The sequence below is a fragment of the Pan paniscus genome, chromosome 7 (genome assembly GCF_029289425.2).
Source record: "Pan paniscus chromosome 7, NHGRI_mPanPan1-v2.0_pri, whole genome shotgun sequence".
Classification (NCBI taxonomy): Eukaryota; Metazoa; Chordata; class Mammalia; order Primates; family Hominidae; genus Pan; species Pan paniscus.
In genome coordinates this window covers 108469902-109046617 of record NC_073256.2, presented here as the reverse complement: position 1 = coordinate 109046617, position 576716 = coordinate 108469902, and the positions used below count along the sequence as shown (strand labels likewise).

The 576716-nt window shown below is 36.5% G+C and overlaps 2 protein-coding genes, 1 non-coding gene and 1 pseudogene across 7 annotated transcripts; 1 reads left to right on the top strand and 3 right to left on the bottom strand.

Moving 5' to 3' along the window:
* The first annotated feature begins 216470 nt into the window (after window positions 1-216470).
* On the top strand, window positions 216471-216575 carry LOC112440786 (small nucleolar RNA U13). Its single transcript, XR_003028798.1, has one exon. It is a non-coding gene; the product is annotated as a small nucleolar RNA U13 (small nucleolar RNA).
* A 65855-nt stretch (window positions 216576-282430) lies between these two features.
* Window positions 282431-431187, bottom strand: SLC26A7 (solute carrier family 26 member 7). Of its 3 annotated transcripts, none has more exons than XM_003821136.5 (19): window positions 431039-431187; window positions 430608-430913; window positions 391202-391312; window positions 384955-385127; window positions 362614-362778; window positions 346151-346303; window positions 342370-342452; window positions 340069-340216; window positions 337148-337261; window positions 328735-328812; window positions 327625-327720; window positions 318121-318227; window positions 317038-317104; window positions 313857-313994; window positions 310725-310773; window positions 291121-291221; window positions 286722-286776; window positions 286534-286637; window positions 282431-285509 (listed from the first exon to the last, which is right to left on the bottom strand). In XM_003821136.5, the coding sequence occupies exons 2-19, from the start codon at window positions 430798-430800 to the stop codon at window positions 285474-285476; spliced, it is 1971 nt and encodes a 656-aa protein (XP_003821184.1). In that variant the 5' UTR covers window positions 430801-430913; window positions 431039-431187; the 3' UTR covers window positions 282431-285473. The 3 variants fall into 3 exon arrangements, with proteins under 3 accessions (XP_003821184.1, XP_054972695.1, XP_054972694.1); XM_055116720.2 differs by having other exon boundaries at window positions 282440-285509; window positions 291121-291218; XM_055116719.2 differs by having other exon boundaries at window positions 282440-285509; window positions 430608-430833; window positions 431039-431157.
* Window positions 431188-457931: 26744 nt separating this feature from the next.
* On the bottom strand, window positions 457932-573659 carry LRRC69 (leucine rich repeat containing 69). 3 transcript variants are annotated; one of them, XM_003821138.4, is made up of 9 exons: window positions 573637-573659; window positions 573040-573225; window positions 551262-551388; window positions 548726-548798; window positions 542587-542782; window positions 540151-540222; window positions 487182-487283; window positions 476827-477006; window positions 457932-459421 (listed from the first exon to the last, which is right to left on the bottom strand). In XM_003821138.4, the coding sequence occupies exons 2-9, from the start codon at window positions 573220-573222 to the stop codon at window positions 459311-459313; spliced, it is 1044 nt and encodes a 347-aa protein (XP_003821186.1). In that variant the 5' UTR covers window positions 573223-573225; window positions 573637-573659; the 3' UTR covers window positions 457932-459310. The 3 variants fall into 3 exon arrangements, with proteins under 3 accessions (XP_003821186.1, XP_054972696.1, XP_063462921.1); XM_055116721.2 differs by lacking the exons at window positions 457932-459421; window positions 573637-573659 and adding an exon at window positions 468089-470947 and having other exon boundaries at window positions 573040-573269; XM_063606851.1 differs by lacking the exons at window positions 457932-459421; window positions 540151-540222; window positions 573637-573659 and adding an exon at window positions 470809-470947 and having other exon boundaries at window positions 573040-573233.
* Window positions 518098-519490, bottom strand: LOC134731018 (ceruloplasmin-like; annotated as a pseudogene).
* Window positions 573660-576716: the final 3057 nt, after the last annotated feature.

The window sequence follows — 576716 nt, the reverse complement described above, 5'->3', positions numbered from 1 at the left end:
TAGCATCAACATCATCCAGGAAAACATGACCTAACCATATGAACTAAATAAGACACCAGGGATGAATTCTGGAGAAATGGGGGTATGTGATCTTTCAGGCAGAGAATTCAAAGTAGCTGTGTTGAGGAAGCTAAAGGAAATTCAAGATAAAACAGAGAAGGAATTCAGAATGCTATCAGATAAATTTAACAAAGAGATTGAAATAATTTAAAAGAATCAAGTGGAAATTCTGGAGCTGAAAAATGCAACAAGCATCAGAGTCCCTTAATAGCAAAATGGATCAAGTAGAAGAAAGAACTAATGAACCTGAGGACAGACTATTTCAAAATAAACAGTCAGAGGAGACAAAAGAGAAAAGAATAAAAAAAAAAAGCCAGAGAATTTAGAAAATAGCCTCAAATGGGCAAATCTAAGAGCTATTGGTCTTAAAGAGGAGGTAGAGCAAGAGACAGGAGTAGAAAGTTTATTCAAAGGGATAGTAACAGATAACTTCCCAAACCTAGACAAAGTTATCAATATCCAAGTACAAGAAGGTTATAGAACACCTAGCAGATTTAACCTGAAGAAGAGTACTTCAAGACATTTAATAATCAAACTCTCAAAGGTCAAGGATAAAGAAAGGTTCCTAAATGTAGCAAGAGAGAAGAAACAAATAGCATACAATGGAGCTCCAATACATCTGGCAGCAGACTTTTCAGTGGAAACCTTATAGGCCAGGAGAGAGTGGCAGGACATATTTAAAGTGCTGAAGAAAAAAAAAAACATTTACCCTAGAATATTATATTTGGCAAAATATTCTTCAAACATGAAGGAGAAATAAAGACTTTCCCAGAAAAACAAAGGTGAGGGATTTTATCAATACCAGACTCATCCTACAAGAAAGGCTAAAGGGCATACTTCAATCAGAAAGGAAAGGACATTCATGAGAAGCACATAATCACCTAAAGGTAAAAAACTTACTGGCAATAGTAAGTGCACAGGAAGACACAGAATATTATAATACTGTAACTGTTGAATGTAAACAACTCTTATCCTAAGTAGACAGATTAAATAATGAATCAATCAGAAATAATAACAACAGCTTTTCAAAACATAGCCAGTACAATAAGATAGAACTAGAAACAACAAAAAGTTAAAAAGCAGGGAAATGAAGTTTGGGTGAATTTTTTTTTCTTTTGCTTGTTTATGCAAGTAGTGTTAAATTAACAGGTTAAAATAAAGGGTTATAAATAAAGGGTTATAAGATAGTATTTGCAAGCCTCATGGTAACCTCAAACCCAAAAGCATACAATGGATATGTAAAAAATAGATAGCAAGCAACTAAATCATACCACCAGAGAGAATCATCTTTACTAGAGGAAGACAGGAATGAAAGAAAGAAGGAAGAGAAGATCACAAAACAACCAGAAAACAACAAAATGGCAGGGGTAAGTCCTTACTTATCAATAATAACAGTGAATGTAAATGGACTAAACTCTCCAATTAAAAGACATAGACTGGCTGAATGGATGAGAAACAAGACCCATTGATCTGTTGTCTACAAGAAACACTTCACCTAGAAAGACACACATAGACTAAAAATGAAGGGATGGAAAAACATATTCCATGCCAATGGAAACAAAAAAGTAGCAGGAGTCACTATGCTTATATCAGACAAAATAGATTTCAAGACCAAAACTATAAGAAGAGACAAAGAAGGTCACTATATAATGATAAAGCAGTCAATACAGCAAGAGGACTTAACAATTTTAAATATATATGCACCCAACATTGGAACACCCAGATATATAAAGGAAATATTATTGGAGCTAAAGAAAGAGATAGGCCCCAATAGAATAATACCTGGAAACTTCAACACCCCACTTTCTGTGTGGCCATATCTTCCAGACAGAAAATCAACAAAGAAACATCAAACTTAATCTGCACTATAGACCAAATTGATCAAATTGAAATTTACAGAACATTTCATCCAAAAGCTGCAGAATATACTTTTTTTTTCTCAGTTCATGGCTCATTCTCAAGGATAGACAATATGGTAGGTCACTAAACAAGTCCCAAAACATTCAGAAAATTAAAATAATATCAAGCATCTTCTCTGGCCACAATGAAATAAAACTAGAAATTAATAATGAAGAATTTTGGAAACTATATAAACATATGGAAATTAAACAATATGCTCCAGAATGACCAGGTCATTAAAGAAATTAAAAAGGAAATTGAAAATTTTCTCTAAACAAATGATAATAGAACACAACATACTGAAACCTATGGGATACAGCAAAAGCAGTACTCAGAGGGAAGCTCATAGCTACAAATGCCTATATTTAAAAAGAGGAAAAACTTCAAACAATCTAATGATGCATCTTAAAGAACTAGAAAAGCAAGATCCAACTGAACCCAAAATTATTAGAAGAAAATAATAATAAAGATTAGAGCAGAAAGAAATGAAATTGAAATGAAAAAAATACAAAAAATACAAAAGATCAATAAAACAAGTTAATTTTTGTAAAGTTCAACAAAATTGAAAAACCTTATCTAGACTAAGAAAAAAGAGAGAAGATCCAAATAAATACAATCAGAAATAGAAAAGGAGACATTACAACTGATACTGTATAAATTCAAAGGATTATTAGTGGCTACTATGAGCAACATATGCCAATAAATTGGAAAATCAAGAAGAAATGGACAAATTCCTAGAACATACAACCTACCAAAATTAAACTAGGAAAAAAATGCAAAACCTGAACACACCAATAACAAGTAATTAGATAGAAGCTGTAATAAAAAGTCTCTCAATAAAAAAGAAGCCCAGGACTTGGAGGCTTCACTGCTGAATTCTACCAAATATTTAAGAAAGAACTACTACCAATCCTACTCAAACTATTCCAAAAACTAGAGGAGGAGGGAATACTTCCAAACTCATTCTATGAGGCCAGAATTACCCTGATACCAAAACCAGACAAAGACACATCAAAAAAAGAAAAATATAGGCCAATATCTCTGATGAATATTGATGCAAAAATCCTAAATGAAATACTAGCAAACCGAATTCAACAATACATTGGAAAGATCATTCATCGTGACCAAATGGGATTTATATCAGGGATGCAAGGATGGTTCAACATATGCAAATCAATCAATGTGATACATCACATCAACAGAATGAAGGATAAAAACCATATGATCATTTCAATTGATGCTGAAGAGGCATTTGATAAAGGTTTAACATCCCTTCAGAATAAAAACTCTCAAAAAACTGGATATAGAAGAAACATACCTCAACACAATAAAAGCCATAGAGGACATACTCTCAGCTAATATCATACTGAATGGGGAAAAATGGAAAGCCTTTCCTCTAATATCTGGAAAACAATAAGAATGGCCACTGTCACCACAGTTACTCAGAATAGTACTGGAAGTCCTAGCTAGACCAATCAGACAAGAGAAAATGTAAAGCTCATCCAAACTGGAAAGGAAGAAGTCAAATTATTCTCGATTGTAGATGATAATCTTATATTTGGAAAAACCTAAAGCTCCTCAAGAAAACTATTAGAACTAATAAACAAATTAAGTAAAGTTGCAGGATGCAAAATCAACATGCAAAAATCAGTAGCATTTCTATATGCCAACAGTGAACAATGTGAAAAGAAATAAAAAAGTAATTCCATTTACAACAGCCACACATAAAATTAAATACCTAGGAATTAACTTAATTGAAGAAGTGAAAGATCTCTATAATGAAAACTATAAAATACTAATAAAATAAATTGAAAAGGACACAATAAAATGGAAAGGTTTCATGTTCATGGATTGGAAGATTCAATACGGTTAAAATGTCCATATTATCCAAACCAATCTAAAGAGTCACTGCAATCCCTATCAAACACCAATGACATTCTTCCACATAAATAAAAAAAATCCAACAATTTATGTAGAACCACAAAAGACCCAGAATAGCCAAAGCTATCCTAAACAAAAAGAATAAAATAGGAAGAATCACATTACCTGACTTCAAATTAAACTATAGAGCTATAGTAACCAAAACAGCATGGTGCTGCCATTAAAACAGACACATAGACCAATGGAACAGAATAGAGAACCCAGAAACAAATCCACACACCTACAGTTAACTCAATTTTGACAAAGGTGCCAAGAACACATACTGGGGAAAAGTGTTCTGTTGAATAAATAATGTCTCTTCAATAAATAATGCTGGGCAAAATGAATATCCACATGCAGAAAAAAAACACTATATCCCTATCTCTCAACACATACAAAAGTCAAATCAAAATGATTAAAGACTTAAATCTAAGGTCTCAGACTATGAAACTACTACAAGATAACAGTGGGGAAACTCTCTAGGACATTGGTCTGGGCAAAAATTTCTTGAGCGACATCCCACAAGCACAGGCAACCAAAACAAAAATGGACAAATGGGACCACATGAAGTTAAAAAAATTTATACACAGCAAAGGATACAATCAACAAAGGGAATAGACAACTTACAGAATGGGAGAAAATCTTTGAAAACTACCCATCTGACCAGGGGTTAATAACCAGACTATATACGGAGCTCAAACAACTCTATAGGAAAAATCCTAATAATCTGATCAATAATCTGGCAAAAGATTTAAACAGACATTTCTCAAAAGAAGACATACAAACAGAAAATAGGTATATGAAAAGGCACTCAATATCACTGATCAGCAGAGAAATGCAAATCAAAACTACAATGAGATATCATCTCGCCCCAGTTAAAATGGCCTATATCCAAAAGACAGGCAATAACAAATGCTTGTGAGGATGTGGAGAAAAGGGAACCCTTATACACGGTTGGTGAGAATGTAAGTTAGTACAGCCTCTGTGGAGAACAGTTAAGAGGTTCTTCAAAAAACTAAAAATTGAGATACCATATGACCCAGCAATTCCACTGCTGGGTATATACCCAAAGGAATGGAAATCAGTATATTGAAGAGATATCTAAACTCCTATGTTTATTGCAGCACTGTTTACAAAGCTAACATTTGGAAGCAACCTAATTGTCCATCAACAGATGAATGGGTAAAGAAAATGTGGTACAGATACACAATTGAGTACTATTCAGCCATAAAAATGAATGAGATCCAGTCATTTGCAACAACATGGATGGAACTGGAGGTCATTATGTTAAGTGAAATAAGCCAGGTACAGAAAGACAAACGTCATATGTTCTCACTTATTTTTGGGATCTAAAAATCGAAACAATTTAACTCATGGACATGGAGAGTAGAAGGATGATTGTCAGAGGCTGGGAATGGTAGTGGGAAGCTGGGGAGGAGGCGGGGATATAATGGGTACAAAAAAATTAGAAAGAATGAATAAGACCTACTATTTGATAGCATAACAGAGTGACTATAGTCCATAATAACTGTACATTTTAAAATAACTTAAAGGGTGTAATTGGATTATTTGCAACTTAATGGATAAATGCCTGAGGGGTTGGATATCCCATTCTTCATGATGTGCTTATTTCACATTGGATGTCTATATCGAAACATCTCGCATACCCCATAAATATATACACCTATTATGTATCTATGCAAATTAAAAATAAAAAAATACCTGAGAATAATGGAAGAAGAAGTAGGAGAAGGGAGAATCTTCAGACTGTGGGGCAGAATTGATGCCTGTGAAAGGAGAGCTAGCAGGAAGGATTAGAAAAGAGTTTCAAATTGCAGCACAATTTCCAGAACAAGTCAGTCAGGAAAATAGAAAAGCTACTGTCACCCATTGGGAGAGTCCCCCATCTCTCAAGAACCTTTGCTTCTTGCCACACACAGTTCTCTGGAAGCAGCCCCTGGGAAGTGTGGCCTTGGTGTATATGCAGCAACAGATTCAGCTTGCAGCAGCAGGGGCCATCAAAAAATTACAACTCAGCAGCAGGAGGTCTGAGTAAGACATTCTCTCAACTGCCCCCAATTTCTTTGAGTGTTTGGGAATTATGTTTCTTTCATAAAACCATGCTCCTTGATTGAGTCAAGTGCTTTTTATAAGGAAATCAACAGTACATCTTTTATTTGATGTAATTTTGTAAGTTATTCATGTCATATGAGTAAAAATAATGTCATGCATAGTTAAAACATTAATTTTGGCTTAGACGTTCTCATTAGGAGAGGATTTAAAAGGATGATAATTGTATGCATCTTGCTTATAATGACTTAAGGGCTTTGCAGTGAAGTGGAAGGGGTAGCAAACTGGATGTCACATGTCCTGAATCTGCCTCTTGCTTGTCACATGGCTGGGAGCAGGTTTCGTGACACAATTTTCTCTCAATTTCTTCATAGGTAAAAGAAAGAGTTTTCTTCTAGCTTTAAATATTGTAACTTTCTAAAGAAGAAAAAACTATATTATCAAAGAAATACATGTAAAAAAGATACAATGATTAAATACATTTTTATGCTCTATGTATATGTGTGTGAGTTTAATAATAAGCATGTTCATACCATCTTGCTATTTAAAAGTGTAAATAGGTGTCACTTTTCTTGAAGCTAATTTGACAATATGTTTCAAGACTCCTAAGAAATAGTCATTTGAGACACTTATCCCAGAGTTTCACAGAGATTCCAACCAAGATTCATGCAGAACAATCCTTCAACACAGCACTATTGAAAATAGTGCAGAATAAAAGAATTTAAATGCCCACCATAGTGGAATTGTCTTAAAAATAATGATACAATCATATGAACTATTCCAGAGCCGTATATTGAAGTATGTTTTCAAAGAAAACAATGATATATAGTAATGTTATATGAGAAAAGAAACATTAATAGCTATATTCATTATTACCCAAAATGTTCTAAAAATGTGTAAACCAGTAAAAACTTCAAACACAGTATTTCATGCCTGAGGGTAGTGTGATTATAAATATATTTTATTTTCTTCTTTATGCATATTTTTATTTCCCCAATTTTTATAACCAATGATTATTGCTTTAAAATTATTTTAATAAGCAGTTACTGTAATTAATGATTAATATGATCAAGAAATAGTTTGAAAGATAAAATAATTTGTTGAGAAAACAAGCTGAAACAAAGAAAAAATGAGGATTCAAGAAAGAAATGGCAAATTTAAATTTTACCTTGAAAAGTAACTCATAAGCAACTTCAGCAAAGCCTCAGGATACAAAATCAATGTGCAAAAATCACAAGCATTCCTATACACCAACAATATACAAACAGCCAAATCATGAGTGAACTCCCATTCACAATTGCTACAAAGAGAATAAAATAACTAGGAATACAACTTCCAAGGGAAGTGAAGGACATCTTCACGGAGAAGTATGAACCACTGCTCAACAAAATGAGAGAGGACACAAACAAAAGGAAAAAGATACCATGCTCACAGATTGGAAGAATCAATATCATGAAAATGGCCCTATTGCCCAAAGTAATTTATAGATTCAATGCTATTCCCATCAAGCTATCAGTGACTTTCCTTACAGAATAAAAAAAAAAAACTTTAAATTTTATATGGATCCAAAAAAAGAGCCTGTATAGCCAAGACAATCCTGAATAAAAAGAACAAAGCTGGACATCTCGCTCCCTGACTTCCAACTATACTACAAGGCTACATTAACCAAAACAAGCATGGTACTTGTACCAAAGCAAATATATAAACCAATGGAACAGAACAGAGACCTCAGAAATAACACCACACGTCTACAACCATCTGATCTTTGACAAACATGACAAAAACAAGCAATGGGGAAAGGACTCCCTCTTAAATAAATGGTGCTGGGAAAACTGGTTAGCCACATGCAGAAAACTGAAACTAGACCCCTTTCCTAAACTTTACACAAAAATTAACTCAAGATGGATTAAAGACATAAATGTAAAACCCAAAACCATAAAAACCCTAGAAGAAATCTAGGCAGTTCCATTCAGGACCTATGCATGGGCAAAGACTTCATGACTAAAACATCAAAAGCAGTTGCAACAAAAGCCAAAGTTGATAAATGGGATCTAATCAAACTAAAGAGCTTCTGCACAGCAAAAGAAACTTTCATCAGAGTGAACAGGCAACCTACAGAATGGGTGAAAAGTTTTGCAGTCTACCCATCTGACAAAGGTCTAATATCCAGAATCTACAAGGAACTTAAACAAATTTAGAAGAAAAACATAACCCCATCAAAAATGGGTGAAGGATATGAACAGACACTTCTCAAAAGAAGACATTTATGCAGCCAACAAACATATGAAAAAAAGTTCATCATCACTGGTCTTTAGCGAAATGCAAATCAAAACCACAATGAGATACTATCTCATGCCAGACATAATGACGATTAAAAAGTTAGGAAACAACAGATGCTGGAGAGGATGTGGAGAAAAAGGAATGCTTTTACACTGTTGGTGGGAGTGTAAATTAGTTCAACCATTATGGAAGACCGTGTGGCAATTCCTCAAGGATCTAGAACCAGAAATACGATTAGATCCAGCAATCCTGTTACTGGGTATATACCCAAAGGGTTATAAGTGGTTTTACTATAAAGACACATGAACACGTATATTTATTGCAGCACTATTTACAATAGCAAAGACCTGGAACCAACCCAAATGCCCATCAATGACAGAATGGATAAAGAAAATGTGGCACATATACACCATGGAATACTATGTAGCCATAAAAAAAGAATGAGTTCATGTCCTTTGCAGGGACACAGATGAAGCTGGAAGCCATCATTCTCAGTAAACTAACACAGGAACAGAAAACCAAACACTGCATGTTCTCACTCATAAGTGGGAGTTGAATAATGAGAACACATGGACACAGGAAGGGGGAACATCACACACCAGGGCCTATTGAGGGGTGGGGAGCAAGGGAAGGGACAGCATTAGGACAAATACCTAATGCATGCAGGGCTTAAAACCTAGATGTCGGGATGATAGGCACAGCAAACCACCATGGCACATGTATACCTATGTAACAAACCTCCATGTTCTGCACATGTATCCCAGAACTTAAAGTAAAATTAAAAAAAAAAATAAGCACTTCAGAAATAATGAAATAAAATATTATGAACCATTCATGTCCCATGAATGTCACATTGATTTTGCTACACACAGTAACTAAAATCTGTTTTATTTGCCTAGAGTTTGCACTGGAGATTGTTTGAGAGCAGTATATCAAAGTGAGGCCTATTTAATTTTTTCCTGTTTTCTTAATTCAGTCTTCCAGTGCCAATACTCCCTCTTTGGATCAACCCGGTGGCCACCATGCTCATGGGATATCATTTCACATACAGAGCACCAGTCCCTGGATTATTTATATTCTATTTTTAAATTATTAATGACTCATTCTGCATTACTCTGTCACTATACAACCTCATGTAGAATGATATTTCCTAATCTTTTATACTCTGTATGTCCAAATGGAAAACAAAAGTTTAGGAAACCTTATATTAACACACAACAATTTATTTTAAGAAATGCAACGTCTCAACTCATTTTACTGAAATATTTAATCTCCCATCACCCTCCATCAAAGTACCTCACTGTGCAAGCAAGTATACTTTTAAATATTAAAAGATTAGTATTGTGTTATGATAACTGGTCGATGTGTAGAGAATGAAGCATAAGAGTTTATCTGAGGCAACCTGGGCTTCATTTTCTGTGTTGAGACTGTGACTGTGCTTAAACTGTGTTTCACCTGTGACATCAGACTCCTCTGTGACTGACGTTGTAAATGATGGTTTGGTTCTTGAAGTAGGTGATGACGGTTTCTCTGACCTTTAGTTTTTCTTAATGCTGGGCTATGAGGCAGCACCATGAAACAATCACTGCCAGTGATTGCTTTGCAGCACAAGGACCCAGCAATAATCAATGTGATCAAAATCTTGACCTCTTGCCTATTTCCTTTGTGTGTTCCAGATTAAAGACAGGAATATGTGTTCTTGGGCAAATAACAACCAAATGTTAAATGTCTTCAAATCAGGAAGTGAAAAGTCTCTCTAGCTTAACCTGGTCCCACCTAGCCTCTAAGAATGTAAAACTAAAGTGGCCCAGGAATTTCCCTGTGTCAACAATAAGGCTTTAATAAATAGTTAATGCTATGTAGTCCATATATGAAGGTGAATCATTGTTTCCTAGGCATGTGTTCAGAAATCCAAGTTCTCATTTCAGTGGCATTCAATTGGTCTGAAGCAAGAGGAAGAACTAGGACACTAACATCCATCTGCAAGGCCTCTGCTACCAGCTTTCTATGTGTTTTCTCATTTACATCTCCAAACAGCTTCATGTGGTAATTATTATTGTTTCTTTTTTTTTGAAATGGAGTGTTGCTTTTTTGCCCAGGCTGGAGTGCAGTGGCGCAATCTCGGCTTACTGCAACCTCTGCCTCTCAGGTTCAAGTGATTCTCGTGTGTCAGCCTCCAAAGTAGCTGGGACTACAGGTGTGTGCCACCACACCGGGTTAATTTTTGTATTTTTAGTAGAGATGGGGTTTCACCATATTGGTCAGGCTGGTCTCGAACTCCTTAAGTGGTCAGATTACAGTCCTGAGCCACCACGCCCGGCCCATGTTTCTACTTTTAATAGTGAAGAAACTATGACTCAGATAAGTTGCCTGTTTATGGCCAAAAACATAATTAGTAGCAAAGATGAGATATAAACTCACATTTCTCTGGCTGCAACCACACACCACATTCAATAGACATTTGCTCATTTTTGTTGTTAATGGCTTTGAGTCAAAACTAAAGAATTTGAAATGTATGTTTTATGAAGTCATTAGCACCATAGAAGTAAGTGTTCTCTCATTTTGATTGGAGTAAAAGATGGTAAAAGATAATGAGCACAGGCTTCTAGGTCTTATTCCTACCACTAAACTATTTCTTTTCTTATAATGAATTTTATTGTGTGTATTTGAGGTTTATGACATAGTTTTATGGGATACATATAGATAGTAAAATGGTTACTATAGTGAAGAAAATTACCATATCTGTCATCTCACATAGTTACGTTTTGTGGCAAGAGCAGCTAAAATCTACTTTTAAAAAGTCTCAAATATAATACAATAATAGTCCTTATATTGTGCATTAGATCTCTAGACTTGTTCATTCTACATATCTACTACTTTTTTTTTTTTTTTTTTTTTTTTTTTTTTTGAGACGGAGTCTCGCTCTGTCGCCCAGGCTGGAGTGCAGTGGCGCGATCTCGGCTCACTGCAAGCTCCGCCTCCCGGGTTCACGCCATTCTCCTGCCTCAGCCTCCCGAGTAGCTGGGACTACAGGCGCCCGCTACCACGCCCGGCTAATTTTTTGTATTTTTAGTAGAGACGGGGTTTCACCGTGTTAGCCAGGTTGATCTCGATCTCCTGACCTCGTGATCCGCCCGCCTCGGCCTCCCAAAGTGCTGGGATTACAGGCGTGAGCCACCGCGCCCGGCCTACTTTTATCCTTTGATCTACATCTCTCCATTTCTTCCCTCCTGTAACCATAGTTTTATTCTCTATCTCTGTATATTATGCATTTTTCTAAAACTTCCACATGTAAATGAGATCATACAATGTTTTTCTTTCTGTGTCTGGCTTATTTCACTTAGTATAATGTCCTCCAGGCCTGTCTGTTTTGTAGCAAATAGCAGAATCTTCTTTTTAAAGGCTGAATAATATTCCATTGTGTATACACCATATGTTCTTTACATCTGTTGATGACCGCTTAAATTTCATATCTTGGCTATTGTGAATAATGCTGGAATGAACATGGGAATACAGATATCTTTACAAAGTAGAGATTTCATCTTAGTGTATATACCCAGAAGAAGGATTGTTGGGTCACATGATGGTAGTTCTATTTTTATTTTTTTTAGGAACCTCCATACTGTTTTCCATAATGGTTGTACCAATCTAACTTTCCATCAACAATGTACAAAGGTTCCCTTTTCTCCTACCTTTACCAACATTTGTAATCTATTGTCTTTTAAGTAATAGCCATCCTGATGCATGTGAAGTGATATCTCACAGTAGTTTTAATTTGCATTTTTAGTGGTTAGTGATGTTGAGCACTTTTTTTCTATTTCTGTGGTGATCTTTATGTCTTCTTTAGAAAAATGTCTGTTTGCATCTTTTGCCCATTTTAAAAATCAGGTTATTTGTTTTTTTGCTATTGAGTTATAATTGTTCTTTATAAGTTTTGGATATTAACACCTTATATATCTGTGGTTTGCAAATATTTTCTCCCAGTTTGTAGATTGATTTTTTGTTTTTTTTCTTTCTTCATTTTTTAATTTTTCAATAGGTTATTGGGGTACAGGTGGTATTTGGTTACATGAGTAAGTTCTTTAGTGGTGATTTGTGAGATTTTGGTGCACCCATCACCTGAACAGTATACACTGCATCATATTTGTAGTCTTCTATCCCTTGCCTCCCTCCCACTCTTCCCACCAAGTCCCCAAAGTCCATTGCATCATTCTTATGCCTTTGTGTCCTCATAGCTTAGCTCCCACATATCAGTGAGAATATAACAATGTTTTTTTCCATTCCTGAGCTACTTCACTTGGAATGATAGTCTCCAATATCATCCAGGTCACTGCAAATGCTGTTAATTTATTCCTTTTTTTGCTGCATAATATTCCATTATATATATATATATATAGATGGAATCATATATCATAGTTATATATATCATCATACATATATATCATATGTATGCATGTACATGTATACATATATGTATGATCATCATACTATATATTATCGTGTGTGTGTATATATATATACACACACACACACACACACACACATACATATCATAGTTTCTTTATCCACTTGTTGGTTGATGGGCCTTATGGTTGGTTCCATGATTTTGCAGTTGTGAATTGTGCTGCTATACATATGCATGTGCAAGTATCTTTTTTGAATAATGACTTCTTTTCCTCTGGGTAGATACCCAGTAGTGGGATTGCTGGATCAAATGGTAGTTTTACTTTTATTTTTTTTTCTTTTGATTGTTTCCTTTGTTGTGCAAAAGTTTTTTTAGTTTGATGTAGCCTCATTTATTTGTATTTAGTTTTGTAGCCTGAGTTTTTGGAGTAATGTCAAAAAAAATCATTGTAAAGGCCAGTGTAAAGGAACGTTTCACCTATGTTTCCTTCTAGGAATTTTATGGTTTCATATCTTATATTTAGGCATTTTATCTACTTTTAGTTGACTTTTTTGGTATAGTATTTATAATTTTGTTAAATATTTATTTGGTCTTTGTGTTTCCTGGCATACAATTCCTAAAATTCATAGAATCTCCAAAGTGATGTCTTTTTGTAGTTAATTCTTGATGGCTGGCCGCCCCTAGGTAGCTTCAAGACAGGGGCAGATCAATAGAAAGTCCAAGACATGATTAAAGGATTGGGACTTTCAACCCCATCCCCAACATCCAGGGTAAAGGGAGGAACTGAAGGCTAAATTGAACACCAATGGCCAATGATTTAATCAGTCATTCCTACGTAATGAAGCCTCCATAAAAACTCAAAAGAACAGCTTAATAGCTCAATATGTGGAGGTTTCTGGAGACCTGTATGCCTGGGGAGGACATGGAAGCTTCACACCCCATTCCAAACCTCAACTATGCATCTCTTCATCTATATTCTTTGTAATATCTTTTATGATAAATTGGTAAATGTGTTACCCTAAGTTCTGTGAGCCACTCTAGTAAATTAACTAAAGCCAAGAAGGTAGTAATAGGATTACCAATTTATAGCCAGTTGATCACAAGCACAGGTAAAACAACCTGGGGCTTTCAATTGGCATTGGAAGTGGGGCACAGTCTTGTGGAACTGAGCCTTCACCCTGTGGAAACTGATACTATCTCCAGGTATATTGCATCAAAATGGAATTGGATTGAAGGACACCCAACTTGTGTCCTTTGCAAAATTAATGCTTGCTTGTTGCAGGGAGAACTCCCAACACATTTTGTCATAGAAGTATTCTGTGTTAATTATTGGGTGAGAGAATAAAGAAATGCACTTTGAATTTGAGTGAGTATTTGCCCTGTCAGAGTGTAAAAATAAAAGTTCAATTTGATTTTTTTGTATGTGGATATCCATGTTGAAAAGACTGTCTCTTCTCCATTGTGCCTTCTGGTTGCTTTTGTTTAAAATTTGTTGACTGTCTATGTTTAGATCTACTTCTGGGCTCTCTATTTTGTTTTATTGGTCTATGTTTTTGGTTTTAATTTTGGTACCATACTGTTTTGATCACTATAGCTTTGTAACATAATTTCAAATCAGGAATTGCTATGCCTCCAACTTTATTTTTGTCAGTATTGCTTCAGCTATTTGAGGTGTTTTTCTGTGGCTTCATACAAATTTTGGATTTTTTTTCTATTGTTATAAAGAATGGCCTTGGAATTTTGAAAAGAATTGTGTTAAATTGATATGTGGTTCAGGGGTTGTATGTGCATTTTAACAATATTAAACCTTCTGATCTATAAACACAGTGTATTTCTAATTTATTTGTGGCTTCAATTTATTTCATCAATATTTTATAGTTTTTAGTGTACTAATCTTTCACCTCTTTAGTCAAATTTACTCCTAAGTATTTTATTTTAGTTTTTTGATCTTATCATAAATGAAATTGTTTTCTTGATTTATTTTTCACGTAGGTAATTATTTATCTATAGAAATGTTACTGATATTTCTATGTTGATCTTATATCCTGTGACTTTACAGAATTTATTTATTACTTCTAACAGATTTTTTTTTGTGTGTGAAATCTTTGGTGTTTTCTATATATAGACTTATGTCTTCTACAAACAAAGATAATTTTACTTCTTTTTTTTTTTATTTGGATGCCTTTCATTTCTTTTTCTTGTCTTATTGCTTGGCCAGTACTTCCAGTACTATGTTGAATAGAAGTGGCAATAGTGGACATCCTTACCTTGAGCTGAATCTTACTGGAAATGGTTTCAGTTGTTCCCATTGATTGTAATGTTAGCTCTGGATTTTTTTATAATTTGCCTTTATTATATTATGGAACTTTTCATTTATATCTGAACTGTTAAGAGTTTTTATCAAGAAAGGATACTAAACTTTGTCAATTGTTTCTTCTACATCAATTGAAATGATCACGTGGTTTTTATCTTTTATTCTGTTAATAGGATACAGCACATTGATTGATTTGTGTATTTTAAACCAGCCTTGCATGCCAGAGATAAATCCCACTTGGTTATGACATAATCTTTTTGATATATTGTTGAATTTGGTTTGCTAATATTTTTTGGATTTTTGCATCAATGTCTATCAGAGAGAGACATAGCTCAGAGATAGAGATAGCTCAAAACACAGATATTGACCTGTGTTTTTTTTTCTTTATCAGGCTTAAGGATCAAGGTCATGCTGGCCTCCTAAAATGTGTTTGGAAGTATTCACTCTAGCACTATTTTTTGGAAGAGTTTAAGAAGTGCTGGTCATAATTTTTCTTTGATGGTTTGGTAGAATTCAACTGTAAAGTCATGTGGTCCTGGGCTTTTTTTGTTGTTGTTGGAAGGTTTTGAATTACTTCTCCAATCTATTTGTTATCAGTTCTACAAGCTTTCTATTTTCTCCTGATTCAATCACGATAGGTTATATATTTTTTAAATTTATCCATTTACTTTATTTGATCAAATTTTTGGCACATCATCGTTCATAATAATTCCTTATGACCTCTTTTATTTATGAGGCACCTGTTGAAATGTCCCTAGTTCATTTCTGATTTTATTTATGAATATTCTTTCTTTTTTTAGTCAATCTAACTTGGGGTTTGTTGATTTTGATTATTTTTATAAATAACTAAATCTTGGTTTTATTAATTTTTTTCTATGGCCTTTCTGTTCTTGACTTTATTATTTTCTTCCTTCTGCTAACTTTAGTTTTAGCTCATTCATCTTTTTTCTAGTGCCTTGAGGTGTAATGTTAGGCTATTTATTTGGATTTTTTTCTGTTTTTTTGTTTGTTTGTTTGTTTGTTTGTTTGTTTTCAAGATGGAGTCTCACCCTGTCACCCAGGCTGGAGTGCAATGGCACAATCTCAGCTCACTGCAACCTCCTCCTCCTGGGTTCAAGCGATTCTCCTCCCTCAGCCTCTGAGTAGCTGGGATTACAGGCATGCACCACCACACCCATCTAATTTTTTGTATCCTTAGTAGACATGGGGTCTCACCATTTGGCCAGGCTTGTCTTGAACACCTGACCTCGTGATCCACCTGTCTCAGCCTCCCAAAGTGCTGGGATTACAGGTGTACCTGCACCTGGCCTCTTTTTTTCTGTTTTAATGTAGGCACTTATTGCTATAAAATTCACCCATAAAACTGCTTTTCCTTCATCCCATAGGTTTTGGTATGTTGTGTTTCCATTTTTGTTTGTCTCAATATTTTCATTCATTTATTTTTTATTTCTTCTTTGGCCCACTGGTTGTTTAGCAGCATGTTGTTTAATTACCTCATATTTGTGAATTATTAAAGATCTTCTCCTGTTGATCTCTAGTTTCATACCATTGCAATTTGCAAATATAATTGATACAATTCTAATCCTCTTAAATTTGTTTAGACTTATTTTGTGGCCTAACATATGATCTATCCTGGAAAATACTCTGTGTGCACTTGAAGGTTTATTCTGCTTCTGTTAGATGGAATGTTCTGTATATGTCTTTTATGTCCATTTGGTCTAAAATGTAGTACAAATTCAATGTTTCCTTATTAATTTTATGTCTAATTGATCTATTCATTGTTAAAAGTGAAATATTTATGTACTCTATTATTATTGTATGGCAGTCTATCTATCCCTTCAAATCCTTTAATATTTGTTTTGAATATTTAGGTGACCTGATGTTGGGCACATATGTATTCATAATTGTTATGTACTCTTGCTAAACTGACCCTTGATAATTAAATAATGACATTATTTGTTTTTCATAACAGTTTTTGAAAGTCTATTTTATCTAATATAAGTAAAGCCATTTCTGCCCTCTTTTGATTACTATTTTTATGAAATATCTTCTTCCATACCTTCACTTTCAGCCTATGTGTGTCCTTACAATTTAAATGAGTGTCTTGTAGGCAGCATATAATTGGAATTTTTGAAAAATCCATTCAACCACTTCATGTCTTTTAATGGAAGAGTTTAATCTATTTACATTTAAGGTAATTTTGATTGGTAAAAAGTTATTCCTGCCATTTTGTTAACTGTTTTCTTATTTTGTACGTTCTTCCTTCTGTTCTTCCTCTCTTGTTGTCTACTACCTTTGTGATTTGGTGATTTTATGTAACGTTCAGTTTTCATTCTTTTCTCTTTTTCATTTGTGTATTTGCTATAGTTTTTTGTTTTGTGATTACCATGTGACTTACATTAAAATTCTTATAGTTATGGAAGACTGTTTTCATCTGATAACAACTTAGCTTCAGTTGCATACAAATACTCTAGACTTTTACTTCCACACACACAATTTACAGTTTTGTTGTCATGGTTTACATGTTTTTGTATTGTGCTTTCCTTAATTAAATATTGTAGCTAGGGTTATTGTTAGCCATTTTGATTTTTAACCTTCCTACCAGATTTTGGAAAGATTTACACACCACCCTTACAGTAATGGAGTATTCTGAAATCTGGTATTAGTTTAATGGAGATTCCCTTGTATTTCACTTGATGTTTTCTCTTGCTGCTTTAAAAATTCTGTCTTTGACTTTTGAAATTTTGAAATTATACTGTACCCTTGGTGAAGGCCTCATTGGGTTGAGCCTGTTTGGGAAACTTTAAGCTTCATGGATTTGAATGTCCATATCTCTTCTAAGAATCCAGGGTAATTTTCAGCAATTATTCTATCAAATGATCTTTATGTGCCTTCAATTCTTGTGTCTCTGGAAATCTCATAATGCAAATATTTATTTGCTTTATGATGTCCCATAAGTACCATATACTTTATGTATTCTTTTTCATTTTTTCCCTTTGACTGAGTTAATTCAAAAGACTTGTATTCAAGTTCAGAGATTCTTTCTTTTGTTTAATCTAATCTGTTGTTGAAGCTCTCAACTGTATTTTTTATTTTACTCATTGAATTCTTCAGCTCCAAGATTTTTGTTTGGTTCTTCTTCATTATGATATCTATCTTTTTGTTGAATTTCTCATTCAGATCATGCATTAGTTTCTTTGTTTAATTTTATTGTTTTAATCAATACATTATATATATATTTTTAAGGTACATGTGATCATTTAATACATTCATATGATTTATAAAGATCAAATCATTTTAAATGGTATATCCATCTCACATCATAAACTATTTTTCTGGTTTCATTGAATTGTTTATTATTTTGTATCTCATGGAGTTTCCTTAAAATTAGTACTTTGAATTTCTTTTCAGGCCATTTATAAATTTCCATTTATTTGGGGTCAGTTATGGGAAAATCATTGTGTTCCTTTGGTTGTGTCATGTTTCCTTGTATTGCATTCTCATGTTTCTTCAGTCACTGTGTTAATGTGTATGGATCTGGTTAAACTGTCTTGTCTTCCAAACTTTATGGTATATCTTATTTTAGAAAAAGACTTTCACCTTCAGATGAGTCTTAGGGTAATTGTTGGTAGGGATGCAATGGCTCTGATACCAAGTGGATGCAGTGGTATAGCCTCCATGCCAGCTTCTTTAGCCGTGATCAAAATCAGCAATGATTATGGATGATTCATTGCCCTTGGCTACAGGAGTTTATGGCAGTGGCAGTGGCAGCTTGTGCTGTTAGCATTCTCAGTGGCAAGGGTTTCTGGGGTCTTCTTGTTCTCACTTTTCCCACAGTGGGGTGTCTTAGCTGAGAGGAAGCCTCTGCATTGATTGCATCTGTCATAGGCTACAAGAATCTGCAACAGCACTAGGTTCTAGGACACAGGTGCTGTGGAGTCAGGGTCTTGGCATCAGGGTCTCACCAACCAACTATGGCATCTAGGATTTTGAGTGCAGGTTCACGCTGAGGCATGGGTAGATGCAGATTGCCAACAAGCTGGGATCTGTTACTCTATCAGCTTGTAATTTGGAGGAAGGTGGCACAGAAGTTTGGCCCAACAAGATAGAGTTTAACTGCAGTTTGATTCATGGATGGTGAGCCAACATGGGGGGTGGTGCAGCTGTGACAGAGCCTCAGGGATGGAAAGATGCAATGGCTACTTGCCCTCAGGGCAGGACACGTGCCAGTGGTGGTTCCAATTCCAAGCTAGGACAGCACAGTAGGCCATGGTGGGGGTGAGGTACAGTGTTGGCTTCTTCTCTCTAGGAAGTACAGATGTATGGACTCCAAGCAACTTCTTCAGCTGAGTGTAGCACCTGTGAGAACTCCAGGGGTCCACAGTGGCAAGAACTGTAGGTGACTGAAGTGGGTGATGGGGGCTGCTGCCTTACTTTTACCTGCAGCGAGAAGTTGCTCCAGATTTCAAGCTGGTCCAAATGGGGGATAGGGTCACAAAGGCAGATTTTTTTCCCTTCTTTATGCAGAAATCCTGGGTTGTTATGCTCTACAGGATTTCTGCTACTCTTTTTGTGTACTCTGGTGCTGTCCTTTAGTTATTTTCATCGAAATATAGTTTTTTATTTGTTGCTTTGCCTGTTTATGTCAGGGAGATAAGTGCAAGGGGCTTCTAGTAAGCCGTATTGCTGATGCCACTCTCTCCTATTTATTATAAGGTTTATCACCTCATTCAGCTTTTCTGAATCTTAATTCAGAAAAGACAAAGCCTGTTTCTTAATCTGTAAAATAAGCATATTACCAAAATCTTTCACTCAACTACTTACATTGACTGTGATAATATGAGTGCTTTCTAACATATGAAACAGTACATAAATACTTATGGGTTCACTGATTTAGCTTATAACAGGTATAGTTGTTTCTTACAGCTGCCATTAACAAAGTAGCAAAAAACTAGATGGTTTAAAATAAGGGATATTTATTGTCTCATAGATCTGGAAATTAGAAGTCTGAAATAAAGGTGTTGTTAGGGACATCCTCTTTCTAATATCCCTAGGGGAGAATCTTTCTTTGCTTCTTCCAGCTTCTGGTATTTTCCAGCAATCTTTGGCATTCCTTGACTTGTAGAGACATCCCTCCAGTTACATGGATACCTTTGTGTATCTTCACATCATCTTCCTTCTGTATAGGTCTATCTCTGTGTCCAAATTTCCCTTTTATAATGATCAGAGTCCATCATAATGACCTATTTTAACTTGATTACCTCTGTAAAGACTCTATTTTCAAATATGGTCAAATTTTTCTTATTAGGGGTTAAGACTCCAACATATTTTTGAGTGTCAGTAGGGGGTGGCAAAACTCAACCCATAAGAATGGGGTAGTGCTAAAAGGAATGCTTAGGGAAGAGAATGAAAAGAAAGAAATAGAAAAGCAGTAAAGAGCAAGTAATATCAGGATAATAAAAGAAAATCTTTTATGACAAACCTCACTGATAGTCAGGATTCCTCCTACCAAAATATTGTTGGGTTGTTCTGTCCCATTTTGTACCTGTTCTGAAGCTGGCAGTATCATCATGCTCAGTAATTAAATGATAATATGTTTGAGGCCTCAGAGGACACCAGAGGTTTTCCAGAGGCATAACAAAGTTACTATGATAATATGATTTTACCTTTGGATCCCTCACAGAGATCTCCATGGTAAATGAGGCAGATTATTTCATTTGGAGCTGGGCGTGCTGTGACCTCCCATTATAATTTTATTCAGTGGTTCTCAAAGTGTGTTCCTCAAACAAGCAGTATAGAATTTATTAGACATGTATTTTTAGGTCTCATCCCAGAGCCTCTGAATCAGAAACTGTGGGGCCCGGCAACAGCAATCCAAGTTTAATAAGTTCTGGATTATAATGCATGTTCAAGTTTTAGAATCACAGAATCAAGTTCTTCTTAATCAGTGGTGCACATCTGTTAAATATATACATATATATATATATATATATATATATATATATAATTAGTCCTTGTATCTGCCCCAGAGCTTCTGAATTAGAGGATCGGAAGTAGGACAGGTGAATTGGTTTTAAAAGCTCCACATGATAAACACTCTGCTTCAGCACCATCAAAGATCTGCAGAAGTGTACAAGAGTCAGGCCTGGTAGTAACTTTGAATGACCTGTGAAGCCCTATGGAAGTTAAGGATCTCTGGGGCACGTGGTGCTGTCCTTGGTGCTGATTTTGCTCTGAGGCTTCCTTTTTAGAATCTGCTTATGGATTCTACCAAGTTCTCTGCTCTGACATTTTTGAACTGTTTGTTGGCATTTATCAAGCTGGATTTGCCTGACCCTGAGATTTCAATTCAAACATTTTGGCTGGCCTATCCTTGGCTGAGTTTAGTCTCGGTGGCACTTAACACTGAACAGAATTAGACCTAATTTAAGAGTAATGACAAGATGTACAAATAGCTAAAAAATCATAATTGCTGTATAAGGAACCTCAGTATAAATAAATGAATAGTAGGACATATGAGAATCGCCTGTGGATATGTTAACAACAATTAGAAACCGGGGCCACAACCTTAGGACTGGGAATAGTAGGGAAGAGGTGGTTTTAAAAGTTCAATGAATAATTTTGATGTGCACCACTGGTTAAGAAATGATTATTTAACAATTATTGACTGCTGAGTATGGGTCTAGCTTCCACGGAATTTAGGTATGTTTATCAAAGGGGGAATCTATTTTCTAGGTAGATATGTGCTTTAACTAGGATTTTTTTTTTAAGCAAAGACAGACAGCATACACACTGTCTTTTTTTTATTTTTCCTGGTGTTTGTTTTTGATGAGCAATTTGATGGATTAAATAGTTTTAGTTTCTGCTGCTGGGTTGTTAGAGATAAGGAGAACTGAAAACAGCTGAAAGATATCTGCTAATTCAGAGGAGGACAATTATCTTGACACAGCTCTCAGCTTTCCTTAGCTCTCAGGCAAGAACCCACCTGTCATGTTATTTTTGGAAGCAAAATTTCAACTGTGTTCATAAAATTAAATGTCTTACCATTGTATGTTAAATCACACAGCTTTGTCATTAATAGGTATAACAAACATCAGTGCATTGTAAATCCAGGGCTTAAATCTCAAATCCCAAAGCTCTTTTTGTTAGGTGCAGAGCAATGAAACTGGGATGTGTCCTTGGCTGCCATAGACATAGGAAATGGCCTGAACCCTTTAAAAATTATTCACTGGAGTCTCTGTTAAATTGATTAAGTAGTCTCAGACATAGTAGGAAGCTAAAATTTTTTTCAAAACATCTCAGATTATCACCATACAACCTTAGTACACCTATTTAACCTTTACAAAGAGCTACAATTGCAGCTACACTGAATTTAACAGGTGTCTCTTTACAGGAGCATCCGTCCAGTAACTCATGTTAACTGAAAGCAGAAGAGAGACAGTGCTATTAACAACGTAGCATTGAATGCCTGAAAAGTGAAGCTGACAAAGACACTACAGCTACATACAGAGTTCAGATTCTGAAATTCCATTTGTTCTCAGTTTCAGGAATACAAGGAGATGGTATTACCCCTGCTTTTGAAAAGTCACCTAAAAATAATATTCTTACATTTTAGACACAATGAACTCTAACTGTGGTATTGCCTCAAGGTATCTGAAGGTATGGAGGAATTCAGCCTTGTCGGTTGTTATAAAGTTTTCCAGCCTGTTAAAGCAGGTGTTCTTGCTTTATCACCTTTCACCTCCTCTACTCTTGCCTGGGTTTCAAACTTCATATACCCATAGTTTACTAACTCCATTTGCTGGTTGGCACTCCTAGCTATTCATTCCACAAGGAGCACCAACCCAGGGCTTAGATTTAGCTTGTTATTTAGTGCAATACTTTCCCAGATGGATTCAATATGGAATAAATAAATGAAGACTACATAGGCACTAAATTGGCGTTTTGGCACAGTCTTATCAAATTACTTGTTTTGTGTTCCTTTTCTATGGAGAGTGTGATTTCAGAATAGTTGGATAAGAGAAGTGTAGCTTTATCTTTCAGTGGGGTGTTGTAAATCTGTCATATATTATTGGGCTAAAAACTTGTAATTCAATAGCTAAAGCAACCTAAGTAATATTTTTCCTATCCCCTTTCCTTCAGGAAAGCAAAAGGGGAAGACATAAAGGGACATGGTGAAATGCATTCCCCTTTCCTCTCTTTCTGGAATCTGGAAAGGTGCTCAGAACATTTCTATTTAGTTCCTTTTGAAATCATTTCTTTTAATCCAAGCCAGCTGTTTTCTCTGAAGAGCAGCCTGGAAAAGAAATATTGTTTGGATAATCCTTTCCCAAGCCCGTACATTCTTGGGGTTAGAACTGACTGAACCCATGAATGATTTACACTCCTGTTTATTCCAAGAGCTTTATAGTTTCCCATTAGTCTCTTCACCAGACCCCAAAGGGCTTCTCTAGCAGCAGCAGATTCACAGGGTACACAGCTAATTTAATCACATTGGGCAAATAGACATTTTTTAGAAAAGGAAAGTTTTTGTTAGAATCTTCTCAGTTTGAGATAAAATTGGGGAAAGAAGCCCACGATAGAGCTTCCTATATATTGCTTATTTTTCTATTACATGTAAATGTTCTAATTGCTTCCCTCAGAGTGAAACAAATTCTATAATTATAAATAATTAATGTTTCTCTAGAGCGATACTAAATCTAGTCCTCATTTGGGGATACAAACATGCAGTAGCACCTAATAAAACATATGCCTTCATATCATTTTTACATCAACGCCAATGTGAAATCTCCAAAGGATTCAGGCATCAGGGAAATACATGATATAAGTGATGGACTAGAGAAAAGGAAGGATAGATGGAATTTTTTATTGTGAGACTCACTAATGCACATGTTTCCAATCATGCAGCAAAATCAACATGTATAGGATCCCGCCAATTTTTGTTTAAATAGGTAGCATATTTCATATCACTACTGTAGCTAATGGTAATCTTGCATATAGAAAATTGCAATACACTTTATATTTAACTTAGGTAAGTTTCCCAGGGCAAGTTGTCTAAAATTAATCTAACAGCACACTTTCTTACCTGACAGAGGCCTTTCCTCAGTATCTTGTGTGTGATGTGCACTTTTCATTCTGATTCATGTAAGAAAAGCAGAACAGCAAAGTCACATCCATTATTTCTAGATCTTGAAAAATACGTACATACCAAATAGCAAATTACTAGCATGTTTTTGGGTTAAATCAAGCACTGGACAGCTAGAGTTGTAAAAAGGGTAATAAAGTTTTTATAACAAGCAATAAATACAAATCTCTGTTAGAACTGATTGAAGAAGCCAGTTCTTTATCACCCGTATTTGGTTTATTTCTGGATTCTCTATCTCCTCCCTACAATTACATGCAGGAGGTGCTTTGCTCTGTTTAGAATTGTTGAGGGCAATTATTCTGTTACAGGCTCACTGCTAGGTGGGAAGCTATTAGCTGCAGCTTTATATCATAGAGTAGGTTACAGGGAGATTTTTCAGTTTTTGTGGGTAGTTGTTAAACCTTCCACTTATTTAATTAGCTACAGTGAGTCTGTAACTACAGGTGACAAATGTAGTGCCCTGCCTTTAACAGCCTAAGGCTTTTATTAGTCCTTCATTCATTCACTCCTACTACTAGGCATACTAAGTGCTAGAAAAATGATACTAAAAAGTGCTAGACTTGAGGCTACAGTAATGAACATGACTGTTTCTGCTTTTATGTAACTTACACATTAGTTCATTTATTTGCGTATTCACTCATTCATTCAATCATTCACTTAGCAAATACGGTTGACCATTGAGCAACTCAAGAATTAGAACACTGACCCCTATGTAGTCAAAAATTTCTGTATAACTTTTGACTCCCTAAAAACTTAACTACTAATAGTCACCATTGACTGGAAGCCTTACTGATAACATAGTCAGTTAACACATTATTCTGTATGTATTATACTGTATTCTTACAATAAAGTAAGCTAGAGAAAATAAAATGTTAATAATGAAATCATAAGGAAAATATATGTAGTATTCATTAAATTGGAAGTGGATAATCATAAAATACTTTATCATCTTCACTTTAAATAGGCTGAGGAGGAGGAAGAAAAAGAAGTGTTGGACTTGCTGTCTTAGGGATGACAGAAGAGGAAAAGGTAGAGGAAATAGAAGGGGAGGCAGAAGAGGCCGGCATACTCTTTGCAACTTTTATTGAAAAAAATCTGTACCTAAGTGGACCTGCACAGTTCAAACCTAAGAGTCAACTGTAGTTCTAGAGAATCTACTTTGTGTCAGGAAATTTTTTCTAAGCATAGGAAGTATGAACACGCATGCAGTCATTCTTATATTATTGTAGGAGGTACTACCCTACTAATTATCCTTGAATGTCCCTTGTGTAGCTATAATATATCTATCCTTCTGTTTAGACTCATATGTTGCTTGGAAGGCAAAAATAATATAAATATGTGCAAAAGTATTAATTATCATCCGGGGTTTAACGTCAGACAAGCCAGGTTAAGATTTTCCAGGGATCCTCCCCTGCTAAAGAATTTACATAGTGTTATTTTCAAAACTTGGACCCAATTAATTCCAGAACTCTGATGGCTATCCACAATTGAGTAGAAAAACTGGTGAAACTTGTCAACCTGGTTTCCCACAGATTTAGTAAAAGCTTCCATGGGATCAATCCTTCCTTGGTTACAAAATAATGAGTGAAACTTTTACTGTATTAAATGTTGCTTGTCAATTAAAAAGTAACAGTCTAATATCTTGGATTTTTAAAGTATCACTCTTGATCAGGTGAGTTAAATGGAGAAGTCACTGATACCTTTTCTGAGACACTGCCCATAATTAGGGCAGAATGATAGAGGTGCTCTGAAATCTATCCCAAAAGCAGAAAAAATACTTTATGATGACTCCTGCACCTGAGTGCATGATAATTTTATTTCTCACTGTTGGTATCAGTAAAAGGGTCCATTTGCATATCTACTTTTCATCTTTGTCCTCCTCACCTCTAAAGGTGTTACCCTCTAAGAGTGTGGGCATAGATCTGTATAGGCTGCACCCTTAGACAAGGAAAGTGGGGTCTACTAAGAGCAGGCACTACTGCTCTGGAAAAATAAGCCCTGAATAGATCCAGGTGCTCAACAGACTTGCCACTCAGGGCAGAATGTGATTCGACACCAGGCTGAGTTTCTAGAAGATGCTTGAAGAAAATGCCTCTGGAGCTCTATAAGATGCCATAAAAACATAATGCATCCATTAAAAAAATTAGATATTCTTTGAAAGTGATTGGCAAAAGCTGCAATTGCTTTTGCACCAACCTACTAACTTGTTGGTATATTTAGCTTCAAAATAGTTTGCTGTCTGTGGATACAATTTTGTTGTTGTAGATACAGGAAGCATGTATGTCATGGTTAGGGGTTATTTGACTTCAAAAATAAACTCACTCAAACAATGTAGAAAAATAATTGAAAATATATTGGAAAGATACGTGGGAATCTCATAGAATCTAGGGTACAGAAGACATCTGACGCAGTATACAGCTCTTTTATTTTTCCCCTTTCAGTGTCCCAAGCTTTCTTACCTCTTTTTTTTTTTTTTTTTCTGAATATCTACTTTCACTTCATCTCTAAACTGACTTTCTCTTCTTTGTCATGTACTTGGGATACAAAGGACAACTCCATCCCTTTACTTGCCTTTACAGCTTCTGCACTTCTGATCAACCCACTAGTGTCCCTGTATACCAATTTTAAATTCCTAAAGAAGCTGATTGATTTAGTTTAGCCAATTGATTGACTCTCTTCAATCAGATACCGTATCACTAATATTCAGAAATTGAGCATTTTTCTTAGGTTAACATAATTCACAGACATTTTTCCCACTAAAGTATCCCCAAAGGACAGCAACCTTAATGTTCTGTGTCTTTCTTTGAACTTACTCTCTTTATATACGATAATTTTTATTTTATGTAGATATTTTTTCTGTCTGGATTTACATAAATATTCCAAATAAAAATTCCAAATAAAAAATTTAAAATTTAAAAATAATTAAAGTCTGCTAAGAGTCAATGATAATACATTACTTTGAGCAAATCTTTTTCCTACTAAAATGAAGCATTTTGTTATCATCTACCATCTCATCACTTACCACATGAATATCTCTAATGGTGACTCATAGTTTAACAAAACTCAGTCCAATATATTTTTGTCTAAAGTATTTTTCTTTTAGCTGTTTTCATCAGCTTTAATTAATTACATTTTATAAATTAATTTTAACTTTTGATCAAATAATTTTAAGCTCTCAAATGATATCTGGTTCATTGAAACCAGTCAAGGAGTCAAGAAAGAACTTAATTAAATAATTATTCTACTGCATACAGATTAGGTTCATAAATATGTCTTTTATCTTATTACTGGATTTAGTAATTTTCTCTTTCTCCAGTCTTTTCCAAGTGCAATTCAATCTGCACACTTCAGCAACAATTGTTTTTAAACAAAGATCTTCCAGTAACATTTTTTCTTTTTTAAAAATATTAAGCTATTTTGCTTAAAGAGTAAAGCCCAACCACATTCTTAGACTAACACCAAGACCCTTAAAGACTATTCCCAAGCTAATCTAACTTTCTTTCCTGTCATTCCTATTCTAATGTCTATAATAGAGCCAAGCTGTTGTTTCCCACATGCTTCGTGCTATTTTATACTCTGCCTGAGATAGCCTTCCTTCTAACCTACTCCATCTGGTAAACACCCTCTCTCCCATCTCCTTACTTATCAGGGCTTAGATAAGATGTCAATTCTTTGAGAAGCTTTTCCTGATGGCCTTAGGCAGAGTTATTCACCTCCAAATTAAAGCAACAGTAATTGTGTATTATAATTAGTTGGTTATGTGCCTGGAACCCCCACTAAATTGCAATCTACCTTAAGGGCAGTGACCTGGTTTGAAGTATCTTATCTCCAGCATCTAGCACAAGATGTGCATGTGCTCAATAAATGCTAACCCAAATGTGTGCATAAATTGATAAATGAACATAGAAAATAAATAAATAAATAAATGCATGAATAAATGAAAGAAGGGTTCTATTAAAGATCACTTACTCTACTTTGTCAGGTCACCTGGATATTTTGTAGGGTTCTAATTTCTAATGATTAAAGAAGTTATTATGCTATTCTTACAGCTATTCCTGCAATATGGCCCTTGATATAGTAATTTTTTTTCAATAAGCTTTTTCAGGTCAAGCTTTTCAATTTTTTGTTTATCTCCCATTCAATTATTTGGTTTATTTTTTTCTTAGGCACAATTGAAAAGAGACTGAATTCCTTTTGTTCAACCATGTTCCATAAAATAGTCTTTGCACTAATAAAATAGTATAGTTTTATACTTTCTTGTAAATTTCTGACTCTTAAGAACCAGGAGTACTTTCCCTTTTTCATTTTACTGTTACTTCAAAAGTAGAGACCTCAGATTTCTTTTAATGTTTTACCCTATGTTGATTCCTTGATTACTTACATGATAAAAGAGTACAATTTGCCAAATTCTCAAAAAAGCCGTGAAGGGCAGGGCTCCAAGGAGGAGCAAGATATCAACTGGCAAATTGATTTTGAGAATATTTTATCAGGAAAAATAATTATATGTTCTTGTGCCCATGAAAATTTATCTATACATCTTCATTTATTCCACCTTAAAACCAATAACTTGGGGTGATGTCAGTTGGTGGCCTTTGCAATATTTCAAATCACAATGTAGTTTAATATTAATATCAGTCATGCAGCCAGTTGGATAGTTTTGCAGTGTGCACAGATCAGTGTGATGGCCCAATAACCTAATTAGTTCATTCATTTCAATAGTTCACTATTGTTTCAGATGGTGTTATTTTCATGGCAAAGTCACCTACAATATTTCCAATTAGAGCCAAGGATGATTATGGAACATTTCTAATCCTATGTATATTTCTTCAAATTCTAATTATTCATATTCAGCTTCTAGTTTTCATAGGGATCTGCTAATTTTGACTAATTGAAGTTTTAAAATACTCAAGGAATTGTTCACATTGTCTCTTCCTGCCCTCACTGAACTTCTGTGCCAGAATTTTAATGAATTCTGGAATGTGTATGCAAATATGATTGGTTATATGAGGTCAATCTTGACACTGGGTACTTTATAAGTTAGTAAAGTACATATTCCGGAATGTGTATGCAAATATGATTGGTTATAAGAGGTCAGTCTTGACATCAGATACTTTACAAGTTAGTTGGGGAAATGGAACACCAAGTAACCACAGTATCCTTATAAGGGAGTATAAAACAATGACCTGTGAAACAATGAGGTAAGAAAATAGTTTTAGTTCTGAATAAGAGTAGTCTTTATGGCATAATTGGCAGACAGAAACTGCATTTATTAACGACTTACTATGTGCCTATCATGAAGAGAACACTGTATAAACCAATGTATTTTTTACTCACGACATTCCTGTAAGGTAGGAATGATCATTCCCATTTTTTCTAGGTAAGAAAACAGATTCAGAGAGGGTAAGCAATCTATTTCAGATCACATAATGTAGAAGACCAAACTGGATTTTAATTCATATCCATAGGATTCCCAAACCTTTAATTAAGCTGTGAAGGACAGGGCTCCAAGGAGGAGCAAGATTTCAACTGCCAAAGATAGCATGACAGAGAAAAGATGCTGACATGTTCACATGTGTTCTTAATCATCTGGAGGCTTTACTCTCCCTTGACTTTTTTGGAGGCAGAGTGGCATAGCAACTACAAGCATGAGGTTTGAAGTCATATCACCTGAGCTCAAACCTTGGTTTCATTACATACTAATATTTGAATTCTAGGCAGGTTAAAGTGTTCTGAGCCTCAAGTTCCATTTGGAAAAACTGACGCTACAGTGGTGATGAGCATTAAATGAAATGTTAGCACAGTGCTTACAAAATAGTAATTGCTCAACAAGTGGTAATTGTTAGTATTATTATTAATCTCTAGGTATAGGTTTGAAAATTTTAAGTATAGTGATCAGAGTTCATGGCCATGAAAATTGGTTGGGTCTTGATGTCCTCTGATCTGTCTTTTATTCATGAGCTATGCATTCAGAGCACATGCAATTCATTGTAATCCAGTGTCATTTATATTTACAGTTCACTTTAAAAAATGGTTGCTTCAGTGTGTTTCTCTTTTCTCCTGAATATACAAAATGAGAAAAATAAAATGAAGAAAGAAAAGAAAAGAAAAGAAAAGAAAAAATTTGCTTAGTCCCATTATCACTTCAATACTCTGGTCAGCTAATCACAAATTAACACAGTAGAAAAACCAGAAGAGTATTTTTTTGAGTACATAAACTCTTAGCCGTAACCCCCCAAAATAAAAAAAAAATCTACACTCCATAGATTGCATCTATGTCCCTATATTTGTGTGCAGAGATGCATATGACTAAGAAGATCAAAATGTGGCAAAAGAATTTTTCATAGAGGAGACACTTGAAGTTAATCAATGTATATATTTTAAATTAATTACACATTAAACCAGCTTAATTTTCAGTGAGTAAAACTGCCAAATTATTTTGTTCCATAAATTGCTATTTTTCTTTCCCTTTATTTTTGCCTATGCAATTTTTAAAAGAAAAATGTAACCTGATGTTATAGCTCATAACCTTATAATATCCTGAGTTAATGCCAGTAACCTAAAAAGCTCAATTGACAAGCATACATTTAGCTCTGTGTGTGTGTGCACACGTGTGCATGTGTGTGTGTGCATCTGTGTACATATATGCATATTTAGGATATTCACACATTGACTCTTTGGACTTTGTGGCTTCTAACAAAGATTGTGAAAGAACTTCAACTAAGTCTATCCTTCCAGGCACTTTGCCTTAATTACCCACTCCCTGTATAAATCACAGCTTTCTGCCTGTCATTTTTCAAGACCCCGCTGTGAATCCAAACCAGCTGACTATGTGGATATGTTGGAAAGCAAAGTGACAGAACACACCTGAGCTTCCATTTTGCTCAGGGCTGTGATTATTAATGTGAGAAATCCGGAGTGATGTGAAGTGGCCAGAGTTTCAGCAGAATTTATTGCTTACAGCTTTGGGGTCCCCTGGCATTTACCAGCTGTTCCACACCTGGACGTGGAGAACAGAAACATCCCTCTTCAATTTATCTTTCCTGGACTTGTTGCTTATGGGACTCAGATGCCAGGTGACAGGGCTGGGAAGCAATGGTGAGAGTCTCCACCTGCATAACCCTGAATTCCCCAAATAGCCCTTGTTCTGACTTTGGTACAGACATCAGCTTTTAGCAGTATATAAGCTTTAAGTCTGGGGGAAAGTGAACTTACATACAAACTCATTTTTCTAGCATATGATCTTTAGTCTAATCTGGGACATAATGATTAAGTGAGCAGGACACTGGAGTCTCCTGCAGGGTTCAAGTACTCTGTCTTCCAGGGTGCCTAGTGCAGCAAGCATTTCTTTTCTGAAGATCTTTTGTTTAGTTTCTGAAGTTCTGGAGGAGTTCCTTATGCCCTGAAACCTTGTGAGTTTTATAATTATTGTATTTCCAAATTGTTATATTGACTGGCACATATTAGACAACAAGAAAAGATTGCTCATTGGATGAACAAAAGAAGAAACTAATGAAAATAATATCACCTTTCTGGTTGAAAGGCCAGTATTTCTGTGGTGAAGAGCATTGGTTTTAGAGGGAGAGGACCCAGTTTCAAAACGTGGTTCTGCTATTTATTAGCTATGTGACCAAAGGCAAAGCCCTTAAACTCTCTCTCAGTTTCTTCATCTATAAAATGAGGATGATAATGGCTACCTCATATAGCTGTTATGAAGGTGAGATGAGGAAATGTAGGTATAGCAGGGTGGATTTCATCTTCCTTCCTTCCATTTACCTATGCTACAGCTGTGAAGGGGGCCACTTTTTCATAATAGCATACAGGAATACGTTAGTTGGAGGCTAATCTTGACTATATTCAAGGTCTGGTTTTCTTTCACATAACAGGAAACCATCCTACATTGTGGGTTCTTCCCACTCTTTTCTTCCATTCTCAGGATCTATAGCCATATCTGGAGGGGAAGTCCAGAGAAACAAATGACCATCTTATTGAGGGTCCCTAAGACAATCCTTTTTAAGAGCCTTTTAAGCAGTAACTATATAGATAAAATTCTTTTCTTCCTTTGGTCAGAAGACTGTGACCCAAATTAAATAAAATCTGTCAAAACTTATATTTGAAGAAAAATGATCTGGCGTCTTTATAATACAGCGATAATGCAATATCAGAAATAAAGAAGATTTGACTTTTTGCAAGATAGTTGTAAAGAATTGAAAGCCTAGCTGATGCCTGGTTGTTCTTGCAAAAATTTGGATTGTGATCAGGTAGCCCTATACGGGGAAGAATCCATGGCAGCTGAAGTGACAGGACACATATTCCAGTCTCTGTTCTTGCAGTTACACCTTCTGGTACCTGCTGAAAGAATTTTGTTCCTTATCTCCCTGGAGGAGAAAGATGTAGCACTTCTCAGAGACACACAGGGACTTGGATAATGTCCACTAACTTTCTCGTGGTATCAGCGCAACCTCAGGAAAACCTATACTCTTAGATGTAGGTATGAATTAGCTCCTTTTCTACATACTGAGTCTAGAGAAGATGGTTGGTAACATTCAGGCTAACATTTCTTCTCTTTTTATGGGTTATGTTTCCTGAGAAAAGACCCATATTCTTAGAAAGAATATAACCAGTTCTCAATTCCATCATCGGAACCAGGAAGTTAATCTTCAACAAGAGTATTACAATAACTGACAACTTATACAGTCAATTTAGCATAAGAGGAGAAGACCCTCCTGGGCGTGTGGAGGGAGGAAGGCAAAAGGAATATGGTAAAGCAGCTCAATAGATGCTGAATGAGGAGAAGTAGATGGTCCAAGACAGCAGGGGAAGTGGGAGTTCTGTATTGATTACAAGAAAGTGTAGGAAAACCATTCTGCAGTTTTTAAGCCACTGCGGATCCTATATGGTTAGAATATGCCACCTGAACTCTTGCAGTGCTGATATTTTGTGTAATATTTCTTCCTTTGTTGTCTGCTCTTTCTTCTCTCCTATCCTCTCTCTCTTTCCCATTCTCTCTTTTTTCTAACACATATCCACACAAAGACACACTCAAAACATTACTATACACAACAAATACATATAATCAATCAATAATGACTAATTGCTTCAACAGGAGACCTTGCATCCTAGTGCTAAAGGCCTCCACTTGCTCCCTAGTTAAGCAAGGAGATGCTTGACACGAGCTATGTTCACTAAGAAACAACTTTTCTGGACATCTCAGCCAGCTGGAAGGATTTTTGTCCTGATAATTGATTTTAAACACCATTGCTTCTTACTGGCAACACGATTGCTCCCTACCAAAACACATGAAAAGAAAATCATGTATCTAATCACTTGTATTCGGGGCATTGCTTCTCCTTATCTCAACTATGAATACGTAGCCTGGAGAGAGATCTTGTAAGGGATAAGGGGAGGTGACTTAGAGTCTCCTCAGTGTACTCAGTTGTCCAGCATTTTAAAAAAATCTAGTGAAATGACTTAAACGTTGCATCAATAACACATTTCTTAGACTTGGATTCTGTGGCATTGGAATCTGCTTTATGATGGAGATGTAGAAACTTGGTTAAAATTTAGCTCTTCATGTAGATAAGACAAGAAGCTATCTACCTCCCATCTACTGCTAAAATCAATGTTTAAAATTCAATAATTATATCTTTTCATTTTTAGCATTACCATATTTGCATTTTAAGCGTAACTTCCTGGTGATGCAATGAACATTCCTGAAGCAAGATGGAAATTTATAAGAATACAGACAGGTCCTTTGGATGCCTGAAACCCCACAGAAAAAGCTGTGAGCATTTCCTCAGAGAATACGTTCAGCTTTATCATCCTCTTAGACCAGAGACATAATTAATTAATCAAACACATCTGAAAACATTTTCTGATTCAAATTAAAATAAGGGTAAAATTATTCCTATATTTTATGAATTCATTGAATTAGTAATGAAATAGGCTTAATTTTGACTTATGCAAACTGCTTTCTAACAGAATGCCTGTTTTGGTGCACTACAAGTTTTTTGGTTATTAAAAGCACTGTTGAAGAAAAGATCCACATTCAGCGTTGTGACGCTGGACTGAGAATTGGACCTGGAGTATTTCAGCATTCAGTCTCAGTGTGCCTTAGCAGGATCAATCAAAAAGAAAAACTGAGTGATAGAACTCGCCATCTGAACAAAATGCTTCTCAGATTAAAAGATATTTTTTTCCCCTTGTCTCAATCTTGAAAATAACTTTGAGATTGGAAATTTGTACTTGCATGAAGTAAAACCAAATGTGCCATATGATCCTTTATGAAATAAAAAGTTCAGGATGAAATCTTGATAATGTAAAGCATCTTGAATGGCTTATGGACTCCTAAGTTTACTGAGAAAATATTACAGGAAGAGTAAGGATACCAGGTTCCAGAAACCCCTTCATGATTAGACTCTTTTCTGGTATGATGGCAGAAGTCCCTCTGCCACCAATTACATGGTGTAGGAAGTTCCACAAGGGCTGGGTTCACGCCTGTGTTTGTTCACCTTGGTATCCCATCCCTCAGTAACTACACTGTGAATGGACAGAGTGATCCTCAATGTTTACTGAATGAATAAACAAATCAAAGTAGAGAACTACACACAAATCGAGCTTCCTGCCCCCCATCTTTGCTTCTGAGATGTCAGACTGGAACAGTCTTTAAGTCATACTCAGTTTCAGCTCTCTGTGGCTTTGCTGCAGCTATTTTTCTTGTGAAAATATCCTTTCTCCCTTTCTCTCTGTAAAGCAAAATGCTAGTTATCTTCCATGATTTGACTGAAGTTTAAATTTCTCCATGAATATACACCCTTCCCCACTCTGTCAGTCAACTATGGCTCTTTCATTTATACATTTTATTGAAATTGTGATTAGAGGAACACATGATGTATCTGTCTTTAGTATTTTCCTAAACCAACTACATTGGAAGCTACTTATGATCACACATTGTCTTTAAAAAAAAAATCCTAATTGCCATACATAGCACCTTGAGGATGTTAGGACACATTTTAAGTGCTTGAATAATAAGCTCTTGCTGATTCATCTTTGATATATCTTGAACCTATAGAACTTTGTTCATTCATTTAATTTCTGCATCTATTTATTTATTCTTCCAGAATACAAGCACAATAAAGGCTGTATCTTTGTTCTGCTGTATTGCCAGATCCTAGGAAAGTGTTTGGCAAATTAGCAGATGCTCAATAGATATATATTGGTTAAATAAATTGTCAATAATTTCAACATGGTCCCATTTCCTACAGTTTACTGTCTAGTTGGGGATACAGGTAAGTAAACATGCATTTATAGTATAATATGTTGAGTGCTACCATGAGGAAGTAGGAGCTATGGGAAGACTGGAATGATACCTGAATAAGGGAAAGCAGGCATCAGGGAAGTCTTAAAATAGGGCCATGATCACTGCCACGAGATCTGAGCAAACACAAAGAATTATTATACAAAGGGGAAAGGTAATATGAAAAGTATTCTGGGTGGAAAACACAGAATGTGAAAAGGCAGGAGAGCACGCCTGATGCATTTGGGGAACTAGAAGCAGCTCATCGTGACTGATATAGAGAATGAGTAGAAGGAGGGTTGTAGAAGCAATGAGAAATGAAGCTGGAAGGTCAAGGAGACCAGATTATGAAGGGGCTTGTGAGACAATAAATTTGAGCTGCTTCTTCAGGGCAATGGAGAGGGCACCGAATAGTTTTAAACAACAAAAATAGATGGCTGCCATTTCCCTTTCCAGAAATACAGATATTGTAATTTTCTTGTTATTTCATGTAAATATATTACCATGGCATTTTTGTTTAACTGAATTTTCATATTGAAATTTAAACTCATTCTGTCTTCTGTGCATTTCCTTAAAAATTACTCCTTTACATCACTCTAAATAAGTCCCATCAAATGCTACGACTCACTTATTGAGGCCTATGTTGTTATTAAAGACTTTTTCGGTGTCTTACAAGTTTTGCTGTGCAACACATGCTGCTCTATTTTGGTCTCGAGTTGGACAAACTAAGCAGGTTGTGTGACAAGTATTCAACTTTCATGTCTTTCACTCCTAGCTCTCCTTTACATCAGATCCTTCCCACTAAGATCTAGTCTTTCTATGAAGCTATTCTTTTTTAAATCTTTCCCACTTCTCTTTTCACAACTTAGCTCTCGAATGCCACCTTCTTGTAAATTCTTCCAGATTCTCAACAAATTCCTCCCTGTGAGAAAGAACTAAAACAAAAAAGCTGTTTACCATTAGTGATTTCTTTATTGTTACTAAATCAAAAAAACAGCTGGGTCAACACACTTATAAAAACTGAAGAAGTTGTAAACAGAAAAATGCTCAAGCTTTTGGATGCTTCACCGTTTTTTGATTTAGTACTGGTGATGCCTTCTCATATTACATGAGTGGGGCAGACTCTCAAACCCCACATCAGCCCTACTGAATTAGAACCTGAGTTTTTCCTGAGTTTGTGTGTGTGTGTTCTAAATTTATTTTTAGAGACAGTTACATTCTGTTACCCAGGCTGGAGTACAGTGGCACAGTCATAGCTCACTGCAGCCTGGACCAAGCAATCCTCCTACCTCAACCTTTCAAATAGCTGAGACTAAAGGCATGCATCACCACGCCCAGCTAGTTTTTTGTTTGCTTTTTTTCGGAGATGCAGGTCTCACTCTGTTGCTTAGGTTGCTTTCCAACTCCTGGCTTCAAGCAATACTCCCTCATCAGTCTCTCAAAGTGCTGGGATTACGGGATGAGCCACTGTGCCCAGTCTAGAACCTAGGGTTTAACCAGATCTTCAGGTGACCTGCAGCAGTATTAACATCTGAGAAGCTCCACATCAGTTGTATCTGCAGTGGGCAGCAGCATTGGGTGAGGCTATTCCAGGTATAAATAGTATTTTGTTCTTCTCGACACTCTGGAATAGCCCTTGCTCCTGCCCATTTTAAGTTTGTCATGTCGATTCTGTGAGTTATTGATATTCTTCCAATAACGCTTTTTTTCTTTAGAGTTAGTTTCTATTACTTGCAATTGATCAAGTCCTAATTGAAGCACAGGTTATTTTAATTTTTTTAAAAAGTGTGTCTCTAACCTTTCTAAATTTTCCAAAAAGTGTATACATTCTACTTTTATAATTAGTAAAGCAAATAAGTCATTTTAAAATATATGCCTGCTTTTAACCAGAGAGCTCTGAATCTACATTATATTGCTTTGGATCTTTATACTTAGATAATAATTTTAAAATAAACAAAACAACATTGTGTTTTGGTGCTATGCCCTCTGCCTACACTGAGATAAATCAGGAGCAGCTGTGGGACATTTATTATTGCTTTTGAATGGATGTTTTTGAGGATATTGTTCATGAATTTCATAGTATCTCCCTTCTGAGGACTGTTGGAAAATTTCTCTCAGGCCTAAGTGCCAAGAAAAGCTAAACACCTCCTGAAAACTAATGTTTTACATTCAAATAAAATTGTGAATCCCAAAAATTGATTGCTCTTCCAAAACTTCTTAATCATTAGAATCACCTGAATTGCTTGTTTAATGACTTATGAGCACTAAATCAGAATATCCAAGGAAGGAACCTGGTAATTTTCATGATCAATCAGTTGTTTATTCTTTGCTTTTAGTGGTTTGAAATTCTGGCTGCCCTTTAGCCTCACCTGAGAAGCTTTTGGAACCTACAATGCCCAGGCCTCACCCCAGTTCATTTACTTCAGAATCACTGAAAGTGGAATTAAAAAAGAAAGTATCTGGTAATCATAACTTGCAGTCAAGCTTGAAAAGCACTGTTTTGGCTGAATTGGTAGCCCACCCAATTTTCTTAGCCAAACAATATGCATTCTAAAATTAAGTTTATTCCATGGCTTCATTTCACTATTCTGCCAATTTTTTCCATTTTTTGTGACTATATATATATATGTATAGGTATATATGTTTATATTTTAACATAGGAGGTAGATGAATGAGTGAATGAATGAATGAATGAATGTACTGAGTAGCCAAAACCAATTATTAAACATTCTGTCACATATACCAGAACATCAGGAAATAAATACAACTGTTCCCAAGAAATTTCTCTCCTTGATAACTCTCTAGTTATCCAGTAGTAAATGCAGAGAATCGAGGAAATCTGGCAAGACGAGGAGGCAGAAGCCTAAGAAAAGCTGTGCCTGTAAGGGGATTTTGGGGTCCAGGGCAGGGTCTGGGTGCTGTGGGATGTGAGAAGAGAAAGCAAGGGTAGAGCTGGGGGATGGAGAGCATCCTTCTGCTGAAACAGCAGCTGTTCCTCCCTGTGGGGGAAACCCACACTCAGTGCTGCCACCTGACTCCTGATGTCCTGCATGATGCTTTCTGATACATCAGCATTTATGACACATGTTCAGGCCAAGGGCACATTTAAGGGGCTTGAAGAACTTTCATGCCCATTTATAACCTTCAGATATTCATGGAACTCTCTCATGATGGCTCATTGCCAAGCCCTGCTAAGACCAGCACCCATTATTGTGATAATGGCTGCCCTCACAGGGCACAATTTATTTCTTGCCCGCACTCTGTCAACAAGCCCCTATCCTCCACTGATTAAGGATGCTTTCAACATGTCTATTAACTAGCAACAGCATTTCTGAACATAGTCCAAGATCATGACCCAATTCTAGAAGTAGTTGAGTCATCCACCTCTGGTTTAATCTATCTGCTGCTTTACTTTCAAGCCAATAGCCATATGGAATGAATCAATAATAATAATAGTTAACATTTAAAGATGCTCCTCAGCTTATGATGGTTTGACTTATAATTTTTATTTTACAATGGTGCAGTATGAAAGGGATATGCATTTTTATGCTAAACGCACCTAATAGCAATAACTTAAGCACACCCTGAGAATGACCTTGTATGGCAGACGCACCTGAAAGTGTGTTCCGAGCTAGGGAATTCAGGAGTGGCCAACCTGGAGATTGGTTCCTTGTTTATGAGGAACATATGAGCCTCTGGCCTATCCCATGGAACACAGGCCTTACAGGGGATGGAGGCCCTGTGTTTGGGTTGAATGAAGGTTGCCAGGTGGAAGTGGTTAGGGAAAGGGTGCTAAGTGAAAATGTTATATAAAAACTTCATGCCTTTTCAAGTGGTTGTATCCTTCTGCCCAGCCCATCACCACGTGGCTATGTGGTTATCCTGTCCAACTCACTGCCATTGAACCCTCTCTCCTGCATGTAAGCCCCCAGTAAAACCCCCTGTCTCATTTGCAGGCTCTGGGTCTCTTCTTCGGCCTCTTAAACCTGATGCCATCCACACTGGAGTCAATAGGGGTTTGGCACAACAGCATTCAGTAGAAACTATACTTCAAATTTTGAATTTTGATCTCTTCCCAAGCTAGAGATATGCTGTACCTTACTGTGTCACTATGCTAGGCAGCAGCAGGGAGCCACAGCTCCCAGTCAGCCATGCTGACACATTACGTTGAGTTTATTGGGACGTAATCCCATCACAAGTCGAGGAGCATCTGTACTGAGTACTTACCTTGTGGCAAGCATTTTGCATGTATTAACTCATTTGATCTTCACAAACCTAAAAGGGGTAGGTGCTAAGATGTTACATCCACTTTCAAATGAGGAACTGAGACACAGAAAGGCTAAGTAAATTGCCCAAGGTTGCACCATAGTGGTAAAATTGCTGTGAGTGGAGCCCCAAAGTCTGCATGCTTAATCACTTCCCTGTGATCATGTCATCGCTGCACATCACACAGACGACAGCATGGGTTTATCTAACTCACCACCTGGGAATTTGCTTGTTGCTTACTATACTACTTCCACTAAAATTTATCCTTGTGTCGTAACTACAGCATTTACTTACATCCGTTACCCAAACTGCCTCGTATCACCCTAGCAGAAGGCCAGCAAGATCCTGGGAGAGCCACTGGCTATTCAAGGAGTTCTTAAAATCTCCCTTTGGCTTGCCAAAGAGCAGTATAAAGCATACAACGACAGGCACCAGGTCTCAGGAGAGAAAATCTGACAGTGAGATGCCATCTGTTTCTACTCCTATCTACACAGACCATCTGCTCTTGCTCAAAATACTGCACAACTGCTACTTAGGGTCATTTAAGGTCAGAGGAATCATCAACCCTTCAACTGTGTCTATCCATACACCCACCTTGTCTTCTACTGCTGCCCGCCATGCCTGGTTCACCAAAGCCCCACACTTCACTGCCCAGGCCTGCATCCAACCCTGAAAGCTAAATGGAGAAATGAGAAATGAGAATGTGTGGTAGGGGAAATGTTAGATTCCCATTAGTCTGAAGGCTGACTCCAGCAGCAAGTAAAATTGGAAGTATGGGGTTGAAAATTAGTCAAGAAAACCTTCCTCCCACAACATGAACATGGGGTCAAAAACTTGAGATTCCTGTTTAGGCAAAGAAACACTAAAGCAAACAGGATGGAATTGTCTATCCTATGCCTGGCTGTATAAACCTGTCCTCCACCCATCACACGTTTGCTGGCCCAGAAAAGCTAGCCTCAAAATTTAGCTAAAATTCAAAGCAATTCAACAGGAACCCTCTTGTTTCACACATCCCCTCCCCTTCATCTGCTTGTTCCCAGCCTCTCTTCATTCACTGCTTTTCTGCCATGCGTACAGATCTGCCCTCCAATACCAGGCACTGCCTCTGGCCCTGCCAGTATGTCAGGCCATCTCAGTTGGGTTCCCCAGAAGCATGTGCTGAGACAGAGTTTATGAGGGGTCAACACCTCTGAGAGGAAGAGGAGGAAATAGGATTAGGATGCAGGATAATTTAAAAAAAAATTTTTGAGACAGGGTCTGGCTCTGTCAGCCAGACTGGAGTGCAGTGGTATGATCTCGGCTCACTGCAGCCTCGACCTCCCAGGCTCAGTTGATCCTCCCACCTCAGCCTCCTGAGTAGTTGGGACCACAGATGCATGCCACCATGCCCAGCTAATTTTTGTGTTTGTTTTTTTTTTATAGAGACAGTGTTTCTCTGTGTTGCCCAGGCTGGACTAAAACTCCTGGGCTCAAGGAATCCACCCGCCTCAGACTCCCAAAGTACTGGGATTACAGGCATGAGCCACTGTGCCTGGCTTGTAGGAGAAATTGAACTGTGTACAGGCCCCAAAAAGGCTCCACTAACTCAAAACTCTGGAAGGTATATTTCCCATCAGAATTGCTCTTATTGGGCCAAAGCGGTAGGCATTTGCTCCTGCCTGGCTCAGTCTGCAGATGAGGGCTGCCCTGCAAAGGATGTGGCTTTGGGCAAGGTGGCTGTCCTTAGCTGAGGCAGCCACTAAAGGAGCTGACAACTGAAGAGACATGCTGACTGCCCTCTCTGCATCTGGGCAGTGCATCTCCAAGTCTACCACAGTGGCCCTTTCTTAGGCTTCTCCTCAATGTGAACCATCAAGTCCCAGGTTGTGGAATTCTCACTCAGCTTGTTCCTCCAGCCCCATCTCACACTGTATCCAGTGAAGACTTCATGCTCTGGGTCCTAGCTTAGAGAATCTGGGCAGTGGAGGGACTGGAGAGTGGGAGATTCAAGCCTGAAGAGGATGAACTCTTTCAGAATGAGTTCTATTCTGCATTCAGGGATTCATCTTGCTGAGATTTTAGAAGGGACTCTTGGGATTGGTTGTGGTTTCCTGTGCTTTCTCATTTCTCTCATCTTCACTTAGACTTTTCTTCATACCTACTTCCTTGAAGAATTCTGGGATGCTCCTCTTTCTAAAGCCTTTCTTTAGTTCTGTCATCTTAAATGGGCCTCTTTTTTAGTTTTGAGATGGCTCTTTTTTCAGAACTGGTTTAATGCATCTCAAACTCTTCCACCAAAGAATTCCTAACTTCAGAGAAAGAGTATGTATACTTCTGGGGGTCCCAAAAGGTTAACTCAGAGCTGCTTTCTCTAGGCATAGAATTTCTTTGAAGTCTTTGTATTTTATCTTAAAAATTCATGTGAATTTTGCATTTTGCATTCTACTCTATAAACTGTATGTTAATATTAAAGTACTGCTTTAAATTACTTACTAGTGAATAAATTTATTCAGGAAGATATATCAATTCATGCATGGTTTCTTGTACCTTATGAAATAACCTTGCATATATCAACTCTAAATTCATAGAACTAGGAGATCGTGCTTCTGAAGCTTGGATATAAATATGGCATACAATCTTAGAATATGAATTTAGAATATGTTTTTAATATCAACTTAAATGTACTGAATTATGTTTACATAATAGTCTACATTTTAACGTGTATTCAACATGAAATTATATATGAAAAAGATCAACATATTTCTTCTAAAAGGAGAGAGTGAATTTTCCATCAAATCAAAAACTAGATGTTCAATTTGACTAAATATCAATAAATAATCTTTCCAGGTTATGCTATATAAGCTGAAAACATCATCTAAACACAATTTATTAAAGACATTTATATGAGATAATAAACACTATATTTTAGAATTAGAGTTTTTTGATGGCCTGCCTTAAGAATATAATTTATAAATCCTTCCTCTGCAGAAATATCTAAAATATCAAGACTTCAGACTCCACAGAAACAAATGAAAGTTATATTATTTAGGGTTATTTCTATTGTATTTTTTCAACAAATGAGTTTTTTTATAAGAATCAAACAAACAGTGTTCATTTGTTTATTTAGCAACTGTTGCACATTATTGAGTACCTACTGTGTATCAGGTTTTATACTACGTGCTGGAAAAGAGTGAGGAACAAGGCAAACTGGGTCTTTCTTCCAGGTGGCACCTTTTGCTGGTGGGGAGGGGATATAGCTGAGAATTTCAAGGAGTAATCTTTGGCAAGGTTCAAGAGAGCAGGTGTTCTGAGATATTGATAAAAGACAGGCCTATGTGCTTTGAGGATCACACAGGTAGAGAGAAGACTTAAAACCCTCTTAAAAACACTGAAAAGCTTTAACAAAAAATATGCTTAAATGGATGACCCTCTAGTCCTTAATATGGATGATTCAAGGGCATATATAAAGGTGAACGTTTTTTAAAGTCTATTTTGCATATTTCAATTAAGTAAATACTCAGTGTGCATAATATGGTTTGGCTCTGTGTCCCCACCCAAATCTCATCTTCTAGCTCCCATAATTCCCATGTGTTGGGGGAGGGACCTGGTAGAATATGATTGAATCATGGGGGTGGGTCTTTCCTATGCTATTCTTGAGTGAATGGGTCTCACGAGACCTGATGGTTTTAAAAATGAGAGTTTCTCCACACAAGCCCTCTCTTTATGCCTGATGCCATCCATGTAAGATGTGACTTGCTCCTTCCACCATGATTGTGAGGCCTCCCCAGCCATGTGGAACTGTAAGTCCAATAAACCTTTTTTTTTTTTTTTTTTTCTGGAAATTGCCAGGCTCGGGTATGTCTTCATCAGCAGCATGAAAACTGGCTAATGCAGTGCATTTATTGTGCAAGCTCTGGAGGATATAAAGAGCAAAATAATCTCAGGGGTTTTATGTTATTGTTCACACAGTTCCTTCCCCCACAAAAAGACTCACCACTAAGTGGAGCAAGAGTGCCCAAATTTTAATGCCTGAACAATGCCTGAAAATAATGTCTCTACTATTTTATGTGATTTATTTTATTTTTTTCAAACACATTGAACTAATGTTTGTTGAGAACCTACTCTGTACAATGCACTCTGCTAGGTGCTGGATCTTCAGCAGAAAAACAAAACATTGTTTCTGCTTTCTCTGAAGCTTATCATTTACTAAAAAGAAAGGAAGAAATAATTACAAAATGCAAAAGGCCGTGAGCAAGACAACAGTGTATTTTGATAGAGAACAATAGAATTGACCCTTTTAGATAGGATGTTCAGTGAAGGCCTTTCCACAGTGGAGATATTTTATCTGAGAACTAAAAAAGGAAAAAGAGCTAGCCCTGAGAAGAACCCACACAAAAGCATTTCAGACATAGGAAACGGCATATACAAATACTCCCACATGAGAAGGCCCTTAAAGTGTTTGCAGTAGAGAAAGAAGGCCAGTGTGGCTGGACTACCATGGATGAGGGAACGAGTAGTACATAATTGGGGAAAATGAAATTGAAGACAAGATGAAATTAAGAAGTTCCTAATTCATTTTCAGTGTAACATTTAAGAGATTTAAGCAAGGAAAATGATGATATGACATATATTTTAAAAATATCAATATGGTATCTACATAGAAGAGAGATTTAGGGGAAAAATAAGGCCAGGAGAGACCCATTTGAAATATTGACATAGCTCCAGGAAAGGTGTGGTTATGATTTGGACTAGGATGGGGGAAGAAAGAATGAGTTTGGGGTCTATTTCAGTATAACTGGGACAATTTGAGCTGAGTAGGGGAGAGAAAAACTGGCTCTTACAACATATTTTATCTGGGAGTCCTTTTAGGTGGCACCAAATACTGTAATAGAAAAGACCAGGGAAAATTTTGGTTGAAGGAAACCCCTCAAATTGTTTTCAATCTGTGATGCTTGAAAAACTACCAAATAGAAATATCAGATAGAGAGATGTATGCACAAGACTAAGGAAAACTTGGATTGAGGATTAAATTTGGGAGTCAGAAGCATCAAGCTGGTATTTAAAGGAGTGGAGAAGGATGAGGTTCTCTAAGGATTGCAGAAAGAATGAGAAAGGACTCTGAGAAATAGCAATATTTAAGGGTCAGATAGAGCAGAAAAAGCCAGTAAATGAAGCATCCAAGGAAAAGCCAAAGATAGCAGTAAAGAAATAGAAGTTAACGTTATCACAAAAACCAGAGAGTCAACTACTTAAATAGAAGGGAGTGATCAACACCATTGAGTGCTTCTGAGAGAGCTAATAAGGGGTGAATAGGAAGCGTCCATTGGGTATGTTAACTTGGAGTTCATTTGTACCTTGATAAGAGCAAACTCATTAGAGAGCACTGGCTGAAGTACACAGGAGCTGGCTGATGAGTGAATGGGAAGGGAGGAAGCAACAAGAACAAAGCCTGGAATGCACAGGAGATATCTATGAACAATGAAAGGCTGACCCGTCTGTTCAATGTCTATTGCAGAGTTGTTTAGGAGCAGGTGACAGACTGGGTAGGCAAGAGTGACACCAGATTGCAGGAGACTATAATTGCACAGCGGAACAATTAGTGTAAGTAATAGTAATTATCAACCTATAGTCCTCAGGTAGTTACAGATAACTCTTCTGCTATTTCCTAGGTTTGTGACTATGGGAAACTTACTTAGCTTCCCTGTGCCTCAGTTTTCTCATCTATAAATTAGGAATAATACTGAAATCTACCTCACAGGCTTGTTATGAGGACTTAATCAAACAGTATATCCAAAAGCAAAGTCTTTCCCATATTAAATATTAATATTCACTAACCAGAATTACCATTGTTATTAGTACACATAGGATATACAATTAAAAATAAAATATTTGTGATAGTGAAACAGAGTATTTCATTTTTTAAAAAAAAGTTATAGCCATTGAACAACTTAGCTCTGGGAAAGAAAGAATATTTGAGAGAGGTTCAAAGGTGTCAGTTTTTCCATTTTCTTCTGTTCTCAGCCCCTAGTAACCTCTATTCTATTTTCTGTCTCCATTTGTGTATTCTACAGGTAAAATTTTAAAGTAGCTAAAATTTATTTTTGGAAATCCCTCCCACTGACTCTTTACAATCCACAGAATCCAAAAATCTGGAAGTAGAGAGTGGTTGGTGATGGTTGCACAATGATGCACAACTATTTAAAAACCATTTGGTACTTAAATGTATATTTAAATAAAATCTATTTAATTCCACTGAATTGTTCACTTAAAATGGTCAAAATGTTAAATTTTATATTATATATATTTTCACCAAAACAAAACAATATTTATCTAGAAAAATAAGTTAGTTGTCTTTTTGGCATATAAAAAACTGTACATATTTAATGTATACAACTTGATGAGTTTGGAGATTAAGTACATACTCATGAAACCATCACCACAATCTATGCCATAAACCTAACCATCACCTACAAAATGTTCCTCCTGCCTCCCTATTTATTTATTAGTATTAATGTGATAAGAGCTCTTAACAGAAGATCTACCCTCTTAGCAAAAGTTTAAGTATATAATACAGTATTACTTACTATAGGCACAATGTTGTTCAGTAGATCGCTAGAACTTTTCAACTTGTATCACCAAAACTTTGTACTTGTTGACTAATACCTCCCACTTCTTCCTCCCACCAGCCCCTGCAACCACCATTTCACTCTCTGCTTCTAAATTTGACTATTTCAGATTCGACATATAGGTAGAATCATGTAGCATTTGTCCTTCTGTGTCTGAATTATTTCATTTAGCATAATGTCCCCAGGTTCATCTATGTTTTTGCAAATGGCAGGATTTCCTTCAAAAAGATGTTAGTTTTAACCTTGCTTCTGACAAGGCCAGGTGACCTTAAGGAAGTCATTTCAGCGCTCTTTGGAAGTCATTTTACTCATATATAAAATGGAGTTAGGCTTTTTTTTTTCTTTTGGTTTCATTCAACCTCCAAATTCTGTAACTATCACACTAATGTAACTTTTAAAAATGGGTGAAATAATAGGACAGAAAAGACTAGATATAACAATAACATACTTTATTGTGAGTAAAATTTAAAAAAAAACAAGCTCCTGTAATGTTTTCTTATATGCATTTTAAAAATTTGGCTTATTTGCTAATCTTAAACATTAAATTACTATTTATGATTGTTCATGGGATTAGAGCTTATTACATAGAGCTGGAAATACAGTAGCCACTAGGTACATATGGCTTTTTACATTTAAATTAAAGGGCTGGGGCCAGGGGTGGTGGCTCATGCCTGTAATCCCACCACTTTGGTAGGTGGGCAGATCACATGAGGTCAGGAGTTCAAGACCAGCCTGGCCAACGTGGTGAAAACCCATCTCTACTAAAAATACAAAAATTAGCCAGGCATGGTGGTGGGCACCTGTAATCCCAGCTACTCAGGAGGCTGAGGCAGGAGAATTGCTTGAACACAGAAGGCAGAGGTTGCGGTGAGCCAAGATCGAGCCACTGCACTCCAGCCTGGGAGACAAAGTGAGACTGTGGTTCAAAAAAAAAATAAATACATAAATACATAAAATTAGGTAAATAGAAACTTAAGTTTAGTTCCTCAGTTACGCTAATAGTATTTAAGGTGTTCAATAGCCGCATGTGGCTACTGGCAGATATAAAGTATTTACATTGCAGAATGTTCTATTTGACAGTGCTGATTTAGCAGATCTCCCATTACTTATATATATCTGGACATTTTTCATGAGACATTTCTTTTCTTAGCTTTATCTTTCAAATAGTATCAGCAAATGACCAAAGCTATAACAGATGCTCGGGTGTCCTCTGAGAAAAAAGGGCCACCACCAAGCTGTCATCTCCTTCTCATATTTGTTTAATCTTTCTTAGGATATGCACCTAAACAGTATATTTTTAAGCTGAAATATTCTACGGTAATTCTTCCAGAAATGTTATTCTTTAATTTGAAGCAGTTTTTCAATGACTTCTATTTCTTTTCATTTAATTGCATCTATAAAAACGTAACATAAAATCATGAAATTCTACAAGAGGAAATCAGAAGTTGAAGAACTATTGCTGTCATCCCATATGTGTTTGGAAGTAGACTTTGTAAGCACAGGGATAAGACATAATCTCATTTGTTTTATGATATGACAGAAGCCAGTCATGGCTTAATTAATTCAGGGTTGTTTTCATTTTGGTTGGATGGGACAGATCTGTTAATAGAAACGATGTATAAATAAAGAAGATCCAGAAAAGGATGTTGAATATTGGCGGGGAAGGGGGAAAGGCTGACAAGAACTAAGGTCTGCAAAAAATCATCTTTCCATGAGAAACAAAAACTGGCTGCAGACAGATGCTTATAAGACCTCAGCTTTGTTGAAGAGAACAGCTTTATAAATAGATGCACAATAACAGCAGCCAGCTGTTCAAAATAATTGCCAGGCGATATTTGGTGATGACAACCTGAAGAAAGTCATCAATGCAATTATTTCACACCACATCAGTCCAGCAGATCTGTTGAACCCTCCTGCCTATTTTGTGTGAGTGAGATACTCATTATTCTTGCAATGCCAATGTTACCTGCTCATTTTTTTCTATAATAAACAATGACTTCAATGCAATTATATTGTTGTAGCATTATTAATGTTTTAATCAGGGACAATGAACTTAGTGGGTTAGAGTTTCAAATATGTGACACTAAGGTTCAGCACACTAATGTCTAAAGAGAAATGCACTGTCCTAAAATAAAAGACTGTGTTCTTAACACCAGTTAGTCATTTCAGAAAAGCACACCAGCTGGTTGTTAAGGGCATCCTGGATTTAATATTAAAGAAAAGCAGGACAATACCCTGTTGTTAATGTCTTGACCACTTTATCATGATATGTATAGAAGAATGTTTACATAGTTCTATGTTACAATATAGTTTTATAAACCCAATCAGTAGTTCTCCAAGTGCATTTATTTTATAACTACTAATGTTCATCATTATTTGGTCATTTCCTTCCATTACCTCTCAAATGTTTAAACTTTCCTCCTCCCCGCTTTTCCAGCCCCACTCCTCTTTTCTCAACCCTTTTTTTTCGAAGACCCAGTAGTTACATAACTATCATTTTCTATGACTCAACCATAGTTTCATCAATTTTTCAGGTCTTCGTTGTCAGGGCTTCTGCATTTAAATGTCATGTTCTTTGAGTAACATTCTCACGACACTATTCCTGAGATGTTGTGAGGATGCAGAATAGTGTTTCATGTGCAGTTTCAGCAAGCATTTGTAGAAGATCTGCTTCCTTCTTGAAAACAAATCAGGTTTAATGACACAACAGTGTGGGGCAGATATTCAAGAGTTAAGTGTAAAGGCTATTCATTCAACAAGTATTAATTCAGTGATAATTATATGTGTGGTGGAGATAAGATATGGAATTCCAGTGGGAGATTTGCTGGCTAAATAAAAATAAATGCTCTTTTGAACTTTAAATTGTTCAAAAGCAGTAGACCTTTAAACTTTAAATTGATGTTGGAACAATATATTTACCTGTATCTTTACCTATCTTTTTCTTACTCTCATCTCTACCTACAGATTTATTATTCCAGAATAAATATTTTGGTTTGGGGGACGTCAGTTACATTGAGTAAATATTTCCTGGGTATCCATTATGAGCAAGACTGTGCTGGAGGGCGATAAAATATAAAGAAGTTAAAAAACAATTATTCTGATATTAAATTAAATCTAAATAATTGGCGAGATATACCATGCTGATAGGATAAAAGACAATATAGTTAAGGTGTCAATTCTCCTCAATTTATCTATAAATTTGAAGCAGTCTAATAAATACTCTAGCAGACTTTTTTGTTGAAATTACCAAATTGATGATAAAACTTATATAGAAATGCAAATGACCTAGAACATATCTATTCTAAATCCTTTGTATGTATGTAGATGTGTGTATTATGTATTTTATACACACACAAATCACATAATTGTTAAAAGATAAAACTCTAGAGTTAAAATATTAATCAAGTAAGAAATCATTATTTTAATTATATTTTCAGTTGGCAGTAACATTTACTTATTTCCACTATAGCTGATAAAATAGATACTTATTTTTTCCTATAATTTCTCCTTCAGAACTTCCGAATTTTGTTAGCAATATTACTATTTCTACATTGTCAAGATTTATAACATCTTTATTCTGTTCTTTGACCATAAGTCCACAGTTACTTAGTCTTTAGTTCTATATTTAATATGATTTAGTGCTCACTGCCAATATTTTCACCATGGAATCTTCCTACCTCAGCTTTTTATTTTGGTACATTACTTGGTTGGCTAGATTTCACCCGAGACTGATCCTCCCCTCCCGTCCCGTCCCCTCCCCTCTCTTTTCTTTTGTTTTCTTTTCTTTTCTTTTCTTCTTTTTTGATGGAGTTTTGCTCTTGTTGCCCAGGCTGGAGTGCAATGGGGCGATCTCAGCTCACTGCAACCTCTGCCTTCCAGTTTCAGTGATTCTCTTGCCTCAGCCTCCCGAGTAGCTGGGATTACAGTTGCCCGCCACCATGCCCAGCTAATTTTTGCATTTTTAGTAGAGACGGGGTTTCACCATATTGGCCAGGCTGATCTCGAATTCCTGACCTCATGATCTGCCTGCCTCAGGTTCCCAAAGTGCTGGGATTACAGGCGTGAGCCACGGCGCCCGGCCAATTTTTTTTCTTCAATAAGGTTAGAGGTACAGTTTCCCCTGAACTTCTGCATGTGTCATAATATTAGTCTGTTGACCTTACGTCTGAAAGAAAAGCTTTCAGAATTCTAAAATTCTTTGGTCATAATTGTACTCAGATATTTGTAGACATAGTTCCACTGTCTTCTGGAAATGGGTTTGTGAGAATTTGTAATGTTTTTCCTGTTTATGACTTTTTTAAATCACTTTTCAAAAGTTATTTATTTATCCTCAAAATTTGGAAATTCACTGAATACTCAATAAGGTTAGTGTGCCTTTCAAGTTGCAAATTCAGTGCTTTATTTCATAAGTTTTCTTCTATTATATCTGTTACATTTAAAACATCCATTTTGTCTTTGGTTTTCAAGAAATGTAATCTCCTTTTAATTCATATTTATCATTTTCATCTTAATTCTTCTTACAGTTTTTTATTTTGCATTTCATATTTTTATTTCTTTCTGTCTCTTCTTCATGTCTTTATCGTTTAATCAGTGTTTCTGTATTTCTGTTATCTTTTAATCATTATGTTCATTTCTTTTCTGAGTTTTACCAGCTTTTTTTTGCTTCCTGCTACTGATTTTTTAAATTTTCTTCTTTTTCTTTTTTCTTTCCAGTTGAATCACTTTTTGTTGTTGTTGTTAGAAAGATATGACTGAAATGTCGAATAACTTTTTCTCAACTCTTTCTCTATTTCTAGGTGAAATACTTATATTTGCTAATTTATTTGCTTTTTTAAAATTATACTTTAAGTTCTAGGATACATCTGCAGAATGTGCAGGTTTGTTACATAGGTATACACGTGCCATGGTGGCTTGCTGCACCCATCAGCCTGTCATCTACATTAGGTATTTCTCCTAATGCTATCCCTCCCCTAGCACCCCACTACCCAACAGGCCCCAGTGTGTGATGTTCCCCTCCTTGTGTCCATGTATTCTCATTGTTCAACTCCCACATATAGTGAGAACTTTCAGTCTTTGGTTTTCTGTTCCTGTGCTAGTTTGCTGAGGATGATGGTTTCCAGCTTCATTCATGTCACTGCAAATGAAATGAACTCATTCTTTCTTATGGCTGCATAGTATTCCATGGTATATATGTGCCACATTTTCTTTATCCAGTCTATCATTGATGGACATTTGGGTTGGTTCCAAGTCTTTGCTATTGTGAACAGTGCTGCAGTAAACATACATGTGCATGTGTCTTTATAGTAGAATGATTTATAATGCTTTGGGTATGTACCCAGTAATGCAACTGCTGGGTCAAATTTTTATTTCTAGTTCTAGATCCTTGAGGAATCTCCACACTGTCTTCCACAGTGGTTGAACTAATTTACACTCCCACCAACAGTGTAAAAGCATTCCTATTTCTCCATATCCTTTCCAGCATCTGTTGTTTCCTGATTTTTAATGATCGTCATTCTAACTGGCATGAGATGGTATCTCACTGTGGTTTTGAGTTGCATTTCTATAATGACTAGTGATGATAAGCTTTTTTTGATATGTTTGTTGGCCACATAAATGTCTTCTTTTGAGAAGTGTCTGTTCATATTCTTCACCCACTTTTTGATGGGGTTGTTTTTTTCTTGTACATTTGTTTAAGTTCCTTGTAGATTCTGGATATTAGCCCTTTGTCAGATGGATAGATTGCAAAAGTTTTCTCCCATTCTGTAGGTTGTCTGTTCACTCTGATGATAGTTTCTTTTGCTGTGCAGAAGCTCTCTAGTTTAATTAGATCCCATTTGTCAATTTTGGCTTTTGTTGCCATTGCTTTTGGTGTTTTGGTCATGAAGGCTTTACCCATGCCCACGTCCTAAATGGTATTGCCTAGGTTTTGTTCTAGGGTTTTTATGAATTTAGGTTTTATGTTTAAGTCTTTAATCCATCTTGAGTTAATTTTTGTATAAAGTGTAAGGAAGGGGTCCAGTTTCAGTTTTCTGAATATGGCTAGCCAGTTCTTCCAACACCATTTATTAAATAGGGACTCCTTTCCTCGTTGCTTGTTTTTGTCAGGTTTGTCAAAGATCAGATGGTTGTAGATGTGTGTTGTCATTTCTGAGGCCTCTGTTCTCTTCCACTGGTCTATATATCTGTTTTGATACTTGTACCATGCTGTTTTGGTTACCGTAGCCTTGTAGTATAGTTTGAAGTCAGGTAACATAATGCCTCCAGGTTTGTTCTTTTTGCTTAGGATTGTCTTGGCTATATGGGTCTTTTTTGGTTCCATGTGAAATTTAAAGTAGTTTTTTCTAATTCTGTGAATAAAGTCAATGGTAGCTTGATGGGGATAGCATTGAATCTATAAATTACTTTGAGCGGTGTGGCCATTTTCACGGTATTGATTCTTCCTGCCCGTGAGCATGGGATGCTTTTCCATTTGTTTGTGTCCTCTCTTATTTCCTTGAGCAGTGGTTTGTAGTTCTCCTTGAAGCAGTGCTTCATATACCTTACAGGTTGTATTCCTAGATATTTTATTCTCTTTGAAGCAATTGTGAATGGGAGTTCACTCATGATTTGGCTCTCTATTATTGGTGCATAGCAATGCTTGTGATTTTTGCACATTGATTTTGTATCCTGAGATTATTTGCTTTTTGCATATATTTATTTCCTCCTCTCTCCCCAACCTGGTATTTCTGCCATGCCTCCCACTATTGTTTCCTTTCTACCTACTAGGTAGTAGAAATGAATCTTTAAATGAGTATTGAACTCAGAACACTTATTTGCCAGTTAAAGTCAGAGGAAAATTGAATCAATTTAGCTTGGTTAATACCCAGATTTAAATTAAGTTTGTGTTATTCCATGCCCTGTAACCAAATTTGCCATTACTTTGTCCTGATTGCATATCATCTTCAGTCTTTTCCCATTCAGGAAGTTGGAGTGGCTTATAGCCCTTAGGTAATATGGTCTCTGATTTATAGTCTTATTTTCACTGCTTTCCCTTCTTCCTTTATTATACCTCCAGCAGATATTTTATGTAATTATAAATGTTATAATATTATATAATACCTCGTAAAAAAGATATATTAGTATGAGATGTACTTTAATCCCATCTCTCCTGATAAACTCTTTATCAACTTGATTACTGTAGGAACATTCTCCTCTTTTTCTAAGACCTTTCTAAAACCCTCTATTTTATTGCCTTAATCAAAAGTTTAATATATGGGCTTTTAGGAACTTGGACACTTAATTTTAAGAAATCTCTTCCTGCCTAAAGAATATAGGAATAGATGTCAGTACTATTTCTCTTTTGGTCCAAGTTTCACAGTATTTGGCAAATATTCTTCATATTTCATAATTTATGGTTATGGATATGTTTTTGTTTCATTGATAATAAGCCACCATCCTTTTCATTATGTACCCACTGTACCCCCTAAATGCTTTTGCTATACCACTTTTAGCCCCTTGGTACACAGAAACTTTTATTCTTCTTTTTTCCTTGGTTGAAAGGACAAGGCAATGTTTTACTCTAGAGCCTGCCTATTCTTACAACTAAGATAACAATCTTCATTTCTCATTATTCACTCATGTTAAAGACTAAATGCTACAAACATTTGAAGAAAAACACAATCTATTGCAATATTTGTACAATCATAGGGCTAGGGATTATTCTAAGAAATTAAAATAGCTGCCTTCTAATTGTTTTAAATAAATGTTACCACTATAACCTCCACCACCACCTTCGTCATCACTTCTAGCTAAATTTTCATTAACTCTTTGCTATGCACCATGGACAAGGCTGTTATGTGTATCATCTCACTTAATCCTCACATAGATTTTATAAGTCTGGTTCTGTTATTACAGACTGCTCTAGTAACTTAGATCAATTTTTGGTGTCTGACTCTAGAGCCTGAAATCCTAATCACTATATTATGCTGCCTTCTGACAACCAAAATAAAGTAACATGAGACTCCACATTTTCCACAGAACTCTCACATTTATTCCCACTATGCACTTGGTATTTAAAATATGAATTTTGCTTTGAAGAGGTGAAAGGCACTTTGAAATACTTTGGAAGATCTGGGAAATGCAAATCAAAACAACGAGATTACAACTCACACCTGTTAGGATGGCTACTATTAAGATAAAAAAAAGATAAAAAGTGTTGGGGGCCAGGCGCAGTGGCTCACGCCTATAATCCCAACACTTTGGGAAACTGAGGCAGGTGGATCACTTGTGCTCAGGAGTTTGAGACCAGCCTGGCAACATGGCAAAACCTTATCTTTACTAAAAATACAAAAATTATTCAGGCGTGGTGGCACATGCCTCTATTCCCAGCTACTCAGAAAGGTCACTTAAGCCTAGGATGTGTGATCATGGTGTGACCATGGCTCACTGCAGCCATAATCACATCACTGCACTCCAGCCTGGGTGTGCGCACACATATGCGTGCACACACACACATAAAGTGTTGGGGATGTGGACAAATTGAAACCCTTGTACACTGTTGGTGAAAATGCAAAATGGTACAGTCACTATGGAGAAGAGTATGGAGTTTTCTCAAATATTAATAATAGAACTACTGTATTATCCAGCAATCCCACTTCTGGGTATACATCCCAAAGAAAGGAAATCAGAATCCAGAAAAAATACCTGCACTCTTATGTTCATTGCAGCATTATTTACAATAGCCAAGATATATGGAACAACACAAGTGTCTATCAACAGATGAATAGATAAAGCAATGTGGTATTTACATAAAATGGAATATTACTCAGCCTTAAAAAGGGAAAAATGTCTGCCATTTGTGACAATATGGATGAAACTTTAGGGCATTTTGCTAAGCTAAATAGCATCACAGAAGCACAAATACCGCATTATTCCACTTATATGAAGTTTCTAAAATAGTCAAACTCAAAGAAGCAGAGAATACAATAGTGGTTTACAGAAACTAGAGGGAGAGGTAAATGGAGAGTTGTTGTTCAGTGGGTATAAAGTTTCAGTTATGCTAGATGAATAAGTTCTCAAGGTCTGCTGTACAACATAGTGTTTGAAGTTAACAATAGGGTATTGTGTACTTCAAAATATTTTAAGAGGATAGATCTTATATTAAGTGTTCTTACCACAAAACAAACAAACAACAAAAAAACAAAAGGACACAAGGAAACTTAGGAAGGTGTTAGATGTGTTACCTTGATTATGGTGATGGCATGTGAGTATTTGCATACGTCCAAACCTATCATATTGTACACATTACATATGTGCAGTTCTTTGTATATCAATTATATCTCAATAAAGCTGTTAAATAAATTTAAAAAATATACCCCTCATGCCATTTATGGGTTAACAGGATAAATCTGTTAAATTTCTAAATAAAAAAGTAAATACCTAATTATAAATTTTGATTTGAAAAGAGTAAAAAATGCATTGGAGTAACTAATTAATTATAATAATTATTTGTCAAACACCAGACGCTGTAGTAAGCATTACAACCACATAGATGAAAACACAAGCATGATCTTTACTCACGTGGCACTCACAGCATTCATTTGTTTTTCTTTCCTCCCTCCTTCCTTTCTTCCAACAAAGAGCTAGGGCAGTGGATAACAGGGGACTGTGTGTGCCTGAGCAAGTAGGGGAAGGCTTCTCAGTGGAGAGACAAGCCTAGCTGGACTTTGAAGAACAAGTAGCTCTTCATTAGATAGAAGAAAAGAAAATGGCATTTCAGGCAACTAGCAAAGCGTGGTAAAAGACATGGATGCAGGGCCCTGCAAGAAATGGTAAGGGATCTGAGGAGGGTGATCATAAGAGATGAAGCTGGTGATACCTGGAGGGCAGATTGCAAGGGCCTTGAAGGTCATGGTAAAAAGCACTATGAAGGGCTCGTTATCAGGTGGGATTTTCTGGAAAGAAAACCTGCTGAGATAAATATTCTTTCTTGGCTCCTCATAAGTGTCCAGGCACAGCAAAATCAATTCATAAAATAGCCTGAGATTAAAAACAAATGAGCCCTTGAACCAGGCACCCAACAAGCATCAATAATTTCAACTTTAGAGGAGAGATTACCTTTAAGCATGGACAGTCATCGTGGAATTTCATAAATCTCCACTAAACTTTTCTTAACTTAAAAACTAATGGTATTAGCAGTTGCACATAATAATGTCTTCCTAAATTACCAGGAAAAGAAACAACTAACTCCTAGGGAAGAAATCAAGATCTTATATTATCACAAAGAACTGTTTCTAATCCATTACTAACTAGAATGGCATGGGAAATGCAGTGGCCTTTAAGAAATCTGGTTTATGCCACTGTCTTTTCCAGGCTGAAATTTCTTGTTATCAGTTTTTTTAAAATTTATTATAACTCTTTCATAATCGCACTACTTTGGAAGCTGTGGAAATGCCTAGGATTGCCACAGATTTTATCATTGACTTATTCTTGGCTCTTCATTTGAATTTTTAAAAAGCTGAGAAAAATTTAATTGTATTTATGTGACAGTAACACAGGAATACGTTCTCTTTCGGTAAAATGTTGAGTGGAATGCTGTGCTTCACTCCATTTTTATGCTTAGCAGCCTTGGCTGTGTGGGTGGAGGCTTCCTTCTCAGAGCTCATAGAGTCCACAGCTGTCCAAGGATGGACTTCGGGGGAGCAATAAACACCGTCAAATTGCACTCAAAGTATTGTGCATTTTTCCAGGGAGAGAGCCCATAGTTTTCATCAGACATTCAAAGGGATCTTGGCCACCCTCTGCCCCGCCACACATGCACACACACACACACACATTTAAGTGCCATTAACAGAGAGGAAAAAAGTGCCTGGGCATTGTTCTTCCCCATCTCAAACACAGTGGAAAGCAGGCCTTTATCTGCCCATGCATTATGAATACCTTGTGTGAAAAAATGGTCCTTAACTAATGGCAAAACTTAGAGTTGTGAAAGCGTCCTGTGCACAGCTCAATAGCTGTAAGCCTCTCCCTCCAGCTGTGTAACAGATGCTCTTAAAGCCCTGAGGAACTACCTCTGGTAGAAGTAGTTGCTGTTTCAAAGAATATGACAACAGACAAGTATGCTTGCCTGATATTCTTTCTTAAAATTGGGTGGAGCAGTACATATGTGTATAAGAGGATAAATATGTCTGAAATGTGGTAGATATTGTCCATCTTACCTCTTTCTAGAGGAAAGAAAAGAAGTAGCACTGTTTTAACCTATTAAAGTATTTCACCACAAAGCTATGGTGTTAGTGACCAAAATAATCACTGTTCCTGAAAAGCAAGCTGGCACATCTTCTCTTTGGCATTACCCTTATTAACATCTGTTTGGAGTTGTGTGAGCTCTGCTTCTCTGAATTCCAACTACATGAGTGATCCATTAATTTTATTTTGTTCTGGGAATGTCTAAATGTTTTTATTATAAACTCCTGCAGTTCACTTAACCTTTGTAGGATGCCTGTGCTCTTTTGTGAGGCTTTTCTTGTGTGTGGAAGCCCTAGTATGATAAACAGATTCAAATGTTACCATGATTCTCACTGAGACTAGTATAGACTTTTGAAAGATGGTGCGGGTACAAGTTCTGAATTTACTGAATTGTCTAAGGGTCATTCTAGATTCTGACATTGATGACAAATTGTAGGAATGTAATTATTAGTGTTTATTTGTAGAGAATACTTATTTTCAAGGCATTTACCTGATATTATATATAATATTAGATATTTCACTGTGGTTTAGCATATCAGATTTTTACTTTGCTTCCATATGATTTTGGCTATGACCAAACCAATATTCAACTAGCACTACTATTATTTTCCTTAAATATTAAATTTTGGCATGGTGGTAAGTAAGTTAAGAAACATCTTTCATAAATTTTGTAGCCTACCTTATAAATGTTAAAGTATGACATTTGATATTTTCTTGTAATTCAAGCTTTTAAATTTATAGTGGTGCTGGTACCTCTCCACTCTTTCTTTCTTTGCTTGTACATATCAGTATACCATGGGTATGGTCCAGGAGTCATGTCATTTTCTCTTTCTGTCTCCTTTATATGCTTGTTTCTCAATGGTGGAGTGAAACAGAAAATTAGGTTATGATTCTGAACATCTTTCTTCTGATGGTTAGAACAGATTTCTGGGGTTAATGTATTTGTGTTACATTAGGCTTATTTTTGGAATGACCTGCCACGAATTATGGGCACAGTGTTCTTTTTTTTCATCTAAACATAAAAATTAGTATATTTTCTTGCTAAAATAATCCTGAGAAGAAAAGCTCAAAGGGAGTCTGAGCACCTTGTGCTCAGGAAGGAAACATTCAAAGTCTCATGTAGTTGTGTCAAAAGGAAACAGAAGCCAGCTTGAAGGAGGTCCTACTGGCCAAAATTCGAATAATTTGAAGAGGGATAAGAATCATGACTTTAATGATTATAATCATAGAATAAATAAAATCCATAAGGCTAAAAGGAAAGAAAGGAGGAGGAAGCTCATTAGCCTCAATTGGAGATGATGATTATAATAATCCTTTAAATACTGGTAATTAAAGAGAACTAATAAGTACCTATTCTGCCTTTTATTTAGATGAAATATAGTTTTATCCTAGTTGATATGATAATGTTTTTCTTTATAGAGTAAGGCCAGGTACTAATTCTATCTAGAATGAATGACAGAATTAGAAAAATCAACATTTTCTAACCCTCAATACAGTAATTAATTCAGGAAAGATCACCAGTGGATGCTAAAATCATTATGGGAAAGGCAGTCAGGGGAATAGGTAATTCACACTCTGCCAAAGTGTCACTTCACAGACTACTTGCCAATTGCAATGGGAAAAGTGCAACTTTACAATGGAGACATCTGGCTTTCCCCATCCTAACCAAGAGATCAAATAGTGGGACAGACCTAATATTATATGTCCCCTGATGTGAGGCAATTTGAAGTACATATAATCATCTAGGAAACACTCTTTCATAAAATGTTAGCAAGAACCTAATCAATACTTTAAACATAAGTTACAATTTACAGAAAATAAAGGGATGGAGAAAGAAATTACGTGACAACACAAGATCTAGAATGAGACGTATTTTACAAGGGAATCAGCCTTGTTTGGTCATGTCTAGACATAAAAAACAGGCAGGAAGACTATCACTGTAAATGAAAAGACACTAAAAAGACAACATACCCAAATGCACTATGCACTATATGAAAGTTTATTGATCCTGAATTTTTTTTTTTTTTTTTTTTTTAGATGGCGTCTGCCTTTGTTGCCCAGGCTGGAGTGCAGTAGTGCCATTTCGGCTCACTGCAACCTCTGCCTCCAGGGTTCAAGGGATTCTTCTGCCTTAGCCTCCTGATTATGACTTTTTTAAAGTTATAGAATACACTTAAGAACAACTGGAAGAAATTTGAATATGTACCTCTATTTGATGTTACTAAGGAATTGTTGTTAACTTCTTACAGATGATAATGGAATAGTATGGCTGTAAATGAACCTGTCCTCATTCTTTAGGAGATACATCCTGAAGCATCTTGATGTCTTTCATTGATTTTCACATAGTTTATTTGAAAAATACAAACACATTTATAGCTACATTAAGCAAATGTGGCAAAAGTTAACAGTTATTGAATTTAGATGTTGGGCATACGGATGTTCATTGTTCATTTAAACATTTCAGTATTTACAAATGTATAATATAAATTTGGAAACAAAAGAAAAATGACATATGTGTTTTGTATGTGTGATTCTATTTGTGTATATGTATGTGAGTTAATCTCCAGAAATTCAATAAAAATCTTTGTCTCAGAATTCTTTGTACATTCATATGATGCCACTTTGTAGGGGGTTGGTGGGCCCCCAAATCAACTTGTGAAGCAATGTCAGCTCATTTTGGATGAATGTGTCCTCCCTTCCTCTCAAATCTGAAATGTATGCACAGAATTTATGTGGTGTCAGCAGAGTGATGGATGTTCCCAGTACTAGGAAGGAATTATAGACATATGTTGCAATCATAACTGTATAGACTGCCATGAAATGAGAAAGAACAGGGCATGGCAGTGAAACCTGGGATGAAAGTAGAGATCAGAAATCCAAGAGCTGGGAGAAATTGTCAAAGTGCATATAAAGGGAATTAAGAGAATGAAGAGCATAAGGAGGCAGGATGTATGGAAGCCATGTGGCATAAGAATGTGCCATATGGTGTTGGAAGGTGGCAAAGAAAGGGCAAGTACCCTGAAGAGATGATGAAGGAAAAATCACATTGACGAGGACCAGACGGAGGTCAGCACAGCATAAGTGGGTGGCATTCCTATCACAAGATGATGGGAAGCCTAGAAACAATTCAACGCTAGCAGGATGATGAAAATAAAGGAATCAACTTGAGCTGGTGAGTGGGGGATTTTGAGGTCAGGAAAAGTCAAATGATTTGAAGCCAAGTCAGCTTGGAATAGTGAAACACTGTGAGTTTTGGAATTGGGTAAATCTAATTTTAAATTCTGGCTCTGCTGTTTTCTACCTGTGTGACCTTGGGTAGCTTACTTGGGGTCTCAATTGCACTTCTCAAAATTCCCAAGTCAGAATTTTGATTAAAGATAGTGAGCAAATAAAAATAGGTGAACAATGAGCTTTTCATTTTAGCCATAGAATGAATCAATCAGATGTGATAATTTGATACATGTAAATTTGACTGTGAACATTACAATCACATTAACATAATAGCAATTTAGAGAGGATCATATCTATTAGGAGTTTTGATATTATTATTCCTCTCTGACCATGGGGGAGGGTATATTTCAGTAGAGCTGAGGACAATCATGAAACTAAGTTCTCATACTGGGTAAACTCCCTTGAACTGACCTCACTCATCATTCATTCATTCATTCAACCAATATCTATTGAAGACATGTTATATGCACCAATAATTATGCTAGGCACTGGAATTATACTAATTAGGCAAGATGCCTGTCCTCCAGGGATTTTTACTTATAAATTCCTTCAACAAACATTTATTGAGTGTTTTTCCTATCTATACCTTTATTGAGCAGTTTTATGCACCACATTCCTAAAACTATTCACACATATTTCTTTGTTTCCTTCAAGTTTTGCTTTTGATAGAACCGAGGCTAAGAAAATGCTAGAAATTCTGCTACATGAAAGAGATGACTATGAATAAGTTATGTTAAAAATACCAAAAGTTTGCAGTCTGGTAAACAGAATACACACGACAAATGCAAGGTAAAATGTAATACTCTAGAAGAGTCACAAATAAAGGTCAGAGAAAGGAGAGATCACATACATCATTCAACTGTTAGTTGGGGCAAACCAGTAGGAAAAAGCTTGATGGAAAAAGTGGCATTTGAGAAAATTTTAATAACTAGATAGAATTGCAAGGAATTAAGACAGTATATTCGTTTATCTAGGCTGCCGAAACAAATTACCACAAACTCGCTCAGTGATTTAAAACAACAGACAGACAGCAATGGCTCATGCCTGTAATCCCAGCACTTTGGGAGGCCGAGGCAGGTGGATCACGAGGTCAGGAGTTTGAGACCAGCTTGGTCAACATAGTGAAACCCCATCTCTACTAAAAATACAAAAAAAATTAGCTGGGCGTGGTGGCAGGCGCCTGTAATCCCAGCTACTTGGGAGGCTGAGGCAGGAGAATCGCTTGAAGCCAGGAGGCAGAGGTTGCAGTGAGCCAAGATCATGCAGCTACAGCCCAGCCCAGGCAACAGTGCGAGACTCCATCTCAAAAAAAAAAAAAAAAAAAAAACAGACATTTTTCTCACAGTTCAGGAGAGCAGAAGTCTGCCATCGAGGTGTGGGCAGGTTTGTTTATTTCTGGAGGCCTTGAGGGAGAATCTGCTCATGCCTCTCTCCTTGGCATTCCAGGGCTGGGAGACATATTATTCCAATTTCTGCCTCTATTTTCACATGGCTGTATCCTTGATATGTCTCTAGGTGTCCTCTCCTCTTCTTCTAAGGCTACCAGTCATTGAATTTAAAGCCCACACTAAATCCAGGATGATTTTATCTTGAGATGTCCCAATAAATTACTCCTGCAAAAACCCTATTTTCCATTAAAGTCACATTCTCAGTTCCGGGTACATGAGTTTTTGGAGAACACCATTCAACTCACTACAGATGGGAAGGGAGACCTGGTTAAAAGTAAAAAGCACGATCAAATGCACTTTTGGCATATGTTCACAGCAAGGAGAGTCTTCTGGTCTGTCTGGAAGGTACATAGAATATAGAAAAAGAGTAGGAGATGTGGCCACAGGGAACCCTTTCATTCGTCAGTACTCAAAGTCAGTGTCACATTTTATGTGAACTCTTACCTGAACAATCTTTTTCCTGCCTCTCTGGAGTTAGTTGCTTCTTCCTTGGTGTTCTTGATCTCCTTTGTCCTTACCTCTGTTACAGCACTCACCACATCTTAATGTAATTCTGTGTACACATATCTGGTTTTACTATGCTGATTGAGGTAAAACTCTATGTCATTTGACTTGGTGTTCCCAAGGACTCACACAGTGCTGGACATACAGTAGTCACTCAGTGATTACTTGTGGAAGGCTGAAAGGAAGGAAAGAAGGAAGAACCAAGGAAAAAAGGAAGGAAAGAAGGAGAAGTAGGAGGGATGGACAGATGGTTAGGCTTGCATTGGCCTATAGAGGACACTGAATACCAGCTTAAGACTTCATGTGCTTTACTCTGTAGGTAAAGGACTGTCTCCACAGCTTTCTAAACAGAGGATAATAAATTAGAACTATACTTTAAAATGAAATATCTGATAGTGATATTTAATATGGATTGAAATTTAAAAAAAACCTCAAAAGAAGGAAGAAGTTTGGAGGAAATTGAAATAGAACAAAGAAAGGAATTGAGGACCTAAAATAGCCCCTCTACATTATAGATGTAAATAAATAAAATCGTGGTAAAATCAACATGCATGGTAATTGAACTGTTGTAGTTTCATTAACATAAAAATTAGATGGGGCTGGGATGGTGGCTCACACCTGTAATCCCAGCAATTTAGAAGGTCAAGGCAGACAGATCGCTTGAGCCAGGAGTTCGAGACAAGCCTGGGCAACATGGTGAAACCCTGTCACTACAAAAATAAAAATACAAAATACAAAAAATTAGCTGGGCATGGTAGTGCATGCCTATGGTCCCAGCTACTCAGAAAGCTGAGGTGGGAGGATCATCTGAGGCCAGGAAGTCAAGGCTGCAGTGAGCCGTGATCCCACCACTGCACTCGAGCCTGGGCAATGAGAGGGAGACCCTGTTTCAGAGAAAAAAATAATAATAATAAAAGGTGGCAGAAAAACATAGCTTTTGTGTGGTAATAATGAATTCACCTTGAAATGTTTTAAAAGTTAGAAAGAACATTCCAAAATCCACATTTTACCATTAAACTAGATATTCAGGAATAAATTTGAAGGCACCAAGTTTGAAGTTTTGGACTGGAAGTCATTTAAGGAGAGGAAAAAAATTCAGGTGAGATTGAGCTGAGGATCCCTAGGAAGAGAATAAAAAGGAGAAGATAAATGGTTTGTGGAGAGAACATTAAATGTTGCCAATATGTAGGAAAGAAGAACTTGTAAAAGATTCAGAGGAGCAGTAAGAGAGTTTGGTTCATGCCCTGCTACTGCTCAGAGAACTTCAAGTATGTCCATTTATTTGTTTAATTAACTACAATATACTGATCTTGGCTTTTACTTTTTTTTTTTTTTTTTTTACAGTATGACCACCCTGAATTATGAACAAAAATCTACCTGTAGATTGGTCCCTGTAAAATTTTTTTTCTTGACTAATATGCTTTGAGAAATAGGTACTGCCCATCTCTATGTTGGTACTTTTCAATTTTGGTTTTATAATGAAAAGATTGCATTTTGAATAGATGTTTCGAAGTAGATATTGAAGGCTAGATCAGGGCACAAAAAGCAAAATTGTGGCACATAAGCACTTTGTATTTAGAACCCCACCTACTTTGGGATGTTCTCTTTTGGGAACTTCTTCACCCTATGTACTTAAAGAGCTCTCTTAACATGCAATAAGTAAAGGAGACTGGCCAATGCCCTCATACAAAGGAGTCAGCAGACGTAGCTAGCAAAAGTACAAGATGTTGACTAGCACTATCCCGTCTTGTGCCCAGGACATCATTAATCAGTTATGGCCAACATTCCCACTGAAGCCTCCTAAGAATGTGTTGCAACATAACGTTCCAGGCGATCAATAAGCAGAGAGATTAACCCAAAAGAAGAATGTGTTACTATCAAAATTTCAGATAGTAGAGAAAAATTTTACTGGATACTATCCCTCAAATCAACCAATGTGTATGAACTTAACCTGAAGAATAAGCTGTAAGGTGAGGGTGCAGGAAGAAACCATTAAAAGTAGAAAACATCGATTTGGTCATCAGTCAAATTTAAGGTAAAAATGAGCCATGAAACTGTTTTGGAGTAAAAGAGTTTAGAAATACTGAAATCTAAAAGACAAAAAAAAGGGGAGAAATAGAAAGATCAAGGTGGAAATGTCTGAAACCAAAAGAGGTGAAAAAGGTGAAAAAGAAGCATAATCTTATGCTTTAAAAGAAAACAAACATCAAAATTTCTGAGTTTCAGAAAGTATACATTGGCATGTACTGGCCTTCTGATACTCAGCCCATTGAAAATGCTAAGGTGATCCTGACTTACAACATTCATCTTGAAGGTCACTAAAATTTATTCATCCATCTGGCCACACATAGAACTGAAGATTAGTTTTGATGTTTAAAAAAAGCAAAAGTGTTTCTTTATTGCTTTCACTAAAGCTTTTACTTTTAAGTGAATTATTTATAGCTAATTCCTTATTGAAAATACTGTAAATTATGGCAGTCCTACAAATTGTGATATGGGTTATTTGTTTTATCATATGTTGGCTCTTCTTCATTAGTTATTGAGCTCTCACAACTTGTCAGGAATGTTAGCCACCCTCATCCCTTAGCTGAAACAAAAAAAAATGGCTGCTTGGTTTGGGATCCATTTACATCAGGGAAAGGGAGGTAGGAAGGTTGAAAGTTCAAGGGAGCTCCTCACATTTCTCAGAAATCTTCTTTATTTCCTATTGCAAGAAAACCTACTAGGTTTTAATATACTCTAAAATTAATTTACTACTTTTTATAGCCTCCTTTACCACATGAAAAAAATCCAAAAACTGTGTCCTGATTGTAGCTAAAGAGTCAGTGTGACACAAAATCTTTCCCTTTTCTGACTGTGATGTCAACCTATCACTACTGAATCCAAGCAAAACTCCAAAGGCACTCTCTGCTCCTAGACTTAATGGAAGAATTTAACAATCCAGTCTGCTGTCCTGGTGTTTTCTAGTTGCTCAGGGCTGGTTGTCAGCAGCTCATTTGGCAACCCGGTAGGAGAGGTTAATTAGCAGGGAGAGTTGAAGAGTTCTACCCAGAGGGAGCAGGAGTGCTGTGCCCACTGAGAGCCTGGAAGACAAACAAAGAAGTCGGGAAGTATTTATTTTCTCTGTTGGGGAATCTTTTTCTCCATGGGACTTGAGTTCAAACAGGGGCCAGCACCTTGTTGCCTCCACATGAGAGACACAGAATCAAAGTGCCCTGAAAATGAATGATGGTTAGAAAGGGGATCAGAGGCTTGACTTGCACTCAGGAAGCCAAAAAGGTTTTGTTGCTCTCCATAGTAAAAGGCTATTGATTGCTGCAAGTAAGAGCTTGCTGTTTCCTGAAGTTTAAGTTTATTCAGTCTTTTGCCCTTTGAGAGTCCCTTGCTGTTAAGAACTACTATGGAATTTAGCACTTGTTTAATATAAAATGAATTATTTGTGATCAGCCATGACTGCTCTCTCAGACTACAAATCTGTTGCCAAGGTCAAAGTGAAGGATGCTTTACATAATGTAGATTTTACTGAGTGGCCATCTTTGAAGTGACCTTAGCACAACACATCCTGGCATGCTCATTGCTGTCTTACCTTTAAACTGACAGACTGGGTGCCAGTACAACAAAATCTTTTTTGAAATTTTCCACTATTGCTCAAAAGTTATCATGGTCATTTTAAGCTGGAAAATGGAGGCAAAAGTAACAGGAAACCAATGTCTTCTACACAGACAGTGTCAATTCTGTTTGCAATCATTGGTAAGTGTACCAGTGTGGTATCAGAGAAGAGCGTTTAATCATGCCTATAGCTACAATTTCTTTAGCAAGAATCTGGGCATTTAAAACATAACCAGAAAGAGCCACAGAGGCTTTTTGTAGCTTACTGTTCTCTGTTTCTAGTTTATTAGAGAGTAGTTTTTTTGAGATAGTAAGTTATTTTTATTTTTTCAGGTTACAAAAGTAATATCTAGTGATGAATATCATTAATATTTTGACAACATATGCCCTTTAAATATTTTTTCTCATTTTTAATGTTACTTTACTAAATTGGAATATATGTCCTATTTTTAGTCTATTAGTGGTTATGGTTATAATTTTTTAAATATTCAAGTTATTTTCATAATTATAATGAATTAGGTTTCCACTCTGGGAACCTAATTTTATCCCAATATCTTTTTCTTACATCTGATAACTCTCCATTTTTATTTATGCCAGATTATATAGATTCAGATTATAATTATAAAATTAATGATTTGATACTATGCATTGTCTTTTCTAGAATAATGTCTGGTGTTTATTTGCAGTAAGCTTTAATACCATATTAGAAACAATCATTGGGACTTAACTATGTTTATCTAGTTTCACTGCTCACTATTAATCTCATATAACAACTTTCCCATTTTCAAAATTCTTCATATTTTCTTCTGGTAGTCAGCCAAAATGTATCTTCAATTAACTATTTCAGGAGAGGTGTATAGGGGATATGCTTTGGAAGTCTTTGCAGTCTGAGAATGCCTTTCTGCTGTCCCTACTACAGGAACCACTGGGGATAGAAGCCGTCTGTGCTCAGAGCTTGGAGGATTACTACCTCAAGGAATGTTCTAGAGAAAACTAACAGTAGCCTGTCTTTGGTGTTTAATAACATGTTAATTTTTCTCTGCTTGGATACTTGTAACATTTCAAGTTTTATTCTTGAGAAGAAATCAGCGAAAAAACAAACCAACAACAACAATGAAAAACCAGCATACACAGAGGCTTCTTTTGGTTCCATGAGTCCTTCTGATCTGTGACCTACTATTGTTTCCTCTCAGGAAGATTTTCTTCTACTCTTTCTTTTATTAATACCTTTGTATCATACAATCTGTTATTTATTTGTAAGATTATTATTTGTATGGATTAAGCCTCTTGAATCCGTATGTCAAGTTGTATAGTTTTTATGCCTTTGTCTCTAATTTTTAGAAATACTTAAGTTCATTTTCTACTTCACTAATTGGATTTTCTTTAGTATTAATTCTGCTACTGTCTTCATTATGGAATTCAGGGCATATTAAATATGAACTCCTTCTGTATTTTAGATTTGGGGTTTTTAAAAAAATAGATTTGTTCCTCATTCTTATTAGGGGGATGGGGGTTGGTGGCATGAATACCCAGTATTGGCTCACAGCAATACATTGAGAGATTCTGTCCTCTACTGGTGCAAGTGACTGTCTGAAACCTCTAGATCCAGATGAAAAGAGAAAAAGAGAATACATTTCCTGTAAAATTGCAATAACTGTTCAGAAAGCCTGCAGTCTTGGAGGAAAAGAGAGAGAGCTGAGGCAATAGGCAGCCTCAGCAGGGAGTCCCTCCTCTGTGCTGAAACATTGCTTCTTTGTTCTTTTCTGTTCCCATGTAGCCGCCTGCTGAAGAACAAGCTGCAATACTGCCCATCTTCTGTTCATCACAGTTGCCAGGCCACAGCCCAGCCTGCAGCTCTTCCCAAAGCTTTGCATGTGGTAGCCCTGTGAGTAGCCTTGCCTGATTTAGCAAATAATATACATGCCTATGCCTATGCTACTGTATCTACAATCTTTTAGCAAGAGTCTGGGCATTTCCATGTAACCAGAAAGGGCCACAGAGGCTGTTTATGGCTTACTCTTCTCAGTTTCTAGCCTATTAGATAGTAGTATTTTTAACAGTTTCTTTTGTATATCACAAATTTTTCACAAGACATACTTATTACCCTTGCTCCCTTCCTGCACCCCAAATATTGCATGGGACATACTTATTACCCCTGGTCCCTTGCCCCACCCACCAAAATCTATTGTTTACTGGAAAGTCAACTTTAACTAGGTGTCCTATACTTGATCTGGCAACCTTACCCACGAACCATAGTATGCTCTTGTCTTTTTTGAATTAAGGAGGTGTTACAAGGGCTGTTCAAGGACTCCACCTAATTCCTTAGGATGCTGGCCTTTCAGAGGACTGCATGGCATTGCCCTTTAAGTCTCTCTTCAGCAGACCATTTCAGCACTCTATATGATGGAAATCCCTCAATATTTCATGCCTATATGGCATTGGCATTAGGATGTAACATATTATAGTTTCCAGAACTGATGCAGATTTCCCACTACTTTCGCATTCCAGTGGTAATTGCTATAGGATTCTGGAGGGATGTGTGAGTGTGTACATGAGGTGAGGAGACAGTTGTGATGAATAAAAGGAAGTTAAATTTCTGTTCATATGTTGTCATTGTACTAAAAAGTTTCACCAAGTCAATTTCAACTTTCTAGAGCTCGTGTGCCTAGCAGTGTAGTGCCTCGTTAAAAAATGATTCTTAAATTGAATTGGACAAAATTAGTTATGTGGTCGGACAAATAGGACCACCTTAGGCTGTAGCTGATTTAATAGACTAGGACGAATAGCTTTCCCCAAACTATCTCCATAGAGATTTATTTTCCCATCCCATCACTCTTCTGTTTACTACCCTACTACTTGAGCTCATCTACTCCTCTGGGAAGTTAATAAGCCAAAAGAAGATAAATGCTCTATGTGAAACTGCCTGTCAATAGAAAGTGATCATACTAACATTTATTGAATATTTAATATATGCCAAGCACCAGGCTAAGTGTTTTATGTAGCTTACCTCATTTAGTCCTCTCTGTACTCTGTGGAATAGTTACTGACTCTCCCTTTCCAGACGAGAACGCACATAACCAGAGAGGTTGACAGACTCATCATAGGCCACACAGTGAGGTTTGAGTGCCCTTTTAAAAACTCTATTGTCCCATTTCAGAGCTCCTAATTCTCAATTGCCCCTTTTAGAAACAGATGGGACTTCATGTTGGCCTGCTTATTGATTCTTTTCTCCTCTAATTTCACAGACAGAAACAACTGTGGGCTTAGGGACCAGTATGTGCTACTGATTTCCATTAGCCATATCATTATGCAAGTCACCCCTGCAACAAAGCACAGACAGCTATCAAAGGCAACTTTTCTTTTCCTGTAGTTGCTAGAGTTTTGCTTCCATCTGTAGAGGTTCTTTTATCCACTCACCAACTCACAGAGCATCAAATGACTTTATGACCTAGAAAAAGTACTAAAATGTAGAATTCAGAAGGGAATACAGAGACAGAGCATGGCAAGGAGCCAGTTCCCAAAGCAAAGTGGATGAAAGGAAAATCCCTAATACCTGCTTACGGCTGGAAAAATTATAATTGTGTTGCTTATTTACTTTGTGCACTGGTGGCTCATGTTAATTACAGGAGATCCCCTGGAATTTCCCGTGAGGTGTATCAATGGCCCACAACGTCTTCAGTTATTTCTATTGGAAGTAATAACTTTCCAATGTCATAACCATGGGCACTATGCATTATTATTGTCACATTAGCTGGTAATGAGACAGAGCACTTAACTCACACCACCACAGTGCATTCCCATGCATTCCTGCTTGTTATGAAAATTTCTGACCATACCTTCTGCTTGTTATTAAAATGAAGGATCATGAGTAGTGTTGCACAGAGCCAATAAATGTCATATAAATATCTTCATATAATTTTATCAAATTATTTCGCTTTTGACACTTGTCATTAGCCTCCTTAATAGGCAAAACATCCTATGGACAAATATAGGCACATATGTGATTGTTTTGTGCAGAAGACAAAGTTTCAGAGAGGGTACATGAATGAGAAATAATTACTAATTGAGTGCCTATTACAGGCTTAATGTTTTCTGTGCACTATTTAATGCTTAAGCAACCATATGAATCATGTTCCATTGCTTCCTTTTTTCCAAATGCAGAAATGGGAGATCAGAGCAGCTCAGTTATTCACTCAAAGTAACTCAGCACTGTCTAATTCAGAGCTAATCTATCTCTAAAACTTCAAGTTTTTTTCTACTTGAGCCACGAACAACCTCCAGTTCATCATCTATAAAACTTCTCTTCACAAAAGTAAACTGTCAGTTGAGTCTACGATCATTTAGTGTTTTGCTTTTATATTAATCATTCATAATTTTAATTTAAAAATATTTATTGGTTAAGCTAACACTGGCATGGATGCATTTATAAATATAAAGAAAGGAACCACTTTCTGCAATTTACTGTTCGACTAGTCAAGCAAAAGTCAAACAAAAATATATATCACAAGGGCAGTTTGTTTTACTGCATTTCGTAAATGCTAAGTTACTTCGGCCCAAACTTTGTTTATCAGTAATGGAAATCTGAGTTAGAGCTAGATCAATAATCAACCACACACAAATGAGAATACCCAAGGGAAAACAAACCATGAAGAATGTAAATAAAGGACAGAGGAAAAGCACAGATTATTTTTCTGTTCTATATCTGTGGTCAGAATTATTTCCCCTGTGGTCAAAAGAAGAAAGAAATTCAAGGTTCATCATTTTTTTTTTCTGCAGACCAGAGAGACCACAAGAGACTAAGATGAGCAGATGTCAATTCCTAAAACTCAAATGAACCTTCTTAGAAATTAAACTCATTGTCTTCAATGGGAGGATAAGAGCAGTTAGCCAAAGCTCAAAGCTGATGTAATAGAAATGCTACATGAAAATATACATTTGAAGAGACCTTGAAAGTACAATTTTAGGAGAAATTATTAAACTATAAACTGAAGTGGAACAAGTGCATAAACACATCAGTTTTACTTCCTATATTTTTCTTTGCTTTTCTTTGCTGATTTTTACCTCCCAGAGTCAGTCTGTATTCAAAGGGATAAAAGCTGTATATAGAAAGAGGTCCTACACTTACATTCATAAAATATTTATAACATAAATAGAAAAGAATGTCAATATAAAACTTTATAGTCTTTCACCTAAGGAAGTCTTTAAACACTTACATAATAATAGCAGCTGATATTTATTAAGCTCTTACAAAGGCCTGACCCAATGCAAAGTGCTTCACATGCATTTCATGACAATCATACTCTGGGCTAGCCACTATTTTGGGATTAATGGAGAGACAAAATTCTTCTCTTTAAGAGTAGCTGATTGAGCAGAGGTGGCTAGCACAGCTGGGGTCAGGAGGGCCACTCTGCATATGGAGTAGCATACAGCAGTCAACACCTGCCCTGGCAGCATGACGCTCATGAAAGCTGGCTCAATGATAGCTAATTGTCCTATTCAGAAAGAAAGCACACTACAACAAGTCAGAGACAGTGAAACAGAATAGAACCAGAATGTTAGATTCCCTGATTCCTCATTAGAAACTCTGTTCATGTGCTAACGTGCTTATCCACTTATTCATATGTTCAATAGGTATTCACTGAGTGCCTTCTATATTCTAAGTGCTGAGCTTGGTGAGAAGGATGCAGAGATAAATAAGACATACTTCATATTCTTAAGGAGCCCCCAGTCTAGTTAGTTGAACAGGCAATGCTAGATCAAATAAGCCCAACAAAATATAGCTGTAAGAAGGTACAGAGGTATCAGGCCAGACGAAGCAATTCACACTGGTAGGTTATATTAAGAGAAGGGACAGCTAGGTTGAATAGGTAGGCAAAAGTGAGAATAATATTTCAGGAAAATGAAACAGCATTCACAAAGCTCTTGGGCATGAATCAGCACAGTGTATTTTGGGATCTCTAAATAATTCGGGTGGAGAGGGCAGCTTGAACTGATTGTGAAATGACTTACATGCATTTAAAGAGCTTAGATTTTTCTTGCAGAAGATTGTGAGTTAGTGAAAAACTAAGCAGAATAAAGCCATAATCCAATTTATACTCTTGGAAAGTTAATTATGGTGAAAATGTGGATAAAGGATTACACAAGGACACATGCAAGGTATTGCAATAATCATTAAATGAGTTACAGTGGCTTGGCCAGACATTGAAAGAAAAGTTTGCAACACTGCCTATAAATGAATTATGTCGTGAGACATCTTTACTTGATCTACTTTTGAGGTCTTAATTATGCTATGTACGTGTGTGCTTTTGTGTGTGAGGGTGCACTTTTTCTATAAATTTATTTTTTCAGAGAGCTTTAAATAAAAAAGTCTTTAGCATTATTGCCCTAAGCAGCAACAGAAAATTGGAACTAACGAATTCTTCTCTATTTGGTCTCTTAATCAAGGCATCTCAAGCTTAGCTGTTACTAAAATTATTCTGGATTTTTTACTCCTGTTAAATAAAGTAATTATCTCACTATGCAATATGATATATTTTTGAAGACATGCTGCTGATTTACAGTACAAGGAGCTGGCTCTTTGGGCATATTTTTACCCCTGGAATTGGCTACAGACTGCAACTCACTCATCCTTTCAGTGCCCAGTGGCAACTATTTGCCAACTGATTTGTTTGAGATGAGAAATAAATCTGGGCCCTTGGAATTGAATGTTTTTCTTTCTGAGTGAATTGGGCAGATTCATAAGAGACAGAGTGAAGACCTCAGGTCCAACAGGCCCATATTTTAACCCACTAAACTAACTGATCTACACCTAAGCTCAAAATTTCATATTAATATTGTACCTGATGCTTTCAAATGCCTAAAACCAAAATATTTTTATTCCTTTCTTGCACATGATTCCACAAATATTTTGTGCAAAAGATGCTGGTCTGAGTAGCATAACAAGTCCTGAGCATTGGGATGGAGAGTCTTGAAGACAGGCATTCTGCTGCCCTACCCTGACTTTGTATAGTCATAATGCCCTGTAAGGTATTTCTAGAAATATCATAGAGACTTGACAAATGCCTTTGTCCATGAGACTGTGTACATAATACAGAGGAAACAAAGCTTTATACCAACGTATTTCAAAGTACATAAACCACCTACCTCAACTCCATCAAAAATTGAGACATTATGAATACCTACTCTGCACATCTCCCAGCAATGCTTTGAATACAAAATGAGATAATAAATACAAAAAAGCTTTTAGTGTAAAAGGCTCTATTTAGCCAAGCCAATGGTTTTACTCTGGGAGAACAAGGTCTTGGGGAAAAATTGGTGTCTACTTCTCTGAATAGAAAAGTTCCTTGGTACAGGGTTTGGCCCTTGTGAAGGAGTTGCTAGATAATTTGTGTTCACTTACACATGGCGGAGGACTCTGAACAGCATTACCACAGCGTTTCTCCCTTACCTTTGAGAGCAAGGTAAAAATGGGAGGCCCCCTGCATCAATGCCACCCTCTTCTACTGGGGAATACAACTGGTTGGGGAAAAAGAACATGTGTGGCTGGGCGCAGTGGCTCACGCCTGTAATCCCAACACTTTGGGAAGCTGAGGCAGGTGGATCACTTGAGGCCAGGAGTTCAAGACCAGCCTGGCCAACATGGTGAAACCCCCTCTCTACTAAAAATACAAAAATTACCCGGGTGCAGTGGTATGCGCCTGTAATCTCAGCTACTTGGGAAGCTGATGCAGGAGAAATGCTTGAACCTGGGAGGCAGAGGTTGCAGTGAACCAAGATTGTGCCACTGCACTCCAACCTGGGTGATAGTGGGACTCCGTCTCAAAAAAAAAAAAAAAAAAAAAAAGGGAAAGAAAGAAAGAAAGAAAGAACTTGTGGCCTTTGCCTTAGGCATCTTTATGAATGCAGAGAAGACTTGAGCACAAGGGCATCCATCACAATACTAGGCATCCATCATAAGACTGAGCATCCTACCTGTTCAGCCCAGAACCATGTTCTCTGCAAGAAAGGTTCGAGGCAGTTTCCTCCCAAGTACAGGAGAACTTGTAGGAGTGTTTTTCTTAAACATGCAGAGTTTCAAGCCTAATCTCCTCATATTAAAAACAGCTGCGTGGCCTTGGGCAGTCACTGAACTTTTCTGTGTCAGTTTCTTCATCTGAAGATCCCAACAGTACCTGCTATGGAGTTTGAGAATTACAAGGATTTCTCCTTTTTTGTGTTCCTCTGATTATTATTATTTGTATAAAGTTTTATTTATGAACTATTACATTTAAAAACACATGGCTTTCTAAAATGCTATCGTCATATATGTCATTTAAATTTTGAGAAGTGGAGACTTTTCTACAGGATCGAGACTCTTGGTTTTCTTTCTTTGCCCAGGATTTTAAATCTTAAATATAAATCTCAGGTCCATCTTTAAAAGCTGTTTTAAGAAAATTCACAGTCAAGTTGCAGTTCCCTCAGGACTGGCATCCCTTCTCACTGCCATACCTCTGCTCCGTGCTGCCTTTCTAGCAAAGCCAGCCTCTGGGTAATCACCACTCAGGCCATGCAATTTGACCTGTGCCGGGCTGGAATGTATTCCTGAGAAGCAGTAGGTAATATGACCTAATTTGGCTTGAGCCTCTCATGAGCTGAGATGAGATTACCAACTGAGTACAATTATAGAGGGTGATTTGGTGCTTCTGACCTACAGTCAGCTGGAGACTGAAGTTGGATCATCTCACCTATGAAATTTCCCCCAGGGCTTCCAGATAATGATTTTAAATGCTAATTACTACATGTAGTCAATGCTCTGATAAAATTGAGAGCATTTTGATTTATGATAGATATTAAGTAAGAGTAAGAATGAAACCCAGTAGATATAAAGGATTTAAATATAAGGTTTTGGCACTAAAAGAAAACCACAAAACCCTTCCTTTTCAATAGTCATATTTATTTCAGTTCAGAAACATGGTTTTTCTTATTACTGCTGCGGATGCCACCATAAAAACTGATGAAATTCTGTCCAAATCTACAGTCTTTGTTTAAATTTTAAAACAAGTGTCTTCTCCAGTTTGGCAGTAATTCTAGACACAGCCAGAGGCAGAGTTGGCTCCTATACAGAAGATTTTTGTTTTTAGAGAGATCCAATCCTGGGCTAAATGGAATTTGAAAGGCAGCACCAATCTGTGGATACTTCTTCCTAGATCTACATAGCTGAAAGCACACCAAGGATGATCCAAGGATAGGGACTGGGGTTTCTAGCCTCAGGTTCACCCAACTCTAGATTCTTAGATCATATATTCAGTTTTGTGATATACATTTTGGCATGGAGTGTTAAACTAAACAGTATTCAATAAAAACTCTGATTCTGGTCTTTATTTGTCCTGTAAACGTGGTCAATCACTTGACCTCTCTAAGTTTCAACTTCTGCAAAAATAGGGATTATAGCACTAATTTATCGTATAGTAGTGACATGCAGTAAATGAGTTAAGTGCCTAGCACAAAATGAGTGCTGAATGTATGCAAACAAATTGATTTAATATTATTTTGGGGACATGGGTTTGAGTTTCACTTTTGCCAATATGTACTCTTGGGCAATAATGTTTTATCCTCTAGGCCTCAATTTCCTCCTCTGCCAAATGAGATGATGAAGCTAGATTAGAAGTTCTCAAACTTTGTTTTAAGGAGCTGTCATATTCTACAAAAATGCCTCTAACGGTATGACTTGGGTCTCCTTTTAAAAATATATTTTAAAAACTTTAATAGAATAACATGCATCTATATGTGGGATATACATCCATATGTATATGGATCCATATGGACATATGACATCCATATGTCAACTAAGTTGACAGAACCTAATAACCTAATAATCTGTAAATATTGTACTTGGAACTTGTAAAATTGATTTATCTAGTGTCCATATTAACTACTGGGGATTTTTCATCAGGTTGCCTTTGAAATAAAGGATTTGATTGCTAAAACATTTTCAAGCCATGGAGCTAATGATCTCTGAGGATCCATCCCGTCTAAAATTCTAAATAATTGATTTTATTAAATTCATGTGAATAAAGACAAATACAAATGTTCCTTGGCATTCCCTTGATGCACTAGATGTCTTGGAGTACTGAAGGCATTTGAAAGTCAACATCCTCCACATCTCTCCCAGATGTAAAACAAATGTTCTTGCAGATTTCTTTGGATGGTCGTTTAGCTATTTAGTCAGAGAGAATATATGTGGAATGGCAATTAATGCAGCAACACCTTCACAATTAGAATATGAGATAAATGCGGATGGCAACACTTTTGCCTACATTTTAAAAAACAAAAATCTGATGATGTCACCATTCTTATGGAAACCTCACCCTGAGCTTTGGAGCCAGATTGATTTTTAAGAACGCTCTGGCCCAGGCTTTGTGGATGAGAGAGATTGTTGTCCTTTTCCATGCTGAAATGAGGGACAAACAGTAAAGATCAGTATCAACTCTATTTCAGCAAGGTTTACATGTACCCAGCCAGTTGCTTAACTAGTACAAAAGGAAAAAGAATTGTCATTGTTTTTTAGTGGAAATTCTTTAAGAATGAAGTTAGTCTTTCTCTTAGGGACTATTTTTGTAAATCAATCTGTAGTTGAGTCCCTATGGAAAACATATTTCATTTATAAACTTTTTTCTGTGTCTTTCTGTTGGGAGACAAATGTGATTGATTTTACAAGACTGACGGTTTGATCAGATTAGTTTATTGCATTAGCCCTTTAAGATCACTATGATTTATTTGTTTTCCATGAAGTATTTATTTAAGTATTTTATTGTTGCTTATCCTTGTATAATTTTTGAAGATTGAAGAAAGAACTGTGAGTATACAAATCAACATTTAATTATGATATTGGGTGAAGGCTATATAAATTGTATGAGAAAGACTCCATTAATATTTACACTTAACCGGGCACACTATGGTCATTTTAAGGTAGTGAAGACTTAGGGGAAAACAAGATGAATTGTATTGTGTACTAACCTATATTTAACAAAGTAAAATTCATGGTGGGAGGGTATTGAGTCCCCCAATTTAAAAGCAATATGCATTTTTTTTCCTACTGCTTAGGTTTGCAGTTAAGTCAGCAAAGTCCTCCATTCACCTAAAAGGGAATAATTCTATAAAATATTCTGGTTCAAAGGTCAAGGAAATCAAATTTACTTTCAATCAGATACTCATTAAGATTAAGCTAATTACAGCATATATTGTGAAGGGCTTTTCCATATTGTCTTCAGAAGAAAAGATTAAACTGTTTAATATTTTTATGTCTCTGGGAAGAAAGCTCCCTTCCAAAATTTGGGTCTGACTTTTAAAAACATTTTAAGGATGCATCACATACAAACGTAGAAACTACATGTACTAAGCTTAAGCATTAAAAAGGCAGAAAGCAAGTCTGTCTTGTTCCTTGCTACTTTTTCTCTGCTTTGCATAGACCTTACACTTAGGATCCATAAATCCTTGTTGAATGAATGGTAGGCATTAGCTGAGAAGGGTAGCATTGCAGTAGAGCAGCTAAGGGCATGCAATTGGGAAACAGAGGCGCTCTGTAGAAATTCTCACTTTACGAGTAAAGCACATGGCTTAACTTTTCTGAGTTCAGTTTCCTCATTTGTAAAATGAGGGTGATAGTGCTTGTTTCAGAAGGTTGCTATGAGGATTAAATGAGATAACCCCAGTAAAGTTGTTAGCCCATGTCTGGCAAGTGGCAAATGTTCAACAAATGCTAGCTCTGAGTATTCTCAGCAAAGCACAGAAAGTTTTCTAGGTAATGGATTTATCTTTATTTTTTGTGTTTTCTAGTTTCATAGTGTATTTTGTATTATAAAATTATAAAATATATTAGTCAAATTCTCCCATGTCAAACAGAATTCTCTCATTTTCAAAATTCTGCTGATGGTACACATCTGATCATATAATTATATGATGCTAATGTGTAGTTAAATGCCAAGTACTCCTAATTCCATAGTCTTTCAAGTTTTCCCAAGATGTGAAGATCATTTGAAACAGTTACACATTCAAACCAATAAATGTTTCCAAAGATATATTGAATAAACTATGATCAGAATATACAAACAAACTTATGAATCTAGAATGCACTCATCATGAAACGCTCAGAGTTAATACAAGCATATAATTTGAGACTGCAGAGCTGTGGATACAATACTAGATATTCTCTGCCCTTGGGTGTATGGTGAGTTCTGGAATAGAAGAGGAAAAGAGCTGGAGATTCTAGACATGTTCCACTAGAAAATCAGGTAGAAGAAATGCTTCTGCAAAAGGTGCTAGAGGATTTTGGCATTCTTTCCTGTTTTTTTTTTTTTTTCTACATTAGACCATGCCAGGAAGTTTTCTCTGTGACTCATGTGAGAATACAATAGCCCCAGTTGTTGAGAAGACCTCCAACAATGACAGATAGAGCAACTGTGTCAGAATCTCCAATTAGAGCTATATAAGCCAGGCCAGGAAAAAGGATGAAGAGATTATTTTCATGACAAGTAACCTACTTGGGGTGACCATCCATCTCAGCTTTCCGAGGACCATCCTGGTTTTAACAACTAAAAGTTCTGCATTCCTAGAAACCCCTTATTGCCAGGAAAATAGGGGTAGTTGATCACTGCCCTCCACGTGCTTCTGCCTACACCTGCCTTTCACCATGACCACGGAATGTCTGGCCTGCTTCTTCCCAATCTGTGCTTCCTCTTGGACTGATACTCTCTCACACACATGGATACATTGAGGCAGGGGAACACACACAGGATTCCAAGATGGAAGAAAGGCACTTATTTGGAATTTTCAGAAGGCAGACTCTTGCAGATTCAAAATATAGGTAGGACCCTGGTCTGAACTGTGCCCCCTTTCTCTTTCATAGGGAGCATAATTCAGAAACAGATTTAAGAACTGAAGATGAACACCTGTGTGTGTGTGCAGACACAGGCAACACTTCATCTAAAATACAATTTTACATCATAGATACACAATAATACATCATTGTACAAATGTGATACATAACGTACATTATTGTAAAAGTCTTACGATGTTCTAACCCTGAGCTCTGGCCCAATTTTCTGACTAAACATGTTACTTATTGCCACTTCAATAATTTAGTGACAAGGCCTTTGTCTTCTTGGATGAATTCTGTGCACAATTTCCTGGCAAAAAGGCCAGAGTTAGCTTGAAGATAGATCTTTGAACAAAAAACACCTGGAGAAATTGAAGAGACTGGGGAGTAAACTAATTAGGCTGTTCTCAGATGTGGAGTCAAGGACCTAATGAATCAGATTTCTTAGTTGCACAATGATCAGACCCCATCCTGTGAATGGGGTTAGGTAGACGTTGGCCCTGCTGGTAACAAACTGGACCCCATTTCAGTTTCACACCATTCTTTCTTGAGGTTGTCTTCAGTCTCATATGCTTGCAATTTTATTACGTGTAATACCACTCAGGAGTGTTAATGGACTCTCATTACTAGAACCATATTTTAGAGATATGATTTAACATTTAGCACTGAGCAGAAGAAATTTGGTAAGGTAGCCAAGAATTATTCAGTCAATCAGTTATGCCTAAATAGTGTTCAGTATAAAGCTCTAAATTACATACAATCATTTCCAGTAAGCTTTCTACAATTATATAATGATTTTGGTGCAAAGTTACCCACTTTCATATAGTGGAAACTTCTTGAAGAATATACACATCTATAGATGTTACACTCTTTAGTGGTGGTGTTTCTCAGAAAGTGGAGAATTTATTCAAGATGACAGGACTCCAGGACTTTTCTGACTCAAATACCAGGGGTATAAAACTCCTTTGGAAAGAAAATGTTAGCTATCATGCAATATTCATTTTGTACTTTCCAAAATGCTGAAAAACCTGTGTAACACCCAAGAAGCACAGGAAGTAACAGGAGGCAAATTTTGCAAAGCAAAAAGACCACATATAAAATAGACCATGGGATAATCATTCACTTGTTTATTAATTTTATACATCTATTAAATGCTTGGTACAGTACAAGACACCAGGAAGACTGGGGTTTTTTTTTTTTTTGTTCTAAAAATCTTATGTTCTAGTAGAGGAGATGAAATTTTTTTAAATAATAAATGATAAAAAGCGTGACTTAATTACTATAAGGAAACAGAGATCAGAGAAAGATTTTCTTGTTTCTCCCTTTCTCTCTCCCTTCCTTTCTCTCCTCTTGCTTCTTTCCTTCACTTTCTTCCTCCTTTCCTTTCTTTTTTACCCTGTTCAGAGTTTCATGGAAGGTTTCTAAAAAGAGCTTCAGTTTTGTGATCATAAAATAGTGTTTACATATGTTAAAACATTCACGGTAAAAAAGACATACAGTAAAAATCAGCCTTGAGTTTCTTTTCCTAGAAGCACCCCTTTTGCTAGTTTCTTGTGCATCCCTTTAGATATTCAGTGCATGTGCAAATATTTGTAAACATTCCCTCTTTTTCTTTTTACATAAATGGAAGTATCACAAATACACTGTTTTGCCCTTGCTTTTTAAAAAAGTTAATATATTTTAAGACTTTTAAGTATATTTAATTAATGTAATTTTAGTACAGGAAAATTAGTCTTTTGCCATATGTGCTGTAAATATTTTCTCAGTTTATCATCTGTCTTTTGACTTTGTTTAGGTATTTTTACCATGCAGAATTTAAAATATTGTATTTGGTCACATTTATCAATTTTTTTATGACTTTTGCTTTTTGTCTTTTTTTTTTTTTGGTAAGCCTGTCTCAAATCAGAGATGAAAAATAAATCCTTCCATGTGTTCTTCAAATGCTTTTATGGTCTTAACTATTTTTTGCGGTTAAATCTTTTCTCCATCTAGAATCTATTTTGGGGTAAGACTTCATTTTAATCCAATGGCTAGCTGCTGAACCCCAAACCAATTTTGAAATAATTGATCTCTCTTTTCCCCTCTGATATGAAATGCCAAGCATGTCAGTTTCAGAACTTTTAGAGATGGAAATAAAAAAATCCCCAGGTGATAGGGAAAATGTGAGACAAGGAAGTCTATACCAGTCTTCTGACTTCTTAACCTATGTCCACTGTTTTATCTCAACATTTTCTGAAAAATCTCCTCTGAAATTAGAAACCCCTCTCACCACTACTACCACCACAGTACTTACTCAGTCTTCACTGGGTATCTGACATAGTGTAAGTATTTTACAGGTATCACACTCAATCATCACGTCAGCTGGGTAATGTAACTGTCTCCAATTTTAAGGCGAGGAACCTGAGGGAGTGAGGCTAAGTAATTTTCCTAAGACCACAAATCTGGTAGATATTGCAGCATGAGCCTGAACTAATTAGGCTGTTTGATATTAGGTCCTGTGTTTTTAAACCCTGAGTTGCATCGTATCTCAATAGCCCCACTTGAACAAAAACCCAGGTTTCCTCTGAAAATATTCACTTCCATTATGTCCTTCTAAGTGATAGTTTATTATTTTCCAATACAGCAGGTAAAGAAAGATGGAATTCAAAACTGGAGGCTGAGAAACAACTTTGAAGGCTGTTCCAGAAGTTCAGGGAGACATGTGAAATGTCTGAATTAGTCTAATTAGAATGGAGAGGACAGGATAAGTTTCTGAAATATAGAGGAGATCTAATAGGCCAGATTTAATGGTTGAATGGTTACAGAAGGGAGAAAGAGAGTTCAAGGATGACTCTTACATTTTTAATTTGGAGACTGACCAGCTAAATGATGTTTGCCATTAATTGAGAGATAATTTAGAAGGATAAACTGGATTTGAAGGACAGAATAAGATGAGTTTAGTTTTTGACTGAAAATACTAAGCTGTTGTATTACAGGCAGTCTATGTGACTCTGAAACCCAGAGATTCAGAAAGGAGAATTAAATTTGGGAAATGGTTAGTGCATGGGTCTAAGTTTAAATTTTGGAAGTGAGTGAGATCACCTGGAAAAAGAATAAAGCATGAGAATAACTTCGGGACACTTCAGAACTTTGGTGAACATCAGCATTCAATATGTGGGTGGCATGGAATACTACACAGCCAGAAAAAGCAAAATCACAACTTTTACAGCAACATGGATATAGCTGGAGGCCGTTATCCAAAACAAACTAAGCAGGAAAAGAAAACCAAATACTGCATGCTTTCACTTATAAGAGAGCTAAACATCAGCTAAGCATGGACATAAAGGTGGCAACAATAGACACTGGGGGCTACTGTGGCAGGAGGGAGAAGGCAAGGGTTGAAAACTAACTATTGGGTACTATGCTTACTACCTTCATGACAGGATCAATTGTACCCTACAACTCATCATTATACAATATACCTAGGTATATTGCACATATACCCCCTGAATCTAAAATACAAATTGACCAAAAATATAGGTAGCTCATTTCAAAAGGGATAGAGAAAAAAATGGAAGAAACTAGACAGTCTAGTGTCAACAAATAAAGTGACCAATAGAATAAAATGTAACTAAAATCAGCGATATCACTAGACAAACACTACTTAGATTGCAATGATGAGGTCATTGATGATTTTAATAAGAATACCTTCAATAGAATGGAATACAGATGTACAGATGTAGTCATTAAACTCCAAAGAAGAGGTTATGTTGAGGTGACCATCCAGCTTACTATTCTATGTAGTCTGGGAGAGAAACAATTGAATGGTAACTTGAAGAGAATGTGACGTTTGGAGTTTTGTTTTTTTGTTGTTGTTGTTAATATGAAAGACTAGAGAATGTTTATTGGCTGAAAGGAGAGGAACTAGCATAGAGATGAATGAAAGACAATTTGTTTTCATGAAACACAAACAAAGAGCTCAAAGACACAAGTAGTATGAGCAGGATGGCTTCATCTTTTAAAGATGAAGGAAAAGATTTTTTGATGGATGCAAGGTAGGCAGATTTGTATATAGGGGAATTGGCAAATTGAGGGAGATTTGAAGAACTTTCTCTTAATGACCTTGATTTTTGTCATGTAATAGATAAACTTATTCACTGAGAATGAAGGAGCTGGAATGGTGTCAGATGCTTGAGAAGAGCAGTAAAAACTTGTTGATGCTTGATAAGGGCAATAAAAATGTTGGAATGATATATTTCTAAGAATATATAAAAATCATTTATTGGCAGTTCTGAGTACCTAGCTGACAACAGAGACTGATTTTTTTGTCATGCCAATTCATAGTGTTATTGTTTTTTTTCTTGGTATAGAAGAGAAGGCAGAGTTTGACAATATCGATTTTGTGTTGTTTTGAGAAGCTAAAGATGTAAGGAAATTTAGCATATCTGCAAGATAATGAAGATGATAAACATTTTAGTTCAGGGTACAGAAGGAAAGTGATGAGCAACAGGGATAATAAGCTGGAAGACAGTAAAAAAATGATGTCTCTATGAGATGGAAGAGTGATGTAGTAGGAGTTTGAGGGTAAGGGTTACCGTCAGAAAGTGAGGTGGAGTAATTCTTAATGATAACTGAATTGAGAATTTGGTAATGGTTATAGGTGAATTTCAGTGGATTGGAGATGAGGATCACTTGATAAGAAAGGTTCAGGGATTTGAAGGCAAGTTTAAAGGGTAGGTTATTAAAAGAAACTGACTTTTCATAGATTACCATAGTAAAGGAGGAAGATTCTGAGTCAGAAGACTGACAGTGTCCAGGAGGTCAATAATGAGGATATAGCCTAATGGCATGAGTATTGAAGGTGATGGACATCTTTGCCTGTAAATAGAGGTGTAATTAAATGATAAGGAGAGAATCTTCAAGATAAATTGTTTAGTGAAATAAGCATTTCACTGGAGAAAGTTATGCAGATATAGATAGAATTAGACACATAGTGTAAGGACCATTGCCATTTTAACAAAAATATTTGAACTTATGTTGATGTTTTCCATCAACATTGATAATTCATTAACCCTTTTGACACTCCCTCCCAAATAAGACAAGGGTTTGAGTATGTTTGTACTTCTTTCTTGTTGCTCACCACCAGATTGTTAATTTTTTTGTTACATTGTGGCACTATTTTTTATGTATCCTTTCTTTGTGTAGTGGTTTTAAAATATGTCAGTCTAATTCCTTCCCTCTTAAATTTGGCCTGGTCTATAGCGACTTGCTTCTGGTGAATAGGAGCTGGTGGAAGCTATGCTGTATGACTTCTGAGGCCAAATCACAAAAGAGATACAGCTTTCACCTGGTTTTCTCTTTCTTGGGATAGTTGCTCTTGGAACCTAGTTGCCGTCCTGAAAGGAAGGCCAGGCCACATAGAGAGGCTATATGAGGTGTTCCAGTCAACAGTCCCAATTTTTTAGGCAGTATCAACTCTCAAAGATGAGTGAGGAAGCCATGGAGATGACTCTACCTCTAGCCATCACTTGACTGCAATCACATTAGCAACCCCAAATGAGAACGATCTAGTTGAGCTGAGTCAATTCCATAACTTTTATAGATAATAAAAATAAGTGATAATTTTACATAACTAAGTTTGGGGTGGTTTTTCTGCAGCTATGATCAGAACACGCAACAATTGAGTTAATTCTCACAGTTCTATTATCAATAAGTGTGTAGATGTAACCATGTATTTTATTGATTTATTTGTATTAATCCATCTCATGTTATCCATTTCTTTGTGTTCTTTTCTCATTCTGCTGAAATATTTATTACAGGTTTTTTCCTCTCAGAATAAACTCTGTGTCCTTGCATGTCTAAAAAGTATTTGAATGGTAGTTTGACTTTTAATAACATCCTAGGCTTAAAATTATTTTCTTATTTTTCTGACATGTAGTTTTACAGATGAGAGTTCTGATTCCAGAGTCATTTTCACTCCAGGATGGTTGATGTTTCCTATGTATATATTTTTAAGCTGTGGCTTTTGGAAATTTCACCTGATGTTCCCTCTGCTTGGCATGTTCTTCTCCCAGATCTTTTCATGGCTAGCATTTGCCTGCCATTCAGCTCTCACAGCAAATGCCAGTTCTTCAGAGGTACCTTCACTGATATCCCAGTATAAAGTAGCTCCACATGGTCATTATTTATTATTACCTATACTTCTTTCTTCAGAGAATTTATTTCTTTTTAACTTTTATTTGTTAATCAATATATTTTATCTCTGATCTTTACAATGTAAGATCCATAGAGGGAGAATTTGGTCTGTCCTGTTCATGGCAGTCCCTAATCCCTAGAATGGAGCCAGGCATATAGTAAATATTACATGAAATCTTTGATAAAGGATGAGTGAATGAATGTATTTGCTTGTATTTCATTTTACTAGATATCCAGCATGAGTTTCAATGTGAAAACTGAATCTTTCTCAGGTCATTCTTCTAAAAACTATCTTTTGATTATTTATTTTCTCATTCCTCTTCTCTCCTAGTATATGAATATTAGATACCGTGGAACTCTTCTCCATAGCTCTGAAATGTTTTTATTTTTTCTTTCTTTTACTTTTGAGTTTACATTCTTTGGTAATATTCTTTCACTTACTCAGCCCTTCTATTTTTTTTTTAATTTTGCCTAACATGCTTTATTTCCAAGAATCCTTTATTTTTTATTGTTATTTTATTGCATCTCGTTGGTTTTCTTTTGTAGATTCAGAGTCTTTTTTAATCACTCTGAAATTATTAAAAATAATTTAAGCTTTATTCTCTTTTCTGTATATCTCTGTTTCCCCCAATTGTTCATCTTTTGCATTCTTTTTTATTTTATTTGTGTTTCTTGAATGTCTGGTGATCTTCGTTTCCTGTGAAATGATAGGTGAAAGAATACATTGGTGAGTGTAATTTTCTGGGTTGTATTTTCTCTGAAGCTGTATCACTGTCTCCCAAGTAGTTCTCTCCCTTGAGTGAATCCTTGGCACAGTCCTGCTCCTGAGATTTAAGTTGCTAAGAAGTTTTCTTGGGACAAATGGGTTCTACTCAGTAGAATTTTCTGTGATTTGTGTTATTGTTTTATTCTGCTGAGCATATGTAATTCCATCTACTTTCCTCATATAACTCAAATTTATTTTGTCTGCTAATGGCACTCAATAATCTATATCAATAGATATAAATGTATAGATGCAGATATGGATTTGCAGTGAAATGACTACTAACATTTTAACAAACATATTCACACAACATTGATAATGTATTAACCCCTATAACTTTCATCCCAAATAAGACAAAAGTTTGAGTATACTTATTTTTTTAGCACCACCATAAATTCTACTTGTAAATATATTTCCTGTCATTTCAGTGAGAATGCTAGTGTAAGTAAAACATGCGCAAGTCAACCATCTTTATGTAGACACTACAGCTTCCAGACTCACACGTATATTTTCAATTCACTCGGCACACATCTGTCCTAAACTTAATTCATTCTGGTTTGTGCCCCCAGCAGTCTACTGAGACCACTCTCCCTACTGCCCCATTGACTGATTAATCTTCAAAACCTGTGTCAATTTGTTATTCTCCAATTGATGTTCAACACTATTGATCCCTTCCTACTTTTAAGATTCTTCTCTCTCGAAGATTTTGTGGCACTATTTTGTTTTGATTTTTTTCCTAGCCATTCTTTTTTTTTTTTTCTATTTTACTGACTTCTCCTGGAAATTACTTAATTCTTTGATGCTACCATGGTAATAAGTGGAAATTCCTCTGCTGATAAATCATTGAACCTATTTAACTCTATTCACTGATCTGCAAATCCTGCCCTGTTCAGGATGGTCACTTTACCATCCCCTAAGCCTACCATGCTTATTTCAGACTCCAAGCATTGGCTTATAAAATGCATCCTACATAAACTGCCTGCGACTTTGACTATATTTTCTAATCTTATCCATCCTTATTAAAGGTGCACAAGTTTCCATCTTCTATGAAGCATTCCATGTCAAGCCCAAAGCAGTTTCTTCTTTGAATGGTTATTTTTTGTCTACCATGAACTTCCACTTATCATTAATTCCCTCTAAATTTATATTCCATTTCTGTGGTTAATTTCTGCAAGAGCAGAGTCTGTGTCTTTTTTTTTTTTTTTTTTTTTTTTCAGATGGAGTTTCACTCTTGTCGCCCAGGCTGGAGTGGAAAGTGGTGTGATTTCAGCTCACTGCAACCTCCACTTCCTGGGTTCAAGTGATTCTCCTGCCTCAGCCTCCCGAGTAGCTGGGATTATAGGCGCGTGCCACCACACCTGGCTAATTTTTTGTATTTTTAGTAGAGATGGGGTTTCAACATGTTGGCCAGGATGTTCTGGATCTCCTGACCTCGTAATCCACTGGCCTTGGCCTCCCAAAGTGCTGGGACTGTAGGCACAAGCCACCGCTCCTGGCCTGTGTCTTACATTTTTTAAATTTCCTCTCCCTGTATACATATTCTAGTAATGTGAACATAGAAAGCATTAACATTTCCATTGAATAAATAAACAAAAAGCTAAGTGATCTATAACTAGTACTGATTCTTCTTTTAGCTAGTGCAAAAGAGATAAAAAATTGGGAGTTAAGCATTAGATCTGCCTTCAAATAGCTACAGGTGAAAAGTGTAATAGCATTTTAATAATGACTTAATAGGGAAAGCACATTAGCCTGCTTAACAGTTTCAAACAACATCTGGGTGTTTTCTTTTTGTTTTTTGGTTTTTGTTCTTAGGTTCTCATTTTACTATGGAGCACTGGAATATCAAAAAATCCTTCTGCTTATTTGGCACAGCTGGTTCCAGGAGAGATGCCTATGACCTACAACTTAATGAAGATTTCATAGCTTCATAAAATTGTATAGAAAAGGAAGACACCTGTTAGGTCAGCTACCTCAGATAAGAATGTTTCCATGCTTGCTCTCCAGGAGATAAGCTGCTATGAGAACTCATTGATTCTGAGTGTAATGTTTCAAATAATTATGATTTTAAAAGAAACTTATTTTTTAAAAAATCTGGGCTTCTCAGCTCATGAAACAAAGAAATCTTTTGCAAAATAGCTAATTTATCTGTTTTATCTATTTTCCAAAATACAGCTTGCTAGAATTTAAGAATCTTAAAAGTGTGTGTAGATAATCAAGATAGATATTAAGTAAAGGAAAATTCATGTAGTATCTAGAAAATATCTTTGTAAGAAACAAAATTATATTGTCATGGAACTTAACTCCCTGATTTTTCAAGCTTTCTGAGATTCTATGATGTAGGTATCAGAAAAGTTTGGTTGACTATCTGGAAATCTGGACACATATGGTTAAATATGCCCAGTTGACTTTATGCACTGAGGGTTTTAAGGAATTTCCATAGAAGTAGGAATTTTCCAAACAACTTTTTGAACTTAATAATTTTTCCATATTTATTCTGTAGAATTGTTTTAAAAAGAAATTGTTTTCAATGAAAGAACATTTGAGTCAGTCTTCATGGTGTTCTCATAATGGTATTTGTTCTTGTTTATGTTCTTGAAATCTACATAAACGTTCATTGCCAAGAGTAAATAATTTAGAGAGATTATCACAAATTCTTTGAGGTAATATTTTTTTCTTTCTACAATTATAACAACTGAGAAAAAATGTCATTCACTAGCAAGGTGATATTACAGTGACTTACAGTGAGATATCATGATGCCAGTATTTGTTGCTGCCTCAGTTCTTTGCAATGAAATAAATGTAACTCCAACTGCCTTGAAGCTGACCTTTTTGAAGCTTAGCTAACAATATTAATATTAAAACCCCATTTTCATCTTGTGTTATAAGGGAATAAAGCATTCAATATTTGCTTTGTTGTCTGAAAAATTCAGGTAAGGCTTTAAGTAGTAAAATTCACTTCAGTAATTTTCTCCAGATTTTTCAAAGTATTTCAAACATTCATGGCCTTCATTCAGCAGAAAACACTAAACAAAATTTAAATTTTTTTTTTTGCATGATTTAGTGCCATCAGTGTAAACAACAGCCTGTGTAATCACAGTGTTCATCATCTAAAACGAATGGGCAAAGTATGCCCCGGGGCCAAATCTGGCCCACTGCCTGCTTTTGTCAATAAAGTTTTATTGGAACACAGCCAAGCCTATTCATTTACATTTGCCTGTGGCTGCTTACACAGACAATTTTTCTTGCTATCCCAGAAAAGTTGAGTAGTTGTGACAGAGGCTGTATGCCCCCTTAAATCTTAAAATATTTACTATGTGGATGTTTATAGAAAAAATTTGCTAAGCTCTGATGTAAAGCATGGTTCTCTTTTTATTGTTCTATGAGATACTAGATAGTCCCTGGAAGTCAGTTTTGGTAATTTCCTTTAGTATACCCCATTTACAATCCAAAATAAAATGCTTCTGAATACCTCTTATTTACTTCCTAAATATTTACCTTATAACAGCTTTTTGAACTTTTTTACTTCTGTCCATTTCCACTACCAGAATTCTAGTCAAACCTTCACCATCTTTAGTTATTGTGTTATTGTAGTACACTTTTCACTGATTTTCCAGCAGCCAATCTTGCCCCATGAAAATCCATTCTTCATACTGAAAGGTGATATTTTAAAAGTACAGGCTTCATTATCTTGCTCCCTTTCAAAGCGCTCTTCAGTAGCTTCCCTGTATTTGCTGGGACACAAATGGAACCCATAGACCCTGCATCTATCAGTCATATAAACTCTGTATAACCGCAGCCTACTTCTCCAGCTCATCTCATTACTCTTCTTACGTCGTGATCTTTCTTTCTTTTTTGTTTTTTTTTTTTTTTTTTTTTTTGTTTTTTTGAGACAGAGTCTTGCTCTGTCGCCCAGGCTGGAGTGCAGTGGCGTGATCTTGGCTCACTGCAAGCTCCGCCTCCCGGGTTCACGCCATTCTCCTGCCTCAGCCTCCCAAGTAGCTGGGACTACAGGCGCCTGCCACTATGCCCAGCTAATTTTTTTTTTTTTTTTTTTTGGATTTTTAGTAGAGACTGGATTTCACCATGTTAGCCAGGATGGTCTCGACCTCCTGACCTCATGATCTGCCCACCTCAGCCTCCAAAGTGCTGGGATTACAGGCGTGAGCCACTGCGCCCAGCCATGATCTTTCTTTCATTTCCTCATGTTCCTCCCACCTCAGGGCCTTTGCACAAGCTATATTCTCTGTATGAAATATTTTTGTGCCCTCCATCTATACCCCATCTTCTAAAATATTAGTTTTCAAACATCTAGACATCCTTCAAATCTCAGATAAAGCTCTCTTTCCCAAGGAAGCCTTTTTTATATATATTTAAAACTTTTACAGAACCCAGTTTTTTCTTATTTATCACAATATTAAATGTTATTTGCATAAAATTTACATTAGAATGTGCACCCTTCTATAGGCTCTAAAGTTCAGGAGGGCAAGCACCAAGTTTGTTTTTCTCATTGTTTTATCTTCAGCAATCAGCAGGGAGTAGGGCCCTAATAAATATCTGCTGACTGAATTTAGGTTCTAGCAGTGCCTTCTGCAGTTGTTTTGATTCCTTGCCCCTCATGAGCAAGCATTTTGATTTGCCTGAATCCTTGCCATAGACTGTGTTTTCTATCTTGCCAAGGCTTTTAGAAACTGGCATTTAAATTTGGACTACTGTATCCGTATCTAAAGAAAGCATAGAGACGTTAATGATTACGTGAGAGGCACTTTTGTGAGGAAAATCCACAAATATTAGCAAATATATGACTTCTGTGGGAATTACCTACAGAACATTTTTATTTACAAGTTCTCTGGTGATTTCTCTATTGTTGAGTATTTTGGGTATGAGGCATCCAGTTGTCGTGTGCTGCTTTAGTATTATGCCATATATCACCTTTTGCCTACCTAACCCAAAGGGCAATGTAGAAATTTCTATGTCTTTTCATAATATCTCTAAAAGAGAGAAGCCCACCCACAGGCTTACTTCCAAAGGCATGCATTTCTGAGAAGACACAATAATCCTGAGGGTGTTACACATGTGTTTCTACAGCAAATGAGGGAGTCTAAACATGTGTCTTCATAGTCCCTTGATAAATAGGACAAAGAACACAGGTTTTCTGTCATGCTCTCATCTCACTGTGGAAGCTGAAAAAATAGAATAATAAAGCTTAGAAGGAATCTGAAGAGGTCATTTAATCGATCTTTCTACCTTGAGGCATTTGTACTTAAACCAATAGTAAAAATATGTATGGAATTATCGGGCTGAGGCCAGAAAGAGTAAGAGAAACTGTGCTCTGGGCAAATAAAATATTTATCCAAAACTAAAGCATTCTCTTTTCATTTTGTCCACATTGATGGTATCTCCAGATATATTTGTAAGCAGAATCATCTAGAAACAATTTTTAATGCAAATATCCATTCTACCTACAAAAAATGACTGAAACTATCTGAGACAGAGAAAGGAAGGAGCCTGCTCCATTTTCAAACTTTTCACAATTCTATATTGAGGATTTTACACTGTCCTTCGATAATCCATCTTAGAGAATATCCCCCTAAAGCTACAGTGTTCTTCCTTATGTCTAACATAATCTCTCTGGTTATAATTTAATCCCATCCTACTACTTTCAGCAGAGAGGAGAGCAGCTGGCAACATACTCTATCCTAATAATCTTTCACATAATTACAGATGGTCAGTTACCAACCCTTAGCTTTTCTTGTCTACACGAAATCAGCTCAGCATTTTTTTTAACCTTTCCCCAGAGGGCATTTGTTCTTTGATATTTTTACACGTTTGTCTGTTATAGATGTCCTTAGTATCTTTTTATTTTTCTTGGTGTTCCTTTTTGCTCAATATTCAACGTTATGGGAAACAAACCTCATGCACACTGGAAAAACTGAGCCTGAAATTTTTAAATGGCAGATACTAGGTATAAAAAGCCTATTTTAGGCATACCCGGTCTAAAGGTCAACCTAACTGCATTGATAACAAAGGCAGAACCCAAAGAGAATTTAGCCTTGCTTTGAAAAGGGACTACTGGTTTGTTTAAAACCTAATCCACTGCAATTTTTCTCAGTACTAATAGTGACAGTGAAAACATTCAGAGAGTACTTGTCACCCTTTCTTTTAAGAGCTCTGGCAAAGAGAAAAATGTGAATATTGAGGGAAGGAGAGAAATATGGAAAATAAAAGATTATTTTAAATTTGAGAGGCTTGAGCAGAGTTTATGAGAAAAAGACAGGTAGAGAATAAGAAATGAAGAGAAAGTGGGCAACTGCTGAAGTGAACTCCTAATAAGGGACAGGGGGAGAGGGGAGAGGTGCAAAGGTGGAGTTTCACTAGCGAAGGCGTCCTTTTAATAAGCAAAATTCTACTATGTCACGATGACTATATAACACTATATTATTTTGCATTTTATTCTCTGATTTTATAAGCAATTCATTTAGACTGCTAATTTCCTAGCAGTCTGTTGGGGGAAAAAAAACACAGCTCTTTTTTTCATCTTGAAGCAATTATTTACTACATTTTTATGACAACGTATTTTAGATGATATCTGGACTAAGTAACCGACTCTTTTTCCTTATTGAATTCCTTGGTTAGCTTAGGCTTTAAGCTATTTTTTATTTTTGAATGTTTTTTAACTCTTCCATACTTAAATAATTGTATTATTTTAATTGTATTATCACTTTAAATATGTAAATGGTCTAATTAGCTTACAATTGTAATTTTCCCTTTCTGAGCATTTATAGTTTTCTTCATGATTTGTCTTTTTACAATTTCTATTTCTTTGCAATTCACATCTTTCTTTAAAACAATCAGGTGTCCCATGAATATAACAAAATACACCAACAATCCCAGAAACCCCCCCAATTTTTAGATCCCCCAAAATGCAACCTGCTATGTGAACAACAGCTTGTGGTGGCCTCTTCCCTCAGGGGTTCTCTTTTATGGGTGATATCAAAGCAAAGGATGTGATTTGGAGGCAACTGAAAGCAAATCCATTTTCTTAAGCTGGATTTTAATTAGTCAAATGGGACATGTTAATATTTTTCACTTGAGGTTCCAGAAGAAGGGACCAAAACACTGAGGAACTTAGCATAGAATCTCATTGGGAATCTCTAACTTCTCTAAAATGTGGGGTAGCACACCCTTTTATTTATTTATTTTTCAACAAAAGTATTAGAAAAGAAAGAAAATAATTGTGAGAGGCTAAATGTTACCCAAGAATATAGTAGCATATGTGCCACAAAGCTGCTAAAGGCTGAAGTACCAGGCTTAACAGCATTTCTCTGCAGCACAGTTGCTTATCAATGAAGCGTGTATGCAGTCTAATTAACATAATTGGAACTACTATAATTATGCTATCATTTTGTTTACTTTAGCACATTCTGTTGAGGTATATGGGTAGCAATATTTGCTATTGAAATATTGCCCCCTTGCTGCATGCTGGTTGTTTAATCATCCTGTTTATTCTACCTTCCTTGTGGTGCTGCCCTGCTACTCAAAGGTGAGTAAAGTGTTAAGTCCTTGTAGCCAGGAAAGCAGAAGAAGAAAAAAACAATTGAACTAATCAGGAGCTCACAGCCACAAAGCTCCAAGAGTGGGCAGTTTTGCAAAAGCACAATGGGAAAATAATACTTCCCAGTTCAGAGCATTCGATCTAATAAAATGATGAAGGAAATTGATTTCAAACAGAATGCATTCATCATATGTGGTTTGCCCCTGTGTTTTAAGCAATTGAAACAAGTTATATCCTATTTTGGAAAACTGAGAATAAAGTCATAAATGCTTCATAGAGCTTGTTCTAAGATATTCATTACTAAAATGGGACCAAAAGATTTTATTTGCTTTGACCTTTTAAGTGAGACTACAGTGAGGATGAGAGAGCTAGCTTCTCCTAGCTCTTGCATTTAGAGGCACTAAAGATTTTATTTTTCCTGATGTCTCAGCAGAACCAGGCAGGAGATAAGAACTTCACAGGGCATCAGGTCCTTGTATGACTGATCCTTTCCAGAATCTTCAAAGAGAGACAGAGAGCAGAAGGCTTGATTTTCAGAATCAGCTTACATGCCTATTCTATGGCACAGAAGAGGTTACACAGGTGTTTTGGGCCTTTGAAGCTTTCTTTTTTCTCATGTTGTTTCCAAAGAGAAGGTATGGGCTAAAGCATTCCCGATGGTTCCTACCAGAGGCGTCAAGCCAAGGCAAGCAGATGTCAGTGTCACATTCACAGCCAATGAGTGTAATATCTGGGTTTTCATAACTACTCTTCTAAAGAACATAAACAGAACACAGTATAAAGATCAATAAAACAGGGGGAGATATGCTCAATGCCCTCTCATCCCACTGAGTTCTCCAAATGACTCCACATCCTCCTGCCTACATTTCCTGAGCTCCCCGTTAGACACCAAAAGTCACTGAAAGAGCTGTTACTGTGTATGCTCCACCTTAAAGGTACATCACATATTCTTCATCGAGGTTCAATATATAGATCTTAATCATCTACCAGATGTTTTTATTTACTAGTTGTTATTTAAAATAGCTTGTAGGGTTCCTTTTTTATTTCATTCTGATCTCATTCCATTTGGAAGTCTTTAAATGCATGCAACACATGTATTCCTGAGGCAGAGATTCAGCAGCAATAATCAGGGTTGTAAAAATGGTTTGTGAAATCTACACAGAACCAGTCAACTGCATGAACAAGTTGAACCCTATTTCACACAAATCTTGAGGAATGAATAATGTGAGAACATTTTAATGGAGGATAAGTACAGTGGATGCTGTCAGTGTCTGGCAAGATCCCCTTTTCCTGACTAGTGTATCTACCCCACAGCTTCTGTGAATGTTGCTGGTTAATAGCCTATAGTTACCTCATTCTCTGGAGAATTTCCCTAGGCTGAATTAAGTGTTCTCCGTGAAGGTTACACACACACATGCACACACATACACACACACACAAACACACCCCAGGGCAGCCCAAATTCCAGTAATGGAGCAGCATGGGAGTATAAAGGGTCAGTACCCGACAATGGCAAGTCATGCTCCCAAAGCTCCCTGTAGGATTGGCCTAAAGCTGGACACCAATTGAGATGACATTCAGGTTTAAGTAAATCTTTCCCCTGACCTATCCTCCCTCCCTCACTGTCTTTCTCTTAAGAATATTCCCTGATGTATCCAAATTCTTGCTCTTCCACTTGGTAACCCAACCTAAGACAGTGGGGATATCTAAACAATTTGCACCATTAGCACTGAGGTTATAAATCAATCAAAACATGGTGTTTACTCTGAAGAGGGAACAGAGGTGGCAAAGCATAATACATATACAGAGTCTGGCACTGAGCAGCAATTATATTATTTCTTTTAAAATAGAGGAATAAAGAAACAAAAATTAGTCAAAGACTGTTATGGTTATGTTGAGAGGCAATAACATCCAACATTAAGAACTCAGGCTCTGCAGCAGACATCTGAATTCAAATATAGGTGCCTCCATTGTCTGGTGGGCTGTCCTTGAATAAGTCCCTGAACTTCTTTGTTCCTTAGTTTTCTCATTCAAATATTGAGGATAATAACAGAACCTACTTCACAGAGTTGTTATGAGTATTAAATAAGTTATAAATGTAAATTTTGGCATAGTGTATAGTATAAAGTAAGTACTCAACAAATGAAGTTTTTACAATATCATACACATCCAGAAAAGTCCTTATCAACCACCATTGTAAGTGTTGCATGTGGCACATTCCAAAGGCTCCAAAATGACAAAGTACTCTTCTCTGCTCTGAATCTTCAGGAAGCTGGCTGAGATTTGATATAATGGGTCCAGAAAGCCGCTCCAGGCTTCACAGGACACAGCAAAGTTTTATGCACTTACTTGACAAACATTCTGTATCAGGAACTGTTCTGGACATTGCACATGCAATGATGACCCAACTAGGTCCCTGCATTCATGGAACTCACATTTTAATAGTGGAGAAAAGGAATAAACAAATGAAAGTGGGATTGCCTCAGATAGTGAAGAGCTATGAAATTAGACAGTAATGATCTGGAGCAATGTTGTCCAACAGAACTTTCTGCATGATGGAAACACTGTATCTGCACTGCCTTGGTGGCCACTAGCTATGTGTAGCTACTAAACACTTGAAATGTGGCTAATGTGACAGAACTAATTTCTAATTTTATTAAATTTAAAATTAAATTTAAGTAGCTTATGTACATTTGGATTTGCAGAAAGGCAAGTGGGAATGCGGAAGCAGACCTCCCTTGTGAGACCATTGGAGTTATGACAAAAGTGGCACTATTCGGAGAACACTTCTGAGTGAGGAATAGATGGATTTTTCAATAAATGGTATTGGGTCACTTGGATGTAAAAATGAAAATACAAAATTGAACTTGGCCCCTACCTCATCACACAAATAAACCAATTCTAGAGACTGTGTACATGAATGTTAAAAGCAGAACAATAAAACTTCTAGAAGATAACATAGGAGGATGTCTTTGCCACTTTGGCATTTGTAAAGATTTTATAAACAGGACTTACAGATCACTAGCTATAAAGAAAACAATTGATAAACTGAAGTTCATTAAAATTAAAAAAGACCCATTCATTAAGATTCCATTATGAAAATTTTTTTAAAACAACCCATAGAATGTGAGAAGATATCTACATTACATATAATTGATAAAGCACTTGCATCCAGGATATATAAAGAAAACCTACAATCATATCAAAAATACTTTAATAGAAAAAAATGGGGAAGACTTAAGCAAGCACTTCACAAAAGGGGATATCCAATTAAGTGAATAAACATGTGAAAAAATGCTCAATCTCATTCGTAGTCAAGGAAATGCAAACAAAAATGCAACATGGACTACCACTTACACATCCATCAGAATGGCTGAAATTAAGAAGACTGATGATTGTATTGGTGAGTATACGGAGTATTTAGACCCATCTATAAGGCTGTAGGAACTGTCAATTAGTATAATCAGTTTTAGAAACCATCTGCGGACTCTCTACCCCAATTTCACTCCCAAGAATACACCTAAGAGAAATGCTTACAAATATGCTCCAAATATGTATACAGTAACACTCACAGCAGCACTAATTACAACAGCCCCAAACAGAAAACAATGAAAATGTTCAGAAACAGAAGAATAAATCGTGGTGGATTCATCCTGTAAATTATTATACAGCAATGAAAAATGAATAAACCACTGCTATATTCAACAGCATGGCTGAAGTTCACAAACATAATGTGGAATGAAATAAACCAGTTGGAAAATAGTGCATACTGTGTGAACAATACATGTGCTGTTTACAGAGTTCAAAAAGAGACAAAACAAATCTATAGTGTTAGAATCAAGGAGTGATTACCATGGGGAAGAGGGAGGCTTCTGGGGAACAGAGGATATTTTATTTCTTCGTAGGTGTTGGTAACACTTAGCTGTGCAATTTTCTATATGTATTTTTTTAATAAAAAGATTATTTTTAAAAGCACATCATAAAACAGAGTATACAGTTTGATCCCCTATTGTGAAAATAGATGTGTGTGTGCCCATGCAGAGAACTGAATCCTCTGTGGAGGTTTGGAGAGAATTACTTAGCATTTTTTCTTTTACTTCTCTGATCATATTTTCTAATTCATCTGTAATAAATATTTATCATTTGACAATAAAAACAAATTGTTTCTATTTATAACAACAGTTACAATATTAATAGGAATAACAAAAAAATAAAGTGAATCTTCAGCTTTGACACAGCTCAAGTTGAGAAAATTAAAAAAATTGTTGCTGAAAAGAACAGGCTTTGGGTAGCCGAAGAAAAGATTGGTAGGTCAAAGGAAACGTTTGTTTTTAGAAGATATGAGGGACCTGATTGTCTTTATATACTACGTGGGAAGAGTTAAGGGAGGCAAGAGCTGACAGATCTTCATTTTCTTTTTGTCACTGTGCAAAATGAAACAACCATTTTTTCCATTGATAATATGTAAAGGACAGATTCAGTCCTAGTATATGCAATTGGCCAGAATCTGCCCTGCACAGCAGCTATTCTTCTTCTTCTTCTTCTTCTTCTTTTTTTTTTTTCTTTGAGATGGAGTCTCAGCCTAGGCTGTAGTGCAGTGGCACAGTCTCAGCACACTACAACCTCTGCCTCCCAGTTCAAGTGATTCTCCTGTCTCAGCCTCCCAAGTAGCTGGGACTACAGGCATGTGCCATCACGCCTGGCTAGTTTTTGTACTTCTAGTAGAGACAGGGTTTCACCATGTTGGCCAGGTTGATCTTGAACTCCTGACCTCAAGTGATTCATCATCCTCAGCCTCCCAAATTGCTGGGATTACAGGCATGAGGCACCATGCCTGGCCTTTATTTTTATTTATTTACTTTTTTTTGAGACTGCATCTCACTCTGTTGCCGGGCTGGAGTACTATGGCGTGACCTCAGCTCACTGCAACCTCTGCCTCTGGGGTTCACACCATTCTCCTGCCTCGGCCTCCTGAGTAGCTGGGACTATAGGTGCCCGCCACCACACCCAGCTAATTTTTATATTTTTAATAGAGATGGGGTTTCACTATGTTGGCCAGGATGGTATCAATCTCTTGACCTCGTGATCCGCCTGCTTTGGCCTCCCTAAGTGCTGGGATTACAGGCATGAGCCACCGCGCCCGGCCGCCTGGCCTCTTTTTATGAGCTTTCTTCTCATTTCCAGTATAGCCAGCTACTCCTAATTACCACCTTTGAAAAGCGGTTAATTCGCTGTAAAAAATAAATAAATAATAACCAACAACACCAAAACAACAAACACAACTACACAAAACACCTGTGTTTACTTTGCTTATAGCATAATCTTCAGATATTTTAGCATGATATTCAAGGCACTTCATAACGTGGCACCAACTTTGTTTTCTTGCCTTATTTCCTGCTGCTCACATCAGCCCTGCACTGCTCTAGGCATATTGAAATATGTGTATGCCTCTTGCTGTTTCATATTTGTGTTTTGATCTAGCCCCGTTTCCTACCTGGCAAAATTGTCCTAGTGTTTTCAGGCTCAGCTCTCATGACAACTTTTTAAGGAAATTGTATAAATTCCCCTAGTTGTAACAGCTAACATCTCCCTATGTGTTTTCTGAACACTTCTTAATAGTAAGAGCTTCCATTATGCATCAGGGACTGGGTTTGATACTGTTGAAAGAAAAACTTCAGCCAAATTAAATTTAAGGGAGTTTAATTGAGCAATGAATGATTCACGAATAGGGTAGCCCCCAGAATCACAACAGATTCAGAGAGACTCCAGGGATGCCTCGTGGTCTGAACAAACTTACAGGCAAAAAAGGGGAAATGACGTGTAGAAATAGGCAGTGAGGTACAGAAACAGCTGGATTGGTTATAGCTCAGCGTTTGTCTTATTTGAACACAGTTTGAACACTCAGCAGTGTATGAGTGGTTGAAGTATGGCTGCTGGGATTGGCCAAGACTCAACTGTTATTACAGGAGCATACTCCTAAGTTAAGTTTCCAATCTTGTCTACCTATTAAGTTAGGATATGGTTTGTCCACAAGGTCTCAAATATAGAAGTATGGAGTCCTTCTCAGGTCATATTTAGTTCTCCTTAACAAGACCAGTATCACTAATCCTCAAGGCTACTCTACCAAGTAGATATGATTACACCTTTTTATCAAATACGATAACTGTCCAAGTTTACTTAGCCAGTAAGCGGATGGGCCAGGATTTTACCTCGACCTGTCATCTCTATGTCACTAGTCTAGTGTATGTGTCTGGCTCCCCAACTACATTGTGCATTTGAGGACAACAATCATACCCTATTAGTTTCGTTTTCCCTACCCTGGCACCAAAAAAAAATCACCTATATTATAGTTAAAACTGCTTGTGGAACTTCACTGAAGTAATTTCAATTAGGCTCCTTAACAGGAAGCATAACATCACGTTATGAACTGAACTTCATCCCCACAAAATTCCTTTGCTGAAGTCCTAGCCCCTAGTACCTCAGAATGTGACCGCATTTGGAGATAGGGCCTTTCCAGAGTTAAGTAAGGTAAAGTGAGGTCATATAAGTGGGCCCTAACCCAATATGTCTGGTGTCCTTCTATGAAGAGGAGATTGGGAGATAGACATGCACAGAGGGACAACCATGTGAACACACGAGAGAAAGATGTTCATCTACAAGACAAGGAGAGAGGCCTCAGAAGAAATCAACCACGCCAACACCTTGATCTTGGAATTCTTGCTCTAGAATTTTGAGGAAATCAGTTTCTGTTGTGTAAGCCACTCGTTCTGGTGCTTTGCTATGACAGCCCCTAACAACTCATCCAGCTGCTCTGGCCGTGTCCCCCTAACATGTGCCCTCTCTGAGTCACTGTTCTGCTTTGAATTCCTTCTTCTGGTTCTGTAAATCGTTTCATTCCTGACTTTTTTTTTTTTAAGCCAACCATTCTCCCACTCCTCCCATCACTTTATTTTTCTTTAGAATTGGTATCTTCCTGTATTTTACCCACATATGTGATTTCTCTTTACAGCTTTGCTTTCTTATCAGTCCTGTTTTAGCCTTGCTTACCTGTTTCTGCCTGTGGCTTTTATTTTAGATTACTGTCTGACTACTATTGCCAGATTTGGTAAACAAAAATTAGTTCTTATTTGTCTGAAATTCACATTTAACAAGGTGTGCTGTATTTTATCTGGCTGCCCTCTATCTAACCCTTTGCCTGTCCCCATAGTCATCAGTGTCTTTGTTGTGGTATAATTAATTTTTAAAAAAAGAAAATATTTTACTTGCAGTTTTAAAAAATTAGTATCAGGATTTAGAGCAAGGTATTCAGTTCAAATTCTGTCATCTCTGCTGACTTTCCAAGTAGCATGGAGCAATTAATTCATTGTATCATGTAAAGTCTTTCTTCATCTGGAAACGATTAGTGAGTTCCTTATCAGACCTAGCTGAGAAAGGAAAGACTTAATCCCATTCTATTTACAATCTTCAGCTACATAACAATGTGTCAGTCAACATGAACTGCATATACAAGGATTGTTTCATAAGATTGTAGTACCATATTTTTACTGTACCATTTCTATGTTAAGATATGTTTAGAAACACAAAAATATTTACTCTTGTGTTACAATTGCCTACAGTATTTGGTACAGTAACATGCTGAACATGCTGTACAGGTTTGTAGCCTATAAGCAACAGGCTATGTATATTATATAACCTAGGTGAGTAGTAGGCTCTACCATCTAAGTTTTTGTAAGCATACTCTATGATGTTTGTTCACACAATGACAAAATTGCCTAATGACTCATTTCTCAGAATGTATCCCTGTCATTAAGGGACCCATGACTATGTCTGTCCACCCAGTTCCTCTAAATTGTTGGGCTCTTGGCTATGTTTCAAATTCTTCATCATGCTCCTTCCACCCAGAACTGAGGCAATGTCAAAATGCTAGTTTGTTTCATTTGCCATCTTTATAGCCCTCTCTCTCCCCACCCCCAATTCCAAGGAGTGTTTTTCCATTCATTCCTTTGCTATGAGCTGTTGGAAACATACCCACAAACCATTTACAAATCCCTCCTCATAACTCTGTTCCCCACCCCAGTATTGGCATCTTCTACAAACAATTCTTTTGGAAAAAGAGGCTCGATTGTTTACCAATTTCATAAAGCTATCCTGTAAATAAACCAGTTTAAGTTTTGCTTGTGATTTGCTTTTTATTCAAAGAGCTGAATCAATAGTATGTTTTGTGACTCTGCTTAAGGGAGACACAGTTAAGAAGTTTAATGGAGACAGCATGGGCCATACAGCCGTTGCCCAGCTCCATAGATGTCGATTAACTCCCCAGTGTTCCCTTTTAGACAGATGTTCCCTAGGAAACTTGCCAAAACACATGCATGTTCTGTTAGCAGTGAAGAAGTTAAATAGAAAGCCACTTCCTCCCTTCCCTGAATGCATGCTTGAAAATCAGAAACTGTAATTAAATGCATATGTGGCATTTTTCACAATATGTTAGGTTGGTGGTTCTAATTATTATCATACGTACCATATTTGATCTGGTAGAACATGTGAAAATGTTTATATACTTTTACATTATGGTTTAACAACACTTATAAACATTTAGGTACAAAAGGATTATAAATTTTGTTAAAGGCATTGAATTACTGTCAAAAAGAGAGAAACTTTAGCAATTATCCCTGTATTTTTTGCAAACCTTTTGTCACAGAACAAACTGTTTCAGAAAGTAAAACTGTAGGAGAACCCAAATTGAGGAAATGAGACTGAAATGTGTCAAATAAACAGAATATATTTTGTAGGAGCAGTCTTTTAGGGCTCTGCAATGATCGGAGAATTTAGGGACCAGGCCTGATTCTGAGCTCATCTGTCTCTTGCTTTACTCACGAAAGGGGAAGAAACAGAATAGAGGGGGTGGGAATTGACCAATGTCACAGAGCAGACTTCTGTCCATGAATGATCAAGAACCTACTATGTTTCAGGCACTATCATACATGAATTCTAATCTTTACAACAAACTGGCTCTCACATTACAAATGAGGAAACCAGTTTAAAAGTTTTAAGTAGCTTTGCCATTGTTGCTTAGCTGATTAAAGGCAGAACCTGGAGTGACAGCCAAATGCAGGTCTGAGAGTAAAAGCTCCTCCTTCTGCATGAGGGTAGGCTTAGTCTGAGATTCCCCTCCAAAGTGTTTGCATAAAGGGTCTTTTTTCCCCCTCCAAAGTGTTAGCATAAAGGGTCTCAATTGTTATGTCTGTGACTTGTACTAACTTTGTATTGCTCATAGAAAGATGGCAAGTAGTATGCAAACTAGTGTTCCAGCAAATCTGCGTCATCAATCCATAAAATGTCAAAGCTAGAAAGGCCTTTGAAGGGCATCTGGTCTATTCCCTTCATTTTAAAGAGAGCTGAGGTCAATGAGCTGTGTGACTTGGGATGAGCAGCACTGTGCCAGGGTGTTTTGGAAACACTACCCTCTGGCATCATCATATCTCCACTTCTAGCAGAGAGGAGTTAACAGATATAGGGTACTGTTGTGACATCTATGGGAATGATCTGGGTAGGTAGCCCCATAACTACTGCACACATAGAGAAATACCTCCCTGGATGTTTAAGCATGTAGATAACCCAGCCAATTTGGGCAGTTTTTTCTATTTTTTTTTTCTTCTTAATGTACAACATCAGTTAATCAAACACAAACTGCTCCAGCTAATGCTGGCTATTTCCTACCTAATTGACAGGCCTGGAGTGCTTACCATAAGGAGTCTCTTCAATCCCCAGTTGTGGTAGCAGATGAGTTTTGTGGTTAGAAGGAAGTTAAGATGCCCTGAAGTCTAGACACAGAGACTCATCTTTAAAGGTGAAATAAGGAGCTGTGGAGAGGGACAGTTATAAAAGCACAGTTCAGGAGTCTGCTGGACTAATAATGACTTGAAGCGACTGCCTTAGTGCTCCCTTCTGACTCAGATTATTAGAGGTAACCACTGTGATTCACAGAGAAATGGGATTAGAGACCAGCCTCCTTCCTTGCTTCCTTCCTTCTTTCCATCCATCCATCCCCCTTCCTTCCTTCCTTCTTCCTGTTCTTCTAATGCATTTTGAAGTTTGGTGAGACCATAGGAGCCACTTTCATTCGTTTCTAACTGTGAAGCAGATCACAATTACCCATTATAACTGCAAAGTAGCTTTAAAAATCACATTTTAGAGAGTGTTTTAACACCATATGGTTGAGTACCGACAGGATACAGCACAAAGGCAACAGAAAGTGTTTAGTGACAGAAGCATTTTCATGAAATCCACCTTTTCCTTCTCTGGCTTCCCATTTCCAAGGCTGTTTTGGACAGGGATTAATGTGACTTCTCAGGACAGGACAACATTGCTACTAATCTCACAAAGAATGAGGCACGTGTGCTGAAGAGGCCGTGGGGTGACATCCAGACAGCCTGCTCTTTACGTTGTGTTCATACGCGGAGTGTTCCCTAGTCCATCTCTTTAGTTTAGTCACTCCCCAGGCTTTCACTCCCCATGGTCTTATTTCTTTTATTCTTTTCCCATTAGAGTGCATCCATGGGGGAAAAAGCTAATTAAAAACAGGATATGAGAAACTACTTCAGAAGATGATTCACTACATTCCCAAAGGCACCCAAATTTGGGTCCATCATAGTAGATTTAAGTATTTATTGAGAACAAACTAAGTTTAAGTGCTTACTAAGAGCTGTGCAAAATAAAAAAGTATCACACAAAACACAAAAGTAACTGTAAGGAAGAGGATGGATGTTGATTGGAGTGGTAGGTTGTGGGAATGTGTTGACAAGGATGCTCATAGGAATCCGGCTCACTAGGAAACCATACTGTGCTGCTGACTGGAGATCTTTCCATGGACTCACGTCAATGTCACAGAAGCCTCACAGCAGCCCTGCAGAGGAGAAAGTCATTTTCTCCAATTTACAGACTGGTAAACTGAGGATCGGAAAAATCAGATAATTTTCCAAAAGACGCATAGCCAGAAAAGTAGACCCAGGTTATCTGACTCCCAAGTCATATTTTATAATTTAATTTTTAAATGTGTGTACCACACTTCTGAACTTCTGGCCAAGATACTGAGTTGAGTACAGTTGTTTATCCTATAGTGCAAGAGTACTAGAAAGTAGATAGAGGAGACCCAGGAATATGTGACTGGCATCCCTTAAATCAGAGAGGAAAGGGCTAGAGGCAAGAGCAGACCAAACACCACACAATGGAAAAACATGAATTCCACAATGCAACAGGACACCTGCTGGACAAAGAGCTTCTGGGCAGGGTGCCCTTGGGCACCTTAGCAGTGGCCATAATGAACCTGCAATGCTACCTTGGATGAGAGGCAAAGTTACCTATAATGATGGCCCAGTGCTCTGAGGCAAACTTCCTTTCCACTACGCCCAGACTCAGAATACCAAAGCCAGTCAAATAAAATTATGGTAAATCTAGTGTTTTTTCCCCTTTTTCACTTGAAAATAAAAGAACTGGACAGAGACCCACATCAATCTCAACTCCAAACTTATTTTAGGTCAATCTTGAGTAAACATAGACTGCCCTATGCAAGGATGAGCAAGAAGAAACAAGCACGCTTTTGAAACTATATCACAGTTCTAAAGAAAGGGACAAGGCTGAGATGATTACAAGCATCTTCCTTTGAAATAGATTTATTGCAAGGACAAGGATTTCTTTTCTTAAATTCTAACTTGGGTTCTCATATACCCACAAGAGAATAGTAAATCAAATAAAATGCAGTATTAAATCAGAAAGAGAAAATAATCTTGGTTAAGAAAATTTGTACAATGTGAAAGACATGATTTTGTAATTAAAACTTAAAGTGTTTTCTTTCCTTGCCATACTGGATATAAGAGAAAAGGATTTTTTTTTTTTTAAAAAAAGCAGAGGACAGATTTAATCTCTTAATATATTGATAAGAAAATGGTAAAGAGATATTTTGCATTAAAGATGAGAGGGTAGGAGATGAGATCCAGTAGAATACACAGAATATGTATTTAGCATTTACATTTCTGTGTGTAGGTACCCAATATTTCAGACATCCAAGAGGATCAGAAAATATAACATTTAAGTTATTCTTGAAAGTTGTTCCTGAAAACAACTCTTTGAATATAAGCTCTAACCTTTTTATCAAGGTTAATACATAAAATAAATCACAAATCAAAATAAAAATTTGAGAATTAGGGACTATGGGTATAAAAGATCTGAGATGAGCAGTGTGATCAATTAAAAAGAGTCTGTGTAATTTCCACTATGGCTATAAGACAATGTAAATGTGAAAATGGTCTTTGAAGACTATATTTATAATACAAATTTGTAGCAATAGCAGTGAAGTAAAATATAATTTATACATGTTACATATGCAGATATGTGTTTTTTGATGTGTATGTAGTTATATGCTAAAAATTTTCATCAGGTAGACCTGGGTTTGGATCCTGGCTTTGCCACTAAGTAAGTTTCCTATGATCTTGCCTGCATACACCCAGACACCTACACATACATTTAACACACTTACAATAGGACAATCCAACAAAATACTAAAAGTATTTATCTCTAATCAACAGGAATTATGTGAAAATTTTATTTCTTTAATATATTTTTATCACTTCAATAATCAGAAAAATGTTATTAAATACAAGAAAAGTGATATTAAAAATTTAAACTATAATTCTAACTAAGGAACTTCTTTTCTGAAAATCAAATCTGCATAATTAGGAACCTGGGTTGAATTTTAGTTGAACTTGTACTGGTAAGCTTAATAACAACAGATGCCATTCTGTGTTGAGATACGACTTGGAATTTCAACATCATATCATTAGGATTACTGGCACTGCTGAATGGGCTGTTAGTTATTGACATCGTGGTCAGCTGGCCTGGGTCTGTCTCCTGCTCCATCCTCACTCAATCATACTATGTTACCCAGAGTGAGCTATGTAACCTCTCTGGACCTCACTTTTCTAACCTGTAAACTTTGAATAATTGGGGTGCTTATATTATAGGTTGACCGTAAGAACGAAGTCAGATAATGGCTGGTGAGGAAGCTGAAGGTAAAGGAAGCAGAATCAGTCTTCAGAGGGAGAGCTCACCGACTCCAGAGCCCGGCCCTGCTGCTTTTGTTTCTCCCTAGCCCTGGAACCCAGTCATGAGGCTGAGCCCCCTGCCAATTTTTTGAGAGCTTGTTTGGAGGTTCTAGCAGGGGAGTGCAGCTACTCGTATACCCTTGACAGAACACCGGTCCTCCTCTATCAGGATGGTCGTCCTCTTCAACCAAGTGTGCAGCTTCAGGAGGGAGACACATGGAGCAGTGAGGTAGGAAGCGGACACTCGCCTAGTCAGCCGGATCAGATGAATCAACCCTGGCAATCAATGGGGTGACACATGTTGCAGCCAGATCGCCCTCACATCCAGCCGCCTGCCAATTTTTAACTTCATCTTCCTACTTAGATTGAGTTGTGTGTGACTAGTGTTTTAGTACTAACACCAGTATTCTTTCATTTATTGACAAATTATTTACTTGGTGTTTTTTGAAACTATGCATTTGTTGTTACCATATTCTGACCACCCGAAGTTTCTATATGATACAATATCTATGTATTATGAATACAGTAGCAAAAAACAAATGTGATTTTCATTTTAACTCTGAAAAACCTATTACACAAACATCACAGCCAAGGGTGGTGTATACTTATGGCCTCTCAAGCTCATTTAAAATTCTTATGACAGCACTAAATACTCTCTGTGTACTTACATGGATCTGTAGAGAAATGGAAGGCAGGTCAGAACTGCTGTGCCTAGAGACTTCAGAATTTGTTTTGTAGTGGTTATATTGAGAATAATCACTTTTCTCATTCTGCACTTGGCTGCTTTGTTTTGTTTTTGTTTGTTTGTTTGTTTGTTTCTGTCCCTCTTGGCCAAGTAGAAGAAAGTCTGAATACTAATGGTTGGTCAATTCCAAGCTATCATTTTGAGGTAATTAATTTGGACAGAAAGCGTAAACCTAGCACTTGTGGGGCTAATTTAAGGTTCAGTTAATTCACCAGATGAATTATTTCATTTTTAAGTAGCTACTTTTCCAAAGACCTATTAATAAGATAGGTGTTTAACCTCTAGATCCACATTTGACTCAATCCTGGGATAGCACCAAGTTTCCTGAATATACCAATAGAATATTTTGGTGTCATTTTTTAAATTTAACGATCATGAGGTCAATTGTTTAATTAATTTTACCTTTTTTTTAGGTTAAAAAAAACCTATCAGGAACTACCAAATTAGAATAGAAGTAGAAGAGGACATTTTCAATTATTCTCACATCAAAAACTAGAAAATGTTGTGATTGTTCTTGCCTATGGAGCAATGATGAAACACATAACCTACATTCCAAAAGCATACATTTTATATCAGGGAGCTATATGACCAGTTCCCAAAAAGTACTCCCTCCGAGAAGTACGCAACCCTTAAAATGTTGCTCACAAAATGTTTGCAGCATTATATGAATACTCTTGAAAAACTGAAATTTGCAATCAGCAACTACAAATGTTTCAAGGACATCCTCACAAGGAGAACACCATATTTTCCAACCTGAAACAGCTGTGCAACTACTTGAGGCTGAGTTCCTTGAGGCCCTTTTTGTACTGTGAAGTATCACCCAGATGTTGCTACCTGGAAGGCCTTCAATGACTTGCATACTTTGTCTAACATAATAGGAGAATGACCCAGCTCCTTAGTTCAGAGCTGCAGCACAAATGTACCAGATAATGCAATCATGCAGCATGGTAGCCAGTCACTGGTCTCTGCTTTCACCTTGGTAAGAAATAGAATCATGTTGTCTGACTAAGGATTGGACTCTTGTGCTCCATTTATTTTTGTCATGCTCCACTACCATACGGTTAGTCAAATGGACAGAAGTTAACCTCAACCTCTCCATTCTCCAGAAACACTTAATTCTGTTTCATCTGATTTAATATCAGCACATATGTGCCTTAAAAATCTTTGTTAAAGACCACTAACCTTAATGTTCTGAAAAGGGCACTGCTGAATCTGATAAACTTAAAACACGGAAAGATGAAAACCAAGAATTTTCACAAGATTTCTTTCTTTAAATATGGTTTATTAGTGAAGACTGCCAAATGAAGAATGTATCAAAGGTAATGTTACTACAAAGAAGGGAAGTACTCTTCTTCTCCAAACATATGCTTTGCAGCTGAGCCCTGCTCTCAGCTTTGAATCTTGTTTCATGTGGCAGTCTGACTCTCTTCTTTGGCCCAAAGTCCAAGCATCTCTGACCATACCCTCCCTATCTTTCTGCCTATAGATTCAGATAAAGAAATATTAAACTAAACACACTAAAGTAATAAGCATGAGATTGAGTCTCCATGCAATACAGTGCTCAAATAACATGCTTATCCAAGGAAAAGGTAAAGCAAGTCATTTTTGCTATTTGGAAAAGCATTTGGGGATGTGTGTGTGTGTGTGTGTGTTTTCTTGTCATAAATATTCCTTCCTCATTACTTTGAAAAGTGAGTGAAGTGAGAAAGAAAATAGAAAGAATGAAAGAAGATGGAGAACTTTTGCAAATTGGCAGAATAAAATATGAAGATTCAAAAATGGCATTGACGGATACAGAAAGGAATGTCACAGTACAAGGAAAAGTGGTTAGTGTTTTTAACAGAATTCAATTGAAATAGATGTTACTGTTTCTAGAGGATGAAAAGGTTAAGGTTAGCTTCTATATGTTCTGCTAACCATAGGTCAGTGGTTTATGTCTAAAATAATTGCTGTAGTGTTTCCTCCCCTCAGAATGAGAGAAAATATAGAGAAAAAGGAGCACATTTGCAGGCTTGCTCTTTCATGAGGTTTTATGATTCCTCAGCAAGACTGGCCCTGTTTTTCATGACAACGAATCCTATTTTTGCAAGTTGCTTCTCAATGTTCAGAATACTACTCCATTTTATGGAGGAGACGGACCTTTGCATTCTGAACATTCTCTTTATGAAACCCAAGTTTTCTTAGGCTTTGTTATCCTGCGGGTGACAAATGAGATCATACAAACACTTGTGCTGAAATTCCATTAAGCCACGATCCCTATCTGCTTCAACAGAACTTCAGCCCTTCCAGCTCCTCCCTGCTCCACTGTACCTCCATTTGTTCATGGGAGGGTCTGGTGGGTTCATGGACAAGTCTACTTCTGTGGTAGTCATGATACTATACAAGTCATCAGTGCTCCAAGAAGAAACAAAGTCTCTCTATACTTCTGTGGACACCACTCTGTGTGAACATTACTGCTTTCCTGGGACCTACAGGCACTAACCTGCTCCATGAGCCTCTACATCTGCTCTCTCTACTCTTTCCCTAAGTACTTAGAGATTTTTATTGCCTGGGTCCTTTCCTGAGCTCTTTTCTATGGCAGAATTATGAAGATGGTATGTTCCTCTCTGGGTCACTGTTGCAAACATTCTGAAAATAGAGTTGTTTAGGCCACAGTGGGCTATGGCTTTCAGTGAAAGTGCTATTTTAGTTTTATTTACTGAATTCTCTAAGGATTCAGATGTCTCAGAAAATTGGAGCTAGAAATACACTTATGTGGCAGACAATGTAATCAAAATCCATACTCTCTTCCAAATATCTACTCTATATTCACAAGCTCATCCTACATGTTTTCTCCTTTCCTTTAAGAGAGTCCTCACCCCTCCTACCAATGGGCATCCCTTGAGTGATCCACCAGAGCACCAGATTTGTCAAGGAAATCCTGCACTCTGTTAGAAAATGGTCTTCTCTTCTATGCAACAGACATACTAAGTCCATATATATGTTACGATTCTCTTAAAACTGAGGCCAGTTTCACCTCTATTTTTTAATTGGGTATTTAAATGAGTTCTGAAGATTCAATAGATTTGATATTCCTCAAACAGATACCATATCAAGATACAAATTTGCAAAGAAAAGTGTATGAAAACCAGTTTCATAGCTATTTTCTCCTCACCTAGCTTGAGGTTTGGGTCAAGCATGGAGATGGAGAAAGCCATTTTAGAAAGGAATGCCTTGGAGAGAATTATGACGTGACATGGGTTCCACCATTCTGAGGCCTGGAGAGAGGCGCTTCCCAAGATCTCTCGAATAATGTAATTTGTGACTCCTACAACTGGAACATCTCCAGTGGATTCATGTTCATGCTTTCTTATTAAATATAAAAGTAGAGTGGCTGGATGGCTGCTCCAAGATTGAGAAATGGTTGCAGGGTCAGAAATGGCTTAAGTCCCTATGATTTGTCAAGGCCAAGTTTTCAAGGCCATATGAAATAGGGAGGTTCTGTCCAAGAGGGACACCTAAAGGCCCAAACTGACCTCAGAACAGAGAAGCTAAAGAAGTTTGGCCAAACTGGGAAGGATCAAGACCAGCCTAAGGTAGTACCAGTGAAACAAAAACTCTCCTACTTTCCTTATCTGTCCTCCTTCCAGATCACCTCTTCCTACTCCTTCCACCCTCCAAAGTCAGTAGCTATCAAATGGGGAAGAAGGTAAACCAAAAAGAGGGAAGAAGCTGCCCATATATGTGTCCTCTAGGGCAGATTGCTCACTCTAAGAGCTGTACCTACTTGTGGAATAGAAAATAAGGCATGCTCTTGAATGAAGGACCTGAATGCTCTATTTTCTAAATTGAAATGTATTTTATGACCTGAATAGACTATAAAGTCCCTGACTAGATAGTCATGGAACTTTCAAATTGTTTTTCAGAGTCATGGAAAACTAACTCCACTAAACAAAGATAAAAGGACAATGAGAATACAAAATAAAGTCACTTTATGAAAATACTCCATTAGTCCATGGAGTTTGCTCAATACACTAGGTATGTTGTTACAAATCCTACATGTTAAAAGGGAAAGTATCACACTCATTATCCTAATATCTGGTTGGATCCCTTTTCTTCTTCTTAATCATTTAAATCTATGTGTAATTCCACATTTCTAATTAAAGCAACTTCATAATGTTTTCAATCTTACTGATTATACCAGGGTTTTATAATTATATACATTTTAAGACTATAAATAACTTTAAGAGGATCAAATCCAATGGTTCCCAACATTTAATGTGCAAACAAGTCACCTAAGACCTTGCTAAGACATAAATTCTAATTCAGTGTGTCTGAAGAGGCCTGAGATTTTGCATTTCTAACCAGCTCCCAGGTGATGTTAATGCTGCTAGCCATGAACCATACTTTGCACAGCAAAACTCTATATACATCTGCCCCACTATTATAATATAGCCAATAAACTTAAACCCTATAAATAAAGAATTGGAAATCCTCATATGAGGTAATGAAACAAGGAGCAGATTTTAGAACTGGGGCCTCTGACGTTTGCCTCCTTAGGCCATTCACTTCTTCACTGTCATTACTCTTGTCATATGTTATAACCAATCCAGGAGCTTTGTTTTCCAGGTATTACGTGACCTGTGAAACTCCTCATCCATATAAAAACATGATATAGGGTGTACTAGCCACCTGAGTCCAAAAACAATGATGGTAGTTACTGAAAGGTAGAAAAAACTATGAATATACTCAACTAGACCCATGGAAAGAAAAATCTGACTGAAATCTGACTGCACTAAGAAATTTCACCTAGCTTTGCTGACATGCTTCTACTTGTGCCATTTTTCCCCATCAGGAATACCTTTCATTCTTACATATTCTAAAATGCTTTAATTTATGCATAATCCCTCTCAAGAAGCCTTACCTGAAAGTCCAGACTTAATCACATGACTATTCTCTGTTCTCCAAAGTATCCTGTGACTGCTTCAACTTTAACATTTACTATGTTATTTTGAATTCAGCCATATATATATATATGTATATATATATATGTGTGTGTGTGTGTGTATATATATATATATATATATATATATATATATATATATATGACTTATCTTGCTTTTGATGGCTGGGACTATATATTATTATTTGTGCTCCTGAGCACCTAGCAAAATTCCTGGGGCATATCAAGTGTTCAGTAGATATTTTTAGACAAAAATAGACTTTAAGACAAGAAATTTTTCAGTAGACAAGGAGAGAAGTAGTGACTTAAAAATCCAACTGTATTAGGGAGATATAATAATTATAAATGTAGATGTGCCTAGACACTTAAAATATGTGATTAAAAAACTGACAAAACTGAAAGTAGAAATAGACAATTCAACAATAATAGTTGGAGATTTCCATAACCCATTCTGAATAATTGAAAGAGCAACTAAATAGAAAGTCAGCAAGAGTAATGAAAACTTAAAATGATACTATTAACTAATTTGACTACCTAACTGAGATATAAAGAACTCTTCACACAACAACCATAGAACATACACCATTTTTAAGTGCACATGTAACATTCTTTAGGATAGATCATATGCTAGGCCACAAAGAAATCTCAATAAATTTAAAAGAATTATAAACATACAGAGATATCTCTGACCAGAGTGGAATTAAGTTAGAATCGATGACTAGAAGAAATATGGGAATCTCCAAATGTTTGAAAATTAGACAACATACTCTTAATCATTGGCCAAAGCAGAAATAACAAGAGAAATTAGAAAACATTTTGAGCTGAGTAAAAACAAACATATCAAAATTTATGTGATGCAACTAGAGAAATGTTTAGAGAAAAATACAGAGCTTTGAAATGACTTTGTCCAAATGGAGAGAATGACATAAGCAAGATAACAGAATAGGAGATGTTACCATCACCTCTCCATAGTGCACTGATTTTGACAACCACCCACTGACATTTGTGTGAGTTCGGTAGTCTAGTGTAGAAGTTCTAGCGCACTGTTGGAGCAAAATATTTGGGAATAGACACATTGAAGAGGGAAGAACAGCTTTGGTTTACCCACATTACCCCTCCTTCAAGGTGGCACAGCTCAGTACCAAGAGAGATCCCCCAAGCATGTGACTCTTCCTATGGGAGAAAGTGAGAGCATAATGAGTAAGCACCCAGGTCTCCGAGCTGTATGGGAATCTGCCCAAGAGGCTCACTACTTTTTTTGCCCCATCCAAAATTCTGAGGAGATCAACATAACTGAGTAGCTGGGAGAGGCTGGTAGTAGGAAAGAGAGGTAGGAACTCACAGCAACTAGGGTGTGAAACCCAATAAAGACTCATGAATCCTACTAACTGCCTCATGAGCTTATGTCCCTCCCATGAACTACTTGGGACACTTTGTCTCCAGACCCCCCAAAAAGAAACTGGCCCATGAGCTTCCCCAAATATTTTCTCTGTGGCTGACTCCCCATCTGCATCCCCTAGACATGGAGTGTGAGCCTTTACAGATGATTCATGAACAAGCACAGTCAGATTTAGCAGGATTGAGAGAAGGCGCACAAACTTGAGCATTTCAGAGCATCACCCTAGGAAAAACAAACAGGAGACTCTCAGCACCAGGCCTACTTTTGTGGGATCCAGACAAGGCGTACAATTTTAAGAATTCCCACCTAAGAGGGAACAAGAGGGATAGAGTGGCTGCATCCATAGAAAAAGTCTAAAAGAGCCTCAGAATCCCAAGCCCAGGTGATTGGTGAAGGTGTTTCTCTCTCAAAGCCAGTTAGTAAAATATGTCTTTACTTCTTCAAATATAAAGACAGCAATTCAAGACTTCAAGAAACATAAAAAAGGAAACATGATACTACCAAAGGACTACAGTAATTTCCCAGTTACCACTGCCCTCCAAATGGAGGGCTAAGAACTGCCTGACAAATAATTCAAATTTTTTTTTTATGGAAGCTCAGTGAGAACACAGATTGACAACTCAGTGACATCAGAAAATGATTAACAAAGTGTGAATTTCAAGAAAGAAATTGTCTTAGTCCCTGCTATGTCAAAATACCATGGACTGGGTAATAATATATATATAGAGAGATATATATTGTTCACATTTCTGGAGGCTAGGAAGTCCAAGATCAAGGTACCAGTACATTGGGTGTCTGCTACAGGCTTTCTCTCTGCTTCCAAGATGGTGCCTTGTTGCTGAATCATCTGGGAGGGACAAATGCTGTGACTTCACATGGTGGAAGGACTAGGAGGGAAAAAGGATCAATGCTGTTGAAGGCTCTTTTACAAGGGCATTAAACTAATTCACAAGGGATAAGCCCATATGACCTATTCACATCCTAAAAGCCTCTCCCTTAATACGATTGCATTAGGGGTTATATTTCAACATAAATTTAGAGGGACACAAACATTAAAATCATAGCAGAGTTAGAAAACATTTTTAAATAACACAGAAATTCTGGAGCTGCATACAGTAAATTAAATGAAAACTGTAATAAAGAGATTTCAACAGGAGGCTTGATCAAGCAGAAGAATGAATCTGTGAACTTAAAGACAAGGTCAGTTGAAATTATCCATTGAAAGGATATTTAAAAAGAGTGAAATTTAATGAAGAAAGTTTATGGGGTTTATGTGACACCATCAAGAGAAATACTTTATGAATTATGGAATTCCAAAGAAGAGAGAGATGAGAGAGTGGGGTGGGTACCGAACGCTTATTACATACAAGGGACTCATTACATACAAGGGGATCTTCATTAGACTGAGCAGATTTCTCAGCGGAAAACTTGAAGGCTAAAAGTGTGATAATATATTCAAAGTTCTGAAAAAAAAAATCCAACCAAAAATATTTTGCCCAAAAACGCTTTCCTTCAGAAATGAAGAAAAGATAAAGGCTTTTCCAGACAAACAGAAGCTGAAGAAGCCTATCACCACCAGGCCTGTTAAAGAGAGTTCTTTACCAAGAACTAAAGTCTCTTGATCATTTAACAAAAACTCATTTAATAAGAGTTCATTTAATAAGAAATGCTAAAGGGAGTTTTTCAAGCTGAAACTAAATGACACTAATTAGCAACATGAAAACATATGAAAATATAAAACTCATTGGTAAAGGTAAATATATAGTCAAATTCAGAATATTCTAGTCTGTAATGGTGGCATATAAATCACTTTTACTCTAGTATAAAGGTTAAAATACAGAAGTATTGAGAATGACTATAGCAATACTAATTTTTTAATGGATATACAATATTAAAACTACATTAAGAAATTAAAACTTAAAATGTTGGGAGAAGGGAGAGTGAAAGGTACAGTTTTTAATACGTAATTGTGGAAGGTTGTTATCAGCTTAAAACAGACTGTTATAAATATTAGAGGTTTTATGTACACCCCATGGTAATCACAAAGCCAAAACCTATAGAAGATACACAAAAGATAGAAAGGAATCAAAGCATACCACAAAAAAAAAAAAAAAAAAAAAAAAAAAAAAAAAGGTGCCCCTCTGGGACGAAGCTCCAGAGGAAGGATCAGGCAGCAATATTTGCTGTTCTGCAATATTTGCTGTTCTGAAGCCTCCGCTGGTGATACCCAGGAAAACAGGGTCTGGAGTGAACCTCCAGCAAACTCCAACAGACCTGCAGCTGAGGGAACTGACTGTTAGAAGGAAAACTAACAAACAGAAAGGAATAGCAACATCAACAAAAAGGACATCCACACCAAAACCCCATGGGTAGGTCACCAACATCAAAGACCAAAGGTAGATAAAACCACAAAGATGGGGAGAAACCAGAGCAGAAAAGCTGAAAATTCTAAAAACAAGAGAGCCTCTTCTCCTCCAAAGGATCGCAGCTCCTCACCAGCAACGGAACAAAGCTGGATGGAGAATGACTTTGACGAGTTGACAGAAGTGGGCTTCAGAAGGTCGGTAATAACAAACTTCTCCGAGCTAAAGGAAGATGTTCAAACCCATCGCAAGGAAGCTAAAAACCTTGAAAAAAGATTACACAAATGGCTAACTAGAATAAACAGTGTAGAGAAGATTTTAAATGACCTGATGGAGCTGAAAACCATGGCACAAGAACTATGTAAGACAAGCACAAGCTTCAGTAGCCAATTTGATCAAGTGGAAGAAAGGTTATCAGTGATTGAAAATCAAATTAATGAAATAAAGTGAGAAGAGAAGCTTAGAGAATAAAAGAGTAAAAGAAATGAACAAAGCCTCCAAGAAATATGGGACTATGTGAAAAGACCAAATCTGTGTCTGATTGGTGTACCTGAAAGTGACGAGGAAAATGGAACCAAGTTAGAAAACACTCTTCAGGATATTATCCAGGAGAACTTCCTCAACCTAGCAAGGCAGGCCAACATTCAAATTCAGGAAATACAGAGAACACCACAAAGATACTCCTCGAGAAGAGCAACCCCAAGACACATAATTGTCCAACTCACCAAGGTTGAAATGAAGGAAAAAATGTTAAGGGCAGCCAGAGAGAAAGGTCGGGTTACCCACAAAGGGAAGTCCATCAGACTAACAGTGGATCTATCGGCAGAAACTCTACAAGCCCAAAGAGAGTGGGGGCCAATATTCAACATTCTTAAAGAAAAGAAATTTCAACCCAGAATTTCATATCCAGTCAAACTAATCTTCATTAAGTGAAGGAGAAATAAAATCCTTTACAGACAAGCAAATGCTGAGAGATTTTGTCACCACCAGGCCTGCCTTACAAGAGCTCCTGAAGGAAGCACTAAACATGAAAAGAAACAACTGGTACCAGCCACTGCAAAAACATGCCAAATTGTAAAGACCATCGATGCTAGAAGGAAACTGCATCAACTAACAGGCAAAATAAGCAGCTAACATCATAATGACAGGATCAAATTCACACATAACTATATTAACCTTAAATGTAAATGGGCTAACTGCCCCAATTAAAAGACACAGACTGGCAAATTGGATAGAGTCAAGATCCATCAGTGTGCTGTATTCAGGAGACCCATCTCACGTGCAGAGACACACGTAGACTCAAAATAAAGGGATGGAGGAAGATCTACCGAGCAAATGGAAAGCAAAAAAAAGCAGGGGTTGCAACCGTAGTCTCTGATAAAACAGACTTTAAACCAACAAAGACCAAAAGAGACAAAGAAGGCCATTACATAATGGTAAAGGGATCAATTCAACCAGAAGAGCTAACTATCCTAAATATATATGCACTCAATACAGAAGCATCAAGATTCATAAAGCAAGTCCTTAGAGACCTACAATGAGACTCAGACTCCCACACAATAATAATGGCAGACTTTAACACCCCACTGTCAATATTAGACCGATCAACTAGACAGAAGGCAAACAAGGATATCCAGGAATTGAACTCAGCTCTGCACCAAGCAGATATAATAGACATCTACAGAACTCTCCACCCCAAATCAACAGAATATACATTCTGCTCAGCACCACATCACATTTATTCCAAAACTGACCACATAGTTGGAAGTAAAGCACTCCTCAGCAAATGTAAAAGAACAGAAATCACAGCAAACTGTGGTCTCTCAGACCACAGTGCAATCAAATTAGAACTCAGGATTAAGAAACTTACTCAAAACCACACAACTACATGGTAACTGAACAACCTGCTCCTGAATGACTACAGGGTAAATAACAAAATAAAGGCAGAAATAAAGATGTTCTTTGAAACCAACAAGAACAAAGACACAACATACCAGAATCTCTGGGACACTTTTAAAGTAGTGCGTAGAGGGAAATTTATAGCAATAAATGCCCACAAGAGAAAGCAGGAAAGATCTAAAATGGACACCCTAACATCACAATTAAAAGAACTAGAGAAGCAAGAGCAAACAAATTCAAAAGCTAACAGAAGGCAAGAAATAACTAAGATCAGAGGAGAACTGAAGGAGATAGAGACACAAAAATCCCTTCAAAAAATCAATGACTCTGGGAGTTGGTTTTTTGAAAAGATCAACAAAACTGATAGACTGCTAGCAAGACTAATAAAGAAGAAAAGAAGGAAGAATCAAATAAATGCAATAAAAAATGATAAAGGGGATATCACCACCAATCCCACAGAAATACAAACCAACATCAAAGAATACTATAAACACCTCTACGCAAATAAACTCAAAAATCTAGAAGAAATGGATAAATTCCTGGACACATATACCCTCCCAAGACTAAACCAGGAAGAAGTTGAATCTCAGAATAGACCAATAACAGGCTCTGAAATTGAGGCGATAATTAATAGCCTACAAACCAAAAAAAGTCCAGGACCAGATGGATTCACAGCCGAATTCTATCAGAGGTACAAAGAGGAGCTGGTAACATTCCGTCTAAAACTATTTCAATCAATTGAAAAAGAGGGAATCCTCCTTAACTCATTTTATGAGGCCAGCCTCATCCTGATACCAAAGCCTGGCAAAGACACAACAAAAAAAGAGAATTTTAGACAAATATCCCTGATGAACATCAATGTGAATATCCTTAATAAAATACTGGCAAACCAAATCCAGCAGCACATCAAAAAGCTTATCCACCACGATCAAGTTGGCTTCATTCCTGGGATGCAAGGCTGGTTCAACATATGCAAATCAATAAACATAATACATCACATAAACAGAACCAATGACAAAAAACACATGATTATCTCAATAGATGCAGAAAAGGCCTTCATCAAAATTCAACACTGCTTCATGCTAAAAATTCTCAATAAACTAGGTATTGATGGAATGTATCTCAAAATAATAAGAGCTATTTATGACAAACCTACAGCCAATCTCATACTGAATGGGCAAAAACTGGAAGCATTCTCTTTGAAAACTGGCACAAGACAGGGATGCCCTCTCTCACCACTGCTATTCAACATAGTGTTGGAAATTCTGGCCAGGGCAATCAGGCAAGAGAAAAAAATAAAGGGTATTCAATTAGGAAAAGAGGAAGTCAAATTGTCCCTGTTTGCAGATGACATGATTGTATATTTAGAAAACCCCATCATCTCAGCCCAAAATCTCCTTAAGCTGATAAGCAACTTCAGCAAAGTTTCAGGATACAAAATCAATGTGCAAAAATCACAAGCATTCCTATATGCCAATAAGAGTCAGAGAGCCAAATCATGAGTGAACTCCCATTCACAATTGCTCCAAAGACAGTAAAATACCTAGGAATCCAACTTACACAGGATTTGAAGGACCTCTTCAAGGAGAACTACAAACCACTGCTTAATGAAATAAAAGAGGCCACAAACAAATGGAAGAATATTCCATGCTCACAGATAGGAAGAATTAATATCCTGAAAATGGCCATACTGCCCAAGGTAATTTATAGATTCAATGCCATCCCCATCAAGTTACCAATGACTTTCTTCACAGACTTGGAAAAAACTACTTTAAAGTTCATATGGAACTGAAAAAGAGCCTGCATTGCCAAGACAAGCCTAAGCAAAAAGAACAAAGCTGGAGGCATCACGCTACCTGACTTCAAAGTATGCTACAAGGCTACAGTAACCAAAACAGCATGGTACTGGTACCAAAACAAGGATATAGACCAATGGAACAGAACAGAGGACTCATATATAACACCACACATCTACAACCATCTGATCTTTGACAAACCTGACAAAAACAAGAAATGGGGAAAGGATTCCCTATTTAATAAATGGTGCTGGAAAACTGGCTAGCCATATGTAGAAAGCTGAAACTGGATCCGTTCCTTACAACTTATACAAAAATTAATTCAAGATGGATTAAAGACTTAAATGTTAGACCTAAAACCATAAAAACCCTAGAAGAAAACCTAGGCAATACCATTCAGGGCATAAGCACGGCAAGGACTTCATGACTAAATACCAAAAGCAATGGCAACAAAAACCAAAATAGACAAATGGGATCCAATTAAACTAAAGAGCTTCTGCACAGCAAAAGAAACTACCGTCAGAGTGAACAGGCAACCTACAGAATGGGAGAAAATTTTTGCAATCTACCCATCTGACAAAGGGCTAATATCCAGAATCTACAAAGAACTTAAACAAATTTACAAGAAAAAAAACAATGCTATCAAAAAGTGGGTGAAGGACATGAACAGACGCTTCTCAAAAGAAGACATATAAATAGACACATGAAAAAATGCTCATCACTGGTCATCAGAGAAATGCAAATCAAAACCACAATGAGATACCATCTCACACCAGTTAGAATGGCGATCATTAAAAAGTCAGGAAACAACAGATGCTGGAAAGGATGTGGAGAAATAGGAATGCTTTTACACTGTTTGTGGGACTGTAAACTAGTTCACCCATTGTGGAAGACAGTGTGGCGATTCCTCAAGGATCTAGAACTAGAAATACCATTTGACCCAGTGATCCCATTAATGGGTATGTACTCAAAGGATTATAAATCATGCCACTATAAAAATACATGCACATGTATGTTTATTGCAGCACTATTCACAATAGCAAAGACTTGGAACCAACCCAAATGTCCAACAATGATAGACTGGATTATGAAAATGTGGCACATATACACCATGGAATACTATGCAGCCATAAAAAACAATGAGTTCATGTCCTTTGTAGGGACATGGATGCAGCTGGAAACCATCATTCTGAACAAACTATCACAAGGACAGAAAACCAAACACCACATGTTCTCACTCATAGGTTGGAATTGAACAATGAGAACACATGGACACAAGGAGGGGAACATCACACCCTGGGGCCTGTCATAGAGTGGGAGGCAGGGGGTGGGATAGCATTAGGAGAAATACCTAATGTAAGTGATGAGTTGATGGGTGCAGCAAACCAACATGGCACATGTATACCTATGTAACAAACCTGCATGTTGTACACATGTACCCTAGAACTTAAAGTATAATAAAAAAAAAGACATGTGGTATTGCACATAGATAAATGAAACAGAATCGAGTCTATAAACTCTTATATTTACAGTCAATTTGTTTTCAACAAAATGCTAATGCAATTTCAAAGGGGAAAGAATATCTTCAACAAATGGTGATGAAACAATTGGATGTCTACGTGCCAAAAAAAAAAGAACGTTACCTCAAACTATAGCAAAAATTAACTCAAAATTTATGACTTAAATGTAAGAGCTGAATATTAATAAATAAATCAGAGGAGGAATTTTTTAATCTTGGAATAAGCAGAGAGTTTTAGAAATAGCATCGAAAACACAACCCATAAAAGAAAAATTGATAAACGGGAGCTTGTCTAAATGATAGACATTTGTATTTTTAGCAACACAATTAAAATAAAAAGAGAAGTCACAGTATGGGAGAAAATATTCACAGATCTAATAGCTGATACAAGTCTTATACACAGAATATTTAAGGAACCCTTAGAACTCGATAAATAAGGCAAACATCTCAATTAAAAATAGGCAGAATATGTGAATAGACATTTAACTATACACCCTTTAGAATGGTTATAATGCAAAAGACAAGTCAATGGCAAATACAATATTACCCCCACAAATTGTCAATTTCACTTTTTTCCAGATTTAAGTTACCCATGGACAGCCAAGGACTGAAAATATTAAATGGAAAAATTATAGAAATAAACAATTTATAAGTTTTAAATTGTGTACCACTCTGAGTAGTGTGATGAAATCTTGCACCTTCCTTCTCCTACCTGGGACATGAATTATCCCCTTGTCTAACATAGCCATGTTTGTTGCTTGGTCGTGGCTCAGTGATCCTCTTTCTGTCCAGGGTTCAAAAGGTCAGTGGTAGAGTAATGCTATGATACAATGCCTATGTCATTCATCTCACTTCATCTCATCACATAGACATCTTATCATCTCACATCAACACAAGAAGGGTGAGTACAATAAAATAAGAAATTTTGAGAGAGGGACCACATTCACATAACTTTTATTACAATATATTGTTATAATGGTTCTATTTTGGTATTTGTTATTGCTGTTAATCTCTTACTTGCCTAATCTATATATTAAACTTTAACACAAGTATGTGTAAATAGGGAAAAGCATAGTATATATAGGATTCAGTACTATTTACAATTTCAGGCACTGACTCAGGGTCCTGGAATGCATCCCCTGCAGGTAAGGTGGGGGACTACTGTATTGGAGATGGGTACTTTAAAATTGTACAGCCGGTTGGAAGACAGTTGGTGGTATCGTTAAAAGTTAAACATAAAGCAATCATACAACCAACCAAGCAATTCTGCTCCTAGGACTCTACCCAAGAAAAGTGAAGACTTAGGTCCACACAAAAACATTATGAATGTTCATAATGGCATTATTCCTAGTAGCCCCAAATGGAAAAAATACAAATATCTAATTAGTTAATGGATAAATAAAATGCATACAAATGGAATACTATTCAGCAACATAAAGGAATGAACTACTGACCCATGCTTCTACACTTAAGCCTTGAAAGCATTATTTTACGTGAAATAATTCAGATACACAAAAAACTAGATATTATATTCTTCCATTTACATAAAATGTCTAGATAAGAAAAATGTGTAGAGACAGAAATCATATCAGTACCCAGGGCTAGAAATGAAAGTATGGATAAATTGCAAATGGGCACAAGGGAAATTTAGGGGTTTATGAAAAGTTCTAAAATTGGATTGGGGTGATGTTTGCACAACTAAATCTAAAAAATCTCTAATAAAAAATATTATTTTAGAGTTTCAGGATAAGGATTATAAATAAATAAGATTTCTTTCTTTTATTATTTTAGCACTTCACCCTACTTTGGTTTAACATACTTGTTAATAAAGACATTAACTGTCTAATCAGTCCAGGATAGCAGTCATTGTATATCCTCTTCAAAAAAAATATGTTATTGCAACAGGCAAGCAGTTCAAACACTGTGATTGTTCTGTGGGGACCAGCTGAGCACCTGCTCTACATGAATTCCTCTCACCTAATATTTTTATGCTGTTTTAGACAAAGTCTGAAGCAGCAGCGCTTCTCATGCTCCACCTTTATCATGATTAAGTGACTTCTGGTCCTGCTCTTCCCTTCTTTTTAAAAGTGCCAAGGCTCCTTATGAGTGTTAAATTGTGCTCGGCTCCAGGAGTTTCCAGTATGTCATGGTGCTCACTGAGCCAAGAGTTTTAATCACCTCCTCTTCATCACATTGGTGAAGAAGAGACTCTCACCCTAGGTTTATGATGATGGCCAAACACATGAATGCCTGACACTGGACAGGTAAGGGCAACAACAGTTAGTCACATATACTTATAACCTAGGGGAGAAGGATATCATGTGTCACACAGAGCCCATGGATGTTGCAATTGAGAATATAGTGAACAACCAGTGGCTGTGGGGGGCAGGCTTTGTAGTATCAAGACAACAGGGTGTGCCCAGGCTCCCTGGGAGAGTGTGATTGGCTTGTTTGAATAATTCCATGGGCCAGCAGGAAACTGAAACCTGCTATTCAGGGATAAGTAGGAAGTCCACCTGGTCTGTTTGGTAAGGATGGTTGTTTGGATAAGGGACTTTATTCACGGCAGGAGAGTGGTGAGGGAACTTGCAGTTAGACTGGTTGAAGCCCTCCCTGTTTAATCAGATGTCCAGGCAGCAAACAATATTGAGCTTTAATTTTAGGTCTTGTATCACACTAAGTTAAACACATGGAACATTTTACTTTCTATAAGTGATTGTATATCCAGAAAAGTGAATCAACAGTCCTGTTCAAATTCTCTATTTAGCTTCTCCATGCCTGCATTTGTAATCACAATATCTGTGAATTATATAAGTTAGAGAAAAAAATCCCACAAGATTAATTACCAAAACATCTATAAGATGTTTTACATGCTTGCAAAGAAGAGCAATAAACATTGTTTTATATATTATAGGCCCTACAATATAGGGGAAAAGTAGGTATTTTATATGGGTCTTAAATGTCCCCACTGAGCATTTTGTGCATCTCTATGACCCTACAATACTGTATTGGTGGTTTAATTTCCCTGAGGATGGATGGAGCCATGTTTTATTTGTCATGGTGCCTCCAGCACCAAGCCTAATACCTGGCAAAATACTTCTAATGATGCCTAACAGTTAATGAGAATGCACCATGTTCCAGACAATGTCCTAAACAGTATGTACACATTGTCCCATTTAATTGTCACAACCATCTGTCAGGTAGGTACTATCATTATTTAAGCTTATTATATGGGGGCCAGGAAAATTTTTCTGTGAGGGGTCAGACAGCAAATATTTTAGGCTTTGTGTACCACAGATTGTGTGTTAAGACCACCCTACTCTACTCTTAGACTATAAAAGCAGCCAGATGATATGCAAATGAGTGGGCATGGCTGCATTCCAGGCAGTGGGATGGATTTGGTTCACAGGTCAAAATTTGCCAACCCTGCCTTAGATCATGCTACTAATGCTTGGTGTGTTCAGTAATTGGCTCAAGGTCACACAGCTCATAAGAGGCAGAGCAGGATTTTGTACCCCAAATCCTGATTTGTTTCACTCCAAAATTCCTTTTACTAATTACTATTCTGTACTGTACCAGCCTACTGCATTAGTCAATAAGGCTCCATACATATGTGTTGAATAAATAAAAAAGTCTATTATATTCACTTTACTATAGAAAAAGTTGAATCTAATTTTATTAAGTCAGCACATAATCAGGACTTGTGATTCCTATCCTAAACCAAATTTAAAATATAATGAAAAGTTAATCAGTCTGGGATATTTTCACTAGGCCTCTGTCTACTTGTTTAATGGTAAAACAAGTCTATATCTAGTAGGAAAGAGCAGCTGTTAACAGAAGAGATGGCCTACAGGCTTTATTTTCCATTATTTGGATTCTTATCTGTAGTGGCATCACCGTGGTTCACTATCATTTTCTTCAGGTTCTGTCTACGGACGAGCACATTTGACTTTCCTGGGCTGTTCAACCCTAATCCTACTCACATTCTCTTAAACTGGAAATTCAAGTACCCCATAAACTAGCTCTTTTTCTCTCTTAAATTTGTTACAAAATGCTAACATCTTTTTCACACTTTGTTGAAAAACATGCTTCCCAGCTAATACACTATTTTCTAATTTTTGAACAAAAATACATAGGATGAAGAATAAAAAATTGCTGACACATCTTTAACTGACTATGCCTGAAATAATGGCATTTCTAAGATGGTTCGACTATTATTTTTTATAAACAGGAGGAATGAATAGCTACAGCATTTTTACTTATAATTCAGAGCGCGCTGTTATTAAAAAAAAAAAGACATGGTATCCAGAAAATGTAATTAATTTGATGGTATAAGCCTTCATAAATTATCAAGTATTCCCAGTAGCAGCCATGAAAAACTTAGAGAGAACATGAGCTGCCTTTAAATTGCTAGTTTTCTCACAGCCAGAATTATTTTAAGGTGGTTGTGTTGCTGTTGGCATTAAAAGATGTTTGAATTATTATCACCATTAATGGCTGACTCCACCTTTAAATAAGGTGATAGAGATTTGGAGTCACACACAAGCCAGCATCAATGTCTCAAGGCTGTCATTCTTCTCGCTAACGAACTGCTGCTTACAGAAATTAATTATGGGGGAAAGGTTGCTGTTACCCCCACCAGGAATGAAGTCTCCAGATTCCAAATCAAGTGTTGTTGAGGAGGAAGTGCAGAGCTTCCCGTGGCTCCACCTCCCAAAGCTCTGCTCACGTTGTGCTCCTTCTGCCAGGCACAAACAACATGCTTGACTGCACAGTGGGGAAAAAATGACTTTGGGAAGGAGTTTATCATATTTCCAATCAGTATACAAAGCTATCCCAGAAAGAGAGGACAATCCAGTGACTAGAACAATTTATTGGGACCCCCGAAGAGTAGGTTCCAGGCTAGGAGCTCTGGGAGACCATGAATCTACTTTTGAATTTCTACATGGTATTTGCAAAATAAATAATGTTATATCTGACCTCTCCAACCTTTCTAGAAATATGCCAATTTCAATTATTAATAATGTAATGTGTTGCATAATTCTATCTTCTGAAATAATAGAAGACATTGATAGTTTGCAAAGTATTTAGGTAAGATCTGAAGACCATCTATATTACGTTTGCTATTCAGTCATGGGAGAAAAGCAAACTGCATTATTTTCTTCATTTGACAGTGGAATAGCTAGCCTTCACAGGAAGTTAATTGATGTGTCATCCTAGAGATATTAAGGCCTAAACTGTGTACCCACTTTTTGTCAATTTGTATGGAAGTTTTGAGTGTATCTATAAGTTCAAGTATTGGGTAGTCTTGAAGTCCTTTTAAATCCTGTAATTTTTTTTTCATTATGTAACAAGACATATGTGAAAGGAATGAGGAGTTAGAAAATTAGGAACTTAAATTATGTGACTTAGGGCAAAATAATCAAAATCATACGACCATTTCCAATATCATCAAAAATATTTTCTAAGTGGGGATGAGAGAAGACGATCTAAGAATAAATCAGCCCACATTAGAGAAGGAATTTCGAGCCTTCAGAGTTAAACTGGCCATTTTCCCAGCAGCACAAGTGCCTACAGCTGATTTGCAAGCAATTTTATAGAGACACTCTTGTCCTCTCACTAGCTGGAAATAAGAGGGAAAAGATAAATGGGCTCCGTGGATCACTTATCTGAGATAGGGTTGCTAGGGGTGAAGAGCACTAATCTGAAGTCATTGATTATTAATATGCTTCCTATTCACGGGCAACATCAGGGTGATGAGGCTGTAAAACTGAAAATTCTAAAGAATGTTGTTATGAAAATGCTATAACCACCAGCTCTTGAACATTGGATGAAAGAATTTTCATTCTTCTCTTTACGTGTTTACTTATAATTACAGGATATGTCAAATTAAACAGTGACAACAATCACTCGAGCACACACATGCACGCACACATGCACACTGAAATGTACAAAGAATGAATGTGCCCAATTGTATAATTGTATTTTTTTCTGCAAAAAGAAGATAAAACGAGGTCAGACTCTGCTTTCAGAAATCCATCTCTACTGTTGGTCAACAAAAATTTTGTGACTATGCACAGGTGCACCTTCCTGTGTCTCAGGATCTGAAAATCTGATGGCACTGGGTACAGTCATGACTTGTAGAGATATCTGCAGTAAACACAACCATTTATGTCTATCTATCTATCCATCTCTCTCTAGTTATCACAATATGTGGACCCAGCCCTGTCTGACATGGGTCACTCTCCAGTCAACTATACCTGTCTTGATAGATTTGCAGAAGTTCACTCTTAGCAGTTACAATAAAAGATCTTCCAATTTGCCACAGAAAGCTAGAGAAATGGTGAAGAAAATTTCTTAGCTCACTTCATTTTATTTAAATAAAAGCCACATGTGAAGTTTTCAGTTTTTTCTTCTTTAAAAAAAATGTCCATTTAGAATCCAATGTACAGATTGTGAGACAAAGTAACAACAAAAGCTGTTTGCTCATTTCTGCTTGCCAACACAACTTCACTAAGTCCCTCACTCTGCAATGACGTGCAGCTCTCCAGAAAGATGCTTCAAAGACAAAACAGGAGAGAGCACATAGGCCCCACCACGTCTCTTGCCTGAGTCACTATACTCCTTAAAAGATAAATGACCTGGTTCTTGCCTTGTCCTGCACGTAAGATAACGTCAGATGGGGCTAGTGATTATGCCTCAGTAATTTATAACCAGATGTACTCTTACACCCAAACCTTGATGTGATTCTGCTTTAATGTAACTTCTGAGGAAGTTTGATGTGATTTAGCATGTACTGAACCCCCATCCTCCTCCCTCCTCCACTTGTACATGAGCTATGAACTCAAACACTGCTTTGGAGCAGTCTGAAATAACTCCTAAGCTATAGACCACAGTAAGACTTCCAAAAAAAACTAACTTTATTTCTTTAAAAGCTTGGCTTCTTACTTTAGTCAATAAGATCAAGGAAAAGTGACAAAATAACATCTAAAGAATAGAAAATGAAAGTACCCTTCTTGGGTATTATGAGAAATGTGAAAGTAAAAAGGCCATTTGTATCCTGTGTTGAAGGAAGGAAGTACCTGCTAAATTGTCCTAAATAAAGCCACATTGACCTTGACAGAAGCATCTATAACTACAAAAGTACTTCCGATAAAAAGCACTCCCAATAAAAGTATAAAAAATGAATCGATCAATTTCTGCTTTTTAAATTATACTTTAAGTTCTGGGATACACAGGCAGAATGTGCAGGTTTGTTACATAGGTATACACATGCCATGGTGGTTTGCTGCACCCATCAACCCAACATCTACATTAGGTATTTCTCCTAATGCTATCCCTCCCCTAGCCCCTCACTACCCGATGGGCCCCAATGTGTCATGTTCCCTTCTCTGTGTCCATGTGTTCTCATTATTCAACTCCCACTTATGAGTGAGAACATGCAGTCTTTGGTTCCTGTGTTAGTTTGCTGAGAATGATGGTTTCCAGCTTCATCCATGTCCCTGCAAAGGACATGAACTCATTCTCTTTTATGGCTGCGTAACATTCCATGGTGTGTATGTGCCACATTTTCTTTATCTAGTCTATCATGGATGGGCATTTGGGTTGGTTCCAAGTCTTTGCTATTGTGAACAGTGCTGCAATAAACATATATTTACATGTGTCTTTATAGGAGAATGATTTATAATCCTTTGGGTATACACCTAGTAAGGGAATAGCTGGGTCAAATGGTATTTCTGGTTCTAGATCCTTGAGGAATCACCACACCGTCTTCCACCATGGTTGAGCTAATGTACACTCCCACCAACAGTGTAAAAGCGTTCCTATTTCTCCACATCCTCTCCAGCATCTGTTGTTTCCTGACTTTTTAATGATCGCCATTCTAACTGGCATGAGAAGGTATCTAATTCTGGTTTTGATTTGCATTTCTCTAATGACCAGTGATGACAAGCTTTTTTTCATATGTTCGTTGGCTACAGAAATGTCTTCTTTTGAGAAGCGTCTGTTCATATCCTTCACCCACTTTTTGATAGCATTGTTTTTTTTCTTGTAAATTTGTTTAAGGTCCTTGTAGATTCTGGATATTAGCCCTTTGTCAGACGAATAAACTGCAAAAGTTTTCTCCCATTCTGTAGGTTGCCTGTTCACTCTGATGATAGCTTCTTTTGCTGTGCAGAAGCTCTTTACTTTAATTAGATCCCATTTGTCGATTTTGTCTTTTGTTGCCTTTGCTTTTGGTGTTTTAGTCATGAAGTCTTTGCCCATGCCTATGTCCTGAATGGTATTGCCTAGGTTTTGTTCTAGGATTTTTATGGTTTAAGGTCTTATGTTTAAATCTTTAATCTATCTTGAATTAAATTTTGTATGAGGCATAAGGAAAGGGTCCAGTTTCAGTTTTCTGCCTTCCCAACAGCATTTATTAAATAAGGAACCCTTTCCCTATTGTTGTTTTTGTCAGGTTTGTCAAAGATCAGATGGTTGTAGATGTGTGATGCTATTTCTGAGTCCTCTGTTTGGTTCCATTGGTCTATATATCTGTTTTGGTATGAGTACCACACTGTTTTAGTTACTGTAGACTTGTAGTATAGTTTAAAGTCAGGTAACGTGATGCCTCCAGCTTTATTCTTTTTGCTTAGGATTGTCTTGGCAATGTAGGCTCTTTTTCAGTTCCATATGAAATTTAAAGTAGTTTTTTCTACTGTGAAGAAAGTCAATGGTAGCTCCATGGGAATAGCACTGAATCTATAAATTACTTTGGGCAGCATGGCATTTTCATGATATTGATTCTTCCTGTCCATGAGCATGGAATATTTTTCCATTTGTTTGTGTCCTCTCTTATTTCCTTGAGCAGTGGTTTGTAGTTCTCCTTGAAGATGTTCTTCCCATTCCTTGTAAGTTGTATTCCTAGGTATTTTATTCTCTTTGTAGCAATTGTGAATGGGAGTTCACACATGATTTGGTTGGCTGTTTGTCTATTATTGGTGTATAGGAAAGCTTACGATTTTTGCACATTGATTTTGTATCCTGAGACTTTGCTGAAGTAGCTTATCCACTTGAGGAGATTTTGGGCTGAGACGATGGAGTTTTCTAACTATACAATCATGTCATCTGCAAACAGAGACAATTTGACTTCCTCTCTTACTATCTGAATACCCTTTATTTCTTTCTCTTGCCTGATTACTCTGGTCAGAACTTCCAACACTATGTTGAATAGGAGTGGTGAGAGAGGGCATCCTTGTCTTGTGCCCATTTTCAAAGGGAATGTTTCCAGTTTTTGCCCATTCAGTATGATATTGGCTGTGGGTTTGTCATAAATAGCTCTTATTATTTTGAGATACATTCCATCAATACCTAGTTTATTAAGAGTTTTTAGCATAAAGCAGTGTTGAATTTTATTGAATGCATTTTCTGCATCTATTGAGATAATCATGTGGTTTTTGTCATTGGTTCTTTTTATGTGATGGATTACATTTATTGATTTGCATATGTTGAACCAGGCTTGCATCCCAGGGATGAAGCCAACTTGATTGTGGTGGATAAGCTTTTTGATGTGTTGCTGGATTCAGTTTGCCAGTATTTTATTGAGGACTTTTACATCGATATTCATCAGGGATATTGGTCTGAAATTCTCTTCTTTTGTTGTGTCTCTGCCATGTTTTGGTATCACGATGATGCTGGCCTCATAAAATGAGTTAGGGAGGATTCCTTCTTTTTCTATTGATTGGAATAGTTTCAGAAGGAATGGTACCAGCTCCTCTTTGTACCTCTGGTAGAATTCAGCTTTGAAACATCTGGTCCTGGGCTTTTTTTTGGTTGGTAGGCTATTAATTACTGACTCAATTTCAGAACTTGTTATTGGTCTACTCAGGGATTCAACTTCTTCCTGGTTTAGTCTTGGGAGGGTGTACGTGTCCAGGAATGTATCCATTTCTTCTAGATTTTCTAGTTTATTTGCATAGAGGTATTTATAGTATTCTCTGATGGTAGTTTGTATTTCTGTGGGATCAGTGGTGACATCCCCTTTATTATTTTTCACATCCAGCCAAACTAAGCTTCATAAGTGAAGGAGAAATAAAATCCTTTACAGACAAGCAAATGCTGAGAGATTTTGCCACCACCAAGCCTGCCTTACAAGAGCTCCTGAAGGGGCCAGGCATGGTGGCTCATGCCTGTAATCCCAGCACTTTGGGAGGCTAAGGTGGGCAGATCACAAGGTCAGGAGATTGAGACCATCCTGGCTAACACAGTGAAACCTTGTCTCTACTAAAAATACAAAAAAATTAGCTGGGCGTGGTGGTGTGCACCTGTAGTCCCAGCTACTCAGGAGGCTGAGGCAGGAGAATGGCATGAACCTGGGAGGTGGAGCTTTCAGTGAGCCGAGATCACGCTACTGCACTCCAGCCTGGGTGACAGAGTAAGACTCTGTCTCAAAAAAAAAAAAAGAAAAAAAAAGTCTCCTGAAGGAAGCACTAAATATGGAAAGGAAAAACTGGCACTAGCCACTGCAAAAACAAACCAAATTGTAAAGACCATTGACATTATGAAGAAACTGCATCAAATAACGAGCAAAATAATCAGCTAGCACTATAATGACAGAATCAAATTCACACATAACAATATTAACCTTAAATGTAAATGGGCCAAATGACCCAATTAAAAGACACAGACCGGCAAATTGGATAAAGAGTCAAGACCCATCAGTGTGCTGTATTCAGGAGACCCATCTCACATGCAGAGACACACATAGGCTCAAAATAAAGGGATGGAGGAATATTTACCAAGCAAATGGAAAGCAAAAAAAGAGCAGGGGTTGCAATCCTAGTCTCTGATAAAACAGACTTTAAACCGACAAGATCAAAAAAGGCAAAGAAGGGCATTAGATAATGGTAAAGGAATCAATGCAACAAGAAGAGCTAACTATCCTAAAGATAAATGCACCCAATACAGGAGCACCCAGATTCATAAAGCAAGCTCTTAGAGACCTACAAAGAGACTTAGACTCCCACACAATAATAGTGGGAGATTTTAACCCCCGCTGTTGATATTAGACAGATCAACAAGTCAGAAAATTAACAAAGATATCCAGGACTTGAACTCAGTTCTGGACCAAGCAAACCTAACAGACATCTACAGAACTCGCCACCCCAAATCAACAGAATATACATTCTTCTCAGCACCACATAGCACTTCTTCTAAAATCGACCACATAATTGGAAGTAAAACACTCCTCAGCAAATGCAAAAGAACGGAAATCATAACAGTCTCTCAGACCACAGTGCAATCAAATTACAATTCAGGATTAAGAAACTCACTCAAACGCACACAGCTACATGGAAACTGAACAACCTGCTCCTGAATAACTACTGGGTTAATAATAAAATTAAGGCAGAAATAAATAAGTTCTTTGAAACCAATGAGAACAAAGCCACACCATACAAGAGTCTGGAACACAGCTAAAGCAGTGTTAGAGGGAAATTTGTAGCACTAAATTGCCCACTGGAGAAAGCAGTAAAGATCTAAAATCAACACCCTAACATCACAATTAAAAGAACTAGAGAAGCAAGAGCAAACAAATTCAAAAGCTAGCAGAAGACAAGAAATAACTAAGAGCTGAGCAGAACTGAAGGATGTAGAGACATGAAAAACCCTTCAAAAAAGCAATGAATCCAGGAGCTGGTTTTTTGAAAAGATTAACAAAATAGACCACTAGCCAGACTAATACAGAAGAAAAGAGAGAAGAATCAAATAGATTATTATTTTTTAAAATCATGCAGATAGTAAGCCAGGTAAAGAGTTTTCCTGAATTTTTCAATTTAGCAAAATACAAAGGATTTGCGATTGTTTTCTATTATTCCATAGAGAATAGCTTCATTTTTCTAGTTCTTCAAAAGAAGTATTTTAACGATTGATGCAGATGGAAGAGGGAGTGAATTTATCAGGCATGGAGAGTATGACTACCAACCAAGAGTGTAGACCACATACAAGCCCCAGAATGGAGTCAAGCAATCTCAAGTCCAAGGTCCTCATTTAAAAGATTAGGACATGTATGTTCAGAGAAGCAAAAGCAATACTTCTCAGACTTTAAGGTTCACAGAAAGCATCCTGAAATCTTATTCAAATGATATCTTCAATCTTGTAGTTCTGGTTAGGACTAGGATTCTGTGCTTCCTACAAGCTTCCAGGTGCTACTGATACTGTGCTTCACGACCCACACTGGAGTAGTGTAGAAAAAGATGCTTTTCCATTTTAGGTAATGGAACAAAAGAGACTTGGCTATACCCTGCATACCTCTGATTAATTTTTTTAAGTTATACAGCTACTGCCTATATTTGGCAACTGAATTATTTATCCTAGTTATTCAGTAGTATGCTGGCTTTATTCCCATCAGCGAGAAGTAATATACACTTATTTGGTAACTGGATTCTGCAACAGGCTTTCTGAGTTCAATCCCAGTTTTTCCACTTACCATCTATGTGACCTTTATGAATTTTCTACCTTCTCTTTGTCTCAATTTCTTCTGTAAAATAATATTCTTAAGCTAGCCCTCAAAAAATGGTAGACTTATCAAAGAAGAGTGGAGTCTGACTGATTTTGATGGATCATCTCGCTTTATAGATATGAAACTTGAGACCTAGAAGAAAAGTGGGACAGAATCAGAATTAGCATTATTTATGACTGCTTGTGACAGTAGAAGAGAGGAAAGTTCAAAACACAACTTGTTCTGGAGTGGGAGGGAAAATTGCATGTGCTGAACACTGCTTTGGCCTCACATATCAAATAAATAGTATAATCTTCAGTTTTCTTAGCGGTCTTGTGGGGTTGTCTTGTCACCACGTTATATGGGAGGAAACCAAGGCACACATGTTAAGTGACTGGCCAGTGGTAGCTTAGCCACAAACACGGCAGTTCCAAGATTGGGACTGGCTTGGCTGACTCCAAAACTTGTGTGAGTCTACTAGGTGTGAGCCTTCTGATGTGGGAAACAGGGGTCTGTGTGAAACTAAGTAGGGCAAGGTTACCAGCACCTTGCAGGGTCATCCTCCTAATCCTTTAACAGGTGATCATACATTGGTGATTGCTCAGCCAACACATCCAAAGTCATAGCAATTATCTTGCTTACCAAGAAACAAGTCATTTTCCTCTGCCTGGATGAATCTTTTTTTCTGTTCTAGGCATCAGAGAAGGAAGAAAAGGGAAGTTTTGGTGTTTCTTTCTGCCCCCAAGCACCTCCAAAATTCTCTTTCTTTCTCTCTTTCCCCATCTTTCTGTCCTCTCATACCTCTACTTTTCCATCTGCCTCTCAAAGGAATGTCACCATCATGTCCCCACATCCTCATATCAGTCTCCATTCTTGCCTAAACCAACATGGTTACAGAATTTAACCTTTCTCAGGATCACCATAAACAATAGAACCTCTCAAAAGTATTGGTGTGCAATTTACAATTTACCCATGACTTCACAGGGGCGATAAGGATTTATATTGGAAACACTTCAGCAAACTGCTTGAAATCATTCTTCTACAGGTTCCTTTTCTCCCACCTTGCAGAGATCCTTGGACTCCATTTCTTACCCCCATGGTAGCGCTCACATTTGCTGGTTTCTTTCTTTCCCCCACTGGCCTCCTCAACCTCTGCCACCTTCCTTAAACAACATCATTTAGGAGAATGCCAGCGGCTCTCTCTCAGACTTACATGTTCACTCCTACCCTGGAGTAAACTACAGCCATTCAATTACAAGGACCTGCCTTTCCTAGAAAGCAGTGAAGTGCCTGTACAAGAAGTTTTCTGGCCCGTCACAAAGTTGATAGGTAGCACCACTAGAATGGCAGGTGGAAATCATACGCAGCAAGAAGCCAGTCTTCCTGCCACCCCACAGCCTTTGCAGTCTGGTGGGAAAGAGCCATTCACTCAATGACTTCACAGTGCTGCAGGCATGGTAAAATGAAGGCCAAGCATCATCTGAAGGGAAGCCTGTGTCAGGAAAGGCTTCCACAGGGAGGAACTACAGGCAGAAAACTAAAGGATGAGGCAGAATCATCTAGATGAAGATGAAGGAAGGAGGACTACAGAAAGTCCAAAATGTTCTCATTTCTTGATTCTCCATAGGAGGACACCCTTCTTTCCTATAACCCTTGCTCACCAGCTTGCAGGTGATATGTCCTAAGTGGTTTCAAAGCTCATTATAAGCCTTCAAAAGGCAGTTCAGCAAAATATTGATGACTCATCTTAATCCAGGAGGCGGTACCCTGGTATCTCTCTAAACATTATTATACGTCATCTTTAACCTAGAAAAATACTAGTATATATGGATGACTGCGTATGTCTAATAGTTTATTCTTGGAGGTTATGGGGAGCAATAACTATAAATGTCATCTGTTGTAAAACTATATGGAGCTATGCATGTATTTTGGTGATATGTATAATTTGCATAAATATATTTTTTTAAAGATTATTGTTCACAACAATTTTCCAACAATGCTCTATAAATGATTATAATTCTAAGTACTGATGGCATCAACAAATCTATCAGAAGTTTTACTTAAAGTTCCCTCTCCATGACTTCTGTCAGCCCTACATTCAATCAAAATTTTTAGAGGCCTGAACATTTGAGATTCTTCAAAAGAATTTTCCAGGGTCACATCACTTTTGAATTCCAGTCTCTGCCCTTTTAGTCTTGATATTTGTTTCTTTACTAGGAAATAATGAGAAAGACCAATGACTTCTATCTCACTCAAGGACAAAGTCAAATTCTTATAAGGATTTGCCAGGTTGTGCTGTGATTCTCTGCTGCCCCTCCAGATCCCTTGGACAGTTTCTTGCCCTCTGCTTTGTGCCCATCTAGTATGAAAGCTTCATGAGGTCATGAGTTTTTGTCAGTTTTGGTCATTTTGGTATCCCCAGATCGTACAAAAATGCCCGTAGATCATTACATGAAGAAAAGTTTTTTTAAAAACAACAGAGAATAGTAATTATCATACCTTGAGTCATTAGTGAATCTCAATCCATTGGCCCTTCTCCTCACCTCTTATAGTATCCTGAGACATTATTGAATAAAAATAGCCTCAAGATTTTATTCATTTTTATATAAATATATATGCAAATAGACACACCTGTCTTGTATCATTATAACTTTATATTGCACTTATCTTCTTTCCTTTTACTGAATAGTAAACTCTTTGAGAGTAAGTGGCTATGTCTGTTCAATTCTGATTTTTCATATGACCTAGAACAGTGCCTGGAACATTACAGACAATGGATGTTTGTTGAATATGTGTGAAAGAACCAAAGTGAGAAAGCCTGAGACAGAGTTAACCTAAAATATAAACTAGGTTCACATTTTCCTGTTAGATAAGACAATCAATATCCTTCCTAAAACTGTAGTGCTGCAGGTCACTCTATGTACCTGGATCACTGCAGGGCTAGTAAAGATTTTCATTCTGATGGCTCAATAGTTGTCACTTCTATTCCCAGGTGGGAGGAGAGCGAGATGGCAGAAGTGACCGGGCTCTCTCTCCATTGATTACACTCTCCAGCAGCATGGCTGTTTTCCCCAGGATGGCAGGTGGCACAAGCGTTTTGCTACTCAGCAGGAGGTGTTGGCTTGATGCTCAGGACCTCTGTGACACCAGCGGGTGCAGCAGAAGGGGAGCTGACTTCCTGACGCAGATTTAACTGATTAAACTGTGAGTCCCCACAGCACCAGTGCCAGAGAGTCCCCTGGGACTGACTGCAGCCAACTTTCTCATTTATAGGTTTCCCTGTTTGTGATGCCTGACATTTTTAAGGCTAGGCTGGCAAACAATCCATGATGACCGTCTCCAGAGAAGAGACTCATATTAAGTAACTATAATAGCTTGGGTTTATGGAGAATATTTCTTAGCACTTAACAAGTTAACTCACTTTATCCTCTTCATGGTCCATGTCTGTGAAACACACAGCAATTCCTGCCTGTTTTTCAGCAGGTGGAGACCAAATGTGCTTTTTATTTATTTATTTATTTCATTATTATTATTTTTGATGGAGTCTCGCTCTGTCGCCCAGTGCAATGGTGTGATCTTGGCTCACTGCAACCTCCGTTTCCTGGGCTTAAGTGATTCTCCTGCCTCAGCCTCCCAAGTACCTGAGACCAGAGGCATGCAAGACTACACCTGGCTAATTTGTATATTTTTAATAGAGATGGGGTTTTGCCATGTTGGCCAGGCTCATCTCGAACTCCTGACCACAGATTATCTGCCCACCTTGGCCTCCCAAAGTGCTGGGATTACAGTTGTGATCCACCATGCCTGGCTCCAAATACATTTTTGCCTAAATAAAAAGTAAAACCTAGGTGTTCTGATTTCCAGTTGAAGATGGTTTCTGTCTAAGGGTTGGAGATAAAATAAAAATTTTTTGAAAGCCAGTGAAAGCGTTTTCTGGAAAGAAGCCAATATAAATCAAAATGTAAAAAGTCAGGTACCATTGCCTCTTCTCTTTACATTTAAAATCTAAACTTCCTGTAGCTGGTGTGGCTCTTTAATGAATTCTCCTTCTTGCTTAGTAAACAATTTTGTGTGTTTTTAAAAATGTGTATATGCCAGGTTGTATAGTTTAAAGTTGGTTCTAAAACTGTTGAATTTCCTCAAAGAAGGAGGAATTATTATTGGCCATAACTATTGTGTGGTTTTTTTTCCTTAATTCTAAGGGTCAGAGAAAATTCAGATGACTAAAACCATTCATTTACAGTGTTTTATAATTTTTATTATAGTTTTTTTATTTTTAAAAAGTTTCTTATGGTACAAAGACATGGAGAGGGAGAATATTTGTAATATAAAAGAAAATTGAACAATGAGTCACACCTTAAAACAAAGCAGTGAATAATGGTGGTTTCTTCTTGCATTTTTATGTTTCTTGGTTTTATGTAGTTAACGTTCCATGAATGATAGATTTTAAAAATAGTCAAAGTTATTCTAATTTTTTTTCTTACTTTCAACATAGATTGAGGGGTTGATTTTCAATTTCTATCCACTGCAGAGTACAGAAATAAGTAGAAGTGAGGCCAGGATGAAATGGAAAATCCCACTAATATATAGAATCAGCTGCCCAGCGAATGCTCCTTCTTTCAGTACCAGTTTTGCCACCTTCCAGTTTAATTATGTCTCCACATCATAAGGAAGTGTTTGTTCTTTACATAGGTAGTAAGCATAACTGCCAAATATTCATTAGAAATTTTCAAACAAAAGGAGATCCATAGCCCAAACTACGTAAGCATCAATCTTATCTCATTATATGAAAGAAAAGGTTTTTTCTCCTTTATTACTAAGAAAAAAAGTCTCTTGAACACTTTGGAGAATTTATTGTTTGAAAACTTATAGGTAACCTATTTTAACCTTCCAAATAGCCAATACTCCTTTGCTTAGTGTAGGCTTCTCTCCATGGTACTGAGAAAGCAGACTCAATGGTGAGTATTTCCAACATCTTCAACTGCCATTGATTTTTCACAGTCTCCTCAATGCTTTTGTCATTCCAGCACCTCCATCACCTATGAACCTGCAGGCATATTCTTTATTTAACACTTTCTAAAAGCAATATGACTTCTAGTTGTCATCAAGTTTGTATATGTCATAAAAAGTGAGAGGCAATATTAGCATTTTCCTTCAAAAGAAACAAAAGCAGAAAAAAAGGGAAGGATACTGTGTGAGGTCTTATTTGTTTCACAGAGCAACTTGAAGTTACCAAGTCAGAATTTTCCTTAGAAGCATAGCCTCTCCGTATATGAGTCAATTTCCTTCTGGGCACACAGTCACAAAGAACCAGAAGGTCACAACCTTTTTACAGGAGGTTTCTAGAATCTCTAAGGACTGTTAAAAACAACCGTGGAAAAAACATTTACTTAAGAGTTTTCTATTAACTTGGGCATTTGTAAATTTGTTATGGAGAGCGAAGCGTAGTAACAATGTGTGCTGAGCATACTGGAAAAGGGAATTTCACAGAACTTCTATCAAACAATTACGGAGAGCATTGACTGCCCAAGAGCTTTTAAGCAGTGGTGACATCCTCTGCAGCAGTGAATTAAGCCCCAAGAAACGTGTTAGTGTTATTTTAAAAATAATCATCAAAAATAACAAAAATACTTATTCCTGATGACTCATACAAAGCAACAAGAAGAAAAATCACAATTCCAATTTAGACTTCCTAGGAGGCCTCAGGCAATCCTTCATAAATTTCTAAAGATCAATATTTAAGCAGCAGCATGAAAACAAATCTCTACAAATATAGAGATTTTTATTTTCTTTCCTATTTGTGAAATCGGTACAGGACTCCACAGAACAAAGTAGGAAATAAAATGAAAAATCATTTCCCAACATGAAGAGAAAATAAGGCAATGGGTAGGGGTGGAGGGAGGAAAGATATTTTTATAGATCAAACCAGTAAGCATTACTGAGATCTAAGAGCCAATTACTGTCAGCGCTATTTTCTAAGGGATTTAAAAATACATCTCCTCCTAATATGCCCTAGTACCAACTCTTGAGATGAGAGATTTGAGGCAGACACAGGTGCTATAAGCAGGAGGCCCAGAAACGAATAGAAGGAGCTCACTGGCCGTGCCAAAGAGGTGATTCTATGCCAGGAACATTCTGGATAGAGCCCCTCCCACTCCAGTGCTTAGCAAAGCAAATTAGAATAAGAATCCACAAAATAGGAGAAATTCTCTGCCTCAAATGAAAAACTAAACCAGAGAGGTGATGTCTTCTTTTACCTTTTGGGTCTTTTAAAATTTTTTGAGACAGGGTCTTGCTCTCTTGCCCAGGCTGGAGAGAAATGGCAGGGCTATACTCACTGCAGCCTTGACTTCCTGGGCTAAAGTGACCCTCCTGGCTCAATCTCCTGAGTAGCTGGGACCACAAGTGTGCTCCACCATGCCCAGCTAATTTTTATTTCATTTTTTTAGAGATGGAGTCTTGCTATGCTGCCCAGGCTGGCCTCAAATTCCTGGGCTCAAGCGATCCTCCCACCTTGGCCTTACAAAACGCTGGGATTACCAGCATGAGCCACTGGGCCCAGCTGATTTTTTCTTCTCAGTATGCTGTATTGACTCCTTCCTCTGCCCACCGCCGTGCTGAGCTCCCCCATGCCCAGCAGCATGCCAGAATCTCCCAGTGGGGACAGCATGTGTTTTAGGGGGAAAAAAAGTCCCCTCAGTTGATTCTCATTCCTGTTCTCTCAGCCCACTCCTTTAAGAACTGTCCACTCAAATGTAGCAGTAAGCCCAGTATTCTAGTCTGTGCCTAGCCCTCTTTCCTTCCATGTACCACACCCTAACTGGATAATTCCATCCATTTCTGTGGTGGGGCATGTTAATGATTCTCTTATGATTATCTCTGACTCTGATGTGGACCTTTAACTTCAAATCAGACATTGCCTCTTTGAGAGACTCATGGGTCCATGAAACTCAGCATGTTCAAAAGGGAAATTAAGATGCTCTGCTGGAAGGGGTAGAAGCCTACTCCAGGTTATTTAAGTAAAAAGTGATTTACTAAAAGGATACAACAAAAAAAATGGACAGGCAAGGACAAACATGACATCTACTCAGTCTTCTTTGCCACATTTGTTTAATCTCGGGCCACTTCCCTCATGGGAAGTCACAACATGGTGGCTGCAATTCTAGACATCCAGAGAAAGAAAGGAGATTCATTTAGTTCTTTTCAAAAGTGGGGGCAACTTCTGAAGAAGATCCAGATCAGACTTGACTTTACTACGCATTTGACCAAACCTATTTCCCTGTCCATTTCCAAGCCATGTACTTGCCAATACTTAGCTGTGATTAGAAGACAGTAAAGGAATTAGAGTGTCTACTGTGTATATAACCAACCGAGTACATCTGTGAAAGCCAGGAACCAAATTTAGTCCCCGTTCTGAGGGACTGCCCTCCAGTTATCAACTGTATCCTCCCTATTCTTATTTTCTATTACCCGTTTCCTCCTTAACTATACATGAGTCATTCTCTTGCTCACACACATCAAACGAATTTCCATCTCAGAGCCTTCAAACACCTTTGCTCTTTAATTCACATCTCTGCCTATATCACCTCCTCAAATTTGTAACCACCCAATCTAAAAGCAGCACCCTACCATTTTCCAGCATTTTACTTTGGTTTATTTTTCTCCCCAGTACCTACCATTCTCAGACATTATTTATACATTTATCTTTTATCTAGTTTTCTACTAGAATATCATTCCATCAAGGTAAAGCTTTTTCTTCTTTGTTAAATGCTATATCAGCAGTGCTTGGGAACTTTCCCGGTACATAGTTAATGCTCAATAACTATTTTTTGACTAAACAAAGAATTTTTCAATTTATTAGTCTTAAATTCTAGGCAGAAAAGATATTGCAAAAGTCAGGGTGAGGCGTTTGCTCGCGGTCAACTGTAGACTGGCACAGGATCATGTACTTCACAGGTGGGGGGACCATGTACCCCACTTTGCTCTGGAGAATCCTAACTCATTCCTGCTGTTTTGTAGTCATTATTGACAGCTTCTTATTCTCGCTCGCTAACATGCCTCCATTTAGATAATAAATTAGATGAGCACCCCATGCACAAGCAATGCCCCTTCCAGAAGCTGTGGAAAGAGAGGCTGTTTTCTAAATAAAGGAGTGTGGGTAGGAAATGAATAGCATATTGAGTACTCTCCCCAATTCTGCTTCTTCACTGGGATTCTCTATGCCAGAAACCTCACTGTCATTCACCCAGATGGCAAATTAAAACTAGTCTCTGCTGGGATGTTCAGTTGTCTCTAAGGATATGTCATGCCCATTCAATCAGCAATTAAACTTTTTTAAAACATACCTCCTTATTATATCTCATAACTTTTTATCCCTAGTGCTAAAATTCAGGCTCAGAAAACTTCTCCTGGACTGCCTTAATATTTTTATTTCTTTTTGTTTATAAATGGTCATGTGTTTTAGGGGAAAAAATGTCCCGTCAGGTGATTCCTGAGCATAATCCCAGTATACCACCTTACTGTGTTGCAGATCCTGTTCAAAGGTGTTATGAATATTAATTCATTTAATCCTCATAGTAACTCCATGCAGTAGGCATTAATTATATTATCATTCTCCCCTTCTAAACATGGAAGAATTGAAGCACAGAGAGGTTGAACAATGCCACACAGCAGTGGCCGTGTGAGGAATCAAGCTGCAGAGTGGGACTCAGCCCTTAAACTGAGCTAACCTAACAGGGATCTCTGCCCATGATTCCACTCCATATCAAGGGAGCAAAGTATAGGTGAAACCTACAGTGCCTTAGCATGGTATACAAGGGCTTCTGTAACCTAACTTTGCCTCCTCTACAACCTTGCCTCACCATGACAACCTAGTTTCACCTTTCAGTAAACTTTTGCAGAACATGCTACCTTTCCCCACATGGGTCATGCTCATGCCTTTTCATGTCTTTTTTTTATTTTGCTGGCAGACCTCATTATACCTAGAATGTCACAATGCCTGGGATACCCAATATAGTAAATCCCAGTAAAACCTTCAAGATTCGGACTTTGTCACTTCCTCTATGAAGCTTTCCTACTCTTCTAATTTATCTCTTGTTTCTACTATGTCCTATATCAATAACATTTTTTCACTGTTCAAAGACAGGGCTCATACCTTGGTCATTTTTGAAAATATGCTTATTGCATAAAGCAAACAGATTAAAGAAGAGTAGTGAGATGTTCAAATTCCAGTCATGAAATAAAGCATCCAGAGAGGGAAAGAAAAATATTCCTCACTGGCCCACAGAGTAATAGTTACAAATATTAGGCAAAAGTAACTGTGGTTTCTTATATTAGTTTAATATATATTCACTTCTCCTTTCTACAACAGAGTTTAGCAAACTATGACCTATGGGCTAAATCCAGTCTGCCACCTTCTGTGTGAGTGTGTGCTCATGCGCATGTGCACCACCTGTTTTTTATAATAAGGCTTTAGAGAACACAGCCATGCCCATTCATTTCTGCATGGTCTATGGCTTCTCTCACGCTACAATGGCAAAATTGAGTCATTGTGACAGAGATTATATGTCCTGCAAAGATGAAAATCTGTAATATTTGGTCCTTTATAGAAAAAAGTTTGTGACTCCAGTTCTACAATATAATGTTCAGTGACTGTCATGCAAATGCTATTTGATGATGCTCTTCCATTTGTCAATCTAGACTTGCTGTCACAGGATAAGGCTAGAGATCCATTCAGGAAGAGGAGCATGAATAACAACACAACTTCAAATCATAATTTCTATTCTCATTATGGCATAACAGGATTGATCTCCTATTTTTCTGGGACACAGATGCCCCTTTTAGGTGTGTGGCCCAGACTAAAAACTAGAACACTCATGAAGAGATAGAGCTAATTAACTCCAAACACCTAAGTATGTTGAGATGATTTCTCTTAATGAGGAAAACCTTTACACTTATATGTCCTTCACTCTGATACTGGACCAGGAGGTGTGACTTTTCTTCATTCTTTCCTTATAGGTACAAGAGCTGAAATGAGCTCCTCACCCCACCCACCCAAGCTCCACTGAGGGGGTATTTGGAGGCAAATGAATGACTGAGAGCACTCATCTAAGGCCAAGAGAGAGAAGTGGAATCATAAAGGAGAGGCAGAGTGGTCCACAGTTTTAGGAAGGATGGTAGTGGTGGCGAAGAGAGGTGGGGACAGCAGGAAGGACTTCCTTATATTTTGAACTTACCTTAATAAGGATTCATAGTTTTCCTGAGGCGAGAAGCAAATTCTTGTTTTGTTCTCTGAAGCCTTGATGTGGGTTTGATTGTCTCACAGTAGGACATTTTCTGCAATGTATCATCCCTTTTCATTCTTCCCGAGGGTGTGGGCACAGCTAAGTGGCTTAACCTGCATCTTTCACTTCAGTACTGTGTTATTAAAATGGCAGTCAATTTATAGAGGTAAAATAATCTTCTGCAAATGGAATCAAAATACTAGATCCATACTACCATTCCTTTACCATTTTCCCAGGCCCCAGAACAAAACAACACTGAATTTGGCATCCCAGGAGAGTTTGTTCACTTTCAGTCCTACAGATATTTGTGTTTATCTGTGATAACATCTGGACATACGTGGGCAATGCTTGCAGGTCTTTAGAAAAGCAGATGTTGTGTGAACCATTTTGCACTACTCACCAGTAAAAGGGGCAGGCAAGCAGAACGGTGCCATTCTTTGCCTGGCATTTGGCAAAAAAGAGAAAACAAATGCATTTTTTACATCTGTTCATGTTCTTCTTTATAGCTTAGCTGTGCCAGCCAAGCAGGCCTGATCAGACATAATTGATAAATTATTAAAGGCAACTTGACAAGGAGGGCAATGAAAACTAATAATGAAAAAAAGAGAAAAATGAATTGACTCATGTTTGTCAGTTGCTTTGAAGAAAAAAACTAAACGGACAAGACAATCTCAAAAAAAAAAAACAGTGTTGTTTCAGCAAAACTGCAGTGCCATGGTGACTGAAACATAAATAACTTTGTTCTTTTTCTTTTGCCTCCCACAAATTATTGGGAGCAGACTGAAAAGTTATATTCTTCATATCATGAAATAATAACAGCTACAAGTTATTGAGCACTCTGTAAGGCATTACATAATCTCAAAATCCATATCAGGAATTATCCTCATTTTAGAGATTGAGAAACTAATATCCAGAGAGTAAACAGTCACGTATGTGATCAAATGGCAGCATCAGGATACAAAAACTGCCTTAAATGTGCATTCTTAGCTGACAGACTACTCCCATGTACACGTCTACTGAGAGAGGCATAGCCTGGTAGCAAAAGTTTGGACTTCGGGGCCGGGCACAGTGGCTCACGCCTATAATCCCAGCACTTTGGGAGACTGAGGCGAGCGGATCACAAGGTCAGGAGATCAAGACCATCCTGCCTAACATGGTGAAACCCCGTTTCTACTAAAAATACAAAAAAATTAGCCAGGCGTGGTGGCGGGCGCCTGTAGTCCCAGCTACTCGGGAGGCTGAGGCAGGAGAATGGCGTGAACCCGGGAGGCAGAGGTTGCAGGTTGCAGTGAGCCGCAATAGCACCACTGCACTCCAGCCTGGGTGACAGAGCAAGACTCCGTCTCAAAAAAAAAAGAACTTGGATTTTGGAGCTGGAGAGTTTTGAATCTTGCCTCGGCTACATTGTAGCTAGTGGATTTGGTTTAGTTACTTCATATGAAGACTTCAGTTTTCATGGCTGTAAATGAGCAATACAATCCATCTCACTGGGTTTTTGTATGAATTAAATGAGGAAATATATATATTAAATTCCTTGGATATAGTAAACCCCCAATAACAACTGTCTGTTGTTTCTTTTTTTCCTCGTTTAATCTCACCTTGCGTACCTAGCTTAAACTAGCATTCTGAAAAGACAAACTGTGATACTTAAATGTTCATAGTATAGTTTAAAAAATTGTCTCAAGCTGCTGTCCTTGATAGAGTTTCAAATAAAGTCTTGTTTCCTCTGGTTACGTTATCACATCTTACCACTGGTTACATTACCAATCTTACCAAGCATCTTGGTGCTATTAACCTGAAGTGGGTCAGGATTTCCAAACCATCTTTCTAAACAAATGCTTTAAGGTAAAGTTCTGGGGCAATGAAATGGGGGCTTCTCTGTGTTCTGATAAAGGTATGACTAGCAAATATATGAGAATCCATCCAGCATTTTTATCTTAATTTGGTAATTGAAAAGTCTCTATCGCATGCTTTTTATCTCTTAAAATCTGATAGGAAGTTATACTCTTGTTTTTACTACAATTCCATATATCAAATGGATGTTAAATAATTATTAGTTGACAATAAAAAGCAAAGGAAGAAGATTTGCAATAAATGACTGTAAGAAATTGCTTTCTGGCCGGACGTGTTGGCTCACGCCTGTAATCCCAGCACTTTGGGAGGCCGAGACGGTCAGATCAGGAGGTCAGGAGTTCGACACCAGCCTGGTCAACAGTGTGAAACCCCGTCTCTGCTAAAAATACAAGAAATTAGCCGGGCGCAGTGGCACGTACCTGTAGTCCCAGCTACTCAGGAGGCTGAGGCAGAAGAATCGCTTGAACCCAGGAGGTGGAGGTTGCAGTGAGCCGAGATTGTGCCACTGTACTCCAGCCTGGGTGACAGAGTGGGACTCCGCCTCAAAAAAAAAAAGAAAGAAAAAAGAAAAAGAAAAAAAGACATTGTTTTCTGAGTGTGACATCTGTGAGCAATCAGGCAGGGAGTGAGATGAAGTGTCAAGAGTGGAATTCTTGCGTTTGTAAGTTCTAAGATGACATTTACCCTTCAGTCTTTCTTTAAGTCCTGTGGGAAACACTTCAGTAGCACTTCCTGTTCACCTATGATAACACCTGAGATGATTAGACAAAGAACGAGGCATAGCTGTAAATGTTCAATAAGGTTACATTTTGTAATATTAATAGTAATAGAAAAGAATATAAATGGAATCAATGTGCATAAGGAGACTGTAAATGAGACGCTAAGTAGTTCCTTTCTATTTGTATTTGCACTGTTTCTTTTTAGCAGCACTGCAGATAATTATCAGGTATTCAGCCTTTATTTTCAACTGAGTGTTGCCATAATTTAAGCAAATATTCTGAGGAATGAGGGCAAAAGAAGATCTAAACCAGATGAACTCATGAATGATGTGAAACTAGAAAACAGAAATTGCCTTATCACCATGGTGGTCTGAAAATACTTTCTTCATTGTAAAAGCCATGGGAAACATCTTATCTATGAACTTGTAATTTCCCAATAGAGACATAAGCATTAAATATTTGTAGGTGTATCTGAGAGGAAACCAAGACCACTGAAGACAGACTTTCCATTTCACCAAATAGTTACTCAGGAACAAACTTCAAAAGAACTCTATATAGAGAAAGTGAATAGAACTTGAGCTCAGTCTCTGTAATTTAATAGTGCTGTGTTACTAGTTAAATCATATATCCACTATGAACTTCGGTTGCCCCATATACAAAATGGAGATAAGTCTTGTCCGTTAATTATTTACTGTGAAACATATCACCCAAATCATTAATTTTGTTCAGAAATCTCTAATGTAGGTGAGACCCATCAGGGAGAGCTTGAATTTGTTTTATGCAGCATTATTAGCTGTGGTGAGAGGAAAACTACGGATAACTTGACAGCCAAGGGCTGGAATCATCTGAAGACTCACCATTCATATCTGGTAGTTGCTGACTCATGGTTGGACCACACTCAGCTGGGGCCATAGAGTGTACAGTATTGGTTTCTCTCCACACAGTCCACTCCATCTGATACAGCTTCCTCATGGAAAAGAGACTGTGGTCCAAAAGCAAGCTCTTCTACAAAGCTGTGCTGAAGGTATATACTCTTTTATGACTAGCCTTGGAGGCCATACACTGTAACTTCTGCCACGGCCAGGAGTTTATCCAGTTATGAGGGAAGGGAACATAGACCCATCTCTCAATGGGAGGAATGGCACAGTTACATTATAAGTATGTGTAGGATGAAGGATGTCACTGTGTCCATTTTTGGAGCATACAATCTACCACAATAGTAAAATCTACCATATAACATACATTTCTATTCTACTTTTTTCTTCCAGAGAAGATTCTTTTTACGTGCCTTCCCACATACTTTTACAATTTTTATCAATTTCTCAAAATAAAAGACATTGAAACTTAACACTGAAAATTGTTTCTTTTTTTATTTCTTTCCTTCCTTTTTTTTTTCCCCAGAGTCTTGTTCTGTCACCCAGGCTGCAGTGCAGTGGCATGATCTCAGCTCACTGCAACCTCTGCCTGCCAGGTTCAAGCAATCCTCCTGCTTCAGCCTCCCAAGTAACTGAAACTACAGGTATGAGCCACCATGCTCAGCTAATTTTTATAATTTTAGTAGAAACAGGGTTTCATTATGTTGCCCAGGCTGGTCTCAAACTCCTGGACTCAGGTGATCCACCCACCTTGGCCTCCCAAAGTGCTGGAATTGCAGGTGTGAGGCACTGTGCCTGGCCTTATTTTCTATCTCATGTTTTTGCTTTTCAGGTAATGGTTTCTTGAGTAAGGATGTGCAGTGTTTTAGTGAACTAAAAGGAAGGAGAGTGACAGGTAGAGAAACTCTTTTGTTGTTGTTACCTTGAATTATGAGAACATACTTTTAGAGAGAATTTTGCTAGTGGGACAGAGTACAGCACTTTTAACAAGACTAGGTTTGCCTTATGAAAACACCCTTTGTATTTCATATCAATTTGACAAACACTTCTTATGCCCTTTCATTTTTCATGATAGAAGAGCATCAAGCAAGGGCTAGAGTATCTCTCATTTTGGATAGCAATTGTTGTGGGTATTACAAATGACAATGTATATGAGGGTCTCCGAGTATTGGTTGGATGAGCAGCTTTTTTTGACAAATGAAAACCAAATATCATCAAAAGAACTAAGTTTACCAACTGTCAAGTTAGTATGCCTTATTAATTTTGAATCTCAGCATCCACAATTCTGATCAAGAAAATAACATATAAGACTACTTGGGAGAAATTAAAAGCTCTGGCAGAAGCTCTCCCTGAATGTCCCCAACTCTTCCTCAAATGTCATAGACAGCCTACAAAGAGAGTGTCTTAGATATTTGTCTTCCCATCAAAAAGCTGTTATAATACTCAATGCCAACTATTTAAACAAAATAAACCAGTAAAATTACGTATAATTCTAAGACTTCCAAATTCCAAGATACATAATATCACAAAGACTCAATTAAAATCTGTTTACCTCCAAGTTTTATTTTGGCATTGATTTATTAAACAAGAAACTGAGAAAATTCATTGAGAATAGTAGCAAAATGAAGTGCATTATTGAACTGTCAACAAAACTGCCAGGTATATTTTCTAATTTGTGGGATAAGGAAAGAAAATAATGTAGAAAACAGTTTTCATTACTTCCATTAAACTGTTTCTTTTTTTTTTTGTTGCCAAACCATACTATCTGAATACAGTGCATTAAAGGAGGTGCAGAGACTGAAGATCTGCATTAAGCAGCAAGTACTTCAGCCCAGGTGCCTAGCTTACCCTCTTATATTCAGTTACTGTTTCTGCAGTAGTCATCTCCGAAGTGATAAAGTCAGTGATGATTTTTCTGCTGCTGTCAGCAGAAATAGCTCTAGAGGTTTCTGTTGGACCCTGGAAATCAAGTTTTACTTTGAAAAAAAAATGCATTTTAAACAATATAGAGGGAAAAACTTGTCAGTTACATCCTATACGTATGTTGTCCAGTTAAAACAGAAGGGCACGTTTTACCAGTGTAAACATAACCTCAGTAATAATAGGTAATTAGTTAATCCTTATAAATATTTTTAATTACTAATTTCATGACACAACTTAAATAAAGTGATTCTTATCCTGAAAGAAAATGAACATAAAGGAAAGTAGTTTTGAAAAGTGCAGCATCTGGGCTTTTATGCAATTCGTTTATTCTGAGACTTGAAGCTTTCAAATCTGTGGCTACACCCCTGGCACAAATTAAAGATGTAAGAAAATTTCTTCAGTTAATTCTCAGTTTTTCTTGAGGAAAGGAGAGCGTAGAAAAATGAAACCCCCAGATAATACAAAACGTCTTCTGTAGTCTTGCCTCTTGGAAAGAAGCTAGTGGACGTATTATAAGGTACCAGCTCAGCCTGAAATGGGCTATGCTAACTGGTGAGTCAGACGGCTGGGACTTCATTCACAAGCGGAACAGGAATTTTGGAAGGACTCTGTTGGGAGGTATATTATTATTTCTATTATTGTGAAACAAATTATCACAGATTTAGTGGCTTACAACAATACACCTTTATTATCTCACAGTTTTTGTAGGTTGGAAATTTGGGCAGATCTTCTCTGGATCCACTGCTTCAGAGTTTCCCAAAAGGCTTCAATCAAAGTATCAGCCAGAGCTGTGGTGTAGTCTGAAGGCTCAACAGAGGAAAGATCTTTTTCCAAGTTCAGTGGTATTGGCAGGATTCAATTTCTTACAGGCTGTTAGGCTGAGGATCTCACTTTTTTGCAGGCTGTAAGCTGAGGGTCTTGGTTTCTTGCTGGCTATTGGCCAGAGACCATCCCAGTTTCTTGCTATGTGGGTGTCTCCACATGGCAACTTGCTTTATCAGAGCATGAAAATCAAGGAAACAAAAGTCTGGAGGCAAAACAGAAGTCATAATATTTTGTAGCCTCATCATGGAAGTGACATCCATTACCTTTGCCATTTTCTATTGGTTAGACACAAGTCACCATGTCCAGCCCTCACTCAAGGAGAGGGTATTACACATGGGCATGAATGCCAAGAGGCAAGGATTACTGGATACTATCTTAGTATCTGTCTATCCCAAGGTGGTTGAGTCCAAAGGGACTGGGTTGGGAGGAGCACTGTGTTTTCACTCTGGTATTGGTCTCTGGACCTGTGCCCAAGTTCTGTGGTGAAAGCCTCAGCAGGCTAAACTAAGAGGAATTGTTTTCACTTAGAAGGATTCAGTGGCACCTCAGAAGTGTGGTGTCCTCTCCTATGTGATAGCATGCAACATTGGATTGGGACAAACCATCTACTTCTCTCTTCTGCATGCAGCACAGCATTGCTTTCTCCTCCCAACACATGTGTTCTTTACTGCAGCTTTTCTGCTTCCACAGTGAATTATGGGGAATTCTGGGAGATTGTGTTCTTGGGTGTGGGTTCATTTTTTGCTTGGCTTTTTTGTTTGTTTGTTTGTTTGTTTGTTTCTCTTCCTCCCCCACTGGGGAGAGAGAACAGAGAAAGGAAAGGTAAGAGGTTGTCCTTATGCTTTTATGCAACTATAAAAGAGAATGTTAAACATTATAGGAATGGATGACTTTGGTCTGTTTGGGCAGCTTTGTGCATACTGAATACATAGCTGAACACATAATTCTTTTAAGGAATGTATATTCTCTGCTGAGCAATTTCTCTATTTTCTCATCTTCCTTTCTTTCTTTGACTCAGTGACCAAGTTTGTTGGAGGCTTTAAGCATTCTAATTTGTATGCAAAACAATAAGGAAAGCCAAATGTAAATTAATTATCTAAGTTTCACAACAGAAGGTTGGTGGGGGATGGTGCTGCTAAACTGACCTCTACTCTATGTTCAAAGATATGTTTTAAACGATGCTCATGATATTCATATATTATTTTGGGTAAGTGGGAATCTCAGCATATTAATTCTATTCTAATTTGTGAGAAAATTTCTGGCCACTGAAGTGTGACTATTTATCCACACATGAGCATAATACACAAAGAGAATGCTAGTATTGATGTCCAGTAAGTAACAATAGGCTAAAGCAGAAGAATATAGAAAAGAAAAAGGAAGAGATGGAAGCAGAGGAAGAGAAATGTGAAGAAAGTATTTTTTCCTTTAGTAATCCTTATCAGATCTCTTTTGAAAGATATACTCAAAGACCATTACAAAATGTTCATACATTTTGCTACTTTTGAACAGTATACTTCAGACTCTTCCTGGAATGAAGGAAAGGATAACAGGAGACCAAAGTCTCAGATTTGTTTATTGAATTGGCCCTACAATTTCTTTTGTATATAGTTTTATAATGAGCTTATGATGAACCATTTTTTCCTGAAAACCTAGAGATCTTGGGATGGTATTTCAGTACCACCTTATGTCTAATATTTATCAAAACAGGAGAGACTAAAGCATTAAAATGTCTAAACTTTATCACACATTTACGTCTGCTGGCAAGACTATAAAACAGTTGTTAATATTGAAAATGAGATGAAAGATGTTCTAAATTTATCTTATCAGCACTGTCTTTCAATGTAATGAGAGTTACTTGACACTATCAAAATGCTTTTCAGCCAGTTGAAACCAGGTCTGAAAAGATGTACATTCATTCAGAAGTCATGGCTCAGAAATACAGAATGATGCCAAATGAAACAGATAATTGTTCATTCACCTGGGAGCCATATTTTGACTGTATTATAGTGCAAGTTGAAAAAAAATGATATTCACATCAATTTAAAAATCATACTTAAAAGACATCAGATGGAAACCATATATTTTTTTCAATATCCATATATAAATTAATATGTACCATCTGGGTTACATCTGGTGACATAAAAATGTTGTCTTATGAACGCTGAAGGTGTCAGAACCATCAAGCATATCCAAGTTGATTTTGACACATTTGTTCACAAAGGAGATAATTCTTTATGTGGTAAGATTTAATCTAGAAAGTAAATAGAAATTTAAGAACCCATCTCAACATACACAATTTGATCAAAGATATAAAACACATTAATATCGATGAGATAAACAAATTGCATTTTACATTAGAAGACTGTAAAGCAGGAAAATGAATTTTGAAAAATAGAATCTGCCTTTGGATCTTTTTAGCAAGCATATTTTCACCCATTTTAGAAGTAAAATACTGCGTACAGAAATTGTGATTCTCCTATATGGGAAAATCAATATTTAATTCTCGGTCTGTTTGTTTTCAGGTCCATGTTCTACGCTCTATGCAAATTTCAAAGCTACATTTCTGGGACCCTTGGCAGGGTGCTCAGGCCAAGCGAGGATACTGGGTAGAGTCATAAATTACCCATGTACTTCCTTTACATTTGCTTCCACCAGGACTTTAATTCAGTTTAAATCAGTTCAAGGTGAATATCAAGGGAAACACTGAAGAGTAAAAGAAGTAACAAGAGAGTATGGTGGGAGTTGTGTACCAAAAGGTAACAAAGACTGCTCTACCCAATTGCCTTTGTGGAGTGATGATGCATCTGTTGTGTGTGTGTATGTGGGTTGTACTTTTTTCCTATACTATGTGTTGAAGAGGAGGGACTGGGCTGGCCATTGAGGGAGTGGCCCAATTGGCATATGCTGTGTGCACGGCCATTCAGCAGGAGAGGGAATAGCCAGTGATGGATCACCTTGACAACAGAGCCAGAAGGCTTCCAGGGTCTTCACAGGCTGGTGGCACCAAGCTAAATATACTGTAATCTAATACCTGCAACATCTGTGCAGCCTCAGAAAACTGATTTTGGCTACAGCTTGAGGAGGACTACCTTCTGAGACACATTCACATTAAATAAATTCATAAGCCTGATGAAGATAATTTGAAAGCCAATTCATTCTCTTCAATTCTCTTCAAAGGTTGACAATATTTGCTCTACTCCACGTGATCTTTCTGAACTGACCTCCTGCTACCCACCTCATGCACCTTGCTTGGGCTACCCTGACCCCGTGCTCTTCCTCAAACACACCAGACATGCTCACTCTATCCAGGGTACTTTCCCTTATTTATCCTTACATCTTGCTCCCTCAGCTCCTTTTGGACTTCTCAGTGAAGTTTTATTCACATCCTTGTTTAAAATGCAACATCAGAGGAGTCACATCAGCAAGATGACTGAATCTGAGGTCCCAGGCTTCACTTTCTGCCACAGATATTTCAGCTAGCAATTATCCTCAGATGAAAAGAACTTTGTGAAAACCCAAAAACTTAGGACTAAGACTGAGTGTAAACCATAGAACTAAATAAAATTATATCATAAGATAAGAGGAATGATTTCACTTTGACTACATCATCATTTCCCTCCTTCAAGACAACACGACACATAGAGAAGATCCCCTGAATTGACGGTTTCCATAGTGAGTAAAGAGCTCTGGAGGTAGTCATCCAGCTTCTCAGTATTCAGAGACACTTCTCAGGGAGCTCACCCCCATCTCACCTCAAAGGGAACACTTAACAAATAGACTTCTGTGGCCCTCCCAAACTGGGTCTGGGAATGGAGAGCAAACACTTTCCTAGTATACACACTGGTGTATTGCTTCTTCTCTCATATACTCCAACCATAGCCCATGGATTATTCATCTAGTCTAAATGTATTTTAAAAAATACCCAGGTGATATTTATTCTTCTATGGGTATTGTTTAGCACAGGGCCAGCTCTGTTCTCTGAGGAAATCAAAGTCTTTGTCTTGTGTTTCAAAAGTATGTTTTGACATTTAAAATTGAGTATTGCCTAGAAAATTTTTCTTTGCATTCCCATTGCCATAATCCTTCTGAGGCAACTGGATGATTCAGGCCAAATGGAAGTTAGGGAGGATATCTTGTAGTTATGGTAGTTTGAGTAGAGGAGGAGATAAACTTCAATGGAGATCATATCTTCTTACCTCCTCTAATAGAGCATCAGGAGGGACTTGCTATGGAACTACACTAAAAGTCTAAGAATCAATATTTACTTTTCTTGAGAGAGTGCTTAGATGAGCTTTGCCGATATCTGCCTTGGTGACCTTCCTTTGTCCTTTTTTGTCTGATCTGCACTTCTGACCAACACATGATTTCTTTAGATTTATTCACCATTGCAATCAAATTATCTTCAATGTTTATAATGGGAATTTATTTGAATTTTTAAGGTGACTGTGTTTATCTGTGTTCTCGTCAACTGTACATTTATGTGATAAAGTATATATCCAAGGATAATCAAATGTCCCCTAATTCCATGATTTTGGGAGCAGAAACTGTCTACCCACTCCCCATGTTCTTAAACAATGGCTTTTTTAGTAGGCATGCCTTTCTTTTGTGATTTGGCAACCAACCCACAGCTTCCAGGAGCCGAACTAAATCTATATCCCTAATCTAAATTCTAGGCAAAATCTCTGGAGTTATAGAAGGTCATCCATGATAGTTGTAGACATATATAGAAAGATTACCTTTTATACATTTTTAGTAAGCAAAGGAAAAGGCTCTGATGATAGATACAGAGGGTTGAAATCATACGCAGAGATGCGGAGAACCCTGCTGTGGCAACTTGTAGGGCTAGGCTAATACAAATGTGATTACTATCACTCAGTACAAGGGTTCAGCTGAGATAGCAAAAATTCAGTTTAAATAAGAATAGTCACTTAATTTTTTAGTTTAAATTGTAAAATTTTCTATAACCAGGGGTACCTGTACTTCCAGATTATTCTTTATAAGGAAATGAGTACTGTTAAATATTTATTAGGGAGTACTGAGCATCGTATTGGATTGTTCTGCTTGTTATGTCAACTAAAGTCTTCCTTTAACTTTGGAAATAGGAAATTAATTTAATATCAGTTCTAAGGATTATTCAAATATCTGCATGTTTAACAGGAACTTAAACATCGTTGACCTTCTGAAAGTGGGATACATGTTTTTCTTCTAGAAGTGGAAGGGATTGCTTCATGCACTCTCTCTGCACTTCTCAGATAATGAAACTGAGACCCACAAAGGTAAAACACTTGCCTAAGGTTATTCTTTTTCTACAGAATGAAAAACAACCACAAAGAAATGCATATTATGAGAAAAAGAATCACTGACAATAATAGGGAATGTGTTTGTAATATAATCAAGATTGACCATATATATTTATGTATTTAGACACACATATTTATACACATATATATACATGCACACACACACATACATGAAGAATAGAGTGTGCTCTTGCTCTCTCTTTCTCTCTCTCTCTTCTCCCAAACCCATTTATGAATATTTGCTTCATTAGGCAAAAAGCATGGAATGTCAGTGTATTAAAATGCATGAAACAGCCTACTAATTTTTTCTATTTTTAGAATAGTATTTGCCACGGACACATGTTCAGAGGCCTTGACAGTGGAACCACCTAATAAAATTGAAAATAAGTAAATAAACGAGATACCCAAATATGCATACTGAAGCAGTTTGAATGTTCAGTTAAAACTCTGACACAACAATGAACTAAATTATGGCAATCATTGTTATTTTGCTAAGGACTTGGATGTTCATTGAATTCTCAAAACAACCTGATGACTAACATAAGGATTATCATTTTAAAGAGGCAGAAACTGAGACTCAGTTTGATTAATGAAACTTTTTACATAACAATGAAATGGTAGACCAAAATTTGAACACAATTTTGTCTCATTCCAAACCCTTTCCCCAGTATAACATGTTACCTTCTTCACCATCCAAAGAAAAGTAAGTTCAGCTTTTTTAAACTCACTGTCCTTTTTTGTTTGTTTGTTTCAGATCCACTTTTTACTATAACAACTTTGCTGATGCACTTTTTGATGCGCTTGTCCCGATGTTTGTTAGGTCTCTTGTATTCATGTTCTCTAGTGCACATCAAAGGCATTTGGACAAATAGGCCATCCATTGCCCTAGTGACTAGAAAGTTAGCACCCAGACGAAGGGAATTTTCCATTAAAAAAACTTTCAAAATCCAATAGTCCATGAAGACAGATTCTTCCTCAATCATCTCCTTAACTGACCGCCAAAGAGCCATCAAGTAAGAAGGGGTGATCAGCAGTAAAACACAGCAGTAACTTAAAGATGAAAATTATATTTTGAAACATAAATCATCAATGATGTTATTGCACCTACCATTTCTTTCTTTTTCTTTCTTTGAGTATGACACACACAACTATGTGGATGGCCTTAGAATCTAGGGTAGAGGTCACAAGGTGAAACCTGGCTGAGCAGAACAAGTGCTTCTCACCCTTGCTTGCTTTCACACAGCCTCCTAAGGAATCTTCTCAGGCAATGCCCATAAGTCCAATCAGCATCTTGAAGAAGGTTAGTGGACATGAAGAAGAACTGAAAAAATCCCCTTTCAGACACTTAGCACTTATTTGTAAAGCACAGGCTAGGTGCTATTCCTTGTGCCAAGTCAGGGAAGAATCAGTCAAGGCTGCTGCACTCAGGGAGCCTACAGTCTAATAGTCTGTTATGCTCTTTTTCTTATCGACATTCCCATGGTTGAGGTTGGACTAGCACTTCCAACCTGGGATCAGCATTATAAACTAAGGTAGCTAATTGTATGAAATATATGGCAGCATGGCAATTCCAACTAAGACACAGAAGACTCATGAACTCATGAAAAATAAATTCCAGCCCATTGACATATTAAGCATCACACACTAGTAGCCAATAGCACATTTCACTACAAACCTTAAGCTGCCTTCTAGATGCTGGTGTATACTGGAGGATAGAATTCAAAGGTCAGACATTTATCTTTATCACACATTTGTACAAAGACTACTCCAGACAGGTAAACATTTCCAAGTTTAATTTGTTTCCTTCTGTCACCATCAGCTTTAATTATGCTCTAGACCATTTACATGGTGTTTGTCATGCAAGTACCCTTATTAGAAAATAGGATATTGCTTTAAGAACTCCTCCAGGTTTCTTCTCTGCCCATAGCCTATAGCTTTTGACTTCAGCCTGCACACTCTTTTCTCCACCCAAATGTCATAACCACCTCCCCCTAATCCATGAAATCAAATCTCTGAGTGCATGATGTCAAAACAATGTGCTAATGTGGAATCCAGCCACCCAAGTTTGCTCTAAGCACAGCTATTGCGAAATCCAATCTATTTTATCACTCTGTCTTCGCGCTGGATTTAGCAGCTTCATAATTCCACACCTCTGTCAACGAGACACTCATTATGCAGGCTTCTAAACATTTTACTTGGGGAAAGAATAAACAACATATTTAGTACTAATGAGGTGAGATATTGCTTTTACATTTGCATAACTGTTTAATGATTGTGATATCTTCAGCACTTTGGGCTCAGGAAGCTTGCTTTAATTGATGCAGTTTTTCAATGAGAAGCTCCTGCAGACAACCAGCTACTTGCAGAGTGCAGTTTGTCCCTTAATCTGGATGTGGGGCTTCAGAACTATTGCACAATAGAGCTCCATCTTCCATTCACCATGGCTGCTCTACAGGTTACAATATTATTCATGTTGTTTACATTTGAGCATAAACACTTAAAATGGAGTGTTTATCAACCAGAGAAATTTAATCATATTTTTTCTGTATTTTTCTCCCCCTTCCCTCTGCTGTACAATGACTGCAAAACACCAACAATTTTATATATTTTCTCGTGCCCTAATTCATCCCAATTCTTCCTGCCTGCATGAGTCTTTCAAAGATCATTTACTTAAACAAACATTATTTGGTATCATCTTGTAAAATAGAGTTATATATTCCAGACTAAGCATAACTGATAGCAGCAACTTTTGGTCTCTAAATGGGAATAATTTGGGATCAATAGAAGAACTGCAAAATTAATCTCAGAATAGGTCAAATGCAACGGCAACATGAAAATAATAGAGCCTTGTGGCCAAGAAGAGCTAGATTTGAATCCCAGCTGGGCTACTTAGTAACTCAGTGAACTTGGGCTACTTACTTAATTAATTTGACACTTAAGTTCTTTACCCATAAATGGGTATTTAAAAATATCAACCTCATTTGTTCTAAGGACTGATGAGATAATGCATGTGAAAATGCTATTGTGTGGGGTCTGGTGCATATTAGGCACTCCATACACCTTTGTTCTAATCATTATTATTAAAACACTCACAGTAAGGTGGGTACACAGATGACTGATAACCCTATATGGAAAAAGAGAAGCACTGATAGAGCTGACTGTTCACAAGAATACTAGAGAGAAGAGCAGCTTTTCTCTCTGTGTTTAATCCCTAAACTTTGAGAGCAAAGGCTACTCTCAATTCACACCCACACTTTTAACACACATAAAGGACCTTAAAGAGTTTCCAAATTATTCCCCTGCCAGTGGAGAAAGGACCTATTCAATTATGTGAGACAGTCCTCAAACAAGCAAAACAGTCAGTGCCTTGCAACATGATGAAGTTTTAAACCCTAAGTCTCTATGAAAGCCATGCTAGCCTACCAGAGATCACATCCAAAGGAAGACATGAGAGAAGTCTCAGATTAGGCTGGGAGACTCTAGGGAGATAAGCAAGGTAGCCTAGCAGACTCTTCCTTCAACAGGTACTTTTTCTACCTCTACTCAGAATACCAGGTATAGAGCCTGTAGACCTACATGTAAATTCGGATTCTATCACTCACCAATCTACAAAAGAAGCTCTGTCCTTTTTACTTCAAGTAGCTATTGTAAGAATCACATGGGATAATGTAATAAAGAGTGCTTAGTAAATTTTAAAACACTTTACATATACTTAGGCTGGGCACAGTGGCTCACGCCTATAATCCCAGCACTTTGGGAGGCCGAGGTGAGCAGATCATGAGGTCAGGAGATCGAGACCATCCTGGCTAACACAGTGAAACCCCATCTCTACTAAAAATACAAAAAATTAGCTGGGCGTGGTGGCGGGTGCCTGTAGTCCCAGCTACTCAGGAGGCCGAGGCAGGAGAATGGCTTGAACCTGGGAGGTGGAGCTTGCAGTGAACCGAGATCGCACCACTGCACTCCAGCCTGGGCGACAGAGCGAGACTCCATCTCAAAAACAAAAACAAACAAACAAACAAAAAACACTTTACATATACTTGTTACTCTCTAGCTGAGATGAACAAAGTGAGATACTATTTAATTAGATATTCAATTTAAATTTACTTTTGATTTTTCTTAACTAGTAAATGTGGGTCTTAAGAGTAGTAAATTTATTTTTCCTTTATAAATACCTGGGGTAAAATGTCAACATTAGCATTATTAGATAATCTCAGGGCAGAAGACAGAGCCTCAAGAGCCAACCATGCTTAAATACCTGCAGATCACTTTAGTTACTTTTATCCAGAATATATCTGTGGTCCATGAAATGATAAAATAGAGTTAACTATTATTATTATACTGTAAGCTAAAAAAAATACTGACAAAAGGTGGGTTTTACAATGAATGAGCAGAGTTTCTGAAATATTTTAAATTCTACATGGATTTAAATATTTTAAATTCCACATTCTACATGGATGAGATTTAATGAGTTTGACCTCAGTAGGACATCAGAGTCCTTCCCTCAGGGGAAGAAAATAAGTATGGTCCATTAGTACCCAATAGGAAATAACATACATTTAAATTTATTACCTAGACTCATTTTACTTCTATTTGTATACGGTATATATTTTGCTAGATAATATTATAAAATCAAATATGCTAGCATAGAACTACAAAAGGCTCATTTTTTTACTTACCCTATCTTCATCATATCTTTCCTTCAAATTTATCTATGTGAATACATAAATCACAGTCAAGTGTCATGAAGCATAATCCGATTTGATTTTAAAATCTACACTGGAAATCATTATTCTGGAGCACAATAAAAATTTCTTCCAAAAAATTTCTTGAATTGAGAAATTAAACAAGTACAGTTTAGGTTCTTTATCTGGTTGAATTCCTTCTACATTTCAGGCACTGTGCTGGGGCATGGAGTAATGACATGAATCAAACATGGTGCTGCCTTTGCACACAGCTTGGCCTGCTAAGCCTGTGGCCTGGCTAGCACTGTCATAACCCTGGCATGTGGTATGAAGAGAAAGCAGCAAGTGTGAGCATAAAGATTTGAGAATAAGTGGGAAAGTTGATTAAAAAAAAACAAAAAACTGGAACTGAGAAAGAAGAAAGAGGAGAGGCTCTAGGCCTCCCAAAACTCTTATTGAGAAAGAATTTCAGCTGTCACTTACTTTTCGTAAATAATGTTTATAGGTGAGTTTTTAAATTTTATAGCTCCAACGAAATGCCAGGTTTAATGTTTCATATTACAGAATACACTGTGAATTGCTACATTAAAATAAGGATTGGCTAGAGACTTCAAGCTGTAAAAGTCTGTTTTCATGTCTTTATTATGTTTTGGTATATAGTGATCATACTGCAGTGAAAATAGGGTAAAACAAACCTTTTAATAAAGGGAGAATTAAATAAAAATTTGGTGCTCAAAACTGTAATAACAAATCATTAAGTGGGTATTTGAGCTTGGACACTATGGAGAATTATTTTCATTTACACTTGGTTAAATGCATGCAATGTTGCTGCAATTTGTTGTGAGTTATCACTGAGATGGTTGGCATCCTACAAGCTAGAAATATGGGTTGAAGTACCACTTAACTTATATGTTAAATCTTTTCCAAATCAGTGGCAATGAGTTGCCAATTCTTATTTTAAAAAGGGGCATGAATTAGTTAAAACAGATTACTCATGATTCATCTGAATGTTATTGTGTTAAAAACACATCTTGGAAATTTACTCATTTTATGGATTTCACTTTCCCCTACAATATTAATAAATAGCAGAGACAAAATCTGGGTTTCTTTAATAAAACATTATGTGCATATCTACAAAAGCATGGAAAAGGCATGGAAATCCACTTTTCTAAGAACTAATTCCTTTCAACCCCTCTAGCTTTCATGCATTGTCCTTTTATGAGCCATCTTCTGTCCCTGCCTGAGGCAGGGTCATAGGGAGTTGGTGACACTCTCATGGCAAGAATAGCACCACTGCTGTTAAGCAGAACATTTTTTATCTCATACATGAATCTTTAAAAATGTGACTACTTATTGGTCTAGTGCCTCTTGATTCTCTAACCTGCTTTCCATTTCTTTTGATGCCTACAGTTATCCAGCCTTTATCCTTTTTAGCAACAGTGTCTACTAAGGCTTACTTAAACATACCCAAATTTGGACCTAAGTGCAAGATTGCAAGTTTCCATTCATCCCACTTTCTCTGTAATTTGACAAATACATGGGCAGTTACACCAAAATGCCTGTTACATTTTGCTTTTTGCAAAAAAAATAACTAAATGGTGAAAGGCTCATACAGAAAATACAGGCTTCCACAGAAGTTAATACAAAGTCTATTTTCTATAGATGAATTAACTGCCTACCATAAATGGTAAGGAAAGTAACAGATTTGATGATAGCAGCAATCTTTTAGATATACTAAATGCACTATGCATGCGTTTCCACAAGTCAATATGATGTATTGGAAACAGCAGTACACATTTTGCCTCAATTAAAAAAAAAATCAGTTTGTCCAGGAACACACAACTCATCACAAGTAAGCCATAAGAAAAGGAAAAAAGAGAGGAAAAAAAAAGAGAGAAAAAAACCATTTTGTCCTAACTACAGTTGACAGGAGTACCAGAATGTGAAACCCAGAGAAATTCCATCTTCTCCCATCTCACAACTTTCTGAGGCAGGTGTCAGTGCTATTTACATGTGTCTTCTGTTTTTAATCACAGAAGTAAATATTTACAGTGGATGTTTATTTTCTGCAGAATTTGGGGGCTTAAGAAAAGTGTCTACACAGAAAATGTTTCTAAAAGCTGAATGTAGATTTGTGTTTGGTTTGTATTTTATTAATATATATCAGTAGACTTGACTCTAGCTTGAATTTTAAGGCTTTACATTGAGCTTAGTAGGTAATAATTATTCATCATTCTATGCTGTTTTCATGATCATGATGGTCTTTATGGCTAGGTAAGTTTATGCTGTTTTTTTATTTACACTGGCCTGGTCCGTCTCTTGCATTCGGTATTCTAATCATCTCCTGGTTTATGAGGGTGGGGTGGGAAGTGGGTTACTAACCATGAGTTTGCAGTCATAATCGACTGGCATTGGAATGGAGGATTCCTACTGTAGACAACATGAGTTGCTAGAATTCAGTCATAGGCAAAAGCCACTGGGAAGTGTCAACACTGGGACCTCAACATCGCCAAGTCCAAATGCTAGCAGACACAGGGGTCAAAGTAGAAAATTCAGTTTTTTGTCACTGAACCAGCCGTTTATATTGGGAGAAATGGGGCTCATATCATGAATAAAATGGGAAGAAATAAAAAAGTTCCCAAGGCAATTGACACTAACAGGGATGTAGGTAGAGGTAAAAGGTGAGTGTGCCAGGGAGGCTAAAATTGTTAAAACAAAGTAAACACATCTTTGGGCATATACTGATACTCCTGACATTTCTTGGCAGTGTAAATTGTAGCTATTATTTCTCCCAAATCATTAAGTTGTTTTTTTATCCATCACAATATACTTAGAAAATAGAACTGTAAGAATTCTTGAACTACTCTAGCTTAGATTAATATGAAATAAGCAGCAAAAAATAAATGATGAATTTTAAGAACACCTATGAAAATTCAATTCCCTGATGCACATTAGATTTACCTAGAGAGATGGGGTTTTGTTATTATTGTTGTTGTTGTTGGTTGGTTGGTTTTCGTTTGGTTTTTAAGTATTCCAATCCCTGGGCTCCACTCAAACCAATTTAGAATATCTGGAGGTTAGTCTCAAACACTAATGTGTATTTCAAAGCTTTCTAGGTGACTTAAATGCATAGGCAAATTTAAGAACCACTGGTTGAATTCTACCAGTCTGGAAGTCAAGTTCAGCATTTTAGGGAAAATTGAGACAAGTCGTTAACTAAATGTTTAAGTATGAAATATGAAATAGAGATGAGATAGTTAAGTTGCTAGTCATTGAAAATTATCCTTCATTATATTGATTAATTCATTCAATAAACATTTATTGAATGCCAACTCATACCAAGTACAGTACCAAGGATATGAGCAAAAAGCAAAATCACAAGCATCTTATCATCTTGTGTCTTTTAAGGAAACCCAAAACACACAACTCCTTTCTACCTGTGGACCATGAAAAGGGACTAGGGATAGCCCAAGGCTATTTAGGAATTTCTCTGGACCTCTTCATTTGTTTGTATCCTGGTCTTTCATGGATGTTCTCTACTTGACTTGATATCCTCCTCCCTGCAACCCTGATTCAATCTCTGGCCGTTTGAGCCTGCTATTTACATGTGACTGTCTCATCATTTTACTCTCAGATTTCCCTTATACCTTTGGTCTTTATGGTGCTCCCTGACTCTCTGTTCCAGGCTTCCTTGAATAGGTTTTTGCTCTTCAAAGAATTATCCTTTTGGTAATTCTAGTTTACTAGTTAAGAAAAGGAGAATTCCATTCATATCTATTTACTCTTATACTTCAGGAAATAAGTTTTGATGAATCTGAGCAATAAATCCATTTTCTACAAGTTATTTATGCAGGAGATCAGTTAGGTAAATCATAACTAATAGGTATACATTGAATGCTTAGAAAACTCAGGCTCGTAAGAAGTGGGTCTCAAATTGGGTTATATGTCAGAATCAACTGGTGGTAGCAGGTGCAGGGGAGGGGTTTGAAAATAGGATTCCTTGGTACCACTTAGAGCAACTGAATTAGAAACTCAGGGTTGGGGGGATGCATGGAAGGTGAACAACCAGTTTTTAAAAAGCTTGCCAGCTAAGTTTCATGCAGGATGAGGGTTTAAAAGCAGTCATAAAAGAACATATGAAGGTGGAAAGAAACCCCATCTTCAGTAACTTTTAAAATTCACTGGAAATCTTAACATGGTCTACATTTCCTTCTCTTCAGCGCATACAGGAAGCTCATAAAATTAATTCCATTGTCCTTAATAGAGAAGAGAAGGAAAAAGAAACTCAACCAAAGGACACTGATTTTTCAAGGTGACCACAGCTTGGATTAATGCCTCACAGTTTCCTTTTGCCATGTATTTTGCCCACAGGCTTTTAAAATTTAATGACATGTTTTGATTGAATTATTTTAAAGATACTTTATTCTTCAAAACTATAACCATAGCTGTTCCATCAAAAATTGTTATTCTTCACAAACTTATATGGCTTTTGGAAAGAAAAAAGAAAACAAAGTAATATCAAAAACAGATCAAGCAGCAATCAATCAATCAGCACTTTTAGTCTGAAAAGAGAAATAAGTGTCATCAACCTCTAAAGATTAACAGGTACCCTTTAATTTATTTTGAAAACCTGGTGACTAGTTGTGTAACTCTATCACATCTCCCTAAAAGTATCTGTATTCTTCGTGGACACAGTATGGGGTTTCTCAATCTTTCTAACATCCTCTTTAATTACACAGCAGGCCATTGTGTACTTCACATTCATCCACAGGCTCCCCATCTAGTAGTGCCATTGTGCTGAACACAGCATGAGGCCTCTCCATTTCTGCAAAATAGCTTTCTCATAGAAATTTCATCTGTAGACTAATGGTTTCACTTCAGATTTTCTTCCTCATGTGGAAATACCACACTTTTACTATTAGACTTTTTCTTCTTCCCTTTACCTAAGCCACAGTCCTTTCCTCTGCAGGGAAATACATGGATAAAACAACAAACAAACCCTGCACTATTGGAGTAGTGTCCTTTCTTTGTAGGAAAAGCCTTAAGGTATGTTCATCTTTTATGTGTTGGGAATTCCACATCATTTTTTTCTATTTTGACATGAAAATTTCACATTTTATTCCTTTAAAATCTTTTTAATTAAAAAATAGGAATTCTATAGTTTTCCTAATTTATACATGGCTTTATATTTAGACTTATTCATGTTTGGAATCAAGTCTAAGTCAATATTTTTATCCTGAAATTATAGAAAGGAAATAATTTTATAAAAGCAATTAATAGGCTGGCTTGACTACAAGGTAGATTCCCATTTTCAAATTTTTATTCAAATCACTAATGCACATGGCCTCAATTTCTTAGCAGAAAGGTATTACCATATCAGAATAATTTACACCAATGATTTTGTCTGTATTTTTCATTCTTTTTTTTTCTTCAGTAATCATCAACTCTCTCAAGGCACTGTGCTATAGTTGCTTATAAACAATATAAACAGGAGTAAGACATTGTTTCTAGCCATAAAATAATTTGAAATTTAAATGGTGTGAAAGAGGTGGAAAATTGAATAAAATAATGACATCAGAATGTGATTAATATCACAAGAGACATACAAAGTGCTATGCAGGTTCTGAGAACCAGTAAAGTCATTTCACCAGAGTAGATAGACACAGGAAGTCTCTATTTATTTAAGATCATCAGCTCTACCATCCTTCATGACTATAGTGAACAAAACTCCTTCAAGATGCATAAGTACTCAGGTACACCAGGTTTGTTTTATAAGGTAAGGAAATTACCTTTCCTCCACAGAAGAATGAGGTACAAAAATCATAGCTGCCTGTATTTGTCTCCTCAGGTCCCTAAGGGTAGGATGTGAGTGGCTCTAGATAGCCTTTCCCTACTAGTCCAGTTGCACTGCCTTTTGATAGCAACACCCTTGTCAGCCCACTTAGCATACTGCCAGTTATTCCTACAGATTGAGGAGCGAGAGGCAAAATTATTATCAAAACTGAATCTTAGCTTTGTTAAGGAGTTGGTAAATTTATCTTCAGAACTTCACACTATTCTTTTGGGATCTTTACCACTCTTATTTAGCACACTCATATCTACCAACTTGCCTCAGAAATCCTGGGGCATATCCTATTGAAATATACTTTTAGATCTTCAAATTCACATAAAGATGTGAATTATTGATATTACGTAAATGTATGCTATTAGTAATAAAGAGAAATTACTGATGGTAATAAGAGAAACTCATTATCTTTGTATATATTTTATAGTTTGCTATTATTTTCTAATTTGCTCCTTGCAATAGCTTTGTAAAGTAGTTATGAAGGTGTTATTATCTATATTTTATTGATGGTGAAATAAGGGTAAAAATTATGTCACTTATCAGAGTGACACAGTAAGCAAGTGTCATTGCTAGTACTAAAACAGTATGTTTTCTGACTCTAAATTCATTGATAAACACATAAGTAATGGTGAAATTTTAGGTGCCCATTCTGTTCTAAGAAAGCTATTTGGAAGCTTTTGCAGTTCTTGAAATGTTAGACATAAAGACAGTTATTTATTTTACCTTCATATTTAACCAGCACTGGTTATATTACCAGAGACATATAACCTTTCTGATAATGTTCCCTTTGTACTTTAAGTCTGCTGTTTGTCATTCAGAGAGCGTTAAACCAGGAGAAGAAAAAAAAAAAACACCCCACAGGAAATCAACATTTAAAATTCAAGACTGGAGCATGATTTGGACAAATTAAGGATGCCAAGTGGTATCTGCTGATACCGTAGCTGTCACTCAATAGCTTTCTCAGGATTCTCCTCCAGCAACAAGAAACAAAGTGTCTAAGCTTAGCCAAAGTAGGACCAATGATGATATGGAGTGACAGAGCTTTCATTGCACAAGAGACAGTTTAGCTAGTTCTTTCATTGGACTCCTATAAGACGCATATGGAGCATTCAGTCTATGAATGAAGCATGTGTGAGCTTCAGGGAGAGCTGGCCAAAGCGTTAAAGTGCATGGATTTTAGATAAGTCAGTGTGAACATGTGGTGCCGTGTGAATAAAATGTGATAGTGCCTATCAGAATGAGCCTACATCATATTCTTACTTGACACATTAAGCAAAGCTTTCAGTTCTGGGCCTACTGATGATAGGATTGTGTTCACAATTGTTTGATGATAGCTTGTTCTGGAATTTTATAACCAAAGATCCCATAAGGAAAGACTTAAAGGATGCACCATACACTTGTTAGTGTACTCTGCACCTCCAGGATTGAAGACTCATTTGTTCTTACCTTCAAGCTAAAAAAATCTCAGCTTGTGAAATCCCCCCACTAATATTATAATTTCCATAGAGAACATTTCCTTTCTATCGTCCAGTCAAAAGCACTGGACCTGAGAAACACAGCAACACCACATTCTTGAATTAAAATTTCTTTTCACATGAAATAAAGAGGTGATTGTGTGTACGTGTATGTATGCTACAATGCATTTGTTCATACATACTGAGCTAGACAAATGTGGGTAGTATCTATGTTTTTGTTTATTTTTTGATTTGCATCTTATTCTAAACCTGTAATTTATACCAATATAATTCTTTAGTATATTATTCATGGATGATTTTAAATTCAGGGTTCCTAGAATTGGATTCCCCAGAAATCAGAACCTGAAACAAAGTCTTAAGTGGATGTGCTTTCTTGGAAAATGTGATCCAGGAAACATAAAGGAGAGAGATGGGGGTGGGGGGGTGGGGCGAGGCAAGAAAGAAGGGAAAACCAATAGAAAGATACCTCCTTAAGTTGGCTGTTGCTATGGTGCAACTGCTTGGTAAATCCCATGAGACATTTTGAAGAACCTTATGAAGCACATTTCAGGACTTTATAGGGTAGGAAGGAAGGAAGCATCTATCCATGAGAGCTTTTGTGTCCAATCCATCAAAGGTCCCTTCGTTGGAGTGCTTCTAAGCTGTATTTGGGTGAGCATTCAGAAGGTTACCCTACTTCAGCAGTCACGTCAGCAGAGGCCTTCATGGAGGGCATGAGGCAAAGTGTTATCAGAATATACCTGCACGAAACTGGCTGAAGCCACAGCAGAACCGGTTACTCCTCTGGCTCTATAAGAATCTGTGATGGCACATAAAAGGTGTCTGAAATGTGGGGGCTTCATGTTTTATAAATAAGTTAGGTTCCAAATGTTCATTTGTGAGTCTGTTATATGGATGTTTTATTCCTCACGTGAACTATCTAAATCTCTATAGCCCTCTGCCTACATAGACATATGTAAAAGAATTCTCAGGGTAATCAACAGAGGCCCTTTTAACCCATGTAGATAAAAATATTTACTACAATGAAAAGTGGTGTTGGAAAATACAATTATACCTCTATAATACATTGTTTAAGCTGAAGATACTATGTGGAATCTAGTAATTCCTGGGAAACAGCTACCAACAGTCTCATCCAGACCAGGCTGTGCTCTGGAATCACTCTTGCTAGAGTATTAGTGACTGATATCAAATCAGTATGACTGGTGGAGGAAGAAGAAAAAAACTTTAGAGTGAAGGATTGAGGGAGAGGATTGGAAAAGATAAAAGTTTTCTAAATGGCTTTTAACAGTCTGTATCACAGCATCTTTTCTTCTCATATTGTTTTATAATACACATTGCTTTTATATTGTTTCCACTCTGACTATAGTCTTTAAGTTTGGATCTGCGAGTCACATTCAAAATAGCATGGCTTAAGATTTTTGTATAAGAACATTGTAAATTCACAGTGAGTTCTTTATTTTTTTATTCATTAATTTTTAAATCATTACTTGAATGAGAAGTGAAAAATGGTGGACAGTGCCTTGTTATTCTATATTTTTATTGTATTTGTAAATCAGATTGTTTAAAATGTTTAAGATGGAGTAAATCCATTTTTATTACGGCCAAATTTTACTTTTTAATTCTATATATCTTTTGTTTTTACTTGTAAAGAAAATCTGGTTCACTACTTTTAAGTTCTTCTCTAAAAATAGTTTAAGAAGAGATGATTTTCTTAAGCACAGTTATCCCAAGAGGAAAACAATTTCTTTGAAATTTTGACTTCACATTTCACTATTAGATTATGAAAAGTTATAAAAGTTATATCAGTGAAAATGATAGAGTAAGAACATCTATAAGTCCATCCCTTCATAAAAACAATGAAAAGCCTGGCAAAAAAAATGCTAGGAACAACTTTTTTAGAGCTATGAAAACTAAGTAAAAACTTTCAGCAACCAGGATGAAAGTCTCTCAGGCAAAGCCAGCTGACTCTTAGTTAGAATAGCAAGATTTGTGGCATTGTAGCTTACCATGGTCCCAGCCCCCACTCTCCAGCTCAGCGGTGGCCGTGAGAGAAACAGCCTGCATTTGTGGTACAGGTACTGGTACAAGAGGGAAGGGAATTGATCTCATTTATAAAGAATTGTGATTGTTTGACCTGTCTTGTGGCTGTAGCGACTCACCTAACTCATTTTTCAAAAAAATTATTTATGGGCAGATGTATTAGTTACTGTGGTTTTTAGTTATATATCATAGTTGGGACAAAGAATAGACTAACTGAAACTTGAAAGGAAAGTTTGGGAAATTAGATATGTTGGAAAATAAAGATTTGAAACAGTCTGACATATTCCTGGGAATCTAGAAGTCCATGTGCATGCCTAGGGTTGTGTGCATGCTCAGAAAAAAAAAAGAAAGAAAGAAAAGAAAAGAAAAGAAGAAAGCCCTCAGCTCTCACCTCTGGCTGACCGCTAAGCTCTGTTCATGTAGAAAGTGAAGTCTAGGGCAGAATTGTCAACTACCTAGCTGAATGTGTCACCACACACACACACACACACACACACACACACACTCCATCTGTAAAGACTGGAGAATATGAAAAATGTTTTTTCCAGATGTTTAAGGTAATCTCTGTTCAACTACTAGCTAACCACTAAACTAACAAATAGAGATTTCAGTCACGCCTCACAGCACGTAATAGAGACCTCACCAAGTTATTTCAGAAAATTCAGTAAACATTCAATAACAACTACGACAAGCAGCAAAAACAAATCCAAAAGGGTCAGAAATCTGTTTTCCAAAGCTGCCCCTAATAATATTCAAAATGTCCAGTTTCCAAAAAAAAAAGTATGAGACATGCAAAGAAATTTAAAAGTATGGCTCATACACAGAAAAAGATAGGGCAGAAGGAAACTGTCACACACAAAAAAAGAAAGGAAGAAACTGTCTCTGAAGGAGCCCATACCCTGGACTTACTAGATAATGACTTTAAATCACATATTTTAAATATGTTCAAGGAACTAAAGAAAATCATGCCAAAATAACTAAAGGAACCACAAGAAAAATATATCTTTAAAAAGAGATAGTCAATAAATAGACAGAAATTATAAAAAGGAATCATTAAAATTCTGGAGTTGAAAATCATGACAACTAAAATTGAAAATTCACTAGAGAGACTCTACAGCAAATTCGAGCAGAAAGAATTACCAGTGGACAATAACTTGGGTCAACTGAGATTATTCAATCTGAGAAACAGAAAAATAATTTTAAAAATTAAAAGAACCTACAAGACCCTGTGTGATATTACCAAGTGTGTTAACATATGCGTAATGGGATTCCTAGGAGAGGAAAGATAGAAAGGGATGGAAAAATATTTGAAAAAATAATGGTCAAAAAGTTCCTGAATTTGAAAAACAGCAATAATCTAAACATTCATAGACCTTAATAAACTAAAAGAGATCTAAACCAAGACACATTATAATCAAATTGTAGAAAAAAATAGACAAAGACAATACTTTGAAAGTAGTAAGAGAAAAGCAACTTATCACTTAAAAGAGATATTCTATATGATGATAGCTGATTTCTCATCAGAAACCATGGAGGCCAGAAAGCAGCAAAATGATGTACTCAAAGTGCTGAAAGGAAAAAAAAAATCAATAGAAAATTCCATATCTGACAAAACTATCCTTCAAAAATAAAGGAGAAATTAAGCCCTTCCCAGAGAAGCAAACACTGTGTTGTTTCTTGTTACCAGATCTTTCCTGCAAGAAATGGTAAATGGAGCTCTTCAGATGAAATGAAAGTATACTAGATGATAACTCAAATCCATATGAAAAAAAGAACACTAGTAAAAGTAACTATATAGGTAAATATGAAATTCAGTATTTATTTTTTTCTTGTAATCTAAAAAAAACTCATTTAAAAATAAAACTTTATAAAACAATAATTATAAAGCTAAGTTGATGGGCACACAATGACTAGAGGCATGATTTGTGAAAAATATAAAGGGGAGGATGGAACTATATGGGAGCAAAGATTTTGTATATTATTAAAACTTAGTTGGCATTCATTCACACTAGAATGTTATAAATTAAGATGTTAAGCATCCTCTCCAGGGCAATTATTAAGAAAATAACTAAAAAATACATAGCAAAAGAAGAACAAGAGAATTAAAATTGTACAGTAAAAAAGATCTCTTTAACACAAAAGAAGGCAGTAATAGATGAATTTCAGGACACAAAAGATAAGACATATAGAAAAGAATAGCAAAATGGCAAAAGTAGGTGATTCTTTATAATTATATTAAATATAAATAGATTAAACTGTCCAAATTAGAGGCAGAGATTGGCAGAATAGATATTAAAAATATGATCCAACTATGTGATGTCTACAAGAGACCCACTGTAGATTCAAAGACACACATAGGTTGAAAGTAAAAGGTTGGGAAAAAATATTTTATGCAAATAGTCAAGAGAGCCAGATAGTGAAACTAATATCAGAAAAAAGATATCTTAAGACAATTATTATTCTGAGACATAAAGAAAGCTTTATTTAATGACAAAAGGGTCAATCCACCAAGATATAACAATTATAAATGTACATGACGTAAAAGTCAAGGCCCAAAATACATGAAGCAAATACTAATAGAGAGACTACTAAAGGAAGAAAAGAAGATTCAACAATAATTGTCAGAGGTTTCAGTACCTCATTTTTGAAAATAGACAACTAGAAAGAATATCAGAAATACTGGACTTGAATAATACTATAAGCCAACTAGACCAAACAAATATATACATAGCACACTCCACCTCCAGATAGCAAAATATACTTTCTTCTCAAGTTCACATGGAACATTTTCTAAGACAGACCATCTGTTATACAACAACAAGACTCAATTTATTTAAAAGATTAAAATTATACAAAATATGTTCTCTGACAACAATGGAATGAAATTAGAAATCAATAACAAATGGAAATTTGGAAAGTTTCCAACTATGTGGGAATTAAACAATACATTTCTAAATAAAAGTAGGCCAAGGAAATCATAAGAAAAATTAGAAAATACTTTGAAGTGAATGAAAACAAAAATTAAAAAAAAAAACAAAATTATGGGACATCAAAAAAAAAAAACAGTTCTTTGAAGAAATTTTACAGCCATAGAAAGATGTCAAATTAATAGCCTAACCTAAATACCTTTTTAAAAAATGAAGGAAAAGAGCAAGCGAAACCCAAAACAGGGAGAAGAGGAAAATATAATTGTCCCTCAGGATACACAAAGGATTCATTTCAAGACTTCCACATATACAAAAGTCTGCGCATACTCAAGTTTGCAGTTGGCCCTGTGTAACCCACGTATGCAAAAAGTTAGCCCTTGGAAATGTGTTTTTAATCCTGCACATGCTGTACTTTCAATCTATGTTAGTTGACAAAAATCCACATATAAGTGGGCCTACCTAGTTCAACCCAATGGTTTTCAAGGTTCAACTGTAGAAATGATTAAAGATAAACAAAATAGATAATAGAAAAACAATGGAGAACATCAAGGAAACCAAAAGTATGTTCTTTGAAAAGATCAACAAAATTGACAAATTTTTGGGCAGACTGGCCAAAAATAAATAAATAAATAAATAAGAGGAATTGAATTACTAAAACCAAGAATAAAGTGGTGACATTACCGCAGATCTTACTAATATAAAAAAGGTTTCTAAGAGAATACTATGGATAATGGTATGTCAACAATTATATAACCTCAATGAAATGGACAAATTCCTAGAAATGCACAGTCTACCAAAACTGACTAATGAAGCAATTGAAAATATCAATAGACCTATAACAGGTAAGCAGATTAAACTGGTAAAAAAGAAACCTCCCAACAAAAATCTGAGAATCAGACAGTCTCATTAGTGAATTCTACAAAACAAATAAAGAAGGATTAACACAAATCCTTCTCAAACTCTTTCGAAAGATGGAGGAGGGGATACCCCTAACTTACTCTATAACTATTAGTATTACACTGGTTATAAAGCCAGACCAAAACCAAAGCAAAAGCAGGAAAGAAAAAAATCACAAAAAAGATAAGAGGAGGAAGAAGGCAAAAAGAGACAGGGAGAGAAAGAAGAGAAGAAGGAGAAAGAGGAGGAAGATGAGGAGAAAAACGGAGAAGAAAACTCTAGACCAATATTCTTTATGAATACAGATTCAAATATCCTCAATAAAATAGTAGCAAACTGAATCCAGCAGCATATTAAAATAACTATACACTATATGTGGAATTTATCTCATGAATGAAGTGTGGTTCAACATATGAAAATCAATCAATGCAATACATTATATTAATAAAGGTATTTATTATTAATAAATAATAAATTATATTATTAATAAAGGTATTTATTAATAATAAATAATAAATTATATTATTAATAAAGGTATTTATTATTAATAAATAATAAATTATATTAATAATAAATAAAGGTAAAGAAGATATGATCATCTCAATAGATGCAGAAAATGCATTTGAAAAAATATCCAACATTCTCTCATGATAAGAAGCCCTCAGCAAACTAGGAATAGAAGGATATTTTCTCAACCTGATAAAGGGCCCCTATGAAAAATCCACCATTAATAACACACTTAACTAGTGAAAGACTAAAAATCTTGCCTCCCTAAGATCAAGAAAAAGTCTGCTCTTGCCACTTCCTTTCAACATTGTACTGAAAATTCAAGCCAGAGCAATTAGGCAGAAGAAATAAACAAAATGCATTTGGATTGGGAATAAAGAAGAAAACTATACTCACAGATAACATGAACTTATACAGAGAAAACCCTAAAGAAATCACAAAAAAGCATGAGAGCTAATAAATGAGTTCAGCAAATTTGCAGAATACAACATCAATATACAAAAATCAATTGTATCTCCATTCACTCGCAATAACAATCTAAAAAAATGAAGTTAAGAATCCATTTGCAATAGCATCCTAAAGAATAAAATACCTAGAAATAACCTAACAAAAGAGGTAAAAGACTTATACACTGAAAACTACAAAACATTGCTAAAAGAAATTGAAGAAGACACAAATAAGTGTAAAGACATCCTATGTTTGTATACTGCATTACTTAATATTAGGATATTAACACCTTCCAAAGCAATCTATAGATTTAATGTGATTCCTATCAAAATTCCAGATCCTTTGTTGCTTTAAGAAATGGACACCCTATTCTAAAATTTGTTTGGAATGCAAGAAACCCCATGTAACCAAAACAACCTTGAAAGAGAAAAAGCAGGACTCACTCTTTGAAATTTCAAAACTTAGTACAAAGCTATAGTAATCCAAACAATGTGATACTGGCAAAAGGATAGATCAGTGGAATAGGATTCAGGGTCTAGAAATAAACCCATACATATATCTATGGTAAATTGATTTTTGACAATATTTCCAAGACCATTCAATGAGGAAAAGGATAGACTCTTCAACAAATGGTGCTGTGACAACAACAAACCCACATTCAAAAGAATAAATTTGGATCCCTCCTTCATACAACGTATAAAAATTAATTTAATATGGATCAGAGACCTACACTTAAGAGCTTACACCATAAAACTCTTAGAAGAAAACATAGTATACATATTTTTGAGGTTGTATTAAGTAGTGGTTTCATAAACATGATTATAAAGAATAAGAAACCAAAAATAGACAAACTTGAACTTCATCAAAAGTAAACACTTTTGTGCATCAAAGTTCATTACTAAGAAAGGGAAAATATGGCTGCTTTGTCTATGGAGTAGCCACTCTTTGATTTCTTTACTTTCTTAATAAACTTGCTTTCACTTTACTGTATGGATTCACCTCAGATTCTTTCTTGTGTGAGAGCCAAGAAAACTCTCTTGGGGGCTGGACTGAGACCCCTTTCTGGTAACATCCTTCCGCTGAACCACCAAGGAACTATACTAACGTCCTTCTGGTGACCACAGAAGGAACAATACTGAGGAAAACCCCAACCCAAAGCCTAATTTTGGGTATGTGGTGGGGTCCAGTAACATCTTTCTGGCACACCACTGAAGGGATGATGCTAAAGAGACCCCCAACCCAAAGGAAAATTATCTGACTGGGCTGACTGGGTAAGAGGGTGCATATACCTGGGTAAAGGATGGGATTGGGCTACAGGCCCAACTTAGGGGAGTTAGAGTCTCTCCTAAGACAGAGTTGGTTAAAGGTCCCCTGAGGCCCAACTTAGGAAGGTTAGAGTTCTTCCTAAGATTTAGGGGGTTAGAGGTCCCTTTCAGTAAAGTCCCTCTTGGCTAAGAATGGATTTGGCACTGTGGGATGTTAACTGCTATTCTCTTTGGATTAATTTGTCTTGCACTCTTTGCTGATGGGTATGGATGACAGAATTAGGCATGTAGAGGACCATGGGACGTGAGGAGATTTTTCCTCCCCAAAAGAGAACACTTAGGAGCTAATGAAACTGCTGGAAAAGATCCTTTCCCAACTGGCAAGCAGCCACCTGAACTTTTGATTCAGTGTCACTGTGATGGGCAGGCCTTTCTCTGGCCTCCCTGAGGCTCCTTGCCTTCTCCACCCTGCCACAGGCAATACTTTTCTCCCTTTCTTTTTTCTAACTTTTCTGTTATTCAGGGTAAGCATCTTGCCCAGAAACCACAAGGTGAAATTCCTGGTCAGAGTTTGGATTAACAACGATGAAGCCCAACTGGGGGCAAGTTTGAGCCTTGCCAATTTGATATTGGGTGCTAAGCAGAGTGGCTAATGTCTAGGTTTTGTCACACGTTTTGCTCTGGCCTGAATAGAAAATGATAATTTTCCTTTGTGTTGTGGCTTGGCCCCCAGGGCTGTAGTGCAGCCAGCTGGGTCAGGGAAAGGGAACCCAGAAGCCTGGCATGCCCGCAAAAGGCTAAGAATTTCTTACCAGTCAGACTTCTGGCCCCTCTCGCTCTCTCCCTTTTTGTGCAAATCGGTTGAATAAATGGCAGAAATCACTGTTTATCTCCTCTATAAAGTTTTGATTAATTGGAAAAAGGGTTTGTGAGGCTAACCTTAAATTGTAGTGAATCTGTTGTGTTTTGTGTCTTTCTGTAATGTTCTCTTATAAAGAGGGGTATCTTAGGATTGAACATGGACCTAGGACCCCATAAGCCCATTGTTCAGGATAGCCCAGCAAACTGGTCATTCATGTCCTTCGGAGCTTGACCTTGTAACCACATGGCAGTACTTTCTCTTGGCCTCTGCCATCACAATGGTGATCCACATTCAGGGTTCAATTCCTGGCTTAGGGAATAAGTCCTTTATCATCTGTCTTTCTGTGTACTTACGTGTTGTGTGTATAATATAAAAGTGCTGTAATTAATTGGCTTAAAAAATAAGAGTTTAAATCAAATATTTTGTCAGAAAAGTAAAAAGTGTAATGCCCTTTAGTTCATGTGACTTTAGTAAACTTTGGGAAATAAAAATAGTTTTGAAAATTATTGGTAAAATAAAAATATCTTCAAAAATATAAACATTTCATCTAAATTATGCAGGTCAGCTAATAGGTTTGCTTAATACTTTAAGATCATAAACTGCTTCTTTGGCTTTTAAAAATTGTTAGCATTAGATTCTAGATAAGGCCTGGGGACATGTGGAATTAGCCATGCCCCCAGCTATGCAAAGAAGGTTATAAAGAAAAGAGATTTTATATAAGAAAGGATCCTATATGGTAAATTCTTGTCCTAAAGTAAAACAACTGGTTATTTAAAAACAGGGATGTTTAGGACAAGTCAGAAAGTCCAAGTGTGTCATAGATGGTCTGTGTAAGTCATAAAAGAATTCATGAAAGGGAATTTATGCAGGAAATGTTGCACAATGTAAAAGTTAATAGGCCTCCTAAATGTTTCATAAAATGCCACTATAAATTAACTGTACAACTTGCCTCGCTTTACAGCTAGGTAAGGCCTATGACACCTGGAGTTAGCTATAACCCCTAGCTACACTGGAAAGAATCAGACTATATTGGAACTTCTGTCTGGGTCCTAGGAGCCACACCTAGTACATAATTAAAATCTCTTACTTACCAAGGTTTTAACCAAAAGTAAAAGTCACTAAAAGTTAACAGTGTAACATATAATTGAGACTACTGAAGAAATCATTTTACATGCAAGGTATATAAAGATAGTGAAATGTGTTTTTGGTGAAAGATTATAAGAAGGCATGGAAATGTGTTGTTTCTTTTGTTTGTTTGTTTGTTTGCCTAGATCAAAAGGTTAAAAGACTGTTTTAAGTCAGAAAAAAGCTGAAGGTTTAAGCAAGTTGTGGAAGGTTTCTGAAAAATTAATTGTAAAAGAAATTCTGTCTGTGAACATATTGGCTAAAGTAAAAGGGGCATTATTCAGTTTTCTGTAAGTTGAACACTGGAATAAAAAATTGGAATGAAACTCTTTAACAAAAACTGTAAAGGGTTTTAAAAGATTTCTCCAGAGTTTGGAAACTGTTTGTGAGTCTTAACTTGTGGCAATATAGTTATTTGCATAAGTGAAATTAGAATCTGTTTTCTGGCAGATATGGTGGCTCATACCTGTAATCCTAGCACTTTGGCAGGCCAAGGAAGGTGGATCACCAGGTCAGCAGTTTGATACCAGGCCAACCAACATGGTGAAACCACATCTCCACGAAAAATACAAAAATTAGCTGGGTGTGGTGGTACATGCCTGTAATCCCAGCTATTCAGGAGGCTGAGGCAGGAGAATCACTTGAAACCAGGTGGCGGAGGTTGCAGTGAGCCGAGATCATGCCACTGCACTCCGGCCTGGGTGACAGAGTAAGACTCTGTTCCTACCCACCTCCCCCATGCCCCTCTGCCGAAAAAAAAAGAGTCTGTTTTCTTTTGCAACAGGACACAATTGGAGAAACTGGTTATTTTACCAAGGCTTTGACTAGAATGATGTGCCTTCCCCTAAGGAATCAAATTTGACTTACAAAGCCAATAAAAGCCCTTTGGGAAAACTGGCCTCATACCTTGTGTACACGATTCTTGTACAGGGTTCTTGATCTGTGGTAAATAGAGAATGTTACATTCTGACAGGCCCAGGAGCCCCAAGCTATCTTGGGATCTCAAGATGAGAGGAATTATCCAACTGATAGGTATTTGAGGGTACAAACTGATGGCTGGGCTTTGCTTTCTTAAAAAAAAGTCTTATCTGAGATTCTTTCTATGGAACAGAGTTCCATCAAAGCCAATTTAAAAAGAGCTTATGTGAAAAATAATGATTATTACTGCACTTTAGACAAATAATGAGGCCAGATATAATAAAGCAAATTGGTCCTACCATGATTTGTTTTTAGTAAAAATGAGAAACTGGAGAGAGAAAAATTATGTTTCAAGAACTATGGTACACTTGTTGTTAGATGCTAGTCTCATCAGCTGTTTTTAAGTTTTTTTCTGCATTTAGGCCAACCTTTTTTATTCCTGTGAACCAACGACCGATCTCTGACTGCTGCTCAGAAGAAACAAGAGTAATGGGTAATGTAAAAATTGGGGTCAATATCCTAATTCTGGGCACATGCTGGAACCAACTAGCAACCCCATATTGGCTTGGTTCCAGCAGTTACCCAGTTCATGGAAAGCCTTCTTATTTAGTTTACTTGGGATAATTTTACTTATTTTGCTTTACTCTTGTGGAATATATTGCTGTTGTACTTTGTGTAGGAATGCAGAATAAGCTTACTAAATGTTTTCTTAAATTGAACACTTATTAATCTTCCAGGTATCACCTTTTGTGGAACTTGGAGTTATGAATGGCTCTCAGCGTACTGACGTTTTGTGACTGAGCTCCTCTCTCCCCTGAATACAAGAAACCCTAATAGTTAGGCAGGAATATCATCTCATTTATCCAACATGAATAAGTTACAGAAGATGAATCTTCATTCCTCTATAACCTGTAAGGTTAAGGATTCCTTATAAAATGGAGGGGGGGATATGTCAGAAGCATCTGAACCAGAGCAGCTCCACCTCGAATAGAGGTTGGGTAAAATAAGGCTGAGACCTACTCAGCTGCATTCCCAGATGGTTAGGCATTCTAAGTCACAGGAAGAAAGAGAAGGTAGGCACAAAATAAAGGTCATAAAGACCTTGCTGATAATACAGGTTGCAGTATAGAAGCCAGCTAAAACCCACCAAAACCAAGATGGCAATGAGAGTAACCTCTGGTGGTCCTCACTACTACACTTCCACCAGTGCCATGACAGTTTACAAATGCCATGACAATGTCAGGAAGTTACCCTATGTGGGCTAAAAAGGGGAGACATGAATAATCCACCCCTTGTTTAGTGTATAATCAAGAAATAATCACAAAAAGGGACAGCCAGCAGCCCTTGGGGTTGCTCTGTCTATGGAGTAGGCATTTTTTTATTCATTTACTTTCTAAATAAGTTTGCATTCACTTTACTTAAAAAAAAAAGTGTGAAAATACAGTTACCAAAATGGGAAAAAATATTTGCAAATCATATATCTCAAATTATCCAACTGATAATTTTATCAGTCATGTATCTGATAAAAATATTTCTATAATAAAACAAATAATATAACAAAATTCTTTTCAATTTTACAACACCTGTTCAGAAAAAATAACTTTAACAACTCAACAAGAGCAGCAAAAAAGAACACATTTCAAAATGGACAAGAATTGAATAGCCATTTCTTCAAAGAAGCTACACAAATGGTGAGTAAGCACATGAAAAGATGCTCAACGGATCTGGCAAGATGGTCATATAGGAACAGATCTAGTCTGCAGCTCCAAATGAGATCAACACAGAAGGTGGGTGATTTCTGCATTTTCAACTGAGGTAACCTGTTCATCTCATCGGGACTGGTTAGAGTGAGTGCAGCCCATGGAAGGCAAGCAGAAGCAGGGCAGGGTTTTGCCTCACCCAGGAAGTGCAAGGGGCCAGAGACCTCCCTCCCCTAGCCAAGGGAAGCTGTGAGGAACTGTGCTATCTGGCCCAGATAATTATGCTTTTCCCACAGTTTTTGCACCTGGGACAGAGCACCTGGGGACAAGGATGGCAGTGGGCACAACATAAATAGACTTAAATGTCCCAGCCTGCCAGCTCTGAAGATACCAGCAGATCTCCCAGCACAGTGCTCAAGCTCTGCTAAGAGACAGACTGCCTCCTAAGTGAGTCCCTGACCCCCATGCCTCTTGACTGGGAGACACCTCCCAACATGGGTCGACAGACACCTCATACAGGAGAGCTCCGGCAGGCATCAGGTGGGTGCCCCTCTGGGACAAAGCTTCCAGAGGAAAGAGCAGGCAGGAATCTTTGCTGTTCTGCAGCCTCCACTAGTGACACCCAGGCAAACAGGGTGTGGAGTGGACCTCTAGCAAACCCTAGCAGACCTGCAGAAGAGGGGCCTGACTGTTAGAAGGAAAACTAGCAAACAGAAAGCAATAACACCAACATGAACAAAAAGGATGCCCACACAAAAACCCCATCCAAAGGTCATCAGCATCAAATATCAAAGGTAGATAAATCCATGAAGATGAGGAAAAACCAGCACAAAAATGCTGAAAATTCTAAAAACCAGAATGCCTCTCCTCATCCAAATGATCACCACTCCCCTCCAGCAAGGGCAAAAAACTGGATGGAGAATAACTTTGATGAATTGACAGAAGTAGGCTTCAGAAAGTGGGTAATAACAAACTCCTCTGAGCTAAAGGAGCATGTTGCAACCCAATGCAAAGAAGCTAAAAACCTTGATAAAAGGTTACAGGATCTGCTTACTAGAATAACCAGTTTAGAGAAGAACAAAAATGACCTGATGGAGCTGAAAAACAAAGCAAGAGAACTTCACGAAGCATACACAGGTATCAATAGCAGAATTGATCAAGTGGAAGAAAGGATATCAGAGATTGAAGATCAACTTAATTAAATAAAGTGTGAAGACAAGATTAGGAAAAAAAAGAATGAAAAGGAACAAACAAAGCCTCCAAGAAATATGGGGCTATGTGAAAAGATCAAGCCTATGATTTATTGGTGTACCTGAAAGTGATGGGGAGAATGGAAGCAAGTTGGAAAACACATTTTGAGATATTATCCAGGAGAACTTGCCCAACCTAGCAAGACAGGCCAACATTCAAACTCAGGAAATACAGAGACCACCACTCAGATACTCCATGAGAAGAGCAACTCAAAGACACATAATCATCAGATTCTCCAAGGTTGAAATGAAGGAAAAAATGTTAAGGGCAGCCAGAGAGAAAGGTCAGGTCACCTACAAAGGAAAGTTCATCAGACTAACAGTGGATCTCTCTGCAGAAACCCTACAACCCAGAAGAGTGTGGGGGCCAATATCCAACATTTTTAAAGAAAATAATTTTCAACCCACAACTTCATATCCAGCCAAAGTTAGCTTCATAAGTGAAGGAGAAATAAAATCCTTTCCAGACAAGCAAATGCTGAGGGATTTTGTCACCACCAGGCCTGTCTTACAAGAACTCCTGAAGATGCACTAATTATGGAAAAGAAAAACTGGTACCAGCCACTGCAAAAACATATCAAAATATAAAGACCAACCACACTATGAAGAAACTACATTAACTAATGTGCAAAATAGCCACCTAGCATCATGATGACGGGATCAAATTCACACATAACAATATAAATGTAAATAGGCTAAATGCCCCAATTAAAAGACACAGACTGGCAAATTGGATAAAGAGTCAAGACCCAACAGTGTGCTGTATTCAGGAGACCCATCTCATGTGCAAAGACACACATAGGCTCAAAATAAAGGGATGGAGGAATATTTACCAAGCAAATGGACAGCAAAGAAAAGCAGGAGTTGCAATTCTAGTCTCTGATAAAACAGACTTTAAACCAACAAGGATCAAAAAAGACAAAGAAGGGCATTACATAATGGTAAAGGGGCAATGCAACAAAAGAGCTAACTATCCTAAATATATATGCACCCAATACAGGAACACCTAGATTCATAAAGCAAGTTCTTAAAGACCTACAAAGAGACTTAGACTCCCACACAATAATAGTGGGAGACTTTAACACCCCACTGTCAATATTAGAAAGATCAACAAGACAGAAAATTAACAAGGATATTCAGGACTTGAATTCAGCTCTAGACCAAGAGGACCTAATACACATGTACAGAACTCCCCACCCAAAATCAACAGAATATACATTCTTCTCAGCACCACATAACACTTATTCTAAAATCGACCACATAATTGGAAGTAAAACACTCCTCAGCAAATGCAAAAGAAAGATAATCACAACAAACAGTCTCTCAGACCACAGTTCAATCAAATTAGATCTCAGGATTAAGAAACTCACTCAAAACCACACACCTACATGGAAATTGAACAACCTGCTCCGGAATGACTACTGGGTAAATACGAAATTAAGGCAGAAATAAATAAGTTCTTTGAAACCAACAAGAACAAAGAGACGACATACCAGAAACTCTGAAACACAGCTAAAGCAGTGTTTAGAGGGAAATTTATAGTACTAAATGCCCACTTCATAAAGTGGGAAAGATCTAAAATCTACACCTTAACATCACAATTAAAAGAACTAGAGAAGCAAGAGCAAACAAAATCAAAAGCTAGCAGAAGACAGGAAATAACTAAGATCAGAGCAGAACTAAAGGAGGTAGACACACAAAAAAACCTTCAAAAAATCAATGAATCCAGGAGCTGGTTTTTTGAAAAGAGTAACAAAATAGGTAGACTGCTAGCCAGACTAATAAAGAAGAAAAGACAGAAGAATCAAATAGACACAATAAAAAATGATAAAGAGGATATCACCACTGATCCCACAGAAATACAAACTACTATCAGATAACACTATAAACACCTCTAAGCAAATAAACTAGAAAGTCTAGAAGAAATGGATAAATTCCTGGACACATACACCCTCCCAGGACTAAACCAGGAAGAAGTCAAATCCCTGAATAGACCAATAACAAGTTTTGAAATTGAGGCAGTAATTAATAGCCTACCAAACAAACAAACAAACAAAAAGCCCAGGACCAGATGGATTCACAGCCAAATTCCATCAGAGGTACAAAGAGGAGCTGGTACCATTCCTACTGAAACTAATCCAAACAATAGAAAAAGAGGGACTCCTCCCTAACTCATTTTATGAGGTGAGCATCATCCTGATACCAAAACCTGGCAGAGACACAACAAAAAAATTTCAGGCCAACATCCCTGATGAACACCAGTGCAAAAATCCTTAATAAAATACTGGCAAACTGAATCCAGCAGCACATCAAAAAGCTTATCCACCACGATCAAGTAGGCTTCATCCCTGGGATGCAAGGCTGGGTCAACATACAAAAGTCAATAAAGGTAATCTATCACAAAAACAGAACGAATAAAAAAACAAATGATTATCTCAATAGATGCAGAAAAGGCATTTGATAAAATTTGACACCCCTTTATGCTAAAAGCACTCAAAAACTAGGTATTGATGGAATATATCTCAAAATAATAAGAGCTATTTATGACAAACTCATATAGCCAATGTCATACTGAATGGGCAAAAGCTGGAAAACCAGCACAAGACAAGGATGCCCTCTCTCACCACTCGTATTCAACATAGTATTGCAAGTACTGGCCAGTGAAATCATGCAAGAGAATGAAATAAAGGGTTTTCAAATAGGAACAGAGGAAGTCAGATTGTCCCTGTTTGCAGATGACATGATTGTATATTTAGAAAACCCCATCGTCTCAGCTCCGAAATTCCTTAAGCTGTTAAGCAACTTCAGCAAAGTCTCAGGATACAAAATCAATGTGCAAAAATCACAAACATTCTTATACACCAAAAACAGACTAACAGCGAGCCAAATAATGAGTGAACTCCTATTCACAATTGCTACAAAGGAATAAAATACCTAGGAATGCAACTTACAAGGGAAGTGAAGGACCTCTTCAAGGAGAACTACAAACCACTGCTCAACAAAATACAAGAGGACACCAACAAATGGAAAGACATTCCATGTTTGTGGATAGGAAGAATCAATATCATGAAAATGGCCATACTGCCAAGGTAATTTACAGATTCAATGCTATTGCCATCAAGCTACCACTGACTTTCTTCACAGAATTAGAAAAAGCTACTTTAAATTTCATATGGAACCAAAAAAGAGCCCGTATAGCCAAGACAATCCTAAGCAAACAGAACAAAGCTGGAGGCATCATGCTACCTGACTTCAAACTATAGTACAAGGCTACGGTAACCAAAACAGCATGGTACTGGTACCGAAACAGATATATAGACCAACGGAACAGAACAGAAGCCTCAGAAATAACACCACACATCCACAGCCATCTGATCTTTGACAAACCTGACAAAAACAATCAATGGGGAAAGGATTCCCTATTTAATAAATGGTGCTGGTAAAACTGGATTCCCATATGCAGAAAACTGAAACTGGACCCCTTCCTTACACCTTATACAAAAATTAACTCAAGATGGATTAAAGACTTGAATGTAAAACATAAAATTATTAAAAACCCTAGGAGAAAACCTAGGTAATACCATTCAGGACATAGGCATGGGCAAAGACTTCATGACTAAAACACCAAAAGCAATTTTGCCAAAATTGACAAATGGGATCTAATTAAACTAAAGAGCTTCTGCACAGCAAAAGAAACTATCATCAGAGTGAACAGGCAACCTACAGAATGGGAGAAAATTTTTGCAATCTATCTATCTGACAAAGGTCTAATATCCAGAATCTACAAGGTACTTAAACAAATTTACAAGATAAAACCAAACAACCCCATCAAAATGTGGGTGAATGATATGACAGACACTTCACAAAAGAAGACATTTATGTGGCCAACAAAAGTATGAAAACAAGCTCATCATCTCTGATCAGTAGAGAAATGCAAATCAAAACTACAATGAGATACCATCTCAGCCAGGCACGGTGGCTCACGCCTGTAATCCCAGCACTTTGGGAGGCCGAGGTGGATGGATCACAAGGTCAGGAGATCGAGATCATCCTGGCTAACACAGTGAAACACCATCTCTACTAAAAATACAAAAAATTAGCCAGGCCTGGTGGCGGGTGCCTGTAGTCCCAGCTACTCGGGAGGCTGAGGCAGGAGAATGGCGTGAACCCGGGAGACGGAGCTGGCAGTGAGCCAAGATGGTGCCACTGCACTCCAGCCTGGGTGACAAAGCAAGACTCCGTCTCAAAGAAAAAAAAAATTTAGATACCATCTCATGCCAATTAGAATGGCGATCATTAAAAAGTCAGGAAATGGCCGGGCGCAGAGGTTCATGGCTGTAATCCCAACACTTTGGGAGGCCAAGGTGGGTAGATCACGAGGTCGGGAGATCGAGACCATCCTGGCTAACACAGTGAAACCCCGTCTCTACTAAAAATACAAAAAATTAGCCTGGCATGGTGGCAGGTGCCTGTAGTCCCAGCTACTTGGGAGGCTGAGGCAGGAGAATGGCATGAACCCAGGAGGCAGAACTTGCAGTGAGCTGAGATCACATCACTGCACTCCAGCCTGGGTGACAGAGTGAGACTCATCTCAAAAAAAAAAAAAAAAAGTCAGGAAACAACAGATGCCTGAGAGGATGTGGAGAAATAGGAATTATTTTACACTGTTGGTGGGAGTATATATTCGTTCAACCATTGTGGAAGACAGTGTGGTTATTCCTCAAGGACCTAGAACCAGAAATACCATTTGACTCAGCAATCCCATTACTGGGGACATACCCAAAGGATTATAAATCATTCTACTATAAAGACACATGCACACATATGTCTATTGCAGCACTATTTACAATAGCAAAGACTTAGAACCAACCCAAATGCCTATCGAAGATAGACTGGATAAAGAAAACTTGGCACATATACACCATGGAATACTACACAGCCATAAAAAGAATGAGTTAATGTCCTTTGCAGGGACACGGATGAAGCTGGAAACCATCATACTCAGCAAACTAACACAGGAAAAGAAAACCAAACACCACATGTTCTCACTCATAAGTGGGAGTTGAACAATGAGAACACATGGACACAGGAAGGGGAACATCACACACTGTGGCCCATCGGGTTTTGGAAGCAAGGGGAGGGAGATCATTAGGACAAATACCTAATGCATGTGGGGCTAAAAACCTATATGATGGGTTGATGGGTGCAGCAAACCACCATGGCACATGTATACCTATGTAACCTGCACATTCTACACATGTATCCCAGAACTTAAATTATAATAATAAAAAAAGATGCTCAACAACACTAGTCAAGAACATTAGTCAGCAAAACAGAAATTATAAACATAATGGGATACCACTTCTTACCCACTAGGATGGCTATAATTTTTTTAAAATCAGAAAATATCAGGTGTTGGCAAGGATATCAAGAAACTGGAAGCCTCGTACATTTCTGGTAGGAATGTAAAATGTTGAAGCCACTGTAGAAAAACATCTGGTAGTTACTTAAAAGTTAAACATTGAGTTCCTATGTGAGTTTTCTTCTAGGTATGTATCAAGGAGAAATAAAAGGTATGGCCATATAAAATCGTGTAGATGAATGGTCTTATCACAATTATTCATAATAGCCAATTACACTAAGTGAAAGAAGCCAGTCACTGAGTGAAAAAGTCACAAATTATATGATACCTTTTATATAAAATGCCATAATACTCAAATTCATTGAGACAAATAGTAGCTTGTTGCCAGGGCCTTTAAAGAAAGGATGGAGTATAACTGCTCAATGAATATGAGGTGCCTTCTGGGGTGATGAAAATGTTCTGAAATTAGATAGTGGTGTTGATTGCACAACATTGCAAATATACAAAAAAAATCACTGAATTGTACATTTAAAATGATTAAAATGGTAAATTCATATGAATTTTTTCTCAACAAAAATTTAAACTAATAAAGAAACTATCTCAATATTTACAAGTTCTTATTTGTCAGAATTAAAATAAATTATAATAAATAATGAATGTATACAAATTTCTGTAAGTAAAACAAATAATATAAATATAATTCTTCCCGATTTTACAACACCTAGGATATTTTACTCATTAAAAGTGAAGAAATGGATTGGAAGGTTGTATGAAAATCCCTCTGAGACAGCTGCCTGAAGAGAAAGAAAAAGTGGGTTTGCTGTTTAGCATGAGAACTAGGCTATTCCTTTGAATTGAACAAATGTAAACATTTTTATCTCAAATCATTGAATTCTCAGGAATAATGGACTTTAACTATAGCTTCCAGTTATATTCATTTAAATTCAAATTTGTGGCTAAAATCAAAATTCTTTCAAGTAAATTAAATAGAAACACAAATTTATGTCTATATCTCTAGCACTGGAGGTAGAGCTCCTCATGTAATTAAATCCTTCATCATTTGGAGCCATTCTAAGAGTGCACTAATTGTACTCACATTGGAAATTTTCAGGCAATAAATCACAAGCTAGGACTCTTCCTTTGTTATAATTACAACTCTGCTTCAAATATGCTTTCTCTCCGGGCACGCTAATACCTTCAGTTGTTATAGTACACCAAACTCCTTCCAAACTAAATCATAATGGAATGCATGGTACATCCTTCAAGATGTATTTGTTTTAAGGTGTTTGGGAGAGGCTGGATGAAAAAAAAAGAAAGAGCATTAAACCTATTAGAACTGGTAGGGTCTAATACTAACCATTGGTTCATTCATTCATTCACCTGACAAACATTTATTTTGTGATTGCTCACTTTTTAGCTAGCCATTGCTCTTGACAAAGAATTAATGGTTAACATTTCCTGCTTTTAAGGAGACCACAGTATTTTGGGGGACAGAGAAAAAATAGAATTAGTGATAATTTAATGTAGCAAGTACACTAACAGATATATGCCATTGTGAGAACACAGGAGACACACATTGCATAACCTGGATGATGGCAGGAAGGCTTCTTAGAGGAGTAAAGGCTGTTTCTATAGGTAAGACAGGCAACTGGAGGAAGAGCAAAAGGGAAAGTAATTCTAGGCACAGCACACAGAATTAACAAAAACACACAGGCAAGAAATAACACAGAGATCAGTTAAACTGCAAGACGTTTCACATAGAAAGGCCAGATGAAGAAAGGACTTCTCTGCCATACGAAAGGGTTTGGATCCTACTATGTTGATAAAGGAAAGCTACTAAAGATTTTTAAGGCACAGCAAAGTAGAGACTGATTTGTACTTTACATAGTACACTTTTGAAGGGATATGGAATTTCAGGAGATATACTAAAAAATAGTGGTTTGCATTCTTTTTTATCTCATTGCAAACATCATAAAGACCACAATGCATTGTAAAGACTACAGTGTACCACCATTTGGCAAAGCCATCAATTACTCTGCAATAAATCGTAATATAGATATGGCCAGAGGACAAAGCAGAAAAGAGTCGAGACAAATCTTGGATAAAGCATAAAAGCATAGACTCTTCTTTTTTTCTCTCTTTGAAAACTTTCATCTCACAAATTGAAACAGTGTCTTATTGTCCTGAACAAAATCCCTCCTTTCTCAGAGGAAAACACCATGAAAATTAATGTCCACTAACATCAGTGTTTGTTTGAAGTAAAGAGTCTATTATAACTCCATTAGAACAGAATTGCTTGTGGCATCAAATTACTGTGGGAAACCAGTTCATGCTCCGCCTTCCCATACACACATTGCTAAGACCCCATAGAGAATCCATTAGTGGGACCCAGAGTCACACAAGCCTGTAATTTTTCTTTGCCTTAGGAAAACAGTAGCCTGTAATTTTTCTTTGCCTGAGGTTTTAAAAGGGCTGTCCCTGGCTGGGTCTCATGTATGCTATTGTATCCCCAAATCCAACTCATATACCAGTTACCGTCTGTATACTTTCTGAAGAAAAGAAGACTCAATGGAAACAGCCTTTCTTGCTTTGTAGTTTGTCTGTGAGCAAAGACATTCTTTTTATCTGAGCTCTCTTTCTTGATTTTTCATTGTAAGTTTTATTTTAAGCTTATAAAGAATCTCAATTACAGTCAACCCTCACTATCCATAGGGATTGGTTCCAGGACTCTCCAAGTATACCAAAATCCACAGATATCAAGTCTCTGAGCTAAAGTGGCATAGTATTTGCATATAATTGACACACATCTTTCTGCATACTTTAAATCATCTCTAAATTACTTATAATCAGTAATACAATGTAAATGCTATGTAAATAGTTATACTGTATTGTTTAGGGAATAATGTCAAGAAAAAAGTTGCACATGTTCAGTACAGATGCAATTTTTTGTCTAAATATTTTTATCTGAGGTTGATTGAATCTACAGATGTGGCACCCAAAGATACAGAGAGCTGAAAGCACTTGGGTTTAGTTTAATATTAGATATTTTCTGTCATCAAAACTTTTTATGTTATTTTGTAAGCTTTATACCAATGATATAGAAATTTAACTACAGTGTGTTAAAACAGGTTCTATGTCATTATAGAAAGCCATGTTTTAGTGATCGTGTTATAATGTTCAAATACATTATATTGAAGTACATAAGTCTGATGTTACTTTAAAAGACAGCATTTATCTATTATATTTATGAACACAAAAGGTTAAAATGATGACTAGACTAGGTCAAACATGGATTATGTTTACTCAAATACACAATAATTTTTTGATTATTAGCGTAAAAAATAGATACACATCGTAGACAAGGAGAGTCTATATATTTAAAGGCACACTTTTAATTCAATAACACTTACTTCCCTAAAATCTAAGTTCAAGTTCATGAGTAGAATATCTGAATGTCATGTTCAAGTTCATGAGTAGAGTAACTGAACTCTCCTCTGGGTTAATTTTTGAAGAGCATTGGACTAATGATAAAGCAGCAAAGTCTTCCCAAGTGGAATTTTTAACATATTTTTGGATACTTTAATTTTCCACAATGTTCCTTTTTTTCTTCTCTAATGACTCATTCTTTGAGAGGATAGGAGTTTGTTATAAAAAAGGAGGAAGTATCACAAAATACACTGTTTTGTGTATAGAAGTAGAACTTGTTATGTAAATCAGATTTCACCTCCTGGGACCTTTGAATGTTGGATAACTGACTCTTTTGACCAATTGGTATTGCCACCCAGGAGGGAAGTCCTGATATATAGCAAGAGGCTGTCATGACGAATCAGCAAAGAAAAGAGGCAGTGAATAGCGACTGTATCTGATTAGCCATCTGCCAATGAATAGTTAATAATCGGTAGCATTTGGCATAGCTTATCACTCCATTCTGCTTCAACTACACCTTTCTCTTGATTCTAACTCTAGGTTCTCATCCTTTGCTCACTTATTCACAGCATGCTTTCCTATCTCCATCTCAGATTTCCAATCTGTAAACAACAGGACATTTTAGAACTCAGTTATGGGATCATTTCTTTTCTCTATATACCAACAAAGTCTTCCCATGGTTTTAAATGTCATCTTTATGCTAATAACTTTCAGGTTCAAAATCCACTGTTACTTCTCCTTGAAATATATCCACTGTCTACTCATATCCAATTCTGTTTTTGACACCAATTCCTGAATGCCTAAAAGACATCTCAGAATTAACTTTGAAAAACTAAACTCTTGATTCTTCTCCCTTTATTCTTGTTTTTCCCTTATTTGCCCTGTATCAATAAATAGAATTCCATTCTTCCAACAGTTTAGGCCAAAAGTCTTTAAGTCTTCCTTGTTACCTCCCCTTCTTTCACACCCCAGATTTGATCTATTAACAAATCACAGTGGTTTTTACTTCAAAATACTTTGAGAATCTAACCATTTTTCACCAATATCAGCCCCTAGTCCAAGCTGAAATTGGTTTTTGCCTGGATATTGAAGTTATCTGCAATTATCCTTCTTGCTTACCTTACTACTGTCTATTTCCCACAACAAAGCTCAGATTATCACTTTTCAGCTCAAATATTTCCCAGATCATTCCATCTTACTCAGAATAAATTCCAAAGTTTTTATTATTGCTTACAGCTGCCTACATGTTCTGGCCCCTTTTCCTTTCTCTGGACCTATCTCCTACCACCCGATTACACCCTGCCCTGGGGCATTGCTGTGTTGTCTTTCTTGCTGTTTTTTGAATGCACCAGGTACTCTTCCACTCTAAGGCCTTTGCAATTGCTATATCTTCTACCTGGAGAATTATCTATACCTAAATCTATGTATCTATGCATCTATAAGATAAATATCATTGGATCTCTGCATCGCTTCATTCAAGTTTATGTTCAAATATAACCTTAAAAGAGAGACCTTCCTTGACCACTCTAACTAAATAGCTCACCCCATCCATTCTCTGTCCATATCTCTTTACTTTGATTATTTAACCTATTAGTACTTCAGAGCACTAACATGACAGAGCCTTTTTTGTTTATTGTCTCTCTCCAGCCACCATCATGTATTCCCCTTGGCAACAGAGACTTGTATTACCTGAGAATCTTCAATGACTAGGGCAGTAAATACTAGGTCCTTTAACAACATTTAAGAGTCAATGAATTTGTTATACTTCAACTAGGGAATCTGTTCTACTGGCTTCATGTTAAAAAGTAATTTTAAAAGTTTGTCTGTTTTGAACAAAAAAGCACCAGCTTTCCAAGCTGTCTTTCAATTTCTCAGAAACCTGCTTAAAATATAAATGGTTATATAAGCTTAAAAACAAGCCTGCTACTTTGGCAAAGAGACAACCATGGAGTCTCTTGCCATTTATTTGCTGGTGCTGAATTTCATTTCTTCAAACTATTAACTCCTTTACTGGTAAAATTATTCTCACAGAATGCCTCTCAGAAAATATGTTTAATTTTCTGGTCTACGAATATAGCCATATATACATATTACTACTTGCTTTTGAATAATATTATAATAACTCTTAAATCTTGATTAACTAGCCAGATTATTTAGTAGCACTATTTAAGCTTCAGGCTTCTATATATTAAATAAATATCTTGCTCCTGTAATTTTTAAGAAGTATCTTATTTGTGTGAGCATTAATTAAGACTGAACAGACATTGATTCTCATTCAATGTTATGGTTCTTGAATTAAAAGTTTCAACAACCACTTGTGCACTTCACTTAAGGCAAATTGTATCACTTATTACAAGTGAATAAGGCAAATACACAGACATGTCCTTGCGGAATACGCATTCTCTGAAACCCCACTTTGACTTGCTTGCAAGAATTTCCCAAATCCATCCAGAAGGTCAAAGGGATAAAAGTATGTGAAGAATCCTACATTATTACACACACGGAAAAAAAGATTCCATAACATATTTGGGATTTTCTGGTGCAGAAATTCAAGGAAACTCTCCTAGAAGTCTCCTGCCCCTGGATATTCTTTGTTACAGATACTCTTCTCACTTGTTGATGACACCTTCCTGGCATTCATCCCCTTGATAAAATTTTATTCTGTTTTCTTTTGTTATGTGTGGGAAAAAGCAAACTTTGACTTCCTTTTCAGGATTCAAATATTATATTACTGTTTGTCAAGTATCCATATTTAGCACCAATTATTCCCCAGGTGTGTTTTAATCAAACACAATATACCTGCTTAGTGTTATCCATCACAAGAATAATAATACACTTGGGTTTTTCCCCCATATATATATTTCAGAATCAAACTTAATTCATCTTTGGCAAATAGTGAGAGGTATATGATCCAGATTTTTTTACAGTACCTACTTCTGACAGTAGAGGAACTAAGAAAATCTTCATATAGAATACTTCCAAATAATAATATCCTTTAGACATTTTTATTTAGATACCCTTTTCTGGAATCATTTCTTTGGCATGCCACAGATTTACGTACAATGTACAAACATTAAAACATTATACTTCAATTTCTGCCTTCCTGTCCTTTGTGCTATTCTTGTCAATAATTTTACGTCTACATACATGCAGCCAACAAATATATGAAAAATGCTCATCATCATTAATCATTAGAGAAATGCAAATCAAAACCACAATGAAATATAATCTAACTCCAGTCAGAATGACTATTATTAAAAAGTAAAGAAAACAACAGATGCTGACAAGGTTGCAGTGAAAAGGGAAGACTTATGCACTGCTGGTGGGAATTTATATTAGTTCAGCTGCTGTGAAGGACAATGTGGAAATTTCTCAAAGAACTTAAAAACAGAACTACCATTTGATTCTGCAATCTCACTATTGGGTATACACCCAAAGGAAAACAAATCTTTTCATCAACAAGGCACATACACTTGTATGTTCACTGTAGCACTATTCACAATAGCAAATACATGGAATCAACCTCAATGCCCATCGATGGAGGACTGGATAAAGAAAATGTGGTACATATACACCATGGAACACTACACAGCCATTAAAAATGAAATTATGTCTTTTGCAGCAACATGGATGCAGCTGGGGTGCCATTATCCTAAGTGAAGTAACAGAGGAATAGAAAACCAAATACTGCCTGTTCTCACTTATACATTGGAACTAAACACTGAATACACATGGACACAAAGATGCGAACCATAGACACTGGAGACTGCTTGAAAGGGGGTGTAGGTTGGAAGATACCTATTAGGTATCATGCTCATTACCTGGGTGACGGGATCATTGTACACCAACCCTCAGCGACACGCAATGTATCCCATGTAAGAAACCTGCACATGTATCCCTGGAACCTAAAATAAAAGAAGAAGAAGAAGAAAGCGTATATTATCTTTAAAACCTAGATTACTTAATTCCACTGAAAAAATAAATAGTAATTTTACTTCCACATATTATATACCCCATTATACATTGTTACTCTTTTTTCTTTAATCGAATATAGTTCAATACAATTTTAATGAGAAATAACTTTTTATATTTATTCACATATTTACTATTAAAGAAACTCTTCTTTCCCTTGTGCAAATATTTCTATCCAATATCCTTTTCCTTAAGCCTGAAGAACTTTCTTGAACATATCTTTCAGTGCAAGTTCCCAGTGACAAATTCTCTCAGCTTTTGTTATTCTAAAAAGGTCTCATTTAACTTCCATTTTTGAAGGATACTTTTGCTAGATATAGATTCTAGATTAACTTTTTTCTCAACTCTAAGAATATCATCCCATCGGCTTTTGGTTTGCATTATATATAATGAGAAGTCAATTAAATTTGTTACCTTGTATGTAATATATCATTTTCCTCTGAAGACTTTCACTTCATTACTGGATTTTACTAGTTAGACTATGATACGTCTAGATGTGGTTTCATTTATTTATATTCAGTTTAGGTTTCACTGAGCTTTTTGAACCTGTAGATGTATGTATATGACCAAATTTAAGAAATTTTCAACCTTATTTATTCAATATTATGTTATGCCCTACCTTCCTCACCATTAAGGACTTCAATTATATGTGTGCTAGAGAGTTTATTAATGTCCAACAAGTCACTAAATCTCTGTTCATTTTTTAAGTCACTTTTATTTTAGGTTCTAGTGCTCTGATTCATTGTCAATAAACATTTTCTTCTATGGTATCTATCACGCACTTAAAACTCATTTAGTGACTTTTTTGTTTCAGATATTCTATTTTTCATCTCAAGAAGTTCCATTTGCTTCTTTTATAAATAGATTTTATTTTTTTCTTCTAATTATGTTCATATTGTCTTTTAAATTCTTAAACATATTTATACTAATTTAAATTCCTTTTCATTCTATCAGTATGTAACAGCTCAGAAACTATCGTCCATGGAACTTTTTTGGTACAATCCATGAGTTAAGAATGGTTTGCATATTTTAAAGTAGTGTTAAATACACACACACATACAAATACACAGCAAAACAAAACAGAAAAACGTATGATAAAGACCACAGGCAACCTTCAAAGCCTAAAATATTTACATTATGGCCTTTTATATAACAAACTATTGTTGTCCCTTAATTTATACCATTTCTGAGTTCAATTCTGCTCACCAATGTATCTACTGACTATGAGTTTATTGCCCTACTTTTTTTTTCTTCTTTTTGAGACAGAGTCTTGCTCTGTTGCCCAGGCTGCAGTGCAGTGGCACAAGCTTAGCTCACTGCAACCTCCACCTCCCAGGTTCAAGAGATTCTCCTGCCTCAGCCTCCCGAGTAGCTGGGACTACAGGTACATGCCACCATGCCTGGCTAATTTTTTATATTTTTAGTAGAGATGGGGTTTCACCGTGTTAGCCAGGATGGTCTCGATCCCCTGACCTCCTGATCCACCCACCTCGGCCTCCCAAAGTGCTTGAATTACAGGCGTGAACCACCACGCCTGCCTGCCCTACTTCTTTACATGTAATTTTTGAATGGATGATGAGAATTGTAATATGGCATTGTTGGTTGTATAAATTTTGTTGTCTTTTATAAAAGAATGTTTTATTCTAGAAGACAGTTTTTTAAATGATAATTCTGAGGATTGCTAGGGCAGGTTTACAGTAACTTTTATTCTAGATTTAGTTCTGTTCTACTCCTAAGGTGTGGCTTTCTGAGGTCTCTCCTGCATGTCCCAGTTACTCAAGGAGGTCTCTCTATTTCAGATCATCAAATTGTGAATGTCTCCCAACCCACTGTAATATCTGATTGTTTTTAAATTTACACTCTACGTAGTTCTTCTTTTACTACTAGTTGTTTTTTGCCCAACCTCATTGACACCAGTGTAGAATTCAACCACAGACTTTGCCCAACATATGCATACCAATTTTGTATGTAGCTCATTGTTAATATAGCTTTTATTCACCCATACTCTACAGTAATAAACCACTCGCTTGTCAGTTTGAATAATGCATTTTCTTGAAAAACAGCTGTGTTGGCCAGGCGCGGCATATATCAGTCATTCATTTCTTTTGATGACTCATATTCCATTGTATGGCTATGCCACATTTTATTTACCTATTCATCATTTGAAGGACATCTGCGCTGTTTCCACATTTTCTTTCCATAAATAATGTTAATATAAACATTCTTACAAAAGTTTTGTGTGGACATATGTTTTTCTCTTGGGCATATACCTAAGAGTGGCATTTCTGGGTCATATAACTACTTTAGAAATTACCACACTATTTTCCACAGCAGTGACACCATTTTACATTCCAACGAGCAGTGTATGAAAGTACTGACTTCTCCACAACTTTGACAACACTTGTTATTATTGCTTTTTTTTAATCATAGCCATCCTAGTAAATGTGAAATTACAACTCATTGTGATTTTGACTTGTATTTTCCTGATGTTTAATGATGAACATCTTTTTATGTACTTACTGGTTATTTGTGTATATTTGGAGAACTATCTATTCAGATCCTTTGCCCATTTGTTAAATGGGTTATTTGTAATTTTATTATTGAGTTTTATTAGTTCTTTATACAGTTGACCCCTGAAGAACAGAGGTTGTGGTGCTGACTCCCTGCACAGTCAAAAATTCTCATATAGCTTTTAACTCTTCAAAAACTTAACTACTAATAGCCTATTATTGACTGGAGGCCTTACTGATTACATAAACAGTTAACACACATTTTGTATGTTATATGTATTATATATTGTATATATACAGCTTAATATAAACTAGAGAAGCAAAAATATTTAAAAATAAGAAAAAGAAAATACTATTCATTAGGTGAAAGTGGATTATCATAAAGGTCTTCATCCTTGTCATCTTCACATTGAGTAGGCTGAGGAGGGGGAAGAGGATGGGTTGGTCTGGCTGTTTCAGGAGTGGCAGAGGTGAAAGAAGTGGAGGAGACAGAAGGGGAGGCAGAAGAAGCAGGCACACTCAGTGTAACATTTATTGAAAGAATCCACACATAAGTAGACCCGCACAGTTTAAATCTGTGTTGTTCAAGGGTCAACTGTATATTCTAGATACAAGTCCCTTTTCAGATATAAGATTTGTAAAAAATTTTCTCCCATACCGTGGATTATCTTTTCACTTTCTTTATGATGTCTTTTGAAGCCCAGAAGGTTTTAACTATGATGATGTCAAACTTACCTATTTATTTTTTGTCACTTTAGTGTCATATCTAAAAAACCATTACCTAATTACAGGTTATAAAAATTTATACCTGGCTTTATCTAAGAAGTATAGAGTTTTAGCTTTCAGCTAAAATAAATAAATTTAGGTATTTAATCCATTTTGCATTAACTTTGTATATAGCATGAGGTAGAGGTATACTTTCCTTATTTAGCATGTGAATATCCAGTTATCCCAGCACCATTTGTTAAAAAAAAAAAAATTCCCCATTGGAATTCTCTTGGCATTCCAATATTATTATTTTTACTTTGGACTTAAAGAAATAATTTCAGGGACCCTCTCTGTCTCCGGACAACACTTAGAGAATTGCTATAGAGAATGGACAGACATATATATTTGTATTTGATATAGAAAGCTCTCAGAAGCCATTTAAAAAGCAAATTTCCAATGTGCCCTAAATCTTCATCCTCCTGAGAGAAACAGGTTATGTAGATAGAATAGCATGACTGTAATTGAACAAAATGTGCTCTCTTTCCCAATGAATGACCTCTGATTTCTCTAAAACATTTAAGCATGTCTTCATCACCTATTGGCCACTTATAGACTAGGATAATATAATATGACTCTGTAGGATCTAAGCACTGTTTTATATTTGGAGTTTTTACTTACCTAAATAAAGATAAACTGAAAGATACATTATGAAATCCTCGAAGTTATGAGTTTAGATTCTTAGGATAGATAAGACCTCTGGATTTAAATTTTGGTCTCAAAACTTGCTGTGTGGCCTCAGCATAATTTCCAAAATTTTCTAAGCCTCTGATTCCTCATTCATAAAATAAAGACAATAATATTATTTTATTATGACTATTAATAATATTAAAAACTCTCTAAGTCTGTTTCCACATTCATAAAATACAATATTATTTTATTATAAATATTAATAATATCAATATTCATAATAAAACCTTATATTATCAATGTAAGGTATAAAGCAGAGACTGTATAAAGCACTTGGCACAGATTTGGGCATATACTAAGAACTCAATACATATCAGCTGTAATTAATCAACAAACATTCTTTAATTATCTATGCAAAGCACTGTGTTAAATACTGGAAATAATAAGATAAATAAGAATCAGTTCTTGACTCTAAAGCAAGGATTAACAAATGCCATCTTCAGCAGCTTCCTATACATTTGCTTAAAGACTCCCTTTTATGGTATGTTTTTATGCTTAGATTCATCCTCTTTGATCTTCAGATACTCCAATGGCTTGTTTTTTATCTACCCTCCCAAACTACAACTTTCAAGAAATAACACAAAGTGATCAAGTGTCATTTACACTTTGATATGAACTTATTTACACCAAAGTATATGTTGAGGTTCATTCAGTCATTCATTTCTCCATTTATTCATAAACCCAGTAATCAGACTTTATTGAGCACTTACTAGTCCCAGACACTAAGCAAGTTGGGAATATAAATAAGATCATTTCCAAACTGTAAAAAAGAATATCGGTTAATTCATGAACATGAACCATGAGAATACAAAACAATTTTATAATTAATAATAATTATAAACAAATACCTTAAATGTCCAAAGGAAAATAAGGGAAAATTTGTTTGAATGTATCATATCTGCCCTAGATTATGATCTTTAAGAATTAAAAAAAAATCAATAAGAATGAGTGAAGAATTTCTAACTGGAGGAAACTACAATCGTAGAGTAGGATTTCTATTAGATGAGAAGAAAGAAAAGGTACAGGTATTTCTCCCTGCTCCAGAAAAATATTATATCCTAAGAATACCATTAAGGAAAATCATTTTTATTACATTTAAGATATCTCAGGACTGCTCTTAAATGCCTGTCTTTCCCTTCCCTTCTCTATTCTCTTCCTTTTACCTAACCTTTGCTTGCTCTCAAGTCTACTTTAAAGCATTGAGATAACAGGATTTAAGATCTTCTTCTTTTTTTTCTTAATGTTGTATCTTCACTTTAACACAACTGGTGAAATTGGATTTATTGATATGATAAAGATGACCATGAAGTCATTATCTTAGACACATAATGCACAGCTTTAGGATCAGTTTCTGCTGTCTTAAGTGTTCTAGCACCTACTACACATAGCCTATGAGAAACATGAAAGTGTTCAAGGAATTTGCAGTCTTAGTGAAAGGAACCATATGAGGAGACCAAAAGAAATCTCAGGATCAGATATGTCTTCAAGGTAGAGTAAGATTCAAAGTCCTGACAACCTGAATACTTGACCAGTCACACAAATTAGGTCCTGAACAGATGGGTACAAAGGAAAAGTCCAAGAAAATGTCATATATTTATCACTACTATTAATACATTTTATTGTAAATTTATATATGGAATACTTGGCCATTAGAAAGTAGGCAGGACTTTATATGATATATAAGGACATATTTTTTCCAAACAAGAAAAATGTACCTTGCCCAGGACAATTTCTCCTTCCCCTTGGTTTTTTTTTTTTTTGTTTTTTACTAAAGCCCATTATGCCACATCAGATATATTAAAGATAAAATACTCAAAATATAAAAATAAAATCAAGGAGTTAAGAATACCAAAATTCCATTTCATATGGAGACAAAGGCTTCTTGTTCTTAGCATGTAAAGACGCAACTCCAGAACTAGGTCTGGGTCTAGATCCTAGGTCTCCTTAGCCATGACCCAGTCAGCACATTGCTTCAAGGAATGAAAAAGCTTGAGCTTCTTCTAAGGTTTAGATTGTGCATCCAACACTCAGCACAAAGTGGCAGACACAGTGTTTGTGTTATAGAATCCTAACCATTGACAAGGCTCTGGGATTCAATGAAAGTGTATGGTATTATGCACTGCATATATTCTTGAATTGTCAAGGATGATGGTAATATAATAGTGAGGATAAATAAATGCTAAAACAGAAAAAATATAGCCACTTATGTATCCATTCATGAAATGCAAGCCATCCATTAAATGCAAGTCACTGGAGAACTAGAAAACTGAAAGGGAAAATTTTAGGTTTTACATGAGCTGTGTATAAATAAAAATAATTGAAACAAGTAATTGAATTGCTATATTTCTATTTACTACTGAATAATGTTATAGATATTAAATATATCATATTTTCTTTTTATACATGTTTCTTGATTAAAGAGTCCATCTATGTCTATGTATAGTTATCATAGTTTGTGTCTCATTTAGAAAGTAAGTTGCTTCTAGGCCAGGAGCAGTGGCTCATGCCTGTAATCCCATCACTCTGGGAGGCTGAGGAGGGCAGATCACCTGAGGTCAGGAGTTCGAGACCAGCCTGTCCAACATGGCGAAACCCTGTCTCTACTAAGAATACAAAAATTAGCCAGGCATGGTAGTGGGAGCCTGTAATCCCAGCTACTCGGGAGGCTGAGGCAGGAGACTCGCTTAACCCGGGAGGTGGAGGTTGCAGTAAGTTGAGATCATGCCACTGCACTCCAGCCTGGGCAACAGAGTGAGAATCTTTCTCAAAAAAAAAGGAAAAAAAAAAAAGTAAGTTGCTTCTAATATTTTTTATTTAAAAAAGTACCTCTTACGTTAAAATGTAACTATAAAATATTTGAATAACTATAATTTATAGTTGAGACTGTATGCCAACTTTGAACTATTTTGCTTAATTATGTGATTATGTGATTACTGCCTGACATGTCATGTCTTGAATCATTATAACCATTTGAAAACAAGTATTTCATGTCATATAGAAGAAGCCTATGAATTAGTTTCTGTTGATCACCCATAGGTTAACGATCACTCCAAGCCTATTAATAAGATTCCTACAACTTTGCCAGATAACCTGCAATTTTATGCATTAATTTTTTATAATAAGCACATGTGTTTATTATGATATCATCTTCAGCAAGGCTTTTATATCAGTTTTTCATTCTTTTAAGTTGAGTTATGCCAAGTTGCTTCCTGAAACCAGAACTGATTCTACTTTGTCCAACAAGAATAAAAAAATCTCAGAATATAAATAGTTTAAAGATACTTTTTTTCCTACTGTAAATGGCACACAGATGGTGCTTAACTGTTCTCTGAATCAATTCCAAAAATGTGCAACATCCTCAATAGGGAGAACTAAAGATGGCTGAGGTTCTATGAAAATCTTTAGAACTTGTGAAGTCTTTTCTAGATTTTAGATTGAAAATTTATTACCTACAAAGTTGTTTGGAGGAAACAACATTTTCCTAGAAAATGACTTTCAATGACATTTAACAATGTCTAATAAAATATTTTAGTTTACTTTGTACATTATTTCATGGATAGGAAGACTTTAAAAACCCAAATACTTCCAACTTCAACCCCACCCTCTGGCTAGCTTGTATGTTCACAGATGGAGCTTTTAACAATTTTATTTGGATTTCACTCTTCCTTGAAAGATTTTTCATTCTGTTTCCAGAATTCTATGTATCTACATGTTTTATTCTTTTGCATTTAATTATTCTCTTCTCTTTCATTTCCCTTCTCATATTTCACACCTTGTCTTTCTTCTTATCCTTATAAAATAGGAAGGTGATCAAAACAAGGTAGAAGCAAGTAAGTGAATGGGAGAATAAAAGAAAGAAAAAGGAGCAAGAGCAGGATCTGTAAATCGCATGATTCCCACAGAAGGCCTGGAACCCACCTAATGACTCTCATACACAAGTCCATGTCCACATCCAAAACACGACCTAGGTGATATGCCAGTATTTTCCATCGTGAAGTCAAGGATGACTTAGAAAAACATTCTTGGAAATTTGGAGAGCTCAAGAAACCATAGAAATACATGTCATTCAAATAGAGTAATATTTTGTTAGAGAGTGTCCCAATTGTCAAATGAATATAGAAATTCTGAATTTCCAGAATCAAATTAGGGGCCTATGCTTCCAACATGCAAAAGTTTATGAAGGTTCTAGGCAAGAGGCCAGCATAATTGAGGGTTCATACTACTCGAATCAGCTTTCAAAACTTTCTGAAAATGTGTTTATATACTGAGTATGTTTCTCTTCAATATTACTATGTATCAGTCACTCTACAGGGTTCTATCCTACAAAGATGTGACAAATGGTCCTTGATACCAAGAAATCATTGGCTAACAGAGTCACAAAGAGCTTCTCTTGTCTTCCCCTAAAAGTTTTACAGCTTTCGTTCTTATGTTTAGGTCTATCATTCATAATGTTAATTTTTTTAATTGTCGAAGTTTATATTTTATATAGATATCAAATTATGCCAACACTGTTTGTTGAATAGACTATTCTTTTCCCATTGAATTATTTTATCAAGTTAATTTGAACATAATTAACACATGTGAGTCTATTTCTGTAGTCTATTCTGTTCCATTGATCTATATGATTGTTCTTATGTCAATACCACATTGTCTTTATTAACGTAGATTTGTACTAAGTAAAGCTAACTGCTAACTCACTGATAATTCAAGCAGTGTAAGTGCCCAGATATTTTTTCTCTTTTTTAAATTGTATAGGCTATTCTAAATTCTTGATGTTTTCATACAAATTTAAGAATAAACTTGTCAGTTCCCCAAAGTAGTCCTGATTTGAATTTGAATGAAAATGCATTAGATCTGCAGATCAATTTGGGAAGTAATATTTTAACAATATTGAGTCAATCAATAAATGCATTATATAGTTCTGTTACTTTAGATATTCTTTAATTTCAGAAATGTTTAATAATTTTCAAAGCACATGTCTTGCATATATTTCATTGAAGTGATGAGAAGAATTTCATACTTTTTGATGCTGTTGGATAAAGTATTCTTTTTAAATTTTCATTTTAAATTATTTATCACTAGTATATAAATAAATCAATTGAGTATTAAAATATTAACTTTAAATTTTATGGCCTTGGTAGCTGACACTTTTTAGTGTTAGGTTTTCATAAATTTACATTTGGGATTTTTTTATATTAACAATCATATCTTCAGTGAGTGAAGAGCTCACAGTATTTCCTTACAATCAGTATGCATTCTCTTGACTTACTGAAGTGACTGTGACCTCTAACAATGTTGACTAGATATGGTCGTATAGGTTTTTACTATTAAGTAAAAGTACAATATTAACTGTAGGTTTAAATATTTTTTGCCTATTTATTCTATCTATTATTGAGAGGAGAGTGTTGAAAATCTCAAACTATAATTGTGCATTTGTCCGTTTGTCCTTGCAGTTCTATCATTTTTCTGCTTTATGTATTTTGAAGTACCATTATTAGGTGATTCAAATCTTACCTTTAGGATTGTTAGGATTGTTATGCTTTCCCGATTAATGGACCTTTTTTCACCATGCAATTTCTTTCTTTATCTCTGTTAATATCCATTTTTCTTTGGATTAGTGTTTCATGGTATACATTTTCCATCCTTTTACTTTTGACCTATTTCATTATATTAAAATAATTTTCTTATAAATAGTATATATTTGAGCCTTTTTTAAATCCAATTTGGCCAGTTCTACATGTAAATTGTAGTATTTAGACCATTTGTATCAAATATACTTTTTGATAGGGTTGGGCTTAAATCTATAATATGGTTGGGATTACATCTTGCCATTTCTTATCTAGTATTCCATCTGTTCTTTGTTTCATTCTTGCTCTTTTTCTGCCATATTTTGAATTGAGCACTTTAATTTAATATATCTTTGTTTTATTTTTTCAATTGTTGCTCTGCATTTTACAATATGCTTTGTTAACTTATCATAGCTTACCTTCACATAATAGCATACCACTTTTTGCACAACACATGACCCTTACAACAGTATACTTCTATTTCTTCCTTCCTATCATTTGTACTACTGTCATATATTTTGCTTTTACATAGGTTATTAACCTCACAATATTTTACTATTCTTTTTGTTATAAAGTGTCATTTATCTTTTAAAAAGGTCAAATATAAGGGAAAATAATCTTTAATATATTTATCTACATTTTTACCATTTCTGGGGCATATCCATTCCTTTCCGACGACACAGATTTCCAACTGACCTCATATTATTTCTGTCTATAAGATTTATTTTAAATAACATAGCTTGTGGTGCAGTTAAGCTGGTGATAAATTCTCTATTTTTGTTTTTAATGTGAAAAAATACATATTTTTAATTTATTTTTAAAAGGGACTTAGTTGGATATAGAATTATTGGTTGACAAGTTGTTTTATTTCTTTACCCAGTTGACATGTCACTTCATTGTTTTTCTCTTTTCTTCTTTTTGTTTTTCTTACTAGCTTTCTGATGAAAAGTCTACTGCCATTATTAACTTTGTTCTTCTCTATATTTTTCTTTTTTCTTTGGGTATTTTCAAGATTTTTTGTTTATTTTTGTTTCTAAGCAGTTTGATTATGATGTGCCTAGGTATATTCAGCCTGCTAGGGGTTCTTTGAGATTTTTGGAACTGTTGCTTGTTGACTTCAGTAAATTTTGGTGAATTCCTGGCCTGTAACTCTACATGAATTGTTGGGTTCTCACTATTCCCTGTTCTCATTCTGGGATGCCAAGTCTAGGTATTTTGTAGAGTTTGATAGTGCCCCACATTCCTGGATGTTTAATTCTGTTTTCTTCTCCTTTTTCCTATTTCTGTTTCGAGTTGAATTATTTCAAATGACTTATCTTCAAGTTCATTGATTCTTTCCTCTTCTCTGTCTAGTTTACAGATAAGTGCATCAAAGGAATTATTTGTTTGTTAAGCATTTTCAATTTACTACTTTTTTTATACTTCCCAGCCTTCTACTGAAATTCTGTTAATATTTTGTCTACATTTTTGCTGGATATTTAAAATATTAATCATAGTTATTTCAAAGACTGCTGAAAATTTTCAACGTCTGGGATATCTCTATTTCCATTTCTACTGACTATTTTGTTTTCTTGCCAATGGGTCATTTTTTTTTTTTTGTCTGACACACACACCAGGAAAAAACAAAAACAGGAATGAAAGTAGATACGAATAAACATCAAACATTGTGTGTCAAGAAACAGTAGAGACTGAGATACTATTATTTGTACCCTGAAATTGATATATCTTTTCTTATCTAAGACTGTTAGTGTCAGTAGTTGAGTCAGTCTCACCAGTAATTGAAATGGATGAGAGTTTTGTAGCTGCTGTAGTTATCTCAGTGCACTACCAACCTCAAATTTCTCCAATGATGGACCACAGTTTCCTTGTGGTTAGTGTGACATGTGGAGTACTGAAGGTTTTATTTGGTGATTTGATGTTCCTGCTCCATCTTCAGCTTCTCTCAAGCCCTACTCATGACATAAAGTCTCTTTCTGAACTCTCGCCTCTTCCCAAGTGAAGGATTGCTGATGCTTGCTACTCTCTTCTGATATTTCTAGTATGTATATTATTTATTTCTTATTGCATGTAGTAGAATACTTGAATAATAAAGATCCAACAAAAGTGGATTTTATAGCCACTGAATAATATGATTAGCTACTGGAATTTAAAGTAGATGCTGAATATTTAAAATATATAATTAAACCCAGAACCAGTATAAAGTAGAGACAAAGCCTAAACTAAGATTCTTTTTCTAATGCCTGATATTTATTTCTTTAGAGTTAATATGCTCTATGTCCAGAAATTACCTCATTAAAGATTATGATTTATTAAATTTACCAATAGGCATTTGCATGATAAAATCAATTCAGGTATTAGATTATTAAATCTAAGTCTAGAAAAAAACCCAGAATTTCACATTTGCTTCACATTGGAGGCTGAAATAACCTATCTTGGGCATTCTCTGTGAAAGAGAATATAATCCCCTGAAGTTTACACAAATTCCTTTATTATAGATAGTGGCACAAGAAAAATTCAAACTGGATTACTGCCAAATAGAAAGAAAATTAAGGATGGGTTTTTTTTTTTTCTTACCCAAATGACTCTAACTTGCTTTTAGACATTTGGTGTTTTAACAAACAAAATGTCCATTAAGTCAGGCCATCTGGGAAGTGATTCTGTGCTTGGGACATAAAGTCAAGGATTTTTCTGCCCTGCTCTCTTTAACTGGACTATTTGTAATAATGAGGTTCAGATATTCAACATTAGACAAGCTAGTCCCAACAAATGACTTACTGAATATTTTGATAAAGGATCTTCCACATGCTTCTTACTGATACATGTTAGTTGACATTAAACCCCATTTCCTTCCTTCTTTCTTTCATTATTTTTCCTCATTTTCTTATTTGTTCTTCACTGTAATTACTGCCAAGCCACAGTTTTTACAATACTACAAAGGAGAGCACTATTTTTAACTTCAGTAACTCAAATACTACTTTCATTATATTTATCTTTTTAAACTACGACTTATATACCAAAATTTATTTTTAAATTAAATTTAAATAGATTTTTAATTTATCCTTACCCTAAGCAATTATATATTCATCAAATTAGTGGTTCTCAAACTTTAGTACACATTAGAATCACCTGGAGGGATTGCTGGGCTTCACCTGCAAAGTTTCTGATTCAGTCTATCTGCAGTGGTGCTTGACGATTTGCATTTCTAAGCTCCCAGGTGATACTGTTACTGTTTGGGAACCACACTGTAAAAACTACACACTATTTTGTGGTTTTCTTGTGCTTATTACACACACACACACACACACACACACACCACTCACTTTGTAGTATACTAATGTATATTCAACATATAACTATTAAAAGTGAAAGGTTGCTTTGTGAACTACCAAAAAATATTCTCACCTATTGCCCTGTTTTTGAAGGAATTTTCCAGCAGATCTCACTCTATTCTCCTGATAAATCATTCTCTATTAGTTATTTCTACTTCTTCCCTACTTTTTTCCTTTGATTATAAAGCTCTGAATGCCTGTAATGTTACGTATTAGTTTGTTTTCACACTGCTATAAAGAACTGCCCGAGGCTGGGTAATTTATAAAGTAAAGGGGTACAATTGACTCACAGTTCCACATAGCTGGGGAGGCCTCACGAAACTTACAGTCATGGCGGAAAGGGAAGCAGGTACGTATTAACACGGCAGCAGGCAAGAGAGAAGTGAAAGCAGGGGGAATGCCAGATGCTTATAAAACCATCAGATCTCGTGAGAACTCACTATCATGAGAACAGTAAGAGGAAAACTGCCTCCATGATCCTATCATTTCCCACCAGGTTGCTCCCTCAACACCTGGGGATTACAATTCAAGATGAGATTCAGGTGGGGGCTACAAAGCCTAACCATATCATTTTATCTGCATGCAGATAAAATGTCTCTTGTCATACCCACATATACAACATTAATATATAGGGGTTTGGGGTTGCTCATTAGTTGTTTCATAAATATACAGGGGTTTGGAGTTGCCCATTAGTTGTTAAAAAAAAAAAAAAGGCTTTGTCTCAAGAAACTTAGAGAAAAGCTTAAAAGTACCCAATAGGAAGACCAGAGTTCATCATGCTATTTTGCACAGCCCTTCTTTCTCCACCTCTGCCTCAAAATCTAGCTGAATTACATCATTATTTTGAATCTCAAGACCATAGTCTCTTCAACATATTACTTGTAAAGCACTATTTAAGTAATGGATTTGGAGAACAGCATTTAAGGCTGGTTGTTTATTAATATATGTTGGCAGTGAGGACTATAAGTGCAGATTACACAAATAATATGACAGGGGGATTACTGAGATATCATTCTTCTTTTCATTATTGTCTAATAAACATTATTACTAGTACTGTTCCAACACTTCAATAAAGCCAAGGTCTGCAAAATCAGAAAGGAGATGGAAAATTCAAGATATTTTCTAGAACCATGTCTAAAATAAAGGCACTCAGTATTATATTTTCACATACAATGTGGAAATGCTCACCCTGCTTACTTTCACCCTTAGGATTTTCCTCACGTTGCCTCACGTTGCCCTTCTCATCTAGAATGTCTTCTTTTCTCACCTCTATCAATTCAAACTTGACCTTTGCTTTCAGGCTCAGCTGGAACACCACTTCTTTAACACAGCCTTCATCAATCTTTTATTCCTTGGTACCCCTAAAGCAATTATAGAATGTATTTTAGCACTTGAATTCTGTTGTATATTTTCAACATTGTTTAATAAATATTACGTTTTCCTCAACCAAAGCAGGGTGTCCCTCACAGCCCCTATAACTGCACTAAGTATATGCTAAGTGATTCATCTTTGTGTTTATATATTCTAGTGACTCCTAAAGAAATATCTAATTATATTGTTTTCCCTATTATTTAACTATATTTCTTATTTTATTCATGAATAAAAATAGTCTGAGCCAAAATTCTACTATTCATTCTATGATCATAGATATGTTTTATATATGTATATTTTACTTATTGTCTTAATTTTTATTTAATTTACTATGGCCAGCATAATTTTATAGAAAATTTGTATTTTAAGTCAGTCTTTAAGATGAAGTCAATTTTTAGATTAGCTACCTAAATGAGTAAATAGGCTCTTAATAATTCTGACTCCTTCTAAAATCAAGAAAAATATCCCAAATTTTATATCCATAAGAAATTATAAAACGTCATATAATTATACTGCTTTAGAAAAAAATACATAACATCAGGAAAAATACAGTTGTACCTATAAAACATTATATAACTAGTTTTTTTGCATTTTTCTTTTGTCAACATGTCATTTTGGCATCATGTGGACAATGTTTATACAGTGCCAAAATATTTACCATAACAGCCAACTGACATGTGGGGAAAAAAATCAACATAATTTCTTTTGTACACTTGATGCTAAACAACTGATTCAATTTATTTTTTAACATAGAAACAACCATATTAATCAATATTTTGGAAAACATCTATATTCTAGTCCCTCAAATTTAGCCTAACAAAAGATGGGGAGGAAGATGACATACACTTTGTCTCTGCACAAAGGCACCTTGCCTCTTCATAGAAGCTACAGGGACTCTCTGGCATAGGGAGACAATTTTTACCACTGTCAGGTCCAGTGGTAGTCTGTTGAGGAGGAGGGGAAAATGCTTTATCGACCATAGAAATCGTCTCAGGAAGCTTCTACCTTTACAAATAAAAGCTCAACTGAAAACTGTTGTGATACTGAAAGCATGGTAAATTGATTCAGAGAAGGAAACAGAAAACTTTTTTTTTAATCAGAAAAGGACACCATTAAGCATTTTTCCTTTATTTAAAGCTACACAAATAATATAAAACTAAGCAATCATACATTATATTCTGCTATATTCTAGTTATACCATAACTGTTTTCCTTGCATTTGATAATTCTGATTCGAACCGTTTCCAATGAGGTGTAAAAACATTAAGGCATAGGCTGGGCGCAGTGGCTCACGCCCGTAATCCCAGCACTTTGGGAGGCCGAGGTGGGCGGATCACGAGGTCAGGAGATAGAGACCATCCTGGTCAACATGGTGAAACCCCGTCTCTACTAAAAATACAAAAATTAGCTGGACGTTGTGGCACATGCCTGTAATCCCAGCTACTTGGGAGGCTGAGGCAGGAGAATCGCTTGAACCAGGGGGTCAGAGGGTGCAGTGAGCCGAGATCGTGCCACTGAACTCCAGCTTGCCAACAGAGACTCCATCTCAAGATAAAATAAAATAAAATAAAATAAAATAAAATAATTAAGGTATAAACTCTAAAACCTATTTTCCAGAAAAGTAAAACCAGTATCTGATGCTAAAGGAAAATAAATTCTGAAGTCAGAAGAGTTGAATTCAAGTCTCTGCTTCCTCATTAACCAGTTCTCCTTCATCATTAACTACTTAGGTCACCTTGGGCTAGCTGCTTTAATCACCTAAGCCTCAATTCTCCTGTCTATAAAATGAGATTATTGATACCAATTTTATCCTTCTATGATGAAGTCAAACGAAATAAAAGAAATATTTTTGTAAGCCATAGAAACTAAAAACTAAACAAGAAATTGGCAGCCCAGATCACCGACTTCTTTGTTGTTATTCATATCCTCAAAGATTAAATGAATCACAGGGCTGCCATGTGCTTTCACATATTTGATATAGCTACAACTCAGTGTCCCCTAAAATATGAATGTTTGGAATCCCACCTTTTTGCAAATGTTTAGTGTCATGTTGGATAAAGCACCTGCATGATTAAGTATGTATTTTCTTTTGATTGTTACTGATGTGTAGGCAGAATCTAAGCACATGTATTTGCATTTGGTCAAGTAAAAGAAAGGTTTAAAAATGCACAAGGAATGAAGGGTGCTAAGCAAAGATGGCAGTCACATTAATAACTAAACAAACAAACCTACTCCAGTGTAATTCAGCAAGAAATGGTGGACAAGAGTGTCAAATTCATAGAATCTTAAGTGCTGAAAGGAAGCTTAGAAATGAAATCCTTCACCTCCCATCTCATGAGAGAATCCCTCCTGCAATTTCTATGACCAGCAAGATCATTTTCATTACATCCCTACATTCAAGCATTTTCTTCTCCACTCTTTGTTTTGGCTGGCCTCACAGCCATTCCTTAAACTGCATGACAAGTTTTTCTAGGTTCCTTCTGATTTTTTTCTTGGAGGAGATATCAAAGAATCTTTTAGGGAAGGAAGAAAGGAATGGATGGTATGAAATAAACCTCTTCTGCCTGCTATTTAGATTACTTTTCTAATATTGAATATTTTCAAAAGTTATCTCAATCTAAGGTAGATGTACACAATCCCAAATCAAATAAATTTATGCTTGTGAACATATGTGTATCTTCATAATAATTTTTAATTAAATAGAGATTTTTAGTTGATATTGTGATAGTTTTACTATATTAGGTATTTTCAAACTGTTTAGGATTCTGATAGGTATTCGTAAGTACAGCTGGATTTGTTTTATACATAAAATTAACACACGTATATGTTGAGAAATTAATTTATAAAAATAAGTATTTCCAGTTTTAAGTTATTATTATTCTTTGGATGCTGTAACATCACTGTTCTTCCTCTTGTTCTATTGCCTTTTACTCAAGTGTAATCAAGGCCTTCACTGGAAAGATAAAACTGTAAATGTTTCTATCTACAGGTAGGAAATTTAACACATTTGCTTTGTCAGGAACTGGATAAAGAACAAGAAAAGCTGAACAAAGGAAAACTGTTTTAATGCATATGCTCCGGCCTCAGAAGACTTTGAAATAAAGTAGCACTTCCTTTTTACTTTTTTGTTACGAATGTACTTTTGTACAGGCACTCTTTTATGAGGTTTCCTTCTCCCAGTACCTCTGGGAATCCTGATACCATTTGTTACATGCTCTCAAATTATATTTTGGAACTCACTGGTCACTTGGAATACCCCACATCTATTGCTGGACCATGCCCCCCAATTCTGAGTTGAGCTTCATTTCATGTATGTCTCAGGGTGTGGGTGGTTCTCCCCTATAGAAGCTTTACTGCAAGTGTAATGGTAAGCTCATCCCTCAATTCTCTAAAGCACAACTGCGCTGTGTAATGCTTAATAAGACTTCACTAAAAGAAACCAGGGACGGGAACTGTATCACACAGAAAACTTGAAATTGGTTGTGGTTGCGTTTAGAATCCAAAGTCCCAAGCCACATGTCAGTCATCTCCTGACACCTTTTCCTGTTTAGATCTTGACCTGCCTCACTGTGGTGAAAATCAACCTTCCTGCCATTCCTTGTCTCCTCCATTTTATAGAGTCCAGCTTACCTTCTGGCAAAGAGGCAAGGAGAGCTTCCTAAGTACAGTATACATCTTCTCCTGCAGTCTAGACACCAACTCCCTGAGGTCAGAAAGAAAAGAAACAGCTTTTCCTTCCTTCTGACTCCCCCAGGAGTCCCCAATCTCTTGACTGATTTCCAATCAAGTTTCTGCCCTTGATTGACCTCTCCCCAGCTTGCTTCATGGGGATCATGCATTCTTCTTAGGGAGAAATCCACCCCCTACCCACAGGCATTGGTCTCACCCTAGGCTCCTTTCAGGACAATCCCAAAATACAAAATTACCTGTGTTTTTCCCATAGTGTAGTATGTTAAGCATTGGAAAGCTTCCATGTTGTCAAGGAACCAAGATAGGCAACAAAGCTTCATTTCTGTTTTCAGAATTTTATGAGTAAATGCTTGCATAGAAAAACTCACAAACATAGACATTCCCTAAGCACAAATGAAGAAAGAGTAATGCTAACAAAGGCAATCTTAATCAAAACAAAATGACCAAGGACAGCATTATTATCTCCATCTCAAGTGTCTGCACGTGGGTTACTTTCTGGAGTTTAACACTTTCTCAAGAAGAAAATGTAGGTGCTTTTCTCTAAGTCTGAATAAAAGCCCACAAACGCAGACATTCCCAGAGTACAGTGGGGGATCACCACAAAGAGGAGAAGAGAAAATTCCACCCTAGAAATCAGAAATGAAGTTCCAGTAAATATTTAAATGGCAGATTCTCCAGTTTTAACAGCAACACGGCAAATATAATAATTACTATATCTGCTATATTAATATCAAACATCAATAGAATACTTTGTTTCTATTATTCTTTTTATTACTACTACTACTACTATTAGAAATACTTGGGATACTAGTATCTATAGAAGACTATCTCTGAGCATGAATTTTTAATTATAATTTAGTAAAAATGTATCTTACTAGAATATTCTTACGGTAGTATGAATATGTTTCTATGTAAATATATTATAATGTTTACTCTGGGTTCATAAAAATGTAAGACAGTTGAGTATTTATCATTTGTTCATAATTTTACTAATTTCTTAAAATCATTTGCTAAATTTAAACCTTTAAAAATACTGGATTTTTATTATACCAAGCTTACAAGTAGTCATCATCTCTATTTTATAATAATGTTCTAGGCTGGGTGCAGTGGCTCACGCCTGTAATCTCAGCACTTTCGGAGGCTACAGCAAGTGAATCAACTTGAGGTCAGGAGTTCAAGACCAGCCTGGCCAATATGGTGAAACTCCATCTCTACTAAAAATACAAGAAATTAGCTGTGGTGTTGCATCCCTGTAATCCCAGCTACTCGGGAGGCTGAGGCAGGAGAATCCCTTGAACCCAGGAGGCAGAGTTTGCAGTGAGCCGGGATAATGCCACTGCACTCCAGCCTGGGTAACAGAGCAAGATTCTGTCTCAAAAATAAATAAATAAAATAAAATAATGTTCTATATCCATATTTTAAAGTATAAGCATATTTTCAAAATATTTTGTCCTTTGAGGTAGGCAGAATTCTAAAATAACTCACAATGAGTAAAACCCTTGTATAATAACCTCCTTTAAATATGGACAGAACCTAGAACTTGCTTCTAAGTTCCATATTCTAAAAACATGGAAAAGGTATTAGAATAGTCACTACTTTGATTAGCTTACATTTTATGACAAGAATACAATGGCTTTTCAGATGTAATTAAGGTCTATAATCAGTTTTCTGTAAGTTAATTAAAGAGATGTTTACTTGGTGAGCCTAACCTAAACCAGCTCATCTAGTAAAAATCCCATCAAAAAGAGGGTCTAGAGGTAAGGAACTCTCTTTCCCACAGGCTTTGAAGAAGTAAGCTACCACAGATTCTACTGCTCTGAGAAAATTAATACTGCCCACATGAGTTTGGAAGAGGTCATTGAGCTTCAGATGAGAGACACTAGCTGCAGCTGATACCTTGATTACAGCTTTGTGAGATCCTGAGCAAAGGACCAAGCTATAGCAGCCATTCTCAGACTCCTGACCCATGGAAACTGTGAAATAGTTAATGTGTGTTGCTTAAGCCACAATGATTGTAGTAATTTGTCATGCAGCAATTAAAAAACACTACTACATCAATAATCAACAAATATTTACTGAGCACCTACTATGTGCCAGTAGCTGTTCTAATATTTGGGATACAACGTTGAAAAGAACAGGGAAAGTCTCTGCCTTCAGGAAGTTTCTATTATGTGTTGAGGAAGAAGATCATTGCTATTGTCAATTTAATACAATCACTTTTTTCTTTTCTCTGAGTGATATCCGTTATGTGGATTTTTCCAGTTTCATTAGGTTAACACTAGCTGCTGTCAGCAGATGAATACCCAAACACTGGTGACTTAATAATAAAGCATAATTTTTTCTTTACACAACAATTCAGTGAGAATGTTTGCCACATAACATTCCACATGATGACTCAGGGTGTAGCGCTGCCAGCACCTAAAGGTTCCATGACTTTTGCTTCCAACCGAGGGAAAGGAAAAGCAAAAATAGAGAAGGCACATCTGCTTCTTAATCAACTTGGCTTGGGAGTGGAACACCCCTATTCATATTCCATTTACAGGAGCTAATCTCATGGTGGGAATTGCAGTGGCTGAGCAGCAGCATCTTAGCAGATACTGTGCTTTATGAAAGGTGGGTGGGGGTGTAGATATTTACTAGACATCCACCTGTGTCTGCTGCAATCCTGAATAGCTGGACATTTGCCTCAGGTAGACAGGACCATATTATAGTCATTGAATCAATGAATGAGTATATTTATGTAAATGTTCACATACTGGGGGGACATATTATGTCAACTGAACCTATAGAGACTAGTGAATATCAATTGTTTTGGTTAGTGCAACAGCCCTTCCCACCTCTGGTAACACACTGTTTTCACTTTGGTTATAGCCACAAAACCCACTGCCTACCACCAACTGGAAAACACATTGACCAGGCCTAGTCATTCAGAATGGACTGGACCATTCTTCCAATAGCAGCAAGAGTCTCATGAACCAATCGGAGTCAATTAGGGTTCTCCATGGGGTTTAACACCTTGAAGGATGTAAACAGAGGGCTGCCAGCAGTCATAATGCCTTTCATAAGAACAAGAAGGCCTCGTTCGTTAGAAAGGAAGCCTCAGAGACCATAGGAAAAGACCTAGCTCAATGTTACTTTATTTTATTTTCTCATCTTCATCTATCACACATTGACCTAGCCCAATATTACCTTATTTTATTTTCTCATCTTCATCTATCACACTCATTCTTACTTAAATTTCCCCTGTCAGATTCCTAAAGAATGGGCAGCAAGAAGAGAAAGGAGCTAATTAACAATGAGGAAAGTGTATGAACAATGGAGCGAGCATGTGACAGAAGACATTGGCATGGCTGGGTGACAGGGAGGACCAAGGGAGGGAAGGCACAATTGCTCAAAAAATGTAGCTAAATTAGGAAATGTCTTTAAAGCTTGACTTTAAGATTTTTGGCAAAAGTAGTAATGTGGACTCCTAAAACAAACAAGAATCATAAAACTTTTGAGTTAAAATGTCACATAGAGATCATTTTATCACCCAAATGTCCACCAATCAATGAGTGGATAAAGAAACTGTGGTATATATGTAGCTATATAGCTATGGTGTGTATATATATATATGTGTGTGTGTATATATATATACACACACGTATGTATATATAATTTTATATATATATAATTTTATATATATATAATTTTATATATATATAATGCAATACTACTCAGCCATAAAAAGGAATGAATTCACAGCATTCACAGCAACCTGGATGGGATTAGAGACTATTATTCTAAGTGAAGTAACTCAGGAATGGACAACCAAATATCATATGTTCTCACTCATAGGTGGGAGCTAAGCTAAAAGGATACAAAAGCATAAGAATGATACAATGGACTTTGAAGACTTGGAGGGCAGAAATGGTGGGAAGGGGATGAGGGATAAAAGGCTACAAATCGGGTTCACTGTATACTGCTTGGGTGATGGGTGCACCAAGATGTTACAAATCACCACTCAAAAACCTACTCATGTAACCAACTAACACCTATTCCCCCAAAACCTATGGAAATTAAAACTTTTTTAAAATGAAATTTAAAAAGAGTTCATTTTGTTAAACACCTTTATTCTCTGGAAAATTAATTCCAAGTTCAGAGGTCAACACTGGGTAGCTGGAGAGTAACCTGGCACCCTTGTGGGAAAATGAAAAAGCAAAAAATGGAGTAGTGATCTTTTTTCCAGTTAATAAGTGTGATGAATGGGTTGTCACGCACATGTATGAGTTGTGCCTTCCTCAAACCTTGTTACGACATCGGTATATTACCTATCTGGCATGAAAAAAAACAAAAAGGAATGGTTCAGGTGATGTCAGAGTGTGCTTGGAAAGCAGCCCTGAAGAAAAGGAGGTGGCTATGAAAAGCATTCCATATGGAGTACTGACGTGAGGGAAAGCCACATGCACTGAGATTTCAGGTGAGGAAATGGAAGGAGGTGATACCACTAACTAAAACAGAGACTTGAGTGAGGGTGCCAGTTCTAGGGAAATATCATACATTCTATTTTAGATGTATACATTTAGAGTATGTTGAGTTTCTGAATATAGCATATCACACAGGATAACTTTCATATCGTATATCACCCAGGAGAACAAGTTATAGAGGATATATTCTGGGCTAAGAATTATAATAAGTGATTTACAGATATCATCAAATTTAATCCTCACAACAGCCCTTGGAGGGCTTAACAGGCTGGTTTGGCAGCTTTGCCTTAAGACACAACTACCAAGGGCCAGGTCTGGGAGTAAAGCCAAGGTTCAGGTAACTACCAAGCTCATTCTCTCAACAATGATGTCTCCCATCATTCTGCCTTCCTGAAGATATTTTGGAGGCGTAACAAACATGATTCAGCAGGTAACTTCATATGAGGCCTAAAGAAAGCAGAAGAGTCAAATACTTCCAAAGTAGGGGTAGACATATGAATTTTTAAATCACTCATACAGAAGTGATCATGGATGGTTTGAAAAAGACATTGATCATTTCTCATGTTGCAACAATGTGGTGGAAAAGAGTATGAGGCAAAAACAAGGTCCTGAGCACCCATATCCATAATTAGATTCTACACAGACAAAAGGGGCTAATCAGGCAGAACAAGGAAACTCAGAAATAGAGGATTCAGACATAGCAGGTATTAAAATATACTGTATCTTAGAAACACAAATTTAAAGAAGATGGATTTGATGACTCAGGTCAAATGCAACAGAAAGATCAAGCTAAAATGGTGAAAAAAATAATTTGGTCATTACTATGCCATGGTGACTATGGAGGAGGCAGTTCTACTAGTAACATGGAGCCAGTTTGTGATGGCTAAATAGAAAGAGAAATGGAAACAAGGACACTGGGTCTAACCCTGCATTTCACGTGGATTTTTTCTACCTACTTCTGTATCATCTAATAACTGCATACAATATGTATGTCTACATTTGACACTCTCATCAAAATATTCACTTCATTTAGCGTTTGATTTCTTGCGAGGTTCCGCTTGCTATTCTTAGGTCATGTTAGTCCACAGGCATCTGCATGCTCTAAAAAGGCCAGACATTGCTGTCTATGTTCTAAATCACAGCGACTTAGGCAGAAATCCATTACCAGGGAAAACAGTGGGAAAGAGCTGTGTAGCGATAAAGGAAAGAGGACAGAGTCAATAGTTTTTTAAAGGAATTCCTTCCTTTCCTCCCTGTTACCTGTCTGGCCACAAATCACTCACAGTCAGACTGAACTGAGCTTACATGATCTGGCTTTCTGGCAGAGTCCAGATTTGTGCCCCTTCTCAAAGGGGGAATAACTGGGCCAGCTGCAGAAGCAGCTCTCCTTTCGAATTTCAACATGGAATTTTTATGCAGTTCTGCTCGCTCCTCTTTGGTGTTATAAAACAGTCAAGCAAGATGAATATGGCTGGTAATTTATACTAGGAACTTGCATTGAATTATACTTGGATGACTTATTAAATGAAGGATATTATCAATATTACATCTGTCATAAATGAAAAACTCCACGTTTGAATAGATCTGATCCATTCATTGTTTTATGGGCACACTGGCCTCCAGAGAGAGTCACAAATCCAAATGATGTCCCTGAGTGATGGATTTTATGTTCTCTTCCTCAGGCATTGCTAAAAGACGTGTGAAATCCTTATGTGAAGTGAGGGTTCCCCTTTGGCCAAGGATCAAAAGAGACTTTCATAGAAAAGTTTCATGAGACTACCTGGAAATGTTCCTATCCAGCTGCAAAGAGCATGAAAGACAAGGTGGTAAATGGCAGCTAGATAAATGTGACTTCATATAAACAAAAGTACATGAAGCCTCTTTTTTCCTTACTAGTCCATATAAAATTGTTTGCTAAAGGAGCCTGGATTTGGAAGTCTAGGCTTCCTCCACTCAGTGAATATTGGTTAACTCATCCATTGTGCTTTGAAACAAAGCCCAGGAAATTAAAAACTGCAACAGTTTCTTCATTTCCTTAGCCAAATTCCCTATTATATATTATATTTCTCTTTGATTTGTCATGCTTAATCTCTCTTTGGTGAACTATAATATCTTCCATACAAAACACAATCCACTATGTTCAAACTCAAGTCTAAAATAAAAAATGGATGACTATCATTATTCTAAGGGCTTTACACATCCTCTTTTATTTAATCCAGAGAACCTCTATGAAGTGGGTTATATTATTATACTAATTTTTAGATAAGAAGTTGAGTAGCAGAAAAAGATTTTTAAACTACCTAATGTAAATGCTTCAGAACTCTAGAACCCTCACTCTTAAATATTATATGTAATTCACCATAAAAGCACTCATACAAGAACATTCCCAGAGTGCATGTGCATTATGCTACTGATTGAAATGGCTCATCAAGTGCCCAGTGCAACCCATGGAAAGGGAATCTCGCCAAGGCATATTTTTTTGTGAAATTTCACAAGAGGGGTAAGGAGGAGTAACTAAAATTTCAGAGAAAATAAACATCACCTTACAAAGGAATGGAGAGGCATATGACATATCGCATTTTAACAGCAAGTTTCAATGCTAGAAGCTCATAAAGAATATTCTCAAATTTTGGAGAGGAAGTAAATTTTAACCTAGAATTATATGCCTAGCCAGACCATTGATCAGCAGACAGCAGGATTAAAAGCATTTACAGACAGGGCGCAGTGGCTCATGCCTATAATTCTAGCACTTTGGGAGGCCGAGGCAGATCACCTGAGGTCAGGAATTCGAGAGCAGCCTGGCCAACATGGAGAAACCCTGTCTCTACTAAAACTACAAATATATATATATATATATATATATTAGCTGGCTGTGGTGGTGCATGCCTGTAATTCCAGCTACTTGGGAGGCTGAGGCAGGATAATTGCTTGAACCCGGGAGCCAGAGGTAGCAGTGAGCCGAGACTGTGGCACTGCACTCCAGCCTGGGCGACAGAATGAGACTCTCTCTCACACACACACACACACACAGACGAAAAGCATTTACAGACAAGCGCTGTCTCTGATATTTTACCTATGTATTCTTTCTTAGGAAGCTACTTGAGGGTAAACTGCAACAACGTTTTGTTGTTAATGATTAAACCCAGAGAGAGGAAGGCACAGGATTAAGGAAATAATAACTGCAACAACTGAGAGCACCAACAGGGCATTCTTGGATGATATTGCAGGGATGTCCTTGCCACAGGCCTGGGGAACACTCAGCCAGGACTTGGAGCAAGGATAACAAAGAGCTTCGGGAGGAAGTTCACTAAGGAGAACAGCAACTCATTAGAATATTTTAAAATGAAGCGATATTTGTAAAGAAACAAATTAGCTGTGGTGTTGCATGCCTGTAATCCCAGCTACTCGGGAGGCTAAGGCAGGAGAATGGCGTGAACCCAGGAGGCGGAGCTTGCAGTGAGCCGAGATAGCGCCACTGCACTCCAGCCTGGGCGACAGAGCGAGACTCCGTCTCAAAAAAAAAAAAAAGAAAGAAATACAACAAGAACGTCTCTTAACTGGCAATTACAGCTGTTTCAAAATTACTTTTGGATTCCTTCCCCAGTGCACTCACCATCAAATCATTCATTCCTCTTTCTGAAACTCCCCTTCTTTTCTGTTCTCCGAGCCATTGGCTTAAAATATCTCCTTTTACTTTTGTTTCTTTACAAATATGCCTTCATTTTACTCTGATTTTCTGACTAGGCCACCTTCAAAGTATCTTTCTTGTAATCACCTTTTTTTCTGGCTGAGAAGGGTCCTCCTTGTGGGTACTGCACGGAGGAGGAGGAAAGACCTCCTTCCTGCACCCATCTCCACCTTTGGGAGGTCACCTCCAGCCCCACCAGCCAGAGGAGAAAGAGTCTAGATTCCTAAAAAGGATCAGCCAAACTGGCCCAGATATGGAGAAACTCTTTCTGGAAGTTTCTAAGTCTATGTTGTGTATTTTTGGAGGGACTTGGAGAGAGAGCGGAATGGGGAGAGACAGCTTTAACAAAGGAACCAACATTAAAACTTTAAGAGTAGGAGTTAGGCCAAGTGAGAAGTAGGGAAAAATTTTCAGGCTGAGGGAACAGGTTGGCAAGAAATGAGGAGACCATATCACATTCCAGAAACTGATAAAAAGTTCTGTGTGATTAGATTGGGAAAGATCTCAATTCATGTGTGAAAAACACACCGAAAAGGAGAAGAGCAATTCAGAAAATCTTTGCTGGAGGAACGGACGTTCCAAACCTGATTCATTCCATGTGAAATAGTTCTGAATCCATGCCCAAATATTTAGATGTTCCAATATAAAACAAAATAAGAAAACAGAACAAAAACACGTGAACAGAGAAACAAGAATGTATGTAGAAATCCACAAAGCAAAAAAAATGGTGGAAAGCAAATGTGATCACACTGAGTAAGGACAATTTCCATTGTGTTCAAACATGATAAAAATTAGCTGTAGATTTGGAAGACTGAAATCACATTTAGAGCTTTTATAAATTCATTTCGTATTATAAAAGTTATGACTGTTGTATATTCATATTTAAAACCAATCATGGTAGAATTGGTGACCCACAGGGTACCCAGGGCTGTGGCTTCAGGTAATATTCAGTGGAGAGAGTGTATACTGGAGTCATGTCAGAAAATGGATGGCCCCTTCACAATCACGGTCCATAAAACAATGGCTGGGCCGATACATAGAGACCCAAAGTGAGGTTCACTATACTAGGGCAGATAATTTGAGTTACAGTCAAAATAATAAAATCTTAAAAATCGTTCAAAGAAAATTATAACTGCCTTCTGAAATTTGAAGAATGAGAGCCAGGAAACAAAATATGGATTAATTTGGGACATTGTCCTATCTTCACCAGTATTGCATCAAATGAACTGTGTTTCTTAGTTGAGTGGTGTGTGAGCATGTTAGTTTTTCACATGGAAGTTGCATTGCTGGTAATATGTTTCTTATTAATCACGTACCGTATATTTTGGCTGCCTTTGTACTCTGCTACTCTTCTATAATCATGAGATGTGAGATTAAACTTATCAGAGAAGTGCGACAGCCACCACTGTTGACAAGGTAGGCTCAAACACTTTACAGGAGGTCCTATACCCTCCAGAAGGAGACACAAGGGACTTCAATTAATATCAAAGTCACAGTCATAGAGAGTGTAGCTTTTAGTAAGAATAAGTGACAGAGACCTAGAGAAAAGAAGGCCAGGAGGAGGCAGTTTAGAGTTTAAGTAGCATTAGAAGCTTTTGAGAAGCACCTACAGGGAATGGATTTTACTGTGCTGGAGGTTTTGGGACAAACATTAGTATGAAAAATAAAACGTGCGTCCAATCTCGGCATTTATCCCTCGAAAATGTAAGTACTTGATAATTCAGTGACTTGAGGCCTCAGGCATTTTTCCCTCCCTTAGGAACATGATTAACAATTGTTATCACTGAAATAAAATGACTACTAAATGCTTTTACGGTACTCACGAGATAACTATATACAAAGGCTCTAGGATAGAGTGTCTCCCTTTGAAATAATGACAGAACGAAAAATAAAGCAGACTAAAGAGCAGTTATATCTTAAAAAGAAAAAAGAGAAGACACACAAACACCAGTTCTACTACTTTTTTCTTATTTCAAGTATATGATAAATTACTTCTACAAAATTAAAGAAGTACAGATTAGCAAAACAGTACATAGGGTTTCTAAAACACAAATTTGAATCATATAATAATTAGCTTTATAATGTGATTTTTCATTTAAAGCATACCATAAATATACTTATTTTATTAACTAATCTTACACAAAATAATTTTTTACAATAGCATACTACTCCGTTCTATGTACATCCCATAATTAATATTACCAGTATCTAGAGTAGAAAATTTGGCTTCCTCTTGCTTCCTGCTCCTCTTTATTTATTCGTTTTATAACTAAGCCAGAAGACTTCTGATATTTTCTATCAGTTTTTGAAACTACCAAAGATTTAAAGGAGAACTCTAATCTGTGTATATCAACTATGCCAAACTTTAAAATAAAAACCGTCCTCTCTGGCCGGGCGCCTGTAATCCCAGCACTTTGGGAGGCCGTGGCGGGTGGATCACGAGGTCAGCAGTTCCAGACCAGCCTGACCAATGTGGTGAAACCCCGTCTCTACTAAAAATACAAAAACTAGCTGGGCATGGTGGCGCGTGCCTGTGGCCCCAGCTACTTGGGAAGCTGAAGCAAGAGAATCATTTGAACCTGGGAGGCAGAGGTTGCAGTGAGCTGAGCTCACTCCACTGTACTCCAGCCTGAGGGACAGAGAGAGACTCTGTCTCAAAAACAACAACAACAACAACAACAACAAAGTCCTCTCCTTAGCCAAAAATTAAAACACTTTTTACTTTCTGAAGACAAGAATTGTCATTTCTTTTGATTAAAATGCTAATCAATCTATGCAATTATCCAGAAGAGATGCAAGTTCAGTGAGATGACCAATAATTCTATTTTATAAAACACTCTATATTAAGACCTATTAGGCATCTACAAAGGACAAGAAGCCTCAACATACTGTCTTTGCTCACAGTTTGTTTCTCTAATGAAACATTCTTATTTATGTTATTGAAATAAATAGATTACTTAGGGTAGAGAACATAAAGTCATGTGTTTCCAATCTCAATCTGAGATGGAAGGTTTAAGCCTAAGAATTTATTAGAAAAACCTCTAAAAAGAATGATGTCCTCATTTCTGCTTGAATAAAACATTATTTTGAAATAAATATCTTAGATGTGCAAACGTATATGTATGTGCCTTGTAATCTATCTATTTAAAGTATGTCCTTCATTGAGTGGTTTATTCTAATGTTAGGTGAACTGTCATGAGTAAAACTACTAACTCAATGAGCAACTAGGGCTTCTTGAACATGAGCTGCAGACCCTCACTTTCACTGTGACCTTATTGCACTTATAGCCTATGAATACATCTGCCATTGCCCTGAGAGTATATTACACTTCCTTGTTTGTCTTTCTTCCACATTAGACTGGAAGCTCCTTGAGGACTGGTACCTTATCTTTCGTGTGTTCACGTCTTCACTCCCTATCAAAACAATGGAATTGTAACAAAGCTCAACAAGTTTTTGCTGGATGAATTAATCTATGTCATCCTTTCACATCAGGCTACCAAATTGCATTTTTATTGAGTTAACGGAAGTCTTCAAACATGTCTAGTAGAAAGAATATGGGCTTCTGAAAAATGTAAAGTTATTCTAAATGTTCTATTTTGAGTTTTATTATACCATTCCGTTTATTTTCTCTCAAGGATTTATGGCTAAGGTAGTCTAGACAGCGCTGTGGACTGAATATTTGCGCCCCTCCAAACTTTATATGTTGAAGCCTGATTCCTAATATGATAGTGTTTGGAGATGGGGCCTTTGAGAGATCTCGAAGGTGGAGCCTCTGAATAGGATCTCCCTCTCTCTCTGTCTGCTCCCTGCCATACACTGAGAACACGGCCACCTGCAAGCCAAAAGAGGGCTCCCACCAGATGTCAAATCTGCCAGCACCCTGATCTTGGACTTCCCAGCCTCCAGAACTGTGAGAAATAAATTTCTGTTGTTTAAGCCACCCAGTCTGTGGGACCTTGTACACAGCCTGAATAGATTAAGACAGGAAAATAGAACACGACATGAGAATGAAAGTGGTTTGAGGTAAAACTAGCCCTCATACTTATTCTATGCAAAATCAAATTGATCCTTCCATATTTGATCTAGTTATTGAAATGGAGGGGGAACAGTAAATTCCTCTAAATCCATTCTCCAGTGTTTTTAGAACTTAATCTTCTATACTTGGGTCAATAAAGCTGTGAAAGTTCAATGATTCTAGGAATAAAGAAGCAAGTAATAAGGTAGTTGTGAGGCTTTGTAGACTATAATTGAAACCCTTACTTTTTAATAGGAAAATTACTTTTACCCACATTTTTCTTTGGAGCTAAACAGACCATTGAACTGTACTTGGATCCTGCTCTTTAAAGTATGTATCAATACTGTACACACCAGGTTTTTGCTAAGATGGCTACGCTGCACCAGTATCTAAATTGGCATGTAAGGTTGGGTTTTATATTTGAATGTCTCTTTGTAGATAATATGTTATACTGGTTGACTGACTCATACAAAAGGAAATTATTTACTTTATTTCTATTTATTTAAAATATCTTAGATACAATTTGATGGCAAACCATTTCCACTGAAAGGGAAATAGTGACATCTTGTGGAATCATCTAATTTTATCCTAAAGTCTAGTCATTAACATTTTTATTCCTCAAAATAAGTGAAATACATATTCTCTCCTTAGAGAACAAATGAACTTTTGTAAAACTAGCATATGTTATATATCACGATGTTACTTTATGGTACTAATACTAATATTTTATTCCCTTTTTAGACTAATGAGTGATGGATGAGAAATTACCTCATGAGTACAATGCACACTATTTGGGTGACGGTTACACTAAAAGCCCAGATTTCTGCACTACACAATATATCCATGTACCAAAACTGCATTTTTACCCCCTAAATCTATAAAAAAAATTTAATTGAGATTTTTCAGTGAATGTCCAGAGCATTAAATATAGAAAAAAGCAAAACAAAATGAAGCAAAAACTGATTATAGGATTTCAGTCTTTTTACCATTCTAGCCATTTAAACAATGCAACCTGAATGTAGCAAGCCATATGCTATACACAGAAGTAAACATAGATATGTTTATACATAGGTGTTTATAAACCTGTGGGGTCAGACATCATGGAGGAAAGTACAACTCCATTTTATATTGTTCAAGACTTGCCCCAGATCCTCATGAATTTCAAATTTTCAAATACCTGTATAGTGTATTATTTTTTAAGTTAAATTATATACAAATATGAATAGTGACTCACAAAGTGGCCATAAATTACAGTGCTGAATGGTGGGCCGGCCTGGAGCCTGCGCAGCAGCCAGTATTAATGCTCTAAGATTACTAATTGTACTATATATCCTGGAATGTGGATTATGTGAAATTAATGTGAACTGCAAATGCTAAATCAAATAAAGACAAGGGTCTCTCCTAGATTACATGGAAGGCAGTCTTGAGAAGCAGTTCTGATCTTAGGTTTGGATTCTCACAGATCTGAGCTAGAATCCTGGTTTCACCAGCTGGGTAAAACAGGACAAGTGACTTAGTTTCATCTCAGGGACAGAATTGAAATAGAGTTGTTGTATTAATTGAAAAACATGGGTAAAGCATTTTAGCAGAGTGACTAAAAAATATCACTTATTTGTTTTAGATATGGTTGTGTTACTTCCTCTCTGTGTTACTATTGTGAACTTTATTGCTGTGTCACAGTTTCTTGGAGGGCATTGTTTTATATTAGTAAGAAAGGTCAGAACCACACAGCAGTTGAGAGCTTGGGGTCTAGAGTCAGTTCAAAATGTGGTTCAAATCCTGGCTCAGTCACTCACTAACTGATCTTGGACAAGTGATTTAATTTCTCTGTAAGTCAGTTTCATCATTTATAAAATGGGGTCAAAATTTTCTCTTACCTCATGTGATTTTATTATAAGGATTAAATGTATTAATGCATGTAAAGCCCTTAGAGCACTGTCTGGCACAAGGCAAGATCATATAAATGTTAGCTCTTAGTATTGTGTTATTTATAATAAAATAACACGAAAACAAACAGCACTTTTGACCTACTCATCCAAATACTCTTAAGGGGTGTAGGGGGGAAAGTTGATCTAAGTTTGACTCCTAAATTATGAATAACTCAGAACAGATTATCAGAGCATTTGCTTATTCCATGGCCCCTGATCAATTTGTCTTGCTTATCCATTTATGAATACATATACTCAACTGGAATATGTAATTCATTTTTTCTTCTTATATAGATATGATCACAGCTTGAGTCTAAATTATGTTCACTGCTGGGATTCAAACATGGTTGGGTATTTCTAGCCGACTGGAAGAACAGGCCCAGCTTGAGCTTATTTGTGTAAAGGATTGAAAAGTTTCTTAGGAAATAACCCATCCTAAGAGAAAAAGAAAATTTCACAGACAAATTTGCCCAGTAACAAAGCCTGAGGCGGGTAGGTCTCTGCCACTTGAGTTTGCCCCTAGTTCAACTCGTATAGACTTATATGACTTATGTGAATCCTGAGAAGGAGGGTGCATGATTAGTCATATTTTAAAACTCCACAAGATAATGGGGTTCAAAGAAATCTTTATTTTAGAACAAATATGATGATATATAACAAAAAGCAAGGAGAAACAATAAGGAATGACAGGCTTGTCACAGACATCAAGATTCTCATGCAAACCCTTATCATCAGGACAGTAACAAGTGACAGAATGGCTTTAAAGGCAAGAGAGGCCAAAGCATGGGGTCTTCCTGAAGGAGGGAAGAGATGAGATGACATAAATGGGAGATAAAAAGTAGTGATGAAAACGACTTAATCTTGAGTAAATGTGAGACACTCTAGAAATAATAGATACAGCTTTGAGAAAGACTAGAGATCTGTAACAGAGAAATGGAGTTAGAGCCAGAGAAATGAAATTTGTGTTTGTATTTTCCAAACTTACCAAAAAGAGGATACTTAATACATTTTGAACGAAGTAGATTAAAACAGAGAAAAAAAGGAAAAGGAGGAAGAAAAGAGACAGGTCATCTCATACCTGAATATGTGGGTAGAAAATTATGTGAGGTTTTTACAGAATGGGAGAAAATGTTTGCAATCTATCCACCTGACAAAGGGCTAATATCCAGAATCTACAAAGAACTTAAACAAATGTACAAGAACATCAAAACAACCCCATCAAAAAGTGAGCAAAGGATATGAACAGATATTTCTCAGAAGATATTTATGCAGCCAACAGACATATGAAATAATGCTCATCATCACTGGTCATTAAAGATGTGCAAATCAAAACCACAATGAGATACCATCTCACACCAGTTAGAATGAAGACCATTAAAAAGTCAGGAAACAACAGATGCTGGAGAGGATGTGGAGAAATAGGAATGCTTTTATGCTGTTGGTGGGAGTGTAAATTAGTTCAACCATTGTGGAAGACTGTGTGGCGATTCCTCAAGGATCTAGAACTAGAAATACCATTTGGCCTGGCAATCCCATTACTGGGTATATACCCAAAGGATTATAAATCATTCTACTATAAAGACACATGCACATGTATGTTTATTGAAGCAGTATCCACAACAGCAAAGACTTAGAACCAACCCAAATGTCCATCAGTAATAGACTGGATAAAGAAAATGTGGCACATATACACCATGGAATACTATGCAGCCATGAAAAAGGATGAGTTCATGTCCTTTGCAGGGACATGGGTGAAGCTGGAAACCCTCATTCTCAGCAAACTATCACAAGAAGAGAAAGCCAAACATCACATGTTCTCTCTCAGAAGTGGGAGTTGAACAATGAAAACACATGGATATAGGGAGGGGAACATCACACACTGGGGCCTGTCAGGTGTTGGGAGCCTAGGAGAGGGATAACATTAGGAGAAATGCCTAATGTAGATGACGGGATGATGGGTGCAGCAAACCACCATGTCACGTGTATACCTATGTAGCAAAACTGCACGTTCTGCACATGTATCCCAGAACTTAAAGTATAATTAAAAAAAAAAGAAAATGAAAATTATGTGAGGTTTTGTGGTTAAAGGAACATGTTAGAGGAAATTTGAAAGCCCTTCTTATGTTTCCAACTAACTCTGTCAATGATCAACTCTATCGTTGGTTAAGTCACTTAAAATTTCTCATACTTGATTTTCTTATTCATTCATCACTCATGCATTCATTCGACCATGATTTATTGAGCTGTTATTATTCACTAAGTTCTGTGCTAGCCCTAGAAGTGCATATGAATATTTCCTCTATTCAAGACACTTACATTGTAGTGGAGAACACATGGAAATGAAGCAACTAAATAAGAGATGGAGCAGGCACTGAGGGAAGTTTTTGTGTAGGATGATATGCTTGGGTTAAGTTTTTGAAGGACAAGTAGGAGTAGTTTTGACAAAAAAAGGAAAAGAGCTCTCTAGGTGTGAGCAGCATGTGGAAACACAAGGAGGCATGAAATACTATAACACATTTGGGAAACTGCCAGAAATTCTGTATAGCTGAATCCAAGGGTATGTTGGGGTAATGTCGTGAGTTTGGAACGAAAGTAGTAAATGGAAGCTAAGTCAAAAAAGACCTTGAGTATTAAGCCCATCTACAAAATGAGGAAGTTGTACTACATGGACTTCTGTTCTGACCTCCATGGAACATTTTTCTCTCATGGACATAAAGCCCTTTCTCCTACAACATATGGAACCATTGACATTCAAGATTGGATAAAATTAGCTCCTAATTCCAATGTGACACAGGAATCTTGTCAACATACGTCTTGAGTGATCGTTTGTTCTCTGCTCGAACACCTCCAGTGATTGAGAATTCATCACCTCTTGAGATAGCACAGACAGCGCATTTTGCTTTTTAGAAGGTAATTACTGGAACTTAAAGTCAAACATGGAAGATTGAACAATTCATTTATCTCCTCTCTTCATTTCCAAAATCCAGGTAAAATGAGTAAAAATTGCTAAACATCTACCAAGAATCTCAATGAAACTTTGGAAGCTGATTTGGAGGAATAGAGAAACTTGAAATTTAAGCCTGCCAGGGGAAATACTAACCATGGAAAAGCTCAGGTACATCTGTAATGTCAGTCTGAATATGGGAGAATTTATTAAGGAGAATTGTTTATTAAGAAGAGTCTGACACACAGATTCCCTCCCTCACCCCACGAAGCCAGGAAGCTGTTCTTCCCACCCAGGCAGAAGCGCATTGGTTTACTTTCTAAAGATAATAAGCCGTGAAGATTGTGGACACTCAGACACAAGAAACAGTGGATGGTGGAGGTGAAGCACCTTTGGAAAACAAGGGGACTAAGCCAAGGTCTGTACAGTGAATACTGAGCTCCTTGAATGGCCTTCTAGTACACTGGCCACTATCTACCTCCTTCCCCAATTTCATCTGTGGAAATTTACCAGCCCAAGAGAAATACCTCTGATACTGACATTTGAGGCTGTCTCATAGTATTCCCTCTCCTGAAATAACTTTGTAGTGAGATCTACCATTTGCTTAACCTCATCTGCATGATAGCATTTTAGTGCCTTGCTATAGAAGATACTGTAGTGTATCACCCTGAGTCCTCTTCAGGACTGAGGTGTTACTGTCAACTGTGTGAGTGTTAGTGGCTTATGGATTATAGCTGATTCCCTCTTAGGGAATCGCTTGCAGGTGAAGAGAGATGACTCTTATAAGATCACACCTCTTCCCTGGAAACAGCCGAAATCTAATGACTTAATCGCTTGCAGGTGAAGAGAGATGGCTCTCATAAGATCACACCTCTTCCCTTAATTTGTACCTCTGTGAGGAGACAACCAAACCCCAGTGCTTTCCATGTGATTGTCTGTGAACTGGTTGCAACCATATTCCCATTCAGTTTCTCAACACTTTCCCCCTTAGGTGTTGATTTCAAGGGAATTCCCAGTAAACTTGCTGCACAAACTCTATTTCCCAGAAAACCAAATCTAACACACTCACTCAAGAATATGAAAGGATATTCCAGCATTTTTAATAAGAAACTCTCTAACATGAAAGACAGTCCAAACCAATGCATGGAGAATAAAGGAACTTGAAAGAGACACATAGTGTAGAGAATATTAACATTAATTGTTTAAAGAGGTAAAAATTCTGTATTCATAAAATAAAGAGCAGGATGTTATAAGAACAGAACTTTCAGAAAACAAAAAAGAGGCCCTTGGAATTCAAACTACAGTAATGAAAATGAAAACTCTGATAGACTGATTAAAAGACACATTTGTGGCACTCTCCAAAACATAGAACAAAATGAAAAGAAAGAGAATATGAAAAACAATATGAGAAAATTAGAAGATTGAGAAAGTACAACATTTGACTAATAGGAATTCTAGAAAGAGAACAAAAAAAAAACAGAAGGGCAAAATTTGCTTTCAAAAAAATTAATAAAGAAGATGAAAGGGCCAGGCTGGTGGCTCACGCCTGTAATCCCAGCACTTTGGGAGGCCGAGGTGGGTGGATCATGAGGTTAGGAGTTCGAGACCACCCTGGCCAACATAGTGAAACCCCATCTACTAAAAATACAAAAAAATAGCCAGGTGTGGTGGTGTGCACCTGTAATCCCAGCTACTTGGGAGGCTGAGGCAGGAGAATCATGTGAACCCGGGAGGCGGAGCTTGCAGTGAGCCGAGATCACGCCATTGCACTCCAGCCCAGGCAACAGTGTGAGACTCCATCTCAAAAAAAAAAAAAAAAAAAAAAAAAAAGAAGATGAAAGACTTCCTAAGAACTGAACACCAACAGTTTCCCAAGTGCCTTGCAAAATGAATGAAAAAGTTCTACACCAATGGAAATCATTGAGAAATTTCAGACTAACAAGAAAAAAAGAGAAGTTACTGAAATCTTCTCAGAAGTGGGTAAAAAAGCAGCATGCATGTAAGGGCTTAGGCTTCTTAACAAAGATCCTGAAAGCTGGAAAACAATAGCATAAATCAACGTCTTCAAAATTTAGAAGTAATGTAATTTCAAATCTAGAATTCTAAGCCCAGGAATATTATCAATCAAACTTAAAGAAGAATAGACGCCCATTTGAAAAATTTAGTTCTCATACATTTATTCTGAAGAAACTACTGCAGAAAAAATGTTCCACCAAATGGAGGAATAAAACAAGAAAGAGGATACTGTAAAAGTCAAAAAGGAAGTAAAGGGAATCAGACGGACCACAGCTACATCAGGATGGAAGCCACTGAGCTGAGGACTTCAGAGAGAATTTTGCTGGGAAAAAATAGTGCTAAGAGATGGACCAGTGCGTTTTATTGTATTGATTTAAGTTATGCAGCTCTCCTAGAGAGTTTGGGGATGAAATAACACAAATTACATAAGGGAAAAAACAAACAGAAAACTGTTATTAATTCTAAGGAAGACAAATCATTCTATAAGAAAATATAGTCGGCCGGGCGCGGTGGCTCATGCCTGTAATCCTAGCACTTTGGGAGGCCAAGGCAGGTGGATCACGAGGTCAGGAGATCGAGACCGTCTTGGCTAACATGGTGAAACCCCGTCTCTACTAAAAATATTTAAAGAATTAGCCGGGCGTGGTGGCAGGTGCCTGTAGTCCCAGCTACTCGGGAGGCTGAGGCAGGAGAATGGCGTGAACCCGTGAGACAGAGCTTGCAGTGAGCCGAGATCGTGCCACTGCACTCCAGCCCGGGCGACAGAGCGAGACTCCATCTCAAAAAAAAAAAAAAAAGGAAAGAAAATATACTGATAATACTTTATATGTCTCAATCATAAACTATTTACATAAAGTACATCCTGGTTATTGATTTAAGCAGAAACAGTTATTTAACTAAATTGGGAGAATGGAGAAGGAGAAGGGAGAATAATAGAGAACCAAAATCTCATTTTCTATAGAAGTCATTAGATTTAATTTTTTAAACTAGAATATGCATGACATTTGGAAAATAGAGGGAGTACCAGGAAAGTACGTAAAATAACTCCCTAGAGGTTGCCTGCAGGGAGCAAAGATTAGGGTGGAGAGGGGGAAGATAACTGTAGTTTTTAATTACATGTTTGGCAGCATTTTTTGCCTCTGTAACCAATGTATCATTTTGGTAAGCATTTTTTAAAAGAAAGAATTTCTTTCTTATGCTGACCTAAAATTTGCCTCCCTAAGTTCTGGTCTTAATTATATTCTCCAGGGTTCTACATACAAAAATAAATAATAGTTTCTCTTCACCATGACTATAGTTTTAAGTAATTTAAATCAGAGCTCTAATTGTCCTTTTAGTTTTCATGTATAAGGGCTAAAATCTTTCAGTTCATTCAACCATGCTTCATGTGAAATCTTTCCCTTCCCCCACCTGGTTGCTTTTCTCTGTACTCAAAAAATGTTGTCCAGAAATGAGGATGATGCTCAGGATATAATCTGGCTAATTTACAGCAAACTATCACTTCAGTCATTCTGTATAATTCATTAAAGGCAACAAAAAATCACACTGACTTTCTTAGAAGCTAAATCTCATAAACGCTTAATATTAAAAGCAAGTCTTTTCCATGCATGTAACGTTTAAGTCACCTATCCTATTGGTAGGATTTGCTTTCTGGGTCATTTTTTGTCTTGGTGAAGGACCTTATATTTTTCTCTGTTAAAGTATGTTTTATTAAAGCCACTTTATTACCAAGTTGAAAAGAAAATATATTTCACTGTTAATTTATTCACAGAAGATATTAGCTGTTTCCTCCAAATTTGTGTCACTCATAAATTTGATAAGTATGCTTTCAATTTGTTATTGAATAAAAATAGCGAACAACACCAATCCTAGCAAGGCTGAGCCCTTCAGCCACCAGAACACACGTTTCAAGTTAACAACCATCTGTTAGCCAGCTTTATGTTGCAGGTTGTTCAACCGTTATAAGTTCATCAAATCTGGCCCTGAGCCAGATACACCAAACAGATGACAGTCCTCTATTTTAACCATTTTTTAACCTAGTCATTCAGAAGATAAAATAATATAATTAAATCCATTACTTTATTTACTGATATGCATTATTATAAAACAAGCAGTTATCAGCCTTCCTACTTCACTAGATGTTCAAAGGGATGTCATTTGGCTTGTCTTATAGTGACAGACCTGGGATGCAAATGTGGATTTTGGCTCCTGACTTCTAGCCCTATTCTTCATTCTTCAGAAGTAGGTCAGCGTCTTGAGATTTATCATCATCATCATCTTAATGTGAGGCTGTGAACTAACCATTTTTAGCCTTCTTTTCCTCTTTTCCTTTCTTTCTTTTTTCTTTTTTTTTTTTTTGAGACGGAGTCACTCTTGTCGCCCAGGCTCAAGTCCAATGGCGCAACCTCCACCTTCTGGGTTCAAGCGATTCTCCTGCCTCAGCCTCCCAAGTAGCTGGGATTACAGGCACCCGCCACCATGCCCAGCTAATTTTTGAATTTTTAGTAGAGACGAGGTTTCACCTTGTTGGCCAGGCTGGTCTAGAACTCCTGACCTCTGGCGATCTGCCCACCTCAGCCTCCCAAAGTGCTGAGATTATAGGCATGAGCCACAGCACCTGGCCTTTAGTCTTACTTTCATACCCTGGATATGTGAGAGCTCAGTCCTGGAGGTCATGCCATGGATTTTTAAATTGCAGTGGGCAAACCCTGCCCTCCTCAGGCCCAGCCATTCCCATTGCTTTCTGACAACTGACTGAGGGTACAGCTTTAAGCCTTCTGATATTCCTAGGCAAAGAGTCTGTGCTTTGACATTTGCATTTATCTCATTATGTTTGATTGGCATATTGAGATCCATAAACTTGTGGTTAATATATTGCCACGGATTCTTAATTAAGCTGGTTGTGCAAAAAATGCATTAGAGTCTCCAGAGAAATGTATCATCTTTGCCAGTCGTTCGCTTTGAATTTGCCTTGCTGCCCCAGTGGCATAGCATTGGTGCTACAGGGAGTGTTGGGGTCTTGACATAACAGCCATAGGCTTCTAAAACCTGGTGCTGCTATTTCAGTTAGGAGTAGGGAGATGGTTACAACAGAAAGGGGAGACAAGCAGAATATCTAAGTTCATATTCCCCATGGGCAAATGAAACCAAAGAACAAAATATGTGACAGGCAAAGCTGCCAGTTGTCATACTCCAAGGAATTACTAAACATTAATATGCTTACTTTCTACTTATATTTTTTCTATTAGTATTTTAATGAAATTGATACTTTAGGAAGCTGAGACAGAAAGATCTTTACTGAATCAAAGTTATTTATAAACACACCCCAGGTCCCTGTGTGCTAGAAGCAGTGGTTTTCAGTTTCATTGCCCAAACCAGCACCATCAGCATCACCTTTGAACCTAATAGAAATGCAAATTTTCAAGTCCTACCCCAGAAATATTTAATCAGAAACTTTAAATACAGAGCCCTGGAAGTTTGTGCTTTACTAAGCCTTCCAGGTGATTGTCATGGACAGATAAGTTTGAGAACCACTGCTGTAAAGAAACTACTCAGCTTTTTGAAGGTGGGAACCTTTCAAAGGTGATTGAGTTTCAAAGCAAAGCAAAAACAACTCATTAACACTGGTGAGCATACTTACTGGCTCACTTTTCCCCATTCTGCCTGCTTGTCTGTCATCGTGTTAGCATCCCCTGCATGAACAATGCCACAAGGACTCCAGTGTTCATCAGATGTCCTCAGGAGTTCCCTTCAGGAATCAGCATTCCTACAGGAGAAGCATGATGCATTCCCCCTCACCCATGATTCTTACCTGCCCAGGAACACCTACCTTTGCCTTCAGCCTTCTTCTTTCTACCCCATGGCCATGAGCCTTAGGAGGAAATGAAGTTTATTAACTCCAGACACTGTGTAATCATCTATTTCCCACCTTTCCTCCCTGTCATGTTCAGGATTCCTTCAGGCATCCCTTTATGGCCTGACTTCAGCAGGAAGCTGCTGTTTAAATGTGGGTCATGCAACGAGTAGTGTGCTGCTGGGAGCTATGCTACTCTGCTTACTTTGTACCCTGTTGATTTCAAATGATCCTACTCTCAATTTTGCTCCAAACCTCTAGGTGATGCTTCCCTGGCACACAATGGCTGAGACAGCTCAACTCTGCCATGCCTTCTGAGAATCTGTTAAATACAGAGAATGGGTATCGGGCTTTAGTCCAAGAAGGATTTAGGGACATTTTCCTTATTTGTCATATACACAAAATATCCCTATGGCATGCACCCCTGCACAGTAATTTCTTTAGTAGGTATTTGGGTACTTGCTGTAACAAATGTATTTAAATCTTTTCAATCTGTGGATTCCTAGGTTGTTTTCCTTTTGTTATTCACTCAGTGTGCCTAACCTTTGCCAAACAACTGCAGAGCTATGTCCTGGCCACAGGTTTTATTTGCTGCCTTTAGTCATTTTCAATTGCTTCATAGAAGAAAATATGAGGGTAGAAGTCAATGGAAAGCAGGTTTAGGTAAGCTCCATTTGGTCTATATATATTGCCAAGAATCCAGCATGTACTTGAAGCAAGGAAGGGATTTCTGTTCTGATTTGGAACACTATAAATCAAATAACTAAGGTTCAGCCACCCCCAAGACTGCAGACATGGTTCCCTCCCAATATTTATTGCTAAATGTCAGAACTTACAAATGCCAACTTGAGTATACTGCCTGCATCTGGAAAATTATTTCTGGTTTGTCAGAAAATCCAGGGGCTGCTTTTGTTTGATGTTAGTGCTGTTCAGTTCTTGTTTCTGGGCTGTTTGAATGACAATCTTCTCATAGCATATCCTGTCAGAAAGGGTGAGAGTCACCTGGAGAAGCTGTAGATCTCATATTGCATGACACTTGTCTCCATAAATGCCAACTGACAAGCATCTCTTCAGAGGTGCCAACATTTAAATATTTCAAAGAAAGAGGTAGTGAGTGAGGAGATGTTTTCACAGCTATCTGGTATTGTTACTTGAGTTGTTACTTTCTGTGACTGAGAAAATGATGCATTTGATGCCTACTTAGTGTACATCCCCTATGCAACAGACAATCTGATGGGCACAGCAGACACCAACCCTGCCCTCAAGAAGCTTATATCTTTTAGTACCCTTTGGGAATAATAAAGGCAGACTCCTTTTTTAGTCACTTTGATTCTACCCTCTCCTTCCGGGTATCAAAGCAGCTTAACACTGTGCTTGTTGACAAACACACTGAAGTACTCAGAGGTGATAGAGCTTTTCTAAGCAGCTCCACTTTGCACTGAGCTCTATGGGAAGGAATTATATTGTCATAGCAGCACAGCTATTGGCAAGGCACCTAGAACTCTTAATTGATCATGACGAATACAATCACTAAAGTTAAGGATATACTTTTCAGTAGACTAAGACTTTTCTAAAAATTTTATAACAACAGATCATCAATTTAGATTAGAGCAATATAAACATAATGCAGAACCACATATAATCTCCTTCCCCAGAAAAGCATTATACTTTTGTGTAACTGTATAAATATAACCATTTACAAACATGAAATACGAACTATTATAAGTATATGCTTTTGAATCCAGTTTCTTTTTTTTCTGAGAAAAAAGAAACTAGATTCAAAACCATTTTATATTGTTGTATAATATACCATTATTTGGACATGACATCATTTTTTTAACCATTCTCCTAGATTAGGACATTTAATCTGTTCCTAATTTTCTTTTCTGTTTTTTTCTTGAGACAGAGTCTCACTCTCTCACCCAGGCTGGAGTGCAGTGGCACCATCTTGGCTTACTGCAACCTCCACCTCCCAGGTTCAAGCGATTCTCCTGCCTCAGCCTCCTGAGCAGCTGGGACTACAGGAGCGTGCCACCAAGCCTGGCTAATTTTTGTATTTTTAGTAGAGACCGGGTTTCATGTTGTCCAGGCTGGTCTCAAACTCCTGACTTCAGGTGATCCACATGCCTCGGCCTCCCAAAGTGGTGGGATTACAGGCGTAAGCCACTGTGCCCGGCCTCTAACTTTCATTAGTTTGAATACCCCTATAACTTACATTCTTCTACATGATCTTTATCTTCGTTCCTTATTATTTCTTTAGGATAATTACCTTGAAGCAGTTAAATACTTAGGTCAAATCTCAAGAAGACTTTTAAGTCTTTTGGTTACACAATGGAAAAATATTTTCTATAAATGTTATATCAATTTATATTTTCATCAGAAATGTTTAAGAGCACCTATGGAGACTAAGATTTTTTATATTTAAATGAAATACTAAAACATCTTGTAAGTCAAAGAATATATACGTTTTCTAAGCATGCATCCTTCCAAATGACATTTTTAACATTATTCTTTGTGCATGTATAGAATATATGATATATGAGCTGCACTACAATAAGACAAATGATTTCCAGAACAGTAATTTTGACCTTATAAATGGACTATGAAAGCTATGATTTTAGTCATAGCAATATGTTCCTTGATTCCCCTTCTTTGCTTTTAAAGCACCCTGTTTCTCCTTTGGAGAATAAGGTCTCTGATTTCTTATAATCCCAACAGGCTTTCATTCAAACTACCATACCTTCGTCTACACACAAGAGGTAGAGAATATTACCCAAGGCCGGCCATTTCCAATATGGTCACATGATTCTGCTAAAGCCAATTAGAGTATTTTCTAAAGCTTTTCACTGGAGCTGACAGGGACTCCAAAAAATATGTGTCTGGGCTGAGAGAAGCCATCTTGACTGGCACATTGTGAGAGTTCACCTGCAGAATGAAGTCAAATAGGGACAAGTGGAACAGTGAGCGAGTACCCTAATAATAATGTCTGATTTCCAGGATGAGCTACACCTGAAGTTGGCTTCCTTCCTGGAGTTCTAAGTTTCATGAGACAATAATTAATATTTAGTTCATATTGGCTGTGAATTTTTTTGATACTCTCAAGCAAAAGAACCCATTTGAATAGGCAGCTATAAACTGTTCCATAGAGATAAAGGAGATATAAAATCTTAAGCCAAGTCAGAACTATATTGAGTAAAATGTGGTTCAGGGGGTTGGTGAAAGAATATATAGTATCATTTTGAACAAAACTACTTATCTAAAGAGTGGAACCAATTCTCAGGTTGAAGAAAATGAAAGGCCTTGTAGAAATGTACTCATTAGGTCTTACACACTACATCCATGCTTCTCTATAGATATGAAGTAAGGAAACTCCTACAGATACTATATCACGTTAGTTACTAAAGAGGGAAGGATCAAATGAGTAGAAAGCAACGTTCACTTCACTAAGTTAGCTTAGTTAGATGAAATTAATATATGCATGTTTCTTGTTGCTTGACTACAATCTTCAAAAGTGATTAAAGTAGCCTGCTTCTCTGTAGCATGTTAAATGGGCCTCTTTAGGACATAAATTATATATAGGACTATATAAGGTCAACATGTTTACCCCATTTAGACTCCATTTGATGTTGTGATGCATTCTTTGAAGGTATGCAATAGGTAAAACATCACAGGGTAATGGAAATAGCACTGAACTGAAAGCCAGAAGACCTTGTATAAGTCCAGCCTTTAGCCACAGCTAGTAGTCATGTAACCTTGATCTAATAATTTACCTCTCTGAGTTCCATTTTATTTATTGATACAACAAGAAATTTAAACTTCACAGGCTGTAGCACTAACAGTCAAAGATTCATATGTTCAAAATATAACATTTCAAAATTAGGAATTAGTGTTTTCTCTGATATATTAGTCCATTATCATGCTGCTATGAAGAACCGCCTGAGACTGGACAGTTTATAAAGAAAAGAGGTTTAATTGACTCACAGTTCTGCAGGGCAAAGGAGGCCTCAGGAAATTTACATTCAAGGCGGAAGGAAAAGCAAACACATCCTTCTTCACATGGCAGCAGGAAAGAGAAGAATGGGTGCCGAGCAAAGAGAGAAGCCCCTTATAAAACCATCAGATCTTGTGGGAACTCACTCACTATCACAAGAATAGCATGGGGGAAACAGCCCTCATGATTCACTTACCCTGCACTGGGTCCTTTCCACCACACATGGGGATTATGGAAACTACAATTCAAGATGAGATTTGGGTGGGGACACAGCCAAACCACCATATCATGTGAAAACTATTCTTTCTTCAATCACCACTTTGGTAAATCCCCTGAGCTCTCTAGACAGAAATATGACACATCTAAATACTCAAGATGGTTGAAAGTAAAAACTAGAAAAATATATTCCAGACAAACACAGGAAACTGGTGTACCTATATTAATAACATTATTAAACATATAAGTATAATTTAACACATTGTGATAAAGTACATGTATTATACCCACTATACAGATCAAGAAAGAGAATTTCAGGTGGCACAATCAGGCCCCACCTGAAACACACCAAGTGTCTTTAACTGCTCACAGCATTTTTCCTCCCTCTCTGGAATATGACAGTGACTTTATGGCAATTATGTTCTTACTATACTTTATAAATTCACTGCCGTTTTTTTCAACTTGGTATAAAACAGAGTCATAGTATAATCATTCTTCTGTGATTTTTCTCCTTTAAGTTAACATTATATTTGAAAGATATTACTGGCACCTACAATTTGTATACTTATATTATCACATAATATTTCATGTTTGCCAGTTACTGATCTCTTATCCTTCATCACCCTACCTCTATAGTACTGGAGCTAGACCTTGTACATATTTCTCCTTTGTCAGCTAGCACAATGTTAAACTAGGTCAGTAGAGAGCACTAGAAGAAAGCTGTAAGAAGGGGCTTTTGTTTCTGGTTCCAGTGAGTTTTCTTCTCACTTCTGTGGTTTACAGCAGCCAGCAGCATCAGAAACTCCCAGTGACACACTCTTCAGTGATTTCAGCAGCACCTCATTGAATGGTTTTCCAGGGTGTTTCAATGCACCCAGCAGGCAGCTTCCTAGTGAGTTTTGGTGTCACCCCCAGAAGATGATTTCCTGTTCCCCAGGTCTGGCCTGTGGCATTTAGCAAATTCTCTTCACAGGCAGCGGGCCACAGCCACACCCTCTCCATGAGATGTGAAGCTCATCCTTGCCAGGGTCCCTCTTCCAAGATTCTTCCTTCCTTGGGTACTTTCTCTCAGCTCAAAGCTGCCCCTATATCTGCTATTTCCAGGTTGGTTACAGTTTACCTCCCTTGGTAAACTATTCCCTGCTACTAGCTAATAATCTCTTAAAATTAGCAATATAGCTTCTGTCCCCTGATGGAATACTGACTTACAAGTATTTTAGAATGGCCAGATATTCATAATTTGTGTAAGTTTTTACAAAGAACCAACTCTTGGTTTTGTTAATCTTTACGATTGCACATTTCTATATCACTAATCTCTGGTGATATAAATATGAATACTGCATCCTTTCTTCTACTTTGCTTGGATTTCTTTTGTTGTCCTTTTCTAACTGCTAAGATAGATGTTTATTTTGTTATTTTTAACCTTTCTTATTTTCTAATATAGGTATTTAAGTCTATAAACCGCTCTGTAAGTACAACTGCAGTTCCATCATGCATTTTCTATATGTAATATTTTGCTATCATTCAGTCAAAAATGTTACTTTCATTTTCATTTCTTTTTAACTCACAACAGTTAATGTCCAAATACTTAACAATTTTCTAGTTCTGCTTTTTATATTGACTTTTAGCTTTTATTTGCCTTTTATCAGATAATAGTCCCTGTATGATGGCAATTCTTTAAAATTTTTGAGCTTTTATGGTTCAGTGAATGGGCAATTTTTGTTTTATATATCCGAAGCAATGTTAAGTGCAATTTAAGATTTAAATTGGTATATTTTCCTATTGAAGTAATCCTTTTTACCTCCCTTAATGTCTCTGCCTAAAATCTAATTTGTCTATTGTTATACCTACAAAATATTTCAGTTGGTTAATAATTTCCTACTATATATTTCCTATTTCCACTTTTTCAACTTTTCCTTATCTTTAGGTTTTAGATGTTTCTCTTTTAAATAATGTGATTGGAATTTTTAAAATTCATTCAGAAAATATTTATATTTTAATTTAACCTTTATGTTATTATTATTTGTATAAATACTGTTATGTTCAGGTTTAAATCTGTCATCCATTTGTACTGCTCGGCCAATATTGTTTCTCTTCTTTATTGCTTACTTTTGTATTGCTTGATATTTTTAGCATTTTCCTCTGTTCCATCTGGCTGTGTTCTTTTAGTGGTTATCCTAGCAATTACAACATTCATATAAAACTAAATTAATCAAAACATTTACTGTCCTCTCAGATAACACAAGGGCCTGAGAATATTTAGCTCTATCCCTCTTGATTGATATTTTTGATATTTTTTCATATATTTCAATTCAATAATAGTTGACTCTATTAGATATGATTATAAGTATCTTATATAATCAATGTTTATTTGCATTTGCTCACACTATTACCCTTTTTCCCCCTTAATTCCCTTTTGCATTTCACGACTTCCATCTGGGATCACTATCATTCTTCTTAAGCACCTTTAAAATATCCTTCAGTGAGAGACTCCTATTAATAATTTTTTTCAGATTCATTGCTTTGAAAATATCTTTATTTTACTCTTACCTTTGAAAAATGTTTTTGATGGGTGTGAAATTCTAGGTGGACAATTTCTCCCTGGAAAATTAACAATATCATTCTACTTACAGAAACTTCTCCCACTTTTACAGTTGAGTAAAACTTACAGTTTTCAGTACTTCAAGCAGAATTTGGGTTTGGTCTCTCCAAGTTTTTAAAGGTATTTCCTCTTTTTCGTTTGCCATAATTTTGTTATATTATGGCTAGGCATGGATTTTTAAATTTTATTATAGTTGGAATCTTCTGGGTAACTTGATTCTGTAAATTGAAGAATTTCTCACTTCTGGAAATTTCTTGTCTGGAAGTTTCTCGGCCATTATGTTTTTGAATATTACCTCTGCCCCTCCTACTGGGGCTCTAATCAAATATTGCAAAGTCCTATAGTGTCCTCTCACCTTTCTCACTCTGTTTTTCTTCTACTTGTCTCTCCAGGTGTTGTTTAAATTATGGCCAATTTACCAGTTTATTCATTCTCAGTTTCTTCATCCTTTCTGCTGAAAAACATTTCCATCGAGTTTTCTTTAACTATTTACCCACAAGCAGATACAGTAATTGAATACACTCAAAACTCACACAGCTTAAATAATTATCTCCTCATAGCCAGTCTTGCTTCATTTATATCTCATCTAACTTCTCCCATACCCATAAAAGTAGAAGCAATTCCTATTATGTATCATTTTATCTATAAATATTTTAATGTAATTTTCTGAAATAAATAATTTCTTCAAAAATAATTACAATAATATTATCATGAATTAAATTATAAAACTATTTATATCACCAACTATTCAGAATTAGATTTCCAATTGTCCTGTAAATATATTTGGCTTTGGTACCTTCTTACTACTTTCCTTCAAATTCTGGAGCACATTGAGCATATTTATAAGAACGCTTTTAAAATCCTTGTCTGCTAATTTCATCATTTCTGTCATTTCAGGGTCTGTTTCTATTAACTGCTTTTTCTCCTAGTTAGTAGGAGTTATTATTTTCTGCTTCCTTGCATGTTTAGTAACTTTTATTACATTCTAAACAGCATAAATTTTACATAATTGAAACTGGATTTTACTGTATTACTTTAGAGTTGTGAGCTATTCTGGCAGGCAATTAGAGCACTTGTGAATCAGCTTGATCTTTTATAGGGCTTGTTTTAGGATTTTGTAGGGCCTGAGTATATTGGTTTTTACTCTAACCTAAGTTTAGTCCTGCTACTAACATGTGACCCTTTCACAGTCTCCACTTAATATACTCAACATGGTCTCTTCCATCTACTGGAAACACAAATGATTTCCAGCCTTTGTGAACTCTTAATATTGGTCAATTTACTCTTCCCTAGTAATTGTTCTTTTTATGATCATTGTTATTTGCGCAGTCTTTGGGTTTTACCCTATGCTTGTAAAGGTGGATGTTAAGACAAAGCTTCAAGAAAATCATTATGTAGATTTCCACAGCTCTTGCTTGCATAGCTCTTTCTTCCACGCAGAAGTTCTCTTGCAGAATTTGCTTGAAAATTATTTGACTCTTCAGGTTGGTAAAATTTCTGAGCTCTGTTTGGGCTTCCAAACTCTGTACCAATTCAGAAACTGCCACAAGACATACAGCTGTTGTGATAGCATGGCTTACTGTCTTTGTTTCCATTCACTCAGAGCACATCAGCTTGCACTGATGTCTTTTCAACATCTAAGAAAAGTTATTTTGTACTTTTTTCTAGTTTTCTAGTTATTTACAAAGGTAGGGGAAGTCCTGTAGAGGTTAGCCTTTCATAATCAGAAGCAGACATCTTCTTTTCTTTCAACATAGAAATCACAGAAGTTTTATAATATTTAAATAATTCTAATATGTGAAATCTGTTTCTGCTGCTATTACCTCTTCTGCTTCTCGCTCATAGTGCCTTGTTTATGCCTTTTTACATTTGGCAGAATGGTAGGCATTGTATTTTTTTTTATTGCATAGAAACTTCCTAAAGCCCAGGACAAATATGCCCTATACCAGAGACATCTGATGGCACTACCAGCTGGGAAACATCTCAAACCTGGGGACAAAACTAAAGGGGAATATTGGTCTCCTGTCACACTTTTTTAGATATTTTCTCTTTTTTCTTTCTATTTTCCTACTTCACTGCCCCCCAAGGTATATTTTTCATGTTTGGGGAGATAAACAATGACAGCTTTAGTTATAGGTTACCCTCACCTCCTCAGAGTGAGACTTTTTAGGTCCTACTTGAATGTGAGAGGAAGTCTTTAAACTATAGACAATTTTTTTTTTTTTTTGATGGAGTCTTGCTCTGTTGCCAGGCTGGAGTGCAGTGGCATGATCTTGGCTCACCGCAGCCTTCACCTTCCGGATTCAAGCAATTCTCCTGCCTCAGCCTCCTGAGTAGCTGGGACTACAGGTGCACGCTGCCACGCCCAGCTAATTTGTTTGTATTTTTAGTAGAGACAGGGTTTCACCATGTTGGCCAGAATGGTCTTGATCTCCTGACCTCATGATCCACCCGCCTTGGTCTCCCAAAGTGCTGGGATTACAGACATGAGCCACCACGCCTGGCCGAGAAAATCTTTTATGAAACACAAAATCTTGGGTTTTAACTTCTGTTTTTCTTGTTCCAAGAGGTCCAAGAGTCTGTCACGTTTACCCTCAGCATGAAATAAACTAACAAAAAAACAATTTTAGTGCTCTCATAGTCTGTTGATTCTGCTTATTTCTTTAAGTTTTAACTTTTCCAAAATATTTAATATTTGTTATGGCAGTCTCCCATATATATGTGCTCATTCCACTATATCTTACCATTTTTAGCAAGAAGCAGTAAGCCAAATAATCTAACACACCATTCCTACAAAAACTCTTTCAAACTAATTTTCTAAAAAGCTGAAATCATAGAGGATGAGAGGATTGTTTTCTTTCTTCTTGGCTTTGATCCAATGTGAAGCAGTATTCTAGGTGTGACTGCTCTGAAGACAAAACCCTCCTTCATGTGGGCTGTTCTAAAGTCTAGGTTTAGAGAGAGAGAAAGCATTATCAGGTTTATTTGATTGCAGATCTATAGCCATGTTCTTCAATCACATTTTTCTAAATAAAGCTTATACTTGACCTCTAGCTCTCTATTTCCTACATCTGATTTCTCAACTGCTTCCCAAACTTGGAAAAAAATAGTTATTTATCTACCAAACCCTACCCCCCAAAAGAAAAACACAACTCTATATATGTAAAAAAAATTTTTCCATTTAATTTCCTGCTAATTTTATATGAGAAATTATGAAGAGATAGGAAAGAAACAACGCAAGAAATCACAAACAAATCCCGCCTCCTAGCTGTGATAATTTAGGTGGGACAGAGGACTAGTTACATCCTCTTCCTCCTCTCGTATCCAGAAAAAAAAAATTGACAATCCCAACTACAAAGTCATATGGTGCACCAAAATTGACTCTCTGCACTTTGTGGCTTTACAGTTTGTATGTCCTCAAGATAAGTAGGTTACTTTTTTAAAAATTTCTCAAAACAACTAAGGTCATTATACACAGCAGTATCTCCTTCTAGCACTTTTATTCAGTGATTGCTCTAAACCTCACAAGTTAAATACGCATTTGAGGGGCCATTGCATTCTTTTTTTATTTTTACCTTTTTTGGAAAGAAGATAAGAAAAAAAAACACTTTAAAAATAACCAAAGGCATCTCAAGAAGGTAAGGTGATAATTAAGTAAAATTATTAATCCTTAAATACATCTAAAATTATTCACCACAAAATTTCTCCTCTCTGTGCACTCTTTAAATCATTCTGGTTTTTGGAGCCTGGGACAGGCTGAAACCAGTCTGAATGATAACTCAGTTACCAATCCACTCTACCAGTTATGCTCTACATGACAACATCATATTGGATAAGTGAAGAGTCTGTGTTAAAGTTTAAAAATGTTTAAAAGTCAGAAAAGTAAACAGAATTAGGGCCATTGATAGCTCTATAGGTCATTAAAAGGATTATTAAAAGCCCTATGCTGTCCAAGAGGCAGCCAACACAAAGACTGTAAGATAGGAGAAATATGATCTATAGACCACGTCTTAGTAACAATGCCGGCAGCAGCCACATTCAAAACCATCTGCAGCCAGTTTAGCAAACAATCTGGAATGCCACCAGGAATAAATTAAAATAGTCAATCCTAGAAGAAATGAAAGCCTAGTATGGGTGAGTGAAATGTTGCTTGCCAGAGAATGCGAAGCCCGTAATCTTACAATATTCTAGAAGTCATAAAAATAATTTTTCAACACAAACGTTATATGGAGATTGAAAGTTAAATTGAGGGCCATGAAGAGAAACGTGCATGGCAAAACCGCCATGCCAAGGCAATGAACTCGAATCCCAATTCCAGTGGCTTTGCTGACATAAAGTGCAATTCAACCAGGAAGAGAATGTGTTTAACGCTGCTATGATCTGTAAGGGACCCTGCTCACCTGGCCAGCCCTGGAAGCACAATAATGTCAAGGACAATCATCTGCTTGAAGCCAGCAACTGAAATAATGCCCCCTGATAATACCTGAAGTGGACTTTGGTATCAGAACTTCACAAAGATAGCACGATTTGCATTTGTTAAGAATGAACATATCATTTAGTAAATTTATGTTGTTTCTTAAATAGTAATTAAAATTAGATGGGAACAAATATAATCTGCTGAATATTCTGATTTGATCATTACACAATGTTTACATTTATCAAAATATTACATTGTATCCACAAATATACAAAATTTTGTTTTAATTAAAAATAAAACTTAAAAAAACAGGAAAGGGTAAATATGATCACTAACATTTAGTAAATGCTTACTTTGTGTCAATAGGGTTCTATGTGCTTTATATAAAGTCTAAGGTAATTCTGACACCATGAAGTGTTATTATTGTCTTGTTTTCTTTCAACTAAGTGCCAGGATATCCTGTATAATTTCTTTTCCTAACCCCTCAATGATGCTGCTCAGAGAGAAAATACTATGCCCTGTCATTTGCAATAGTTGGAGCAAGCAATTATTAAGGATGATTGTAAGAATTCTAGCATTGCAGGGAAATGCATAGAAACTGATGGAATCAAATACCTTGATGACATAACTTTTCTGATGAAGTAATGTCATCATCTCCATTTTACACAAAATGTAAAGAATGCTAAGGCACCATGAAATTTAGTAGCTTCAACTTGGCTATTGTAATAGAGACATAATGTGAACTCCACTGATTTTAAATCATATACAAATCTAACAGAGTGGTTCTGGATTTAGTGCCAGAATCCTAGTCCCAACTCACTCTGGCAGTGATGAAACCCTCCAATAGGAGTGGCTGATAGAATTCATCTATCCTGATCTTGGCTTGGTCTCCTTCTGAATTCATCAAATTCTGTACTAGTCACTGAATAACTCTTGAGTCAACTGTATTCCTCCTCCCTATTTTGCCACCCCCCATTATTTGTTGTATCTGCAGAAACTAGGGATGCATTTCACTATATACCTGAAATTTTTCACAATTTTTAAGTTTTAAGGATAGAGTCTTCTGCAGAAGAATTTAACATCTCCCACTGATTTCTGCAATACCAGAACCCCCATGCTCACTCTCAGAAGTTGCATCCCCCAATGGCTTGCAGAGTACAGCCTTTTCTTTCATGACAATGCCACTGGGAAATTAACAAAAGAAGTTACAGGATAAATGTAGCCCAAATAACTTTCTGGTTGAGCTCATCTTCTCCAAGACTTAGCTCATGGCATTGACTTTTTTAGCATTCTACAGGTACTTTCTATGTTTTCATAAGGTTTATCTCCCTATACTGTAGGAGTTACAAGAGTTGACCAGTGGCCCCATCCTGCTATTTGACATTTTATTTGCACTGTTTGTTGGCTTTGCTTGTAAGCCCCAAAAGAATATCAACTGTGAATCATGGTATATTTGGAAGTTACTTAAACCACTTCAGAACACCCATCCGAGCATGGATGGGGAGAGACACACTAACTACAAAATAGTGGTATTTGATTATACTGCACAGGAACCACTGGAAAGGTTAGATGAATATTTAAAGGTTTTTGTTTGTTTTATCATGACTCTCTGAAGAGGAACAGTAACAGGAATAACTCATTGCAAGGAAAAGAGGTTTTTAATGTGAATTTTGAGAATGATTCAAAAGTCAGATAGGATTTAGATATTTTTAAGAAGGATGGGTGCTTTTTAGCTTTGCTCTAAAATACATTTTTAAAGATTGTTTCAATTTTGAAGAGTACTATTAGAGCTGCATTTTGAGGGGTGGTCTAATTTATGCACACAGAAGGACATTCTGATATTCTCAAAATTTAAGGAATCAAATTTATATAAAGAGATGTTATTAGTGATAATGATAGCAATTTATCTTTGGAATAAAGTTTACAACCGACGTAAAGTTATTTTTTGTCTTTATTGCCTCTTTACACATCAGGCATAATATGAATTAGAATTAAGTGCTTTAAAAGCTAATTCAACAAAATGCCTTTGATGATTATTCCATTTAAACTGAATACCAACTGCTGGTTTTCCAATTTATACAAAATTTCATAGCAAAGGAAGAAACTCAGGAATTAGGCTGAAATATACTGAAGAATAAGGGTTTATGCCATATATTCAAAGCTTAAGGTTTCCTAGGCACATCCTGGATTCTTTACATTCAGTATTTATTTAATTGACTCTATCCTATTAACAACCCTTTAGAGATGAGGACTTTAACTATGGTAGCCAATAGGCTCATGAAGTTACCATGATAAAGCATAAAGGTAGGCTGAATCCATAAATGTTCAAGTTAGTGTTTCAGGATCCAAGATTCTAGCATAATCCATAGATGACATTGTTGTGGGTACAGGGGATATCTAAATATTTATTTCAGTAATTTAAGTATTCACTTTCATAAAGATGTGAAATTGTATATATAAATACACACTCATAGATTATATATCTATATATATACGTGTAAAGGCACACGTATACACTCTGAAAACAACTGACATTTACATTAATCATACACAAAGTTGGGTAAATTTGAAGAAATAAAAAAATCCTTCCCATAACCCAATAATTTCACTTCTAGCTATGTACCTAAAAGAAATAAAAATGTATGTCCACACAAAATTGCATATGCGTGTTCATAGCAGCATTGTGCTTAATAGCCCAAAAGTGGAAATAATCCAACTGTATATCAACAGGAAGGAATAAATGAAATATAGTATGTTCATACAATAGAATATTACTTGGCAATAAAACATAATGAAGTCTTAATACATGCCACAATATAAATGAACAATAAAAACTTTCAGATAAGTGAAGAAGCTAGTTTGAAAAGACATACTATGTGTTTCCATCTATATAAAATGTCTAGAATAGGCAAATCCATACTGACAGAAAGTAGGATAGTGACTCTAGGCACTAGGGAATACAGAGTGATTGCTATTGGGTATTGGGGGTGATAAAACCACCTAAAATCAAGCAGTGATGATGATTGCATAACTATGAATATATCAAAGACCTCTGTATTGTATACTTTAAAAACACAATTTTATGGCATATGAATTTTATCTCAATAAAGCTATTATTAAAATATATAATGATCACATGTAGACTAATATTACAAATTGGTGAATTCATGAGAACAAAGTACATCATCAAGAGAAAACCATTGGCTAGAGACATATGACAAATAAGATTAGGGCAACAAGAGCAAAACTACTTCTCAAATAAATAAATAAATAAAATTGTGATGCATATCCAGTCTAGAGGTTATTAACTTTTAAGGATAGATAACTGCTTTTCAAAAGAGAAAATATCATGTGACCAAATAAGCTGTCATGGCAAATGATTGCAAATCTAGCTCAAATTTGATGGTCATTGTAGCAAGCAATTTAAAAATATTATTATTATATTCATTAAACACGACCAGCCTTTCGTGGTAAACGAAGAGAAATTCACTCCATCCAAAAATTCATTAGTTTTTTTTTCCTATAGGTAAGTATATTTCAAAGAGGCACACATAAAATTTTTTGTGACTCTTGAAAAAGTCATGATGCACAAGAAGGGAATTGATATTTAGCTGGTATCACTAGTATGACTATACTAGTTTTAAAAATAATAAAATTGTCTATAAGTACCTGGTAAATAGCCTTTTCCTCTAGCCTCTTAGTGCCTTCTCATCTTGTGGACCTAGAACTTACCTTGAGACCCCAACCCCAGACCTCTGTATAAAGTAACTATAGCATTCAAAACATGGTGTCCACATAATGTCAATTGTAAGTATTCTAAATATAGCCCCTGACAGATGGAACCTGAAGACATTAAGCTAAGTGAAATAAGCCAGTCACAAAAGGATAAATATTGTATAATTCCACTTGTAGCAGGTATCTACAGTAGTCAAATTCATAGAGACAGAACACAGAAGCGTGATGTATTAGTCCATTCTCGTATTGCTATAAAGAACTACCTGAGACTGAGTAATTTATGAAGAAAAGAGGTGTAATTGACTCACAATTCTTTAGGCTCTACAGGAGGCATGGCTAGAGAGGCCTCAGGAAACTTACAATCATGGCAGAAGGCATAAGGGAAGCAGGCACATATTCACATGGCCAGTAGGAGAGACAGGGAGCAAAGAGAGAGGTGCTACATACTTTCAAACAATAAGATCTCATGAAAACTCTACCACAAAAACAGCAAGGGGGAAGTCTGCCCCCATGATTTAATCATCTCTCACCAGTCCCCTCTCTAATACTGAAGATTACAATTCAACATGAGATTTGGATGGAGACATAGAGCCAGACCATATCAGGTGGTCACCAGTGTTTGAGTGAACAGAGAATGAGGAGTTATTTAATGGGTATAGAGTTTCACTTAAGGAAAATGAAAACATTCTGGAGCTGTCTGGTGGTGATAGTTGCACAATATTGTCAATGTATTTAATACCACAGAACTGCACACTTAAAAATGATTAAAATTGTAAATTTTATGTTATGTATATTTTATTACAATAAAACACATTTTAGACTGGGTGTGGTGACTCACACCTGTAATACCAGCACTTTGGGAAGCTGAGGCGGGTGAATCACGAGGTCAGGAGATAGAGACCATGCTGGCTAACACAGTGAAACCCCATCTCTACTAAAAATACAAAAACTTAGCCAGGCATGGTGGTGGGCACCTGTGGTCCCAGCTGCTTGGGAGGCTGAGACAGGAGAATGGCGTGAACCCGGGAGGCAGAGCTTGCAGTGAGCCGAGATTGCGCCACTGTACTCCAGCCTGGGCAATAGAGTGAGATTCCGTCTCCAAAAAAAACACACACACATTTTAAAGTAGGTAACAAGCATAGAACTTGCTAACTCAAAGACAGCACTGAAAATATTTAAACTATCCATTTTAAATATGTAAAACCCTAAGTTCAAGAAGCATCTTGATAAACAAGCTTGTGATAGGTCCATAACTAGTCACTTAGGGGAACTAAGAAGAGTTGAAGCTTTAGGTAGCACTCGGAAGTTGATATCCTACAAGATCCTGTATTCGTCTGTTAAGGCTACCATAACAGAATGCCACATACTGGGAACCTTCAACAACAGAAATGTATTTTCTCGTAGCTCTGGAGGCTGGAAGTCCAAGATCAAGATGTCAGAGACTTGGTTTCTGGTGCGGACTTTCTTCTGGCTTGCAGAGGGCTGCCTTTGTGTTGTTTGCTCACGTGACCTGTCCTCTATGCATGCACATTCCTGGTATTGCTCCTCTTCTTATAGAGATGTCTGTCCTATTGAATAGCATCCTTGCCTTATACCCTCCCTTAACCTTACCTCTTTAAAGGCCCTATCTCCAAATACATTGAGAGTTAAGGCTTCAGCACATGAATTTGGGCAGAAGAATACAACTCGATCTATAACAGATCCCTATGTACTTTTACAGACCACTCCACAGCGCTATCATCAAAGGCAAATTGCTGACCAAATTCTAACAATTCTTTTATGATCAATCTTATGATATTCTTATTTGATAATAAAGCAGTAATGATTGTCTTGTGAACTGAATGGAAATTTTAAAGATAGCAAATTATTTGAAAATGTAGTATATAGTTGTTCTCTGGGGAAAAAGTGTAAGCTCAATTATTAAACAAGGAAGCACAGAGCACTACACCTTTGCCTAGTATCACATCCATCAGACCAGATAACTGCATCTTCATCCATCATTTGATACATTAGAAATGAAATTGTTATAATAGAACATCAATGTAGACTGCTTTGAAACTAAATTTCAATAAATGTCTTGGCTGCTCTTTGATTCCAACTTACAATGTAATAACATTATGTGTGATCCACATTCTATCCCTCTCATATTGTCTCTTAAAGTTTAAGAAGATTTGATTAGATAGACAAAACAAAAGCTTCTTCAAACCCTTAGACTACATACTTCAAGCATTTTTTGAGTCTTTGCCAGTATTAAATTGTTCAACTTTCAAAAAGTGGTAGGTTGCTAGCTTCATGGTCATATTGTGGCTCATCTGAACCACCTAGATCTGAGATTAATAGAAACTGACTTGCTCTTGTCACTTAGGATCTGTCCAGTTTTTTCAGTTCATTTTATTTTATTTTACTTTTTATTTATTTATTTTTTGAGACAGAGTCTCACTTTGTTACCCAGCCTGGAGTGTAATGGCATGATCTCGGTTCACTGCAACCTTCACCTCCTGGGTTCAAGTGATTGGCCTCACCCTCCCGAGACTACAGGTGTGTGCCACCATGCCTGGCTAATTTTTGTATTTTTAGTAGAGACAGGGTTTCACCCTCTTGGCCAGGTTGGTCTTGAACTCCTGAACTCAGGTGATCCATCCACCCTCGGCCTCCCAAAGTACTGGGATTACAGGTGTGAGTCACCGCACCTGGCTCAGTTCATTTTAAATATTTTAAAACCCTAAACTCATATATATCTTACCCATCATTATAATATCCTAAAAAAGAGGATTTGCCAGTTGAGGTTAATAATTTATAATAAGAAAGCAAAGTTTCTGAATTTACTTACAGGAAGAAACACAATATAGAAAATACTACATTGTCTAATTTCCTTCTCACTACTGCAGCAAACAAAATATTTCTGTCTAAAAGGTGAAGATTTTAGTGAAAATTTTAGAATCTTTTTGTGTGTTTATCTTATTTTATATGCGTATATTTTACAAAGATAAATACTACCACAAGTAAAACATCTTTTTTATCAAATTTTAGAGTATTGATAACAGATGTCTGCTGATCAAATAGCTGATTTATTTGGTTTCTAAGAAATTAATTGAGCCATCTGGAAAGTTCTCTTACCTCAGAGAAATACCTAGTAATATATGTATATTTCAATGGCAGGCAAATTAAAGGTGTTCAATAGATAATAATAATCATAAAATAATTATTGCTGCATCATTTATTGTTTTGTGATTAATATTCAAGTAAAAATGATTTGTTCATATAAAATTGATGCAATTCCTGTCCTGAATCAAAAATAATTTAACCCATAATTATGGAATGCCTACAATGTGCAAATCTCAGTAAGCACCTCTGAGGAAAAGTTAGTGCATCAAATAATAGTTTTAGAAGGGTTAATACCAAAATAAGACTTCTTTTTTTGTTTACAGATTCTTTGGAACTTTTTTTTCTCTCATAAAACTTAAATCCAATTTGCATAACTTGCAAGCATAATATTTTGAGAGGTTTTTTTGTTCCCTCCAGTGCCCCATAACCAGCACCAAAACCAAATTATTACTGCTATCTCTTTCTTTCTTATTTGGTTCTATCACTGCTGAAAAATATTAAAGACAAAAAGAAATCTGTTCTAAGTTTCTCCAGGAATGTTCTTAAATTTGTCTCACTATTCCTCATCTACCCCTTTTGAGCTTACTGAAAGTGAAAAATAGAAATGGTTGGCCAAAGGCAAGAATATCAAGTTTGGAAGAAGTTGTGCTCAGTTAACTCTTTTTAGCTTATTAGCATTTTACATACATCAGAAGAGGGAGGAGGAAGAGGGAAAGGCAATAAGAGGGAAAGAAAAAGGCTACCTCCTCTGAGCTGTGGTGTCTAGTTTAAAAGAGTCAGCTCTGTTAAAAATTGCAGTTGGAGATAAGGAAAATCAAAACATCTCCATTCAACATTATATTTTGTAAAGGATTTCCCCCAAAGATTTTCAGCTTTCATATAGGAAAGAATCAGAGTTCATTGACTGAGATAAACATCTTTGCCTATAGGATTAAAATCAGATGGACTTAGCCCTTTTTCTTGGTTGAAAACCTCGAAAGATTAGAGAAGCGATGTGGTGGTTGACTACTGATGAGATCAACTGCTGTTTGAGTCCGAGTTTTCCTGCAGTCAATGAAGAAGATTTTCTATTATACTTCCATCAAATTTAGCACTGTATTGTATTATTATGCCAAAAAATATCTTCAGATGTGCTAAAAATACAAGAATATTGTTACTGGAATTAAAATGTGCCATTTACAATTATTTGATCCCAATCTAGTTGGCTAGACTTATACACATATATTTATCATTTTCAAGTATGGTAAAAGAGTGTTAAATCCTGACTTTTCGACCAGGCATGGATATTTTGCTCCATAATGAGGACTCCAGCTTCTGCATAATACCTTTAACATCAAGGTCAGAGGAAACAAGAATGGACTCGGGTTGCAGTCCCTCATATAAGTGGAATTATGTAGTATTAGTCTTTTTGTTACTGGCTTATTGCACTTAGCATAATGTCTTCAAGGTTTATCCATGTTGTAGCATATAAAGGATTTCCTTCTTTTTTTTTTTTTTTTTTTTTTTTTTGAGACGGAGTCTTGCTCTGTCGCTCAGGCTAGAGTACAGTGGTGCGATCTCGGTTCACTGCAAGCTCCGCCTCCTGGTTCACGTCATTCTCCTGTCTCAGCCTTCGGAGTAGCTGGGACTACAGGCGCCCGCCATCACGCCTGGTTAATTTTTGTGTTTTTAGTACAGACGGGGTTTCACCGTGTTAGCCAGGATGGTCTCGATCTCCTGACCTTGTGATCCGCCCACCTCGGCCTCCCAAAGTGCTGGGATTACAGGTGTGAGCCACCGGGCCTGGCCAGGATTTCCTTCTTTTTTAAAGCTGAATAGTATTACATGGGGTGTATGTGATATATGTATGTGATATATGTTATATATGTGAGATATATGTGATATATATAACATGATATATATATATCACTTTTTTTTATCCTTCACCTGTTGATGAACATTTAGGTTGCTACCATCTAGGTTGCTTCTTGGCTACTGTGAATAATGCTGCCATGAACACGGGTGTGCAAATATCTGTATGAGATCCTGTTTTTGATTCTTTTGGATATATTCTCAAAAGTGGAATTTCTGGATCATATAGTAATTCTGTTTTTAATTTTTCAGGAATCACCACACTGTTTTCCACAGTAACTTCACCATTTTATTATACATTTCCACCAGTAGTACACAAGGATTCAATTTTCTCTACATCTTCACTAACACTTATTATTTTTCATTTTTGTTTTTTTTTTAAATAGCGTCTATCATAACAACTATTAGTTGATATCTTATTGTGGACTTGATTTGCATTTCCCTAATGATTAGAGATGCTGGTCATATTTTCATATGCTTTTTGGCCTTTTATATACCTTCTTTTAAGAAATGTCTATTCAAGTCCATTTGTCATTTGTCCATTTTTCTTTCCTTTTTTTTTTTTTTTTTTTTTTTTTTGAGATGAAGTCTCTCTCTTGACCCGAGGCTGGAGTGCAATGGTGCGATCTCGGCTCACTGCAACCTCTGCCTCCTGGATTCAAGTGATTCTCCTGCCTCAGCCTCCCTAGTAGCTGGGATTACAGGTGGGTACCATCACGCCCAGATAATTTTTTGTATTTTAAGTAGAGACAGGGTTTCACCATGTTGGCCAGGCTGGTCTTGAACTCCTGACCTCAGGTGATCCACCCACCTTGGCCTCCCAAAGTGCTGGGATTACAGGCATGAGCCACCATGCCCATCCATTTGTCCATTTTTCAATCAGACTGTCTGTTTAATGTTGAGTTGTGGGAGTTCTTTATACATTCCGGTTGTTAACCCCTTATCAGATATATGGTTTGCAAATATTTTCTCTCATTTCATAGGTTGCCATTTTACTGCGTTGATTATTTCCTTTGCTGTGCAGAAGTTTTAAAATTTGATGTAGTTCAGTTTATCTATTTTTTACTTTATCCTCTATGCTTTTGGTGTCATCTCTAAGAAATTATTGCCTAGAGCAATATCATAAAAGTATTTCCTTTATGTGTTTTTCTAGGAGTTGTATAGTTTCAAGTCCTGTATTTAGGTATTAAATTCATTTTCAGTTAATTTTTGTATATGGGGTAGATAGGGATTTGAATCCATTCTTGTGCATGAGGCTATCTAGTTTGCCCAACACCATTTATGGATGAGATCATTTTTTCCCCATTGTGTAGCCTTACAATCTTTTTTCAACAATCATTTGACCATATATACAAGGGCTTATTTCTGGACTATTTATTTTATTTCATTGGTCTATATATCTGACTTTATGCCAGTACCACACTGTTTTGACTGTATCATTGCAGTACAATAACATAACCTATAGAAATGATAGTGACAGAACAAGAACTTTGTAGTCTCCTAACATTGTCCCGGAGAATGAGACCTGCTTTTATGAGACTAAAAATTATAGGTCTCTGTATAGAATTTTACAGTGTAAGACAAAAAGGTCAAAACAGTCCTCAAAAATATTGGCTTCCACTTTTTCAGATTCTTTGCTCCCCGTGCACCATTCTGAATATAATTTGACATTACATATAGGTTATGCTATTATAAAAGAGAATGCACTAACCAAAAGGTGAAACTCCTAATCTCCCTGTTTGTTAGCTTTCTCATTATAAATTAACTAATACAGTATGTTAGCATTTTTTTTTTTTTGAGACAGAGTCTCACTCTGTCACCCAGGCTGGAGTGCAGTGCCACGATCTCAGCTCACTGCAACCTCCACCTCCCAGGTTCAAGCAATTCTCCTTCCTCAGCCTCCCAAATAGCTGGGATTACAGGTGCCTGCCACCATGGCTTGCTAATTTTGTATTTTTAGTAGAGACAGGGTTTCACCATGTGGGCCAGGCTAGTCTCAAACTCCCAACCTCAGATGATCCACCAGCCTCGGCCTCCCAAACTGCTGAGATTACAGGCATGAGCAACTGTGCCCGGCCTATATTAGCATTCTGGTTAATGTATTATCTCATGAGTTTGTCTTCCTGCATCACATTATCTTGGGATACACTGACAAATGGAACTCCTAGATTTACAAACCCAAAATCCAGACAATAGTTTCCTTATCAATTTACTGCTTTGGGAAACTCTCTCTTTGCAGTGACCTGTGAGCTCCTTGAGAGTGTCTGTCTTTCCTTTAGCTAACTTAGTTACTTCTCAGTCAATGTTTATTAAATGAATGAATGAGTGAATGAGTGGTCAGTCATCACCTTTAAATGATCATCCTATAGTCTGATTAGACAACATGAATTATATTTGGAAGTTCTGCAACTTCTTTGAAGGAGGAATTATTTGAACCGAGAGAGTATAATGAAATGAGGTATAAATAATATTAACCTTTTTATTGTCTTGAAACATTTTCCTAGCATCTTGCTTACTCTATGAAGACAATTCTCACAATAACTTAGGCTTTGATATTGGTATGATTTGGCTCTGTCCCCACCCAATCTCATCTTGAATTATGGTTCCCATAATCTCCATGGGAGGAACCCAGTGGGAGGTAATTGAATCACGGGGGCAGTTCACCCCATGCTGTTTTCGTGATAGTGAGTAAGTTCTCAGGAGATCTGATGGTTTTATAAAGGGCTTCCCCCTTAGCTCGATTTTCGTTCTTTGTCCTGCCACCCTGTAAAGAGGTGTCTTCCACCAAAATTGTTAGTTTCCTGAGACCTCGCTAGCCGTGCACTACTGTGAGTCAATGAAACCTTTTTCCTTTATGTGTTACCCAGTCTCTGGTATTTCTTCATAGCAGCGTGAGAATAGACTAATATAGATACTGTTGCCTTGCTACATTGATCTGAGAGGGAAGGCACTGAAGCAGAAGATGGTTATAGCTATTATTGTAGGCTACGATGACACCCTCTTGAAGTGCTATTGACTCTAATCCCTCATAGGTTGTTGAAGAGAGTGATGAATTGATGGGTTAGGCATATGAGGAAAAGATGTTTACCTAAGATTGAATATTGTGGGGATTGATTGATTTCCAGACAATAAAATAGCTCACTCTTATCATTTTCCTCCATCGCAAATAATATTGATTACTAATTGTTTGTTCAAAATATGTCCTCCAAAATACTACCTTGAATTTTCAATATATTTCAGAGTAATATCAAGTTACATTTTTGAGTAGCTAAAATAATAACCCACTTATTGAGTAAGCTTCCTTAGGTATCATGACCATAAGCAAGAGAATTTTTAATTTAACTTTTAAAAGTAACAATAGAAAACAGTGGCTTTATGGTGATAAAATCTATTTAATATACTCAATTTTTACATTTTTAATACAAAACTAGTGTTAACTAGGATTATGAATGCATTTTCCAACTCTTTAGAAAAAATTTCAAATGCACACACATTTTAGAAACCTTGATCAACTTGGATTGAATGAAGTATGTATATTAGACTATCTAAATTTCTCTGTTTTAGTTAGTGTATGCAAACTAAGTTGGTGCAGCTGAATTAATCACAAATTCAAGCTAATTCTTTTTGCATCCTTATTAAACAGGCTAGAGTTTCTGTTTTATGAATGTAAACAGAGAAAGGTCAACAATTTCGCTAGGGGCATGTTCCAGGGCATGGGAATTAAGTGAAAAGTCATCCTTCATTCCCTTGCTGAACTAAAAACAGCCTCAATCCTCAATTCTGAGTTTTAGATCATGTAGAATGTGCTGTATTCACAAAGCATATTGTTTCTGAGCAGCAATGAAGGTCATTCATTACAGCATTGTCAGCCGACTCTGCATTGATTCTTTGATTAGTGAAAAGTGCTTTTGCATGTTATGTCTTAGGATATTTCTTTACTGGTTGTTTTTGTTTTGGGTTTTTTTGTTTGTTTGCTTGTTTGTTTCCTCCAAAAGAATTTTGTGGATTGTGTTCTCTCCATGAGAATTTTTGGCAAGAGATTTGCTACATAATGTGCCAAAGGTGGTCCACAATAAAGCATAAAGCTTAAGTTAATATACAACGTTTGTGTGTTTCTCTACGGGAGAACTGTTATATTCCTTTAGGAGCCTTCATAAAAGACAGCAGAGTAAGTTGTATAGAGCTCTCATTCACTCTTAACTTTTAGGCCGGGCGCGGTGGCTCACGCCTGTAATCCCAGCACTTTGGGAGGCCGAGGCGGGCGGATCACGAGGTCAGGAGATCGAGACCACGGTGAAACCCCGTCTCTACTAAAAATACCAAAAAAAAATTAGCCGGGCGTAGTGGCGGGCGCCTGTAGTTCCAGCTACTCGGGAGGCTGAGGCAGGAGAATGGCGTGAACCCGGGAGGCGGAGCTTGCAGTGAGCCGAGATTGCGCCACTGCACTCCAGCCTCGGTGACAGAGCGAGACACCGTCTCAAAAAAAAAAAAAAAAAAAAAAAAAAAAAAAAAAAAATTAAGAATGTAACCATTTTGGAAAAAAGTTGCAAGACAGTGGGTGAGTTTGTTATATTTTAAACTTAAACCACTAAAAGCACAATATACGACCCATCCTGCTCCCTTACATACAACAAAACACCAGTTATTTCTTTTTTCTTGCAAGGAACACAGGGCTTCATAGGATCAGACAAAAGGATTTCAAGTGAAGGCACTCCTTAGCTCCAAATCTGTGCAGTAGCTTTAGACGATATGTTTCATTGGATCAAATAATTAAGTGTGGCAAATAAGAAATAGTGTCTGCCTCTTGAACTAGGATGTGATTGATATCCTTCTAATTTCTAAAATTTGGTGTTTGTACTCAATTTTCTGATATTCCAGTTATTTAGCAGATTCCGGGATGGAGATACAATACCTAAGGTCTTCTAGGGCATGTGAAGCCCAGGGTTCTCACTTGTTCATTAATTTATTTGTTCAACCATTGAACCAAAATTTATTGACCCCTTCTTCAAGCTAGTCACTGTGCTAGATATTTGAGGTAGGGCTATGGATACAGAAAACAAGCCAGAAATTGTTCCTATCCTCTTGAAGCTTATAAATTAACAGGTTAACAATGAGAAGACATAGACACAGGGAGGGGAACAACACACACTGGGGCCTGTTGGGGCGCAGGGGAAGGTAGAGCATCAGGATAAATAGCTAATCCATGTGGGACTTAATACCTAGGTGATGGGTTGATAGGTGCAGCAAACCACTATGGCACATGATGCTCTTCCAGATCCCAGAATAGTTTCCACAATTGAAACAAAGACTTTACCCCTTCTCTAAATAAATCCTGTGGATCCCTGAGTATTTACTATCCCCAACTATTACATGAGGCCAATAATCCAAAAGAAGTTAGGTCCTGTTCTTTCCCCAGCTTCTTAAAGATTATTGCTAACCTTTCAGCTTATAGCAGCAGCAGCAAACAGCTATTGGCCCCTTGTGATGGAATTGTCACTGATGGGATGTAGAAACAGAAACCATCGCTTCTCTCGTAGAGCGGCTTATAGCTGAGTTGTCCCTGCAGTGTCACCTACCATTGTTCTTGCTTTATGCCCTCTCACATACTGAGGTCTAGAGCTTATGAATGCTCTAGCTGCCACTCCCACTAGGGTCTTATAGTTCAACAGATTACTGGAATTTAGACTCTTTATCCCAGGTTTCTACTTTAGGGACATATCTGAACTCAGAAATTTTAGCAGTCAGATTGGCAATAGAGAATACATGAACTCATGTGCAACTGGCTGACGGTGATCCCTGCAGGTCTCATATTAAGACACTTGGGTTATTGATTCACTTGTCAGGGGTTTTAGGAGTGGCACACTAGGCTGAGGGTATGTCATCTGTATCACCCTTCTACCAAAGGCAAGTCTGAAGTACTTACTTATTCAGTGTCTACCAAGAGCCAGGCTCAGTGCTAAGAATTCAACATTAGTACTAATTTCCGTAAACAAATTTCTCTACAGGACAGGTATAGAAAAGCTTTTGTTGCCCAAGGAAATGAATCTAAGATTCCAACCTGCTTCAGCTTTCTGATTGTGGCTCTAATTCCCTAATGGGTCAGATCAGCTACCCTGAAACCAACTCATTTGGCTGGGACTTGTCTAATCTGCCTGGTTCTTGTCTAATCTTCCTGGTTCTTACCAGTTCCCTAGTTCAAGACTGAATACTGTTCCGCAATATTCCAAGACATTCTCAAAGACCGTACTTTCATTAGGACTGACTCTATGAGCCCTGTTGCTGTAGTTTACCTGGCTGAAAATATCACTATCACCTGGAAACCACTGCTGACTCCACCCAACTGCTCTAACTCCTTGAATGATCATGATGTGAATAATACTGATGAGATCCATCAGTTTTGAACTCCTGTTACATATCAGACTATATACTTGGATCTTTAAATTTAGCAGGTAATTTATTCCTTACAGAAATTATATGATATGAGCATTGTCATCTCTAGTTTACAAATGAGGAAAATGAGACTCAGAAAGATTAAGCCATTTGCTCATGGTCTATGACTAGAAACTCAGTTTAGCTTACCCAAAGTCTATATTCTCACCTATAGGAAATATTGTGATATAGGTCTCCATTTAGGGAATTGGCCTCTCTGATTTAGGGTAAACTATCAACCCAGTTCTCCTGGGTCTCTGACAGTTTTTAACTGAGACATGCATCCTGGGAAACCTCTTATTCTCACAAAAACCAGGAGTGTTGGCCACTCTTTTCCATGTCAGAAGCCTTATCTCTGGCCCCTTCTCTCTTTGTGGTACAACATGGCCAGAAGTGGAGCAGTCCCAGTGTAGCAATGGCCCTCCCTGGTGTAACCTAGGAAAGATTAGCGGCTTCTAGCCCTCCAATCTCAGGAGTTATACAATTTTGAGACTACTTTCAGAAATGAACTTTAGGCTGCCTCAGTAAGAAAATAGAGAAGTATTGGGAAGCAACGTCCATTTACTTCCTTTTTTATTTTTTTGCACTGTTGATTTGTTTCTTCAGTAATGAACAGAAGAGAATGCAACATTCAGAGGAGCACTAGTTGTCACTCTTGTCAGCCTTCACATCTGAATCAGTTCTTGATGAAATGGCCCACCTTACCTTTCCTAGCACCTTGTTTTGCACCCTGCAAGGAAAGGTTTCTGGAATGCTTTACCATGGATGCCATCTACAGCTTCAGAGTTCACCTGCTCCTGGTAGTGTTCAGGGATCGATGTGTCATCTGGTTGGCAGCAGAGCTTTTTCCAGAAAACAATGAAAGCTTAAGCCTCAGAGTCCCTCACCTACCTGAGTCTTTTCAAAGTCCCAGAGAAAGATTTCAACAATGTGTTCACATGACAGAACATTTCTTTTTTTAAGATTTATAAAAGTAAGACATTTTAACCTCAGTTGATTAAGACTGGTGTCTCCTTCTAGACCTACTACTCTTCCATCATGCTTCATCTTCAGTGCTTGGCTTTAGAAAAGGTCTGGCTATCTTTTGGGATCTGGCGAAGGAGGCTAAGTTGAAAATGTGCCATATTATGTAAAATTTGGAAGGGTGTTTTGGAAAGTTTCAATAAAACAAATAGAAATTATAGATAGCTTATTTGGCTTTATATTTCATCTCTTTCAAGATTTATATATTAATCAAATTTTTAAAACAGATAAAAGTTAATGGAGTCAAAAATATAGGCAAGGAAATCAAGAAGAAATTATTCTGCAATGAGAAATAAATTGTAGCAAAACAAAAACTTACATACTATCAAAAGCAGTAATTCCTTATACAAAAAGATTATTTCAAAATGGAAATCATGAGTAGGTATTTGGTTGGTTTGAGAATCCCATTTATGAAAAAGAGCAAGTCACATTAAAATACTGGAAAAAAGGATTTAAATTACCTGTTAATTTGACAAACATGAATAGAGACAATGATGATAAAATACTCAATTACTACACCAAAGACATTGACAAACTGGTTAATACCATTTGTCAATTCAAAGACCATTGAAGAGCAGTCACTGCACAAGAAAACTTGAAATGCTCTGAAATAGCCAAGCTAATACATGGAAGAAATTTTAATGGAGGTTTTCACAATTTTGACAAGCATCTTAAGTGTTCATATGATATTACAAATGCCAAATTAGGAATCTAAAAGATTTTCAAAATTACCAATAAAAAATACAAATTTATACAGCCATGCTAAAGGAAATAGTTTTTTTTATTTTCCTTTTAACAAATGTAATATAATTGTTATATGAAGAAGTGAACAAAGAGTATGCAGGGAAAAAAAACATGTTTCTAAAAATAGTATGGAAGTGAATCCAGAAGTTAATTAATTAAAAATAATTATTTTTCTGAATTTGGGGGCATTTGTGATACTTGTCAGCTTTTTGAAATATAATTTAACATTTTTCTTCATTCTAAATATTTATTTTGCTACATAATTTCATAATCTCTTTCTGACTTAAAGAGGGTATTCTCAATAGTCTAAGCTCCAGATCTCAAAGAGCCTAGACCTGCTTTTCCCTTACTCAAATTGTAAGGGAAAGTATTCACTTACTGAGCTCAGTAAATTCAATCAACCAGGCTGTCCCGGGGTACCATTGTGTGCACAGTCAGAATTTATCTCATATCATTAAAACTCCTACTTCCTATTTTAGGCACTAACTTGTAATTGAAATGCTCAGAACTTTCCTGTTTTCAGCACAGAAATTAGAGATTCTCCAAAACCAATCTGAAAATATCCTTATTGGTTCAGAGGAATCCACCACTGCTTTTTCCCACAGTACATTTTAGTATCTGGTTTTTTTTTTCTGTAAATTTGTAGCCTAAATATAACAGAGCCCCAATAGATGTTCAATCACATATTAATCATTTGCATATATTTAGAAGATTTGATGGTAAGTAAAGTTTCATGAATTTAATCAGAATGATTTTGTAGAACCACCTGGTTTTCTTTATTTACTGTAGTGATTTTATTGTTGTCGAGCCAGCCAGCAGCATTAGAACTCAAAAACTCTAAACATAACATATCAAATAGGCTCAACAGGACTACTGCATTTCATCCATCTCAGGCCATCTGGTTCTTCATTTAGCCTAGATTCTACTCATTTATCTACAGCGTCAAGGATTGTGACAAACTACATTCTATTGTATAAAAAAGTGAAGCAAATCAAAGACACCATGAATCAGTTTATTTGAAATAATTTCAACCTTTTCTGGAGTTATCTGGTTATTCACTGGTGGGAACAATCAAGTTTACTTGAAGAATCTTATTTATTAGATACAGCACAAGTCTCACAACATTCAAGCTATGTTCAAGTTATGACTTAAAATCCTGATTTTTATCCCAAATGTATGACTGATGACTTCAGACAGATAATGTGGTGGAATGAAAAGGGTAGAGGAGTCATACCTCAGGAGAGAAGACTATACTTCCAAGAATAAATGTTTTAGTACACAAAATTTATATCAGGAAATAAAGCCAATCATAAGATATTTAAAGCAGTCATTGGTCTTAAGGTGGCTGAATTTAGACATTGGAAGCACTGGACTGAGAATCAGACAGACCTCGGTTCAGAAGTCTTCTGACATGGGCAGATTATTGAACCAGCCCAGTGTAACTTTCTTCATGTGTAAAAATGGCATAATAATACTGACCTCATAAGGCTATTGAGACAATAAATGGAAAAAATGTATTTAATACTTGCCAGTAACTGGAAGATATTTTTAACTTGCTCAAATAAGATTTAGACAATGATTTTTTACAAATAAAGGTAGTGTCTATACTGTTATCTATGTAAAATACCTTCTATTGTGTATTATATTTTGTTTGCCAATATACAGTTTTTAAATAATTAGGATAAAAGTTAACTTTTTAGAGGATCTTTCCAAATATATTTGTCAGGGAACGTCAACCTCATAGAGGAAGAAAAGAAATAAGTTACAACCGTTGCATAAATGCCCAAAGTAGACAAGACAGTTTATTACTCATAGCACAGCCAACAGCAGGGACATCAGCACAGTGGTCCAGATTCCTGTCTCCAAACCCCATGGGCCCAGATGGATGCCACACATACAGTGGGTTGTACTGCAGCTGAGGAACCCAGAGCCAGGGGTCCAGTAGTTACTGAATTAACAGCAAACAAACCAGTCCCTTGTCACTAGGCAGTGAGCAGTTACATTGCAGTGACGCTGTGGTAACCCTGACTTGCTTAGGGGTCTTTGTGACTATGAAGATTACGCACTATCAGGAGATGAATACAGCTTGCAGTTTACACACATGGCAAGAACATGCAGGGATGCTCAGGGCCCATGTCCAGCTGCTTCCCCTAACGAGGTTAATGTCAATGAAGAAAAATAATATTCCTTTGAAGTTAAACAGTAACTGAAGATGCTGTTATTCACATACTCTGATTCTGATTCTGATTCAATGACCTGAATTCTCTCCAAAATCTACAACATTCCACTTTACAAATTAAAGTTTACAAAATGGTGAAGAAACTACTTCTTCCCTTCCCACCTATCCAGAATTATCTAGCTAATAAGCTTTTACAATTTAGTGCAATATTTCAAACTGGAATAAAATTATGTGATACAAACCAAGCATTTCATTTGGGGTGTCATGTTACTCTTTAGCATCTACATATATTTTTTACAGATATTCCCGCCTCCATCTTCTACTCAGCCACAGGAGGACATGCTGAGAGATAATACAAAAATACAAAAATCTAGTAACAACATACAAAGTATTAGCAGTTCTAAAATAAGTAGGTTGATTTTAGGTTCTCCCATCACCTGAGACTTGTAAGTTGTTGACAACCAGAAAATATAGTTTTGTTAGTTTGTTTGTTTCTGCAAAGGTACAAGATAACATCATTTTAAACTTCTACAAAGCAAAAAATTAAAGAGTTTGTAGGATTATGCTAAATACCATTTAACACCATAGATTTTCAAAAGATTAACTGCTTGATATGATGTTAAATATACTTGAATGTGGTCCCACATCTCTGTGCCACTTTGCCAAGTTTCCGTCGGATGTGATTTGCAACAAGCAACATATTAAACCCCCATAAATAGTCATTATAATGTAAACACTGAACACTCCTTATTGTAGCAGTGAAAGCAGCCTCTCCAAAATATATAAAACAGAAAACAAATCCTTGAATTCCATCTCAGGGCAGAAGGTGGATTTGAATTTGAAGAGATGCCAAATGGTAATTTCGGGCACAAATATTTCAGACAAAGCTGATCTATTATGAGTAATAACAGCATATGTTACTTTCTAAGTCAGTTTGCATATGTCACAGGAAGCACACCCAATTAGCATGTGAGGCCATTTGCACTTCAGCTAAGTTATTAACAGTAAATCATAACAAAGTAGGTATGTTAGAATTATACATATTATTTGAAATATACATGAAAATCTCACACAAAAGCAGTAAAAGAGAGAAAAAGAGACTCTTGAATGAATTAAATCAGCAAATTAGCTTTACTTCTATTCGTTCCGGCTCTTATTATTATTATTATTTCTGCTTTCTTTTCACATAGGCAGTTGCTATGGCTTTTGACAGTTTCCTTTTAGCTAGCTAAGCCTGGGAGGATTAAAGAAGACATTTGGCCTTTATGGTTTTCTGTGTTTGAATGTGTATGTCCCGAGGAGAAAAGGAACTGTGCAAGAAGCTATTAAGCACCGATGAGCGAGCACCGATTTGGAATGTCTGAGTTATGTTCACTGAAACAGATGTTGTGTCCCAGAATTCCCTGAGCTGCCTCAGGGTTTTGCTGGTGTCAACCCTGTGGTAAATGGGTTTTCATAATGAATTTACTGTTAATTCTCTCTCACACACAAACCATTAGAATCACATTAAAGAGCTGACTAAATGCCACCAAGGCTCAGAGCATGACTGTCTTTTGTTCACTTCTGAAGAAGCTCTGAAGAGTCCAGAATCTCAAATCAATCATTCATGATCATTTGGGGAGAGTAACACCTCCCAGTGGCTGGAGAGGGGCAGACACATTTGTGGGGGTGGTTCCCAGATCACTAGGGCAAGACTCCGATGTTCTTCTAGATAATCGTAGTAAAAATTATTGCTCTTGATACCAAATGTGGAGTATTTTAGTGAACTGACCCAATTTTTAAATTATTTTGTTTAAACATTTCTCTTTTAAAAAATGTTTTAGTAAATAAAAGGATCAGAAAGCTTTGAAGTAAATGAAGTAAATATATTCAAGATACAAGTATTCCAGATGAACCACTAGTCATGGGTGGAATATCTAGAGAATACAACAGCTGAATATTTGTGCTCTGAAAGTAAGAATAAAAGCAACAGGGAGAGTCCTGAAGACTGTGACAGAAACAAAGATGGAACAGAGCACCAACAGGAGGCACCTGAAGTGTGATCTGCTTTTCAAAAAATAGCAGTGCCACTAGTACTGCTAAAATAACAATAAAAATAATAGGAGATACTATTGGTTGACATCTACTATGTTTCAAGCACTATATTAAATTTTTTACATATTACCTCATCTCATCTCTTCCTCATATAAACAACCAGAATAAAAGCCACTGCCTTTTGTAAATGTTTCCTCTGTACCAATCCCTGTTCTCACCCTTCTGTTCCCCTGTAGTACTCACTGTCCCCAAGCCATGCTGTGGTCCTTTCAGCATTTGAACACCTGAGTTCTTTCCTGCTTCCGAAATTTTGTGCATGAAATTTCCTCTCTTGGAGTCCTCTCATGCCTGCTTCCTCTACCCTAACATGACTTTTTTTGTTTGGGTGTCTTCCTCTTATCCATAGTGTCTCACTTTTAAACTTCCTGCTCCAAGAAGCCTTCCTGAGCAGCTTACCCAGAGTTAGTTCCCAACTGTCTCACCCAATCTCTCCTCTACTCTCCTATTGGCTGTGTTATTCTCTACAATGGTGGTACCTTGCTTATTTCTTCAGGGCACTTTCTCAATTGGTAAGCATTTATTTGCATGTCTATTTACCTTGTTTTGTCTCTCCATTTTTATATTAAAACATCAAATGCCAGTTTCCAGTTCCTTTTCATTCAGTTATCTATACCAAGCACATAGAAAAGTAGTAGGTACTCAATAAATATTTATTAAACAAAAGAATGCGCTAAGTGCCTTGCATCAATTCTCTTATTTAACAAATAATCCTCCCATGAGTTTTCTGAGGTCAATGGGCTCTTAGCCATACAGGTAGGAAATGCCTAAGGTAAGATCCAAAACCAATTTAGTAGGACTTCAGAGCTGTGATTAGAACCATTATACTCCCACTTTACAGATCCGATATTTATTTATTTATTTATTTAATTTTTTTTGAGACAGAGTCTCACTCTGTTGCCCAGGCTGGAGTGCAATGGCTCAATACCGGCTCACTGCAATCTCTGCCTCCTGGGTTAAAGTGATTCTTCTGCCTAAATCTCCTGAGTAGCTGGGACTACAGGCCTGTGCCATCCCTTCTGGCTAATTTTTGTATTTTTAGTAGAGACGAGGTTTCACCATGTTGGCTAGGCTGGTCTCAAACTCCAGACCTCAAGGGATCTGCCAGCCTCGCCTTCCCAAAGTGCTGGGATTACATGCATGAGCCACCGTGCCCGGTCCTTAATAGATTCTTAATATCAGTTTGATATAGACTTCTTGGGACTAGTTTTTTAGGAATCCATCATGATCTTGGCCAATGCACATCCTTTTGTGCAGCTTCAGTACTACTTTTCTCAAGCATCTATCAGCTACCTTCAGTTTAGCAGCTCTGCAATTTACAGCCAAGTAGATTAAGAAAATAAAAGGCAAAGCCTTCCCCCTAGATATAGAGCTCTCACTGTACACAAGCTTAGGGAATAAAAATCTCACCCTGTTCTAATTTCATTGCTATGGGAAAAGTGTGAAGAAGAAATTCTTAAACAGATTATTGTCTCCTCTGATGATCCAAGATTTTTCTCTCTATATTTGCCATTGTGCTTTGAAAACCAATTATTTCTAGCCTTACGAATCATGACTTTTAGTAATTGGCCTCAGATATAAACCAGTTATATGGATGGGAAAAAGCACACACTATTTTGCTTTAGTAAAATTGTTTATACATTCAACTATTTTGCCTATAGAATAGGTAGGTATATATAGAGATACATATAGAAAAGAAAATGTGGATTTTCCTGCAATGTTAAAAAAAATGTGCCTAGATGCTTGGACATCTTAAGCAATGTTTAAGACAAACTAAGAGTTATACTTTCTACCTATTTAGTGGCTTTAAGCATAAAATTATACAACTTGTAAAGCACTTAAAATAGTGCTGACACACAGTAAATAACCAAGAATGATAATTTATTATATTTTACTTTTAAATATTTTACATATTTTGCTATAAAATGTATCAATCACATTACCTAATAACCTAGAAATATGTTCATTTTGTTATATTTTCAATTACTTATGCCTTTCAATATTTATTTTGCCTTCTCTTGGAGTTGGTTAAGGTGAAGGAGAGAATTGTCTCTAGTCAAATTAAATTGCTAATTTAACAATGCCTTGAACAAGCTGTTTCCCTCTTTAAAACTGTTTTTATTTAATATATCTTTTAATTAAGTATCATAAAAGGAGTGGGATGCAGTATAGATATCCTGGACAAATAATTTTGCTAAGAAATCCGTGAGATAGGGCAGAGACAACTAATTGTTTAGGTCATAGATTGGGAAGTGGAAGTTATCAGGTAGAGAAAGAAGGCAGAAAAAGTCACTTCCGGGCAGTGAGCAAGCTCCTTCACTTACACTTCCCTCCCTCCAGTTTTGTGTCAGCACCTGCTTCACCGAACTCTGAATTGAAGTCAGGGGCTGCAAATGGCTGAAATAAGAAGTTGATGTTTGGGTTGCTGAGATATAACTGTATATGAAGACTTTATCTATATTTATAGCTTTCATCCATTTAACAGGCATGAAGGACAGACTGCTATGTTCCAGGAACGGCTATCTTAGGAACTGACAATAAAGCATTGCACATAGCGGATATGCCTTCATAGAACTTGCATTTTGATAGGAAAGATCAATGATAAAGATACAGAGGTGTTAGATAGATAATGAATGGAGTGGTAGGTAGATTAGATAGAGACATATAGAATGATTATGTCATTAATAATATCACATTGAATAACCATTATGAAAGCATCAGGAAAATGGATAAAGAGAGTCTGGATATGATTCTGGATATAAGATTGTCTATTAAGCGTTCTCTAGCAGAGTGACAGAAGAAATCTAACTGAAGTTTGGGAGCAAGCCATGTGACTTTCTCAGGGAAGAGCTGCTGCTCTGGACCAGATACTTTCATGAAGGAGAAATAAAGACCCATCTTGTTTAAGTCATTTTTTTTCTGGGGCAGTAGAGAGAGGGACTTTTACTTAGAGCAAACCTGCTCCTAACTGAAAGAATTTTTCCTCCTAACCGTGGATATGCAGTAGGTTAATGGCCACAAACTCCTCCCATTCTAATAAGCATGTTCCTTTAACTGCAACTTTGCAATTCTTCCCATCCAGAGAAGTCCATCCCTGTGTCCCCTTAAATAACTGGGCTGGTGTGTAACTTGGTTTGATCAATAGAATGTGGCAGAAATGACATTCATGAGTGCCAGACAGTGGGCCTCAAAATGCTTTCCAGCTTCTCCATTTCTCTCTTATGGTGAAAAACCTAAGATAAAATGTCACATGGAGAGAAAGTTCCAGCAACCTTCACCATTACAGCTGAGCCCATCTCTAGCCAATGCTTCAGCTGCATGTAGCTACAAGAATGTGCACGAGTGAGATTACGGAAGATCGAGTCAGCCAAACTACAGAATTCTGAAAGATAATACATTGCCAATTTTAAAGCTACTAAGTTTTGGGGTGGTTTATTACATAGCCATAGATAAGTGATACAGAAACTGGTATTGGTGTGGGGAGCTGACATAAAAACTAGAAACAATGTGGCATTAGTTTTGCTATTGGGCAGCAAGCACAGGCTGGAAGAGCAGTGAAAAAGTGCTATTGCAGACAACCAGAAAAGCAACTCAGTTATAGCCGGGCGCAGTGGCTCACGACTGTAATCCCGGCACTTTGGGAGGCCGAGGCAGGCGGATCACCAGGTCAGGAGATCAAGACCATCTTGGCTAACACGATGAAACCCCGTCTCTACTAAAAAAATACAAAAAATCAGCCGGGCGTGGTGGTGGGCGCCTGTATTCCCAGCTACTCGAGAGGCTGAGGCAGGAGAAAGGCGTGAACCCGGGAGGCGGAGCTTGCAGTGAGCCCAGATCGCGACACTCCAGCGTGGGAGACAGAGCGAGACTCCATCTCAAGAAAAAAAAGAAAGAAAAGAAAAGAAACTCAGTTATGTGTTGGCAGAACAACAAAGAAAATATAGCCTGCGGCAATTTGAAATACAGAAAATGAATGTGTGGATCTGTAAGGAGAGTGCCAGGCAGTGTTGAAGGTGCTTTTGAAGCTGCATCTGCTAAGTTGAGAGGAGAGAGATGAGCTGAAGAGAGAACTGTTCAGTTTGAAAGCAGAATTTAGAAGAAATATAGAAGAGCTAGAAATTGCTGTGCTGAAAGATAAAATTCATTCACATGTCTGTCCTGTAGAATATTCCCAGTGTGATAAATGATCTTAGGAAAGATCATTTATCATAAGTACCTATTTAACTATGTTGTTATAAACCCCTTTAAAATCTGAGAAAGACTTAAAAGTGGTGTCTGGCTAGTAGGCTTTTGATCTCACCACTCTTAAGAGTCAAAAAAAGCTTCTAAGAATCAAAAGTGTGTTGGCTAACAGCAGTTTTATATGCCCAAAGTAGACACAGAACAGTCCTAAAAAGAATTGTGGATGCCACTTTAGAGCATGGCATCAACTTCAGTAAAATTTGCAACAATTTTCAGAGGATGGTTCTGACAGGCACTGCCTCTTTGGGTCAAAAAAAGAGAAACGGGGAAAAAAAAGGCCTCTGAGTCTGAACTTTCTATGAAAAAGAAGCAGACTGAGGCGCAGCTGCAAAGACCAGCTATTTCTGATCAAAAAGTGAAGACGTCTTTAGAGAACAGAACCAAAAGACCAGACAGTGTAGCCAGATCCAAGATCTGTTATTTGTTTCAAGATCCGGTAACAATGGAAGCACGAATCACTCACAGGTTGTAGAACTGGGCTTTAACCAAATAACTTCTTTTGCCCACAGAAAAGGGGAAATGGGTGACATGTGCCCTACTGTTTTTCAGAATTGCTACAAAATTGAGACTGCTTCTCTTTTTATTCTTTTTTTTAATTTATTATTATTTTAGGGTAGTTTTATATTTACAGAAAAGCTGCAAAGTTAATACAGAGAGTTCCCTTACGTAGACTCATCTAGTTTCTCTATTAACATTTTACATAATCATGAAGCATTTGTCACAACTAAGGAACTAACATTGATACCTTACAATAAATCAAACCCTACAGTTTATTTCAATTTCACTACATTTTCTCTAATTTTTTTTTTCTGTTTCAGGATACCCTGTAGAATACCACAATACCTTTAGTCATCATGTCTCTTAGCCTCCTCCAGTCTGTGACAATATTTTAGTCTTTTTAAATTTTTTTGCATTTGATAACCTTGACGGTTTTGAGGTGCATCTGCCAAGCATTTGGGACACATTAAAGGTATTTGTCTCTCAACCTGGGTTTTCTTTATTTTATTTTATTTTTTTATGGTTAGACTGCTCCAGCCCTAGAATCATCTTTTTCTCCAAGGAGTCCTGCTTCCTTCTCTTGGGTAATAGTGTTAGAAACCAAAATCCAGGAGCTGGGTGTGCTCATTGCTCCATTCTTAATATTTTAAAGGGAGTGTCTACTGTGGTGATTCTGTTCTTGTCTCACCAAGGTATGTTGAAGGTAGTTCAACAGGTAGTTCAGGTAGTTCTTTACAACAATGGGAGAATTAACTAATACATGTTTCTAGTTCACATATCTCATCATCAAGAGAAGCTACATCTGAGGAGCCTCATCCATACCCAACCAGATGCTGATCATGAGGTCCTAGACTTAAAGCCTGGTGCTGTAATTGGGATGAAACTTTGAAGGTCCTGGATGAGATAAGCATACTTTACATATCGAAGGAATGTTAATAATTTGTGTAACCAAAGGTAGAGAACTCTAGAAGGTCATTTAATGGAAGCTTATGTCTGTGCCTTTGCAAAGTGGCTTTGCTGCTTCTCCCACACAAAGGTGGAATCTAATTCTCTACCCCCTTGAAACTGGGCTGGCCTGTGGTGGAAGAAATGTGGTGAAAGTGACATCCTTAAGTTTTTGAGCTTAGGCCTCAAGAGGCCTTGCAACTTCACCTTCATTCTCTCACAATTCTGTGGCTTCCAGGCTTTTGAAGAAGTCCCCCCAAAAAAGACCACATAGACAAAGGGGACTCAATCATCTCTGCTGTCCCAGATGAGCCCAGATCCCAGCTAACTCAGCAGCTGAGTGCAGCAACATGAGCCCAGGAAGACCAGCAGAATCCAGTAAACCTCAAAATCATGAGAAATGATGAATAAGTTTTAGAGTAGTTTGTTAAGAAGAAATGGATAATTAACAGTGTATTAATTGACTGTAATAAAGGCCACTCTTCTATTAATCCAAGTCTACTTTTCCATAAGTCCCATTTACCCAAGTCTGGGTTCTTGATAAGCAATAATGTACGGTAAATTGCGATGATGGGTTAATAGCTTTATTTTCGTTTATCATATTATACTGTCCTTATTGATGACATATTGAATTAATGCTTTAACTATGAAAGAGAGTTTTTATCAGTAGAAATTTTGAGAGCTGTCACAAATTGACAACAGATTTGGAGAATCTAAGCTTCTCATTACTCTTCAGATGGCATCTTAGAAATGCCTGCTTACTTTATCTGAAAGTAGTGATTAGTTCTCTAGGAGTCAAGTTAGGTAACTGCAGTGTAATTGTGATTTAAAACTGGTGGTTTAAAGTGATCAATAGGGGCAGCAGCTTTTTCATAGTCAAGTTCTATTTACCTTTTCAGATTTGCCTCAAGCCTTTGACTGTTCCCTGCTGTTCCAATCACACTCACCTTCTGGGTCTCTTGAAAATGCTAACCTCTTTTCTTTAGTTGATTTCTAGGTTTTTAATATCGTTAAATATTTTTTATTTTGATTGATTGATCATTTCATTCATCCTTTCAACAAATACATAATAAACGTAACATTTAAAGGGCCAGGAACACACCAATGATTACTAGATTGCCAGTATGTTTGGAAGTATAAAGTGAATAATTATGATAAAATACGGTGAATATATAACATTAGAAGAAAGAATAACATGTTAGCAAAACATCTGTGTGCATCTAACATTAACTGAGTCAATTTTAATAAAGAATATGACTCCATTTTTTGAAGTTTGACTACTCCTGACAACATTTAAGTTTCATACCTCTCTCTTTCCTTTCTGCCCCACATTTGAGCAAGCTGATAAGAAAGCTTTTTCCTTTGGTGCAAGAAAGTTCAAAACACTTTAGGGACTTTCCTTCAAGCTTCACCCCTTAACCACCATAAGAAGTTTAAGCTAGTCTCTTTTATTTGTTTTTCAGGTAACTTTTAAACTAGCTTAAGCAGCCTGCCCTGTTCTTATCAGAAGGCCAAATTATGTAAGTTAATGAACATTTCCATACCCTTTTCGTGCCTTTGTGGCATTATCAGTCTCAAACCAAACTTTGGGTGGAGGTACCTGTCTCATTTCTAAAAAGTGACCACAAAATAGGTGATCATAGACAGTAGCTTGAATGGCATCTTAAACTGTGAGCACATAATATGTGGGATTATAGTTCTTTTTTTTTTTTTCCTGTTTTGCCCACAGGTATCTAAAATCCTTAAGGGCAAATAATTATTCAACCTTGTGCCTCTATCAACCAGCATGGTGCCTGGCTCATAATAGATGTTCAATTTTTTTTGATACATAAGTGATTTCTAGAAGCCAAAGGAGTACGATGTTATGAAAAAGAGTGGTCAAGAGTATAAAAGCAAACAAAATTAATAAGAAGAGGACTGAAAAGAGGAGCCACTGACTTTGGAAATTTGAAGTGAATGGCTATCTGTGCAGAACCCTTTAAAAGTGTAGTAGAGGCAAAGTTTAGACTGCAAAAGCCAGAGATGAGCAAGTAGAGACAGCAAATGTCTACTCTTTCAGCACATTGGAATTGAAATTATTCAGGGGGGACTGAAGAAAATCAGAGATAAAGGGCAGAAAAGGAAGCATGGCCAAATGAAGATTTTTGTTTTAAGAGAGAGGATAAATAACTTATTTTTAATATACTATAGTTACATCCAGTCTAGTAAAAGAGATCAAAGACACTTGGAAAATTAACTGATAGAGATGTGCCTGGGAAAACACAGTGGAAGTTTTTGTTTTTTTTTTTTTAACACAAGTGAAAATAAATTAACAAGCAAGGTTAAGAGAAACTCAGAGTAGCACATTTGACCTTGATTAGAAAAAAAGGACGGTTCCACCAATTGCTTCAAAAAATACAAGTACATATGGATTTTGATGTATGTATCTTTAGGTTACCAGGCAATGAATAGAAAGTTGAGGAAGAAAATGCATAATGGCTTCCTGAAGATAGAGGCAAGATAATCTGTGGAAGGCCCTTAGGAACAGGATTTAGAAGGGAGATTAAAGATGTAGTTGCATCTTGGAATACTGGAAAGTGGGAATGGTAAAGTTACTAAGCACAGAGATGTGAAAGCATTGACATCACTAAAGGTTCACTCTAGGATAGAGAGAAGGAATTTTCAGGAACACCAAACTGCAGAAATGGGATTACCTTCCAGCCACCTCATCTGGACACCAAACAATTGAGTCTCTATATACCACAAGAGTTGGAATCCTGAGTCTCAAGAACAGAAATATCAAATTCTCCCCCATTTTTACTCAGGCTGCTATTAATTTTTCTAACAATTGTTGTGTCCTATTTTCCTTTATTCTCTCTCTTTCCTTCACATTGCCGGTGCTCTGGGCAAGTGTGGTATGAGATGCACAGTGAAGTGCCCCACACAGCGCCTCTGCAACTCGGGCTACAGAACATTGTTACCTAACATACACTTTAGATCAGTTTCTGATTTCTGTTTTGGATTGTGAGAGGGAGTCCAAATATATATTTTATTAATTTTTGGATGTTCTGAACATTTAATGCCACTAAATCTATTATCCATGGAATGAGAATCACTTCAAAAGTGAATAAGAAATAAACTACAGTAAGCATATTCCAGAAAATGAAACTTGAAGACATACATTCACACATCTGGCAGTGATTCATAATTGAATATCATTTTCTCTCTAGTTATGATAGTTTACATCAGCCTCAATCCCCAAAATGAAAGTAGCTGAGTAATATTGCTGGCACCATCTCTTTATTCCAGCTCCATATGTGCAGAATAAAAGGTTTAACTATAATTCACTCTGGTAGCATTACACAGGGAATTTCAATGAAGGTGTTGAAAGAAAATAATTACCCATATAGCCTCAGGCTGGAAGGGAAATATCTCCTTTTCTTTTACGATGTATTTTTAGTGGATGTGTATGAGAGGCAACTCGGAGGATGGGATCATTTTCTTATATGACTACATCAATATGTGTTGGAAAAGTATAAATTTGTGAAACAAGGAGAAGATTTAAATTTTCCATGATAAGGGATATTACATCCCAACTTCCAGTCTTAGGAAAACTATTGTAAGTCATCCAAGAATATATGAATAGGGATAATATGTTTCAGATACTTTCTGACCTTACATAATCATATTGAGCAAAGGCTTTGGTTAATTTGACATTGTCCTTTGCAATGTGACATAACTATGTACCCAGTTTTTGTTACCTAAGAATAACACTATAGGGATACTACACAGCAACAATACATTATGACTGATGCACAAGCTGAAACAGATGAAGTGATGAAAACATAAGTACCTAAGAATTATAGTACAGGGCTTCTTTTAAATACCAGACTAAAGAAAGTCTTTGTGACTGTGATCCTAAACTTTAGGGTCTAAAACTAAAGGGATTATCATTTTAAGATACATATTCCCAAGCCCACCCCAAATAAATCCTGACTCACTAAGTCTTCTGTAGGCCATTGGAATCTGTTTGCATTTAGCAAACAAACACTCATGACAATTCTGGTGTAGATGTTATAAGGTTCGCATTTCAAACAAGATTCAGGAGGACTCTCGCAACATCATTTGATTGATTTTAATTGATTAAACCTCTACTCTCTTAAGCTAGACCCTTACTACTTCAATGTTTTCATTGGCTAGGTGAAGAGGGACAATTGGAAAAACAAAAGGTTTCCATGAGACAGAAATTAGATGTCAATCCCATTTAGGGCAATCACACTGTTATTCTCAAATTTGAATTCCTGAGGCAAAGCAAAAGGCATAGATCCGAGCCCCAGAAAGAGTTGCAGTGTGGGAAGAATTGTGTTTGGCTTTATGAAACCCAGTTCTGCCATGTCTGTGTCACCAGGGGTTGGGAGCAAGGGAAGAACCGGTCATCCAAAAATGCCTGAGGCCTGTCACTCAGCCTGCCTCCCCTCCCCCACCCATTCCCCCTCACCACCCATCTTGCCTCCCAGCACCATGCTACCACCCCAAACCCTGTCCTCTGCAGCACCCAAAATATTCTTAACCATCCTTCTTCATCAAAATTTATTGTATGCTTTGTTATTTCAGGTCTTTGGGGACAATGTCTTATAAGCTCTTTAGATGAACTAGTTCTTCATAAGGCTAACACAATGTGTTACAATGGCTTCCATGTGTTTTTCCTTTCACATACTATTTACTCCAGCCCAAGTGAATGACTAATGATGAGAACTTCAAGCCTCTTGGAAGACTGTGAAGTAGATATTTGGACTTAGGAGACATTTAGATACTCCTGAAATCATACCACCACAGGGTCAATCATACCTACTAACTTTCTCCTGAAATATCTTTTGTAAACCTGGCCTTATCTTCAGTCTTTATTTCTCCCCACAAAATCCATTCAATGCCCAGAAATTGCGTTCACTTCTCTCCCTTTCCTCCTCTCTCTCAGGCTTTGTTAGCATAAATGAAGGCACCCCTATTTAAACAATAGGTCCCTAACTACAAATTTAAGAAAATAGGGAGCATGGAAGCTTGAGAAGCCTGTAAGATATAAATCAAGGTGAATGGAAGTATAGAAAGAGAGGCGTTTAAATATGAAATTTGATCTGGAAGACACATGCTAGTCCAAAAGAGGTTCTGTATTTCCTCACTTTTCTAGCCTTATGAGTCCATAAATTGCTTCGAAACCAAGAAGATTTTAAAAAGTAGCTCTAGTAGTAAAGGAAATAAAGATAGATTTCTAGTTTTATTTTTATTTACTTTATTATCAAAGTATTTTATTTTTTAATGTAATAACTGTTCTTGTAATTTATGGATACTTATAGGACTTATTAATGAGCCAATTTCTAAATGACTCTTTAAAACAAGAGGCTCCAAATAAAAAAAAATTCTGAAAAACTTCCTACACTTACTATAGGGAATAGTCTTTATTATATAGAAGAGAAAGGAGATAAGTTTGATCAAAATGAATTTCTGGCCAGGTGCAGTAGCTCACGTCTGTAATCCCAGGACTCTGAGAGGTCGAGGCAGACTTATCACCTGAGGTCAGGAGCTCAAGACCAGCCTGGCCAACATGGGGAAACCTCATCTCTACTAAAAAATACAAAAATTAGCCAAGTGTGGTGGTGCACGTCTGTAGTCCCAGCTACATGGGAGGCTGAGGTGGGACAATTGCTTGAACTCAGGAGGCGGAGGTTGTAGTGAGCTGAGATCACACTACCACATGCACTCCAGCCTGGGTAACAGAAAGAAACCCTGTCTAAAAAAAAAAAAAAATCCTGTTTCTGAATCAATTTTAAAAAAAAAGTAAGGATTTTTGAATAGGAAGAGATTGTTTCCAACAACTTAATCAACTTGGAGTAACTGAGCATTCTTCTTTAAAAAAAAAAAAGCAAAACAAAAGAAAGCAAAAACTCAAAGTGGAAAGTTATCAGCAAGACTGTGCTCTGTGCCTATCTCTGAGACAACTGGTGAAATTAAGCAAGTCTATGCTGTTATTTTTGTTAAAACAGTATGATAACTTAGAGAAAACGAGACTAGCTACTTCAATTCTATCTTCTTTAATGAGACAGCTAATCATTAGGAACCATCACCAGAATATCATATGCCTCAGCTTCTGAATCACCATTGGCATGTTGCAAACCCATTCCTGAACACATCACTGTTTCACGGCCACAGCCTCATCTGAGTAGCCAGGTATTACTAGTTATGTCTATGCTAACCTACTGTCTCTAGCAGCAGAATGTTTTAACCAGACCATGATCAATTATTATGTTTTTAATACAAAAGCATGACATACAGTAAATGAAAATACAATTCTAGTAAGGCTGGTTTTCAGATTGAAAAAAAAGAGAAAATTGTCAAAATTCTAGGAAATTCATAACTCCCTGCTTTTGCCTGAATTGTGTCCCTGCACAATTCATATATTGAAGCCCTAATCTCCAATGTGACTATATTTGGAGATAGGACTTATAAGGAGGTAATTAAAGGTAAATGAGGCCATAAGTGTCAGGCTCCGATCTCATAAAATTAGTGTTTGTATAAAAGAGACAGCAGAGAGCTTACTCTTTCTTTCTCTCTCCTCCCTGAGGACCCAGAGAGAAGGCATCCTTCTACTAGCCAGGAAGAGAGCCTTCATTAGAAACCAAATTGGCCAGCACCTTGGTCTTGGACTTGTAGCCTCTGAAACTGAGAGAAGTACACTCCTGTTGTTTAAGCCTCCAGTCTATGGTATTTTGTTGTAACAGCCCAAATAGACTAATACAGATTTTGGTACTGAGAAGTGAGGTACTACTGTAACAAATAACTAAAAATGTGGAAGAAGCGTTTTGAGGTGCATGCTAGAAAAAGCCTGGATTGCTGTGAGAGGACTGTCATGAACTTAAAGGCGATTGTGGTGAGGGCTCAAAAAGAAAAGGAAAGAGAAAGCCTCCATCTTCTTGGAGAAAAAATAAGTAATCCTAAATGGAGGGTTAGTAGAAATATGGTCATAACAGGCCATTCTGCTGAGGTCTCAGATAGAAATGAGGAACATGTTATTGGAAACTGGAGGAAAGGCGACTCCTGTTGTAAAGTGGTCAAGAACTTGGCTGAACCATGTTCTAGTGTTTTTTTGGAAAGTAGGAACACAAGTGATAAAACTGGATGTTTAGCTGAGGATATTTCTAGGCAAAACATTGAACAAGTGACTTGGTTGCTCCTGACTGCTTTTAGTAAAATATGAGGGGAAAGGGGAATTGAACAAGGAGTTGTTAAGCAGAAAGTAACAAGAAGTTGAACATGTGGTAAATTATAAGTCTGTTCATGTTGCATAAAATGAGAAATCTTGTTCTGAAGAGAACACTAAGGGTGTGGCTAAACAACCATTTAATAAGTAGATTAATGTGGTTATGAACCATGAATCTGCTTATTAGCCACCTCAGCAGGAGCCAGAAATAGAGATAAAATTATGTCAGCAAACCACTACCAGTTTGAACTGAAGGGGACAGAGATGGAATAAAATGAAGGACAGCGATCAGATTTTTTAGGTTCTACAGCACACCACCATAGAGCTACTCAGCTGTAACGTGCTGTTCTTCAAAAAAAGAAAGAATGACACCACAAGTAACTCAGAGATCATCCATGCTGCCTCCTTGGTTTCAAAGGGTGGGATCATTGCCTCAATTTTAATAGAGCAGACAGCCTCAAATTGAAGTTCTAGGGGTGGGAAGACCCTGCAAAGCGATCGGGTGGAACCACCTGGTGGAACCACCCTGTGGAACTCTGGAGGCAGGACTGCTACCCCAGAGGGTCAAAGAGGTGGGGGATCAAAGCAAAAGGAATTATTTTTGTTTCTGGGTCTGATGGAATTTTCCTTGGTAGGTTTTGGACTTGCTTGGGACCTGTCACTACTTCCTTCTTTCTTATTTCTCCTGTTTGGCATGGGGATATCATTTCTATGACAATGCCACCATTGTATTTTGGAAGCCTATAGCTTTTCTGGCTTCATAGGTTCACAATTGGAGGGGAATTTTGCATAAGAATTAATCTTGTTTCTATTCTCATCTATGTATGATTTAGATGATATTTTATGAAACTTTGAACTTTAGACTTGTGGGTGGATGCTGGAATGAGTCAGGACCTTTGGGGCTCTTAGGATGTAATGAAAGTATTTTGCATATGATAAGGACATGAATTTGGTGAAGGCTAGAATGTTGTGGACTGAATTGTGTTTCCCCAAAATTTAATCCCTCACCCTCAAAGTGACTGCATTTGAACACAGGACCTATAAGAAGGTAATTAAGGTTAAACATCATAAGAATGGGTCCTGATCCAATAAGATTAGTGTCCTTATAAGAAGAGTGCTCTCTCTCTCTCACTCTTTCTCTCTCCCCCATATGAGGACATAGTTTGAAGGTGGCCATCTACAACCCAAGAAGAGAGCCCCCACCAGAAACCAAATTGACTAGCACCTTCAGCTTGGACTCCTCAGACTCCAGAACTAAGAATTAACTTTTGATTGTTTAAGCGCTGTAGTCTGGTATTCTGTTATAGCAGCCAGAACTAAGACACTACCATTTATCACCTTACTGCCACCCTATGTAGGAAGGCAACACTTTATCCTCTGCCATACTTCCTGTCATCTTTCCTTAATGTATTTTCATTTTGGCACATATTATCACCTAACTTACAATAAATGCATTTTAAATGTATTCTATTTTGTCTTCCCTTGTTAGAACAAAGTTCGTGAGGGCTTTTATTCTTTTTCTGTTTTATTATCTGCCATATCTCTAACACCTAGAAGACTTCCTTTGCTTCTTGTCTTTGGAAAAGTAGCCTTTAATAGACTGAAGAATATTGAATTCAGCCTAGGAAGTCAGGAAAGACAAACAACAGTATATAATGAAGACCCAAAGCAAATAAAAAATTAAAATGTATATATTAATTAAAATTGGAATGCAAAGGATGTAAATCTGGTAAAAGAGTATGTCTAAATGTAGTTTTATAGCAAAAAGTATTCTTATCAGCAGTCCATAAATTGAGGCACAGTATCTTACAGTCCTAGGTTGAGATTTTGTAAGAACAAATTACCAAGAATAATGGATACTTCCAGGAATATTCAACACATAATACTCTGCGGTCATTCCAAGAAACAGTATGTATTATTTGCTTTGCAGGAGAGTAAATACTATGAAATAATAGACGCAAATCCATTTAAGCATAATAGTTATCATATTTAGATTTATTTCCATGTAAATTGGTTGTTACATGCTGAGTTAGTACAAAGAATTATAAAAAAGATAATTAAATGCATTGAAAAATATAAAAAATAACTGCAGCATATTAGACTACATTATTTTTAACTAAAAATCTTTGGATTGTGAAAGTACCACTTAACTCCCTATTTGAAATCTGGCCACAAACTCATTGCCAAACAGCATATTCTATACTGAATTAGATTATCATCCCACAAAATACAGAATGTGCATTTCTAAGGCATAATGTATGTTCAACAATATACTAATATATTTTGGCAACCACTAAATGTCAAGCATTATCCATACAGGGTATTAACACATTAATGTTTTCATTAAAAAAGAAAGATCTCTTTCTTCATCACATTACACATTTATAGAATAGAGATCTGTCAAATAAATTACTGCAAAGTAGTTCAAGCTAAATCTTATAACACTTGAATCATATAATCGGGAGCAAATAACCTTTAAAATGAAAGACAAATGGTGAAATTTAAGGGCATTTAATTTGCATAAATGTAATGTTAACAGTCTTTTCCTGGTTACATATTTTATGCTTAATTTATATATGTCACTCTATTAGGTCCTTAACACTCTTATAGGTCAGTTTTAATTTTTTCCAATTTTATTTTACCATAATAAGTATTATAGAAGTAGTTTGTCATATATAAAAATAAGGTAATCTCATAAAAATAATTCATTGTGACTCTAGAAACAATCCAGCATCAAGACCACTACACAGTTTTTGTGTTGTCAATGCCTGTTTCAAAATAAACATTTGCATTTTAGAATCTTGTGTGTCTAAACTCATGTTTAGCTCTTAAGCTCTCAGAACTCCATACCAGAGACTTCCTCCAGGTTAACAGTCATTGTAGCCTTGGTGTGTGGAAGTCTTAAAACAAAGGTCTTCATAAGGTACATGGTTTGGTCTTCCTTTACACTGAATAAAACATTAGCATTTGACCCCCAAGTTATTGGACTTAAAGTTTTATCCACTAAACTTCTACTATAAACACTGAAATGCATTAAAATATAACTGCTCAGACAATACTGTGTCCACTTTATCAACAAACTATAAAAACCATCCATCAATTAACTATGATTTTAATGTCAGAACTGATCCATAATCTCTAATAAATTAGAAAGTGCCTGCATTATACAAATTCAATTACAGGAGTTGCATAGCAAAATGTCAATTTATACACAGCAAAATATATTTTCATTGCTGACTTTCCTTAACTCATGCTTACCTACCAGTGACCAATGAATTAGAGATGGTGAATATTACCATCCACCATTGGAATAATTTAATTGGACAAAGCAGAATAAAATTATTTCCTCTAAGGAAACTTTACCTCCAATTATTACTTCTGCTTTTCCTTGGAAGAGTGTTTGATGGGAATGTGAGTTGGCCTCACTCATTTCAATCCAAGTTAGTGATAAAGAGACTGAGGCTACCATAGGGACAAACACTATTCTTTGTAGTTCATTTCAATCAAAATTGAAATGGCTGGATATGTTATAAGAATTCGAAACCTTTCTTAATTCTCTTTCATTTTACTACATAGCCCTACCTACGATTTAATGTTAAAATTAATGGCCATATGAATGTTTACCACACATTTGCTAGAGACCATTACAATCCATCACTTGGCAGGCACTAGAATTTACTTTTATAGATGCCAGAGAAAGCACCTAAATGGCTGGTATTTTAATTTTAGTTTCAACTTGTTTCTCAAACTCACTTTAAAGTACCTAGCTTTTTCTTACTCTGGTAATTTTTAGAGCGGTTAAAATGCTGTTAAAAGCTTAAGCATAATTATGTGTCTATGCCTATCTTTGAAGGTGATAATTTTTTCCTAGGTAAATCAATTTGCTAAATTAAAATGTGAAATTCTATGTACTTGTATGTGATTGAAAATATATGTATAAGCATGAAAACAGTAACATACAGTTCAGCCTAGCCTATGGCATTTATTTGTCAATTATCCTGTTGGTTTGCAGATAATCACATCAAGCTCTCCTCTAACAAAAGAAAAAAAAATCTATGAAGATCTACCTACCTATCCATCCATATGGATATAGATAAACATATTATATTGACTATCTCTGAAATAAGGAAGTCAAAAATTATTACAGTTCATCTTATACTGGAATAGCACAAAGCTATTCTGCTAGTGGTATTTTCTCATCTAAAAATTATAAAATGTGTAATTTTCATATTCTCTTTCTCCAACAAAGCTTCAGTGGAAAACAGAGCCTCTTATTGGGTAGAAATGTTAAAATTAGAGCTATTGGGTCTGAAGATCCTAAGCATTCCCAATATTCACAGCAAAACAGACCAATGTCAAGAACTTGGTTTTATTGGGATACCCGTTTCTTTCGATTATGAAAACATTCCTGAATACTTCAGAAATGGATGTATGGAAAGATATGGAAACGAATTATTTCCAGTTTTTCATTTGTTTTGTTTGGCTTACTTTTTGTGAATTTCACATCTTACTGTGTAAAGTAATATTTAGCCTTATTGATATTTCAGAGGCCTATACAGAGAGAAGTTGTGTGAAAATGGCACATTTGCTAAGTTGTTTTTATGTATTAGTTACAGATTATCTTAAAATTTTACAAATGGCTTGTAAATGTTCCAAATTACCTATGACAAAAGTATTTCTCAATTTTAAACATCAACTTACAGCACAATAGAAATAAAACAACACAAAATAATATGGTAAAATAAAACCATGTTTACCCTTCAGGACACTAAAACTAAACACATACTGATTTTTACATAAAATAACTAAGTGAATCTTCTTACTAACAAAAATGAGAAAAAAAAGTCGGCAGTTCTTTCCAACTGCTATGCAGTTACTAAGTCACATCGTACTTATTGTAGCAGAGGTCATCTGTAGGATCTAAACAACCAAAAAGTTGTGCAAAATGCCAGCATATGGCCTCTTCAGGCAGTTGATAAAGACAAGAGCTGTACTGTGACAAAAGGGTCTCAGACTTCACTGTGGTCACTGAGTTTGCTCAAATTCTGAAATACCAGAGGAAGAAATAAGTATGTGCTATTTACTCAACTCTTAAATTGGTACCAAAGTAAAAGAACAGTAGTAACTGAAGCAAGCTGTCCAGCTAAGCCAAAGAAAATGAACATTTTATGAGGCATCAGAGTAGAGCAGTTCAAAGCTCCAGGTCCAAACTCAAACTGCTGACTCTGCAACCAGCTCTACCACTTACAGATGGTGTAATTTCCCTGGTCAGTTTCCTTGTTTCTAAAAATGGGTTAAATTATCATATCTACCTCATAAGGTCATGGCAAATTCAGTTAAACAACATAGTAAAGCTTTTAGAATATTCCTGGAATATAATGAGAGCATTCAATATATGTTAGATTTAATAATAATAGTGTTATTATTATTTTGTAAATACATACTGTTCTGATTGTATACAATAGGGATGACTCTGCGAGGCACCAAATGTTATTCTAGGGGTGAGGAAAGGCAAAACAATTCAAAACTCAAGGAAAAATTGCAGGAAATTAAAGCTCTAAGAACAATTGTAAAACTAAACCATAAGCCCAGCATTTGTAAAATAACTTTGACACTTCAGATCATGTGAGCACTAGACTCTACAAATAGTATTTCCAAAGATGGCAATATAAGCTTAGAGGCAAGATATCAGAGCAGAAAAAACTTAAAAGGCCATATTTAGAGTTTTTATATTTGAGAAAGATGGATTCAAGTCCCCAGGACAGTAGATCCTGGAAGAAGCATTTGTTGTACAAGTAAGCAGTTTGCAAATGATAGGCAACCACCCAATCCTCAGAGCGGTGGCATTGTTGGAAGATCCAAGTTATCAAACAACAGTTTATAACTGGCCTAAAAAAAGAATGGAAACATTCTTTTACCTGTAATAGAAAGTCTGAGGTGGGGTGGGGTGGGGGGGGCTAACAGATTTTAGATGCCAATGGAGTAATAAGCTAATATAAAAGATGCAAAGCTTCGATTCTATATTCTGAATATTCTTATAACTCCTTTAGGCCAACTTAATCAACTCACCTTATTTGAATGGATATGACTTATTGCAGCAGATACCGATTCAAAAAAAATTGGTTTCTCTGAGTCTAGGTTTCCATAATACGTCATTGCTTTTATCAAGGAAGCTTCAAGAAAGCACAAGTGATATAAGAATACATGTGGAAGTGCAGAAAAATCACATTCAACGTTAGTCAGGGACATTCTCTTACCTGTACAATGGGCTAACAATACATCCACACTCCTGCCTTTACAGTCCATGTAAACCTGGAAGAATTAAAATAGGATACCCACAATTAATTCAGAATAGCCAGCAGGAGGAAATAAGATGGGCTTCAGAAGAAATCAAACTTTCTTTAAAGCCGATGTTTACGAAGTCAAACCACCAGAGGGAGGCATTGTTACACAGTCAGGCATAATCTGGCAAGCGTCTAAAAGACTAAGATTAATACAGCAGGGCATCTACCTTTATTGCAACTAAATTTGACTGCTTACCTTTTCCACATCATTTAATAAAAGTAAAAACAGTGCCTCTGCTGCCCTATAAGAATGATATAAAATTGTTTTCAACCTCTTTTAATAGAAGACAAGGACCCATTTGTGAAAGTGAAGAAAGCTGCGGACCTACTGCTTGCTTTAATATTTTACAATAATTTGGACATATTCACGGGCTCTACAAACCCGGTGCATGAATGTTAAATTGAGAACCTCACTATAATCCAAGCCAAGTTTGATTACCCAACTTCCATTTTAAAAGGAATGCAAGATGAGAGATCCTAATTCATTTGTTTGGCCTCTTTTAAGAGTTTTGCCTCTTTTAAGTCCTAGAAAATCTCAAGCAGAAACAACTTATTAAAGGCTCTGATCTTAAATTTACCCAAATCAAAGTCAGTCTGTGAACTTCTGTAAAAGTAAATTTAGGCGTTTTAGTTACCAGAGGATGGATTTCGTTATATAATAGATATCTTACACATAAAGTATAGAAAGATGCATTTACAATATATTCTAATAGTGTGCATTGTACATTCAAAATTTCATTCATATTCTTCCAGCAGTAAGAAGTTCTATGTGAGAAGAATTGTGAAATAATGGGAGATATATTACTAAGCATAAATGAGAAAACAGCAAAAAGCATGGACTGCATCTTTGCCATTGAATAAATGGCTCCCATTTTTGCAAGTTAAAATGATTAATTCAAGGTGACCTCCCAGTGTTTGACTCTTTCTTAAACTCAGTGAAACATAAACACATTGCTATGGGTGGTTTGTTGATGCTGATAAATATAATCTCCAGTTCACTGATCTCCTCAATGTCCCACGTAAAAGAACAAAGAGAAGTCAGCCTACTTCCTTCAACCTACAACTCCTAAGAGAACGTTTCTCATGCTAAAGCAACTAAGAAAACAATGCAAGGAGTGTTGTTAGAAAGCATGAAGCCATGCAGGGCTGAAGAGTCCTTGTGGCTGTTTACTCTGAACCTTCTTCCATGGTGGCTGGAACTAAGAAATAATATGCAATGATATTATTTACACTTTAAGAAATGACATTTTTAAAATGAGAAAAAATAACAGAAACTAGCATTATTGAGTTCTTCCTAACTGCTAGACACTTTCTTAGGTGTTTTATATGCAATACATCATTTTTAAGCCTCACAACAACTTGATGAAGTGGGTATTTCCACTTCCAGTTTACCGAAAAGCAAGCAAACACTTAAGTCCAGATCACAGAACTAGTACATAGATGATATTTGGAACCAGGCTTAGTCTATCTTTAAAGTCTATGTTCTTAACATAGATCACGCTGTTACTGTAACCATAATGAAATAAAGAAAATAGGAATAATAAGTAAATTTAAAAGGGCAAACTGATACAAAACTGCTGGTTTTGTATATATAGATAAAACACACCTGGCTAAGGGAATGTCATTTTATGCCAATTTAAAAATAAATTGCATCAGTTGATTGATCCTGTCATTCCAGTGTACAGATCTTTAAAACCACTAAGATGAATGACGAAAAATAAGTCTTTTTTCAACATGTCCAGTGCCAAGATTGTTTGAATTTCTCTGAATTGTCAGCCGTGGATCCTAAACTCAGTGGGAGTAGGTAACCATTTCTCCTTCTTTCTTTATTAACCCTAAGTCCTGTTTGTAATATCTAGAGAAGGAAGCTAATAATTTCAGAAACCAATTTAAAATGGAATTGAACAACAACAACAAAAACCATACTGGCCTTTCCCAGTTTAAAAAAAAAAAAATTCTAGTGTTTCTCAAAATAGGATCCTTGAGCCCCCTGCATCAGAATCACCTATGGGTGTTTAAAATGAAGCTCCTAGATCAGAACCAGAACCCAGAACACTGCATTTTCAATGAGCACCCCAGAAGAGCCTTAAACACACAATTATAAGAGACTCTTGTAGACTTTAGGAACATAGAGTAAATAAAAATGCCGAATACAAGAGGCCCTCCTGTGAAGAGGAACCATGTGTTTACAATTTAGGTTCAGCTAGAAGAAAACATGAAGTATTCAGGTTGAATCCTAAGTCCAACCGTGAAAAGGTTTTATAGTGAACCACAAGAAAATAAAAATATATTAGGTGGGGAGAAAGGGCGACTTGCTAAAAATAGCCACTAGATTTCAGGCCTCTGATACTTAAACTTGAATTGTTTTAAACTATTTATTTATTTTCGAAATATCTGCCAATTCTGAAACAAAATCGCTGCCTCATTTTTACAAAATGAATAAACTGAGATCCAGAGAAGTGAGATGATGTCCCCCACACCTTAGCTAGTGTGATGCAGCTGGGACTATGCTGTGACTTCCACATACTAAGCAATTCCCCTCCACACACTCCCACCCGTATCTTCACAGGAAAGCAACACTAATGTTGACCTTTGTACTATCCTGAGTTTGAAAGGCTGGACATTTCAAAGTAAATTTAAGATATAAATGAATAGAGACACAAGGTATGCTACACCACAAGAAAACAATCCCAGTCCACAACATGAGACCTTTTCAAGGATTCTGATCTGAATCCTTTAAAAGTCAATGTCTGGTTTCCACTTTCTGACCATGCTGTGTAACTAATACAAGACTATCCCCTCCTCCACAAAGAAGTACACAACTGGACAAAAATATACAACAACCGTGTTTGGACAATCGGCACCAGGCAGGGCAGCACAGGGTGGCTGAGTTTCCTGAGAAAGGTGGACAAATGGGGTGAGCCCTCCGATCATGGCAGCTTTCTGCCGCAAAGCAGTTTCTGGGTCCTGGCATGATGAGGGGGACCCAATAAAAATGTGGCAGCTTCCCTGAGCTGCACAGACACAACCGGAGCTCAGGGAGAGATCAATGGTGAGGAAAGAACTCTAGAAATTTCCATAAGGTTTTAATTAAGTATTTGGCTCCATGTCAAGCCACGCAGGGAGGCTCTAGGTGGTCTGAGTAAGAAAACCTCTGGGAAGTAAACACCTGAAGATGAGGTGAGCTGATTCACAGGCTCAGAAGCTGGCAGAAGACTGGGGAAACCAAAGAACAGATGCTGCCCCACCCTCAAGACGTCCCACCACCACCAATTCAGGGTATTGAGGGAAAGAACAAAAAGAAATAAGAAAGAAGGTGAATTCCCTGTTGACTTAGTATTTACTAAAAAAAGAAGGAGGTTCACGCCTGTAATCCCAGCACTTTGGGAGGCCAAGGCGGGCGGATCACGAGGTCAGGAGACGGAGACCATCCTGGATAGCATGGTGAAACCCCGTCTCTACTAAAAATACAAAAAAAATAGCCGGGCGTGGTGGCAGGTGCCTGTAGTCCCAGCTACTCGGGAGGCTGAGGCAGGAGAATGGCGCGATCCCGGGAGGCAGAGTTTGCAGTGAGCCGAGATCGCGCCACTGCACTCCAGCCTGGGCGATAGAGCGAGACTCCATCTCAAAAAAAAAAAAAGGAGGGGGGGGAGGTAAAAAAATCTTAGAAGTGTCTGAGTTTTCTGTGAATTGGCAAAATTAGGTGTTCTTCCATCTGTGGAAATGAGGTTTGGAAGCTGTGTCAGTTTTAAAGCCATAAGTGGAGTGTTATTTTTTGCATACCTGGATCATGGAAACCACATGGAGATCATAGGGTAGAGAAAGAAGCACCATTGCCTGAGAGAACAGAGAAAAGCCCCTGCATTGGGCACTACTTGTGAGACCAGAAATGGTATTAGGCCAAACTGTACCCAACCGTGATGTAAGAGAAAACCTCCTGCCATCATCAAGGCACTTACTTATGCAGCCTGTGCTCTAGAATGGGCTTTTCTCCTTCCTAGAATCCTTGTAAATTGACTGCATAGGAGATCCTATGCCCACTGTATCTCAAGTCTATGTACTGTTCTCTCTGACTACCCCATGCAAATATTCTTATCCCTGACCCTCACACATACATACAACTAGAAGCTGAATAGGATCTCCTGAAAACAAATCTACAGTGATGGTGGGCAAAGTTCTACGTCCTTTGTAAATAATGGGGTGAGATGAGTATTGCAACAAGCAGGCTCAAGACTATGGAGAGAAGGTGGTGAAAACCCCTGTTACTGAACAAAAGGGAAGAAACAGTTCTAAACACAAGTTCCATAAATACCTCAACAAGCATGGAGACTCCAGAAGAGTCAAAAAAGGTAAATCCACTGCAATCCAGGATTAAAGAACACTTCTCATTAGGGCAGGACTGTGAAGCTTCTTCTGTAGGAGAAACAGAGACTTGAGTTAGGGAGAATTTTAAGAGATTTCTGCTGCTGGCTTTGTTGACTGGTGGGAAGGTAACAGTGGCCTCAAGTTTAACAACAGTAATTCTAAACACTTTTAATTTTTACATTTTTCAGTAAATTATTAATTATTCCTGAACTCTCTGATTTTCTATTACTGGAATGCAATTTCAGGTGATTATGACATGACTCAAAGAAGAAGACAAAATAGGTTAATTACCAGTATCATTTCATACATGGACAAACTGAGGTTCAGTTTAAAAGTTTAAATAATTTTTAAAGAATATCTGGCAAGTTAGTGCTAAACACAGACAGAAGCAAAGTCTCTAGACATTCTGAATAGTACCTTTTCCACAATATCACAATGTTTCCTTAGTAGGTATGCCCGGAGTAGAGCCCCGTTTTGTGGTGCCTGAAGCGTATACAATTTTGGAATCACACTAAAAAAAAAAAAACTCCATTGCTAGGGCTTGTCCCACAGCCTTGGAAGGGATCTGTATGACAGGCCCTGAAAATTAAGCTTCATTCGGTTCATAGTAAATCGGCCTCTGAATCTACCTGATGAAAACAACAAGATTTTACTTAGGAGTTCATGACCTCTTTTTGATTGATATTCTTAGGGCCACGATTTCCTTACATGATATGACCTATTTCTTAACAGTGACAGGCCACATTTGGGGTCCCTCCGAGGAGTGACGTGGCTTTCAGAGCAAATCACATATGCTGATTCCCCCACCACTGTAGGCAAAGTCTATCACTTAAATTCAAATTCATTAATTATTATGAAATTCTCTGAAAAAATTAATTCTTAATTTAAATAGCGTTGCCATTTAAAATGTTCAAGGTTTTTCTGTATAGTGGCTACATAAAAGTGGGACTGTGGTTCTTTCTCAAGTTGGGAGAAAATATGAGGGAAATAGTGCAACTAAAAAAAAATCCCGCTCGGGAGGCTGAGGCAGGAAAATGGCGTGAACCCGGGAGGCGGAGCTTGCAGTGAGCCGAGATCCCGCCACTGCACTCCAGCCTGGGCAACAGAGCGAGACTAAAAAAAAATCCCGCTCGGGAGGCTGAGGCAGGAGAATGGCGTGAACTCGGAAGGTGGAGCTTGCAGTGAGTCGAGATCGTACCACTGCACTCCAGCCTGGGCAACAGAGCGAGACTCCGTCTCTAAAAAAAAAAAAAAATCCTGCTTACAGATTTAAAAAAAGCAGTAAAATAAAAAATGAACACTGAAAATTTATATATGACAGTAACTGTTAGGAAAAGGAGAAATGCTACAAAGTAATTTCTATGTATTTGAAAAGTGGTAGTCAGGTATAAGACTTGGTTTTCAGTTTCATCTTTAGATCTGTATTTATATTAATCCAATAACATGCTATTAACTGAATAATAACTATGTTATGTTTGTACTATGTTCAAGAAGGAGTGGATAATAACACTAAATAATCAGTAACTTTTAAGGAATAATTTTTTTAAGGAGTGGGTGATAACAAATATGAGTGAGGTCTTATTCCTTTCTTTAGGAGCTTATAATACTTTTGAGTGTCAAGGATAGCAATGGTATATAAATGACATGATTAAAATGATAAAATGAATAAAAATGTGAATTTACAAAACAGAGTAGTCTCTTTGGAGTAATCAGGGAAGACAATGCAAAAAGCAGCCTTGCAGGATATATCAGATTCCAAAAAGGAGAAGTAATGTAGACATGTATGCATTCTAACCATGTGGACAGCCTTAATCAAACACTAATGACAGCTTAAGATCTCAAACTCCCTCTGCTCCCATTCAACCATTTAATGAGGACCAACTATATGCCAGGTACTCCAGTAGTGCCTTCTGTTCTGCTGTTTCTCCCAGGGCAAGGGGGGCTAAGTGGTTAGTGGACATTCAGGCTATGTTTCCTTCGGCCTGAAATGGTAAACTAGAACCTCAAGCAAAATTGAAAATAGCCACAACATAGCTCATCTACTGACCACTCAACTGTAATCATTATCATTCATTATTTGCCTGATTAAACATAAGATTTACCTCTACTAATGCAGAGGCTTTTATTTATATTTTCAGGTATAATATGCCCTGGCTTCTTATCAGAGATAGGAAAGTATTAAGACTGCAGGAAATAGAAAAATACTCTACGCAGAGAGTACTTGTTCTAATCAACAGTGGAATGTTGACTGGTCATAAATGCATTTTTGGAAATGTTCTATTAAATTTTCACAGTATAAAAATCTCTAACAATTAAATATTAGGTAAACTTTGTGAGAAAACATAAAAAATTTATATAATATACATAGGTAAAATATATATAATGGAGTTAGATGTTTTCTTACAAAGTAAGATTTAAAAATTAGTAAGACTAATCATGTTTACAATGTATATTGGAGCTTAATATTTGAAGATTTCTTACACTGACTTTTTCAAACTTTTTTTAGAAAATAAAATTTATATGGTTTCTTTAAAGTCAGTAATGAGTTGGGGCCAGATGATGCCAGTTCTTCAAAGTCAGTTGTGTATATATCTTCCATGCTTAATGACAGCATGTTGGTAGCTTAAAATCAGTGATAGTAGAAATATTTACAGCATGGAAATTGGCAAATGCTACAGATCAGAACTTCTCCACCATCCGACCTTATATCTCCACTCCAAGAATCATTTGTTATTCACCAGCATATCACTGCTTAAACGTGGGTACTCTTATTAAATATAAAGAAAATCATCAGTAAGTTTTAAAAATCCAATGGCTTTGATTAAATGAAAGACTTAAACCACTGACATATTTGACAATACATCTTAAAATAACAATGATGACACAAATTGATATCAAATTTTGTCCTTTTTTATCCACTTATACAGCCTTGTTTTTACCAAATGATACCTCTTTTATAAAATAGTACATATTTCAAAATAATCTGCAATCTAAAATTATTTGTTCAAAAATTTCCATAGAAAAAATTAGCATTCATATTTAACTTAAATATTAAGAATTAATAGATTATGAATTTTTCTAAGATATTTAAGCCTTATTATTTATTTACTACCAAACATAATAGTAATGTCTATAAGACAGGCTTGCTAGAAAGAAACTGTAATCTGAAAGAATATTAGCAGTTGTTTTATTTGGAAAATATTTCAATGCATTGCTTTTCCTGGAATATGCTCCATAAATTATTATCTATAACTGTCTGACATGAGTTCAATCATCCCTATCCACAGCCATGGCAAACATGGCTAATGAATTTTGATATTTTTTTCCACTGAGGTCAAACAAGATCTTACAATTTCCATCAATTCAGTGCTTCAGGAAGCCACTACTAGCTGATCAAAAACTTATTTGTCATTCTGAACTTAAAAAAATATTACAGTGAAAAACAATCTGTGTATATGTTACTTACAGAGATTGATAACTGCATTTAATTGACTAGAAAATGGTGATTAAAAGGTATTGAAAATTCTTAAACAAGTTTTTGTTCCTTTTCTATCCTACCATATTTCACTTCTAAATTGTACTTGCAATTTCCTTTATTTTCTTGTAATTATCTCATAATGTACATGATGATAGATTATTAACTCTGAAAGTGTTTGGGGCTTTATCAATAGTGATTTTAAAATGTCCCTTCCATTGTCTGAGAGTGTGTTCATGCCATGTTTGCTTCGTCTTTATTTTTTTATCCAACTTCCTCTGTGCTATCCCTTTAATTGAAGTATTTGTATGTTTTCAGGCCATCCAAAAATAAAAATAAAGTAAAGCAAAACAATAGGCTCATGCCTTGTAGTTGTGGATAATAATTTAAGTAAGCTATTTTAAGAGAGGCAATTCATGATTTTCTTCTAAATGAAAAAACACAGTCTTAATGGTAAAGTTACCCATTCACCCAAATGAAAATTTAAATACAATGGACATTTCTAACATTTTTCCAAAAATAAGTGAAGTTTTCTTTTACACAGTATCCTTTCAGTTCTGCCATTGCACTAATTTTATGGCTATAACCTTGTGTTCTATACTCCTAAGTAAATCAACCAGAGCAATAAAAATCACATAATCCTCGAAAAGAGTAAAGTGAATGCACAGCTAATATCCTGCCTTAAGCAAAATGAGGTAAGCTTGGAGCATGTGCAAAGGAGACAACTAATCTATACCTATGTGGAATGTGTTAAATGATGGGCTTTATCTACACAAAAACAACGTTTCAGAAAGAAATTAACCATCAGGTGTGGGTGGGTAATTAACTCCAGACTGTGGAAGCCAGCTCTCTCCTGTGGAATATTCATTAACTTCTTTAATTAAAAAATATTCATAGTTGTATAATTTAAGAGTGCTTTTTATATACTTCAAAGATTCTTGACAGTCTGTGAGTAACTCATAATTTTTTAAAAGAAGGTATTTTCTGTTGATATCAATTAACTATTGAAAAGCAGATTTATATCTCAAATTTCTCAAGAAAATAAGAAGATAAATATTGAAGACAAACCACAGCATTGCCTTTGGAAAACACGTGCACATATTATTGAACATTTCTTTCCTTCTTTCCTTCCTTCCTTCCTTCCTTCCTTCCTTCCTTTCTCCCAGCAGTCAGCTAATATAGATGTATTGAGTGCCTACTCTAAGCACTGTCCTAGAAAATATAAGTACAATGATGAACAAGGAAGACAGTAATCACTGCCTCAACAGACTCACAATCAGGTAGGGAAACTAGTCAGTTGAACTAGCAAATTAAAGTGTTATGAGGGCTGGAGATGTGCAGAAAATGCTATGGAGATGAAGGAGACCTTGTGTGATGGACAGAATAATGCCCCTTAAAGATGCACGCATTTTAATCTCCAGAAACTGCGAATATGTTGCTTACATGGCAAAAGGGACTTTGTAGATTTGATTAATTTAAGGATGTTGAGATGGGCAGGTTATCCTAGATTTTTCAGGTAGGCCCAGTGTCATACAAGGAGACAGGAGGTTCGAGGTCAGAGAAGATGTGGTGACAGAAGAGATCACATCTCTTCTGAGATTTGAAGATGAGAGAGGAGAGATTTGACGATGTCACACTGGCAGCTTGCAAATGGAGGACAGGGCCACGACCCAAGGAATACAGATGGCCTCTGAAAGTTGGAAAGGGCAAGGAAATGAGTTCTCCTCTAGACCCTCCATAAGGAATGCAGCCCTGCCAAAACTTGATTTTATCTCCAGACTCATTTCAGTGACTTCTGTCATCTAGAACTGTAAAATAACAAATCCATGCTGTTTTAAGCCACTAAACTCATGGCAATTTATTACAGCAGCAATAGGAAACTAATATACCTGCATTGTTTATTTGGGAAATGAGTAATAAGGGTGGGAACTTGTTTAGATTTCAAGGTCTGTGATGGCAGAATTCATGTGTACTTTCTTCATCCTTGAATATCCAGCATTCATTGTTGTGCCCAGGATTTATTAGATGTTCAATATGTACAAGAAAGATTAACTGAGTGAACAAGAGCATGAATTAATGCAGGAGTGAATGGAAGAATGTGATATGTGAGCTGAGACTTGATAATGATTGGAAGTTAAGTAGATGACTAGGCAGTGGAGGTAGACCCAGCAAGTCATAATGCTAAGAAAGACCTCAACAGAGTGCCTCTTCGTATTGACATAAATGACTGAAGTGTTTTGGAGACTCAAACTACTAAAAGTGGTAATGGAAGATGTCTCTAAAAATTGAGAAATTTTTATTTTTACTAAGAGAAATAGCATGATTTCCAGTTCATAATTGATGTAACCCTGCTTCATATATTTTGATTATTCTATCATGTGCTCAACTACAAATCTTTTCCTTCTGAAACGATTTTTAGGGGAGAGGGCTATTTTTAAATCTCTTCCTTCTTGCCCATTCCCTTACTCAGTTTATGTCTTTTCTTCCTTTAATCAATTCTAGATCTATTCTGTAGTTCCCAAAACCCACTTGATGTCTCCTGGATGACTTCATTTAGCTTAAGTTTACCATTGTCCTACCTAAACTCACTTTTCCTTTTAGCTGTTTTCCTGGCTTCCCTATTATTCCCAGTTTGAGAGTTTCAAAGTTTCCGAATTATCATTTGTATTGTTCTCTCCCTTACTCCAACTTCCAAACAGTTCCAGCTGGTGTTCATTACACTGCTGAAATCTCTTTTGAGTCCTTCATCTCCATTTTCATAACCTGGTGACCAAAGAAGAGGAAGATAGAAACTTCACTCCTCTTCTCTAGATTATTATCGCCCTATCATTCTTGCTTCCTTCCATGCAGGCTGCATTTAGACCAATCCTCTTGAATCTCAATTTTAAGTATCCCCTTTCATGTATATAGCCTACTTTCAACAGGGACTTAAGTCCTGCCTATACTACCCCTAACTAGCTGCATGATCCAGAGCAAGTTAAGTCTACCATACGGGCCTCAACTTCATCAGTAAAATGAAGACTGTTCTGGTAATTATTTTAATTATTTTAAAATGAAGAGTAGAGTGTTTGTCTATTACCTATTTTAGTTATTGAGAATAATGCCCTGTGAATTGCTATACAAATATTTTGTTCATTGGACAACGAAGGATAATACAATGGAAATTAAAAATGCATTATTTACCTTAAAATCTAGTTAGGAGGAAAATATGCATAAATAAAATGACTCTATAACCATATAGGCAATATGTGATTGATTAAAGCATGTGGTAATTTCTCTGTTTCACTATTACTATGAGTTCCACTTTATAGGTGAAGATACTGAATCCCAGTCTGCACTTGACTGAGAATTCTTCCATACAGATCTAGTTGACTTTTTTCTCCCTAACAAGATTGAAAAGAAGTGTGTACCTTCAATATATTTTACTTCTCTATTAAACCTCAGAAAAAGTATAAAATTTGGATTGGAAGAAAAGGGAGATGGTTCTAGTTATGAGAATCCAAATAGAGGCTTAGACCCAGAGATGATTAAGTTAGATGTTGGAGCCATAAATGGATTTGTCTGGCTGGGATGGAGAGCTTGTATAATGTGTGGTAAGAAGGAAAGTAATTTGAAAGGATAAGGAAGCCTTTTAGGTGCCACGCTAGGGAGTAGTACTTGATCCTCAGAAGGAAACCATTATAATTTATTAAGAACGGGACGGATTTTTTAAAGTAAAAGTGATTTAACATTAATCTGTCATTATGTCACAGAACGAAATAAAGCTGGAATGGCAATTAGATCTCAGCTGCATGTAAACTCCATTTGTAGTAGCTTCTTACAACAACATGTTGAGAGGATTCTGAGGCTACTTTGGCTCATAGGAAAAAAATGCCCTGATCTATTATTGTGTCTGGTATGCACATACATACTGGGTATTTTCTATCTGTAGAATACAACAAAGGCTATCTCATAGCATAAGATAAAAAACAATATGAAGATAATACTAATTTCAAACATAATTAAGGACAGAATCAGAGTCACAGAAGTAAAACTGTAAAGGTAATGAAACAAAGTTACAGGTTTTAGGGATTAAATTAAGATGTGAAATAAAAAATAAGCACAGTGCACATAACCTCAGCATTTAAAGCATAGGAGAGTACAGCAGGGCATTACTTGAACAAGAGAGAGAGATAAGAGGACCGAGGAAACTTTGGAGGGGAGAGAAGGAGGATGTCAGAAGTGTTCTGATAAACTATGTCTGGCAAGTATCGAAGGGCCACTGGGTACCAAAGAGTTTCACGAGGACCCAGCAAAGGTGATCATGCCCATCAGCTACTGTTCTGTGCAAAGTGGGCCTGGTCAGGATGCAGAAGTAAGAAACTCCCTTAAAAATTTTTCAGTTCAGAAAGAGAGCAAGGCACTCAAGAAGTTAAGTAAGTATTATTCTAGTATTACATAAGTGTTCTCTGAGAGCACAAGGCAGGTAAAAGTAAATTTGCCACAATAAACTAGAAAAGACCAGAAAAGCTGACATCTGAGATGCATCCATGTTAATGTGGGTCCATGCAGTTCATTCATATATTTATATTCTATTTTATTGTGTTGTATATTGATTTACAACATATTATATGTTGTAATTCAATTGATATTATACTATGTATTTTATCCTCTTACAAAAACATTCTACATATTATTTGTCCATTGTACTGCTAATGGGTGTTTTGCTTATTTCCAGTTTTGGGGAATTAATAAACAATTTTATGAAAAATCTTGTAACTCCTCCAGATACAAATATTAAGAGATTCTTTTTTTAATTGTCTTAGAAGTGCAGAAATTAATATAATTCAGCTTTTTTATTCATCTAAGTTTATATGAATGAAATTAGAACCTTACTATATGTTTTCATTTGTCTTGCTTTTCTCCCCAACATTGTTTATAAGATGTATATAATTTTCATTATTATGTCAGTATAACATATAACAAATATATTAAGTAAAAACTCAGTTGTATAAATATGTCACAATTTATACGTACCTGCTGCTTTAGTTGGACACCTGAGTTATTTCCAGGTTTGGACAGTTTCAAACAATATTATTGTGAATATTCTGGTGTGTGTACTTGGCTGCACATAAATTATCATTTCTTCAGGATGTACAACTAAGAGCAGAATTGCTGATCACAGGATATGTGTATCTTCAACTTTATAAGACATTGCCAAACTGTTTTCCAAGGTGGGTGCACAGATGGTAATCAGAAAATGCAAAATCCGAAATGCTCCAAAATCCAAAACTTTCTGCATGTCAACATGACATCATAAGTTACCTTGAACACATCATTTTACTATCTTAATGGTATGTCATAATTGTTACTGTTCAGTACTTACATGTGAATCAATGTAAGAAAATGATTGCTTATTAGTAGCATATAAATTCAGTCAGGAGTGATGGTAATGACAAACAACCAGAGATGATTGTCCACGTCATTTGCTTTCTGATGATTAAATGCACACAAACTTTGTTTTATGCCCAAAATTATTTAAAATATTGTATAAAATTACCTTCAGACTATGTGTATAGGGTGTATATAAAACATAAATTAATTTCGTGTTCAGAGTTGGGTCCCATTACTAAGATACCTTATAATGCATAAATAAATATTCCAAAATCCAAAGAAATTCAAAATATAAAACACTTCTGGTCATAAACATTTCAGATGAGTGATACTCAACTTGTAAGAGTTTATACTACCACCAACATTGTAGGAGACTTCTTGTTGCCCTATATCCTCACCAATCCTTGGTATTGTCAGATTTTTCCATTTTGACCAATATCATACATATAGAGTTATTTAATTTGCATTTCCCCAATAATAGCTGTGAATAATAATAGTGAAGTCAAGCATATTCCTATATGTATATATTTTGGTAACTTAGAAAATGTCCCTTTATGTGAAATGCCTGTTCATGTTTTTTGCTTATTTTTCTATTGAGTTGTCTGCCTTCTTTTACTCGTTGATTTGTAGTAGAAAGCAGTCCTTTCTGCATTTTATAAGTTACATCTATCTTCTTCCACTCTGACTTATTTTTTCATGTTTTATATAGTACCTTCTGGTAAACAAAAGTTCTTAAAAATAATATAGTGAAGTTTAATAATCATTTTCTTTATGCTTAATGCTTTATATTTCTTGTTTTAAGGAAATTTACTTATTCCAAGGTCTTTTAAGATATTTTCCTATATGCTCTTCTAAGTTTACATTTTGTCTACTATATTGAGATTGATCTACCTCATACATATGTGTGGTATGGTGTGGATTAGGGGCCTAATTTCATTCATATAGATACACAATTGTCTCTGCATTATTTATCATCAAGACTGTCCTTTCCCATTGCTCTATAGTGCCATTTTTGTCATAAATAAAACTGCAATACATGTGAGGGTTTTCCCCCTCTGAACTCTCTACTCTGTCATATTGACCTATTTATTTCTGATCCAATACTACACTGCAGTGATTATTAGAGTTTTATAATACATCTTGATGCTAAGAGGACATACCCTTCATTTGTTCATATTTTTCAAGTGTCTGACTATTCTTGGCCATTTGCATTTTTATTTAAAAATTTAAATAAGCTTGTAAAAAGCCATTAAAATATTCTATTGTAACTTTACTTGATATTAAATATAAATCTATAAATCAGTTTTAGAAATTATGCTTTTTGATATCAAGTATTCTAATCAATGGGCATTGTGTTTCCCTCCATTTATTTACAAATATTTACTTGCTACAGGTATTTTTAATGTCTCATAATAAAGTTGTACACCTTCATCCTGTGTAGGTCTATACATTTTTATTTAAATTCACTTCTAAGATTTGATTTTTTTTAAAGATACTGTAAATGGCAGCTTTTATGTATTTTCTCTTTGATGATAGTATATTGAAACCAATTGATTTTATATTGATTATGAATTACAGGAAACTTTTAACTTCTTATTAATTCAAATATAGTGTATTATTTTTATATTTTAAATATACAATTATTTCATGTGTGAATGATACGAGTTTTCCTCTTTTCCTTTTAATTGTTACATATTTCCAAATATATGGTAGTTTTGGGGTTATATTTTTGTTGTAAATTTCCTTCTGTTAAATATTTCCAACTTAACTGAATTTTGTACAGAAACCTGCCTGTATAATTTTCATTATTTGAAATGTGTTGAAACTTGTATAATGACCCAGTGTATGGTCATGAGAGAGACAGTAAGACTCGGGGCTCTCCTAGCTGGTATCTGAGAGAGAACACAACAGCCCAAGTTTAGTGTCCAACCAGATCTTCAGCCAAAGATGATAGTCCTAATTAAGTTCTTCAGACTAGTTTCCCCTTTTCCCAGACCTTTAGCAAGATGCTTCTGAATCATTCTCACATTTATTACAACATATATATACCTAATAAATATATCAATTTAATATATAAATACATATAAAATTATATATTTATATATACTTTATATTATATATAATATATATTGTTTATATAAATATATAATTATACATTATAATGTAATTATATATTTCATTTATTTCTTGCTTCTTTTTCTCTCTTACCAAGGAGTGATGTTAATATTATATACCATATGACCTTATATAATCCTAACAAGTGTTTAGGTAATGATTTGGACCTCAGTGATTCTGCCTTCATTTTTCCTGCTCTCCCTCCCTTGTTTGCTCCCTTTTTTCCATTTATTCATTAATTGACCATCTATTAAGTTTTTGTGCCTAGTGATAAAGCCATAATAGTAACAAATACCAAATTCTTTGGGAAATAATGTTAAATGAAAGAGACAGTCAATGGGAAAAGAATAATAGTGAAGACTTGAGAAATAAGGCAGTAACCTTATTTCTCCTTACTAACCTTATTTTAGTAAGCCATTCTTGCTTTCTAAAAATATTTGTAATTCGTTTTTTTCAAGATGGCTAACTAGGGACATCAGATACCAGTTCTCTTCAAAAACTAGGTCAAAGTTTTTGGTGAATGGGCATGTCCTAAATGGAATATTGAGGGAAGAGAGCCAGTACCTGTCAGAAATCCTAATGGAAGAAGCAGGGTTGCACACACTTAAAAATCAGCAAAGTCTGAGAGACTGGCAGCCGAGGAACTCAGACTTCACGGAAAACATAGGTGGGGGTGCTTCTCTGTTCCCCTCACCCCTGTGACAATCTGCAGACCACCAAACTCTTAGGGAGTCCCTCTGCTCTTGTGACTGTGCAATGCTGTTGGTGGCAACTTGAGAACTTCTCAGGGTCAAAGAACCAGGTGACCAGCTCACACATGTGTGCCTTCACTATCCTCAGATCTAAGCTAAGATGGCACCATACTATATGTGGCACCTATGGTGGACTTCTGCCCTGCCAGAAGATTCTCTGTCCTTGAGTTGCTGCACCACCAGACTGCCCGCAAACATCTCCTACAATCCGCTCTGACTTTGGCAGGTGCAGAGGACCAGTGGGTCCCAGGGGAGCTTTCAGACCTCTGGAGATCTAACTTTCAGCCACTTGTATGGGTGGGCACTCAGCTCACCAAAGCCCCCCCTGGGACAAAGGAAACATAGATGTGGTACCAATCACTGAAAGGGGGCAGCACCAGCAGCCAGGAATAGACATGGAGAGGTGATCATGTCCCACTCCCCTCATCCACTATTGCAGACTCAGAAGAGGTTCTCCCTGATGGGGGCTGGTATGTGTGAAGGAAAGCACTTGGAGAAAGTGCTTTTCATGGCAGCTCCACCACTATTGAAAGTGAACCCTCCCTGCTTGGGATTGCACAATGAGCAGGGACCACCTTCTCCTTCCTATACAGAACAGCAGCAGCCCTGCAATGGAGGACATAAGCTACAGAGTTGTCTGCTCTGGACTGGGGAAGGTGGCTCTGCCCTGAGTTGGTTTTAGTGGGAGTGGACAGAGAGCTTCATCCACAGTCTGCAGCCACTTTGCAGCCATGAGCCAAAGGACAAAGTCTATATAAACTGAAGGTCATGAGTCCTGAGGCAGGGGTGCGATAGGGAGGTAAACTGCATTCCTGCCAGCTCAGCTTGAGAATCTGGTGCTCGCCCCACTGCCCCTTCCCTGGAGACCTACTCACAGCCCAACATGATCTCGCCTTGCCATCCTCCCGTGAGACTGAGTGCTTCCACTCATCAGCCTCCCGGGAAGTGAGCCAGCTCTTAGTCTTAAATACCACCTACTGGATTGGAGCCTGAACTGCCCCACAAAATAAAAACTTGCTGCCAGAAGGACACAGTGATAGTGCAGGAGAAAAGCTACCTGAGATCTCTGCACCCTCAGCCCTGCAGAAGATACTGTTTTGGCTCTTACATTCGATATATCACTACAACAGGCAGCATCTGAGAAAGCCAGTGCACAGAAGCTGTCCACAACCAAGGAACTCATGCAGAAACTTGCCCTGAAAGCACCCAGAAATGAAGCCAAAAGATTGTAAAACACATACACTGCAGTATACCCTCAAGGGAAAAAAGAGTGAAAAATGTAAAAGTCCCATCCAAATTATATAAAATTCAAAAATAAGCAAGAGCTCCTTCAGATGAGAAGGAATCAGTGAAAGAACTACTGCAGTACAAAAAGACAGAGTGTCTTGACACCTCCAAAGGATCAAGCTAACTTTCTAGCAATGATTCTAACCAAAAGGAAAAGTCAGAAATGGCAGATAAGGAATTCAAAATGTGGATTCCAAAGAAACTCAGTGAGATCCAGAAGAAAGTTGAAAACTTGCACAAAGAAACCAGAAAACAATTCAGGATTTGAAAGGTAGCTATATTTTTATAAAAGCCAAATAGAACACCTAGAATTAAACAACTGGCTAAAGGAATTTCAAAACACATTTGAAAGCTTTAATAATATACTAGAAAAAAAGAATAATTTTAGGCCTTGAAAACTAGTCTTTCAAATTAACCCAGACAGAAAAATAAAGAAAAAGATATTTTAAAAATCAAACAAAGCCTTCAAGAAATTTGAAATTATGTAATACAACTAAACCTATAACTTATAGGCATACCTGAGAGAAGAAGAAGAAAAAGTAAGCAATTTGAAAAACATATTTTAGCAAATAATTCAGAGAAATGTCTTTTATCTTGCATGTGAGGTAATTATCCAGATACAAGAAATTAAGAAAACACATGTGAGATACTGTAGAAGAAGACATCACTGAAGCAGAGTCATCAGACTACCCAAGGCCAACATGAAGAAAAAAAAAAAAACAACTTAAAGGCAGCTAGAGAAAAGGGCTAAATTACCTATAAAGGAAATCCCATTACACTAACAGTAGACTTCTCAGCAAAAATATTACAAGCCAGAAGAGTTTGGGGGTCTGTTTTTAGCCTTCTTGAAGAAAAAAAAAATGCCAGCCAAGAATTTTATATTCTATCAAACTAAGCTTCATAAAAGAAGGAGAAATAGTCTTTCTCAGACAAGGAAATGCTAAGGACAACCAGACCAACCCTACAAGAAATGTTCAAAAGAGTTCTAAACATGAAAATGAAAGGACAATACCTGCTACCATAAAAGCATATTGTGTACAAAGTTCACAGATTTTATAAAGCAATTACACATTTGAGACTACAAGGCAACTAGGTAACAACACTATGACAGGAACAAAACCTCACATATCAATATTAACCTTGAATATAAAAGGCATAAATGCTCCACTTAAAAGATATGGCTTGGCAAAATGGATTTTTTTTTTAAAGACCCAACCATCTGCTGCCTCCATAGCCTCATTTTTTGTGTAACAACACTCACAGGCTCAAAGTAAGGGGGTGGAGAAAAATCTATCTCACAAATGAAAAACATAAAAGGAGTTTCTATTCTTGTATCAAATAAAACAGACTTTAAACCAACAATGGCAAAAAAAAAGAAAGAAAGACAAAGAAGGGCCTTATATAATGATAAAGGTTTCAATTCAACAAGATTTAACTACCCCTAAATATATATGCATCAAACAGTGAAGCACCCAGATTTATAAAATGAATACTACTAGACCTAAGAAAAGGGACAGTGGCCAGATGATAATAGTGGGGGACTTCAATATCACACTGGCAGCACTAGAAGGATCACTGAGGCAGAAAACTAACAAAGGAACTCTGGATTTAAATTGGATTCTTGACTGGATAGACTGAATAGCTACAGAACATTTCACATAACAAGCACAGAATATACATTTTTCTCATCTGCAAATGGAACATTCTGTAAAATTGACCACGTGCTTGATCATAAAGCAAATCTAAATAAATTCCAAAAAAAAATCAAATCATATCAAGCATCTTTTTGGAATACAGTGGGATAAAAGTGTAAATCAATACTAAGAGAAACTCTCAAAATCACACAAGTACATGGAAATTAAGCAACTTGCTCCTGAATGGCTTTTGAGTAAACAATGAAATTGAGGTAGAAATCAAAAGTATTTTTGAAACAAATCAGTATAGAGATACAACATAACAAACCTCTAAGATACAGCAAAAAAAAAAAAAAACAGTGTTAAGAGGTAAGTTTATAGCATTAAGTATCTACATCAGAAAGATAGGAAGCTCTCAAGTTAACAACCTAACATCATACCCAAAGGAACTAGACAAATAAGAACAAATCAAACCCAAAGCTAGCAGATGAAAAGAAATAACAAAAATGAGAGTACAACTAAATGAAATTGAGACAAAAAAAATACCAAGGAGAAATGAAACAATGGTTCTTTGAAAGGCTAAACAAAATTAATAGACTATTAGCTAGGTAAACCAAAAGAAAAAAAAGAGAGAAGATTCAAATAAGCACAATGAGAAATGGTAAAGGTGACATCACAACTGATAGCACAGAAATCCAGGAGATCTTCAGAGACTACTGTGACCATCTCTATGCACACAAACTAGAAAACAAAGAGGAAATGGATAAATTCCTGGAAACATACAACCTCCCAAGATTGAACCAGGAAGACATTGAAATCCTAATCAGACCAATAAAGAATTATGAGATTTATTCATAATAAAAAAAATCTACCAACCAAAAAGAAGTCCAGGACCAGATGGATTCACAGGCGAATTCTACCAGACATACAACGAAGAGCTAGTGCCAAGCTCATTGAAACTATTCCAAAAAGTTGAGGAAGAGAGAGTCCTCTCTAACTCATTCTTTGAAACCAGTGTCATCCTGATGCCAAAATCTGGTAAGGACACAATAAAAAAGTAGTACTAAAGGCCAATATCCCTGATGAACAAAGACACAAAAATTTTCAACAAAATACTAGCAAAGTGAATGCAGCAGCACATCAAAAACAAAAATTCATTATGATCAAGTGGGTTTTATTCCAGGGACACAAGGATGGTTCAACATTTATAAATCAATAAATGTGGTTCACCACATAGACAGAATTAAAAACAAAAGCCATGTGATTATCTTAATAAATTCAGAAAAAGTATTCAATAAAATCCAACATCCCTTCACGACACAAACCCTCAACAAATTAGGTATCAAAGGAACATACATCAAAATAATAAAAGCAATCTACGACAAACCCATCTCCAAAATCATATTGAATGGCAAAGACTGACAGTATTCCCCTTAAGAACTGGAACAAGACAAGGATGCCCACTCTCACCACTCCTATTCAACATAGTACTGGAAGTGCTAGCCAGAGAAATAAGGCAGGAGAAAGAAATAAAAAGTATCCAAATAGGAAGAGAAGAAGTCAAACTATCTGTCTTCAAAAATGATAAAATTCTATACCTAGAGAACTCTGAAGACTCTACCAAAAGGTTTCTGGAACTAATGAATGACTCAGTAAAGTTTCAGGATACAAAATTAATGCACAGAATCTGTTGCATTTATGTACACCAACAAAGCTGAAGCTGAAAGACCAAATCAAGAACTCAATCCTATTTACAACTGCCACAAAAAAGTAAAATACCTAGAAACACATTTACACAAGGATGTGAAAGGCCTCTACAAGTAGAACTACAAAACACTGATGAAAGAAATTGCAGATGACACAAACAAATGGAAAAACATCCCATGGTCATGGAAATGAAGAATCCATGTCATTAAAATTACTACCACTCAAAACAATCTACAGATCCAATACAATTCCTAACACACTATCTCATTTTTCACAAAAATAGAAAAAATAATTCAAAACTTCATATGGAACCAAAATAGAGCTAAAATAGGCAAGCAATCCTAAAGGAAAAAGAATAAAGCTGGAAGCTTCACATTATCCAACTTCAAACTATACTACAAGGCTATAGTAACCAAAAAAGCATGGTTCTGGTACAAAAACAGATACATAGATCAATGGAACAGAATAGAGAATCCAGAAATAAATCCACATACCTATAACCAATTGATCCTCAATGATATTAACAAATATTAAAAATGAAGAAAGGATTGCTTATTCAAAAATGGTGCTGGGAAAACTGGCTAGCCACATGCAGGCAAATGAATCTACACCCTTACTTCCATCATATACAAAAATTAACTCAAGATGGATTAACGCCTTAAATATAAGACCTGAAACTATAAAAATTCTAGAAGAAAACCTAGGAAAAACTCTTCTGGACATTGGTGTAAGCAAAAGATTTATGAATATGATCTCAAAGCAAATGCAACAAAAACAAAAGTAGACAAATGGGGCTTAAACTAGAGGCCTTCTGCACAGCAAAAGAAACAACCAACAGATTAAACAGAAAACCTAGAGAATGGGAAAAGGTATGTACAAACCATGCATCCAACAAAGGACTAATATTTAGAATCTATAAGAAATTTGAACTTCAATGAGAAAAAGAAAATAACCCCACTAAAAAGTGAGCAAAGGACATGAACAGACACTTCTCAAAAGAAGACATACATGCGACCAACAAACATGAAAAATGCTCAACATCATTAATCATCAGAGAAATGCAAATCAAAATCAAATGAGATACCATCTCACACCAGTCAGAAAGGCTATTATTAGAAAGTCAAAAACTAACAGATGTTGGTAAGTATATGGAGAAAAGGAAATGCTTACACACTGTGGGTGGGAACGTAAATTAGTTCAAACCCTGCCCTCCACCATGGAAAACGGTATAGAAATTTCTCAAAGAACTAAAAATAGAACTACCATTCAACCTAGCAATCCCACTACTGGGTATCTACCCAAAGGAAAAGAAAACATTTTATCAAAGAAACTCCTGCAGTCTTATGTTTATCACAGTACTATTCACAATAGAAAAGTCATAGAATCAATCTAGGTGGACTGGATAAAGAAAACGTACTATATATACACGATGGAATATTACACAGCCATAGAAAAGAATGAAATTATGTCTTTTGCAGCAACATGGATGGAGCTGGAGGTCATTATTTTAAGTGAATTAATTCAGAAATAGAAAACCAAATACCACATGTTCTCACTTATAAGTGGGAGCTAAGCAATAAGTACACATGGACATATAAATAGAAATAATAGACACTGGGAACTCCAAAAGTAGGGAGCGTAGGAAATGAGGAGAAAGTTGAAAAACTACCTATTGGGTACTATTTTCAATATACCAGTGTAATCATCCTGCACGTCTCCCCTGAATCTATAATAAAATAAAAATTATTTAAAGTAAATTAAAAAAAATAGATCCATAATTGACTTCCTCTTATTAATAAGAAAAAGGGAAGTTAAAAAATCCAGTTTTCACCCTGAATTTTCAGCATCAACCTATTTCTTCAAACTTGTGATCTAATAACAGAAAAATGTATAATGCTATTTCATTCTTTTAAAAATCATGTTATTTCTTTAGCTCCATGCTAAAAAGAACATAGTTATTTTGAAGCATATGTTTAAAGTAATAGATGTCATTCCATTAGTAACATTTTTAAAAATCTAACATATTTGTAACTAAAATTATTTCCAAAAATTCAAAATAAAAAGTAATACAACTAGATATCTGTCAAAGATTTCCAATAAAAATCACTTTTATCTCCACCTACTTAGAAGAAATTGGCTAAGCAAATATTGCATGACACAAAAAATAAGAGATTTTTGTATAACCTTTTATATTAAATAAAAGTCACAATTATGAATAATTTAACTACACTGATGCTTTAATCTTAGTAGATATCAAATTAAAAGATAAATATACAAATCTGTTTCAATTCAACTCTTTTATCATTTAGTTATAATATCACAACACTTCTCATTCATATTTTCTTGTATATCTTTTAATTTTCTCTATACTGAGACAATGTTCACATCAATTGATGAGTTTGCAAAGAAAGATAATTAAACTTCTAGAGAACATTGACCTGGTAATTTAACAAGCATCCACCATCAAAATATTTGTTCTCGTCACCTGATTTTTCAGGTAAATCTGAACATGTAATAGCTTTAAATTGCTAGTTTGTTTTGGGTGGAGATCCAAAATATATTCAAAGATATATTTCATGATAAATCCTCATCCATATTAAAACTACACTAATGCCATGAATTTCAATTTTTGGTTCAAATGTTTAAGTAAATGAAAAGAAGAAGGAGAGGAAAGAGGAGAGAAAAGGAAAAGAGGTGGGAGAGGAGGAAGAAGAAGGAGAGGGAAAAGGAGAGAGGAGGGAAGAAGAAAAGAAAGAAAATGGGAGGAGGAGACTGAAGAGAGAACAGGGAAGAGGAAGAAGTAAAGAGAAAAAGGAAGAAAAGAATGAAGAGAGAAAGGAGAAGGAGAAAATAGAAAAAAAAAGGAGGAAAGAAGAAGAGAGAGGAGGAAGAGAAAGAAGACTAGAAGTGAAGGAGAGAGGGAGAAGACAGGAGAGGAAGTGGGAGAAAGAAAGAGAAGGGAGAAGGAGCCAAACGGCTAAATCTATTTTCTGCAGATAAAAGTATTAGTGCTTACTTGGTAACATAAGCTCAAGCTAAAGCCAGTAGAAGGGAGGAGGAGAGTAGAGGGAAGAGGACAATTAGGAGAAAAAAGGAAGAAGAACAGAAGAGGGAGGCAGATGAGGAGGAGAAGGGCAAGAAGATTTTATTCTCTGGTCTATCTTCAAGGTAAACACTTAGATTTTCTTTTTCCTTAAAGCTAACTCACCATTGCAGTTGCCATTGGATAGGGAATTGAGCAATGTGTTTTGTTCACACTAAAATAAAAACAAACATAAAGAAGAAAAATGTTATAAAATTTTACTTCTGTCTGAAAAAAATCACATAATTCTTTTACTTATAAAGAACAACAAAAAAACTCATCTCCAAAATTGTTTTTCACTAGCATTCTTTTCAGAATAATGTATAAAACAAACTATGAAATAATAAAATAATTAATTCTAAGTATACAGCAATTCATTAAATAATTTATGTTATCAGTCAGACTGTCTTCTTTAGAATATTTTCTGCAAAACTAAGTTTGTTTTGATTTTGGATTAGAAATTAAACATTTGCACATTTTTAAGTAGCATATTCAATCAGAAATCATCTTTATTAACATTGCATTTTAAGAGGGAGAACCACTGATCATATATACTACCACTACATGAAAATGCTGGATTAAAAAAAAAAAAAAACAGCTCTGTATCCTACAGTTAATCTTGTCTGACAATAATTGATGCCTCTAAGGAGATCATCTGCTATTTCTCAAATAATGTATTATTGCTATTTTTGTTAATCATATTAATAGCAGTTGATATTTCTTCACTCCTCACTATATGCCAAGGACTTCACACTAACCATTTAATCCTCAGAACAAGCATATGAAGTTATAAATTTTATTTTTTATATGAAAGAGTCAAAGATTAGAAAGGTTAAATAACTTCAGCAAAGCCACAAAACTAGTAAGAGCATGGGTTAAAACCAAAGTTCATGCCCTTCCAATTCCAAGCCTCTTGTTCCCAGCCACTACATTACACTGCTTCTCTCACGAGATCAGTTTTTATCTTAAAGGCTGACTAGAGAACCCGTGTTTTCTCTTCTTTATAGCCAGTGCTACAGCTTATGTATTTTAAGCCTGACTTACAGTTATCAGCTATACAATTTCCATCTGGTTATTTTATCTCTCTCTATTTCTACCTCCCTTTTTATGTAACATTCAGGTAATGCCACTTACATCTCAGGGCTGGTGATGATTAAGTTAGCCTGATTAAAGGGACTGGCCCCTGAGAGATATTCAGTGAACCTGAGTTTCCTTTCCCACCTCTTAAAAATACCTCATCTGGGCCGGGCGTGGTGGCTCACGCCTGTAATCCCAGCACTTTGGGAGGCCGAGGCGGGCAGATCACGAGGTCAGGAGATCGAGACCATCCTGGCTAACACGGTGAAACCCCGTCTCTACTAAAAATACAAAAAAACAATTAGCCAGGCGTGGTGGCGGGCGCCTGTAGTCCCAGCTACTCTGGAGGCTGAGGCAGGAGAATGGCGTGAACCCTGGAGGTGGAGCTTGCAGTGAGCCAAGATCGGGCCACTGCACTCCAGCCTAGGCGAAAGTATGAGACTCCGTCTCAAAAAAAAAACAAAAAAACAAAAAAAAAACAACCTCATCTGAAATCTCCCTTGCAAAAGAATTTCAAAATAATTTATGTAGATATTCGACCCTTAAGGTGGTGGATCATAATTCCACGCTTCTTAAGTGTAGGCTGCACACAGTGACTTTCTTCCGGAGAGCACAGAATAGAGACAATGGAATCACTTTACAGTGTAGAAACCTGGCAAACACTCCCTTATCCAGGTGATCAAGGTAGAGTAAACATGTTGATAAATCATGTTGATTGTAGGTACCCTTGATACAGTGTGATGAGAAGGGCACTTTACCTCTATAGTTTTCCTCACAAAAGGGGCCTACTCTTAGAAGGATCTCCCATCTGGCTTAATGATCTTCTGTCACCATCTTGAAATCCTTAATAATTGTTGAACAGGAGACCTCACATTTTCATTTTGCACTGAGCCCCTGTAAATTACGTATCTGATCCTGTATATAAGGTTTCTATGGTACAAATTAGGGTAAGGCCCAAAGGCAGAAGTGTGAAGCTGTAAGGGACAGGAATGTGGCTCAGGACAGCTCCTAAGACATCAGAAATGGGAAGGTCAAGATCTTCTGTGTACCTAAATGACTGGGGGATAAGTAGCTCGAGGACACAAGAAAAAGAAGAGATCCTTGTGATCTAGAGGAGTCAAGGAAAGCTTCATGGAGACAGTAGTCAACCAAACTAATAATGCTAACTAAGATGTTATAGTGTTGAGTAGGCCAAACACTATTCTAAGTGCTTTGCCTTTATTAACTCATTTAATCATCTCAATTACATGTGAGAAAACTGAAGAACAAAGATTCAACAACTCAAAGTTCCACAGCTAGTAAGCGGCATACCCAGGCAGCTTGGCCTCAAAGTCCACACTCCTAACATTACAGAGGCTTAAGGAGTCAAATGATAATAGATAGCTTATTTATATTAAATCACATTGATGCACATTTGATTCAATATCACTGTTAATTGACAGTATAAATGGAGATAAAGAATTCTGGAACATTATAATAAAATTATTAAAATGATGGCAACAGTTTATGCGTCTCTGAAGTCATTTATCATATTCTATCACGTTTAGAGTTAGATCTAATGCCTTTTTTTGGTTTAAAAAAAAGATCCTTTCGACCGGGCGCAGTGGCTCACGCCTGTAATCCCAGCACTTTGGAAGGCCGAGGCGGGTGGATCACGAGGTCAGGAGATCGAGACCATCTGGCTAACACCATGAAACCCTGTCTCCACTAAAAATACCAAAAAATTAGCCGAGCATGGTGGCGGGTACCTGTGGTCCCAGCTACTCAGGAGGCTGAGGCAGAAGAATGGCGTGAACCCGGGAGGCGGAGCTTGCAGTGAGCCGAGATGGCACCACTGCACTCCAGCCTGGGTGACGCAGCGAGACTCCATCTCAAAAAAAAAAAAATCCTTTGGAGGTTGGTTAAGAGATCCATTAAATTAGATCATTTGTCTTATTTATTCTTTTTAGTGCTGTAGTACCTGCAACACATGTCCATTAAATATATGCTGAATAAATGAAGAATGAACACGAGAGTGATTACCTAAAAATTAACTAAAAGAATCAAATAATCATAGGTTTTGCTGAAGGGAGAGGTCTCAAAATACTTGTGTGATGTATTATTATTTACTTGATACATGTTTTATTGTCATGATATAAGGCTACATGTAGTATGACATTCTAATCAAACCATTGATCCTACCTTGCTGATATCATCAAGTGGCTGATTACAGGCATTTTCCTTTTGGATTATGTTCATTAAATCAGTATAAAATTTTTTTGCATTCAGGAAAACAAGCGGGTTGTTTATTGAGATAATTTTCACCTGCTGCAGGGTTTCCTTTTGGAGGAGAAAAAGAAACAGATTCAGAACTCTAAATAGAAAATTATAGCCAATAAACAATCAGATCTAAATGTCACTCAATTTTATAAGCAATCTCTCAATTAACATTTTTATTACTAAAATGTATTTAGAGGCCTTAATGTACTATCACACTTCCTTAGGGGAAATATATACTTCCTGCTTACTAAGAAACATTAATAATGGCAACAAGGGTTGGCAGCTTTTCAGAAAATGGCCCTTATTCCTCCTAGCTGGTTTTTCAGGAGGCAGTAGCCTAGACCATCCAAAGAGTTCCAGGAAGTCCTATCCTTTCAAAAGTATCTCTTTCATTCAATCTATCAATTAAAAATTAATTTACTTAACCATCAGTATTTTTTTAATGAAAATGTGTTCTAAAGGGTCAACCATGAGTCATTTGCTTCATAATGACATAGCTTTCCTTCAGCTGAAATATAACTTTACAAGTGATTAACAGTCCTAATTTGAAGACAGAGACCTAGAGGTAGTATTAGGAATATAATTTCACTTTGGGCAGGCCTAGGAACTGGATTGCCAGGATGTGGTGAGCGATGTAGAAAGGAAGAAGAAAAAGTTTTGACACAAAACATGTCTGCTTTGGCCATTTTCCCGTCACTTGGTGATGTGCAACTAAAACAGTCTTCTCTATGACCTTTGGGGCAAGTGGCTGGCCTAGAAATAGAGAGGAGGGTAAATTCTACAAAATGACAACTCCTTACCAACTAAGTAAAGCAATATTCTTTCAGGCTTTACTTCCATAGAAGAGGAGATGCAAAGAATAGCGATGCATACAGACAGAGGATAGAAGTATGAAAGAAAGAAAATATTAAGTATGCTAATTTGGACAATTCATTTAACTTCTCTCAGTTCCCTCATTTCCAAAAATGAGATAAATGTTTAAACTAGAAAATCTCAAAAAGTTCCTATAGTTACAAAACTGATTGAACTTTGCAAAGTGAGGAGATTTGCAACAAATAACTCAAGAAAACAAACAAACCTTAAGTTGCCAAACTAATGTTCGGACAAGAGTAAACCTCTTAGAAACAAAAAATAATAATGAACTCTTAGGCCTGTCATATTAGTCATCCCAAAGCACCAAAGCTTAGCCTGACCCTCTAATCACACTATGCCAAACTTGTCCAACCCATGGCCCGTGAGCCACATGCCACCTAGGATAGCTTTGAATGCAGCCCAATACAAATTCATAAACTTTCTTAAAACATTATGAGACTTTTTTGCAATTTTTGTTTAGTTTATCAACTATCATTAGTGTTAGTGTATTTTATGTGTGGCCCAAGACAATTCTTCTTCCAGTGTGGTCCAGGGAAGCCAAAAGATTGGACAACCCTGCACTACATAATTGTGCCAATGTGTTGTTTTAAGTTAATATGAAAAAAAAATGTATTTGTTAAAGAATATAGATTCAAATTGTTCTAGAAAAGAAATTATCAGTGGGGTTGAATTCACTGAGTGGGAAGAGATCTCTCAAATCAGGGAGGGTCATTTCACATGAAGAAGAGGTGGAAGAGTGCATAAATGGAAAAGATAAATGACAGATTATTTTAATTTAGCTGAAAATTCCACCTAAGAACTTATATTCAAATCTTGCTTTATCTTAGTTTTCTCCCTCTTATTTTTTATACAAAACATTGAATAATTAGAGAGATGTAATATTATAGTAAAATTAAAATCTCCATGTGAAACAGTTATTATTCAGGTCAGTGAATAGACAGAAACCAATCAAGACTTAAACATGTGGAGAAATTTCTAGCATTTTCATCTTCCTACAAATCCCCTCATTCACTTCTCTACATGTTTAGCCCAAGAAGAAGTTAAGGATTAGATAGAATTTATTAAACACTGATTTTTAAGCTGAAAATAGTCAAATCCAAAGCCAAATTCAGTCTCAAAGCTAAGGAGGTCAGGGCTAATACATGTGTACTTGTGGTGTGGATACACAGGGGACTTCAGGGGCCCAAAAGTCAGTCTGGGGCTTTGCACAAGCACTAAATTCCCATGGAAAAAATAAGGAAAGAAAAGAAAGGCAAAGTTGGTGGAAAACTTGAGCCTAGAACACCCTGGAAGGCTCTGAACCCAAATAGCATTCTGTGAAACAAATCTGTCCATAGTATTAAAAACATAAGCCATTCCCTTGGGTGCCGCAGAGGGTTCCTGATGCTACTTCCTACTTCCAGTCTATTTGGAAATACCCTGACTCTGGTCCTTCTGGTGGGAGGCCAGTTCACTCTGTCCTTAGGGAAATTATGGATACTGAAACAAGTGTATGTGAAAAATAAACGGAAAAAGGTTAGCCAAACATTTACAAAGCAGGTTCAAAATGAGGGCAATTTTCTTTAATTGGCAAAAATATTTCAAGTCAACATTTTTCCCCTCACTTTAAACTGTTATAGTCATCCCTTAGAACAACAAACTACAATTCAGACATAATCAATTGGCTTTCCTAAGCATGAGCAGAGCAAAACTGTTTATACAAGTTGTGTCCTTAAAAAGGTACCCACTGTGTAAGAAACCAATTCTATTGGCATTCTGTAGCCATTGGACTGAATTACCCTCTGCTAACATAGAGTCTCATTGACTGAGTTAAGAAAAAAAAAAAAAACAATACCATGAACCAAATTTGCTTCATTCCCTTTCCTATTTCCTATCTTCCTCCATGATTTAATTCAGAATAGACTATCAGTTTAGTTTGATTACTTTATGCAACTCAGTAATGGAAAAGAGGTGTCCAAATGCCATGATTCTACAGTGAACTGTAGTTCTAGATACCATGCTATGCTTTGTCTGAATGCTGAATCCAAAGAGATTTTCCTTTGTTCTATTGATTTGTTGCATGTTGTTTGCCACATATATTGTGATCACATATGTACCACTGGAAGTTTATACTAATTAAAAAGTTATATTTTTAACTATCATAATTTATCTAATTTTTGTGATGTCTTAAAATTATCTCACCCACAAAATGATTAACAATTGCATAAAGGAAAAATAAAACTAAACTTACACTGTCCATTTCTGTCTTCGCTTTAAATTCCATTTCTTTCATATTTTTTATACTTACAGTCATTGCTCTAAAATTAAAGCAGATAGAAAATAAAACAAGTCATTTCCTAATCATTATATAAACAATGAAGAAACCAAAAGTAGTCATTTAATAACTAGAATGTGTCTGAGATGATTTATATCCTATAACTCATTTGTTCATAAGAGGACATTGGTGAATCTATATATCTCTGGGATATTCGGGGATAGAGGTTAACAACAGAGGCATATAAATAGAGCCCCATCTCTCCAAGCTACTAGATGTGGATTAGTAAAGAAGAATTTTAAAAGAGAAAAGGCAAGAGATTATGCAGTATTGATAAAATATTGTTTTAATGAAAAGCAAGAAAAGAAAGAATCAATGGCAAGATAGGACTGGATAGTATTGAATCCGAATATATAAATTCTATAAAGAAAGACTCTATAGAGATAAAACAACATTTTTTAGAATACATTATTTCACAAACAGCTTTAAGGGAAAGATGGATGTGAAGTAAATAGAAACATTATTCCCACAAGAATACTTTGTAAAGCAGAAAAAGAATTGGTCAGACTAGGGAAATGATTTATAAATTTATAGTAAAATGACAAAAAGAGACAGTGTGTTTCTCAATAAATTATCTAGAAAATAGATTAATCTGACTTCTGAAAAATAAAATTTTCTGAAGTTATTTAATTTTCTAAATAATTATATTGTTAAATGGTTTGTGATCATTAGCTACTAACTCTTTTCACTTAATTTAAAGAAATCTCTCTCTGATGCAGTATAAGGCCAAGGGGTTTATTTATTTTAAGAGTTTATATATTCTATTTTATAATGTTGATAAGCTATTTATCTTCATTAAGATCAGCATTGTTAAATATCATATGCAGATCAAATATTTTCTTATCTGTTTGTCTCTAGTTTTCTGACAGCAAGAAAAACACGAGATTGTAGTACTATATGTTACAGAGAAATAAAAGTAACTAGCAAGTACCATATGGCAAGTAACCATGTATTTTGCTGCTGTGCAAAAATAAACAGAGCATTTACATAGGATCCTACCTTGGGAAGCGTCCTATCACTATAGCTATGGTACAAACAACACCAAACAGCAGTCCCACATTGGCAGCAAAGCATATTGTAAATACATATGTACTGACCCATATTCCCTGAAAGAGAAACAAGAAACAGAAGTTGTGAATCCTTTGGAGTTCACTTCTTCTCATTATTGCTAAGTTCCTCACAATCATATTCTTAACACTCTTGTGACCAAATCTTTCTGCAAGAAAATATTATTTAACAAGTGGTAAACAGAAGCTCAGAAATACAGAAACAAATCCTGCTCCATCAGACTCTCAGCAGCAAAGGTGGGAAAAAGTTTCTTCTTTTATTTCCAGACACTGCCAACCCTTAGTTCAATCCCCAACAAACACTGTATTTAAGATCTGTAAATAGTTGGTTGATGTGTATGGTTCAAAAGCATGCCATGATTTCCCACTGCTTTCTCATTTAATGTAATATTATTACAAGCAATTGTGTACAGATTTTTGGTCATTCCCAACAATATTCTGTCTTCTAGGACTGCTATAAAAATAACTAAGGTTGTTTATTAATACATAAGGCTCAGGAAGCCTAATTTTAAAATGACTGAGTCAAACAACACTGCCAGTGCCACTTTTAGATCAATCACTATGAAGATCATTATAATTTTATTTGTAAGCGGCCATTCATTATGAAAGCTAAAATATCAGGGCCAACTTAGTTTGGGGGAACATTTCAAAAGATTACATGAAACTCTAATTCTCTTTTAGTTGGAATACCAAAGTTATTGCAGTTTTGTTCACCACTTAAAATTATAATTTGCAACAAGATATTGTATTATAGTTGGCGTTTCTAAGCTTAGTGCTGAAAAAATATCTTTAAAAGCAAACTAATTTGTGAAATCCAGGTTATATTTTCTTAACACTAAATCCTGCATTTATCAAACAGTAAACTAACAACGTTTTTAATCTCTCTCTTGTCCTCCCAAAACTTGCAGCAATTCTGCAAGTTTACAATTGACTGACTGCAATTCTACATTTATTTATTTCTGTCCTAATAGCTATATTATCACTTTAAAACATCTTTGAAAACATATTTCAATTCCATACACAAATGAGAAAGTTAGAAATGTTTGTGTATTCTAAAAATAGCATACAATCTTGGGGAGGGAAGGAGTGCAACTGTTTTTCAGACAAGTCTGAAATAAATATTTCTAAAGGGCTCTTTTTGTTGTTGTTGTTTTTGAAATACTTCTCCTTTGTCTGGATTATTTATCTACACTGAGTTTGAGTGATTCTTAACAGACTGTTTTGAAAAGCTGAGCCCTTGGAAGCAAATGGAGGGAATTTTATCCTTAAAATTCCTTTTGATGTAGGACAAACACACATTCTGGAGTAAAAGAGAGAATACAATTTAAATGAATCTCATGTTAAGATCCATCATCTACAAATGTAATGCTAGGTTATTACTTATTATGAGATCATTCCCAGCTGAGATGGTTTTTCTTCATTCAGGTGAACACACAGTCAGTCATTTGAGTCTTCTGTTTATATAGTGTGTGTTTTTTTCTTCCTGGTGTATTATGCTGTACTTAATCATATACAAAACAAGGCTGCAAGTTTTTGACTATTATTTTAGCTTCCCATGATGACTCTGAGTCTCACTCATTTTCAAATCCTAACTGAATCTGCCCGAGTGTGGCAGAATAATACCTCACCAAAAGCTTTATAAGTCTAATTCCTCTGGGCCATCCTCCGTGATTCAATATGGCATAGGGAACTAAGGATCCTGGTCCCTGCCACTTAAAAAACCATAGAGCCTGGAGGCCAGAATTCATCAGAGCAACCAGAAATTTTGGTACCATCTGGTTCTATTTTTAAAGCATATTTACTCTCCCACAATGTCATCTATTATAAGTTGGACTTTCCAAATGCTTACTTATTTCCTGGGGCTACATTTATAGCTTTGAAAAAATATCAAATGGAAATTAATAACATAGACCAATAAATAATTCCATTGGTTAGAATAAATCCCAACAGCATTCTGTAATAATTCCTGTTAAAGACCCGAATGCTAGTTGTCACAGTTATCAAGAATTAGTTGGCTCTCGTGCCCCTATTTTTTTATTTTTTGTTATGTGTTCCTACTTGCTCTCTTCCTATTTGGCACTCACAGTCCCAAAACACAAACTAACCCCAGTGTTAACCTTAAGTAGGGGACACAATCCTTTGTCCTTGTAGAAAATACATCAGCATAAAGCACAGTTTAACAGCTACTAAATTACCTCATTTCCCCCTAGCCTATCTGTTGTACTATCTGTTTTTGTGGCAGCTCCCTATTACTAAATTTTTATAGATCTGAATTCTGTATCCAATGTTCAGCTGTTCAAACTCAGCTCTGAGCCAATGAGTTGAGCCTCCATTTGGACCTCTATTTTCTCATTACTTCAGAGAGGGTTTTGACCAACAACTCAAAATAGAATCAATATTAAACTGTTAATAGATGTAAAGAGGTGCAACAGTTTCTAATTTTCCATGTGATGACTATGTACATATTTTAAACTTTAAACCTTCAAATTAGTTTACACACACACATGCACACACACACACACACATATCTTGGATAATTTTACTTCCATGATACTCTAGGCACAGTCCATCTATTTAGTAATCTAGACATTATACGTATTGGGTATATAGCCTATATCCACAAAAGTCTGTGCAATATTCATACTTTGAATGCTGTGCCCAATAGTCCAATAATCCTTTGAATGCTGTGCCCAATAACCCAATAATCCATGGCTTTTCTCTCTTGAATCCCTTAGCAGCTAAGAGATATCTATCCACTCCAACCACAGAAGGCTATTTTAAGCTAAACCCAATGTCCCACTGAATCATCATGCGCCTGCTATATCCATGTCACCTTTCTCACACCATATCTTTGTGCACACCACATTGCTTACTTACTCCAAGTATTCAACTATCACGTCTAAGTGTCTAAGTAGGAGACTACAAATTCTAAGCTCTTAAGCAATTTTTCAGCTATCAAACACCTTGAAACTTAACATGTCCCAATGCAAACTCATTAACTTCACCCCAGAATCTGTCCTTCCTCCAATGTTCTCCTTCAGTTATAACACTAATATCCTTCAATACACTATAATCGGAAACTATGGAATCATATTTTACTTTCTCTCCTCTTTAATCTACTTGTCCAATCATTTCACAAGTTCTATAAATTGTTAAGAAAAAAATCTCAAGCCGTATCCTTTTCTCAAATTATTAATGATATCTCAGTTCACACTGTTCCTTTCCTCAACTCTTTTGACAGTGTCCTACTTAACTGTCTGCTTTTGTTATCTGCATTGTAAACCATTTGCCATACTGCTGCTAGAATTAATGTTCTTTTTTATATTTTTATTATACTTTAAGTTCTAGGGTACATGTGCACAACGTGCAGGTTTGTTACATATGTAAACATGTGCCATGTTGGTGTGCTGCACCCATTAACTCGTCATTTACATTAGGCATATCTCCTAATTCTATCCCTTCCCCCTCCCCCCACCCCACAACAGGCCCTGGTGTTGATGTTCCACTTCCTGTGTCCAAGTGTTCTCATTGTTCAATTCCCACCTATGAGTGAGAACATGTGGTGTTTGGTTTTTTGTCCTTGTGATAGTTTGCTGCGAATGATGCTTTCCAGCTTCATCCATGTCCCTACAAAGGACATGAACTCAACATTTTTTATGGCTGCATAGTATTCCATGGTGTGTATGTGCCACATTTTCTTAATCCAGTCTATCGTTGTTGGACATTTGGGTTGGTTCCAAGTCTTTGCTATTGTGAGTAGTGCTGCAATAAACATACATGTGCGGCCAGGTGCGGTAACTCACACCTGTAATTCCAGCACTTTGGGAGGCTAAGATAGGTGGATCATGATGTCAGCAGATCGAGACCATCCTGGCTAACATGGAGAAACCCTGTCTCTACTAAAAATACAAAAAAATTAGCCAGGCCTGGTGGCAGGCACCTGTAGTCCCAGCTACTCGGGAGGCTGAGGCAGGAGAATGGCATGAACCCAGGAGGTGGAGCTTGCAGTGAGCCAAGATTGTGCCACTGCACTCCAGCCTGGGGGACGGAGTGAGACTATGCCTCAAAAAAAAAAAAAGAAAAGAAAAAGAAAAAAACATATGTGTGCCTGTGTCTTTATAGCAGCATGATTTATATTCCTTTGGGTATATACCCAGTAATGGGATGGCTGGGTCAAATGGTATTTCTAGTTCTAGATCCCTGAGGAATTGCCACACGGTCTTCCACAATGGTTGAACTAGTTTACAGTCCCACCAACAGTGTAAAAGTGTTTCTGTTTCTCCACATCCTCTCCAACACCTGTTGTTTCCTGACTTTTTAATGATCACCATTCTAACTGGTGGGAGATGATATCTCATTGTGGTTTTGATTTGCATTTCTCTGATGGCCAGTGATGATGAGCATTTTTTCATGTGTCTGTTGGCTGCATAAATGTCTTCTTTTGAGAAGTGTCTGTTCATGTCCTTTGCCCACTTTTTGATGGTGTTGTTTTCTTTTTCTTGTAAATTTGTTTGAGTTCATTGTAGATTCTGGATATTAGCCCTTTGTCAGATGAGTAGATTGCAAAAATGTTCTCCCATTCTGTAGGTTGCCTGTTCACCCTGATGGTAGTTTCTTTTGCTGTGCAGAAGCTCTTTAGTTTAATTAGATCCTATTTGTCAATTTTGGCTTTTGTTGCCATTGCTTTTGGTGTTTTAGACATGGAGTCCTTGCCCATGCCTATGTCCTGAATGGTATTGCCTAGGTTTTCTTCTAGGGCTTTTATGTTTTTAGGTCTAACATTTAAGTCTTTAATCCATCTTGAATTAATTTTTGTATACGGTGTAAACAAGGGATCAGTTTCAGCTTTCTACCTATGGCTAGCCAGTTTTCCCAGCACCATTTGTTAAATAGTGGAATTAATGTTCTAAGTATAGATTTGGATATCAGATTTAGAGAGTATATTAAAGGCATTTTTACTCAACCCTCCTCTGTTAAAATCCACCTAAAACAATATAAAATGTGAACATAGAAGGGAAAAAATCAGCATCAATGAAGCCAGAACGTGGTCAAAACTTCTCACTACAAAATATGATATAGACTTGCCAAATACTGTGAAATTTGGATGATAATCAAGGAGGACACTAGAAGCCAACAAACTTATCCTCAGAGCTCAATCGAGTATAGATTTTTGCAGAAATGCCAGAATCCTGAAAATTCTATGCAATAATCTGGTAAGAGCTTTTAGGGGCAACAGCTTCTAAGTTCTAAGGTCAAACATGGGCTACCAGAGAAAAAGGAAATGTACTCATAGAGATTTATTTGATACCAGATGACTGTAGAGTGAAAGGCCATTTGTATCACTTACAATCTGACTTCCTAAGTAAAGGTAACTGCAGGAAGTAAAACAAGATGAAGAATGGAGAGATGACAACAGCGTGAGATCTCCAGTGAACCTGTGATTTCTGAGGCTTTGCTTCCATGATCTAAATAAGAACTGTGGGCTGCTCTACCTCATTTCCAACCTCCTGCTTTCCCTATGTTGTTTTCCAGCAAATAGGTCCCCTAAAAATGCATTACAATTCTAAATAAATCATCAAGGGCCCTATTCATGGAAATGAGGAAAATAAAGAAATAAAATAATGAATAAAAAACACCAAAAGCAATGGCAACAAAAGCCAAATTGACAAATGGGATCTAATTAAACTAAAGAGCTTCTGCACAGCAAAAGAAACTACCATCAGAGTGAACAGCCAGCCTACAAAATGGGAGAAAATTTTCGCAACCTACTCATCTGACAAAGGGCTAATATCCAGAATCTACAATGAACTCAAACAAATTTACAAGAAAAAAACTAACAACCCCATCAAAAAGTGGGCGAAGGATATGAACAGACACTTCTCAAAAGAAGACATTTATGCAGCCAAAAAACACATGAAAAAATGCTCATCGTCACTGGCCATCAGAGAAATGCAAATCAAAACCACAATGAGATACCATCTCACACCAGTTAGAATGGCGATCATTAAAAAGTCAGGAAACCACAGGTGCTGGAGAGGATGTGGAGAAATAGGAACACTTTTACACTGTTGGTGGGACTGTAAACTAGTTCAACCATTGTGGAAGTCAGTGTGGCGATTCCTCAGGGATCTAGAACTAGAAATACCATTTGACCCAGCCATCCCATTACTGGGTACATACCAAAAGGATTATAAATTATGCTGCTATAAAGACACATGCACACGTATGTTTATTGCGGCACTATTCACAATAGCAAAGACTTGGAACCAAACCAAATGTCCAACAATGATAGACTGGATTAAGAAAATGTGGCACATGTACACCATGGAATACTATGCAGCCATAAAACAGGATGAGTTCATGTCCTTTGTAGGGACATGGATGAAACTGGAAACCATCATTCTCAGCAAACTATTGCAAGGACAAAAAAATCAAACACTGTATGTTCTCACTCATAGGTGGGAATTGAACAATGAGAACACATGGACACAGGAAGGGGAACATCACACTCCGGGGACTGTTCTGGTGTTGGGGGAGAGGGGAGGGATAGCATTTGGAGATATACCTAATGCTAAATGACGAGGTAATGGGCGCAGCACACCAACATGGCACATGTATACATATGTAATAAACCTGCATATTGTGCACATGTACCCTAAAACTTAAAGTATAATAATAATAAAATTTAAAAAAAGAGGCAAAAGATAGATTTGGATATGTAATGTGCAATATAATCTCAGGAAAAAAAACCTTAAATATAAAAATTCAAAGAAGGAATGATCAATGAAAAACAGAAAAACAGAAGGAGATAAAAAGCAAGCAGCCTAGAATAATTCAGGAAAGAAAATGAATGAAAATAAAAGCCATGTTTAAAATTAAAAAGTAAGAAAATCACAACTAGAAATACATAATCAGAGATATGTGTCTAGTCCAAAGAAATCACTTGCACAGAAAAAGAAAATAATCATGGGAAAATACATAGATATGAAGAAAAACAAAGTAAAAACAAACAAAATTCACTGAGAAGAGAGCAGAACACAGATTTGAAAAATTATTCAAAGATATATTAGAAGAAAAAATTTGTAAATAATTCCTGATTATGCGATCAAAAGATTATGTCATGCTCAGAAATTTGAGACTGAGTGCTCAACCACAGTGATATTCTGATAATAGTACCAGAGTTCAGTAGTAAGAAGAAAGAACTTCATTGAGCATCCATTTAGAAAAACAAGCTTACTTAAAATAACAACAAAAAAATTACGTTGACCTGTGATTTCTCTACTTTACCCCTCAATGCCTAAAGATAATGTTAGATTTAAAAAGACCTGAGAGAAAGCATTTTACACTCAGTCAAAAACTTCCTTCTAGTATGAAAACAATCAGATATTGTCACCATGAAATAGCTCAAGGAATATAAAACACACGAGTTCTTGGAAAACTACTTGGTTATGTACAGAAAACAAAGAGATGAAATAAATAACGAGTATGAGAATCCTTTTTTTTTTCAAAAAGATTAAAGGTAACCACTAAATGCATCTAAACAATAGAATTTTCTATATCTTATAACTCAATGAATGATATAATCTTCCTCCAATGATGCTCCTAAATAGAAACTCAGAAGTCATTCCAACTGATCCACATTATATAATGAACTGGTGGTGAGGACTAACAAATACAATCTCTTTAATATTTTTCATCTGATTCTTTCTTGTACTTCATGGTCTCAGCCTTGGTCTAGGTCTTTCTCATTTATATGCCTGAAGGGCTAAAGCAGTGCTCCAGTTGCTGTATACTTCACCAGTTTGATCCATCTTCCTCAAACTACTCAAGTGACCTTTCTAATACATACATTTTATTCTTATTTCACCTTTCAGTGATGTTTCACTGCCTTCATAATGAAATCAAATCATCTTTGTAAAACTTGAGTTGCCTTGCCCAATCCAACCCATTCGTAACTTTTCCAACATCATCTGTCACTACTCCCATCCTCACATTATATGTTCTACCCATGCCAAATACCTTGATTTTTTCAGAGACAGACATGTTCACACTCATCTCTGTATCTTTGCATATGAGGTTCTCTTTGTTTCTTCTCCAGGTAATGCCTATTCATTCTTCAATTCTCAACTTAAAAATCACTTCCTAATAGAAATCTTACTTGACATCTTCTCTACCCTTTCCAATATGGTAACATGCTGCCTCCTATATGATCAATGAGTTCCTTAGAAATAACTTAACCATAGGGTTATCAAGTAGCTTGTTGAGTAAGTTTGCATCTTCTCATTTCTTTGTTTTCATGAGCCACCTAACATGTATCACCTTTAAAAGGTCATGGTTAATTTTGGCCTTTTGTTCTGCCTACAAAATACTGTTCCTTCAAGTCTCAGTTCATATTTCAGCTCTTCTGTGAGAGTCTTTCATGTTAATCAGTCCAAATTAAATGCTTCTGCCTCTATTTTCCCCAAAACTAAGCTCTTACTTTTCCTTCCAGGTCATTTTGTATCCTGTCTTGCATAATAATTTAGTGTTTCTATGTCCACTGCCTCCACAAATAACTGTCTAGAGAGACTGGATAGTTCTTTTTTCATCTGCACATTCCTCATGGTTTCCAGCATTATACTTTGGTGGGAGCTCAGCAATATTGAGCCCCAGGAGGAATATTACAAAAGTAGGCACCAGCATAAATAATGTCCCAAAACCTCTCAGAGAAAATGATCTGAAGAAGAGAAAATGTGTATTTCATATTAATAATTATATTCCAATATGGTGACGGTCATAATAGAGCTAAACAGAGGGTACTCATGAAGTACTTCTCCCATATTGGAGAGGGAGAGAATTCTGGATTGCTCTTGCATAGATAGGTTTCTCTAGAATCAGTGTGCTATTTATGTTAGTAGAAATCATACTTTATCATGGTTCAATATATTTTAATCTGTTTCAAGCATGGTCCTCTTAATGTAACCCATTTAAAAGGCAATTCATGAGACCTTTTGTATTTAGAATGACAGTGGTCACCATTAAGAGGTTCACCCTATATGCACACAGCATGCATTCTTAGTGATTAATGATAGTTTTTCATAAAGGTTATAAATTGCCATATTTCTATTAGTGTCTATTTCCCTGGTAAGCCTTACTTCCAAAATTAATTCATATTGTAAATTGGGCATCCCAAATCCACTGAAATTATTAGCATTTCTTTAAAAGTTCTCAAACTATACATTCATCAAAATTTGACCAAACTCTATTTCTGTTTCATATGAAGCCAATTTATATTTTAATGCTTTTATTAAGATTTTGGGGGAAAAAAATGGTAGTTTGTAAAGTGTACAAGTCTCAAATGACTATATCTATTTTCTGCAAATAAAAGTATTAGGGCATATTTGGTAACATAAGCTTAAGCTAAAAAGGGATTGTTTTAGGTCAAATTTCTACTTACCCAATCAATTTTATCCACATTCCAATATTTTTTTAAATCTCGGAACTGTATTAGCATTCCCTTCAGTCCCACAACAATAATGCTTGCAAGGACACACTAGAAATAAAACGTAAGTTGAAGAAGAAGCAACATAAAAATTTTAACTTAAATTTAAAAGGGCTAAGGTATTTTTATTTTTTTGTTTTTAAAGTACTTAATAGAGAAAAGCAATCACCAATTAGAAGACAAAAGCAATATTTATTTTGTTTAAAGCTAACCTATTATTGCACTTTAGGAATATAATATATATTCTAGAAATTCATAAGGTAATATTTGTACAATTCTAAACAACAAGAGCAAAAAGAAAATAAGTAAATGGTAAAGGTGAACATCATGAAGCTAAATGCCCTCTTAACTAAACGTATTCACGGTCATTTGTTTGAAATGTATTTGTTGCATGAAATTAAATATGTATATCATATATTTTCTTATAATTGCCTTAAATGTCAATTATCTGATTTCACCTGAAGATATTTATAACTCTCTTGAAAAGCAAACTTGATTATTGGAAGATCCTACCATGGAAATGGTTTATTCTCACTACACACATGAAAAATTAGAATAGCAAAGGATGGAGACTGGCTCTCATAAGCCCAGTGTTTTGCATTCCTTTAGTGCCTCAGGCTTATGAAGAAGAAGGTGAAGCACTGGCACTAATGTTCTGAATCACTTTGTGTAACAGATACATCAACAGCAGGAAGCTGTATTTTGTTTCCTATTTCCTTGCCCCAGCACATATGTTTTTCTAACAGTCAAAGTTTTAGTAAAATTTATACTTCTTATAACAGAATATGCCTAGTTCCACTCTCCAGATGAGCACAGAATGAATCTAGTTCCACAATACCATTCTTATGTGAGAGCCAAAAACGTAAAAAAAAAACAGCCACGGTACCCCCTCCCACGCCTGCCTCAAATGTGGTAGCTTTCCACACCTCCCCATTCAAACTTTACTTCTGTAACATGGTTTCTACATTTAGGATTGTTGAGGTTATACTTCCAAGAAATTTTATATGCAATGATTCTCATGAAAAGTTAAATTAAAAAGTAGATAGTGAAAAAGCACTACCGTACCATGGGCAGCCAGTAAAGCAAAGGTCCTATTGCATAGATGACTATAAGGACGAAAATGCAAGATATTAGACAAGCCACCTGTAAAATACAAGACAGACAAAAAGGAAAAAGAAAGCCTTGAACTTTTTTATTATGTCAAAGTTATGGGGTGGGGGGATAATTCTTAGTTTATCTTGATTAGAAGAAACAAAATGTTGACACGTAACTGTTAAATTGCTTAGACTGTCATTATCTATATTTTGCAACTGAGGGAAGCCAAATGTGAGAGCTGACAAACTGGTGCAATCAAATTAAGTCAGTGATGAGAGAAAAGCAATTTCACACAAAGAAACAGGACACCATCAACTTTTATCACACATCACAGTGATGGCTTTTTTGTTTAATAGTGAAAGTGACATTTCAATTAAAAGTTCTTTAGCCTGTTGTTGTTTAGCCTGACTCCCCTCCTTATTTTGCAGGAGATTGTTTGGGCAATAACTGAATATGTGGCTTAGGATTTTTCTGTGCTGATAATTTCCTCTGAAGCATTTACCTTGTTCTTTGGATTTCTTTGTTAGTAAAGGCTCAAGTTGTGAAGTAGTTATATGGGATATGGGAGTGATCTCTGGCTGTGGAACAGACTTAATTTTACTAAATCTGAAAAGCCATTAGTATCATGTTCTAACCAACCAGCCTGCTGACAAAAGGCAGTTCAATTCACCTGACTCCTATAGCCATGTTCCACTTGATGGAGAACTTGATTTCACAGAAGCAAATGTTCAGGACCTAATAAAACATTTGGCCAAACTGCCTTCCTAACAAGAGAAAAGAAGGCTTTCACAGGCCATGAAGATGCCTAGAACATCATTATGGAGATATCAAAGCGAATTTGGACCTAGTAGAATGGCTTAAATTAAAAATAAATATATAAACAAACAATCAATATCAAAGGCTGGCAAAAACTCAGCGCAACTGGAATTCTCAGGCATTGCTGGTGGGAATACAATATGGTACAGCTACTCTGAAACAATTTGGCAGTGTCTTATAAAGTTACACATACACTTACCTTATGACTCAGGACTGGCTAAGAGAAATGAAACATATGTCCACGTGAAACCTAAATATATATTTATAGAACCTTTATTCATAAATGCCAAAATCATAAATAACTAAAATATCAACCAATTGGTGAATAAAGTGTGGTACATCCATACATTAAAATACAACTCAGCAATTTAAAAAAATGGATGAAATTCAAAATCATTAAACTAATGAAAGAACCTAAACACAAAAGGCTACATACTATAAGATTTCATATATATGACTTTCTGAAAAAAAGATAAATTATAGGATGCTAGAGGCTGGAGGTGGAGGCAAAGAATTGACTACAAAAGAGTATGAGAAAACTTTTTAGGGTGATAGAAATATTCTATATCTTGATTTTACTTGTTATACAACAATTTTTTTTTCAAAAAAAGTGAACCGTATACCTTAAAAGAATAAATTTTACTATATCTAAATTATACCTCCATAAACCTTACTTTTAATTTAAAAACAAAAAAGAAACCTGGGAAGAGATCTCTAACAATTGCTTACATGCATACGTCCACACCCACAACACTTGTCCTAACCTGGTACTATTAAAAAGTGTGTGTATATGGGAAGAAGGAGAGTGGAGTGGCAGTAGCTATAATTATTCTGCTAAGCAGGCAGTCATTCAAGGCCTTTCCCTGTTGGCAGAGGCTGAGGGAGTCTGTTCTCCCTTCCATAGTTTGTGTAACTCATCACAAACACTCATCAGCATACAAAGGGGAAAAACAATTCTTACTTGGGAATTAAATCAGTAGGGGAACTAATGATTGCCCATAAAAAAAGTTATAGTACACCAAATTGTCACTACCCTGATCATTTAGGAGCAACTGGTGATTTTACATAAGAATTTTTAAACAATAAAATATGATGCCTGACATTCTACTATACTGCAACGAGGTAGGTGTCAGAGTGCAGCTCACAGGATCCAGTCAGAGAGCTCAGTCAGTGATTCAGTAATTCCATGTTTACATGAAAAGAAAAAAATACCAACAGCTAAGGTTTATTTTAAGACAAAAGACAATGGCATGTACCCTTTTTGTGGGACTCTTCACTCATATCTTTACAATGTACCTGAAACCAAAACCCTAAATCTTAGGAGCTGGAATGAACTTTGTACACATGCAGTTGCAATTACTTGGAAGGATCTGAGACACAGAGAGGCAAAGTGACTATGCCAAGGTCATAGAGCTAGGGAATTAGAAAGCATGAAGGTAATATAAAATATGTACTGAATTGGGATCCAAAAATGCTAAATATATTTTAAGGTTCCCAAATTTATTATAGTACACTAAAGCTGTTATAGAAATTACAATCTAACTAAATAATTCTATTTAAAAACAGTAAATCACAACTACATGTGGGCTTTTCTCTAAATAATATTTAATTTATCTTTTATTTACATGGTGCTTTGTATGTTCATTAACAACAATTGAATTACAATTTCAGTCTTGTAGTAAAAATAAGTCAAGAGTTAAATGGATCTTATTTGGTAAAGGGTGACAAACTATGGGTGAAAAAGACTATTTGTTTACCTTAAATGGTAAGTCATGTAATGAAATAGACCATAAGCAAATGGGTTATGTTAGCTCCCTTAATGCACTTGCCTTATCATTGTTGATGCCCTTGGTCAAAAGATAAGTTCATCTAATCAGACAAGAAACTCTTAAGCTCTGTCCAGTGTATATACTCCCCAGTCATGGAAATTAATAATATTATAGTGTCTGCCCTCAAAGCTCTCAAAATACTGGTATTCATTCTCTTCATAAAGAAGAAGCCAGGACACTGAAATTTGGATTCGTAAAAAATCTTTGAGACTATGCAATGAAAGCCATCATTCCATAATTGGCCAACTCAGTAAATTCAAAAAGAGCTCAAATTAAGATCAAATATTTGCAGTGTATAAAATAGAATTCTCTAATTTCAGGATTCTATAATAACCCACTTAAGCTATATTTCAAATATCATCTACTTTCTTTGTATATTTTACTTTGCATATGAGGTAATATTTTCTTGCCTTTCTCTGACCTACCTTGAGAAAAATTTGAAAAACAAGTTAAAACCAGAACAAAAGAGAAGAGCTTGTTCCTTTTTTAATCTCAGAAAAAAAAAACAAAACTAGCTCCTTCTTAATAAGTTTCAGGTTGGCTTCTATTGCACTTAGTAAAGTGTTCACACAATTACCCACTGGGCAAACACTGGCTAGGATTTTACTCTTTAACTCCTTCTTTCCACATCATACTAACTAAATGACCAAATATATTTTTGCTTCAAAATCATAACTACTGATATTTAAGAGTTAATTCTGCATAAAAGATAATGAAATAATCTATATTTTATTCTTGTTATGTTCTCAAACAATTATTTTATATGCTCTATGTTAGTTACAAAGATGACCATGCATGCATTTTTATTATCCATACCTAGATATTTCGTTGGGAGTAGAGGGAGAAACCAGCCATTTACTTCCTAAGTAGTTGTCAAAGAAGGCATAAGTAGTTCTCGAACTCACTGCATGTGTAGTCTTGTGGAAAGTAGTGAAATGGCAAAAGAGATGGGAAAGGGCAGAAAGAAAAAAAGAGAGAGATGACATTAGATAACTAAAGCTAGATTAAGAAGGTTTTAAAGGAGATGAAAGCAATTAGCCAAATTTTGAAAGAATAAAGGAATACAGTTTGGCAAATTAGAATGCGGAGACAATCTCAGTGTTGCAGAAAAACATGCCAGCTGTTGTTTTCAGTTGTGGCTGAGCTGCCTGTGCAGCAGACGCAGTCTCTCATCCCTCCTGGGTATACCTCCCGAGCTCCCTGCAGAGCACCAGCGGATCTCCTCTGTTGGAAGTGAAGAGAAGCATGCAGGGAAGAAAGCCAGGGGACACTGAGCTCCCTCCCATACTTACCGTTCTTTACAGGGAAGGAGAAAAGGAAGAAATGTAATTTTTTTGTGCTATTTGTCTAAGCTGTGCCACAAATTTCTTATTCCCCTAAAGGCCTTTCTTAGATATGCATGCTTTGGGTGTCACATCTAAAGGGGGTCACTGTAAAAAGGGTTTCTTCATATGGAAGATAGAAATGAGTCTGATGACCATGGCACTTGGTGTTAAATGATCAGTAACTCTTGTTGTTCCAATCCAAACATTTGGTTTCATTTTCTAAAGCACTGAAAGTCTTTACCATCAACTCACTTCTATATAAAATTGTCCCAAATTCACGGTCAAAACAGCCTCATATGGCTCTTGAGGACTTGAAATTTGGCTAGTTCATATTAAGGTATGCTGAAATCTAAAATACCAGATTTTGAAGCCTTGTACCAAGAAGAAAATAATGTTAAAATATCATTAATAACTTTTAAATTATTAACTTTGAAATATTAACATTAAAATGATAATATTTTGACTCCATTAGGGAAATTAAAATATAAAATTAAAATTATCAATTTCTTCTACTTCTAAAAATGTGGCTACTGGAAAATTTAAATTATCTGTGTATTATGTTTCTGTTCAATAGTGCTTCTCTGAAGTGCATGATCCTAAGCCTGGTTTTAAATGGGATTTTCTGTAAATGTGCAACATTAAGCAGTAATTAAAAAAAACTGTCCAGCCTGACCAGTCTCTTCTAACGTCAGCAAAACTGGTAGTTTTCTTTTATAGTTATTGGAAGCTCTCATTTCTCATTCATTCTTTTCTGTAGTAGTTACCTAACACCTACCACATGCCAGGTCCTGGGCTAGCCACTGAGGATACACTGAACCAAACCAGACAAGGTTTTGTGTTCTCCAGTAGCTTTAAGTCAAGGATAGAAGGGTAACATCAATCATATAATCACAATAATGAACATTTAATGTCAAATAGCACTAAGGACGCTGACAAAGAGGAACATGACAGACCCAGAAGTGGCAGTGAGATACGAAGGATGGGAGGAATTCACATAGAGAGGAAGGGAAAGGCGGCCTCAAAGACAAAGGGAACAGACACTGGAACCCACAAGGGCTGAAGAAGGACTAGGTCTGAGAATGAGGTGGAGAACAGGCCAAGAGGAGGCTGTGCCAGGACGCACTCAGCGCCTGGTAGACAGCAGAAATGTCTGAATTCTAAGACCCATGCAAAGCCTTTTAAGGACTTTAAGCAAAAATAACATGACCACATTTGCATTTTGTAAAGATAACTTTCCACAGAAATACCATTTCTGCAGAAATACCAGAAATGTTTCTGAATAAAAGTCAGTTGGTAAATTCATTAACAAGTGTAAGATGATTATCACTGATCCTTTGATTGGTTGTCATTAGCCTAAAAAATGAAGATTGTTTATCATCTACGTCAATTTATGGGATATAAATTTAGTCCCTAAGAGAATCAGAGCCATTTAAGGGGTTGTTTTGTGAAGTCATGTCACATAGAAAGTTGCTTTCACAAATAGCCTATTTAGAACAAAACTTTTAAGGCTTGGCTTACATAGTGCTTCCTCGGAACCATGTCAGTTATCAGTTTTACCCACATAAACTTAACACTTGCAATGTTAAAGGTCTGAAATGACTACCATGGGAAAGCATCCTCAATTTGAGTATGCACATTAAATTAGATTCTTTCCCTGTGCAATTTCATGGAAGCTGTTGAAAAGATTAGTGACCATCTCAACAAGCAGAGGAGCATGAAAATATTCTGCCACTGAGCTTTGTTTTCCTGGAATAGCGTTTTGACAGATTTCTTTCATTTCTTTTGGAGGCTGATGAATAGAATACCATGCAGAAAAAAAATTCCTATTAAATAAACAGTCCTTAGAAACGTTCTGTTGTTCTAGCCATTCAAATGTGTGGCCTCCAGAACAGAGAAGAGAAGGGGCGCTGCTTTATCCCAACCATATTAATCAAACATCTGTACACCCAACTCAAGTGAAAAAAAAATCCCAAATTTAAAATAAGTATAATCTTTCTCAAATTATTATCTTTCAGACACTCGATATTAAAGGTTACAAAGATGAATCAGATAGACTGATTATTACTAAAATAGCAATTAGAAAAGCAGGGAAATGCCTAAGGAAACCCCAGTTATGGAACACATTGAAACGAAACACTTCGAAGATACTATTTCAACCTTTTCTGCCCATGTGATAAGTGAGTATGTTAACTTGCTCAAGATCCTGCCGCACAGTGGGCAACTTGGACTAGAAAACTGTCTCATTGCATCTTGACCATACCAGGATGTTTTAATATTAAATGTTAAAATAAGGTTCTAAACATATTTAATTATTTTCTAAATAACAATAGTAATAATAAAATCAATGATCATTGTTAACATTTTAAGGACATTTAGTGCTCAAGCATTGTGCTAAATAAGCATTATTAACTCCTTTAGTTGTTATAAGAATTCTACTTTAATAGGCAAATCTACTTATGCCAGAGAGGTCAAGTTACTTGTGCAAAGTCACTTCACTAGTGGTGAAGCCAGGGTACAAGCCCAGGCTGTGGAGCCCAACGCTGAACCACTCACTATGTTTATTGAGCCTGACAATGAAGAGAGAAACCTAATACATTCACTCTGGTAAGAAACCAGGAAGAAAGTACTATAGAATCCAGCTGGCACAATAGCTCACACCTGTAATCCCAACACTGGGAGTCAGAGGTTGGAGGATTTCTCAAAGCCAGGAGTTCAAAATAAGCCTGGTCAACAAAGCAAGACCATTATCTGTACTAAAATTTGAAAAAAAAAAAATATAGCAAGGTGTGGTGGTGCACGCCTGTTATTCCAGCTACTCTGGATACTGAAGTGAAAGGATACTTCAGACCACAAGTTTGAGGCTACAGTGAGCTATAGTGGTGCCACTGCACTCCAGCCTGGGCAACAGAGCAAGACTCTGCCAAAAAAAAAAAAAAAAAGAAAAAAAAACTGCTATAGGATCCTAGGATTTTACAGATAGAAGAGTCATCAGAGTAGGGAATAATATTAAAGTTCACTGCGTATTAAACCTTCAAATTTAGATCACAAAGATTTGAGAGTACAGTTTGCAAAAATGTTTACACCACTACAGAAGATGACCCTACACTTGAAAATCAAAGCTGTGTAAAAATCTGTCAGATTACTTGTGTCATATAAACCAAGGTCGGAGGAGGATTTTACTTCTTAGCTGATGAGCTGTGGCAATTATTTGTCAAATTACAATAGATTCAGAATTGGTTACTGCTTCCTTTCATGTACTCTATGATACATTGATATGAACTTGATTAGTTAGTTTTATGTTAAATTTTAATATCTGTTGATCACTTTCCCACAAGGTCAACAAACACATACTTTTCTAACTTAATTATTCTACAACCTAAAATAGTATTTAATAAGGAAGACTCCCAATGAATGTTTGAGTTAGCCCAAATAGTGTTTTAAAAGTTCTCATTTGATTCCTATCTTAAACATAAATTGTTTGAATAATGGTTTGCTGTTAATGTTAATTTTTTATACTAAGATACACATGATTTTTCTTGTGTATCCAAGTTTTGAAGTAAATCTATCTGGGTTCCAATCCCAGCTCTGCCATTTACTACCTCTATGACCTGGGTAAGTTACTTTAACCTTTCCCTCAACTTTCTCATGTAGAAAGTGAGGATAATAATTACACCTCCTTCTTAAGGTTGCCTAGACCATCAAAGGTTTAGTTTTTCATAGGATTAAACAAGTTCATTTATAACAAAAGTATGACAGCCAATGCCTGGCACACAACTCAATATCTTTTCCACCACTACCACCATCATCATCAATAGCAACATCTTCATCATTATGATTGTCATCATCAACATCGTCATCATCTTCATCATCTTACCAGTACCCAGCAGAATGCCTGGTATATCACAGGCCCTCAATACATGTCAAATTGATTTGAGTTCCTAAAAAATATAATTGTTTAACTTAAAATATGTGCAGATATCTTATTATTCATTTATATACTTGTACATATCTATAGATAGAACTTTCAGTGTCAAAGATTGATTTCTTTTTCATATAATCGATTTTATATATTTAAAGGAAGTTAACAAAAATGGGAAAACGTCATGTTGACCATTTAGATTACAAAGAAAGAGAGAGGCACCACTAGAGGGAGCTTTGGCCTCTAAGGTTGCTAACCATAAAGCTTCAATTTGTACAGAATTTTTTAGTTTCCTTGTTGAATCCTTAGCTTTCGTAAGTGTCATTTATGGGATAGAGATGAGAGAGAGAAGGACTTTCTTAAAACAACTTAGAAAAAAAATTAAATAAGTGAAGATAGTTTCAGGGCTTTAAAGAGAATCTATCTCTTCCCACTCTCCTAGAATGGGAGTGAAGGCCCAGCAGTGCTTTGTCCCTGCGGAACAATTCAGTTACCTGTGTCTTCGCTCCTGTGCTGTACAGGCCAGCCGTCCTTCCCATGGCAGCAGCACTTGGTATGCAGAAGAAAAATGAAGAAACTATATTGCTGAGGCCATGGGCCAAAAATTCCTGCAAGATTCATGAGAGAATATATAATATCTTAATCACAATAGACTTTTAGAGACCACAGGTACAATTTGTCACATAATGAGGCTTGTTTGTATTCAGATTTTGTTCTCCCCACCGGTTGGGATTTAACAATTACAATACAAATAGCTAACATTTATTGGGTGCTTACAATGAGCAAGAAATTGTTCTCAAGCACTTTACTCATTTAATCCTCAGAACAACCTTATAGGGAAATACTATTTTTTTTTAATGCTCTCTGTCATCAATTTCTCCTCTATCTTTAGGTCACATCAGTCAGGTTTTTCTTCTCATCACTGCACAAATGACCTTCACAATGCTAAACCAGTGATTCATTTTTGGCTTCCCTTGCCTAAAAGAGGCATTTGGCATAGTTGCTCATTTCTTCCTCCCTAAAGTCTCCTTCACTTGGCTTCTAGGATGTCCCTGATTTCCTCCTACCTCCCTGGCCATCACATTTTAATGCCTTTTGTGGTTCTTTCCCATCTAACCAATTGCAAATATTGGAGGACTGCTTCTCTTCTCTATCTACATATAAGCTACTCAAATACACATTGACAACTCTAAAATTTTTATCTACAACTTGGACAATTCTTCTGAATGTCAGACTGTATACCCAATCTGCTACTCAGTATCTCCCTTTGGATGGCTAACAGATATCTCCAACTTCCTAAATTGGGCTACAGCTTTCTACCACCCAACCTGGTTCTCCCATGTTCTTCCCTGTTTGAAGTTCCAATTGCTTAGATTGAAAGCTTTAGGGTTATTCTTGATTTTTCTGCTCCTTCTTTTCCCAAATGGCACCCATATCCAATCCAGAATCCATATACTTCCATCTCATCCATCACTACATCATGGTCCAAGTCATCAAATCTCACTTGGATTATTGCAAATTCCCCTTAACAGTATTTTTGCGTCTGCTGTTGCTAGTAAGCACAACAAATATCCCTGCCCCATAGAGCTGTGGTGGTGGAAAGCAAATGCTGGCAATAAACAAGATAAATACAGAAAGCAAAACAGAGGAAAGCATGGGCAAATCTTGAGTTTAAGATTTTAGATTACCAAAGAAGGCCTCCCTGAGAAAGGAGCATTTGATAAAGAAGCTGGCTGAGCACGGTGGCTCATGCCTGCAATCCTAGCACTTTGGGAGGCAGAGGCAGGGGATCTCTTGAAGCCGGGAGTTTGAGACCAGCCTGAGCAACATAGCAAGACCCCCATGTTTAAAAAATGAAAAAAAAAAGTAGCCAGGCATGGTGGTGCATGCCTGAAGTCTCAGCTACTGGGGAGGCTAAGGAGGGAGGATGGTTTGAGCCCAGGAGGTTGAGGCCACAGTGAGCCATGATCATGCCACTCACTCCAGCCTGGCCAACAGAGTGAGGTTTGTCTCTAGAAAACAAAAATTAAAATAAATAAATAAATAAATGGAGGAGCTAAGCAGGTATTGGAGAGAACAGAATTCCCAGAAAAGGGAACAGCAAGTGCAAATATCCATAGCCAGAAGCATGACTAATGGGTTCAAGAAGAAGCAAGGTGGTGGTGTTAGCACAGAGTATAAAAGGGTATGAGACCAAAGAGGAAAAGGGTATTAGCAGGTTATGTAGAGCCTTATAAGCCATGAGAGAGGCTCTTACTCTGAGTGTGACCAGAAGCAACTGGGAAGTTTCGAGTAAAAGAAAGACATGGTCTGCATTGCTCACCATTGTATCACTTGTACCTAGACCAGTGTCTGCTATGTATTAGGGTTCAACATATATCTGTGGAATGAATAAATCTACTTTTGTGAAGATGAGAAAATTGGTGCACAGAGAAGATTAAGGTCACATAGTGTGAGAATGAGATTTACACACAGGTAGTTCGATATTCATAAACCACGGCACTGCAACTTCTCTGCAGACCAGCACAGCTCTGTAGGACCATGACAGGACTTGAAACAGGACATATGCAATCGTGATAGACTGGATCAAGAAAATGTGGCACATATACACCATGCAATACTATGCAGCCATAAAAAATGATGAGTTCATGTCCTTTGTAGGGACATGGATGAAATTGGAAATCATCATTCTCAGTAAACTATCGCAAGAACAAAAAACCAAACACCGCATATTCTCACTCATAGGTGGGAATTGAACAATGAGAGCACATGGACACAGGAAGGGGAATATCACACTCTGGGGACTGTTGTGGGGTGGGGGGAGGAGGGAGGGATAGCATTGGGAGATATACCTAATGCTAAGATGACGAGTTAGTGGGTGCAGCGCACCAGCATGGCACGGCACATGTATACATATGTAACTAACCTGCACAATGTGCACATGTACCCTAAAACTTAAAAGTATAAAAAAAAAAAAAGAAACAGGACATATCCAAAAGTATTTTCAGAAATATGATCAGTATAATCTACATCTCTTGGTATTCTAAGAATAGACCCTCACATTCTTTAGTTTTTTTACTAAGAGTAATACTAATGTTATTTGTACTTAGAAATCCATAATTATTAAACATTAGCATGCAATAATAAATCTGTTTGGATTCTCTCCTAAAAACAAATCAAAAAGAACATCATGATGCCTTTTATTTTAACCAAAATAAAAAGCATTGTGAACCATCAATGTCAGGTTTTTAGCTTCCTATGAATGATTTCGATATTTTTCTTTTGTTTTGTTCAACCCACTCTTGCTATACAGTTAGGAAAGTTTTATTTTTCATAAGTTCAACATTTTTAGGATCTGGGAGTGCACAGTGCAATGATACAACTGGAGTGGAGAGGGACTGGGGGCACACTCCACCTGGTTGTCATCAATTGAATATTTGAATTTTTTGGCAGATCCTTGAGCAAGAGCCAGTGAGGCCACATAGCCTACAAGTGCCACTCCGAAAGCTTCAGTGATCACTGCAGAGAGGATGTTCATCGGGGGAGCTCTAGGTGAGGGAATTCTGCGGAAAGAAGGACCATATTGAAGTCATCAAACTTCATGTAATTTCTGTAACAACTTGCAATGAATTTAACTGTGGCAATGACTCTGAAGTTTACATAGACTAAGTGAAATACCCATGAGAAAACCAAGCAGCCTTGCCCTTAGAAGCCCTTCGTTTTCAACATTATTTAGCAGAAAAGCAAAATTACAAGGAACACCACAGGGACAGCTCCATGCATTTAACTGGCATTTATGCCCAGAGAATTCAGATAACACCACAGAAACTCTGACTCGACAGAAATTTCCTGTATCAGAACAAAAGCAAATCTGGAGCATTCTTTCATTTGAACCTTTCCAAATATTTATTTGGCTGGTGTTGAAGACTATATTTCCTCCTTTGAATACTACAGTGCTGTATGCAAACACTGGTTTACTGTGAGCTACAGTTCTTGAGTTCATCCCTAAATTTGCCATTGAGTTCATTATCTTAATTATGTTTTTAACTCAATCCTTTCACAGTACACTTAACTGTGCCTTACATCCATTAAGAAAAATATGTATAAAGGCTCCATCTAACCCTCTGCTTCAAAATATAGGACCATAGCTGTTTTTCCATTTCAAGGAACTGTTCAAAATATTTCTCTCAAATAATACACAGCCCTTGTCTAATTGTCTTTTGAAAACCACTTGAGCCAAAGTGTCATTATTTATTCATCCCTGATGATTCTTTGGGAGACTTACCCAAAAAATAAATAAATAAATAAATAAATAAATAAATCCCTCAGGCAGTAGAAGAAAACAGGAAGAGAATTCATGTTGATTTTTAAAACCCAGTATGTAAGTAGAATGCTCGGCCCTTTCATAATAGCTATTTTATTTAATTCTCCCAACAACCTCCAAACCAAGCATCATTATACCCACTGTATAGAGGAGAAAACATTTGGAGAAAGGTTAGGTAATTTATCTAACATCACAAGGTGAATGGCAGAGCTGGAATGCAATCTCAGCTCCACTTCTGTTCAAAGCCATGTTCTTGTTATAATTCCTTTAGTGGATGAGTCTGGAAAGGTCACTCAAAATAAAGGAGAATTAGAGGTGATAGAGGAGTGGCGTGACTTTTTTTTTTAACCCACCTCCTTAAGTTTACCATTAAGACAAATTGATTTGTATCATTACAGGTTATTATGCTATACAAAACCATTTCAAAGTAAAAGAACTTTGTTTCACGAAGACTGAGTGAGCCTAATTACTAATAACAACAAATTGGCATAAAAGGAATAATAACCTGACTTTCAAAGGTAGAAAAGCAGGAATCTTTGAGAAAATTCAATTTGATTCATATAATCAGCATTAGCCTATATCTATATGTGCTAAAGATAGGATTTTTAACATTCCCTTTTGAATTCCTGAGAATTTTTCTACTGTTTCTCCATTTCATGTAATTAGAAACAAAAATTTGGGATTGGAAGATAAAAATTTATAGGATTCAACAATTGTAACTTTGCCCCAAATTTATAATTATCAGTGTACATGTAGTGCAGCCCATTCAAAGTGAATAACCCATAAGACACTGTCGTCCTTCCCTCATATATTTTTATTTTCTTTCAGCCAATATGTGGTACGACCTTTTGCTCATTTTAGGGTGAACATCTCTTTTGTTAAACTCCTTCTTAGTGGCCAGAGGAAGGCTATAGGCCAGCTAGGGAACAATGCCTTCTTCTCCACTTCCACTCTCTCATTATTATATACTACCCAGGCCTAGGGTTTGCTATTTCAGATTATGCTTGTCTACTTTTACTATGATTTAAGTGAAATGAAAATAGTCATAGAATATGTGTGGTGGGGAAGAGATAGGGCTGACTAAATCCCAGATCATAACTCTCATTTGCAAAGTCAATGCCCTCTATTTTGTTAATAATATATTTGCAAATATTTCCCAAACCTTTTACCTGAAGCAATGCTGCATAAAGCAATTATCAACATCCTTAGTAAGAGGTGAAGTCTAGGAAGTTACTCTTTCTCTACACATGAAGTGTGTATTTCTATCATTTTGTAATAGAAATTAATTAGAATTAAGAAATGAAATATCCATACCCACTCAATCCCTGTCCCTTTCTCCATCAAAAATAAACAAACAAACAAATAATATGTTTTTAAAAAGGACTACATTACCCTTGTGGAATATGACCAACTACTTCTAATCCATATGTGTTTTCCATATTGGTGCAATAACAAGCAAATGATGCAGCAATAATCTGTGTGGTTCCATTTGAAAAAAGAAAAAATATATACATTACTGACCTCTCAAACACCTTAAAACAATTTTTAAAAGTAAACATTGTTCTCATGTCCCATAAACATCAAGAATAATCTAGCAGTTGCACAGACTTTCAAAAATAAATAAAATATTAAAAGTCAAAAAGTCCCTCAGTTTTGAGAGCACTGACAGTCTCCAAATTAGATGACATCCCAATCATATGGCTTTTCTAATATCCTACCGTGGTCAACCCAATTATGTCCAATTTTGAAGAGGAAAAACTACAGGATACAGGAGTGTGTGTGTGCATGAAGACAGCACAATCCAACCTAAATACTTGCCTCCCATGATACGAAGGGATGCTTCGTAAGACAGCACATTTTCTCTCCATGACAGCAGCCTTTCAAGAGTTTGAGATATTGCATCAACATTCCTAATCCATGTTAGTAATCAATGATGATTTACAGTCTCCTTGAATATTTTCAAATTTTTAGCTTTTACTATTTCTTGTAGTGAAACATGCTGCTTCCCAGCCTGCTGGGCTCAATGCTTTTAAAATGACCCCTATGGAGTTTCAGATACCCTATCCTTCTGTTACTGACATATGCTAAGCAAGGTTACATGTTCCCTGCTATACCCATAATCATCTTTAACATACATATCAGAGCCCAGTTCACCAGCCACTGCATTCTACTGTTTTCCATCGATTTTCATTTTTCTGATAATTTTAATAGATACTAAAAATTTCACATGATTATGGTATCAGTTTGGAGTAATTCATCTTGTAAAAGAGGCACATCAATTATCCACTTAAAGTACAAATTTACAATATACATGGCCAGAAAAAAAGGATAACAAATTCAAACTAGCAAAATAAGGAATATCTAATAATCAATGCCCAACAATATAATTGTATAGGTTTTTTTCCCGTATTCCTGTTGTTCTCTTCTCTGTGATGATATTTAGCTGAATTTGCAGAGGTTTTATAAAACATCAAATAGGCTTAAAAAGCAAAACACCTGAAGACTTAAAGAAAAAGATAAAAAGGAACAAAACCATAAAGGTGATATTGTTAAAATTTATAAATATTGTAATACGATAGTAGCATTTTCTAAAGAAGCTAGTAGTAGCTAAAGATTCAGGCTATTAAGTTAGAATCAGACATATTAACATACTTAAAAATTCCTACGCCAATTAATAAATTATAATTGTTCATAATCATCATGAAACACCTATACTAGGTCAGAAAATATTGAGAGCTATAAAGAAAATATGCCATAGCTACTAGATACTTGATTCTTATTGAAAATGGAAGTATGCAGGGTATTTGATACACAGTTAATATTAAAATTAAGTGCTCTAACTCACTGAATTAGCCTTTCAGTGTTTTACCTCCTCCCTGTATTTCTTTACCAAAATTAAACTTTCCTTATCAGTTGAGTAATTGGTCCTTCTTCAATATTAATTCAATATGCGTGTATAAGGCCAGTACTGCCCTTAGACCTGGGCAAGGGGGGATTGCACCCCAGGTGTGACTAGTGCTTTAGAGCAGCAGTCCCCAACCTTTTTGGCACCGGGGATCAGCTTTGTGGAAGACAATTTTTTCACGAACAGGGTTGGGGGAGGAGGGAGGATATGGTTTGGGGATGATGAAACTGTTCCACCTCAGTGTATCAGGCACTAGATTATCATAAGAAGCACACAACCTAGATTTCTCACGTGTGCAGTTCACAACAGGGTTCGTGTTCCTATGAGAATCTAATGCTGCCACTGATCTGACAGGAGGCAGAGCTCAGGCAATAATGCTCACCTTCTGCTGTGTGGCCAGGTTCCTAACAGACCATGAACTGGTACCAGTCCATGGCCCAGAGATTGAGGACCCCTGCTTCAGAGGGTTCTAATCTGGCTTCTTCCAACTGTAGACTTCCCCACAAGAAGGGAGCTCTGTGGGAGTAGGGGGTTTGTGCCCAACTCAAACCTGTACCCTTCTTTCTGAACCACACTCTGGATACTTAAGAATCTAACATTTCCTGCCCAAATGTCCTTCTGCCTGCTTGCAGGGCACCTTCTGGAAGTCCATCCTCCCAGGGTGGCTCAAGAAAGTTGGCAAAGAGACAGTCGTAGTGGTGATGGAGTGGCGATGTGTTTGGAGCCTGGAAGTGAGGATGGAGGTGTCCACACATACACATATGAATCCCCTGGCAGGTGGGATAGAGCTGGAAAGTGAAGAGAGGGAGCAGAGCAAGAGGCTGGGTCTCCCCATGCTACCACATACTGGCAGAACATAAATGACTAGGAAAATTCTCTGTTCTAACCCGGCTTTTAAAGTCATCACTAAGGGATGTTTGTCAATATAAGAAAACAGAATCTGTTATATTTAACATTTTGATCTATAACTTGTAAGTATTTGGGCTTGCATTGGTACTTTTTCCTTGGGTCTTAGAAATGTTAGGGATAACACGTATAAAGAATACCTTTAATCTTATTGTAAGAATAATCGTAACTGGTTTTGCAGAGAATAAGCAACTGGTTTACTACCAGCTCAACAGCCTTCATCCCTAAGGCTATTTTCAATTTTTAGTTTTATGAAACATGCGATATAGCTTCCCAAGATATAATAAGCATTTCTTAATATCTACAGGACTTCAAGATAAGATGGTATGTTTCACAGTTGTTGCTGTGAAAACTAATAATCATAGTACTCTGTATTTTTATGGCTTATTTGAAATATACACACATACATATTATATAAATCACATATGTTATATAGATCTCAAATTATCAAGAGTATAGGATCATACATGGCCTGGTTATGGAGAGAAGCCTTTCTTATTAGTTGTATAGAAATGAGTCGTAGCCTTCATAGTCAATTGCAATGTGCTAGCCTTATAATTGTACATAAACCTACATAATTTCAACAATTAGAAGGAATATTTTATTAGATGAAGTTATTTAGACAACATTTATCATATACATGCATAACTCAAAGATCACTGAAAGACTAAAGCCAATTTTTAGTAAATTAGTAGACTGTGGTTATATGTTAAGATTTTATTTTCAACTCAATGCTTTGTATAGTTAAGAGTTCCCATTAGAGGTTCTTCAAATTTCAAAACATATTTTCTAATGCCACAAGCCTTAGGAGCAAAATGTAATGTATTGCTTTTCCAGGTACAACAAAAAAATATTTTAGAGAACCAACTTTGGCCAATGAAAATCATGAGCATCCTTTCAATGAAGCAAAATTAGGTAAGTAACAAAACCTTTCAATCATGAATGAACATTTATCAATTGATAAAATTTCTATACATATCTTATAGGTGCCATATAAATAGGAAATGATACCATATTTTATTAATTTACAGAAGATCATGCCAGAGACATTTTGAGTCTCACCCTTATAAGTACCTCCTTATTTAAGATCTTAAGCTATATGTTCTCTTATTTATATAAACAATTATAAGCATATGAGAAATGTTGTATAAATTGAAAACATGTGTGCCTTCTTTTTTAAATTATTAACTCAAAATGTTTCCTGTTCTTACATTAATGTGTAGCCACGCAAATTAGCCCTGCTTTAATGAGAGACAGGAGTAGCTGAGGGTTACTACAGACAATATAGTAAGCATCTGCAGATCTCCCCAAGAACTGGAAAGCTTTGCATGGCAAAAAGCTAAATGTTGATTTTATACTTACCAAAACTAAATCTACAGGAAGAACAACTTTAATTTTCCTTTTAAACTGTTCATTCAGCTCTTTAACAAGAACAAGGACCACAATGCTCAGCAAGGATAAAAGCAATGCTTCCAGTCGCACAGACTTGATGTTTTCAAAAACATATGCATAAATCTACAGTAATGAGAAAAAATACAAACAAAATTCAGGGTCACCTATAATATACCAACGTGAAAATATGGCCCCAATAAACTCAATGATGTTTTATAAAACTATCTTAATGGCTAGGGAGAGGAAAGATATAGGTAGGAGGGTAGTCAGTGCTAATGCTATGTATTTATTTACATCTCCAAAATTTCTGTACCCTTGATTCTTTCATCAAACTCAGGTTTTGCACCTTCCTACATAAGAACACTGCTAAAGAGAATGACTCTTCTGGCTTCGTCCCTGACACTCTGAGGGGCAGAGATGCTTAACTCTTTATTTATATGCAGATTCATCATTAACAGCAGTCAGGGGACCATGGGTTCCCCAACTTTGGGGCCCTCCTCAAACCCCAGAAGCAAACAAGAACACAGATAGATCACACACAAAAGAGTTAAGAGCTGGCATTTAACTGACATCAGATATTTAGCTTCATGTAAAATATTAACATGTTCTCAGTCATTCAGCATTAACTTACTTGTTTATTGTCACTTACTTTATACCAAGCACCATGCCCATTGCGAGGTCTACATAGTAAAAAATTTAGACGTTGCTTCAGTATTCACAGAGCTCATGGTCTAGTGTAGGAATTGCTAAGTAAAACAATACATTAATGCAAACAGTGCTATGGACATGGAAAGGGCACCTGAAGTATATGACTTAGGGTTTTCAGTGGTGGTGGGGTGGGTCCTTCTCAAAGAAGATAAATGGGAATTGGCCAGGTTATAGATGATAGAGGGGGTAAACGAAGAAACCTGGGAAAATATTCTGCCTAAAGGGCATATTTGTAAAACTTAGAGCATAAAATGTGAGGGGAGGGGTGCATGACTTCCTGAAAAGTATGGTCAAGAAATCAATACAACTATTTGTCTTTAAAAGTGTGCAGCCCTGCTTGAAGTTATACTTACCTCAAAGAATTTGCCTGAAACTAGGAAGAAAGTATAATACATTAATATCAAACACTCAATCTTGGTAATTTGGGATAATCTGATGTGGCAGAAAAGGTAGGATCAATGTAAGAGTAAAGTCAACCAAAAGAACAACATTAAAGCCCTTTTTAAAATCAAAGGCTATGTTTCAGTTAAGTGCCAATAACACTTTGTTCAACAACTTAGAATGTTGTTGATAGTTATGTAAGCATCTAAATCGACTAGCACAAAAAAGATAGGGTGAGATTTTAAAGAACCCTAAATTAGGTGCTGAAATATAATAACCAGCCAAATGCAATCCATCCTCTACATGAATGTTTGATATAAGGAAACTCACCTGGAATTTTGTTGTCTGGAAATTTAACATAGTGGTTCTCAAATTCATACAGAATATTAAATGCACAGAATATATTAGAAAATGTTGAAAGAAAATATTTATGGGTTTATACTAACAAACATAAAAGTATATTTATAATAAGTCAAAACATGTTACTAATAATAAAATATATAAGAAAAAGCTGGGTGTGGTGGCTCACCACCCAGAACTGCGGGAAGCTGAGGCAGAAGGATCGCTTGAAGCCAGCAGTTTGAAACCAGCCTGGGCAATATAGCAAGACTCTTTCCCTATGAAAAATTTAAAAAATTAGCTGGGTATGGTGGCATGCACCTGCAGTCCTAGCTACCCAAGAGACTGCTGGCGGGGGGGAATCCCTTAAGCCCAGGAGTTCTAGGTTACAGTGAGCTATGATTGCACCACTACACTCCAGCCTGGGCAACAGAAGGAGATCCTGTCTCTAGCTTAAATATGTGTGTGTGTGTGTGTGTGTGTGTGTGTGTGTGTGTGTTTTAAATATATATATATAGAATATATATTTAATTAATATATATTCAATATATATTAATTAAATATATATTGATTAAATATATATTGAATAATTAAATATAATATATTTTTAATTTATTATATAATTAATTTTATATATAATTATAAATTTATATATATTATATATAATTATATAATTTATCTATATAAATTATATAATTATATAATTTATCTATATAAATTATATATAATTATATAATTTATCTATATACATTATATATAATTATATATAATTTATCTATATACATTATATATAATTATATATAATTTATCTATATACATTATATATAATTATATATAATTTATCTATATACATTATATATAATTATATATAATTTATCTATATACATTATATATAATTATATATAATTTATCTATATACATTATATATAATTATATATAATTTATCTATATACATTATATATAATTATATATAATGTATATAGATAAATTATATATAATTATATAATTTATCTACATAATTATACATTTATAATTTATAATTATATATAATTATACATTTAATATATAATTAAATATTAATTAAATATATATTGAATATATATAGAAAGAGGTAGGGTCTCTAACTTAAAAACATATTATATATATATGTGTGTATATATATATATGAAAAATTTAAAACAGTAAGAACCCAGAAATATAACAGTTGCATTATCCAATATTAAAGATTATCCAATATATCATGTTTGAACAAAAACTAAGCAGAACAAAATAAATTCTAGATTAAAAGAGGTTAAATATAAAACCTGAAGTCATAGAAAATAAATATTTTAAAATTAGCAGAGGACATAAACAGATAACAGAAGAAATACAAATGGTCAATAAACATATGAACAAAGAGCTCAATTACACTAGTAATCAAAGAGATGTAAATTCAAACTATAAGAAAGCATTATTTCTTTTATCAAATTATTAGTGATGCTTAAATAATAATTTAAATAGTCTAATCTGAGGGAAGTAATGGGAACTCTTTTACATGCCCTTGTGAGTATAAATTGTTGCAATACTTTGGTGATCTGATAAAATGTATGGAAAACCTTTGAAGGCAATAGATATGTTAATTAGCTTGAGTTTGGAAATCATTTCACAATGTGTATATATATATCAAAACATCACATTGTACATTTTGAATATATACAATTTTTATGTGGCAATTATATCTCAATGAAGCTGAAAAATAAACACTTTTGAACTGCTCTATTGTTTGCCTTAGCAATTCTACTTCAAAACATTAAGCTAGGAACATAATTAAGCTCGTGTGAAAAGACCTTGTTACAAAGATATTCACTGAAACATTGTTTAAAACAGCATTGAAAATGGAATCCATTTAAAGAGTAAAATAAAAGAGAACTGGTTGAATTCTCTAGGTTACATGTATACATATAGTAGTCTACATCCATTAAATTCATTATTTTAGACAAAATGTATATTTATTGACATGGAAAGACCTTCCTGTTATAATGCTAAGTCGAAAAAGAAAAGTTTCAGATAAATGCATATGGTTTGACATTGTTATGGGCTCAGTTGTGTGGCCCCCTCTGAGTTCATATGTTGAAGTCCTAACCCCCAGTGCCTCAGAATGTGACTATACTGAAAATAGGGCCTTTAAAGAGGTGATTAAGGTAAAATGAGATCATATGGGTGGGCCCTAATCCAAAATGACTGAGAAGAGGTTAGAACACAGACATGCACCTTGTACAGAAGAAATACCATGTCAGGACACAAGGAGAAGGCCACCATCTGCAAGCCAAGGAGAGAGGCTTTAAGAAGAGACCAAAACTGCCATCACCTTGATCTAGACTTCTTGATTACAGTCTCCAGGACTGTAAGAAATAAAGTTCTGTTGTTTAAACCACCCAGTCTGTGATATTTGTTTTGAAAGCCCTAGAAAGCTAATTTAGATATTACTTTTGATGAAATAAAATTTCATGCTTCTATATATGTATGAATGTATCTGGAATGTTAACAGCTCTGCATAAGAGCTTATTTGTATCTTCCATGTTTTCTCTTATGAAAATATATCACTTTGATAACTTTAGGGTTTTGAATTGTCCTTATATGATTATTTCCAAAATGTCTCTTAACTTCTCCTTCTCTTGAACATGCTGAATCCAGTTTTTATAACCTCATTTCTATTTGTCCACAGCGGATTGCTCAAGTCTAGTTTCAGGTGATAAAGATTAGTTTTAGTCTGGCACATAGGCTATTCTTATAGTAGCCTAACTTTTTGTGTTCTTTGTCCTTTCTATTTAGCATCTTAAATATAATTTGACCACAACTCAAAATATTGAGTCAAAACATTATATAGACAATGGATCAAAAGAATTTATATGGACTATATTTCTTAGAATATCATAAAATTCTGCTTAGTAGGTTTCCTCATCAAAGGACTCAGCCCATCTGGCCCAAGGATCAAATGTACCTGGTATAAAGGCAGTGCATCAGGTTGAGCCTGAATTCTGCATATTGAATTTTATCATTAACATGTTAAATCTTTTGAGCAAAGAAAATGTACTCAATTAAGTGGAGCCTCACTGGGTGAAAATAATTAGGATAATAGAATTAGAATAAAGAAAATGTACTCAATTAAGTGGAGCCTCACTGGGTGAAAAGAATTAGCATAACACAGGCTATCCAGACCCCCTTTTATCCATACAGTTAAAATGACAATAACAAAACAACCCACTAGTTATGTAATCAGATACATTAATAAACGTATTAGGGGTCAGGTAGCTTTACTTATTATCTTTTTCACATAATTCTATTTTATTCCATGCTACTTGAAAAGAAAAGTAGGTACTACAATGTCATCATTATCTTAGATGCAGATGACATTTTTCCTCTCTGTCTATGTTGTGGATGATAACTGTTCACAGGATTTCTCTAGAAGGAACAGGGTTCATTGCTTAAAGTTGCCCACTACTCAATGAATCCCAGGATAAAAATCCAAAATGCTACTCAGTGAGAAATATTCTACAGGGAAAGGGGATAGAGACGATGTAAAATAACAAATTGTGCAAATGCTTTCTGATGATTTTTCATGATCTCCGGATAAAATTGAGAATATGATTTAGATGATTTGTCAGGAAGAAGACAAATATCCAAGTATTTTAAAGCATTTAGAGAATATCTTTTCTGCTGTTTTATATGGTATTAAAAGTATGCCATGACAATGTCTGTATAAGAAAGAGTAGAAATACGCAAAACTTCCAAGCCATACCAAATTTGCTGTAGTGTGCATTTTGAGAACATGTGTTTGCAGTAATAAAAATGACCACCCCAGAATGAATGGAATGAGAAAACCCCCCAGGGTTTTTATTGTCTGTCTGGATTAAACTACAGCTCATTAAGCAAAGCACATCTCACAAGATGCTCCAGAAGAACAAGGGGGTGGATAGCTCATTACAACCAGCATGAAGAACACAATAGGAAAGGAGGCTGGTGAGGAATGTCATTCTAATGACTGTCATGTGGACCCACAGAGAGAATCACAAGCTAAAACAGGCTCATGATACATGGGTGGCATATGGAAAAAGAGACAGGAATGGGGCTAAGGATAGACATGCACACATGCACACACACATATTTACATATGCTCATTTAATAGAGTTCCAGGCATCCTAAGCACATATTAAATTTCTAATTTCTGGTATAAATCCAGTCATCTGAATACACTATCATGCACTAAGCTCCAGTAGATAAAAATTCCTATTGAGGATCAGCATTTTCTCCCCAGATCTCAGAGAAGCAAAGATAATATTTATATCTTTATGGATAAATAAGTAAGCTATCTAACCAGAACTGCCTAGTCAGTTTAATAAAACTGTAATATTAGTTCATTATATATTGAGAGTTCAGCTCATTTTGAGACTGTAATATTGGTTGTTTAAATTTACCATTTATTATAATGATATAAAATGAAAAATATCAATATGCATAAACAATCCATCTTGAGGTAAATCACCTATCCACAGCACATGTACTGCTTCTCATTATTTTCTTTAGATGTGAGGCTTTTTTCTAAAGTACTTCACAGACATTTACACACACACATACACACACATATACAATATATTTATATAATGTGTTTTTGTCTAATTTGCCTTTCTTTATAAGCTTTTATTTTCACTGATGGATTCTCAACTTCTAGAATGGTGTCTGGGAAAAAAGTAGATACTCAATAAATTTTGTTGAATGAATGAATACTTGGGTCTAGCATAGTAATAGTAACAATAAGTCTGTAAGTAGGCATAGATTTTACCTTGAATAAGTAGAATAACAAGAAGAGAAAGGATCCAGACTCTTCTCACTACCAATACTTGGACTATATCATATTAGGGGGATTTGCAGTTATCAAGTTTCATTTATTCAACTTGTTTATTGAGGTTATATTATGTGCAAGGCATTGAGCCAAATATTAAAGCTACCATTGCAGTAATTTTAAGTAATCCATCTTTGATATAGTCAAATTTTAATTTTATAAAAATGAAGCAACATCAAGGCTGAAAAAGTTTATATTTAGTATTTAGTGAAGAAAAGATAAATAAAGATCTCTCTGGGACCATAGCTATTGAATTCTCATTGCACAACTGCCATGAATTTCTAAAAAAGGCACTGTAAAGAAATACCTATGCAGGAAGAAAATTCCAAAGTTTATCCACTCTGTTAAATTTCATAACACAAATAGAAAGATCTTATATGTTTAGAAAATATTAACAAGTATTAAAAATTAAATAAACTTTCTGCTCAATACTTTATTAACCAGAAAATTCTATTAATCAAAACATTACTTTCCTCTGCATTCTGGTTGGTTTAGGTTTTGCTGTAATAAAATACACATGAGAAAAAATGATTTAAACATTTTTAGAGCATAATGATATTATTGATAATAATTCTTCACTAGTAATGATGAATACATTTTTGAATTGTCCATAAAGGGACCGCAAAGATTATTTGAATAAATATTTCTACACTAAAAACAACACATAACCCTTTAGTAGCATTTTTTATCATTCCTGCACTATCTTGGCTCTAAAGATCTGTGATAAATAAGTTAGTGTTTGACTAGAGAAACAACAGAGCATTAGTACAATTAGCACACTGTAATAAATCTATCAGCACACTATTTTAATAGTAGGTATAAACTACTAATCTGCAATCTACAATTCTTAATTCCCAATAAATTATTTTGAGTCAGTCATCAACCACAAAACCATAACTATCTCCAGAAACAATGGTAACATCCATATATGCCAGCTACCACATGTGCAAACTTTGGTTTGAAAGTGCATTTGGCATAACCAGCATATAGATAGGTGTCTAAAAATATGGACTGTTTTCTATGTCTCAAAGAGTATATATTAAAATAAGACAACAACAGTAGCACCACCGAATAAACTATTTTACTCATTGTATCTACTGTAAAGTCCTATGTTGAATAAAATTTATTAATAATCTATTCATTTAGATGGTACTTCTATCAGAAGCCTCATCTCACAACACAGAGCACTCAGTGGTAGTCACGGCCCTGAAATAGCTTTGAAATTATATTAATTATATTTACTGATTGCATCACATGGATAACTTCAGTCACATTCTAATTTTAAAACCAACAAACAAACAAAAAACAAGCAAAAACATAAAACCTCCTCACCATACATGGTTGGGTTACTGCAGTGAGTGAATTGTAGTCCCCTATCTCCCCTCCCCACCAAAAAAAAGTCTACATTCTAAACTCCAGTGCCTGTGACTGTCACCTTATATGGAAAAACAAGGTCTTTGCAGATGTAATTAAGTAAAGGATCGATCACAAGATGAGATCACCTAAAATTACCTGGGTGGGCCCTAAATCCCATGATCAGTATCCTTGTAAGAGACAGGAGAGAAGAACAAACAGCAGGGAAGGCCATGTGAAGACAGAGGCAGAAGTTGGCGTGATGCAGCCACAAGCCAAGGAATGCCAGGAGCCAGAAGAAGCTGAAAAGGCAAGGATGGTTTCTCCCCTAGAACCTGCAGAGGGAGCATGGACCAGAAGAGACCTTGATTTTGAAGTGTCTTCCAGAAATGTGGGAATAAATTTGTTTTGTTAAACCACCAGATTTGTGGTAACAAGTTACAGTAGCCATAAGACGCCAGCACCAAATCTAATGCTGCTCACTTCTGAGACAACTCAAAGAAAGTATTATGGGCTGACTTGTGTTCCCTCAATATTCATATGTTCAAATCCTAACCCCCAGTACTTCAGAATGTGACTGTATTTGGAGACAGGGTCTCTAAAGAAGTAATTAAGTTAAAAGGAAGCCATTAGGGTGGGCCCTAATCCAATATGATTGGCGTCCTCCTAAGAATCAGGACACAGAGACACAGGGGCTGTGCATGCACAGGGGTTCCACCATGTGAGGAAGCAGCAAGAGGGAGGCCGTTTGCAAGCCAAGCGGGGAGGCCTCAAAAGAAACCAGTCCTGTCAGCACATGGATTGTGAATCTCCAGCCTCCAGAACTGGGAGAAATTAAATTTATGTTGTTTAAGCCACCTCGTCTGTGATAGTTTATTGTGGCAGCCCTAGGAAGCTAATAGAGAGGGCAGAGGGGATTCCAAGCTTTTGTTCTTAGAATCACAGATAGACCCTAGCAAATTCCCCTCTTTTCATGTTAGCTGAGATAGAAGTATTCTAAAACACAAAAAGAAACAAAACAGAACATTTTCAATAATAATTACCAAGTGATCAGTACCATTAAGAGAGATGGCCAACTGAATGACCATCTACCAAAGATCAATCAGGCATAGTTGATATCTGCAGTGAGGATTACAACTAAAATACCTATCAAAGGAAATGTTCAGAAGACACTTGTCAGCATCAGAAAAAAACCTCAGAAATCAACCAGTTCCACACACTTATTCTGTAGAAATAGAAACCAACGCTCCAGAGACTTGTGTCCTGCCCCAGGTGACTTGGCTTGTGAATAGAAAATCAGGATTTTGACACAGGTCCCCTCAACCCTAGACAAACACGTGCACATTTTACCAATGACTCTTTCATGATTTTTTCAGTCCAGCAAAGAATTTTTCCAAATCTCCCTGCTGGTTCCTTTTCCCTTGGGTTATGGAGGGAAGATGCTACCTCTTTGAAGAGGAGACTATTACAGAGCATGAAGTCTTAGATTTGGGGTTTTAGTGGTGGTATTCAATGGCACCTGGCTGCTTCTCAGGCATACGAGCTCTTCTCACCCTCCAGTCTTATGCCTTCAACATCAGCAGCAGAGTCACATTAGTACAACGGAAGCAATACGCCTTTCAACTTGATTCTGAAAGCTGTTAATACACAGATTATGGCCTTTTCTTAACATAAGCATATTTGGTGAAAGCCTACCTGTATCTATACAGCGCCTTCACCCTCCGTTCCTGAAGGGAGAGGAATTTTCGTATTTTCCCTATCATAGGCAGATGGGGGTGGTGCAGGGGGTACTCAGGAAGAAAGAATGGGGAAACTGTTTAAACTTAGTCACTTCCTAGAAGAGTAGGGGAATTAACACTTTCAGGCTCTATGCTGGCCATCTTATACACAGTGATTCATTTAATGTCTTAATTAATTCAAGGTGAGCATTATGATTTCCATTTAACACATGAGGAAAATAAGACTTGGAGAGGTTAGCTAAATTGCTTAAGGCCACACAGAAATTGAACAATGGAGCCGGCATGTAGTTCTTGGTCTTGTCTCACTATTAAACCTATATTCTGCCAGCTACACATATAAAACAAGAGTAGGGTCTGGTCTTGTAGCCAAACCTCAGGAGTTAATGAAATAGAATCACAAAATTTCTGAAATCCCACTGGAAAGAATCTTAGAAGCAAACCCATTCTGTCTTTCCAACATGCCAAGCTTATATCTACCTTAGGGAATTAGCATTTGCTGCTCTTTCTTCATAGAATACTCTTAACTGAAATCATTCTATGGCTGGGTCTCTCTCATCTTTCTAGCCTCCATTCAAAAGCCATGTCCTCAGAAAAGGTTTCCCAGGCCAACTTATCTAAGCAGACCCACCCCTGTCACTTGACCATGTTACCCACCTTCAATCACACCGCCTTGTTTCCTTCATTAACACTATCTGAGATTACTTCATTTGCCAATTTGTTTGTCTCCTCTCTCCATACTTTGCGTCCCTCCTCAGTGTTTCAATAAAATTCCACGGGAACAAAAATGTTATTGTTCAACTGTATCCTCAATGCCTGTGAGGTGGTCAATTTGTTGAGTAAATCTGTTCTAGTGGTTCTTTAATCAAGGATGCATGTTTATCTCTTCCTACTCATGTGTAGCTTGTAAAATCCCCCCAGATTATTCTGATTTTTCTGTTGGACAATTAAGGCAGCTTTCACATCCTTGGAACCTTTAAACATGAGTCATGATTGCCCAGGCATGCCCTCTCCCCACCCCAACTTGCTTTCAAGCTCATTGCATTTGAATCCTACCTCCAAGCAGATCTAAATTCCTGCTCAGGGACACCTAAAGCCAACTCTGATCCTTTAGAACCTGATGTTAGCACAAGTTCTCTCTATTCATAAGAATTTGATGTCTCTTGTCAACTTTGCCTATATCATTATACATCACTAAACATTTTAGAATAGGTATTGATAAGATCAAGCCCCTCAAATCCCACCTCCCTCTACAGTAGTGAACATAAATACAAAAACAAGAAAAATATAAGCTGAGTGCAGTGGCTCATGCCTGTAATCCCAGCACTTTGGGAGGCCAAGGTGGGCAGATCACATGATGACAGGAGTTCAAGACCAGCCTGGCTGATAAGGCAAGACACCAGCTCTACTAAAAATACAAAAATTACCCAGGCGTGGTTATGCACATCTGCAATCCCAACTACTCCAGAGGCTGAGGCACGAGAATTGCTTGAACCCTTGAACCCGGGCGGTGGAGGTTGCAGTGAGCCGAGATGGCACCACTGCACTCCAGCCTCAGTGGCAGAGTGAGACTATGTCTCAAAAAAAAAAAAAAAAAAGATAAGAAAAAAGAGAAAGGGAAAGATTAAGTTGGATATTAACCGCAGGCTGTATTTTTATCAGTACAAACAAAATCCCAAAAGAAAGAGGGAAAACCAACATTCTGGTAGTTTTTTACATCATTATACCCCAATTTCTAATCAATAACTATATGATACAGTTGGAATAAATCCATTTGCTATTACTTCAAGGGATAAAATAAGTCTCAGAACAAATGTGGTCTAAGGGAAGTATGGTATGTTAAATAGCTAAAGACATCATGAGTATACAAAAGTCACTTGGACCAAACATACAACCAAGCATTCCAAGGTCCAGGTGGCATCCAGCCATCTCTTGTTTGGTAAATTAGTTTAATTTGAATTACTTGAGCACTGGATTTTGTGTTGATGCATTTTTCAGTGAATTGTGAGGGATGGAGAGAGTTTGGCCTACGATGGTTGAGTTGCAAAAATATTTGCTCTCTGATTTAGAATCCTAAAGTAACATTGGCTACAAATTTACATATAGTTGTTTCATATCCAAATTAAACCTGCCACATCTTCTATCCCCTGCATCACTGATTGAATCAAGTTACAGATGAACATTCTTTTTCTCTCCCCTTTAATTTATTCTGTCCATTTTTCAGGGTATACTGAACATTCCCGCAATTCACAATAGAGATGTCACAATATCTGCAGAGAAACTGTGAGCTTTCATAAACCATCAAAGCATGTTCTTGATTCAGAAATCCCACAGAGCCTAGGTCTACAAAGTAGATTTGTTCTCCACGTATAAACCCCACTTATACATATTTAATTGTGATCTCATCCCATATAAAAGAAAATGTTTCATTGGTTCTGACTTCCTTCTGACATTTCTATCCCATTTTATTAACATTCTTGGTTCCCCTTTGCAGTCTTTGCAGTCCAAACTAGAAAAGTACTTTGCTTGTACTTCAGGGGTGGGGGGTGGGAATTAAACTGCTTTCCAGTTCTGAAACTACCCATTTTTAGGGCAGAAAATAAAAACTTCCAAGAAGGATGGCTGAATATATTGCCAAGCTCGCCTTTTGCTCTTGGGTTTAATATATATATAACTGTACATAATTATTTAGAGCAGTGCTCATATAAAGCCATGCCAATGAAAGTATCCTTGCCAAATTTATCATAGGCTGCTGCAGGCTAAGACACTGGCACCATCTCAAAGAAACCCACATGTGCTAATACGAACTAGGAATTTTTGTAATTTTTATTGTGCCTTTTGGGGGAAAACATCCTTTCTGATAAAAAGATACTTCATCATTCCTCAATTTAAAAATTTTTTTGTAAATAAGAATTAAACTTTTTCTTCTTATCTGTGTGAGGAACCAACTTACTGGTCAAATATTTGAATTTAAAGGAAGCCAAGAATAGAACAATTTAACTTCTGAGCCAGGATCCCAAGACACAAGTGACCCTTATAACATTATTGTTTCTTCTTATTTTAAAATATATTGCAACACTGTTTATAATTTATTAAATGGGTTTATAACTGCCGAGGGAGATTTAAGCTGAACTGTTGAAAACCTTTATAAATAAAAATAAACTAAAAAACATAGCTTTTTTAATTTTAATGATCAACCCCCATTAACAGAAGATATATTTGTTTCTAAAGGTTTTATAAATTTTCAAGCCATTTTTAAGTCATTAAAATACACATAAGTTTGTTTTGTTATTTAGTCTTTTTTAAAATCTGATTAAGAGTCCTCTATAGAGGAAAAGCATTAGTATCTATTACTTAAATGACACTTAAAAAATGCATAATTTTTTACATTGAACTATTCACTACTAGTAAGAAAGACAATGGCTTCCACTTAATGAACACCTATGTTCCATGCTTTTCATTTTGGAAATGAATTCCAAGAAGTATAATTATCATCAGTGCACAAAACAGACAAGACAACTGGAAATCAAAGACACTCAGTCATTAGCTCAAGTTATGGTAACTAACAAGAGCTAAAAGTTACCTCAGAGAAAAAATAATAATTTTTTCCCAATATATACCTGAAAAAGAACACATTGATATAATCTTTAAAGTTTACAAAGAACTAGCCATAATACTAAAAGAAAGATAGTTTAATCAGAAGTATATGAATCTAGAGATAAAACTCTTAAGAACAAATTTAAAAAGTAAAGAGTTATCTGTGAAGGAATTTAGGAAGGCTAAATAAAAGGATAAGTTAGGCCTAATTATACCCACTCTTCTTAGGGATATAGTAGGGTCATGACAGTTATTCTGGAGGCTCCCGTTGAATATGTGGACCCTAGAAATTCTCGAAGGGCATTCAAAGTTCTAGGGGAAAGCCTTAGTAATGTTTCACACTCGGGAAGAACTCCTCCCCTGAGGAAACTCTTTAACAACTTTCAGCTAGAAGAGAAAGAGCGGCCCAACCACCTGAGCTTCGCTGGAGTCGGGGCGTGTTTTCCTCATGCCAGAAGTAGAAAAGGGGAAGGCATTATGCCATGTCTATCCCTCAAGCCTATGAGAAGTCTGTTATCTATCATCTAAGAGGGCAGAACTGAGCACAAACCCCTACATGTATCTGATTCAAATTGCTCCCTAAAAATATTTCATTGTGGCAAGAACACCTGCCACCCCAGAGCAACCAAAGAGATGGAAATATTAGCTGTTCGTACTCATCCAACTCAACTAGGGAATGAGATTCTCTGAATAGCACAGAATCAGACATCCACTGTGAGGAAGGCACTGTAGAAACCACACAGTGGCAGAATAAATAGACCCCAATCTACAGAACTCAACCTAAGAATAATTAATTAATCAATGGACATTTTGATTGGCTAAAACTGGATTCTTTTGACAAAAATGAGTAGCCCACCTGAGACTATTAGGAATCATGACTGGCTCATTGTGCAAGAGTCTTAAATATTCTAGATATCCAATTTATGTTCCAAGAATATCAGTAACATGTGCTTTATCTCTCATCAGCCTGAATTACTTTCTAAAAGGATATAACAATTGTGAAAACTCAGAGGCAGGATACATGTCAAAGAGTGAAAAGTCTTACAAATGTGTCAATTCATTCTGCTGTAGGTTCTTTGACATGCTAGCCAAGGCCTGTATGATGTCTTCTGCTCTACATCCTTGCTGAGTTCAGCTCTGCTTCTTTATGTAACACTTAAATGATCCAGTGGCAAGTGTAGCCATCATGAGATTCTCTCAGCCTAAGCACCCCCAAAGCACACTTCCCAATATCCCACTGCAACCTGTGCATGATGTAAGATTTATTTCTTAATCTAACACTCAGATCACCAGAATTTTTGGCATTGCAATATCAACATCCATTTGAAACCATGGCAAAGAACCAAAGCACCATTCCCACCTAACAGCCTCACAGTACAGGACTCTGTGATAATTGAAAAGCAAGAGCAACTCTTTTTTTTCATTTTCCATCAACACAAAGCATAGCAATTTCCATCAACTGAGTAATGTGAATTTAAAGCCAGCAGTCCAAAAACATTCCCAAATCTGATTCCGTTTCACCGTAAAGTTTTTAAGAAAGACCTCCACCTGGCCAATATGGTGAAACTCTGTCTCTACTAAAAATACAAAAATTAGCTGGGCACAGTGGCACGCACTGGTAGTCCCAGCTACTCAGGGGGCTGAGGCAGGAGAATCGCTTGAACCCAGGAGGCGGAGGTTGCAGTGAGCCAAGATCATGCCACTGCACTCCAGCCTGGTGACAAGTGAGACTCGTCTCAAGAAAAAAAAGAAACACCTCCAAAAAGTCCCACAGTGTTGATCTACAAGACTAGGGTAAAGTAGCTTGCAGTTTCCCTCAAAAATACAAAATGAAAAACAAAATCACACACAAAACCCTTTAACCGAAGTGTTTAATAGAAGTTTATACACATTCCCACCAGAGAAACAAGCTGAAAGACCAATGTCATTCTCACAGCAGGCTACCCTGCTTCTTTAACACAACTAGAAAAAAGAAAGATGATCGTTTGTATATGCAGATATGATTCAAGAGGCCAAGTGGTAATGGACTGTCATTTCCTTAAACTGCACATGTGCCGACAAGCAGGCCAGGCCATTTCCAGGTGAGAGGTCAAGACAGAAACTATCACTGCTTTGGTTCTGTCGTGTAGACCTGCTGTCACTGAAAGTCTTAAACTTTCAACCAGTCACCTGACAGCTTACAGCTACTTTGGTCTGCTTTTGTTTGAGCTGGAGCTTGGAATTATGTTGCTTCCAGGCCCAGTTCCAGTGTTCTTGTTTCAGTGTTAATCATTCTTACAATGAATGAATCATTGAGCAGGAAATTATCTAAGAAATGAATTCAGATCCAGCTTCCAGCTCCGTGTTGCTAATTGCTTTTTATTAACTTCTTTACCAACTAATCAGAGAAACACACTTAGACAAGTGATACCATTTTTTTCACATATCAAATGGTCACTTAAAAAATAGCCATAACCAGAGTTGACAGTGATAAGGTCAGAGTAAAATATTAATGGATACATCTTTTCAGATTGAAATTTATACCCCTTTGATCTAATAATTCTATCATAGGAACTTATCCTACTGAAACAATCAATGTTTGTTTGGTGCAGAGAATAATATGCAAATAAAGAGGATCCTCGCGGGGCCATGTATAATACAGAAATGCCAGAAACCACCTCAATAACAGATAGATAAATTACCATACTCCATTCATTGAGCTACTTCGAGCCATTAATATTTAAGAAAATTAAGAATGGCAATACTCTCATTATGAAACAAAAAATTAATGTTATTTAGTATACAGCAATGCATAAAGTTAAACAAAACAAAGTTTGGTTGTCAGCAAATTCATTAACAAGACTTTTTAAAAAATAAACCTCTAATAGGATCTGAGTTCTTGAGCGGTTATAGATTTTAGGTCCACTTCGAAAACAAACCCAAGAACAAAAAAGTGTTGTTAGAAAAATATGTTGCAAATGGCCAGGTGCTACTCTCTTTCTCGGGTTCAGGTGGTTTTTAATAGCTGATTGTCTGCTACTGAGGCTTCAGCCACCAATTTCAACCAGGCCTCTGATTTAATCCACACCAGGATTTGTAATACTGAAAGAATGTGGGGGAGTGCACTATTGTTAAACTGGGCCATAATCCCAGTGGATGACTTCCATTAGAAGCTGGCAACAATACCTGGCTCACAAAAAATTCAGGTTTTTTTTTTCTAATTATGCCCCCAAATTAGCTCATATTCCATTGTTCATTACAAAGAATCATTTCCAAAATTAGTAGAAATTACTCACTAAATTAGTTGCATACCTTAAGTCACACTCAAAATATCCTATAAGATTTTATTTCAACCCAAGTTGCTTTAATACAGAAAAATCTCAGTACTGTAATTAATCAAATTCTACTTTGTGAAACCTGCACATTCAAAAGATATGTATGAAAGCATATGAAAAACTCACATAAAAGAATCCAAGTGGTCCGGATATATATGGCATTTTCATTCCCAAGAGATATTTGACTTGTGAAGTCACCACATGGGTGGCAGCCCCAGTTGTCATTGCGCTGATCACAGGCTCTGTGACCACAAATGTGGCACTGCCCAGTTGCAGCACAAACATGGCCACCTAAGAGGAGAAGGGAGAAGTGAGATGAACTTCAGATGAAACTCCCCAAAGTTCCCAGAGGGCTTAATATTTGACACATTCTCATTTTCATTTGATAGAATCATAGAGAACTGACATGTAACAAGTTTGTTACATTGTATATATACAATATCTTGGGTTTCCCTGAGCACATTGTTAGGTTCTAAGAGGTTTCAAAGGTTTCTTTTTTAATTTAATTTAATTTTATTTTTTTTGTTTATTTTTATTTTTATTTTATATATATATCTTATTATAGTTTAAGTTCTAGAAAATGTTATTAGGTACAATGTGAGTATCTCAGTTAAAATTAACACAGTATTTTTTCTAAATTTAGACTTTTCTCTTTTCCTAATCCTACATGTTTCAAAAAAGGGAAATACACTCAAATCAGTTTAATGTATGGGTCTATGTGGAAGAAAAATTGAATTTGCCTTGCTATATCTGTAATTTAAAATTTTAAAAAGGAAAAGACATGATTCACTACTTTATACCCAGTAGGCATAAAACCTCAAAACCATTGAAGAAAGAAAGCCATTCCTCAAGATTCTCCCAGGTTCTGAGAAATGGGAACATACTCTTTGACCAGATACTCGGTCAAGTAGTAACCCATTTATGCCAGAGGTTGTAAATTTATTCTGTGAAAAATCATACCTTGGCGATGACCTTGAGCAGTAGGATATAAATAATTCCCACAAGCTTAGCATTCCAATAGTGGAACACTAGGCATAATTATTAAGGGCTAATATTTAATAAGAATACATTAGGACTTATTTGTATATGTGGCACCGCAAAAGACAGATAGGGTAGAGACATATGTGTTGAGAAGCCCATAAATCAGTACAAAAATCATTGTCCTTCAACATTCCTTACTTTTCATAGCAACATCCTCCATCTCAAAACCATTTCATGATCAGGCAGAATCATCACCTCTATGTAGAAGCTGTGCATTGAACTCTGCTGGGCAAAAGGTGCCAGGAATGACAGGAAGCAGCAAAACTCTTCTCTTTTTTCCTTTTTCTTTTTTTTTTAGATAAGGTCTCACTCTGTCTCCCAGGCTGGAGTACAGTGCCATGACCATGTCTCACTGCAACCTCCACCCCCCAGGCTCAAGTGATCCTCCCATTTTAGCCTCCTGAATAGTTGTGACTACAGACAAATGCCTGGCTTTTTTTTTTTTTTTTTTTTTTTTTTTTTAGAGACAGGGTCTCACTGTGTTGCCCAAGCTAGTTTCAAAATCTTGGGCTCAAACAATCCTCCTGCTCTGGTCTCCCAAAGTGCTGAGATTACAGATGAGAGCCACCATACCTGGCCTCTTCTAACTCCTGATACTTCAATGACTAATGTTCTTCCTTTACCAGAGAGCTTTGAGAAGATGGCCCACACTTTGGCATAATGTAACTGTGTAAACTCAGTCACAGAAACTGCAAAAAGTAAAATTTACTATTTTGAAAGTAATGTTAAATTACATTCACAAGTATAAGCACTAGAAAATGGAAACAAAAGAGGTCATGCTGATATAACTTCTTAATGTGTTAATTATAATATTTACGCCAAGTCTTAAAATTCTTGTTGGCAAGCCCAGCACGGTGGCTCATTTCTGTAATCCCAGCACTTTGGGAGGTCGAGGCAGGAGGATCACTTGAGCCCAGAAATTTGAGAGAAGCCTGGGCAACATGTGAAACCATGTCTCCTAAAAAAAAAAAAAAAAAAAAAAAAAAAAAATTAGTGTTGAGTGTGGCAGCGAGTTCCTGTAGTCCCAAGTACTCAGAAGGCTGAGGTGGAAGGATGGCCTGAGCCCAGGAGGTAGAGGTTGCAGTAAGCTGTGGTCGCGCTACTGCATGCCAGCCTGGGCAACAGAGTGAGACCCTGTCTCAAAAAAATAATAAAAATAAGAAATTATTGTTGGCAAATGAGATTAACTCTTAAAGAAATCGGAGGGAAGGATAACAACGAGATCTCCTTTATCAAGAGGGCACAGTGATGAAAATGAGAAATATAAAGTGATATCTGGTACCACTAGAGCATAAATTGCAAAATATATTATTTCTTTATTCTGATCATAATACAATAACCCCTTGGCCAAAAGCAATAATGCTCTGAGCCTGAATTACAGTGGATTTTCATGGGCTCAAATCTGAAAATTTGAACCTATATTCTGACCCAGGTTCTACCACATCCTAGGTTTGTGATGATAGAAAACCTACTGAAATTCTCCAAGCCTCATTATCATCTATAAATTATTAGAGTGATATTTGCCTTATTTTGTAGAGTTGTGTAAGGTGAGTGTGAAATAATACATGCAAGGTATTCGAAACCTGTAAAATGTTTAACCTATGATGTAGCAGGAACAACAGGGGGTGTCACACATATTTACCTAGTATGGAAAACCAGTCACCAGTTTCAAAAATGTAGGAAGGGCCACACTACATTTTCTAAGTCTGTAAAACTTAAAAGAATGTAATGAAGAAGGAAATGTATTTAAATTGTTTGCAGTTTAGCAGCCACCTTTTATTTAATACATAATAAAGAAAAGAATATGGGGGGCCAATGTGGAAATCAGGCAATCTGTTACAGTCAACTCAGGATGCCAAAGCAGCAGCTTCTGCTACTAACATTTTTTTAGCGACTGTATTTGTCAAAGAGAGACGTTCTGGGGGAAATAGCCAAGCAATCAATTGTGTGGGCACAAGTGGAACATGGTGATTTTTTTTTTTTTTTTTTTTTTGGCAGCTCTTGATTCGTGGTCAGTTGGTTTTCATCCTGAAAACACAATCAGCTATGAAAAACATTGAACCAATTATTCCCATGTATTTCTCTACTAGTAAGTTAGTTCCAACTTATGACATTAACTCTTACAGGCCATGAGGATGAAATTAGCATATTACTGAGGTATGATGAAAACCAGAGTTGAATTTTCATTTCAGCTAAATGTAGAATACAAGTAATCCAAATCTTTGAAGTGGCAAAACCAGTGTGCATACATGGAATTTATGCATACTTGGAATGTTGGAAAGTTTGCATCAGTATGCCAAGTAATCTTGAGGCCTTGTATAGACCATCAACATTTTACCTTCTGTTTTCCACTTGTTTCCTAAATTCCAGTGCCTACTGAGAGGGTTAAATGATTTGCCCTGCCTGGGAAAAAAAGGTTACCTAACCTTAAGTGGTCACCTACCATACCACTTCAAGCTAAACCACCATCTTCTAGTAGCAGCTTCTTTGTCATTTCCACAATTTAACAGTTACAAACGAAAGAGTCCAGAAGAAGTTCAAGATATAAAAAGAATTCAACCATTTCAAGTATTAAAAAACATGGGAACCTACCTTGCAACACAAATGAGAAAAGATGAATTATCCTCTCTTAAAATGTCTAAAGACTCAAAATATTATTGTAACATTCTACTTGTATACATTATTATACTTTTAAAAAAATCCTCCTACCAAAAGATAAATCTTTAACATGGAGAGTTCTTGACTCTGAAAGGTCAAGTTCCTTAAAGACCTAATTTCTGATACAAACCACTGGGCATATGAAGGATGATTAAAAACATATGAGGTTTAACTGAGGAGAAATTTCTGTCTTCTGAATGACAAACTTCTTCAAGACCCAAGACAATGGCAGACATGTTAAGAGGGAAGAGGAAGAAGAGAAGTAGGAAAGGAAGGGGAACTAGTGGAGGATGGGGAGGAGAGATTTAAGAACTCCCTCTTTTCCCACCACTCAAATTTTAATAGCTAATTCACACTGACATTAGGAACCTGGCATACAGATGCTGGTGTACACAGCTCAAAGGTAGCAAGTACACAAGCAACACAGGCTTTGCAAGAGGGGCCCACAGATTGAACCATGTTTATCTTCAAACTGAAGTAGGTGAAATGGGGCTCTCCTGGAATATTGTGCTTGGAGACCCAGTATTTAAATTTGATATCAATGTCAAGGATTTTTAAAGCTAATTACTTAATAAACAGCCACATCATCTCCTTTTACCAATAATACGGATGATAACATTTCTAATCTAGCTAGCCAACTCCCAAAATCCTGGCCATGCCATATTTCATGAGGAAATTAATTTCATACAATATAGTTCAGCTGTTTGTAGTAATGCTGATGTTCTGGGCTAATACTGAAATCCTCTGACATACATGATCAAGATTCACTAGCATGATACTATTTGATAATGCTTCTATAAACACCATATGTTCCACATTAATTGAATGTATCTCAGATTTCAGTCCATTTTTCTTGCAAGTAGCCTTCAAATATTTAAAAATAACAAAGAGTACATAGGAAACAATTATATTAGCCAAGTGGATAGAATATAGAATGTATTTTAGGTTATGTTGGTTAGTCTGCTATCTGGCTTTTACATTATACCAAATCACTTATTGTTCCATTCAATTAATATTTATTGAATATCTACTAAGAGTTAGGCACAGCACTGTTGCAGATTACACAGCTAAAGATACAGTTCACACCCTAAATGATCGTGTAAAGAGATGTGAAATGATGATGTTGGGAAAGGGGACTGTTAACCAGGACCATGAAGAAGAATGATATAGGTGACTGGATGGTAAAGTCTGAAAAGCTGTTTGGGTGGGGCCTGAAATGTTAAAGAGCCCTGTGTTGTATGCTGAGTAATGTATTCAGGTTTGGGGGAAAGAGTTAAATTGCTAATAACATTAGGAAAACAATTTAGTGCTGTTCAGAGATATGGGAGAAAAAAACCTCTATGTGACCAGAGGTGTTGAGAAGAACAAAGCTGAAGGATTCATACTTCCTGATTTCAAAACTTATTAAAAAGCTATAGTAATCAAAGCAGTGTGGTACTGGCATAAAAAGATATATAGACCAATAGATAAAATAGCCCAGAAATGAACCCATGCATACATGGTCACATGATTTTTGACAAGTGTACAAGACCTTTCAATGAAGGAAAGGACAGTCTTTTCAACAAATGGTGCAGGGAAAATTGTATATCCACAAGCAAATGAATGAAGTTGGACCCTTACCTAACACCATATACAAAAATTAATCAAAATGGTTCAAAGATCTAAATATGAGACCTGAAACTATAAAACTCTTAGAAGAAAACATGGAGCAAAAGCATCATAACATCAGATTAGGCAGTGCTATTTTTAATATGACATGAAAAGCATGGGCACCAAAAACTAAACAAATTGGGCTTCATGAAAACTTTAAAAATCTGTGCATCTAAAGACTCTATCAACAGAATAAAACAGAAACCCACAAAATGGGAGAAAACATTTGCAAATCATATATCTGATAAGTGTTAATATCCAGAATATATAGAGAACTCCTAAAACTCAACAAAAACAAATATCTGATTCAAAAATGGGCAAAGGATGTGTATAGACATCTCTCCAAAGAAGGTGTACAAATGTCCAATAAGCACATGAAAACATGTTCAACATCACTTATCATTAAGAAAATGCAAATCAAAACTACAATGAGAGAGCATCTCACATCCGTTAGGATGACTACTATCAAACACACACACACACACAGACACACCTACATACACACACAGAAAATAAGTTTTGGCAAGCATATGTAGGAATTGCAACACTTGTGCTCTGTTGCTGGGAATGTAAAATGGTATAGCCACTACAAAAAGTAGTGTGATGTTTCCTCAAAAATATTAAAAATAGAATTACCATATGGTCCAACAATTCCATTTTGGGGTATACATGCAAATAAACATTGAAAGCAAGATCTCAAAGACATATGTTTACACTGATATTTATAGCAGCATTATTCAGAGTAACTACAAGTGTCCATCAGTGGATGAATGGATAAACAAAATGTAGTATATAAATACAATAAAATATTATTGAACCTTATAAAGGAAGGAAATTCCAAAAATGTAACAACATGGATGAGCCTTGAGGACATTATGTTAAATAAAATAAGCCAGTCTCAAAATGGCAAATACTGTATGATTCCACTGACATGAAATACTTAGTCAAAATCACAGAGACATAAAGTAGAATGATGGTTTCCAAGGGCTAGAGGAAGTGAGGAATGGCAGTTATTATCTAATGAGTATAGAGTTTCAGTTTTACAAGTTGAAAATTGTTATGGAGACATATGTGTGAAAGAAAAATAAAAATTTGGGACCTCAATACAATAAGCCAAAAGGAAAAGAAATAAGCTGAAAACTGAGTCATGCAAGAAACTGCCTTTCCTTTTGTTCCTAAGCAGATACCTACAGATGAAGGTGAAATATCTCCACAGGTAGCCACTCTATTTTTACCTTATCTTATGTAAAGTGCTGATATACTGAGAGCAAGAGGAATACATAGTTAATAATTCCCCTACCTGCTCCTATTCCCTTGCTACATGTGGATTACCACATCCTCCCTCTTCCTCCCCCAGCCTGCTTTTCCCCTTTAAATATTGAAGCCCACAGAATCCTCTGGAGAAAAGCACAGACCATAGACCATTTTTTTGTGATGCCATGTTCGTTTCCGCTGGGCATGTCCTTAACCTTGGCAAAATAAACTTCTAAATTGATTGAGAACTGTCTCAGATACTACTTGGTTTACAAATGGTGGAGGTGGTTGGTGGTTACATAACATTATAAATGTATTTAATACTGCTGAATTATATACTTAAAAATGGCTAAGATGGTAAATTGTGTGCTTGGATATTTTTCCACATTATATATATGTATGTGTGTGTGTGAGTGGTGTGTGTATATATATATAAATATATATATAACTAATCATTTAGGAGGTCAGGAGTTCTCAGAATGGAATGTAGAATATGATAAAGAATCTAATTGACAATGATTGTGCTCTTTACTGTCTCTATAGACTTTATAAGTTCTGCCTTTTACAGAAGGTTATTTAAATGGAATCATATAATATGTAGTCTTTTCAGACAGGCTAAATGGATGCAACAACCTCACTGAAGTGGGTGGCAAAAGAATGTGATAACATAAATAATTTTGAAAATGACTAGAGTCTGGAAGACTAAAGGCAAAAAGAAACACTAGACTCTAACTGCTGAAGTTGTTTCTCATGGGGGTAGGGGTTAATAATTCTGAAACCACTGTTGCAACAAATCCATATGGGTATAGCTCTGCAGCAACCTCAACTCTTGCCTCCTCGGAAGAAAGAATTCAACTGAGGGACATAAGGCAGAAGGAGAGACTGAGACAAGTTTTACAGCAGGATTGAAAGTTTCTTAGAAAGCTTTAGAGCAGGAATGGAAAAAAAAAAGTAAAGCGCACTTAGAAGGGGCCAAGCAGGCAGCTTGAGAGACCAAGTGCCCTGTTTGACCTTTTGACTTGGGGTTTTATATGTCGGCATGCTTCCGGGTCTTGTATTCCCTCTCCTGTGATTCTTCCCTTGGAGTGGGCTGTCTGCATGCACACTGGCCTGCTAGCACTTGGGAGGGGAGCATGTGCGGTGTGTTTACTGGAGTCATATGCATGCTCACTTGAGGCATTCCTCCCTTCCCAGTTGAATTTTCCTGGAAGGTCATATACCAGTTAAACTCTGCCATTTTGCCCCTTAATACGCGTTCTTGAGCCCACTCGCTCAACTCTTGAGATCTTATTGGGAAGCTGTCCTCACCCCCTTATTTCGTTTTAACATTCTTCTAAATCTAGTAACCTGATTTGTCTCCTCTTGCTTTCAGGCCATCAAGCTCCAGATCTTCAGTGAGGGATACCATCCTGCCAAATCACCCTTCTACTGGGAACCCATAAACTGCCCATCAGTGGGACACAACAGAGGAAAAGTCCTGTCCCTGTCCCCCTTGGACTTGGCAGGATACCACTTTTACCAACCAATGGAGCCAACCCTGCCTTGACAGCTAGCTAAAGGCCAAGACCCACAGAACCACCGGACTTTTCTCCATTTTCTCCAAAAAAATTGGAGTCTTTGATGCCTGTTGGGGGAAATGTTATAGTAGGTAGCTAGTCAGACATGAGCAGGGCAGTAGAGGGCCCTCCTCCGCCCCAACCTAGAATGTCAGGCAACCATCAAGTGATGGTCAGGCAGTTATTAAACTGTTTCTCTAAAATAATAATTGGTCCCAGCCAGAACCAGGGAAAGGAAGTCTCCCAACAGATAGAAGCACCTGACACTGGTGATCAGCAGCTTCTCGCTAATATCTTAAGAGTTGAGCAAGTGGGCCCAACCATGCATATTCAGAGGCAAAATGGCAGAGTTTAACTGGCTTATGAACTCCCAGGGACATTCGAGTGGGTAGGGAAAAACACCTTGAGTTATCATGCATATGACTCCAGTAAACACACTGTACATGCTCCCCTCCTAACCAAGTGCTAGCAAGCCACCGTACATGCAGACAGCCCACCTCAAGGGAAAAATCAGGGGAGAGGGAACGCAAGACTCCAGAAGTATGCCAGCATATAAAACCCCAAGTCAAAAGGTCAAATAGTGCACTTGGTCTCTCAGTTGGCCCTCTTGACCGCCTCCCAAGTGTACTTTATTTTCTTTTCGTTCATGCTCTATAACTTGCCTTGGTCTCTCCTTCTGCCTTATGCACCTCAGTTGAATTATTTCTTCTGAGAAGGCAAGAATTGAGGTTGCTGCAGACCTGTACCCACACAGATCCACTGCTGGCAAATATACTGGAATTGCAATATGTATTATATTGCAATATATTATTATATATTATATATACTGGAATTGCTAACTTAAACAAATGGATGGTGAGTGTTAGGAGCCAGGTTCTCACTGCTGGAGGGGGAGGTTTCAGACAAACAAGGCCAGAAAGCTAGAATGATCATTCTGGTAATGCATTAGGGTTGAAGACCTAAGTATATGCTCATGTTTAACTTAATATAGGCATAGATGGATATATAAATACATATAGATATGATTACATACATATAAATTATACATAATATAATTAATATACGTAACGTATATTTTATTATGATCTCAAGAGTTGGGCAGTGGGCTCAAGCATGTGTATTAAGAGGCAAAATTACTGGAATTCTGCACAGATTTGCCTTATAAGATTTGCTGTATAATTAAACATAATTATATTATGTTTAACATACATAAAAATATTCCCTTGCTCTGTCAGATAAAAAGGCTTACAAGCAATAACACCCCAGTAGCAATAAGCATACCTACCATCTAAATCTTAAAGTCTAACAGCTTTCTCTAATAAAACAAACCAGAGATCCTTAGAGAAATGGCTGATTCTAGGACTGAGCAGGTCATATAAAGTATGAACCTGGATTATCTTGTAGTGCCAGAAAGGAAGGAAGTGTTAAACAAGTAAATAAACAAATAAGGGTGTCAAAGACAGACACAGAGCCAACTGAAAGAACTCCCAATGTCCAAAGCCAGGACAATTTGAAGAGCAAAATAAATAAAGTAGTATTGGATTATAACCAAAGAATAGAACAAATATCCTAGAGTCCATACTAATATAAACGATTGACTAAATAAATAAATAGGGGAGAATAGGCAAATATGTTCAGAATTCCAGTAATTTATGCAGACAATATCCACTCATTAACTCCCCACTTGACATAACCTCCACTCCTTAAGTGTGGGCTATTCATAATGACTTATTTCCACAGAATACAGTATGGAAAGGGAGAAAATAGAGTAACTGACAAGTACTACCTCAGCCAGGTGATCAAGTTAACATCAACAATGATAAGTGTTGTTATAGTTTATGATGTGGTGAGACTGTCACTTGTTTAATGAGTATAGAGTTTCAGTTTTACAAGATGAAAAGGGTTGCATAGACAGATGACGGTGATGGCTGCTCAGCATTATGAATGTATTCAATGCTACTGAACTACACACTGAAAAATGGTTAAGATGGTAAATTTTATGTTATGTGTATTTTATCACAATTATATGTAGACACACACACACACACACACACCTCTTCCTCCTAAAAACATATAATGCCAATCTAATCATGGTAAAAACATCAAACATATCCTGATTGAGGGGCATTCTGTAGACTACCTGACCAGTACTCCTCAAAAGTGTCAAGATAATTAAAAATTTAAAAAGTCTCAGCAATGTTCAGTAATAAGGAAACTGAAGAAAGACAGGACAACTAAATGTAATGTGGTATCCTGGATGGGATCCTGGAACACAAAAAAAGGACATTAGGTAATAATTAACAGCCAGGCATGGTGGCTCATGCTTATAATCCCAGTGCTTTGGAAGGCCAAGATGAAAGGATGGCTTGAGGCCAGAAGTTTGAGAACAGCCTGGCAACATAGTGAGACCCCATTTCTACAAAAAAAATTTTAAAATTGGTCTAGCATTTTATTTTATTTTATTTTAAGAAATTTATTTTTTATTTATTTATTTATTTTTATTATTATACTTTAAGTTTTAGGGTACATGTGCACATTGTGCAGGTTAGTTACATACGTATACATGTGCCATGCTGGTGCGCTGCACCCACTAACTCGTCATCTAGCATTAGGTATATCTCCCAATGCTATCCCTCCCCCCTCCCCCAACCCCACAACAGTCCCCAGAGTGTGATGTTCCCCTTCCTGTGTCCATGTGATCTCATTGTTTAATTCCCACCTATGAGTGAGAATATGCGGTGTTTGGTTTTTTGTTCTTGTTATAGTTTACTGAGAATGATGATTTCCAATTTCATCCATGTCCCTACAAAGGACATGAACTCATCATTTTTTATGGCTGCATAGTATTCCATGGTGTATATGTGCCACATTTTCTTAATCCAGTCTATCATTGTTGGACATTTGGGTTGGTTCCAAGTCTTTGCTATTGTGAATAATGCCGCAATAAACATACGTGTGCATGTGTCTTTATAGCAGCATGATTTATAGTCCTTTGGGTATATACCCAGTAATGGGATGGCTGGGTCAAATGGTATTTCTAGTTCTAGATCCCTGAGGAATCGCCACACTGACTTCCACAATGGTTGAACTAGTTTACAGTCCCACCAACAGTGTAAAAGTGTTCCTATTTCTCCACATCCTCTCCAGCACCTGTTGTTTCCTGACTTTTTAATGATTGCCATTCTAACTGGTGTGAGATGGTATCTCATTGTGGTTTTGATTTGCATTTCTCTGATGGCCAGTGATGATGAGCATTTTTTCATGTGTTTTTTGGCTGCATAAATGTCTTCTTTTGAGAAGTGTCTGTTCATGTCCTTTGCCCACTTTTTGATGGGGTTGTTTGTTTTTTTCTTGTAAATTTGTTTGAGTTCATTGTAGATTCTGGATATTAGCCCTTTGTCAGATGAGTAGGTTGCAAAAATTTTCTCCCATTTTTAGCGTGGCAGGTCCCTGTAGTCTTAGCTGCTTGTGAGGCTGAGGTGAAAGGATAACTTGAGCCCTGGAGTTCCAGGTTACTGTGAGTTATGATTGCATCACTGTACTCCAGCCTGAGCAACAGAGTGAGACTCTGTCTCAAAAAAAAAAAAAAATAAGGAAATCTGGATACAACGTATAGACTTTAGTTAATAACAAAATATCAATCTGGTTCATTAATTGTGACAAATATACCTTCCTAATGTAAGATGTTAGTAACAGGGGAAACTGTGTGGGCTATATGTCAACTCTGGGTACTATTTTTATGCTTTTCTGCAAATCTAAAATCATCCTAAAGTGAAAGTTATTAAAAATGAAAAAAAGAAAAGAAAATCCTCTCCACCTGTTCCACAGAATCTTCAGGTAAGTCTAAATTTCTCACCAAAGTGTGTGCTATTCATGAAGAGTTCCCGAATCCTGCATACATCAGCACAGGGAAAAAGGACTCTAAGAAAAGCACCAAACAGCTGGGTTTTAGAAGTATGGCATGTGTGCAAATAACCACACCAAGACAAAAATATAAACCACACATATAAAAGAGAGAAATAGAACATGTGCCATTGGATTTCAGAGGGAGAAGGGAGTATTGCTGGATAGGGTTAAAATTGTTAACTTGACACTTAAGGAGGAAAACCATTAGAAAGCATTCAAAAAAGAGGGAAGAGTATGAGGATCAAACAGGACAGCATGGATATGTTCACAGCAAGTCTGGAAGTAACAAAACTAGCCAAAAGTGAGTAACAGAAAATAAAGCAAGACATTTTGAAGTCAGAATATAGTCCACTGTAAAAGTAGTGAAAAGGGAGTTTTACAGGAGTGAGTGACATCACTTTTCCATACATTCATTAAACATCTGATCTTGCCAAGAACTATGGTGCACACTGGCTCAAACATGAGAGCTGTGCTTTGGTAGGATTGATCTCATGATAGAATGGCCATTTAAAGTGTTGGTATAACAGGAATAGTAAAGGAAAAAGGAAAAAGTCACCTAAACTAGACAGAGCAGGAATGGAGAGCAGAGAGATGAGCCAAGTACACATTACTCCACAGACAAACTAATCATATGTTCAGGAAATGTCTATCTAAGTTTTGTGTAATATATCAGAAATTCACTGGAATTTAGAATCATCTTTATTGGGAATTACATGGTTGAAGGCAGAACCATAATCTTTTCAGTTCTCAGACACTTCAAGAAAAAACTAGCCTCTGATGCTAGATATTATGAAAGTCAGAACTGCTAGGGATAGACAATTTGACTCCTCTGGTTTCATATTTGTCTAAGAAATATGAGCTCAATAAAACAATAGTCATAAAGTCGGATGATTGGAAGCATGATATTATTAAAATACACAAGTGTAAGGAGTTGTAGAGTAGTTGTGTTTTTGTTTTTCATCAGGTGTGGAAGTATTCATAAGAAAAGGTGGGAGATTTTATTGACTAGGTCTGCACACTTGAGCTAGATGGATCTAACAAAATAACCATGAGCAAATTAGAGAAGTATAAGTTTATTACTACTTGTTTATCAAGAACTGTTTTACAATTTAAACAGATACAGACACATTCCCTATCTTCCGGTGAAAGATGAAAAAAAACTCAATTTAATTTTGGTTATTTAACATAGTGATGCCACTAACATTTAACTGACCTTTTTCCTCTTCAATTTAATCAACTCACATTTATTAAGTACCAGCTGTTGGAATTATAGAGACAAATAGTCTCTGTTCTATAGAGACTCACAGTCTAGAAAAGGAGGGAAATGTGTAAAAAATATTTCCTGGTAGATTCAGAAGCCCTATGAGGTAGGACATGAGCAATGTCTTACAGGAACAGTAAGAGGAATCACATATAAGTATGTCCAGAGATCCAGGGAAGGCTTCTCTGAGATGATTATGTTTGAGCTGAACCTTGAAAGACACAGAGGAGTCATACAAGCAGCATGAGAAGGGGCCTGGCATGCCTAGAGAATGACAGGCACACTGTTGTGGAGCCAAGAACATTGTCCTGCCACATGACACATGCCCGGTACACATGCTGCCACTATTATTAATGAGGTAAAATGTGGGAAAGAGCTAGAACAATGCCTGGCCCTAGAAGTAGATGGATTAAGTTTCCTTGCTTCCTTTGTCAACACTAGTTTAGAAAGCTGCATAGCAGCAGTTAAGAAAGTGTATACTGGAGTCTGACTCCTACTGTGTTAATTCCTAATTACAAGATTCTAAATAAGTCACTCTATTAGTCTGTTCTCACATTGCTATAAAGAACTACCTGAGACTGGGTAATTTATAAAGAAAAGAAGTTTAGTTGACTCACAGTTCCACAGGCTGTACAGGTAGTATGGCTGAGGATGCCTCAGGAAACTGACAATCATGGCAAAAGCGCAAAGGGGAAGCAAGCATGTCTTCACATGGTGGCAGGAGAGAGACAGAAAGAAGGAGGAAGCGCCACACACTTTTAAACAATCAAATCTCATGGGAACTCACTATCACAGGAACAGCAAGGGAATAACCCACCCCCATGATCCAATCACTTCCCACCAGGTTCCTCTCCTAACACTGGGGATTATAATAATCCAACATGAGATTTGGGTGGCAACACAGAGCCAAACTATATCAGTCAGTTTATCTTCAGTATCTTTATCTGTATAATAGGGAATTATTCCTAAATAATTTTTCCTAAAATGTCAATGAAGATTGAATATATGAATACATGTAGTAAGCTTAGAACAGAGCTTGTCAAATACTAGGCTAATAAATATAATTATTTTTGTACATAAGGAAAGTTTTTTATAATTTTAAGAATGTTATAATTCTAACTTGGTTAAGTTTATTACTTCTTAGCTTTGCCAGGTACAAACACAGATGGAAAGATTTAGATTAAACAGAGTAATGACTTTCTGCTGTAATGGTTGTAAAACAGTGAAACATTATCAAAAGAGATTTCAGATTGTCCTCCTCCTGCATTACAAAAGAAGAAAGTTGATGATGTTTCTGAGAAGAGTAAGTACGATGTGTTGAATAGGCAGTATAAACTAGTTTTATATCTTGTGTCCCTTCTATACTCCTGATCCTCTTATTTAAAACTTGCAAGAAAATGTTTAGCACAACACCAAAAGTAATTGAAGAATCTCCTATTTAGCTTACAGTTGTCTTTTTATCATCCTTGAAGACATAAGACCATGTGTCTCCAGAATGCACTAGTATCATAATACAAGGCTTTGTCACTAAACACCCACACTTTTATAATTGTTGAATATATATTTATGACACAAACATATATAACTTAACTAAAAGATACTCAAACCACTACAATGGCATTATTCTAGTGAAGGCAGCCTACAGTAATGAATACACCTTTCTCAGTGCAAGAAAGATCAAAAAGACAAACTAGATTTCCCCATGGCAGAAATCTTGTCCTATGGCTTCTTCAGAAAAGTAGAGCTTGGGAAAATTTCCAGAGGTGAATGGGCAAGAGACAATCCCAGACCCCTCTTGGAAAAGCTCTTGGAAAAACAAATATGCAAATTGTCCATCACAGGGAATAATAAAAGCTACAGGGAGAAGATAACAATGGTTTTTAAAGTGCATTGGCTTTTATTATGTGTTTGTGTCCCCAGTAGAAATGCTAATTGATACTGGCATTTTAAAATTAGCATTTCATTACTGTGAGTGTGCAAGCAATTCCTTTCTTGGCTGCTACTGTTTTTACTGTTTTTAGCTAGAAAAATTGTCTTTTCCTTGTGTAAAGTAATACTAATGGTACAAAACTGCATCAATTCCACTAAAAGACTTTCTTATGAGACAACGTGCCTTAGAAATAGATGGTAGAACTGGAAACAATAAGATTATCATACCAGTCAATTCAGTCACTGCATTATGAACTGTCAGAAATTGCATGAGTCCTAATCACAAGAGTTCCTACTGTTATAAAACCATGGCAATAAATCTACAATATAAACAGCAATAAAGTTTTGCTGAGTGAAAGAAACCAGACCAAAAAAAAAAAAGAGAAGGGGAAGTGACATTACATTCATTTTTATAAAATTCTAGAAAATGCAAACTAACTCATAGTGACAAAAAGCAGATCAGTGGGTGAGGAGGGGAGCTAACGGAGTGGGATTACAATGGTCAAGAAAAAATTTTGTGAAATTACAGATATTTTTATTGTCTTGATGATGGGTTCATGAATATATACATCTGTCAAAAGATCAAATTGTACATTCTAAATATGTAAAATTTATTGCATGGCAATTATACCTCAATAATGCTGTTGTTAAAAAGCCCGTATTCTAATGTACAACACAGAAACTATCACATTACATTATTATGGTTGTATAAGTGCACTTTGTTTATACTAGCAATATAAATCAAGTGGTAACAGAGAAGAGAAACAGAAATTATTTATTTTGTCTGAAGGCCAATGAGTGAGAGACATTGGATGGTCTTATGTTTATGACACAAACATATATAGCTTACCTAAAAGATAATTAAACCACTACAATTCCATTATTCTAGTTAAGGCAGCCTACAGTAATGAACACACCCTTCTCAGTCAGTGCAAGAAAAATCAAAAAGGCAAAAAAGTGAATAATCATAATCAACAAGGAAGAACCTAATAGCTATATACTGATCTTTACAATCTGATAATCAAGGCTATATATTTTTTCTCAAGTGCTCATGAAACACTCACAAAAAAATGATTATACATTAGGTTAGAAGGAAAATGTTAGTAAATTAGGTAACATAAACTATTATAAACAATACTCCCTGACTGCAATGAAATAACACTAGAAATTATTGACAAAACTGAAAAGCAAAAAGACTCACCCACCTAAAATTAAAAACTCTTCTCTTAATCTTTGGGTAAAGGAGGAAATACAAACTGAAATCACAGAATTTTTATTCCTAAAAAATATTGAAGCAAAACACAGTATATATAAAAATCAACAGAATACATTTCAAACAATTAGCATAGGAAAATTCATAGCACTAAGTGCTTTTATCAATAAAAATGAAAAAAAAAAACAAGTAAATTGAATTCCTAGATGGAAAAAATAGAAGAAGAGCAACAACCAAACAATAAAATAATGGTAAATTGAAGGAAATAATAAAGATAAAAGCAGAGATAGAAATAGGAAAAAAGTAGACATACTATTTCAAAATCCTGGTTTTCTTTAAAAAGTAACAAAATAGAAAAACCACTAGCTGCCTGGATCAAGAACAAAGGAAAAAGCACAAATATAAAAATAGAAAATATCAAAGGGTAAAACATTGAAACAATAAATTTTTTTAAAATTACAACAGACTACTTTAAAGACCTACATGTAAATACATTTGAAAAGATAGATAAAAATATAATTTTCCAAGAAAATAAAGATTTCCGATTCTGGTTATTTTAGAGCTAGGCTGCTTAAACTGACCAATTTTTGTAGAAGAAACTGCAGAGGATCATCAAGAAATTATCTTACAAAAGAGCACCAGGCAACATTATTTTAAAGAGGAATTCTACAAAACCTCCAGTACTAGATGCTCCAAAAGTGCTATACATGCTGAAAAGCATTGAGAAGGGACGTTAAGAAGAAAGTAAAACATTGAGACTTAGACCTGATAAAGACAGCACAAGAAAGAAAACTACAGTCCAGTACCACTAAAGAAAAATGATGCAAAATACTAAAGAAGAAAATTAATCAACAGAATCCAGTACCACATTAAGAATAAAATAGACCGTGACCAACTGGAATTTATTCTTGCAATTTAAAGTTGGTTCAATATTAGGGAATCTATTAACATAATAAATGATAGTTTTGAGAGAATAAAAATAAGATTATTTCTATAGATGCTGAAAAGGCTTCAGCAATATTCAAGATTTTTTCTAGTTTCTATTAAAAACACAGAAATAGGACACAATTTATAATTTCTTAATATGACAAGACATATAAACTTTATTCATGAGGGCTGCATTATAATTTGTGGAGATGTTAATAGCATTATAAGTAAGCTCATGAAAGGGCAAGAATGCCCACTGTTTTCACAATTACCTAATGTTATAATAGAGGTTGCAAAACCCAAAGCAATTGGATTAGAGAAATCACCAGTCATATGATTTTGTAAAGAAGTAAAAACATCTCTTAAAAATTCTAGCAAATTAATGAACAATAAAACTAATTCAAATACTAAAAGAATTCAGTAAGATATCAGGATACAAAATTAACATACAAAAATCAATAGCTTTCAAAGACACAAACAATAGCCAGCCAGAGGACATAATGGTAAAGAAAACTCCACTTATAATAGCAACAAAGAAGATTAAATCCTTGGGAATAAACTTGACAAAAATGTGCAAAACCTGTAGGAGGAAAATTTTAAAACACTCTGAAAAACACAAAATTGGATTTGAACAAAATGAAAGGCATCCTCTGTTCTTGGACAGGACAAATCAACATCATAAAGATGTCAGTTTAACACAATCCCAATAAAAGTATCAGCAAGTTTCTTTTTATACAAGGAAGTTTCTCCCCCTGAAGTGTAGCTTGTATTTGTCTAATGTTCCCCACACACAACTCTTTCTCCACTTCTTTACTTGACTTATATTTTTTAACATTATTTTAATGATTCTAGTATGTCTATCTCTTTAATTTTAACTTACGCATTTTTTAGAAGAAAGCATAGCATAGAACAATAAATTTCTGATTTTAGTTTGCTCTTTGCCTTTTTTTTGCTTTTCCTCCAATGCAAGTTGGTGCTGAAATTCGTAAGGAAAACAAACATGCAAGAATAGCCAAGAAGACACACAAAAATTAAAAATACAAAGCTTGACTAGTCCTACCCTACATTAAACCATTCTATAAAGTCTCCATAAAACAGGGTGCTACAGTCACAAGAATAGAGTTAAAGGGCAGTAGAATAGCAAAGAAAGTCCCAAAATTGATATAAGTACATATGGAAATGATAATGGTGGCATCTTAAGTTATAGAGGTAAAGATGGGCTTTTTAATAAATGTTGTTGGCACAAGTAGGCAGCAACTTAGAAAAAAATAAAATTACATCCATATCACACACCACTCACAAGCATAAACTCCACAATTATCAGGAATGTATATATAAAAAGAAAAAAAATAACTTAAATCATGGAAGCCTAGAAAAAAAATATGGTGACTTCCTCCATAAACTCAGTGTTGAAAAAAGCTAACAATGACTCAAAATAATGGGCAGTAAAAGAAACGACTGATAAATTTGACAACACAATTTTTTAAATTTGCATAGTAAAATAAAGTCAAAGTACAACTGCCAAATTAGAAGGAAATACTTTCAACATCTATCACAGAAAAAGGGCTAATATCCATAATATATAAAGAACTCTTAAAATTTGAAGAGAAAAAAATCTAAAACTCTGATGGAAAAATGAGACAAATATAAATAGACAATTCACAAAATTAGCACAAAATTATCTTAAACATATGAAAAGATGTTGAACCTCACTCGTAATTAAAGAAACTCAAATTACCTTGAATACTACTTTTCACCTGCTTGGCTAAAGTTCAAAAGGCTGAGAACACATTCTGTTGGTAAGGCTGAGGCACTCTCATACACTGCTATGGGAATGTAAACTGACACAACCCCTTTGGAAGGGAATTTAACAATGTCTAACATAACTACATTTGTTTTTGTTTTGAATTTACCTTTTGACCCAGTAATCTCATTCTAGGAATTCATCTTGAAGAGATGTTCCTAACAAAATGAAAATCCAGATATATACATACATAGCAGCATTAGGGAAGGGAAGTGACAGTTCTGAGTGTGCCTTTCTTTTACAGTCCCATCTTGCTATAATAATAATTAAAATTAACAAACATCAGACTCAGTTTATATTTTAAAATCATTATTACCTAGCATTATGTTTCTTGGTTTTCAAGTTCCTGAATAGATAATTCATTTTTTAATTCAACAAGTTTTCTGAGAATCTACCATGTAGAGTTCTATGCTAGGTACAATGATGACTTTAACATGCTTTAAGATCGTATTAATACCCTCAAGAACTTTGTTCTCTAAGTAATGTCTTACATAGAAAACAAACTAAAATATTATAGACATACAAAACATTGGAGGAAAAGCAAAAAAAGGCAAAGAGCAAACTAAAATCAGAAATTTATTGTTCTATGCTATACTTTCTTCTAAAAAATGCATAAGTTAAAATTGAAGAGATAGACATACTAGAATCATTAAAATAATGTTAAAAATATAAGTCAAGTAAAGAAGTGGAGAAAGAGTTGTGTGTAGGGAACATTTAGACAAATACAAGCTACACTTTAGTGGGGGAAACTTACTTATCAGTTACAAGAAGAGAAGGCAAAAAGAAAACACACCTAATAAGTCATGGAGCCCTTATTATGTAATAACAGAAAGCTGATTAGTTCATCAATTGAATGTGTTGCCAGACACCAAAGCCCCCCCAGAACTTACTTCTATAACTTCCTGTAATACAAGAAGCAATAAATATCTTTATGGTGTAAGCCTCCGATAGGAGGGTTCTCTGTTCCTTGCAGGTGAGAGCATTTCTAACTGTGAATCAGATCAGACATGATTGTTTCAGACACTTTAACAATACAATCTTATTAACCTAAATAATTCTGTCAGCTGGATCTTCAGAGAGAAAAAAATCAACCTGAAACTAAATAATATGCAAGCAAGAGCAAAACAATACACAAATAAATAAATAAAACAAGACAAACACACACTTCATATGTTTGTAGAAACTGGATACTTTGATTCAGTGGATTTCAAATCTGAAGGAATAAAAGGAAAAATGACTGAGCAGCTAAATCCTAAAGATGCAGAACTCTTGAAGTTTCTAGTTGACAATGGAAAGAAGAGTTTGGAGGTCAAATAAAGTCCAGCCATCTGCTTAAAAATTGGCTAAAACGTAAGTCACATATCCAAGATCAGAGCTAAAGAGGAAGAAAAGCAGATGCTTGATGAAGTTATAAGAGAAAATATGCAACTCTCTGAATCAAATTTTACATGTAATAAAAGGCCATGAAAACAAAATTATTTTTATTATCTTTAATAATATTCTACTTTGCTCTTATAATTCTAGGGAGTTTCATTCGGGGAAATGAGACATATATTTTTTATGTTGTTAGAATCCTGGCTTTGACTTTTATATGTTATCATTTTAAGTCATAATCCAAATATACTAGATAATAACAGAATACCTGATGATTGTTTCAAACTTTCAGAAGATGGTTAAAATGAGACTAAGCAGAAGGTTGCCAGGTCTTACCGCTAATTATGTATACTCTTAGATTTTTACTATACTAATATATACCTAAAACTAATACTACACTATTAAACAACCTAAAACTACTTGTTTACTGCTTTGTAGAGTAAGAGGATATCCAACTCTAGTAAAAACCATGAATTCAAAAAGAAATATGAATGAAAAAATAATGGGACAGAAAACAGACACAATATTATCTTTGCAATGTTAATACAAAGATTTTTTATTTTAAATGAATAGAAATTAAGGAAAACCTATGCCAAATCCAAGGCAATATATCCATGTTTGATCTACCAGTTCACAGGGCTGATTATTTCTGAGATGGGGATAGATGACAGATCTCAGAGAGCCTCACACAGGCCAGGCAAGGAGGAAAAGCCACTAAGCCTGTCTGTGCAAGCCTCAGAATAGGCTGACATCCATGGTTGGAAAAATAAACTGAAAGTTACAGGGTACCCAGGCAACTAATTTTTATTTTATGATAGCTCAGATACAAGCCATAGAAAATACTGATTGGTCCACCAGTCTGGTCAGTCTCCTAAGCAAATGAGCTGCCACTCAAATGGTCTATTTCTTTCAAGGACTATGAAGACATGAGCTCTTATTCTCATTTCATTTTACATCCTTAATTCTTTCGGCCGTTTCACATAGCTAGAAGGCAATGTAACTCTAAGAATTTTAATGCTTCCTTTCTTTTAGGTCACATGTTTTCTCTTACCATCATTCCAGCCAATCATCAACTATTTTTCGCCCTTCTTGGTGTTTACAAGATCTTTGACCTTGTAAATAATGTTACGGTGTAAAATAGAGCCTCCCAACCCAAAACACAGCCACCCAAGAAGTTTATGCACACATAATTCAGTTGACCATGAGAGAGTAAGCAAAAATGGCTATCAAACAGGCAATTCCATGTCTAATATTCAGTGCCTGTCTACATTTATTTTATAGTCACCTCTGAGCTTTCTAATTTTGACGACTGATTAGAAACATCAAATTACATATTCTGATATTTTGAAGAAATAGACTGTAGCAATCTTGGCAGCAACACGATGCTGGTGGTACAGATCTGAGTCCAGTGACCTCAGATCAGCAAACCTATAGCATAAACCAAGCACCATTTGTTACTGATGTAAGTAATAACATCATAAAATCTGAAAACTGGGAAGGACACTAGAGATCTGGTCACATCTCCTTCCTATTGCAGGAATTTTTCCTATAACATTCCCTTACAGTGACGACCTAGTCACTGTGTGGACACAGGGATTGCCTCATTGCCTTACAAGGAAGCTCATTCCATTTTCTGAAACATTTTTTAGAAAGTTCATTCTTAAAAGACCAAAAACTGTTTCTGTGTAACTTCAATTTATTGATTCTAGTTCATTCATTCAACCAGCATTTATAGAGCAATGACTCTAAACAGCATTTCCATAATGATAAAACACATCAGGCCTTTATCCACCTATAAAGACAAATTCATGAACAAGAATAAAAATAAAACACCAGCTGCCTTCCCTATGCCACTGTGTCCCTTTCTTTGTGCTCAAGTGTCAGTATCACTTACCTGAATCACACCTCCCAAGAAGGAAACTGCTGCAGCAACGTGGATCCTTTGCATTTCAAAGTCGGATAAGCCCAGCACGCTTGTGTTACTCTGTGTGGTGAGATTCTGCATGTTCTGAGGGACAATCCGTTCCACGGCGTTGGCTGATATTAAGGATGTCAAGGCAAAGGTGCCTGAAACCAAGTGGTGTGGGGAATCTTCTATTAGTAATTCGATTTAAAGGCTCAATAAAAATTGTGGGATTCTGTCGAAGCTACATTGTGAAACCAAACAGATCTGTTAGAAACACTGTCCCCTCCTCTGTGGCCTTGCTTCTCCACTCTTCACCTCGCTCCATGGATGAAATGGAAACTTACCTCCATATATGCTTATTCATTCAACGTACAGCCACTCATCTATTTGCTATTCCCTCCTGGTTCAGACATTTTCCCACCTCTCTGCAGATTGGCATAAAGAATGTCCTGGTACAGGAAATAAGATTACGGCCTGGATTTAAATTCAACCACTCAATTTACCAATAATGTGACCTAAAGCACATTACACTGGATATAAATGGTCTTATCCATAAAATGGGAGTAATAATGCCTACATTTCAGTATTTAAGGGGAGTATAAATGACATGATAGGTATGAAGACCTCAGTAAATTCAGCTTTTTCCCTGAAATGCTTGCTTCTTCATTCTACCTGTGCAAATCCTATTTGTTTTTCAAGGTCTGGCTCAAATCCCATATCTAATAAGGATCCATCCCAGATCCTCCCAACTAGGCTTAATCTTTCCACCTTCTGTGGTCTCATAGCAGAGTATATTTTTATTATTGTATAACAACATATCGTGGCCCATAAAATAATTAAACATACCATTTCTGTCTACTGTTGTTAGATAAGGCTTGGTGTTATTTTCCAAGAATTGCCATGGCCTTGCACATTTGTGGGACCATTTTCAGTGTGTTCCCCTCTTCCTGTCAAGAGTTCTGAAGCCTCTCATCTTGGCACAGCATGCCTGAGAATGCAGCCTGGTGAACATGGAAATGCTGATTCTCTCAAAGAGGCGTTGACAAATTTGGGTTATAGAAACAAACTGCAGCAATGTGCAAACATTTGCTCTCATTACTTGAAGATCTTACTTTGCTTCTGGTCATAAGTGAGATTTCATGAAAAGGGTCCTTTCAACATGTAGACAACCCAACACAAACCATGCACAAAGCAGCATAAGGCAAGAGAGACATGAGTCAAACAGAAACAGGTCTCAATGGAAATTCAACACAGCCAATCCTTGGTCTTACTAGATAAGAGAGGCAGTACATGCTATGGATTCAGAAAAACATGATGATTGTAGCCTCCAAAAAACCTGGCCTAAAATCCCAGAACTGTCACCTCAATATTTTTGTCTATAAACAGCATTCCTCACCCAATGGGATTGTTATGAGGCTTAAATAATGTAATATAGCACATATCATAGAAGATGACATGTAGTTAACACCTGATAAATGGTAGCTATTCATATAATTTTTAATAAGACTAAAGTCAGAATGCTCTGTTATGGTCTATCATTGTATGTTTTTCTCTGTTCCATAGAGTTGGTGGTACATAAATACAGACAGCAGATTGAATAACATTCTTTTAGTGAGATGTCATTCTCAATAAATCATCAATAAATCATGACCACTGTCCTTATCATAAAGTACTAAATTAAGAGTACATCAAGAAACTAATGTAATATAACTTATTAGAAATGAGATTCTAGCACCCAGGATGGGAAATACCAAGTAGAGAATATTCACCATAGAATCTGCTCTTGATAGGACATATTTCCGAGGGTATATTACAACACGATGCTCGGGAGATCAAAACAGATACTTCTGAGAGTAAAGGAGTTTGTCTTTTGGTGTCTAAATCTCCTAGAGCACAGAGCAAAATGTTTTGTACAAACGCCACTGAACAAATTGACTACAGAATTTTTTAAAAACATATAGATGAGTTAATTTTTTATTTTAGGCCTGTTTTTCCTGGGATTTGGAGGAAGATGGGAAGGAATCGAGCAGTAAAAGAGAAAGCCATCTAAAAGGCCTTGTTAGGGGAACAAAAGGAAGCTTCACCTGCGTGTGAGTCATATTGCAAGAACACCTCCAGAGAGAGGACTTGCCAGCAATGGGTACAGGCATATCCACCATGCCAATGTGGACATGGGAGTACTGCTTCTTTAGCAAGGATAATGCTTTGCTGTTTCTGAGATAATGAAGGCCAATCAAGGGAAGTGGGAATGCCAGTGAATATGTGTGGCTGTTGTGGATGACATTCTACATTATCTATTTATAGGTCTCTTCTTTGTCTTTGTCTCCTCTCTACTAATTCTCTATCTTTGCCTCATTTGCTCAACATTTTACCCTGGTTAGGCTTTCAGCCTATTAGTGGTACCCTTATATACCACTACTTCTACCTGATAGCTCAACAGTACTGTGGGTCACAGGGTCTCATAGGAAGTGAATATGAGCCCTAGAGTTAAATAGAGCCAAGTTCGAATCCCAGTTCTACTTAATATGAACCTCTGATCTTGGTCAAGTTACCTAACCTCTCTCAGCTTCCTTATTTGTAAAATGATGATAAAATATCTATTACAAAATTTTGATAGAGAATAAATGAGATTTTATATTTTAAAAAAACACTATCTCAAGTCCTATCATATTATAATTCATCAGTAAATAATTGTTTATTTTTGCTTCTGAAAAGTGCCTTATATAGTCTTCACAATATCCTCTCTAAATTGTTAAACTTTGCTCTTTAAATAAATTTCCCTAATTTAGAGAAAAATTAAGATTATCCAATTGTCTCACATTGGTTCCTACAACAATGCTGTTGCCATTGGATTAATACCCAGGTTTTTTACTGTTGTGTATTTATTCCAATATATGTTCTTTGCAAGCCACAAAAAGTAATCAACTGATTTATTCCTTTTTTTAAAAAAAAAAGCCTATTTTAAATTAAAATAAGAAAGTTCACATTGTTGAGCAAAACAGCATGTTTCATGTCTTTATACTCTGATTTTATGAATTGTTTACTTTTAAAGATGCCTCTAACATAATTTATTATTGTATTTAGTAAGTCAGCATTGCATTCCAGCCATCTAAATTGAAGGCAAAATCCCAAATAAAGTAATTTTTCTTCATGAAAGTAACATCAATATCTTAATAATACTGTGGAAGTGGGATGCATATGCATCAAAATTAAATTATTTTAAAGAGAAGTATGTTCTGTATATTAATTTGCAGTAACTTATTGGTGACACTCAGTCCCTATGTCCAAGATTAAAGGAAGGTCAAAACATAATTAGTCTATTTTCCCTGACATATATATGTTGCAAAATAAGGGAAAATTATCTTCTTTTTTTTTTTTTTTGAGACACAGTCTCGCACTCTCGCCCAGGCTGGAGTGCAGTGGCGCCATCTCGGCTCACTGCAAGCTCTGCCTCCCGGGTTCACACCATTCTCCCTGCCTCAGCCTCCTGAGTAGCTGGGACTACAGGTGCCCGCCACCACGTCCAGCTAATTTTTTGTACTTTTAGTAGAGACAGGGTTTCACTGTGTTAGCCAGGATGGTCTTGATCTCCTGACCTTGTGATCTGCCTGCTTCGGCCTCCCAAATGGCTGGGACTACAGGTGTGAGCCACCGCACCCAGCCTATCATTTATTTTTTAATGACCCAAAGAATCCTAAATACTGGGATAAAAAACTAATAGGAAGGCCCAGCTGACTGTCTTTGGTGAAGTACAAATGCAGAAATAAAATGTCTCTAGCATTTATTGTGTGGTAGCCCATTCGACTTAACAGAAGGGAAATACATCAAATATTTTGTGTAAGTATGTATTTAAGTATGTTCAAATTGTGTATTTTTGTTTTCTTAAAGCAATTATGGTGTATTGGACAAACTTGTTTTGCCTTTTTCTTTTATCTTGGGTTTAACAGAGAAAATGTTTTTAGAGGTTAGTATTAAAACAACTTTTTTATTGCTAAGGATATGTTTAAATGTTTTGAAAAATGAAAAGAAATCGTTAGGAAATTAGGAAGCAAGATAATTGAAAAATAGGCTTTAATAATTTATAATTAATTATTGTGCTTTTCTCTTTTTTGCATCAATACAAAAGAAAAGCTTATTCTTGAACAGTGAGTTGTAAAGTTAAAAGCTTGTGCTTTAGATTTGGTCGCACCTGGGTTGCAATCCATGCACCTGTGACTTTTAATCTGTGATCTCACAGAAACTTTCTGAATTTTAGTGTTTTCTTTTCACCTGCAATGTAAAGGTAATAATATCTATTTAAAAGGCTTATGCTAGAACAAAATAAAATAACATATGTAAAACTCTTAATAAAGTACCTAATAAATAGAACATCCATGGTTCTCAAACTTAAATATATATACGTACACAAATATGCATAAACATATAAATACATATATATACTATATTACCTACAAATTAAATAAAAACAGAGATCTTATGAAAGTTCTGACTCTAATTCAGTAGGCCTGAGATGGAAATAAAGGCTTTGCACTTTTAACAAGCTCCTACATAATGCTGAACCTGCTGGTTCATGAGCCGCACTTTAGGCAGAAATGTTGTAAGTGATTGATAAGTGTTGTTCCTTTCCTCATAACAAAATTAATGGATTTAAAAAGCCAAATCTACATAAATAAAATGTTATGTTAACAGAAAATATATGTATCAATGTAGTAGGCAGAATTATGACCTCTCAAATATGTTCCCATCCTAATCCCCAGAACCTGTGAGTATGTTATGCTATATGGTAAGAGAGAATTAACATTGCAGATGAATTAAAGTTGCCAAGCAGCTGATCTTAAAATAAGAAGAGCAGCCTGGATTATCCAGGTGTGCCCAATGTAATCACAAGTGTCCTTTAAACATGGAAAATGGAGGCAAAAGATCAGAGTCAAAGAGAATTTGAAGATGCGACACTGCATGTTTACATATCACATGGTTGAAAGGTCCATGAGCCAAAGAATGCAGGAAGCCTCTAGAAACTAGAAAAGTCAAGAAAATGGATTGCCCCTAGAGCCCCCAAGAAAGAAACACAGCCCTGCTGACACCTTAGTTTTAGTCCTGTGAATATCATTTCAGACTTCTGAGCTGCAGAACTGTAGAGTAATACCTTTATCTTGTTTTAAGCACCAAACTTATGGTAATTTGTTACAGCAGCAACAGAAAACTGATACAATCAATAACACAAAATGACCATTGAAGAAATGGTCAAGAAATATTATTACTTAGAGCCTGAGATCATGTAATCCCCAAATAAATAGAAATGTCTCTATAGATATTTTTAGTTAAAATTATTTTATTATTTCCTTAATAGTTAAGACTAAGATACCATTTTTGTAATAATAATAATAGCTAACTTTATTAAATCTTATTATGTAGCAAGTATTAAATTAGGCACTGTATATCAATTATCTAGTTCTCACTATAATCATTAGAATTTGGAAGGTAATTTTGCTATCAAGAAAGCAGCAATGGAGCTTAAAATTTTGCCTAAGACCATGTAAATAGCAAACAACAAATAAGATATGCACCCAGGTTTATCTAATACCAAATCACCCCTCATATTTTCTTTGGTAATATAGAGGTAGGTAAGGTTAGAGTTACACCAAATAAAGAGCATTGTATAAACTAGCCTGGAATAAACCTGAAGATCATCATTTAGTCCACATATCAAATACACGTAAAATATTTTTCACTGTTTTTTGAGTAGCTATATTTTATGTAGTCTTACCTCCCAAGTACTTACTTTCTCTCGTTTCATTGTAAATTCAGAACATTTCCCTTCCTTTTTTTTTTTTCTTGAGACAGAGTCTCGCTCTGTCACTCAGGCTGCAGTGCAGTGGCGCAATTTCAGCTCACTGCAACCTCCACCTCCCAGGTTCAAGCGATTCTCCTGCCTCAGCCTCCCGAGTAGCTGGGACTACAGGCGTGTACTACCACGCCCCATCTCCCTTCTTTTGTGGAATCTTTGCAACTCAAAAATGCAAAGAATCCTTAGCAATTATCTTGCCTACACAGTAATATAGCAATAAACCACAGTGTATATTGACTATCCGATGCATGGAGAGTAAATATCTTCCTCTAATATTTGCTCTGGTTTTCAGCAGTGACATTAACACTGCTAAGGAGATGCAATCAGTAATAATCACTAAGTCTCTTTTGCGAGTAACATTAGAAGCATAAACATAGGAATTATTACCTGTGGCAACATGATGTCCCATTCCAAATATGGCGTAAATTATGGCAGGAAACAGAGACCCATATAAACCAAACACTGGGTGCACAGATGAGAGAACAGCAAAGGCCAATCCTGTGAAGAAGACTAGGGTAATTAAAACCACCTTATAACCCCAAGACACAGTCTGTTACACAAAAGAATAGGTATTGATTTACTTATAGACAAAATGAATCATACTTTATTCTACTTGCTCAACAAGAGTCTAGCATTATTGCCCTAAATAAAAGAAAATTCACGCTTTAGTTCATTTTTATGATTCCAAAAACCATTATTTTTGGACTAATGCTTTTTCCTTTGATTGCAGAGATGTCTACAAAAAACGGTGGTTCAGAGAGTCTTCCTGTTGAATGGTAGATTGGACAGTAACATTGTAAAATATCTCCAGGCACACTAAAATTTTAGAAGCATTTCACATGTATAATTTTATGTGCACAATAGCATCTGTAAGATAGGCGAGACTAGAAGATTTACCCCTGACAGATGAGAAGCCTGAAATGGAAGGGGAACTAGGGCTGGACAAAAAGGACGCATACTCAACATTGGCTGGTTGGCCAGCTGCACAGCCAGCTTGAGACTGTGTGTCACAGTGGTAGGGCCGATGAATAAACCCATGTGCTTCCCAACTAATGGGACCTTGGCTTATATTTCAGGTACAGTGTCTTAGAGTGGAAAAAGAAATCAACTTTTCTTACTCAAGGAGTAAGAAATAATTCATAACTGTTAATTTTTATTCCTTGTAAAGACTATTGCCTACATAGTTGGTATGATACATGCACATAGAAAATTTTCTTAGACATGTCTAAATGACCACTGGTGGTTTCAACGTGACCAAAATATCTACAAGTAAGGGTTCATAAAATTATCTTGATTGTGGCTGATCCTTGGAACGACAAATTCATTCAAATGTTTCCATTAAATTGGGCATAAAGGACTTTACATGTTACAAAGAGACTTGAGAATGGAGGAGGCATTAGATTCTGGAGTCTCTGAATATGAGGCAGGTAATTATTCACACTATAAAGCCTGGCTGTCTGATTCTAATATCAATAATTTTTACTGTTGAGCTTTTACCATTTTTAAATTAAATGAAATTCCCTTCTTAATAAGCTCCATAGTTATCTTTCAGATATTTTTCAAGCAGTAGAAGCCACTTTTGCTGCATTTAAAATACATGAAAAGTTAACCAATGACCACTCCTTTCTTCTTTTTAAAAACCATCTGGGTTGCTTGTTTGCTGGTAATGTATCCCTACAGTCTGGTGAAAATATGATAAAAGTGATTATAGAAGAGTCAGTGGCAGAGGCTGTTCTAGAATTTCATAAAGGCACGGTGAGAGGTAGAAAGGATGGTGTTAAGGGGCAGGTCTTGAAGCTTCATTAGTATTGGCAGGCTAAATATTTCCCCACCTCTACCAAGAAGCACCTTTTGGCATTTTTAGTGTAAGCAACTTTGTAAAATATACTGTTTACATCAGCCATATGAAAAGCTAGAAAACAACTTTTTCTCATCCATTTTTCAGAATAAGTTACCTGATAAAAGTTATCTATTAAGAGACAGAAATGCAGAGTGTTCCTGAGCAAGAAAAAAATGTAGCTCGCACTTTATAAGATCACAGATTGACTAAATCAGTGGTGGAGAAGAAAGGCATATTTAGCAAAAGCTCCTGGATTAATCATATGGACACAACATTCTGATAAATGTGGTCAATACTGACAGGATCAAAATTGTTCAGAGGTAGACCCATTTGGCTGCTCTGCTTGCAACAGGCAAATGTAACATAAAGCTGGAAGCAGCTGGACCCTCTTATCTTACCATGTGAATAGCGTGAATAGCTACCTCCTGCTTATCTGTCTGCCTTATTACAATAACAGTCATCTCTCTCTGTGTTTATCCCAAATAAAATCTATAACAAACTTAGTTTAAAAACTGGATTTTCCCAGATCTCATGTTCCTATCAAATTAAAGTGGGAATAATCAAGTAAAATATATTTAATTTTTCAACGGTCTCTAGACCTGTAAATTAAATACAAAATATCATGTCAGGAGATTCTTCTACAACAATCTCCAAGACCAGAAATCAGGTAGACATTTCCTTTATCTCATATTACACTGATATTGAAATTTTACTTTAAACAACAATATCATTCGCCCTCAATGGAAACCCATTTCTCTCTTAATGTGGCAATGAACAATGGCCAAAACACAGGAGGAATGAACTAATTCAGATATACAGTACTGTAAAACATCAAGTATCCTTTCCACAAATAAGAACTACAAGGCTCAAGACCAGCCCCCACACACATACCTCAAAAAAAGGAGAGACAGCTGGATAAAGTTTCCTTTTTCTGATTCATTTATTATTCTGGTTCATAATATAAACTGGTTACATAGTCTCATACATGTGCATGTGCACACACATACACACACATTCACACAAGCTAAAATATGTTAAGTCCCCCCAAAATAGTGAATATCTTAATAAGTCGCTAACCAATTAGCAGAATTATCTCTACTTTCTCTGTAATAAAACATGGCTTTCAATTCAAATAAGAGCAAAATTACAACTCTCTAATGCTATTGTTTTGGGGAAAAATATTGCAAATGCCGACAGATACTTATGTAACTTAATCTAATTTAGATAAGAGCAAAAGCAACAAAAACAAAAGTATCAAGGAATAGACACAGTGTTAGGCTAATGGGTCTCAAAAGAGGATGGCTGAGGGGATGGATGAAATCTTTACATGGCTGATTATTTTTAGAGGGACAATTATTTAATGGTAATGTAAGGCTGATACAGCCACAAAAGAATGGTCACGAGAAGACTTTGAAAAATGAAATTTTTAAGAAAACATGCTTTGTAGGTATGATAATGGTTACAGGAGAAGAAATTCTAGATTCCCATATCAAAATCACCAATAGTCTCAGGGTTTGTGAACACTACCAACCTTTCGAGAAGCCCTTAGTGTGAAACTGAACATTTGCCACCAGTATGCCTTGTCCCTCCAACCCACGCTGTGCTGAGATTGGCTTCCCTAGGCACAGTGCCTGACCCCAGACCAAGAAGGGCCATGAAAGCAGGTAAGTAGCTCAATCTCTGGCTCTGCTCCTATTATAATCTTTTGGCTGAGATCACTAGAAAGTGACTCAATCACTAGTGATGAGAAAGTGAACTATTTATCACAGAGAAGATTTATATATTAAAATTCAGATTTTTATTTCAGTTTCAGACTAGTTTATTTAGATTTACATGACATTATAGCAAGTATTCAGAAAACCAAAGAAACACATGGAGTTTAGAAATTGAGTAATGTATCTGAAGTTAGAAATTGGTGCTACAATTACACATAGAAAACCCCTCTGTTAGATACTCTATGTTTTGTTGGCCTAGCAGCCTTACCTTTTTATTGTAAGATCAGACAGCTAGGACTTAGAAGCACTAGTTTTGTTCCTCTCAGATATGAATACAAGACCAACAATATTTTATAGACTATAGCCATTGGTTATGGAGCTTCAAATATGACCCAGAAAACTAGAGCTAACACAATTCAAAGGAGCAGCTATTACAGTAGAATTTACTGCCCCAGAAATGTCTATCATCTTCATAAAGCACTTCTTTATGCTTTATGGGTTGAATTGTGTTCCCCTAAAATTTATATGTTGAACTCCTAACCCTGAGTACCTCAGAATGTGATCTTACTTGGAAAAAGGTCATATCTTACATAGTTAGTTAAGATGAGCTCATCGTGGAATAGGGTAGGACCCTAATGCAATATGACTGGTGTCCTTATAAAAGAAGACCATGTGAAGAGACATGCAAGCACACAGGAAGAACATCATGTGACAATGAAGGCATGTGAACACCATGTGAAGATGAAGGCATGTGAAAACACATGTGATGATGAAGGCATGTGAATGCCACATGAAGATGAAGGCGTGTGAACGCCACATGACGATGAAGGCATGTGAACACCACATGACAAGGAAGTCGTGCAAATGCCACGTGAAAATGAAGGCGTGTGAACATCATGTGAAGATTGAAGTGCTGTTTCCAGATGCAAAAGAATGTCAAAGCTTGCCAGCAAACCACCAGAAGCTAGAGAAGAGGCATGGAACAGATTCTCCCATCATGGCCTTCGGAAGAAACCAAACCTGTCAACACCTTAATTTTGGGCTTCTAGCCTCAAGAATAAATTCCTGTGGTGTAAGCCACCCTGTTTGGTACTTTATTATGGTCACCCTACACAACTAATTCAGGTGACAATTTTTAGAGGGAGACAGAAAGTAAGAGGTCACTTGATGCTGGAGAGTTCAACCTCACTTTCTGCACAGGATCAAATCAATTGTGCTTAATAAATATTAAATAATATTACAACCTTTGTACTTCTAATTCATAATCCCCAAATCTCTATAATATCATTTAAATTTTGTATTAGGAATCATAAAAGTAGCACCAATGAAATTTAGTTTCCAAAGAAGTTTATGAGGTTATGTTGCTAAATGTAAAGATAGTCTTTTAAGGAACTGCTTGCTTAATACTCAGATGAAAGAGTTAAAGTTTCATCCAATCTCTGCTATACATGGTACCAACACTAGAAATTGTGTTAGCAGGATTCTCAAGGCAATATTCTTAGGGCTCAATATCTGTAACTTTTAGGAGATGAAGCCTGTTCAATGTCTAAAAACAAATGTGAATAAAGATAGGCCAATCATATTTGGAACTGTGGTTAGTCTTTTAAAGCTTTGTAGAATTAAGTTTCCACAAAAAGAAACACAATTTAATTGTCTCCTTAGTCTCTCCAATCTCTGGTGCACAAGAAAGAAAATATTTGCAAAATATCAAGATGACTGACTAGGCTGACTAGCTCAGGTAAAACCCTAAAGGCTCCTGGCCTATACTCCCAGCCTGCTTCTAACCAGAGTTGCTGTTAGGGTATTCACCACATTTTTGGGGAATAAGAACACAGTGCCTCTTCCCAGATGATCTAACCCACCTTATTTGTGACCAATGACAGAGAAATTACCACTCAGAAAAACAATTATAAATTTCCGCTATCTTCTACAAAAATAGAAAACTAAATATCTTCTACAAAAACGGAAAACTTTTAGTTTGGCTAGTTTCTATCTATATGTATATATCTATATATGTATATACATATATTTCTCAAAATCATGTTAAAGTACTGTATTCATTTTTTTTAAGTTGCCAAACCAAAACCAAGCAATGCTTTTCAGTTAGTTCTAAATATTGGGCTCACAGATGGATTACTGCATTTGGCAATGGTAGAAAAGGAACTCTAGGATTTGAGAAATTTATTTTAAAAGCAAAGCCAAAATTCTTGTCCTAATAAGTCTTATCACTCAACAATTCATAGTATTATCCAACTAACACCCCCTCAGTAAAGATATTTCATATGAATAAAAGGCAGCCAATGACAAAAGCTTAAGTATTTCTTCTAAGTACCTGAGAGTTGGGAGTGGAGATGGCAGAGTGATGTCGTGAATATTGAGCTTCAGAGTTATTTTTGCTTGCATTTAAAAACTTAAGCCTAGAATGGCTAAGGAGAGAAGCACTTTAAAGTTCTCATCCCAAAGAATAAAGGCTAAGTACCAATAATTTCCATGAGAGAAAGAGTAAGAGTTATGAATTTGGAGAAAATACCAACAAGAAGACCGAAAGAAAAGAAATGAAAGATTCAATCCTGTGCTACATTCTTTGATCACCCAGTTAAGGTCCTGATGAGTAGCCTTTTCAATGAAAATGAAAGGACATCTTTTATGAACAAGAGGAATGGAAAAGAAGGTGAACCTGAGGCACTTTTCTAGGTAACAATTAGAAAATAGGAATAGCTACCTCAGGAAACATGAAGGTGTCGTACAAATTCTGTTCTCCCTCTCCCTATTCCTCTCTCCCTTCCCCATCTTTCACTTCCCCCCTCTCTCCCCTCCTGGACTTCTCCCCTTCTCTTTCTGTATTTTTAAGTTTATCTCATATATTCTCTGGCTCTGAAAAAGATGGTGGAAATATCTTGAATCCCTTAACACTAGGAGAGTGGAAAGATAAAAATCTTGAGTCAGATACCCTTCTTCTAAAAGTCGAGTTTTCCTTACACAAAAGTTCTAGAATGTTTTTAGCTCACATTTATGGTTTCATGGAAACATGAATGATTTTTTTAAATTTTTTGCTACTAAAAATAACTAAACAATAAAGGGGGAATTAATGACTGGATCCCAGTTAGTCTTACAAAAAGGAGAAATGCTTACTCTGAGTGCTGAATGAGGAGTAACAGATGAACAAAAAAGCATGAAGAGTAGATGCCTGAGGAGGAGACAAATTTAGGTAGAAGAAATGTGTTCAAAGGCACAGCATTCTGAAAATGTTTGCTTAGCTCACCTGGAATGTAAAGCCATTTGGTATGCTCAGCAAAAAGGACACATGTGACAAAGTGCCAGGTGATGAAATTAGATGGTAAAGAGTCTTCAGTATTAAGTAGTAAGAACTTACCTGAGATTCAGGGTGATAGGACCTGGAAACTACGAGACCTTCTGTTTCCCTCAACTTCCTCTGTGTTGTAAGACAACAATCAGGTTAGAATTGGCAGGGCTAGGAAGGAGCATCTGAAGTCAAAGTTGATGCCACAATCACAAGTGCTTAGCTGCATTCTCTTTGGTGCCAGAGGAAATCCAACAGACCTAATGACAGAGGAAAGAGCTTGCACCTCCTCAAGCTCAGCAAAAACTAGGATTTTGCCATTGATTAGGGAGAAAGGAGGAGGATTTTGGCCAGCAGAAGCATACAAGTTTCCTCAGAGAACTGCTGTCTCATCGGCCTGCTGTTGCCTGGGAGGGGTCGTTCCATCCTGTGGCTCTAGAGAAGAACTGCAGCAACACGTTGAAATTCCGTAGTCAGAGAAGCCTTCTACTCAATCCTAGAAATGTCTTCTCAAACCTCAGCTGACTGGCCTCTGCCTACAAAGACAGAATCTGCCTTCCCTTGAACAGCTTCTTGTTCATTCCTGCTTGAGAGAGCCTAATGGCCAGGTTGATGTAGGTGCTGAGAGAACACATACCCTGATTAGAACTAACTTAAGTGGTTAGTTCTATTTTGGTTCTCAAAATAACCAAAGGGAGTAGATCAAACTGAATCTAACAGTGAGTACACCTGAATGAAAAATGATGGCCTCAGTTAGCTGAGAAGCTGAAAAAAGTAATCATGTGCAAATTTTACCTCAATAAGTGTGACTAAAAAATAAGAACTCCCAAAGAGATATCAGCTAGCAAATACCAACAAAAGATGTACAACTTTCCAATGTAAAACATCAATAAACAGCTGAAAAGGTATGCTTAAGATTCTGAAAAGCAAAATACTACTATCATTGTGGCCAGAGAGATGCAGTCTCTAATTAGGCCAGAGTCACTTCCTATCCCTCATGGCAGATAATGTTGGCTTATAGGAACCAATGGCCCGAGAGTGGGAGGCAGATGATTCTCCAAGGTACCAGAAGAAGAAAGAAAACATGTGGGTAAGAAACACCTCCACATACATATATACCTTGATCCAGTGGCTTGGGAAACTTTCACATCCTGTAAGAATGCATACCTAATATTGTGAATTTAAAACAGTTTATGTACTGGTTGAACATGAAAATACAGGCAGACTTTTGTATTTGCCGGCAATTGGTTCCAGGACACCCCGGGATACCAAAATCTGCAGATTTTCAAGTCATTTATAGAAAATGGCATAGTATATCCAGCCCTCCATATTCCGGGGTTTTGATGCTTCTGGATATGGAGGGCTGATTGTAATTTCAATGCCTGTATCAATATAAAGATCATTAGACACACTTCTGCACAATTGTACTATGGAATATTATACAGCTCTTTAAGAGACTAAGAACTACACCCTTTAACTGGGAGACATGACCATTATATGTGGTTACACACAAAAATCAAGTCTCAGACTTATGTTTTGTATGATACTCTTATGTAAAAATCCAAAAAGAGGGCTACTGGTGTTTTTTTATATATCTTTGAATCTTTATCACTTTGTACAATGAGTTCATAAAACCTATGCAATTTAAACAGTTTTGATTAAGACTTTTTAAAGCAATCTGAACATTATCCTGAATTTTAAGGAAGCCATTAGGAAATTTTTTTCTAATGGGAGAAATTGTGATGAGGTTTACTTTTAGGTGATAACTACAGAAGTTATACAGAAGAAAAACAAAATTGACAGAAAGAGCAGTTAGGAAACTACCACAGATATCCAGGTTGTGGCAGTGAAGAAAGGGACAGCATTTCCCAAAGAAATATAGCTCATCATATATAAACAGGTGTTACACATACATATTTTAAAAACTAATCAGTTTCACTGCCTGAGGCTTGAGCACAGAACACTTTGTTTTGGAATACACCACAGGGCCAAAGGTGGCTGACTGGATCCAAAGTACTGAATTAGTCATGTGAAAAGACTGATCAGATGAAAAGACGGAAAAATAAACCAATAGGAATTGCCAGATGCAGAGAAAAAAAAAAGTAGGGGAAAAGAGCACAAAGGAAGCCATGGCCAAGAATCTGTGGTAATTCCACTGAAATGGCACTCCTGGCAAATAATAGAAATGTCCTTTTGACTTTGACAAGAGAGAGACCACTGGTGGCCTTGGAAAGAGGGCTTCCTGGGGAATAGAGCATGAGGGGAACAAGGAGGAGCAAATGGATCTTGGTGGAAGCAGAAGAGGCAGACAATATGAATTCATCTTTGGAAAGTACCGTTCAGAAGAGGAGAGAAAGGCTTGGTGCTAAATGGGAACATGAGATCAAGAAAAGTTGAGTTTGTTTTCTTACAAGTTTTGAGATACGAGAAACTTGAGCCAAGAGACAGATCCAGGTTTTGTAAGTCCTAAATCTTACATATGTTGGGAGGCTTCCCACAGGAAAGATAAAATTGCACATAGAATTAGTTACCTTCCACATAAAAGGTGAAACTATAAAACAACTGGAAGAAAATATTGTGGAAAAGCTCCATGACATAGGTCTGGGCTCTGATTTATTTTTTACATGATGCCAAAAAACATAGGCAACAAAAGAAAAAATAGACTAATGGGATTACATCAAACTAAAAAGCTTCTGCACAGCAAAGGAAAAGAGTGAAGAGACAACCTACAGAATGGGGATAAAATATTTGCCAACCATACATCGAATGAGAGGTTAATAGCCAAAATATGTAAGGAACTCAAACAACTCAAGAGCAAGAAAATAAGTAACCTGATTTTTTTAAACGGGCAAAGGACATGAATAGAAATTTCTCAGAAGAAGACATACAAAGGACCAATAGGTATATTAAAATAAAAAATACACGGCTGGGCGCGGTGGCTCACGCCTGTAATTCCAGCACTTTGGGAGGCCGAGGCGGGTGCACACGAGGTCAGGAGATCGAGACCATCCTGGCTAACACAGTGAAACCCCGTCTCTACTAAAAATACAAAAAATTAGCTGGGCGTGGTGGTGGAAGCCTGTAGTCCCAGCTACTAGGGAGGCTGAGGCAGGAGAATGGCGTGAACCCGGGAGGCGGAGCTTGCAGTGAGCCGAGACCACACCACTGCAGTCCAGCCTGGGCAACAGCAAGACTCCGTCTCAAAAAAATAAAATAAAATAAAATACACAACAACACTAATCATTAGGGAAATACAAATTAAAACCACAATGTGATATAGCCTCACCTCCATTAGAATGACTATTACCAAAAAGACAAAAGATAAGTGTTGATGAGGTTATGAAGAAAAGGAAAGCCATGTATGCTGTTGGTGGTAATGTAAATTAGTATAGTCATTATGGAAAACAGTACGGAGGTTCCCCAAAAAATTAAACATAGAACTTCCATATGAATCAGCAATTCCACTACTGGGCATATATCCAAAGAAAATGAAATCAGTATATCGAAAAGATACCTGCACTCCCACATTCATTGCAGCACTATTCACAATAGCCAAGATAGGGAATCAACTTAAGTGTCCATCAAAGGAAAACTGGATTTCTTAAAATGTGATACATATATATATATATATATATATATATACACATACACACACATACTATGAAATACTGTTCAGCCTTAAAATAAGAGGATCCTATCATTTGTGACATTGTACATGAATCTGAAGGACATATTAAATGACATAAGCTAGGCACAGAAAGACAATTACTACCTAATCTTACTTATACAGGGAATCTAAAGAAGCTTAACTAATAGAAAGAGTGAAATGATAGTTACCAGAAGCTAAGGTGGGTCGGGATTTGGAGGAGAATTGGAGATATGTTGGTCAAAAGGCAAAAAATTCCAGTTAGGAGAAATAAGTTCAAAAGACCTATTGTACACTATGATGACTATAGTTAATAACAATATATTGCATACTTGAAAATTGCTAAGAGAATAGATTTTAAGTGTTCTTACAACAAAAAAAGTGTGAGGTAATGCATATGTTAATTAGCTTGATTTAGCCATTTCATACCGCATACATATATCAAAACATCATGTTGTACTTCATAAGCATATACAGTTTTTGTTAATTAAAAAAAGGCAAATATTTATTTAGAATGAGAAATCACACCAAATTATAAATTGTAAGAAGCTGACAAATTCCATGATCCAGAAAAAAATAATGTCTTTGCATTAATTTCATGATATACTTCTATAATACTTTTACTCTATGATACCTCTGTATACATATATAGTATATACTTCTATATATTATGATTTTAGGCTGTATAGTCTTTGAACACTTCTACATATGACAATGATTTGTGTAACATTTTCTATAGAGAGCATAGAAGGATAATTTTGGATTTTCTCTTGTATGTCAGACATCTCTTATGCATCAATTCAGATGTTCTTGGCCTCACCTGTCTCTTGCAGCTCTGCAAGAGCTCTGTCTGACTTCCTGTGATGCAATCTGACAGGTCCTTTTTTTTTTCTGGAGCCGTGGGGCTTCCCTGTTGACACCTGCTCTGGGATTCTGTTAATGCCCACTCATACATGCCAACTCAGAGGAGCACCCAAGGAATAAAACTTTGACCAATAAGAGAGTGAGCTAGAGAATAAATACTTCCACTTCCCCCCTCCCCCTGCCACGGAAAGATGGTCTAGAAGTGACATTGATAGCTTTGCAGGGGGCATGGTCCCAACGATATGGCAGTCAGCCACTCTTGAAGGTAGTCAGCTCTGTAACAAGCATCCTCTCATCTCTCTCTCCTAGTCTCTAGCTCCTGCCCTCTTGGTTTACACTCCCTAATGATATATGGTAGTAGCACATAAATCCTGACTCAGTCACTAATTTGGGGGGGAATAAGCCTAAGATAGCATTGTTTATTTAAGTTTGTTTTTTAATATTGATACATTAAAATATTTTATTTTAGCTTTGTACCAAGTTAATAATATGTGAAGTTTAAACTATAAAATTGAAAAAGCCTCCATTAAAATTCTTGATAGCTGTAAAGTTTTAGGGAATTTTAAGTTTTCTTATACAGAAACATAAATATTTGAATTGCAGACATTAACAAGTTTATTGATAATGTTCTGGTTATAGGGCCATATTATGAGTTCTATTTTATGTCCATCAATGTCAGTATTTTGTGGCAACTTTCTCTTAGCCAGATTGTAAACATATTGCAGCCACTTTGATGCCACTGGACATAAGATGTGTGACCCAAATGAGGTTGAGTTGGGAAGAGACATTGTTCTCAATTTATGTTAAAATATCTTACTTTTAAAATTTTACAAAAATATATGAGCATGAAAAAATATTGACTTTGAAAGGAGCATATGCAAATGGGGATGCAGTATTGAACAGGGCAGATAATGAGCATACAAATAGCAGTTTTATGCACGAATTACCAAAGGCAGTGGGAGAATGATTAGCCTCCACTTGAGAGAGATGTTCAGGAGATAATGCCTTTGTATAAGAGAGCCAGGTTTTAAGAAAGGCAAACAGGTAGAGAGAATATTTTGTGAACATTTTGAAAGTGTGCAGTTTATTCCCAAAGAAAGAGGGGTTCCTGAGGGTGCATTAGTAAAGGCTGGCAATGAAGAAATCACTGGAAGTTCAAGCCAGGGAGAAGGACACACATCTCAGTATTCGAAGGAAAGCAAGGGAAAAGAGGGCTCATTGAGAAAGGACTTGAGGCCATGTCAAGAATTCCAAAGATGACAGGAGCCAGAGGCATGTATGTGTGTTGAAACACAAATATACATGAAATATACCATTTCTTTGTTTCTTCTTACCATTTTTACTTCAGACTCTGAGACCCCCAGGTTAGGAAGAGAAAGTGACAGCAACATTGGTTTCTGGTTTTCTGGGTCTCAATGTTAAATGGAATAAAACAAAAAGTTTCTGTGATATGGAAGGAAGCAGGTGATAAGATGAAGTGCATTTTAAAAAATCAGCAGTTTATGGCTTTGTCTGAGATTGCTGGCCAAGGAATTTTTTCTGCTTCAGCAAATTTTAACCCAAGTAGAAAGAGGGACAGTCCAGTGTGAATCCTGATGAGAGTCCCAACATAGCTTCTAACCCCCATAAAACCCAATTATTACAGGAAGGAAATGGGAATGGTCAGTTCAGGTCCAGTTCAGCACAGAAAGAAGAAATAATCTTGGCTACAAGGGGGCTTGATTTGGAGAAGAATTTTGATGAACACCATCTCCTACTCCTATATCTGCTAGAATTTTCATTGTAGTTATATTTAATGGAATCCAGGATTTGTAAACAAAAATGAGGCTCATAGCGCCATACTAAAAATCAATGACTTCTTTGAAAAGTAAAAAAAGTCAAATGAATGCAAGATAATAGTAATAATAAAATAATATACAAATGCAAGTTAGTAGTGAATTTGTTTTCTTAAACTTGATTTTGAAATTCTATGAATTATTTTTTCAAGATCACTAATAAAAAATGGCATGTCTTTCTTTTTATGATTTCTATCTTTTGATATTTTAGTAGAAGAGATGTTACTTAGCTATATTCAAAATTTTAGAAAAAAAAAGAAGTAATCCCTTGGCCATAAAGTGACAGAATTATGTAAGTAAACATCACACCATGCATGTGGGATGATATCACTTTTCAGATTGTGATTGTTTAATTAATTCAAAAATTTATTATATACAGCCATCATGCTCTGAAAGGGTTAATTTACTACTTAAAGATAATCCAGTTATTTTCAGAGAGGATTAGTTAGCTCACTGGCTTCAAGAGGATAAGTGTGCAATAGCAAACATTAAGGCCCACCTGAAAATGTGGAAATACCAAGCAAGGGAAAAGGCACACAACGCTAATCCCTGACTCTAAGCAAGACTGAGAGGCGATTGTCTGGTCAGACCAGTGCATACAGTCATGGTCCAGACCAGCACTCCCTTCTCACACAATTTACCCTTAGAGGAGGAAGTGGCTTGGACACCCGATATCATACCAAAGCAGTAATGATGTTTCTCTTTGCACAGTGCCATTCCCCAGCAATTCCCCCAAAGTTTATGCACAATAAGCTAAAAGAGAAGGATCATGGATCCACATGTATCATGTAAGGATGCAAAACATCATTAAAATATTCTTTTAGGCCAGGCATGATGGCTCACAACCATAGTCCCAGCTCTTGAGAGACCAAGGAGGGTGGATCACTTGAGCCCAGGTTTTCAAGACCAGCCTGAGAAATACAGTGAGACCCTGTCTCCACAAAAAATTTTAAAGAAAAAAATCAGTGAAAGATGCATGCCTGTAGTCCCAGCTACTCAGGAGACGGAAGTGGGAGGATCATTTGAGACTGGGAGGTCAAGGCTGCAGTGAACTGTGAACATGCCTCTGCACTCCAGCCTGGGCAACAAAGCAAGACACTGTCTCAAAAAAATAAAATAAATAATCTTTTACCCAGTTATTGTGAAAGTGCTGGCTACATGCCCAGAGACCCAAAATTCTATATTCTATGTTGTTATATATTACAATTATATATTCTATATACATTCTACATATAGAGAGTGAGTCTAAAATGTTAATTAAGCTATATGGTATCTTTTCCAATGCCGTTTTGGATTTGTTTGTTTTCTTTTTCTGTTTCTGTTTTTTAACCAGATAGATGAGGGTGAGGGAGATAAGAGAAGTGGAAGAGAGACAGAATATATGCGCATTTATGCATAGAGTACCTGCAGATGTTGAATGGTATCTATCCAATGACTGATATCAGTGATATATGGAAGTGAATTTCAAAGTACCCATCCTTGGCAAATTTGAGGTAAGAGACTGCCCTTAAAAAAGATGTCTAGAATTTGTCTAACCGAATTGTTTTTGAAAGATTTCTTGCAAAGCTAATGTTCTCCACCTCCTTATCTTCTTACCTTCAGGTAGCAAAGCTAAAATCTAGAAGTATAAAAAATTCTAGAAGTGTCTAGAATTAAGGACTTTGTATGCTTAATTCACCTATCTATGTGCCAGGCACTGGAGATATATCAATTAACAACTCTGCTATGATTTGAATGTTTGCTTCTTCCAAATTCATGTTGAAATTTAATTGTCAGTATAAGAGTATTAAGAGGTGAGACCTTTAAGATTTAAGTTATGAGGGCTCCACTCTTGTGAATGGACTAATGCCATTATTGAGGGAGTGAGGTCACCCTCTCTTGCACACACTCTTGCATTCCTTGGTGCTCTCTATCTCTCTTTCTTCCTCTCTCTCTTTCTCATTCTCTTGCTCTCTGTTTCTCTCTCTCTCTCTGTCTACCACTATGTTATAAGACAGAAAGAAGGCCCTTGCCAGATGACAGCTGTTCAGACTTGGACTTCCCAGCCTCTAGATCTATGAGCCAATAAATTTCTGTCCATTACAATTTATCCAGCCTCAGCATTTTATTATAGCAGCACAAAATAGACTAAGACAAATCCAAATAAAAATCTTTGTCTTTGTGGAGTTGATGTTTATAAATGTCATATCCTAGTTTATGTTCTAGTGGGGAATAGATGATAATAATAAGGTTACAATAATAGCATTTATTGAACATTTCCTTTGTACTAGATTCTGCCCTAACCACCTTATATTCTCTCATTTGTTTTTCAAAGTAACTCTGTGTACTAGGTATTATTGTCCCTATTTTACATACTGGAACACTAAATCTTAGAGCAGCTGAAGAACTTGTTCAAGTGATACATCCAAAGTTAAAAACTGAGGTCTTCCTGACAGTTCTTAATTATTTATAAAGCTCTTATGGTGTCTCCAAATCCATATTAAATTCCATGAGAGATACAAAGGGACATAAGATATGAATTACAAGGTCCTCAACTAACACAAAGTTTCATCCAACATTCAACAATTATATGTGCAATTTATAGGATAATTAATGTAACCAAAATTCAGAGAAAGTAGAAAAATTATGAGAAACATAATCACAAAAAAGTGTTATCGGAAGATAAGACTTGAAGTGGGGGTTGAAGGATGAACAAACTTTCACAAATGATGGCCTTTCCAAGTTGCCTACCTTCCTGAAAAGTCACGAAGTTATTTGGTTGTATCTGATTTTGTCACTAAGCATATTTTCCAGTGTTATATTCTTATTGAATTTCACTCTTTGAGTTTCTAATCATTAATTTTTTCTGTCCTGAGAACTGTATGTCTCATATATACATTTTAAGTTTGCTACATTTGGCCCTGTCAATACCTTTGTTTAAACTATTTCAGCACTTGCCTCCCAGAGCACCCTGATATTCACAGACCATATCTTCTCACCTCGCTCTTCTAGCTCTTACCACTCTTAAATGTCAGCATTCCCAAGGTTACTTCCATCCTAATTTCTCTTTCTATTCTACAAACTATCCATTAATTATCTGATCCAATCCCATACCATGACCACAATATATACATCTTTATGATATCCTTCCTAAGGTCTAGACCCAAATGGATAACAAGAGGTCCTGTAGGCACTTACATAACAAATACAAAATGGAAATTGTTTATTTTGGTCCCTCTCACCACCAACCCCTCCATAACAACAAAACAATATGCATTAAAAACAAAACAAAAACAAACACTGGTTGTTTTGTTTATTTATGCTCTATCTCAGAAAATGGCATCACCACCCATCCAGTCACCCAATTAAGAAACCTGGAAGTCATCAAAATAGACTATTTTTTTCACCCTTATATTACATAAAACACTGATCTAAACTTATCTATTCCACTTAATATGGATGGAATTTGTCCCTCTTTTCTATTCCTACTGCCACTATTTCTGCCTTTGTCTGTTCAGATAACATGCTTTATTTTCCAGAGATAATTTCTCCTAACTAGTCTCTCCTAACTAGCCTCTTGCCTCTTCCAAGCATGTAATGTAAGCTGCTGCCACAGAAATTATTGTAAAACACATGTCCCTCCATAGCCCTCCTTAAGATCCACCAATGGCTCTCCATCGCCTTCTAAAATCAACCCAAACTCTTTTTCTGTGTCATACAAGCCTTTTATGACCTAGACTATGTTAAATTCTCCAGTTTCAATTCTCACCAAATTATATTATTAGAAAGTATTTAAACAAACTTTCATTCTTCTTGTCACTGCATACGTTTTTCCTTTGTCTATAGTGCCCTTCGTCAGTGGTATCTAGTAAACTTTTATGTAGCCTTCAAGATCAGGTAAAAACATAATTTTCTCTTGAAACTTTTGCTGACTAACGACTTCATCCCCATTCCAGGAAGAGTTGATTGTGCTTTTAATGATGTTAGTTCATGCTATATGTTCTGCATTTGCAGTATCTACCAAAATGATTTTAATTGGTTGCTTTTGTGTCCAGGGGTCCATTTAGATTGCAAACATCTATTATTAAGGAATATTATACTAAGAATTACTTCAATTTATCAGTAAACTATTGTATATCAAGCAAAGTACCAGGGTCTCTTCCATGAAGCCCAGGTGAACACAGAAAGGATTCTGAAAATTATATATTCACCTAGAGTAACAGATAATATGAGGAGAGAAGCAAAGGATCAAAGACAAAAGGAAGGTCCTGACTATCAGGTAGATGAAAGGGTAAGCAAGGCCAAGCAGTCATCATCAATAGGACTGTGAATGAGACATAGAATCAAACTAAGAAGTTCATTACAGAGGCCAGTAACAACCCAACAGTGTTAAAGGCTAGTTTTTTAGGAAGGACTAAGCACAAAAGCTTCTTGTAGATCCTGACACTCTTTCCCCATGAACACCCATAACTAGGTAAAGGTAAACAGTAATTATCCCCTGGCATGTTTCAGTGTTTTTGTGAAGGACTAACTTTCTATAAGATTTCTCGGCCGGGCGCTGTGGCTCACACCTGTAATCCCAACACTTTGAGAGGCCGAGGCAGGCGGATCACAAGGTCAGGAGATCGAGACCATCCTGGCTAATACGGTGAAACCCCGGCTCTACTAAAAATACAAAAAATTAGCTGGGCATGGTGGCAGGCGCCTGTAGTCCCAGCTACTTGGGAGGCTGAAGAAGGAGAATAGGGTGAACCCGGGAGGCAGAACTTCCAGTGAGCCGAGATCACGCCACTGCATTCCAGCCTGGGCGACAAAGCGAGACTCCGCCTCAAAAAAAAAAAAAAAAAAAAAAAAAAAGATTTCTCTAGACCACCCCCGAGCCTGGAAGCAGCAGAGGACAAGAATTTTCCTCCCCACATACTTTGGTTCTTTATCTCTAACTTTGCATTCAGATGAAGAAAGTATATAAGAAAATGGTGGTCTCCAAGTTGTCTGAGCTTAGTAAGAAGCAGCTAAAATAATATTTATTCATTTAACAAGCATTAGTAGAATTATCTACTATTTTCCAGCACTGCTCTAGCCACTTAGGATAAATCTTTTTTAAAAAATAGGCTACAATCCCTGCTTTCATGGTGTATACAAGAGAATATGCAGCATACAACAATAAACAATTGACATAAAATATATAAATTATTTAGTGCTATAAAAAAGAAAAATCAGAGCAGAATAAAAGACATCAGGAAAGTTAGGAGAGCATGGAAGGGAGGAAATGTGAAATGGAATGGTTGGGGTAGGCTCCAGTGAGAAAAATAATATTTGGGCATTGTCTTAAAGATGAGAAGTACACATGCAAGAACAGGTAAAGCTACTAGTATAAAGCAAGATAAATTATAATACCTTAGTTATAGTGGACCGGGGAAACAGTCATTATGACTACAGCAGAATTGAGTGGTTCAGATCTTGACAGAGAAGAGCCATTATCAGATTTTCTTCTTGATGGTACTTGCAGACAGTGGTGCTGGTTAGCAGAAACCTTACCAAGATCCTTGGTACTTTAGAAACCTCTTGGATAACCAGTAATACAGTCCTATTTTAACCTACTACCAAGTTAAGATGATGCTGGCAAATTCAGGGGGATCTTGAGGGTAAAAGTCCTAAAAACTAGCGAAAAGAACAATTTATTTGACCAAGGAAAAGAACTCAATTCATAGAAATTTGAATTTCTCAGAATGTTCCTAGTAACTTCCTCTGTAAGAGATATCCCTTAGAGAGACACCTGAAGTACTCAGCTTACCTATTTCACTTGGTCAATGGCTGCCAGAGATTGGTGGGTGGCAAGAGTATGTGTTCATTGAGAGCTTTAAAAAATAACCACCTGAGGCCTGAAACCCTGGCTGGATTTATCACAAATCTCTGGTGCTCAAGTGGAGCTGTCCCCTGTCCTGGAAACAACTAAAACCTTGGCAATTAAGTGCTGGTGCTCCTTTAAGTCTTTCCCAGGCCTGGAAAGCACTGCAGCTCTGTGTTTTGGTTCTAGTGCAGTGTTTAAGTTCCAATGATCACAGTAAATTTTCCCCAGACCAGGAAACAATGGCAAGCAGTGATTTAGTTTGGGTGCAGCATTTAAGTTCTGGTGCTCACTACAAGTTCTCCCCAGAATGGAAAGGAATAGCAGGCCTGCGATTAAGTTCCAATATTAAGTAGTAAAGGTCTAGTACCACCAAAGAGTACCTCCAAAAGCTGGAAGAAGTGGTTATCTTCTCAAATGTGCAGGAATCAATGTAAAGATACAAGGATTGTGAAAACTCACGGAAATATAAGACCACAAAAAGAAACCAACAGAGCTCCAATAACGGACCAAGAAGAATTGACAATCTATGAAATGGCTGACAAAGAATTCAGAATAATACTTTTTTAAAATTTTAGAAAAATCACAAAAAAGTATAAAAAATTAAATTTATAAAACAATCCAGGAAGAAAATGAGAAATTTGGCAAATAAATACAAACAATTTAAAAAAAGAGAAATCCTTGAAATAAAAAATACAATAACTAAGCTGAAAATCTCAGTACAAAGCTTCCACAGTAGATTTGATGAAACAGAGGAAAGACTAAGCGAGCTCAAACATAGAACATATGAAATTACCCAATCAAAAGAGAAAAAGGAAAATGGGACACCATTAAGTGAACTAATCTCCACTTACTAGGAACACTTAAAAAAGAGAGAAAAAGGACTGGAAGGCATATTTAAGAAATTAATGGCTGAAAATTTCTCAATTCAGGAGAAAGATGGCAGCATCCCGGAACAGGAACCTTGGAAGTAACCAATAAAATTCAATCCAAAGAGAAAATTCCCAAGGCGAATTATGGTCAAATTAGCAAAAACCAAATACAAATAAAGAATACTCAAAGTAGCAAAAGAAATATATCACATTGAACAGAGTCTCAATATGCCTTTCAAAAATTTATTAGCAGAAACCCTACAAGGCAGGAGACAGTAGAATGGTATATTCAAAGTGCTAAGGCAAAACAACAACAACAAAAAAAAACTGTTATCCAAGAATACTATGTCCAAGAATACCACACCAATATATGTACTAAGCGAAGTTAACCTTCAAATGTGAAGGAGAGATCAAGACTACCACACAAACAAGATCTGAGGAAATTCATCAGTACCAAACCTGCCTTACATAAAATGCTAAAGAAAGTTCTTTAAGCTAAAAGAAAAGTATGCTGACATGTAACAAAAAAACTTCAAAAAGTATAAAACTCATGGGTAAAAGTGAGCATACAAAAAATTTTAGAATACTCTAATACTGTAATTGTGGTGTATAAACCACTTATATCTTTAGTATGAAAACTAAAAAACAAAACTATTAAAGACAATAATGACTACAACAATGGGTTAAGAAATGGGCAACATAAAATACGTAAGTTGAAACATCAAAAAGTCAAAATGGGAGGAATTGGTATAAAAGTACAAAGTTTGTTTTTGTTAGTTTTTTTTTGTTTTGTGATCAAGATTAAGTTGGTATCAGTTTAAAATAGCCTGTTATAACTATAAAAATTTTTGTAAGCCTCATAATAACCACAAAAAAATCTATAATGGATACACTAAAAATAAATAGCACAGAAGCAGAACAGACTTTCTCTTTACTAGAGAAAGTCACTTAACCACAAATGAAGACAGTAAGAGAGGAAAAAGGGAAAAAAGAAACTACAAAACAACCAGAAACAAGAAACAAAATGACAGTAGTAAATCCTTACCTATCAATAATAACATTAAATGCAAATGGATTAAATTATTCAATGAAAAGACACACAGACAGTGTGTCACTATCAGTGACACTTTGAATATGGCTGAATGAATTAAAATAAAATAAGGTCCAACAATATCCTGCCTACAAAAAACCCACTTCATCTCTAAAGGGACACATAGACTGAAAGCGAAGAGATAGAAAAAGATTCTATGCAAATGGAAACCAAAACCAAGCAGGAGTAGCTATACTTATTTTAAATAAAATAGGCATTATGTCAAGAATGGTTTAAAAAAGACAAATAAGGACATTATACAATGATAAACAGGTCAATATACCAAGAGGCTATAACCTTTTCAAATATATATACACCCAATACTGGAGCACCCAAATATATAAATCAAATATTAATAAATCTAAAGGGAGAGATCAGTTGCAATACAGTAATAGTAGGGGACTTTAACACCTCACTTTTAGCAATGGACAGATCTTCTCAACAGAAAATGGAACATTCTCCAGGAAAGACCATATATTAGTTCAGAAAACAAGTCTTCATAAAATTTTAAAAATGAAATCGTATCAAGTATCTTTTCTGACCTAAATGAAATAAAAATAGAAGTCAGTGTCAGAAGGAATATTGGAAACTGTAGAAATACATGGAAATTAAACAACATTCTCCTGAATAATAATGCATCAATGAAGAAATTTAAAAGGTAATTAAAAATTCCTTAACACAAATGAAAATGGAAGCACAACATACCAAAACCTGTAGGATACAGCAAAAGCAGTTCTAAGAGAGAAGTTTATAGCAATAAATCCCTACATTCAAGATGTAAAAAGATCTCTAGTAAACAACCTAATGTTATACCTCAACAAACTAGAAAAACAGCTAACCCACTAATTAGTAAAAGGAAATAACAAAGATCAGAACAGAAATATTTTTTTAAAATAGATTTTTTAAAATATGAAAGATCAAGAAAAAAAGCGTTGGGTATTTCTTAAAGATAGACAAAATTAACAAACCTTTAGCTAGACTAACCAAGCAGAAAGGAGAAACAACTCAAATAAAATCAGATATTAAAAAGGAGATATTACAATTGATACCACAGAAATACAAAAGGTCATAAAAGACTGTTGTGAACAACTATTGACCAATGAATTGGGAAATCTGGAAGAAATGAATAAATGTTTGAACACATAGGACCTACCAAGATTGAATCATGAAGAAATAGAAAACCTGAACAGACCAATAATTAGTAATGGAATTAAGGCAATAATAAAAACTCTTCTCATCAAAGAAAAGCCAAGAATCTGATGGCTTCACTGCTGAATTCTATCGAACATTTAAAGAAAAACTAATGTCAATTCTTCTCAAAGTCTTCCAAAACAGTTGAAGAGGAGAGAATACTGCCAAACTCATTCTATGAGGCTAGCATTACCCTGATACCAAAATAAGATAAAGACACAACAATAACAACAAAAAGAGGTGGGGGGAATGTCAATATGCCTAATGGAGTTAAGTACGAAAAATCCTCAACAAAATATTAGTAAACTGAATTCAACAACACACACAAAAAAGAAAAATCATTCACGATGATCAGTTAGGATTCATCCCAGGGACGCAAGGAAGGTTGAGGATACACCAACCAGTAGACATAATACATCACATTAAGAGAATCAAGAAAAATATCCATATGATCATTTCAATAGATGCAGAAAAAGTATTTGATAAAATTCAATGTCCCTTCATGACAAAAACTCTCAACAATTTAGATATGGAAGGAATATACCTCAACACAATAAAGGCCATATATCACAGGCCCACAACTAACATCATACTGAATGGGCAAAAGTTGAAAACTTTTCCTCAAAAATCTGGAACAAGACAAGGATGCCCATTTTCACTTTTATTCAACACAGTACTGATAGTCCTAGCTAGAGCAATGAGGCAAGAGAAACAAATAAAGGGCATTCAAATTGGAAAGGAGGGAGTCAAATTGCCCCTATTTGCACATGACATGATCATATATCTAGAAAATCCTAAAGTCTCCACCAGAAAATTGTTAGAACTAATAAATGAATTCAGGGAAGTTTCAGGATACAAAATCAATATACATCAATCAAAAAAACCAAAAGCATTTTATATGCTACAAATGAATTACACAAAAAAGAATTCAAGAAGGCAATCTCATTTACAATGGCTACAAAAATAAAATAAAATACCTAGGAATAAATATAACCAAGGATGGGAAAGATCTCTACAACAAAAACTATAGAACATAGATTAAATAAATTGAAGAAGACCCAAATAAAAGGCATCCCATGTTCATAAATTGCAATAATTAATATCATTAAAATGTCCATACTATCCAAAGAAATCTACAGATTAAATGCAATCCCTATCAAAATATCAATGACATTCTTCACATAAATAGAAAAAAAAACCTAAAATGTGTATGGAATCATAAAAGACCTTGAATAGCCAAAGCAGTCTTGAGCAAAAAGAACAAAGCTGGAGGCATCACACTACCTAACTTCAAACTATACTACAGAGCCATACTAACCAAAACAACATGATATACAAAAATCAACTCAAAATGAATTAACGACTTAAATGTAATACCCAAAACTACGTAACCACTAAAAAAAATCATAAATAAAATGCTTCAGGACATTGGTCTGAGCAAGGACTTTTTGGATAGGATCTCAAAAGCACAGGCAACAAAAGCAAAAATAGATTAATGGGATTCTATCAAACTAAAAAGCTTCTGCATAGCAAAGGAAACAACCAACAGAGTGAAGAGACAGCCTACAGAATGGGAGAATTTGCGAAGTATGCATCTAAGTAGAAGTTAATATTCGGAATATAGAAGGAACTCAAACAACTCAATAGCAAAAACCAAAAAAACTGGAAAGGCGCACGCACACACACACACCCCACAAAGAAAATCCAAATAATCCAATCAATAAATAGGCAAAAAGCCTAAATAAACATTTTTTCAAAGACATACAAATGGCCAGCAGGTATATGACAAAATGCTCAACATCAGTGATTTTCAGGGAAATGTAAATCAAAACCACAATGATGCACCTCACCTGAATTAGGATGTCTATCATCAAAATGACAAAAAATAAATCAATAACAAATGCTAGTGGGGATGCAGAAAGAGGGAAATTCTTATATACTGTTGGTGGGAAAGTAAATTAGCATAGCCATTATGGAAAATTGTATGGAGCTTCCTCAGAAAATTAAAAATAGAACTACCATATGATCCACCAATTCCACTACTGGGTATATATCCAAAGGAATTGAAAGCAGTATGTTGAAGAGAGATCTGCATTCCCATGTTTATTGTAGCACTATCCACAATAGCCAAGAGATGAAATCAATCTAAGTATTTATCAACAGACAAATGAATAAAGAAACTGCAGTATAAACCATGGAATTCTATTCAGCTATAAAACTAGAATAAAATCCTGTCATTTGTACAAACATGGATGAACCTGGAGGACATTACGTTAAGTAAAATAAGCCAGACACAGAAAGACAAATACTGCATAATCTCACTTACATGCAGAATCTAAAAAGGTTTATCTCATAGAAGTAGAGAGTAAAATAGTGGTTAGTAGAGGCTGTGAAGCGGATGGGGGAGAGAGAGTGGGGAGAAATTACCCAATGGGCACAAAGTTACAGTTAGATAGGAGAATAAATTTTGGTGTTCAATTACATAGTAGCATGCAGCTAATAAAATGTATTGTATATTTCAAGATAGCTAGAAAAGAAGATTCTGAAAGTTATTACCACAAAGAAATGATGAAGATATGAAGTGATAGACATGATAACTACCTTGATTTGATCATTATTCAATGTTTATATATATTAAAACATCACACTGTACTGCATAAACATGTACAATTATGTGTCAATTATAAACAAAAAAAATTTTTTGGCAAGTAACCTCCTGAACATCTGTACTTAATGAGGTTTGGGAAACCATGAAAGTAAACACTCTTAAAGAAGCAATTTGGAAGTGTCTGAATCCAAGAGTGGGCTAGTCTGGGAGATTAAGTGACCTGTAATACAGAGCTATCGACAATAGAAACAACATCATGGGGAGGACTGGGGAGAGACTGGAGGCAAATCTAGTGTGGTGACCTTCCAGGAGGCTCAGGTATAAGGAGTGGATTGAGTAGCATTTTGGTTTTCCAGGTTTATTCTTTTTCCCTAGCTTCTATTCTGCAGGTTCCCATGAAGTTCCTATTTTGTTTTGAAGTGTCAGGCTGGCAGGGCCATCGTCTATCCAGGGATACATCTGTGCTGACACCAGAGCCTCCCTCCTTGTATGTAGCATTTAGGAGTGCTTCAATTAAATGATTCTGATTTTTCTCCCAGTGATTCTGGGGGACAATGTTATAATTAGTTTGCTTGAGCTTGTTGGAGACGTGTTTCAATTCCAAGGAAAGCTGTAGATGCATGAGTCTCAGCAGGCAGGAACTTTTCCTGTGATAGGTTGATTCCCATATGTTATTTTACTTGGTCTTGCAGCGCAAAGCCCAATGCATCTGGCACTAACTAGCTAACTAGCTGTCCTCTGGACCAGCCTTAGAGGTAGTAACATTTAGGAAAGCGGAGCAACATGGATTTGGATCTCAATTTCATCTCTTTTTGGCTGAGACCTTATACAAGTTATTTAACCTCTCTGAACTTCAGTCTTCTACTGTTAAAAAAAATGGAATGATAATCCCTATCAATATGATTCTTTTATTCAACTAATATTTATTGAACAACTCCTTTGTGCTCATCACTTAACTAGTTACAAGAAATTAAGTGATAAATGAAGTAGACACCATATTATCCCTGCACTTACAGATCTCAGAGTTTAACATGAAAAACCCAGAGTAAATAAATATTTACATGTGAAGTTTTTAGAAAGAAAGAAGTATTGGAAGTTACAGGATCACATAAGAGACTTAACCCATTTCAGAAGGATTAGGGTAGTGTTGTTTAAGTTTTACACGAGGAACCTTGCAAAGGTGATAGGAAGGAAAGAAGGGAACTAAGAGAATATTCCAGGCAAAGCCCAGAAGAAAGGGAGCTTATGGCCCAACACAGGGCAGGCACAAAGAAAGGGTTAAATAAATGTCAGCATTTGTATAGGTTTGGATATAATTATCATTCTCTTAAGATGGCATCTTCAAGATTTAAATGCCATAGTAAAGGGAGAAATTTGCACTTATAGTTGCTTTCAGTCAAGAAGGATAAACTGAAATTCCCTATTCAGTTTTTTGAATTAAATGATACAATGTTGCAAGTGCTTGTATCTATGATTAATATAAAGAACCAAGGCTATAAAGTCAAGGCAGCATGGTCATAAATAGCAGCAAAAATGATGAGTACAAAAAAACCATTATAACAGATTTCCAATATCTGCCTTCCAATATGATCCATATCTGCCTGATGGTTGTCCCTTTATAGTTCAGTTTTTACTTCAGAGACTTGCAGAACTGAAATAACTTTTAGCTGAGATGCATATATTATGAATCTAATTAGGACCAGAGAATTACCTTTCAGAGCCAATTTCCTTTCTGTAAAATTGTAGTCCTAAAATTACTACCAATCACTTTGTTGCAATTGAAAAAACTTGAGATAGAATTGGTTTTAATACAGATAATGTTTGTAAGTTAAAGAGATTCACAGCACACAAGGTAAGATTTACGCATAGTGGTACATGGTTACATTATTACCAATTATTTAGAATTATCCTAAATAATGGTTTACTTATTAAATGCTGAAATATTGATTTTATATTAATAATTGTTAAAATATTTATGAAATTAAGCACTTTATTCAACAACCTTCAAGATTTATGAGTGCATTATCAAAATATTAAACATTTTATAGTCCATAAATTTTTAATAGAGGTAATTCTTAAAGTCAATATCAATAAAACTCCCTCTTCAAAACTAAAGAGCATAAAAAGCTGAGATTGTGGTAATCACTTGACCCTCCATATTCAGGAGAAAAAAAAAAGTCAAATAACTCCTATTCTTGTGGGCCTACAATAGTCCACAAGAGGCCAAGAGGCCAACCTGATATTCTAATGCAAGGACGGGGGACACCAACACATGACCTTCCATGATGCTGGCTGATGCCTTCTTCCCTTACTTCTCTTGTCAGCCAGGTGCATCTTCTCACTGTCTTCCATGGGCTCAGGTTTACCCACCAAAATCTGAAGACTGCTCAGACGCTAGGTAGAAAATTAGAAAACACAGATCTATCATTGCTGTTGGCTTCCTAGATTGTAATTCAGACTCCTTTCTACCCAGAACTTTGGCCCCAGGTTCTAATCCTGACTAGTTTCTCCATTTTGCCTAAGCGTCAGATACTTGATTCCCCAGTTTTACTTTTTGTGTCAACCAGTCCTACAGGTTGACATTCAAGTGCTAAACTTTACCCTCACCAGGCTGAGTTTATATGTCTTAGCTAAACTCCTCAAACCGGACCTAAATCCTACCTTTGTCAATGTCTTGATTCTATCCAGCCATCTCCAAGCGCAGTGCCACAACCTCAGCTCAAGCTGTAGAGCAGAAATTCTCAGACCTCTTCTGTCTACCACCTCCTCCAAGAGGAATGCTGCTAAGTGGAAGGGTCAAAGTTGAACACTCTGAAGAGGATACATTTCCTGGTAGGAGGAGTTCACGTCCAATGGTATGTTTTACTCTCTTCTACTATTTCCTAATCCATGCTACTGGCTAATAAAAGGACCAGGGCCTGCCTCAAGGTAAGCTCTAAGTTTCTCTTTCTTTTCCCCACAAGTCCATCCAAACCTTAGCTTTAAAAGAAAGAAAGAAACTCCTCTTGGATATCAGGTCAAAACTGCTTTGTTCCACTCCAGTTTTGCTGGAGCTATGCTTTGCACACTAACTCAGCTGATTAAGTGGGACAATGGTTGCCCTTCCCTAGATGTTACCTGTGTGTACAGTTCCCTTGAGATCCTTTCCAGGGAAGGAGTGATTAGCAGAACCTGATTTCTTAAAATTCTACATCATATAATATAGATCAGTAGCAAATCAAACCTTGATAGCTTTTTAAGACTGCCAGTTTGTTGATCCAATTTTTACCACCAAATCATCATTTCATGTTATGTTATATAGATGGGATTGTACTAATCTTCATGTTCCTAAATAAAAACACAGAATTCTTTGGCGACTCCCTGGGTTATACAATCTACTCAAGGCAAAAAGTGGCTGAAACCAATACTCCACAAACTTTCATTAAGAAAATGTTCCCACCCTTAAATACCCACACCAGAATGATATATTCAAGGTTAAAATAACAAGATCATATTCTCATATACTTTTGTACGCATTTCTGAAGACGGAAAAAATAATAAGCCCCTTGTGGGCTGGATTGTTGTCTTATACTCCTCTATCGCTTTCCAAGAACATAGCAAAAGGCTGTATTCTTTCAAATATTTTTTGAATAGAAATGAATAAAGAATCCTAGCAAGATGGATTAGTATTCTTAAAAACAAAATAATTAGGTGGTGGTAAGCACTTCCAAGAATTACACATAAAAAATCTAACCCAAATTGTGTGGGCAACGATGAAAGTTATTTCCCTGTGGTAACTGGTTTGTGGTGGTCTTAGAATAGTTATTAGCAAACCACAGTATAACCAGCTGTCTAGTTTACAATATCAGCAGGATTAGGGTTAAGCGTTATTACAAGTGAGTCTCCTGGGGTAAATTTACATATATTCAACAACCATAATTGTGTGAAAACAAATTTCTATAAACACACATTCTTTTGGTCCACAGACAACCATTATTACTCCAAGGTCAGTATTTCTAATCATTAGAGAGGTTGAGGCCAATCACATCATACCTTCCTCCTGTGACTTGCTACACAGGTGAGGTCTCACAAGCATGAACACGAAGAATCACTATGATCAAGAAACCCCAAGTCCAACAGACCTAAGAGCTTAAATAATAGAAACAGAAAGACAAAGTTCCCATGAAGAGAGGAGCCACCAGAAGGAGCGTGGGCCTAGGAAAACCCCATCCATCTATCTCAATTATGATTGTTCACTGTCAACAAATATTTTAGTACTTACACTGTGCCAAATACTGGGGATAGGAGCTGAAAGTGTTTCCTGGAACTCAGGACTTTCAGTGCTAAAGCCAAGGTGATTGGTCTTCCTAGGCTGTAAATAATCTCTGCCCTCAAGGAACGTATGGCTTAGGCAATTGATATGGTTTAGCTCTGTGTCCCCACCTAAATCTCATCTCAAATTGTAATCTCCATAATCGCCATGTGTCAAGGGAGGGATATGGTAGGAGGTGATTAGATCACGGTGGTGGTTTGTCCCATGATGTTCTCGTGATAGTGAGTGAGTTCTCACAAGACCTGATGGTTTTATAAATAGCAGTTTCCCTTGCTCTCTTCTCTCTCCTGCTGCCTTGTGAAGAAGGTGCTTGTTTTACCTTCTGCCATGACTATAAGTTTTCTGAGGCCTCCCCAGCCATATGGAACTGTGAGTCAATTAAACCTCTTTCCTTTATAAATTACCCAGTCTCAGGTATTTCTTTACAGCAGTGTTAAAATGGACTAATACAGTGCTCAATCAAATATGAATCAAAAATAAATGCTATAAAGTTAGTTAAGGATATAAGTACCATGGAAAAACAAAATAGAGGTATCAACAGTGCTTTCTGAAAGCCTATAGTTCTCAACCCTGGCTGCTCATTTTTATTTTTTTTTTCATTAGTTGAGAAAGCCAAGGCACAGAACATAAAATTATTTGCCCTAAATTATCCAGAGATTCTGATTTAATTAATCTAGGGTGGAGATTGGACATGAGTATTCTTTTCAGTGCCACAAGAGACTCTAATATGTAGCCATGGTTGAGAATTACTGAACTAAACCCATTCCTGAAATATGGTAGGTTATAATCAGGTGAAAGGGACAAGGCAGGGGAATATTATTCATTTTAGAGGAAATACCATGTGCAAATGTCCTGAGGCAAAGAAGCATGATCCTTTAGAATACTAAGTGCAGTCCAATATAGGCAGAGCATATGATGCTGAAGGGAACATAAAAAAGGTGTGGCTGGAAAGGTGAGATTCAGATATTGAAGGGCCTTGAAAAGCATTCTCAGAAGTCTAATCCTGTGCAATGAGAGGAAAGTTGGCAATTTATAGCCATAACTGCCTTCTAGGTGTTGTTTACTTTTATATTAAATACCTTGTTATTCTAAATGCTTTGATGACCTTGGCAAGTCATGTTGTCCTTGAGCTGAGTTTGAGAACATCTGTTCTAGAGCTGAGCAGAAGAAAACAGCAGGTGTTAAGTAGTGATGATGTACAAAAGAACAGGAGTGTGGAAGGGTATGGCAAATTAGAAAGTCCATGTCCATATAAAGGGTGCAGGCAAAAGTCAACTTCAGCCTATGGTTGCCATTTGGGAATATGGAACCTGTGTGGTTAGATGACTATATTTGAATGAAAGGAGGGAAAGCCTTCCATTTTAAAATTAAGTCTTCTGGTATTTAAACATTGATTCCCAATGCTGTAGAGGCCAATCAATGCACGCCTGTGGTTTCAGTCCCAGGGGTTGTATTTGGAGTTTCAGGAAGGAGATAGAAATAGAAAGGGATGAGAACAAAGACAGTAAGGAAAGTGAGAGAGGCCAAGGAGATCATGTGAAGCAAGGGAACAACACAGAGCGAATGAGCAGGTAAAAAGGTATTTGCAGTGTTGCTGAAGGAATTTTAAGAACAAGGTTTCCACTACCTAACTCAAAATTTAGTTTTGTTGGAGTTTAAGATAGAGAATAGAGGGACAAAACTGTATGTGAGAGACATCCTAACTAGCAGGGTAAATTTTGGTGGCTCTTAAGGTAGAAGCACGGGCTCAGGAGTCAGAAAGATCTGCATTTAAACACTCCTTCTGCCTTATGCTAACTGGATTACCTTAGCAAATTAATCTACTTTCCTTCATCTGTTAAATACAGATAACAGTATCAAACTCTTAGGGTCATTATGAAGAATAATTGATATAATAGACAATGAATCCTTAGCACAGTTTATGGCACACTTTAAACATTTAGCAATTGTTGGTTGTATCTACTACTGTCAGGGAAGTGGCCATGAGGACAATGGGCATCAGGTGTATTAGACAGACATTAAGAGGGAAGAATTTACAGAACTTGGTTAATTGAATATAGCTGTTGAGGGGACAGGGGAAGAAGGATCACTCCCAGTTTTCTGGCATGAAAAACTGTGTAGATGGGGGGGTGACTTGCATTATAAAAAAGAATGGAGGATAAGGACTACTTTTGGTAGGAAAAATGATGTGTTCAGTTATAAAATTTGTCCTGGGAGACATTGAGATTGTGCCCTATAGGCAGCTGGCGATTTATCTCTAGAGCTAGGAAGGAAGAGTTAAGATGGAAATATATTCCTACAATTAACCAATAGAGCAGTGGCAAGTAAAGCCATGAAAATGGATTAGCTTAATACCTGGGTGATGTAGCGTGGCTCTGTGACCCCCCAAAATCTCACCTTAATTGTAATCCCCATAATCCCCATGTGGAGTGGGGATGAAGTGGAGGTAATTGAATCATGGGGGCAGTTTCCCCCATGCTGTTCTCATGATAATGAGTGAGTCTCATGAGATCTTATGGTTTTATAAGTGTCTGGCATTTCCCCTGCTTGCACTCATTCTCTCTCCTGCCACCCTGTGAAGAGGCACCTTCCGCCATGATTGTAAGTTTCCTGAGGCCTCCCAGCCATGTGGAACTGTTGAGTCAATCAAACCTCTTTTCTAAATAAATTACCCAGTCTCAGGTATTTCTTCATAGCAGCGTGAGAATGGACTAATACACTGGGTGATATAATATGTACAACAAACCCCCATGACACATGTTTATCTATGGAACAAAACTTCACATGTACCTCCAAACCTAAAATAAAAAATTAAATGGATTAGCTCATGAAAAACAAACTGTATAGAAGGAAAAGACAGTCAAGCACAAAGAATGAAGGGGAAAAAATGTGGGGTTTTTTTATTTTTTTATTTTGAGAAATGGTGTTAAATGAGAAGAAACTATGCTGTCTGAGGCTCATGGCTATGAATAGGAGTCAAGTCTTGCCTTTGTGCAGATATCTCCAATGTTAAAATGGTTAGGAGAGCCCAAAGCAGTCCTTCCTCTTGGACTCAGAATGGGAGAAGTTAAATGTCCACAGTAGTGCTCTGAGCTGGGGGTGGTAAGTGTTAGAGATGGCATCTGTCCTGATAGAGGAAACAGAGCTGAGACAAGAGGGATCAAACCAAGCGGATAGCAGTAAGCCTCGTTATTTTCCCTTTTCGTTGCTCTCTAGCCTTTAGTAAAATTTCATTCAAACATTTCATCTGTGTGTCACCTCTGCTACATGGTAAAATCTATTATTCATTGATGCTCAGGCCAGTATTAAAGCATGTCTCCCCTCCATCTCTCCTAAGCTACTCTATGTAGCAGGGGGCAGTGAGAGAACCTCAGGGGAAAGAGCAATAGCTCATTGTATTGCTTCTCACCAGCAAAGCTCTCTTCTGGTGGGAAATCCAGGGTTTTATTTTATCAAGGCAGGTGACATGTCATCATGGGAAGGGGCAGCCTGAGGGGTAGATGTGAAGGGAGGCTCAGAGTCAGCCCCGGTCCCACCCTGGCTATGTCTGTCATGCTAGAAGCAAGCTGGGCAACAGATACCAGTGAAGAATGAGGAATGGAGCAGGGCAGTTTTATGTTTTAATCCATCTTAGCAGTCCTAGAAGTGGGCCAATTCACCTAATGTTCAGAGCTCATATTTTTATGAGATGCTCTTCAGTAGAATAATATCAATCTTTCTGGGTTTCATAATATTTGAAATAATTTATGTAACACATTTATACTATAATAGCACTCAAATATGTCATTAAGGTGACTAGAAGAAACCCAACTTAAATCTACATAAACAAAGCAAAAAAGTGTTTGCACATGCAAATGGAGAGTCAGGGCTATAGTAGTTGTCATCAGGACTCGGTTTCTCTCTGCTATGCATTTTGCTGGATTGGCTTCATTGTCAGGCTGTGGAGGTCCTGGGAAACTGTAAAGGCACATTATCTCTACTGTCATCAGTTTCAGCATGAAGGAAGTTTTGGCTTCCTAAAAGGTCTCATACATGTACTGAGACCCAGACTGACCACTCAGGTCATTTAGATTGCCATTACCATTTTAATAATAAATAGCTGGCCCCTTGTATAGTAAACTCATATCCTTATGCCTAGAGGTCAGACCTTATTCTTGAATCAGTCACTGGCCAGGTGTATGGAACTGTGCTAATTATCACATCTTGGCCGACAAACCTTCACCTGGTCCAATAAGTATGGCTAGATCCTGCTCTCACCTGTTTCACATTAGAAACCGCAACATTTTTTTAAAAGAATAGAAGGAAGACAATGCCTCAATGCCGGGGCACAATTTCCAGAAAATCTGGTTTCGTTGCTAGATATGGAACCCTTGTATTAGCATTCTTTTAATCCCCAAGGTGGTTCCAATAGGCCTCCAGTTTGAGAATCCTGGTCTAGAGGCATTCAGTCCCCTGATCAGCCTGGACACCATCTGCTGTGCCAGCAATAGAACCTCACCTAAATCATTTGTACTATATATGGAACAGGGGTTATTCACCCAAACTAATCTGAGATACAGTTACTGAAAAGAGCAGGGATGGTTCATAGTAGGTAAAAACAGAAGATAGACCACGTATCTCATCCTGACACTCACTGCCAATGTATTTTGTTGCAAACCTTGCCATGTTTTCAACACTCTAAAATTAAAGGTCACGGTTCTTCAATATGGACAGCTCTAAATGTTATAGGGAGCATTATGCTAAGTGCATAAATAAATACAGGGTCCTTTAATATCTAAACCATCATTGTTTTGCATTAAAGAAAAATAAAACGGGAGTCAAAAGTACCGAATGAAGCTTGGAGCTATAGTGAGGGATTGGGTCATGGGATGAGGGGAAATAGAGAAGGAAAAGACAGGAATGTGTCACAGCTCTTCTATATTTTCATGGGGTAAGGAAAATATACTTTAGACTCATTTAGGAATATTTGGATGCCATTGCTCCTGGAGAAAAGTTACTAGCAGGAAGATACAGTGATTAAGGGAGCTAAGTTAGAGATACGTGGCTAATGCTAGGATTCTGTATCGCCAAAGCTGAGACCATGCAGGGAAACATTCCCAGACAAGTCTTTAATCTGTGCAATGCAGTATGCCTCAGGAATTTCCACTTATTGTTCTGCATGTCACTAAGCTGCCCTCAGGAGTGCAATGAAGCTCAGCTTCCACACACAAGTTTTGGTGCCAGTAATGCCACACATTCTGCATAATTATAAGGAACATCCATCTTTTGTTTGCAGCCCAAAACCTTGTGGTTTGAACATCAGGCAACCCTATGGCAGCTAAAAGTTGCATGGTTTGGGAAAAAAAAAGTCTAGGTGAGCCCTTGGAATGCAAGGCCAAACATTCTCATATTCCACCCCAGTGGATTAGGTTCTTATATGGCAAGTCATGCATTTCAGGTCTCCACTCTGTCTCAATGCTTGAGTTTTCATGTTGGAAACAGAGAATCTCTTTCCCCCAGATGGTCATTCAGGCTGTAATGTGCACGAAATGCTTTAGAAACCAGAGTCTTATACTGCTTAGCTTGCCATCCATGTTGGTGACATGTTTTGAGTCAATGACATTATCTACAAATGTTTGCTTATCTATAAAACATATTTGACAGTGAAGGTCTTCAAGATATTAGTTAAAGAACATCACGGCAGATACCAAATATAAAGGCTCTTACATGATGTTACTAATGAGAACTGCCAAATGTTAAAAATATTTTTAAAAAATACAAGTGGTTTCTAGGAAATATTTGAACTTAGTAAAAGAAGGACCTGAAGTTTCTTTTATCTTTCTTTCTTTGAAATTAATACATCTACATGTTATTTTATACATCTCTATATTATACCTATTTACTCTGAAGAGGGGTAACCACCCCTTTGGCAGTCTAATAAAGCTGCTGGACTCCTTCCCAGAACACATTGTAAAAATCAGTAATAGACAATGCATATGATTATAAAGAAGTGAAGTATATTGAAACATATGAGTCCAGGTTCACAGACCTGAAGGTTCTGTGGTCTTAGGTGAAGAAGCTAATATTATGTCATCTCCCTATGAAGGTTTTATTCAAGGGCAAATTTGAGGCATTTCAACAAAATATGTTAGAAAGTGTCTTGGCAGGGGAAACAAATTTAGTCATTCATAGAGCTAGGTAGGTAATGGTCATACCAGCAGGAAGAGTGGCAGTGAACCTGTGAATGGTGGGTGCTATGGCAAAAGCAAGGAGGCTCTCTTAAGGGCCTGCAGATTTTGCCGCATGGAGATGTGGGCCCTGCGTGACCATGTCTCCCTAGATTTTTCAAGAGAAGCTGGGCATCTGGACTTTTATATAAACTATTCATATTTGTTACTGTTGGCTGAAGAAAAAATTAACATTGGGACAAAGAAAACATATCTTTTACCAGATTTGTCAGGAGGCCTGCAAATTTGTAACTTCAAGAAAGTAAGAGAAGTTGGAAAAAATCAATTACTTGTATTTTAATGTATTTTTTTACTATCAGTATCTTTATTACATTTATATATATAATAAAACATAAGAATTAGTTTAAATTCAGTTTCCTCTCTAGAGTGATAGCATGCTGCAATGGAACAATTGTTGGCTTCTAGAATGTTTTAATTCTTCCAACAAACATTTATGTGCCAAGCAATTCACAAGCTGGTAAGAATATATAGATTAAGACACTGTCTTGTTTCCAGAGCTTACAGACTAGTGTGGAAAGAGTTGTAGCAAGATATTATAATACAATATGTTAAGGCCTATCAAAGAGATATGTAAAAAGTACAAAGGGAGTAAGAGGGAAGAAAACATCTTCCCAGGAGATTGGGAGGGATTCTTAGATGAGAGATCTCTTTGAGTAGAGCTTTGTATCAAGAGGATCAGATTATTAATGATCTAATAGGACATGCTGAAGAAATGGACTTTTACTCTAGAGAAAATATAGGTTCATTAAACAATTCTGAACAGGATCAATGCATTCAGATTCTTGTGATTATTCTGGCTGCAGTATGGAATATGGCCTACAGGCGGAGACAGAGTAAGGAATGAAGACCCACAAGATGATGACTTCAATAGTTCAGACAGAATTACAGCGACTGCAGGGCTCATGAAACAAGACTACTTAGTTAAAATGAGAGGGGATAGAAACAAAAGAACCTGGCAGCTGGTCGTATGCTAGTGGGCAGGGTGGCAAAAGAGAGGAAAGAGTTGAGAATGATGTGCAGGACTTTCTAAGAGAAGAAGTCTAGTATAAAGGTGAGGGCATAGTCTCAGGAGCCAGATTACCTGAGTTCAAATCCTACCTCTTCCACTCATTTGCTGTGTGACTTTAGGCAAGTTGTTTGTCCTCTCCCAACTTCAGTTTTGTATATATGTCAAGTGTTCTTACAATACTGCTTGCATCTGTGCCTAAAAATTACTGTTGTTATTATTATAGTTCTGGTTCGAATGGAGGTTACATTCAGTTTGTTTTAGAAGACACAGCATTTGAAGTACATTTAGAACATTCTAGGTTAGCATATTTAAATATGTGGATCTCCAAGGTCACTCAGGAACCAAGGCTGCTGATAGAGTCAATGCTACCTCCAATACATAGCTTCCAAATTTGCCTTGGGCATTAATACCTGCCAGCATATAGGGGACATGAGGATCATACATGACTTTTACAGGCTAGGACTGGAAGAAGTATACTTCTGCTCATTTTCCCTTGGCCAAAATATAATCACAGGGCAACACCTAACCTCAAAGAAAGCTGGAAAAGGTAGTCTTGCAGTGTATACATCACATTTTAATGATAATCTGGCTGGTTTTTAAAAATTAATAAATAAATATGTAGATCTCAAGTTGAGAAGAAAGTTTCATTAGCATGAAGGGGGTGATTAGCATCTTTTATGCTTTTAGTGAAGGCCAGGGTTTGAATCTCCAGGACACCAGTGTTTGGTGGGAGGCAAAAAATCTGCAGGGAATCATAAGAAGAGAAGGACAGACAGGTAGCAGGAGAAAAACAAGAGTGGTGTCTAAAAACCAAGAGAATAAGGGATTTCAGAAAGACTGTAGTCAACACAGAAAATGCTACTGATAATAGAAAAGCATCTATATTTAACAATTAGGAAATCTTTAATAAAGTAAAGATTTACTTTATTAAAATAATTTAAAACAGCTTCTTGCTATTTGACATATAGAAAACACTCAAATGAATTTCCATTATCCTTAATTTAAATGCACTCCTTGAGAAAGAAGAACGAAAAACAACTACTAGATTGAAACATAAACATTCTATCTTTGTAGGTCAAGAAACAGTAAATTGGACAATTTTATATAATTCAACTATGCTGAGTAACTGAAAAGCTGCTTCAAAAATGGGTAAAGCTAAAAAAAGATGCTTGAGCCTATTGTTTGCGTTATGATGCAAGAACAAAAATTATCCCTCTTTCTTCTAATTTTCCTTAGAAAATTGAGCTGATAATAATTGCCAATATTGTATTCAGACAAACAAGAGGTAATGATATCTAAATGCCTTCCTTACTCTGTATCCTACTCTAGTTATTTTTCTTGTCACTTTGCCTTTGAATCTAAAAACTGCAGGGATGAAACCTGAATGCAAAAGTAATTTGAAGGGAAGGATAGTCACACCTTTCCAAAGAAATGTCTTCTATTACTAATAACATTGGTGTTATGAAAAGTCTTGTTATTTTGGCAGTGTAGACTATAAAGTGAAAATGTTGAGTGTTGGCTTTGGAATCAAGTCCTGACTCCACTACTTATCAGGTATGACGTCCAGGGAAAATTTCTAACTCTTCTAAACCTCCATTTTCTCCTGTGGAAAATGGAGAGGAGACTGCTTTGTCTTGGGATTCTGTTAGGATAGGGGGAGATAATGTATGTAAGGGTTTAGGGCATTGCCTCTTACAACAAATGGTAGCTTATGGCATTTCACTTTTTAACTGTCTATACGTAGTAGATGAGCATGAAAAAGTTTGAGAAAATTGTTTTTAAAAGAATAGACATTTTAAAAATAATTAGTCTTAAATTTCACAAACAAAAACGTTTAAGTTTTTGTAGTGCAGCCTTATCCATTCACTGGTAGCCTTCCAAGAGAATCAGCAGCCAGATTCATAACTTCCCAAGACACAAGGGCTGAGTATGTGTTGTGCTTCTCATCAGTCTTGGGGCTGGCCAATGTGTCCCTTCATAACCAGTGAAATACATGACTCGTAAAACAAAATCCCTCAAAATCTATACCCAAATAAAAGCCATATAATTAACTACTGAAACTTATACATAAATAGTATCACTAATGATACACCATAGATAACTTTATCTTATCCTCAAATTGTCTTATTAACTTGATATTTTCCAAAGGTAAAAAAAAGAAATTATTTTTAAAAACATAATTCTCTTTCATTTTACATTAAATTAAAGCAAAATAAATTTATAGCATGCTGAAACTATCTGGTTAAAAAAAAATTCATCACCTAAGTTTTCAAAGTACATTGGTATTGTTTCATTTGGAATTTAAAACTGAATAAAAGCAAGTCCAAAAATGCCCAAAGCTGTTATTTACTTTGCATTTTTCTGAAAGATTACTATGCATTTCCATTGGCAAAATGGTCATTAAAAATATAAGACTATTCAGTAAAATGGAATCCTATAAAGTATGACAGTATTATGGATCTTGAAGTCACTAGTGCAGATGTTCCTAATCATACCAAAAACACAAATACACAAACCAGTTTGTTCCAGCTACAGAATAATTTAATTAAAAGAGTGCTTATAATTTAACAGTGTACATAATAGTTAAAGCCAAGGAGGTAGTGAAACTGCAAGGAAATATAAGCCTGCAGTGTCTATGCCAAGGAAACTGCTCTAAATTCTCAAGGTTCAGAAATTAGTTCCTTTCTTTGCTACAGGTAGAAAATTATTTGAATTAGCCAAGAACTGCAATGGATATATCTTTAAGGCAAACAAATACACACGCATGCACACTAGGTCGGTAGGTTTCGCCAATAGAAACACCTATCTAAATCCAGAATATCATTTAGTCTGTTTTGGGGAAAGTTAAAATCAGACTTCTTACCAGTTTAAATATCTTACTGAGAAATAGATGTAGTAGGTAATGTGATACAGAAGTAAATCAGCATAGACAGTAAAACATAAGCTCTCAGGACACACAGGATTCTCTTTGCAAATACCAATCTTGGCAAAGAGCCTCCTTTATGTACAGAAAGCTTTGTTCCTTGTTTATAGCAACTCTCAAGGCTACAACAGGTAATTGTGTGCTGCTAATTAGGTTCCAAAATGATTGTGTTCAAGCCAGGAGTATTTTATAGCTTGATTCAGTGAAAGTAGGCAACTATATCCATAAGATCATGTTATAAAAACTCACACTCCCATAATTACTAATCTTTCACTCTAAAACAGTGTGAATTTTAACAGTGAAAAAATGTAATGTCATTCAAAAGTTTATTCAATGCTTAATAGCTATCAAAATACAGAGGAAAAAAGACAATTAGGAAAACTCTTCTCCAAATATATCCAATATGCTTGTTTCCCCACAGCTAATCTCCATTTATTTAGCTAAATTGTTTATTCTAGGTCATACTATTATTCCAAGGAAGCAAAGTGACATCTACTCTGCATAATACAGGAAACTCAAATGCAATACATTACCTTGGGTCACCTGTTGAACTGCCAACATTATCCCAGACACAGTGTCTGGAAGCAAGTTTTCTTTCAGATTGTAATGTGGTGCCCAATCCAAAATGGGCAGTCGCCTTCTACACCACTGTATAATGTCTTCACACTGAGGGGTATGCATCTTGCTCCAAAGCATGCTTTTCTTTTTCCTCTTTGCTCCTGTCATTTTTCAGATTTCTTCTTGTAGAAGTAAACTTCTCTAAAGAAGAAAAAAAATCATTGCAGAACACCTCCTTTCAATGCCAAGCTCCAATTCGTCTGTGGTTTACAATGTCAAAGCTGCCCAGAAAATAAGTAAATAAAAGAGAGAGAGAGAGAGAGATTAACAGAAGCACTTCAATATATGCAGCTGTCTTTTTATGATACAGCTAATTATTCTAGATTTAAAAACTATAGATTAAAACCTTGAATTCTTATCTGAAGGAGAAGTAGTTCCTGTTCATGTAATATTTTTTTCTGGTCTTGGAAAAGTAATGGGTTCAGTGTTAAGTTGGTCTACAGCTCTCTCGCCAGTAATTCCCCTTATATTCACTGTAGTCTTATGTTTTTGGCTGCAATCCCAATGGTTAATGAGGTAGTTCTGGGCGTGTGTTGGAAGTGGGCTGGGCTATGCAAATGAAACCAGGAAATATCCAGCTAGTCCAGTCTCTCTCTACAAGCTGTGCAAAATCATAAAACTGCCAGAGGGATCTATTGTGCAAAATATATTCAGAGAATCCAGCCCTATTTCTTTGACAGCTATATATTTTCAACATTATCAGATGACTGCCAGTTCTACAAAATTCAGAAACATAACAGGGCATTGCTAAAGGTCCTTACCATTTTTATTCCCTGGCAGATGAGGTTTTCATTCATACAGAAACATTCAGATAGCTACTGCCCAGTCTGGGAAAGGAGTAACTAGTTCTCATAAACAAACTGAAATTTCATCTCATGGGCTAAGAAAATAAGTATCACAATGAGCACATATTTGTGACAGGAGATCTTCCCTGTCTCTGAAACTGTTCATTCAGTTTTCTCTGATGGTTTCTCTAAGTCCTATAATTCATTCTACTGTAACTGAAATTTACTGAGGAATGTTATATGGTTCAAACTATTGTTTGAAGTATCCTTAGCTTTTTTTATGGTGCTGCCTTCTTTTTGTATAACTTTTGGGGGTAGGTGTTCTCTTTTTAATAAGGGGTGTTACATTTTATAATAGAACAGACTGTCAAAGATTTTTATTTTATGATCATTTTGCTTAGCCTCCAAAAGAAAAAGAAAAACTTAAATCTATGAACTGTGCCATTGGAATTAAACCAAAAAGGCAACATACTAACTAAAATTGTGTAGCCAAGGAAAAGAATACAATGTATATAGTTTGCTGAGTCCTTTTTAATGCCCATTTGTTTGGAGAATAGAAATCTGATTTCTGGAAGCCTTTATAATAACAAAGTACTTGGATCCCTCCTGCTGCACTTTTTCCCTTTGTTTTTAAATTAAAGTGAAGAGTTGCTCTCCATCTTCTAAAGATGACATCTCTAGCTTTGTGTCTGTGCAAAAATACCTTTCTTTTTAAATCCAACGAAGAGACGCAGCAGGGTGGGGGGGACTTTATTTATACTTACAAAATAGAAACTGCTTTGTTTGTCCAACTGTTTTTACATTATATTAAATTTCTAAACCATTCAATAGTTCAGGTTTGGGGCCTGTAGAGAGAGCCCCATTTAGAGACCAAGTTGTAGCATTTTAATCCTATCCTCTTGGTATGAGAGATGAACTCACCAAATAATTGTAAATTCATGCTTGAAACATTACATCGGTTTTCCTTCACAAAAAGCAATCTTTACTTTTGTTCTATATACTCCATTTATTATATACGCAAAGAAATTCAGAAGCTATACATACACTGATTATGTATTACCTTTATAATAAAAATAAACACAAGATTTTTTTTCAAATCCTATCTAGGTCATAAATTCTAACGTATGTTAACAATATGAGAAAAATAATTGAAAGCTTAACTGAAATCACCAATCAACATCTATCATTTGTGTAATTTCAATCATTTTTAAATTTGTGTTAAATTCCATAACAAAAAATTCACATGAACAGGATTTTATGAATTGAAGGTAAATAGAAGTACCTAAATCATATAGCACCAGCAATTGTTCTAAAACATTTCAAGACCAAGAGAGGGTAGAAATTAACAAAATAGTTCTGAAATCTCTCAATTTAAAAATTTCTTAAAATTAGAATGAATCTTTCCTAAAAATCTTTTTTGAAGCTTAAATCTGGAATTCCAATTCCAGATGTTTTTTTCAATTTCCATGTGCATACATATTATTTAAAACATGTCAAACCAGAGCATGGATCACGCCTATTTATAATCAGCAATGCCAGAAAGAAAGAAAAAACATTATGAGGAAATTAATTCACACACATAAGATTCTCAGAGTAACTTGAACAGCCTGCAAAATTCAAGAATGCTAAGTGTATTCATTCAAAAGTTTCAATGACTAAAAGTAGCTTACAGTTCAACAGTATGTACCATCTATATGGAATATCTCTTCCTAAACATCTGGGATAATACCTATACAAATAAAAAGATGAAATTGTTATCTTCTACTTCATACATGGATTAACAGAAAGATTTTTTGTAAAATCTCATTTTGATTACATCACTGATATGTTTGAATTTCAGTTATCTCCAATATCACACTTAAACTCATTAGTGGAAGCAATGCAGTCCTTCTCTGCTCCCCTACCCACCTTCTACTCACTAGCTTCTCATTAACTCTAATTCAGCAAGTTTTTATTAAACAATGATAATTTGCTAGACTCTGTGTGAAGTGCTACAGAAAAGGGAAGGAAAAGGAGTAGATAGTACCTCTGTATTCTAGGAGTTACTATTTAATGAAGAAAATCAAGACATGTATAACTAACTCAAGGCAGAATGTGATAAATAACAGTCAAATCACCCAATAAGTCATACGGGAGCTCAGAGGATGGAGAGTGGCATTCCCTTCGCGGGGAAAAACAAAAGTATTTCAGCCTGCTGAGACTCTCTGTTGTAGCAGGTAAGTATACTCATGATCTCCTGGCCATTACTTTTCCGTTTTTTGTTTTTTGTTTTTTAAGACAGAGTCTCGCTCTTAACTCCCAGGCTGGAGTGCGATGGCACAATCTCCACCCACTACAACCTCCACCTTCCAGGTTCAAGCGATTCTCCTGCTTCAGCCTCCGGAATAGCTGGGATTACAGGTGCACTAGTCTATTTCTATATTAATATTAATGTCCCTAGTTACATGGTATTTTACATCTTCTAAACATTTACTCAATATTTACCTCTTCCACGAAACTTTCCCTGGTTTCTCCACAATTTTATTTATGCTGTGTAATGAACATTCAGGTAACTCTCAGTGTATTTGTGTGTATAGAGCTGTAGTCATTTTCACTGTTTATTGGTTTTCCTCCTTTAAATCTATTTCATGTGATTTTTATCCAGTCTGACTCATGAGATTGTACATTCCTTTTGAGTAGGGATTATTCACATAAATTGCTTTGCTTCTTTTTTAGAATTTAGCAGAAGGAGCTGCAGACATTGGATTCACACAGTAAGTATTAACATACAAATGTTCATCCAAAAGTACCCAAAAATCATTTAGTCTATCTCATCCTGGTTTCCAGGTTGTGCTCTTAAAAAATCAGATAACCAGGTGGAGAAAAAATGAGAATAAAGGTTCTAGGAGAAAAATAAGATGAGATTTTATCTTTGTTTGCTCAGCTTCTCCCAGTTCTCTCACAATCTATGGAAAGTTCTTTTTTCAACACAGTTATTTTTTCTAATATTATAAAATCTGGAGCATGAAGAGAAGAAAAACCAGATGGGAAATGCGGAAGAAACAAAGGAGACAAAGGATAGATAGACACCCTCATGGGTTGGGGCTTCAGAGAGAATTTGTAGAGGGTTGGCATGTGAGGATCTCTGGGGCAATTATGAAGTGTGAGGGAATTTGGCCAGGCTCAAGTGAAGAAACAGACTTTTGAGAAATGCTGTGCAGGTTATAAACTGAATCACATTTAATGGTTTCTGAGAGACATTAGTAAAGAGTGAAATTCTCTCACAATATTTTTGGTTTTGACATGAGGCTTCTTTGAATGTGGTCTCTGTGGAGATTGGGACACCTAAGACACTGATTTATATCGAGGTTACAATGAAAAGTATAGATCAGACATTGGAAGTTATCAACCCCAAACTCATACCCACCTCAGGAAGTTGATCTACAGCATTTCTAAGAAGACACTGTAAAAGGCTCCCATCTGAGAGGGAAAACGAAGGCTGATACTAAGGAAGGCCATACTCTACCCACCAAGCCACATAGCTGGCATGGGGATACGTCCACACAATTGCGTAATTTGTATCAAGTCTACCAAAGTACTTTTTTTCTTAATTTACCCAAAGTTTCATACAGGCACATCCCTGAATCCAACCTCTGCTTTAATTCTTCCAATTTCTAAAATTAAAAGGCCTAGAAAAATAACCGATTCCAATTTTCTAACATTGTGATTGTTAGAACTTTTTTTCCCCCAATTATTGAGGCAAAATCTGCTACTTAAGAGCCCAATCCCAATGACACATAACACATAATTAGTTCCTCAGCTTCAGGCCTAATTAATTTAGTGTAAACCTCTAAAGAGTTCTGATATTCTATGGTGCTGTTTATTTAAAAAATACTCTTACATTCAAATATGGACGCACATATATAAGTTAATTACAGTCCTGAACAGTGCCGTTAATATTTTTCTCATGATAGGCCAACCAGTACAGTAGAGTGAGCAAAGTTCTATGTTCTCCACAATGATTGCCAACATGTCTTACTTTGCTTTCTTTGGATTAAACTTTCCAATAGTTTCTTTAGTGTGTTTTTTTCTTTCTGCTATTATTTCATATTCTGTGATCTATTTTGATACATAATAGGAGCCAAAAGAATATAAATCAAGTGAAGTCACAAAATGCCTAGGGGCCAGGTGCAGTGGCTCATACCTATAATCCTAGCACTTTGGGAGGCAGGGGTGGGAGGATAACTTGAGCACAGGAGTTTGAGACCAGTCTGGGAAACATAGTGAGACCTCATCTCTACAAAATAATAATAATAATAATAATAATAATAATAATAATAATTGAAAAATTTAGCTGGGCATGGTGGCTCATGCCTGTGGTCCCAGCTACTCAAGAGGCTGAGGCAGGAGGATCACTTGAACTCAGGAGGTCGGGGCTGCAGTGAGCTGTGATCATGCCACTGCATTCCAGCCTGGGCAACAGAGCAAGATCCTCTCTCAAAAACAAACACAAAAAAGCAGCAAGAAAAAAAAATACCTAGGGAAAGAATCACTTATATATTCAAACACATTTTACAATAATATAAGACATTTTCAAAGAAATCATAAAAAAAGAATGAAAAGAAGGAAAGAGGGGAGAAAAAGGAAGAAGAAAACGAGAAAGAAGAAAAAGGAAAAGAAGAAGAAAAGGAAGAGGAGAAAGGAAGAGAAGAAAAGGCAAGGCAAAGGAGAAAGCAGTAAAAAATAATTAATTGAGGATTAATAAAAGCCTTGTCTCATTTCTGACTAACAACTGATAAAAAATAAGTAAAATAAACTATGGCCATATCATGGCTTAAGAAGAATTGAAGATGCTTAAAAAGAGATTTACCCAATACACATGTAGGAAATTCACCTCCCTAAGGACTACTTAATTGTGTGTCTGTAACTTGCTTTAGCAATCCTATTTCTAGAAACATTAACCTCTATGCTAAAGGAAATACGTATATATTGGAAGATTATGATTCTGTCTCTCTTTTGTATCTCATTTTGCAACTACACATACTAAGTTCCTTCAGTTATTCATAATATGATATATTTTCATCTTTTTACTTTTATTTATGTCTTTATATTTAATGCAGGTTTCTTTTAAGTGGTATACAGTTGGCTCTTGCTGTTTTAGTCCAATGTGATGACCTGTGCTTTATTTAGACCATTTACACTTAATGTAATTATTTATGTGGTTGGGTTTAAATCTACCGTCTTGCTACTTCTTTGTTTGTGGATTGTGAGATTTTTTTTTACTCTGGCTAATGAAAACATGAACTGTGATGAAAACATGGAAACTATGTGAGTTCCTAAGATTACTCATTTTAATCATTCCCCAGTGTCGGTAGGTTCCTCCCATTCATGTGCTGATCATTACTTAGTTGAATATTCTGCATGTGCAGATTTCTGAGTCAGTGTGTCTCTCCTCTCTCTGGTACTCTGCCATGTGAAATCTAGCTGCTTTGGAGTCTCCAGACTCAGCTCCTTCTCTTCAACCTATGAAGACTGCCAGCCTCCTCCTGAGTTATCCTCCACCCCTACTCTTTGGCACCATGGTTGCAAACTTTTCTAAAAGAAGATGGGACGGGACAATCTTAATGCTTGTTTTGTTTACTTTCCATCTTTCCAAGATCAGTCCTCTACTGACTGATGTCCAAAATCTTGACACCATCATTTTATATATTGTATCAGGTTATTTTTATTTGTTTCAAGCAGGAGGGTAAATCTAGTCCCAATTACTCAAAACTGGCTAGAGATGGAAGTTATCTATTATGTAATATGGCTTTTAAACTGTCCAACATTATGATCACCCTCCCTATGACCTGCTACAGCTTGCCAATTTTCACTTTAGAATGTGATACAAAAATTTAACACAATTTTTAGCTGTGTTCTGACTTTAAAAGCATAAACATTACCGCACAATTAAATTTTAACTTTTTGCAAATCCACCGCTGTTTAAGTGATATATTCTCTATATTTTTTTATGTAGGAGGTTTTTATAAAAATTTAAGCACACTATTTGGTATTAAACCTTGTTTGATATCTTGAATCTAGTCAATTAGTTCATTGTATCAAAATCTTTTTAATATGATTCTGTTATTATCAATACTGATAGTTATGCTTTTCACTTATAATGTTAGCTATTCCTCCAAACTTTGTTATCTGTACTAATGAGCTGAGGTGGTTATAACAAAACACTATAGACTGGGTGGCTTAAACAAGAATTTATCACTCATAGTTTTGGAGGCTGAGAAGTTCCAGATCAAAGTGTCACCTGATTCAGCTCCCTGGTGAAAGCTCTCTTACTGGCTTGCAGATGGCCACTGTTTCTCTGCATTCTCACATGGCAGAGAGAAACAGGAAGAAAGCTCTCTGGTGCTTCCTTTATAAGGGTATCATTGCCACCATGATGACCCTACTCTCATGACCTTATCCAAACCTAACTGCCTCCCAGAGGCCCTGTCTCTAGATTCCATCACACTGGGGGCTAGGGCTTTAACATATGAATTTTGGAGGAATACAATTTACTCCATGGCATTACTAAAAAATTGATTAAGAATGCTGTATATAGGCCTTTATTAAAATCATTCATGAAAAATAAAAGCCAGACATAGTTACAAGTCCCTGTACTTCATATCAAAATTTATTCCTTAGTAGGCATTATTTGAGAACAATCAAATGGAATTTTTTCATGCTGTCCAAAAAGATATGGAGAGCTCATATCAAAGTAATTACTGAAATCAAATATGTTATGTTTTCAGCAGTCATGTAACTTTTCAATATAGTACTTCTATTAAAAGATATTGAAGTTTGTCTAAAAACTTCATTAGACTCTGTCCCTGGATAGAGAGTTCCCACCTGGAAGGGATAATAATTGCAGAGAAAAAAAATGAAATATTCAAAACTATTGTGTTACTCAGAAGAAAAATGGCTAAAATACTCCATACAGCCTATATTGTTCCAAAGGGATAAGTCTAAAAAATATTTACTGAACACTGCCAAATAGTGTTTGACATGTAGGGGAAAATTTCAAAACTAGGGAAAATTCAGAACTAGCCTCTATCTTGCAATGTTAGCCTCATTAAATCTCTTAAAGTTGAAATAGTACCAAAAGATCATTCCTAATTAAAAGGACACAAGCAATGTGAAAATCATTTTTATAGCATTTCTAAGATACGGTCACGCAGCTTTTTATGTGCGAAGTAGGGGATTATTCTAAGATGGAGGGCTTATAATTATTTTTAGGATTCCCTCTTCCTTGCAACAAAGAATGTTTTTCAAGACAATTATTGTGTCCATAGAAATATGAGTAAGTGTGCAAAGTTCAAAAATAACCAAACAACTCTCATGTATATTATTTATAAATTAAAACTCAACTTTTAAAGTTGACTTTAAAAATTTGCTTTTACTGTCAAGCTTCATGGCTTTGTATTCTTTGTGTTAAGGATCAATAGAGCAAAATGCACAACACACTTTGATAAGAATTCAGAAGCTATTTATATTTCTCAATATTTTTCTTCATTTTTCTGATTATTAAATAATAAAATTACTGTTATAAAGTAGATGATTTCAGAAAGTATAGAAAAGTGTTTTAAAAGATAAAGAAAATATGTTCCATAATCACACTGTTGATTTAAATTTTGGTATAGTTTGTTCTAGCTTTTTAATGTGAAATATCTTTCTTTACGTAGTTGAGGCATTACTATACATGTAATTTTTTATTTCATTGAGATTTATATCATAGGCCTTTGTCATATCATCAAAAACTCTTAGAGAATATCATTTTTAATGACTGTACAATATTTCTTCACAAAAATGTACCATAGTTCACTTACCCAAGAAGTAGAAACTGGTTACTTACAATTTTTATTATTATTACAGATAACACTAGGGTAGACATCTCTGAGAATAAATCTTTATCCAGATTTCTGATTGTTTCCTTAGAAGCAGAATTATTAGGGTCCAAGTGTCAAAGAATCATTGCTAATGATGTCATTTTTATTGGACAGTATTTTTTTCTATGTGCCAGTGAGGCTCTTCTGGGTCACCATTTTACATGGCCCTGGACCTATAATAAACTCATCTTTTGAGGGTCTCACTCAACACTGTTGTGTGTTGACTTCCACAACACTTACTGATGTCTAGTTTTCTGGATCAATTGAATTTCCAGCAAGAATTTAGAGCATTCATGCTTTCCCAGGATCTTAAAGCCAGGGAATATATTTTTCTTTTGTGCTTGTTTTCACTTGCTAGTTTTCATTCCACAACTGAAAACCTAATTTAAATATGGGCTACCACTAATGACTTGTTCACAAACAACACATAATAATATTCAGAAATTTGCTGTGCTCAAGCTTATTTGTCTCAGGAAGTCAAATTGAATGCCCAAGTATAACTCAGACAGTGGAGGTCAAAGTAATAGGAAAAGGGACAGTGAATAGTTATAAGTTTCTCATTTATTGGAAGATGCAGAATAAGTTTATAAGCCATTTTAGTTTGTTGAAAATGCAAAATTTTAAGAAACTTTTTAGACCTTCCACAAAGCATTTCTTTCACTTCAAGAAATAGCACATAGGGAAGAGTTCCAGAGTTCTCATTCTCCCCATTAATTAGTAACACTATTGAAATTTACTCTAGATGTTTCAAAGTTTACATTGCACACAGATTGGGATGATATTGTGTACCACATTCACTATATTACTAGCAGTAAAATACATATACTAGAATAGATAAACCAATCCTTATGGAACTTTACTTTTTATTCATGTCAAAAGGAGCATAACAAAAAATAAATATTTGAAGTGTTGTAATATGGAAGCAGACAACCAACCAGAACATTGGCAAGCAAAGCTGAAATTCAATCCCACCAAAGCCAAAACTCAATGCCAACTTTTCAAGGTCTTTGAGGGAAGAATTTAGATAAGTAGAGTACCAAGGACAATGCTTGGCACACAGGAGAGGTGCTGATAGATGTTAGTTGTTAGCTTCCATAAATTTCATTAGTTGCTAAGATCATTTGGATAATGTTTAAGTCTTTCAGTAGTTTTGAGTTGTTTTTAATATGTCTTAATACATTAAAAACGTAAAGGAATAATTCCATGTATGTCTTACTTCCCACCATTATTCAATTTGAATGAAATGTTTTCCTTTTCTCCTGGGGACAATCTTACCCAGTTTGTAGTCCCTTTCAAACCTGTCTACTTAGCCCCTTGAAAAACAATTCAAATCCATCTATGTCAATCCTATGTCAACAAAGATGAATTAGTTCTTGAATTGAAATACTGAAATGCAGAGTCGAGAGGAATTCTGAAGCATTATGTTCAGTAAGAAAGTTTGCATAGACCCATACCTGCTGCAGGCATTAGGGGATGTAACAACAACATAGTGTGAATCTGTCATTACTGATCTAGGAATTTTTAATCTAAGGCAATTTCTTATGAGAGCTAGCAGAAATATTTTCTCATATATATGTGTATATATATGTACACATATACACATATATACATATGTACATATATACATATATACACATATATACATATATACACATATATATACGTATATACATATATACACATATATATACGTATATACATATATACACATATATACGTATATACATATATACACATATACACATATATACATATATATACATATACATATATATATATTTTTTTTTTTTTTTTTTTTGAGACGGAGTCTCGCTCTGTCACCCAGGCTGGAGTGCAGTGGGGCGAACGCGATCTCGGCTCACTGTGAGCTCCGCCTCCCGGGTTCACGCCATTCTCCTGCCTCAGCCTCAAAAGTAGCTGGGACTACAGGCACCTGCCACCACGCCCGGCTAATTTTTTGTATTTTTAGTAGAGATGGGGTTTCATGGTGTTAGCCAGGATAGTCTCGATCTCCAGACCTCGTGATCCGCCCATTTTGGCCTCCCAAAGTGCTGGGATTACAGGCGTAAGCCACCACACCCGGCCTCATCTATATATCATTTTTAAGAGACTGACTCTGGGTATATATGATCTATAAAAACAAGATTTTATTGCACTTAAAACTAGGGCCAAAATAAAGTAATAAATATGCTTAGTAGCACATAGTACTTACGCCTATCAATCCTTATAGATGTCCATAGAGAAGGAATTGTTTTTATGGTCTCTCTACTAACTGGTATTTAAAATAAAATATCCATCTAATTAAATATATACGTCCAACGTCTTCTACCCTATAAACGTTCTTATTATTTGGAGTCACTGTCTTAATAGGTTGCTTTAAAAATTATGCAGGATGATCAGAATTTTTTGACATAGCTTCCATACCCAAGGAAGACTCAAGAATGAGGGAGAGATATACTTCAAGATACTTAACATAACCGGGATTGTAGGAGTCTTTAAAACCAAGGACCAAAGACTTAAGAGCTCAAGGTCTAAAGTGCCCTTTTTGAATGTATTCTTGATATTAGTAATAAGGCAAATTATATGTATATATATATGTGTGTGTGTATATATATGTATATATAAATATATATATATAAAACCTTTCTCATGTTCTAATCAAGTCTTGTGTAGATAATGCACAAAAAAGTGAATGTAACAGAAGTGGCTATATCATATACATCAATAAAGCAATTTCTGAACCTGATGAGCCACTTTAGCTATAGAATAAAAAGTTATTTTCATATCCCACCTCCATTCTCATGAGCACTGTCAAATGACAACCAGTGGAAGGCAGAGAGCTCATCAACTTATTCATAATGAAGAAAAATAAAGAATAAAGAATCCCACCCAAGAATATGCCTTTTATTCCTGCCAGCCCCAGGATGATCATCAGATGAGGAAAGTGAAATAGAAAATAAAAAAGGAATATAATGTTTCTCCTATGAATTTTTAATTCCTTTACGGGCTCCTTTTACTTTTGTTTATAATGTTATTAGATTGAAAATCAAAAGGAAAGATTCAAGAATACAGCAGTGGTAAAAGCAACATCATATAGCAAAAATCTGGGGGTCCAAAAATGTCAAAGAGAAATGTTTGCATGTGACTACATATATGGTGATACTATGAACACTATTACAGGAGAGATGAGAATGGGAATCTTGGAATCCACCACAATAAGGTGATGATTAAACCCTAGGAAATAATACCAATAGAGTGAAGTATGGGATTAGAGATGGAACAATATCAAATACAGAGAAAACAAAGAAAGATGAGGGCTTAGAAAAGTCTGGAATTTAGCAATTAGAAAGTTGCTGAGTGATCTTTGGAAGAAGAGCTTTATTACAATGTTGGGTGCAGAAACCAGATTGCAGTTGAAGAGTGAATGAGTGATAAGGAAATAGGGGATATGAGTTTAAGAAGTATAATCAAATAGAGTGCAGTTAAAGCTTGAGGTTTTTAAAGGTAGAAATCTCTAATCATGTTTATAGAGGAGGAAAAGACATGGTAGAGAGAAAAAGAGTGAAAATGAGGCAGGCATGCTGATGCCAGATGGAGCAAGTCTGGAAAGAGGTAAGAAGTAAAGGGATAAAGGGCACTGATTACAGGAGCATCCTTTAAAAAGACAAATATATATTTCTCAGGGAGAAGTATCGACAAAGGAGAGAATCTGAAATAGCGAGGAAAGAAATTGAGTTTTTTGTTAAACTGCCCCAACTTAACTGGAGTAATAGCTAAGCATTGCCAGATTTAGCGAATAAAAATATAGGAAATCTAGTTGAATTTGAATTTCAGATACACAAGAAAAAATTATAGCGTAGCTATGTCCCACACGATATTTGGAATATACTTACACAAAAAATAAATGACGTTGTTGTTTATCTGAAATTCACTGTTTTGCATGAGACATACAGTAAAAAAGTCATTTATCAGACACACAAATTTAAATGGGCATCCTGTGGATTTTGGTGTAGTGAATTGGATTGGAAATACTATAACAGAGTTCAGGGTATGTTCTACCCCTGGCCACCAGCTTGCTGTGTTACCAGGGAGCACATCTGTCAATGATAGCGGGTAGTAGTAACAGTCAAATGGGGTTTGAATTCCAGTTCTGTCACTTCTTAGCTTTGTAATCTTCTGCAAGTTCGGTTGACAGAAGGATTAAATGAAATAATTTACCTAAAGTACAAAGCACAAATGTTGTTACAGAGTAAGCAATTGATAAATATTAGACATTAGTGTGGTGAAGAATGGCCCTGGGAGTAGAGGTTGTAGTTGTTTGTTTTATTCTGCACATATATAAATTTTATGTAGTAAATAATAATGTCAGAACTATTTGTAATAATAATGACAATCAGTATTAGTTGAGTTTCAGAACTGGGAAATCAGACACTCACATTTAAACTATAAATGATATGTTTATTACAATAGTGCTTCCTGTATAACTTTAACAATATTAATGGCTCTTCTTGCACTAACTCTTAAAGCAACAGTGTCATCTAGTGGCCATGAAGTCAATAATGAACAATTAAGAACACCTGGATAAAATTTGTGAGTTTTTTTTTATCTGCACAGAAGTTATTGAATTTATATCAGTGATGAATGTTGATGGTAATATTTTCTGTAACCTATTACATCAGCTCATCTCATTTTGTCTCATTAAAATGATGCACACTTGACAACATGAGGGCATTGGGTATCTGCTGTCCTTACCTACTTTTATTAAAGAAACATACCAGAGGGGTTTAATTATGAAATTACTCAGATGGACTTTGGACTTCCCAGACCTTCTCCTAACTCTATTATTCCCTGAAAACTTTGGCAGAAGGGGAGGGATAAGTGAGCAAAGCTGGAAATACGAAGCTTGAGACTTTCTCAATTACCAGCCTCAAATTGCTTTTCATTCTATTTAGGTTAAAGGTTTCTATTTTCTTTTTCATGCAGTTAAGAATATCTATGCTTTTCTTTTGGAAAAGAAATTTTCCCAAAACACAAATTAAGATATAAATATTTGGTTACAAATTTTGTATCTGTATTAATTGGGGACCAGTGTCTGTTCCAGATACATTACTTAGCTTCTGTCTTGAGGGCTTTTCGAAGAGATGAGAGATTTATAGTTCATAAAGTTATGCATGTAAGTAAAATTTTCAGAAAGTAATGAATAGGGCAGCTTTTGTTCACTTCCAGAAATGTCAAGAGAAATTAAGTTAAGAATCCCAAGTAGCTTTTAGGAGAGATTTTACTCTGACCCCATTTAATCTATTTGTTATATGAGTATATTATAGAAGTCACAAACTAGAGTCCCATGGCCTAATGGTCAAAAGATGGTTAAATTAAGTAAACTTGGCATTAAAACTGGTAATATATCAACTCAGATACGGCTCAAGAGTTATTAATCAATGATTGTTGGAAGTATTTCCTGAGTTTGTGAGAAATACATATATTTTAAACATCAGTTTGAAATCAGTCCTTTTAAAGAACTAATCTTTTTTAGGTATACTTTTGAAATCCCCAGACAATAATTTTCAATTACCAAATATTTCTGTGGCTCCCAGACCTTTTGCAGTTTTCTCTTCCCCCAGACTCCCCTTCACCCAAAATCTCTCATAAATATTTCATAGCTTCCACTGTTTCACAGTGTTCCTAGACTGGTGGGAATTCTGATTTTTCTCTTTTCGTCTTGATCTAAATGAGTAAAGATATGAACATGGGTAATTTATTAGAAACTGCATACCAGATTCTTTAAAGTCAGTCCTAAATATGAGTGAGAATGTACCTCCAGTAATATTTCTTTCCATCTCCTCTAGTTCTCCTTTTTCTTTTGCTGTTTATTTTTAGGACTTTAGGGACTAAGCCCTCAGTGACCAGAGTTGAGACATAATTCTACCCTGCAGAAATTCAGGCACTTGGGCTGGGCATGGTGGCTCATGCCAGTAATCCCAGCACTTTGGGAGGCTGAGGTGAAAGGATTGCTTGAGCCCAGGAGTTCAAGGCCAACCTGGGCAACATGTCAAAACCCACTTTCCACAAAAAAATTTTTAAAAAATTAGCCTCGCGTGGTCGCTCATGCCTGTAATCTCAGCTAGTCAGGAGGCTGAGGTGGGAGGATAACTTGAGCCCGGGAGGTAGAGGTTGCAGTGAACCACGATCACACCACTGCACTCCAGCCTAGGTGACAGAGGAAAACCCTGCCTCAAAAAAAGAAAAAGAAAGAAAGAAAGAAACAGAGAGAGAGAGAGAGAGAAAGGAAGGAGGGAAGGAGGGAAGGAAGGAAGGAAGGAAGGAAAGAAGGAAGGAAGGAAGGAGGGAGGGAGGGAAGGAAGGAAGTAAGGAAGGAGAGAGAGAAAGAGAAAGAAACAATGACTGTTTTGCAACAATGACAAGCCTATTCATTGAATGAGAAGATTATTTTCAATTTTCCCATTTGAAAAAAATATAGGGTTTTCATTTGGGCTTGTCCGTTTTATTTAACAGCATCACATACTTCAACATTTAATTTCGGAATTCCCTTTTGGGACTTGAGAATGGAGCAAGTATTTTATGAAGCTGAAAAGAAGGCAAAGACAGGTGTCTTTCACTACCAAGTCTCTGTGCCCCACTTCTATTAAAAAAAAAAACAGAAGGGCCACCCAATTTTAATGAATGCAATAACAATGACTATGTGTCATTGCTTTTGTAATGGCTAACTGGTAGGCAACTACTCTACTTCTTAAGAGACCTAGAAGAGTTTCCTAATGCACACACTAATTAATGAAGGGTTTCGTGGGACACCCTGAAAAATAACAGCTTTAACATTTTGAAAAGAATTAAAAAGAAAAGTTTGTGATATGTCCAATAGACTTGCTTAAAGCCAATTAAGTTATAGAACTCGTGAGCTCCAAAATGTATTCCTAACCAACATTTAACACCCAGAAAGATGGTAGTCATCCATTGAAGGGCATGAAAAAAAACAGATACCAGAACTTTCAGAGAATTGAGGATTATACTAGTGAAAAAGAAATTAAACTAAGTTGATTAGGAAAATTATTTCAAGATTCACATAAACCAGTGTTAAATCTATTCTTGTTTCAGTTTTCTACCTCTGCCCCGATCAATTTGGAATAAGTAGATGTTTCTGGAAACCCAGATTAGAATATCATCCTTAAGATTTTTGGAGAAGAGAGGAGCCCAAGGACAGAGTGAAGGCAGTAAAAGAGAATGGAAGGTTGTTCTGGGGGCTGGAAGACAGTAACTCATTCACATGTCTAAAAATAGCATGTCTGTAGCAACAAGGAAATTCAAAAGATTGTTGTAGCAATTCTGGCTTTCTGGAGGACTCTATGACCAAAGCATAGGTGAACTGAAAATAAAACACATTGAACTAAAACAGAGGTAGCTGAGAGTTTTAGTGTAGTTTGGGACAAGTTGCTTGGGGCCTTTACCTTTTTAGCTTTCAAGAACATGTTTGTCTGAAAGGTGAGATTTCAGGTTCCACGCCCCTCTCCTACATTTTCTTTTTCTTTTTCTTTTTTTTCTTTTTTTCTTTTTTTGAGACAGAATCCCGCTCTGTTGCCCAGGCTGGAGTGCAGTGGCACAATCTCCACTCACTACAACCTCCACCTCCCAGGTTCAAGTGATTCTCCTGTCTCAGCCTCCCGGGTAGCTAGGATTACAGGTGTGTGCCGCCATGCCCAGCTAATTTTTGAATTTTTAGTAGAGACTGCGTTTTGCCATGTTAGTCAAGCTGGTCTCGAACTCCTGACCTCAGGTGATCCACCTGCCTCGGCCTCCCAAAGTGCTGGGATTACAGGCATGAGCCACTGCGCCCTGCCCCTCTCCCACATTTTCTAAGGGAAAAGCTGTCTACTTCTCTCCTTTTTCTCCTGATGTTTCCTCTTCTCCTCTTCTGCACTTATCCTGTTTTGCATTATTGCAAGCCTCAATCCAATGAATCTTAACTAGGCTGAAATAAATTATCCTCTGTTTGATGGTTTCTTTTTCATTAGGGTCTCACCAGGATATCAAAAAGCACAATTTAAATACAATCAAGCAGGACTGTGGCAGCATCTTTAAAACCCAAGGCATTCTCCACCAACTTGGAAGTATTCCCAATATAATTCAATTCTCCTGATGAACATTAAGCACATTCTTAGCTAGAATTGTCAAGTCTTAATTTGTCAGTAATCACCAGCTTTCACAAATGCATAGCCTTTCTTGGAATCACAGGAGCCCCAAGAGATCAACTCATTCAATCATCTGTATTCTCTAAATGCTTTTCCCCCAGTAAAAGCAACATTTTGTTTAGATTGAAGCTTCATAGAGGTGTATTACAAGCCTGTTAGGCATAGGCAGTGCCTGATTCTTTTATACAATGCTTTGAGCCTTGTGGATGTTCTGTCAACAAACACTAACTCCATGACATAGGCTAATTTATGATGTCTGAAAACATCATCACTAGGTCTCCCCACTCCTTGCCACCTATTCAAGCATTCTGGCACTCTGATTTCCCCAAATCAAACCAATGTGATTTTTTTAGATGCCTCTGAAATTAAGCAAGACATGTTTAACCCAAAACACTGGTTATGGGGCACATGCCCTGGAAAATCTACTGGTAAAATATAAAAGGGAATATACTTAATATTGTAAGGAACGTAGTATGTTGCAGTGGAAAAGGACTTTTTTTGTTTTTAACAATAAAGTATCCCTTTCATGGAAAGTGAAGTGTGGAATCAGCAGTAAAATACTTGATATCTTTTCATCACAGATTCTGAGTTTCTCTAAATATTGCTCTAAAAACATAGTGTATTAGAATTCTCATTCATAATACAGACCCTATATTATGGGAAATAAAAATAGCATATTTTGGTTAGAAATAAATGTATTTGATTAGAAATAAATCAGAAAATGCTTACATTGAAAGACTTGAGTTCCATGAAAATTTCTATCAGGAAAGTAGTCCTTTATTTATTGCATATGTACTTTAAAAATACATTCAGGAAAAACTTAATTTCAGATTCATTTTGTTTTTCTTAATTAGTCATTCTGGTCCTAAAAGAACTTGTGAGCTTGAAAATCTTAGGTAGTTTTTGTTATATTACACACTAACAAAATTATACAAAAAAATAGATGAAGATTTCATATACATACTATTCTAAAAAATGACACAAAGACCCATCACTATGACTATGAAGTTGTTATTATATCAAAGGAAAGCCATTGTAGTAATGTCAGATAATTCTCTGACCTCCAGTTCCTGCCTAGCCGTGGTAAAGAAACAAAACAGGGAAAAAAGACAATGCTCACATGTGCACACACACACACACACACACACACGAACATACACACATACATACAGAGTTCCCTATGTCATACAGTATTTGCCTCCTGCCTGGAGATCAGAAACCAAACCTACTGGCTCCATTTTTTTTCTTACAGTTTTAGGATTTAAAATAATCCACCAGAAGCTGCAAGTTGAAACACAGTGATTCAAAGTGTCAGACTCTTAATTCTTCAGAAGAAACAGAAAAAGAAAAGAAAAGAAAAGAAAAAGAAAAAAGAAAAGAAAAGGAAAGAAAGGAAAAGAAAAGTATTTCATCACTGACACAGCCAGACCTTATTAAGTGGTCCCTTTCCAAGAGTGTGCCTTCTGACTTTGCAACAGGCTCCCCGTGTGTGATTTTGGCCTTCTCGCCATTACAAGAGCCCTCTGTACATGTCCCTGTATCTTTGCTATCTGAGACTACAACATCTAAGGAAATAAGTTAATTGTTCACTTGTTAAAACCCCATATAAGACTAGTCTAAAAGAGGACTTAAATTTGTAGAACAGCAATGAAATCATAGTCATCTGATGACATAAGGATATAATTCATTCCTCATCAGAATCCATGCCTTTGCTTATATTTTTCTTTCCAATAGCCTGCTGAGCATTTCCACTAATGTCCAGTTAGCATCCCTAATTTCCCACGTCTATCATAAAATCAAACTCATCCTTTTCTACCATATCCAGGCCCCCTTTCCAAATCTCTTACCTTGCTACTTGGCACCCACATTCTTATAAATACCCAGATAAAACCCAGATGAGATGGAAAGTTTCCAGCTATTCATGTCTCCACCCACTTTGCTCTTTGATGCATAGTAAGTTGATTCTATCTCTAAAATAAAGGTCTTCTAAATCTATCTCATGGTCAGTTCCCCCTGCCATAAACTCAACTGTCATTTAGTGTACTCATGCAGACTAGTCTTATAAATTCAATTTGGTCTTTTTCCTCCTTGCTTGATTATACCCTCTTAATTCATATTCCGTGCTGTTGCCATCACTTTTAGCCATTCCCTGTTCTGTAGTATTCAGTATACATAAAGCATAAGCTTCTAGAAATTCAAGGTACTCCATGACATCTATTACAAACATTGACTGAACACATACTGTGATGCTAGGCTATGTGCTTTTCATAAATTGATTCATTTAATCTTTATAGTAACCCCCTGAAAAGGGACCATTTTTTATGTTACAGATAGAGAGGTCACTGATAGAGGTCCTGAGAAGTGAGAAAACTTGCTTCTTGTCTCACTGTGGTAAATACAGGAATAGGAGCAAAACGTGCCAGGAACCATCTGGGAGAAACTGTTTTCCGATTAGAGGGAATTGCATAGAGAAAGTCCCCAGGTGGGAATAGCATGGGAGCTTCAGAGCACTGAAAGGAAGACAGTTGGGAGGAAAGTGAGCCTAAGGAAAGAGTGGCAAGAGGTGAGACCAGAGAAGAGGTAAGAAAAGCTAAACCACAAAGTGCCTGTGAGAGATGTCAAGGAGTTTGGACTTTGTCTAGAACATAACTGGCAGCTAACCAATGTTTCTATGTATGCTTTGGTTCATAGCAGCTTACTCATATTAAACAAAAATTGGACAAGCCCAAATTGGAGAATGGATGAGCAAAGTGTATTACAGTTACGTTATGGAATACTATTCAGTAACAAAAAGGAACACACTCGTGATATATGCAACAATATGGATGAATCTTGAAACCGTTATACTAAGTGAAAAAAAAGCCTTGCAGAAAAGAATACATATTGTATGATTCCTTTTATAGGAAGTTCTACAACAGGCAAAATCTATGGTGGAAAAAAATATCAGAAAAATGGTTGTTTGCTGGGGGTGAAGGGGCAGCATGGAATTTACCAGAAAGCAGCGTTGCCAGATTAATTTTGAATTTCAGATAAACGAATTTTTTAGTACAAATGTGCCCTGTGCAATGTTTATGACATTACTATATAAAAGGGTATCCATTGTTTGCTAACATTCATATTTACCAGGGCATTCTATATTTTTATTTGTAAAATCCAGCAACCTTACAGGGAAGGGACATGAGAACATTTTTTGGGGTGGTGGCAATGCTCCATATCTTCATAAAGGTTTGGGAATGTACTTGCCAAAGTCTTGTAAATTTGTGCATAAGAATGTTCATGTAAAAAAGATAAAAAGATAAGTATTTAACTCTAGTTAGTGATATGCACACTGAAATGCTAGAAGGGAAATATACTGATGTTTACAACTTACGTCAAAATGCATAAAAAATAAGATAGACTGATGACTGAATAGAGGAATAAATAGATATTTAATAAGGCAAATATAGTAAATGTTAATTTTAGAATCTAGGTGATGAGTATGTGGGTGTTCATTGCAAAGTTCTTCCAACTTTTCTTTATGTTTGAGAATTTTCATAATAAAATGTTAGAGGGAAAAATTCATGCCCTGCCCTCATGGAATTTACACTATAGTGGAGCAAGACAGACAATAAATAAATGAGTAAGTAAATAGTAGAGTGAAATAGAAGGTGATGAGGGAGAAAGATAAGGGAAAGGCCTTTGTGCATGTTGGGGTTGGCATCATAATTTTAAATAGGGTGGCCAGGGAGGGACTTCCTAAAGGTTGTGGGGAAATGAGCCAGAACATCTGAGGGAACAGTGATCCAGACAGAGGAAATAGCATATGGAGAGAGAGACTGGCAGGATTCGAGCAGGGAAGAGCTTGGTCTGACATTTTAAAGGAATCCCTTTCTGGTCATTGTGCTAAGGACAGAAAAAAGCTCTCTGAGGCTTTGTCCGTCCACTCCTAAGTTTGGATAATGTCTTCCTTATGAGAAGTAGCAATAAATATTTGTTGGATGAGCACTTAGAAACATAAAATGAAAATCTTTTGGTGAGATATGGATATTTTATTCTTTGAAGTAGTACTTTCTTTTTCAAACCAATGTTACTTACTTGAATGAGGCATTTTAATTGGTCAGTTTTAAAACATTTTAAACACACTTTTTTGTCCTCTATTTGGGAAGATAAAATAATAAACCACAAGAAACCCCTGGTTTCTTCAGTCACACCAGAAAGAAATCACAGGCTTTAGTTATAATTAAAGTGACTGGAGGCTTTTTCTAATTTTACTAGGGGGGTGATGGCCATGATCCAGCTTCCCTACTTTCCAATACACTCACTTTCTTCCTCTCTCTCCAAATATGTATCAAATTACTTACAAGAATAAAAGCCAGTAACTTCCCATAAAGTGGCCGTTGTGAAGCTCCTGGCCCATGCAGCCCCTGCCCCAGGCTGTCTGCCTGAAACTCATAATCCAGGCTTAATGCTGACCAGCTTGCTCACCTTTAGTCTGCAGTGATATTAATAAGCCCCATCTCACTTCTTAAGGCCCAAACACTTACCTTTGAATGTGTCAGAACTCTCGGCAGCCCGTGGATGGCCTGAATATATGATTATAGATCCTTTGCCTTCCGCATCCCACCTTCTAAAGCAGCCTTGCTCTTTTAGTTTTCATAGCTCATTTCCTCACTCGCCAACACCTATGTTTACTACTGTGCTGTCCTATTAACCATCTTCACTCACTCCAACCATGCATCTAGAAACAAGGCACATGTCTCCCATCACCTCAGGTGATTTCTCTGGCCCCTCAGGGCACTGACTCTAATGAGACAAGGACCTTTTAAAAGTCCCTTCTTTAATTCTGGTGTGCCATGGCTGCTCTATGAGTCTCCAGATCCCTTTTGGACTTCAGATCAGGAGGTTTCATGCAATTTGGAGCCTTGTGGCCTACAGAAGGCTCCCAAAGTACCAGCAGTAAATTTGCATCTTAAGCTGCCTAGGGACATTCTCAAGGCCACGAGGGAAAACAGTTCTTTAGCAAGAGCAAGTGACTTCCAGCCACTTATTTTCTAATAGCTGCAGTCTAGAAAATAACTTAGACAACAAGGAACATGCAGAGATATTTTATGAAGAAATACCAACGAGAGTTTCAAATGTTATTCTGGAGATGTGAGAAGCTTCAAAATAAAAAAATTAAGTCCAGCTTCATTAAAAACTTTCTTGGTAATCTCCATTAATAAATATGTTAAGAAAGAAAACAATGCTTTTTAACATAAAAGTCCTAAAACAGCTAATATACATAATGGTTTATTGCTTTGATTATAGAAAAATAATATCAATACTTTAGCTAGATGTAGCAACTCTTTATCCACTGAATTCAACTAATACCATTGTGAAAAGTTGTTAGTAATATTGAGTAATTAAATGGAGAAAATCAATTTGGATTGCATTTACAAATAAGATACACAAATATAAAGAATCAGAGACCACATTTGAATTACTCTTAATAACTGAGGACATAAATAGAATTCATTAATAATCCTAAAATAATATATATTCTTCTGTTTGAAACTACTCCCCCACAACATAGATGTTAAGAGTTTATAACAAACAGTGAAAGAAACTTGAGTTTCTCTTTTTTATTCTCTGAGGCAAATGTGAGTGAAAAACAAAAATTCCAAAGGCCAGCCACAGAAGAGACAAAACAGGAGAAAAATTGAAGCTAGATAATTCACAAGAAGTTATTTCTCCAGTTGCTTTAACTTCATCAGAATAAAAGAAAGTTGGTTGTAATTGTTAGAAAATATTTTGCAGTTCCAGATCCCAAAAAGAGAGTTTCAGATGGATTACAGATTGACAAGATAACCACACTCTCATACACATACACATACATGTATATGTGGAGTGAGATTGATTAAGTTTCTAATTTAATTAATCAGTGATTCAGAACATTAGTTGACCCCACAGGGCAGAAGCAGATGCATTCTTCCAGAGTCTGGTTGCTATGGTAACACTTGATATATGACCATGCAACCAGTAACAGTAAATTTCCTGACATCAGAGTCATGAATTTTTTTAGCACACATTTAGCCTGAGCTTTCAGCTTTTCAAATATTCAACTGGTTCCTATCCATTATATCCATAGGACTCACTCATTCACTTGCTTCAGATCTCTGATCAAATACTACCTTGTCTGATTCAGGCCCTCCATAAAAAGTATTCCCATAATTCTCTATCTTCTGGATCCCCTTTTACTTCACCAAAGTACTTATCATTATATTGTTAGCCCATTGTTTATTGTTTGTCTCCCTACATTAGAAAGTAAGTTTCATGAAAGCAAGGGCCCTGCCAGTTTTGTTCATGCCATATCATTAGAACAGTGCCTGGTAGATAGTAGCTCCTCATTAATATTTATCTAATAAGTGAATAAATGGGAAAAGAACAATTTGTGAAGAAGAGGTAATCATAAGAAACCATTATTATATATTAGCTTTTTTAAGACTTTCATGTTAAAAAGCATTGTTTTCATCCTTAACGTATTTATTAGTGGAGTTTACTGAGAAAATTTTAAATGAAGCTGGACTCCATTTTTTCATTTGATAAAGCTTCTAAAATCTCCAAAATAACATTAGAAACTCTCATTAGTTTTTCTTCAGAAAATATCTCTTTGCATGTTCCTTGTTGTCTAGGTTATTTTCAGGACTACCACTGTTAGAAAATAAATGTCTGGAAGTCATTTGAGGTTCTATTTTAGATGTCTTGAAATTGAGAAGCTTGGAAACATAGGTTAAAATGGAGAAACAGATTTAGATACTACCCACCGAGGTGTGGTAAATGAAGCTAAATGAAACTGGTGAGAGTAGAGATTCATTTGATAAAGAAAAAGCACTCAAAGAGAAGAAAACGAGACTGAGTAGAGAATCCTCTGCAACACATGGTTTTGAGAGAAATACAGAAGAGGATTCTGTTAAAGGGATGGGGGAAAGGAATGGACCTCAGGGATGTAGTTCCAAGAGGCAGGAGACAGCCAATTAAGCCCAACCTTCCATGGAGTACCAGCCAGAGGAGGAGCAGCTGGACTGGGAGTAAGTCACTGATGACCTCTGAAACGCCAGTTGCCATGACATGGAGGAACAGAAACCAGGTTGCAGTACCTTGGAATATGACAAGGACAGGAGTAGAAAGGAGAAGTTAGGGAGCCAACATTTTCTTTTGTGTCACCTGAGATAGATGGATGGATAAAATTTTCTCCCCACAACCAAGACAGCAAATACACTGTAGCTGAGATCATGGGGTTAAAATGGTAAAAAAAAAAAAAAAACACTTTTCTAGAGGGCAGGGCCAAGATGGCTTACTAGAAGCAGCATTGTTCAGAAGCTCCCATCAAAAAAAAAAAAAAAAATCATAATAAGCATGTGAATCCTTCACCGGCAACCAAGGTATCCAAGTTCCCTCATCAAAATTGACTAGAAGGCTGGCATGACCCACGAGAGAAGGAAGAGCAGTGTGCTGCAGCAGCCCACCTGATAGCCACACAGGGAAGGGCAATCCCCTCCCACCAGAGAAGGGAGGCCGTGAGTCAGCATGCTACTCAGCTGGGGAAACTGTGCTTTTTCCACGGAACTGTGCAACCCACAGAACAGAAGATCCCACTTGCAAACCCATGCCACTGGGACCTAGCATCCCAACCCCGGAACTCGCAGATTCTTATAGCCTCTCAGCTGGAATCTGTTCAAGCCTAACGAACTCCCAGGAGGAGGAGCAACCAGCACCTGCTGCCACTGCCTGCTGTCTAAGCCATTTGAGCTCCTTGGGGAAGAGGCAGCAGCCAGCACTGGGACTCACAACTGCCTAACACGCAAAGCTCCCTAGGCAAGGGAAAGGCGGCACCCATTTCTATAGCTCCAGGCTGCGCTTTTTCCCCTGCTGGGGCCAGGGAGGCTGGATGGCTTGGTCCCAAGTCTTGTCCCCACAGCCCAACGCATTGGCTGTGTCAGTCTGTGTCCAGAGTGCCTCTTCAGGTCTAACCCTGACCCATCCTTCAGTGGGTAGGGCTTCCCTGCAGGATCTCCAATAACTCCAGCCAGAGGCTCAGGGACAGAATTCAGATCTCCCTGGGCCTGAGCTCCTCGGGAGGGGTGGCTGCAGTCTCTAAGGACCAGCAGACTTAGCCTCTCCTCCTGGTCGTTCTGAGGAATCCAGGCAACCTAGAGAAGTGGGTTTCCCCCCAGCAAAACACACCCTCTCCACCAAGGGACAAAGTGCTTTGTTAAATTAGTCCTGCTCCCTGTGCCACTCAACTGGGTGAGACCCTCCAACAGGGTTTGTCAGACACCCTATACAGGAGCAATCCTACTGGCATCAGGGGTTGGGGCCTCTCAAGGTCAGAGGTCCCAGAAGAAGTAGGAGACACCCATCTTTGCTGCTGTCCAGGCTCCTTGAGTGACATCTCCAGGCGCGGGAGCAAATCAGATGAATAAGGCCTGAAGTGAACCCCCAGCCAGCTGCAGCAGCCCTACAGAAGAGGGTCCTGACTATTGAAAGAAAACAAACATGCAGAAAGTGACCATAACAGCATCAACAACAACAGTAAGTCCCCACAAAAAAACCCCATCCAAGGATCAGCAGCCGCAAAGACTGAAACTAGACAAACTCATGAAGATGAGAATTGATGAAAAAATGCTGAAAACCCAAAAGGCCAGAGTGTGCCTTCTCCTTTAAATGATTGCAACGTCTCTCCATCAAGGGCACAGAACTAGACGGCATACTGCCATCTAGTTTTGGCCATACTGCCCAAAGTAATTTATAGATTTGATGCTATTCCCATCAAACTACCATTGACATTCTTCACAGAAATAAAAAAAAAAACTATTTTAAATTTCATATGGAATCACAGAAGACCCTGTACAGCCAAGACAATCCTAAGCAAAAAGAACAAAGCTACAGGCATCATGCTACCTGACTTCAAACTATACTACAATGCCACAGTAATCAAAACAGCATTGTACTGGTACCAAAACAGACAGATAGACCAATGGAGCAGAACACAGGCCTCAGAAGTAATACCACACATCTACAACCATCTGATCTTTGACAAACCTGAAAAAAACAAGCAATGGGGCAAAACAAGCAATGGGGCAAGATCTCCTATTCAGTAAATGGTGCTGGGAGAACTGGCTAGCCATATGCGGAACACTGAAACTGGACCCCTTCCTTACACCTTATACAAAAATTAATTCAAGATGGATTAAAGACTTGATGTAAGACTTAAAACCATAAAAACCCCAGAAGAAAACCTAGGCAATACTATTCAGGACATAGGCATGGGCAAAGATTTCATGACAAAATGGCATAAGCTACTGCAACAAAAGGCAAAATTGACAAACAGGATCTAATTTAACTAAAGAGCTTCTAGAAGCACAGCAAAAGAAATTATTATCAGAGTGAACAGGCAACCAACAGAATGGGACCAAAATTTTGCAATCGACCCATCTGACAAAGGTCTAATATCCAGAATTTACAAGGAACTTAAATAAATTTACAAGAAAAAGACCAACAACCCCATCAAAAAGTGGGCAAAGGATATGAACAGATGCTTCTCAAAAGAAGACATTTATGTGGCCAACAAACATATGAAGAAAAGCTCAACATCACTGATCATCAGAGAAATGCAAATCAAAACCACAATGAGATAATCTCACTCCACTTAGAATGGTGATTATTAAAAAGTCAGGAAACAATAGATGCTGGTGAGGCTGTGGAGAAATAGGAATGCTTTTACACTGTTGGTGAGCGTTCCACTGTTGCTGGGAGTGTAAATTAGTTCAACCATTCTGGAAAACAGTGTGGCTATTCCTCAAAGATCTAGAACCAGAAATACCATTTGACCCAGCAATCCCATTACTGGGTATATACCCAAAGGATTATAAATCATTCTACTATAAAGACACATGCACACGTATGTTTATTGCAGCACTATTTACAATAGCAAAGACATGGAACCAACCAAAATGCCCATCAATGATAGAATGGATAAAGAAAATATGGTACATATACACCATGGAATACTATGCAGCCATAAAAAAATGAATGAGATCATGTCCTTTGCAGGCACTTGTGTGAAGCTAGAAGCCATCATCCTCAGCAAACCAGCACGGGAACAGAAAACCAAACACCACATGTTCTCACTCATAAGTGGGAGTTGAACGTTGAGAACACATGGACACAGAAAGGGGAACATTACACGCCAGAACCTGCTGGGGGGTAGGGGATGAGGGGAGGGGACTTATAGGATGGATCAATAGGGGCGGCAAACCACCATGGCACCTGTATACCTATGTAACAAACCTGCATGGTCTGCACATGTATCCCAGTTTTTTTTTTTAGAAGAAATAAAGAAAAAAACAAAAACACTTTTTCAACAGCTTAGGTTATAAGAAATTATTTCCCTAATCAAAATCAATTTACTGAGCAATTTTCCCTCAAAATAAGCATACATACTTTACCCCTGTAATGCATTTTTGATGAGCTCATTTGTACTTGGTTTTTTATTTTTGTTTAAAATGCATTCTTGGTTAATGGAGCCTTTAGAAAGTTACCTTGAGGCCCCGTCTCTGTCTCAGTGGGGCCTGAACTTTGCTCTCTGGTTTGAGGATCTCTTTGCTGTGCTCCATTGATTTCATTTCTCAGTTATGCCAGAGGCAACTCTGATGCATAAAGAACCTGAATTAAACTCATAAAAGGCCTTGCTAGGAAGGTAACCTGATAATAACTACCTGGAAGATGAGAGACTCCACTCAGCTTTCCACCAGAAGGACCATATGTAGTGACAAGAAGAAATAGGTTTCTGGTGGGGTTTAAATATGAAATTATAATGACATTTCTCACTTTTCTGAACATGCAGCAGCTTTATCTAAGTCTATCCTGTGGTTCTCAAACTAGAGCATGCAAAGAGATCACGTGGAGGGTTTGTTAAAATAGCGATTTCTGGGCCACACTCCCAAAGTTTCTAATTCAGTGCTTCTGGAGTGGAGCCAGATAATTTGTATTTCTAACACGTTCTCAACTGATGTGGATGGTGCTGAACAGAACACAATTCCAAGAACCACTGGTCTGTGCAAAGCACACCACATATTTTCATAACTTATTTTTCTACTTTTCTGTTGTCATTAAAGAAAATGAGCACAATTCTCATTTCTGAACTACTGCCTCGGCAGTTTGTCATGAAAAAGTTTTTTTAAAACGAGAAAAAAAAATTAAAAACAGTCACAAAGTGATATTAGGGGTTACCAAACCTGAGTTTCCAGGCTTCTACTCATTTTTTCTGTGAAGGTCAGTAGATATTAGTGCCTCAAATGAAATCACACAAATGTAATACGACTATCTAGCACAAAACAGTGATTCCTTTTCAATTGCAAAACATTCATAAAATAAATACTTTTCCCCGTCAAAGTCTCTTAATACTCACCCAGAAAAAGGGGAGTGGTGGTCATAAAACAGCAGGAAAAAATAACTCACTTGCCACACAAATCTTTATTTTTCAATTTTTTTTTGTACTTTTTTAAGCCAAAAAAAGCACACCTAGAATCTAAGCAAGCTAAAGGCAGATTGTAGTGCTTAGATTGGGAACGTTATAATGGAATTATTTTTCTTCTTTTATTTAATGTGTTGACAAAGAGAACAGGCATGGTATCTTAAGTAGGGCATAATCTGTGTATGCAGAGCTGACAGGGCAAGTGGAGTGAGGCTATGAATGAGCACCTCACCTGTTCTACACCTGAGCAATTCCAAAGAGGTTAGGGTCACGTTGAGTAAAACATTTGTAAGAACAAATTAATACTTGGAGAGGCACCAGCTTCAGATTCTTGCTTATCTTCCAGTCCTAAAAAGTAAAGATTAAAAATAAAATTTAGGCAGGGTTCAATAAATATTTTTCATTAAAATAAATATTTGCTTTCTCAGAGGTTTCAGAACATTGACTTCTAAAGGACGCACTATTCTGTTTATGCTTGATTTGCTCTTTTCTCACACATAAAAACACAAACTTAACTAGCTAAGAAAGTCATACTCAAATGCTAAACAAAATCCAAATGATGAAAGATTATGTGTGCTTTTATTCAAACATATTATGTAGTCTAACCATAAAGTGTTTGAAATGAAGGTGAAAAAATGATACAGAATCTACATGAACCTGACTTTTGTCCTCCAGGGGTATTAAATTGATCAATCAGCAAATACGTACTGAACTTCTTAATGGGTATCTTGGTTTTACCTGCCCAGCATGCAGTTGCCATGGAAATTAATCTTCCTAAAATTCTTTGTTCACTGTCTGTACTATTCATTAAGATCTTCACTGGCTGGGTCTCAGGCAAGTTGCCTAATACATGAATTAAATTTTTGTACTTCAAATATTTCTAATCTCACTTCTTAGTGTACAAAATAAGCAGTCAAAACCCTGTTAGCCAATTTAGTGTACATATATTGACCATTTATGTTTGAAATAATGGTAACCTCAAAAGCTTACCATTTCTATGTTTTATAATCATCTCCTGAAATCAACACAGCTCTTAGTGAGAGAATCCAAAAGATTTCCACAACTGGTAACTGGGAAATATTTAATTGGTTGATAACGCTGCTTAGTTTTACCATGAAACCATTTGGCCAACACCATCACAACCCACAATGAGAGATTTGATTGCTGTTCTGTTCACTCTTCCACAAAAGAACTCTGAGATCCTATTGAAAGGTTCAGACAGGTAAGCACAGTTATTGATCCACCCTTGAGAGAGTAACAGCCTTCTAACCCTGGTGATATATCAGCAGGGAGCCAAAGTCATAAGTCACATCCCCTTCACACAGACCTCCAACAGTGGCTGTGAAGCACTTAGAGGATACACAGCACTATCCTAACCGTAAAATATTTTGGATGAAGGTGAAAAATGGTACAGAATATCTACAAACCTGACTTTTTTCCTGCAAAGATATTAATTCATCAATCAGCAAACAGGTTCTGAACTCCTCAGTGGACGTCTTGGTTTTTCCTGTCTGGGATCCATTTCCCATTGTGCTGGCACAAAAGCCCTGTTTTTCCTTTGGGCAACTACCACTCCTCCAATCTCAGTGCATATGCTGGGGGAGTGAGAGAGCAACTTTTCTCACTCCCTGGCTCAATATATGACCATGTAACTGGGGCCCAGGCAATGACTCAATTGCTTCCCTCTGACAATGGTGATTAGTCTGGGGTAAGCACATAAGGCAAGACAGTTCAAGGAAGCCAATGAACATCAGCCCCAGGACATTCTCTGCATCTATTGGGAGAAGGAAGCTTTCCCTTTACTCCCAAAAGACACAATTTAGGCAGCAGCCACTGGAAAACAAAGCCAAAACAAAGGAATGCAGAGATAATAAATAAAGGACAGATTCCTAATGATAAATTTGGAAACCTAATTTAGACATGACAAAATCTTCAGCCAGATTCATCCCTGGACCTTCTTCATTGCTTAAGTTGGTATATGAGTTGGGTTTCTTTAATTTGCAACCACGAGTCCTGACAAATTATAAGTTAGCTAAAATCTGCACATTAGACAAAGTGTCAGGCTACAAAGATATACAGCAAACAATCCCTGCCTCTAAGAATCTTAGCATCTAGTTGGAAAGACAATAATCATACACACACACACAAATAGAAACATATAGCTCAGCCCAAGGATAGGTTCTATATGAGTGCAGAGAAAGGAGACACCATAGGCTGCATATTAAGCAAGATTTCACAATATAAGAAAAAGGTGAGCTGGGTGAACTAGAATGTGTCTGCCTGGGGAGAAAGCAAAAGGACATTTCGGGGAGGGTGAACTATGAGAGCATAAATTCAAGAATGTGCACATTGTATTGGGGAAACAATACAGTATAAACTATAAATAGACCATAAAATGTTAAATCATGGGATATCAACAATACATTAGTCCAGAAATAAAAAGATTTCATAAGTATTTTTGAATGACAGACACATATAATATTTTAAATCTACTATATAAGATATAATATTGATTCTCTAACTAGATTATAATGATTAAGTGATGAAATTGTGGTTGGAGAACAAATGGCAAAAGACAGGCTAAATATGGTCTTTTCCTTTTCTATATACTAGACAACCGTCTCACCCAACCAGTTAATCCTGCCTACTTCTGTAACATATCTCAGCTAGAATTAAAGAACTATTGAAAATAAAACATGCTACATACATTTTCCTCAGCTCCTCTTTAAGAAACCTGAACAATTAATAGAGCCAAAAACGAAGAGGAGGAAGTTAGAGAAAGAAACAAATATAAACTAAGGAAACAAGTTCGACATCTGATTTGCTTTGTCCAGTTTCTTCATGAGGTGAAAAGTTTATAATAGAAAGTATTAAAGGCATTTTCTATTTCCAGTGTGGTTTTAGCCATTTCCCTTGTGTCATTAGGACATTGCATGGGCAGAGTTTAGGTTGGCTCTTTTTGCAAGCAGGAATGCAAAGTGTCTGTGTCCCTCTTTCCCCTTCTTGGGGGAAACATTGTTTAGTTAATTATAATAAAATGAATATTTTGGTGAGATTTTTAGAAGTCTATTAAATGCCCATTGTTAGTTTTATAGTGAACATGAAACTTTGAAGGTGATTATTCTCTAACTTAATAATTTCTATTTCTTATACAATATTTTTCAGGGCTATGAATTGTTTTCTAGAAATTTAACTTAGAAAAACAACTCAGCATAATTTCTTGGTATTACACTTTTCCATCTAGATTCATCATCTCTAGTAATGTTTGCATAACATAAAATTCTCGTACCGCCTTACCACTTGCTGCCCTTTTAAACTTGTATTTCTATTTGTGGCATTATTGCAACTGTTTCTACTGGTACAACATATGTCCATTTGAAATGAGCATGTTACAAAGGAATAAGACACTCTCTGTTATAGAGGACCTCTCTTCACAAACCTCAATTAACAAAACCTCATGATTTTGTCAAAGACAAATACTGCTTTTGTCATCGTTTATAGATAGAGATCAAAACACTCAATGAAATATCCTTTCTGTCAAGCCAAGGTCAGTGAATAGGAAAAGGAGTTGGTCTGTGATTATATATGCTTTTATTTTGAAAAAATATCATTTTAGCAAAAAGCTTTAAAAAGTAAAATGCTATAATACAGTTTACTCTTTCACCATTAATATTTGCATTATTTTCCAAAGCAAAAAACACATGATTATATTCTCTACGTGTTTTTTAAAAAGTAGTTTTCCACTTTAAATTCAAATATTACTCTTTGCTAAGTTTTATGTTTGTTGAATGGTAGAATTGAGAAATTTTTAAAAATCATTCAACATAATTGGTAACCATCACTGCCATACTTTAAACTTTGAGAAATTAAAAATTATTGCAATATATATTTATATGGCACAGTAAAAAGTTTGGATAAGATTTCAATATTATATGAAGCACAAGGAATAGAAAAAGAGCATAAGATGGTTGCCTGTTTTCTCAGGAAAAGGTATCTCAGTAGGCAAAATAATGTCCCCCCAAAGATGTCCACATCCTAATTCCTGAAATTCATGAATATGCATGTCACCTCACATAGCAAAAGGGACATTGCAGGTTGGGTTAAATTAAGGACCTTGAGATAAGGAAGTTATCCTGGACTATCTAGGTGGGCGCCATGTAATCACAAGAGTTGTTAAAGTGGAAGAGGGAGATAAAAGAGAAGGTCCAAGTGAGGTGATATGAGAAGGCCTAGATCAGCCAATACTGACTTTGAAGATGGAAGAAAGGAACCATGAGCCAATGGATATGGGGGGCCTCTAGAAGCTGTCAAGGGCCAGAAAATGGTTCTCCCCAGGAGCCTCCAGATGGAAACCCAGCCTGCAAAATCTTGATTTTTGCCCAGATTTTTTTTTCCTTCCTTATGATACTTACTTTCCTTGCTTTTCCACCACCACACCTTACACCCACAGTAGGCAACCACTCTAACTAGCCTCTTATCTTCAGCTTCTCTTCTCTTCAAGCTTCAACTAAGCCAGCACACTATTGCCAAGTGACTCTTTCTAAAACACACACACACACACACACATGTATATCTCACCGGTTTTCCCCCACATGTTCAGTAGGGTTTCATTTCCAAACAAGATCAAGTTCAAACCCCTTACTTAATCTAATCCTTTGACAGGTTCATGGCATGTGACCTCAACTTTTTAATAATGTCTCCTCCTGCCACTCCTATCCACAAACCAACCTAACTGATTCACTGCCCTATGAACATGATTTATTCTCCTCCCTACCATTCTCTTCTCCTAAAACATTCTCTTTACTTTCTTCTCCATGTATCTGAATTCCACCTATTTCAAGGCTATATACAAGTCCTGTGTTTCTAGGCACTTCCCAAACCAGACAACCTACAGTGATCTCATCTTCCACTTTGAGTCCTAAAACAATTGGTCTCTATCACTCATTTAACATCTAGATTTTATTGCTAATATCTTTTACCTCTTTAGCATTTAAACTCAAACTTTAAACCATTTGGGACAGACTAGGTCCCCTACTTATTCGCATTGTACTTAGCATTCAGTTCCCTGCTTAAAGCAGGCCCTCAAAAATTTATGGAATGACTAAATATCATTTATCACTGCCATGCCACAGTGATAAGTGACATGAGTACTGCTCTGAAGTTAACTACTCCATTTAGCAAGGGTAACCATACATTGGGATTTGCCAAGGACAGTCCTGGTTTCCTGTTGTTTTTACAGCTATTAATAAAATCCACTTTTACTCTCAAAAGCATCTTGGCTTAGATGATACATTATATGGTCATTCCACCCTTAGGGCAATCTGGACTGTGATAAGAACAGAAACGACAAAGAAAATCCCGTCATGTGCCAGCCAGCCAGCCAGCTAAGCAGCATTCCCTTCCCCACACAGTGGTCCTGCTCTCCCACAGCACCCCCTGCATAATCAATATCCTCTGAATTTCACAAGGAATTTTCAACATTTTGATGGTACACAGCTTCAGAAAACTAAACTAAAGCTCAATAAAATGTAAGATTATTTAGAAGAAAAAAAATTATAGATACAGAATACTACTGTGACTGTATCCAGCAGCTTGAGAACAAAAGGGAGAGTTCTCCGAAAGGGTAAGAGTATTCGAGGAGTTCTCACAGGAGTAAAAGTAATCAAGACACAGTGTATGAGCTCATTTATACTCTAATTGTTTTGTTATTTTTGGAATAAAACAATAAGAAATATATATCCATTTTAATATTTCTAAACAATAAATACTTATGACTTTCATGGCTGTTTAGAATTAGAAATGTGATGCTTTCTGATCCTCTTAGTACCTAATGTACATTAAATTGACTAACCACGGCATAAATGTTTTAAAACCTACATTCATTTTCACGGTTGACTGGTTGAAATGATCAGTTTCATAAATGAATGTCAGTGGTATCTTAACAGTAATAACTTTTTACTACAAAGTAAGATTTTACTTTCTAAGTAATGAGTAAAATTATTAAATGTAATCTTATGTTTCATTACTGGCAGCTTGTCATAAAAAAGGAATTAAAGTTACAAATTTTCATTTATTTTCATAAAGTAGATGAACGTTTTCACTCATTTATAGGGAGACCTACGCAGTCTAATCTCTTTTGAGGGTAGTTTTAATTACATTACATCATTTAATACAGGGTTGAGAGTTCATGTTCCAAACCATTCCCTCCCTAAACTCTTCAACTTTAAAGGAATCTGGGGAAATGTTAAGTTCAACTAACAAAACTATAAGAAATGAAAACTATTAAATGCATATCTTGGGCACAGGATCACTCAAGTGTTTGGAAAGAATTTTATGAGACTATTTAGGTTAGGTCTAAGTCATTGTTCAAATACAGACAAAGTTAGTAGTAACTAAAAAGGATAATTTTTGTTGCTGTTTCAAAGATTTATATCATTAGTAGCTAATATTGAAATATCAACTGCATTGAAATTATTGATCATTTTGTAATTGCTAAAGACGAACTCAACTTTGACGGCAGAACTATAGCATTTAGAAAAAGACAAAAGCATCTGGATGAATTATGATCAAGATTGATATTTGAGAATGAATAAAATTGTTTTGACTATTTTCCAATCCTCATCTCATTATTTCATAAAGCAAGCATGACATAATTTTACATTCACCTGAATAGAAGCAATTACAATTTGATATTTGATTGTTCTGTGTTTTAAGTTGAGAATAAAGACCCATTTATCATCCAGTGTCTCCCTCCTTTGAGTGTAAACCCCATAAGAAGCAGAACATTGTGTAAAGCACAACAGGGGCAACTAGACGTTGGCATTATCAAATATGTTCTCCCTTCCTGATAAAGTATTTGCTCTAAAGGTCAGCAGTCTCTAAGTTTAGTTTCTGAAGAGATAATTAACAAATTAAAAAAATTTTAACAGAAAGAGAGGCTTCCAGGCAAAAAAAAAATGTGTATAATTGCTGTCTACTTAACATAAAAATCTAGAGATATATAAAAGCAATTGTTCACCAGTGTGGTTAATCTGATTATCATCCCCAAGTATTCTGTGCATGTTTTCACTCTGTTTCAACTCTGGAAACAAGGAACTTATGAACGGCATTTAAATTTTTTTTAACTGCTAACATCTAGTAATATATATTCAAATCTCAATTTTCTTTATCAATCTTTAAATATTTTAAGCATCCTTAAATTTATTTAGCATGATTAACAAGCTGTATACACTTATTCTAATTCCATTGTGATATACTTTTTTACTATCATATACTTACTAGATATTATTAGCTTAATGATTTTAATAAGGCTAGAATCAATGGTTTTTATAAAGCAAAACAATTTTCCTTTAAAAATTTTTTCTTGTTATAATTTTCTGACACTCCCATGGCTTTTGCCTATCAATGTATCTACACATATAAGTCTACATTTTGAGTTATTTTCCCTTAGTGCTTTGAAAATAGTATGCCATTGTTTTTTCTGGCATCTATTACTGTCACTGAGAAATCTGATGTCAGTTCATTGCTGCTGCTTTGTAGGTGATCTCTCTTTTCTTAACATTTCATCTTTAGCTCTTAATAGTTCAACTTTGGTGGTATATAGTTTTACCAAAATGTGTCTATGTATGGATTTGTTCTTGTTTGTTCTGCTTGGAACTCAATGTGCTTTTTCAATCTGAAATTGTCTTCTTTCAATATTTGAACATTTTCTGCCATTAGCTAGGACATTCAAAGGGTGTAGATCCTAGCTAATGGGTTTCTCTTTTAACCATTATGTTTTTAATCCATGCTATATTCTTCTGCCATTATGTTGCTGTTTCTATGATGCCCTGACATATTTAATTCATAAAAATGTATTCTCTTTTAATTTTTAAAGTGAAATTATATAGATATCAAATCTCCTTATTTTCCTACTCTTGCTTCCAAGCTTGTTTCCTCAGTGATGATTGATGTTAACCTGTGTGTGTGTGTGTGTGTGTGTGTGTGTGTGTCTGTGTGTGTGTGTGTGTGTCTGTGTTTAAAATCCTGTAAGAAAGTTCTATCTATCTGACCTGAATGGTCAGTGGTTCTATTTTCTACTCTGCAAGTCAACAAAAGGAAAGCCTCATCTCTCTTTCACATGACAGTGTTTCAAATATACAAAGATAGCTATTGGGAGTAATGGTATCATCATCAATCAATAAATTTATTTGCACTTTCTCTTATGATTCAAAATGAAATTGTGCATGTTCTAGTGCAGGAAAAAAGAGACAGAAGATGGTATCAGGAGGTGTCAGGTAAGCTAAAGTCCTAATTCTATTATTTGATAGATTTGAAATTTGTGAACAAACTACTTAACTTTGCTTAGTCTTAGTTACCTCAACTGTGAATAGAGACAATGAAAACCAAGTCACAAAGTTAATATGAGGGCCAGAAACTCTATTACTTAAATGTCACCCCCTGGGAAAGTTACCTTTTAGCCTCCACCAAAGTCGTTGTTTGTTCTGTCTATGACTCCATAGCATGGGTATATAATGCTTTATGACAGTGCTTCTAACGTTACATTTTAATAGTCTGTGATCTCCTCAACAGCATGAACCGCATCTTATTCATCTTTGGATCCAGAGAGCTTAGCATAGTACCTTGCATATAGTAAGAACTCAGTAAAGATGTTGAAAGAAAAAAATATGTAAAAAGCATTTTGTAAGTGGAAAAGCACTACCATTACCCATCTTCTAGTTGTTTAAAACCTTTCATATCTCCTCTTCTTGGCTTACTCATTCCCTTAACATGATGGAATAGATAAGGTTCATCATGCAGTAACAAATTCTATTAAAAATTCTACTAATTTTTTAAAGTAGCAGTACCTAATCACAGCATTAAACTCTTCCTGAATTGGTGTACAAGACAGACTAATTTTACATCCTCCTTACTAGCTCTTTCCACAGCCTACAACCATGCACATATCTTCCCATTTTCAAAATTTTTCTTCAAGCCTTCCTCACCCTCCAAAGAATATTCTATAGCACTCCCGCCTTTTACAGCTACATTGCTTGGAGATTAGTCAAGACTTGCTGGCTTCACTTCCGTATTCTTACCAGGCTTATTTATTTATTTATTTATTTATTTATTTATTTATTTATTGAGACATAGTTTCACTCTTGTTGCCCAGGCTGCAGTGCAAGTGCAATGGCGTGATCTCGGCTCACTACAACCTCTGCCTGCTGGGTTCAAGTGCTTCTCCTGCCTCCTCAGTCTCCCGAGTAGCTGGGATTACAGGTGCCCACCACCATGTCTGGCTAATTTTTTTGTGTTTTTAGTAGAGACGAGGTTTCACCATGTTGGTCAGGCTGGTCTCAAATTCCTGACCTCAGGTGATCCGCCCGCCTCGGCCTCCCAGAATGCTGGGATTACAGGCATGAGCCACCACGCCTGGCCCCATCAGGCTTCTTATCGATGCAACCTGCTTCCAGCCCTGCCGCTTAATGACACAAAGGACACCACCTTCCTCTTTTGATTTTTCAGTGCTGTTTCTTCTCCTCAGCCCTGGATCTGTCAACTTGGTGTCTTTAGTCAGCTCATTCTTGAGCCCATATTAGAGTAAGAGAGCAGCCAAAATTTTCTTATGCCCAGAGAATAGTGTAGAAGTGGTTGAAAGAGAACCAGCAAACAAAAGGGACTTCAGCATCAGAACAAGAACACACAGGGTACATGGAAGAAGAAACATGGCCAATGGGAAGTAGACACCACCACGGAGCTTCGATCTAGATAGGAAGATCATACACCAGAGGATGCCCACATGAAACGGGACATTGGCAGAACATATGGCTCCTACCTCCTAATAGCATGACACTACTTAAAAACTCCAAGAATTAGATAATATAGGCAGAAAGGAGGGGAAGGAAATTCTAAGTGATCAAGATAAAATCTGAAATGACTTAGGAAATCCTAAAATTAACACATAAGCCTTGAATTAACTAGGTAAGCTTTCCAGTAGAATGGGGGCCCAAATAAAAGCTAAGTTCAGTGAAAGAAAAAGCAAGAAAGCCCTGTTTATTGTGCATCTGTGTTTTATAGCTGAAGAATTTGTGCCACTCTCCCTGTTTTGCCCTTCTGTCCCTGAATGTTTCTTTTCATTCTCATTTGCTGACTCCTGCTTTTGCCACCTTTTAATAATATTGCTCTCCAAGGTTCTGTCCTTCTGGTCTTCTCACCCTACTGGGTAGATCTCCTTAGGTAATCTTCATTCCCAGGGCTTCGAGTGTCTCACTTATATAAACAATTTTTAAATCCACATCACCAGGTCTAGCCTCTCTTTGTCAAGCAAAAATGTCATCATACCCCACTACTTCAACAACTCTAAGTAGCTATTACGGGCTAAACTGTGTCACCCAAAAATCCATATGTCTTAAACCCCAGTATCTCCGAATGTCACTGTTTTTGGAGATAGGGTCTTTAAAGTGTTACTTAGATTAAAACGAAGTCAAGTAAAGTGAGCTCTAATCCAATATGACTGACATCCTTATGAGAAGAGGAAATTTGGACACAGACACGTACCAAAGGAAGACCATGTGAAGACACAGGAAAGATCCAGCCATGTAGAGGCCGAAAAGAGAGGCTGCAGGAGAAGCCAACCCCTCCTGGCACCTTGCTCTCAGACTTCTAGCCTCCAGAATTGTTAATAAATCAATTCCTGTTGTGTAAGCCACCCAGTCTGTGATACTTTGTTATACAGCCCTAGCAACTTATACACTAGCTTTTGAAATTAAGCTCAAACTTCACATAAAAGAGTCACTGTAACCTCACACTGCTGTTCTCTCCAACTTCGTCTCTCATACCTCACCTTCCGTGACTTCACTGTACTCATTGTGCAATTTATATTTGCACAATATTACCTCTGCACAGGCAACTGCCTAGCCTGAAATGCTTATCCACTAGTTCTTTATCTATTCTAAATGCCTCCCTAGCCTTCAAAGCACATTTCTAAGAAATGCCTCTTAAAATAACTTAACATTTATTATGGATTCGCCAAACACAATCACTGTGGTAGGCACCAGGGTTAAGCCAGGGACTATCCCATTTACTGGAGATGCCTTCTTCTCACAGCATCCTGTGCAGCTTCACATCTGCTTATCATAAGAATGCAATCATTCTTTCTTTCTTGTCTGAAAGCCTTGGTTTACAAAACACACACACATAAAAAAAATATACTTATTCAGCACCTACTATATGCTACCTTTGTTGAGCACCCACTGTACTAAGCACTGTTTATGCATTACCTCATGATCCCTAACCACAGTTCTGTGTGATGGGTACTATTATTATTGCCATTTGACAGGATGAGGAAGCTTAGCCTTGAAGAGGAAAGTAAGAGGACACAGGTGGCAAGTGGTAGGGCTGGACATCAAACCTAACTTGTCAGATTCCAATCCTTATTATCCCACTTCTCCTGGGAACATGTGAGTTTCTCAAGGATCAGGGTTCTGTATTCCCAGCCCTGGCAAATAATCTGACACATAGTTAGAAAAAAATAAATAAGTTTCAGTGGATAAATAAATGAGGACAGAAGAAGGATCTTTAACATAAATGTCTTAAGTTCAGCTGAACTAAATGGGGAAAAACTAGGTTGGAAAAGCATAGGAAACATAGCCCAGACTCTCTGGTTAAGGATCAGGAATAACATGAATGAGTTCCCTGCCCATATCCTCTACTTGGCAGCTTTCTGAAATTGGCAAAATTACTTGGTTTCTCCTTGCCTTGGATTTCTTCCTGGTGTCATGGGGTTATTTTGGACATTAATTGAGGTATTCCAGGTGACATATTTAGCAGAGCACCAGATGCACACTCACTACCAAATAAATTCTGGCTGTTGTTGCTTGTATTAGGTTGTAGTTTCTGAAAGAGAGACATGAAATAAGAGTAGCAGCACATCAGATGGTTTTGAGAGGGAATCTGTCAGAGCACAATTAAACATGGCAACTTGTCCAAGGTGTTCAGAACATCACCAGTGGAAAGCAGGATGTTTTGAAAACTGTTTCCAAGTAATCTGACATGCTGTACTCATTAAATGTCTCTTGAATATAACAATCCATTCCAGATGATAATGTGAACAATTCACAGATAGCTACATATGTGATCAAGATTACATATTTACTCCCATCTTGAGGACCAACATACATTTCTATCCTCATTTTCCCACCGATGAGCTGTCTTTTCTTTGTATTTAAGGTCCAGCTGGTTTTAACTTTCAAATTCCTGCTCAACCACTATTTTAATGTTCTCTTTGGCTATCTGTTTAGTTCTAGATTCTGGGCTTTTAAAAATTTTAACATTAGCCTTCCTTGGCAGCACCTTTGCCAGATTTTTCTTATGATACATAGAGATGTAATATGTTGACAAACTAATTAAAGGAGGAGATGGTATTCAAATCCAGATCTGATTTATCATCCTGTAGAAATAAAATTTTATCAGGTATCGTCCGAAGCTCTCTCTCTATAAAGGTGAACAAAACCAAAATGGTTCTTAAATTCCTTGAGCTTAGTATTCAGTGGTAGAGACAGACACCAACACCAGGTAAATCGATTACTACAAATTTTGCTAAATGCCATGAAGACTTCAAAGCTTTCTGATATAAACACCAACTCAACTTTGACAAAGACATTTCCATAGCAAGAGCATCAAGGTATTGAAAAACTGAACAACTTAAATCACTGTTTCTTATTCATAGAGAACTTTTATAGGCAACCACTACACTAAAGCCCAATATACCTGTAACTGAGATGAGAATGATTTCTCTGATTAGATTCTTCCGCTTTTATTTTTTTGTCTTAAGCACACATGGTTATGTCTAGTAAGACATAATTTGTACATGACTGGATCAAGAGGAAAACACTTCTAGCCTTCCTTTTAGTCTCCCAATTCACATGCAACATTTTACAATACTTGGCAGTGTCAAAAACTCTGGTAAAGGACATTGTGAGAAAAATTGTAGTAGCTCTACACCACAACCACAGCTGATTTAGGTCTTTTACTCTGGACTAGCTCTGTGGATCCTGTCTATCAGGCTGTCTGTCAGGATCCACAGAGCTAGTTCAAAGTAAATACCTGATATCAGGTGACGTGAATACCCGGCATCAGGTGATGTGTAAATACCTGACATCAGGTGATGTGAACTCTGATGACTGTTCCTGGATTTCATTCTACAGGATTATAAATGAACTACGTAGAGCAGCTGTTGTAAAATCTGTACTCTGCTTCTTGGAAAGTAAACAGGCCAGTAACGTGAGCCTCCATGTCCTAAGCGTGGGTTAGTATAGCTAAAATAACCTACATATTTTCTGGCTCATATATTGTGTTATCCATTGTAACTCTTGATAAAATCTCTCTACTTGGTATGAAGGATAGCTTTATTTATCCATTCATTCATTCATTCATATTTTTTATAATTCGAATCTATTCTTCTATTTCTGCCCTGGAAAGTAATAATACAATCTTTCTAGGTAGGCTACATTCTTGGCTTGTGTCAATATCAAATTTGTTTTGGACAAGATGCATCCTGAAAGGCAAAAAATAGTAACAGATAAGGCCAATGGAAAAAAATATTAAAAATCAGCAACTCTAGGTAAAGGGTATACAAATGTTCATTGTATTATTCATTCAAGTTATGTGTTGTTTTCCAATTTCTCAAACTAAAAAGTTGGTGGAAAAAAAGTTGTCCTTGTTGAACCTCATGATGAACAACACATATAGTGAAGTTCATGAAAGAAAGTTTCACAATTACAGTTTTGAGAAAGATAATGTATCTCTGAACATAAGTAGTGATGATCTCATCCAGGAGTTAGAAATGTAAACTTATGAAACAACTAATAATTCTAGTAAGAATACATTATCAGCATTCACATGCACTCATCGATTGTCCCTGGGGAGGCCATGGGCTGTGAAAGGCGAAAGGCCTAATCCAGGCTCTGGAGATCCTTGGGAACATAGCATACTTGTATGCAGGAGCCTTTGTTCTGCTTACAGTGGAGTAAAGTGAAAGACTTTCAGCATAGGGTCCAAGAAGCAGACTGACAGAGCAAACTCTACAGTGTGCCTGAAGGCAGCCATAGTAAGAATTCTCCCCAGCATAGAGGCCATATTAAGGTGTTTGTCATCTTCCAGTGCTCCACAGTGGATTTACTCCTTCACCAACACCTCCTTTTCTTTTTTCACTATTAGCTATACTACACCTTTGTCACTAACAATTCATTAATTCATATATTCAACCAATGAATATTCATTCAACTTTTTTTATATTCAACTTTTTGTTATGTGTGAGAAACCACATAGGCCTTGCTTAGTAAGGTGTGTAAGACACAACCATTTCCCTGTGGTACTGGGACAGCCCTAAACAGGGAGAGCAGAGATTCTCAGCCCTGACTGCACATGAAAATCAACTAGAAATCTTTTTTTTTTTTTTTTTGAGACGGAGTCTTTCTCTGTCGCCCAGGCTGGAGTGCAGTGGCACGATCTCAGCTCACTGCAAGCTGCTCCTCCTGGGTTCACACCATTTTCCTGCCTCAGCATCCCGAGTAGCTGGGACTACAGGTGACCGCCACCATGCCCGGCTAATTTTTTGTATTTTTTTTAGTAGACACGGGGTTTCACTGTGTTAGCCAGGATGGTCTTGATCTCCTGACCTCGTGATCTGACCGCCTCGGCCTCCGAAAGTGCTGGGATTACAGGCGTGAGCCACCGTGCCCGGCTAGAAATCTTCATAAAAATGTGGATGCTCAGGATCCTACTGCTACAGACTCTGATTTAGTAGTTCTAGGGTAGGATAATCTGTATTTTTTAAAAGATTCTTTGGTAAATTTGGTGAGTGGCTGGTGATAAGATACACTGAGGCCGGGCACAGTGGCTTACGCTTGTAATCCCAGCACTTTGGGAGGCCAAGGCAGGCAGATCACCTGAGATCAGGAGTTCGAGACAAGCCTGGCCAACATGGTAAAACCCCATCTCTACTAAAAATACACACACAAAAAAAAGCCAGGTGTGGTGGTGGCCACCTGTAATCCCAGCTACTTGAGAGGCCGAGGCAGGAGAATTGCTTGAACACAGGAGATGGAGGCTGCAGTGAACCAAGATCACCACCACTGCACTTTAGGCTGGGTGACAGAGCCAGACTTTGTCTCGGAAAGAAAGAAAAAAAAAAGATAGGTATAAGCATATTCACAACTCAGATCCTTTATTGGCACAAAGACTACTGGAGCATAATGATACCCTAAATCACTTGAACAACAGGATTTAGAATCAAACTCTTTAGAGATAGAGATGATGTTAGAGGTCATATATCTAGTTCCCTACCAAAATCTTCCCACTCACCCACACACACACTCACAGCTAACAATGAGTCCTAGACTTCCCAGCATGCCTAACAGACTAGATAGGAGTCTACAGCTTCCAGGTTGCTCAGGCTCCCAGATTTTGCAGGAGTCTCATACTTAACCATGTGCAAAAACAGAACTTCTATCTCTCCCCAACAAGCCTACTTCTCCCTTAGTCTTCCCTATTTTAGTAATAAAAAAAAAAAATCTGCTTTACACAGTTCTGTAGGCCAAAAAAACCTGGAAATCTATGTCTTATCACTTCTTTCTCCAAGATGCATCTTCAATCCATAATTTCCCTCCACTGCCACTGCGATCATCATCTCTCAGCTGGTCTAGTGCAAATAGCTTACTGCCTAATCTCACTTTCTTGCCCTCTAATTCATTCTCTATGCAGATGTTATATTGTTAAAATGTAAATTAGGATATACCACTCTTTTACTTAAAATTCCTCAAATGTGTCTCATCACACATTAAATAGAAGCCAAATTCCTAATGTAAACTACGTGGTATTTTGTGATCTAACTCCTGCCTATCTCAACTCTCCTAGTCAATTAATACTTTCTAATCACACTGAACCATTTTTCAGTTCCTCGAATCAAAAAGTGATTTCCCATTAATACACACTGTTCCTACTGGAACAGTTTCCTGGAAACACTCTTCCACAATTCTACCTGACCTTCTTTACCTTTGAGGTGTCATTTAAAATATCATTTCCTCTGTGAAGACTTCCCTTATCCCAGATTTAAAGAAGGGCTTCCCTGATACTCTTCCTTGTGAAACCCATTGGTTATGGGCTGAATTGTGTTTCTGCCAAAATTCATATGTTGAAGTCCTAACATCCAGTGCCCCCAAAAGTCACCTTGTTTGGAAATAGGGCCTTTACCAAGATGATCAAATTAAATGACACCTGATTTTAAACTTCTAGCCTCTACAACTGTGAGACAATACATTTCTCTTGTTTTCTTTTGTTTGTTTGTTTTGTTTTTGTTTTTGTTTTTGTTTTAGACAGAGTCTCGCTCTGTTGCCTAGGCTGGAGTGCAGTGGTGCAATCTCGGTTCACTACAACCTCTGCCTCCCAGATTCAAGTGATTCTCCTGTCTCAGTCTCCCAAGAAGCTGGGATTACAGGCGCCCATCACCACACCCAGGTAATTTTTGTATTTTTAGTAGAGATGTGATTTTATCATATTGGCCAGACTGGTCTCAAACTCCTGACCTCAGGTGATCCACCCACCTCGACTTCACAAAGTGCTGGGATTACAGGTGTGAGCCACCGCACCCAGCCTAAATTTCTCTTGTTTTAAGCCACCTAGTTTGTAGTACTTCGTTATGTCAGCCCTAGCAAACTAATATACCATTCTTTTATGTCATGTTAGTCAGAATTTATGTTACATTTGTGTTTACTTATTTGTTTGTCTCCTTCACTAGATGACAATTTTCAGAATGGCAGAAACTGCAGCTGTTTTTTATTAATTTATTTAAAATTATCCCCCAATATTATACTATGCTAGCCCAAGGAAGGCCAAGGGCTCACCAAGAGCAGAAAGGAATTCTGGTATTAAAAGCAAACATTGGATAGTCTAGAACAAGTGTGGGAAAACTATGGTCCCCAGGCCAAATTTTGTTTTCATAAGACTTGTAAGCTAAGAAAGGTTTTCACATTTTTAAATGGTTGAAAAAAAAATCAAAATAAAATAATATTTCATGATATGTTAACAATTATATGAAATTTAAATTCACAAGTAAAGTTTTATTAGAACACAGCTACATTCATTTACATATTATCTAGAGCTGCATTCATGCTACAAAGGAGAGTCAAGTAGTAGTCACACAGATCACACTGTCTACAAGGCCTAAAATATTTACTATCTGGCCGCTTAGAGAAAAAGGAGTTTGCTGAGCTCTGGTCTAGAACACGCCTTATGGGCTATGTGAACTGCCCTGGGATTCACAACTCCTGGGTAACATAATGTTGCAGGTGCACATTCATGCGTATTTAGTGTTCTAGAACACCATCATGATATAAACTAGCCAGCACATTCACCTTTTCTACACCAAGAATTCCACGACAGACTACTGACCAATTCTTCTTCTGAGAAGAATTTAGTTCTGGTTTTATTATTAATATTCATGAACAAAAGGGATTTACTGATTAAAAACTTTCAACTTTCATGAAATTTTGCTAGAATGCATGTATTTTGATAAATTTGGGAGTCTATGAATGTAAATATAATGGGTGATGATGATTATTACCGACACTTATCCAAATTTGTCTATCCAAAATTTACAGTATACTATCCTATAAGCCAATCATAGGTACAAATCTAGTTAGTATTAACTGATTTAGATAAGAACAAAGGATAGGAATCAGTATTATCCTCATATTCGCACAAAAAGCATCATTTACCTTTGGTGGAGGAACAAATCGAACACATTCCAGCCATACGGTTATAAAGTACTGTCCACATATTGCACATGTTTTTCCCTGAGAGATCATGCTCCTGACTTGTGGGTACCGTTCTATGCCATCCATTAGGAAAGGGTTATTTTCTGCTAGCTGATTCATTACAAATCTTGATGTTATTTCCTAAATCGAAAAAAAAATACAGATCCTCAGATTGTTTTCAAAACTGTTTTACATTACATTGATTTCCATTTCATTAGATAAAGTGTATGGCTTATTATCTACATTCTGTTAAATTAAGATTCTGCAGTGTATCTAATGAATTGTGTTGTAAATGACTGGCATTGCAAATAAGTTTGGTTTTCATCAATATAAGAACAATAAGTTTCTTACATTGTCATATTTCTACATCTCTTACATATAGGAATCCAAGTCATAATACATTTGCATTACACATTTTATAAAGTTAGATACAGTTTAGGTTTAAATCTGGCACCTCTCATTACAATAAGCAAAAACTGTACAAACATTCAGACTGGATTCAAAAATGAATTTTGTCATGTTCACTAAGGTCTAAATCCTAACTACTTAAACTGTGGTTCACAGACTGCATCACATGGGAGCTTATTAGATATGCAGAATGTCAGACACACTCCAGACCTACTGAATCAAAATCTGCAATTTAACTAGTTCCTCAGGTAATCTATATGCATATTGAAATTTGAGAAGCACTGGTCTAAATTCCTTGCTGCACTGAGAACCTGAATAGCGCCATCAAAAAAGCAATGATTTCTATGAACCAAACATCTGAATTTAATCTCAGTTAAACCTATCTACCTAGATATGTTCAGAAAATTGACTTGCAATAATAATAATAAAATACTAAATAATAAAGGGAGGAAGTAAGAAAATGGAAGTTGCCTTTCACTAGGGCTATCATCTTAATAAAAATATATTACATAATGCATAAAATTAAATCTTCACTGACCAAGCAAAGAAAATAAATAAACATTTGCCTGAATCCATTAAATTTTCTCCATTGTTTTTGTCAGTAGCATGGAAGTCCTGTATAAATGTTACACAAACACTGCTTGAAATTTTAATAGTGTTTGGGGATGATTTATTTGGTACTTTTTTTTCCCGACAAAAGTGAAAGATTTCCCAGTAGTATTGAAATAGTCCACATAAAGCTTGGATAGGAATTTTTGAAAATACATATATACACACATAATCTTTCATGCATTCACCCCATGCATGAAATTAATTTAATTTAATTTTAAAGAAATTAAATTATTTAAAAACTTAAAAAATAACAGCAAAATCTTATAAATTGCTGTGTCCATTTCCTATTATCCTATCCCTCCCAATAAACAAGCACCCGAGAAAGCTGCCTTTATACAGTAAACAGCCCTGAGCATGGATTCTTTATTTGTCTGATCCTTCAACAGCACAACCTCCTACCCACTTAAGCTCATTCTCCTGGGTGGTTGCATGACTGAGGTCATGCTTTCACACTAATATTACAAGGGTGCCTAAATCAGATGTTTATTTTCACCCTTTCTCCAACTACTTAAGCAGATCATAGCTTGTGATTCTTAAATAAATACTGATTTTATAGGTGGGCTTTTCGCTACACGAATTCAATGGCCAAGTCTTATTATAAAGCTGTAGAAAACTCATGGATAAGGATTCACTACCCAAAATAGCAGATGATAGAAGCATTTGCTGAAATACCAGGGACCTAAAAATAGGTTCATATAGATCACTTTTTCCATTTATGATTTTTGGACCCAAACATGTTTGTTGCACTCAGTATATCTGACAGCTCTTACATCAACTATTATTTATATTTTTCTTTTACTTATTGCCAATGTGTTACTTTGGAAGGATAGCATACACCATTAAAATATAAAGTTCTTACTTGGAAATGTGAGTATATATAAAATAAAATACTATTGGCATGACCAATAGTATCTTTTAGGACATCTCTTAGAGATGCATTCAATGCAATTTTTGAGAGTATACAATTTAATGATGGTCTAATTCCAGTGTTATTTAAAAGTCAAGAAATCTTTTATAGACCAAAGTGGTCTATAAAAATATTTCAAAATGCTCAAATTGCTCCTTTTAGATAGCTTATATGCTATTTTCTTAGAATATTTGTAAGTTAATTATAATTCATCATAAATGAAATTGATTTTATATGTCCTACATTTTCCTCACACATAATTTTTGAGTTATTAAATTATACACATAAAAATTATATATTATGAAAAATATAAAATGTAAAAACAAATATGAATCCTTAGGAGTGATACATTTTGGAACTATTGTATACTCAGGTGTTACTATGTGTATGATAAGCACTAAAACGTAGCATCAAGAGCAAAAATTCAAAGTCTGAGACAAATACATGCATAGGTGTAAATTCTGGCTCTATGACTTATTTGCTGTGTGGTCATATTTCGATGAACCCTTAACTTCCCTGGTCTTGAACACTTCATCTGTAAAGTTGGGATTTTTTCCAATACTATCACAAAGAGTTTGGAGAATTAAATTACATAAAAACGGTAAACCATTTAGCCTGGCATCTACTAATGCAGTATATTCCCGCTAATATTTTTCTATAATATAGTTATTAGCATTAAATTTTACTTCATAAATCTCTGAGGTGAGGTAAAGTTTCTAAAATCTTTACCAAGGCATAACCCATATCATAGTTCCTAGAATTCTTTGACACAGCAAGTACTTTAATCAGTAACATTGACTAAATGCCCAGTAGAAATAACTCTTACTTTAAGTACAAATCAATTTAAGTCACTTTTCTGAGAAGAATTCTTAGGGATACTCTTAAAACTACACACATAATTTACATATTACAGGCATAGATAGCTACTTCCACTAAACACATTGTAAAAATTAGCTTTTGGAGATGGGAGGAGCCAAGATGGCCGAATAGGAACAGCTCCGGTCTACAGCTCCCACCGTGAGCGACGCAGAAAACGGGTGATTTCTGCATTTCCATCTGAGGTACCAGGTTCATCTCACTAGGGAGTGCCAGACAGTGGGCGCCGGTCAGTGGGTGCGCGCACCTTGCGCGAGCCGAAGCAGGGTGAGGCATTGCCTCACTCGGGAAGCGCAAGGGGTCAGGGAGTTCCCTTTCCTAGTCAAAGAAAGGGGTGACGGACGGCACCTGGAAAATCGGGTCACTCCCACCCTAATACTGTGCTTTTCCGACGGGCTTAAAAAATGGCGCACCACGAGATAATATCCCGCACCTGTCTCGGAGGGTCCTACGCCCATGGAGTCTCCCTGATTGCTAGCACAGCAGTCTGAGATCAAACTGCGAGGCGGCAGCCAGGCTGGGGGAGGGGCGCCCGCCATTGCCCAGGCTTGCTTAGGTAAACAAAGCAGCCAGGAAGCTCCAACTGGGTGGAGCCCACCACAGCTCACGGAGGCCTGCCTGCCTCTGTAGGCTCCACCTCTGGGGGCAGGGCACAGACAAACAAAAAGACAGCAGTAACCTCTGCAGACTTAAATGTCCCTGTCTGACAGCTTTGAAGAGAGCAGTGGTTCTCCCAGTACGCAGCTGGAGATCTGAGAACAGGCAGACTGCCTCCTCAAGTGGGTCCCTGACCCCTGACCCCGAGCAGCCTAACTGGGAGGCACCCCCCAGCAGGGGCACACTGACACCTCACACGGCAGGGTACTCCAACAGACCTGCAGCTGAGGGTACTGTCTGTTAGAAGGAAAACTAACAAACAGAAAGGACATCCACACCAAAAACCCATCTGTACATCACCATCATCAAAGACCAAAAGTAGATAAAACCACAAAGATGGGGAAAAAACAGAACAGAAAAACTGGAAACTCTAAAAAGCAGAGCGCCTCTCCTCCTCCAAAGGAACGCAGTGCCTCACCAGCAATGGAACAAAGCTGGACGGAAAACGACTTTGACAAGCTGAGAGAAGGAGGCTTCAGACTATCAAATTACTCTGAGCTACGGGAGGACATTCAAACCAAAGGCAAAGAAGTTGAAAACTTTGAAAAAAATTTAGAAGAATGTATAACTAGAATAACCAATACAGAGAAGTGCTTAAAGGAGCTGATGGAGCTGAAAACCAAGGCTCGAGAACTACGTGAAGAATGCAGAAGCCTCAGGAGCCGATGTGATCAACTGGAAGAAAGGGTATCAGCGATGGAAGATGAAATGAATGAAATGAAGCGAGAAGGGAAGTTTAGAGAAAAAAGAATAAAAAGAAATGAGCAAAGCCTCCAAGAAATATGGGACTATGTGAAAAGACCAAATCTACGTCTGCTTGGTGTACCTGAAAGTGATGGGGAGAATGGAACCAAGTTGGAAAACACTCTGCAGGATATTATCCAGGAGAACTTCCCCAATCTAGCAAGGCAGGCCAACGTTCAGATTCAGGAAATACAGAGAACACCACAAAGATACTCCTCGAGAAGAGCAACTCCAAGACACATAATTGTCAGATTCACCAAAGTTGAAATGAAGGAAAAAATGTTAAGGGCAGCCAGAGAGAAAGGTCGGGTTACCCTCAAAGGGAAGCCCATCAGACTAACAGCGGATCTCTCGGCAGAAACCCTACAAGCCAGAAGAGAGTGGGGGCCAATATTCAACATTCTTAAAGAAAAGAATTTTCAACCCAGAATTTCATATCCAGCCAAACTAAGCTTCATAAGTGAAGGAGAAATAAAATACTTTACAGACAAGCAAATGCTGACAGATTTTGTCACCACCAGGCCTGCCCTAAAAGAGCTCCTGAAGGAAGCGCTAAACATGGAAAGGAACAACCGGTACCAGCCGCTGCAAAATCATGCCAAAATGTAAAGACCGTCAAGACTAGGAAGAAACTGCATCAACTAATGAGCAAAATAATCAGCTAACATCATCATGACAGGATCAAATTCACACATAACAATATTAACTTTAAATGTAAATGGACTAAATGCTCCAATTAAAAGACACAGACTGGCAAATTGGATAAAGAGTCAAGACCCATCAGTGTGCTGTATTCAGGAAACCCATCTCACGTGTAGAGACACACATAGGCTCAAAATAAAAGGACGGAGGAAGATCTTCCAAGCAAATGGAAAACAAAAAAAGGCAGGGGTTGCAATCCTAGTCTCTGATAAAACAGACTTTAAACCAATAAAGATCAAAAGAGACAAAGAAGGCCATTACATAATGGTAAAGGGATAAATTCAACCAGAAGAGCTAACTATCCTAAATATATATGCACCCAATACAGGAGCACCCAGATTCATAAAGCAAGTCCTGAGTGACCTACGAAGAGACTTAGACTCCCACACATTAATAATGGGAGACTTTAACACCCCACTGTCAACATTAGACAGATCAACCAGACAGAAAGTCAACAAGGATACCCAGGAATTGAACTCAGCTCTGCACTAAGCGGACCTAATAGACATCTACAGAACTCTCCACCCCAAATCAACAGAATATACATTTTTTTCAGCACCACACCACACCTATTCCAAAATTGACCACATACTTGGAAGTAAAGCTCTCCTCAGCAAATGTAAAAGAACAGAAATTAAAACAAACTGTCTCTCAGACCACAGTGCAATCAAACTAGAACTCAGGATTAAGAATCTCACTCAAAACTGCTCAACTACATGGAAACTGAACAACCTGCTCTTGAATGACTACTGGGTACATAACGAAATGCAGGCAGAAATAAAGATGTTCTTTGAAACCAATGAGAACAAAGACACAACATACCAGAATCTCTGGGACGCATTCAAAGCAGTGTGTAGAGGGAAATTTATAGCACTAAATGCCCACAAGAGAAAGCAGGAAAGATCCAAAATTGACACCCTAACATCATGATTAAAAGAACTAGAAAAGCAAGAGCAAACACATTCAAAAGCTAGCAGAAGGCAAGAAATAACTAAAATCAGAGCAGAACTGAAGGAAATAGAGACACAAAAAACCCTTTAAAAAATTAATGAATCCAGGAGCTGGTTTTTTGAAAGGATCAACAAAATAGATAGACCACTAGCAAGACTAATAAAGAAAAAAAGAAGAATCAAATAGACGCAATAAAAAATGATAAAGGGGTTATCACCACTGATCCCACAGAAATACAAACTACCATCAGAGAATACTACAAACACCTCTACGCAAATAAACTAGAAAATCTAGAAGAAATGGATAAATTCCTCGACACATACACTCTCCCAAGACTAAACCAGGAAGAAGTTGAATCTCTGAATAGACCAATAACAGGATCTGAAATTGTGGCAATAATCAATAGCTTACCAACCAAAAAGAGTCCAGGACCAGATGGATTCACAGCCGAATCATGAGTGAACTCCCATTCACAATTGCTTCAAAAAGAATAAAATACCTAGGAATCCAACTTACAAGGGATGTGAAGGACCTCTTCAAGGAGAACTACAAACCACTGCTCAATGAAATAAAAGAGGATACAAACAAATGGAAGAACATTCCATGCTCATGGGTAGGAGAATCAATATCGTGAAAATGGCCATACTGCCCAAGGTAATTTACAGATTCAGTGCCATCCCCATCAAGCTACCAATGCCTTTCTTCACAGAATTGGAAAAAACTACTTCAAAGTTCATATGGAACCAAAAAAGAGCCCGCATCGCCAAGTCAATCCTAAGCCAAAAGAACAAAGCTGGAGGCATCACACTACCTGACTTCAAACTATACTACAAGGCTACAGTAACCAAAACAGCATGGTACTGGTACCAAAACAGAGATATAGATCAATGGAACAGAACAGAGCCCTCAGAAATAACGCCGCATATCTACAACTATCTGATCTTTGACAAACCTGAGAAAAACAAGCAATGGGGAAAGGATTCCCTATTTAATAAATGGTGCTGGGAAAACTGGCTAGCCATATGTAGAAAGCTGAAACTGGATCCCTTCCTTACACCTTATACAAAAATCAATTCAAGATGGATTAAAGACTTAAACGTTAGACCTAAAACCATAAAAACCCTAGAAGAAAACCTAGGCAATACCATTCAGGACATAGGCATGGGCAAGGACTTCATGTCTAAAACACCAAAAGCAATGGCAACAAAAGCCAAAATTGACAAATGGGATCTAATTAAACTAAAGAGCTTCTGTACAGCAAAAGAAACTACCATCAGAGTGAACAGGCAACCTACAAAATGGGAGAAAATTTTTGCAACCTACTCATCTGACAAAGGGCTAATATCCAGAATCTACAAAGAACTCAAACAAATTTACAAGAAAAAAACAAACAACCCCATCAAAAAGTGGGCAAAGGACATGAACAGACACTTCTCAAAAGAAGACATTTATGCAGCCAAAAAACACATGAAAAAATGCTCATCATCACTGGCCATCAGAGAAATGCAAATCAAAACCACAATGAGATACCATCTCACACCAGTTAGAAGGGCAATCATTAAAAAGTCAGGAAACAACAGGTGCTGGAGAGGATGTGGAGAAATAGGAACACTTTTACACTGTTGATGGGACTGTAAACTAGTTCAACCATTGTGGAAGTCAGTGTGGCGATTCCTCAGGGATCTAGAACTAGAAATACCATTTGACCCAGCCATCCCATTACTGGGTATATACCCAAAGGACTATAAATCATGCTGCTGTAAAGACACATGCACATGTATGTTTATTGCGGCACTATTCACAATAGCAAAGACTTGGAACCAACCCAAATGTCCAACAATGATAGACTGGATTAAGAAAATGTGGCACATATACACCATGGAATACTATGCAGCCATAAAAAATGATGAGTTCATGTCCTTTGTAGGGACATGGATGAAATCGGAAATCATCATTCTCAGTAAACTATCGCAAGAACAAAAAACCAAACACCGCATATTCTCACTCATAGGTGGGAATTGAACAATGAGATCACATGGACACAGGAAGGGGAATATCACACTCTGGGGACTGTGGTGGGGTGGGGGGAGGGGGGAGGGATAGCATCGGGAGATATACCTAATGCTAGATGACGAGTTAGTGGGTGCAGCGCACCAGCATGGCACATGTGTACATATGTAACTAACCTGCACAATGTGCACATGTACCCTAAAACTTTAAGTATAATAATAAAAGAAAAAAAAATTAACTTTTGTGCTCCTGGACCCAACAGTTCTGAAAATTAGAACAATTTCTCTCTCATTCACCGCCCTCACAGACAAGGTTCTTGTCCTTGAAGGCTCTCTGTAAGACAGCTACCAGATTGGGTTAACTGCTAATTCAGCCTCCTCCACAAACCAGAACCTCCTCCAACCCAGGATGACCCTGTCTCCATTTCCCTCAGCTCCCTATATCCCCTTTCTGAACCAATATTGCAGCTGGGAGTCTGGAACCCAACTGCTTAAGTTGGCGTAATTGTCCCAACACTTAGAAGCTCTGTGACCTCAGATAAGTTATTTGACCTCCCTGAATCTCCATTTCTATATCTATAAAAAGTGGTCAATAATGATACCTATCTTTTTAGGGTTAGTAGAGGACTAAATTAGTTTATTCCTGTTAAGTGCTTAGAACAGTACTTTGTCCATAATAGGCATAAAATAAGTGTTAGCTGCTATTATTATACTGAAATGATTGATGAAAGGAGAAAAAATAAGTTATAAGGGAATAAAAAATTAAATACAACTGTTACACAAATTATTTACTATTAAATTTCAAATGAGATGTTTTTCTGTTACAGAAGAGTAAGAAATAATGCTGTTTGTGAAAATATTCTGTGAAAGGGAATCTGAAAAAAATAAATCAAACTTTACAAGATGTCAGTTCTTTGGCCCAGCAGTTACATTTTTAGGGATAATATGCACGGGAACTAAAAATGTACTATGAGAATGGTCACTGTCCCTTTGCTTTTTGTTGTTGTTGCTTTTTGACTTTGGGGGGTGTTTTTTGAGACAGGATCCTGCTCTGTCACCCAGGCTGGAGTGCAGTAGCATGAACCCAACTCATTGCAGACTCAACCTACTGGGCTCAAGCCTCCTGAGTAGCTGAGACCACAGGCACACACCGCCATGCCTGGCTAAGGTTTTTAAAATTTTGTAGAGATGGGGTCTCACTCTGTTGGCCAGGCTGGTCTCAAACTCCTGGGCTCGAGCAATCATCCTGCCATGACCTCTCAAATTGCTGGGGCCTCAGGCATGAGACACTGTGCCCAGCCTTGTATCTTTGTTTATAAAGGCTAAAAAGCCAGAAAATTATTAATAATTTAAACATCCAACAGTGGGGAAGTAATTAAAAATATTATGATATCATCATATACAGAATACCATGTATTCATCAAAAAAGATGTCATGGTCTGGTTTTATTTTGTTTTGTTTTACTGATTGGAAAGCTATTCACAATAATTGAGTGGAAAAACAACTCTATATAGTGTATAGAGTTTGAACTCATCTTTAATTACAAAAATATTTTGAATGCATAAAAAGTTCTAAAAGAATAAATGTCATAGAGCATTAATTTGATTTCTTAGTATTTTTATTAACTTCTATTGGCTTTTTTTGCCCTAATTTCTCTATGGGAGCTTGTATTACTTTTGTAGTAAGAAACTTTTTAAAAGTCAGTATAAGAAATTTTGATTTTCTCCATTGCTCATCTGTATGTTATTGTTTTCTGCAATAAACAGGTATTATTCATACAATAATTTAATTAAAAAAAAAAAAAACAAAGTAAGCCACTGGACAAGACTGGATGTTTCCTGCAGCCAGGAAAGTTGATCCCATACAAATCCTAAAAGTCTTATGAAAATCCTGCACATTAGCCACAGACCCAAATGGATCTCAGAAATCTAAATTCTTGATGGAGAATCATAGCCAAATGTGGGAGGATCTGTGATCTCTGACTTGTCTATTACCAAAGAGTTCTGTAATATGCTTTCCTGTTCCTTCTTTTAATACCATTAACTTGTTTTGCTGAAGTGAACATAGTTTCTGGATCATATTCATTCATCCACTAGGGATAGAGACAAGTAAAAAGGGAGTGAAAGAGGTAAAGACTACACTAAGAACAAATCAATACATCTTTAAATAACACTGAAAAGGCTAAAGTGAAAATAAATTTCTCTCTTTTATTCATCCTACAAAATATTTCCATTTCTCTGAATTAAGTCACTCTGGGAATCAGAGTGACTTAGGATTTCATTGGATTCTATAAGCAAGTCAAAAAGATTATGTATAGGATCCACATTGCCAATGGACTAGGATTACATTAATCATTTGCTGGCTTGGCATGAATGTTTTAAAAGAAAACGCTTTAAAATTTAAATTGTGGCTTTAGTTTGAAGACTTAAGTTAATGAGGTAAGTCTTCACCTGTAGACTCCAGACGTTCTCCTGCTGTGTAGAAATCACTGGCTGCTGCAGGAACAGTGGGTTTCCCTCACAGTAGAATTCCCTCAGCTTCAGATCCTGAAACTTTTCAAACAAAATAAAAACCTTATTGCACAACAAAATAATGAAACTACCTCTAAAGCTACATTTTTAATAAAATTAAACTGAAATTACTTTATTTAGGACTAAAAATCCACAGTAAATACTAATGTGGATTTAAGTCCTAAATAAAGTAATCTAGGGGCACACTGGGGCATACTCTACTTATCAGAAGCATAAGAATTTAAATGATGGCATGAATGGCCATGACCTTAGGGGTCACTGGTCATATCCCCATCCTGAACAACTAAGAAAACTTGTTTAGGGTTATAGAACTGGTTAGTAATAGAATAAGCATTAATAAATTGAGTGTTGGGAACATTTTGCAAATGTATTTATTAGAAAACCAAGCATAACAAAAAATAACATCCTAACATACACCTAACATACCTAACATACACCAACCTCTAGATCTCAAAGACTGTCTTATGATCCATTTATGTTTAATGAGGAAAGTAGAAGAAATAAAAGAACATCAAAATGTTCACATTATAACTTATTAGGGACCAAGAAAATATTACTAAAAATACAAAAATTAGCCAGGTGTGGTGGTACATGCCCATAATCCCAGCTACTCGGGAGGCTGAGGCAGGAGAATCCTTTGAACCCAGAGGTGGAGGTTGCACTGAGCCGAGATTGTGCCACTGCACTCCAGCCTGGGCAACAGAGTGAGGGAAAAAAAAAAAAACACACGCAGAAGACGGAAGATATACAGTTCACAAGGATATTTAAACTTCTATGGAGAAAGTCTAAATCCAATTGCACTCTACAACTTCAGTAGAAAAAGAAAAGATTAAGAAGAGAATAAGAAGAGAAAAGAAGAGAAAAGACAATGTCTTACTGTCTTACAGAATATCTTGCCTTGCCTCCCAAAAACCCATGTAGCTTTCACAGTTAACCTAATTTAGGGAGTTATTTCTCTGAACCTAAATTTCAGCTGTAAAATGGGGACATATGACCTATCTTAAGTAGTATGCTGGTAAACCAGGTCCTTGAAATGAAGAAATAAAAAGCTTCAATTTGCAGTGAGTGTTGACTCCACAGTGTAAATCCTCCTGCTGTAGCTGATTCAAGTCACTGAACACAGAGTTTGGGAAGGGATGTGCAAAATTAGCTCTTGTGAGCCTGGATGAAGTGGCTCCACACCACTGCATCTCACAACATTTATAGGAAAATTAGAGATATTTCCATAATTTGAGCCCAGAATTTGAAACGTAGCAAGCATGCAATGAATTAAAAATAATTGATTTTAAACATCTGGGATATCATGTCATTAGGTTTCAAAAGTACAGGAAATCTTACACAACATAGGCAGATGTTTAAATAAAATACAAAGCTCAAGTCTATGTTGGTATCACCTTGAGTCCTGGTCTCAAAACAGACATTCTAACTTTCTTAATTCAGTTTCCTATGTTAACAATCTCATGGGTACAACCTAGAGTTGAACCCAATGGCAGCTCTAAGTCAGTACTCAGTGTGCTGAAATGAGAAGGGTTATTCCTTGTGCTTCATTCTATGTAACCACCATTCTTTCCTTTTTTGTCCTAAAGGATATCATTCCATAATTTATACTAAACTCACAGTCCTCTAAGAAAAAACCAATACAGAGAGATCAATGTAAAGGAGAAAGAAGGAATAAGTAAAACAGAAATGAGCAAGTGAAGGACACAGAATGATCTTAGAATATTAACATCTTTTAATTATCTTCTCCTTTGTGACCAGAGGAAAAGGCATTTAAGTGAACCCCTGAATAAGTTTGAAGACACTGGATGGTTGAAGGAGTCAGACATAGTCCCTTCAACTGTTTGAAGCAGAGAATAAGACCATATGTCAGTTGAGTTTGGAGGCAGGGTATCAGTGTGAATGGAGACAGGAAGAAAGCAGTGAAGGTTTGAAATGTCCCAGTTTTCAGTAAAGGAACCTGGACAGAAATATATTATACAGAAGTGCTGAGGGAACCACTGTAATCTACATATTAGTGGTGGCCCCTGTCTGCACAATAATGTGCTTCCCTTTAGCATTCAGCTTCCCAGATCCAACATAAAGAGTCTGCAACATAAGTATGTCAGAAAGTAAAAGAATGAGCATGTTGTGTGTACTAAATATTAAAGGGCAGGACTGCTCCTTTTCAGTCTAGACTGGTTACAGGAAGGAATAACAAGACCAACTCTGATGGACTAGGAGAAAAGAAGACGTGGCAAGACATGAAGTCTCAATGACTTTGACTTAATGACTCATTGAGTGACTTCATGTCATTGAGTCATTAAGTGAAAAGATATGGATATAAAGCAATAAGATAGCTTGAACATACAAGGAACCAGTGGTCACATTGCCATACCAGACCTTAATTCTTCCAATTTAGAGCATGTGAAGGTGATGTCAGGATCTAGACTTGACTGTAGATATGGTTTGCTGAAGTGAAGACTGAGGAAGCTCCTTAAAGTGAAGGATTCAAGGAACTTTGAGGCTAAGATGTCTGTGTCAACTGCCTTCTTGAGTAATGGTCTCAAATATTTGGCTGTCCAATGGACCACTCCAACTGGAAGTTCCATTGGCACCTAAAGTTCTAAATTCTAAGCCTAAATTCATGTTTCCCCCAAATTATGCTTTTTCCTTTTTCTCATCACCCACTTCAAGTCTCTCACCATGTCCTGTCAATTCTACCTTCTTAAAACTTTTGGAAACCTCTCTTTCCACCCTCCATCCCATCCACCTCCTCACCACCCCCACACAATCTTCTCCTACTCCTGGCCACACCCACTACCCACCCCACCTTCATTGGAGGCCTTTGTCTTATGTGAGTTGTTGCAATGGTACTTGAATTCATCTCAGCGCAAAATTTTGGTGAAGAAATGGTTTTCTGAAAGGAAAATTTGGTCATATAACAACCTTGCTTAAAACCTTTCAAGGCTCTCTTTTGTCCATAGGATAAATCCAAAGCCCTCATATGTCATACTTGGCTCTCCTTGGCTGACTCTCCAACCATATATCCTAGTAAGCCCCATCTTTACCCTTTTAAGCTTTCAGAGATACTTAGAGATCTCATGACAGGCCTGTATCTTATCTCACAGTTATGACTCATGCCATACCCTTTTAACTCATCCTACAACTGGGTCATCTCTTCAAAACTAAAATGTCACCCCTCTAAGCTTCTCCAGCCTCTATCGAATGTTTCCTTGTCTCCTCATTGGGCCTGGTATATAAATTAATCATATTACCTATAAATACTCTGAGACAATCATTGTTGAAAAGTCTATCTTCATCTATCAGGCTTTGGTCTCTTTAAACACTATGACTTACGTGACTAATGCAAGCTCAGAATTCAATGCCTAGTACAGAGCTGATGTTCAATAAATGATTTATGAATAAACAAATATCTTCTCAGAAACGCCAGACACATTCGCTTCTCCCTGCGCACTCAAGATTTGCGAAGGCCTTCTTCTCCAGACTTGGTAAATTTTTATAATTGTTCCCACAAAGCCCCAGGCCTCAGGAAGAATATACAAATTTAGCAAGTCCTTCTGTTGCTTCAGACTAGCCCAAAGTAATGAGGGAGATCAGAAGGGGGCTAGATTAGCAGGAGCAGTTATAAAGTAAACTGGGGGTGAGGGAGGAAGCTGAGATTTCACATGGACTCAAAAATAGAACCAATAAGTAGGGTATGACAAATCCCTGTGCATTCTTCAAAGCATCTCAAAATTCATAGCGTTACTCTTTAGTGAGAACTGGGATTTCTAAATAGGCTTAAGGTCAAGTTTCAAGGAGGGGGGAAAAGATTCAAGTGTGGGGGCTAAGGCATCCAAAAATTACATTTAATTAGTAACTCTAAAGGATATTAATACTATTTGTGACCAATGGGAAATTCAAGAAACTGTATGATAAATTTGATATCTAATCAGAATTGTGGAGCAATTAGGCTGATGATATCATTTGAACATAAGAAAGCCAAAAATATCTGTGCTGGGAACCCATGTCTCACATACCCTGCATGAAAAGGAGGGAAAATAGTCAGAAAGTGACCTAGAGTCATAATCCTTCAGTATCTGCTGAATACTTCTCCCAAGAGAAGATCCTTAGAGGGAGTTGAAGAAAAGAGGCTAAGAGCCAAGCCTGGAAAGAAATAGATAACTAAACTCCCAGGCTATAAACACACACACACACACACACACACACAGATAGAGAGAGAGACAGACAGACAGACAGACAGACACTGAGACCTTCCTCATTCTAGTCAGGGAGAAGCAGATGAAGGCCCCCAAGCCCAGGCCCTGCCCTGCCTTTTGTACCCTAGGCCTTAAAGCCGAAGGGAGAGTCCTCTTCAGGCTTTTCCATTTAGACATCAGCATAGAAATAACTGATCTGGGAGGGCTTATTTGTGTCACCGCACAGTCCCCACCCCATGCCTGCTTTAGACCCCATTTCTGCCCTTGAACTACCTGAGAACCAGTAGCCCGAAGAGGCCTCTACTTACACCCTGCCTGTGTGTGCCAACCCTAACCATGCAATTGCTTTACAATGCAAATCATACCACTTCACTCCCCCTCTTACAACCACCCAGTGGTTTCTCATCTCACTCAAAATGAAATGCACACTCCTCACCCTGGCTTCAGGACTTGGTTATGATTTGGATTCTGCACTATCTCTTTGGCCTCATCTCCCAGTACCTGCTCTCTCACTCTTTCTCCACTTCTCTCTTGTCTCTCTCCACTGTGGTAACACTGGCTTTCTTCCCAAGCATTCTCCACCTTGGGGCCTTTGCATTTCCCTCTTCTTGGAACAATTTGGCCTCAGTTTTGTCCATATCATAAAACATCACAACAAAATGGAGTAAGATCTTTAGTGGTTGAGAGGGAAAGTGCTTATGACCCAAAGATTCAATAACCAGAAAGTTTTCTTTGTTGTTCCAAAGCAACATGAAGACCTTCTCACATGTGCATGAGATATGCACCTTAACCAAAGAAAATTACTCATGACACAGCAGCTGAAAGAGAGTAAGAAAGAAGAATTTGAAGGATACATTCTTTTAGCCTGTCAAAACACAAAGAATAAAAATTAGAACAGCCACTGCCCCCATGCAAACAAGATTAGAGGAATCTGGAAACAAATTGGCAATGTCATTTAAAAGGCTGAAAGTCATTCTTACTCTTTTGAGTAATTCTTATAGGAATTTCTCCAAAAGAAATATTTAAAAGAGACAAATGTTTATGCATAAAAGGTATTTCTCAGAATTATTTAAATTTGGGGTGGGGGGATGAGTGGGTGGGGTTTTACTCTGTCACCCAGGCTGGAGTGCAGTGGTACGATCTCAGCTCACTGTAGCCTCCACCTCCTGGGCTCAAGCTATCCTCCCACCTCAGCCTCCCAAGTAGCTGGGCCTACAGGCATGTGCCACCATGCCCAGCTAATTTTTTATATTTTTGGCAGAGATGGGGTTTCACCATATTGCCCAGGTCTCGAACTCCTGAGCTCAAGCGATTCACCCAATTCGACCTCCGAAAGTGCTGAGGTTGCAGGTGTGTGAGACACATGCCAAGCCTAAATTTTTTTTTAAGAAACCCTTTTCTAAGTTTAAAAAAAATGAATGGTAAATTATGCTATCATATGCCTGAATCCTCTGACACTCAACCTTCTCATTTCACATATCTTACAAAACCTTTCTGGGTCATTCTTGCCACCAGGCTTCCTTGCCTCTGTGGTGCTGTTTGCAGAGTCACACCTCAGGGAAGACAAGAATCACCATAAATTCATCATCACCAACTTCCAGTATACCCTCAGTTGTTGCCAACAATTCCAATCTAGTTAACATGCTCTTCTAACTAAATTTTCCTTGATAACTCATAATTCTTTGCCCAGTCATGAAATAGTGCTCCCCAGAGCCCACTACATTCTCTTTGCATTTTATCTTCTTCTTTTTTTTTTACCCATATTCATCAAATTGATTAAATCTCTATGGCAAAGACTCTGGTTCCACACTCAATAGGCAACTGCATACTCAAAATATTCACATGTCAAACTCACTGTTTCCAAGATTGAACTCATGATCTGCCCTCCTAAATTTTGGTCTTCTAGTATTGTCTATCTCAGCCCATAGAAAACATACTAACTCCATCACCATTTTCAAATTTACCTGTTAAATATCTCTTAAATATGTTCAGGTCTTTCCACCTTTCCTGCCACTACCTTAGACCAAGTTATCTTCATTTCTTATTTGACTTCAGCAAAAGTCTACCAGAAATCCACCCCACATTCCCTCTAGCCTCCCTCCAGTATGTCTGTCATTCTTCAGATGGAAAGATCCTTTCAAAATAAATCTGATTATGTCACCACCTACATAAAACTCTGAGATTTCCATTGTCCTTAAAGTTCAAAATCCTCAGCATGCCCTACATTCCTGGGCCACGGCCTGCTCCCATACAATCTGTGAGCCCCAGTCACACTGAATTTCTTCCAGTTTTCTGAACATTCATGTTCCCTCTCACCGTAGGGCCTTTCTGCATGCTATTCCTTCTGTCTGGAATGTATCTTTCCCCTTTACCTCACTGATTGTTGTTCATTCTTCAGCTGTCAGCTTGTGTCACCTCCTCCAGGAAGCCTTCCCCAGTTTACTCACTTAGTCAGGCTCCTGTTGTCTATTATCGATCTATGTTCCTTTCATTTAGTGTGCTGATTTCAGTTTGTAATTATACATTTAAAATGTTAATTATTTGTTAATAATTGTTTCTCTACACACTACAGCTCAGAAAGAGCAGACCCTCTATGGTTTCCTTATCAGTCTATCTCCAGTTCCTAATGCAAGGCTTAAACATATAATGCAAAATGTATAAATTTAGAAAGATGGACTTGGGAGTCAAATTGCCTTGTTTGGATTTCAGCTCCATACTTACTAGCTGTGAGAACTTGAGCCACATTACTAAACCTCTTTAAGTAAAATGGGAATAATAATTATAGGTTCCTCATAATGGCTAATATGATTGTTAAATGATGTAATCCATACAAAGTACTTAGAACAGTTCCTGTGGCAGAGTAACTAATTAGTATTACCTGTTATTATCACAGTAGGTAGTCAACAGTTTCAACCATTAATAATTTAAACATGTATCATTTATTTTCTATTTTGTATTATAATGTTTTAGTAAATATTAGGATTAACTATCTTATGCCCCTTAAAATTTATTCAAAAATTAAAAGGTAATAAATTTAATGATGTTTACAAGAGATTTTCAATGACAAAATTGTCCTGATATGATATTGAGTAAAGTAAGCAGTATGCAAAACTGTTTTTAAAAAAATCTTTTAAATCATAAATATTAAAACAAAACATAGAAATGTGCTAAAATATTAACAGTTGTCAATGGGTTGTATAGTTGTAATTTATTTTTATGCACTTTTATATTTTCCTAAATTTTCCAAATCAGAAAACTATGTTTATAACCAAAAGAAATACTAGAAAACCCTTTCTTCATTTAAATGTTGGAAAATAGACCAAAAATAGGCCCCCTGATGTGAAGAAAAATGTGCCTGTCAATATCAAAGCTGATAGTCTTTTATTTTTTCATATTTTATGTAAAAGATCATCATCATTGTTCGCTCTTAGGTGAGTTAATGCTTAAGAGTAAGACAAAAATCCCCATTTTGGGCCTCCACTGACTATCTTTAAAGTCTGTACTCTGCTTTTTAACAGTCTAGTTACATCCCTTGAACTTTACTTATTTTGGACACTCCCTTCTCATGGGGACCATTGCTGCCAAGTTAAATCATATGCCTAATTCCATTCATCAATTGCTTCTTTCTCCTATTGATGTTTCTAAGATACTCCTCTTCCTATTAACTCTGCATTGTCTAAACTCTACAATGTCTCTCTTGATACTTAACTAAGTCTTGCCAGTTTATTTGCATGAGTCTTATCTCTTTTCCTTCTAAATAATATCCTGGTCATATAAATTGTCTTTGTGTAATTGACCTACACAACTAAAGCAGTAAATCTATCTGACCACTTAGTTTGCATGTATGTTATGTCAGTTCCACATGTTGTATCTCTGATATCTAAACATGCCACAAGATTATAATGAAATTTCTCTATATCTGTATGTCAAAAAGATGAAATGACTTCAATACTTTCTCTCTCCCCACTAAGTAATTAGGAGGGGAATGAGGAAGGATGGAATTTTAATTCCACCTTGCCTTGGTTTCATCACACATTTATATTTCACTTTTCATAGCCTAAATGTGTTCATAATGTGCCCAGCAATGACTCTTCAGTTATATAATTATTGTCTCTGATAACAACTTTATTTCTAAATCTTTTATACAAAAAAACTTCTACCAATTCTTATCTTTTTCTCTCCATATATTTTCTTTAAAATAATTATAAATTGTTCTACTCTTGAATCTTAATTCATTCTTTTCAGCATTGGCACCTAAATCACCATAAAAATGTCTCAAACAGTTATACTCAGATACTATACAATAAAGATTTTAGAAAATAGCCCCTTTGGACAGTTCCAATGGGCTTATTTGCTTCACAGCTGGGCAACAGCTTTTGACTGATTGCAGAGATTTTTTCCTAGAGGTATTTTATTTTATTTTCTTCTCTTGCCCTTTCACTTTCTACACAATTATCCTTGTTTTCTCTCAGTTATTTTGTTCTTCTTCATTCTTTCCCCACTTCCATCTCTCACTGTCATTCTCTTTAGCCCCCTTCTTATGAATACCTAAGACATCAGAACATAACATTCCCAGGTTGTGTAGATTCTTTGCCCTATGCCAGACCCTCATTCCCTCTAAACTACCCTGTGCATTCTCCCAGTCCCTCTTTATTTTCCCTGCCTTCATCTTCCTATTTTCTGAAGTTTTGCCCTCAGCCTACAGAGCTCAAAAAGAAAATAATGATAGAGTACATTTTGTGCTGTTAGTGTACTGTGGTAACTTTAAGATATATCCACAAATTATTTGTTACTGCTCCTTTAAGAGGTAGAGCCTAATTCTCCTCCCCTGAGTGCGTACTGGACTTAGTGACTCACTTCTAATGAATAGAATAAAGCAGAAGTGATGTGCACAACTTCAGAGATTAGACCATAAAAGGCATTGCAATTCCTGCTTATTCTCTCTTCTTTGTGAGTCACTTACTCTGGGGGAAGCCAGCTGCCATGATGTAAGAATATTCGGGTAGCTCTGTTGAGAAGCCCACATGCTAAGAATCTGGGGTTTTCTGCCAAAAGCCATGTGAGTAAGCCATCTTGGAAGCAGATCCTCCAGCTCCAGTCAAGCCTTCAGATGACTGCAATTCCAGCTGACAACTTGATTACAACTCATGAGAGACCCTGAGCGAGAACCAACCAGTTCAGATAATCTCAGATTCCTAATCCTCAGAACCTGTGTGAAATAACAAATCTCTGATGCTTTAAGCAGCTAAATTTTGGGGTAATGTGTTATACAGCTACAAGTAACTAATATGTAATAGAGAGCTTCTATTTTACTAAAGCAAATCAATAAATATATTGATAAATCCCAACACCTACTAAGAACAGGACACTAGGCTAAAAATAATGAAAAGTTGAATGAAATAGAAGACTGGTTCCTGCTTTCAAAAGCTTAACATTATTTTGGAAACAGAAAACCCTAGTTTCAAGCTGTAGACCTACACATACGACATTTCATTGTAATATCCCAATTTACAATTCAATGTTACTTTTTGCAAGACCATGTCACATTGTCTTTCAGTCCCTTCATAAGAACGATTTCTTATTCTTTGTATCTCCTGATCTAGCATACGTTTAATACATAAATGTGGTTCAATAAATATTTTTCAATAAATGCTTGATTATCCATACCAAAAAATAATATTTATCAATAAAAGGTAGTGAATGCCTAGGGTCAAAAGACCAATGCAGATAATAAGGGTATCTTTAGAAAGAATGTTTGCCATACAAATGGTAGAATAGGAAAAAATAAAGTGTGTAGTAGCTTAAAATATCTTGAGCGTTATATTTTATATGTTATGAATCTGTGTCTCTGCCCCAATCTCATGTAGAATTGTAATCTCCAATGTTGGAGGTGGGACTTGGTGGGAGGTGCCTGGATCATGGAGATGTTTCTCATGAACGGTTTAGCACCATCTCCCTTGGTGCTGTTCTCATGATGGTGAGTTCTCATGACACTGGTTCTTTAAAAGTATGTCGCACTTTCCCTCTTGCTCTCTCTCTCTTGCAGGAGCAGTCCTGCCATGTGAGACAACCCGCTCCCCCTTTGCTTTCCACCACAATTGAAAGCTTTCTGAGGTCTCTCCAGAAGCAGAAGCCACTATGCTTCCTGTACACCCTGCTGAACTGCAAGTCAATAAAACCGCTTTTCTTTATAAATTACCCAGGTTCAGGTATTTATTTATAGCAATGCAAGAATGGCCTAATACACTGTTTAAGTGCAATGACTTTGGAGTTAGCTAGACCTGGGTTCAATCCCATGTCTCATTTAATCCTCAGTGAAGAGGATATTATTAGCTTCTATTTACAGATGCAGAATATAAAACCTAGGTGAATTACAAGAACTCTGCCAAGTTTATATGGGGAAAATATTTCATCTGAACCTTAAAAGTCAAGGAGAAATCATACAGGAGAAGAAAAAGCATTCAGGGTAGTGAAAATTGTGTACACATAAACATCCAGGAATGAAACTGCCATGGCCCCCTGCCAATCTTATCCCAGGGTCACCTCTCAGGTAGTCCTGCTTCCTAGGGACACCAGTTAAGGAAAGATCTGTTGCTAGAAGCCAGCTCCTAAGGTCCCTTCAAATAATGTGAAAGGACTGAGCTGCCAAACCTCTCATGTCTTGAATCACATATACTCTGAAATTTCTGAATGTTCCTTGAAATGTAAAGACTTACATCAGAGGATACCATTTTGCAAACATTTTTCAGGGACTTTCATCATCTTTACCAGGAGTCTGAAAACTTGTGAGCACCAGCCTAATGTTGTCTAGTACATGACAAAGGGAAACAGAAGATAAAAGTAAAAAGCTAACAAAACATTTGCCTCAATTTTACATATTAATTGTACTGTCTGAAAATTTAGGAAAATTTTCCTTTTTATTGGATTGCCCCTGAAGCTCTTCCTTCTATTAGGAAGAAAGTCATCTAAGTTAATTACATAGAATAAAAGATAACTCAGAACAAGTTATCAAAGCTGTTGTTTTAAGTGGCCCAGAAAGAGGAGGGGCCATATCAATTGTAGCACACAAGTTTTCAGCTGTTGCAAACAGAAATGAAATAGGCCTCTAGGCCTGGACTCTTTCCAACTACTACTCTGTCATCTATCATATATCATCATATTTTATCCATCGCAGAAATCCGATAAACATATAGCACAAGAATTGGAGTTGAGAAGCAGAAAACAGGCCGGGCGCAGTGGCTCACGCCTGTAATCCCAGCACTTTGGGAGGCCAAGGCAGGCGGATCACAAGGTCAGGAGATCGAGACCATCCTGGCTAACACGGTGAAACCCCGTCTCTACTAAAAACACAAAAAATTAGCTGGGCGTGGTGGCGGGCCCCAGTAGTCCCAGCTACTAGGGAGGCTGAGGCAGGGGAATGGCATGAACCCGGGAGGCAGAGCGTACCGTGAGCTGAGATCATGCCACTGTACTCCAGCCTGGGCAACAGAGCAAGAATGTCTCAAAAAAAAAAAAAAAAGAAAGAAAGAAAAGCAGAAAACATTTAGTATTAGAGAATAAAACCTAGGAGGTCTGGAAAGAGACTGAGATAAAAAGAGAAAGAAATACAGGTTTTTAACCCTACAATTCTACTGCTAGAACCTACAGACTTTTATTTCTCCAGAATAGCTGATACTATTCATTTCCATTTCCCCTTGTTCGCTTTCTGCTTTTGAAAAGAAAATTTTCCACATTCCAAATAGATTTGTTATCATTTGTTGAGTACCATGTGCAGCAGTGTTTCAGAACAGTGTTCATTCATACCTATATAGGAGCCTAATACTATTGGCAGCAAGAGTCATTTTTGCTTATTATATTAAAGTGAATGTATATAATTATGTAGAACTATAATTCTTCTTAAACATATTTCAATATATATATAGTTGATGCTTATCATATTTGATACAAATAAAGTAAAATAGAATGAATAGTCTATTGAATATTTGCCTGAGATCATATCTAAGAATCAGATGAGATGAAAAAGTACAGTAATTGATTGTCAGATCTTTCCTAGAATATCTTCACAAATAAATTAATAGAGAATACCAAAATTTATCTTAAAACTCTGATAACATTTACCCTTTTTAGAATTAACACTATTCCTGAATGACTTGATGTTCAAATACATATAAACATGTGCAGCATAATTTTGAGATGATCCATTTAAAATTGCCATCTATGGTTCTAAACTGTACATTCTTTATGTGCTAATCAATCAGTCCTTGATTAAAGGATATTGTAATTATAAATAAAGTAATTCAGATCTGATTCCTCCCCCCAAAAAAGACTATAATTACCTATTTTTAATAAAATGACCACACAGTTAACTAAACATAAGTAAATAAATTAAACAGAACATATAATAATATTTCAAATATATTTAAACTTATTTACTGTAATGATTAATTTAATGTGTGAACTTCACTGGGCCATGGCGTATCCAGATATTCGGCTAAACATTATTTCTTGGTGTGCCTTGAGGGTGTTTCTAGATGAAATTAGGCAATTGATGAACCGAATGGAGCAGATTGCCCTCCCCATTGTGACTGGGCATTATCCAATCTGTTGAGGGCATGACTAGAACAAAAAGGTGGAGGGAGGGAGAATTCATTCTGTCTGACTGAACTAGGACATCAGTTTTCTCCTGTACTGGGACTGAGGCTTATGCCATCAGCTCTCCTGCTTCTGAGGCCTTCATGATTGAACTGGAAGGATACCACTGGCTTTCCTGGACCTTCAGCTTGTATACAACAGTTAGTGAAGTGAGACTGCTCAAACCCATAATCATGTAAGCCAATTTATTATAATAAATATGTTGAGAGAGAAAGAGAGAGAGATATCCTGTTGGTTCTGTTTCTCTGGCAGACCCTAATACATCTATTTAAAATATATCCTAGAGGCCGGGCACAGTGGCTCATGCCTGTAATCCCAGCACTTTGGGAGGCCTAGGCAGGCAGATCACAACGTCAGGAGATTGAGAACATCCTGGCCAACATGGTGAAACCCCATCTCTACTAAAATACAAAAAATAAAATAAAAAATTAAATGGGCATGGTGGCACACGCCTGTAGTCCCAGCTACTCAGGAGGCTGAGGCAGGGGAATCGCTTGAACCCGGGAGGCGGAGGTTGCAGTGAACTGAGATTGCACCACTGCACTCCAGCCTGGTGACAGAGTGAGACTGTCTCAAAAAAAAAAAAAGTGTATATATATATATATATATATATATATATGAGGGATGGTGCCTGAAACCATAAGCCAAAGAAACTACTAAGGAAAGAGGCAATGGAAATGTGACAGCAATTGCAGCTGAAATAGAGGATGCCATGAAATAAATTCTGTAATAGAGATACCTACAAAATGTTAAGTAATCATACATGAAAGAAAAGAGAAGATTCAGTAAAAGAAATATTGTTACACTGGAGAAGAAGGAAATACGCCAAAATGTGAATAGTGATCATCTCCAGAGAGCATCTAAAGTAGTCCTTTAAAGCATGTCCAATTATATCACTCCTCTGCTCAAAAAAAAAAAAAAAAACTCCGGTGGTGTCACGTCTTACTCAGAACTTAGTCCTTTTCAAGATAGTTAAAAATTAGTCAAAAATACCATTCAACATACAATAGGACCACCAAACTTTTCCTACTCTGTTGATGCCCCCCTTTCGAAGTGCAACCACCCACCCAGAGACCCTGTCATATGCAGATTTTACACCATATAATTCTACTGCTTGGGAACTGAACTAACTGAACAAGAGCTTGACTCTTGAGCCAAAGAAAGCCAATATAGCCTGGCCACAAACTCTGATTCAATCACCTAGCCGCAAAAGGGTTGGCCTAATCATATACTCTTCAGGAATTCAAACCAAGAAATATGGAAATAATTTGACATTTAGTTCTGGAAGCTGAAATAGAACAGGTATTATGTCAGGGACTGGAGAGTTTACAGTGGGCTATGTGCACGTTGAAGTTATAAAGGAGTAGAAAAAAGGTATAAGCAGAAGAAGCATTTGGAACATGGCTAAGATATGCTGCATTTAAGTGTAACAGGTATGATGACTTAAATGTTCATGCAGCTGAGGATTCCAGCTCCTCCTTGAACTGAGAATCACATGCTAACTCCAGTATCTCTGAGCTCTGCCCAGCCTTACCGTATCTCCTGTTTGAGTCCCCATGAGATTTTCCCTACTCCTCCCTGTGTAACTTTAATTAAACTCCATTTATGTTCCAACCAAAGAACCAAAAGAAAACATGCACAGCAATTTCAACATGTCATAGAATTCTCCTGCTCTACCTTTGGCAGATAGATAAGTCCCTCCAATATTTCTAAATTGCTCCAAATAACCTTCATGGGTATTTTTAGTGAATTATCCTTTGCAAAATGTCAAACTCTACTTCTCTCTTCTCTCAATCTAAGACTCCCAATCCTTAGCCATTTATTCCTTAAAAACAGTCTTTTCAGGTTTTAAAAGCCAGTTATATAGTTAGCACCTCTCCACTGGATAGGAGAGCCGTATACCTAGTGATATTCTTTCAACCATACTTGTAAACCTTGCAGCACTAGTTACAAAGAAAAGCTGGAATGAGCAGTAACCAGACTCTACAAAAGGCACTTTCCTTAGGGAATACCACAGATGTGAAATCTCCCAACCTCTGCCCTGGAATAGTCTACAATTTAAACTAAGGAATTCCATTTTAAAATGTATTCAGACCAAGCAACAACTCATAGCAGTGAACTAGACGAAAGATATTCAAAGATTTCGTGAAGGCTGTTTATAGTTTGAAACCTAATTGTGAGATCTTGTCTTCCATTTATCTTATCTGACAGGAAATTAAAACTTGAGTGGTCAGATTCATGATGGGGACTGCAGAAAGAATGTCAGTTGAAGCTTATGGCTTGGTTTCCATACAAGGCCCAGTGTGGTTTTAAATAAAGCCTCTCAAAGGCATAGCACCTTTAATTTCACTTAGTATATTTTTGTTCTTCTGTATTAGACTATATGTTTCAAGGGGTTCTTGAATGCTTTTCTTCACCTTCCTTTAAGTCACTATTTTAACCAAAAGAATACTGTTTTTTAGCTTTTCATATAACTTTATCTGTACTTAATAGTAGACTAGACAAAGCACTGGATCTACAGGCTGGGGAAAGGATTTAATTCATTTCTTCCACACAGCCTCTATGAACATATTATTTAGAGTACCTCAGCCTGTTCCTCATCTTATTAATAGAAGTAATAATATCCATCTCATTGAATTGTGAAGATCAAATGAGGGATGTTTAAATAACTTCAAGGCATTGTAGAAAAATAAGGTACTACACTAACATGTAGTTCATTGTCTAAAGTAGGCAAGTCATGTTTCTTGCTCTCTTTCAATAAAAAGTCCTTGTTAGGATCAGCTTTTGTTTTTTCTTCTTTTTTTTTCATTATTGCTATGGTCTGAATGTTTGTGTCCCCCAAAAATTCGTTATGTTGAAATAATCCCCAATATGATAGTATCGAGGTAGGGCCTTTGGGAGATCATTAGTTTGTGAGGGTTGAGCCCTCATAAATGAGATTAGTGTCCTTATAAAAGATTCCCAAGGAATCTTGTCTACCCTTCTACCACATAAGGACATAGCTAGAAGGTACTATCTTTGAAGCAGAGTGCAAGCCCCGAACAGACACCAAATCTGCTGGCATCTTGATCTTGAACATCCCAAATTTATAAACAATTCCTGTTGTTTATAAATTACTCAGTCTAAGGTATTTTGTTATAGCAGCCCAGATGGATTAAGACAATTACTTTGCTTCCATTAATCTCTACCAGACAATATACTGCAAGTGTATTAGTAAATTGATACAAGTACTTTCAGTTTTAAGACGGTAAAACTAGGCATACATAGTGTCCCTCCCTCCCATGCCAAAACTTAGAAATGATAAGAGGATAACTTTTAAAATAATACATAAATAGCCACTTAAATACAGGAAGATAAATTCTTACAGGAACAGAAACCACATGCAGATAGTATCAAATGAGGAAGGAAGCATTGACCCAGGATGAATATGGAAGCCCAAGGAAGAGCTTTCACCAAAAATAATTAAGGCAATTCAAAACACAGAGGTAGTAGAGTCCTTCAGAGAATAATGGGATCAGGGAACAATAGACAGAGGGATTACTATACTCTCTCAGGACCAAACAGCTCTGTGGACTAAACCACCTACTCTACCCCATAGCCACACTATTCCTCCTATCCCTCACCCTCTTCCCCTACATCCTACGCAACTATAGCCTAGTTAGAAGATGTGCTTTGAACAGAGAGAGATAAAATGGAGCCGTGAGTAGCTGGCAACACCAGAGAAGAATCAGAATGCATTATACTTGCTTCTACACACTCACTGACCAAAGCAATCTCCTGTCAGACATTTTTCCTCTCTGTAAAGTGAACTGAAAAAACAGTCATAAGTCTTTCAGGGAATCTCCTGTGCCCAGAATTCAAAAATAAGCTGAAATTTAAAAAATGATTCAATGATCTGATAATCATTGAATGCCAACACCATTCAGGCTAATAGATGAAAGAGTTTATGGCCAGGAACAGTGGCTCATGCCTGTAATTCCAGCACTTTGGGAGGCTGAGGCGGGCTGATCACAAGGTCAGGAATTCGAGACCAGCCTGAGCAACATGGAGAAACGCTGTCTCTACTAAAAATACAAAATTAGCCGAGTGTGGTGGTGCATGACTGTAGTCCCAGCTACTCGGGAGGCTGAGGCAGGATAATTGCTTGAACCCAGGAGGTGGAGGTTGCGGTGAGCTGAGATCTCGCCATTGCACTCTAGCCTGGGCAACAAGAGTGAAACTCAGTCTCAAAAAATAAAAATAAATAAAGAGTTTATACCAGAGGAAATAGAGCTGATAAAACAGGACTATAAAATAATTAGTATAATTACCATCTTCAAAGAAATATGTAAAGAATTGCTTACATAAAGCAAGAAAAAGAAGTGATAATAACCAATTAGAAAACTTGGAAATGTTGACTCATAGAAGTTTCCTGAAGCATAATTTAACAATATTTATCAAATCAGAAGTGTGCATAATTTTTGAGATAGCAATTACACTTCTAGATATATTTCCTAAGGGAATAACTAATGGTATGTACAAAGAGTAGCCACACTGAACTTTATGGAAGCATTTTTATTGTGGTAAGAAGTGTGAAGAATCCTACCTGTCAAAAAATAGGGGACTGTTTAATTATATACATATATCAAGTCTAAATAGCCAGTAGAAATAGTGATGTAGGAAAATACTCTAAACCATGGGGAAATGTTTACAATAAAATGTAAAAGATACATTACAAAGCATGTATGAATAATACATTAATATGTATGATAATACTAATAATACAAACACATTAACATGTCTGAATATTCCATTTTAAAAAAAAAAAACCTCCATGTGCATGTGGATACATGCCCTCACACTCACATACACATTTTTAAAATGGAAAAATAGTAAAGAAATAAGCCAATAGGTTGTTCACACCTCCTTGGTCAGACCATGGGTAATTTGGCTTTTGTTGTTTGCTTATCTATATTTTCCAAATAATCTACAGTGAAAAGACATTTTTAAAAGTTTTTCCAGGAATCATTAAATTTACATCACTCTGATTCTGATTACCAATGTGTAAATTTTCCAAAGACACATTTGGGAATGAGAATACTAGGAGATAGATTCCTCCTATACTTGCTCAAAAGACTGAAAACACAGCTTCCCAACGTGGATACGATTTTCCCAGGGCTAAAAATATTTCAAGACTTTCAAGAAAGCTGTATCAACATCTGTGCTGATTCTAAGATTTTCTCAGAAGTTTGAAAACTCTCCCACATATCTGGCCCATGAGGTAAAAAAGTAAGAAATATTTTTTCAAGTTCAGTGCTGGTTCAGCTTACGCATTTTAATCAGGGAGCGGGAGGGGGTGATATCATCCCCAAGGACGTAAAAATCGGTTTATGGGGGAGGTGAAAAAATCTTAGATATTATAATTGTTTATGATCCTCCAAAGCTCAACTCTGACAATATAAATGTATATATGGAATAACTCTAATACTAAAATTTCATGGGGGGTAGGAGGAGGTTATTAGAGGAATAAAGTCAAACAATTGTCCTGGGTGAAGGGAAACAATAATGTAAAAATGGTTGAGAAACACGATTCAGCCTTAGGAACATAAAACCCGAATTCTTTTTTTCATACATTCTGTTTTTGTTACATTCCTTAGAGCCTCAGAATTGACTACTTTAAAAAAATTATATACACCCACTTTTTGATGGGGTTGTTTGTTTTTTTCTTGTAAATTTGTTTGAGTTCTTTGTAGATTCTGGATATTAGCCCTTTGTCAGATGAGTAGGTTGCAAAAATTTTCTCCCATTTTGTAAGTTGCCTGTTCACTCTGATGGTAGTTTCTTTTGCTGTGCAGAAGCTCTTTAGTTTAATTAGATCCCATTTGTCAATTTTGGCTTTTGTTGCCATTGCTTTTGGTGTTTTAGACATGAAGTCCTTGCCCATGCCTAGGTCCTGAATGGTAATGCCTAGGTTTTCTTCTAGGGTTTTTATGGTTTTAGGTCTAACGTTTAAGTCTTTAATCCATCTTGAATTGATTTTTGTATAAGGTGTAAGGAAGGGATCCAGTTTCAGCTTTCTACATATGGCTAGCCAGTTTTCCCAGCACCATTTATTAAATAGGGAATCCTTTCCCCATTGCTTGTTTTTCTCAGGTTTGTCAAAGATCAGATAGCTGTAGATATGTGGCGTTATTTCTGAGGGCTCTGTTCTGTTCCATTGATCTATATCTCTGTTTTGGTACTAGTACCATGCTGTTTTGGTTACTGTAGCCTTGTAGTATAGTTTGAAGTCAGGTAGTGTGATGCCTCCAGCTTTGTTCTTTTGGCTTAGGATTGACTTGGCGATGTGGGCTCTTTTTTGGTTCCATATGAACTTTAAAGTAGTTTTTTCCAATTCTGTGAAGAAAGTCATTGGTAGCTTGATGGGGATGGCATTGAATCTGTAAATTACCTTGGGCAGTATGGCCATTTATGCAGCCAAAAAACACATGAAAAAATGCTCATTATCACTGGCCATCAGAGAAATGCAAATCAAAACCACAATGAGATACCATCTCACACCAGTTAGAATGGCAATCATTAAAAAGTCAGGAAACAACAGGTGCTGGAGAGGATGTGGAGAAATAGGAACACTTTTACACTGTTGGTGGGACTGTAAACTAGTTCAACCATTGTGGAAGTCAGTGTGGCGATTCCTCAGGGATCTAGAACTGGAAATACCATTTGACCCAGCCATCCCATTACTGGGTATATACCCAAAGGACTATAAATCATGCTGCTATAAAGACACATGCACACGTATGTTTATTGTGGCATTATTCACAATAGCAAAGACTTGGAACCAACCCAAATGTCCAAAAATGATAGACTGGATTAAGAAAATGTGGCACATATATACCATGGAATACTATGCAGCCATAAAAAATGATGAGTTCATGTCCTTTGTAGGGACATGGATGAAACTGGAAACCATCATTCTCAGTAAACTATCACAAGAACAAAAAACCAAACACTGCATGTTCTCACTCATAGGTGGGAATTGAACAATGAGATCACATGGACACAGGAAGGGGAATATCACACTCTGGGGACTGTTGTGGGGTGGGGGGGAGGGGGGGAGGGATAGCACTGGGAGATATACCTAATGCTAGATGACGAGTAGTGGGTGCAGCCCACCAGCATGGCACATGTATACATATGTAACTAACCTGCACAATGTGCACATGTACCCTAAAACTTAAAGTATAATTTAAAAAAAATTATATACACACATATGTACATGTACTCATGCTCCTTTGTGTCAGGAAACTCTTCAGTAATTTGCTTCTATATTGAAATTTCTATACCAAAAAGATAATATTTTCTAAATTTAACTTTTATTTTAGGTTCAAGGGTACATGTGCAGGTTTGTTATATAGGTAAATTGTATTTCATGGAGGTTGGTATAGAGATTATTTCATCACCCAGGTAATAATCATAGTACTTGATAGAGAGTTTTTTAATCCTCTCCCTCCTCCCACTTTCTACCCTCAAATAGGCCCCTGTGTCTGTTGTTCCCTATTTTGCGTCCATGTGTATTCAGTGTTTAGATCCTACTTATAAGTAAGAACATGCAGTATTTAGTTTTCTGTTCCTGGGTTAGTTTGCTTAGGATTATGGCCTCCAGCTCTAAAAAGGACAATATTTTATAAAGTCCTGGATCTTTTTCCAAGCATTTTGTTGCTTCCTGTTTTGAAATATAAGTGTCTGAATTGTTGATGAAGTGTGAACTGACAGCTATTAACGTTAGTCCCAAGATTTTAAATTCACAGTTTGTTTTTTGTATTTGACTCTGGAATCACTCACATTATTATGATTCCTATTATAAAGCACAGAATAAGGGCTCAAAAGTATGTAATGATTCTTTATTACTTGAGTCATTATGATATTAAGAGCAACATTTTTTGAGCAATGTTTCTTAAATTCTACTGTTTTATATGACTTATTTAGTATTCATTATTCTTTCTATATTTTTATGGCCTGGCTTGCTATATTAATTGCAAAAAAAACACAAAAAACAAAAAAACAGACAACACATAGAGTGTCATTTATCTCATGTAACAAGTGTCACAAGTTGAGCAGGCCAGGAGTAGTAAGGCTGTGCAATGCTGCTGCCAGAGGTCCATCCTGCTTAGCAGGTAGGTTGTTGTCTTCGTGCTTGCACTTTACAGTCCCAAATGGCTGCTAATTCTCAATCAAATTCAGGCAACACAAACAAGAAAAGACAAGGGGCAAGAGATAAAGTCTGTCCAATTTATAGGAAAAACAAAAACTTTCCTGGAAATCCCACCCAAAAGATTTCCATTTATTTTTCCCTAGCCAGAACTGTGACACATGACCACTCCCACTGGAAGTAGTTCAGGAGAGGAGGGCTGGAGATGGGGGTGTCAGCAGCTACCCAACAGCACCTGCCACATTTGTTCTTGTATATCAATCACATATCTCTGGTCATCTTTCGGCCCCTCAGTCTTTTCCAAAAGCCCTAATTAGAGTACCAGAGCCTTCATTTATACTCTGAATCATTCTTACAATGTCGTAAGCACTGAGGACACAGCAGTGCCCAAAACAGACAAAAATTTCCCCTCCTGGGCTTACAATGCCCTAAGCGTTTTCTTCATGACACTACCTTAAATTTGTTTACCTGTGTATTATCAGTCTTCCCTACTAGATTATAAGCTCCAAAAGGGCAGGGAATTTGTATTATTCACCTCTGTATCCGGATGTCTACAAAAGTTCCTGGCATACAAAAGACACTCAGAAAATGTATATCGAATACATATATTAATAAATAAGGAAATTGAGACTTGGGGAATTTAAGGATCTCTACAGAAAGTCATACAGTTAATAAAGCAGTAAAGCTAATATTTTAAGAATTTCTATCGCCAAAAAAGGAACATTGTCTCTTAAAATTCTCTACCATATCCTCCCTGTCTCAGTCAGTGGTGCTAAGGCTACTATCACTGGTGTGCTGACTGGCACCAACACAGAAGAGCCAGTTCTGAGCATCAATGTCCAACATGGCTTTTAGTGACATTATATTGGTAGCTTGAAACAGGCCATGGTGGGAGTATTTACATTACGGGAATTAGCAGATGCTACAAACGAGGGTTCCGCTCTGGCGCCCCAGGGAGCTGATTGTGTTAAACATATACTAGCAAAACACTGGATGTTTCACATCTCACTTCCTTGTATATATTAGTGCTGAAAGCATTCCGTTGAGCTTTCCAGTTTCTCCCCTTGATATGGTTTGGCTGTGTCTCCATTCAAATCCAATCTTGAATTGTAGCTCCCACAATTTCCACGTGTTGTCGGAGGGAGCCAGTGGAAGGATATTGAATCATAGGGGCGGGTCTTTCCCGGGCTGTTCTCGTGATAGTGAATAAGTCTCACTAGATCTGATGGTTTTATAAAAAGTAGTACCCCTGCACAAGTTCTCCCTTCCCTGCAGCCATATAAAATATGACTTGTTCCTCCTTCCTTCCGCCATGATTGTGAGGCCTCCCCAACCATATGGAACTGTGAAGCAATTAAACTTCTTTCCTTTATAATTACCCAGTCTCGGGTATGTCTTTATTAACAGCATAACAACAGACTACTACAGCCCACCCTAGAAGCAGTCCTTATTTTGCTGCTCCTGTAGTACTCACTGAGTTTTCAGCATGGTGCCCTCCTCTTGCTTTGTTTACCCTCCAAATCTCTGAATCTTTGAAGAAGTATCACAGCCTAACAGGGAGTGGGGCAAAAACTGTAACTAAAAACTGTGACTATCCAGCAAAGTTGGCAAAGGCACCGGAGTGTAGGTGGGGAAAAGAACAACAGAATCTATAACCAGCTCTGTGTCTGAAAACGACCAGGCGCAGAACCTTTGTTAAATAACAGCGTTTGGTTGGCAGTCTTGAGCTTCCTCTGTGGAGGCATAAATCTTGTTCTTTTTATATGAGGACAGGTAGTACTGGACTGACTCTACTTGCCATTCCCCAGGGCACTTCCAGTGGAACTTGCACTCTAAAATAGTGAATAATTGAGTAACAATTGTATATGTATCCCATAAAACAATTTCGTAAAGTGCCCTTTTCCACGCTAATATTTAACACAAGCTATATGTTTGATTTTGTTTTCTTCTTGATTTACAGAGCATATCTTTGATCAAGGAATATAAATTATAATTCCTCTTCCTGCCATAAAGTTTTTCAAAATTGCTAATATTAGGATTTTCAGGTATTCATAGGTTTTGGTGTTTTTTTTTTTTTTTTTTCCAGTTTATTTTACAACCCCCTCCTCCCATCTGTTCTCTCATTGTCCAGGTTAGATTGCCCCAGAGGACTCCCATATATGTAGGGTAGCCTAAGGAAAAATGCGTGGCGAGAAAGCAATAATACCACCTTCTAGCACAATTTGCCTAAGGTTCTGACATTATGGTGGCAGTCCTACACTACTGTAATAGTGTGTATGAGGTGGAGGAACATGCTGGAGCTTTGATGGTGACAAGGGAAGACAGGAATTAGAACTAATGTAATATTCAAAGTACTTGCTATATTCCTGGTGATTTATATTTGTTAGCTCAGTCAATCCTCATGGTAGATAGTATCATTTGTATTATTATCCCATTTTTTAGATAAAGGAATTAAAGTTCAAGTTCAATTAAAATTTTCCCGAAGTCAAACAGTTAGAAAGTTGCAAAACTGGAATTCATATGCAGTGCATGAAAGTTCATGTGTTTTCTACTACACAATGCTGCCCCAACCAAGTCAGCACTCTGGCTGCCCTTCACTCTATTATGACCTAAAAAAGAGGTTACTACCAAAATCTTGCTCACTAGATTTCCCTGGGAAAGCTAATTTGTAAAGAAATCTACCAAGAAAAACCTGCATTCTTCTACAGCCAACTCAGGGATCTCTTGCAATAGCTGTTATCTGCAGGAATCATAAAACGTCAACCATAAGTATTGTCAGAATTAAAACCCAAGTTTGTCTGATTCCAGACTCTGTCTGATGTTTTCACCCATCATACTTCTTCCATTAATGAAAAAAATTAAAATATATCTACTACACAAAAACAGAAAACCCATTAACTGCATGTCTTTATTAGAGTTGTACATGTGACTTGAATCAGCTATAATTCTTATGACAGAGATGCACATAGAAAAAAATCTGAGGTCCAAATACGCACCAAACCACCTGAGAAATCTTGCCACCAGATTATTTTAATATATTAGCACTAACTCCCTTCTTACAAGTATAAGAAAGAGAAAGTAAGCAAAACTTTTGCATTCTGAAACAAGCAACTACAGTAACAAAAACCTCATGGTCTCCCCACAGTGACACGATCAGCTTTTCTGAGGGTCACCTAGTGTGTCACCCTTTGTGATTCAGTTGCATGACATCCCCTGCACAGCTAAGTTGCCTAAGTCTTTTACTAACCCAGTGCCTTCTGTTTGGAATTATTTCCTTGACTTTCGGCTCTGCTTTTTCTTTAATGTATCCTCCTATAAAACCACACCTGAAATTTCTTTGACATTCCCATTTTATCCTGGACTACAGGAATGCCAGCAAAGACTCTAAGATATGGTGCCAGAGAATATCCTTTCTTCCTCTCAAAAATTAGGCAAAATTTTCCTTTTGTGGGGGAACTACAGATGTTGCCAATTGTTCCTCCTAATTACCAGGCACAAAATGTCTATTCACCAACCTTCCCATCTCAAATGAACCTTCGTAGGAGTCTTGACTTCTATTTTCTAAAGTGAGCCTATAGGAGTTAGGGAGGTATGTAGCAGCAAGGAAGGAATTCACAGATCAGTCCTTTCTCTGGCTAGTTCAACTCAGCCAAGTCCTCCTCAACAATTAAAAGAACATGCAATATTAACAAACAGTCAAGAACAATACATGATAATCAGGCATAATATGTTTATATAAATCACTACTAGTAATTAAGAGTATTTTTGGTTTTGAAGCAACCCAGGTTTGAATTTCAGCTCTGAAATTGAGAAAAGTACCTTAATCTTTTCTGAAAGCCTCAGTTTTATCATCTGTAAAATGGAAACGGTAATAGTTCCTAGCTCATGAAACTATAATGAAAATTAAATAAAAGGATACTATTTAAAGTGTTTAGCACAAAACCAGCATAGTTTTCAAAAAATATTATTAACCATTGTTTGTTTTTATATAGCAACTTTATATATCCTGTCATGGCATATTACTGTTTCCAGAAAGCATCTGTGACCTAGATAGATGAAACCATAGCTAACCATTCTGAGTATACCCCAGACTGAAGAGTAGCCTTCTACGATGGACTTTGGCCATCTTTGAAGGTTCTGATCTTAATCATCAGACTTCTAGGCCATGGAATTTCCTTGCCAGCTTTTCCTAAAGGAAAGCAGTCCTGGCTCTAACAAAAGAATGAGCTATTTTCTGAGCCTAGTTTCCTGACACCTTTGGGTAGTTGTCTTCTTGACACAGAAGTTAGTTTTTACCCTCATTATATTCTAGAACCTTCCATATTTACTGCCTCTAATCACTATACCTATCTCACAATACCTTCTCCACAATCCCAATTTACAATGTGATTTTCTGTATATGGGCACTTGGAGAAAAAACAAGAGAAAGCTAACATTTATAAAGTTGTAGGAAGTTTTCTATAAATTTATTTGATCCCACTTCATAAAAATCTTAAGAATAATGAAAAAATTGATTGCCTTGCCTCATACTCTCCCTCCTGACAACAAATAAAATATTCTGAAATTCCCTGAAATTTTATACAGGGAGCTTTGGAAGTCTCTTGAGATACCTTCTCAGTCAAGAGCTGAATTTTTATTTTTGATTTGGCTTGTATTTTAATATATATTCCATTATCCTCGAAGAACTTTGTAATTTATAATAGAAGATATGAAAAGTGTGGCCAATAAAATTAGAGCTCAAAATATAGAAAAAAATATTGATTTTAAAACTATAATCTTTTAATTTTTTTCTAAACTTGGCAGCCATAGCAGTAAGAATTTTTAGGGGTTTATATAATTTTAACTACCTGATAAAATTTAAAAGGAAATATAACTATAATAGAAATGTAATGCAGCTATTAAAGAGATTTACCTTAAAGTGGTCTTAGAAGAAAGAACACAAAGTCTTCTGAAAAATAAGTGGAACAGGAAAGCAATATAAAAGCAAGCAAATAAAGTGGAAGTTGAGAGAAGTAGGATCAAGATGGAGACAAGTTCTGACATAAAGGTCAGAGAAGATTTTTGAGACCCTCCCAAAGTTTGTGACTTGTGAACATTAGATGAAGTGTAGGGAAATCAGACAATGGCTACGATAAAGCTATTCAGTCATTCATTCATTCAACAATGTGTATTGTTGCTTACTATGTATGCTTATTATTTGCCAAGGACTGCTCTTGGCAATAAAATACAGCAATGAATAAACAGGCAAAGATGCTGTTTTCATGGAAACTTGCATTCTATGGAGGCTAAAAAAATGGAGGGTGGGTACATAAAAACAATAAGCAAGTAAACAAATCTAAACATGTATTTATTACAGTGGTAAGTGCCATAAAGAAAAATTTAAAATTTGATGTCATAGAGTGGAGGCTATTTTGACTGAGTTGTGAGGAAAAGCTCTCCTGAGGAGTTGATATCTGAGCTGAGAGCTATATAATACAAAAAAGACAACCATGGGAATATAAGATAGAAATAACTACACTTAACATGATCTGGAAAATAAAAGCCAAGTTTAAGATTTTCAGGAGATAAATGAAAAGTGTAAAAAGTAACATAGTAGATTTGAAAAAGAACCAACAAGAAATTGTAGCATAAATAAAACTGAAATACATAATCTAATGGGTAGGTTTGACAACATGTAGACAAAGCTGAAAAAAAAGTATTAATTTGTAAAATATATCAGGAGAACATATCTAGAACTAAACACAGGGAGACAAAAGAATGGAAAACAGAGGTGGAGGGAGGCAAAAAGATAAGTAAGTACTCACCATCAATAACAATATTGAATATAAACAGTTTAAATTTTCCCAACTATAAGATTTAAACAGGCTGAATGGATAAAAACATAAGACCCAACTATACTCTGCCTAAAAAAACTCACTTACCTGCAACAACACACATAGACTGAAAGTTAAGGGATGGGAAAAGATGTTCCATACAAATGGAAAACAAAAGTGAGCAGGAGTAACTATACTTACATTAGATCAAACAGACTTCAAGTCAAAAAATATAAAAAGGAACAAAGAAGGTCATTATATAATGATAAAGGGATTAATTCAGTAAGAGGATATAACATATGTAAATGTATATGCACCCAACACTGGAACAGCCAGATATATAAAGCAAGTATCAGTAGAACTAAAGGGAGAGATAGACCCTAATACAATAATAGTTGGGGACTCAACGCTCCACTCTCATCACTGGACAGAGTATCCAGACAGAAAATCAATGAAGAAACATCAGACTTAAACTGCACTACAAAATCAAATGGACCTAACAGACATTTATCAAACATGTCATCCAACAGCTGCAGAATACACATTCTTCTTCCCAGCACATGGAACATTCTCCAGGATAAACCATATGTTAGGACATAAAACAAGTCTCAACAAATTTTTAAAAATCAAAATCATAAGTATCTTTCAGATCACAATGGAATAAAACTATGAATCAATAACAAGAGGAACTGTGGAAACTGTACAAACACATGAAAGTGAAACAATGTGCTCCTGAGTCACCAAAGGTGAATAAAGAAATTAAGAAGAAAATTTTTAAGTTTCTTGAAACAAATGAAAACAGAAACACTGCATACCAAAACCTATTAAATATAGTAAAAGCATTACTAAGAGGAAAGTTTATAGCAATGAATACCTACAACAAAAATTAGAAAGATTTTAAATAAACAATCTGACAATGCACCTCAAGGATCTAGAAAAGCAAGAACAAATTAAACCCAAAATTAGTAGAAAGAAAGAAAATTAGCGCAGAAATAAACAAAATAGAGAATAAAAAGCAAATTTAAAAAGTTGTTTCAAAAGATAAACAAAATCAACATGGCATTAGACTAAAAAGAGACAGAAGATTGAAATACACAAAATTAGAAATGAAAAAGGAGACAAATTAATATCACAGAACGCAAAGGATCATTAGAGATTATTATGAACAACTATATGCCAAAAAATTGGAAAACCTAGAGAAAACAGATAAATTTCTGCACACATATAATTTAACAAGGTTGAACCAGGAAGAAATAGAAAACCTAAACAGATCAGTAATGAGTAATGAGATTGAAACAGTAATAAGTCTCCCAAAACAAACAAACAAAAAAGCCCAGGACTGCATAACTTCACTGCTAAATTCTATCAAACTTTTAAGAAACTAACACCCACTTTTCTCAAACCATTCCAAAAAGAAAGAAGGAAATTCTTCCTAACTCATTCTTCAAGGCCAGCATTTCCCTTATACCGAAACCACAAAAGGACACAACAACAACAAGAAAAACTACAAATGAATAACCTCGATGAACATAGATGCAAAAACCTTAAAAAAATAGTAGCAAATGGAATCCAACAGTATATCAAAATGATTACACACCATGATCAAGTGGATTTAGGCCATGGATTCAAGGATGGTTCAATATATGCTAATAAGTAAATATATAATACATCATATCAACAGAATGAAGGGTAGAAATCATATGATCATCCCAATAGAGGCAGAAAACGGATTTGATAAAATTCTACACCTTGTCATGATAAAAACTCTCAACAAATTAGGTATTAAAGGAATATGACTAAACAAAGTAAAGGCCGTATATGATAAACCCACAGTAAAATCATAGTGAGTATGGAAAAGCTTTCAGCAGGGAAAAGAAAAATGCTTTTCCTCTGAAATCTGGAGCAAGACAAGGATGCCTATTTTTTACCACTCTTATTCAACATAGTATAATACTTGTATTACTCCATTCTCACACTGCTATAAAGAACTGCCTGAGACTGGGTAGTTTATGAAGCAAAGAGGTTTAATTGACGCATGGTTCCACAGGCTGTACATGAGGCATGGCTGGAGAGGCCTCAGTAAACTTACAATCATGGAAGAAGATAAAGGGGAAGCAAGGCATATCTTCACATGGTCAGCAGGAGAGAGAGCGAAGGGGGAAGTGCTGTGCATTTTTAAACAACCAGATCTCATGAGAACTCACTATCACAAGAACAGTAAGTATGGGGTAAATCTGCACCCATAATCCAATCACCTCCCACGTGGTCCCTCCCCCAGCATTGGAGATTACAATTCAACATGAGATTTGGGTGGGGACACAGAGCCAAACCATGTCAGTACTGGAGTTCCTAAGAGAGTAATTAGGCAAGACAAAGAAATAGTAAGGAATGAAATTAAGAAACAGGAAGTCAAATTGTCCCTATTTGCAGATGACATGATCTTATACATTTAAAAAACAAAAACAAAAAACTAAAGATTCTGCCAAAAAACCTGTTTGAACTAATTAACAAATTCAATAAAGTTGCAGGATACAAAATCAACCAAACAAAAATCAGTAGTGATTCTATAAACCAGTAATAAATAATTCATCAATAAAAAATTATCCCATTTACAGTAGCTACAAAAGATTTTTAAAGCTAAAAATAAATTTATCCAAAAAGGTGAAAGATTTCCACAATGATACCTACAAAATACTGCTAAAAGAAATTAAAGAGGGCACACACAAAAATGGAAAGACATCTCATGTTCATGGATTGGAAGAATTCGTATTTTTGTTGTTGTTGTTTTGTTTTTTTTTTTTTAAGGTGGGGATTGACTTTTATTCCAAGGAACAACATCAGTTCACTGTTGTTGGAGACATGACAATCATTTTCATCCCAAGAACACTTTAAGGAAACATTTTACAAGTATGCTTGAAAGAATGTCACTAACTGGTCCAGAATTTTATCTTCTTGATTTTTCCAGATTTCTCTATGTTTCTGAGAAAGATGTTAATGTTTTGCCATGGTAAAAAATTTCAAACCTCATTTTCTTTGTTCCTTTTCTTTTTACTTTAAGAAAACTCATGCTCTGTTTCTCTGAATCAAATGAAGTAGAAGTTTACAGAGCTAACTTTCTTCTTGTCTAGCTATTAACATGATTTGTCAAATGCATGTTTTTTTCAGCCAAAGCCTTGTTCCCATTTTTTGGTTGATGTGTACTCTTGCTCTTTTAGCTAGAGTGTATGTGAAAATAAAGAAATATGTCATTGTATTCACAACCGTGTGTCTTCATTTATAACTTTTTGTTTAAAAAATTTTTAGTTCAAGTTTAGTTCATTGATATTACCCTCTGAATGCAGTTAAGGCTTGGCAGAAATTCTACTTATGTGACATCTGCCACAGGTCTATTTTGAAGGTTTTCTTCTAATGGCAATGTTTATCCTTACCAGGATTTAATCTATAGAATTGTCTCTCAACTCTGCTTTTCTCCAATTCCAGATAACATCCTTTAGACCATCCCTTCAGGGGTTCACAAAACTCAGATTTGTGTCATTCTATTTTATTTATTTTATTTTTTATTTCCTTCCCTCATACCTTGCCCATTCCCTCTGAATATTAGGTGTGATGTCAACAGCATGTTAGAAGGATCAATGGGAAGGCAATGATTGAAAACATTTCAATGAACCTTAATAGTGTTCCTTTGAGGAGCACGCAGGAGAATATCTGGTCATAGATCTTTTTTTAAATGCAGTTTTATAAAACCCTAATAGTGGTGATATGATTAGACTGTATGAATCAATTTTATTACCTAGTGTACAAGTGCCAGTCATGTATCATTATATAGTCTGTTGATGTTTCCATTTGCAAAAAATTCATAGTTTTCCCCCACAAATGCACAAAGTTGTATGTTTCCAGTCTTCTTTCAATGTTTATAGTCATTCCAAAGTAACATTCTATTTTACACTTTCACATACATTGTTATGAATCATTGGTTTTTCTCTTTTTTCCACTTATCACCAATGTATTTCATTCAGCCAGACTTGGTGTCTTCATTTTGTAGAACGGTGTAAGTGGTTTCCATTCCAGCATGAACGTGGTCGGTCACATGGCAGTGGAGTAACCAAATTCCAGGTGTTCTTGGAAACATTTGTAGGGTTTGGTATGTTCCAGGGAAAATGTCAAAGACATCAGAACTATAAACACCCTTGTGCTTGTATTAGAAGCTATGGCCGTGAAAATGTACAGTGTGTAAGTCTATTTCATCGCCCATTGACTTCATCTCCCACGTGCATTGTGAGGCCTTGTAGGTTTCCAAACATTCTTCCATTAACAGCATGCATTTTATTGCTTTCTATGAATTCCTCATCATCTTTGTTTACTTTATTGGGGTGATCAGAGTTTGTTTTGATGTTGTCATCTAAGTACCAAGATTCATTCTCATCAAAAACTAGAAACAGAAGGGCAAATTCCAGTTTCTTTCTGGGATTGAATACTTTCAAGTAATGTCTTCAACAAACAATCAGGGGGCCAATTAATCCACTGTAGAGATCCTTAACTTGATCCACAGTTGAATAGTAAGCCCATGGAATACAAGCAGAATCCTCTGTTCCAGCTCCAGATCTTTCTGGGATTTTCCATAGGTAAGTGAGAGTTTCACCTGGTAATGCTGGAATAAATGTAGAACTCTCCGTTTGTACCCCATGGGCATGTATTGAGTAGGGCCTTGTGGTCATGTTTTTAAAGATAATTTTGACTTTGTCTCCAACATCTGCATGAAGTTGTAGACCTAGAATTCCCAGATGTTCTTCTTTAGCTTTTCTCTCCACTGGAATACGGAACGTGCAATCAGTATACTGCCAATACACAACTTTCTTGTACTTTGAGCCTATGTAAAACTCTCCCTTATCTAAAAATGCATTTGAAACATTCTGCTCTTGTAAATGATGCAGCTCCTTTTCCCACTCACTTTGTGGGGAATAATCCCATTCCACTTCCACTGCTGCGATATAGTATGTCCTCTCTCCCAGGTAGAAGGTGGAATCCTCAGACTGCCGCCTGCATTGGTTCACAGTATATTTTTGCTTCATGCCGCACGTGTAATGATCAGCTAGCTGTAAGGCATTCAACATTAAAAGTCCAGTGCATTTTATTAGATTCCTGAAAGTCTTCATCTTCCTTATCCACCTGATCAGGTGCAGTTGTAAACATTCTGATATTATCTTCCAGGAGTAAACTCTCATTCACATTAAATACTATAGGAAACAAATAGAACTCCTTGTCTACATCTTTCTGTCTCCAATTTGCATGTAAACTTCCTTTCTTGCATATTTTCATTGGCCCAATAAGCCCAGTGAATATATCTTTAGTGGGATCCACAGCAGAATAATACATCTTAGCTAGACATACAGGATCTGCATTAGTGGGTCCTACTTCTTTGGGGACAGTCCATTCATAGGTGAATGTTTCTGTGGGTGCCACATGGGAAGCTGAAGGAGGCACACCTGTGAGAAAGGTCACATTAGAGAGGTGAAGTGTGCTTTCTAATGTCAGAATTCATAATGTTAAAGTGATTATATTGCACAAAGCAATCTACAGATTCGAAGCAATCCCTATCAAAATACCAATGACACTCTTCACAGAAACAGAGAAAGTAATTCTAAAATTTATATGGAACCACAGAAGACCCCCAAGAACCAAAGCAATTCTGAGCAAAAAGAACAAACCTAGAGTCATCAAACTACCTGACTTCAAAATATACCACAAAGCTATAGTAACCAAAACAGCATAGAACTGGTTTAAAAAAGACACTTAGACCAATGGAACAGAATAGAGAACCCAGAAATAAATCCATATATTTACAGTCAACTGATTTTTGACAAAGATGCCAGGAACATACACTGAAAGGAGAGCCTCTTCAAAAAACAGTGCTGGGAAAATTGAATATCCATACACAGAAGATTGAAACTAGACTCATATCTCCCACCATAAACAAAAATCAACTCAAGATGAATTAAAGACTTAAATGTAAGACCTGAAACTATAGAACTACTACAAGAAAACATAAGGGAAACACTTCAGGAATTAGTGTGGGCAAATCTGGGTAAGACTCAAAATCAAAATAGAAAGAATATTTTTTTAAAAAAGAGAATAAAAAATACTCAAAACCACGGATAACAAAAGCAAAAATAGACATGATTATATCAAACTTAAAAGTTTCTGCATATTAAAGGAAACAATCAACTGAGTGAAGAGATAACTTGTAGAAAGGCAGAAAACATTTCCAAGCCATTCATCCTACAAGTGATTAATATACAGAATAAAAAAGAACCCAACTCAAGAGCAAAAGGAAACCCCAAATAATTTGATTTAAAAATTGGTGAAGGATCTGAATAGACATTTCTCAAATGAAGACACACAAATGGCCAACAAGTATCTGAAAAACAGGTCCAACATCACTAATCATCCAGGAAAATGCAAATCTAAACCACAGTAAGACATATCTCATCCCAGTTGGAATGGCTCTTGTCCAAAAGTTTGAATTTGTTGTAACAAATAGAAACAAATAAAAATAAATAAATGCTGGTGAGGACACAAAGAAAACTCATACACTGTAAATGGGAACATAAATTAGTACATCCACTATGAAAAACAGTATGAAGTTTCCTCAAAAATCTATGAATAGAACTACCATATGATCTAGCACTACCACTACTATTTCCAAAGGAAAAGAAATCAGGATATCAAAGAAACATCTGCACCCCCATGTTTACAGCAGTACAATATGTAGTCAACCTAAGTATCCAGCAAAAGATTAAGGAATAAGGAAAATGTTGCATATATATATACGGTGTGTGTGTATATATATATGTTGTATATATATATATGTTGTGTATATATATATGTTGTATATATATGTTGTATATATATGTTGTGTATATATATGTTGTATATATATATGTTGTGTATATATATATACACACATATACATATTCACAAAAAGAATATTATTTAGTCATAAAAAGAATGAAATCCTGTTATTCGAGGCAATATGGATGAACCTGGAGGACATTATGTTAAGTAAAATAAGTCAGGCACAGAAAGATAAATACCGCATGTTATCACTCATGTGTGAGATAAAAATGTTGAGTTCATAGAAGTAGAGAGTAGAATAGTGGTTATTAGAGGCTGGGAAGAGTAGGGAAGAGGTGAGGAAAACGTTAGTTAACAAATACAAAATTACAGCTAGAGAGGAGAAATAAGTTCTAGTGTTCTAGTATTCTATAGCACTGTAGGGTGACTATAGTTAATAATTTATTGTATGTTTTCAAATAGATGAATTTCAAATAGATAGGTTGTTGAATGTTTCCAACACAAAGAAATGATGAATATTTGAGGTAATGGATATGCTAATTACTCTGATTCAATCATTACTAATTGTATATATGTATAAAAATCTCACTCTGCACCCCACAAATATGTACAAATATTATGTGTTGCTTAAAAAAATTTTAAAAAGATGGAGGTATGTAATAGAAAGTTTTAAATTGTCTAAGAGGAGAGAATAAGTATCAAATAAATACTTTTCATAAAGCACACAATAATTTTTTTTAATTTTTAGGGTAGTCAGTTAAAATAATAGACAAATGGTTCTCCTTGAAGAGGTCCTTCACATCCTTTATTAGCTGTATTCCTACATATTTTAATCTCTTTGTAGCAATCGTGAATGGAAGTTCATTCATGATTTGGCTCTCTGCTTGTCTACTGTTGGTGTACAGGAATGCTTGTAACTTTTTGCACATTGATTTTCTATCCTGAGACTTTGCTGAAGTTGCTTATCAGCTTAAGGATCTCTTGGGTTGAGACGATGGGGTTTTCTGGATATAGGATCGTGTCATCTGCAGACAGAGACAATTTGATTTCCTTTTTCATATTTGAAAACCCTTTATTTCTTTCTCTTACCTGATTGACGTGGCCAGAATTTCCAATACTACATTGAATACGAGTGGTGAGAGAATGCATGATTTTCTTGTGCCAGTTTCCAAAGGAAATGCTTCCAGCTTTTCCCCATTCCATGTGATATTGGCTGTGGGTTTGTCATAAATAGTTCTTATTATTTTGAGATATGTTCCATTAATACCTAGTTTATTGAGAGTTTTTAACATGAAGAGATGTTGAATTTTATCGAAGACTGTCTGCATCTATTGAGATAATCTTGGGATTTTTGTCCTTGGTTCTATTTATATGATGAATTATATTTATTGATTTGCATATGTTGAAGCAGCCTTGCATCCCAGGAATGAAGACCACTTGACCATGGTGGATGAACTTAGTGATGTGCTGTTGAATTCAGTTTGCCAGTATTTTATTGGGGATTTTTGCATCAATACTCATCAGAGATATTGGCCTGAAGTTTTTTTTGTTGTTGTTGTGTGTATGCCAGCTTTTGGTATCAGAATGATGCTGGCCTCACAAAATGAGTTAGGGAGGAGTGTCTCCTTTTGAATTATTTGGAATAGTTTCAGAAGGAATGGGGAATGGTACCAACTCCTCTTTGTACTTCTGGTAGAATTCAGCTGTGAATCCATCTGATCCTGGGCTTTTTTTTTTTTCTTTGGTTGGTAGGTTATTTATTACTGCCTCAATTTCAGAACTTGTTATTGGTCTATTCAAGGATTTGACTTCTTCCTGGTTTAGTCTTGGGAGGGTGTATGTGTCCAGGAATTGATCCATTTCTTCTAGATTTTCTAGTTTATTTGCAAAGAGGTATTTATAGTATTCTCTGATGGTTGTTTCTATTTCTTTGGGGTCAGTGGTGATATGCCCTTTGTAGTTTTCATTGAGCCTATTTGATTCTTCTCCCTTTTCTTCTTTATTAGTGTAGCTAGCAGTCTATTTTATTAATTTTTTCAAAAAACCAGCTCCTGGATTCATTGATTTTTTTTGAAGGATTTTTCATGTCTGTATCTCCTTCAGTTCTGCTCTGATCTTAGTTATTTCCTGTCTTCTCCTAGCTTTTGGATTTGTTTGCTCTTGCTTCTCTAGTTCTTTTAGTTGTGATGTTAGGGTGTCAATTTGAGATCTTTCTAGCTTTCTTATGTGGGCATTTAGTACTATAATTTCCCTCTTATCACTGCTTTAGCTGCATCCCAGAGATTCTGGTACATTGTCTCTTTGTTCTCACTGTTTCCAAAGAACATTTTGATTTCTGCCTTAATTTCATTATTTACTCAGGAGTCATTCAGGAGCAGGTTGTTCAATTTCCATGTAGTTGTGTGGTTTTGAGTAAGTTTCTTAATCTTGAGTTCTAATTTGATTGCACAGGGGTCTGAGAGACTGTTTGTTATGATTTCAGTTGTTTTGCAATTTGCTGAGGAGTGCTTTACTTCCAATTATTTCATCAATTTTAGAGTAAGTACCATGTGGCACTGAGAAGACTGTATATTCTGTTGTTTGGGGGTGGAAAGTTTTGTAGATATCTATCAGGTCCACTTGATCCAGAGTTGAGTTCAAGTCCTGAATATCCTTGTTAATTTTCTGTCTCAATGATCTAATATTGACAGTGGGGCATTAAAGTCTCCTACTATTATTGTGTGGGAGTCTAAGTCTCCTTGTAGTTCTCTAAGAACTTGCGTTACAAATCTGGGTCCTCCTGTATTGGGTGCATATATATTTAGGATAGTTAGCTCTTCTTGTTGATCCCTTTACCATTATATACTGCCCTTTTCTTTTTTTATTTTTGTTGGTTTAAAGTCTATTTTGTTAGAAACTACAATTGCAACCTCTGCTTTTATCTGCTTGCCATTTGCTTGGTAAATTTTCTTCCATCCCTTTATTTTGAGCCTATGTGTATCTTGGCACATGAGATGGGTCTCCTGAATACAGCACACTGATGGGTCTTGACACTTTATCCAATTTGTCAGTCTGTGTCTTTTAATTGGAGCATTTAGCCCATTTACTTTTAAGGTAAATATTGTTATGTGTGAATTTGATAATGTCATCATGATGCTAGCTGGTTATTGTGCACACTCACAAACCAGTGCTCAAGGAAATAAGAGCGAAAACAAACAAATGGAAAAACACTCCATCCTTGTGGATAGGAAGAATCAATATTGTGAAAATGGCCATAATGTCCAAAGTAATTTATAGATTCAATGCTATACCCATCAAATTACCATTGACATTCTTCACAGAATTAGAAAAAACTACTTTAAAATTTGTGTGGAAACAAAAAAGAACTCTAATAGCCAAGACAATCCTAAGCAAAAAGAACAAAACTGTAGGCATCATGCTACCTGACTTCAAACTATACTACAAGGCTACAGTAACCAAAACAGCATGGTACTGGTAACAAAACAGACACTTAGACCAAGGGAACAGAATAGACATCTCAGAAATAAGACCTCAAATCTACAACCATCTGATCTTCAACAAACCTGACAAAACAAGCAATGGGGAAAGTATTCCCTATTTAATAAATGGTGCTAGGAAAACTGGCTAGCCATATGTGGAAAACTGAAACTGCACCCCTTCCTTACACCTTATACAAAAATTAACTCAAGAAGGATTGAAGACTTAAATATAAAACCAAAAACCATAAAAACCCCAGAAGAAAACGTAGGTAATACTATTCAGAAAATAGGCATGGGCAAAGATATTATGATGAAATCACCAAAAGCAATGGCAACAAAAGCAAAAATAGACAAATGGGATCTAATTAAAGAGCGTATGCACAGCAAAAGAAACTATCACCAGAGCGAACAGGCAACCTACAGAATAGGAGAAAATTTTTGCAAACTACCCATCTGACAAAGGTCTAATATTCAGAATTTACAGGGAACTTAAACAAATTTGCAAGAAAAATAAACATCAAAAAGTGGGCAAAGGACACGAACTGACACTTCTCAAAAGAAGACATTTATGCGGCCAAGAAACATATGGAAAAAAAAGCTCAACATCACTGATCATTAGAGAAATGCAAATTAAAACCACAATGCGATACCATCCCACAAAAGTCAGAATGGCAATTATTAAAAAGTCAAGAAACAACAGATCCTGGCAAGGCTGCAGAGAAATAAGAACACTTTTACACTGTTGGTGGGAATGTAAATTAGTTCAACCACTGTGGAAGACAGTGTGGTGATTCCTCAATGATCTAGAACCAGAAATACCATTTGACCCAGCAATCCCATTACTGGGTATAATACCCAAAGGGATATAAATCATTCTATTATAAAGATACATGTACACATATGCTTATTGCAGCACTATTCACAATAGCAAAGACTAGGAACGAACCCAAATGCCCATCAATGATAGACTGGATAAAAAAATGGGGTACATACATAGTTGGAAGTAAAGCACTCCTCAGCAAATGTAAAAGAACAGAAATTATAACAAACTGTCCCTCAGACCACAGTGCAATCAAACTAGAACTCAGGATTAAGAAACTCACTCAAAACCACTCAACTACATGGAAACTGAACAACCTGCTCCTGAATGACTACTGGGTACATAATGAAACGAAGGCAGAAATAAAGATGTTCTTTGAAACCACCGAGAACAAAGACACAACATACCAGAATCTCTGGGACGCATTCAAAGCACTGTGTAGAGGGAAATTTATAGCACTAAATGCCCACAAGAGAAAGCAGGAAAGATAAAATTGACACCCTAACATCACAATTAAAAGAACTAGAGAAGCAAGAGCAAACACATTCAAAAGCTAGCAGAAGGCAAGAAATAACTAAGATCAGAGCAGAACTGAAGGAAATAGAGACATGAAAAACCCTTCAAAAAATCAATGAATCCAGGAGTTGGTTTTTTGAAAAGATCAACAAAATTGATAGACCGCTAGCAAGATTAATAAAGAAGAAAAGAGAGAAGAATCAAATAGACGCAATAAAAAATGACAAAGGGGATATCAGCACTGATCCCACAGAAATACAAACTACCATCAGAGAATATTATAAACACCTCTATGCAAATAAATTAGAAAATCTAGAAGAAATGGATAAATTCCCCAACACATACACCCTCCCAAGACTAAACCAGGAAGAAGTTGAAACCCTGAATAGACCAATAACAGGCTCTGAAATTGAGGCAATAATTAATAGCTTACCAACCAAAAAAAGTCCAGGACCAGACGGATTCACAGCCGAATTCTACCAGAGGTACAAAGAGGAGCTGGTACCATTCCTTCTGAAACTATTCCAATCAGTAGAAAAAGAGGGAATCCTCCCTAACTCATTGTATGAGTCCAGCATTATCCTGATACCAAAGTCTGACAGAGACACAACCAAAAAAGAGAATTTTAGACCAATATCCCTGAGGAACATTGATGCAAAAATCCTCAATAAAATACTGGCAAACTGAATCCAGCAGCACATCAAAAAGCTTATCCACCATGATCCAATGGGCTTCATCCCTGGGATGCAAGGCTGGTTCAATATACACAAATCAATAAATGTAATCAAGCACATAAACAGAACCAATGACAAAAACCACATGATTATCTCAACAGATGCAGAAAAGGTCTTTGACAAAATTCAACAATGCTTCATGCTAAAAACTCTCAATAAATTAGGTATTGATGGGATGTATCTCAAAATAATAAGAGCTATCTATGACAAACCCACAGCCAATATCATACTGAATGGGCAAAAACTGGAAGCATTCCATTTGAAAATCGGCACAAGACAGGGATGCCCTCTCTCACCACTCCTATTCAACATAGTGTTGGAAGTTCTGGCCAGGGCAATTAGGCAGGAGAAGGAAAGAAAGGATATTCAATTAGGAAAAGAGGAAGTCAAATTGTCCCTGTTTGCAGATGACATGATTATATATCTAGAAAACCCCATTGTCTCAGCCCAAAATCTCCTTAAGCTGATAGGCAACTTCAGCAAAGTCTCGGGATACAAAATCAATGTGCAAAAATCACAGCATTCTTATACACCAATAATAGACAAACAGAGAGCCAAATCAGGAGTGAACTCCCATTGACAACTGCTTCAAAGAGAATAAAATACCTAGGAATCCAACTTACAAGGGACGTGAAGGACCTCTTCAAGGAGAACTACAAACCACTGCTCAATGAAATAAAAGAGGATACAAACAAATGGAGAACATTCCATGCTCATGGGTAGGAAGAATCAATATCATGAAAATGGCCATACTGCCCAAGGTAATTTATAGATTCAATGCCATCCCCATCAAGCTACCAATGACTTTCTTCACAGAATTGGAAAAAACTACTTTAAAGTTCATATGGAACCAAAAAAGAGCCCACAGTGCCAAGTCAATCCTAAACCAAAAGAACAAAGCTGGAGGCATCACGCTACCTGACTTCAAACTATACCACAAGGCTACAGTAACCAAAACAGCATGGTACTGGTGCGAAAACAGAGATATAGACCAATGGAACAGAACAGAGCCCTCAGAAATAATGCCGCATATCTACAACCACCTGATCTTTGACAAACCTGACAAAAACAAGAAATGGAGAAAGGATTCCCTATTTAATAAATGGTGCTGGGAAAACTGGCTAGCCATATGTAGAAAGCTGAAACTGGATCCCTTCCTTACACCTTATACAAAAATTAATTCAAGATGGATTAAAGACTTAAATGTTAGACCTAAAACCATAAAAACCCCAGAAGAAAACCTAGGCAATACCATTCAGGACATGGGCATGGGCAAGGACTCCATGTCTAAAACACCAAAAGCAATGGCAACAAAAGCCAAAATTGACAAATGGGATCTAATTAAACTAAAGAGCTTCTGCACAGCAAAAGAAACTGCCATCAGAGTGAACTGACAACCTATAGAATGGGAGAAAATTTTTGCAATCTACTCATTTGACAAAGGGCTAATATCCAGAATCTACAAAGAACTCAAACAAATTTACAAGAAAAAAACAAACAACCCCATCAAAAAGTGGGTGAAGGATATGAACAGACATTTCTCAAAAGAAGACATTTATGCAGCCAAGAGACCCATGAAAAAATGCTCATCATCACTGACCATCAGAGAAATGCAAATCAAAACCACAATGAGATACCATCTCACACCAGTTAGAATGGCAATCATTAAAAAGTCAGGAAACAACAGGTGCTGGAGAAGATGTGGAGAAATAGGAACACTTTTACACTGTTGGTGGGACTGTAAACTAGTTCAACCCTTGTGGAAGTCAGTGTGGCGATTCGTCAAGGATCTAGAACTAGAAATACCATTTGACACAGCAATCCCATTAGTGGTTATATACCCAAAGGATTATAAATCATGCTGCTATACAGACACATGCACATGTATGTTTATTGCAGCACTATTCACAATAGCAAAGACTTGGAACCAAGCCAAATATCCAACAATGATAGACTGGATTAAGAAAATGTGGCACATATACACCATGGAATACTATGCAGCCATAAAAAATGATGAGTTCATGTCCTTTGTAGGGACATGGATGAAGCTGGAAACCATCATTCTCAGCAAACTATCACAAGGACAAAAAACCAAACACTGCATGTTCTCATTCATAGGTGGGAATTGAACAATGAGAACACATGGACACAGGAAGGGGAACATCACACACTGGGGCCTGATGTGGGGTGGGGGGAGGGGGGAGGTATAGCATTAGGAGATATACCTAATGTTAAATGACGAGTTAATGGGTGCAGCACACCAACATGGCACATGTATACATATGTAACTAACCTGCACATTGTGTACATGTATCCTAAAACTTAAAGTATAATAAAAAAAAGGTACACATACACCACGGAATAGTATGCAGCCATAAAAAGGCATGAGATCATGTCCTTTGCAGGGACATGGATGAAGCTGGAAGCCATCATACTCAGCAAATTAACCCAGGAACAGAAAACCAAACACCGCATGTTCTCACTCATATGTGGGAGCTGAACAATGAGAATACATGGACACAGGGAAGAGAACAATACACACCAAGGCCTGTTGTGGGGGCAAGGTGGGGAGAAAATCAGAACAAATAGCTAATGCAGGCAGGTTTTAATACCTAGGTGATGGGTTGATAGGTACAGCAAACCACCATGGCACAGGTTTACCTATGTAACAAACCTGCACATTCTGCACATGTACCCCGGAACCTAAAATAAAATAAATTTTAAAACAGGAATAGTAAAATGATATAAAACTTCATAAGATTTTTAAAAATGTGTCATTAAAAAGTATCCAATTATTTCAAAAGAAAAAAGAGAAAAGGAGTACAGAACAAGTAGAACAAATTAAATATACACAGCAGGCTGGGCAAAGTGGCACATGCCTGCAGTCCTAACTACTCAGGAGGCTGAAGTGGGAAGATAGCTTAAGCTCAGGAGTTCAAGACCAGCCTGGGCAAAATAGCGAGACCTCGTCTCAAACAAAGAGAAAAAAAGAATAGTCAGATGGATTTTTTTAAATGAAGTATTATATGGTAATTATAAAAGATACATCTAAAATATAAGGATATAAAAAGGTTGAAAGTAGGCAGTGAAAATAGATATATCATGTAAACATGAATCAAAATATATAATATATAATATGTTTATATATAATATATATTATATGTTTATATATAATATAGCTATATTCATATGAGAAAAAATAAACTTTAAAGCCAAAGCATTATTAGAAATAATTTACAATATATGAGCATGGGGCCCAGGGATCAACATTTTAACAGGCATATTGCTGATTCTTATAGACTCTAAAATCTACTTGATAAAGATATATTTTATTAGGATTAAGGCCTAGAGAACATAAAGAAATAGTCAATCCCTTAAATCAACTTGGTGGGAAGGTAAACTGGTTTCTCAATCTCAACATGGACATTTTGGGCCAGGTAATACTTTGTTATGGGGGGACTGTCCTATGCATTACAGAACATTTAGCAGGATTTCTGGCTTCTACTCACTAGATGCCAGCAGTATCACTCCTCAGTTTTCACAACCAAAAATATCTCCAGACATTGTCAAATATCCCTGGGACATGGAGGGAGGGCTAAATCTTCCCTGGTTGAAATCCACTGCCTTAAAACAACTTTATTATTAATTGTGACAAATTAGTTTTGATTTTTCAGAGGAGCAAAGCAATCATGTTTGTTATGTAAAATCCATATCCACCCACCCATCAATCTATCCGTCTACCCATCCTTTCTGTAATTATTTATTGGGTGCCTACTCTGTGCCAAGCACTGTTATAAGCTTGGAATACATCAGTGAAAGGGACAAAAACCCCGAACTCCATAGAGATTACTTGGAGATAGAAGGGAGAGAGAGAGAAATCATCTAAATGAAAATCAATGCTTAAACAGTCTGTACAAGAGCCACATTTGATTTCAATCAGACTCTCTTTATAATATTTTTAATTTTTTAAAGTTTACTTTCTCAAAAATATTGGCCCTGATTTTGAAATCATTTTAACTCCACTTTTACTGCAAGACTAAAAACACAGAAGTTCCAACTCTCTGATTTTATGATCCTGTCCTTCCTACCTCTCAACAAGAGAGATGAGAGGTGAATGTTGCTGAAATTTGAGGATCTCCATTTTGAAGGTAAGCAAGGCATCCCCTTTATCTCCTGAATTACTTTCATTAGGTACTTGGCTAGAAGAATAAAATTTCCAAGGGTAGCTAGCGATAGTGGTTGGTGAAATGCTGTTCACCAACCACTATACCATGTGAAACAGGGTCCTCTGCAGCACTTACATTTTATAGGCATTCAGAACCAGCCTATCTTTAATTCTAATAAAATCACATATAGAAGTAGAAAGTCAGAACTCAAATTATGTAAGTTAACTAAAAAGAGAAAGATAGTTGTATACCCTAACTTAATTGGGCTCTCAATTTTTAAAACAAGAATTTGAACAAAATCACCTTTGCATCAAGGATAATATTTCATAATTTTTTTCTCTCTGCTTTTCATTTCAAAAAGTCTACCCCATGAAATTTTAGAATTACAATGGTGAAAGAAGCAATAACATATAATTCAACACCCTCTTCTTCACCCACCCCCATATAAGAAACAGCAGAAAATATGATCTCATTCTCATAAAAGTAGTGACAGGGAAAGCATTTAGTCAAGTTTTGGAACTCACTAATTCTATATTAGCTAAGCTTACATCACTTACATAAAACCACAGAACCCACAAGGGGTTTCCATTAGAAAAGCATTGGCTTGTGTCCCATTTTTTAAAAGGTCAGTGAATGTTGTTTTAAATGTATGGCTCCTAATAAACTGAGCCACTGAAGGCAGCACTGACAACCAAAGAAAATTATACTATTTTAAAATCAAGGTCAAATTTTAGAGAGGCATTTAAAGAGCTTCAAGAATAGGGTATACTTTTCCTTAACATTAAACAGAGAAAATAAACTATTCATATGGGAACAAGAATAAAGTGGATCTCTAATGCTGCTAATCAAAAGAGGCAGAACAACAATGGGGATGAGGCAGCCAACTGGAATTTCTCATGGCTATTTGAGCAAAGTGGATAGTTCCAAGGAAATCACTAGATTGTGGAGATATTCAGGGATGTTCTTGACCACAGCTTTATGGACCTTTCCCTGTGTATCACTTTTAAACCTTTAGGCTATTTTCTACCATCTTGCAAAAGAGTTTCAAAAGTTTTGATAGGAGTTTTGATACAAGGCAAACCACAATTTCACTTTCCCAAGGAGTTTCTTTCCCACAATTGTATTGCACTTTCTAGACCACTTAAGGACATTTTTGATCATGGACATGTTTAAATTTGAAATAGACATTCTCCAAGTGTTCAATCAATTTCACAGAAATATTTCTGTTAATGCAAAACTAAATGGTCTCCCTAGGAATGCTTGTCTGTATGTGCACATATTTGTGTTACTGCTCATATATGGAAATCATTCTATTGAAGGCAGATGAATTCATCTGGAAATGAGAATCATCCAAAAATAAAATAGTTTTCTTCACTTGACTTTGTATTAATCACAAAAAATATTTATGTACTAACAAAAGATACCGGTAGTATTTGAATTAGACAAGTAACAGACAGAGAGTGACAGTAAACCAGGGTATGTACCATGCTAGATATCAGGCATGTGTCTGGAACCAAGGACACCATAGCAAGATATGCTTAGACTGGTGTGGATCAAAATCATTCATCATTGGGTATAAAAAGAGAAATCCTTTTAAATTAAAAATATCCAAGAAAAGAAGAGACATCAGGATAAGTAGTAGGCAACGAGTTAAGTGAAGTGTCTAAGAAAAAGGGAATTCAGTAATGAGAGGTCCTATTTCCAGAGGAATCTGGTCTGGCAAACAAACCAAATGAGCCACAAGGGAGAGGGAAAGGGTAAGACAGAAATAAACAGAAAACCAAAGGCAAGGAGCCAGGGAAACGAGACCCCCTTCAGGGAGATAGTTTATTGGTTCTGTTTTGTTGCCCAAGGAAGGTAAGCCTAAAGAATGTAAAGGAATCTGCAGAGGAAAATAACCTGGAACAGAGGCAAAGACAACATGGGGAATAGGAAGCAGAGTGCACTGCTGAAACCAGCCACCCTTGTACACCCTTGGGTACAGATCAATTGGTTACAGTAACAGTTATGAATTAGAACCATTCAGGTGATCTCATGGCTTTGAAAGCCTTCAGAGACAACCCTAAATTTGGGGTGGATTGAGGGGCAGGTATCTCAGACCAAACCTTAAAATGACAAGAAAATAACATTCAATATCTGTCATGTGCCAAACACTAATAAGAATTCATATACATTATCTCATTTAATTATTCATTCATTCTATCATTACTGACCACCAAATGTTATGTGAGACACTTTCCTAACAATGTGATGATACAAGTGTTATTAATATCCCCAACTTAAAGAGGAAAAAAGTGAGACATAGAGTAATGGAGTTACCTGTCCAAGGTCACACAATGGGTACATTGTTAAGCTAGGCACATTTAATTTTTGTTTGGGAAAAATGGATTCAAATCTTCTCCTCACTATTCAAATGATTTGTATTTCTGGGAAAGTTGCTTCCATTTTTTTTTCCTCCTGTGTTTCTCATATTGTAAAAGAGGAAACTGCTTTCAGTATGCTCAAATTTTATTTATGATAACTCTAAAGAATTCTTGAAGGAAAAAAGGGGCATTGATGAAATGGAATAGGTGCTATAACTATGATTTCCCATAAATAGTCCAAGCATACTTTTTCTCATGACAACATTGCATGAGGCTTTCCCGCTTTATGTTTTTTTTTTCTTATAAAAACAGTATGTGCCTACAAACCTTAGGGATATACAAATACTTAAGATTCTTAACTCTGACACAGAATGTGTTTATGGAAGCTACAGATTCACATGAATGTTAAATCATGAATTTGAAACTGAAAGAAAGCAGTGACTGTGGAAAATGTAGCATTGGGTATAATTTACATATTTTTAAGCACATTTCTTAAGTGTCTACTCTTAGCAAAGCACTTTCTCATAAGTTGTCACATTTATCTGTATCCTTGTAAATGTTTTAGCTACACTTGAGTTTCACTCCCAAACTATAACCACCCAATGCAAAGGGTGAACTTTAAAAAGACAAAACTCAGAAACGAAAGTAACATGGTAAAGATTTGGCCTTCCCCAAATTTCTCCAAAATAAAATTTAGTGTTAAATTCACATGCTAAAAAATCTCTCCAATTTTAGATTGGCTGATGAATAAATGTTTAAGAAGTTTTGTCATTGGCATATATGCACCGAGTACATCCACAGTGTGGCTAAAAAGAAGTAAGGCTAACTGAATTAAACAACATATAAAACTCAGCCTCCAACTATATAGGCATTCCTTGTGTTCACATACCAAAATCCTAGTTTCTATGTGAAATATTTTTCAGAGTATACAAGAATTCTATTGTCCAAAGAATGTTCCTTGAGTATCATTTTAGTCAAGGACACAGTGAAATTCTCAGAACCCAAACTCCCAGTGAGCTCAGAGAAATGCCTTATTTGTATAGCATGACAGAGACTGCCCCAACCTGGGACAAAGAATGGATTCCTCAGAGGCAGGAGGAGTCCTGACAGTGTAGCCAAAAGTCTTGAGTGCAAGTTCAAGCTCTGCCACTGTTCCATCATTCAGGCCAATGGTTTTCCAAGTGTAGTTCCTGGACTTACAGCATCAGCATTACCAAAGAACATAACAGAAATGCAAACCTGTGGGATCCCCAACCTACTGACTCAGAAATCCTAGAAGGAGGGCCTAGCCTTCTGGGTTTTAAGAAGGCATCCAGGGGATTCTGATGCACATTCAAGTTTGAGGGTCGCTGCTGCAGACAAACTACTCTGGAGCCTCAATATCCTCAGCTCCAAACAGGAATAATGATACCAAATCTGTCTTCTTCAAGGAATTATTCAATAACAAATAGATTTGATAACTTGCAAATTTTTAGATAATGGCAAAGTATTCATCCAGAAAGATAACTTTGAACTCTATTTGTGAATTTGAAAAGTAGTCATAATAGTACAGGTTGTTAGATAGATTGCTAACGGAGGATTCTAAGAGCTTATTTAAATGTGAAGTTTTCTATTTGGTCTGCAATATTTTATATATGATATTTTGTTATGAACTTCACATCAAACACAAAACTCATGATGCTCCCTGGTGATGATCATTAAAACTTTTTCTTGCTTTTGTCAGGTCATCTTTTTCTTCAAATGATTGCAGTTTGAAAAATAACGGGGCTCCTGAGGGAAAGAGGAGCTAGAGAAAGAAGACCTGTGACTAAAAGATTAAAATAAAAACTGTTTCAAAGGAAATATAAAATTTCAATAATTTACTTTTTTTTCTGTTGAAAAGACTGAATCACAACTACTCATAGACTGAGTTTTCTCACCTAAAGAAAGATATTAGTAATCCTTTCTTCCCAGAAATCCCACGATGATAGCCTATCCAAAACCCTTCAGCAGCAAATAATAATGTTTTTTCTTTCCCCATCATCAAAAGTTATGAAGGCAACAGGTCATTTTCCCCTTATTATTTTGAAGTCAACAATGAAATTACCACCTAGCTGACTTGCATCTTTGTTCAAGCTAATTCATGCCAGTTTCTTTGATTTTTCTAATTTTAAATTTCTGTCCATCATTAAAAATCACATATTTATCTTGTTCTTATGATATCTCCAGGTTCCACTTCAACGTTTAGAGATTTCTTCAAACACAAATTCCAAAGTTTCTATACAGCAACATCCATATTTCTTCATTTACTTCCCCAGATAAGAAGAGAGCTTGGCAACAGAGAAGGTACTCAGTAATTGTTTATGGAATTGGAAAGTCATATAAACCTCATCAAGGAGGTTTATATCAATTGCCCTTGCAGATGCCAAATAGAGTAATAAACTCAATGTTCTATCAAGTATAATGGGTTAAATAGTGTCCTCCAAGATTCATATCCACCCTGAACCTCAGAATGTGACTTTATTTGGAAACAGAGTCTTTGCAGATGTAACTAGTTAAAATGAGGTCATATGGATTAGAGTGGGCCACAATCCAAGGACTGGTATCCTTCTAAGAAGAGAAAACAAAGACATGTCCTTTAAGCCCCAGTTTGTGATATTTTGCTATAGCAGCCTCAGGAAACTAATAAAACAAGCATCACTGTTTCCTGCACTAACTGAACAACCGACAGTGTTGCCATAAATGGCCAGTGTCCACTAAAGGCCATACTTCAGATATGTTATTCTCTGAAAGACAGATACAAATAAAAGATGTTTTATTTCAGATCATCCTTGTTCTCAAAGGCTTGTTCATTCAAAATCCAATTCTAAATCCAGCAATAAATAAAAATGTCAGAAAAAGTGAACACATGATAAAGAAAAGGTAGAAGAACACCCAATGATTAAAAATCACATATTGAAGAATACTCATTTAAGGAAAGTGCTTAATACATAATGTTAAATGAAAATGACAAAGCAAGACACGTATTTCTTTATGCAGTATACATTGAATTTTTTTAATGAGAATATAAAAATGAGATTCTTGAAGAAAACAATAAAGTGTAGTCTCTGGAAGGTAAACTTAAAGACACCTTACATTTTACTCTTTCTATACTTATTTACTTATTTTCTAGAATGAATGAATTACCAGAAAAATGCTACTTACAAAAGGATAAATGAAGACAACATCTTAAATCTTAATACCCATTCATTCAAGAAGCAGAGGACACTTGCAAACTAATACAATAAATAATTTGGTATGTCTCAGACAGGAATTAGGTATCAAAAAATTGTATGTGAGAAAACTGAGAATGTTCTAAAATTGTGCAATGATAGATAGATCAGATCAAAATAGCCCCCAGAGTTTTGCTTTCTCTCGCTGATCTTTCTGCTATTGATACATTGATAATGCCTTATGGAGAATACTTGGATAGTACTTTTTTTTTTTTTTTTTTTTTTTTTGAGACGGAGTTTCGCTTTTGCTGCCCAAGCTGGAGTGCAATGGTGCAATGATCTTGGCTCACCGCAACCTCTGCCTTCTGGGTTCAAGCAATTCTCTGGCCTCAGCCTCCCGAGTAACTGAGATGACAGGCATGCGCCACCACGCCCAGCTAATTTTGTATTTTTAGTAGAGACGGAGTTTCTCCATGTTGGTCAGGCTGGTTGCGAACTCCTGACCTGAGATGATCCACCCACTTCGGCCTCTCAAAGTGCTAGGATTACAGGCGTAAGTCACCGCGCCCGGCCAGATGGTACTTTTTTAGAAAGAAAAATCATACTGGGAAATTAAATATAATGAAACCAATCCAGACATAGTATCGTGTGAAAAAAATGTTTTAACAGGCTTTTCTAAAAACACACATGAAGAGGTCCTGGAACGGAAACTTTCTTTTTTTTGAGTCGGAGTCTCACTCTGTCGCCCAGGCTGGAGTGCAGTGGTGCAATCTCGGCTCACTGCAAGCTCCGCCTCCCGGGTTCACACCATTCTCCTGTACATACGCCTGTAATCCTAGCACTTTGAGAGGCCGAAGTGGGCGGATCACCTCAGGTCAGGAGTTCGCAACCAGCCTGACCAACATGGAGAAACTCCGTCTCTACTAAAAATACAAAATTAGCTGGGAGTAGCTGGGACTTCAGGCACCCGCCACCACGCCCTGCTAATATTTTTGTGTTTTTAGTAGAGATGGGGTTTAACTGTGTTAGCCAGGATGGTCTCGATCTCCTGACCTCGTGATCCACCCGCCTCGGCCTCCCAAAGTGCTGGGATTACAGGCGTGAGCCACTGCACCTGGCCAAAACTTTTATTTTTATTCCATACTTTTGTTTTGCTTGACGTTTTAAGAAACATGCAGAATTTGTACAACTTACAAAATTTTTAAGTTTTAATTTAATTTTTTTAAGTTAAAATAAAAGAAAAAAGAGGTAAGGAAAAAAACTAAAAAAAAAATACTGTTCTGAAAAAAATTGCATTTTCTAAATTGCACACCAAATTTATTTAAATCATAAAATAGCAAAACACTCTTAAATAAATACCTATTTTAAAAAGTAGTTATAAGGCAGTAAAATAAACTACTCAAAGGCACTTATGCACAATGCAGTTTCAAATCTTTGAGTTAAGAGTACACTTAAAAGTAATGGGTACACAGAGCTTTATTTTGCTTTTCCATTCCTGGAAACCAACTATGCACAAAATGCTTCATAATCACTATTTGACATAACAACCTTATGAGGTTAGTGGTTTTAATATTGTCATTATATAGATGAAGAAATAGCAACTCTGAGAAATGAAACAACTTGTTTGAGATTACGAATTTAGAAAATAGGAAATTAATGCTTTAAATCCATGTGTATATGACTCCAAAGTCTATGTTATTCATGTCTACACTACTGTGTTTCACAAAAAGCATGGCTTAATTGTTTTGAATGTTCTCTACCATTACTTTGAAACTTACTCTCTTTCACTGATAATCATTGTGTGACCTAGAGTCGGTCATTTCTCCTCTAGGTCCACCAGTTGTGCCATATTTTTAATGTGGGAAACTTTGATTTTGAATCAGTTGAACCAAAATAATTTGAAATGGTTGGACCAAAGCTCAGATGAGTTTGCAGATCATCTTATGTGAGAGTGTTTATAGAAATTCCTGAAATAGGTACTACACAGATGAAACCAACTCAGACCTGTCAAAATTACTCCAAATTATTGGGACCTAAGTAATTATGTTTTATCAAAATTGTTAAGTACAGAATCACTTCATAGAAGAAACAGTCAATTAACAGACTACGAAGGTGAAAGGTGAATAATAAATGAAGTTTAAGAACGTCAGTTAGATTTATTCATTTAACAAATACTTATTGAGTTAAAATTCAAGACACTGCAGGTATAGAGGAAAAAAAGAGTATTCTTTCTCTGGAAGCTTACCATCCAAAAGCAAGAAAGACTTGAAATGAATTACTCCATTATGTTGCTCAAGCATACCATAGAAATACCATAGAAAAAGTGGCACCAGAAGATACCATAGAAGTAGCAGTGGCACCAGGGGTACCATAGAAGAAGTGGCACCAGAAGGCATCGCAGGACATAGAGAGTTAAATTAAGACACAGAGGGTAAATAAAACCATGTCACATTTTCAAGGTCAATATTAACAATATCCAATTTTTACTAAACATTCAAATCTACACATTTTTGGAAACACTGTGGTGATTCCTTAAAAAATTAAGCAAAGAATTACCATATGATTCAACAATTTCATCTAAGGATATTCCCAGAGGAACTGAAAGCAGATAAAGAACAAATATTTGTATACCCATGCTCATTGCAGCAATAGCCAAAATGAGAAAACAGCCCAAGGTCCCACAGGTGGGCAAATACCTGTGGATAGACAAAATGTGGTATATACATACAACTGAATATTATTCAGCCTTAAAAAGGAAAGAAACTCTGACACATGGTATAAGATAAATTAATGTTAGTCATATTTTACTAAGTGAAATAAGTCAGTGGTAAAAGGACAAATATCTGGTTCCACTTATCTGGTACCTAGAGTACCTAGAGTAGTCAAATTCAGAGATATATAGTAGATATGTGGTTGCCATGGAGGGGGGAAAGATCTTATTTCAAAGTATTTATAGGAACTTCTAAAATAGGTGTACAAAGGGAATGGGGAGTTAGAGTTGAATGGATACAGAGTTTCAGCTGGAGAAGATGAACAGGTTCTAGAGATGGATAATGCTGATGGTTGTGCAACAATGTGAAAGTACTTTGTACCGTGGACTATACAAGCAGAAATGATTAAAATGGTAAATTTTATGTTGTGTATATTTTGCCACAATTTAAAAACTGTATACTTTTTTCTAAAACATAGACTTTACACTCTTTTTTTATATTTGAATTACCTTCAGTATAAAATATTGCTCTAGGAGGTAAAAAAAAGACTGAAACCTCAATTTAGAGGGGATAAATCAGGAAAAATAATTAATGGGTCAACAACTATTCATTGAATACCTTCTGGACAGATGGACTTCTCATTATTACCATGAATGTTTAAGCATGTTCAATTGGATATAAAAATGCAACAGGAAAAACTGACAATTCTTTCTCAAAAGTTAGGAGTTGCCAAGACAAACGGTTTCTCCATATTTGAAATAAAATGAGGTCAAAATTCATTTTCAAATGAGAAAAAAGTTCATTTTTCATTGTTTATGGCCTAAAAGTGACTAACAAAAGTGTCACCTTTGGATTAATTACAAGGGATAAAAATGTATGCTCTGGAAAGTAATATTTTCAAAAAGCCAGAGGTGACCAAAAGCAGTGTGTAATAACCAAAAAATTTAATCATAACTGATATATTAAAATATTTATGATAGCAATCAGAGTTCACTTAGTTCAAACAAGTTCAGCAGGCACAGAACACAAAGAAAAAAACAGGAGAGAACAGGTTTTGAAATTCTAAAAGCAAATCTTTGAGTCATTTGTATAATTTAAGGTTTCAATTACTACAGGTTTTACTGTCTGCCCATATTTTTTCTATTCCCAATAGCATAAACAAAATTATTTTTCAATTATAATGGAAGTTGCCTCTACTTACTCCTGATGGAAATATCTGAATAATATTTCCAGCTATGTCTAGGATTCTTAGTTTTTTAAGATCACAAAGTTCCTGTGTCAGAAAACAGAAGAGAAAGATTTTTTAAATCTAATATTTAAAATCATAAGGAAAATCATAAATTTTTTTAAAGCTCCAACATGATGAAGGTGGCCATCTTTTCTAATCACTGTACTGACCAATTCTTCAGCACATCTTCCCGAGCAGACCCCCATATCCTGGACTGCCAGCTATCTTTGAATTCTTCATTTCCTCTGACCACTCCAGGGCAACATAACATGGCCACTGTGAGTTACACTACATCTAGGTTGAAATCTCACCTCTGGCAGGTACTATAACTATGGGCAAATTTCTTAATTGCTTTGTACTTCAATTTCTTCATTTGTAAAATGAAAATGCTAATAGAAGCCCTTAAGTCATACGGTTGTTGAATGGATTACTTAAGTTACTGAAAGAGCTAACAGCTAGAGGCTGTCTGCAATCCCCATTCCCTACAGCTAGGCAGCAAATCCTTGAAGGGAGTCCTCTTCTTAAGTCCTACATAGTCTTCCATTGCCATGATACTCTCCTTTGTATTGTTTTAGCTGCAGAGATTTTCAGACTCCAGTGTGTTCCTTCAGTATCTCATGTTATGATATAAGGGCTTCCACCCTACTTGAAAACACTTCATAGCATTACTTCCCTTGTTGTCGACTCTTGCATTTTCATTTGTTTGTTTTTGCTGCCATGACTGCCACTATTATTGCTGTTGATATTTGTTGCTGTCTTTTTCAAATCTTTGCATGTGTATACCCCTCACAAGTATTCAATGAAGGTTTAAAAACTCACAAATAGGCAAGGACAAAGTTGTGCTATGAGAATGAGAAGTGTTATGAAGGGTTAAGGAAACAGTGATATATGGAAAATTTGGTATTAGGAGGTCAGGAAAGGCTTCCTGGAAAAAGCGAAGTTTAAGCTGAGATTCTTTGAGTTATTTGGAACAAATGATGTTCCATTAAGAGCAAACAGTTGTTTGGGATAGAACTATAAGAAGTCTAGTGTGATGGTTAATTTTAGTGTCAACTTGACTGGATTAAGGAATACCTACAATGCTGGTAAAGCTTTATTTTGGGTGTGTCTGTGTGAGGTTGTTTCTAGAGGAGATGGGTGTGTGAGTCAGTAGAAGCGGTGGGAAAGATACATGTTCAGTGTTGCTGGGCACCATCCTATCAGTTAGTGACTTGGATGAAAAAAAAAATGTAATTTCCGCTCTCTCCTGGAGCTAGGACACTTCTTCTTCTGCCCTTGGACCTCAGAACGCTGGGCTCTCCAGCCTTTAGACTCTAAGATTTACACCAGTACCCCTCCCCTCCAGCCACCACCACAACCTCCCAGTAATCAGGCCTTTGACCTCCAACTGAGAATTACACCGTTTGCTTCCCTGGTTCTGAGGCTTTCAGAGTTGGACTCAGCCACACTACCAGCACTCCAGGGTCTTCAGCTTGCAGATAGCCTGCTGTAGGACTTCTCAGTCTCCATAATTATGAATACCATCAACTACTTGCTATCCTCCTGCCCTGTCACTTCCTGCTAGTGCCTCCCATCTGCCATATCCAAGAGGAAACCAGAGGACAAAGGAGTTCACTGCTGCCCACACAGGTCAGTCTCCCAAGCAGAAGGCAGGACAGAAAGTGAATATGAAGGAAAAAAGGAGAGCCAGTACATATTCCAAAGCCAAAATGAACTTGTATTTTGTTCTGTATACATCGTTACCAGATAAAATATATAATGCTCACTTAAATTGAAATATCAAGACTGGGCGCGGTGGCTCACGCCTGTAATCCCAGCACTTTGGGAGGCCGAGGTGGGCGGATCACGAGGTCAGGAGTTTGAGACCAGCCTGACCAGCATGGTGAAGCCCCGTCTCTACTAAATTATAAAAATCAGCTGGGCATGGTGGTGTCTGCCTGTAATCCCAGCTACTCAGGAGGCTGAGGCAGGAGAATCACCTGAACCCGGGATGTGGAGGTTGCAGTGAGCCAAGATTGTGCCACTGCACTCCAGCCTAGGCAACAGAGCAAGACTCTGTCTCAAAAAGAAGAAAGAAAGAAATACCAAACAATAAATAGGTTTTTTAGTCTATTCCATGCAATATTTGCAACATACTGATAGTAAAAAATTTAATCATTGCTTATCTGGAATTCAAATTTCAGTGAGCATTCTATATTTGTATTTACTAAATCTGGCAGCCCTAGCTATGTGGGATAATTCAAATTATAGCCTTCTTCTGTCATAGGGATTTGGGAACTGACTACATTTAATCTGAGAGAAAGCAAGTGGTGGCTTATACTCAGATACCCAAATCTAATCTATAACCACCTCCCATCATGTTGAGTTCTTCTCCAACAGCAAACTACTGTGGTTCCATGTTTTGCTTACCTCCGGCAAAACTCCAATGTTGTTTCTGGCTAGCAAAAGCTTCTGAAGCTTCTTCAAGAATTTAATCTCTTCAGGTATGCATATCAGCTGATTGTAGTTAAGTTGAAGTTCAACAAGATTCTCAAGAAAACAAAGTTCTCTAGGAATGCTGGCTAGTTGGTTATAATTTATACTCATATAAGTAAGACTTTTTAATCTAAAAAAAAAAAAAACACCAAAGTATATGAATGAAACTCACAAGAATAAGAGTCCACTATATAGGCCCAACTTAGAAGAAGCCATGTGTCAATTTATTTTTTGTAGCTCTTCTGAGCTTACTTCAGTCAAGTGTTTACAACTATTGTGATCATAAGTATAAAAAGTTTTTGCTGAAATTTAATTTTTAAAGATCTTTTGTAATCAGATGGCTTATGTTAAAAGTATGTTAGGTAATCAAAACCTAGATTTCAGAAAAAGAAAATTCTATTTCCTTTCTTTATACATATACATTGGCCATACCCAAGAGAAAGCTAGAGGACAAGGAGAACACAGACATACCTATGTATACAGATCAATACAGGTACAGGCATAAGCATACATAGACATAAATATACCTAGTACCAAATAGATATGAGTACTGCTCAATTGCTGTGGAAGTTCAAAGATGAATCAGCCACAAATTCTGCCCTTTTGGATGCTATGGTTTAGGAGATATTAAATAGAGCCATAAACTGAGAACAGCAAATGCCATTGGCTAAGGAGAAAAAGGTTAAGGAAATTTGAGTCTGTAATTGCAGATACAGTTCCTGAAGCATATTGCAAGTTTTTCTAAAGAACTGACATTTTGAATTTGGCCCTGAATAAAAGAACTTATAAAATAGGGCAATAAGAGGGAATAGTAAGCTAAGAAAAATATTATGAATAAGGAAGCAGAAGGGAATTAACATTACTAAGCACAACTACATGCCTGTGCATTAAATTTAATAATCATCAACATAACTCTGAGGTTGGAATTACTACTCTTATTTTAAAAGTGAGGAAAATAAAGCATTAGAGGCAGTAAATAAATTCCCCAAGTTACCTATCTAGTAGGTAACAATGTCAAAATTCTAACGCAGGTGTGTCTGTTTGCAAAGCTAAGAGTGAAAACATGTAATGATCTCAAGGTTGAAGTGTGTTAAGATTGAAGTAATGTAAGAATGAGGGAACTAAATTTTTAGGCAGTTGAAAATGGGAGACTGGAGGTTAGGAAGTCATCAGTGCTAGCAAAGGGAATTTTGAGGATTCTACAGATCTCTCCATACATAGTAGAAGCCATATGAATACCTGAGATTGATAGGAAAAACGACAAAAGAAAATGGGCAGAGAGAAGAGAGAGGAAGCCAACAGAAAGATTCTTGAGAAATATAAACAACTGACCATTAAAAATTAAAGGCACCCAGCAAAGTTATGAACACAGAAGTAGAAGAAGAACCAGATTAGCAAGGAATCTCTGAAGGTGTGAGAAAAGAAAATTTCAAAATTAAAGAGATGGTCAAAAGTTTAAATGTTAAAGAGAGATAATCCAAACTAACAAACAAAACTAGTAGAAATAATGCTCAGTCACAAACTACAAAGTCAATATTTTAAAAATCTATTGTATCTCCGTATTGTAGCCACAAACAATTGGAAAATAAAAGTTTAAGATTTCCATTTATAGTAATGTATTAAAAAACCTTCATGAAATAGTTAAGAGTATATATAACAAAAGACATGAGGGACCTCTACACTGAAAACTATAAATTATGAATGAGAGAATGTAAAGGGGCTTTAAATAAAAGTAGAGATATATTATATTCAGGTATAGAAAAGCAAAATATTGCTAAGATATCAACTTTTTAATATTGATCTATAGACTCAATAATAGATTCAAATACAAATTTTGACAGCTTTTTTTGTATAAGACTTGACTTGGGCTGGGTGCTGTGGCTCATAGCTGTAAACCCATAACTTTGGGAGGCCAAGGTGGAAGGATTGCTTGAGCCCAGGAGTTTAAGACCAGCCTGGGAAACATAGTGAGACCCCATCTTAAAAAAAAAAAAAAAAAAAGACAAATCAATTTTAAAATTTATATGGAAATTGAAAGAACCTAGAATAGCCAAAGTATTATAAAGAATAAAATCAAAAGACTCACATTACCTGATTTCAAAACTTACAATGCAGCTACAGCAATCAAGATCATATGGTATTGGAGAAACGACAGTGCTATGGTCTGAATATTTGTGTCTCTTCAAAATTCATATGTTAAAATCTAATCTCCAATGTGATGGTATTACGAGATGGGGCCTTTGGGAGATGATTAGGTCATGATGATGGGGTAAACCTCATAAATGTAATTAATGTCCTTACAAAAGGCCCCAGAGAGCTCCTCGCCCCTTCTACCATGTGAGGACACAGTGAGAAAGGTGCCACTCTAAGAACCAGGAAGTAGACCCAGGAAGTAGACCCTCACCAGACATCACATCTGCCAGCACCTTGGTCTTCACTTCCCAACTTCCAGAACTATGAGAAATAAATTTCTGTTTTACTCCTAGAAATTTAAATGAAAATGAAATTAAACATGTTTACAAAAAGATTTGTACAATAATGTTTATTGTAGCTTAATTCATAATAGCCCTAAACTGGAAATAACCCAAATGTACATCAATAGGAGAAAAGACGAATGATTAAGGGCATATTCACGCAATGAAATGCTACTCAGAATAAACAAAAACTGCCAGGCATGGTGGCTCACGCCAGTAATCCCAACACTTTGGGAGGCCGAGGCAGGCAGATCACTTGAGGTCAGGAGTTCAAGACCAGCCTGGCAGATATGGCGAAACCCCATCTCTACTAAAAATATGAAAATTAGCTGGGTGTGGTGGCAGGCACCTGTAATACCAGCTACTCGGGAGGCTGAGGCAGGAGAATCATTTGAACCTGGAAGGCGGAGGTTGCAGTGAGCCAAGATCGTGCCATTGCACTCCAGCCTGGGTGAGTAGGGCCAGACTCTGTCTCAATAAAAAACAAAAACAAAAACAAAAAACAAACCAACGAACTAGTAATAAATGCAACAGTTATATGAGTCTCAAAAAATATGCTAAGCAAAAGAAGACAGACACAAAAATGTATATACCATATGATTCCGTTTATTTAGTTCTAGGATTGGTAAAACTAATTTGTAAAGAACACAGAAATCAGAATATTGATTGCTTATGAGAGGTAAGAATTCACTGGAAGGGTGTATGAGGAAATTTCTGGGCTGGAGAAAATGTTCTACATCTTATTGGTGTGCGTACATTTGTCAAAATGCATTGAATAGTACAAAATGCATTGAATAGTTTTATGTAATTTTTATTCAGCAGAAAAAAAGGCCATTATATTTGACTATGTAAAGGACAGTAACGACTTTTGAAAATGATCTAAGGTAGAATGGAGAAAACAGAAGAGAATTTACAATGTGTTACACAGGAAGCAAAAGCAAAAGACACGGGACTTCAGAGAGAGATGACAAGGAAGCAAGAGCGAGAGGAAGGAAAGAAATAGAACAATGGAGAGAAAGATGCTGAAAAGAAGGGAATTGAGGGAGCTCAAATTTCTCAGGATAATAGGAAGTGAAGTTCTTTGCAGTATAAAGGGTCAAAGAAGGACAACTCAGCACTGAAATGGAGTAAAAATGTGTGGAGCAGGTCCTGTGGGGAAAGGGATGGGGAATTTTCTTCATTAATCATTTTTATAATCATTTTTATTATCATTTTTATTGATTCTACTCTGATTTACTATATCATGGGAGTTGGTTTTAACTTTTTTGTTCTTTCAAGGCAATAAAATGAGCTCAGATCCTATTGTTCATTTGTCCATCATTCATTTGTGTGAGTAAAGAGCAGGGAGAGAAACAAATATCTGCCATTGTTTCCGATTCCACAAATCAGGGAGATGTCCTACTTTTCCAAAGAAAATCTATAGGAGATACACTTGTAGATTCTCCCTGACATCTGTCTTCCCCAGAAGATTGAAGAACAACTTCACTGACTGACGAATTTGGAGAAAGAACTGAGCCTGCTGACTTAGTCCCTTGCTCTCTCTCTCTGTCTTCCAGACTCATTCTGTCACCAGGATGCCCATGCTGTCCTCTTCCTGGGCCTGTGCAGCGCTGTCCATGACAGAGTTGTTTAGGTGTAAAACTCTTACCTGCCCAAATTTGACTCCAAGTCCATGAACTGATATTCTGTAGTTTAAATGAGCCAAAAACAAAACTCCTTTTTCCCTAAGTTCTAAATAAATTGAGAAATAAGATATGGGATTTAGAGAGAAGGAAATCAAACATCAGCACAGAGCTGACATGATCACTCTGAGTCCCTGCTAGCCCTCCTCTGTATTAAATATACCACCCCATTCACAGCCTTTCCTGCTGAGGCTGCTGCTTACTTCATGGCAGGGCAAGAGGAGAATGCCAAACTACACATGCTCAATGCTTTGCCCAAATCCACTGAGAAGTCATTCTTTTGTCTCTGGAAATCAGTGAACAAAGGGAATGGAAAGAAGCTAGAATAAAAATAACAACCAATAATAATAAAAGCTAACATCCATTGAGCACTTACTCAACCCTAATACCTTTTATGTCCAAGGCTCAACCCTAAATATATTGTATGAATCTGCTTAACTGTCAAAACAATCCGATTTATTTTCTGAAAATACTATCATCATCCTCATTTTGCAGGTGAAGATGTTAAGATATAGGAAAGTGAAGAAACTTTCCCAGGCTCAGAAAATGGAATTCTACTTAGAGAGATGACCAATTAATTGATATCTAGTAGGATACGGCCAGAATATAGACAATCCAGAGTTAACTATAAGACAGAATAGACCTATACACTCTGCAATCCTACTTTTTTCAGTGAAAGCATTCTTTCATCTTTCTAACATATTCCCTTAGATTTACATGATTCCTTGAATACTGTAATTTGTATTCCAAACAGAGATAAGTGTATGAAATTGTGAAATCATAATGTGTTATAGCTGCAAAAACTTTGAGGTTCATCTATTCAAAATTCTTTCTTTAGAGATGAGAAGGCAGCAGTTCAAAGTAGTTAAATTACTGGTCCAAAGGCATAAATCTAGTTGCACAGAGATATGCCCTGAACCTCATTCATGAGATCTCCCAAGGGATTTTTAAAATTATATCATCATCAATATATACATCGATTGATAAGCTGAATTTGTAAAAAAGCAAGCAGACAACTATTAGCATGGCATTTTCATTGCTGCAAATATTTATCTTTTATAGAAATTAGATTGATTCAATTCTTTTCTAGTTGCTCTGACTTAAAATATTGCTTTCCTTATAAAAATATATTTGGAAAAAATAATACATTGGCTAGAGGTATAGACAAGTAAATTGGAATAGATGTTAGGTGCTGCAGAAAGCCCTGTGTTGAGGACTGTTCAAAGTTTTGTATTCTCTTTTAAAACCCTGGATGCGCTTGCTCTGTGACACATCTGTTTCTGCTCAACAGGCAATAAAGGGAGTCTCCAAAGTAAACCTGAACAGAGTTCTCTCTCCATCTGTCAGAGGAAAAGCCCAAGAGTGTGTTTTGCCTACAGAAGGACAAGGCTCTCAGCTGGCTCCAGAAAGGCATTCTGTCTGTGCAGATATGCAGGATAAGGAAAAACAGCCTTTATTTTATTTTATTTTATTTTTGGCTAATGACAATAAAATGTGGGGTTTTTAAAAACGAAAATAACATCGCAGTTTTAAATCCTTAGTTTTTACATTACCTTTTCCATCAAGGTCAAAATGGTTTACAATACACATGCGAAATAACATTTAATGTGCCCAATTCTGTGGCTAACCAAGCTCCAAGAACCTCAGAGTTGGGAAATCAATGAGACCATCAGTTTTAGAACTTTATGTTTCAAAGCCCAATGTTTACACTAAGATTATCATGCTGTTTCTCATTTCTCCAAAGTGTTTAAGGAATCATCTGCTTAAAATTAGTGGCTTGCCTCAGTCCTTCAGATCCCTCTTTGCTATGTATAAATCTCACAGGGACTTATGCTAGGCATAATGCTTTCAAATGACCAGGGTGGGGATAGAGGAGGGGTGCGATTGTTAACCAAGTCTTGCTATAAACAAAATTACCTGCTGACTTCTTGAGGAAGCTGCGTAAGATGATTGTTGTTCAGATTAAGCAGGATTAAATTTTGTAAGCCATCTGTTAGAAAATAATTTTAGTCACTTTAGCCATCTGTTAGATAATTTTTAGTCACTTTTCTACTTTTCTACATACCTTTGTTTTCCTTCTGGTTCTTGCCTTGGCCAAGGCTCTTTTGGTGGTGGTAACAGAAACCCTCTTAAACTAGCTCAAGCAAAAAGGAGTAATTTATCACAAAGTTACAAATCTAAGTCACTGTGCCTGTGGAATGAGGATGCAACCAGGCTCATCAAAAACTGGAATCAGAAGCTAAAAGGCACCCAGAACCTGAGAATGTACTGTCTGAATATCTCTGCAGAAAATATAATTTAGTTCTTCATTACAGCTTCTCTCATTTTCGTATTTATAATATCTTACCCGCTCTCTCTTTCCTCCCTCCATTCTCTCTTTTGAACATGTTTGCTCTATTTTTCTATGTACTCATAACCATATCACAACTTCTGAATTTGAATGTTCATTGACAGGGAAGACAGAGCTTTCAAACTCACATGTCCACAGGAATCAAAATGATAATCCCATGCCATGTCAGACAGGGCCACCACCATTCAGCCAGCTCTGGCAATTATCATATGGGAACACAACTGCAGTGTTGCTAAATCTTTCTTTTTTAAAACAGATTTTTAAAAAGAGCCAGAGATCCAGACTTCTTTGTGAACTCTCCTGATTTGAAAACATGGGCACCTAATTCAAAGATTTTTAAAGGCCAAAAAAATAGAATCAACTTATTTATGAACCAGCTTCAGCCCATGGGCCACCAGTTTGCAATCTCTGCCTCAGGTCATGTAATTATCTCAAACCAATTAAACTGTTTTAGATTCTATCACAATTCCCAAGAAAAAGAAAATATGACAAGCTTAGCTTGGGACCCAACTCCAGCCCTGATCAATCTGCTCTGGTCAGGGAAATAGGGTCATGTAATGCAACAAGGTTATTCAGACCCATGCTGGGCAGCATTAAACTCCCTGACATCAAACTACTTCTGACCTTGCATCATCAGGACCTGACATAAAACATAACTTAGGTCAATCACATGGGATTTTCAAAGTTTAATAACCCTAAGTCAAGAATGTTCCCAACTCGAAGAAATGATAAGTGTTTGAAATGATGGCTATGCCAATTATCCTGATCTGATGACTATATATTATAGGTATCAAAATATCACTATGTACTCCATGAGTATGTACAATTGTTATCTGTCAGTTAAAAAAATAATTATTTTTAAAAAGAAATATAGAAACTAAAGACATTCAAGAGCACTCTGAACAAATTTTATATACGTATATAAAATATATCTAAATAGATATAAAGATATATATATACCTAACTTATCTCAAATTTAAAGGCAACATGATACAAAATTCCTTATAGAGCCTTAATTAGTATAAATTAGTATGTTCAATATTGTTTATGTATATCAGGTTGCACTTAAATTTGTCCCCTCAGTATAGGTCATAAAATATTATTATCTATTGATTTGCATGACCTTAACTTTTTTAGTGTAAACTGTTTTCTTCCAAGGTAAATTGTAACTGAACTCTGGTCTGTGGCTTTGCATATATAATGTGTTCAAGTTCAATAATTGTTTGTTACATCTATTATTTTGGAAAAGAATATTTTTCCAAGATACATGACCTAAGATTTTAAAGTACCTTTAAAAAGACAGTACTAGAGTCTACTTGTGCTATTTGCCAAATATAACCCCTAATTTATTGCTGCATGCAGTAATGCCATTAATAAACTCTGTGAAGATGACAATGATTATATATAGCACCCATGCCTCAAAAGTTCATAGAAATTTATAAATTTTATAATATTTCTCTCATTTTACTACTAAGGACCAACACAGAAAGTGGTGAAGTACCTTACATTAGTTGATAAAGCTATAAAAGCCATGTAGATCTCTTTGTCATACATTTGTCCTTAAGCCCACTCTAGGAATATTAAATAAGAATAGCATCATCTTGAATGGAGAAATTATTAGTTAATGGGAAAAAGAAAGAAAAAAATGCTTATTGGATCTCATATCTTTTCTTTAAAATTCTCCCCAAATTGATTTAAGTTTAGCATCTTGATCAAAAAGTGTGACTTAATATTTAAGACAGAATAAAAAGTGAAAAGAACAAAGCTACAGTATAGCTTTCCTTGATTTGATTTTCCAATAGAATTATCTCTGGCTTAGGAAAAGGGTCCCCAGATTCACGATCTGACTTTATACTGATTCTACAAAGAGGAATATTCATTAACACTGATGCTTACTTATTTTCTTAGGTCTGCATGTAAATAAACATATGATACAATACTTTTTTAAAAGTGTTGTCTCCTCCTATATTTCAAGAGTAGTATGTAAATATCTCCAACAAAAAAGATTAAACATGCAAAATTCTTTTTCATTTCAGTCTCATATTATTAAATATGAGAGATTAAATTTGATGCTATAATGTTGTTCCTTGTTGATTAAATTACCACAGGCTCCAGGTGCAAATCTACAGATCCTATTTCCAGATAAATGGAGATTCTTCAGAGATGTAAGATATTTCATCTCTTCCGGAACTTCTTCTAAAAGGTTGTTTCCCAGATTTAGTGTTGTCAACTGCAAACATATAGAGGTTTAATGGACTTATATATCATCCAACTTCAAATGAAAAAAAGAAATAATTTAAGCTCCCTTGCTCACATCTATGTAACCTAAGAAAACTTCAAAATATTTTTAAACAATTATTTCAGTTATACCTAAAGTTATCTTTATAAACAAAGTTCATTTGAGCTTCATGCTCACTTTATGTTAATTAAAGCACAATTTAATTTTTAATTAGAGCACTTAAGTTCATTAAAATTATATTACAAACCATCCCAAGGATATGTAAAACCACAACTGATGATCCATTTATAAATCATTTGAAGAACTTAGGAGTATCTGAACCTTGTGACCTATAGAATCAAACTATTAAACACTCAGCAAAGGAGCTAAGTTACTGAAAACAGAAACATAGCCAAAGATCTGAGGTCCTGACATACTATTCCCAAATGAGCTAGGCCATAAGACCACTCTATTACATGTACACAGCCTGGTGCGGCGGGCCTTTAACTTTGATGTCACTCTGTGGGATCACAAAATTTAGAAAAGAAACTATTGAAATGGTATAATGAGCGTAGAAAAGATCTACCCTACAGTTATCTGTCCTACAGAGAACAGATTGGTCAGGACTAGGAAGAACTGCACATAAGGGGAGTTAAAAAGTTCCTCCTTGATGTTGTAATCCAATAAATCAGTGATACAGATTGTTCCCAAAAATATAGTAATATTCTTTGTTGTAAAATCTAATTGTACTTTCCAAAATACAAAGAGTCTTTTACTTTACTCCTAAACATAATTTACTATTCAGGTTTAATTACCAATTGCATACTTTAGAATTTTAATAGTAAGGGCCAAATAAAAGGAATCTTGGAAGTTTTAACAAACTAATGAATTTACATAAATCCAAAAAAATTAAGAAGAAAATTTAAGCCATTCACAATTTATATTTAAAAGTCACCTAATACTTGTTATGGATGTAAGACAATGATTTAAATTAACACAAAGAAATATACATTGATATTAAAATGAAATTTCTCATCCTAAGAATTCATGGTAAAGGTTTTACTTGCATATGTGCTTTTGTCTAACAATTACCATTATCCTAATTTATAATAGTATAATACATCTACTACCATGTTTGAGGCCTTCTTCTACTGTAAATGTGAAGTTAAAATACATTCATGTAGCTATTTTATCCAGAGTCTGTAACTGTATTGGTTTCCTATAACTGCTATAAAAAATTACCACAAACTTTGTGGCTTAGAACGACACAAATTTATCTTATATTTCTGGAGATCAGAAATCAGAAACAGTCTCACTGACTAAAATCAAGCTGGTGTTCCTTTCCGGAAACTCCAGGGGATGATCTGTTTGCCTGCCTTTCCTAACTTTCAGAGTCAGCCTCCATTCCTTGGCTTATACGCCCCACTTTCCCCTTTAAAGCCAGCAATGGCTGGTTAAGTCTTTTTCAAATCATATCACACTAATGCTGACTCTTCCACATTTAAAAACCTCATAATTACACTAGGTCCACCTGGATAATCTAGGGTAACCTCCCATTCTACAGGTTAGCTGACTATCCACCTTACTTCTGGCTGCACTCTTAATTTCCCTTTGTCATATAACCTAACACATTCAGAGGATTGGGGGATTAGGTGTGGGCATCTTTGGGGGTCCATTATTTGCCTATCAAAGTGACTATTTGCAGTCTCTTCCAAAACAAGGTAGATTTCATTCTTTTGCCTAAATTTAGTGAAATATGCACAGCAGTCTAGCAGTACTGACAGCCCAAGAAAATCTCCCTGAGGACTGGCGAGATACGCAAGAATGTGTCAGGCATTGTGAAAGGTCCAAGATTTTACCCAGTTTACAAGCTAACAAGTGAACCTGCCACAGTTTCGTGAATGCTGGTAGAAAACATGAGACCCCTGGGAAAGATACAAGGGACCGTTTATTACTTAGAGCAATAGAAGTGTCCAGAATATTACTATTTTTGCACTGAAAATGCAAAGAACACAAAGAGATACCTAGATGTGAAGTAGGCTGTGTTACTGAACAGGAACAATGAGTTTTTTTTGATGGGCAAATCTTTTATGATGAATCTTTTATGATGGGCAGTAACCATGCCTGCCCTTCGGTCCAGAGAGAGACACTATTTCTAATTTCCAAGGTTGTCTGCTATGTAATTATACTGGAAAAATTGTTCCAAAACAAAGCCAGCCAGTGCCTCTGTTAACAGCATGTGCAGAATTGTGAGACTCATGGTGAATTATCACCTAAAAAAAAGGGATGGTAACATATATTTTTAAAGTAAACAAGAAACAGCTTGTAATGTCCCACACTATCAATGCTTTTCTGTGTATTTCTGAGGGCATATACTGTACAGTGCTCATTTTGTATGTTATGTGGTAAGTTCTTACATATGAGTTAGATATATTTTTGTCATTGTGTTTTAGAGAATATAAGGGTCTGGCCCAGATATATGAAGATACATAGTAACTAGATTTCATCATATGTCAAAGGGAAATCACAGATTATAATCAATCTTGACTGTAAAGCAGGGCGGGTTTCAGTTTTGGTTTAGTTTTTGGTTTTTTGTGGGTTTTTTGATGCTTAGAAATATATCCATAAACAAACAGCTTATAAATGCAGTCTAAACTGCACATATTCTAAGTGAATACATATCTCTTAAAGCAGGTGGGTCACCATTAATTTATTCACTCATTAAAAAATATTCATTGCATGCATAAGACATGTAACATCTTTGCCCTCAAGGCACTTACACAGTAAGAAAGCAACCATCCAATGATTAAATGGCTAAACAATTAATACAAAAATAACAGACAGTATTAAGTGTTCTAGAGACAATTTAAAGAGTGAGGAGAAAGTGATTTGTTGATCAGGAGAACCTGTCTTAGAAGTTGATATATAAACTGAGATCTGAGTGACAATAAGGAAGAAGAAATTGTCAAAATAAAGACCCCAATGGAGGCACATTCTTGGTGTGGTTGAGGAGCCCCAGGAGATGCAGCTAATGTGGCTGAGCACTGCAGGTAGAGGAACACTCAGCGAAAAAGAGGTTGGAAAGGTATACTTGGGCCAGATTACATATGGTTTCATAAACTAGGGTAAGGGGTTGGGATTTTACTCTAAGTTCAGTGAGAAATGACTGTAGGGTTTTAAGCATACGTGTAACATTATTTGACATGTGTTTTAACAGGATCATCCTGGCATCTGTACAGCAGAATCTGCAGGGGCAGCAAGAAGTGAAACACAAAGAGAACACAGAGGCAATACTGCAGTGGTGCAGGCAAGAGGCAATGGCTTTAGCTAGGTAGTGGGTGGTGGACCTGGAGACACGTGGATGGGTTTGGGATATGCTTTGGATGAAGAGCCAGAATGTTGTATGATGTAAGATAAATAGAAGAATCATGAGTAGCACCTAACTTTGGAACTTGAGCACCTGAGATGGGGAAACTGGGACAAGGGCAGGTTTGGAGGAGGGACAAGGAATCAAGAGTTTAGTTTTATCCCTGTAAAAATTAAGAAGACTTTTAGATCTTTAAATGAAAATGTCAAGTAGGAGTTGTAAATGTAATTCTAGGGTTCTCCGGAGTAATCAAGAGCACAGAATAAATTTGTGAGCCTTCAGTAAGCAAAAGGCATCATGTGGAATTTTAAGAGATGAGAATGCAAGCCCAGCAGAGGAACTGACTGAGGAGTGGCTGAAGTAGAAGGGAAACATAGGCCACTTAAAGCATCTGGTATACCACATCCCACAGCTGAGAAGTGCTCCATCCACAGCTACCATGAATTTATCCCGTGAGGACTTTCTCCTGCGCCCTTCTTGGAAGAATTTCCCTTAACTGCAAGAAAGGGCTTTACCTGGAAGGTTGTGCCTCTGCTCCATCCTTCCAGACAGCTGCTACACCATGGCAGATGCCAGGACATAACAGCCCAACCCCTTTGCCTCTGTGCTGCAGGGCATGCCTCAAAGCTCTGAAGGGATTGGGCTGAGACTACATTTCTCCTGGAACCACCTCTTTATCCAGGTTCTTTCCCTGCCCTGTCCAGATTCCCTCACTCCTGGACAGGTTTCTTCTGAGAGAAATGCCTCAATATTACAAAAATCTATGTTTCAGGATTTCCCAGATACATAGTGTAACAGAATCCAAGGCAAAAGCAAAAGAAACAAAAAGTATTTTAAAAAGGAAAATTTGGGACATATCCCAGGGGAAGGCTAAACAAAATTAAAGCATCAAAATAACCACTGGATTTAGCAATTGGAAAGTGATTAGTGACCTTGAAAATAGGGGTGAAGTGTTGGGGAAGAAAGTCTGATTGAAGTGGGCTGTGCAGAAAATGTGAGAAAGCAAAGACAATAACTAATAGACAATTCTTGTAAGAACTTTTGCTATGAAGGGAAACTAGAAAATGAAGAAGAAGCTGGAGTTTCCCCCACCCTCAAGATAAATGATAGTATAGCTTATTTATGTGCTGATGGAAATAACCCTGTAGGGATTAGAAACTCATGCCTTAAATATGGGGACACTCACAGAATCAAAATCCTTTAGAAGATGAGACAGGTACAAAGTACAAGTGGGTGCTGGCCTTAGATAAGTTAAGGGCTCTTCATCAAGGGTAGTAGGAAGGAAGGTAGGAAAGGGTGAGTGAAGATCAGATAAGTAGATGAATTCATGATGAAAAGATGAGAGAGTTCCTGAAGGATGATGTCTGTTTTCTCACGGAAATATGAAACAAAGTCATCTGCTGAGAGGAGGAGATTAGGAGGTTTGAGGAAAAGGAAAAAGTCACTTTGAAAGGCAATCTAGGGGAATGTAGTAGGGTGAACGACAACCACAGTTGATTATCTCATCCAAGTTAGCTCCCAAGATATTGTAAAATGGATAGATGACTTAGGAAAAGACATTTTATCTGGATAATGCATTAACCACATGGTCCTTTGACTGGAAGAAGCTACCATGTGAAATTCTGAGCTCTGCAACCAAGAATGTAGCTTGGAGAAGAGGAAGAGAGTTCACATAAAAACCTCAACTTGTAAAGGATTTCAAAGTCAAAACTAAGATGAAGTGAGTGGGACTGGGAATATTCTTCATAGCATAGGATAACCAAAGGAAGATTCACTGATTGCCTTTAAATTCATAAATGTCTCTTAAAGACTAGGTAGTAGCATTTATACTCTGTCACCATGGCAAATACATCAGAGCTTCAGTGTAGATTACTTAAATTATACAGAAAGGTCCAGAAACACTGTAGCAAGGATAGAGTTACCTTTGAGAAATACCTCAAGCCCCAAACTAGATGTTTCATTAATTCAATTATGTTTAAGATATGTCTATGATGGTACTATTTCTGAATGCTAGAGGAAGAGTGAACAAGACACACAAGATCCCTCTCTACAATGCTTCTATGTTGGGAAGTGAGTCAGACAACAAATAAGTAAACAAATGAATAGTGTGTTAGTAGTTAGTCTTAAATATGAAAAAAAGACAACAAGATAATGCAATGGAAAGTAACTCAGGACTAGATTGAGTCATTAGAGAAGTACTCTCTGAGAAGATGACATTTGATGTAAGATATCTGGAATGCTTTGACAACATTGTTTCAAATGGTGTTTTACTAACAAAGAACTGCAGAAATAGCAGATATCCAGAAAGAGTGTAGGCAGTGTTTCATTAGTAACATTCTCTATGGTTATGTGTAGTTCCTGAAGGAAGGCTTTAGTCATATGACAGACAACTATTTGATAAGCTTTAAAGCTTGCATCTCTTCAGTAATTAAATGTAGAATGAAGTTCTACTGGTATTCTCTCTCCCTTGGAAATTGGTATGGTTATAGATGGAAAGACACCATTGCTACTCATAGACCCATGAGCCAGGGAATTATAGCAACTTACAATTAGAAGAATTTTTTTTTCCTTTTGAGACAGTCTCACTCTGTCGCCCAGGCTGGAGTGCATTGGCACGATCTCGGCTCACTGCAACCTCTGCCTCCTGGGTTCAAGTGATTCTCATGTCTCAGCTTCCCAAGTAGTAGGTATGTGCCACCACGCCTGGCTTTTTTTTTTTTTTTTTTTTTTGCATTTTTAGTAGAGATGGGATTTTTGCCATGTTGGCCAGGCTGGTCTCGAACTCCTGGCTTCAAGTGATCCGCCTGTCTCAGCCTCCCAAAGTGCTGGGATTACAGGCATGAGCCACTGCACCCAGTCTAGAAGGAAATTTTACAAGTCACCTAGACCAACATACAGAATGCAGGTGGGCAATTATATACCTTCCCCATGAGCACACCCAGTAATGGGTAGCACTTTTATCTTGTTAGGAAGATCTAGCTATCTATATTTAACTTTTTAATATTTAGGCTCTCTGAAATTTCTACCCAATTCTTCTCACAGCAATCATAATAAATATTTGCACTCCTTCTCTCTCACATAACAATCTTTCAAATTTTTGAAGATTGCTATCATATTCCCTCTAAATTTGTTCCATTTTCCCTTAACTATTTCCCTCAGGACATAATTTCCAGACCCCTGACCGTACTGACCACTCTCTAATTTTTGTGAGCACCCCTCTCTGAAAAGATGGAGCCTATGGTGAGACAGGAAATCAGCTCTCACAGCACATATGTTAGTGGGACCACGGGTCTCCCTCTGGCGGATGACAACACTTCTATTATGCAGCCTAACATGGCATGTACTCTTTCAGCAACAAGGCACATGGTTGGTGCATAATTAGTTTTGTCTGTGGCCAATAAAAACCCCTAAGCTAACTGTCAAGCAGATATCCCACATCCTGGACTTGTGCAATTGAGTTCATTTCTTAACCTAAATGTAGGAATTTACAGTTATCCCTGTTAAAAAAAAAAAAAGTGGATCTTGTTAGTTTCGGCTTCTAAGATAACTCCAGTGGATCACTCTAAATTTAAAGTATAAAACTGGACAATGCTCCCTGGACAAACTAGATCTGCTTCTCCCACTTCTCATAAACCTATGGCGGCCAAACATCGGAGCTACCTAGAACATCTTTCTCTCCCTCCACCTAAATTCAATCTGCCACCAAGTTTTAGTCTTAAAAATCCTTTTAGATGTACCTTTTTCAGTTCTATCTCATTGCAATGAACCTAGTACTCATTACTGCCTGCCTGTAGCATTACATAGCAAAAGATGTAAAGAATGGATGTATTGTGACTTAAATTCCCTTTATTCAATCCTACTAGATTATATCTAAACAGCTGCCCAAAAGATGAACCTACAATTTCTCTACCCAGTATATCCTAAATGTTTCCAACCTCCCTGTAGATAGTCTTTTCTATGTCTTTGTATACTTGCTCTAAATACTGTCTGTCTATGCTCTTACTAAATTTTATCTGATTTGTTTGATTGTATTGACCCACTCATACCTGAAAGTTATAGCCTATCTGTGGCCTGCCTTAAAATAGGCATGTGCACTTTCTCTTACATCTTGGATATGAGGCAAGCATCTCAATGTCCATAGATGCCTTTGGATTATAGAATCTAGGTTCAATGTATAGTGATGTTTTTAATAAGTAAGAGAGAAGAAGACAAGAAATTTAAGGAGAAAACATACTGATTATTAATGACAATACTGACCAATATTTAAATTAAATTTAAATTAAGTGCCAAATATATGAAACACTGTGCCAAGCTGAACATTGTCTAATGTGGACCTCACAATAACCCTGATCTTACAGAAAAGGGATCTGAAGTCCAGGCTATGATTTATGGTGAAATGACCTAGGTTCATTCTACGGCCTATATTCCTAACTTCTACCCTCCACTGTCTTCAGTAATACACTGCGTATCTTTAAAAAGAATTTACTATTGCTCAGAATGATCATACATATGCACATGATACAAATATATATATGTATACAGACACATATGTTCACACACATACACATGCTCACAAAATGAAATGGAATACAATACATGAAATTCTCATTTTAAATATCCTTGTCCTATCATGTGCACATTCTTGAGTCTGTATTGTGCAGTAGGCAAAGCACAGGCTGTTTGCTATGCAATGTACTGAATATGTGATCTTGGGCAAGTCACTCAAATTCCTAAGCCTCTATTTCTTTATAAAAATGGGGATACTAGCATTTACTTCTTAGGGTTGTCTTAAGGATTAGAGACAGTTTAATAAAGTGCCAGGCAAATAGCAGATATTATTAAATGGTAATCTTTTAGGCCCAGGAAAATACTGTGGGGTAAAATGTTAGCCATACCTGGTGCTAGAAATGTGGTAAACACCTGATACACACACACATATACACATACATACATACTGACACTTTACTAGTTTTCAAATTTAAAACCTGCTTATTTTCTTAATTTCTAACTCATTCTTTCAAACATTTCTAAATTCACAAGCACTCTTTTATTAGGCATGGGATATTACATTTAATAGGTTATAAACCATGATTAAATTACACATATATATTCATTACCTGGCTCACCAGTGAAGAGACATCTATGTTAGGCTTACCTGCAGGAGTGATACCTGTAAATATGAGTGGGATTGGCAGGATCTCCATGTGCAGGGTCAACCACAGGCAAGGAACCTGAAGCAGCCTTGCTGGAAGTGCCAAGGAGCAACTCCAGGGTCAGCTTTGTTTCACCCTCAGAACTCGCTAACCATAGTTAGGAGGCACAGTCACCAACAGCAATTCTATTTTCCTCTCCTACTTGACTGAATTTAGAAAATCGCTTTGATTTACAAATTGCAAAAGGGAGATATCTGATAGAAACTAAGAGACTGGTATATCTTCCCAGATGTTTGGGCAAAAATTTAAGAAACATTTAGACTGGAAAAGTTTAAAGAAATATTCCTGCATACTTTAGTACATAGAGAACAATGCATCCCATTTGCTGAATTAAGCCTAAACTCTTAGCTCAGAAACTGGTATGACTAATAGGCACAGTATTTTAAAAAATAGTATTTCTTTCCACAGAACCTTTAAATACACAATCCTGCTGTGACAAAAATCCACCAGTGCTGGGGACTGGCTGGACTGTCACTACTGACTATGCATGTATGAGCTACCAGTTAGCCACAGTTCCTTCCTGGTCCCTTTTTCTCATATGTTACCTGCCTGGAGGCATGTGTTTTCAACCTCTGAATAAAATAGATAGCCTGCAAAAGAAAATCTCATCCTATTATTTAACAGCTTTCTCCACCCATTTATCTCAAACTGTTTCTTGTAACTTCTTCTCTGTGTGTGTATGTATGATCAGAACACTTCAGATCTACCCCTTGAGCAAATTTCAAGTATACTATACAATATTAACTATAGTCACATCATTGTGCATTAGCTCTCCAAAACTTATTTATCTTACATAACTGAAACTTTGTACCCTTTGACCTACATCTCCCCTTATCTCCCTCTCCCTAGACCCTTGTAGCCACCATTCTACTCTCTGATTCTGAGTCTGACATTTTTATATTCTATGTATAAATGAAATCATGTAGTATTTGTCTTTCTGCATCTGGTTTATTTCACTTAGTATAATGTCTGCCAGGCTCATCCATGTTGCTGCAAATGATAGAATTTTCTTTTCTAAATCTAAGTAATATTCCAATGCATATACAGTCATGTGTCACTTTACTATGGGGACACATTCTAAGAAATGCATCGTTAGGCAATTTTGTCATTGTGTGAACATCATAGTACTTACACTAACCTAGATGGTATAAGCCTACTATGCACCTGCTATAAGCCTACTATGCTATGTGGTATAGTCTATTGCTCTTAGGCTAAAAACCTATGCAATACAGCATGTTACTGTACTGAATACTAAAGGCAATTGTAGCATAATGGTAAGTATTTGTGTATCAAAAAGTATCTAAACATAGAAAAGGTACAGTAAGAATACCGTATAATCTTATGGGACCACTGTCATATATGTGGTTCATTGTTAACTGAAATGCTGTTAGGCATCACATGACATATGTGCATATATACATATATATATATATACACACACACACACACACACAAACACACACACATACACAAACATTTTCTTTATTCATTTGTCCATTGATGGACATTTTGGTTGTTCCCATATCTTGGCTATTGTGAATAACGCTGCAATGAACATGTGAGTGCAGATACCTCTTCAACATACTGATTTCATTTGCTTTGGATATACACCCAGAGTAGGATTGCTGGATCATACTACTATTAATTTTTTGAGGAATCTTCATATTCTTTCCATAGTAACTGTACCAACTTACATTCCTACCAACAATGTACGAACATTTCCTTTTCTCCACATCCTTGTGAATACTTTTTGTCTTTCTGATAACAGCCATTCTAACATGTGTAAAGTAATACTTCACTTTTGTTTTGCTTTGCATTTCATTGACTATTAGTGAAGTTGAGTACCTTTTCATATACCTATTGGCTATTTACATGTCTTCTTTTGAAAAATGGCTATTCAAGTCCTTTACCTTTTTTTTTTTTTTTTTTTTGAGACAAGTCTCGCAATGTTGTGGAGGTTGGTCTTGAACTCCTGGTCTCAAATGATCCTCCTATTGGCCCCTTTACCCATTTTTAAATCAGGTTATTTGTTTGTTTGTTTCTTGCTATTGAGTTGCATGAGTTCCTTATATATTTTGTATTTTAACCACATCATATATATGCTTTGCAAATATTTTCTCCCATTCTGTAGGATGCCTTTTTATTCTGATGATTGTTTCCTTTGCTGTGCAGGTTTTTAGTTTTAAATTATCCATTTGTCCATTTTTGCTATTGTTGCTTTTGTTTTTGGCACCATATCCAAAAAATCATTGTCCAGACCAATGTCAAGAAGTTTTTCCCTATGTTTCCTTTTAGTAGTTTCACAGTTTCAAGTGTTACATTAAAGTCTTTAATCCATTTTAAGTTGATTTTTGTATACCATATGAGATAAGGGTCCAATTTAATTATTTTCCATATGGATATCTAATTTTCCCAACATTTATTGAAGACACTATCCTTTCCCCAATGTGTGCTCTTCACACCCTTTCAAACATTAGTTGATCATACATATGTGGATTTATTTCTGGGCTCTCTATTCTGTCCCATTGGTCTATGTGTCTGTTTTTATGCCTAAGCCACACTGTTTTGATTACTGTGTCTTTGTAATTATTTTGAAATCAGGAGGTATGATGCCTCTAGCTTTCATGTCTTTGCTCAATATTGTTTTGGCTATTCAGGTTGCTTTGTAGTTCCATATGCATTTTAAAATTGTTTTTTCTATTTTTGTGAAGAATACCATTAGGATTTTGATAGGAATTGCATTGAATATGTAGATCACTTCCAGTAATATGGACATTTTAACAATATTAATTCTTCCTATCTATGAAGAAGGGATGTCTTTCCATTTACATGTATCTTTTTCAACTTCCTTTATTAATGTCTTATAATTTTTCATGTATAAATCTTTGACCTGTTGGGTTGTGAGTACTTTATTATTTTTATTGCTATTATAAATGGATTGATTTTTTAATTCCCTTTTCAGATACTTTATTCCTTGTATATAGAAATATGATTATTTTTAGTATGTTGATTTTATAACCTGCAACTTGACTGAATTCATTTATTAGTTCTAACGGTTTTTTATTGAGTCTTTAGACTTTTCTATGTACATGATCATGTCATTTGCAAACAGAGATAACATTATTTTCTGATTTGGTTGCCTTTCTTTTTCCTTATTTAATTGTTGACTAGGACTTCCAGTACTATGTTGAAAAGTAGAGAAAGTAAGTATTCTTTCCTTGTACCAGATATTACAGAAAAAGCTTGCAGCTTTTCCCCACTGATGATGATGTTAGTTGTGGGAATCTCATATATAGCCTATATTGTGTTAAGGTAAATTCCTTCTATACCTATTTTGTTGAGAGCTTTAATCATGAATGGATGCTGAACTTTGTCAAATGCTTTCTCTGCATCTATTGTGATAATGATCTGGGTTTTTTTCTTTCGTTTTGTTAATGTGTTGTATCACATTGATTGATTTGCATATATTGGGGTCCTTGGCAGTAAAAGGTGCTGCAGTGCTGCTGATCTCTTTTCCTTCTATCAGGGGTAGTTGTGGCCAAGGGGATGCCCCTTGGTGGTAGGTCCAGCACATGGGCGTGTTTGGGCCACAGAGATGCCACTGTCAGAAGTGCAAGTGCATGCAGAGCAGCCGCAGAGCTGGGTCTGGAGCACAGGTACATGCAGAGTGATCACGGCTTTGAGGTCCCAGGTCGCAGCCACTTCTGAATGACATTTTCATGGAATGAGAAAAATGGCCACAGAAGGACTGTTAATTTTGCTGGATAAAAATTCTTTATTGTTTCTGCAGTAATGATGTGTTTCAGGATTCTGTTTTCATTAAATACTAACAATATCTTGGTTCTCCAATAATTATAACAGATTTTCATGCTTAATGCTTCCCCTTGAGATTTACCGTCTTCCCCATGAAGGCATCCTCCTTTTGCATTTGCATAGCACGGTGTACTTTCTATTATCAATTATTATTATTTATATTATAATGACTTGTGTGTATATATTTTTTATTTTTTTCACTTTTAAGTTCAGGGGTACATACATGTTCAGGTTTGTTACATAGGTAAACTTGTGTCATGGGGGTTTGTTGCACAGACTATTTCATCACCCAGGTACCAAACCTAGTAGCCATTAGGTATTTTTCCTGCTCCTCTCTCTCCTCCCAGCTTCCACTCTCTGATAGGCCCCAGTGTGTGTTATTCCCCTCTATGTGTCCATGTGTTCTTATCATTTAGCTGCCACTTATAAGTGACAACATGTGGTATTTGGTTTTCCATTCCTGCGTTAGTTTGCTAAGAATAATGGCCTTCAGCTCCATCCATGTCCCTGGAAAGGACATAATCTCATTTTTATTTTTCTATTTTTTTTTTTTTTTTTGAGATGGAGTCTCACTTTGTCACTCAGGCTGGAGTGCAGTGGCACGATCTCAGCTCACTACAACCTCCACCCTCTGAGTTCAAGCGATTCTCCCGCCTCAGCCTCCCGAGTAGCTGGGATTACACGCACCTGCCACTGTGCCCAGCTAATTTTTTGTATTTTTAATAGAGACGGGGTTTCACCATCTTGGCCAGGCTGGTCTTGAACTTCTGACCTCATGATCCACCCACCTTGGCCTCCCAAAGTGCTGGGATTACAGGCATGAGCCACTGTGCCTGGCCCATAATCTCATTTTTTATGACTGCATAGTATTTCATGGTATATATGTACCACATTTTCTTTATCCAGCATATCACTGATGGGCATTTATGTTGATTCCATGATTCACATGTATATTTTACCTCTACTATTAAATTGGAAATTTTCCAATGACAGGGTCTCTGTGTGAATCATCTAGCATTCAAAGAACAATATCTGGAATATAATAGTTGCTCAATAAATATTAGTTGAATGATGCCTGCTTAGATCATCTCTATAAAGACTCAAACTATGGAATAGTCATTATGGCTCCACATCAGTTTTTATTTTCAAAATCAAGTATCTTTTGAGCTTAATCTGTTCTAATTTGCCCAGCTTTATTTATTTCCTTCTAATGAGCTGCATGCTTTCTTTATTCTAGCCTGCTCATTCTCACTAGCCCCTGTATTCAGTTCAATGTAGTGCATATCATATGTAGGCCTAGAACTTGGACCAGACAGCCTCTCTTAATATTTAATTATTCCATGCTTGTAGCTATTAATTATCACTAGAAAACTCTATGCTACTTATTATATATTTTAATTACTTGGTTTTGACTAACTTAGATAAACTCCCCCACTCCCCGGCCTTTTATTTGAGACAGAGTTTTGCTCTTATTACCCAGGCTGGTGTGCAATGGCATGATCTCGGCTCACTGCAACCTCCACCTCCCAGGTTCAAGTGATTCTCTTGCCTCAGCCTCCCAAGTAGCTGGGATTACAGGCATGCACCACCACACCCAGCTGATTTTGTATTTTTAGTAGAGACGGGGTTTCACCATGTTGGTCAGGCTGGTCTCAGACTTCTGACCTCAGGTGATCCCCACCACCTCAGCCTCCCAAAGTGCTTGGATTACAGGCGTGAGCCACTGCACCTGGCCAGATAAAACCTTTTTAAGTATTAAAAAAATTCTCAAATGTCAATCTTTATCTGGAAGACTGTCTTCCTAAACTAAATCATGGTTATACCATTTTGGAATAAACTATTTGATTATTTGCCTATAAGATGTATAAATATGTTTGAACTACTTAACTTCCTTAAGAAGAGTGAATATTCACATTTACTATAATCAAATAGTATATAATATACGTGTCAGGTTCTGTAAACTATTTTGTAAAGGTAATCGAATCAAATTAATGAGGGAATAATAACTGGATTTTACATTTTTGAATTAGCATATGTACGGCCAACGTATGGAAGGAGGTTCAATTTATGGTTCAATCTGCTAATTCTTATCAACGCCTTTTTTTAAAGAAATCTGTGGCATCCTTAAAACCGCTGTTTAATACAACTGCCAAACTGCTTCTGAGTCCAGCTCTTCCTGAAGGAATTTATTTATATGAATAACTGCCAATTTCAAAGCTACTATTTAATTTTGCAGTAACTTCCTAACAAAGTCATATTTCTCAAAACGATTATAATTTCACTAGAAATTGAGGGGAAGTTTCCATGGGCCAGCATGTTATCTCATCTCTAGATATTTCATGGAGATCCCAAAACTTCTTACTGCTGGCCCCTTAAATCCCAAAGTTAAGCTCAATGTCAAGAAATATAAGAAGGATTCTCTACTGGCATTAACATAAAAAGATTATCAAGCCATTGCCTTTTAATATCCCATCAAAAGCTTCATAAGGAAAGAATAAGAAGGAAGGACAAGAGTTTCAAATTATTAGAATTCAATTAAAATGTAAAATTTTAACATTCAATTAAAATGACATTCAATTAAAATGTAAAATCTTAAGTGTTTGGAAGTTTGAATGAAGGTTCGGCTAAAATTTTCTATGTAAACAATATGGATAAGGCATCCTATATTAGGTAGATAACAGTGATGGCAACTTTAGGAGCTAAGAATGACGAGGCCCACTTTTCAGATGAGTCAAGGCAGGTCTACAGATAGAGTGTATCAGTTGTTCCACATCACTAGTGAAGGAAAGAAGAGGGCTGCGTCTTTTCTAGACACCTGCCAGCAGAGAGAGAAGCTGCATTTCCAGCAGGGGTTCAAGAGACCTTAATATACGCCTTGGCATGAAAGCAGAGGCAAAGGAGACATGAACGGTTCCTGGAGAGAAGGTACTCACTATGTGCCCTTGTACCAGGACAGGACACAACAAAACAGGATAATGAATCCCTGTTTTGATAGCCAGGCTTAGGAAATAGGAGGCATTACCTAATTGATGGAGAAAGAAGAGATTTTCAGTGGATGGAACAGGAGAAGAGACAGGCTTGATGCTGTCAAACACTATAAATGACATGGATCTTCTCTGTTCTGCTTGGGTTAGAAAGTGAGACCAGAATGCCCAAGGAGGAAGAGTTACGGGAAGTCTCTGCTCATGGTCATTCCTTTCCTCTTCCTCTGCATAATTTGTTCTTTATCAGGGATGTCCAATTCTTTGGCTTCCCTGGGCCACATTGGAAGAAGAATTATCTTGGGCCACACATGAAATACACTAATACTAATGATAGCTGATGAGCTTAAAAATAAATAAATAAATAACAAAAACATCTCATAATATTTCAGAAACATTTATGAATTTAGAAACATTTATGAATTTGAGTTGGGCCACATTCAAAGCCGTCCTGGGCCGCCTGTGGCCCGCGGGCCACGGGTTGGACAAGCTTACTTTAGATCTTAACTCAGTTGCACGTTTTCACAATCACCTTCTCTGACTTCTCTGACTAGAGACTCTCATAGCACAAGACTTGTCTGACTGGAGACTCATAGTACAACACAATTCTCCTTTACAGCACTTTTCACAATTCTCCTACATCACAAGTGTAATATTTCACAATTGTAATAATACACTTATTTGTATGTTTCGTTAACTTTCCCCACTAAACCTATTAGGGACATATGAAAGATTTTGTTCCTTTTTGTACTGCTGCCACCTAGGAGAGTGCCTACTCCACTGCAGACACACGTAACTAGTTGTTTAATGTATGAATGAATGAAGTTGATTGGGTTAAAGGGTCATTAAGGACAGCAAAAGTATGAAAAGGAGAGATTAAGGACACAATTAGTAAGTTTATAAACTACTCAAATCTGGTTAGAGTTGGTCTTATTTACTGTCAATTGTTTATGGCCAAATAAAAAGCTATGGCAGACCATATCTTTGTCCTGGTCAGCTGCACATGTGAGCAGCTTAAGGGGAACTTTGCCACACTGCCATTGGACTTTATGATACATGTCAACAATGCTGCACACAATTAGAGATGATGGCTATTTGTTTTACCTGTGAGGAACCTTTGTTCCTACGTGTGTTTGGTTAGGCAGGACTTTGAAAATTACTTCCATTTCACTCATGTTGACATTATATGAGTTAGTAAGTAAAAAGCAATAGGGACGAGACAAGATCTTTGTCCTTAAAATTCATAAAGTGCTTCTCTGAAAATTGTTGACATCCCCATATTTCAAGAGCCACAGTCCAAATGCATTCACCATAAATTATAGGACATTAGCCCATTTTTGTCATTGTCATTAGAAGTGACTGAAATTTTCCAGAGCTTCACTAGTTAAATTAGCAAAGAAAAATGGAAGTAGGATCTAAAGTATGTTATTTACTAAAGAACCCCTACCCCCTCATTTTATCATTGTTGCTAGTCATATCATAATGGTAACACTAATCATAATAGCTAAAATGTATTTAAAGCTTCTACATGCCAGCCATGGAGCTTTAAATATATAAACATTTAATTTAATCACCAAACATGAAGGCAGGGACCACACTTTGTACACATCTATATCCTTGGGAACAGCATAGATGCAAGAAAATGAATGGTAAATATTTGTTAAAAGAATCACTATGGGCCGGGCGTGGTAGCTCATGCCTGTAATCCCAGCACTCTGGGAGGCCAAGTGGGCAGATCATCTGAGGTCAGGAGTTCAAGACCAGCCTGGCTAACATGGCGAAACCCCGTCTCTACTAAAAATACAAAAAAAATTAGCCAGGCATGGTGGCAGGTGCCTGTAATCCCAGCTACTCAGGAGGCTGAGGAAGGAGAATCACTTGAACCTGGGAGGCGGAGGTTGCCGTGAGCCGAGATCACACCACTGCACTCCAGCCTGGGTGACAGAGCAAGACTCTGTCTCAAAAATAATAATAATAACAATAATAATAATAATAATAATAATAATAATACAAGAATCACTATGGGCTAGGTGGGGTGGCTCACACATGTAATCCCAGCACTTTGGGAGGCTGAGGTGGGAGGATTGCTTGAAGCCAGGAGTTCAAGACCAGCCTGGGCAACAAAGTGAGACCCGGTCTCCAAACAAAAAAAAAAATTTTTTTTAATTAGCCAGGGGTAGTGGCACACGCCTGTAGCCCCAACTACTTGGGAAGCTGAAGTAGGAGGATCACTTGAGCACAGGAGTTCGAGGCTGCAGTGAGCTATGATCACAACAGTACACTCCAGCGTGGGTGACAGAGCAGGACCCGTCTCTTAAAAGAAAAAAAATATGCAAACAAATGGGAGGAGGGGACAATGCATGTAGTGTTCAAAGCAGCCGTCTTTAGGCAACTCAGTTTTTAAGAACTATAAATTGAACACCATACCCTGATAAATTTCACACTAAATATATAGAATAATAACACAATAGAGCTGAAAGCAACCTCCAAGGAGACCTCATTTTATATTTACTGGTTGAGTGACCTTTGACAAATGATTTAACCTCTTCCTGAACCATAAATTTTATTAACAGTATGAGGGTAATAACTTCCTTGCAAGTTGTAGAAAATGATGAGCTCCTGATACTATGCTTGGCTCCCAGTGAATGGTTGATGTTGTTATTCTATTAGCATTTTATGAGTAAAGAAATTTAAAAGTAGTGTTTTTGTTTTAGGAACTTAAAAAAAAATCATGACTATGTTAATACCTTGCATTCTGTGGGAAATATGACCAAAAAATCAGTATATTGGGGCAAACTGGACTTCGTATGATGATAAAAGGCTACTTCAAAAGATAAACACTGTAGACATAAAACAAAATGAAACAAAAGTCATAGGTAGATGGGTAACTTTAAACATTATTGATAAAGGGTATGACTATAGCCACATAAGAAAGAGTTCAAATTAACTTTAAAAGTACACGGGAATTTTAGAGAAAACTGTTAGAATAAGAATTATAATCACTGAATTTTGACATACACATCACCAAGCTATAAAGCCCACAAGACACTCTGTGGCATCAGTCAGGTCAGCTGAATGTCACAATACACCCTGCCCCTTCTCTCTGCTTTATTTTTCCCCTTAACACTAATCACCGCCTCACGCCCTATTTTGCTTATTTGTTTCTTACATCACTCCTGACTAAAACATAAACTCTATGAGGGCAGAGATTTCCACCTGTTTTGCTCATCACTGAATCACCAGTTCTGAGTGCCTGAGACACAGATGGTCCTCATTGCTTATTTGTGGATTAAATAAATGAAGGCAGAAATTGAGGCCCAAAGAAACTAAGTGCCTTGTATATAGCTGGTAACTGCTGAACCAGTTAAGTTGTGCCAGCACTTCTAAACTCTCCTTTTCAATTCTCTAAGCTGTCTCTTTCTTTGAAACCTTCATCTGCCTTTCCTTTTTTTTTTTTTTTTTTTTTGAGACAGAATCACTCTGCAGCCCAGGCTGGAGTGCAGTGGCGCAATCTCAGCTCACTGCAGCCTCCCACATTCCGGGCTCAGGCAATCCTCTGGGACCAGAGGCACGTGCCACTGTGCCTGGCTAATTTTTAATTTTTATTTTTTTGTAGAGATGAGGTCTCACTATGTTGCCCAGGCCAGTTTCAAACTACTGAGCCCAATCAATCTGCCCACCTTGGCCTCCCATACTGCTGGGATTACAGGTGTGAGCCACTGCACCGGGCCATCTGCCCTTTACTACCAACTGTGAGACGGATGGAGCTGTATATCTGAACTCTATGATAATCTACAACCATTCTTTGAGGGTTTCTAGCACATTTTATCTAGCATGCTTCTAGAACTCCCATTACATAGGGAAAATTGTTGTTTTTTTTCCAAAATTCCACAATTTCTCCAAGACCCTATATAAGAAAAACTACTAGCTCATGAACAGCTAAACATAATACCATTGGCCTGAATCTGACTTTTAAAGTACTTTAAAGACAGAATAGACTATAAGCAGCCTAGTTGCAAATCAGTTGAATTCTTAATGGTGTAATTTCTTCTTTAAAAGTAAGCACTGGGCTGAGACAGCTCCCTGGTGAAGGAACTAAGAGTGAACAAACAGAAGTCAACACGTAGGTTACCCCTAAATAGAAGAATGAGAGGGCAAGTAATAAAGGGAGCCACAAGAAGAAGACAATGTAATGATAATCAGACTCTTGGGGCTTTTTTCTATGGAAATATATCTTGGAATGTGTAACTTTTTACTAGACAACTATTAACCAGGTGTGAGACAAGAATACAGACATTTTCAGATATGCAAGGGATCAAACAATTTAACTACCACATACCCAGACTAGGATGATTTCTCGAGACTCCTGAAAAACTAAGAGAGCAAGCCAAGAAAGGAAAATACAGGATACAGGAAACAGTGGGTCCAATTTAAGAGAGCAACAAAGGGAATGTCCTTGGCTGACAGTATCTAGCAAACCTAGATAGCAGTCAACTTAGAGTGGGGCAGAGGATGGAGGGTCTTAGAGGGAAGTCTCTCAAGGAAAAGTACATTTGACAGAAAAAAAAAATACAGTTTGAAATAAAATGAGGCTGCCATAAAGCTAAGGCACAAGAACAAAGGAAAGGTTATTAGAAACTCCAAGGGAACAAAAATGGCATATAAGAAAGAAAATATAATCATAAATTAATTGACTCCATGTGAATATTTATTTATTAGTAATATATATTTTTAGAAGTTTAGAGTTACCCAAGACACAAAACAAATATTTAATTATGGTTATAACTGAATAGGATATAAAAGCCGTAAGTCTTATAAAAGTAAAAACTTCAGAGTTTGTGACGGGGGAGAGGAAAGGACAGCTGAAGGTGGATTACAGAGGCTGACACTGTCATCTTACGAAGTGGGGAGTCAAAAGAGACTGCAGTTGATGAAGGAAGAAATAAAGGTGTAGTAACATTACATGTAAAAGATACCTGCAGACCTAATCCCCTGATTCCAGATGTGGACCAATATACAATAGATACATTAATATAACTGTATCTAGAAGATGAAGAAAAATGATGCCAAAAATAGACAAATCAATAAAATAGATGAGTTAAAAGTGGTTATATATGGAGATCGGGATTGAGGATGAGGGGAAGTGGGATAGAAGATAGCTTCTTGCTATAAGCTTTTTGTAATATTTAATTCTCTGTAACCAATGGTTAGTATTACTTTAATGGAAATAAATTCAAATAGAGGGAGAGAATAGGTTCATGACTCAGTCAAGTCCCAAATTCTTTTGCAAAGAAACTCCTCTTTCCTATTAAAAAATTCCAAGTCCTTGTTGTCTTGTAACTACAAGTGTACCTTCTGCAATTACTAATGAAGGGGGACTTTGTAAAAGTTACCCTATTTCTTATAAAGATACAACTACAGATTACAAACTCAATTTCTTAAACCTAAAAGGAAATGAGGTAGGGTGAAAGTAAGAAAATACAGATTTATTTTTTGGAACTGTAAACTCAAAATTAATGAGCTATAACGCCTTAGCTGCTTCTAGGTTCTTCCTGTGCTGATGACAATTCAGCAGTGAACAAAAAGAAAATTACAAAGTTAATATCCCTTGCCTTCTCTCAACCTCAAGATTTTTGGCAGCTAGAGTTTCACATTGTTAGGCAGAAAGGTTTAACACAAGCATCTGGGATTCATTCATGTCAACTATTGCTCTTTAAAAAAGAGTATTTTTTATTTAAAATATTAACCTTCCTTTAAAGACTATTTCAGGAGAAATAAATGTCCCCTCCTTCCTATTCCCTGCCAACATTCCATTTCAAAGTTTCAGCCTGCCCTAGGAAATTGAAAAGGAACTCCCTTGCTACATCCTAAATGTCTCTTCATTCTAAATGCAAAAGCTTCAGGACAGTCCCCAGGGTGAACAGCATCTCCTGGATCCTCAAAACTACTTCCAGATGTAAGCCCCCCAAGACAGATGACCAGATCCAGGTTTCCAACCCCTTTGCAGATGACAGCCTCTAGAAAGATAAGTGTGGCAGAGACCTAGTCCCCTGACTCCAGATGTGGGCCAAAGAGCACATGAATAAATTGAAACATCTCTCCCTACCACATGGAATTCCCTAAGGGAGAAAGCCTTCTGATGCCTCTCCAGCAACACTCCACATTAAGTCTCCAGACACCTAAGTCTCCATAGATCAAAGTGTTATTGTTCTGTCTCTTACCCCTTTTTCCTCTCTTCCTGTTTTCCATCTTTAATACCAAACCACAACAGCAAAACACTGTTCCTCACCTGGGTCAAGTTGCATAACTCTGGACACACTTTGGGGATTAGGTTATTCTGAAGGACTAGAGTCTTCAGGCCAGGCAGTTTTCCTAATGCTGAGGGCATCTTTGTCATCTTCTTCCCATTCAAAGTAAGGATCTTCGTATTTTTACCACCACTCAATGCTTTTATTAACAATCTCTCAGTCATGATCTTGGAAAAGAAGTAGAAAACAAGGTAACCATTAGAGTTCTTTATTATACAGCTTTAGAACCTCTAATTACAGAATTGGTGTGTCATAGTAACAAGAACATTCTGAGATCCACCATGTTGAAGGGGGGAAGCATTAGATTATTTTCCTATGTGAAAGATATGAAGGGAAAGTAGATGGTCCAGGTTTTGGGCAGGAAATGTATACTGTAAGCCTAAAATAGCTTATGCTTGCGATGTTAAAGTTATCAGAGATTAATGAGGACACAGAAGTGAACTTCTAGGAGCTCCCACTAGTCTAAGATGGAAAATATTAAGGATCAGAAAGAAATAATCCAGAGTAGACTGAAACATATCAAAACACATTAAAATCTGAGTTCATAATGGCATTTTTTAAAAAGAAACATTACTCACCCTGGGAATTACTAGCGCACCAACTCAGTCTGAAAATTGATAAAGGAAAAAATATAAGCATTTATTCTGCTTTTCCGGTACAAACGGCACTTAAATATAACTTAATAGTTAATAAAGTTCTTATTCACAAGAATTGAAACTAATAAATGAGAAAGAAAAAATAACTAGAATAATCACAATTTTTGCAAATTCTAATAAAATAATGGAGCTATGAAAAAATCATAATTGGAGACTGAAAGTATTAGATGAAAGGTTGATGAGGAACTTTATAATCAAGTGATCAGGTTAATAACCCACTAATCATTTTAGCATCAATAAAATTGAGACAATCACATTATAAGCCTTATGAAGTAATGAATTAAAAAGTACACAGCAGCACCACCTATGAAATGTTCCTGTCCAAAAATTAAATCTGAATCTAATCATGGCTTCAAGATCTAACTACCATTTACAAAAAAACAGAACTAGAGAATAAGTTAAGTTCATTATAGGGAAACAGTCAAATCTATAACATGGAAGATTCTACAGGACTGGTCCCTGGTCCAATGTCACAAGGTTTCACCAACAAATGAAAGACATTAATAAAAAGGAGGGAAAACTGTTACGATGTAACTGAAACTTAGGGCAAATAACAGCTAAATGCAATGCCTGGACTGTATTTGAATCCTCAGCTGAATACAAACATCTCAGGGAAATTTGTTCATGGGCTATTAGATGAGAGAAATTAATTCTGTTACATGTGAAAATGGTATGGTGGTAGTATTTATTTTAAATGTGCTTAACATTCAGAAATGCATACTGAAATTTTCAAGTGAAATAAAATGATATCTTGAGTTTTCTTTAAAATAATCTAGGGGGGAAAGTGGGTGGAAGAAACTGATCAAACAAGATTGACAAAATGTTGATAATTATTAATGCTGAGTAATAGACACATAGGGGTTTGTATTAGTCCATTCTCGCACTGCTATAAAGAAATACCTGAGACTAGGTAATTTATAAAGAAAAGAGGTTTAATTGGCTCACAGTTCTGCAGGCTATACAGGAAGCATGGTGCTGGCATCTGCTCAGCTTCTGGGGAGCCCTAAGGAAGCCTACAATAATGGTGCAAGGCAAAGGGAGAGCCAGCACTTCACATGGCCAGAGCTGGAGGAAGACAGGAAGGAGGTGCTACACACATAAACAACCAGATCTCAGGATAACTCACTCACTCACTAGCAGGAAAACAGCACTGAGGGGATGCTAATGCATTCATGAGAACTCCACCCCCAGGATCTAATCACCTCCCACCAGGCCCAGTCTCCAACACTGGGGATTATAATTGAACATGAGATTTTGGAGGGAACACAAATACAAACCATATCAGCATTCATTACATTAGTCTTGTTATTTTTGCGTATGTTTAAAAATTTCCAAATAAAAGATTAAAACGGTGACAAAAAGGAGAGGGAGGGGAGCTGTGGCCAGTAACATTTGATTATCACAATCCCATTAGCACCCAGATAGGATGAGTCTTAGAGGCATTAGGATTACACATGTATGTGACACACTTAGATGTAGGTTTCCAAAAACTTGAACATTATAAAATACATTCTGCACTGAAAGTGATCTGAACAGAAATCAATCCTTCCTTTGGCATTCAGAAATCACTTTATTTATTTATTCAACAAATATTTACTGACCACCTACTACATAGTCAACACTGTTGCAGGAGTGAATGAAAAAGATAAAAATTTCTGTTCTCAAGGAAATTCCATTCTAGTAGGGGAAGAAAAGCAATCAGATAAGTAAATCTACTATGTTAGATGGTGATTTGATGCCAAGGGGGAAAATCTAAGCAGAAAAGAGAAATAGGGAGTGTGGGAAATGAGAAGTTTACAATTTTAAATAGGATGACCAGGAAAGGCCTCACTGAGAGAATGCTATTAGAGACAAGACCTCTTCCAGTAGGAGAGTAAAATCAAGTGCCAGAATTCTAAAAAAGGATCATTAAATTTTTAAAGGGATTATAATGAATATCAATATCATAACAGTAAATCAAGAGATGCTAATAGTGACTTTCAGTTGCTAGAAAGCTAATTTTTCAGCTTCTTAATCACTGCTGTTTGCCTTCCCTCTTCCAAACCTATGCTTCGTCTTCTTTACTTTGATATTATTTGTTTCCTAAGAATAATAAAGCTGTTACTATCAAAACAAACTGATCACAAGGCTTTGTTTAAAAAAAAAATCCATAACAATCACCACCTCTTAAGTAAATATTGGGTGACTAGCATCCCAGATGACACTGTCCAAACCCTGGAAATTTGTTACTGCTTTAAGTAGGTAAACAAACCAATACAATCTGATACTGCTTTCTGTTAATCTGCTGAACCTAGAAAACCTGGTTAACATTCTTGAGTCTTTCTTCTCCCTTACTTCCAATATACAATCAATCCTATTCATACTGTCTGTTCCAGTTATCTATCACTGGGAAACAAACCACCACACATCTTAATGGCCTAAAACATTTATTTTACTGACAAATCTTTTTTTTTTTTGAGACGGAGTCTCACTCTGTCACCCAGGCTGGAGTGCAGTCGTGCGATCTTGGCTCACTGCAAACTCTGCCTCCCAGGTTCATGTCATTCTCCCGCCTCAGCCTCCCAAGTAGCTGGGACTACAGGCACCCACCACCACACCCAGCTGATTTTTTGTATTTTTAGGAGATGGGGTTTCACTGTGCTAGCCAGGATGGTCTCAATCTCCTGACCTCGTGATGCGCCTGCCTCGGCCTCTCAAAGTGCTGGGATTACAGGTGTGAGCCACCACACCCGGCCTTTATTGACAAATCTTAATCTGGGCAGGGCTTGCCTATAGTTCTCTTAGTGACAGCTATAGCAGCTCAAAGTCTGCAGCAGAAACCATCTAAAGGTTCACTAATCCACATCTGGTGGTAGATACTTCTTGTTGGCTAGGGCCTCAGGGTGGTCAGCCTCTACATGTAGCCTCTCCAATGTGGCTTGGACTCCCTCCCAACATGGTGGCTTGGTCTGAAGGTTGAGCATCCCAAGAGAGAAAGTGGAGTGGAAGCTGTATTACTTTCA

Bases quoted from the DNA above. Each gene is read 5' to 3' on its own strand.
- SLC26A7 (XM_003821136.5), bottom strand. From the start codon at position 430,800: ATGACAGGAGCAAAGAGGAAAAAGAAAAGCATGCTTTGGAGCAAGATG. The intron at 385,128-391,201 runs GTAATAATTCCT...ACTTGGTTTCAG, and splicing joins GGGACATCATGTTGCCACAG to GCACCTTTGCCTTGACATCC. The intron at 286,777-291,120 runs GTATTTATGGAA...TAATTCTTCCAG, and splicing joins GAGTCTCCATGCTTGTTGAG to GTTTACATGGACTGTAAAGG.
- LRRC69 (XM_055116721.2), bottom strand. From the start codon at position 573,222: ATGACTGAGAGATTGTTAATAAAAGCATTGAGTGGTGGTAAAAATACG. The intron at 542,783-548,725 runs GTAATTTTGTTT...TTTTTTTTTTAG, and splicing joins CTTCCTCAAGAAGTCAGCAG to ATTAAAAAGTCTTACTTATA. The intron at 540,223-542,586 runs GTAAGCAAAACA...TTTCTGACACAG, and splicing joins ACATTGGAGTTTTGCCGGAG to GAACTTTGTGATCTTAAAAA.